This window comes from Phlebotomus papatasi, chromosome 1 (assembly GCF_024763615.1).
Source record: "Phlebotomus papatasi isolate M1 chromosome 1, Ppap_2.1, whole genome shotgun sequence".
Taxonomy (NCBI): domain Eukaryota; kingdom Metazoa; phylum Arthropoda; class Insecta; order Diptera; family Psychodidae; genus Phlebotomus; species Phlebotomus papatasi.
In genome coordinates this window covers 8,215,913-8,769,302 of record NC_077222.1, presented here as the reverse complement: position 1 = coordinate 8,769,302, position 553,390 = coordinate 8,215,913, and the positions used below count along the sequence as shown (strand labels likewise).

At 32.5% G+C, this 553,390-nt stretch overlaps 22 protein-coding genes across 53 annotated transcripts; 12 read left to right on the top strand and 10 right to left on the bottom strand.

Annotated features, from left to right (window-relative positions):
- Positions 1-4,199: 4,199 nt before the first annotated feature.
- Positions 4,200-22,211, top strand: LOC129798701 (uncharacterized). The gene is made up of 8 exons (XM_055841980.1): positions 4,200-4,412; positions 4,572-4,665; positions 9,249-10,479; positions 11,077-11,211; positions 15,451-16,177; positions 16,235-16,731; positions 16,793-17,074; positions 21,758-22,211. The coding sequence occupies exons 1-8, from the start codon at positions 4,370-4,372 to the stop codon at positions 21,809-21,811; spliced, it is 3,063 nt and encodes a 1,020-aa protein (XP_055697955.1). The 5' UTR covers positions 4,200-4,369; the 3' UTR covers positions 21,812-22,211.
- An 807-nt stretch (positions 22,212-23,018) lies between these two features.
- On the top strand, positions 23,019-50,433 carry LOC129798702 (zinc finger protein 12). Of its 20 annotated transcripts, none has more exons than XR_008751446.1 (8): positions 23,019-23,330; positions 23,414-23,572; positions 34,478-34,839; positions 38,674-38,834; positions 38,944-39,050; positions 42,452-42,817; positions 49,280-49,343; positions 49,392-50,433. XR_008751446.1 is itself a non-coding variant. In XM_055841982.1 (7 exons), the coding sequence occupies exons 1-7, from the start codon at positions 23,151-23,153 to the stop codon at positions 49,283-49,285; spliced, it is 1,362 nt and encodes a 453-aa protein (XP_055697957.1). In that variant the 5' UTR covers positions 23,019-23,150; the 3' UTR covers positions 49,286-50,433. The 20 variants fall into 20 exon arrangements, 7 of the variants coding, with proteins under 7 accessions (XP_055697957.1, XP_055697959.1, XP_055697958.1 ...); XR_008751443.1 differs by having other exon boundaries at positions 38,674-38,855; XR_008751445.1 differs by having other exon boundaries at positions 42,452-42,826; positions 49,406-49,848.
- Positions 50,434-55,354: 4,921 nt separating this feature from the next.
- LOC129798700 (uncharacterized) lies at positions 55,355-66,249 on the top strand. Its single transcript, XM_055841978.1, has 3 exons — positions 55,355-55,429; positions 60,414-60,581; positions 64,997-66,249. Exons 1-3 carry the CDS (start codon positions 55,415-55,417, stop codon positions 66,110-66,112), a joined length of 1,299 nt encoding a protein of 432 aa, XP_055697953.1. The 5' UTR covers positions 55,355-55,414; the 3' UTR covers positions 66,113-66,249.
- A 6,005-nt stretch (positions 66,250-72,254) lies between these two features.
- On the bottom strand, positions 72,255-76,000 carry LOC129798699 (uncharacterized). Of its 2 annotated transcripts, XM_055841976.1 has the most exons (6): positions 75,692-75,807; positions 75,468-75,606; positions 75,293-75,404; positions 74,402-74,807; positions 72,798-72,845; positions 72,255-72,422 (listed from the first exon to the last, which is right to left on the bottom strand). In XM_055841976.1, the coding sequence occupies exons 1-6, from the start codon at positions 75,701-75,703 to the stop codon at positions 72,405-72,407; spliced, it is 735 nt and encodes a 244-aa protein (XP_055697951.1). In that variant the 5' UTR covers positions 75,704-75,807; the 3' UTR covers positions 72,255-72,404. The 2 variants fall into 2 exon arrangements, with proteins under 2 accessions (XP_055697951.1, XP_055697952.1); XM_055841977.1 differs by having other exon boundaries at positions 72,255-72,845; positions 75,692-76,000.
- A 32,318-nt stretch (positions 76,001-108,318) lies between these two features.
- On the bottom strand, positions 108,319-111,995 carry LOC129799048 (protein tailless). The gene is made up of 2 exons (XM_055842644.1): positions 111,923-111,995; positions 108,319-109,505 (listed from the first exon to the last, which is right to left on the bottom strand). The coding sequence occupies exons 1-2, from the start codon at positions 111,993-111,995 to the stop codon at positions 108,319-108,321; spliced, it is 1,260 nt and encodes a 419-aa protein (XP_055698619.1).
- A 13,873-nt stretch (positions 111,996-125,868) lies between these two features.
- On the bottom strand, positions 125,869-132,875 carry LOC129798697 (focadhesin). Its single transcript, XM_055841975.1, has 3 exons — positions 129,948-132,875; positions 126,165-126,659; positions 125,869-126,096 (listed from the first exon to the last, which is right to left on the bottom strand). The coding sequence occupies exons 1-3, from the start codon at positions 132,837-132,839 to the stop codon at positions 125,950-125,952; spliced, it is 3,534 nt and encodes a 1,177-aa protein (XP_055697950.1). The 5' UTR covers positions 132,840-132,875; the 3' UTR covers positions 125,869-125,949.
- An 11,206-nt stretch (positions 132,876-144,081) lies between these two features.
- Positions 144,082-159,173, bottom strand: LOC129798696 (uncharacterized). Its single transcript, XM_055841974.1, has 2 exons — positions 158,417-159,173; positions 144,082-146,054 (listed from the first exon to the last, which is right to left on the bottom strand). The coding sequence occupies exons 1-2, from the start codon at positions 158,456-158,458 to the stop codon at positions 144,495-144,497; spliced, it is 1,602 nt and encodes a 533-aa protein (XP_055697949.1). The 5' UTR covers positions 158,459-159,173; the 3' UTR covers positions 144,082-144,494.
- Positions 159,174-179,519: 20,346 nt separating this feature from the next.
- LOC129798695 (cuticle protein 3) lies at positions 179,520-181,228 on the top strand. Its single transcript, XM_055841973.1, has 4 exons — positions 179,520-179,816; positions 180,245-180,354; positions 180,429-180,577; positions 180,661-181,228. The coding sequence occupies exons 1-4, from the start codon at positions 179,805-179,807 to the stop codon at positions 181,035-181,037; spliced, it is 648 nt and encodes a 215-aa protein (XP_055697948.1). The 5' UTR covers positions 179,520-179,804; the 3' UTR covers positions 181,038-181,228.
- Positions 181,229-188,030: 6,802 nt separating this feature from the next.
- On the top strand, positions 188,031-195,162 carry LOC129798694 (uncharacterized). Its single transcript, XM_055841972.1, has 4 exons — positions 188,031-188,128; positions 193,323-193,477; positions 194,088-194,364; positions 194,427-195,162. The coding sequence occupies exons 1-4, from the start codon at positions 188,108-188,110 to the stop codon at positions 194,949-194,951; spliced, it is 978 nt and encodes a 325-aa protein (XP_055697947.1). The 5' UTR covers positions 188,031-188,107; the 3' UTR covers positions 194,952-195,162.
- Positions 195,163-198,322: 3,160 nt separating this feature from the next.
- LOC129798693 (uncharacterized) lies at positions 198,323-220,553 on the bottom strand. Of its 2 annotated transcripts, none has more exons than XM_055841971.1 (7): positions 220,039-220,553; positions 210,546-210,698; positions 210,394-210,483; positions 210,061-210,210; positions 209,576-209,726; positions 204,185-204,334; positions 198,323-198,657 (listed from the first exon to the last, which is right to left on the bottom strand). In XM_055841971.1, the coding sequence occupies exons 1-7, from the start codon at positions 220,042-220,044 to the stop codon at positions 198,626-198,628; spliced, it is 732 nt and encodes a 243-aa protein (XP_055697946.1). In that variant the 5' UTR covers positions 220,045-220,553; the 3' UTR covers positions 198,323-198,625. The 2 variants fall into 2 exon arrangements, with proteins under 2 accessions (XP_055697946.1, XP_055697945.1); XM_055841970.1 differs by lacking the exon at positions 198,323-198,657 and adding an exon at positions 198,764-199,435.
- A 14,644-nt stretch (positions 220,554-235,197) lies between these two features.
- Positions 235,198-245,922, top strand: LOC129798692 (protein spaetzle). Of its 6 annotated transcripts, none has more exons than XM_055841966.1 (4): positions 235,198-235,499; positions 241,327-241,663; positions 244,980-245,307; positions 245,393-245,922. In XM_055841966.1, the coding sequence occupies exons 1-4, from the start codon at positions 235,452-235,454 to the stop codon at positions 245,562-245,564; spliced, it is 885 nt and encodes a 294-aa protein (XP_055697941.1). In that variant the 5' UTR covers positions 235,198-235,451; the 3' UTR covers positions 245,565-245,922. The 6 variants fall into 6 exon arrangements, with proteins under 6 accessions (XP_055697941.1, XP_055697939.1, XP_055697940.1 ...); XM_055841964.1 differs by having other exon boundaries at positions 244,959-245,307; XM_055841965.1 differs by having other exon boundaries at positions 241,327-241,672.
- Positions 245,923-251,355: 5,433 nt separating this feature from the next.
- On the bottom strand, positions 251,356-408,337 carry LOC129798689 (RYamide receptor). 5 transcript variants are annotated; one of them, XM_055841960.1, is made up of 9 exons: positions 408,080-408,337; positions 372,059-372,914; positions 366,965-367,078; positions 361,036-361,154; positions 360,885-360,964; positions 273,387-273,455; positions 267,517-267,763; positions 251,855-251,949; positions 251,356-251,771 (listed from the first exon to the last, which is right to left on the bottom strand). In XM_055841960.1, the coding sequence occupies exons 2-9, from the start codon at positions 372,658-372,660 to the stop codon at positions 251,733-251,735; spliced, it is 1,365 nt and encodes a 454-aa protein (XP_055697935.1). In that variant the 5' UTR covers positions 372,661-372,914; positions 408,080-408,337; the 3' UTR covers positions 251,356-251,732. The 5 variants fall into 5 exon arrangements, with proteins under 5 accessions (XP_055697935.1, XP_055697933.1, XP_055697932.1 ...); XM_055841958.1 differs by having other exon boundaries at positions 366,965-367,108; positions 408,080-408,290; XM_055841957.1 differs by having other exon boundaries at positions 267,450-267,763; positions 408,080-408,290.
- Positions 295,848-297,458, bottom strand: LOC129798690 (uncharacterized). Its single transcript, XM_055841962.1, has 2 exons — positions 296,841-297,458; positions 295,848-296,643 (listed from the first exon to the last, which is right to left on the bottom strand). Exons 1-2 carry the CDS (start codon positions 297,055-297,057, stop codon positions 296,006-296,008), a joined length of 855 nt encoding a protein of 284 aa, XP_055697937.1. The 5' UTR covers positions 297,058-297,458; the 3' UTR covers positions 295,848-296,005.
- A 19,302-nt stretch (positions 408,338-427,639) lies between the features above and the next one.
- Positions 427,640-432,955, top strand: LOC129798688 (uncharacterized). Its single transcript, XM_055841956.1, has 2 exons — positions 427,640-427,843; positions 432,125-432,955. The coding sequence occupies exons 1-2, from the start codon at positions 427,666-427,668 to the stop codon at positions 432,736-432,738; spliced, it is 792 nt and encodes a 263-aa protein (XP_055697931.1). The 5' UTR covers positions 427,640-427,665; the 3' UTR covers positions 432,739-432,955.
- A 4,580-nt stretch (positions 432,956-437,535) lies between these two features.
- On the top strand, positions 437,536-446,063 carry LOC129798687 (leucine-rich melanocyte differentiation-associated protein). Its single transcript, XM_055841955.1, has 3 exons — positions 437,536-437,606; positions 442,406-442,630; positions 445,582-446,063. The coding sequence occupies exons 1-3, from the start codon at positions 437,559-437,561 to the stop codon at positions 446,056-446,058; spliced, it is 750 nt and encodes a 249-aa protein (XP_055697930.1). The 5' UTR covers positions 437,536-437,558; the 3' UTR covers positions 446,059-446,063.
- A 4,981-nt stretch (positions 446,064-451,044) lies between these two features.
- On the top strand, positions 451,045-460,484 carry LOC129798684 (aldehyde dehydrogenase 1A1). Its single transcript, XM_055841953.1, has 6 exons — positions 451,045-451,252; positions 451,456-451,560; positions 451,634-452,309; positions 456,198-456,705; positions 460,176-460,250; positions 460,311-460,484. Exons 1-6 carry the CDS (start codon positions 451,217-451,219, stop codon positions 460,378-460,380), a joined length of 1,470 nt encoding a protein of 489 aa, XP_055697928.1. The 5' UTR covers positions 451,045-451,216; the 3' UTR covers positions 460,381-460,484.
- Positions 460,455-461,122, bottom strand: LOC129798685 (NADH dehydrogenase [ubiquinone] 1 beta subcomplex subunit 2, mitochondrial-like). The gene is made up of 3 exons (XM_055841954.1): positions 460,935-461,122; positions 460,722-460,845; positions 460,455-460,658 (listed from the first exon to the last, which is right to left on the bottom strand). The coding sequence occupies exons 1-3, from the start codon at positions 461,036-461,038 to the stop codon at positions 460,581-460,583; spliced, it is 306 nt and encodes a 101-aa protein (XP_055697929.1). The 5' UTR covers positions 461,039-461,122; the 3' UTR covers positions 460,455-460,580.
- A 3,569-nt stretch (positions 461,123-464,691) lies between these two features.
- Positions 464,692-484,892, top strand: LOC129798683 (protein real-time). The gene is made up of 6 exons (XM_055841952.1): positions 464,692-464,915; positions 465,353-465,627; positions 470,442-471,382; positions 475,925-476,046; positions 480,730-480,988; positions 483,907-484,892. Exons 1-6 carry the CDS (start codon positions 464,853-464,855, stop codon positions 484,194-484,196), a joined length of 1,950 nt encoding a protein of 649 aa, XP_055697927.1. The 5' UTR covers positions 464,692-464,852; the 3' UTR covers positions 484,197-484,892.
- A 4,678-nt stretch (positions 484,893-489,570) lies between these two features.
- On the top strand, positions 489,571-508,912 carry LOC129798682 (CCR4-NOT transcription complex subunit 3). The gene is made up of 9 exons (XM_055841951.1): positions 489,571-489,757; positions 490,138-490,235; positions 496,541-497,660; positions 501,052-501,180; positions 501,245-501,422; positions 504,144-504,669; positions 508,040-508,150; positions 508,265-508,474; positions 508,569-508,912. The coding sequence occupies exons 1-9, from the start codon at positions 489,733-489,735 to the stop codon at positions 508,665-508,667; spliced, it is 2,496 nt and encodes an 831-aa protein (XP_055697926.1). The 5' UTR covers positions 489,571-489,732; the 3' UTR covers positions 508,668-508,912.
- An 11,503-nt stretch (positions 508,913-520,415) lies between these two features.
- Positions 520,416-527,141, bottom strand: LOC129798681 (60S ribosomal protein L5). The gene is made up of 4 exons (XM_055841950.1): positions 527,028-527,141; positions 526,549-526,812; positions 520,940-521,377; positions 520,416-520,699 (listed from the first exon to the last, which is right to left on the bottom strand). The coding sequence occupies exons 1-4, from the start codon at positions 527,028-527,030 to the stop codon at positions 520,511-520,513; spliced, it is 894 nt and encodes a 297-aa protein (XP_055697925.1). The 5' UTR covers positions 527,031-527,141; the 3' UTR covers positions 520,416-520,510.
- LOC129798680 (E3 ubiquitin-protein ligase Godzilla) lies at positions 527,108-541,533 on the top strand. Of its 2 annotated transcripts, none has more exons than XM_055841949.1 (4): positions 527,108-527,360; positions 531,211-531,868; positions 533,781-534,424; positions 540,603-541,533. In XM_055841949.1, exons 2-4 carry the CDS (start codon positions 531,410-531,412, stop codon positions 540,985-540,987), a joined length of 1,488 nt encoding a protein of 495 aa, XP_055697924.1. In that variant the 5' UTR covers positions 527,108-527,360; positions 531,211-531,409; the 3' UTR covers positions 540,988-541,533. The 2 variants fall into 2 exon arrangements, with proteins under 2 accessions (XP_055697924.1, XP_055697923.1); XM_055841948.1 differs by lacking the exon at positions 527,108-527,360 and adding an exon at positions 527,406-527,834.
- A 1,566-nt stretch (positions 541,534-543,099) lies between these two features.
- On the bottom strand, positions 543,100-549,570 carry LOC129799047 (outer dynein arm-docking complex subunit 4). Its single transcript, XM_055842643.1, has 3 exons — positions 549,398-549,570; positions 549,048-549,333; positions 543,100-545,079 (listed from the first exon to the last, which is right to left on the bottom strand). The coding sequence occupies exons 1-3, from the start codon at positions 549,568-549,570 to the stop codon at positions 544,423-544,425; spliced, it is 1,116 nt and encodes a 371-aa protein (XP_055698618.1). The 3' UTR covers positions 543,100-544,422.
- Positions 549,571-553,390: the final 3,820 nt, after the last annotated feature.

Below are 553,390 nucleotides of genomic sequence, written 5' to 3'. Positions count from 1 at the left end.
AAAAAAATTAAAAGTAGAGAAAAATTTCAAAAGTACCTTGTGCAAATATTCAGTTAAATTGAATTGGTAACATTTCCCAAAAAAAAACATTTGATTATGAAAATTTCACATTTGTAACTAAAGAAGAAAAATAATTTAAAAAAACATAGTAAAAAAAACAATGCCCCGTTTTGTTAGTCTTACATCGTTGGCCTTTTAATAAATAAAAACTGGCAACAGTTGTCTCTTAACTTTTCAATTTCAATTGTAGGCATTTATTCTTTGGGCAAATTTCATATCAGTTGAGCATTTGACATGCACACTTTCACTTTTTAAAACATTTGAATGGTTTCCTTCTCAGAAAAGGCGGAATAGCCCCTGCGCCATATTGATGGACAGTTTGCTCTCAAAGAAGTCACAGCTATTGTAACTCAGACAGAAAAGTATTTTCATTAATGAATTTAATATTTCTAAGTAACGATTTGTGTTAGTGTTTGACGATAAATAATGACGAGATATTCAGGTAATTACAAACTTTTCTAAAGAAAAATCCTTAAAGGAAAAGGTTTCTCTCAGAGATAAAAAAATTTTGCTAGTTAGCTGAAATTCGTTACATCTTTGTAATAAAGTCATTAATTTTTCCGCATTTTTTTCTTTATTTCACTATTGAATTCATATTTCCTTTTTATTAAATTTTAAATTAAATTGTTTTTGCACTTTTAATTTGAAAAGAAAGAAATGTAACAGTTAAAATTAACTCTTCGTAAATAAACACACTTTAAATGCAATTTTTTGAAAAAAATCGCCCTTAAAAACAAATTGAAAAATTCGAGGAAATTTCTTTATTTATTTTTTTCAAAGAAATTTGTGCCACAAAAAATGTGTGCTATAATTTCAGTAAAAAAAACCGAGTTATGTGCCGAAAGGCTAGAGATTTCTGTTTTGGCAAAATTGTGCTTCAGTTTATAAAAAAAATGGATTTTCAGATTAAAAAGTTAAAAACCAGTAACCAGGCAATCTTAGAGGTGGTCCCGGGATTATGCAATCGGGATAACACAGAAATGGGATTATGTGAACATATCTATGCATTTTTTCTACCACTACACTGAGAAAAAATGGGGGTGCAATTAACTTTTTTTCCTCATAACTTTGACAATTTTTAGGTGTAAAAATATATCAACATTTTCTATGTTAATTTTACACCTTTTTAATGGTAAAAATAACATGAAAAAGGGTAACTTTAACCCCTAATACACCTAAAAAGCATTATATTCACACCGATTTCGGATCACTACTGCAGGGTAAAATTAACAGATGTGTTTTCGGAGAGGGAAACTCCGTCCGGATGCGGCAACACTGTTTGTGGAGTTTTCAACCCAAGATCAAATACTACCTCTTCTTCATCTTCATTACTTCTTCATTCTTCTTCTGAAGAAGAGGTAGTTTTTGATCTTGGGTTGAAAACTCCACAAACAGTGTTGCCGCATCCGGACGGAGTTTCCCTCTCCGAAAACACATCTATTATCTACACGGCAATTTTTCTATGGTAAAATTAACATTTTCGGAATGTTATTTTAACTTTTTCGGATTTCTCGCACTCAGTGTAGGAACTAATTTGTGAAGTCATTTTTAAAATACCCCTAAATGTATGCAATTTTCTGAGACGGTAAATTATAAATCAACTCTTATGAACCATTGGCGCTGAAAATAGCCCGAGAAATTAGCAAATGTGTTTTTTTTCTGGAAAGGTGTGTTATCATTCTTCATATTTTGTTTGATAACTTATAAAAAATTGAAAGTATTCTTGGGCTTGTTGGTTGCTCCGATGTAAATTAAAAAAAAAAAAGAATACCGGTCTTTTCACTTTATTCTTCTTCTTCCTTCTGTATCTTAGTCAAATGATTAATTGCTGAACTTCTTGGATTTCGTTTTATTATGGAAAGGAACCGACTTTAGTTGTGATGGTGAGATCCGTAATCAGACTTTAAATGTCCAAGATCATGAGATAAAGCCAGAGGACAAACAATGTATTTCATACTACCTTCAAGATATACAAACAAATGACATTTTCATAGCTGATCTGTGAATTATTAAAATCAGTGCAATTGACACAACTTCAGTTTTGTCAACGCTTAATAATTTCAAAAAAAAACGCAAAACGTTTTTTTCCAAAAATATATCGTAATCTTAAAATGGCCAACCATAAAAAAAACATTGAGAAATTGTTATTTTACACTATTTTGTAAGACGAATCGGTTCCGCGGATAAAGTGTCTGCTGTTATTATGAATTCCCAGAGACTGATTGGGTACACAATGTGCCTTGTCCCTTGGGTTAGCCCTCTGAGTGGGAGGTGAATGGTGTGCATCTTTAAGTAAAAAGAGATCATGCCTTCCGATGGTATAATGCTCTGAACCGAGATTCAGTTGATCCTGAGCTACGAGTACATCAACACACCCTTAACTAGTACATATGCCCGATTTCCAAGTCCTCGGTTATTTTGTTCTCACAATTTGTTCAATATTTCTGAATGAAAATCTTTCAGTTATTTGATACGAAAACGCCTGTCACACCCCTAAGGGCCTCTTCATTTTTTTTTCATCTGGTGTCTAAAACGAAAAAAAGATAAAGAAAAACAGACGGTATTTTTGAATTTACTGGACCATAATTAGGTTGGAAAAAAATATCTTACTACTCTTCTTGGATATGTAAAAGTTAGACTTTAGAGGATTAAAGAAAATCTTCATTTTCAACCGCTTATCCCTATTGGGGTCGTGGGTCTATGACATCGTCGTACACAGCCTGAGAAAAAGCATTTCCGCCGTTTGGCTTTGGAGGCTGGTCGTCAACGCTAAGACGGCGGCGGACGCTTGGTATGGGGGGCTAATGTAAAGGCACATGTTGGTAATAAAAATACATACATACATACATACATACATACTTTTCTGGGAAATTTATTGATTATTCTACAAATATTTAATTCATTCAAGCTGATAATTTTTCTATGACAAAAAATGACAAGTGTTTCAAATTCTAAATTTATTTTCTTTAATACATCCTGTAGGACTTGTTTATTATCTTGTCTAGCTCTGTATTGTAAAATCCTCAAAAGTTCCAGATAAAAGATAAATTTATCCTGTCTTTCATATCTTAACCTTCTATAAAGGCCCGTCAAATAATATCTGCAGATATCTTTAAGATTTCTGTAGAGAAAATCTACACCTCTACAGAATATCTGCAGATAATTCTGTAGATATTCTTACGAATTTTATTTGGGCTTGGGACAAAATTCGTCAGAATATTTCGGCAGATTTTCTGACGAATCTCTGACGAATTTCTGTAGATATTCTGCCGATTTTCTGTAGATTTTTTCTACATTCCAGACTTTCCAGACAAGATGTGTCAGAAGAGATGGAAAAATTTTTCACTGAAGTTTGCAAAATTCAATAGAGTTATTTTTTGAGATATCACGGTGTTTATATAAAATAAAGAATTCTGCGACGCCGTGTTACAAGTAGAGAAAAGTGAAGTGAAAACTTTAAGCAGAGTATCGACCTAAATTTCGTGTTTTTGTATCATTCCATGGGCAATTTTTAAAAAATTAGTATTTTTGCTCGCATCTTTTTACTTATTTAAAATGTTTAATCGGTAATGCTTGTTAAGCAGAGCATACCATTTTCTTTATAACTCCTACAGTTTCTACATAAATCAACAATATTTTTGTGAAGTAATGCACACTATACCGATTTTCTCGGCAGAAATTCTACCGAAAATCTGTAGATTTTCTGCAGAAATTCTGCCGAAAATCTACAGATTTTCTAGCAGAAATTCAGCAGAAAATCTACAGATTTTCTCTGAATACACTGGAATATAGCGTTAAAATTCAAAAAAACCTCAGAGTAAAATCGGCAGGTAGAATAATTATTTGACGGGGGTCGTGGTTTAATTTTTAATGAGATACTTCTTTCTTTTTTTTATTAAAAACTATCATTAATGATGTGAAAATTTTAACTCTAGTTCATGTATGTCTAGATCTAGAATGGGCGTGGTTACTAATAAAGTCTGGGCGGAGCTTACTTATAAGAACGGAATTCACTTATTTCTTTCATCTAAACTACTTTTTATTCAAAAAACACTTTGTTTATTTTGTACAACAATTGTGTATCTCTGTGATGTCTACTGCAGCAAATCCCAAGCAACGTATCTTGGTTCAGACTACCCAGAGACTTTCTTGAAATAATGTATGTGTCATATTTCATGATGACTGTCAGTCAGTGATCAGGAACTAAAGCTGTTGGATATTTTAACTATTGTTCTTCGTGTTTCTTACTTTATTTCAAGAGAAGAAAGTAGTGAAAATACTTGTGTAGGATTGCAGATTGCACACCACAATGCAATTGCTAAGTGCAGCCCTCTGTGGCTTCCTAATTATTGGTAAAAATAATTTCATTGCCATTTTGCGTCTTATGTTTTTTTTTTCTTCTATCCACCATTCAATGGAAACTCCTTTCTCTTTGTGTTTTGACATATCTATATTTTCTCAGCAGTTTTTCCCATTATCTGATTTATGACGTTTTTGTGCGTTTTTTTCAGGTGCTGCCCTGGCCTCACCCATAATTGATGCGAAGGATAAAGGTATCGATAGAAATTGCTCCAAAGGACCCAAGCTCTGGTGTGAAAATCTCATGTAAGGCATTTTTCACTGTTTTTCATTTGTGATCAAAAATTTGACCATAGGCCCGCGATAAGAGCGATCATTACTGCGAGACATGAATCACTTTAACAGTCGCTATCTCGGGTCAGGAATTTGCTTATTTTTCCCCAACGTCTTCAAGAACGAGTCTCCCTTTGTTCCCATTTCGACACAAAATTTGCGTCCGAGATAACTCATTTTGCTCATTTCTCCATTGAGCATTTTCATTAAAAAAAAAGTCATATAAGGTTTCCTTGAGTGAAATTTCCTCTTTGGAATTCTCCTCTGTTGACTTTCAAAGTGCAAGACTGATTGTTCAGATGACTCATACCTCAGCCCCCCAAGCACAATTTATGCTTCTTTTTTAGCCAATTAATCGAATTGCTGGCTGATTTGTCCGGGAAGAGACAAAGTGCATTGGGATGAAAGTTAAGATCATGGTAATGATTATTTAATTGTCTTCTGCATTGACAATATTCATCAATGCCACGATGTTCTTCCTTTCTCTTCAATTGACGATCATTAAGGAATTTCCCTTTTATACATTATTGAGAGAAAAACCCTCATGATAGAGGACTCTAAAAGAATTGATATTTGTATTTTTTTCTTTTAATTATGTACAGTCGTTTCCTCTAACAATTCCAAAATTATTTCTCATTGTGTGGCTGAAGGAAAAGAAATCAATAAAGTGTTTGGCTGTTATGCAATGGATATTTTACAATATTTCTTCCAATACAGGGTCATTCGTTTGCCGGAGACTTTTTTCCTCTCCTTCGGTAATTCGCTCCAAGACCTTTTTCTCAATTCAACTTAACGTTGTTTTTTTCTGTTTTGATAAATTTCATTGCGAATGACGATCAAAATATTCTCTCACCCCGATATTCCAACTGATAACCCTTGATCGAAGCATTTCAAGACAGCGTACGTAAATAAATCTGAAAATTCGCACAGTGATTTTCACAGAAATGCAGTCAATCTTAGGTTTATTCGGTTTATTAAACTGTGATTCTTAGGGTAATCATTTGGAATTGTCATTGTTTAACTCAAATGTTATACATTGCCTAAGCACAATTTTGCTTGGAATTATCGAAACAGTGTGTGTGTTGAAGAAAAATAAACATTTCATTGTTATTTGTACAAATTGGCATATTTGGTGATATGAAAAATCTCGGAAATGATTATTTAACAAATTTCAATGAAATTTCATGCATAAAGTCTTAGGTTTCTGATTTGAAAATGTTTAAATATTTTTCAATATAAATATTTATATTATAATTTTTTTTGAATGTTAATAACATATTTTGAAGTCAGATTTAAAGCTTCTCAACGACTATTTACAAGATAACCATTAAAAAATAATCTTTAAAGGAAACAGACGTTATTTCAGGAAAAAAGATAAATAATAGAAAAGGAGAGTAAATTAATTCATTCTTTTTTATTTATACTTTTTTTTTATTTTAATTATTTTCATTTGTTTTTTTTTAAATTTGTTTAATTTCCTAAATAAAAGAGAACTACAGTATGACTGCAATAGCGTCAACGTGCATTTGAATTCTTATATTCCATAAATTTTCTAAGTTATTAGTTGTAAGGGAGGCTGGGGATGTATATTAACTTATTTATTCAACTTTACAAATTATTCCACACTTACCGTGCGTCTGCCGCCGTCTCAGCGTTGGTGACCAGCCTCCGAAATTTAAAAATGATTTATAAACAATAGTTGTTTAGTCCATTTATCATACCTACTGAAACAAAAGATAAAATGATGCTTGTTTACCCATTTTCTAAAATTTAATATTTCAAAAAATGTTGAAATCTGCAGGAAAATATTTGAAAATTTAATTCGCTTTATTACGAACTCTAATAAACAAAAAAAAACTAAAATGTACTTTTCATGATCTTCCAAGTTATTTTAGAAAAACATATTTTAGCAAGAAAAATGTCTTTTGGATGGTCTGATGATTTCTCCTGTAAGGAAAGTATTTAAAAAGAGGACTAAAAATTTCATATTTATATTATTCATATTCTTTGTTTAAACTTCTTGAAACTTTAAACGTCTATCAATCACATATAAATATTAATCTATTTTGTTTCAGGATTCCCTGTTAAATTTCAACATTAAGCGGAATAATTAAAGGTTTAGATTTAGATAAAGCGATCACTTAAAAATTATCCAGTGTCTAAAAAATACGTAAACGGTACTAACGGCCAGTTTTAAAATGAAACTTCTTAATTAAAATGAAAAAGAGTTGTACCATTAAAAACTTAAGAAAAATTAAACTGTTTAAGAGCCCTTTATTGGAGAATACGAATTAATATTTGAAGACTGATCTAAGAATTTATATCATGAACATTGATGAGACCTAAAAAATTATAACTTGAATCTAAAATCTTCTTAGGGGAGACCGGGGTACTTATAGCCAGGGGTACAATTAGTCAGTGTATTTTTCTCGTTTTTCTTAAAATGTACATCGAGCAAAGTATTTTTTACTGAAAGTAGGAACACATCCCCATATTGCCAGAAATATTTATAACTCTGAACCTGTTATCCTACAATTTAGAAGCATTTTTATATAATGGGTATAAAATTGTAATTATGATGTTATAGTTTTTGGACCAGCATTTGGTTTTCTGAGTTTCTAGTCAAGATTTCATAGTTTTACCTCGTTTCTGGTTTAATAAACCTAATTAAAAAATATTTTTCACTTGGATAATAATTATCCACTTTTTTATATAAGATGATAAACACTGAAACAGCCCTCGGGGCAGTTGTAGCCACTCTTCCGTGGCGGGCTAAAACTATCAATGATTTTTTACTAATACATGGATATGGATAATTGTTAGACGAAAAAGTACTATTGATATTCCAAGCAATATTGCCATTTGGATGAGCAACATGAGAAATAGATTTTTTCAGGATAATTTCATCAATTTTGCCGAGATTACAAAAATTTCATAAAAAAGTCTGCTAAAGCCTTTTTCTTTAAGTTTAAATGACATATTTAGCATCAGTGGGCTCCAGTGTATCAAGTAAAACAATATTTGGTATCTCCAATTTGAAATTTCGTCTGGAAAACTGGTGGCAATTACTACCCTTAAAGTGGCTATATCTACTCAGACCGGGGCACGTGTAGCCAATGTGTCATACTTTTTTCATTATCCTATCTAGAAAAAGTCAAGGATTTTAGAGCTTTGAACTACACTGTTTCATACAGCCAATATCCTAATGCTACTTATGAAATATAAAAACATTAGACAAACCTTATCATTTTTTCACAAATCATGCACGAAAAAAAGCTTCATTTGCTGGCTAATTCTACCTCTGTCTCCCCTTCCCACTTTTTTTGATTTACTATCTTCTTAAGGGTCTATTTGGGTTTAAAAATGTACAGATAGGAAATTATATGAATTTTCAAAAAAAAACAAAAATAGTATAAGAACAGATTTTCAATTCAAGATTAATTTTAATCAGACATTTTTTTAAGGTTTATCCTTATACCTGAAAGTAATAGTTCTGATTTATTAATTTGAGAGTTTTTTTTAATGATTAAAAGAAATAGCGGTAGTACGTATACCTATTTTGTAAATTAAGTTAACTCTAGAATTAATTTAAAAAAAAAGTGAATAAATCACTCAATTTGTGGTGCACAGGTTCTGGGTTCGATTCTCATATCGATCGCTCAGAATAAGAAACGAATAACTCGCAGAAGGCAAATTTTACGGTAGAGCGATTTGAATTGAAGTTGAGATTTTACATGCGGTGTATAGGATTTTTGAGATTTAAAATCTCTATAACTTTGAAAATAATTATCTATCAAGTATGATATTCAGAGGGAAGGTAGAAGTATAAAGAAGTATCCAAAAAGCGAATAAAACGACTTTTGAAAAAAAAAAATGTAGTTGTTCGATTTATATTCTGAATCGTCTATATGGAATCAAAGTACCGTAGATGCACGTGACTTTAAATTCAGGGATTTGCATCCCTACTTTTCATAAGTTTTTCTTTAATTCTAGTACTTAAGGATGATCTTTAAACCATCCCTAAGTACCTTATACTCTCTGGATCATCTTTAAGTGCTAGAATTAAAGAAAAGCTTACGAAAGGAAATGGTTCAAGTCACCCGCATCTACGATATGTATCCGCATCTATGTACTTTCTATTTAGATTTCGCAATATTTTTTTTAATATAATTTTTGAATATCTGATAAAATCCTAATAAAAGAGAAATGTAGTGCTAATGAGCTCTTCTACTTGTTTAAGTCCCTAACTAAACTTTTATCTCTCATTAAAAATATTTAACTCGAATGCATTGTTTTAAACAAGTTATTTCACTGTACCAAATGACATTAATCCTAAACTTTATTACTTGTGTGAATCGCTGGAATTAATTAACAAAGAGCTTATGCAAAAACTGAGGTTAACTGTGCAAAATGTTGTTTGTTCCACATTAAATGCATTACTCTCTGAATTCTTGATCAAGAACTCCAACTTGACTTGTTTCTATCTCTCTAAATGCAAATTCCCGCCTCGAAAGCATAAATTTCCCTTGAATTTATTTGAATTATGATGCTTGCAGAACGGCCAAAGCCTGCAATGCCGTGACTCACTGCATTCAGACGGTCTGGGAGAAGCAAAATGCCCCCGTGGACAATGATTCAATCTGCAAGATTTGCTTGGATATGGTGGAACAGGCCCGTGATCAATTGGAGAGCAATGAGACGCAGTCGGATCTCAAGGCTGTTTTTGAGGGATCATGCAATTTGATTCCCATCAAGTTGGTGCGCAAGGAATGCGTGAAGATGGCTGATGATTTTGTGCCTGAATTGGTGGAGGCTCTGGCATCTCAGATGAATCCACAGATGGTATGCTCAGTGGCGGGATTATGCAACAATGCCAACATTGACAAATTGCTGGAGATGGAGCAATCATCTTCGGAGGTTGATGAACTCGTGCCTCGTGTGGAGTCTGAAGATGCGGATGACTTCACCTGTGATCGTTGCAACAAGATTGCTGGGGAGATTGCTAAGAAATTCACAGATGCTGATCGTGACACGGTTCTGGAGAATATGCTGCTCTATTGTGGGAAGATGTCATCCTTCTCGGATGCCTGCTCTAGCATAGTTTTGAGCTACTTCAATGAAATCTACGATCACATGGTGAAGAACTTCAATAAGGACAGTATCTGCCATATCAGTGGAGTCTGCTCCAATAAATTCCACTCCCATCCGGACATCGTTGAGATCCGTCCAATGGCCAATGTTGGCGTCGTTCCAGTCAAGGATGACATTCCCTGTGAACTCTGTGAGCAACTCGTTCGTCATCTACGGGATGTCCTAATTGCCAATACCACCGAGGATGAGTTCAAGATGGTCCTGGAAGGACTCTGCAAGCAAACTGGAGCCTTCAGCGGAGAGTGTTTGAGCATTGTCGACCAGTACTATGATAATATCTACAATACTCTGGTCAATGAGCTGGATGAGAAGGGAGCTTGCTTCCTCATTGGCATCTGCCCGAAGGGAGTCGCAGGTTTCAATGAACACGCACCCATCATGCCACTCCTTCCGACCCTTCAGGCCCAGGAAATCCATGCAACTCTCAAAAAGATTGGACCAGCTCCCCCGAAGAAGCTCCTCGGAGACGGAGAACCTCAGCTGACCAATCAGGAAATCAACAACATGCAATTGCCTATTGATCGTCTGATGGGTCCACAGAATTCCTTCTATCTCGTCAACAACGGGCAATGGTGCATGCTCTGCGAATATGTCATGCACTTCCTCCAGGACGCGCTCTCATCCCCTGACAATGAGGTACAAAAACCATTTTTTTTTTCTTTTAACCCATTCCTTACCATTGTATTATACATCATACGCAAATTGAGTGATCTTTTAGATGATTTATTCCTGGGCAACTGATACTCAAATTGCTATCGGGAATGAATATTTAGTAACTTTAGTTCTTCAATTACTTGGAAAAATAGCACGACAGAGATGAAAATACATTTTGTTATTGTTTTCTTGCTTCATCCTAATGCAAAATTTTTGCTCAAAATGGCGGACGGAAAATTCCACATCCCTTCGAATTTGTTAAAATTGGGCTCTTTCCTCTTTCTTGATTTGAATTCTAGTTGCCAATTTGTTGTCTTGGATAGTTACTCTATCTAAATCAATAGAGTTTGTAATGAATCAATGTATAGAATTTAAATTCAGTGACCGTTAAGATATGTGTTTGACAGGGGCTCCCCGCGCCCCCATAATAGATAAAAAAAATTTCTTTTCAAAAAATCATCTATTAATCTGTAGGAAACTATTCCCAAAATATGAACATTATATCTCAAGTATTTCTGGTACATTGACTAAATGGGTTAATCGGCTGAAAAATAATATACACCTTGAATTTCTCTTCAGGAAAAGATCAAAGATGAAGTGAACAAAGTTTGCGACAAGATTCCCCGAACCTTTTCGCCTGAATGTCACAATTTCATCGAAGTCTACGGAGATGCCGTCGTTGCTCTTCTGGTCCAAGACATTGATCCGAACGTTGTAAGTACATTAATTGATTTCAGGGTAAAAATTAAATATCTTTTGCCATTTCTAAAATGATTCATCTAGAAAACCGAGATATTTAACATTTTCTGTTAAAAAAGAGTTTTTGCTACTAGTCTGCCCCTAGCGGAAGCTTGATGAACTTTAAATGTTCTAGAAAGTTGTAGTGTATTCCAAGACCTTTCATTTTTGCTTTAAATGACCACAATTGGTTAATTCAAATTGAAGATATTATCGATCCAAGACGAAAAATTGAATACGATGAGTGCTTTCAGATGATCTCAAAAATTGATTTTTTTGATCAACATAAACAGAAATCTGTTTCTCCAAACAGCTAAGGTCTTTCTTAATAAAAAAAAAACAATTTTTGATTACATCATCCGTTGCTGTATCTGCATTTCGAAAACTTACCAAAGTATCCACTCCAAATTATTAAATGTTTGTGATTTTCCTAAGTGATGTACCATATACACTAATGCAGATACAGCAGTGTGAGAGAGGAAAACAACATTTATAGGCAGTTGCTTTTATCAACCAGTGTCGTAAAAACAATTTTGTCATTTTATTATTCTTATCTAAATATTTATTTTATTCATTTGGGATATTCTCTATCAAAAAGAAACTTTATTTGAACAATAAATATTTGAATTACATGTTCAAACTTCCTTTATCTCATTATTGAGGAAATCTTTTCTAAAAAAAAATATTTTAAATTCTAAAGAAAAACACAAAACCATAATTTTGGAACAAAAGATATGTTAAAAGGGAAGAGCACCAACGATCGGCAGTGTTCCTCGGATCGTCAGGTTAATATTGTAATGTAACTTAAAATAAAATTAATATTTAAATATTTAAAAATTATTAGCTACTTTTTACCATTTAACTATCACAAGAATGCAGTGCATTAGCTCAGATTTAATTTATAAAACCAGTTTTTCGTGATACACCTGATTAAATTCATGACGGTCCGAGGTACAGAGTACATATTTGCAATTAGACCTATTTTTTTATTAATTTATTGTAAAAATTTAAAATCCAAATGCACAGATATAGTTAAATGGATCACTACTAAACCGATTAGCATCCACAAAAATACCAAATAGTGTTTTGAAGCTTATATTTTCAACTAAATATCGAGCATGTCTCTTAACATTCCGATCGTTCCGATCCGTGGTACTCTTCCCTTACTTTGCATTAATTCTGTGCTCTCCTGAATTCTTGCAGTGTTCGTTAGAAAATTTTCCTCTTTCAAATCAAAAGAATCAGATTTTTCTCCAAAGCTTTTGACCCTTAGTGTGGGTCTTCTTCAGTGGGCTGAGAAAATATATATTTGTTTGAGAATTATTTTTAACAATTTTTCATCCTCTTACTCAAAACTTACTCAATTTAGAAACTTTTAAAAATATGAAAAATGTCTAACGTCTGATTAACAATTACGCATTGCCACATTCTCTCAAAATTTCCCGGGTATATTCATTATTTTCTTAATTTTTAACTACTTTTTTGATATTTCTTGTTGCTCTACCAGTTGGATCTCTCACTATCGCTTTGTCTACTGAATTCTCTAGCTTTTCTTTCCTCTCTCTCAACGGCATCCAACTTTGCATTAACCCTTCACATTATGCTATCTTTCACCTTTGAAATATTTTATTTTATTTTATTTATTTATTGGGGTACCTTTTTGTTTATTGTAATATCATATAAAATGAAATTTAAATTATCAAAGAATAAAAAAAAAAACGGACCTACTACAGAAGATCCTTGTATCCAGAAAACGGTCTGACTTGAATCATCTTGCCCTTAACAGGAGTTAATTAATTGGGGATGCATAATAATGGACCCAAGTGGAAGCCTGGGTTTAGCGGTCTTGTAAGCTACGTCCCCACTGTAATCTAATCCAAACAGGTAATCCCTTCAATTTCTTACTTACTTACTTACTTATCCGGCGCTACAAACAATTACTGGTCTTGGCCTGACTCAGGACCCGCCGCCACTCGAGCCTGTTACGCGCCACTGTTCTCCAATTCCGCACCCCTAATGACCTGGCGTCCTGCTCCACGCCGTCGGTGGACTAAATGAACACGCCGCTAAATGTTGTAGGCGACGTCAAGTAATAGTTTTATTCTAAAACCCTCTTTAGACCGATGGTATCGACCAAAATCCCAAAAGCCAAAATCCCGACGAGACAAAATCCTGAGTGGGTCGAAATTCCCAATGGGTCTAAATCCCGAAAAGCGAAAGTGCCTAAAGGGCCAAAATCCCGAATAGTCAAAATCTTGAAAGGGACGATACGGAGGATAATGTGTGGAATAATTTTTCAAAACACAGCAAATTTCTCTTGGGATTTTGATTTATTCGGGATTTCACCTCATTTGAGATTTTGGTCATTTCGAGTTTTTGAATTTTGAGAATTTTAACTCTTGAGGATTTTGGTTTTTGGAATTTTGGGTTCTCAGGATTTTGGTTTTTCAGGATTTCGGGTTTTCAAGATTTTGATCCATTCGGGGCTTTAGTTTTCGGGATTTTTCCTTTTTTTGGGTTTTTGATCCATTCAGGATTTGAGTTTTTTTTCAGGATTTGGGCTTTCGGTTTTCGATTGGAACCTCTTTGAACTAGATACATTGTCTAGTTCCCGAGGGAGTTAAGTTCAAAAAAAAAACATCTTAAGTGACCATCAGATGGTGTTAGACTTAAAGTTTACCTATATAGTTTAACTGTTATATTTTCTTAAAATACGAAATCTTTGAAAAAAATGTTCAATCGGAATACATTCTGTATCAGATTCTGAAAAATGTCTGCAATTGCTTTTTGTTTAGAAAGGACAATGGGCAAAATGGTCCAACCTTTCACCACGAATTAGACCTATACCATCGAATAGGTATTGGCAAAGGTAATAACTTTTGTTCCAGGACCAACCTCAAAAGTATGTAGAAAAAGCACTAGAGCATAAAACATATTTGACGTATTTTCTAACAAAACTCCTTTTATACAGTAACGGTTTATGTTTATATTATATTGGTTGTTTCAAAGAACAATTTGTAAAGGCAGGCTCAAGGAAGATTTTTCTAGAACAAACCATAGCTTTATCGGTGGAAATTTTCGGAGGGAAGCTCCGTCCGAACACGGCAACACAAGCTGGGGAGTCTTTAACCCAAAAGATAAAAAAAAACTCACTCTTCTCCAGAGCTTTCGACACGCTCCGTGCCTTTATCAGTGATCGAGTGATGTCAAAGATCACTGGGTTTCGTTATTTGGGGGATCCTACAAACTTGGCGGGAGGGTTCCAGGGTGCTCATGCAAATATTTCGGAGACACAGCACCAAACACTCTTCAATCATCAGAAGACAACTGATATAGCTTTATGATTTCATTTTCTCTGCAATTTTCCATATCTTCCTCATAAATCTTCAAAAAAAAATTGAATATCCCTCAAATTCATAAAAAGGATTGTCCTGTAAAGAAAAGTTTTTAATGCAGAAATATTTTCTTTGAAAAAATAGTTAAAACCTCTTAAGGTCGAAGGGCCCTAAAAGATATCGTTATTCAGAAACTTTGAATAACAAATTCAGAGTAAAAATATGTTAACGGCCCCTTTTCAACCCTATGATCTTCAATAAGCCCTAGCACCTTTTCTAAGGAGAATATTTCTGTAAAGAAGACAAAAGTATGCAATACTTTTAATGCAATTAAAGGATATTCAAGGATATTTGAAGAAAATCTGAATGATTACAAGAAAAATGGAGAAATAGGGAAATGGTTTCTTCTGGGAAATGTTCCTTGAGTTCTCCATTCGAAATCGTTCTTTTACTCTATCAAATTGCGATACGCTGTTATTGAGAAACAAAGAAAGTTTCATAAAATAGGCATACCCATTTCTTAAGAACACTTACTTTAAGATATTGCAGAAAATTGACGTGATGCACGATAAGTTTCTTTGGGAGATATTTTGAAGACACACCAAGAACTCCGAAAATAACGGTGGTTTCCCAAGACACGAAAGTCAAAGTTGAGAATTCTCATAAGTATATCGTTAATTTCCCAAGGACTGAAAGACCTTTTTGACTTGGGTCTCGGTAACTTACTAATACCTACAAAATGAGCCTAGTCCAGTCTCTGGGGAAGGGTTGGATCAGCTTCCATACATTTCTGCTCATTGTCCTTTAAGTCCCTTGGGATCTGGGCAAAGCTTCTAGTCTGAAGATCATATAGGTTGACTTTAATACGTCCATTCATTAGGTTTGCCCACAACTTCACATGTGCCCAAGTCGCAGGCAGGAAGACGTTGAAATCTTCGCTCCGGACAATCTCGAAATTACAGTTGACATCTCAAACACCGGTGCCGACAAGCCGATGTGCCCCCTCTGTCTTTTGGCTGTGAAGGATCTCAAGGAAGCAATTGAGAGTGATAAGTCCAAAGCAAACATTATGCGTAATCTCGAAACCCTCTGCAACCATCTGCCTCAGAAATTGACTCCAGAATGCAAAGACTTTGTCGATACTTATTCTTCCGAGCTTATTGATATGCTCTTCAATGACTTCAGCGAGCAGGAAATCTGCGTGAACTTGCGTCTGTGCAAGGATAACAAACCAAAGGTCCACAAGGAGCACAACGACATCATCACTAATGAGATTCCCGATGACACGGTCAACGGGCAATTTATCACGGACAATTATTTCCCGCCAAAGCGCTACGAGACTACTCCTGAATGCCTCTTGTGCGAACGTGTGATCACTGAGGTGGAGAAGAAGGTGGTCAACAAGAAGTCCAAGGAACAAATCAAACATGCTCTGGAACATGCTTGCGACAAAGTTAAGAAATTGAGAGAGAAATGCTTAGATTACGTTGAGAAGCATGGAGATCAAATTGCTGAATTGATTATGAAGGATTTGGCGCCAAAGGAGATCTGTCACATCCTCGGCTACTGCTTCTTCCATCCTGAAGAATACAACAATGAACCTGATTGTAGGTAGTCTATTCCTGGGTTAGTATCTTTTTACTGAGGTTTTTCTTAAATTTCAGTGGAAATTGACGAAGCAATCTCCATCACGGTTATTGCTAAACCTGCTGCACCTGCGAAGCTTGAATCCTCTCCCCTCCGAGACTCCAATCAGTGTACACTGTGTCAGTTCATCATAACGCAACTGGAGAAGGATCTGATCAACAAGAAAACAGAGGATGAGGTAAAGAAAGCCGTAATGACCGTCTGCGAGAGATTACCGAAGAAATTTGCTCAGCAATGCGATGAATTCGTCAATCGATATGCCGAAATTATCCTCTCAATCCTGGCCACAGCTCCTCCAAGTGAGGTCTGCAAGAAGCTTGGATTGTGTTCTCAGACCAAAGTTGAACTGCCTCCGCAGTATGTCGAAAGCAAGAAGGAAGTAACCGAATGTGCCATTTGCCAGTTTGTAATCATCGAACTGGACAAACTGCTGAGTGATCCGCAAATCGAAAAGGACGTTGAGAAGCTTGGATATAAAATCTGCTCCAAGATTCCATCCAAATTCTACGGACAGGTACGTTAATATTTCTTCCAAGCCCCTTGCAATCGTTCTGAAGATCTTTTCTTTTTCATAGTGCAAAGAAATGATGGATATCTACGGACACAGCTTGATTAACTTGATCCTGGCCAAGAGCGACCCGGAGAAGATGTGCGAAAAAATCGGAATGTGTTTCGCAGGTGAAAATCCGGGATTCGTTCAATTGTTCGATGGCGGCATCACTCCAAGGGAGAGTGATGTGGAGCCCATTGAGCCCCAGAAGGAAATCAAAGTCCAGCCTTATCTCGTGGGAGACAATGAATGTACTTGGGGACCATCCCATTGGTGTGCAAATGAAGAGAATGCTAGAAAATGCAACGTAAGTAAATTGTGCCTTTTGATGCCCGGTCCGTAGATAAATTCAGATAAAAAGACACGGATTCAGACTTAGATTCTTCTATTCCTTTATTAATCGATGTATTAGTAATAAAGGAGGAGAAGAATCTAGATCTAAATCCTCGTTTTTTTTTAAACTAAATTCTGCATTATACTTTACCGAACTGGAATCCGATTTTTTCTCTTTTTTCTTTTCCGTATTGAGCTATGGAAATCTTTAAAAAAAAGTATAATTGAAACACTTAAGATCTGAAACTAAAGTTATTTTTATTTTGAATACCAATGGTTTCGTAAATACCAATATCACTTCGCTTGAACTGATCAATCGTTTTCCGATTTAATATCAGTTTATGTACCGAATTTTCAAAACATATTTTTTTCTTTTAAGTTTCTTATCACTCTTTAATTTTGATTAATGTCCTAGACACATTTACGACTTAAGCCGAGAGACGACTTTGTGGAAAATGATGGAAATGTAGTTTGACTATTATTTCTAATATAATTACGCTAAGCCGTCTCTCGGCTAATCCTCAGGTCTGTCAAAGCCCTAAGGCAGCGTTTTTTTCAAGGCTAATCGATTTTATTTTTATGAGAAAATTTCAATATTTGAGACTTTTTTATTGTTGTAGGTCTACTTAATCCTTTCCAAATAACTAAACCCGATCCATCAAACTGTTTATTAAATATAACGCTTTAATTTTTTTAATTGTTTTTTTTTTATAAAAATTCACCGGTTTGACATAGTGCAGTATATTATCGATTATGGATAAATAAATTCGTTAATTTCTTCCAAAATGATATACGATGATTTGTGGCGACCGTGTGGATGTAGATGATGTCAGAAAATGGAATCTCAGTCTTTTTTAACTCGTTCTTCTCTTTATTTTTTTATGATGCCTTTATGATGCCCTGAAAAAGGTCCCAACCAAAGGACCGAAACGTTGGTAAATAAAAAATAAAGAGAAGAACGAGTTAAAGAAGACTGAGATTCCATTTTCTGACATCATCTAAATTCGTTAATCTTCTAATTATTATAGCCAATTGATACCTTTCGAACAAGGAAAACTTATGGTGAAATAACCCAAACTTTTAGCTAAACTTTTATATTTTTATGCTGTTTGGGATTAAAGACTTATACATCGTCTTAAAATAGTACAAAAAATCTATGAAAATTAAATTCGATTTTTGACTTTGTTTAAACGATTTAGTAAAGGTGAAAATCTTAGACAGAACCAAATTTAAACTAGGTTTAATTTTTATCAACTAATCGAAACATTTCCAAAAATATCCGTAATTTAATATTTTTCTCGAATTATTATTCTACTCATTTTGAGTTAGTTAATGAATTGAATTTCCATCAGCTAAGACAAGCTAATTAATAAGTTTCATTGCTTTACATTGAAATTTTTCATTCATCTGTCGTAAATCGGTGCATTTTGTGTTTTTTCTCAATTATTTAATTACTCTAAAATTTAATTATAAATGTTTAGTCTAATTTGAAGCTTAGTAGGGTCACTGAAAATTAGTAGTATTTGATGCTCGTTCAGTAATTTATTTCAGATAAAGGACGCACGGATCTAGGTTTAAGATCTAGGTCAAAATACATGTTCTTTTTCATCTGAATTGACTGAAAATTTTTCGATCAAAACTTTTTTACGGAGTATACAATACAAGGAGATCTAGGTAGACTTAGCGCCTAAGTCGTAAATATAAAAAGATCGAATTGTGGCAAGAATTTAAAAATTGAAGATTTATAAAGGTCTTAAATATCAAAAGTTTATCCGAATGAATTAACTTTGATTCCCTAATAGAAGATTTTCGATAAATCTGGAAGAAATCTGCAGATATACTAAACAATATTTCGGAATATTAAAAGATCTAAACCAATAGGTTTTTAAGAATACAAAAAAAGCATAAAATTCTTATTTTCTTATTTTAAATTAATTGAGAATAGAATTTTAGATTTTTTATAAAATATTAATTGTTCTTAGCTGAGAGTCTTTACAATCTTTTTTAGAATCTAGTAAAATTATTGTACTATTATTGCTAACTTTTTTATTTAATTTTCTTTAGCATTATTCATTTTATTTATTTTTAAAACATGCGCTGCGAAACTAAAGTCTTAATTTTAGTTAATAAAATTAGAACATTACGATCACCTTCAGAATAGCTTAATATTAAGAAATTTCCAAAAAAGATCTTTAGAATATATATTTTTTTAATTATTTTATTTTTATTGTTTTATATCAGTTTATAAAACGTTTTCGGTATTTATTAGAATTGTTCTAATTTTGGATTTCAAATTCATTTTCTTCAATTTCAATTCTGAGCTGGTACTCTTGAAAACATATTTCAGATATACATAGTTTAAACAATTTCACATTTGATTAATAGCGGCCACCGACGCGTCGTCTTAGAAAAAAAAATCAGCAAAGAATACACAAAAACTCGTTTAGGAAATTTTTATATTGAATAAGTTCAAGTTTAATTTTTGAATGAATTATTTTAATTGTTTTTTTTTCTAAAAAGGAGTGAATAAATTTTACATAATAAAACACAAATATAGCTTTTATTAGTTAGTGAATGAAAAGAACTAAAAATGATGCGATTATTTTGTCAATAAAAAATTGAATTAGTCCAGAGTCTCAATTCAGAAAATTAAACATAGGAAAGTAATTAAATGAATTTTGGTAAAAATTATACGTAAAGAAAATTTCATTTTTCGTACAACATCATTTTAAATGTTAATTTTTTTCTTGTTTGACAAATACAACCTGAGAATGAGTTTTTATGGTATTTCGCTCTGAAATTATTTGGAATTTAAATTGAATTTTTGAATGGTACGACATTTTTTAAAACACTAATTGCAATAAGTCCAATTATATAAAAGAATAATCAAATTTCTAAAAACATTTAAATTTTAAATGACAATTTATAATCTTTTACCGATTAAGGGCAGAATCACATTGACAAAATGCTCGCCGTAGCTTCACCGTATTTCGTCAATTTACGCATTTTCATTGCACTTCTTACGCAATTTTTCCATTACCGTATTACCTTATTTCATACTCGGTGGCGCTACGTGAAAATAATATAAGAAAATTGAAGAAATAAATCGAAAATACGATAAACGGTGAGCAAAAACAGTGTAAGAGAAATTAATCGTACAGTTATCGCATTTTCGTTTTATTTCTTCAATTTACTTATTTTATTTTCACTTAGTGCCAACGAGTATGAGATAAGGTAATACGATAATCGAGAATTTGCGTAAGAACAGCAATGAAAATGCGTAAATTAACGAAATACGGTGAGCATTTTACTGTCAATGTGATTCTACCCTAAAGAGAGTTTGCGTATCTAATATTCAAAAGTCTTGTATTGGAAGTTTTTTGCTTCTCAGTAGATAATTGTATAAGTTAGCATTATCTTTTAAATCTTTTAAGCTGTGTTTTGTCAGTAGGATCACCAACTGAGATATTTGCATTTCTATTTGCATTTGATCTATTGCTTGTAGATATAAAGCAGATGCAAATATATCAATTGTTGATACAACCGGCGATTTCCATTTTATTTAATAATCTCTTTATCAACCAAAAATATTCTTTAAGACTCTCGTTGTCCCCAAAGCCATATTTTTGATAGAAAATTAGGATCGTAGGGTAAAATGAGGTAATTTGGAACCATTTACAATTTGGGACACTTGATATTCTTTCACTGTTTCAGATAAGCAAAGAGAAAATAAAGACCGTAAAAAAGAAGGAAAAGACGTTTGAGAAGAAGAAAAGGAGCAGGTTTCCTTCTTTTAAATCTCTAAAACAGTGAGAAAATCTCAAATGTCCCAAATTGTAAATGGTTCCAAATTACTCAATTTTACCCTAATTAACTTTTGGTAGGGGAAAGAGACCTGGCTGGGAATGATAACTTTTCGATCCTATCGAATCGTTAATATCGATACCGATAAATTGATATAGTCGATTAAGCGAATATCTACTTTTTACGCATTGTTGAGCCATTTCTTGCGATACTCTTAAAAGAATGTGACTTTTGAAAAATATCTAAAATTAGTTACAGAAAGTTTTATTTTAAATATCATCCCTGCTTTTAAATTTTTCAATTTTTTCTTATTTCCCTAAGCAAAAATTCTATTTTATTAATCTCTTTTATGTTTTGACTTTAAAATATTCTTTCCAAAACTCAGAAAATTATCCTAATTTTTTATACAACGCTTAGTATACTCACTAGTATAGATTTTATTGAAACAACTCGATGAGTATTGTTGTCACATTTATTTATTAAATAATTAAAGAATAATCCACCGAGGCTCAAATATGCAAGCTCTCCGCTATTCAAAAGCTGGCCACTTTCCCTACATATTTTCCTAACATTTTCACATTAAATACAAATTTGGCAAGAACTTTACCAACCTGTTGTAGGTCTATCTTTAAAGATTATTTGCCAATTTGAATATTTACAGCGTTTAGCAACAACTTTATCAAGTATATTCTTCTGTATTGCCTAGGTCAGCAAGTCTTTTTATAAGCAATGCTCTAAAACTCTTATACAAAACCGATGAATAATCAATTTAATTAGAAATTTATAATTATTATTTCATTATTAAGCAGATGAATAAAAAGTAATTTTCTTTTATTTCAAAACATTTCACTAGATGATGGATCACTGTGCTGAGAAGTACTGGAAAGATGGCAAAGCAGGAGCGTAGAGGCAGAAGAGAAGGTGATGGACTTTCAACATAATAAATCTGTTGTTTACCCCTTTCTTACAATAATCTTCATAGTGTTATGAGAATGAGGAAACTTAATAATTTTTACCAAAAAAAAAAATGAAAATCAAGATAAATAAAATATTTTAACTATTAATTTTAGCACAGTCCTTATACGGTTATAAGAGGTTTTTATGATTTCTAAACAAGAAATAGTTCTGTACAGTGTAATTGAGAAGATGTATAGAGGAGGAAAATGTTTATATTTTGCAAGATGAGGAAAAAAAATGAGAGATTCAGCTGTATTTTTATCGCTCTAAATATCGATGACTGTGACGATGTAGATTCATGAATGTAAAGGAATAAGTCGAGAGATTGAAATAAAACTATTTGGATTTTTCGTTTTGAGTGTTCTTTTGAAACCACTTGAGGCCAAAAATGTGGCTGGGTCCGGGTATACTTCCTCAAATCACAAAGAATGACGGTGGCAAAAAAAAGAGAATTTTCCAAGTGAGAAAAACCGCAAAAGAGTTTGTGTTTGTGATGTTTGGGTGAAATGTATGTGAAAATTTTTTGGGCAGACATGCGCATCCGATGGGACTGGCAATCTGTCATTTGTGCAGGAGAGTGAAAACTGTGGGAAAATCCTGAGTATATGTGTAATAGTGAAGAAATTACATTGAATTACATTATGAGGTAGACGCAATAAAAGGGACGTGATTTGATTAAGTGATTAGCATTGAATTCAAACATCAAACAAAAGTTGTTGTGGAACGAGAAAACATTGTGTCTTTTTCGCAATTTTCCCAATTTAACACTGTAGATAGCTTGTTGGTTTTTTTTCCTTTATGAAATTTTTCACTGGAATTTCCATCTATTTTACCTTTTAGCTGTTTTGTGTCAGTTAAAAAAATTTATTCAACTGTTGCAAATGCCAAAAATAGGGTCACATTGTAGATGGTTGTCATGATAGAACACAAGACAATTTAGCATTGGAAAATTGTGTCGTTTTTCTCTTATTTGTTTGTTAGATGCAATATCGATTTACCCGGCTACCTGCCCTCCGACAGCAACAATACACAAAGTGCACAATTTTGTCAGTGTGTCTGTGTGTGACTTATTGATGAATTGAAATACTGTTGCATTCGCCAAAAAGAAAAACTAAAGAAAAATAGACGATTTTTCTTCTTCTGCCCCAAACATGAAGCTAAAATCAACCCCTCCCTAACACCGAAAAAAAAACAATCAAGACCGAAAAATGTGATAACTCAAAAAATCTAGAAATAATGTAACCCCATAGAGACTATCTAGAAAAAAACCTTTGGCTAAATGAAGGAAAATGTCTGAGGCAATGTTGACGAATCAGTCGGAGCATCAATCAGAAGAATTAAATTTTACCGCTTTCACTGATTTATGTCGTTTTTGTTCACTAAAAAATGGTCCTAAGCTGCATCTGTTTGACAAAGAGGCCGAACAGAGGCAGATCATCTTCAAAATACGCTCCCTACTGCCAGTGGTGGTGAGGTTTTTTGTCGTCTCAGTTGAGCCTTGGCACTGGCCGAGCTATCACTATTAATTTGCACTTGATGCACATTTTTGTAGATAACCAAGGAGGATTTTTTGCCAAAGAAAATTTGCGAGCTTTGTGTTAATCGACTGGAATTGCTATTTGAGTGGAGGGCCAATTGTGTTCAGACCGATGTTGTGCTGCGGACCTATGCAGAATCCATGAGAGCTGTTACTGCCACAATAAACTTTCAGGTGAGTCGTACACCTTTCCCGGACCTCTTTCTGTAGGGGAATTCTGTAACAGTATGACAATGTTATATGACAAATTTTCGTGGTAAATCCAGGAGCAAGACAACATTAAAGCCCAGTCAGCGTCGAATGACCATTCCAGGAAGCTCCAGGAAAAATATTTGAATTTGTCATATGACATTGTCATGCAGTTACAGAATTCCCCTACTCGATAGCTGCTTCAGTACGGTTGTTCCGTTCCGTATGACAAAATTGTATACCCCTCAATCTACAAAGAACGACACGGAATCTCGCCAACCTATTACTGAAAAATAGTTTTCTGCAATAAAATTCTTTCTCTAAAAATCAATGAACCATATTTACCACGAAAAAATGTGATTCTATTAAAGTTCTAAATCATAAATTAGGATGTGAAAATTAAGAGATAGAAACTGAGATAGGGTCTAAGGAACACTTATTGGCAGTTTAAAAACTGACTGAACTATTGGCACCCTACCCATTCTGTTCCATTTGGCATACGAAATTTGAATACATATCCTTAGAGGAACAGGCAAATTAACGGAAAAGCGTTATATTACATGAAATTATTAATTTATTATTATTTATGTATTTATAATTTATATAACTGCTTTTGAGCTAGTGCTCTTGAAAGAATTCTTCAGAAGTACAGAGTTTATAGAATTTCGTATTTGAGTAATAGCGGCCACCGCCGTCTTAGCGTTGGTGAGCAACCTCCAGAGAGTGAAAACGGTGGAAAACTCTTTCTCAGGTTGTATGAGCCATCTGCATCACCCAGAAGGAGTCACTTCTCTTTTTTTTGTTCCCCCCCTTACCCCTTTGTAGGTCTAAAACCCTTGGGCTTATTATGACCAAGAACCATTTCTAAAATGCTAAAATGCTAAATAAATAAATAACAAATAACAAACAACACAAATGAATTACAATTTGTCTCCTTATAAAATTAACTCACACACATTTAAGACTGTCTCTCCATTTCTCTTTTATTATATTAAATAAATTTCAATATTTTGACGAAATTTCCAACACGTGTTCCCTGCCGAACAGATGTTCTTTCGACCCTAATAAATAAATCTAAAAAACAAATTAAATCATTTGTAGTATTTTTTTTAGTATTCATTTAAAGCATTTAGTGTCCTTCGGTAATCATTTTTCGCCTAAAATATTCAGAAGTTCCCTCTTTTAACATGTTATAAAGGAACTGTACCAAATTTCGGTCAGCTTGCAATTTCGGCCATACCTTTCTTCTTCAAATTTCTTTGAATTTTTAGTTTTTGCACACTCTAAAAATTTTACAATGCAAAAAAAAGAAAAATTACTTTGTTAAAATTCCGGAAAAGCAAGGAGAATCAAGGTGGTCGAAATATTATTCATAGCTATGTCCGCTAGGTCTATGCTTTTATTCATTTTAAAAAATATCAAGAATGATTTTAGAGAAAACAAAGATGATAAACTATCTGTGAGCTTCCAAGCAACATTTCGGCAACTATGCCGAAATTTGATACAATTACCCTAGTAATATCTAAAAAATTAGGATAAATAATTTTTCATAATAAAATAACAGATTGATCAGTAAAAAAAACAAGCTTAATATTTCAAAAAATTATCATTAAAAACTTCAATTGTGGTCCATGAAATATTTAATTTATTTTGTGAAACACTGAAAGGCTTTGGATTATTTTAAAATAATCCAAATAATGCTAACATAGTTTAAACCGTTAGGTAAGACTGTTTGAAGATTAAAAATAGTATACTTTTATATGGAACATTAATATGGATCCCGGTCAAAATGTCGAAAGCCAAAACCTCGGACATTAAAATCCCGAATTAGCCGAAATGGCAAAAGCCAAGTCCTGAATAGTCAAAATCCCGTATGGGTCAAGATCCGGAAATACCAAAATCCCAAATGGGTCAGAATCCTGAATAACCAAAGTTCCAAAGAGTTAAATTTCACACAAGCCTATCACCCAATACTTAGAATACTAAGCCCTGCTTGTAGTTTCGGTTATACGGGCTTCATACCTAAGGCTTGGCCATATGGCTTAAATTCCCTAATTCGTTCTTAATCAGGATTTTTTGGGAAATTATCACTTAAGATTGGACAACACGGGCAAGTGATCCATTAAATTTTGAAAAATCAATAAAATTGGTTGCTATTTTGAATTTCGAGACTATCGGGAAGTGGGCTAAACTTTAGGTCTGAAGCCAGCCTTAGACCGTCTTCAGACTGGAGGTTTAGCAGTTCCCGAGGGTCTCAAAACCTTAAACAGTAACCGATTTTATTGATTTTTTAAAATGTAATAGGTCATTTGCCCTTAATAATCCAATATTAAGTCAAAATTTTCTAAAATATCTTAACTGATAAGATATTAGAGAAGTTAAGCCAAATGGCTAAGTCTTAGGTCTGAATCCCGCATTTGGGTTTGGCTATAAGAGAAAACTATTTTTTCAATGTATTTCTTTAAAAAAAATCCCTGTGAAATGTTAACATTAAATTGTGAATTATTCTTATGGTTCAAATGTGTTTCGAAGACATGTTTCAAGAATTTAGCAATATTAAAAAAAAAAACCAGACCATTTGGAAATGAAGATTGGAGCTGTTCAATCCATTCGAGATATTGGATTTTCGGGTTTTTAGTCTATTTGGGATTTTGACTTTTCGGAATTTTTCCTATTCGAGATTTCGACCATTTTCCGACTTGTTCGGGAGTTCGACCTATTTGTGATTTTGGCTATTCCGGATTGCGACCTATTCAGGATTTACACCTATTCGGGAGTTCGAACATATCGGGATTTTGGCTTTCGGAATTTCGGCCAATGGTGTCTACACATTAGAAGCAAGTTTCGTCAAAAATTGCATTTAAAAAAAAAAACTGACATTTCTGCTTAGAAGGATAGGGGAAATTTTCTCAAAAAAGGAATTTTTTAAAGAAATTTCTCCTAGTGTGTAGAGGCCTTAACAGCATGTAACATAATATGAAGTTATTGGGCTTGATTAAAAAAATTATATATGAGATTTTAGTTATATATTTACGTTAAACGTATTTTAGCGTTTTATAGAAATGTTTCAGATGATCTCACAATAAGAAGTTTTCACTTGTGACCATACTTAGGCATATATAATTCTTATTTAAAACGCAAGAAAACAACAAAATATTAAATTTATAATATAAATAAGTAAATTCGAAAAAGAATTACGTTGAATAAACGTGAAATCTTTAATATTGCTCAAACGGATTTACAAGGGTGTAACTCGATTTTTTTTACGATTTTGTGTTTCAACTCTACTTTAAAAAGGAATTTAATAAATTTACAGATAACCAAATCAATTAATGCAATATTAAAAATATTTTACAAATTTTTATTCTTCTTTTCGTATTTTCCCGATTAATTTGAGGGTTAAAAATTTCTTATGTTTGTTATATTTATGAAACAGTGTTTGTCATCTTGTCACTCTCATTCGAAAGAGGTTTGCTTATTATTTGAAATTATAAAATCAAAACTATATGAAAAAACTTGAAAAATTATTTAGAAAAAATGTATTTTTGATATTGACTCCTGCAAAAGCGTTGGACTCTTGAAAATTCTAGTGAACGATATAGTTGAATGAATTAATGAATTTCTGTTTTGTATACGAAGATACACAGTATTGACAGAACATAATTTTGACTTTATGACAAATTTTGGTTTTCAAAAATTATAAGTCAAGATCTGTGTAATATTTGCAGTTAAGGAAAATAGCTCTTACATTGGGTAACCGCTCGAATACTTCAAAAAAATATAACAGATAGACTATTAAGGATCTTCCATAATATTAAAAAAAAATGCTCTGGTTTTGGAAAAATATTCTAAAGAACTTTATGAATTTTCTCGTGATATATCGTAATCTTTTATAAAATTAAGTATTATTATTAGGGAAATGCTACCCCATGGCAAGTGGCCTTCAATGTTGAAGCGACTTTCTCACATTCACATACAGATTCGTATGGAAATTGTCCTGCATTCGTGACCGTTACACGATATATGTCATAATCGAGGTGTGACTTGTACATAGGACACTGTGCCTTGTAAAGAGGGATAAATATTCTACATTTCCGTCTAAAAAGTTTTTCGTAACTCGAAGTGTAAGCTGAGTTTGGAAGCAATTTATGTGTTGGCTTCAAACAGCTCCATATAAAAAAAAATCTTTAGCCAGGGGTTAGGGGAAATGTTTGCATGGTTCGCACAGAGTGAACCTTCAAGCAACGCAAATTTTCTCTTTGTTTACAAAGAGCCAGTTCGTCATTTCTTAGCCATAAGATAGATAATTATTAAGCTCATGAAACGAGATGAGAAATGGTAGGGGAGCTCTTTGCAAACAAAGAGAAAATTCGCATCGTTTGAAGGTTCACTCTGTGCGAACCATGCCTACATTCCCCTATATAGAATTTATCTAATAAAACCGGCTTTCTCCGGTTAAAAATAAAAAAATAGCTCTATTCTCAAATTCAAAAATTAACAACAAAAAAATATATTAAAATAAGTTTCAGAATCTTTAAGAAGATTGGATCGTTTTAAATAGTAATGACGTGTAAATATAATTGATATTGATCGATTTTTTAAGTATAAATATTTTATTATTTTAATTGTAAAATATTTTTTTATAATAAGGTATTCATCATAATAAGCCGATAACCTTCAGATCTATATGAAAGGATAAGGTACGGATTAAAAAGATCAAAGAGAAGTGAATTAATTTGATTTTGAATATAAAATTAATCAAAATTATCCTCTCTGTGAGTATTTATTTTGTTCTATTTTTTATTTCTACCTACCTATCTATACTCTCTACTTGGAATATTGCAAGGAAGACATATGTAGTTACCACAGATAGCATTATTCTAGTGTGTAGCAGTTAGGTTTAAATATTTCGAAAACACCAATAGATTGACTAAAAAACCTTACGTTTTTGAAAAAAACCAAAAATCCTAATATGAATATTCCTGTTCTTCTGACTTTACGCTTTCCACCAAATTTTTAAAAAAAATTCCTCTAGCCGGTTAATTTCTGCGATTGAATCAAATCAATAATTTCTAATTCGTTTTGCAATGTATTCACCCACAGAGCCCAAAGACATACATAGACTATAAAGTTTTCCCTCGGAGTTACCACCCTTGTGGGTGAAAATTTTTCTCTTCATTTCCACTAACTGCCAATGTCGCTGTTGTATGTTGTACACTTTAAATCAATAAAAACACTCTAGAATGCCTTTTTTCTCTCTTCCCCGATTTTCTTTTTTCAATTTTATTTTATTTTATGTAATAAGCTACTACATACCTTTCGCTGTAAGTACATTGTACACAATTTTTGTAATCTATATCAGATAGTCTATTTATTTGGCTCGTTGTCACAAACACCAAAATCCCAGAAGAGAGAGAGGAGAATTTTCCTGACTTGGGACTTTCTGAGATGTGTATGTATGCCTTTCCATGTAAAATGCCGAATGGGGGGATCGAGAACGCGGCTCTCGAAATTCGACGGAGGGACGTTGTATTGATCCTTCACCCCAGACTCATGCTCAGTATGAGGAGGGGACATGAGGGTGGTATGAGGAATAACTATACATATTTGCTTGCGACTGTAAATACTGTACCACTCCCTCCCCCTAACACCCTACATCCTGCCTCTAGTGAGTGCACCTAAAGGGACACACACACCAGGGTGGCCCTTGCCTTGCGGCGACGTCGATTCTCTCTTCCTGGCTACCCTCGTGCAACCCCCAGTCACGGAAGTGTCCGCTGTCGGTCAATGCAGACAATGTGAACTACCACCCATCCACCACCACATACACAATGTACCATCTTCTAAGTCAATTGCATACCCCATGTAGTCCTGCATCTGGAAAATTTTGAATCACATCCCTACCTCATCCCTCACAGCCCCTAATACCATTTCGGAGAATTCCGCAGGAGGGTGGGAAAATAATAATCACTTTCGCTGCCAATCTGCGGCCCTACATAGTCACTGTATGCACGAAAATGCTCATCAAACGTGTTAGTGTTCAGTGACGGATCTACCAAAATTGCACAAGTACTTTGTTGTATCAATAAAATCGAAAACAGAAAGCAATGCAGAAGATGAATCCATCACTGTTTCATATGAAGCTCCCCATTGGCTCGTGCCTCCCTTACAATGAAGAGGAACACGTGTCAGGATCGAATCAAGGGGGGCCCTAGAAGCAATTTGTATTAAACTCTTAAAGGAGAGAGGAATTTGAAAGGAATTTTAATGATCTAGATTCCTGATCTAGGTTTGTGAACCGGTCCATTATGAGTCTTAAGGACGGGGTACCATGTCATCGTATATTCCTATCTTCGCATATTTCTGGTTACGTCATACAAACCACGCTGTTTCATATGATTGTGGTTAGGAAAACACTATACTCTTACTTACTCTTTAAGTAGTTGTCAACTCGGCCGGTGAGATTATTTATTCAATTTACTTAGATTTGCTATAGTATGGTCTAATCCTGAGGTGTGCAAGAACCGTTTGAAAACGAAGAAACGTCAAAATAAGTTTGTTCTGGTAGCGTTTTGAGCTTTGGCGTACATGTTTCATTTGACGTCTATTCGGTTTCAACGGTTCTTGCACGCCTCTGGTCTAATCTGTCTAACATTATAAGGTCCATTACATTATAAATAATGCAAATCTATTAAAATTTCATAGAAATTCACCAAAATTAAAACGTTAAAAAATGCTTAAATAAATAATTCCACTGGTCGAGTTGAGGAACCGTCCCACTACAGGGCCTTTACCTTATTTAGAAAATCTACGCAAGTGAGAGAAACCTAGTAATACCTTACCATTCGTGTTTTTCTTTTCATTACTCGTATTTGGATTGGCCCGGTCAAAATCTTGAAAGCCGAAATCCGGAATTGATAAAAGCGTCATATGTACTGCCATGATTGCATTCGCGTTTCAGGCAAAGGGAAACTTTTTTTTATGATTTGGAAAATAATTCCACATATTATCCTCCGTGTGAATTGGATTGAAATTCCAAGTTGTAGGCCTATATCAGGAGTTTTGATCCCTTATGGACAAGTACCGTACATGCGGGTGACTTTGTCTCCTACGGGTGACTTTGACCCCTTTCTGTTCGAAAGCTTTTCATTAATTATAGCACTTGAGGAGGGTCTTTACCGATACAATATACCATGTCTGATCGGTGAGGCCCATTCTTAAGCATTAGAATTTTAAAAAAAGTTTACGAACAGAAGGGGGTCAAAGGTCAAAGTCAACCACGGAGGACAAAGTTACTCGCATCTACGGACCCTCAAACACCTTATTCGGCTTGGCTTGGCGATAGATTCCAATTCTTTATATTTATCTGCAACGGTCTGAAGCTAAATCTTCAGACTATGCTACCTTTAAGATCCGTAACTGATTTATAGCGTAACGTGATTTATAGCGCATTTACCGTTTTATGATTGAGCTGTGCGTGATTTTAAGCGCATTTACCGTTTTATGATTGAGCTTTTCGTAATATTAAGCGTATTTACCGTTTTATAATTGAGCTGTGTGTAATTTTAAGCACAATTACCGTTTTATGATTGAGAATCTTAATCGTTTTATAATTCAGCTGTGCGAGGTTTTGAGCGCATTTACCGATGATTGTGCTGTGCGTGATTTTGAGCGCATTTACAGTTTTATGATTGAACTGTGAATGATTTTAATCGCATTTACCGTTTTATAATTGAGCTGTGCGTGATTTAAAGTGCATTTGTCGTTTCACGATCACGCTGTGCGTGATTTTAAGCGCATTTACCAATGACTGAGCTGTGTGTAATTTTAAGCGCATTTACCGTTTTATGATTGAGTTGTGCGTAATTTTAAGCACATTTTCCGTTTTATGATTGAGCTGTGCGTAATTTTAAGCGCCTTTACCGTTTTATGATCGAGCTGTGTGTGATTTTAAGCGCATTTACCGTTTTATAATCCAGCTGTGCGTAATTTTTAGCGCAATCCTGAGAATTTTATGATTTAGTTGTTCGTATTTTTAAGCACAATCTTAACCGTTCTATGTTTCAAGCTGTACTAGTTTTATGATAAAGATGTGCGTGTTTTAAACGCAAAGTGAATCGTTTTATGATTGAGCTGTGCGTATTTGTAGCGTTTTCTTTAACCATTTTATACTTGAGCTATTTGCAGGACAGGGTTAGTCGTTTTATACTTGAACTACACTTGTTTTAAATATACTTTTTACCATTTTGTGATGGATCTGCGTAGCTTTTAAAAATATTTAGTATGACTTTAAAATATTTAGTTTTGAAAATTATGCCTTCCAGAAAGTAGCATTTTTTGTTCATGATTACATATAGATCTTTTTCTATACTTGAAATACAATATATTATTGTCGTAATAGATGTTGGTTTTCTCCTAATATAGCTCATTTCATTTCATTTACGAATAATAATCCATGTTATAAATTTAAAATTATTAATCAGCAGTCGTTAAAACATTATCCACTAAATTTCCATAAGTTTCATAAAATTTCATAAATTTCACAAATTTCATGAAAATTTCATTACCATGATGTCTTACTTAAGGAAATCAGTCAAAATCAAATATTAGATGTCAAATCAAATATAAATATTTTTAAAAATGACATTTGGATTTGAAATATATATAAATGTCAAAAGCGTGTCAATGGTATTAAAGTGGCTTAAATTGGCTTATATTGATTAAGCAATCGATTAGGGTTCTTAAAAAATTATACTTTAATAAAATTGTCTGAAAAAAGTGATTTTTTTGAGCGTAGTACATTTGACCTTGAAAAACACCATGAAGGAATTTTTCAAGGTCATTGGCATGTATGGACGAAATATCCGTCTGGACAAGGTCTAAAATATATCAGCTAGTGAAAATTATCTGAAGAGTAGTTTTCGAGATATTACAAAAAACGTGTTTTTTAGGGAAAGGGGAGGGGTGGAGGAAAAACAAAGGTCATATTTAGATTCCCCAGGTCAACTTACGGCGGGGTCACCCGAAGACCCCAAGTCGCTATCTTCAACCCTCTGGCTCCTACAGCCAAAAATGTGAATTTTGTCCCCCAAACACCCCCCCTGTAACGGGTGACACAACAAATTGCAAGGTTTCTTGCTATCACCATCGTATTTGTCGTGCCCAAATTAGGTAATATGCAAAGTTTCATAAAGAAATTCGTCCGAAGGTCCGAATACTTCCCTTGTCAGTGTAGAGACCTTCGGGAACTAGGCTAATACGGGTTTCAGACCTAAGGCTTAGCCATATCGCTTAACTTCTCTAATTTCTTCTTAATGAAATTGGTTGTTATTTTGAATTTCGAGACTATCGGGAACTGGGCTAAACCTTAGGTCTGAAGCCGGCCTAAGCCTTTAGTCTGAAGACCGCTTTAGTGTCGAAAAACGACGTATCTTTAAACTGACCTATTAAAATACCTTTTTCTCCCAAACTCACAATCCCGGAAAACTTACAAGTCCTACGTACGACCCTGGGCGCCGCATTGAGCTCATATCAGAAAGGGAGGGAAATTGCCGAGGGGGAGTAGAATGGTGGTGAGGCCGTTTATAAATTACATCGGTTTATGAACACACCATCCACATGACGTATGTGTATGTGTGTTATGTGTAATGTGTATGTCGGCAATTGGGAGGGAAAGGGACTGCTTGGAGAGGGCTGGGGATGGGAAAATGCCTGCCGCCGCTTCGGTGGTGAGCCAGGAAATTTTCTTCGACTCGGGCTTGACGGACGGCGGCACGACACTCAAACGGAGAAAGGCGCTTGTACGTCGCGCGCGCGGAAATTTCTTCCTCCCTTACGATATATCCCTAAATGTTGAACACTGTGCAGCTCCCTTTGGGGTGAAGGACACCACTTTTGCCGTCGAATTGTACACACAATTTAATATTGACGCTTGTAAGTGCTGCAGGAGAGGCAAGTTGGGTGGAAAGCACCACGGTACATTTGTATCTTAGTTAAGGACTAGGTCTCTGTGGGATTGTGCAAAAGTGGAGCTAGGGTGTGTTGTGAATTAATGTGATGCAGTGAAGAAGTGCAGAGTGATATATATTGTTACTAGGAAAAGGCCATTTTACATCAATATCTCCCTTTTGTGAGCACTGTCTGGAATAAATTGGTTATGCAATATGTTTTTTGTGAGTACCTTAGAACACTTGTGCTAATATTGCATGGGACGGAATCGCGAAAATCTATTGCTTATTCCGGTGGGTAGGGGTAGGGTAGGGACGTAGAGACCCGGTGGGGGGTTGGGGACGGTTGGGTGGACCATCGTCCCAGAAGAGAGACTTTCCTGATGAGGTGGAAGTGCTTCGGTCCGGATTGGTGGTTTGGGGGTAGGGTATACCACCAACGACGTCGTACATTTGTGATTCGGCGTTAAATTTCTGCCAGCAGTGGGATATGTACAAGGGCGCCCATATATGTTTAACTCTCCTTATGTGTAGATTGTGAAGGGGAATTGTGCGAGGGAAATCTATATTACAGGGAAATTCGGTCCGCACCGCAATTGTTCGTCTCCTCCTCTTTCTCTCGGTTTTGTCGCTATGTTGGGAAAATCCACCATCTCCCATCACCACTACCAACCCAAGCTCGGGGTTGTGCCGTTCGAACATTTTCCTGCCGCTATGTGTGTATGACTGTTTCAATTAGTTTTATTGATTTTAACATAAATTCGAATTGAAATTGAGCTCTGCGCGACTCCCTATGCCCCCCCCCCCCCCAATCTTTACCAACTACCCCCTCTTCCTTGTAGACAATTTCGGCACACAATGTCTCATTGCGATACACAAAATCGGTTTTGTGGTCGAAATAGCCTGTACCCCCCATTGTAAGGACACCCTTTGATGCTTGCAGGATGGTCAGGTGAACATTGACAAAATGTCCTCAGCGCAGAAGAATGCCTATCTGGAGGCTCATATGGCTGTGCAGCAGCACATGGCCCAAGCTGCGGCTATGCAGCTCAAACAGCAGGTTCTGTCGCGACCCGGCGGTCATACCAATGACACCTCAGGCAATCAGCAACCACCCCAACAACCCGGCCAGACGCAACATTCTCCCTCAAATGTGACCTCATCGCAACACTACGGCAGTACAATAAAGGTTCCACAAATTAGCTCATCGAGTTCAGGTGGTGCCGACAGCACGTTCACTGTTCCCGATGATGTCGGAATGGGATACGAAGGAGGAGTACGCGTTCTGCAGAGTTTGGGGAACTGGTACGTCATTTTCCGTATTTTCACAGCTGCATCCGAAATGTGCTTTAAACATTAATTTAATAATTTATTGGAAAACTATTACTTGACGCTCTATTGTTTTTATTTATTTTATTCCTGTTTAATTCAAATGAATACTTACATAATATTTATTTTTGTAATATTATTGTATTTAGCAATGCTTTGTAGTAAATCCATTAATATATTTTGTATTAAACTCTTTTTATTTTTGCTTAGGGTAGAATAACCTAATTCGGGACTTGATCTAAATGAAAAGATTTTCAACTAAAACGTTTCTATATGAATGGAGTTTCGACGTATCTGTAATGCCAGGATTCAGATAATAAGACTGTGTAGAAATTTAATATTGTGATCATTGAAAAAAATCTGTACGCCAAATTTGGATTTCTAAAGAATTTCCATTTAGATCTTGTTCCGAATTAGATTATTCTGTTTTATACCAACTTGATACTTTTCTCTAAATAATTCTGTCGAAATTTGCTAAATAAAAAATAAGAGCTAGACGGTTGAACAATAATTTATCTAATATTATTTTAATTTATTTATTATGTCTCGCACCTTTTAGTTCAGTAAAATTTCATGAAATCAAAATTACTATCCCTTTCTTTTTCAAAATATTTGATTAAGTCTATCCCATTCTCTTGGACTCAAAATTGGACTGAACTAAATTTAATTTGGTGTGATTTTCAAAAAAAAGGAGAAGAGTGCAAAAGAGTAGGATAGACACATGTAAAGCTTTTACGAAAGAAAGGGATGTGAATTTTGATTGTAAGGTAAAGTGCCCTCAAGTCGACCGGTTCCTGAATTCGACCGGTAGAGTTATTTTTTCAATTTAATTATATTTGCACTAATATTTGGCGTATGATCTAACAATAATAGGTCAATTATTCCATAAATAAATACGAATTAGTGACAATTTTATGGAAATTCACCATTAACACATTCAAATATTGACCACCGGTTGAGTCGAGAAACCGGTCGACTCGAGGGCACTTTACCTTACACTGGCAAAAATAAAAGAATCAAATTGATCCAAATTTGATCCTTTTGCAAAAGATGAATCAGATTTCAAACGTTGAATGCACATTTATTCTAATAGAACATGTTAATTTGATCCATCCTTTGCAAAAGGATCAAATTTGGATCAATGTGATCCCTTTATTTTTACCAGTAGTGTAAAAAGTTTTCCCAATCAAAAAGGTGTGCCGTAGCCATAACAATGTATGGCAAATTTTGTAATTCTGGACAGTACGAAATGCAGAATAAACTTGATGGGAAATTCGACTCCTTTGGCAATTTAGTAATAATTTCATATTTATGAAATTGTTGTTTTTGTTGTTATTTCAATTTTTTACCTAAATTTAATTCTGTTAACTGAAACTTTTATTTCTTATATCATAAATTACGTTAATTCCAGTAGACTATCGCTAATTCTGTTCTTTTAAGATCAAATTAGTTTTTAATTCGTGCAGCAGTTAAATTTGAAAAAAAGTTTATCGATATTTTTCAAGTTTTCTAATGAAGCAAATATGCTGAAATATGCCATGATTTCCTTAGTTCTGATGGAATTTTGCATTATTATGAAATTTTCCGTAAATATGAGTAAGTAGGGTAAGTGTGCCAAATTTCGGCCAGCTTGCAATTCCGGCCACATTTTTTATTCTTCGAATTTCCATGAATTTTTAGTTTTTGCATACTCTAGAGATTATACAATGCAATAAAATAACAAAAAATGTTGCTTCGATAAACGAGAAGATGTGAAAAGACATTGGAAAAATTTCCGAAGGGCAAGGAACTATGAGAATGAAGGTGGCCGAAATAGGCCATCAAAGCTATGTTTACATTTTTATTTATTTTAAAATATATTAAGAATGATTTTAGAGTAAATAAAGACCATAAACTGCCTACAAGGTTCCAAGAAACACTCCTTAAAAATAACGAATAAAAATTCAATTTATATTAAAAATATTACATTATCAAACTTGAGACTGGCGCTTGCATGCGACTATGCCGAAATTTGGAACACTTACCCTAAACTTAATATTATATTATATTATTATTATATTACTTAATTTTATCCGTCCTAAATGGCCGATTGTTTACTGTACATATTATTCTAAAATTATTAATATTCAAAATATTAAAAAAATGATATTTAGAATTTACAATTTATTAAAGAGCTTTCCAACTGTAAAATTGGAAATTAGTTAAAAAGACGCTAAAACGGCGATGGACATTAAAATCTAAATCGCTTAAAGTGGAATATATACATAATTCTGTGACGTCTTATTAGAATTGTTGTTTATTCTAAAATCGATCAAATTTAATAAAATATAGGAGGAATTTTCACAACTTCATCAAGTTTAATATAAATTTTAATTTTTCAATTTAATTCCATTTTTTGCTTTCCTTAGGAATTAACTATCTGAAAACAATTACTTGATATGTTGTCTACCTTTAAAAAACTATCTTTTTAACTATAGTATATTCGTGAACTACCTCACTCTATCCTATTTTATAGAACTTTTCACTTTTTATTTAAATTTTCATCCTAAAAATAAAAAAAAACTAAGACTTACTATGTACTAATTTATGAAAAATCTAATTTTTGAATCTTGAAATTTTATTTACGATGCTTTTTTAGTATGAAACCGAGGAAAACAAAAATTAAAAGAATAATAAAATAAATTACTCAATAAATTAAATTATGTTTATTAAAAAAAAATAGAGCTAGCTCTATAAAAACTGTTTTATAATCGTTTTTCAAACAAATAAACGATATGGGGTTATGTTCTAGACACACTTACAACTTAGGGCAGAATTACATTGACAGTAAAATGCTCACTGTATTTCGTTGACTTACGCATTTTCTTTGCAATTCTTACGCAAATTTTCCATTACCGTATTACCTTATCTCATACTCGGTGGCCAGAAGTGAAAATAATTAAAGAAAATTGAATAAATAAAACGAAAATTCGATAAACGGTGAGCAAAAGGATTTTTTTACTACAGTTTTTCGTACAGTTTTTCGCTCACCGTTCATTGCATTTTCGTTTTATTTCTTCAGTTTTCTTGTATTATTTTCACCTAGTGCTACCGAGTATGAGATAAGGTAATACGGTACTTGAGAATTTGCATAAGAATTGCAATGAAGATGCGTAAATTAACGAAATACGGTGAGACTTTCACGGTGATGTGAGCATTTGACTGTCAATGTGATTCTGCCCTTAAGCCGAAAGACAACTTAGTGAAAAACGTTGGAAATGATGTCTAACCATTATTTCGAATATAATTACGCTAAGCCGTCTCTCGGCTAATCCTCAGGTCTGTCAAGGCCCAAAGGCAGATTGAAAATGTAAATTAAGTTTTTGTATACTTTTTTTTAATACAAAAATTCCTTGTTACTATAATTCAGTTTTCCCAGTGGAAACGCAAGGTGAAGAAACTGATCTATTACCAAAAATCAGTCATATACACAAAGTTTGCTTCTGATTGAATTTTGAAATTGAGGGTCAATTGAAAATATTGGAAAAAATTGAGTTATATTTGGTTGTTAAAAACTGATATTAATATAGCTCTTACAGCCAATTATCACAAATCTAATTATACATTATTATATTGATTTTTGAATGTTATTAATCTACTAACTCTTTATTTAATAATTTTTTTTAATAATATTTGTGTTTGAGGCTAATCACGTAATATCCCTTATGTTAATATGTGAATTATGCATATTATGTACGATATAATACATATCTTTCATTTTAAATTGCATTTAAAATATTTAACATTTTCCGTTTTTGTTTTCCTTTGCAGGACCCCAGATATTCCTCCAAATGTGCCACGTCCAAACTTGATACCCTTCACGGAGCCTTACGTTGAAGGTGGCTCAATGCACCCTGCAAGTCGCCTAAAGGCACTGCAGCAAGTGCAACAAGCCTCAAGTGGTATTAGAAAAGCGAACACATCATCCAAAAGTACTAGCACAGGCGACACGAGTATAAATCAATACATTACTTTTCTCATATCCTGACATTGACGAATAGCACTAATTGTTACCATAATCTCTCCCTCTGCCATGGATAGGTCACAAGGCGTTCGAGTGTTCAGTGTGCGGAAAGGGATTGGCCCGAAAAGATAAATTAACGATTCACATGCGTATCCACACGGGAGAAAAACCTTACATTTGTGAAGTATATTCTTTGAAAAAAAAATAGGGGAGAGCGGGGAGATTTGAGGCATGTTTCCGTAATTTGGTATTAAGACACAATTACAAAAAACAATCGTAGGAAGTAAAATTGAAATTTAATTTGTTCTTTAGACTTTTGCTATGAACCGGAATATTACATTCATTCCTTCTGTTTATTTTAAAACCTTCCGAAGAATTCTCCTATTCGGAAAAATTTTAAACTGATTTTCTAGTAATAATTTAGTAATTACGCAACATAAAAAAAAACTTTGAAACTATGTGACGGATTTTTTAAAAGAAGTTTTAAGATAGTAATCCGAGTTTTAAATTGGTTTGTCCGAAATTCCGCGTTATCCGGAATTTCAAATTTTACCCCAGGTCACTAGGGATCTGATATTAAATGAATCTGACATAAGTAGAAGACTGACATTATTGGTTTTAAAAGAGTTTTCTATAAGGAAATTAACATTAGTAGAAGATATACTTGAATAAGTCGTATAGCCAAGCCTTAAAAAAAATTTACATATCGGAATTAGAGAAATTTGGAGGAATTCACATTGGAATTTTCAAAAATCTTTTATGTTTTGGATCCTTGTAGAGCAAATAAAATTCTTTTTTTCTCGATAAAGTAATTTACAATTTTTGTTTTTCAAGTTTAATTTTTTACTGAATTTAAAATCGTATTAAAACTTTATAACGGCTTTCAGATCTAAAGTTTTTTTTTATTTCTTGAAGTTTTTGTAACATTTTTCTTTAAATGTTGTAAATCAATTATTATTTATCTTATAAAATCTTGTGTAAAAACTTTATTAAAAAATCTCGCTAATTAAGAAATTAAAGCCATTAGGCCGTATGTAAAAAAACCTATGATCTCTAGATCTTTTATTGAATTTTGCACTAACCAGACACAAATTCAGAAGCATTTTTTATCCAATTTTTCACTTTTTGAAACACTTTCTCTATTTAAAAAAAAACAATTTGTATTTGTAAATTGATTGCAATTGTGTGTAAATTTATGCTAATATTGTTCCATCGAAAATATGAAAATGTTCGATAAATTATTTAAAGTAGGAAAATTTTTAACAAAAACCGTTAAAATCTTTTTTAAGAGTTACGTATGTCAAAGAGACTGGAAAACTGCATATTTTCTCTATTTTACTCTTGATTTTACTGCTTGAATTCAAAGAGCATTTTTATAATCGACTTTTTTTTAGTTTATTTTGAAAACGGCTCCTATAACTTTTTTTTCATTTTCGAACATATTTTGGAGGCAGTTAAGGCGAATATTTCGTCCTTGGACACCTATGTTCGAAAACCATTTCTATACAGTCATTTCGAAGATGAAGGTTTAATCACTTTGGAGTGCCTATTATTCAACCGATATGCCTAAATTTGGATTTTTATTGAAAGATCTTGAAATTTCCAACGCGCCTGCATCGGACTTAATCGGTAGTGAATCAGTAATATAACCGTAAATGATTTACCATTTCGGATTTACTTTTTATTTGTTCGCATGCTTGCTACTCATGCTAAAATATTCTAAAAGATACTTTTCTTAAGCAATTTCGTATTTGCGAAAGTTTTGTTTTTTTAGTTTATCAAACAATTTAATCGGTAGTAAAACGATTCTTACCCAAAATGCATGCGAAAAGATAATACACGGATAGCTCTTTCTCATGAATTCGAGCACTCCGCAAAGCTGGGACTCTTTTCCATCTCTTATTCTTAACATAATACATCTTAATTTTCATTTAAGTTCTTAAGCATATAAAAGACAAGATTTAAGCAATATTTTCTCAAATTTTCATTTAAAATTTGAAGTAAGGTTTTTTCACAAACCGTTTACAAATATCAGGTACGAACGGTAAAATTTTTGAAATTCTGAAATGCAAATTTCTGAAAATATAGTTGAAATTTTGTACATTTACATGCTTAAGCAGGGGCATTACATTTCCTATGTTTCCCATATGTTTCTAGTGAACCGAAAAAACTTTTGAGTTTATTAGCTGTTTTCTGTCATTGTAGAATGAATTAGCAAAAAATACAAATACAAGATAAAAGCCAATTTAATAATGAAGAGGCAACCGAAAACCCTAAATTGGCAACCTGCGTAGTTTTGGAGATATCTTGTGAAATGTGTACGAAAACAGGGAAAAAATTACACTAATACCGGTTGCATTCTTCAGAGGTAATGTCACCCCCTGTGCTTAAGAGTTCGAATTAAATTGCTTTTTCTTAGTCGGTGTGACCCACGTAACCCCTTGAGTGCAGTTTCGAACTCGTAATTATGAGGTTTAGTTCTGTTTTAATAAATTGATGAATATAATTTTTGGTCATTATGAAAATTAGGGTGGTTGATTAAATTTCGAAATGAATAGTAGGTAAAATATTTAATTTAAAATTAATAATTTTTAACTTGTCCTTCGTTAAGAAAGATTAAAAATTTACGATTAGTTCTATAACAATCTAAGGTTAGTGAATTATGTATCGGCCATAAAGGTTGAACCGTTGCCCCAAAATAAAATGATTTTTTGATTTTTTTCGCTTTGAATGACAACAAATGGTCATTTGGCAAGAAATGGTCCATTAATTACTAATTCAAGATATTTTGAAAAAAAAAAAATAGTAAAAAGCTAGGAATCATTTTCAAAAATCATTTTATTTTGAGGCAACTATTCAAAATTTATGATTGATACACGTTTCACTTTCCTTACCTCCTGTAATTAACTTTTACTAATCATTTTTATCAAAATAGGGGACAGCTTTCTGATTTCGCATAAACCTACCAATCTGACCAATCTATGGCAATTTTAATTAAATTAAAATTAAAAATTTACTTTTTCAAAAATTACTGGAAAATAGCAAAATATGAACGAGCAGTAGAAAATTCAAAATGGACGGTAAAAAATTTAAAATGGGCAGTAAAAATCTTTACAAAAATGGGTCTAATTTATAGATAACATTTAAAATTGTTACAGATAGAATGAAAAGCCCTTTATTATCCCTTTGCCAAAATTTTGACGATAATATCACTGTTTTAATTTTTTTTGTTACTGCTCAATTTTAACTTTTTACTGATAATTTTTAATGATAATTTATACAATGCCTTCATTTATACAAAATTAGGTTAGATTCAATAAAAGAATACGGAAAAAATATGAAGTGTTCTAAGTCAGAATGTGTGCGAAGCCTGAAGGCTTTCCCCTATTGATCATTTTACTCTATCAGTAAATTAATATCTTTACTAGTTCTTAATAAGAATCAACGTGAATTCATATGGTCTCAAACTACCGCTGTCTCAAATGCACCTGCCTCTCCTCTATGCAGATAGCGTGTGCAATGAAATTTAATTAATTGCGTCTTTTTCTCTTCCAATCCACACCCCTAAAAAAAATCATCGTATAGGTGTGCAATAAAGCATTTGCCAGACGAGATAAGCTTGTGATCCATATGAATAAATTTAAGCATGTTACCCCAACCAACATTGCACCACTCGGGAAGCGCCACAATAATTTGACGGTGAAGAAGAAGGAGGAGAACAACGAGAACAACAAACAGTCAACAATTGATCATCAGAGTCTGTCACAGACTCCGACCGTGGCCCACAGTATGGTACCTCCGCAGCAACCACATCCGCAGACCAGCGCCCCAATTCCGGGGGTACCGTTGCCCCATCATCATCAGCAACAGCTGTCGTGGACATGTGAACTCTGCGGAAGAATGTTCTCCACCAGAGATGAGTGGTCTTTGCACGCCAAGAGTCACTTGGAGGTACGATTTGTGAGTGAATATAATTTTCTAAAAGAGTGCTTATAAATGAAAAAAAAACATAGAAAAACATGCAACGGACTTCTATTGGGAATTTATACGGTAGCATCAAGCCGGCAAAAATTCATTTATTGCTCTTCTTGTGCCAGTGACTCGCTTTAATAATACGGATTTATTTGTACATTTTTCATTACATAGAGAAAGTTTACTTTTGTGTGATATTTCTCGTACAGATAAAATTCAATACGACAAGGCAATTTTCTTGACAAAAAGACTTCTTAGTCACGTGTTAATTTATCAGATTGGACGAAATTATTCTAAAATGGGAAATCTAAATAGAAATAGCCCAAGTAGCAAAATTTGGCTAAGGTCATAATAACGTTATTCTCCCATTATACACGCTTTTCAAACGACTTGTGGTAATCCTGATTTCTAGCCACTTTATTAGGGTAAATGTCCTAATTCAGAACCATTTCCAGACGCTTTAACTTTTACAGAAGATTCAACACATTAAGTTCATTTTTTTTTCTAAAGAAAAATACATAAATTTGCTCAATGACTCTTCTAGAATGTTACTGTTTAGTGAAAATTCTTTAGATATAATTTGAAAACTTCTTAAATACAAGAAAAATATGCGAGTGTAAAATGCTTCAATTGGAAACAAATTAATCCAAATGGAGACAAGGGAAAGTTTCTAATTGGAGACAAACAGCTTAAGTGAGACCGCGACGAAAGGCTTTTAAAACCTTGTTGACTTGCTCCCGAGTGTAGGATTTCTTCTTATTCCTGGTCTTTTCTCCTTTCCCATCTGAAACAATAAGAAAATCTCTAAAAAATCATATTTCCGGGGTTTCCTATTAAAGTATTTGCAGACACTTCAGAAAAAAACCTTTTTGTTCACGAAAAAGGTAATTATTTCATTTAAAAACTTCACGTACCGTTAACAATAAAGATTAACAATTAATTTCACATAATTTTGCCAGAAATATTACATAATTGTTAAAAAAAAACGAATAAAGAACAATCACCCTATTTTGTTTTCACTAGAAAACATGATTGATCGATGAAAAATCCGATAGTGAAAAGGTACATTTTTAATTTTTCTGAGAAATTTATAAATTAAAATTTGCGAATATGAATGGATTTTCGCTTTATTTGCAGCAAAATTAACTAAATAATGAAACTGAGGAGTAGAAAATATATAAATAAAAATTTAATACTGTACTTATCACATAAAAAATTATGTTTCCATATAGAGTAGCTAAAAGCTTCCATTTGGAATAGGTTTTGAATTAGCTTAATTTACCCTACTTCAATGTGACGTTATTTAACATGAATTAATTACTTAAGAACTGACCAAATGAAAGTTTCGCTTCTCGTGGTAAGATTTCCGTAAATGCAACGTAAGTTTCTCTAATTGCGATTATCAGTTAATTTTTCTCTCAATGTTACAACTGGGACTGAATTTTCTCGTATGCGAATTCTATGCTGCATTACAATGAATATACTTCGAGAGACAGACTTTGAGTTATAATATGTATTATACCGATTACAGGGAGTTCCGGTTTAAGTGAAAACAGATTGAATTTAATATGAATTGCCTAATTGGAAGCTCATTTAATAAAATCATTTTTGAAATGCTCCTAAATGTATGCAAATATTCTTCACGCGGTAAATATGAATTAAATTTCTTATGAATCGTTGGTACCAGAAATAAACAGAAAAACTGGCCCTAAAAATGTTTTGCATACATCACAGCGTTCCGTAACTTATTCCAAAGATTTCTCCTATGCGTATGTAATTTTTCTGTGTCACTGGAATGAATTCACGGATGTTTTTTCGGTCCTGTGAATTTCTTTGAAAGCGGAACTCTCTGTAATACACAACATAGTGTTAAAATTGTATTACTTACAATGCAATCAGTTAATGAAGTGTAAAAAAGAAAAATTAATTAACTTACTGTATGGTAATTTTTACTGTAATAATTACCACAATATTACGTTGACATTATTTCCTTTTCTAAAGTATGAAGTGAGGGTATCTAAATAATTACTAGGGGAAAGTACTCTCCCTGCGAACGTTCATGCCTTCGAATAATGTGAATTTTCTTTTGCTTTTCCTAGCAGACTTACACAAATTATAACATAATTATCAATAATTGATAATAAGCTAACCGATATTTGAAAGAAACGTGTAAGTCTCTTAGGAAAAATTAAGGAAAATTCACATTATTCGAAGAAATGAACGTTCGAAGCGAGAGTTCTTTCCCCTATGACTACAAGATAAACATAAGTTTATTCTGATTTCATTGTGCTACTTGGGATGTAGTTAATATTCGTGAGGAAAATTGATGTGCTGTTGATGATGGCAAGAGGGATCACCAAAAGCTAACGTTTGGAAAAAGTAAACCCAGCTCTACTCTACGTATCGCAATATCGATTAATAATGTCTTTGCCTTTAGAGTTCAAGAAAGAAGAACTTCGGCAAGTTTTATGACAAAGTACAGAACATCCGGAAAAAATTATCATTTCACACATTGTTAGATACTTTCTCTTAAGATAAAAAACTTGATGACCTTTCCGTACGGAAATATTATTGGCAATATTAATTTTTTATACGGCTGGGTGATTTTTTTGATCCTATCTTCCAACAATTATATTTCTCTCGTAACTTGCATTTCGTTGAACTTGAAAAAAGCACAAAATTTGCATCAGAACTCAAAGAAATTAATTATTTATTCATCTCATGATTAAAAATACGCGAAAGAGTCGATCTTGTGAGCAGAGGGACCTAATTAGTCCACTCATAATGTTTAATCTTATCAATCTTAGAAATCTCATCTTCTTAAGAATATTTCAATGAGAGCATTTAAATCATATAGTGTTATGGATATACTTCAAACAGTAATATCTTCAAAGTATCGCTAAAAATTGCATGCGAGAGATGTAAGATATAGTATCATATTGTAAAAAAGTGATCTAGTTATAAAAAAAGCAATAAACCATATTTATTGATACTAAACGTTCCAAATGCATCACATTTTATCGTACATACGCTTAATTTCAGAAATTTAATTTTATGGCAAGAAATAGACTTTTTTTAATTTGCCAAGATATATTGATTGTTTGAATGATTAGATTAAGTATTTCTTTTAAAATGAGAAAGACTAATAAAATAAGGAAGAGTAACGAAATAGAACTCTATTTATTATATTTTTTGCACATTTTTATATCAATAGTGGTTTACTAATGTTTTAAGAGGTTATCTAGGTCCCAAAACTAAAAAAAAAATATATTTTCTCTTTTTTAGATATCTCCATAAATTTAGATTTTGAAATTACAATGTAAAGCAATAAGGCTAAAAAAAACATTGATAAAATTTAGAACTTTAAAATCAGTGAAATTTTCATGAAATATTTGGCAAAGAATAAATGAAAACCTTGTCATTTTTCTCGCAAATATCTCAGATTTTAATTTACAAATTAGATTGAACGTTACATATATTTAGGTTTTTTTATTAAACGATTTTCATTATTTTATTGATAGGGTACAGTAGGATAATTTTGAACAGAATATAAATTTGTATTCAAGAACTCTAGCACATCTTTCAGATCAAGAAAAATTCATTAAGTCAAAATTTACGATTCTTTACGACTCTTCTTCATGAGTAAACTGTGTTCTTCGTGAGTTCCCTGAAGAATATAGTGGTTCTTCAGGTTCCTTGACAAAATGTATGGGTTCCCCGAGATTTCCTGAAAAATGTAAATATATGTATAGGTTCCCGAAAGTTTCATAAAAAAATGTATGAGTTGCTCGGGTTCCCCTAGAGTTACCTAAAAAATGCATAGGTTTCCCGGGTCCCCCGACAGTTCCCTGAATACCTTATGGGCTCTCCAGGTTACTAGGTTCCTCTCAAGGTTCCTAGATAAAATATATGGATTCTCCGAGAGTTCCATAAAAAATGTATGAGTTTTCCGGCTTTCCCGAAAGTTCCCTATAAAATGTATAGGTTCACCGGGTTCGGGTTCCCCGACAGTTCCCTAAAAAATGTATGGGTTCTCCAGGTTCCTTGACAAAATGTATGGCTTCATCGAGAGTTTTCTGAAAAATGTATGGAATCCCCAAGAGTTCCTTAAAAATGTATAAGTTCCCCGGGTTCAAAAAATTTTGATACGGGAACGGTCCATGCAACCGACTATGTCTTTCGGAGTCGTATAAGTCTTGTGCAGATTAAGTAAGACATTATAGAACCAATATTCTTATAATCTGCTTATAAGTTCCCCGGGTTCAAAAAATGCAGATACGACAACGAAAAATGTCTTTCGGAGTCATAAAATTCTTGTGCAAACTAAGTAAGACATTATAGAACCAATATTCTCATAATCTGCTTATAAGTTCCCAGGGTTGAAAAACTGCAGATACGACAACGGTCCATGCAACCGACTATGTCTTTCGGAGTCGTAAAATTCTTGTGCAGACTAAGTTAGATATTATAGAACCAATGACTCGATCTTGGTGTCCACTAAAAATAAATTGGCGTACTCTTAAGCGGCTTAAGAGTTTCTACAGGAATTGAAACGCAGAATTCTTACTATAGGGGAGACTGGGGCAAAAAGTAACAAAACGGATATTTTATTTTTTTACAAGCTACCCTAGCGCCCAAAAAATTTCTAATTAGTGCAGTTTTATAGGAAATTTATTGCTCTACAACTTTGTAAAAGTCATTTTCCTCTATTTTGTAAGGAAATTCATTTATCGAGCTGTTTTCTAAAAGGTAATTTTGTGACCATTCTCAAAAATGCTGGGGCAAATAGTACCATACCAGACATGGGATATTATCACATTTTGATTTGCTTTATTACGAGCTTTCGTAAATTTAAAAAAAATAGCTAGGTGACATATTTTCATAGGAAATTTCTATACACCTTTTTAAAACACAGTTTTCTCTATCTGAGCGAGAAAAGCGTTTTTCAAGCTATTTTAGAAAAAAAAAACACAAGAGACTGCTAATAATTTGACCAATGCAAACAAAAAGCGGCGAGACGCGGAAATGACGTTTCTTCTCGCCGTGAGACATAAAAAATTGCTTTGATCTTCACTACTTTTTGCTCCATAACTCTTGTTACTTTTTACCCCAAGTGGTCATTTTTCATAAAAGGATTTCTGGAGAAAAGAATCTTTGTAAAATTTTAAAATAGATAGTGGATTCGTATTCAAAGAATTCAAATCATTTAGGAAATACTTACCAGTGCATCATTTTTGGAAAATAAGTAGGTCAAAATTGATATCTGCTGTTAGGAAAACATTTCAAAAATAGGGCTAAAAATTTCAATATTTTTTATTTTCTGAATTCCTTGTTCGAATTCTAAGAAACTTACGACTTTGAAGAAGGTCTATGGTGGCCAACTATGGAAAAAAATTTAAGCCGCTATATCTTTTATCTTGGAAGATATTGAATTTTGAATTTTCAATTTGTGACTTTTTGCCCCAGTCTCCCCTAAGCTTTTTATTAAAGGTTCATTGAAAGATCTGTTAAGTATTAGTTCTATAAGGCAATTATTTTGCTACTTGGACCAGGCCTAAGAATTAATTTTTTGATAAGGAAAAGGCGTTTTCTCAAGGTTTTTCTTTCTCTCTCAAAGTTCCGCACATGTTCTGCGTTCAAAATTATCTCATTGTACCCTAATTTCAATTTTAAAGTCTAAAAATTAAGCCTGTAATTTAGCAATAGAACAATAAATCACCAGGTAAAAGTTATTTGAACAGGATTGATGTAAAAAGAAAAGTATCATCAGGTGATCCAAATTTAAGTTGTCCTACCAGTTTTGCTGCGAATGTCAGTCAAAAGCAGAGCCATTAAACATTATTGCAAATCACTGCTTGAAGTAATTCGCATTGTTTGTGCTTTCGTCGTTAGAGAAATGCATCGTCTAATTCACCAACTGATATATGCAATTTTCTCTTCCTATGGTTTGTGACAAAGGTTATTTTCAAATCACTCTCTCAAAAGTCAAATCGTCATGGTTAGAAAATAGAGCACAAATTCTCAATGAATTTTTCATTATGAAAAGAGGAAGTATGAAAGTTTTTGATGCTCGTTTTTTTCTTTACACATCTGACGTCACTCTGGCATATGACTTAATTATTCTGGTAAATTTGAAACGGTCTACAAAATTGCAAACAAGATGTATGGAGAGTTTGAATTTTTATTTCTATTCCACACGTTCCATCTCAATGCAGATCAACATGGTATCAAGAAGTCGTCTCTGAAAGTTACACAGAAAGTTACAGAGATATTGCGTGGGTGGGTGGGGGGATAATTGAAGGAAAAGAAGAAATGTTTTTACATGGGAAATTTCCTGCAACTCATTGACACAATCCATCGTTATTAATATTAGTTGAAAGTTTTTATGTTGTTTAAATAATGCTAATGGGAATTAATTTTCTTGATTTTCCTGGGGTGCAGTATTGACATCAGGAAAAGGCAAATGGAGAGATATCACATCATGGGAATGGCTCAGGTGGAACAGGTAGGAATCCAGTGAAGGACAAAATGTTGTTACCTCATCAAAACCAAGCTATTCTGTCGCAGCAGCTGCGGCCTCAAGGGGCTCATCATCCAACATCAAGCGGCGCCATAAACGGCTACCCAGCAAGTAGTAAATCACCGGCTGTTCAGCAATTTCTCCACTCACCGTCAACCTCCAGTACGGATCTAGATGAGCGTCAATGGCATCTCGGTCAGTGCGCTATCTTAGCCAATTCCTCCACGCTCCAGCATCATCAATATCCCGTCAACAGTGGCCTCTCAACGCCACAAATCTCAGCCTTCAGCACTCAATAAGAAAATCCAGAGAAAAACCTCCTTATCTCTGGACAATCAAAACTCTCCTCCCTATTCCTCCTCCTTCAAAAATTTCAATTCCGGTGTACATATACCATCCCTCTCCTAAACACCAAAAAAAAACAACCATAAACAATTCTAAAGCAGCAAAAAATCAACCAATGAATAAAATTCAAAAAAAAAGAAAATAATCTTGTCAAAACCAATTTTACACATTCAAGTAATAACTTTATAAAATAGAACATTTTTATGATAAAGAGAAATCTGTAAACGCGCTTTTGATCCATTAACAACATGAGTAGAAAATGGACTTATTTTGTATGAAAAAAGAAGATAGTGCAGAAACTTTTGCAACTTCGATGTAGATATTTGTTAATTTTCAAATGAACATTGAGAGTATGATCCAAACAATAATATTAAAAAAAAATCAAGAAAAAAAGTAATGGACTTGTAAAAAAAATAGACGAAAATAATCAAACTAATACCTTAAATTTGAGGAATCATTTAATATTTGAGGGGACTTATAACTCATTATATAATAAAGAAAAATAGAAAAAAAATATATTAACTGAATATATATCACATATCTGAATTAGAAAATTTACGTTTATTATTACTTATGACGAGATAATTGAAACATGAGTCTAATGGATATGGGATAATAAATTGAAGGGAATCTCTCTGGGATTAGCGCAGAGAAGTGAGCAAGTGAATAAAGATATGTAAAACACCTAGATTGTAATACAATAAAAATCAACTTATTCATGAAATTTCAATTTTGAGTCTTTTGATTTGTCAACAGTTCTTTGAATCAGCAAAAGAATATCAAGGAGAGGTACTCTGTAACACTTTTACAATCTCATATGACAAATTGCGTTTACGTCACAGGAGAGCTCTTTCGAAAATGTGATTCTGTAGCAGTGACATTATCATTTAACCCATTCAGTCATTGTACCAGAAATATTTGAGATAGAATGTTCATACTTTGGGATTAGTTTCCTACAGGTTAATAGATGATTTTTTCAAAAGAAAAAAAATTATTCATTATGTTGGCGCAGGGAGCCGCCCTCAAACACGCGTCTTAGCGGTCACTGAATTTAAATTCTGTTCATTAATTCATTACAAACTCTATTGATTTAAATAGAGTAACTATCCAAGAAAACACATTGACAACCAGAATTCAAATCAGGAAAGAGGATAAAAGCCAATTTTTAACAAATTCGACGGGATGTCGAATTTACCGTCCGTCATTTTGAGCAAAATTTTTACATGACTTTCTGCGAAGCGAGAAAAGAACAACAAATGTATTCCCATCTCTGTCGGGCTATTTTTTCCAAGTAATTGAAAGACTAAAGTAACTAAAAATCCATTCTCGACAGAAATTTGAATTTAAATAGCTCTGGAATAAATAATCTAAAATCACTCAATTTGCGTATGATGTATAATACCATGGTAAGGAATGGTTTAAACTCACGTGGTATTACCAAGAGTCAGATACAGTAGAATTCCTCAAATTTGAACATTTTGGGCCTGTAGATGACATTTCTCACTCCTTAAATTTGAACGATATTTTAAAACACGTAACGGAATTCATGTAAAATGCACTTACCCTAAATTAAGATAAACAGCTTTAGTGAATATATCAATGCAATTCGTTATGAAATATATAGAATTTGTTGCGGAAGTTAATATAATACGATAATAATAAGGAAACAAAAGAGAAAAATAGTTGTAATTCAGACTCCAAGCAAAACTTTTTCACATAACCTCAAATTTTGCATTTTGAACTCAACCGTCCGTCGTTTAAATTTGACGAGTTCAAATTTGAGGAACTCGACTGTATTTGAGATTTCTGACAATTGAAATGACAATGAATTTTATTAAACAAATCAACCAAGACGGTATTTGCATAATATCATTAAGTAAAGAGATTTCATATTAGATGCTCGGTCAGTAGATTAATTTTTGAATGACAAAAAAACACGGATTTGACCTAGATCCTTCTCCTCCTTTATTACTCTAACTTTTTTTTTTTTTTGACCTAGATCCTTCTCCTCCTTTATTACTCTAACAACGTTTCGGAGCTTGTTGGCCCCTTCATCAGGTCTACAATATAGAGTAATAAAGGAGGAGAAGGATCTAGGTCAAATCCGTGTTTTTTTGTCATTCAAAAAATAAAGAGATTTCATTAAAAAATCAAACCATCGTATTTTCGAATTCATGTTATATGAGCAAAAAACTCGATTGGCATTGTCAAAAGTCGAACTGATATATGTGACAATGCCACAAAAATTACAGAATTTCCCTACAGGAATATCAAGATAAGTCATTATTGAGTTAAGCTTGTTAGGTGCATCAGTTATTGTCGTATCTGCATATTTTCTATTTATTTCGAATGATATTTTTCAATTAATTTATGCCCAACGCACAATAACCTTTGTTTTTTAAACATGTTCTTTAACATTTTAATTAGGGTGAATGAGACAGAGATCTAGTTATCTCGCGCTTTCTCACAGATCATTTTGAAAACGTGTACGAATAAAAATTATTGTACGCAGGGCATTATGCCTGACGCACAATAACTTTTGTTTTGTAAAAATATTTTCGGAACTGCCTATAAGAGTGAGCGAGATGGCTAGATCTATGTCTCATTCACTCTAACGGAAATGTCAAAAATATGTTTACAAAACAAAAGTTATTGTGCGTTGAGTATTATGGAGCACAATAACTTTTGTTTATAAACATGTTTTCAAAATTTCACATGAGAATGAGCAAGATGACTAGACCTAGATCTCACTCACTCTCATTGAAATGTCTAAAAAATGTATACAAAACAAAATTAATTGTGCGTTGGGCATTACAGTTTAAAATTACTATTTATTTACATAATTCCAGGCAAATAATACCAGAAAATTAAAAAACATGCAAAATATTTAGTATTTGTACATAATCTTAAAATTCCAAATTACAAAAATTTTCTATTTTTTAAATTTAGGCATTTGAAATTTAATTTTTTCATTTTGGATTTTGAATACTGGGAAGTTCTTTATTTCAGAAAATTTTGAGTTCATAATTTATTTGAACCTCGTTGAACCATATTTGAACCATATCCTTATTTGAACCATAACCTCGTAAAAAAGAGAGCATCGAATAAGCGAACAGTAAAATGGGAAATTTGGTCAGTATGAAATTAAAAATGAACAGATAGAAATGAAGAAAACAGTAAAAAAATAGCAGTATTTTATTAAAAACGGTCAGTAAACAAAATTAAAAGTGAGCAGAGAAAATTAAAAAGTGAGTTTAAAATAAAACTTTGCCAGCGTAGACTTAAAAATGAGCATTAAAAATATTCAAATTGGTAAGTAAAAAATTAAAAAGTGGTCAATAAAAGTAAAGATCGTTCAGGAAATATCACTTCAAATGGAAAGTTCTTAAATCGCGCGCAATTCAACTGTGAGAGAGAGATAGAGACACAAATAACTCACTTGACAAACGTCTGGCGGCGCTGCGGTTGCAAAAAATCTCTAAAATGCCACAAAATATTTTCTTCTCTATTTTATGCTTATTAGCAGGTCGTGTCCCTTCTTGTAATATGTACTTTTGCATTCTTTATTAACCAAAATAGTGTTGTACAAAAGGGTTTTTCTCAAATCTATCCCGAATTTTGGGACAGCTCAAAAGAATATGAGTTTTCTAGCTTAAAATTTCATCCCAGTGTTTTTGTTGTAATATCGACAATTATTCACACTTAACCCAAATAACTGTATTCAACTAAATTTTAAAAAGGGTTTTCTTGTGAAAATTACTTAATTTTAAGGAATTAAACAATTTTCACATTAAAAAACCTCTTATTTTCTCTACGTGAATTTTCGCGGCATTTCGACGAATGCCAACAAGCACCACCAAATTCACTTCGGCTTTTCTTTTAGCTCAGGTCTCCAAAGCATCCCTCCACTGCTCGAGTCTTTGCTCCAAACTGATTCTATCCACTCTGACCAATACCATATCATCATTATACAAGACGCACCACGGTTCAAGTTCTTTTAGAGACGTTAAATAGTCCATCACATTGTTGAAAAGTATTAGACTCAGAGCTGAATCCTGATGAACTCCCACAACAATTGGAATGGACCCAGTGTCGGAACAGGGTAATCGAACACGAGTTATTACTTCCTCGTACATTTCCCTAATAATGCAAGTGTATTGCTCAGGAATACTCTTGTTTCTTAATGCTATAAAGATGAGATTTCTAGGTGCAAAATCAAGAGCTTTCTGTAGGTCTCTAAACAGATCATGTAAAGGCCACATTTGTTGGGCCTGTATAGATAGGGGACACTCCGGTCACCGGTGATGGCCAGTGAATTTAAAGTCACCTCACAAAAAAAACACATCAATCTTGCCCAGAGCTTTCGGTCCTCGATATGGACCTTCTTCAGTGCCTACAAGGATTCATAAATTTATTTTAGAAATTTGTTGTGCCTTTTTTCTCTCGCAGTGAATTCTGACGACTTGAATAGCATCCGACGTAGATCTACCTTTAACAAAGTCACATTGTTTTTTCGATACAGCTAGGAAATGTTGAAGTCTATCCACCAAGACGCGCTCCAGGATCTTAAACGTGTGAGAGGTAACCTCTGTAATTATCACATTTTCGTACATACCCCTTATTCTTGTAGAATGGTATGATGTACAGTGCTATCTCGCTATATGCACAGTTTGGGTACTTTTTTTGACAGTTCTCTCTCTGAATATGCACAACTTTTTTTTTGAAATTCCCAACGGTTTTTTTCTTTCTTTCAATAAATTATCATTTTTTTTGTTCTAGAATTTCCCGTGTTATTTTAAATATAATATGAAACAGAAAGAAATAAAATTAAGAAAATTAAAAACAAGAAAAATTAGTTACCAAGAAAATAATTTTCTTTATTACTTTGTGAAAATGTAAACAAATTGATTTTGAATGCAACCGACACAAAAGCTGTGCATATAGAGAGTGTGCATATAGAGAGACAGTACTGTAACTATATGTCCAGGAGTATGATACTGTTGCCATGTTGAGTATGGAATTGAAAAGTTCTGTTAACCAAACAGAGCATGATTTGCCAAATTTTTTCCATACCTCTGTGGGAATCTCCGTAGATCTCCCGTAGATTTCCCAATCTTCATTGCAGTCTTAAATATTTTGATAGGTCTGGCGAGTTCAGGCTCAGAAGAAACGGAAGGAACGCTTCTCTTCGGAAACTCATAATTCATCACTGAATTATAATAGTACATCCAGTTTATTCTGGATAACCTGGCTACAACCTTGATAACCTGGCTGCTTTATGTATTGAAAAATTACCGCCAATAAATTTAATCTTGGTTATAATAACCATGATTTTCCAACATCATCTTAGCTATTAGACATCTCTTTAGACGTAGGATGTGTTGAAATAGTTGAAATATCTAATTAAATCTGTCTGGACATATCGAAAGTTAAGATGCTCTTAATACCTCTAACAAAAAGGTAAAAATATGAAATGTAAATTCAAGATTAACCATCACAAATTGCGCTCAAAGAGAATTTAATCAAAATCAACATCGCATATTCACTGGCTTTTGCACTAAAAAAAGATTTCCTTCTCTCTCTCGCGCATCTTCACAAAGCCATCGAGACCATTTGGTATAAAAGCAGTTGGAGGAATTGCAACAAGTTTAGTTTCATCCGTGGCGCTCATCAAGAGATACCATTCACTAAAGATAACACAAAGTCCCAAGATGATGGAACGTTTGGTAAGTTTAAAAACGATGGAAAAATCTTTGTGCGCGAATATAGAAAGTTTTTTAATATCACAAGTAACGAGTGCAAACCACAAAAATTCCAATAGCCATGTCAACAAGTGAAATTAACATAATTCCAAGAAATCTCAACATATCGACACATTCTGCACACTTTTCCCGCCGAAACAGTGTATTGAAATACATATTGAAGTTTTCATTGTGCCAAAAAAAAACAACAACATTAACAGTTTTGTGCTTGATTGTGGAAAAACATCTTATGTTCAATGAGAGAGAAATAAATCAAGTTCAGGGGCATATCTATATGCATATAGTATATCGAAGAAGAAAAGTGAAAAGATAAGAAGTGAAGAAATAATTAATTATATATCTATAATCACATTGGACGATGACGATGGCCGGATAAGAGAGCTTGGGATAATCTTGCTCGCACTTTTCTTTCCAATGTTTGCAACATTGTGATTGATACCATTTGGATTTCTAATTGATTACCCAGCAATTAAGTTTACTTTTGTGTCTACTTGTGCTGTCAATGGACTTCATTTCCTCCAAGACTTTTTAATTATGTGCTTCTTTTGCCAAGTATTTTATGCTTTGGGCCAAGCTTTGTTGATTTTTAGTGCTAAACTCAATTGAGCGGCAAAGAAATGCATTGGCGAAAAGCTTTTTCTTACTAAATTGTCAATTAACCCTTTAACGCCCATTCGGTCATATACGACCTATTCAATTTTTCATACTTCTGTTCATTTAACTTTCATTTCTGAAATATTTTATGAAAAAAAATAGGTAAAATTATTGCTCTGGAAACTTCGGTAAAATGACCTTAAGTCCTAAAGTTTATCTATTTGGATTAACCTGCGATTCTACAGTAATTCATCTTATTTAAAAAAAAAATAATTGCTTCTTGTTTTAAAAAATAAAACTTTCAAAAACTGGTTTAAATCTTTTTATAAAACCACTTTTGAATGATATTTGAACCAATGAAAGTTTGAAAATCTTAATTTTTTTAGTGGAAATATAATTAACTCTTAACAAAAAAATTAGGCTTTTCCGCTCAACACGAATTAAAAAAAATTAAAATAACCGATTTTTAAAAACTAAAAGTCTTTTTTTTTCGGAGCAAAACAATACGAAGTGTACATATAGTGGAAATTTTTCAAGTTTAACAAATTTCCAAATAATTTATAACTTTTCTCATTACAAAATTCAGAAATTTTCTTTTGAACTTTCATGAAAATTTAAAAATATTTGAAACACTATGAAAATATTCGAATATAGAAACTGTGACAGCTCGTTGTTGCTCACATTTAGAAAATTAAAATCCCCAGAGAATCATGCAAAATCTAAATTAAACCAAAATTTGGAATTCAAATCAATGCGGAATTCCAATGCGCTGGCACATCTTTTAGATCATGAAAATTTCATGAAATCCAAATTCACATCCTTTCCTTTTCAAATTATTTGCATAACTCTATCGTACTCTTTAGTCCTCAACTTCTTCTTTTGTATATCAAGCCAAATTCAATGTAGATTAAACCAATTTTCAATGGGAAAAAGTGAGACATGGATGTGCAAAACGTTTAAGAGAGTAAAGGATGTAAATTTTAATTTCACGAAATTCTCCTGATTTAAAAGGTGTGCCAGAGCCAATTACAAACCGATTTAGAGTACGGATAACTCTCTTTAGATTTCATAGAAAATCAATTTAGGTTGCGGAATTACCTATGGCTTGTCCATGTCCATACTTATGGCCTTCTCGCACAAATCTTCATTTTTCCTTGGAAAACGACTTCGAAAAACCACAAAATTAAAAAAATATTCCATATATTTATGATAGTCCATAACGATTTTGTGGGTCTTCGAAGTCATTTTCTGACAAGAATTTCGGCGAGGTCTTAAGTATAGCCGGGGATCTCACTGGGGCAATAGTCAAGACCGTTGGCTCTTGGGTGGATACGTTCCCGGCTTAACTCACTTGACTCAGTGCAAAAATCTGAATGTCTAGAATAAAGATCTTTTTATTGTGATATAACGTAATAAAAATGCACTGCCTCTGCCTAAAAAAACTCCGAGAGCATGGAAGAAGAATCTACATTCCGAGAGGCGCTCCTGGGCGATCTACGACCAGTAGATTCTACCAACACGGAATATATGACAACATAATTTAATTTTAACAAAAATATAACCCGATACTATTAATAAATAATAATTAGGGGAAACTTGGGCTCCACCAAACACGGGGTAGAACCAAACACTATTTTTTTATTTCTTGGACTATCTCAACTATTTTTCAGTAAACAAGCATCCCTATAGTGCTTATAAATTCCTATAGGTCTTGTCCTTAGAAGTTGAATATCTGATTAAAAAATCGCAGTGTTTGGTGCTGCCCCAGTTTCCCCTAGGTATAGACAGGCCATAATAAGTAATGTTGTAATCCTATATAATCTTTAAAGTTCTTTAGAATCGCTTAATCATCAAATGGTTCGTAAATAATAAAAATCCGAACCTCGATCCGAACTTACACTCAGTCCTGGCATTATGCACTTCGGGATTATGCACCTGACGGAATTATGCACATACAATTATGCAAGTTTGCTTACCATTGGAGTCAATTTATGAAATCGTTTTTGAAATACGCCTGAATGTATACTATTTTGCGACACGGGAAATTTAAAAAAACATTCTGCTTCTTTTTCAGAATAAAATTTTAATTCCTTTTATTAAAGTAACATTTTAAAATATTTGAATCATTTATTGAAGAACTCTAGCGAAAAAGTACTCTTTGTTAAGGCAATTCTATTAAACCGGTTGAATCTTTTTTGTTTTGTCTACTTTTACTCCGCGTGAAATTGGTTCTACGGCCGAATTACAGTAGACTCTCTCAAATTCAGACATTAGGGACTAAAATGTCACCCGAATTAGAGAGAAATTCGGGCATCAAATTGTTTGAAATGCAACGATTATTATTTGTTTTTCCGCATGCTCATACTAAGTTTACATACTCGTATTTATGGTAAATTTCATGAAACTCCCTTTATAATGCAAAATCTCATGATGCATAAATCTAATGAGACTGGGTGTACAAATTATATCTACCCGAAACTCCGAGTTGTCCGAAAACTTAAATTCTACCCTGATGAAATTTGTTGCAAAAAGATTTTCTAAGGATATTAGAAATGCGTTATTGTTTAAATATTTTAAAAACCAAATACTGAATTTGGCTTTCGAAATTAATGAAAAATTGTGAAAATCATAAAAGAAATCATTTATTTGATGTACAGATCTTAGAAACCGAATTTAATAGTTTACAATTTAGAATACAATCTGCAGGTCAGTTCTTGTGGAAAGATATGTATTTTGATAGTTTTCTCATGGATAAATTAGTCAAAATCTTTAAAAGAATATGTCAGAAATTTCTGAAAAATTCAACCTAAGTTTGATGATTTCGAAAAATAGCTTTCGATCGTACAACATTTTAATTTTCTTGCTACTCTTTATTTTTTCATTTCATAATAGTTTTTAAGGAAGTTTCGAGCTGAATTTTTACTAAACTTCAAGTAAGTTAGTTTGTTAGTCTTGTCAGGGGCCTTCTCAAATCGAGATATCAGTAATTCATATTTTAACTTCCTCTGCTTTTTTTTTTTTCTGAAAGGCTCAACATTGTAAAGTATACTCTTTTTGAATTTTATATTCCTAAAGATTGAATAAATGAATTATGGTTAATTATGGTTATGATAGATGGCGTGTCATTACTTTTCAAAGTTTAAAATTCGAATTAGGTTGTTTCGAATTTTCAAATTGCGCAGTAAACCAATATTTTAAGCCCGTGAGTTATTTTTACTTTTCACGTCATATTTGATATTTGCTTCAGTTTTTTGAATCTGTGGTAATTTTTATTACTTAATTTATTATTGAACTTTGCCAATTTGCGTTAAGTAATCACAGTTTGATCTTTTGGCACTCTTACACGTTTAATAAATTAGGAACTAATTACAACATCAAATATCTTCGAATAATTCTCTTTATGATTTTTATTTAGAATTGTATACTTAGGGTACTCATTGTATTAGATAGATAAATATGTTTATTTCACGTCAAAAGAATTTACATTACTTACTTACATTACTTATTGATTTCTAGGCTAAATCTGAAGGCCGTCTTAGGATCAGCCTTAGTTTATTTAGGCCGTAACACTTATCGTTTAATAATTCCAAACAGAATAAATATTCCGCAATGACGGTTTTTTGGAATAATTGCCTCAAGACATTCTTTGGCAGCGCTAAAGGGTTAAAAACGGTTAAAGCACATATCTTTAATATAGCAATAAAAATCTCCTTTCGAACATATCGAACCAGTTCTTGACTGCAGTTCAGGTTCAATATCAATATCCGGAACTTGAAAACATGCATCGGGGCATATTTAGTATGAAATCGCCAATCGACTATTCCCAATGTTGGAGGATCAATTCTGCGCCATCAATTAAGAAAAATTGTGGTGGATATTTAGCTACATATAAAGTGAAAGTGGTGCTGAGATGACCTTCCAACGATGGTTATTCTTTTGCATTTGCCTATCTGGTGCAGGTTTATTGCACCTCCTGCTCCATCGAACTTCCTCAGAGCGATATCAATCGCACCATTTACGATTCTTTTTTCGCATAATTTTCAATTGGCAAAAGAATGATGCACGAGGAAGTGTTAAATTATCCATCTCATGATGTTTTTCATTCGTGCTTTAATTGCGGGCATATAACGGGCAATAGATATAGAAATGAGAAAATTCCCATTGGGTGATAATTGATGTCTTGGCTGAAAGTGTGCATAACATACCAGAATAAAATGGAAAAGTAAATCATTTGCACCAAGATCTTTTTTGTGCAACTTGCGTCGCCTTGGTGCTTTTTAGAAAATGCATTCACTCTACATTATGTATAATTGTTGGAAGATGAAAAAGAGAAAATTCAATTTATTTTCCATAGATTGTGGTTTTTATCACTGCAGCCGCAATGTGTGGAGTTTCCAAGGCAGCACAGCAGCATTACCACAATTTTGCAGAACCTCGTGCAGATCCCAATGTCAAGGGGCACTACAGCTATTCAGATCCATATGGTGCAATCTTTCACGTCACTTATGAAACAGACAAGAAGGTCTCACCAACAGTTAATAATTATTACCTACATGCTTAACAATAAGATGAACAGCACTGGATTTACGGATACTCTTTGAACGCTAAGCCTCAATTTTGTGGCCTACATTCAAAGAAATTTTCCTCAAAAGATGATTTAGCATAAATATTTTAATTACTCTGCAATTTAATCAACTTTTTTGCAATATATCTTTCTGAAAATAGAAATTAAATTTTATTGAAATCCAACGATAAATTATAAACAATGTTCTAGATTTTGCTTAACTGTTAAAGGTTGGGAAGCTTCAGACAGTTGAAGCCTCTTTTAAGTCCAGGGATAACATGATAACATCTTCTCGATACTATAGACTGTGGATTCTGAAAAATTCAAATGATAGCTTTACTTCTTTGAGTTAACACGGTTAATACAAATATTTATTATATTCAGAATGTCACAATAAATGGACTAACATTGCGTAAAAAGTCATCATTCACTTAATCTACCTAATCTACCATGGTACAGATTTATCGATACTATCGATTCGATAGTAGGGGAAAGTGACCATGCTTGATACTGTAAAATGATGTCCAAGGTTTGTGATTATTTTTTGATTAACACACAAACCGAAGCGATTCTTTCACTATGACAAAAAAATGTCTCACTTATTAGGTTCATAATCCAACCTCAAATAGTTCTTGGAAATCCTTAGATTTTCCTCAAGAAGAAAATGGAAATTCAGTAGCGATTTTTATACAACTTGGGTCCGGGGCCTTCCTGTATAATAATTGATTCGACTATTCGGAGGCCCATTTTCACTGCAAAAAATACACCGAATACAAAAAATTGCACATCAATAATTAGACGGAACTCTAATCTATCTGCTTAAGTCGTTTGTAAGACTGGTTATTAGTTTTAAAATCACTTTTATGTAATTTTTCTAAGCCATGTTTTTATGGCATTAGGGCGCTAGCGAAAACCATTTCTTCACTTTGAGTCCATGAAAATGTAATTCTGCAACCCTAAAATTCAGGCAACAGGGTTGAAGATTATGTCAATTGTCGATAAAATTGGCGGATTGCAATATGTGTAATTATGAAATAATCACATCTAATGATATAGTTGCCACATTAAAATTATCATTCATGGACCCTTCTTAAAATATAGGATGGACACAAGTAGAATTTATGAATTTATTACCACCCACAAAAACAGTGTCCCCAAGTAAAAATATTTTTACATAAATATTAGTACTGATGACCCCTCTATGTGCCTATGATAGTAGTTTTCGTGAACAGCGACATTAATTAAGAAATACTTATGAAATATCATGTATCGAAATTACAGTTTTGGACCCATTTTTGATTTTTGCCTCCTGAAACTAGAAAAAATGAGCTAGGATCCTAATTTTTTTAGGAAATGTGAGGCTTAGCACCAGCTATTGAAATATATTGCGATGAGTCATAACTATTGATTAACATAGGAAAAAAATAGTTATTATCAAGCTTGGATCGTATCAAGCATGGTCACTTTCCCCTATCGAAAAGTTATCATTCCACCCCAGGTGTTTTGCCCTAATTACCCTAATTACTATTGCTTTTTTTTAATATACCGCACATTTCTAAAAATTTTATTTAATAATCTTAATTTTTTTTTATTATTTTTAAAAGTCGTGCATTTCTGGGACTGTTCCAGTCTACCAAATACGGTAAAAACGTGTCAAAATTTGCCAAGTTGAATTCGAAAAATTAAAAGGATACCCTGTAGTTGATGGACCCGGATCAAAGTGGTTCATTTGCCACTACGTTTCAGGAATAAGGGAAAGTGCCCAGGCTTTACACGGTCCCAAGGTTCATAATGACTAAATTTTTTCTATGTTTTTCAATAAATGTGACTCATCGTTTCTATATTTTAATAACTACAGGACAATGTCCTATTTTTAAAATATATTGCGGAGTCATATTTATTCAGAATCATAGGAAAACTTTAGCCAATATGAAGCTTGGGACCGTGTAAAGCATGGACACTTTCCCCTACAATGTCTTCTAAATCAGGTCCTCAAAACATTTTGGGCAATTTTGATTACAATTTTCAAAAAGAGATTTTGAGTTTTTAAAGGAAACTTACATACAACAATTGAAGGAAGAAACACGTAAGGTATATATCGTTACATTTGACTTACCCTCGGATTAGTGAAGAAAAATGGATTGTAGAACTCATCACCATGAAGATAGAAACAGAATGAGTTGGCAACTAATTACATTACGTTTTTTCCTTAATTATTCTATAAAAGCTTCCCTTTGAAAATATCAAAATCATTTTTTTTTAGTGTAACTAAAATTGTTCAAAACGATTTAAAGATCTGATTAAGGGGACATTGTATTCCCAAAAAGTTGTGGCGAATAAAAATAGAAAGAAGCGAAAAAAGGTCTTGATCCGTTCTCACCATCTACTGAACTCCACCAGAATACATAGGGCGAGTCTATGTTAAGATTTTTCCAGGGAAAACGTCTCAAAATCGAAAACTACATAATGTTTAAGGGGTTACGTTAATCAGGCCCCAATGACTGAATTTTAAATATTTTTAAATGAAAAATTCAGAAAATATATATTTTAAATGTTGTGCTTTTATATGCTTGAGAACTGTAATTAAAATAAATTATTTTTATGTCCAAAAAAATAAGTGAAAATATCGTGTTTTCAGTCCTTTTGACCTACTTAACCCCTTAATGTCTTTTATCGAAGATCATTATCGCCGTCTTTGATCATTTTGTTCCACTTTTTCATGAAGTCCTCTTGTGAAGACCTTTTGAGAGGAGTCAAGAAGAAGCTGTGAAATTTTGATAATTAAAAACTTGTTTATAAATTTTGCTAATTAAAGAAAAACAGTGTATCTAAATTATCTACAAAGGAGTAAAGTTTCAAAAAAAATTCTTCAATTTTTTTGAAATATTTTGTCGTTTTTGAATCTTGAAATATTTTTCATAGGAACAATCCTATCGTCGACACGATTTAGTCTAAAACGATTATTCTTGAGATTTTACACTGTACAAAGTACTACGATTATATCACAATAGGTGTAACAGGCTTATTGTAGTAAGAAGATAATTTCTCAATTGAAAATTGGTTTTTATAACGCTTATCATTCGAAATTTCAATTTTTTCCTTTTTTGTATATTACAACTATTATGGTTTTTTTAATCATTTTGTAAAATTTAATTTTCGATGGAAAAACTGGACTTTTTGCTACAAAAATCTCTCGAAATATTATGGTGATAATAATTCGTCTCTCTTTACTTACGATAATCGTAGTACTTTTTACAATTTACGTTCAAAATTGTAATAAAAACTTCTTAACTTATTCAAAAGACATTAAAAAAAAAACATTTTTTTTTCTTTTCGTCCGTAGCCATCCTCTAAATTATTGAAAACGATATTTTAAAATTTTAAATTTTTAGAAATTTATTTAAAATTAAGATTTGTGTTTATAATTTTATCGTCTAATAATATGCATAAATTTTTATTTGATATTCATTTTAGAATCGATTTGACGGCTTTATTTAAAATTATTTTTATTTTTTGCCATAAGATCTTTTTTAATATCAAAAACTTCCGAAAAGAAATCTTGGATAAATTTATAAAAAAAATATTTTTGTATGGATTCTGTGAATTGTAATTAAATTCTTAAATGGACTGACTTAATTGATGTCTAATTTAATTCAATATGGCTTGATTTTATTTTTAATTAACTGAATTAAATTAAATACAAAGTTAAAAAAATAAATAATAATATTACAAGGGCAAAATTTCAATTTATTTGTTATTTTCTTCACAAATCCTTTAAATTTACTATTTTTTCAATTTTTCTGGACTAAGCAAACTATTTCAAATATTGTTATATTTGTAAAATAGAAAAGAAACTCTCACTTTCACACTAAAATTACTAAATTTAAGTACTTTAAGATCGATATATATTCCTAAAGTAGTAAAGAAATTTATTTTCGCTTTTGATAAATTGTTTTTATTGAAAATTATACTAACAAAATTATTGAATATTTTGAAGCAAGATTTTAAAACAAATTTTACCAGAAAATGCAATAGTTCAAAATAAATCTAACAGACGAACGCCATTGATTTAAATATCAAAAATCCGATATTATTACTAAATTTTCCCACATTTAACCTTATTCAAGAATTATAATACATTTAATTAATTACATGTTTTTGATTAAACTATTCTTCTTAGTAACGTTATAATAATAACCCTAATGAAAAATTAAACCAAACAATATCATTGTGCTTTTTATTGTGTATTATTCCAATGGACAAAGTATCTTATGTACATTTAACTTTTCCGTGTATCTAGTGCTGTTCATCTTTCCGTGATTATTTCTGTATATAACATTCGTAAACTAAATATTTTAAAATGCTTTCTTCAGACTTCAACAAAAACTTCTCCAGATCGGGATTTAAGTGAACTTGGAACTTTTAGTGGCAAACGGAATACCCAAATTTCGAATTTTAACCGTCCAATTTACATCGTAAACACCAACAATGAGGATGATAAATTTGAGGACAAGGTCAGCTACCAGATTGCCTCTAGTACAACCAAATCACCCTTCAAATACGGAGGATTCCAGTATTCCTCAACAACGCCCAGTCCAGTTTTTAATAGTCTCCCCAATTCGCACATCAATAAGCCTTCATTGGCAAACAGCGAAAGGAGTAGTGCGAACCAGGGGGGCAGTTTTCGTCCGGTTACAACGAAATTCACAGTCAACCATCCCCATCCACCGAAGAATCAGGGCAATTTGATCAGCAGCAGGTATCAACAATCCTCCTATGATGATGAGGAGGAGTACATTGAGACCAAACGGGAGCCTACGAATGCAGGGCAGGTGTCTGACAAATACCTCAATGACTACCAACAAGCCCTGTCTAAGCTTCAAGCAGCAGGTTCCAATGTTGCTCGAAGGCCAAACCCACCAAAGAGTCAGATCAAATATATTGGAGTCCCACCCAATTCGCCAAACAGCTATCTCCCGAAAAATAAGCAACAGCAATTCCCAGCCTTAGAACCCGAAGCCAAGCCCTTCAAGCCCAAGTTCAAGCTACAAAATGTGCCCAATTTGTACCCAAGGGATGATGCACCCTTCAAGCCCTCCGTGGGATTCCCCGGAGGCAAAGGCGCCCCAACGAAGCAGAAAGAGTACTTCGAACCACCCCCAGAGTATATCTACACCAATGATGATGTGCAATACTACAATGTGGACGGTGGAGCTAGTCCACCATCCAAAAGTCAGAGCCCTCAGTACCTGAAGCGACAGAACCAAATGAAGTTCCAGCAATTGGCCATTGAGAAAATGAAGAAGGCACGCAATCCCTACTTCGGCCAGCCCAGTCAAACCAACTTCCGGCCAATTGTACCCCAACAACCTCCACACAGATTCAGCATGCCCAGGAGGAAACCATCCAGAGCCTTCACACCTGCAAGAAATTCCTATAAATCCAGGCCCATCATAGATGGACCCTATTCCATTCGCATCTCCATGTAATTTCTCTTTACACTGTTAATCGTGTTTTCATAGCGTACATCAGTGATGCTCATACAATGCTAATTTTGTACCAATTTTCGATGTAACGGTTTGTTGATATTAATTTATTAGATAAATAAAAAAAATCCAAATTTAAATTGCTTTTCACTATTACCGCCGAAATGTATGCAGAAGTGAAAGGGCGAAAGCGGTGAAAGTTAACTCATCGATTCATGACTCATATCATTTGGCATTTGGGACAATGATGGAATATTTTCAGTGTGTCTCGACTAATCGTAATTTTAAAATGGGAAAAGCGGTTGGTTTATGCTTTCTTCTTGAACAATGAATACAGAATGTGGGTATAAAACTTCTTGTGAACTTTACAAGGAGAACAAGTTCAACATTTACTTCTAAGAACAATAATACTTTTTATTATCTGCTGGCCTATTGCAAACTTGTGTCTATCAAAATTAGTTTAAAAGCCGGTAAATAAATTACTCCAGTTCCCACTCAATTAATCTTGAGATATTAACCCTTACGGTCTTAAAAATCTTTTCATAAGCAGAAGGAATCTGACAATTTAATAACTTTTTTCTTTAATTTTATAAATATTTAAAAATTTTACAAAACATTTCTCATTTTTTTTTAAATAAAATTATAGCCAAAATCTACTTAATTAATTAATCGATTTAAAATTGCTTTTGAAATATTGCTCTTGAACGCATATTTCAGAGATGCAGAATTAATGAATTTCGTATTTCAGTATTAGCAGCCCTATCGTTAAATAGTAATACAGTACAGTTCGTTCAAGAATTTAACCTGTTATGAAATAATTGAAGTTAAACCGTGTCACTAAACTCCAAGTCTGAAGAAGTATTTATAAATTGAAGGTAGAACTTTTCACCTTTGTATGAAAATTTTCTCATGAAACCCCGTACTTAGGCACATCCTTTTTTAATTTATAATATGTATTATAAATTTTTAAGTATTTCCTATAATCTATTCTAAGGTAAAATGACCACAAATTGACCGTTTCTCATGTTGATTGATGAAGATATTTATTTCATTTTCTTTTAAGATTTTATGGTTAAATAAATCCACACTTGTTTTATTATGAAGTAATTATATGTACCTTATTATCATAAACCAGTCATTGATAGACTTGAATAATTTATGGTGTACTCATAAAAGGTTCGATTAGATTATAGATTAGAACTACTTCAAAAAAAATGTTTTGTTAAACGAACAAATGGATTTTGTTGAAATTTTGTCAAAAGTATGTTATTTACGTTATTTACGAATTTGACAAAACTTTTTCTTGCATTTTATATGGAAAAACACCCTTGTGACAAATTTTTAACAAGATTTAGTTGGCCAGCGATTTGACAAAACTGTTCTATATTCTGTATGGAAGAACATCCTTTTTACAAACTTGTCTTGTTAATTTGACAAAACAGTTTTTTCAGAGTAGGTAAACAGTATCTTTTTCAGCTCCATTATCATCTTTTTCATTTTCACGTAATCTTTTTGGACTTAGATTTCCTTGTCTCTATCCAGTCCTATATTAGGGCTCATTATGTATCCTATTGGATCCCTTGTTCTTAGTTCAAGGGTTATGCTTAAGCACTCATCCCATAAACTCGAATATAAATTGATTTCCAAATTTAAAAATATCCGCTTGATTGTTTTTTTATTGAATTGTAGGTCTTTTTGGGCCTAAGCAGGACATTTTAAATATATTCTCCTACTTTAAAATCTACAGAATCGTTTTCCAATTAAATCAAGAAAAACCGTTTTAATTTTTTCTGGTGTAATAATGGCCATAGACTCTTCAAAAATTTGGGCATAATATTCTAAAGCTCGATAGAGAAAACAAATTAAATAATTCAATTTTTAGTCCCCTGTTTTGTGAGATTTTTTTCTAATTTTCAATGATCAATTTTATTTATTGAAGATAATCTAACAAATAAAAAGGAATTAGAGTTAAACTCTTAACATAACTTATCGAATAATGCAAAAGGAAATTCATAACCCATTCCAAAAATCTGAGAACATAGGTAGGGGGAAGTGGGGCACCTTTGAAATTGGGATTTTTCACCTGTGTTCAAATAGAACTGAGCCATATCAAAATGTGATTTAGCTTCTCAATCTGTTTGTGCAGTTTAATTATCTCACGATAAGGCTCAATTTTATTTAAAAATAGGTGAAAAATACCAATTTCAAAGGTGCCCCACATTCAAAAATGCCTTACTTCCCCCTACTAAATTTAACCCATTCAGTCAATGTACCAGAAATACTTGAGATAGAATGTTCATATTTTGGGATTAGTTTTCTGCAGATTAATAGATGATTCTTTTGAAAAGAAATTTTTTTATCTATTATGGGGGCGCAGGGGGCCCCTGTCAAAGACACGTCCTAACGGTCGCTGAATTTAAATTCTGTGCCTTAATTGATTACAAACGCTATTGATTTAGATAGAGTAACTATCCAATAAAACAAATTGGCAACTAGAATTCAAATCAGGAAAGAGGAAAGAGGCCAATGTAGGACCATTTTTCCCAAGTAATTGAAGAACTAAAGTTACTAAAACTCCGTTCCCGATTCGCAATTCGGATAAAATTTGCCCAGGAATAAATTATCTAAAATCAATCAATTTGCGTATGATGTATTATACCATGGTAAGGAATGGGTTTTAAATAGATATTTTTTTAGAGTGCGAAAGCTTCTCCTATATCGTGGGAATAAAACTGAAATTTCTTGAAGTAATTCTTAAAGAAAAACCCTATTTTTTATGACTTTTATAAATTAAAAACATTTCTAAATTAATGTCTGAATTTAATATTCAAAATTTCATTTCAATCTAAACATCAAGAATTGATAAGACTTTCAGATCTTTCAGATATTTCTTATCCAGATTCCTTTGTCATACTGGAAGGGTAAACCAGAGCTTTTAAATAAAATTATCTGAAATCTATCTCGAAAATTAGCCATTTAAATTCTAAAGGTAATTAGAAATTCAGATTGTTATTAAAGAAAATCTTTATTGATATACCCACCTTTTTAGCTTTGGATTTTTTTTACAAAAGAAATCTTTAATTACAGTTTAGTAAAGAAAATTCTGTTGTATAATTACAAGGAAGACCCAAGAAGCAAAATAGTTGCCTTATAGAACCAAGTATTAAACAAGTCTTTTAGTGCACTTTTAAAAGACTTAAAGAGAGAATTTTCTGTTGAAATTCCTATAGCAGCCCTTAAGATACTTAAGAGTGCGCCACTTTACTTATAGTAATCTCAGTGATGGAAGCAAGAGCGTTATAAGTAAATAAATAGATTTTTGGTTCTGTAGTGCCTTACTTAGGGAATTCTACAAGACTATTTTAAGAAAAAATTGCTGCTTGGGGAGGGTTGTTCTTTTCTTGTCGTTCTTGTCCTAAGTAACACAGTTATAATGGCCGGTAGAGGAGACTATTTTGAACTCTGAGGCTGCATTGATTGGCATTGATAGATGACCTTTTTCCATAATTCTAAAAGAAGCTGGACCCTACCATATTTTTAATCTGGTTTTATAATTGTTTTGTAGAGCTTAATTAAATTATGCTAAGGCCTAGTTTCCACGGGCACTCAATGGGTCAATTGGTAGAGCACTCGCTCTATGATGCAAGTGTCCCGGGTTCGAATCCCTTTAGGTCACCAGGAACATTTCTGGCGTTAAAGGTGTTGGAATTGCATCCAGTGAGCTTCACTGTACTTGATTCCAGGACTGATAACCCCATCCCTGTATATGAAAAAAATAATAATGGATGTTCCGAACTCCCCTTGCGGGAAGGCCTAGTTCCTCTAATGGAACGTTGTGCCACCATTATTATTATGATTATTATTTCGCATTGTTACCCAGTGTAAGAGCTATTATTTTTAACTCTTAAGAAGCTACAAACAATTCCCCTTATATTTTTTTAAATCTAAATTTATCATAAAGTTGAAAAGATGTTTTTTTTCATAACTTTCTTTTTGTATAATTCTGCTAAAAGCAAAATTTAATTAGATGGACAATAATTTAATAGTTTATTCATAAGCCTAATATCGTTCATTCGATTTTTCAAAAGAACAACGTCTTCAGAACATATTCGAATAAACTGAATTAAATACATCTTATACGGGATTTTTTTGACTGAAAATGTTTACTTTTTTTATTTGTTTAAGCTCTGTTTTAAATTCCGATACTCTCAGGTTTTTAACTTTATAGAAATATGCTTAAGCAATTTCAAACTTGTATAAGTTGGTTCACTGTTTCTAGAAATAACAAATGTAAATAAATTTTAGCCCTTCAAATTAATCGGGCAAATACGAAAAGAATAATAAATAATTGTAAAATATTTCTAACAATATAATTGATTGACTTTTGAAAATTTATAATTTTTTTAAGTAGATTTGAATTTTAAAGTCGTATAAAATGAGTTACATCCCTGATACGAATAAGCGATATTAAAGATTTCACGTGCAGTAAGTGTATTATATTTACTTAAGGCCAAGTTTCCTTTAGAAATATACGAAAAAATCGTATATCAATGTAACCTCACGAGCCTAACAGACCAAAAATAGCCCCATCTCCCCGTATAAGTACCGTGAGTGCAGGTGACTGTGACCCCCCTATTCGTAAGGTTTTCTTTACTTCTAGAACTTAAGGACTGTCTTTACCGATCCGATCTACCATACCTGATCGGTGAGAACCGTTCTTAAATATTAGAATTAAAGAAAAGCTTATGAACAGGACAGGGTTAAAGTCACCGGCATCGGTATTCATTTTTACATTCGTTACATTCTTATGTTATCTTATGTTTTTTGCCCCAATACTTTTTTATTTATTTTTTATTTTTCGTATTTCCTAAACCTGTAAAAGGAGTGAATTCTTGTTCAAGCATAACACGTTAAAAAGAAATATTTTTTCGAACTTATTTCATATTTTAATTACGAATGAAAGGAGTTTGTCATCGTATTCAAGTTAACATTGACTTTGATCGAAGGTATCGATTTTGGCTATAAGTGAAAGTTTATTTTTTACTTATTCCTCCTTATATCTTAATTTATGAATTGTTTTAAGATGAGATTTTTGCAAAAAATTAACCCTGATGCAAAAGCAAGGACGGAAATTCGGTTTCCTAAAATAAGATTTAAACAAAAAGCAAGAAGTAATTGAGTAATTTTCCTGCAATAACCAAGGTAAAAACTTTCTTAAATCATATCGGAAAAATGACGTCACTTAATCTTATTCTTATGCACTATCGATAGAATAAATTGTCGCAATTCTCTGAAGGTCAAACTAATGGGTTGATACACTTGGGGAATGGAGAATGTTGCTCTGTAGAGGTGGAATTTCTCCATAATAATTTCTATATGGCTCACGTACCACAATTGCAGATTAATTGGTATGTCCAATGATCAAAATTACAACTAATTCGTGCTAAATGGGCATATTAGTTTGTTCTTTTTTTGCGAATGTGAATTGAGACATTTTCCGAATGACCAAAACATGTTCTCAAATTGGGCAAATGAAGCAAGATGTTGAAATCAATTAGCACACCAACATTACAATCCATTACAATCTCTGTTGCGAGTGCAATAATCTTTCATGTTATGAGGAAATAATGTGGCACTCGACGTTTCTTTACCACCCACGCCCAAGATATGCTTCATGGTGTAATTTGAATTGAATACCGTGTGAGTTCAGGTCATGAAGTCCAGTATTAAAATGTTGGGAGTGAGAAGAAGTTCACCTTCCTCCAATTACATCGGCAAAATCGTCACTTGGCGGATATTGAAAACACCCATTTTTCTCGATTTTGGAGGAGAGGGAGTCCCACTCCTTAGTTCTTTTGGGTGCGAAAACTACCAAAGAGACAACATTAGATGTATTTTGGATGGAGATGGCTGTGGCGTGAGGAGAAAAACCTTGGGGTGACGCTCACCTTGACTTTACCTATTTTTCTTTCCACCTGGTTACAGTTTTACGAATGTGGTTATGAGCTGTTTGCACCTCCAGGCACTAAATTATTACCAATCCGAATAACTTCCCGCTTCTGGCGATAAACAACGAACAAGAACAGGGTGTGATTCCAAACCCGGAGAAGGAAGTCACATGAAGTTTTTGAGAAAGTCAAAGACATTTTCTTTTTTTTCACATGTTTTTTATTGTCTCTACACGTTCTTAAATGTTTTCTTTTTCCTCATACACACAGTCCTTATCATACAAAGGTTATCAATAATTAATACATTATTGGTCCATTGAACTGCACGATCTCTTATCACAAAAAAATTATGTTGCTTGATTCGGCTGCTTTTTGGGTAAAGGTGATTTGGGAAAGGTAGAAGAGGAGAGTTGATAGAGGGGTAGTGTATAGATGAAGATCGGTAGGAGAAAATAGAGCGTGTTAGTGAGAAGATTCATAGAGTATACATATCAGGTTCATAAATTAAATGAGGCACTGAGGACAAGAACAGCTGAATCCAATCTTGGAATCCTCCATAGTCAACTGGTGAGACTCTGGTTTAGCGCTAAACAGACCTAGCTAACTAGGTAAGGGTAAATTCTAAGCTCATCCACTCGATATGGGGTTGTTCTAAGCCCTGGATTTAAGCTGTTCTTATCCTTCGGTGGAGAAAGGATAGATAAAATTTAGAGTAATAGTGTTTTTGTGATATTCTAGACCTTGTTAAAAGAGTAGCTGTATCCATCAGGAGTACGGTTCAGGGAGAGCTGAAATAAAAGAGAAAAGGGGTTAGATTTACCATTTTTTTTGCATTCATCTGGGGTTAGTTTAAGCATGACTTTTATTGTAATTTCACTCAAAAGAACCTGATAAGAAAGAGTCAAAGAAAAATTCCAGGTAAAATAAACTGTAATAGGGTAGAGTCAGCCCTTTTGGCCATGTAAGCACTTTTTGGCCACCTAAAGGTGTCTACATATTGAGCACAATTTTCGTCAAAAATTTCTTTTTTGAAGGAAATTGACTGCAGTGCTGTAGGTAGAAACTTCAAAATTCTGTCAAAAATGCAATTTTTGACAAAAATTGCTCCCAATGTGTAGAGGCCTTAAGATAAAACAACTAATTTAAGGAATTTAATAATAAATGGTACTTCTACACACGTAATATGCTCTATTCTACTATTTTAATGGGTTATCATGTCTCTTAATTATTTAAAATTCATTTTGAAATAAGTGGCGAAAAGTACTGAAACAAGAACAATTGGTGAAAATGCAAATTTTTTCAAAGAGATTCACTAAAATTCTCGAAAAGTATCCTAGGTATTTAGATAGATGTTGATTCGAAGCAGGTGCCCATCAAGCCAAATAAAAAGTGAAGATATTTTTCACTTTTCCTTGTAAAAGTTTTGCAGATATTGCACCGAGTCTTAAAGAAATTTCCTCGAAGTTCTTGTATTATTTCGGCGAGCATTATGAAATATGTATTTTTAGATAGATTTTAATGCAGAATTTCGAAATATATCAGACTGACAAGTCAATTCTCTTTAGGAAAAAACTTGCCAATGCTCTTCAGTGCCTCTATGCAAACACGGAAAATGAATTTTACACATAAGGAGGCCATAAAAGCTTAAGGGTGGCGAAAAGTACTGAATCTACCCTATTAGCTTCAGATCTAGGCTTAGCCATATGGCTTAACTTCTCTAATTTTTTATCGGGCAAGACGTTTTAGAAAATTTTGATTTATAATTGGACTATTAATGGTAAATAAACTATTAGATTGTAAAAAATCAATAAAATCGGTTTTTGTCTAAGGTTTTGAGACCCTCGAAAACTAGGCTAAACCTCTGGTCTGAAGACGGTCTAAGAAGTTACAAGCTTTGGGATTTTTACACATTGTTCATTAGCAGTTGCAGGGGGACTACGCTTCCTGTAGCCCTTTGCCAAAGCAACTTGTAATAGTAAAAAAGGGTCTCTTGACTCTTCTTGCAGTGATATTTTAAAGGTTTTCTTAAATTTTTTTTTCTTATTTCCAAAATCTTGATTCAAATATGTGCTTTTCTCACAAAAATCTTTTCAGTGTTAAAAATTACACCTGTGTAAAATCTATATATATTTTTTGTAAAATAATAATTGTAGAAAATTGCTTTTAAAGAAAGAAATGGTAACACTTTTCGCTTTTCAGATTTGAATTAAAAAATTGGGTTAGATTTTACACATTCAGTGGTAAATTTTACACCTTCGAGTGTAAATTTTACACCTGTTTTTTAAAATGTCTTCTGAGTGAAATTTGAATGATAAGATCATGGGAGAAAGAGGTGCTGTCCTACCTTTCCTGGTGGCTGGAATCGGTGTGGGGGAGGGGTGGTGTGGTATTCTGGCTGGTGGTGGTGGTGGTGTGGGGGATTGCTCTGGTGGAACTGGTGGGCTTGTTGGATCTGCTGCTGGACACTTGGTGGGTGGGTGGGGAGTGGTGGGTGGGTAGGCAGGGCAGCAGCTCCATGGTGGTAGGCTGGGGCAGGAGCAGGGGCCTGGTAGTAGTCAGGAGTCTGCTCATAGCGACGAGGATCGTAGGATCCATCATCGTAGTCATCGCTGCGGGCAGAGTGATATTGGGGCTGGGGTTGATGATAAGGCTGGGGCTGGTACTCTGGCTGTGGCTGGTACTGAGGCTGGGGAGCATGCTGTGGCGGGGCAGCTGGGGCTACAGGCAAGTGATCACCACTGGCACGGAACCTATTCGTGGGAAATTAGAGAACGGGTGCATTTAGCGCAATGGAGAAAAAAAACAACATTGATTTCATATTATTCCTACAGCGATATACAATAAGATCAAAAGTGAAGCAAACAATTCATTTTCCTATCTGATCTCTCCTACTCTCAATTATGCACAATGCTCCATGGGATTGGGTGTTACATAAATTGTAATATGCATGTGTTATAAACTTTGGGTCTGTAGTGGACCTCCTCTCTAAGTTAATCCCAAACAAAGAATTTTATATTAATGACTTCACACATGAATGCGCTTTTTCTTGTACTCTATATTTTCTTATGAGCTTAGTATGCAATTCCCAAAGAGAGGTGTAAGTACTTTTGTCTGGCCATTTCGCAATTCCATCACTTCTTACATCAATGATCGTGCAATGGGTTAAAATCGAAGTGAAAGAATGTGGGAGAAAAACCCATGGCATGGGGAAATGCTCCAAATAATTGGTACTCACCCATCTTTTCCCGCTGTATAGGAAATTGTTCTCTTCTGGCCAGTTGGATCTACATAGCTGTAGCTTCCGACTCTGTTGCCAGCAGCATCAGTCTCCTCTTTGAAGTTGATACCTGCAATTGTCCATAAGCATCAATGCAATTCTATTATATTCCATGAAGAAATTTTCCATTTACCATCCTCTTGTGTGTAGGCAGCTCCGAATTTTCCATCACCAGACAAATATCTCTGTTCACTGATGATGGCAGCGGTCTGTGGACTGTTGTGGTATCCATGCTGGGCAGCAGCAAGGGCCAGAAGGGCAAAGAAAATCGCCTGAAGGATGAGGTGAGAGGTTAATTTTTTTTAGTATATCCAGATTAGGAAAAAGCCCATATTTGAAACTTGCTTTAACACTCACAAACTTAAACATGGTAAGAAACTGCTTTTCAGCCTTTTTTTCCACTACTTTTTACAATTTCCGCGTATTCCAACAGCCACTGTTCAATCACTAGCCGATGGCAAAAGAGAACTGATACATTGGAGCCTCCCGCTTCACTTTTATATGAGTGAAGGAAACCTTGATGGTCCCCCATTCAATTCCAATTCCACCAAGAAATTGGTCTGGAGCATACGTCACTTGCAGTCACTTCGGTCGGTGTTACAATAAATTGTACCATTCCTCCTCGAGATCGTTCTGCAAGAGTCAATGAAGAAAAAAAAACGCGGGGGAGGATGATGATTTGATTAAGACATTAACAGGTCATTAGAGATTAATAAACTGCACTGACTGCACTCGTAATTATAGAGTTCTCAAATTCGAAAATAAAAGTAAAAAAAGACGAAAAAAATTCGTTGAGTGCTCGTCATTATTCCAGAAAATTAACAAAACTTTTAATTAAAATTTATTTATCTATTTTGTAATGATTTGTATAACCGGTTAAGACTTAAAGAGCATTTCAAGATCTTTTATCAAGATGTGTTATCATACTTGCATATTAAAATTTTAATATGATTCTCATTAATTGCCGCTGGTGAGAGTCCAAATGTGTAATTTGTGTGTTTGAATCATTTTATATTCAAAATTTGATCTATTTGTTGATAAAAAGGTAGTCTTGGCCCGCAAAATTTGATATAAATTGATTTATAGCATTAATGCGAAAAATTAATGCGATTTTCTCTTTAATTTTTTAATGTGAAAAATATTAATGCTTTAGGTAAATTTAAACTTATTTTTGCAGGCCAAGTCCACTTCTTTATCAATAAATAGAAAAACTCCAAATATTAGGTGACTCAAAGGCACAAATAACATATTTGGACGCTCACAAACGACAATTAATGTGGATCACATTAAAATTTTAATGTACAAGTGGTGATAACGCCGTAAACTGATAATTTTGAAAAATATTATTTAAAAAAATAAGTTTTTAGATTCAAGAACCAAACGTTTTGAAAATTTATCAAAAACATTATTTTGAAAAAAAAAAAGAGTTTTGTTTGAGCTTAAATAATATTAATATTGTTTCAACATTATTTATTTATTTATTTTAATGTAATTATTCTAATATTCAAGATTAAAACAATTGAATGGCGAACTTCTAATTTTTCAAATTTCAAATAAAAGTAATGATATCGCAGAAAATAAATAAAAATCTGGGTAAAAGTGGATTAAAAATGAGTTATCTTCATTTGCCAAGGAAAATATTGAAAAGATTTTTAAAGTGATATTATATGGAATGACATGCAACAAAGGATTAGAATCCGAATTCGTATTCCTAATCTATTATTACTTCTCTAAAATCTTCTTTGTGAGAAATTCTCGCGAAAGTTGACCAAATTGAAGTAAATCGCTTTCAATATGTGTACGTCGATGCCGTCCAAAATCCCGAAAGCCAAAATCCAGAAAAGCCAAAATCCTAAAGCTAAGATCCTGAAAGTCAAAATCCTGAAGAGCTAAAATCCTGAAAGCCAAAGTCTCGAAAAGTTACAATCCCAAAAAGTCAAAAAAATCCGAAAATCCAAGATTCTAAAGTAAAATCCCGAAAGTCAAAATCCTGTAATCCAAAATCCCGTACTCCAAAATTCCAAAAGCCAAAATCCTGAAAAGCTAAAATCCGAAAATCAAAATCTTAGATAGTTACAATGCCGAAAAGCAAAAAACCTGACCATCCAAAATCCTAAGCCAAAATACCGAAAACCAGAATCCTGGAAGACAAAATCCTGAAAGCCACAATCCCAGACTCCAAAATTCCGAAAGCCAAAATCCTGAAACGCTAAAATCCGAAAGTCAAAATCTCAAAAAATCACAATCCCGAAAAGCAAAAGACCTGACAATCCAAAATCTTAAGTCAAGATACATAAAACCAGAATCCTGGAAGGCAAAATCCTGTAATCCAAAATCTCGAACTCCAAAATTCCGAAAGCCAAAATCCTGAAAAGCTAAAATCCGAAAGTCAAGATCTCAAAAAGTTACAATCCCGAAAAGCAAAAAACCTGACAATCCAAAATCCTAAGCCAAAATACTGGAAATCAGAATTCTGAAAGGCAAAATCCTGTAATCCAAAATCCCAAACTCCAAAATGTCGAAAGCCAAAATCCTGATGAACCAAAATCTTGAAAGGAACTATCGCAAAAGTGACAATCTTGAGAGCTAAAATCGAAATTTGTCAAAATCCTGAAAGGGGCAAAATAAATCGGAGAATAATGTGTGGAATATTTTCCCAACACACAGAAAATTTCCAAGATTTTGACCAGGACCCGTACACGTAAACTTAAATTAGAAATCTTATTGAAAAAAAAATTGGTTTAATTTCTTGTATAGAAGTACGAGAAGCTCTTCTAAGTGTACCCCTTGACTTATAAACACGGTAACAATTGAATAAGAAGCAATATGAAGAGTGTTTTGAAATACACTGTTCTATAATATCTTACATATAGAAATATATTTACAAAATAATAATAAAAATATATTTATTTCCAGAATCGTGAATCAATCACAGCTAAATAGAAAAGAGTAATTTCTATTTTTATTTTTTTTATTTAATTTCTTTTTAATCATATTCCTTAAATTTTTAGTTTAGGTTTTACGAACAAGGTTAGTTCGAACCACATATGCAACCTGCGAAGAAGCGTTTCTACGGTTTTTCTCTGAAGCTGTGTCACCTAAGACGACAGAGGACGTTGAATCAATTTTGAATCATGAAACATCTTTTCTGTACTTTTACGATATTCATATCTCAAAAAATTTCTGTTATCATTAAAAAAATAAATAAAAAATTAAACAGATGGGCAAAAACATATTTTCTAGATTATACGAAATAAAAGGACTAGGGTAAATTATGAAACAGTTAAAATATAGCAAACGTTTTCATATTTTAATATTAAGTCTTGTGGCTCCGGCACACCTTTTAGATCAGGGAAATTTCATGAAGTCGAAATTCAAATCCCTTTCTTTCTCACGCGCTTTGCATATGTCTATTTCATTCTCTCGCACTCTTCTTCTTCTTTTAAACATCACACCAAATTTAATTTACCTCAATCGAATTTGGTATGCGAAAGAATGCGATAGTCATATGCAAAACACGTGCGAAAGAAAGGGATGCGAATTTCGACTTCATGAAATTCTCCTGATCTAAAAGGTATGCTGGAGCCATTGAGTTCGACAAGTCCTGAAAAAATCAGGTCAGGTAAATTAAACAAATGTGGGAAAAATATAAAGTGTGCGAAGCCAGAGTGTGTGCGATACCAAAAAGCCTTCCCTTACTAATCTAAATTAAAGCAAAGTGAAGAGCGTCAATAGGCATCACTAACTGTTTACTCTCTCCAAAAATTATTGCATATATACATTGTTTTCTCATTGAAAACAAGAAATAAAAAAAAGCATGGAATGTTAAATATTCGAAAATTTAATTAAAAAACTGATTTAAATTGCATGCAAAACAATTGCAATAAAATTAAAATTACTCCGCTACTTAAACCTCAATATTTACGATGTCATCTACATTAGCCAATATATACATAATGTCTGAAAGTCATTTCTCTAAAAACGCGCGAAATGGAAAAGACAAGAAGGTGGGTAAAAAGTAAGTCTGAGAAAACTTATTCAACAATTTCATTTTTGGAGCATGTCCAATTTAATAACGGCGCGAGTTCTTGCATTTTTTAAAGCAGCACAAATAATTTCTTATGCATTCCCTGCAACATACACTCTATTTGTCTATTTGGCAAAAAAGGGATTATCTAACAAAATTTTTATTGGTAATTTCTCTTTCAAATTTGTTAAAAATGCCTCCAATTGAAAAACGGAATACCGAATTATACTGAATTTCCACAAATACCAAATACGAATGTGCGTATTTTTATTAAAAAAAAAAAGAAGAAAAAAATAGAGAGCCACAATAAACTTTACTTCCGATTTGAATAAATAACACCGCCGCTTTTTTCTCTCTCTCTGTTCGTATTTTCGCATTGTAATTAAAGTTACTTTTCATGGTGTACCAGTTACAAGAAATGAACTTCTTGCGTATATGTCTCTTTGGTTCCGATTTTACATTTAAAGACTTCCTGATACACGAATTACTTCTGCGTTTATTTCTTTTATCCATCTCAAGGTGGTCGAGTTGTTGAATTTGTCTCACAATATTTTTAGTTCAGTGAATAATGCAAATTTTTACTACAAATGCTGATGACAAATTTTTTAGACACTCATTGTAGTACGCATTCAATTAATCATCGGGATTGTCATCATACTCTTGGAGGGATTTGCCATTAGAAGGCCATCGGGGTTTTCTTTGAAGTTAAAAATGTTACAATTACAATAGTCAAGTACTCTTACTTAAGGGATTATTTGCACAATAAAATTCCCACAGCGGCACTTAAAATTATGTATCTTTGTTTGAAATCAAGATTGTTAAGAAAATGTAAAAATTAACAGCACTAAAACAATTAATAGCCTAATAAAATAAAACGATTTTTAAAATCTATTAATTTATATATTTATAAATAAAAAAAGCTATTAAAGGTTGAAAAAAAATGGTGTAAAGTCCAACCAAATAGCTAATGATAGCTGAGATTTTTTCAATCCGCCTGAGAAATTTTATCTATTTCCTTTAATTTGTGTTATTAAATTTGTTTATAACACATTTAAAAAAATTACAAAGATATTATTATATTTAGATTTTTAAAATTAAGTATTTATTTATTTATCAATAAATTGAATATTTAGAATTTTTAAGCTAATAATTAACATTCGCACATTGGCGATTTCAGAGGCGTTTGAGGCTTTTTCGATAGCCCGAAGTTGTCAAAAATTTAAATATCAAAGAATTTTGTTGATTTCTCAAAATCTAATGGATAAAAGTGTTCTCAATATCCAATCCTAAGCAACAATTTCCTCAAAAAACTCATCTGATAAGGAATTAAAGGAATTAAGTCATATCTCTAGGCTTTATGTCTGAAGCCCGTATAAGTGGATAGAGAATTCAAATCAGGGTTTACCAGTAAAGGTTTATTCTGAAGATTTTCTACAATACCTAATTTTGAAAACTTCCAATAACCTAAAAATTGATATATAAAACATGGTTAAAAATTTTTATTTAAATAATTGCTCGCATTGTGAAGGGTCTGAATCAAATCCTGTGATATTTTAAGGATTTTAATAACTTTTCAGAGACTATAGTGGCCCATTGTGCTAAGAGAACATTTATTTATTACAATTTTCAATTTTGCTCCCAATTCAATTTTGTGACAAGTTGTAGCAAGTCAGAAAACGTATTCATTAAATAACCTTATGTATGAATATTTGGCCTGAAATAAGTAGTAAGTCGGGCCTGGGACAGCCCTATGCCGGGGTCGCGGACCTAGGATGTCCAAGTTAGCAGTCCATTCCAATCTATTCTCCGCCACTTCAGGAAGATGTTCATGTTCATGGTCAATCCCAAGGTGCTCCCATGCTAGATCCTGAACTTGATTCAGACATACTGTCCTTGGTCTGCCCTAAGGTCAACGCCTCCTCACAATGGTTTAGCTTTGCTGTGGAATATTTTACTACTCAAGGGCTGAACATGCCCATACCATCGAAGTTGTGATATCTCAACCCAAAGAAGCAACTCCTCGACTCTTGGCTTTTCACGAATGGCTACGTTCTTTACTCTATCTTGACGAGTGATTTCCTTAATCACCCAAAAGGTACCTCATCGCTGCATATTGTACTCGCGATCTTATACTTTCGGTCATTACCCAAATCTCATGACCATAGGGGAGAATAAGAATGGACATAGTTTTGAAAACCGATAATTTAGCCAAATGATTAAGCTTGATCTTCTTCGCCACACTTCTGCCAAGCTAACTGCAGAAGCCTGACCGATTACTTTCACCACTATCTGCTATCACTCATAGATAACACCCCGAAATCCTGAAAAGCTACCACCTGTTTCAATGAGACGCCACTAATATGTAGAGTGCATTGTACTGGCTGTTTCTGTCGGGAGATTACCATTACCTTTGACTTAACCACGTTCACTTTCATACCTGTTTAAACTTTTCTTTGGAAGATCCAAAAAGAACTAAATCATCTGCAAAGAGGAGATGGTTCACCCTCATTCTGCCCTCGACTGCGCTCCATCATCTTGTCCATATAAACAGATAAAAATAAAAGGATCACACTGATCCCAATTTGATCCTTTTCCAAAGAATGGATAATATAATATTTCAAACTTTGAATGCACATTTATTAAAATAGAATATGTTGTATCATAAACTTATTACTCACAACATATTTTTCTCATCAGTGAGAACACCAAAGATGACTTTTCATTGTTTTTATTCATTTATTATTTAATAAAAAAATGAAACTTTTCAAATGATCCTTGATGATCCATTTATTTTTACCAGTGTAATATGAACAACAATGATGATAGAACACACCCCTGGAGCAGTCCAACACCCATCTGAAAACCTTCCGTTCCGACTTACATATATCCATTAGGACGAACACAGCTACTACAGTCTCTGTACAATTACTGAATGACTCCTACCAACTCCTCATCGAGTCACTGATAAAAATAAAAGGATCAAATTGAGTCATATTTGGTCCTTTGAATGCATCACTATAGTGTCTCCTGAAATTTTGTATGCACATTTATCACGTTTGATTATGTTTAATCTAAACTATTTACTCATATCACTTCTCTCTATCTGAGCGAACACCAAAGATGACTTTTTCATTATTTTTATTCGTTTATTCCGGAGTTAAATAAGTGTCAAAACAGTGATAATTTTAAAAGATCCCCGATGATCCTTTTATTTTCACCAGTGCGTCCGTACTCGTGCAGTACATCCCAAAGTTGTCCTCTTGGCACTCGATCATGTCGCTCCTTGGAAATTATTTACAAGGGTCAACTCACTTTTTCGCGATTTTGAGATTCTAATGCACTTAGAAAGACAATTTAATAAATTTTCAGATGATATAAGTCATTAAATTTCGTTATTAGAAAAGTTTTTCAAAATTTTAATCTTTTTGATTTCTTGTTTGATTTTGTTTGAAGTACGGGGCACAAAATATATTCATCGTTCAAATTTTTGTGAAACAAGGGACTAACTCAAGCAAGTTGATCCCTTGTCATTCTAATTTCTGCAAAATATGCACATCATTTATAACGACAAGGAGCTAACTCATTAAAAAACATATTTTGAAAGGAAAAAATATAAAAGTTTCGATGTTTATATTAGTGCTCATACAAACAGAAAAGAAATAAATTGTTTTTGTTCAGTCATTAAATTGAGATACTTATTTACACAAAGTTGAATTTTTCATGCTATCTCCTGAAAAATGGCCTAAAATTAGTTGGCCCCTTGTAATTTCCAAGGAGTGATGTGCTTTTTCCAAATCTATGAAATTAGCATAAAGTGGAATTGCATACTTCCAAGCCTTTTCTACAATCATCCTATGGGTAAAAAGCTGATCCGTGGTGCTTCAAAGGTATGAAACCGCATTGTTCCTCGCCCAATCTGGGCTCAACTATGTCTCGGCACCTCCTTTAAAGGACCTTGGCATACACTTTGCCGGGCAAATTCAGAAGGGAAATTCCCCTATAATTGGAATAATCTTGAAAAATACAAATAATTTAAAAAAAAATATAAATAAAAAATTCCTGTGTCACACCGGAGTGAATTCGCTATTTCTTGTATATGTGAAACGTTATAGCAATTAAGTGTTTGAGGGTTTCTAGCTCAAAACCCCAAATCCAGAAAACGTCACTAAAATCGTTGCTGTGCGATATGATTTATTTTCGTAAATTTACTGTGATAATCAATTCCTAATTCTTTTTCAATAATTGAATATCAGTTTTATTTTTTCTAAAGGTTTATAAAATATTAAAATAAAAACTTATTTTTTAATTTATTTTATGTAAATATCCTTTCCAATATTTAGACACTGGTCTCTATTAATCTCTCCTTTGCTTTTTTAATAATTCTCTCATTAATTTTAAAGCTTTTTTCGATACATTTAATATGGTACACTGGTATATTTTTGTTTCAAAATATTTAGCACGTGCATGTGTCAAATATTCGCATAACATGATTTAACACCTGTACTAAATTTCAAATATTATGTAGGGCAAGTTTAATTTTTATTTTTATTTTTATGAAAGACATCTCCGTTTTCCCTCTGACATACAAGGAAATGATAGTGAAAGAGAAGAAGTGAAATGTTTGATGGTTGTTTATTTAAAATATTTTTAATTGTAATAGCTCTACATTTCACTGAACTTAACGATGCAGAAATTCAATTCCAAGAATCTATACTTGCACTAACGATTTCAAATGATATATTTCCCAAGTCACAATTATTTTTTTACTCTGACTGTGTATATAAATATATAAATATAAATATATCTCAGTCTAGCTTCTATATATGTTTTTTTCTATCCAAAAATCGTATAATAAAAGTAATTGTGTTTAATATGAGGAAATAAATCATAGTTGTAAAAATCTTATTAATTTGCATAAAAGAATGTTACTCACATCTTTTCTTTATTGTATATGCAATTTTTTATACGCCAATTACCAAATTAACTATGTAGTTAACAAGTTACACCTCTTTGTGTTTTTCATTAAACCAAGAGTGAAAGAAAATATTTCCTGACTAATAAAAATATTTAGGCTAAAGCACTGCATGCCAGAGTTACGTCAAAACATCTATATCAGTGAGTAATGAATACATGAGGTGAAGTATATATATATTTAAATACCCACTTACCAATATAAATGCCTCACTTGTCTCTACTCCCTCTTGTTATATAGATCAATTATTGTGGTATAGTGAAATAATTTTGAGAAAACTTCCATCAGTCGGATTAATGCTCAATTAACGAAATAACGTCTGGTATGCGTAACATTTCACGGTTCAAGATCGTAAAATTAGCATTTTGAGCAAATTGTCGTCAGGTATGGGGTCATTTTTCACCTCAATCATACAAGTTTAATTCACTTTCATAAGACTGACTGAGTATAGTCATAAATTTCTTCGTCAATCCGTCAACTACTCTTCATGTTTCTACTTGTATGTATAATTCCGAATGCCGGCAGGTCAATATCAAGGTTTGCACTTTCAAAACTACATTCCCATTTTGGTATTGCAAGTTTGGTGTTCTATCTGTTTTTTTTTCTTCCAATTCATTCACATTTCAAATAAACTATTGGAATATTTTTAAATGGAAAGAGATCCCCAGCGTGACCAATTCAGGATATTTGCGCTAAATTGGGAAGATAATGTTGCAAATTGCACTCAAATACTTAAAGTATATAGGGGATAGTGAGGCAGTTAACATGCAGAAATTCATTATTCATCTTTTCGCCTAATTTACGATAAGATAATAAAGCTTTTCAATTTTTAGTATATCCTATGAGATTTAGTAAAGTATAATAACTACAATTCTTAAATATAGGGGAAAGCGTGCTACCTTCGGACGACTCAAGCTTCGGTCAACTAATTTTTCCAATGCTTTTTAATAAATTTGAATCATAGTTCTTTTCAGAAAATTTGAGGCATTGGACTGGGTATTACAGTCTTAATAGGGATCACAAGATTTCTTATACTCTCGGGATCGAAAAACATCGCACGAAATGGCTTTATGTATACAGAAAATTTGCATAGATTTTTTACAAATAAGTTACACAAACGCCATATAAAATATGCAAAATATAGGTATTCGGCGACAATTTCTTGGAATATTTTCAGCACCAACGGTTCATAAGAAGTTGACTTCAAATCTATCGTTTCAAAAAATTGCAAACATTTAGGGTTATTTCAAAAATGATTTCACAAGTTAGCTCCTAGTTGTAAGCAAAGATTATTGCATAACCCCATTCATGCATAATCTAGATTTATATAATCTCGGGACCCCCTGTATTTTATAATTGGTCAAATCCATTAAAAAAAATATTGAAAAAATATAAGTTGTCCAAAGGTAGTACGCTTTCCCCTACTTGGTTTCATATTTTATTTCATTTATATACACTAAAAGAAAAGATACAAAATACCGGGATTATTTTAGCAACAAATTTGAAATTCGAAACAGTCAAGCCCTGGATTTTAAAGGATCCATGTTAATATATTTTTTTAATTCAATAAAAATATATTTATTTTGAGCTCCTAAACATATAAAAGTATAACAGTTAATTTATATTTTCTGAAGGTCTCATTTAAAAAAAAAAATCAGGCGTTGGGGCCTGATTTTGGAATCTGATTTTGAGTAAACCTACCTTGCGGTAAATACGATTACCCAGAATAGACGAATTAGAAACTAAAAAACAAAATATTTTGTATTACCAGATGAGTTAAACTAGACTTTGAATTGAGGATTTTATGTTTTCTTGACCATGAAATGGTGAAAAAAATGACGAAATTGGTCAACATTCTCACAAAAATACTAATTTTGTTTTATTTTTTTGATTTTCAAAAATCCTTCGTCCAAATACGAGTTCTAATCATTTGCTATCACGAAACAATTTTATTTTTTAAATTTCTGATTTTCCTACTTTGAGTAATTGTAAGTAAAGTTTTTTTTTAAATCGTTCTCAAAAGTCACTTCTCAACGGCTGGTTTATGATAATTTAAAAACGAAAATTTCCGAAGATGTAGTTTAAATGTTTTACTTTTACAAGCCTAATAATTTAAATTAAATATTTTTTATTATATTGAAAAAATATGCTGTTTATTGGCCATTTTGACCCATATGACTCTTAATTAAATTGTTTTGAATACACTAAAATTTAATTATTAAAAAAAATGAATTTATGATATAATGTAAATTCAATTGAATATTTGTCACGAAATGATCTTGTACTTTTTCTCATTTATTTTCATTAACCGGTCTCTTGAATTTGTAAAATCCTTTAAATACAAAAAAAAATCTTTTTGTAGGGGAAGTGGCCTGCCTTTGAATGCGGCAGCCTTTGAATGTTTAATTTTTCTCCTATTTCCCAAACTAAAATTCCATTTTGTTAATCGAATTTAATAGAAAGTAGTTAATAGTATTAACAATAGTTCACAAAATAGAAATTTCACTTTGGGAAATAAGAAAAAAATTGAAATATTCAAAGGCTACCGCGTTCAAAGGCAGACCACTTTCCCCTATATCGCGTATACCTTGATTTTTTTAATATTATTTAAAAAAAAAATCATTTAATATTAATATATTCATTTAATATTATTTTTAAAAAATTCTAGGGAAGTTTTTATTTTCTGAGTTGGAAAAAATTGAAAAGTTACATTTAAATTAATAGCTTTAAAACACTAATAAACTATTTTTATTAAGTATCAAATTTAATAGAATTTAATTATATTTTTATATAAATATGTTTAGGTAGAAACTTTCGACAACCGATAAAATCTCATTTGATCAAAAAAGAGGAAGTATTGGTTTGGTCTAATTTCTTAAAGTAATTCATTTTTTCGACCGGTATTCTAATTTCGAAAAATGTCGCAGTCTTTATTTTCAAAATTGCAATTTTTTTAATAGGAATAGTTCATAATTGGACTCTGTAATTTACCGCGTGAGCCTGTATGAAATTCTCCCTCAAGCAGAACTGTCTAAACACTATTTTTTATAGATTTAAAATTCAGAATAACGCGGAACTCCTGAAAACCAATTTACATTTCGATCAATTCCCTTAAAACTTGATAAAAGAATTAATAAAATAATCTCCAAAATCTTAAAAGTACTCTAGTAATAGATAGATTCCTACTAGATTATTAAAGTCCGAAATTCAAAATCGCTTTGTCCGGAATTTCGCATTGTCCGGAATTCCGGATTTTGTCTTACGTTATATAGTTGAATATTTAAGTAGACATAGTCCTTATTAATCCTTAAGTTGCATTACAATTCTTGTCCATCCTTCTAAAAGATATAAAAAAAAAGATATAAAAGTCGAAAATGCCCCAGACTCCCCTACATAGTTTTAGTGAGGATCAATTGAAGGGATATTGCTGTATATAGTAAATAATTTGTAAGGATCAGAAATGTAATTTATTTATTCAGGTGCTACAAAAGTCTATTCGTCACATCAGTCAACGCACACAGTTGGATGGCTATTATTGTATCTCGGTTGAAGAGGGAAAAAAAGCCAAAGGAAAATAGCCTGTAATAGTTTTTCTCAATGCCCTGTCCTCAATTCAGGAGAGCCTAAAGCCCACTGAAGCATATTGTCTTTTCTATCTGATAATAGTCTCCGGGGATATTCCCCTTATTTTGATTGTGGATAATGCTTGATTTTTTTTCGGTCTCATCTCTCACTCTATCCACAAGTTCTCTCTCCCTCGTATTTGCTGCAAATTGTACGCTAAAATCTTCTATATTGATTGTATTATATACAGAATATTGCGCATACGGCTCTTAGAGGGGGATATAATGCCATGAGATAAGTGTTAGACTTCAGGTAACTTTTTGCCCATTAGTTCATTATGCAAGACTTACCCCTCCCCTAAACATCAATGTCTGCCTTTTGTGATCTTCCATTAATATGAATCTCTATTTTGTGATTCAATCCCCGGAGAAGATGGAAAATTCGAAGGTCTCCGATATATAGGGCGTATCTGGTATTTTCCAGCTGTACCCATGAGACTGATCTCAAATGATTCCTCACTATGTACATCTCGATCCCAGGCACTTTCACACACTCTTGCACAGGAGATTATCTCTTCAAAGTGCACATGAGGGAATTATGGCAAAAATGATTTACCTCTGAAAAAAAAAACTTCCTTCACGCCACGTTTGGTAACCTCACCTCAGGAGTCGGACCCGAACCCAGCATATCCTCTATTAAAGTTAAACACAATGAGCAACGATGGACTAAAAGGGGCCTTAGATGGATGTATGAGTGTTCTATGTTAGGAGAAAATAAGCCAGAGGTATGACTCTAAAATTCACTACTCGATTATTTCATTATTATCTTCACTTTTCATTTATACATTCACATTCACACTCCTCAAAGAGAGTAGTTGAAAAGGCAGAAAATCAGTTCGGAATCTATAACAATGCTATGCACATGGCTTTCAATCTCGCGGCTTAGTCAAGGTAGGGCATGATAAAGTGCATTTCATTGTTGGACCTTTTAATTTGTTTACACTTTGTAATAAGTTTATATCTTTAGCCAGAGTTTAAGAATATATTATTTTATTATATTTATTTTCTATTTTTTAATATTCTCTAAAAATCAAATTGTAATTTTTGATTCCACTTTGAATATTTAATTTAATCGAGGCAGACCTAGGACAAGGTGGCTGAATCAAATTAAGAATTTTGCCTTAGAGCCCTTAGAGCACTTCGAGATTGATCGTGAACACCTTCCTATTTATTTATTTATTATTTATTTATTTATTTCCTATCTATTTATTTATTTTTAACTTATTTATTTATTCATTATTCTAATCTTACTCAAAGACAGCCAGTGGCATACAAGGACACACTGGAAATCAGCTGACCGCTCCAACCCCCGGGAGGACAAAGATAAGGGGGATACTTAGCATGTCTGGGTTTTTAATTTCGGCGAAGAGGGATTGGCAAATAGTCCATGTGTCTCACTGAAGGCACTAAATAAAGGCCACAGTCGTCCTCCCTTAGCCTTTAGTACCACTTAGGGGAAGTTAGGGATGCTTCGCACGCGCGAACATTCAAACAATGCGGATTTTTTCTTTGTTTAAAAAGAGATGAATTTTCATTTCTTGAGAATAAGATAGATAATCATAAACCTTATCTTCACTGCAAAATTAGGCAGCCTAGCCCTTCTCTCCTAGGTTCTACGATCACAAATGCAAAATTGGCCCAAAATTGGTAATTTTGATGATGCACATTTCATGTGATTTTTCATTAATAAATTCATTTTCAGAAGAAATCACTTACACCAATAGATGAAGGGTTAATCTGGGTTGATATTTACGTAATATTTTTTGCATCTGAGGGAAATTATTTTGAGAATACTGTATAATTCACAAATGCTACATATCGGTTAGGTTCAATCGCTTAAAATGTTATGGTTCGCACGCCCATCAGGCAACTCTAACTGGAAAATCATAACCTCACTAATAACCCATTTCTTATGTGAGTATATATTGTGATTTGGTCAAGAGTGCAAAAGATTCAAAGGATAATGGAACAAGAAAAAAGAAAGAGGAGAGTGATTGATGAGAACCGTATGGTAGCTGCTCTCACAGATGTCAAGAACAAAAGGATGACTCTACACAAAGCTGGCATTATATATGGAATACCGAAGTCTACCTTGTACTCTCGTTTTAAGAAAGTGGAACTTCTTGGAGAGGGAGGGGAAAACGGCCTGAAGATCACTGATCGATACAACAAATATGCAGCGAGACAGGTACTCACTGATGCTGATGAGGGACTCCTCAGCGCTTATCTTCGAGCCTCCTCACAACTGAACTATGGTCTCACTATGACACATACGAGAGAACTGGCCTACAGGTTCGCCATATATCTGCAACGACTTCTGCCTTCGAGCTGGGAGCGAGAGGCCAAAGCTGGCAAAGATTGGGCGCGGGGATTTTTAAAGAGACACAGGTATATTTCTTAAAATCACAAGGTCTGGAAATCTTTAACATCTCGAGTGAAACTGAAATTATTGACTGTGTAAATGGGCTGGTTTGATCGGGGATGATCTACGAGTGTAGTATCCGGAAGATAATTGATTATGTGGATGAGGAACTTAAATGTCATCTCTTCTCATTTTCTGATGGGATGTTAAATTAGCCTGTTTCTATTTCGAAATATTCATTTTCAGAGAGCTGTCCTGCCGTAAGCCGGAGAACACATCTATTGCAAGACACACAAGTTTTAATCCGGAAAATGTATCTATTTATTTTCAAAACTTGGAAGAATTGATGGACACCTATCATTTTGAGCCAGACAGGATTTACAATTTAGATGAGACTGGCCTCTCATGCGTTCTTGCAGCAAAGGAAAAGGTGTTGGGTTCAAAGAATGCTAAACAAGTTGGAAAAATTGTTTCCGCTGATCGAGGAGAAAGCGTTACCATCGTTGGAATCGTTAATGCTTCCGGAGGTTTTATTCCACCTATATATATATTCCCTCGCAAGCGATTCCATGTAGACTATATGGATGGTTCCGTGGAAGGATCTTTTCCTCTCTTTAATCCAAAAGGATACATGGACACCGCTGCATTCCTGAAGACCTTGGAGCACCTCGCGGTTCATGCAGTACCCTCAAAAGAGAGTCCTATTCTCTTAGTTCTCGACAGCCACTCATCTCACTTATCTTTGGAAGCGATTCTCTTTTGTAGAGAACGCAGTATACATATGGTTACATTGCCGCCTCACACATCTCATAAAACCCAGCCATTAGACTTGACGGTTTTTCAACCTTTTAAACAATACTGTGCAGCATCGTTTGATGAGTGGGTTAGAGCTGGTAACACAATCACTATCCAAAATATTGCTAAACATTCAGCAATTCCCTTTATGAAGGGATTCAGTTCTTCAAATATTAAATCTGGATTCCGGACTGCAGGCATTTATCCATTGAACAGAGATAAGGTATTTAGACTCTTTCGATGCACTGAATCTGCTGGCTCACAGCAGTTACCGAGAGCTGTATCAGTGGACAATGATGTTGCTACTGAGACACACGTGGACTCAAGAACCAGATCTCAAATACCAATTGATAAGTATGAGCCATTGCACCAGCCATCACTGGATTTGGTAGAGAGTTCTGAAAATTCAATAGATGTCGTGAGACATTCTGAAGTGAAGTTGCAGACCGCATCCGATGATACCATTGTGATTCCAATGAAGGTGCAGAGTGAATCCGAGGAAGTGGCAAATGTGTCAGATTTTTCTAATTTACTGGAAGACACATATTTGCATACCTCAGTAGCATCTTATATTTCTAATTTACATGCTTCAGCAGAGTTTCCCAAGAATGTGAATGATGATGAGGAATATTGCATGTTGGCAAATGATCCCAATTCTACAGAGTCACTGGAAAATCTGGAAGATATTAGACATCCTATGACTTTTGAGTTGCCATCTCACTCACCATTTGCCACTCAAAAAGACTGTGAAACTGGGCATTCGTTAAATGAGGCGCTCGATCTCACTTCCAAGACACGACCTCAAATTGGCCAACTTCTACTTCGCAAGAGGATTTATCCGAATAGCGTCTATCCTCTTGATCTCTCCACGCAATCGAACTGCACACCTGCCTCTACTCTCCGTTTTGGTGGTTTAGAGTTAATTAGGCCACTACAAACACCCATCAATAATGCTAAAAGGACGACAAAAACTCGAAAGATGGTGTCGACAATCGTCACTGGTTCTCCAGAAATGAGACGGAAGCAAGAGCTGGAGAAGGCAAAGCACCTCAAAGAGGAAAAAAAGAGGGAAAGGGAGATCAAGAAAAGGCTCAGGGAAGCCAAGAAAATCGACACGCAGATCAAAAGACGACTCAAAGAAGAGATGCAGGTTGAGGAAAAAATACCGCCCAAGAAACGGGGGCGCCCAAAAAAAATAACCACTAAATAAAATAATCCTTACTTTAATTTGTGTATCGTTCTCTTTATATTGTCTCGACATCTTTATCTTATTGATTCATATTTTAAAAAGCTTCCCTAATTTCTGCTTAACTTCTTCAACTTGACAAAAAAAGTTCCTGCCTGGCTTCAGAAGGTAACTACACCAAATTCCTTTGCCTATTACAAGATCTTTAGCCATTCATCTCATGTGGATAGCATACATGGACGATGCAAACAGCAGAAATGCAACTCTCTTCAATAATATCCCAGCTCTTTCTTCCTTCCTTCCCTGGACCTTCCGACGAGGGCAGGGACTATGTCCCACACTCCCCTGTGCCCTCCGTTGAGGGCACTCCATCTGTGGTTGAGTGAGTGGGATTTGAGGGTGGCTGAAGAAGCCTGGAGAATGTCCAAGGTTCTCTGTTAGTGATGGCTGGCTCAAAGGAAATATTTCCAGGGAATGTCTGTTCGCTTTTCAGATATTGTTGTATGCGATTCCAGCAGTTCCGTGTGGAAGACTTTTCACCCTTTTGAAAGAATCCACACACCGGCAAAATCCTTCCGGAAGCCCTTAAAGTCATGCGTCAGATTTTACTGCCAGTACACTAAAAGATACCAAAAACAAGAGTTGAAAGCATTTGCAATTACAATTAGTAAGACCCAATACTATACTCACCAAGCGTTTTTTTCCAGGAATACCCTGAAGAGTAACTCACTAATTTATCAATTCAATTTTAAATGTAGAGACTGCTACTTTCACGAAAACAAAACAAAATTCGCTGTTTTGTGAAAAATAAACATAACCTCGTAATGCTTTTAGCGATTCAAGCAAAATCAGCTGACTTATTGTTAGGGTTGCCGTATTTGAATTTTTCACATTTCAGTCGTTTTTTGACATTTCACTTGCAAGTTTTTCAAGAGAAAAGGGTACTTTAGATAAATAAGAAAAAAAGTGTTTTATAGAACTTTTTTTAGTGCAGTGATAACTTGAGGTGGTTCACAGGGCTTCAATCTAACGAGTAGTAAATAAATTTTGATTTGGCATAAGATATATTCCGAGGAAAAATGCGATGACGAACCTATACCACCCATCGTGCGAATCTTGCCTGCGGAGGCATGGTTAGAACAAATTGTCATACTTTTTTCTTTTCCCTGTCCAGGGAAAATCAAGGATTCTGTGGCCGTGAGTAAGATATGCGTAGAAACCTGAAAGATCATAGATTGTTTTGGTGTAGCGCAATGCACAGTCGCTTTTAACGTTAAGTCAAAAAAAAATCTTGAAAATAGAGTTTGAGAAAGCGTGCGAACCATCCCTAACTTCCCCTAAAGGTCACCGGGCCACAAGTAACCGGAGAGTCCGGCCATCATTTTAGTGGCCGCAACATTAAATAGAAATCTTTACGTGATGACTTACACACTGTTACGAATATGAGTAGCAGAGCCCCTGCCTTAATAACAAATGCACCCTGGCGGACCGACTATAACCCCCAAGGGGGCAAAAATTCATTGAGTAAAAACATCTTGGTTTGCCTTACCGATATTTTATTGCCTAGATATGCTGTAATTTGCGTAGAATACTCTAGAATCCATATCTTAACATCTCTTGGCGTAGTTAGGGGATGATGTAGGTTAAAGATTTTTGATGGAAAGTCCTAAAGATGACTTAAAAAATAGATCTTCTTAATTCCGATGATTCCATTGCCATGTAGAGCAATCTCTCCCGCTAGGAACAGGCATTGGGGTATCTAGTCCTCAGGGTCCATAAGGAGTGATCCTCAGGTTCCATCCTCTTATAGGAGAGGTTTTGCTTAGCGACTTCCAATTAGCGCCAAGGGGACTCGTCAGTCCAAATTCTCTTATGGCAGGTGGATTCAACCTGAACCGTGGAATCTTACAGATTCCATCTACAGGAACAAGAAGAATGCGCGTATTTGGTAAGGATTGGCATGGCTATTGTAGCCCCAGGAGCTTCCCCATTCACACAGCAGGCGACTCATCATGAATTGTGATAGGTACTACAGGCAAGGTTATCTTATAATAAAGGGGCAAAAATCTCTTCTCTTTCTGTGAACGGTTTAAAAGTATTGACTTCCATATGCTAAAGCGTATGCGTATCCCTACCGAAGTATAGGTCTTAAGTGTAAAAATGGTTAAGCTACCTCATTTGACCATAGTCGTGCGACTTCGTGAGCATCGCGAATTTCTTTCGTGTTTTCAAACCATTTCCTTCCCCTTCGTATTTTCTATTATGGCTGAATAATATTGTATTATAACATTATAATAATATTGTAAAAAAGAGAGTATTCATGTAAAATTGTTGAATAAAAATTAAATTTTAAATAAATTGAAATACATATTTTTATGTAGTTAAAATAATGTTTAGAAACATTAGAAAGGGTAGAAGAAATGTAGAAATCATCTAAATACTCTAAAGAAATTCTGCCGATAATTTTAAAATTTTCTATATAAATTCTGCAGAAAATTCTGCAGAATTTTCATACATCAATCGGATCCACCTTAGAACAAAATTCTGCAAAAATTCTGCTGATTTTTCGGCAGTTAGTAATTCAAATCTGACGAATTTCTGCAGAATTCTGCAAAATTTGCCGGGTGGGATGTTGCTCATCTGTCATTGACAAATTGAAATATTTTCCATACAATATTTTTATTTACAATTTTTTTGCAGTTTCAGTGAAATTCGCGTATTTTTTTTAATAACATAAATAATGCGAGGATAGGTAATGTATAGACCGGATGGCAATAAACAAATTGTAAATTGTAATTGTTGTCTCTAATTCCTAAATAGCGAGCAATTTTATAGCTTTTTGAGAGTCTAATAGGTTAATCATATTTAATAATCAAATCCTAAGTTAAATTTTTCCAAAAAATTGTGATTGATAGGAATTAGAGCAATTAAGCCATATGGCTAAGCCTTAGGTCTGAAACCCGTATTAGGGACCTGAATAATATCTAATACTGGGTCCTATTTGTCTTTCGTGACACACAAGACTATTCCGCAATTATCGCTCCAAAACCGATAGCTAGGTATATAAACGGCCTAGGAGCGCATTGTGGAGGTCAATAGCCGTAGACAAAATCAAAAATCAGATCCAATGACACTTTAAAAATGAAACTACACTAAGCTCTCTAATGATATATTTTCAATTTTAAGGATTTTTCTCATAATTGCGAAAATAGTTTATAAAATTTTGAAAAACAAGCAATTAAGATATAGCTCAACTTTTAAAACCAACTTTTAATGTACCCGACTTTTAACACCATATCCGACATTTTGCAAATTACCCTAATACGATTTCGGGACTGGGGGTTCAACCTAGTTTCCGAATATCTCAAATCCTAAATAATAACAAGCAATTTTATTGTTTTCCTTTTAAATCTAATTGACCTTTGACATTTAATCTTATGTCAAAATATTTCCAAAAATGTTGCATGATATTTTAGAAATTAGAGAAGTTAAATCTGGCTAAACCTGTTTAAAGTCTATATAATGAAAAACAGTATCAAATTTGGAATTATACATACAGACAAATTTATACCTCGAATAATCTCCTTAAAACTTGATAACTTTTAAAGAATAATTTAAAATAAATTAAAGATTCTTCAAAATACTCTAGAACTGGATATTTATTATATTATTAACACAATAATAAGGTTCGAACTTTTAAATTTGTTTTATCTGAAATTGAATATAAGTCAAAGTATTCTTAATTATATTGTAATTATTTTTATTTAATTTAATTCTTTCCTTCAGCTTGGTCTTCTTAGTATGTTCCGTTAACAAACCTTTTAATTAAGTGCTTCCTTTAGAATCTACGAGTAAATCAAATTGAAAATCTCAAATGTAAAAAAAAAATATTAGTAGCACAAAAGCTCTGAATAAATTGTGAATACTTTATGTTTATACACTGCACGCACAATTTACTTCATGTTAATTGAAAATGGATAAAGGTGTTGCATATTTATTTTCAAACCCAATCCTACTATCCTAATTCAAAAATTTAAATATCAGGTATTATTTTAAAATGATTTATTTTGAAATGATTGAATTTGAAATCGAATAAAATAAAAATATTTTAGTTAGAGTTCACCGTGAAGGAGAGAGAGTGGTCTTAATCTTATTTATGAATCAATCGGTAGCCTTTAATTTTTCTTATTCCAAATTCCGTGTAATTTACCACAAAATAAGAAAATTTTAAACATTTTTTATAAGCACGAAACGAGTTTATTGCCTAAAGGAGCCTCGCTTTCTTTTAAGGAATATAATAATATATCAGGATTTTCAAATGAAATATAAAAAAAATATAATAATAAAATCAAATATCCGGATATAGGGGAAAGTGGAGCAGCTCTGAAATTGGGCTTCACCACCTATTTTTAAAAAGAATTGAGCCTTATCACCATTTATTTTAGCATCACAATTGGTTAGCAGAGTTAAATTATAGCATGATAAGGTCCAGTTTCATTTAAAAATAGGAGGAAAAAGTCCAATTGCAAACGTGCCCCAATTCATAAGTGCACCACTTCCTCCTAAGAAGTATTGTGATGCATTTAATAACATTTTTATCTCAAATATAGTAAATGTTAGTTTATAATTTGAATAAACAAAAATAAAATATTTTCTTCTGGATTTTGTGATCTACTCTAAATATTGTCTTATTAAACATCAAAGCGTCTTGCAAAGTACATCGGCATTGGATATGCTTTACAACTTTATTTGTGGTAATTTTTTATATAAATGAAATCCCACCATTGGCATACATTCACGAGGCAATTTTTAATTCGAAAAAAGGATGAGTTAAGCTTTGATTTTAAACACCCCAATTTTTGATGCACATTGAAAGCCATCGTGCATGAAGTAAAATGTCGAGGCTTTTGTATGCCATGATTTTTAAACCAAATGCTCTTCCATTTTCATTAAACATAATTGGAATAACTTATCAATAGGACAGATTTTCTCTGAATTTTTTGGCGGCATATTTATGAGAGGATTTTCGATAATTATCAAGGAGTTATTGCTTTTATCTTTTTCTGCCACTTTCTATTGTTCAAACGAAAAGAATACTTTTTTTGGTGAAGGAACAGAAAAGTTAGACAAAAAGCAATACTTTTTGTGCTGTAAGCCGAGTTAAAGAAGTAAGAAATGTTTGAAGATAAAAAAAATAGAGACTTTTTCTCTTTTCGGCACTTTCGGCAGCTCGGATTAGATTTGACGGTGTTTTACCTACAGAAAACAGCTACTTAGAAAAGTTATTAGGACAGACACACAAAACTTGTGCGAGGATTAAGGAAGTTTCAAATGTAAAAGAGGTATTTCGGTTACATTTCTTATTCTTTCTCTCTATGAACTTAATTAACAGAGAGTCTTGCCTTAGTTTAATTTACTTTTGTTGAAGTTCTCCAAGTTCAAGAGGAAATACATTTATGTATCACTTTCTTCTGTTCACATGACTGTTAACACAAAGTTATGAAATTAATTGCTAGAATTATTCAACTCCACTGACAAAAGCAATTAATGTGCTTATGTTTCTGATGAAATATTACTTGTTTACATTTCAAGTTCAATAAAATAATTGTGCGTAAAGTCAAAGAATATCGTGCAGGTAATGATTCCAACAATGCTGAAGTTGTCTTCAAAGAACATTGCGATCTTCATCTCAGAAATATCAAATGGCTCATCCCTATTTCTTAATTCATCTCTACAAGTAAATTCAGGCTGAAGGCAAAAAAAACAAGGTCGGAAGTCATAAGGACCTGAGGTAATGTTTGTGCATAAAAAAATCCTGCTGAAACATTGTTTTGGATTATAATTGCTTCAATGAACTTGTGGGAAAATGGTGAATTGAGAAAAAATATCTTTTATGGAGTTATTGAATGGAGAAATATTTCTAGGATCAGTCAGTTTATATGTCATGCATCTTTCACTTTTAGTACTAAATGAACAGTATCGATATTTTTCTGAAAACAGCCAATAAGTAACCCATGTGGCTACAAATATTGCTAATGTAATTTAATAAAGTAGTTTTAAATAAAAAAAAAATACTTAAAACTATTTAGCACATGCATGTACTAAATATTTCAATAATAAATTTTTTATATTATTCAAAAAATAAACAAGAAGCTTTTACAGAAATATGTACCATGCTTATATAATTACTAAAAACATTTTAAAGTTAATAAAAGCTATAATTGTTTGTACGATATCTGTACTAAAATTTAGAACTGTTCAGGAAAGGTGGATTTAGAGTTTCTTCTATGTTTCTATGTAATTGAAAATATCGAGAAATATAACATAAATAAATATTTTTTAATGAAAATGTTTAGTACATGTCTGTGCTAAATAATCACCACATTTCATATTTCTTTTAAAATTTACTAACAAAAAATTAGCTACATTAATACATATTTTTCATGCTATTGGAAATTGAATTGAGATTATTAAAAATCTTGCCTTATAATCTTTGTGAGCATTTTTTTTCTTTCAAGCTAACAATTTAGTACAAGAAAGTGATCAAAATAATTTACGGTAATGGTATTTTTGCTATCTATTTATATAGACATTATGTTATGCATGGGTTTCTACTAATTTAAAATTTATTTGAAAATTTCACAATATTATAAAATAGTTTAATTTACTTTAATAACTATGAATGAAACTGATCAGACTATAGTTTTAGTACATTAAACGATTTTCAGACTAGAGATTTAGCCCAATTCAGATCAAATTCAGCCCAAGGTCTCAAAATAATAAATAGCAATCAATTTTTTTCTCTTTTACAGAATCTTATATGTCATTTGTCCTTAATAATCTAATGATTGATAATAAATTATAGCAGTTAAGCCATATGGCTAAGTCTTCGGTCTAAAGCCCGTATTACTTACTTACTTACTTAAGTGGCCACTGACATCCCTTTAAGAGACAAGCTCTTGCACAATACCTCGCCATTCCACATGATCCAAAAACAGTGTCCGCCAGCGTCGCAGCACCCTCAGGGTTACTTTTAGTACATGCCTGTGCTAAATATTTAATTTCAAGCCCATTTTCTTTTTCTCTAAATAAACAAACCTTAAAAATATCAAAACATACAGTGAGTGTCAATAGTTTGTTGCCTAATGGATGTTTGAGAAATCAAGTGAAAAAAATGATAGAAAAAAATACTTTTCCAAATTTTTCTTTTTGTAGATGAGTTCCTTGTAATCCGTAGATATTGTTTATAGTTTTCAAAAAAAATAATTAATTTTATTTCATATCAAAAATAATTGTTTTCCAAAAGTTGGTCATTTTTGAAAAATCAAAAGTTTGTTGCCTCATTAAAAAAACTAATTCAAAATGGTGAAAACGTGCAACCAACTTTATGTAAACCGGTTACATTTTGAGTTTATGTCATTTGATAGGCAAATGGTGGATTTGTACATTTTTAAGGCTGTCAATGTTAAATATATATGTGTAAGAGTGATGATAAATAACAAGAAATAATCATTTTTTTGATAATTCATAATTTAGGTTATAATGGCAAATTACAAAAAGTTGAAAGGTGGGATATTGTCCAGAGATACTGCTGGAAGTAATCGGCGTCGCTTAATTGCCAAATTTTATGGAAATTCATGAAAAGTTATACATAAAATGGACAAATATTATAGTTATGAAGCACGAGTACATCTGAAAAACGCTACTGGTAGACCCAGGGTTTCGACTCAGAAAGCCGATAACCGCATTCTAGGTATCTCTGATAGTAACCCCATGATGTTTGCTTCAAAAATTCAAAGTCGACTGGTTACAGAAGGCATACAGGCTTCAAATGCTTCGAAAATCAAACTCAAAATGAAAGAAAATATAAGAATAGGTACTTGGCTCGCAAGATTTCATTGGTAAGCAAAACCAAACTGCGTAAGAGGTTGTATTTTTACGTTTTTAGCATGCTCCAAGTGAATTTACAAACTTTTCAACCAAATTGGTTTTGTTTACCAATGGAAACCTGCAAACCAAGTAATTATTCTTACCACTTTCATTAAATTGCGGTTGGTTTTGAAGCCTGTATGCCTTCTGTAACCAGCCGACTCTGAATTTTTGAAGCAAACATCATGGGGTTACTATCAGAGATACCTAGAATGCGGTTATCGACTTTCTGAGTCGAAACCCTGGGTCTACCAGTAGCGTTTTTCAGATGTACTCGTGCTTCATAACTATAATATTTGACCATTTTATGTATAACTTTTCATGAATTTCCATAAAATTTGGCAATTAAGCGACGCCGATTCCTTCCAGCAGTATCTCTGGACAATATCCCACCTTTCAACTTTTTGTAATTTGCCATTATAACCTAAATTATGAATTATCAAAAAACTGATTATTTCTTGTTATTTATCATCACTCTTACACATATATATTTAACATTGACAGCCTTAAAAATGTACAAATCCACCATTTGCCTATCAAATGACATAAGCTCAAAATGTAACCGGTTTACATAAAGTTGGTTGCACGTTTTCACCATTTTGAATTAGTTTTTTTAATGAGGCAACAAACTTTTGATTTTTCAAAAATGACCAACTTTTGGAAAACAATTATTTTTGATATGAAATAAAATTAATTATTTTTTTTGAAAACTATAAATAATATCTACGGATTACAAGGAACTCATCTGCAAAAAGAAAAATTTGGAAAAGTATTTTTTTCTATCATTTTTTTCACTTGATTTCTCAAACATCCATTAGGCAACAAACTATTGACACTCACTGTATATAGCAAATATTTATTTTTTTAATGAAAATATTTAGTACATGTCTGTGCTAAATAATTACCACGCTTGATATTTCTTTTAAAATTTATTAACAACAAATTAGTTGCATATTTTTTATGCTATTGGAAAACGCAATGTGGCTTTAGAGCATGGCAACATAGTTTCTTTTTTACATTGAACAGCATTTTCTGCTAAAACCACCAACCACCCCTCAAACACCGTTCCATTTAGATTGAAATCGTTTGCGCCTTCCGACCGACCATATGCAAGTGTGGTCCTAATCCACTAAATATGCGAGTATAACCAGGAAAATCTCATGCTTTGTGACGCAATAAAATCTGAAGTGCCCACTTCTCAGTACATTTGAGAGTGTTGCGACCCAATTGTCCTTATTTGTGGGGTGAGGTATTGGGATTGAACGATCCTGTGATATTTCCAAGAGAAATGTTTGCCCGACAGATTAATTTGAGGATGTTGAAGAGTAATTTATGTCATTTCACATCGGAAATGTTTAACGCCTCGAGGTTCTTGTCAATTGAAGTGTATTTAGTACTCGAACTAAATCAAACTTATATCTCTCTATCTCTCTGCATTTCCTGATTTTTTTCTAATTTGTTACACAAGCTTTAATCCTTAGCTTTAAGATGTAATGCAAATAGCAACTTATGTATAATGTTGGAGTTTTCGCCTTTAGTTTATTTTTCGCACAGATCTTTTTATGTTCCTGAGGGGTTGATTATACTGCTATTACAGCACAAACATGTGCTGTGCACAAAAACAATAAAAGTCCTCAGACACTTGAAAATGTTGCAAATTCAACTTAGAATACCCACTCAAATGTAGCTAAACCAAGAAGAGGTCTATCGAAATGTGAAACATTCTCAATTGATCCTTTTTATTGTATTTTTATTATTTTGTATTAATATGCGACGGCTGCAAAAATTGTTTAAGGAAGGGGTTGACAGCATTTTCTAGTGAAAAAATTTTATGTGAGAAAATTCTGATCAATTTTTCTACACTCATTACTTCATGGGGTATTAACCACTTTTCGCAACTTTAAGAAAAGTGAATGGTGAATTTTTAATGAATATTCAGAAACAGCGGAGGGAGCAAAAATTCCGAAATCCAAAATCCCGAAGGCTAAAATCCCGAAATGGCCAAAATCCTGAAACCCAGAATCCCAAATATTCCAAATCCCGAACGTCAAAATCCCAAAAGGGCCAAAATTCCGAAAGCCAAAATCACGAATGTTCCAAATCTCGAATGATAAAATCCCAAATATTCCAAATTCCGAACGCGAAAATCCCGAAAGTTCCAAATCGCGAATGCCAAAATCCAGAATATTACAAATTACGAACGCTAAAATCCTGAAAAGGCCAAAATCCCGAAACCCAAAATCCCGAAAAACAAAATCCCGAAACCCAAAATCCAAAGTGTTACAAATCCCGAATGCCAAAAACCCGAATATTCCAAATTCCGAACGCCAAAATCCCGAAAGGGCCAAAATCCCGAAAGCCAAAATCCCGAAAGCCAAAATTCCGAAAGCCAAAATCCCGAATATTCCAAATCCCGAACGTCAAAATCCCAAAAGGGTCAAAATTCCGAAAGCCAAAATCCTGAATGTTCGAAATCGCGAATGCCAAAATCCAGAATATTACAAATTACGAACGCCAAAATCCTGAAAAGGCCAAAATCCCAAAAGCAAAAATTTCGAAAGCCAAAATTCCGAAAGCCAAAATACCGAATGTTCCAAATTCCGAATGCCAAAATCCGGAATATTAGAAATTACGAACGCCAAAATCCTGAAAAGGCCAAAATCCCGAACGTCAAAATCCCGAAAGGGCCAAAATCCCAAAGCCAAAATTCCGAAACCCAAAATCCCGAATGTTCCAAATCGCGAATGCCAAAATCCCGAGTATTCCAAATTCCGAACGCCAAAATCCCGAAAGAGCCAAAATCCCAAAAGTCAAAATCCCGAAATTAAAAGTCCCGAAAACCAAAATTCCGAATGTTCAATATCGTGAAAGGGATGAAATTATATGGAGGATAATATGTAGAATAATTTCCCAAGATTCAAAAATTTCTCTTTGGCTCCAGCAATCGCGGCTGCAATCGTGGAAGTAGCTATAACACTTTTAAGAATTCGGGATTTTGATCGGAACCCCAGAAACAATACCTTTTGATATATTCAAATGGTTTTTTAATAACTTTTCCCTGGAAATGAAAACCAGACCAGAGGTTCAGCTCAGAGGTTAGTCCGGTTCAAGGTGCCAAAATTCTAAATAACAAACTATTTTATTGGATTTTCAGAATCTAATGGATCATTTGCCCATCCTGAATCAAAATTTTCCAAAAAATCTTGACTGTTAAGACATTAGAAGATTTGAGCGATATGGCTAAGCCTTAAGTCTTGAGCCCGTATGAGCGTATACCTTATTCGACACATGTCGTCAACCCAGTTGACGGCCTTATGAGACCAGTACCGCAAAACTCTTCTTATATAGTATGACTTTTACAATTTAAAAGAAAAAAATTAAAAATACACAAAATAGTGGAAAAGCGGTTACTGTACCCTATTGATCAGAAGAAATGATGAGAAATTTCTTCATTGGCTCTCAATGGCTCTTGTAGGTCATTCAATTTCTTGAACCACATCTGAATTGCACCAAAAACTTTTCAATTAACCGAACAGACGTCCTGCTGTCTAAAAGGTGAGAAAATGTGACACACTTGAGATCCAAGTTCATTCATATTGTCCCGCAGTAGTTTTATTGCAAGATACCAAACCATTGATGAGTTATTCCTGGAGTAGTTCATGAAGGATGATTGAGATGTGGTTTCAATATTTATCACAAACTTCTTAAGAAATACTTAAGACCCGCATGAGATTATTTCTTACTTCGACTCTGTAGAGATACTGTGAGAAATGGTGAGGAAGGATAGTGATTGAAATCAAGTTTCTATATCAATTTATTTTAAATCGTTTTAATAGAAAATCCTGAGACATTTCCAAAAAAAAAAACTTTCCTAGAGGTATTTCAATTCATTCACATTTTACAAATACATGGAATTTTGAGTGACAAATCCAAAATTAATAAAGTATTTCTGACTCAATAACTTTACCACCGAAATAAAGGAAAAGACTCTATTATTCTCCCATTTCCCCTATAGAGTTGTTGTCAACAGTTTCATATGTATTTGCGGTGATGATGAAAAATCCTTGTCGTGTATACTGCAATTTGTCAGTTGCCTATTGAACACAACAATGCTAAATAGCCGAAATGATGAGGATTATTTATACACAAAGACGAAAAAAAAACCTATTCGCAACTACAAAATGTACCGCACCTGGAATAAGACACCGTCATGCCAGAGACTTTTACCTGGTTCACTGAACACTTCTTCTTCCATGGGCTTTCAATGCAGGATGGCGAGGAGAGGATAGAGAAAAGGCAACTAAGAATCACATAGTCAATTCAGAGGCGAATTCAGGAATTTCAGGATCTTTCTTCCTGAGACTCCTTCTGCCTTCTCACTGTTGCTCTTTGTTTGAGGATTGAACTACCCAATGCGCTCCTTGAGACAAAGCAGCTACTAGGCTTGAATAGTCGGCAGCTTTATCTTCCATTTGCGGATTTATCAAAAACACTGGACTGAAGTTCAAGGAATGAAATCCAATACATAAACCAGTAGGTTTTAGACTAAGGGCAGAATCACATTAACCATCAATGCTCTTCACCGTTTTCCTCAAATTATTGCAAAAAGATTTAAAAAAATCGTATTCAAGATAATTAAAGCTTTATTATTAAGGAGATTAGATGTGATGTGAGGAAATAGAAGGATTAAGATGAAATTTATAGAACTAGGACGAATAAGGATAACCACTAATTTTTTCACAAACTCTTGCCATCATCGTAATAGGGAACAGCAGGGGAAAGCGCGCTACCTTTCAACGATTCAAGCTTCGAACAATTGATTTTTTTCAATATGCTTTAAATGAATTTGGACCATTATAATATTATATTTTAATAGCCAGTCCACAATGCCTCAAATTTCCAGAAAAGAGCTATTCTTTCCGTACAGAAGTAGATCTTGAAAAATTCGAAAATTTATTTTAAGATCCAAAAAAGAGACTTCCTTACTTCTTGATAATTCCGCAAGGTGGCTGAGGTACATCCTGTTCGAATTTCGAAGTGCTCAAGTATCAAAGTGTGACGGTCTTCGCATTGTTGTGAGGAAAAAAACAGAACAACGACATTTACTGTTCTTGCCCCAGTATTTAATCACACCATAATCACTGAGTAACTCTTGTGCCAGCTTTTTAGTGTGATATTTGATAAATTTTCCCGACTTTGTTCTAAAATTTAGTATGAAAATTCGAAATTGAATTTGAATTCTTCGAACATCAACAACTTTTTGTGCAAATAGAGTTCCATTTACCTTTTATCCAAGACACTATTGGAGAATCAAAATCTACTTCTATGTTTGGGCTCATTGGTGAAATCTATAGGGAACATAAAAAAATTGAATTGTTCGAAACTTGAATCGGCCGAAGGTAGGGCACTTTCCCCTATACTAAATTGTTCGCTCTTATTTCATACACATTCCATTTTTTCTGAATCAACTATACGGGTCTCGGCCAAAATGCCACGAAATTGAAAATACGAAAAACCAAAATCCCAAATTTTCCCAAAACCAAAATTCCGAAGGAAAATTCTCTGTATTTTTGATAATCCACACATTCCAATTGTTTAGTCCCTTTCAGGATTTTGACCATTTAGGATTTTAGCTTCCGGAATTTCGGGATTTTGGCTGCCAGCGAACTACACATTTCTCAATTTATGATAACAAATTGTAGAGAAAAAAATTACATAAGAAATTACTTGAATTCTGAATAAGAAAAGGCATCGACAACAATATTTTAAGACGGTTTATCACGGTTTTATGGGTTTTTAGGAAAATGTTATAGAAATTGGGTTATAGCAATTCATCATTATTTTCCTAAAGATATATGGCTGAAATACGTCGTATAAATAAACGTAAAAAAGTTAAAAATAAAAAAATAAAGAAAAACATATTCTAATCCAAGAAATTAATTCCGTGATTAGGCATGATCGATCCTTAATTTTTTACATTACCGATCAATTACAATCTGAAAATTTATTTATATTTAAATGCACCTTGAAGTAGTTTGGGGCTTGTAGTGGTCTAACCGGTCATTCAATGTACGTAGCATGACATAAACATGGTGCCACTATAAAAAATATTCAATGTCAAGATCACAAAGATGATATATGCCATTTTGTTAAACGTCCTATTTATACTTGGTATTTTAGATATGAAGAAGATCTTCGTGCGATGGCTGCCGTATTCGCCTTCTTTGGAGCAAAACCGAAACACCAAAAATGAAGCAAAATTGCACGATATTGAGTATGAATTGATCTTTTAGACGCCATATTCGCAAGATCAGGAATTCTCCAACCATTGTGAATGATTCAGCAAGAGAATTCTGTAAAAGTATGACAATGTCATATGACAAACTTAATTTTTTATGAAGTTGATTAAGGAAAACTACCCGTAAATGCGATTCCTATCAATTACTAAGAGCTTTTTGTAGTTCCCTGCAATGGCTGATCAACGACCTCTGGCCTTTAATGTTGTCCTGATGCTGAATTTCTCACAAAAATTTGTCTTATGACATTGTCATGTTGTTATAGAATCCCCCTACAGAAAAGTAACCGATTCCCTACGTTGACAAAAATAGAATGATGTATTATTTTATCCGAAAATAGTTTGAATAGCTTTGAAAATGCGTTAAAAAATGATATTTTTTTTATTTATTTTCTACAAAGCCTCACGATTGATCAATTCAAAATACAAGTGAACCTATCACTTGACTTACAGAACTCATGATTCCACGGAGTTTTACCCAAAAAATCACCTCACAGCTTAGCGATTTTACTCAAAAAACGAACTAATAATTATCTGAAATTATTATCTAATTTTGAAAAACTTTCTAAAAACTTCATTTTAGATGGACTAAAAAGTCAGATAATCGTTGAAAACGCTATATCGACTTTAATCGGCAGTCTCTTGATAAACAAAATCGAATTTAACTTAAACGAAAATATTTTCATTCTATCCCTACGGACTTATTATTCTTTATTATTCCTCATTTTTTCAAATCTACAATGGTGGCCAAAATAATAGGACCACTTTGTAAAGCTTATTTTTGTTTTAATTTTTGTATCTTTTCCCAATTTGTTGCCACAACTTTGATGTACAAATCTTCAAATTATTAACATCGTAAAATAAAAGTAGTTTTTTTCCGCTAGAGGTCACTATATTGCGTAGAATATATAAATACTGAAATTCAATTCGGACAATAAAATAGGAAAATTGTCATTTATAGTTTCTAAATATAGATTTTGTTCCGCTTAGGGTAAAGTGATACAAGTTGGACATAGTGTTACAAAATGGACAATTCGCCGGTACAAGTTGGACAGGGATTTTTTCTTGATAAATACAGTACTAATTTTTTTTAAGCACAAGGAACCAAATTATAAAACTAAAGCATTAAAATTATACAAATAAAAATGAAGTAACTAAATTTCAAGAAAAAAAGTAGTGTCCAACTTGTACCACTTTACCCTATTCGATTTATAGGTCATATTCATTTTTTTTTTTAATGAAAGTGGTCCTATTACGTTGTTAAAACAGAATTTCACTATTGACATTTTCTGTGAAAAATAGAGACCTCTTGCGGCCAAAACAATATGTATTCGACGTAAGGTAATTATTTGAACATTTCTACATCAAAATTGTTAGAAAAAATTGGAATTAAAAAAATATAAAAGAAGAAATAATGGTTTTTGCAGAGGTGTTATTATTATGTTGGCAACCACTGTGTATTTGCTCTAACATTTTCTAAATGGATTTTTTTAACATTGTAGTAGACTTTGAAATAGCCCCCCTCTCCCTTAAAAGAAACAAAATTTGCGATTTAAAATTTCAAAAGCAGAATTAAGAAGAAGAAAAAAATTCAACATTTACAACCAATGCATCATATTTTTCATTTTAAAAAATATTTTATTTACTATATCATAAAATATTCGTACATTTTCTAAATAATTTTAAAACTGTATTCAATTTCAATAACTAAATCCATATTTTTTGCAATAATTTTTAAAGTTATTTAAGGCAATTTGGGTTATACACTAAAACGGGGGGGCGTATCACAGGAAGGCTACTTGGAGAGTGGTGGAGGATACTCAAAATGATGAGCCTTTCGTTGACTGTACATATTTGCTGTGAGTTTGGCAATGGAAACATATCCAATATTTTGCCTGAAGAAAATCTCCTCTATTGTGTAATTTGACACTGATCCCAAATCCGGCAAAATCAGCAGCAATTCTTTGCATCTCTGCACTTGGATGGGATATACGGTGTTCACATAGGCACTTAGTTTAGCTTTGGAATCCTCATGGAGGCTTCTCACGCGTTCGGGCTCCTGTAGGGATCGGCAGGTATGGCCCCCATCATCCGTGGTGCTGGATGAGTCGGAATCCGCGTCGGAATTGGTTTTGAACAGGACAATTGCACGAAGGAAGTAGTATTCGTTCTCGTCGATGCGGAGTTGGGTGATTCTGTGGAGGATTTTCTGAAAATTGTCCACTTCTTGCATGAGAGTTGCCGTCGGCTCTCGATTTTCCCGATTGTTGTTCATGATCTCGTATGCATAGAGGAGTTGGGAGAAGTTTAGGGGCATGAGATATTGAGCTGTGGCTAGGATGAAGAATTCTCGCCAGGATTCTTCTAGGAGGAAGAGTTGATCGTTCAGAGGGAGATCTGTGAAGACACGGAGATTTTTGAGCCACTCGACATTGCGGAAGAGGAGCTGGGCTGCGGATTCCCGGATGGCTTCTGCGGCCATCAGGGGAGGTGTTGGTGGAAGGGGTCTTGGTGTAACCATTGGCATGAAGTTGACGGTGGAGGAGAGTAGGGAGGATCGAGGCACTGAGAGATCCAAGACAATTGGGGCTGGTGGAGGTGCCAGTGACATCGGCATAGCCTGGGACATGATCAATTCCCTCCTCATAGTTTGTAGATCCGTCATTATGGGATGGTCCCTATTGATCAAGAGGGACATTTGCTTCCTCAGGGTTGAATTCCGAGGACCTCGTTCGTGTTGGACAGCATCCCTGTTCATCCCGACCTCGAAACACTTCCTAAGACGACATGCCCGGCACTGATTCCGGTGAGTTTTGTCCACTACACATTGTCCTTCCGACCGTGACTTGCAGGAATACTGTCTGTTGCGTCGGATGGACCTCTTGAAGAAGCCAGCACAGCCGTCGCATGCATAAATCCCGTAGTGCTTACCAGAACTGTGATCTCTGCAGACTTTGCACGGAGTGTCATACAGAATTCGACCTGAAAGTCAATTAAGACGGGCTGTGAGGAGTGTATTATTCTCACAAAAGGATCTCTTATTACATCCACCATTATTCGTCCAAGGAGCTAAAAGAGCAGCTTTGGTTTCTTTCAGGGATTGAGGAGTGATTTCATCAACAATACACCGGAAATGTTTGCATTTCTTTTGCCTTTTCATTCAATTCTTTTTGCATTTATACTTTATTTATTATTTTTTCTTCTCAGCAAAATTGACATTTTAGTTATTTTTCCAAAATCATAAGTGATTTGGTTTTTATTTATCAACTTGCCAGAGGAAGTTTCTTTCACTATTTCAATAGTAGCAAAAAGGGAAAGATCAAATTCATTCAGTAAAAGTTTGAGGATTTTGGTGAAGAAATTGGCACTTGGAAGGAACTCATTTAATCCCCAGTAGCAATTTACATTTTAGGTAGAAAATTTAGTTATTATCGTTTCGACCTGACCTACATACCCTAATTTGTATTTGTAGTTTTATTACTTAATCCTGTGTTAAGATTATTTGGGAAGAAAGACCCCCCGACGGGTATGTTTGCCGAAACTATAATTTCTCATTTGCCTAAAATTATTGGACTACGAGAAATGTGTTAGTTTAGTTCATTCAAAAACTATTTGTTCCATTTCATTGAGAAACTATCAGCCCAGTAAGATAACCCTCAAAGGTTGTAGAGAAAAGGCTATTACGTTAGTTTTAATCCCTTGTTTAAGGATAAAGAAGCATAATAAATTTTTAAATAGTTTAATGACTTAGTAGTTTTGATAGTTTCTTTCAATGAATGGTTGACCTGTAGTATATCATAAACTATATAAACGATATAAACTATTACTGAAATTATCAATCAAGTGTAAAATGCCATTTTCGATTTTTATTTATTCGTTATAGCATGATTTTATTCGATTCCGAATGTTTTTCTTTTTTAAGGAATACTTCCAAGGAGTATTTCTTTAAGAAAATCAGAAATAAAACAAATGAAAAGTTGTAAAGACTATTATTGCAATATTTTTTCAATATTCTTTAACTAAAACATTATTTTTCATATTTTTCAATTTTTTTAATATTTAATTTTATTTTATTCTTACGAATATTCTATTTATTCTGATAATTCCCAATGGATATTTTTCACAATGGAGTTAAACATATTCCAAAACACCTTTTCATATTTTTGAATATTAAACTGAAATCCTTTTTGAACTTTTTTTGTTTAACTGCATTGTGAAAAATATCCATTGGGAATTATCAGAATAAAGAGAATATTCCTAAATATAAAATAAAATTTGATATTAAAAAGTTTCAAAAATATGAAAAATAATGTTTTAGTTAAAGAATATTGAAAAAATATTGGAATAATAGTCTTTACTTTTCATTTGTTTTATTTCTGATTTTCTTAAAGAAACATTCTTTGGAAGTATTCCTTCTATTCCTTAAAAAAAAAATAATATGCGGAATCGAATAAAACCTGAATATAACGAATAAATAAAGAGTTCAAAAAACAGTTCCATATTCAATTAAAATTTTGCTGGATTTAGTATGTTATTCCATTTTTACGAATAATTTTTTTTATTCTTTTCAAGAAAAGATCTACTTAACGAATATTTTGACGAGTTAATAATTTTTTAACCTTTTTTTGTGTCTGTAAAGTTAAATTGCTGATTTTTTTTTAGTTTACTGAAGCTTTTATTCAATGTCTAATTTTACCCCATTCGTGTGAATAATTTCTTTATCTTATTTATTTTTTAAAGAATATTTAAACTATGAATTTTAACAATATCAGCAAACATTTCTTAATAACTGATTGTGGAATATAAGATATTTTAAACTGAAGCACAACATTTGATCCCTCTTTCAGTTTTAGAAAATATAATAGAATGATTAAAATCATAAGTTATGGCTAATTCTGATTTATAAAATATCGAAAATCGAAAAAATATATAGGGGGAAGTGGGACACCTTTGAAAGTGGGATACCTTTGAAATTGGGATTTTTTACTTATTTTTAAATATAATTGTGCAATATCGCGATATAATTTGACTGCACAAAGAGATTGAGAAGCTAAATTATATCACGATAAGACTCAATTTTATTTAAAAATAGGTGAAAGATCACAATTTCAAAGGTGCCCCACTTCCCCCTAGGATGAAGTGGGCACCTTTTAAAGTGGAGTACCTTTGAAATTGGGATTTTTCTCCTATTTTAAAGTGGAATTAATCCATATCATAATGTAATTTAGCTTCTCAATCTGTTTGTACAGCTAAATTATATCACGAAAAGGCTCAATTTTATTTAAAAATAGGTGAAAGATCACAATTTCAAAGGTGCCCCATTTCCCCCTATTTAGGGTTTATTCCATTTACTTTTCAATTTTTTTAATAATTCCCAAAATTATAAATTCCCAACTTACTTGATGAGGCTTGAATCCTCAAATGGCTATAACGAGGATCCATCAAGTCCGGTGATGTATTTGGCGATTGCATTTTGCATTTAATTCCCACTAAAAATCCCAATTGTTGAGACACTTTGATTAACCTCCACAAATATTGTATTTAAAATACAAAAATAAAATCCCACTTTAAACTTTGCAAAACACTTTGTCCCGATGAATGGAAGACTAATTTGAGATAAGGTCAAAATGTTCCTTTCTTCAACATTTACTCTTTGACGTTTTGACTAAGCAACGTTTGATGTGTGAATGAAGAGTTGGAAGTTGAGTCGAAGGAGCATATAGCTAAAAAGCATCAAGGATCGGAAATGGCTTGGGCCATTTACTGCTTGATCCCTTCATCATACATACTTTGGTATTCTCGGGGCAAAAAGTGTTTTGTGTACCACTGTGTTTCCCTTCGGTGATTGGTTCTCGGCAGGAACCCTCTTTGAATTATGGCTAGGGAGGAGCTTAGTTCATTCACTGCTGGGCCCTCTCTATGTGATATCTTTTGGCTCAACAAGGCAGAAAGGCATGTGAATATTTTCCAAATGAAGACACCCCATCCCTATATATTAAGTGTTGTTGTGAAAGGCAATGTCTGATTCCCATTTCAAGCTGATAAGCCAAAAACCTTTAATTGTTGAGCAATATACAAATTTTCATATGCGCATTACATTATCTCTCGAATGCCTGAGCTCGTTTACGCATCATTCAAGAGGAAACAGACTGCAATTGATCTATTTATTGTATGAGTTCCTTTGAAATAGGTTTAAGGCCCTATTGACTAATTAGTGGTTCCTGACTAATTAGCTTGATCGGTAGTCTCAAATTAATTTTTTTAACGAAAAATAAGGTGACGTGATAACTCCTTTTCCATAATATCAACCGACGATTTTGAAAATTTATAATGATAACCACACTTTTTATAGCGAATATCAATATTTACCAAATGTCACATTCTTTCAAGAATTAAAAAATTAAATGGTTCCGTAATATTTAAAAATACAGGATTCACGGGACGCGCAGAAATCTAAGATGCAAAGATTTATCGATAATACCGATTCGATTATTTCGAAAAATTATCATTCCACTCCTAAAACTATAAACAAATTGTCCGAAAGTTTACGATTTTGCAGAATTTTTATCCTTATCAAAATTAAAAATGGCATAGCCTAAGAAGCATATTTATCTTATTGCAGTCTTCTAGAAATCTGTATAACGTTATAGAATAAAAATTCTTATAATGTGCTTATAGCGATCTTTTGTTTAATTATCTGTAACTACTAAAAATAAAGTAGACGAGAGCGCTACTTAAGAGCTTTTGTAAGAATTTTAACACAAAATTCTAGTTAGAAAACCTTTTTAATGGTACATTACGTGCATTAAGACACTTGTGCAAGTCTTAGTTCTATAAGGCAGCCATTTTTCTAGTTGGAAGCCTTAAAAAAATAAGTAAAAATAATTTAAAATTAGATTAAATAAAATAATATGTGTAATTTTTGTATCTCCATTGTATTATTGTATTTTTAAGCGAAATTATCATAAGAGCATTATCGTTAGCAATTGAAAGATGTTTTTTTCAGTTTTTAATATATTTTGATTTATTTTTGATAATTTTTTTTCATACCAGAAACAATATTCAAGCATTCTTAACATTGCAAAACCATTTTCAATTTTCAAAAAAAAAAATCCAAAAATAGGAAATCAAAACTTATTTTCAACTATCAGAAAAACAATTATACTGCAGCGCAGTAATTTAAACTTTTACAAGTCTTTGAATTAAAAAAAAATTAGAGTAATATATAAAAAAAGAAAGATTTTAGTATACACTAGCTGTCCTAAGTCATTTTAGAAATTTTCCTCTTTTCCGAAAAATTGCTCAACAGTATGTTTGAGTTGCGTCAAAACAGCGATATCACAGCATAAAATTATGAGAATATTTTTTTAGAACGAATATGTGCTAAATCAATTGCTAGCAGCCAAAATCCTAAACACCAAAAGTTTGAAAAACCAAAATCCAGTGCGCTGAAATCCTGGAAAAAGCCAAAAAATCCTGAAATATGCACAATCTCGAAAGCTCTCCGAACAGCTTATAGTTTGTATATCCCAAAAATAATAAATTTCCTCTGTACCAACAAGCGAAATTGATAATTTCCAAAATTTTGACTTTTTAGGATTTTGACCCATTTGAAACTACAGCTTTTCTGAATTTTAGACTTTTGGGATTTTTCTTTTCTGGATTTTGGTCTTTCGATATTTTGCCCTTTCGGGATTTTGGCTTTCGGGATTGTAGCTCATTCCGGATTTTGACATTCAAGATTTTGGCGTTTAGAATTTTGACTTTTGGGATTTTGGCTTTTGAGACTTATGCCCTGGACACAGTTACAGCTATAGTCCAGAGACGACTGAACACGTTCATAGCCAAGTCAGTTCCTAACACACTAAAAACGAGGCTTAGCATTTCCTGGCACTCATAAAACATAATTTTCATGGGTTTTTATGCAGATATTAGGTGAGATTCTTAACAATCTCACCTACTATAATCCTAACAAAATTTCATGTCGTCCGATCGAGCTCAAACTTGGCCAAAACGTGTTTCAGCACTTCCTGATCACGAATATATATGTGGCTAATTTACGTTCCCGGCCGGCCGGCCGGCCGCTCTTTGGAGCTTAATAGCTCCTAAACTAAAAAAGATATCGACTTGCGGTTTTCGGCAAAGGTTATATATCGGGTGAAAATTGCAACTTGGTGCATAGACCCCCCACCCCCCACCCCTCCTTCCGCCATTTTGAAGACCCCCCTTTTTTTGTTTTCTCAATAGCTCCGCCCCTATGGCATTCAGCGGACTCAAATTTTAGTATGTTATAGCTGGGCCTTAGAGCTTTCCATCAATACCAAACTTAAGGTCCCCCGACCCCCCTGACCCGAGCTATAAGGGTCCAAAAAAAATTTCTTAAAATGGCCATTACTCCGGTTCTAATTGTCAGAATTTAAAAAGTGAGGGCTTTTTGGAAAGCTCTCGTGAAATGCCACTTCCCCTTCTAACATCGCAAGTTCATAAAACCACCGCTAGGGGCGCTTTTTTAAAAAGAAAATTTTTAAATCTTAAAAGTTAAATAACTCAAAAATTCCATTGTGCATCGGGCTGAAAATTTAGTATGTTGTAGCCGTTGATTATACCTATCAAACAAAAAAAACCTTAAGTCGATCTAAAACCCCTGACCCGAGCTATAAGGGGTCAAAGTTCGAACATTGACCGGCCTCTATCTCCGGTTCTAATTAACATAGCGACCTAAATTTTACCTTTTTGGTTTCGTCTCGATGAGCACTTTCAGATGGAAGTTCAAAAAGTCACCATAGGTGGCGCTGTGATAGCGTCAAAATTCATCGAAATTCAAAGTCACTTTTCTCAAAAACGGCATTGTGCAAGTTAATGAAATTTTAGTATGTTGTAGTCCAGTCTAGGACGTTTCCAAAATGGTGCGTATGCGCGCTGTGGTTTCAATAGAACCGGAGATATGAGGGGTCAAAGTTCACGAAATTCAAAAAATAATATCTCCGGTTCTATGTGACCGATTTTGATGAATGAGGGCTTAAACGAAAGATCTCACCAAATGCTACAACTTTCTAGAATATTTGAACTTCGTGGGACCAACACCAGGGGCGCCACAGTCGAAAAACCATTTTCAATATCACATAACCTCAATTATCTCGACTATCGCTGAACCGATTTTGATGATTACTTCGACATAATTATAGAGGACATTTGTCTCTACATTTCGTCCATACATCATTTTCCGCTCAGACTACGCTATCACTCCGATTTTGCCGTTTAAGTGTGAAAAAATTGATTTTTCCCATAATAACGCTTTGAAATCACTCAGATGCCAATTTGACTGCCTCTACTCCACAAAGACACTTAAAATATGGTTTTAAATGGAAAGTCCCACAAAATACAACAATTCTTTGATATAGTTGAAGTTCATCAAATGAACACTTGGGGCGCTCTGGTCGAAAAAACGAGTTCAGAAACAAACAACCTCGATTATCTCGGCTTCTAATTAATCGATGAGATCAAGTTCTACGGCAAAATTATAGAGTACATTCTGGTCTACATTTCACCCATATATCACTTTTGTGCCAGTTCATCCCAATCCTTGATATTTTGGTTTAAATACAAAATCTGTATAATTTCACGAATTTGATTCAAGATATCTGAATGGCGACTCACAATTTCAGCTCTAAATCGAATTTGCATGCACTCCGAGTTAGCTCACGTTAAGAATCTCACCTACATAAGCCGGTTAGGATTATCTGTCCCTTTCTACTGAAATGAACTAATAATCCTTTGAAAATTATACTACTTGTAAATTTACTTCACAATTCACCTATAACAGATAGAATTATTCACTGGAATCGCCTAAATTGGCTTAAGTCGCGAGATAGCTTTCACTTGACAAATAATTGTAATTAACAATAATTATTGCATGTGAACTGCAATATAAATTTACAAATAGTTTCATTTTAAATAGAGCACATGTACATTGCAATAAAAATATCTGCACAAAACCCTACAAAAGCTATGTTTTGTGGATACTAATGAATACAAAGCCTCGTTTGTAATGTGCCAGGAATTGACTCGGCTATGAACGAGCTTAGTCGTCTCTGGACTTAAGTCGTAAGTGTGTCCAGGGTATTAGACTGGGACCCTTACATACGCGCGTAAATGTAAACACTCTGAATCATACATAAATTACAAGGAATTAAATTTAAGAATAAGGGCTTGTCTTCAATTTATGTTCTACACAAATATCGCTAATTAATTGCAACAATATAAAAAATAAACTTTTTAGTACATATCTGTACTATAAGTCAAGTCATGATGGAATCTTTCCATTCCTGCATGAAACTGTCAAACATTTATATAAGCAATTTGACACTTCATATAATATAATATTGCGGTATTGGGTTCATTAGTACAAACATGTACTAAATTTTTAGTTTTACTAAAAGCTGCTTTTTAATTAATATTTCAAACGATTTTCCATAAAATAACTTTTATAAGAAATGGATTTTAATGGGTGTACTAAATTGCATATAAGTATTCTACAGCAAGAAATTTTAGTACATACTTACAGAACATTTTCATATTACTATAAATCATCTTTAATCTTTATTTCGAGATATATGTTTCTTTTAAATAATGCGTTTTGATCAGGAAAACAAAACTAATCACAAATTGATAAGTATTCCTTAATTTTTGTTTAATTCTTGTACTATAAAAATTTTCGGAGCATAAATCACTTATTCAGCAAACTCTTATGCCTTTCGACTTCTTTTCAGTGTCAAAAGATTTATTTAAAAATTCTTCATATGAACTCTTTGAGGTATGTCGTGAAGTGCCTCTTGATGAATTAAATTAAATATTATGCACCCCTTCTGTACCGCTATATTAAAAAATTATGGAATTTGTGGGATTGAGATGAAATATTAACGATGTAATGTAGAAGACTTTTTCCAGGAAGGATTGTAATTGGTAGAAAATTTTCTACACAGAAAATCTGAAAGGATATAGAGTATTTTTGTAAAATAAAGTTGAACAAATAAAAAAGTCTGTTCATTGTTCGATTTCCCACGATATGGAAGGTAATAACATCTGCCGGTGATTCATTTACATTGGGAATCATCACACCTACTCTCCTGTTCTCTTCGTTTTTCATCCCAACCCTCTGGTGAAATAATTTTGCTGCAATGGTAAAATTGGGGTTATCAATGTGCTGCACTTGTTCCGGACTCTCATTCTCATCAGATGAAATTGAGATGATGATTAGACGCACGAACAGATGGTCTAATTTTTAGTTGGTCATTTTTGTGAGGGTGACAGATTCACACAGATACTCTTCCTGATAAATATATCGATTGCGTGTTTATGATCAATTGGACAGGGGATACATGGGAATGTCTGTCCCAGGATGAAACAAATAAATTCCATCTGAAATTTTCTCTTGCAGAACCGTTGGGAATGTTTTTATAACTCTTGGCGTCAAATGGGAAAATTTTGCAATTTGTTAAACTCATAAAAATTTACATGATTTTCTCTGTTGAGCTCTCTTTTTTTTGTAGGCCAATTTGTACCTCGAGTACTAAAGCTTATTTTCATGAACGAAATCCTAATTTTTGAAGACTTTACAACTCTCTGTCAGAGGCGAAAATAAGAATGAATTGTCCTAAATGGGTTTTTGGGCAGGAAACCTTTTAGATTGGTTTTTAAACAAATTTTATGACCTTACCAAAAAATCCAATGGCCAATGGAGAGGATTTTGGGAAAAACCCTCAATGAACTGAGGCATATGCAAAACCTTCTTAATGAAAATCAACCTATTCCCATGTGATAGTCTTTTTAGCAATCAATTTATTGAATTATAGCTACCTTTTTAGTGAACCTAACCCCTGGCTAAAAGAAAAACAACCCCCAACTGTGCATCCAAATGAAACACAAACAACTTGTTGAAGTACCCAGTTGAGCATTCCTTTTGAGATTATTTGTGTTAAGGTCACTTTAATACAGTTTAAGTACACAAAATTATTTACAAAAATAATCACGAAAATTTGGACTTACTGCTTTTTCCCCTTTTTATCTGTCTTTTCTTAAGTTATTTTTTTTTTCTTTGCAAACTTCTATCCTCTACCAAGAACATAACCATTCAAAACTCAATGGAGATTAGCACCCTATGTAAGAGATCTCTGTGACTTTTCGAGAACACATTATATATATCCCCATAGGTTTTGTGTTAATTTCTGCAATTTTATCCAACATCCTTCTTAATTTGACACGAAAAAAATAGACACTGAAAGTCTCTCTAAAAGTTCCGATACTTATCTCAATTTTCTCTCCAGTATCGTGTGAAATTTATTTTCAAAAAAAAAATAAGATGCTTCTGTAAGAGATTTCCAATGAGGACATCTTTTTTTGTAACAGGTTTTAAAAATCCATTTGTACGTCTCCCTTGAGATGAATATACCTCGATAACTTCTCAAATTTCGCGAGTTTCTGAGAGTGAAAGACTTTTGGAGGTGTGGTTGCTTTTCCAGCTACGAAATTATATGGTGAATGTTCTTTTACGGCTATCCTTCCCATCCCGTCAGTAGTTTTATATTACATCGTGTTTATTGTCCCTCGTCTAATGTATGTATACACCGTACGAGTCCTTCCTTTGCCTTTTCGTCAATTGCATAATGAAATACTTGGTGTGGTGTTGAGAAGGAACGTACGAGGGCAAAAAGAGCGTTTTTATGCGCAACTTGTAAAGGGTATCAAGGGGTGATTATCTAACCGAAATTCACAATACCAACCACAATGAATATAAAATTGTTTTGAAATATTATATAATAGTTAGCTAACAAAGCAAGGCTTTCGGCATTGCTGAATTCATCAGCAAAAATATGCTGACCGGTTAGCAGTTCCTGAACAAAAAGTGCTAACCAAATATATGAAAATGGCATTGCCTCGATAATGACATTATTTTAAGATTAGTAAAATTCAGCTGAAAATACATGTGTTTTCAGGTGAATTAGAATTAAAAAATGTCTGTTCAAGCACAGCGCCATCTGACGTGAAAATGTTCATGACGGTTCATGACTGATTGAGTCAGGACAAGATCAACAATTACTTGTAGCAGCGGCAAAGTAAGTAATTCATAAAATTTCTTTGAGTGGTCTTTGGTAGTTGATTTTTCAATAACAAGAGGTTATGTGACAGAAAGTGGTTATTTTTACCACTTTCTGCGAATATGCACTTGATTTTCATATCTCTATGGATCTGTGTCCCTTCAGTAACCAACTGGCTTTGAATTTTCAAGGCAGACATCATTAGGCCACTACCAGAGATATTTAATATGCTATTATCAATCCTCTGAGTCGAAAACCTTGTCTGCCAGTAGCGTTTTTCAGATGTACTCGTGCTTCATCACCATAACGTTGGAAGATTTTAGTATATATTGTCGTGATTTTACATAAAATGAAAAAAATGACAACGTAGATACATTTTCACAGTATCACTGAATGATTCTTCTTTTTTAACTTCTTCTAACTTGCCATTTTTAGACTATATGATAAATTAATAAAAAAACACAATTTTTATATTATTTGTCATCACTTTTATATGCAAATATTGACCACTGAAAGCTTTAAGAACGTGCAAACACATCATTTGCCTCTCAAATGACATAACTTCAAAATACATCTGGACGACACGATATTGATTGTACGTATTTCATAATTTTGAGTAACATTTTTAAATAAGGCAACAAACTTATGGCGCATCAGAATTGATTAATTTTTGGAAAACAATTACTTTTATATGATTTTTTTATTATTTTTTATCATTATTAATCGTATCGGGATATTTGTTACAATGTTATATTATTATGTTATATTGTCATATTCTCATATTATGTCTATTATGTTATATTGGTGTTCTATCTCGTGTTAGAAGAATCTGCTAGTCCGTTTGTAGAAAAATTTCTTTTTCTAGACATTCAGTTGCTTGCACCAGGCGGGACTCGTATGCACAACTGTGAGAATCGAGTCAGAGATCTCATCTGCCCAAGACCCAACGGTCTTGCCTATTGTGCCACTGAGATCCGTTTTAAAATAGATAAAAAAGATCTACAGATTACGTGGAACTTATTTGCAAAAAGAAAAAAAATAAAAAGTATTTTTTGTATCATTTTTTCCACTTGGTTACGTGAACATACATGAGGCAACAAACTTTTGACACCTACTGTTTTCTTTTGTATTTCTTTAATAAAAAAAATCCAAGAGATTGAGGTTATTTTGGAACGTGAAGTTGTGTTAACCTTCGTCTCAAGAAGAATTCAAAACAAAATTTAAAGTTTTATAGTTAATGCGCTGCTTAAATCCAAATTAATTTTCCTGAGTACATCTTTTTATACACTTTAGAAGATTGTTTTATAAAATCCTTAACACAATGCTATACGGATTTGTTTTTGGATACTTGTGCCATTTTTACCATTCCTTAGCTTCACTTTATTTAAGAAGTTTCTGATTGCAATTTTAATTTGCTTCAACGCCAATAATCTACAAGATGTTCCAAGTATAAGGTGACCCATTGCGAGTTAGAGATGACGTAGATACTTCTACCAGACTGGTACAGTGCTGACGATTCATATTTATCAGATATTTTGTAAGAGAAAAATAAAGATCGAATAATTTTGCAAAGATTAATTAACTTGATTAACTATGTTAGTCTTTAAAGTGGGGGAGAGAAATGAATGGCATTTTAATGGTCCCAGGGTTGACTTATGGGGGGGGGGGTTCCTTCAAAGATCCCATAAAGTCTCTATCTCCAACCGTTTGGCTTTTAGGCGTCGTAACGGTTTTACGGACACACGGACTGAAATAGTCAGTCATTTTTCTATAAAAAAAACTGATCATTATGAACTAGTATAAATATTACAAAATATAATTTACCTTATTTACTTATTGTTTAATTATTATTATTATTTTATTTTAATAACAAAAATTTGAAGTAAATTATATTACTTCTCTGATTTTGTTTATTTCTAAGTCGAACTATTTAAGTTTTTGGAAAATTGTATCAAAACTAATTTTTATTTTATATTATTACTACTAGAAAAAAATATATAATAAACATATTATAGTGATAAATTATTCCAAGATTAAACCACAAAAATCGCCGTATAAATCCCCCGTGAATTGAACCAGGCAAAGTGGGTTGTTCACTTCAGTACCAGAGACAAATAAAGCATTTCCTGAATGGGGTTTGATTTAATTCTAAGAATGTCAGAGACAGTCAGTAATGTATGTCCTCGAATCAATTTTATAAAAGGCCCAGAGATGAGAGACAAGATCCATGAAGAAGACATTGAAGATGGAGTGTCTGAAACTCAAACTTTACACAAAACTCTTCAGGGATGCTTTTGTTCGATCTCTTGGAGTGAAACTTCAAATCAAAAGTTTTTCTTTTGGGAAACCATCGCGATATGGGCAGAAGATGTGGAGAAGGATATAATCACTCATAATAGTGGTAAAAAAATCTAACTGCAAGAACAAAAGCGACAAATATAAGCCACCTGATGATTCCAATAGATTTTCTAGCGACAAGGGAATCCATTCATGCTGGGATGCAAGAAGGCGTGCTTAACAACAATAGGGTCCTTCTCTCTTCAATAAAGCCCAGCTTCCTTTCTTTTTGTGCCCGGGGATGAGGGACTTTTCAAGATCACAGCGACTCCTACATCAGTGTTATCTCCGGAATAAATGAATTCTCGATGGTATCGAATGACGCGACGTGGGAAGTTTTTCACCGAGGGAGAGTCTAATTTCAGAATTGAACAAAAACATTTTAACGTCTGCAGTCGCATCGTTTTGTCACAGTTTATGCACACAATTTATTTGCATCTTTCTCTCCCGGGAAGGGTTGGAAGTGGCCAGAAACAATTAATATGTCACCCCGTTGGCAATCAAATTGCCAAAATAGCAGTCACGCAGTCACTTTAACGAGAGGTATTCTCTGTAGAAGATAGAATTTCTAACAATAAATTGAGAATCAAATATCACAAGTGTTCTGTATCCTCTTTTGATGCAAATTCAATTCATTTCAATAATTCGATTCCATGTTTAATTTGACCTGCAATTTCAGTAGTATTTTAAAAAAATTCGTAATTGCACTCCATTATTGTTCAGAATAAGGTTAAAAAAGGAAAGAAAATTTGGATTTGCAGGAAAATTTAAATAAAAAAAAACCCTTTGATAATTTAATAAAATTAAAAAAAAAATAAATTTGTAATTTTAGGAAACCCGACTAAAAAGAATCTTTTTTTATATTCATGTTACAATGCTTGACTTGTATCAACAATTCAATTTTTTTCTGTTTTGAAATTAATAAATTTTGCAAAGGATTAAAGCCCTTCAAAAAAGAAAAAAAGAAACATTAATAAAAAAAGAGATTGTTGAACAATTTCAAATAATTTATTTTTTGAATTGAGTATTTTAAAATATATCGTGGAAATCCTATATATTATATATAATTACTACTTACTCTTTATTTAAAACAAAAACATATTTTCAAGGCCTCATATTCGTGAAACTTTCCAAAATTTTTCTTTTTAAAAAGAATTAATAAAAGAAATTAAAAATAAACGTTTTTGCAAGAATTTTAATTAACAGCAATTCTAATATGACAGATTTTTAAGCTTAAAATTTTTAGATTAAGTTTGAATGGTTTGAAGACATTCTCTTGTAACAAATAAAAACTGTACAAGAAATTTCTCGTACAGTTTTTTTGCTCACCGTTTATTGCATTTTTGAATTATTTTTTCAATTTTCTTATATTATTTTCACCTAGTGCTACCGAGTATGAGTTAAGGTAATACAGTGATTAAGAATTTGCGTAATAATTGCAATAAAAATGCGTAAATTAACAAAATGCGGTGAGCATTTTACTGTCAATGTGATTCTGCCCTTATTCATTAGTCGGCCTTTTTGTAATTTATTTTCCAAAAAAAATATAAATAAATAAATGTGTATAAACGGTAAAAACTATACCGAAAAAATCTCGAAAAACAGCTCGTTAGCTTCCGAATTAGGGGACCTCTTAACCTTTAACGACGAGACACTTTTTACGGACTGAAAATCAACAATAAAAATTAAACTGGTAGACCTTGGAAAGTCTAACAGAGTCTCATTCGATGTATTTTGTGCCTCTATGAACGATAGGGACAAAAATAGCCCAAACATTTACGTAATTTTTCTGACAATACCAATGAATAATAATTTTCGCTCTAATGAAAAATATTACGTATGAGCTTTGTGGATTTTATTACCAAAAGGATTGTGCTTAAGAAAATTGGAAGTATAATAAATAAATAAAATCAATTATAAATTTTAGAATTTAAAAATTCGGCATTTTTGAGCTTATAGAGTAAGTGTGCCAAATTCCGGCCAGCTTGCAATTTCGGCCACCTTTTTTCTTCCTCGAATTTCCATGAACTTTTAGATTTTACGTACTCTAGAGATTATACAATGCAAAAGAATAACAAAAAATGTAGCTTCGACAAACGAGATGACGTGAAAAAGATATTGGAAGAATTCCCGATGGGCAAGGAACTATGAGAATGAAGGTGGCCGAAATAGGGCACCAAAGCTATGTCTACATTTTTATTCATTTTAAAATGTATTAAGAATGATTTTAGAGTAAATAAAGACGGTAAACTCTTTACAAGGTTCCAAGCAATACTCTTTTAGAAGAAAGAATAAAAAAAATCAATTTGCATTTAAAATATAACATTTCAAACTTGAGACTATGACGCTTGCATGCAACTATGCCGAAATTTGGCACACTTACCCTATATTTAGTAACATAGCAATTAGCTGGAGACTTGCAAAAAATATCCTCGAATCCTTCAAACTTCTACTTTCCAATTACTTCAGCTAGTCAGGAAAAATTATTTTCTTTATGGTACACCAATGTTCCAATTGTCCTTAAAGGATTAAAAGCCATTTAAAAATAATGTTTAAGAAAAAATAATTAACAAAGTCGCCATTTCTTGCGAGTTTGGTGGAGCATTTAGGGTAAAGTGGTACAATTTGGACACTACTTTTTTTCTTGATAAATTTAGTTACTTCATTTTTATTTGTATATTTTTAATGCTTTAGTTTTATAATTTGGTTCCTTGTGCTTAAAAAAAAATTAGTACTGTATTTATCAAGAAAAAAGCCATGTCCAACTTGTACCGGCAAATTGTCCAACTTGTGTCACTTTACCCTACTAATATTTTGACTTACGTAATGAAATTATTTTGTGTTCTAGATTTTCAAGAGCTTTTTGTACCTAAAGAACTTTGCAGTGTTAGAAATTAGGGACAACAATGAGCATTTTGAACTAAATCTCTCGAAAATAACCTTAACACTGAAAACAATTTGTTTCAAAATACAAAATTTTGATATATTTTTTTCTCAGTATGATAAGACCTTTAGAAAATTGATGTATGCAAAGGAGTACAAATGTATGCAAATTACAAGAGATTTCAACTTATAGAATAGTTATTTGCTTGCCTAAATAGGCCCAGAAATAGACAAAGATTTTTAAATATTGTAAGATATTTTCCTCTAAATAGACTATTTTAAAGTAAATCATTTGTACTTGTTCAGAAAAAACGCGTCGAAACTCTTCAAAATGCTTCATGCTTCCCGGTATTGAGAAAATTATTTTTAATTGACTTTTTTTTTTAAATTTGATTTACACCATGCATTTTGATGAAATTACATTTGGTTTTGGAGAATTTTAACACCTTTGCTATGGTTCAAGATCAAGATATAATTTGTAAAAATTGGTTTGGTCATGTAACTAAAAATTCGAAAATCAATCTGAAAAATTAATGATCAACAAAATTGTAGTAATATTGTTGTGGCCGATAGGTAAAGCATAAATTCTTAACATTTTAAGGTAAAAAATAAATCAAAACCTACATTTTCTTTAAACTATTATGAAAATAAATAAATAGAAAAAATCCAAAAAATAAAACAGTTGATAGCAGATTTGTATAATGCCCAACGTACAGTTACTTTTGTTTTGTAAACATGTTTTTGACATTTCAATGAGAGTGAATGAAACTGAGATCTAGTCATCTCGCTCTCTCTCATAGGAAATTTTGAAAATATGTTTACAAACAAATTTTATTGTACGTTGGACGTTAAGCACTTGCATGAAAAATTTTCTACATGTTTTTTTTTGTTTAATTAGTTGAATTTTGATTGTTCAGAGTAGCTATAGGGTAGAATAACATAACTATATCAAATACTTACCGTTCAGATGATCAAAATCATTTGGTACATTTGGTAAGCATTCAAGATAAATATCAAGTAAAAAATGAAAATGCTGTAGAATTAATCAAGTTTATTTCAAAGTTCATACAAAATTCTTGAGACTAAAAAAACAAAAACAAAAGTGACAACCTTCAACTCTTAATCATCATCATTATCTTTGCCCACACGGGTTTATTGCAGAAGTACGGTAGATCCTTCGAAAATATAATGGCATTCTTAACTCTGTCGTCGTTATTCATTTCCAAAGTTTGATTGAACTCAATGAGAAATTCGTAAATCTAGAAAAATACAAAGCACAAATAAAATTAATTTAATAAATAAAATGAATTTAGAAATGAAGAATCACCTGTCCACAGTGATCCTTCCAATGCTTCTGCATCAGTAATGAGCTCAAGGCATGAGCAAATGCATTCCCATCAGGATCATCGCTGTTAATTTTATTGAAGCCGGAAATATTTTCAATAGCGTCGTAGAAAATTTCGCTGTAGTTCCTAAAGTCTTTTGGATGACCATTGACCATAGAAAATTGAATGTCTGCCAGGATTTGGAGGCAGAAATTGATGAAAACTTCATTTTCTTCGCTATGCGAAGCATAAATCTCTTTTAATTCATTTAAAAGCTCTTCGAAATCTTCCCATTGAACGGAACTGTCGAATTTGGTTGATGGATCGGAGATGTGACTAACTATTTGATCCAGAAGTCTGATGTTCCCGGGCTTTTTAGCTAATCTGGAGCAAATGTATCTTTTGAGCCCAAAATCAAGCTGAGATGCAAGGCGTAGCACGAAGTCCACGTGATTCGCATCGACATTTCCGTAAATTGCGTCAAAAGCTTCGAACATCTAATGAAAAAAAAATTGATATGTGATATGGAGCTTTTAAAAGTCTACGGTGAGACAAGTAGCGTCAAAATTTACTCCTTTTCAATTTATTTTAATTGCTTTATAATTTAAGTTAAAATGGATTTTATTTTCATTTACACAATCCTTCGAAAGATAATAGAAAGTCTGCTCGACTTTCAATTTTAGCCAAGACACACAGGGAAGATTATAACAAAAGGACATACAAATTTTATCTCCGGAACGAACCACAAGAGGATATATTTTGAAACAAAGAACCCAAATAACAAGTGCAATATTTTTATAATAGTTAACTTCGATATCGATCGTAGGTTACATTCTATTTTTATTTTTAAATTTTCTAAAAAAGCTGAATCATCTCGAACTTTTTGATTCGTAATCTAACCTAAGAGTGGTTTTTGTTTGTCAGATTCAGAACATCTTTTGAAGGTCTCGTCGATTTTTCAGTAAATTTCTTTGGTTTTCTGAGATAAATTGGTTAATATTTTAAAGATTGTTCGGGTTCTTATTCTTATTTTTCCCGATATCTCCAGTTTCTTAAGTTTCGCGATTTTTTAATAGTTACTCGAGTTTTGAAAAACAACTCGGGAAATTTCTACGAATATTTCGTGTAAGTACCGCCTGATTTTTTTTTATTCAGTTAGAGGTTATCCTTGAATATTAGGTCATGTATGACCTGCACAGTAAAAAAAATTAACACTATTATAGTGTGTAATCTTTCACACCACTATTATAGTGTTAAATTTGGAAAAAATGTTTAATTTAAAATTGTTTAATTTAAAGTTGTTGAATTTGAAGTTGTTGAATTTGGAGTTGTTGAATTTAAAAATTGTTGAATTTTTGTGTGTAAACTCAAAAATTGTTAAATTTTCATTTCATTTCATTTATTTTAGTTTTTTTTGCCTTTTTAGACATTTGTAATGTTTTTTCCTGTACTCAGGATCCTCCCTAATGCGAGATAATTACATCTGATGCTCGGATCTTCACGATATACTTATTATGCATATAAATATTTGATGTTCTATATGACTTTTGCCCAATGAAAAGTATCTCGACTGAAGTATATGTCTTAAATGGAAATTCAACAATTTTTACACAACTTTTGTTTAAAAATTCAACAACTTTGGTTGAAATACACAAGGCTTCGGACTATAATAGTGTGAAAAATTATGATCAAACTATAATAGTGTTAATTTTTGATCATGTGACAAAAAATACTATAAAGTTGTGTATTTTTTCACACTATAATAATGTGAAAAACTATAATCATACTATAATAGTGGTAATTTTTAGAATTTTTCAAGAGTTTTAAATTACAAAACATTGTTGAAAATTTTTTATGACTATAATAGTGAGAAATTTTTCACAGATCGCAATTAAATAATTTATCCAATTTTACACTATTATAGTGTTAAAATTTTACACATTTTCAAATTAAACAACGTTGTTGAAAATTTTTCAACTATAATAGTAGTAATTTTCAATCACGTGACAATAAATTACCAAATTATTGTGCATTTTTTAAACATTTTTAAATTAAACAACTAAAATGGTCGATTTTGCACTATTATAGTCATTATAGTAGTAAAATTTTACACATTTTTTTTACTGTGTAACCTCAAATAGAAAGTCATAAATACCAGGAAAGTTTCAAGTTCAATGAAAAATGTTATATTCTGCTGCAATTAGAAATCTACCAATGTCTTTTTTTTTTAAGAATTTAACAAACATCCAAGAAATATATGCTATTTTAAATGGTTAGAATTTGTCATGTTATTGAGGTTAAAATTCGATACATTATATTCAAAAAACTTTTTAAATGTTTTTAAACACCTACTTAGTTTTAATTTGATTTTTTTACATAGATTAGAAGATTCTGTCCATTCTGTCACAAAAAATACATCTTGATTTTTTAGATTAGGCATAGCATAACCTAAACTTTTTAAAAAAATATTTAGGAAACAGCAGAGAAATATGATTTTTGGGGGAAACAATCCTGGCAACGTTATTTAGCACCAAAGGCAGAAGGTAATTCAGTGATCGTTTGAATAGCTGAGATCTTGGCAGCGGAACAGAAAACCTATCCCTGCTTCCGACCCCGTTCTCTTGGATGATTTTCAATGACTGAAATACGGCAGTCAGAGAATCCTTACGTCTTAGAAACTTCATAGTCCTAATGACTCTTCTCTGACCCGAAATCACTGGCCTCAGATGCTGTGGACACGCCCCACCCCAGCATAGTAAGGCATATCGCAACCTAGATTCGCCCAACGCAAAATAAAAAGCCCTAAGAAGTCTTAAAGAGCATGAACCCCTTAATTTATAAATTTGATGAGCCAACAACTGTAAAGAAGACGCCACCATATCGGTATGATCCCTCCATGATAAACCCTCATCCAGCATGGCCCCTAGGTACCTAAAACGGGCGACCGGAGAGATACTGAAAATTCGGGATATACACATAGCAGTTAGAGGCGCATCACACGTTTACATTGGTCATCGAAAACAAGGCAACTCACAAACATAAACATCTCACTATCATGCATCGACATTGGAGGTGACCTCGTGATTAACTTTCCCGGAACCATGATCGGCCATTGTAGTTCATGAATTGGTGATAGATTTCTATGTATCTACGAAGGGGGATCATTGCGACAGTGGTTTCGAGCATTTTAGTGTATATTTTTAGGCGCTTGAGGCTCTCCACTGTCTCTTTGGGGATCGCTCCAAGAGTGTCAACTATAATTGACATTACTGCATTCGAGGTAGCTGTGCTGTACAGCTCCCGCACAGTGTCTAGGAGGGGCGTATATTTGGAGACTTTGTGCCTGATCCCGGTGGTTAGGCCCTCTCTTCCTGGTTCTTCACTACCAAGTCAGGTTTGAGAGTTCCGCCACCTGGAGCGGACATTTTCTGCTTGTTTAGGTATTCCGTCCCAGGATCGCGACGAGCGATTATATATTCACAAGGTCACGGATTTCATCATGTCGTCGCATCCTTCTGCCTTTGATATGTATGAAGATGCCCACAATTAATGTCATTATGATGGATCAACTGATTAGTCTAAAGTTAGTACTTAATTAAGTACTTAGTCTTAGACACAAAGCGCTATGTCTCATTTTCATATTTTCAAGTAGTTGGATGTTCAGCAACTCCTTAAAGTTGTCATTTCCTAATAACTTATTAAGTCCTTAATATGTCCTTAATGTATTGTTATGTTGACCCAATCTTTTTTGTTCTGCTTGACGATAGATTAGAAAGTCTGCTTACCTTCTTTCGATCGTGGCTTGCGTAGAAAACTTCTAGGAAGGCTTCTCCGACAACGGTAAGATGGCCCTCCTTTAGATGCTGCGTATTCTTAGTGAAGCAGCTTCGGAGGATCTTCCTGCGTTCCTCCTCTTGGAAAGTAAAGCCTAAGCATCTTTCCAAGTATTTCTTCGCAAAAGAAGTATCAACTGTGTCGAGGAGAGTTGGAATTTTCAAAAAGACCGTAGAGATCTCGTCCTGGTAAGATACGCTGGGTTCAAATCCTTCGAGGTAGTTGCAGAGGAATCTCTTGGCGCTGCCTGAGATGGCGTTCTGGTTAATGGCCAGAGAGATGCAGAATTGCCGAATCTCGAGGCTTCGGTGGAAGATTTCGTGCAGGCAGGACCAGTTGACGGGCGGAATGGGTTTAGGGAAGTCCTGGGACAGGATTCTAAGGCACTGGATGAGGAGGTAGTGATTGCTGTCATCATGGGGAGGCTTTTGGGCTTCCTGGTGGATGAAGTGGACGATCGGACGGAGGATGCTTTTAGGCGGAAGATATGAGAGATTTTCAGGTTCTCCTTTCCCGGCTGGAACATTGTAGACTCCTCCACGGTACTCCCGGACTTCTGAACGAATTAATTTCGCCGTGAGATCTCCAGCGAAGGAGCAGGCTTCCTTGTCGATTTTCTGCAGCATCTGCATCCAGCATTCTCCGGGGATGTAGGTCAGGGCGTCCAGGGGATCGGTGTCGGGTCCTAATTTGGACTTTGGGAGTTTGAGGTTTTGCCGGAACTGCTCCGGAAGCTGCTTCAGATCGATTTTGTCCAGAGGGAATTTAGCCAGGGCGTCAAATGCTGCCTTCCGGACTTCCTTTTGTAGAGTTTTGTTGAGACCGATGGTCCAAAGTCTGCCGTAGACTTCCCTGACCATGGCGTCGTATTCCGGGGAATTGCTGGGGTAGTCGGGGAGATTCCCAAAGAACTGGCAGAGACTTTTTGTGACATTTGGGCGTTTCTCGTAGCGAAAGATGAATCCGAGCGCCTTCCAAATGGCCACAATGCTGACAGTTCGGCTCTGGCAGAGCAGAAGAATCGTTTCTAGGACAATACAGATCACGGATCCATCGTCTGAAGGGCTGGAACATTGATTGAGGACGTCTGACAGATGGGATACCAAATCTGCTCCATGTTGTCCGGGATTCTTCTCACAGATCTCCTTGATGGCTTCTGCTCTGGCCAGATTGAGTTCCTGATCGGGATTCCCACGAGCCCGGGCCAATTGATCAAAGAGATACTGATAGGTCCTTGAATCTATCTTCCAGAGTCTCAAATACAGCTTCAAGACGTCTCCGTTGAATTTTCCGCCGTTTTCCTCGGAGAAACTGCGGATTGTTCCGAGAATTGTCTGAATATTGGTCCTATGGTGCCCACATTCCACAATTCCCCGGACTATTTCCAGCTTCTTGGGTCTGTCTTTGATATTTTTGACTTCCTGCTGGAAAACGGCGAGGAACTTGACGGAAATCTCTTCATTTTCCTTCAGGAGGATTTTTAGAGCGTTTACGGTTTCTTTGCAGTTTTCTAAGGAGATTTCCTTGTGACAGAGAAGGATTCCCCGGAGAATCTTACTGTAGAGAGCCATTGCTAAGGGTATCTTGACGATGTCTCTGGAAATTGACACTTGGAAGCCTTCCGGGAAGCTCGATTCAATTTTGCTGCAAATGCCGTCGAACTTATGATGCAGAGAAACAGTTCTGTCCAGAAATCTTGATTTAGCAGTCGAAAAGTCTTCAGGTATTGGGTCAACAGTCTCCTCGATGAGCTCCTTTAGCAGTCCCATTTCCTTTCTAGCAGCTCCGGAAAGCAGGTTTTCCTCCTCTGACCACAAGAGCAGGGAATCAAGAAGCATATGCTGCATCATCATACGCTTTCCCTTGACCATTAAATGTTTTATCAATTTTAGGAGGTCCTCCAGGTACTTGGGCGGGATTTCTTCAAGGAGTTGAATACACATCAGTAGCAGGACTCCCTGAGGCACAATTCCCGAGCATTGTTCATTCTGCAGCATCCGCAGAATCAAGCTGAAGCTGCTTTTCGGATCCAGGCCCAGCTTCAGTTGATTGGACAAACTTCCTGCCAGAATCAGGGCAATATTCACAGTGATCCAGTGTTTTTTCTTCGGAATCATCGCCTCGAGGGCATCATTGAGGAGGACATTGCTCAGCAGAGTCGATTTCTCGCAGCTGAGCCACAATAAACAGTCCAGGAAAAGCTGCTCGCCCTGATCGGATTTAATCGCTTGACCGATCAAAAGACCCCACAGGGTTCTCACACTCGGAATCTTCTCCATATTCTTCACCACGTACAGGAACACTGGCCTCAGGAACTCCACACTTGCCTGGGAAATATCCCTGTCCTGATGACTGAAGAGTTCCTTGACTTTGATGGCAATTTCCTGCCCGTGTCCTTGCTTAGCATTGAGAATGGCTATGTAGGGGTGTTCCGGATGCTGTAGCCCATAAGGACAAGTGTATTTCTCCTTGGAATCCTTCTTCCCGGAAGCCTGGGAGTGCTTCTTGAGCTCCAGGAAAAGCAGATCAAAGATTCCTTCAGAGACAGCAGCAAAACGGGGCCCTTCTGCATTGGGCAGCATGGACAGCAGGATTGTACGGACTTGGGAGAATGGCAGGAGGTCATCTTCAACTGTCTTGACCAGAATCTGGCACGCCAGGAGGCTCACTTGGGCATTTTCCGAAAGGCAAAGTTTCATCAATGTTTCAACTTCTTGATCTGCATTTTGCTTTCCGGATGTCTTAATTTTAATCCCACTGTACACCTTGGAAAGCCACGAGATAATTTTCACACTAGTTCCGCAGGAATTAACCTGGGAAATATCTATTTTTCCTGAGGACATTGCTTGTTTACTATATAAAAAACACTAAAAACTGCCAACAAAAACAGCTGTTCCAGGGCTTGCCCACCTTAATTTGAATTTCTAATTTTCCACTCAGCACATAGATGACGCAGACATCATCGATTAAACAAAATTGAAAACCAAATTTGCATACATCCAGGCGATTCTCTTCAATTCAAAATTTCTTCGGGACTGCCGATCAATATAAATGCATTGATCGAAGAATACGATGTTGATCGTTCTTTATTCCTCCAAAGAGTTTGTTGATAATTTATTGATATTGTGCGATCGCAAAAGTGTAAAACACCCAGAGTTTGACCACTTCCTGGAGCTGCCTACGCTATATTCTATATTTACGCAATTCACCAATATTCTTGCTTCATTTCATTTCAATTTCATTTCGTATTGCATCTATCTCTTTTTTATTCAACTTTTAAATTGCATGTTTAACATTTATTTGTGTTAACAACATGAACTTCGATGTGAATACCTTTTCCGGAGGCTAAATGGATGAATATCAAATTAATTTCTTGATTTTTTCTCAGACGAATTAGTTGGTATAATAAATTCGATGAGACAACCTGATTTTGAAAAAAAAAGTTGAATGGCATCAAATTTGTTTTCTGTCATGAATAAAATTTATATTTGCTTTTTTTCGAATTTCACTATTTCAAACATTTCAAATATTTCAAACAATCGAAGAGATGGGAAGGAAGGATGTTGTTGGCTATTTCCTTTATAGATTTTTATTGCTCGCTCTCTCAAGGGACAGCTATACAATTCTTCTTCCTTTATGAGATTTAATTTAAAGGATGAATCCTTTTTATAATGACAATCCTAGTCAAATAAATTTTTAATAAATAAAATTTAGTAGATTAAAATAAGGATACGCTTTTAAGTCAAAAATGTTTACGTAAGGAATGTGTATTTCACCCTGATTTTCATTTTCAAATAAAAATTATCACCTTTGGTCTTTAAGAACTGATTTTAACTCCATTTTTAGGTTCCCACACAATTTAAAATAATCAGAAAGAAAGTAGAATATAATTATTAGGAAAAATCAACACAGTAAAAGAATTAACACTATTATGGTGTGTAATCTTTCACACCACTATTATAGTGTTAAATTTGGAAAAAGTGTTTAATTTAAAATGGTTTAATTTAAAGTTGTTGAATTTCAAGATGTTGAATTTGGAATTCTTAAATTTAAAAATTGTTGAATTTTTATGTGTAAACTCAAAAATTGTTGAATTCTATTGATTGTTGAATTTTCTTTTCATTTCGTAGATTTTAATTTTTTTGCCTTTTTAGACATTTTTATTGGTTTTTCCTGTACTCGGGATCCCCCCTAATGCGAAATGATTACATCTGATGCTCGGATCTTCACGATATACTCATTATGCATATAAATATTTGATGTTCTATATGACTTTTGCCCAATGAAAAGCATCTCGACTGAAGTATAAGTTTTAATTGGAAATTCAACGATTTTTACACAACTTTTGTTTAAAAATTCAACAACTTTTGTTGAAATACAAAAGGCTTCACACTATAATAGTGTTAAAAATTATGATCAAACTATAATAGTGTTAATTTTTGATCATGTGACAAAAAATACCATAAAGTTGTGTATTTTTTCACACTATAATAATGTGAAAAACTGTAATCATACTATAATAGTGGTAATTTTTAGAATTTGTCAAACAGTTTTAATTCACGAAACATTGTTGAAAAAATTTTATGATTATAACAGTGAGAAATTTTACACAAATCGCAATTAAATAATTTATCCGATTTCACACTATTATAGTGTTAAAATATTACACATTTTCAAATTAAACAACATTGTTGAAATCACGTGACTATAAATTACCAAAATGTTGTGTATTTTTTAAACATTTTTAAATTAAGCAACTAAAATAGTCGATTTTGCACTATTATAGAAGTAAAATTTTACATATTTTTTTACTGTGAAATTTAAAAATATAAGTAATAAATAAAAAATAGTAATACTATAAATAAATAAAAGAAAAAAATCTAGAATGAGAAACAATCAATTAAGTAATTTGTCCTTTGATAACAAAAGGAAGAGAGTAAACTGAAATACTAGTGGTTAGGATCGTTGGCAGCCAAAATCCCGAAAGCCAAAATCCCGAACGCCAAAATCCCGAAAGCCAAAATCCAGAAAGCCAAAATCCCGAATGTTCAAAATCCTGATAGGAATGAAATTATATGGAGGAAAATGTTTAGAATAATTTCCCAAGACACAGAAGATTTCCCTTTGCCTCCAGCAAGCGCGGGTACAATCGTGGGAGTAGCTATAACTATAACACTTTTAAGAATTCGGGATTTTGACGTTCGGGATTTTGGCGTTCGGGATTTTGGCTTTCGGGATTTTGACCGGGACCCGTTAGGATTAGTACTCAAAGTTTTTAAACAATTTAACGAATGAGAAAAAAAAACATATGCTCACAAGCTGGAAAAATTTCGTATCAATTCCTTATTCATTTTAACCGATTCATTAAAAAATGTTCCAAAATCTCCAAAATAGATTACGGGAAACTGGGGCACCACCAAACAAGGGGTACCACCAAACACTGGAATTTTTTAATCGTCTATTCGATTTCACAGGATAAGACTTGTAGGAATTTATAGGTACTATAGGGATGCTTGTCCTCTGAAAAAATGATCGAGATAGTCCAAGTCAGAGATGTACAAGAACCGTGTTTGAAACCGAACAAACGTAAAATGAAACTTGTACGTTAATGGTCAAAACGTTGCCTGAACAAATTTATTTTGACGTTTATTCGGTTTCAACTGTTCTTGCATACCCCTGGTCCAAGTAGTTTGAAATAAAAATTAGTCTTTGGTGCTACCCCGTAAGGTGCCCCAGTTTCTCCTATAAAGAAAAATACATTTAAATTTCAAAATAGAATTAAATTATCGACACAGAACTAGTTCTTAATCGCTTCGACTGAGCTTATAGTCACCCAAAACGTTTCAAATTAATCCAGAATTATCCAAATCTGTCGACAATTAAGTTCACCAGTGCTATTCAACTTTTTACCTTGGAAACCTATTATTAGGAATACTTTAAAGTTATTTACGTAAATAGAATGAACTGTGCAAAAAACAGAATAAAAAATGTACAGAGACAAAATTTTTACATTTTAAAAATTATATTGATTCAGTTTATTAAAATAATACAGTAGACTCCATCAAATTCATGCGTTTGCGACCGAAATATCACTCAACTTATAGAGAAATTTTGGCGTGGAACTGTTTGAAAAGCACCGAGTTTTTGGTAAATTTGAAACATTTTACTTCATTACCCTTTTTAGGTGTATTAGGGGTTAAATTAACTCTTTTTCATGTTAATTTTACCCTTAAAAAGGTGTATAATTAACATTAAAAAATGTTGATATATTTTTACACCAAAAAAGTGTTAAAGTTATAAGGAAAAAAAGTTAATCGCACCCTCTTTTTTTCTCAGTGTTAAAGCGGCGAGATGTGTCTTAATCTAAATTTTAGCAAAAATAAGAAGATATTGAGTCAACTTAACAAAAAATACAATCATAAGAATTTTGACACGAGCAAGCGTCATGTTGTTCTTCAGGTTTTTATTGACAACAAATATTCGTTCATTGGCCATTTCGTATTATTTATAATATTATTATTAATTTTATTTAGGTATCAATTTTGTTTAAACTGCAGTAGTTTGATTAGTACTTTAGTAGAAATGGTTAAAGGGTTCCCCTAATTAGGAACCCAAAAATTAGCTGGTTATCTACATTTTTTTAGGAGAGAGATAACCAAGTTTTATGAAATTTTTTGTATATTTTTATATTTAAAGAGGCTTAAGTTTTTTTTTTAGAGATGCTATATTAGAACAAAATTTCACCCTAAACATGATGTGAATAATAGATAAATAAGTTTACAACAATTCTTTTAATTCAAATAGAAGAAAATTTAATTCTGAAAGGGATAGGCCTTAATTCGTTCACTTGGATGACCCGATTGTTCTTGAACCTGCTCTGAGCTTATTTGCTTGCGTCAATGTACCTTCAAAAATCAGGATGTGAATAAGTATAGCCAATGACTGAACCGTGAGTGTCAGATCGGTAGGTCGCGCCAATCGGTCTCCAAGATCGCACTGATTGCGCGATCAGTCTCCAGAATCACGCCGATCGGCACCCAAAGTGAACCGTAAGTGGCAGACTTATTTACCCTGTCAAAAATAATTTCGAAATGGTTTTTGAAAATTTTATGGAATATTTTTAGACTATTAGAGATAGACTATTTATTGATATAAACTTTAAACAATAAAAAATTATATTTCTTTTAACCTTGTGATTAGAGGATTCCCCTTAAGTGAAAAAAAACAAATTAAATATATTTCGAAGGAAAATTATATTTTTTGTTTAAAAATAAAGAAAAAATCTTGACAAAAGGAATGTTGAGAGTCTACAATCGTATTGCTAACTCAAATATAAATTAAAATGTTCTCTAATCAATTTGCGTAAATTAATGTACAAAATTTAATATTATCTTGGTCAAAATATTTTTTTTTAATTTCGTTATTTCTATTAAACATTATTATTCTCATTCCAACCTTACTGCTAATTTACTACTCATTTATTTTATCTTTAGTAAATGTTATTTAAATGATTTACGAAAACAAATCTAAAGAAAATTTTTAAATGAAAGTCCTATGAGGTTCGAGCACTCTGCGAATTTCCTTCGCCGTTATTTCACCAGTTTGGGCTCACGTGGATTTCACTTTAAAATTTCCGGTTTTTCCTCTGAAGAGAGTGTTTTGAATGATTGAATCACTTCAGGAGAAATAAAACCATTGACCATCAGACGTTATTTAAGATTTGCATAATGAATTTAAAATGTTAGTGTTGCCAATAAATGTGTCTACATCCAGCCGACTTACCTGCAAATTAAGATTGTCCGTTGTGCCGCCGTCTTGAAGGTGTTTGAAAAGAGTTCTTTTTTAATGAAATTGAATTAAATGTCATTATTGTGGATTTTAGCAATTATCAGGACGTCGAGGATGTGGGGAAAAATGTCACCTGAAACCCTCATTTTCTCAACATTAATGCACTTGGAACAATCACTGCAATTTAATAACACTTAATTTGATAATGTCGCCGACACTCTGCTTAATTGCCCTTATTGACAATTATCTTAACGCCTCTAATGAAATCATTTAGTGATTCTAAAGAGGTGCTTTTCTGCAGAAACGGCAGAAACTATGCTGGAGAGTCGCGTTGGTGGAATGGGAGAAATATTGTGACAATGATTGGATTAATGTTTTATTATTAATTTGCAGAATTGCAGTGAACACGATAAATTAGGGATTCCTATGTGTTTATGCATCACGCAGATTTATTGCAAATTCTTAAGATCTTACACTTCTCTAAGTCGATGGACACTGACAGATGAAAAAGATTTCCCACTAATATATTAATTGGATGTCAATTACGCTGTTACCGGAGGATTAACTGTCCTAGCCAAGAGACGTGAACATTGTGCATTGAAGTGTAATTTTATTCGACACGCAATAATGCCAGATAAAATATGTATAGTAAGAAATAAATTGGCAATAAAGTAGGATTGAAAATTGTTTTCTTAATACGTACATTTTACAAGAATTCTTAATATTTTATTTACATAAACACAGATTTATCGTTTTAATACATTGGATGTTGCTGGTGGAATATTGAGTTCTCAACCAGGGTGGAGTTAATATCTTTGAGATAGTAGGAAGGCACAAAACAGATTCTTCTGTTGCCGGCAAAACATTTCACATTTCACAAAGGTTATGCCACAAAGACAGTCTTTTACTGCTTATGATTCGATACACAATGTCCACTTAACGATTCTTCTGCAAATTAATGACATCTTCACCAATTTACCTTTTGATGGGCGGCACGGTTTGCAATAAAAATGCCTCTGATGGCGGTATTGTCACCGATGCTCAAGATTAAATGCTTCAAAATAATTACATTATCGTTCCCATGCAAGTTCATCATGGGGAATTTACAACTGGCGCCGTCCAGCTTAATACCAAGCAGGTTGATTGTTAAAAAAAAAGTCACTTAAGGAAAGTATTTTTTTATTAATAGAGAAATAACTTGATTGCTGAATAAAGAACTTCAATTTGCACAATTGCAATATATTGCTTAATATAAGAATAAAAATGCATTAACTTAATTACTTGTTCAATATTCAAGTGCAAACTTTAATTATTAACTTTATCTTAGCACTAGATTGCTAAAATAATAAATAAAAGTGCGAGAAACATATATCATTTTTATTTTAAGCATGCTAAATAGCTTTTGAGATGAAATTTAAACGCAGAATATGGTAGCATACAAAAGAAAATTGAACTTATTTCAGTGGCGTCCCCCGCCGTCTTAGCGTTGATGACCAACTTCCAGACCAAAGCAATGGAGACCACAGCAAAGAAAGAGCAGACTAAATATTAAAATTATTTTAAAATCAAAGGAAAAAGTCAATAAATATTCAGAATAATTAAAAAGTGAAAGGAAAGTCAAAAAATATAGGAAAGTTGCCAAAAAGACATAAATAGGTAACTGCTTCTACCGGATACCCATTTACCAATTTTATGCTAGAAATTACCCAAGTAGCAAAAAAAGTGAGCAACGAAAAGGAATTGTTGGCAACGAAAAGGAGTAAGATAACGGAGCAACACTGAAGTAACAGAATGGATGGAACTTTGAACTACCGCTAGTAATTTCAAAGTCATCTAAGTGACGTTTTCATGACTTAATTTGTACAATACTAAAATGTTGCTTGTATTATCACCATATCGAAATTTTTTTTTCAATTTCCCAAAGTTTTTCATGGTCGCGCAACAAGCTTTACTTATAGATATATCCCAGTTGTCATATTTAAATAAATAAGTAATCATCAATATGAGGTTATGATGAGCACGACAACATAACCTTACCGTGCTTTCACACTAGGATTTTTCCAATTTGTAAATTCAATTTAATTTTCAGATGAATTGCTCATCTGGAAATTTTGCATTAAAAATCATGTGAATTGATAGATTTTCGCTTATTTATTGATATAAACTAATACATGACCCACCAAAACATGTTTAAGCACGCTAAAATAGCATGATTGTGGTTTATCAATTAAATCTCGATTCAGCAAATTAATATGTTAAAATTTCTCAATCATTTCAATTTTATTGCAGTTAAATAAGTGGCCTTTTAAACCAAATTGTTCTTATTAAATTTATTTATTCGTTATTTGATTTTATTTGTGGCCAAAAAAATAAGATAAGTACTGTGATCAGTGTAAGAATCGGGAGTAATTTGCTAAGTTCCTGCAAAGCCATTTGAAGGAAATTGTTGTGTCAAGAAATCGCAGTTGGAATGACTTCATGCAGATTTTCACCAAGACTGTATGAGAGTCTCTTCATGAGCCCTCTTGCCTACAACCCTTTCTTCTGGCTTTGGGGATTCTTTTGCCTAACAGATAAGCGACTTATAAGACATTTTAAGTACCATCACACATTTTTCGGAGTCATTCACAATCAAAAATCTCGCGGCACTATTTAAAATTGAGCAAATTTCTTGCAAAATGTGTCTTGGCTGTGAGAATTTTCAAGTGAAATCTAGAAATCCTTTAATGCTCAATTGGCTCAATTAAATTTAAAATTAAAACGTGAAAATCCTAGTGTGATAGCACCGTTAAAACAACAATTCAAACTTCGAATATAGTAACAAAATTCAAAATTTTCGGATTACAGTAGAGTCTCGCTATAGTCCATATTTGGTTCCAGATTTGACACTTGGGTCGCACTATAGTCCATGTAATTTTTCAAAATTATCAACGACTTTTAGTATTGAAATTGCTCGACGGCTTCCACTTTCTTTGCAATTGTGGTACTTGTCCTTGCTCTCTTAATTCTGGATCACAATTATCACAACTACTCAATAAAGTTTGCCAAAAATATTAAAATAATTATGCATGTCGCGTACTAAAAAACATAACCTAACTTAAAATCAGTGTTTTAAAATCAACGGTCGATAAATTGTGGACTATAGAGCGATGGCCTATAGCGAGACTCTACTGTACTAGCAATTAAAGTGTGTCAAATTTCGGCATAGTTGAATGCAAGTGCTACAGTCTAAAGTTTAAAATGTAATATTTTAAATAAAAATTGATTTTTTTAATTCCTTCTTCTTAAGGAGTGTTGCTTGGAACCTTGTAAACAGTTTATCGTCTTTATTTACTTTAGAATCATTCTTAATAAATTTTAAAATGAATTAAAATGTAGACATAGCTTTGGTGCCCTATTTCGGCCACCTTCATTCTTATAGTTCCTTGCCCTTCGGGAATTCTTTCAAATCTTACGTCATCTCATTTGTCGAAGCTACATTTTTTGTTATTCTTTTGCATTGCATAATCTCTAGAAGAGTATGTAAAATCTAAAAATTCATGGAAATTCGAGGAATAAAAAAGGCGTCCGGGATTTGAAACACTCCCTATTTTTGACATTTTATCGGTGTTTTGTTTTTTTTTTGAAAAGTCTCATATTAACAAAATTTTCAAATTTATTAGTAAAAATAGAGATTTAGATTTATGAATCATAAAAAAAATATTAAAAAGACTGAAAATGCTATAAAAAGATTTGTTTCAGACTAACAGATTGAACTTTTTCAAGACTTAAAATTTTTTTAAGCTATACAATAAATTTATACAAGCAAATTTTTAGGCTGCGGTTGATTAGGCAGTATTTTGGTAAAAACGGTTAGTAAAAATACAAATTTGTATAATATTTGGAAAGGGAAAATTAAGAAGTTATGAATCATTTTAATCTTTTTATTACCGAAATGCCAAATTTACTTACCAAAATTGATCTTTTTCATTGCTCACTTTGCATTCTTACTTTACCAATTTTCGTACCAAAAACGTTTACTCTTTTTTTATAAGTAATGGTAATACAACATATGAAAAATTAGGGAAAAAAATGCTATAAGTAAAATAATAAATAAATAAATAAATAAAATAATAATTAATCTGTACATAAATACAATTAATATTTAACTAAAGTTCGTAAAAATTCTCACAATAATAAGTAATCCCTCGATTTTTTCACCCCTTCCCCAAAATTTGCACCTTTCACCAGTTGAAGACCAGTTTTGTCAACAGACAAAAGACGTTCAGGTAAATCTCCACGTTACAGACGATTTCTCAGATATGTTTGTCCGTCGGTCCGTCTATTCGTCCAGCTGTCTCCAGCTCTTGAGGCCAAACGGTTAGAGATAGCGACTTGGGACCTTCGGGGGCCACCCATAAGTGGACCCAAGGATCGTTAACATGCTCATCATTCCCCCCTCTCTTTCGCCTCCAAAAATATTGCTTTTTGGATTTCTCGAAAACGCGCATTACTCAGGCGGACATTTCGTCCTTAGACGAAAATACCGTTGAATCATTCCTAATAACGGTTTTTCAAGGTCAAAAGTTAAAAGGACACTAGAGAACGCATTTATCAAGCGAATGAGGTCATGTTTGGGCTCATTGGAAAGGTCTTGGAATTTCCTATAAAACTGGACCGGTTCCAATCGGTAATGAACCGGTTTATAACCGATAAATAATTTTTGTACGAAAAACCAATATAGTTGATTGATTGAATAAATTGATTGAATAATTTCTATTGCTTTTTAATCAATTTTAGAGAAGCTTTTGAATGATTTACGATTCGGTTCTAATCGTTTGAGTACCGGTAAACGGTAAATGATGCGAAAATACTTTTGAGGTATAGCATCTGAGTCATGAGTTCGAGCATTTCGCAAAGCCTGGGACGCTTTGCCACCCCTTTTTTATGAATAATTCGATATTTAAATATCCTTTTTTTGAAATTCTGAGATTCGATCCATATTATCGATGCCTCATGGCATACATTGGATATAAAAGAACTTTATGTCATTATGCTCTTGAGTCTGATATTGACGATATATTGACATTAAGACGACTAATAGTTTTTAAATATTTTGCAATAGAGTAAAGTATGCACTTTGCGTCAGTTTAAACCTGTACCATCTTACAAATTTTGAAATTTCTTTCAGATAATAATAATATTTATTTTTTTTAATAAAGAAGCTTTGAAGGAGTATTTGTCTTATCTGGAAAAAGTTTTTATGAAAATATGCATGCTCTAGCACTTACGACATTTATTTTCAAGTGAATTTGATTGAAATACAAGATTTAATAACTAATTAGAATACAGTAGGGGAAGTAGGTTGAATTGGGGCACCAATGGCATTGGATTTTATGGTGATATAATTAAGATCAGAAAATTAATTGTGAGGCTAAATTACAATAATGCTCAGTTCCACTTAAAAATAGTAGAAAAATGTCCAGATTTGAAGGTGCTCCAATTCAAACAGGCCCCAGTTCCCCCTATAATATTCATATATAGCATAATACTCATTTTATATCTGACTCGCAATTATCTTAAAAAAGACCTACTCTACCCTATATTGTGCCTATGAACTATTGACTATTTATTATCTATGTATCTATCAATCTATCTATTTTATTTATCTAAAGCGAGGAAGGGGTATCAGGCTAATGATAGAATTTTAAAATCAGTCGTCTGACTTCAAAGTCATTGCGGAAAGGCTAATTTCTTAAGCTCAAGGTTCCTTATTCCTGATCCTGAACACTTGATATGCCAAATAAATTCTGGTATTGCAATTTTGTCAAGAATATTTTTAAAGTATTTAGAGAAAGGTCTAAAAAATGTAATTTGTTATCTAATAATAATAAAAAAAAATGCAACTTCCTACCTTTGACGCAGAGATAGGTGGCCAAAACTAATTTGATCTTTGATTAATGTACAGTTAAATAAAAAACTGTTTCTTCTTGATTGCTATATGTGTACATAGTACGGTAGACATATGAACCGCGACCTAGAAAACGACCTTCCATTTACGTTAATAATTTCACAATTAAAAGTGTGGTATTTTTGTTGGGGTAATGGTGATTTCAATTGTCTTTGCATGAAAGATAAGGCGGATACGCGGCAATAAAAACTGTTCAAGCATATTGGTTCACAAGTGATTTAATCGAAGTGATAAATGAATTTTCTCGTGCACCAACTCACCTGACACCAAATGTGAATTACTGGCAAGATTGCTGGATTGAATGGAGATATTGTGGACAGATGGTGGAGGAAAAAACAATTGACTCAGGATTGTATAAATTTATTATCTGGAGTATCCTATTATCACACAGTATATCAATAACATAGTTTTCTAATTTTAAATTAGAGACAATTACAATATTCTATCTAATGCTCTTTTGTTATTCCTAGAGAATTGAGAATTTCTAAATAATTTTGTTTTTTTTTAAATTCTTTCTAGTAATTCATGCGTGTCTTCTGGAAATTATTAGCTCATTTTCATTGTTGTTGTTGTTTTTTTTTAATGGGAAAAAATAACAACTTTCTGAAAGTCACTAAACTATGGCATACATTCTTTTCTCATTTTGTTTCTTATTTATTTTTATTTATTACTCTTTTTTTTGTTTTGCCTAACTATTCGAATAAGAATGACCTTCCTTATTCTTTCCTAATACTTTTATGTATGTCTCTGGCCAATTGGCTCAGAGAGACAAGAACTTGAGGAGGGCATTGTAAATAAGACTTGGACTTATGTTGGAATCAGCCGTGTATCTAACACCACGGAGACTTCCATCATCATGACTAACAACCCCATATTCACCCACGATAAATCCATCGGCGGTCTTTTCCTCAACACGATACTTTCTAAAGTTTCGTCCTTCTACCACATAACCTACTTTCTTGGCGTCATCCGTTATGGGCGTAGCAGCACTTGGTGACTGAATTCCGTGGTGTCTCCCATTTGTCATAACACTAACTGCCTCATCGACCTCATAATTCTGTTCTGGAGTGGGCCCCTCGAAAGCACTCGGTGTGGAGGCTGCTTGAACATCTGAACTGGAACTGGGAGTGAGGTTCTGTCCCTTGAATCTGGGATGGGTAGGACGGGTGCTCTGTGGTCGATTGAGTAGGTCATAGGGGAGTTTATCTAGGTTGAAGACGATTTTTTTGGAGGGTGGGGCTGTGGTAGGGGCTTGGGTGGTAGTAGGTGGTTCGGCATAAACCTTAGCTGGTTTTCCATAAACCTTAGCTGGTTCTGAGTAGATTTTGGCGGGTTCGGAATAGATCTTTGCCGGTTCCGAATAGATTTTTGCCGGTTCAGAGTAAATCTTCGATGGTTGACCGTAGATTTTGGCGGGAACGGAATAAATTTTAGCAGGTTCACCGTAGATTTTCTCTGGTTGGGAATATGGGGTGTTGCTAACTGTGTTGTCTGTTTTATTGAGTCGTGCTTCAAATTGGCGCCACAATTTGGGCTCAGTGACTGTCTGACCCAGAGACGTGTATGAAATGGAGCGAGGCAATGGCGTGCGGTCTTTCTTTTCGTCATCGTGATAAATCACTTGGTAGGGGACAACGTCATCTTGCTTGCGCTGAGTTCTTGACCTCACCTGCTGCGATGCCGGCACGACACCTGAATCAGGTGGTGCAACGAAACTGTGAACGTTCATTGACTCTTCTTTGGCTGAATCGGCAATGTCTTTTGTGAGTGTCAGTGGTTCATCTTCCTCAATGGAAAAGTCACTGCCCGACCGACGAGATGGTGTCACATCCACGGGAAAATCTCTCTGTGGTGTAGATGATCTCTGGGCTACGGATGATGAAACACTCACGCCAATTACACGAACACCTTCCTCCTCATTCTTCTGCGTCAGCGCCACTTCAGCGTCCTTGACGCCCTCCGGTTCAATGAAGACAATCCTGCTTCCAGTCTTAACGAGCTGCAATTGCGATTTATTGGCATCTGCATCATCTGATTTCAATGTAGCCGTGGCTGTAAAGCTATCCAACTTGCGATTTGATCGCTTATCGAGAGAATAGTGATTGGTACTATCTGCCATCATCTCATCTGTGGAGAGGAATAATTTCTCAATTGGCAGAATCGTATCGTCTTCTTCCAGCTGCTTCAAATACTCCGATCTGGCCTGATTTTCCTCCAAATCTCCCTGAATTTTCCTATCACTGAACAACGATAGAAAGTCCTGACCAGATATGAGATCACTTTGACCTGTAGGATGACCAAATGCTTCGCTAATGGCAATCTGCAATAAACAAAACCCCAGAAAAAAAACATCAGTCAATTTCAACATTGTTGTGGGATTAAAATATTTCTATTAAAATAAATAATTAATTCCCTCTGTTCGATATAATAAATAATTAATGAGTTAATTACAGCCTGTACTATTATATTATTTAATTGCATTCCTGGTGTGAACGAGGATTGAAAGTGGCAGTGAGCAAGAATTGTTATTGAAATTCAAAAGAGAAATATTTGGAGCATTTTTTGTTTAAAAAAAAAACATTTACAATTCTGCAAAAACGCACCGTTTAAATGAGCTATAATTAGAAAGATCACTTCCAATATAAGAAACTTGTTCACCACATCTACATATACTATTTATTTTTTTTAACCATCGCTTGAGCTCCCAGCTTTCTTAAGATTTTACTTATATTGTAAATGGGCTTGAAGGCAATTTCAGTGAAAAGACCTAATTTATACATTGCCTGTTTTCTGACTATAAAAATATGTTTTTATGGTCAGAAAATACCAATTACATAAATTAGTTAAAATTGAAATCTACAGTTTTATTTTTATTTTACACAAATAGATACTTTTATTGTTCTCAATTTTTTCAGGGAAAATGAAACTTTTATTATGTTGTAAATATTTTGTTTATGTCCATCGCCATCTTAGCGTAGGTGTCTGCCCTCTGGAAAATTTATTATTGCTGTGTATTTGTATTTAAAAAAAATCGCTTTAATCCTGAGCTTACATAACTTCTGAACAACGAAACTTGATACATTTGATTATTTAAATCAATGGGCGTGGTCTCTTTTCCCATCTGGATTTTCAATCTCCCCTTAAATAGCCATTGACAGTGTTTTACTTCCAGAATGATACAAAATCTCCAGATCAAATATACCAAATACAATAAATTACTTTTAATTGTCAATAGCTCTTAAAGAAGACGTGAACCTAAGGTGTTTATGCGCGGACCATATTTGGAAAGGTAAATACATTAACTTTACTTTAAAGCCCATTTATTATTTTACAATAAAATTTAATTACAACATGTAAAGCATTTTCCGCTTTAAATAATTTTAAATGAAATGATTACTCTTCGTTCATTGGCTGATATGTAGGTCAAACGCCTATATATTCAATTTGCCAATTTAACTAGTTCTAAGAAGTCACGTGCCAAAAACGTGCCATGCTACCTTGCACCTTATAATTGTTTAAACACGATCACTTCATAAATATTTGGCTTAATAACAAGCATATTTATGTAAATAGAACTATAAAACAAGACATATCTCACCATTTGTACATACAAAATAATTGTTATTCTTCCTATATTCTAAGATTTATTTATTTGTTGTGGCCTGGTAGGTGTTAGACATTTGTTCGAAAACTTAGAAAAATTTGAGAACAGTTCCCAGCGCCACACGTGGCAGAAAACAACGCCCCCATACGGAGTAAAAGATTATAAATGATAGAAGGAATGATAAATAATTTAGAAAAAATACAGAATTTATCTTATTAATATCGTAGAAAAAAGTCAAGAAAAATAAGTATAAATTTTATTTCAAGCTGAGCTTTTTTTTGGAATTCCTAAAAATTGAAATAAATGCATTTATTTTAATTTTGTCTTCTCAGGTACTATACGTAAAAGCAGTAGAGCTTCGTTTTGCACAAAATCTCAAAAGGGAAAAAATCACGAAACCCAAACCCTTAAATGGTCAAAATCCCGAAAGGGACGAAATTATATCGATGATAATATGTGGAATAATTTTTCAAAAACACAAAGTTTTCCTTTGCCCCTGAAATCGTAGGAGTAACTATGACACTTTTAAGAATTTTGAAGTTTGGCTTTTGGGATTTTGGTTTTTGGGATTTTGATTTTCGGGATTTTGGTTTTCGGGATTTTGGTTTTTGGAATTTCGATTTTCGGGATTTTAACAAGGACCAATAAAAGATATTTTACATCTACACAGAAAAAAATATTTTGTAAAAATGTTCGTAAATGTTTGTGAATTCCTATTGGGGACTTAAGAAATGCTTGTAAATCTTATATCCTACAAAAAAGTTCGTAAAAGTTTGTACTTTTTCACAAACATTGTTCATAACATGATCATTTGACGAACATTTTTTGTACTTTTACAAACGTTTGTTCGTAAATGTTCGTAAACACACAAATTTCGTAAAATTTTATCATTTGTTCGTAAATATTCGTAAAATGTTCGACAGGAACACACACTGATCACACTTCTGATTCCTGGGATCTCCAAGAGGGTACATGGCTTCGTGATACAGAGAGTTTACTCTAGCTTTCGCGAACTAATTTTGCCGATGGGGTTGTCTTATACAACTCCTTTCACTTACATGCCAGATCAATACGGATCGGTATCACTATATTCTACTAGACTTTGTTAGATTTAGTTCACCGAGAAAACTAGGATGGTACAATTTAACGTCCTCAATACAAATTTTGATAGCCCAATAATAGAAAAGTTGTCCAGCAATTGTTGAAAATGCGTGTATGTCTTTAGAATTTGCAATACTATGGATCATATGGATAGCAAATTCTAATAATCGGATGGTAAATTCTACAATGCATCTTTTGATTTAACCTCAAGCCACTCCTAAATTATAATATTTGGATTATTTAAAATTTATTTCATATTGGAAATACATTTTTTCTAGAATTTTACATTATAATATCAGGCTAGTAAATAATACTCTCGGAATATTAAAATCTAGTAGAGGCTTGAGGTAAAATCTAAAAGAATATAGTTGAATTTACCATCCCGCTATTAGAATTTACTATCGATAGGATACAAATTCTAAAAATTCAATATTTTCTACTACCTTTTAGGGCAGTAGAATCGAAAGACACGATTTGTGGGAAATACCCGAAATACCAATCAATTTTTTTCGGTTTCCTTATTCATTTCTAATTTTCTGATTTTTATTTCCAGATTTTGTATTTCTTTTTTTTCTATTTTTTTTTTAACTTAATTAAATTAACTTTATAATGATGATTGGACAGGTATTGACTTATGTAAATAAATAATTAAAATAAATAAATTAATTAAAAGTTCAATCGTATGGCTTTACTTTACTAATTTCTTATTAAGTAATATTTTTGGGAAAAAAAATTACTTATGATTAGATATTAATGACTTTTATAAGATATTCATGAGACTTTTAAAGCTTACTAAAATTGCTTATTTTTCGCTTTTTGCTTATTCGAGAGATTCAACCTAAACTAAAAAGAGGCTAAACCTGTAGTTTGAAATCCTTTCAATTACTCTATCATGATAGAGTATAAATGTTTGAAACGGGGTGACCATGAGTGTAAAAATGCCTCAAGAAAGTGCACACTTATTGCCATAAGCAATCTCCTAAATATTTTTAAAAATAATGTGAAATTGATTATACATTTTTTTATTATTTATTAAGAAAAGATATTAAGAAAATAGAGTAAGATAGCGTAATTTGAAACCATGTCTTCTTTTGGAATTTTGAAATTTTCTCGCTTTTTCAGATAGTCAAAGAGAAAAAGATATCTACGAAGAAGTACAAGACTTTATATTCAAGAGCACTTCTTCGTTGTTTTTTTTCCTTTTGTCATCTAAAAGTCTTAGAAAATTTCAAAGTTCCCAATTAGATATAATTCCAAATTAACCTATTTTACCCTACCAAAAAATGAGTAAATTTCTTAAGGATATGATGCATCTTAAATTTTAGATTGTACAATTTTTGTATTCATATTCAATGTAGCTATAACCTATGCTATCAGTCTATACACCGACAAAAAAAGAGGCTGCGATTAACTTCTTTTCATCATAACTTTAGCACTTGTGGGTGTAAAAATATATCAACATTTTTTAATGTTAATTTTACACCTTTTAAGGGTAAAATCAACGTGCAAGAAGGGTAACTTTAACCCATAATACACAAAAAAAGGGTAATATTTACACCGTTTTCGGATCAATACTGCAGAGTAAAATCAAAAATTCTGGAAATTTATTTTAACTTTTATTAAAATAATAAAATTACCATTCTAGAAATGTTAATTTTACCCTGCAGTATTGATCCGAAAACGGTGCAAATATTACCCTTTTTAAGTGTATTATGGGCTAAAGTTACCCTCCTTTCTTGTTGATTTTACCCTTAAAAGGTGTAAAATTAATATTAAAAAATGTTGATATATTTTTATACGCAAAAAGTGTTAAAATTATGACGAAAACTCGGTGTAAATATTATGGTTTTTAGGTGTATTAGGGGTTAAAGTTGCCTTTCTCATGTTAATTTTACCCTCAAAAGGTTGTAAGATTAACAGTATAAAATATTGATATATTTTTACACCCAAAAAGTGTTAAGGTTATGAGGAAAAGAGTTAATCGTACCCCCGTTTTTTTCTCAGTGTAGATAAATCTGAATTTAGAATCACAAGTCACATGGCAACTGGAAGAATCACATCGACCACAGATCGAAGAAACGTAATCACGATTGCTTCCAATAATCTCAATTGGTGAACTTGTTTCTTATTATATTCCAGCATTTCCTGATTTATCACTTGAGCGTGATAGACGCTAAAGCAAGAAGAGACACCACAGTTGTAGGAATTATATCAAACAACTTAATCGAATTCTCATACTTTTTTTTATTCTGGCGTCGTTAAGAACCATGTCAAGAAGTAAAAAAAAGAGACTTTGCTATGCATGAATCTATATCAAAGATTGTCAATAAATATTTCATGAGCGAATATAATGTATTTAAAATACCAGAAATATAATAATTATATTGACTAATAAGGCATTAATTTCCTCATGTCACGACACAAAAAAATTTTGAAGGGGAATCTAGTTTAAATATAATGGAAGTATGTTTTTTTTTTCTTTGCTTTTGGGCTCTTTTGAAGAAAATTAATCATTTCACAAATTAATTCATTGGCCATCAATTATAATTAAAATTTGGAAATGATTAGGGTATTACATAATTTAGTTCTTATTCCCCAAAGTGTGACTATAGCAAACCGATTTAACACTGTCTGATTGGTAAGCTCAAAGTAAGGTACATAAAAGTTAAATTGTAGTGAATTTTATTGTGAGAGTTTCATGAAATAACCCTCAAGGCCGTTCAATGTCGTTTCTGGCTATGCCGTTGTTTCCAACATAAAAATCGTTGCAATTTCAAAAGACTGAGATGCCCAATACACGTAATGAGGCATCCATTAACTTTTTTTTAAAGGTATTTATTGTGTACTTATTTTGGCTGAACATTCAATGGACTTTGCAGAAATTGTTCGAAACCAATTTTTTTGCTGTTGGTGCTTCACCTTGCAAATAAATTCAAGAATATCGCGCAGGGGAAACTGGATATTTTGCGGTACTATTTAATTATATATAGCTGTTTTTTTTCTTATGGACTTTTGCGAGGAAGATTTATTCATCCTTTTTATTTATTTACCTATTTTTTTTTTGTTCCAATTTACTTTTTCATCGAGATTTCCTTTCGATCATGTAACTTATACGTGATTCAGAGCATAATATTTAAATACTGGTCTCTCGTGTGATCTTTACAAAAAATTCCTGTCTCGTAATTCGATAATGGATGAAGGGAATTTTTGAATTATTGACGTCTTAAAACTGGTATATTTTTACACCACCAGAGTCTCAAAGACATAGGGGAAACCGAGGCAGAATTAGTCACGTATATTATTAGATAGTGGTATCTTATAGTTTGTCTTCGAAGTAATATTGAGGAAACCACTCTCTATTCTAAATATATAGGGGAAGGCTTTGATGTTTCGCACACAAAAATGATCTTCAAGTTCAGTGATTTTTTCTGACTACCATGGAAACCGTAACGATTCTCAAAGTATGTCAAAAAAATTTCTTACTTACAAGGTTCATGATTTCACCTCACAAAACTCCAGGAAATCCGCAGATTTACCTCTAGAGGAAAATGAAAATTTAATGGCGATTTGTGCGATTGATCAATCAAGTTTGTATCTTCGCACACGATTCACATCATCCTTGAGCACCCCATTTTCACCGTAAATTTTGCACCGAGCACTAAAAATTGTACATCATTGTTTAAAGTTAACTATAATCTACGTGATTAAACCGTTTGTACAAGGAATCAAACGATTTAATGCCAATTTTTCTGAATTTTTCTAACACTAAAATCAACTTTTTTGTTCGATTTCCTGCACTGAGAAAAAAAGAGGGTGCGATTAACTTTTTTCCTCGTAACTTTAACACTTTTTAGGTGTAAAAATATATCAACATTTTTGAATGTTAATTTTACACCTTTTTAAGTGTAAAATTGACATGAAAAAGGGTAACTTTAACCCATAATACACCTAAAATGCATAATATTTGCACCGATTTTGGGATCAATATTGTAGGTTAAAATTAACATTTCCGGAATGTTATTTTAACTCTTTCGGATTTCTCTCAGTGTGGGAATTTCATTCTGGAAGCGGTAATCTGGTGAATTCTTCCTTGAAAAGTCTAAATATCATCAAATTTTAACTAATTAATAGGTTTTTTAAACTAAAAAGTGACTAAAACTCTGCAAGTGAGAAGAACACATAAGTTCCACAATTCCTCTACGGAGCCGGATATGCTCAAAACCGTCATTGTATGCGCATCAATGAAGCTTCTTCCATCCCCAAAGTTACAGGAATTGAGATTCAGGACAGAGATTGACACCAAACAGTCTCTTCCGGACAATATTTTTTTTCTTTGACGTGAAACAAACACAAAAGTGAGGTTATGTCAAAGATGCTCAAAAAACCAGTTGTAAGCTGTGAGTGTTTAATGTGGATGTGATTCTTTCATTGCACATTCAGTTTGGACAAGCTTGAAAAATATTTTTATATCAAAGATATGCAAAATTGCTTTCACAATTACCACTGCGACCTATTTGAGTCAAATTACTTCTGGCTTATCAACTTTAAGGTTTTTAAATTTTATATTTGAATAAAGGAGCAAATCAGAGAATTACAATAGATGTGAATATGAGAGAATCGCATCGAATACAAAGTTTCCTGGAAAAACGTGCGAAAGAACAATGTCTTCTATGTGCGACCGATCATTGTGAGTCAAGTTTTTGGATTTTCTTTCACCCACGAAAACAGTTTGCTCCAGCCCAAATCTTTTTTACATAAATATAAACCCTTATAACATCTCTACGCCCTGTGATAGTCGTTTCTCAGGAAAGTGATATGAATTGTGCAAAATTATGCGAAATATTACACATCAAAATTACAGTTTTAGACCCGTTTTTAATTTTTTCTTCCTGAAACTAGAGAAAAGGAACTAGACTCTCAATTTTTTTTCAGAAAAGGTGTGATTTAAGACTAGCAATTAAAATATATAGCCATAGTTGAGATTAATAAAGGAATATGGGAGAAATATGAAGTGTTTGATGGTAGCGTATGTGCGAACCATCAAAGCTTTCTTCTACTTCCCTTACTATTCATTGAAATATTTATCAGCCTCATACAAATATTTTTTGTACAAATTATACGCAATAAAAAATTTCATTTGGTAGCTAATTCTGCCCCGGTCTCCTCTACCAAGTAAAAGATCTAAAATTTATAGAACTCGGCATTTTTTTTCAAATCCAATTACCATCAAATGCAAAAATGCATAAAACATTAATTGATTATTTAATACAATATCTCTTCCAATACCTCTGTCAATTATTAAATGCAATTAATTACTATTATGGCATTTTTATGCGCTATTTGCATTAATGCTCACCAATTAGAATTGACTCCAACTTAAGTGGCAACTACCAGTTAAATTCCTTGTGGAAGTTTAAACATCTAAACCATATGTTTAAATGGTATGTTTATGGGTGACATCTTCATTAAATAATTTACACATTGAGGTATCATCATTGTCGGCTAAATACTCTGTTATTACATCGTAAAGATGCAATATAAATATCTCAATAAAGTTTTTCATTTTATGAGCTTTTACAATTTGTCAAGCTTCTTCATATTTAAACATGACCTTATAATGTCTCTCGATTATCATGAAACTCGCGTGTTTTGAAAACTTCTATATTATAAAAAATTTCCGTATATCATTATTATTGAGATTATAAAATATCGATTCTTATGATCTACACAATGGGTCTTTTTTTTTGCTGGCGGAGAAGAAGTAAATTATTTTAGCCATTCATCCGTCTTTGGAATTTCAATTCGCCTTGAGCAGCAGAAAAACCGTTAAAATAGGTAATTAAGCATGGATGAATTTTTTCTCAATTAAAACACATCAATGTGGAAAATTTAATATTGAAAATTTATTGAATAAAATCAACATATGACTGAATTCTCTTTATTTTGTGTAAATTACTATCATGCATCTATTTTTAGATTATTTAAGAAGTAAATATGTTTACGGATTCTGCTCGGAATTTACCGGATATCAGGAAGAATAAAAAAAGATAGGTTGGATTTTACCTTTGAGGTTATATTCAAAATTTTATTGTCATCACGGAGCTTCTGATTTCAAATCGTACACAAGGACCTCACAATCTCAGAAAGAATGCAAGACAATGCAAATTGGAGTATTTGATGTACTTCACCAAGAAATTGTTTCGAAATGTGAGGTTATGTTTCGTCTAACCTCAAACCTAAACTTGAAAAATTCGGTCAGTTCAGATTAAATAAGCAGTAAAGATGAATTTTCACCCAGATTTATTTGTTTTTACGTCAGAGACATTAAAAAACGCTTCTGGTTAGGGGGAAGTGGTGTAGCTTTAAAAGTGGGGCACCTTTGAAATTGGAATTTTTCACCTATTTTTAAATAAAATTGAACCTTATCGTGATGTAATATAATTTCTCAATCTCAATCAAACCAATCGATTTGCGTTTAATATAGTGTACGATAGTCGCTAATAGGTTCAAATAAAGTTCGTTATAAAATTACTAAAGAAGTGTCATATTTTTCTATTTGTACCATTTATACTCAATTTTTTCCGCATCTGCGCTTGCTTAACCCCAAAATAGACACAAGGAGCGGCTTAGCGATCAGCTCGAAAAATGAGGATTGATGTTAATACTCTGAGGAATTATCCCAAAATTAGGAGAATCATGCTGAGCTTCTAAATTAATGATCAAGGTCTAGTGAAATTTACGAAGATTAGCGACACCAGCGCTGTGGATTCTTGAGGATCATCCTGTGTCAATTTTCGGTATAACGGTAGACCAACGAAGCGTTTTAAAAAGTTTAAACTATAAAACCTATAAAAACCATAGAAAAGAAAACATATCTAAAAGTCCAATAAACTTCAAATTCATCAATTTCTAATCCAAAAAAAAAGAAAATTGATTTAAAAATGCTTTTGACGTTTATAGTAAATTCCTCAAGATTTATTATTTATAGGTAAAAGAAGTTGAAAAATTACATATTATATTAAAATTCTAAATTTTCTGCAACGAAATTATTTTTTGAGGTTAGATCAAACATAACCTCAAATTTTAGAAAATTTCTAATATTAATATTTAACAATAATATTTTTTATGTAGGGGAAAGTGTCCATGCCGAATACCATTGGAAGCTTTGTAAAGACTAAATTTTTCCTATATTCCTCATTAAACGTGACTTCGCAATATAAATATTTTAAAAACTGGCCTTTTTTCCATAGTTTTTAAAATATGGTTGCGATGAGTCACATATATAATGTGAAACATAGAAAATATAGTCATTACGAAGCTTCCAATGGTATCAAGCATAGGCACTTTCCCCTACTGAGCCACTATAGCTATTTTGCAGTTCTTTAAGTTTACATCAGAATAATTATCAATTTAAAACTAAACAAATTCTGATCACTTTATGTTCAGAAATATATTTAGTTTTCTTTTAAAATAATATCATATTTATTTATTTATTTATTTATTATTTGTTAAACAATGCATCAATAGTAAAATAATTATGATAATTTATATTCGCGAACTTTGGAAAATTTGGCGAGAAAACAAACCTTTTTGTAAATATTCTTGAACTAGAGTTTAAATAAATAAATAAATAATAAATCTTGAAAAAAATAAAGCCCATCAGATACAGTACAAGTAATCAATTAAAAGTATTTGATAGTTATTAAGTTTAAGAAATGATTTTTTTCTGATATTTAGAGTCGAAGGAACACCTATTAGTACAGTAAGAAATTGTATCATGACATGACCTATTGCCACCATATTATGAACTATTTGGGACATGAAATTTGAAGACATATATCTTTATGCCAAAAAAATAGTTATGTGAAAAATCGTAATACTATTTAAATTTTATGAGATACATAAAATAAATTTTAATATTTTTGATGAAATTACTAACAGGTGTTCCCGACTAAACAGGTGGTTCTTCGACCCTATTTGGGAAAAGTATTTTCAGTCAATATATTATATAAGCAAATTCTTTCGTATGTGCTTCCCTATTTTGGTCAGTACAATGTTAAAGAAAAAAACCATAAATCTCTTAAAGTCAAACCCAAAATGCCAGGATGGATGGTTCAAAGTTCTCCATTTTCACATTAACAAAGATATTTCACTATTTTTTGCAGATTTATAATTTAAGATTCTGTTTTACTTATCTAGGGGAAAGCACTCTCCCTTCGAACGTTCATGCCATCGAATGATATGAATTTACTTTTAGTTTTTCTAAGAGACTTACACATTTATATTAAATATTAGTTACTTTATCATCAATCATTGATTATTATGTGATAATCATGTGTAAATCTCTTTAGAAAAGTAGAAGAAATTCACATTATTCGAAGGCATGAACGTTCGAAGCGAGAGTATTTTCCCCTAGTAAACTAAGTGTAGTTTACTGTATCTTCCTGGAGATCTTATGTGATATATGTAAGTCCGACGGAAGGTATAATATTCTTTCGAGTGGTCGTAATTTTTATCAGAATGCTTTTTAACTTTCATGACCTTGAGATTATGCTTAAAAAGTTTAAAATATCTAACCTGAAGGTAGATACACTGAGAAAAAAGAGGGTGCGATTAACTTTCTTTCCTCATAATTTTAACACTTTTTAGGTGTAAAAATATATCAACATTTTTTAATGTTATTTTATACCTTTTTAAGGGTAAAATTAACATGAAGAAGGGTAACTTTAACCCATAATACACCTAAAAAGCATAATATTTACACCGATTTCGGAAAAATACTTCGGGGTAAAATAAACATTTCCGGAATGTTATTTTAACTTTTTCGGATTTTTCTCAGTGCAGCTTATGAAAATAAAAATACAGTGTCCGCTTTCTAATCCGGATCGCCGTAATCCGGACAAGTTCTCGACGGTTACATTTAAAATTCTTTTGAGGTTATGTATGCATGCGTGTTCAGCAATGAAAATGAACTATCCTGTGATGTTCTTGTTTAATAAATGAAGTATAATAGAATAGACTTCTCCAATTATGTCTTTTCAATCTTCTTTAAAAGTTTTATTCTAATTCTATGAAAAAATTTTGAATTATATTTTCAAGACGTTGAACAAATTTAAAAATCCATCCGGATTACGGAGCGGACATCTGTCATTTTGTCTCCCAATCATCCGGATTACAAAGCGGGCACTGTATAAGCTAAAATTCACTGCTTAGCGAGTATCAAATTCTAAATGATTTCAATTCAGTCAAAAACATTTTTAGATAAATTCTGCTAACCTTAGAACGCCACTCGCGAGAAAGTTCTATTTCCGTATATTACGTTGTCACTTTTTGTTCGAAAACTGCTGATCGGTCAGTATATTTTTACAGATCGAAATATGCAAAAAACGCACTCATTTTTAGATAAGTGTGTTTGCTGGATAGGGGAAAGTACTCTCCCTTAAAACGTTTTTGCCTTCGAATAATATGAATTTTCTTTTAGTTTTTTCCTTCCTAAGAGACCTACACATTTCTATTAAATATTAGTTGGCTTATCATCAATTGTTGATAATTCCGTGTAAATCTCTTACGAAAAACAAAAGAAATTCACGTTATTCGAAGGCATGAACGTGTGAAGGGACAGCACTTTCCCCTACTGTTTTTATTTAAAATTTCCGTTAACTTAAAATTCCTAACGGATAAATTCAAAAACTTGCACTTCCGCGCCAACTAGCGTTGTACATGGAATGCACGAATGTTCTGTGAACTTTCAGTGTTCAATTTGTTTAACATCTCTCATAATTTCGCTTGAGTGATTGCCATGGTCAAAAAACTGTAATTCAATTATGTAAAATCATAAGCATAATGAGAGTTCTAGCTCACTAAGCATTTAGATCAGCCAGGTGTCGATTTAATTAGAGTCAAAGCAATTGACGAATAATTCTATTGAGCGTAAAAACAATTTATAAAAGACGCCATAGAGTACCAATTAAACTTACCAAGAGAATAAATGAGAGACTACACACATTGACCATGGCCATCCTTAGTGGTTAATAGTTGGATCAAAAGTTGAAGAATTTTCCAGTATTTGGGTGGCTTATTCAACTCCCAAAGATTACTACAAGCGATGATTTATGACTTATTGTTGAGATGGAATGTCATACTCGTTGACATTTAGCCACCCCAAATTGATGAAGAACAACCTATTTTTTCTCTCCAGTGTTACATCCAAGAAAAAAACCATTGTTGCTGCAATATATTTTTTTTTCGTGTTTCACTGCACAATCACTTTCTTCTGGGTGTTTTGCAGAGATCAAAATATGTTAATATAGTATAGATTAACCGCCCACTTGTTCCTTTTTTTTTTCGACGAAATAATAGAGCACCATACACATTCGAAAAATCACCATTTACTGCACTGAGCGTTCATAATTCAATCTACTCAATCCCATTATTACGTGGAATTTCTTCAAATAACGTTCAATTTGAAACTGATTGAAATCATTGGCTGTGGCTCGAGGAATTACGAAAATATCTTTTATATGTCAGCCTTGAAATTCTCCATACGAAATTTGGTCTTGTAATTGTTTGTTAGATATGTTTTTTCGCCAAAAATAAAAACTTTTCTTTCACTTTGGCTGGCACAAACTTCAAAAAATAGATTTAAGTTTATATTATGTGAGAAAACCAGGCTTTTCGCGCACTCCACAATGCCAAAGAGGTGGTTGTTTCCCGCTCCGTGGTCTAAGGTGCACTGAAACTGAAACAGATATTAAATTGGCATAAGAAAGTCTCCCCGACATCAGCTTGGCTACACAGAAGTGCTTTGTAGGTGCCGTATAAATAAATTTTTTTTTAGTGTATTTGTGCTTTTATAAAATAGCGAAACTGTCGCTTGGGATTCCAGTTATTATGAGCTTTGGGTGGCTCGGACAAGTTCCACTGAAAGTCGCCTTTTTTTTCGTCACAAGAACAAACCCTCACTGGAAGTGAATGTGGAGACGCCAGGTGATTTGTGCTCATTGTCTCGTTTTTATTCCTGATACAAATTACAATATTTTATTCATTATTTAATTTTTGCTTTTTTATCGTTGAAATAGGACGAAGTGTTCATGAAAAATTACTTTTTTCAGTGTTTTTTTTAATTTTATTTTAAGATATGATAGGATTATGTATATCCAGATCTAGACATTATCTCTTAAAAAAAAATCTAAAGTCATGTGTGCATGCTGTCCCACCTTCTCCTACTTTTTTTATTAAACAAATTAGTCTAACTTGTCTTATATGAATTGTTATTCTTGTTACATTTTGGAAAAAAGGAGTTCACATTTCTAACTTCCTAGTTTCTTTAACAAAACAACGTCTTTATTTTACTATTTTAAATTTATCATCAGTTGATTTTATCGTTTTATAAGATCAATTTGGCGATAGACACAATTATCAAATATTCATCCCATTTTTGCTTAATATGAAAATTATAAAAAAGTTTAATTGAAATGATTCACTTCATAGTTATTGTAAAATCAAGATTTTAATTACATTGTGGACAATGTGACTTCCGATTGAAACAATATAGAGTAAGAATAAATCTCTTAAATAATAATATAATAATAATGCTGGCTCAACATTCCATGAAGGAACCAGGCCTTCCCACAAGAGGATTTCTAGACATGCATTATTATTTTTTCTTAAACAGGGATGAGGTTGTCAGTCCCATGCCCCGTTGAATCAAGTGCAGTGAAGCTCACTGAATGCAATCCGAACACCTTTAACGCCAGAAAAATTCCTGGTGACCTAAAGGGAATTCGAGCCCGGGACACTTGCATCATAGAGCGAGTGCTCTACCACTTGACTCATTGAGTGCCCTAATATCTTAAAACTTTATAAAAATACTTAAATAATCTTGAAAGTGATGTAGAATTGCATAATTATAAGAGAAGAGTACCCCGGATCGGAATGTTAAGAGACATGCTCCATATTTAGTTGAAAATATCAAAACACTATTTGGTAATTTTATGTAAGCTAATGGATACATTAGTGACCCCTTTTACTATATCTGTGCTTTTGAATTTTTAATTTTTACAATAAATTAATAAAAAAAATATGTGTAATTGCAAACTTGCACGCTGTACCTGGGATCGTCAGGAATTTAATCAGGTGTCTCAGGGAAAATTGGTTTTATAAATTAAATCTGATTTAATGCACTTCATTCTTGTGAGAGTTAAATGGTAAAAATTAACTAATAATTTTTTAAAATTCGTTTTATTTGGAGCGATGATAGAGTGTTAACCTGACGATCCGAGGAACACTGCCGATCGCTGGTGCTCTTCCCTTACTATTATTAATAAGAATATCAAAGTCAAGGGTCTGTCCGAAATTCTTCCTTGTTTGTAGTTCCAAATTTCACTCTAAACAGTTTTTGTTATCATCAGAAATATCAAAAATTAATTATCACGATTAAGTGATAATTTTTATTAAATATACATATTTTAGACAGATTAAATTAAGATGATAGTAATATGACTTATCACTCAGAAGGAAAGAACTCTATCTTAAAATCGAATTTGTTGACGAAACTAAGGGTTTCTTATGTTTTCCTCCCTATAACCCCCGTTAAGGTCTTAGTCCACAAACCTATTTTGACCGCCTATAAACTAAAAGTAATTAAATAAATAAATAAATAAATAAATAAATAAATAAATAAATAAATAACTACTCAACAATAATAAATAAATAAATAAATAACTATTCAACAATAAAAAAATAAATAAATAAATAAGATATACTTCATACACATAAAACACTTCTTTAAATGAATAATGCCACTTGCCTATGAATTTGAAATTCCGATTCTCTTTACGAATTTGGCGAAATTAAGGCTTAAAAATTTCTTTTTTTTTCTGTGTGTAAATGTTAAATAGCGAGTGATAGAGTTTTGAGATGCTTTCAGAAGCCCCTATAAATCGACCCAGGTAACTAAGACAAGACATTAATTTCCCTCTATTCATCTCCTTCAGCCCTAAAAACATGTTTTCAGAATATCTCAGATTATAATAATTTTTTTTTTGAAAAAGAGCACCTTGGAAGAGTGATGCCTTTAACCTTGAAAATAAATGAAGTAATATTTCAAGATTATTGGCATGTAAGGTAAAGTACCCTTTATCCGACCGGTTCCTCTATTCGACCGGTAGATTTATTTATTCAATTTATTTATATTTGCTATAATATTTTGTGTATGATCTAACATTAATAGGTCAATTATTCTTTAAATAATACGAATAAGTGACAAATTCATAGAAATTGATGAAATTCACCATCACATATTCAAAAATTAACCCACCGGTCGAATAGAGGAACCCGGTCGAGTAAGGGTACTTTACCTTATGAATGTAATGTTTACCTGGACAAGTTCCAAATCATATATAAAAGTGAACACATTCAACTCAATTTTGGGATAATAGTAATGATAATAATGGTAGCACAACATTCCATACAGGAACTAGGCTTTCCCGTAAGGGGATTTCTATACACGCCAATCAAATTTTATTTCAAATCAAAAATTCAAAATCAAAATTCAAAAATCGAAAATCATCATGCAAGTTTGACAAAAAGGAAAATAAAGTATAAACTTATAATCTACAACTACATTAAATAATACTTATCCTTGTAAAGATTTACGATTTGAATGATCAAAAAATAATATTCTACCGAAAATTTCTGTTTTTACAGCAAATTTGCTTTTTTGATTTTCAAAAAGAAACTAATTAGTATTTACAAAACAATAATTCTAATTTCTGTCATATTTCTAAAATATTCTACAAGAAATAATAATTCTTCAAATAGTTCTAATATAGGTAATATAATAGTTCTAACAAAAATTCTTCAAATTCGGATTTTCTGAAGTTTTCCTGAAAACCATTGTTTGGAAAATAATTTTTGAATTTTTGGTTTGATTGATAAATATCAGTTTGGAAGACCTAACATCGAAATTATAAGTTCTTTCAATATTATATTTCACATAAAATATCAATGGATATTTAAAATATCTCAAGTCAAAAAGAAAATTCGTAGTATAAAAATACCAGATTCTTAACCGGTGTAACCGGATTCTAGTTGTTCGAGCTTCAAACTTTTTTTTTAGAACAAATAGTAATTTGATTTTTCTGGCATAATTCTCGCTTTAGAGCTGCTTGTTGGCATTTGACCTTTAAAACTTAAAAAACAGGAAAGTTCAAGGTCATAGGCAGGTTTGGATGAATATCTATCTGGAAAAAATATCCGAAACTTAAAAAGGATCGTTAAAATTACTTACAGGTGATAGAACAAAGTGGTCATCTTCTGAATGCGCCAGCCTTCGAATACTGCAATTCATTTTCGCTTTTATCAAAACAAAAATGAAATTTTATCAATAACACTGAATAGAATAAATAATACAGTATAGCATTAATTGAATGGAATTAATTATTTGTGAATAGTAATGTTCAAAATCTGGTGTGTTCGAAACTGACCACACTCCTCTAAGACAAAAACATACAAATATTAAAAAGAAGAAAACCGAAAAATAATGGTCAGAATCGACTTCGGGTAATTTACTAAAAAATCGAACAGAACTGAAAGTCGGACTATAAAGAGCGGCTTCAGCATACAAATCACTTATTAAGTTGGGCAGTTTCTCAGATGTAGGCTTTGTCAAATCGTATCCTGTTATCAGATGCTCCAAACCCCTTATGTGCATGTATCGAAAAGTCAAAATTATATGTTTTATTTTTAATTTTTTTTATATATCTTCGTTTTACCTCATTCATTCACATTCAAATGAAGTAGGATGAAAATCAATGAACCAAAATAGATCAATCAAAATTTTAACTACCGCCCTACTTCGAATTACTGCTGCCTATGTTAAAATCAACTCTAGCTACGACTCTGTTCAAAAGCCTTAAGTATTTATCTCCTACTGTTTGTCTTATGAAATTATGGTGTATACACACTAGAAGCAATTTTTGTCAAAAATTGCCTTTTTAAAAAAAATTCTGAGATTTCTGCATACAAGGATAGGGGAAATTTTCTTTAAAAAGGTATTTTTTAAAGAAATTTTTCTTAAGGCCTCTACACATTAGGAGCAATTTTCGTCAAAAAATGCATTTTTGACAGAATTTTGACGTTTACGCCTACAGTACTACACGCAATATCCTTCAAAAAATGAATTTTTGACGAAAATTACTTCCAATGTGTAGAGGCCTTTAGTGTGTAAAGGCCATTAGACAAGATACTTAATTTTTTTAAAATTGTAGGTGCTTAAAATTATGATTAAACTTGAATAATTATTATATAAATTTTAGTATTATAGAATTTGACACTTATTAATTCTTTCAGTTTAAATAGAGTTATCTCTCATAAAATATTCTAAGATGTATTTTAAATATTTCATATGTTTCTACTATTATTGAATCTCTTTTTATCATACAATGTAAGAGAGATTGATTTAATTTAAACATAAATATCGAATCAATATATTGCTCTGGTGCTCGATCAATAAAACCAGTCTTAGTAAAATATTTGAGAGTATCAATAAAAAAAAATAATATTAAATTTAAACCAGTATCTCCCTCGTTAATTAGCAATTTGTAATTTTTCTGCTTCTTCCTTAAGACACTGAAGACAACAAAATGATCTCAATTTATTCATCAAATTACATTTCTATGAATGTAAACAGATTGAATTCCTCAGGTATTTCTCATACTTAGAATTTTCCTGAACTCTAATTAACTCTACTGTCTATAAAGTCACATAATTTATTCACGAAAACTGAACTAGGTAAAACACTTTTATTGCCTTAAGACATTAAACCACCTACATCAATTAATAACAAAATTGTCTGAAATGTCATGCATTTTACGATTCCGGCTGTACCTTATTCAGCCGATCTTGTAATTACTGGTGCGAGGGAATTCCACCAAATAGAGATTAGTTAATGGTAGATTTGAGCAATGGATTGAATTAGATGAAACAGTGGAAGTGGAAATCTTTTTTTTTTGTTGGCCAATTAAACTTTTCGAGTTCACGGTCATTCGGTCAAAGTTATGAAAATTGGCTCTACATCTTACATACCAAGGATTCATGCATGACTAGCGGTAAAACATACAAAATTCCATGAGGTGTGAAATAACAAATCAATAATTTTTATTATATTATCCAATTAACAATCGTTTGAATGAATTTGTTCATACTCTTGAGAGCTATTTCCTTTTCCTTGATTCAGCTTTCAAGAGTCCTCAAGTGCTTGTCTAGCCTATTCTTAGCTCATTTGTAGAACATGATCCTTAAGTTTGTATACACAAAAAAAATCCTCCACTCCTTAAGAAGTTCCCAAAAACTATGCACTATTTTTTGCAGCTCATCTCTGAACTTGACATTTATGAAAAAAAACTATTATTCAATATGCTGGTGATTCAACAAAAACTTTCAGTTACTAATATTCGGCATATTAAGCATACATATGCCAGTCATACACAATTTCAGGTTCTTTCTTTTTCACTCTCAAACACAATTTCATTCCAGGTGGTTCAAGTGTACTTATTAGGTGTATCCACAGCACAAAATATTGTGAATAGTATAAGAAAAACCAGAATATGATCTGTCCGACTTGTTCCTTTTACCAAGCCTAACGATTATTTTTATTCAAAATGAAGACTGATGCATTTTCAAGTTCAAATAGCCTATGACGTAAGTACAAGAAAACAGTCACCAATAGAGCTCAAAGGGGCAATTTTTTTCGAATTGTGGTTTAATTATTCATATCCGGTATTATTTACTACAAGAAATTTTTCCTAAAAGGAAAGATGTCTCATGTACTGCATGATTAATCGTTATCACAGGTCCCAAATTTATTTTTCAGTTATATTAATGACTCATGAGAAAATTTCAATACTTACGAATTGACTGAAGAATCATCGCAAGAATTTCTGAATGAAGAGTTGGTACTTCCCGCAATTTCAGAAGAATAGGGGAGTGTAAGGTGACTTTGTACTTTCAAGGATTAAAAAAAAATACTATACCAAGAGATTGTTTTTAAACTGAAATCCAAAAAACCTACAATTTGTGGTTATTCCAAGAAAAATTTCTTATTCTCTTGGAAAATGTTTCTCAATAAAAAGAAATAATATAAAAGTCCATAAGGTTTCCGAGTCAAGAAGATGTTTAGGATTTAGTTTTTTTTTACATTTTTAATTGAAGCCCTATGGCCATAGTAAGAAACGTGATTAACGTAAATTTATAACAATATATAAGAGGACTTAATCCGGAAGGATCGCATTGTGTTTAATTCTGATCATCAACGTCAAACCTCGATACAATTCTCAATTTTTTATTATTTGAATAGCGGTTCTTAAACAAATTCGGAAAACAAGCTTTATTAACACTTCATAAATCAGTTATAAATTAAAATAAAATTAAAATAATGAATTAAATATAAGTTAAAAAAATTAACTTAAAGAAGAAATATTAGATGCTCGGTCAGTAGATTAATTTGGATGAAAAGAAACACGGATTTTGACCTAGATCCTTCTCCTCCTTTATTACTTGGACAACATTTCAGAGCATGTTGCCCCCTTCCATTGTTATACATTGTAGACCTGAGGAAGGGGCCAACAAGCTCCGAAACGTTGTCCAAGTACTAAAGGAGGAGAAGGATCTAAGTCAAAATCCGTGTTTCTTTTTATCCAAATTAAAGAAGAAAATTTAAACATTAAGAAGACTTAAATTCAACTATTCTGAATATTACAGTTGAAAAAACAATTATATTTTTCTGAAAATTATGAATATTTGTGAATTTAAGGAAAATAAAGTATGTTTTGGTACAGTGCCGACTAAAATTCTAAAAAACCAAAATTTCTAAAATCCAAAATCCCGAATTCCAAAATCCTTAATATCTTGAAATTCCGAATGGGATAAAATCTCGAAAGTCAGAATCATAAATGTGCCAAAATCCTGGAAAGTCAAAATCTCGAACGTCAAAATTTCAAACACCAAATCTCGAAAAGCCAAAATCCTTAATAGTCAAAATTCTGAATGGTCTATAAACCCGAAAGCTAAGAGACTGACATTGACCTTACAAGAAACAGTGACACTTCCCTTACTTGATCATTTCTAACTTATTTACCTATTGAAAATTATCTTGAAGAAGTAAAAAAAATTACTTATTTTTACTAAATTTTGAATATTTTAATTATAATTATAAGTTTTTGGATTTTAGACTTAAAGGGTGAAGACGCTGTAAATTAATTAAAATCTTACCTGAAAATTTGCACTATTTAAAGGTTTGAAAGATCCTCTCAAATAGTGCCTAATACGGATTTCAGAGTGGAGGTTTCGCCTCATCCACGAATGCCTTGAAATCCTAAATAAAATTCAATTTTATTAGTTTTTCAAAATCGAATGGTTAATTTTCCTTCAGTACCAAAACTTAATTCAAAATTTTTCCAAAAACCTAATTAAAAAAAAATAAAGAAACTGCACCATATAACTGAATTAGAGGTCTGAAATCCTTATAAGTACACTGCTCATGGTTTTTTCGGGTCCCGGTCAAAATTCCGAAAGCCAAAATCCCGAAAGCCAAAATCTCGAATTGGCTAAAATCCCAAAAGCCATTAAAAGTGTCATAGCTACTCCCATGATTGCACGCGCGTGCTGCTGGAGGCAATGAAAAATCTTCGGTGTCTTGGGAAATTATTCTAAACATTTTCCTCCGTATAATTTCATCCCTTTCAGAATTTTGAAAATTCGGGATTTTGGCGTTCGTGATTTTGGCTTTCGGGATTTTGGCTTTCGGGATTTTGGCTGCCACCGGTTTTTTCAAATACCAATTTTGATTAGTCCTTGTACTCTTACATTCGGATTTAAAATAAAAAAAAACTCAAAGAATTTTGTGATTTATAATTTCAAGGTTGATTAAAGGTTAAAAAGTTTTAACAATTATCACAGAATTCAGGAGTATATTAAATTTTGCTATAAAAACAAGAATTTTTTTAATTAAATAAGCAAATGTTTTGTTTTCAAAATATAGGTAGGGTAAAGTGTATAATTTGGAATTAGTGTTATAAGTTGGACAATTCGCCGGTACAAGTTGGACATGGCTTTTTTCTTGATAAATACAGTACAAAGTTTGTTTTTAAGCACAAGGAACCAAATTATAAAACTAAAGCATTAAAGATATACAAATAAAAATGAAGTAATAAATTTATCAAGACAAAAAGCCCTGTCCAAATTGTACCATTGTCCAACTTATACCACTGTCCAACTTGTACCACTTTACCCTAAATACTCGGAAAACCGATTTAATGGTTCTTTTATAATTTGTTATTACAAAAAAGAGAATAAATATATTATATTTATTCTTATATATTATTTTTTGGTGTGATTTATATAAAATCAAACCTATTTTTCTTTCTCAAAATTTATAATCGTGGTTAATTGAAAGAGATAAGATTTTGTAGAATTAAATATAAGCGGTAGCACTTCAATATTCAAGAAATATCCAAAAAAATTCTTGAAATTAAAATTCATGTCCCATTTATTTCTCACGCGTTTTGCATATGTCTCTCTGATTCTTTTGCATCCTAAATTCGATTGGACTAAATAGAATTGATTGTGAAGTTGAAAAGTAGAAGAAGAGTGCAAAAGAATGCGATAGACATATCGGACATATCCAAAACATGTGAGAAAAAAAAGATATTTGAATTTCGATTCCATGAAATTTTCCTGATCTAAAAAGTGTACCGAAGCCATAAAATTTGATATTTAAAATATACAATAAAACTAATAAAAAAAGAATTTTAATAGAATGTTTGTGATATCGTAAATGGGAACCATATTTGAGTCATAATGATCGATTTATACAGAACATCATCATTATTTAAAGGTTATAAAAACGTATTGTTTTAGATTTTCGAGTTGACCGTACGAAGTTAGGTAGTTCAAGTTTACAGAAGAAGGCATTTATTAAATATATATTTATATTGCTTCTCTAGTTAATCGACTATAGTAATAATGTTGTCCTAGATCCTCACGGCCTAGAAGACGGACTCCATCCTCCCGTATCCTAGATTGAACCAACAAGACTGCTCCTTCTTGAAGATAACTTCTCTTCAATTACATGCAGAGTTTAAAAATAAAAATTAAAAAAATAAAATTTTTACACATATAAAATATTAGCAAAAAAATGTTTGAAGTTTAAGTCCTATTCCACTTTAAAAATTCTCTAATTTTATCTGATTTCTTTTTTTTTCATTACTATACAATAACTTACATTACTTTTGTATCAACCTATGGAAAATCGCCTACATACAGGCAAAACATTGAAAAAATAATTTATTACAATTGAATTTTCGAACGTGGGCTGATAACGGCACATTTGATCTTGTCTCTCACTCGATACATTTCTTTTACGTAGGAATGCCATATTTCTTTTATTTATACAAGGAAGTGAAATTAAAATCACTCAGCTTTTGCGTCACGTTGGATTTATGACGACATAAGAATGTCGCGAAAAGTGGTATTCAAGGGCATAAAATAAATCAACAACCATTCATTGCGAGAAGGATCTTTTCTTTTTGTCCACCTACATTTTTTTTTTACTGTCGGAGACGATTCTATTGCCATATTGAGGTTTTGGTTTAATTGTTTCTGTGCTCAGTGAAAATTTCCAGTCGATTAGATTGATTGAAATACTGTGCAATTAAAAAGTTTTAAGACAATGCTTAAACACCCGCGTATCAATGGTGCGGATCTGCAAGAAAAAGAATTCTGTAACTTGGCCGCAAATTGGTTCCACATTAGGAACGTGTGTTTCATTTGGGGATACCAATGATGGGGGGCTACTAGAAGTGGAGGTGGTAGAAATAATTATGTAACTATTAAACCATGAAATGCTTCAAATCACCGTTGCATTACTCAATGTTTATAATAATAATCAAGATATTATACATCGAGTATGTAAACATTATCCTAATTTGTTATCGTTGAATAATAGGATTAGCAAACAATTTAAAAATAGTGCATATTGCAAATTTTTTCATGCTTAAACTTTGCCAGAAGTATTTCGCTAATTTATAACAAATTTGCTGAAGGGTTTGTTTGTATTCTTCTGGTTAATAAAATGCTTTGAGAGCTCTTAAATTGTCTTCAACATTTTAAAAAATGTGTTTAAATATAATTTACATAGATCAAAGAAACGAAATTAAAAGTTTGCAACATAAGAATAGAATAAAATTATGAACAAATGGAATATTAAGAAGCAATGAATCACCTTGGTAACTTAAGAATTGCCTTAAACCATTTATGATCACTTTAACAATACTGAGCGATATAAAAAAATTATTGTCAATAAACATTTTTTCATTAATAAATAGCTAGATGCTGGATTGTAAAACAAATTAGATATTTGAATAAAAAATAAATTATGTAAACTCTTCAAAAGCTTTATGAGGCTTAAATTAATCTACATAGAGACTAATCTAGAGATGATCTTTCATGATAACGAAACTTTGCTAAGCTTTATTTTCTTGGAGTATTGTTCAAATGAGAAGTAAAAATTTAATTTTGTGGAGTTCTTTTGAATATAAAATCTCGGATGACTTCAAAAAGGTCAGAAACCATTGAAATTTTAATGTGAATTTTAACAAAGTGAAAATAGAGAGTTTTTGTTACTTCTGAAACCATATTAATTATAAATTAGACCAGTTTTTCTAAAGACTCTTAATTTTTCCGTATCAAGAAAACATTTTACTGGCCAATTTTTTTTGCTTTATCTTTGATATAAATATTATTATGTTGTTCTAAGAAATTTTTCGGTATATTTAAAGTTATAATTGATCAGTAAATCGTAACAAATCATTTTATTATTAAAATGTAATATACATCAACTATATTTTAAAACGCTTTTAAGCATTTGATTTGTTACTTTTGATACTTTGCATTTTTTGTTACTAATTTCGAAAAAATAATCGTATAGGGGAAACTGGGGCACCACCAAGCACGGAGTAGCACCAAACACTAATTTTTATTTCTAAACTACTTGGACTAAATCGACCATTTCGTCAGTGGACATCCCTATAATTAATGCCTATAAATTTCTGTAAGTCTTGTCCTCTGAACTCGAATATCTATACTTAAAAAATCGCAGTGTTTGGTGCTACCCCGTGTTTGGTGGTGCCACAGTTTCCCCTAGTGATAAAAAATTGGCTACAATTTTTACTCCTCGAACTCAAAGAGAGTGCTGTATATACAATCCGTTTTTTTTTCAATTTGTCATTGTACCGGAGCTGAGTTGGTAAGAGATATCGACTTTCGGTCTCCGATGACCCCCACATTATCTCTACAACTATTTTACCTTTTTCTAGTTTTTGGTTTTTCTCAAGATTGGCCCAAGTTTTTTTTTATTGATTTTACAGAAATGTTTTTGAGGTCCCCACAGGCAAACAATTTGTCCATGCGTACCTATCACATGAAATTTCGATGTTTGAATTTTTGAAGGTCAAAATTCAACCATTTTGGTGAGCTTATTTTACAAGCGACTTGTTCATATAGGCATTTTTTTTAAGAAAAGTAGTGAAATTTCCGACCCGGCTGCATCGGTTATTTTTTTCTCAAAAAATATTTTCTTACTTCTTCTTAATATTTGTTCCCAAACTACATGTCAAACGGTAAGAGATAACGAATTCCGATCTTCGGTGACCCCCACATAAGTGGACATTATCTCGGACGGTCTTTATTTCTTTTCCTCTCAACCCCAAATCCCTTTCGAAAGCATGTTTTTTGAGTTTTCACAAAATTGTCCCCAGTTTTTTTTCAATGATATTTGGATAGGTTTCAGAGGTAGCCTAGGCAAATATTTCGTCCAAACATACCCATGACCGGAAAATTATCCATTTTGAATTACTGAAAGTTAACCACTTTAGAGCGCCCACTTGCTGCTCGAACTCCACAGAGAGAACAGAATATAGAATCCCCCCCCCCCCCAAGAGACCGCCTTTCTTAACAAATCTTCGTTTTCGGACGATTTGTGAAAAATGACATCTAGCCATCTGTGCTTCCACCAGTCGCTAGTTCTAGAGGCCAAACGGTTAGAGATTGCGACTTGGAACCTTCAGTGGATCCGTCCATAAGTCAACCCTGGGACCCTTAACTTGGCCCTTATTTCACCCCACCCCTCTTCATGCCATCCAAAACTATATTATGTCTTTGTTTAGAGATTACCCAGGCGCGGACATTTCGTCCTTATACGAAAATTACGTTGAATTATTCCATATAACGGTTTTCTATGATCAAAAGCTAAAAAGGTAATAGAATAATATAATGTTTGGCCATGTTGGAAAGGTCTTGGAATTTCCGATGAAACTGAACTGGTTGCAAATGCTTCTGAACTGGTAATGAACCGGTTCACAACTGATTACTAATTTATATACGAAATTGAATTATATTACTCTTGAAATGTATTTTGCGCAGTGTTTTGAGTGATTTATAAATCTGTTCAAATCGGTTTTGAACCGGTAATGAACCGAATATAAACTGATAAGTAATTTTTGTCTGAAAATCAGTTCTCTTACTCTGAAAAATAGTTGGGGGAGGTCTTTTGAGTGACTTCCCAGCACGCACAGTTAGCTGAAAAACGCTGCGTTTTCAGCACATTTATAATGAAGCGATCAGCAAAAATATGCTGACCGGTCAGCAGTACTCGAACAAATATATTTATTTCGAAAATTGGATTTGCATTCATATCATACAGAAGGATTTAGAGATGGAATATAAAAATTCCTTACAGCTAATGAGACTTAAATTGACAGTATATCCTGGCGGATTAGGATTTAGGCACTAGATAAGGTTTTTTCAATTAAATACATATAGCATAGCCAAAAAATTTACAATAAGTAGTAGAAAAAGTTTGTTAAAAAACAAACTTCGAAAAAGTAGTTAAAAGTAGTAGTTAATAGCAAATATTTGAGTAAATTTAGCCTTGGTAAGGGAGAGGCCCCGAAAGCGGTTAATGCCCAATCGACCCGTCGGAACCTATCGTCTTCGAAGAAAAACTGATAACCAAATGTATCGAAATGGCACTGCTTCGCGAGTGTCGTTTTAAAGTTAGCAGTATTCAGTTGAAAATACATTATGTTTTCAGTTAAATTGAAATCGATTAGCATTTGGTGCTCTCTGGGTAGTGAATCGGTTAAAATCGGTTGAGAACCGGTAAACAATAAATTTTGTGAAATTACTTTTGAAGACAACATTTAAGTCACTGTTCGAGCACTTGGCTAAGCCTGGAATCATCTCTTTTATTATTATCTGTATTTTTAGATATTTTTAATAATCTAAAAAGGGAATAAAAACTTAGTTGTAATAAAACACTACGTAACAATGTTACTTAAAAGATTATCAGTAAAGTTGAGTAGCGTAGATCTGACCCACTCTCCCGTAAATGAAATTATAACATTTTAAATTGGAATGTATAATTTCACAAAATCTTTGTTATCTAATTGTAAAACATAGATTTACATAAAATATTTAAATTTCGTTTGTTGTATTTATGGCATAGAGATGGAGATTAGAATTTCTAATTATAGGGTAGAATATCCTTACTCAGAATCTTTCTTAAATGGGAATTTCTGACAAAATACGGAATTTATACTAGGTCAGATTCGTTAAAGAAATATGGGAAAAATATGAAGTGTTTGATGCCAGAATGTGTAGTAAATCTGGAATCCTTCCTCTTTACCAAATTGTTAATTATACTCTATTCTAAGCAGCTTTTATTGAAGTTTTATTTAATTATTAAAGATAACATCAATATCATTATTATAGAACTATCAAGATCCAAAGATATTATGTATTTATTTAAATTTTTGCATCAATAGCTGCATATTGTACGCACATATGTAATTAAATAATTACTTTCTGAATCTTATTACACTTATATCTAAACAGATATGACTGACTAAAGCTCAATAAAAGCATTGGAAAGCTCTTCTTGACTATATCACATAAATAGATTGATTAAACTAAAATATTTTATGGGAATAAATATTTTATTACAACTGATTAATGCTCAACAGTAGATTATTAAAAAAAATGAAACATATTTAATAAAATCGCAATATAATTTCTTTAATGCTAACTGAATTCTTTGTTGACAAGATTGTTAAATTTTATTGTTATTTTTTTTGTAATTTGATATTAAATAGATTGAGTTGTTTTATTGAGTAATGCCTCATTTGCCATCAAATTTATTATCTTTTTATGATTATTTGTAAATTAAAACACAAAAATTCTATATTAATGTGTATCCAGTGTTGGGAGAAAATTATATAAACTGGCATTATATTTTACAAACTAAATTAATTTCATTGATAATTTTACGATCGAGCATTATTGCAAATAGTTTCAATGGAATCTGGAAGCAGGATTCCATATTGCACTTAGCGTTACAAATTCCAGCACTTTACTTAGGACTTGTACTAATATGGCTCTATGTCTTATCGAGTGGTGTATGCGAATTTGCAAACATCTGAGGGCGATTATATATTAAATTCTTTGAATGTTTGCAGTCAATTAAGTTGGCAACCTCAAGATCTTTCAAGGTTGCAAATTGTGCAATACATTGAGATTAAACGCTAAAATTAATTCAACCTCTTTCCCACAGACTTTTCTCTCAGTCTTTTTTCTTTTATTTTGGATTAAGAAAAAGTCCACTAATCGATTTACCGAATTTCAAGTGAAATTGGCGTCGAAGAAGTGTATTCACCACTTTAGACTAATCCATTTTAAACATTTTTAATTAACTGCTGGAAAATGTTATAATTTCTTACATCATCCACAAATACCCATTCCACTGGAATTTATTTAAACTTGCATGTTGTAGTCAGAACTTCATTCACCATAACAATCATCATGCTCATAAAATGTATACACACAATTTCTTTTTGCTTTTGAAGAGAAAAAAAAGCTGAAAATACAAAAAACGAAAATCACTATCAGTGAAAATTATTCTATATATATTAAGAGTTCACTTAACAATTATTCAACTTCATTTACGTAATCAAAAAATAATGTTAATAACAAATAGGTACCTATAGGTACATGTTTTCTTGCATATGGACAAAAAATATCTCGGTAGTAGTTTAAAACATTGGAGATACTGTTTTATGGGAAACTTGTATCGCGATTAAACTAACCCTGCAATTTTCTAGCTATGTCATCTGAAGCATAAGAGACATCGTGAGGCAAATGTTACGGTTAAGTAGATTTCCCTGTTCTTCAGAGGCAACTCAGAGTAATAAAATTGATTTAATTTTATTGCTCGAACTTCAAGCGACAGCAATAATATATACATAATCCATCAATTTCTCCCAATATCATAAAATCTCAACAACTACACAATTACAATGGTTTTATCACATTTCAGTACAATTTTCTAAATCTTAAACTCTGAAAACAAAAACGTTCCGGTGAGTAGAAATTCATGCATTTTTCAGGCCAGGCGGGAAGGGATAACAGCTTCTGATTTACGTTGATAAGGCACCGTAGATACGAGTGACTTTGATCCCCTTCTGTTCGTAAGCTTTTCCAACAATAAGGAGAACCGACGTATAATCAATTTTTGAACGATAATCCGGTGTTCCGGTGTTCAGTGGGATGAACACCAGATTCACACTTCGAGGAAGGTGTTCCTGGACGATCTACGATCAGCATATTCTTCCGACACGAGCATGTTGCAAAGATTACATTGTAATAGAAATAAAGTATCTTGATACTATTAAGAATTAGGTGGGAGCGGACTACTGTATTGTGAGATTTTCGATCACTGAAAAAGGTGCATAGTGCACCGAAAGCTCTGGAAAGAAAAGACTTTTATTCTGGGCTAGTCCGCTCCCACCCGACGAACACCGGATTATCGTTCAAAAAGTAAGCTTTTACTTAATTCTAATGCTTAAAAACGGTTCTCACCGATCAGACATGGTAGATCGGATCGGTAAAGACCATATCCTTAAGTTCTAGAAGTAAAGAAAAGCTACGGTATCTTATCTGCCCCTACTATTTCTCTCATTAATAAAAAATTATTTTCAGTTTTTTTTTTCTTTTTTTGGATATTTTGTAAAATTATAGAGTTAATTATATTATATCAGTTTCACCTGGTATAAAATCAATAACTTTAGGACATGATGGGTCTTTTTGGAATATTCACAAAAATTATGCATATAGGGTAAGTGTACCAAATTCCGGCCAGCTTGCAATTTCTGCCACCTTTTTTGTTCCTCGAATTTCCATGAATTTTTAGTTTTTACATACTCTAGAGATTATACAATGCAAAAGAATAAAAAAATGTATCTTCGACAAACGAGATGACGTTAAAAAGGCATTGCAAGAATTCCCGAAGGTTCCTTGCCCTAAGAAATATAAGAGATCAAGTCCACAATATTAAAATAATTCTCATTGATCTGATTTGTTTCACTTTTATTTAAAAAATCGGGATCGTCCCGATTTGAATTTCGCTTAAAAATCACCTAAAAATTTGATATTTGGCTGGCGTTCACGCAAGAACGCAATTGCGCGTGGGTCACTACCATAAAAAGTCTTGTTGGATAGGCCTATATTATACAAAAAATATCAGGTCGATCCGACTTACAGACCACCCACACCACACACTTATAAGTCCGTCCCTATTTGAATTTCGCTCACTGTATTTATTTTATCTTTATTTAATAATTTTATTTTCTTATTGTTATTGAAATTGAAACAGCAATATGCCTTCTGAAGAGTTGATATACTGAAAAGAGATATAGTGCATTAGGGCATTACTTCTCGGGAACTTGTCCAAATCCATTTTTTTTTATAAATATAAGACTTATTCAATAATTCATATTCTTTTCGTAATTTGCGAATTAGTAATTTTCAATCGTTTATCTCTATTGTGGCCGTGGGCCTAGGACACCCAAATTAATATACCATTTCTGTAGATCTTCCGTTACTTCGGGAAGATGTTCACACTCGATTCCAAGGCACTCCAAGGCGCTCCAGGACAAGAGCCTGAAACCCCTTGTTTTGTAGCGTTTTTATTGCATTTCACTTCTACAAAATCTTGTAGTAATATCCAAATATGTGAATTAGTGAATATAATATACTCTTATATAGATAAACTTTATTTCTTTAAAATATCTAAGAATTTCGTGTAAGAAACTTTAATTTAAAGATTCGCTCAAGGCCTGTATAAATGTGCAGCACTCTCATTATTAGGGAAGTTTAAGGAAATGAAGGGAAAGAGTAAGAACGCTAAGAAAGATAAAGTTTTTCAGACTTAATTGAAAACTTTCCTCTAAGTTGAAATTATCCCACTTAGAAATGGATTCCGGATATTTCCCTCCCAATTTGATCTCCATCAAGAAAATTAGCTTTGGATGGTACCTACATCCCGAAGCCAAAATCCCGAAAGCCAATATCCCGAAAGTCAAAATCCCGAATGGGCCAAAATCCTGAAAGTTAAAATCCCGAATTCTTAAATCTATTATAGCTATTCTCACGATTGAACCCGAGCTTGCTGGAGGCAAAGGGAAATGTTCTGTGTCTTGGAAAATTATTCTACATGTTTTCCTCGATATAATTTCATCCCTTTCGGGATTTTGAATATTCGGGATTTTGGCTTTCGGGATTTTGACTGCCACTGTTTAAGAAATCATCTGATGTGGTTGAATCTCATAGCTCTTGAAGGTTTCATCTAATCTCTAGTTTAAGTAGATGGAATCCTCTTCATCTTCTTAAGATTAATTTTACCAGCCAAAAGTAAAAAAATAAGACTACATTTTTTTCATTATTCCGGCATATTCTTTGGAGTACAAAACGGTCTTCGGATCTAAGGTTTAGGCAAATGATTTAACTGTTGTAATTGCTCAACCTGGCGATATTTTTAGTGTTTGATATGTCACATTTTGCAAAACCACTGTGAATGCCTATTTATTAAATATATAATATTTGGAATTTCAAAACAAGATCTTCTAACTATTGTGAATAATCCACCACATTGGCAAAAATCGGTTGATGCATTATTAAACCGAAAAATATTTTAGAATAGCTTTTAGATAATGCATTATAAATTACTCCTAATGTCATTATAGTGCTCTTTGTAAAAGAAGTAATATATTGATAAAGTTGCATAGAAATCTTTGCAGATATTTAAATTTAGGGGAGTCAAGTGGTAGTGCAAGTAGTAGAGCACTCGCTCTATGATACGAGTGTCCCGGGTTCGAATCCCCTTTAGGTCACCAGGAATTTTTCTGGCGTTAAAGGTGTTTGAATTACATCCAGTGAGCTTCACTGTACTTAATACCATGGGACATGGGACTGACAACCCAATCCCTGTATAAGAATAAAATAAAAATGAATGTCCCGTACTCCCCTTTATTATTAACTTTTTAACTTCTAAATAAAAAACAGGAACATATTTTTAAAGATTCTAAAGATTATATTGTTCTTACACAAATACCACAAGTTTGAGTTACGCAAACCTTACATTTAATTTGAACTGTTTACCTAAACCTTAAGTCTAAAACCCGTATTGGAAGTTGATTATAATTCCTTAAGAAATTTTGTTTAAAAGACCACTATTCTTTCCGTACAGAAGTAGATCTTAAAAAATTCGAAAATCTATTTGAAGATCCAAAAAAGAGACTTTCTTACTTATTAATACTTTTGCAAGGTGGCGGAAGTTACATCCTGATCGAATTTCGAAGTGCTCAAGTGTCAAAATGGTCTTCACATTGTTGTGAGGAAAAAAAAACAGAACAACGACGCTTACTCTTCTTGTCCCAGTATTTAATCACTCCATAATCACTGAGAAACTCTTTTGCCAGCTTTTTAGTGTGATTTGATAAATTTTTCCCATCTTGTTCGAAAATTTAGTATGAAAATTCGAAATTGAATTTTAATTCTTCGAACTTCAACGACTTTTTGTGCAAATAGAGTTCCACTTACTTTTTACCCAAGACACTATTGGAGAATCAAAATCTACTTCTGTTTGGGCTCATTTGGTCTCTTGAACAATAATCTGAAGAACCTAAGTGGATGATATGAGCTATTTTTGCCATTGTGTACATTGTGCAGGTTATAAAAATTAATTCGATTTACAATGTATATGAGAAATATGTCCTTTTAGGGTCGAATGAACAGCTCCACGACAGGGAACCCCTATTGGTACTTTTGTCAAAATTTTGAAATTTATTTAATGTATCTAATAAAATGTAAGTAATATGGCGTCTTTTCATTAATCTACGTTTTTCGATAAGGATAAGGGTGCAATTTCATATTCCAAATGGTACAGAGTAGGGTCCCAAGCAGCAATTTTTTCTTAAAATAGTCTTGTAGAATTCCCTAAGTAAGGCACTATAGAACCAAAAACCTATTTATTTACTTATAACGCTCTTGCCTCTATCACTGAGATTACTATAAGTAAAGTGCCGTACTCATAAGGATTTTAAGAGCTGCTATAGGAATTTCCACAAAAAATTTTCACTTTAAGTCTTTTAAAAGTGCACTAAAAGACTTGTCTAATACTTGATTCTATAAGGCAGCAATTTTGTTTCTTGGGGTGTCAGTAAGTCCTGACACGAGTTCTTAAAGTGTCAATAGGTGTTCCTTTCATCCTAAACTCTTCACCGGACGCTACTAGAACTCACTTGATACAAAAAAGAAAATATCAGGATTTTTGGAGTTCACCATACACACGGGCTAGCAATTGTCGAATAGGTCGTCCTCTTTGCATTAAAAAATAATTTTTTGATCTTTTTAATCACAGTTTCTCTTGCATTAAAAGTGTGCTATTTTAAACTAAGTTTTAGCTCTTTTAGCTAATGAAGACTCTCAGGAGTACGAGCACTCTGCAAATTTCCCTTTGCCACTTTTTGTCGATCATCTCGAAAAATCAGTTCAAATGAGCATTTAGTGGTCTATAAAATTCAAGGAAGAGACTTAAGAGACATTTAACTGATGAACGCGCTGGCTACCAATACTTCCGACGAAAGTGACGAAAAACATCCCCCACACACATTCCTTAGATCAGCACGCGATTGGACTTATAATAGTACTTCAAAAGAAATGTGTTCCACCTGTTTGGTTCTTCAGTGTATTTGAAAATGTAGCAAGAAATGAAGTGACTCCCAATGCAATACTGGTGGCGGGATTTACAAAGTCCCAGCGTATATAAGTCGAGTAGTACGGCTTCGGAGGTGTTGTTGGTAAACAAACGTCGAAGAAACAACTGAAGCTCACAAAAAGTAGTTTTTTCTGTTAAAAAAAAAATCTTTTAGTGTAATAAGTTTGTTTTTTGCTCTAGTAAAAAAAAATTGTATCAAAATGAAAAATCTGGTGAGTTTTTCACGATTCTTTTGGGCTGATTGCAAAGTGCTTCTCAGTGTGCAATTGGTGAATAAATAGACAACAATGAAATTGGATTATATATTTTTTTTGAGTGGAATTTACATTGTGCAACTGAATTGTGAAGTTAGGCAATTGTATTAACAATTAATCTTCATTGCTGCAGCATTTGGGATAAAAAATGGTCGAAATGGCATTTGGATTAAAGTACAATTGAAATGCAAAACTGCACTGATAGTAAAATTTATTTTAAAGTGTGCGGAATGTGTAAATTGTTAATCTCAGTTTCATATCACTTTCATTTTCAACCCGATGTCTGGAGAAATTTTCATTTGCACAGTTTCTTGGCATAAAGAAATTGTGAAATAAAAAGAGATTGATCAGCAGAGAATGTATAATTAGCAAATGTCCAATTTCAGGTGATTTTTATTGCACTCACGACTATCGTTGTGGTTCAAAGTCAACAGTATACAACACCAGTACCAATTTTAAAACAGATCAACCGTCACAATGAGGATGGTTCTTACAGGTAATTTGGATTTTGGGATGACGATTAATGTGTTATTAGGGGAGATGATTGATATTGAATCTTATTATTGACAGCTTTGGCTATGAAGCGGCCGATGGTAGTTTCAAGATCGAGACTAAGCATCCAAATGGGGAGGTTTTCGGCAAATATGGATACGTTGATGCAGCAGGAAAGCTGAGAGAAATTTCTTATGGAGCTAGCAAGAGAGGTTTTGAGCCAGAAGGTAATTATAGACAACAACCGATCAACTTTCACTTTATAGAGACAAAATGATGATCAATTTGCGACCTTGTTTCGCAAAATCAGGTACTGACATTAATGTGCCACCACCGACTCTGGACAACAACCCCGAAGCCATCAGACCACTTGGGCCAAATGAAGAGGACGATGGACAGTACAGGGAAGACCCCAGTGTCTACTACAAGGATGAGAAGTACAATGCCCCAATCAGGCCTCAGGCTGTATCGAACCATGGCTTCAACTACAACCCCAGTCCCAATCAGTACTACAACCAGAATGCCGTTCAGGATCAAGCTCCGGTTTATCAACAACCACAGCACAGATTCAACTACCCGCAGCAGAGCTACTATCAACCACAGTCTCATGGAAGGTATCAGGCCCATCCAGCTGCCACCCACTTCGACATCAACACAGGATCTTACACACTCCAATACACAGGCTAGAACCTACCCCCTACCCCCTAGGCCCCCCCTATCCCAAATTCCCAAAAGAATACCAAAAGCCAATTGCACTCTGCACTTTGAACTGTCAATGCTCTCTTATCTTCCTACTCATCCATCAAATGCAAGTGCTCTCAAAATGCTCTTTAAGTCAAAGACGAAAAAAATAAAGTACTGTGTTAAGATTTTTACTATCAAATGTCTTTCACTTCACCAGGCGCCTCCACTTGCCATGATACTGCATTTTGCATCATTCTCAGCTATATCCTGGTTGCATAATTTAAAAAGGAATTTAATCGAAAAATCATTAATCAAGAGATTTCCTAATACACCTCCCACCTGTTCACCTCCAATTTGAGCTTGTAAATGCTCCATTCTTCAGCAGAAAACCGCCCAATGGGTCAGTGCCTATTGTTGCCGGGTACCAAGAGTGTTAATCTATACACTCTCTGGGGAGAATGTTAAAATGCATTTGCACTATGAATTGAGACTTCAATTACTCACAATGACACCACCAGAATCCCCTCGCGTGAATTTTGCACAAAATATAGTCCTCCATGCTAAAGAATTTCCTTTAATTGCCCTCAGCTTCAGCAGCAAAATAACCACTTTTAATATCTCTATTCATAAAAAAAGTCCACGACAATGCGGAACCTGCATGGGCTTGATATTGTCCACACCAAGAATATATTGTCTGTGTAATGATCAAAAAATGGGAGAGGCTGGGTAGCCTTGAAGGAACATTTTCTGAAATGTGGTTTTAATACCGTCCACTTGCTGAGATAATAAAAAAAAGAAGTTTAAGGAATACCACTTCGCCTCTTCGTTGATATTTGGCCAAAACCGGAGCAATAACTGAGCTAGTTCAGCATTTGAAGAATTTGCCCAAAAGCCCGGAAGTGACCTTGGGTGAAAACTGGTATCCTATCGATCACCTTTAGGGCCCTCTTACGCATAAGACTTCTTCTGAAAATGCCGAATATGCCAATGCCAACGTCCGAAAAACATTTTGGGCTTAATCATTAATTATCGCGTTGGATGCACTTGCTGAAATTCAACCAAGAGAGACTCGTATTGTGGACAACCTTCGATTGGGAACAAACTGGTTGATCTCTTGAGGCACTTTTACCACAATGTGAGATAAAGTGAAACAGCGGGCTGATCGACATGCCATATATATTAAATTGGAGGCAGAACAGACAAGGAACAACCTTGCAAGAAGCTCAATTAGAATTCCAGAGGTATTGCACTTCATGTCTGAAATCTCTATACTTTATTGTGCACACCGCTTATTCACACTCAATCTAATGCAGTTCACACACGAAAATTTTCCAATTTCTCACGAACTAATAAATATCTCCCTTAATCCAATAAATACTCTCACAGTTATTGCAATCTGAGGAAGATGCAAGAACTTTATTACAAAAACCCAACTTTAAAATATTTAATAAAAAAAAATTGTTTACTTCATGTAGGAGTTAAACTTGTGCCCAACTTGAGGTCCTTGACTTGAATTTGACTCAAATTTTGATATGAAACTGACCTGAATTACTTTTGAAAAAGCTGATGTAATTTGTTTATATAAGTTGACCGGTCATATTTACGAACTTTAATAAAAAACTTATTTTGTATTGCTGAAAAAAAAATGTTTTAAAAATATGCGAATAAATAATAGAGAGGAGGAGCTAAACTTTCAACACGTGAGAATGCTAACAATATTCAAATATTTAACAAATAAAAAAAACATTGAAATGCGGTCTGAAAATACAATTATGTTGACCTTTTGTAATAAAAAAATTACACATGAAATTTTAGATATCTCATAAATTTTATAAATAAAAAGATAAATAATTATAGGGGAATATAGGCATGGTTCGCACACTGTGAATCTTCAAACGATGCAAATTTTCTCTTTGTTTGCAAAGAGCTAGTTTGTCATTTCTTAGCCATAAGATAGGGGAATGTTGGCATGGTTCGCACAGAGTAAACTTTCAACCAACGCAAATTTTCTCTTTGCTTACGTAGAGCTAGTTCGTCATTTCTTAGCCATAATCATTAAGTTTATGAGACGAGATGAGAAATTATAAGTCAGCTCTTCGCAAACAAAGAGAAAATTCACATCATTTGAAGGTTCATTCTGTACGAGCCATGCCTACATTCCCCTAGATAAATTATCAACCTCACGAGACGAGATAAGAAATAGTAAAGTAGCTCTATGCATACACTGAGAAAATTCGCATGGTCTAAAGCAGTCTTCAAATTAGAGTTTTAGCCTAGTTTCCGAAGGTCCCAAAATCCTAAATATCGTGCAATTTTATTACTTTTTGAGAACCTGATAGGTTACTTATCTTTAATAATGCAAGCCTAAGTTAAATTTTTCGAAAAATCGTGATTGATAAAAAATTAGAACAGTTAAGCCATATGACTAAGCCTTAGGTCTGAAGCCTGTGTAAGGTTGACTGTGTGCAAATCATGCCTATATTCCCCTAACAATTTAAAAAAAAAATAATAATATCTTGTTTATAATAATCTCGTATCAGTATTAAAAGAAATACCTAAGTATACCAGCTTTTCGAAATGCTCGTACTTGTAATTTATATTTCCCATAAGAAGCTTTATATAATTTATCTGTATTAATAAAGTTCTTTGGTAGTCCAACTCTTGGGAACAAGTATCATGCTCACGAATTTAAACATTTCGCAAAGTTTTTTTTTAACCAAAAATTGTTTAGATGTGAAACAAAAAGCGTTTCATTACCGAATCAAACTCGATTGTAAATAGTTCGTATTTTTTGGAATTCAAAGACCTTTCCAATGAACCCAAACTTGCTCCAGTAGATTAAGAATTATGCTCTCTAGAGTCTACTAAGTATTGATATTAAAAACATAATTTTATTGAGAATAATTTGACAATATAAAAATGAAAAAAAAATTGTTTTGAGAATTTTAAGAGCTAATAGAAATATTGAAATATTCATTAATCAAATTTTAAATATTTCGAACCTTTACTTAAACGAATTAAAAAATAAAATAAATTTATATAAATAAGCCTATAGTTTAGTTATTTTGCAATCCAACATTTTTTTAAAAATATTTTCTTGGTAGACTTTTTGCAATATTATCTTTCCGAGTCTTTGAATAGTGGTATGGAAAATAAAAATATTTTTCGATAGGAAATTAATTAAAATTAAATTTATTAATATTATAAAACAATGAAAATGTATAAGGAAAGCGTTAATTTTAAACAAACTTAATTTAAAGCGTGTCCTTGTGAGAAAGGTGTAAACTGTTGATTCGCAACAAAAACTTTGTACTGCTAAAATAACACCAAATAATTGATAACTTATATAGGGAAAAGTGGAGCACTTTTAGTGGGGCACCTTTGAAATTGGGATTTTTCTCCAATGTTTAAGTGGTATTCAGCCATATCATAATGTAATTTAACTTCTCAATCTTTTTGTGCAGCTACATTATATCACGAAACGACTCTACATAATTTAAAAATAGGTAAAAAATCTCAATTTTAAAGGTACCCCACTTCGCCCTATAGATATTAGTTAGATTTCTTTTTTAGTTTTAATATTTTATTACCATATTTCTTTTTCATTTATTTTGAAGCTATTTCCCTTCTACTCTGAGATAAATTTTGAAATTTGAAAATCCAAAATTGTTTTTTTTTTTATTTATTGTTATTTTCTGATAAGGATGATTTGTTTAAAATTTCTGTAAATTATCTCAAAATTTTAAAGCTCGATTCGGGGTTTTAAATACCTTTAAATACGGATAATTTTCAAAGGATTTTGACTCTTTTAAATTACAACAAAAAACATTTACTTTAAAGACTATATCGAACTTTCGCGATTGGAATTGCACTTTTATCATTTAGAAGCCCTAAAACATTAAAAACAAAGTTTTTCATATAATAATTCAAATGGACCTTTTCACAAATGATGCTGAAGCACGCTTGAAATACTTATATTTAACTCTGGAGTTTGCTCACCAACGCTAAGACGGCGGTGGACGCTGAAAATTACACCGTTTCTTACCAAAGCGTAATTCTACTTGAAAAGCATTGTCACTGAATAAATTTATTTATCAAAAAGAAAGAAGTCAAAAAAGTAAATATTTCTTCTCAGCTGATAAACCAAATTCGTGCTTGGACGAAGGATTTTCTATTTCTTTGATTACCACTTATTTTATAAAATTGAATTTGGTATATAATATCCCGAAAATAGTAATTTTTTATGTAAAATTCACTCAAAAATCTAAATTTCATTTTTTTAAAGGTTTTTGTGTAAGTACGAATTTAATTCATTTGTTAACAGGAAATATTTTGTTTTTCTGACTTCTGATGAATCATCTCTAAGTAATCGTGACTGCCGTAGAGTATGCTTTTTCGAAAATAGTATCCGAAAATCAGATCCCAAAAGCTGAATTTTTGAAACCTTTTTAATGACTCTGGAAAAAAAATTTAGTTTGGCCAGAACTTTCACCATCCAACGATCACTGGATTATTGTTGTTGATAAATCGTCAGTTGGATCAGCAATTCTCGTAACTTACTCATCACCTCATCAGCATTTCTTCTAAAAATATGGAAATACACACAAGACACAAGAACTACTGATGAGGAAATGAGGAAGTTACGATAATTCCTGATCCAACTGACGATTTATCAACAACAATAATCCGGTGATCGTCGGATGGTGAAAGTTCAGGCCAGACTAAAAATTTTTTTCCAGAGCTTTCGGTACATTACGGACCCTAAAGTTCTGGAAAGAAATTTTTTTATTCTTGGCTCAACTTTCCCCTCTGAATCACTGTAATCCAGTGTTGTTGGAAAATTTTAGAAAATTGTTACGTCGCTCCCTTACCCTATAAGTGTTTTTTTTATCATCTTATAAACATTAGTTGAGTTATTTTCAGCATATATAGGGCTAAGCTCGCTATCTTCGGGCGACTCAAGCTTCGGACTACTCAACTTTTTTGTATTTTCTTTTTAGATTTCATCCATTAGTTCTTTTCTGAAAATTTGAGGCTGGGCCAAATTAATTTAAAACTCATTGAAAAAAAATCAATTGTTTGAAGCTTGAATCGTCCGAAGATACCAAGCTTTCCCCTACTATACTAGAATCTATTCTTTTATTAATCCTTTTTGGAAAATGTGAAATTCCGGAAAATCTGCAGTAGAAATTTTTTGAGATGAAACTGAATTATCAAGTGCACAAAATGCTTCATCCCACTCTGCGTAATAATCGAAAAAAGAAAAATCCTCATAGTGCTATCAAATCGCGGAAGTAAAGTGCGATATTAAAATTAAATTTTTAATTTCTGTCTATCTCAGAATAGACAGACTGACAATCCCATCCCCGTATAAGAAAAAATAATAATGTATGTCCCGAACTCCTCTTGCGGGAAGACCTAGTTCCTCTATGGAACGCTGTGTTACCATTATTATTATTATTATTATTATTATCTCAGAATACTTCTGAACTCCTTAATTTCTTTTCTAAAATATTTTGGATATTTAAAAAAAAAAATACAGCTTGAATATTTAATTCAAAATATTAGTCCCATTATTAAATATTTAGCATTATGTATTAAAGATTAATGACTCTTTATATTATTTCAAGCTTCCACTTTGTAATTTTCTGTAATCAAAGGTATTGAAGTTCCTATCTGTCAGCTTTAAAATTAAATCCAACCTTAAGAATATTGACATTTTCATTTCAAGTGACTTATTGTGAAATTTTATGTGTTTTATCTTGTAAACTTAAGTTAGAACAACTTTTTAAAATTACATTTCATAGAGTATTATTTCTATTGATAAATTTTCAATTGATCTTTAATACATTTTCATGATCAATTGCATTAATTATAGATAGAATTAAATTTAATTACAATGAGCATGAGCAGAGATACTTTTAGAATCACAACTCACATGGCCTAAACCAATATTTCTAGTTTTTATAATTTAATTTAGCAATCTTTACGAAGTTTAGAAAAATATAGTTATTTTTTTTCAACTTTTCATATTATTTGTAATTCAATATTAACTCCCTATAAGGAAAAGTCAATAATTAATACCACCATACAGAGAACTGGAGAGATATTACGGATTTAATCGTGCAATGATCTCCACGGCATATCAACAATCCATCTAAGTATCCGCATATGTACATTCATAAAATTGACACTCTCAATTTTCAGTTTGAGATGCAATTTAATATACCGAGAAGTAAAGTCGATCAGTTGATCAAATTCGTGATCGTCTACTGGTACTTTGATCATATAAGAAGCAACATACTTTTCGTGATGAAATTGAAAGTAATTACGTCACAAACTTGACTCAATGATACAGTTAAGGCCTGGGAGATGTGGTACATATAAATGTATGAAGTTACCAATGAGATTCAAAACGAATTAAAATAATATCATGCATTTTTTTTTCGGGGGGAGGTGAGTTGTGCCAAAGGGGGAGGATAATAAGCAGTGGGTGGACGAATTGCCGGGAATTTGATACTACGGAAAGACGAAACAGAAAGTAACATTTCCTGAAAGAAAATATATAGCTCTAAAATTATTGTTTCAAGTCATTTCGGTTGGATGTTTTTTAATGCTACACGCGTTTTGTCTTGTGCAGGGGGTTTAGTATCACATTGACTCTCATTTTCATACATTTGCAAGAAAATCCTCAAGAGTGAGAAAAGGTTTTTGTGTCGCATTACAATCATGCTCGTTGGACTTAATGGTGGTCTCTCTCCTGAGAATTTAGAAAACATTTCACCTAGAAATTCATGTCGCTTTTTTGCATCCAACTCAACTCTCCCGCCAATTCTTTTAAAATTCACATACTAACATTCATTGGGTGAATATGGCATATCTCTTTCTTACAGCATACCACTGGCATAGTACATAAGTAAGACAGCACTACACCTGCTCAGCAACAAATTCACTCAGTATAAAAGCCCCCAAAGTGACTCAAGACAGATCAGTATTGCTGCGAATTTAAACTGGTCACCGTTAGTTTAATTAATTTTTCACTTTTATACATAGCAAAAAGAAAACAATTTAAAATGTCTCGAATAATCAATGTGGTACGTGTGGAATTTTTTTCAATGGAAATTTTCTCTTATGCAGTGGTTTTTTAAAAGAAAAGATTTGCTTTTTTCTCTTGTTAATTTGTCAATAAGGAAACACAGATATGCAAATACTCCGTAACTTTCCATCAATTGGAACAGGACTTTTTTTTTCAAAACTATCTAGTGCTAAAAATGGTGTCAACTTCCTATTAGATAATACAGTGAAATATAGTTCAATTTATTCAATCTTAATTTAAAATACCTGAAAGCTCTAGCCAGATGGATTAATTAAATATAAAGTGCTCGACATTAAATTAATTTCGAAATGGTTATCAATTTTAATTTAAAAACTAATTGAAATATTTGAAAAAAAACCGACAGATACAGCGATGAAAGGCTAGAACAAGCCAAGGATAAGCTAAGAAATACTTGTGCAAAGTGAAAAAACGTATAACCAGGAAGTTTGAAGTAGAATTTTTTCGATGGTGGTTAAGACATTTATTAAAATGAGTTTCAAGCTTTAATTTTATTTATTGTTAAGCCTTATCTGGGTAGGGCAGAGCATGAGCAATAAATAGTAACTTGCAGTAAAATAGTAGATATTTACATATATTGACAATTAAAATTAGAAAAATGCTATTATTATTGTCTTTAAAAGGAGTAAGAAGTTTTTATTGCTTCCTATTTCCTTTATTATTTTAATTATAGTGGAAAAGGTTAAACCTACCACGTTCCTTATTCATTTATTACTTGACTTTATTGATTGTTTTTGTTCATTCATATTATTATATATTTTACTTTTCAAAAATTCTTTTGTTATTGATATACAATCCTAGAAATTTGATGATACATTTAGAAGACTTAATAGGAACCATAAAACCTTATTCCATTGTTTTTTAAAATCATGCCGGAAATACACTTTTTTTATCTAAAATTTGAATTTACAATACTTCTTGGATATTTTTTCTATCATTACAAATGTTCAAAACATAATCCTTTTTATTAAGAAGATCATCTATAAAACGATTTCGTTAGCAAATACTTTAAAATTGTAAAGAACTTCAAGACCTTTCCTATGATAATTTATTTCTCAAAATCGGTTAATAAATTTTATAGAAAATTTATAAAAGAACTTCAGAATAAAATAACATTGAATGTCAGTGCTGCCATCTAGAATTTTCCAAAAGAACATAGCATTTGTCAGTCTCAGCTTAGCCTAGATATTTTTTAATGGCTTGTAAGTGTCGCTTAAGTAGCTTACATCATCTGCCGATGTAAGTTAATTTTGTCAACTTGTCAGAAGACTATTTTCTCACATAAACCCTTGCATCTTCACATAAAAAGTCTAAAATAGGTTATGAATATTAATAAGAACGCTGATAATCTGACAAGTTACCACTCAATTACCACGAAATATCTTTTATAAATATTTTTGAACTATTCACAATTTTTATTAATGCAGATACGACGACAATGAGAGATCGAAACGACAATGTACACCGTACTGTGAGCTAATTATAAATAAGTATTTACTGTAAAAAAATTTTGTTAAATTAAGAAGAAAAGTTTGTCAAAAGGATGATCTTCCATACAAAAAAAGGAAAATAGCTTAAAAGTTTATCAGAAGGGTGTTCTTTTACATAAAATACGAGAAAAGGTTTTGTCAAATTGGTAAACAATATTCCTTTGAGAAAATTTTGACAATATCCTTTTGAACGTTTAAGAAACCTTTGTCAGTAATAATAAGAAGTTAAATATACGGAAATTATTCAGTAACAATCTTGTTAAAATAAAAGCTTAAACATGGTTGGTACGGTTGGTACCAAATATCACGTACAATATACTATTTTCCGTTTACCCTATTAGTGTCTATAGACACTAACCCCTCTTTTAAGCAGAGACACGAAATCATCTTCACAGAATCCCAACAATAAAGTGGTCTTCAGACCTGGCCGGTTTAGCCCTGTTTCCGAAGGTCTCAATATCCTAAATAACAAACCAATTTTACTAGTTTTTCAGAATCGAATAGTTCATTTCGGTGGCTCAAAACATAAAAAGAATATGTTACGAATGGTCAACTTTAGGGACTTGACAGACATGAGGATTAGTCGAGAGATGGCTTATCGTAATTATATTCGAAATAATGGTTATACTTCATTTCCATCATTTTCCACTAAGTCGTCTCTCAGCTAAAGTCGTAAGTGTGTCTAGGGCAAGAGCGATTTCAAGCTGAGATTTTACATGTGGAGTTTATGATTTTTAAGATTTAAAATCCCTACAACTTTGGGAATAATTAACCTTCTGGTATAATATACACAGCGAAGGTAGAGGTTATCAGGTCAAGAAGTACCCGAAAAGTGAAAAAAAAATAATTTTGCAAAAAATCGATTTATTCGACTTATATTCTAACAAGTCGATTTGCTCTTAATAATCGAATCTTAAGTTAAATTTTTCCAAAAAATAACGACTGAAAAGAACCTAGAGCTATTAAACCATATGGTTAAGCCTTAGGTCTGAAGCCCGTATAACGCATAATTTTTATCTGTTTTTTTAATTATTTAAAAAATAAACTAAAGACTGAGAATTGAATATTGAATTATTATAAAATTAAAATGCTTAAAAAAGATCTTATAAAATATACTAACTAGAAAACGTAAAGCAACTCCGTTTAATGTTAAGGTACGAGTTGTATCTCAATTTTATAAAAAAACTGAAAAATTATAAGAAAATATAAGCTTAGTGTAAGTAATTTAAATATCGACGTTATAACGGAACTAAACTAAAACCTATTTTACAAAACCAGTTACAAAAAGGTTTAAGCACGATTACTGATAACAATTTTATTGTGAATAAAATTTATTAAACTAAACGCACTAAACCTACCAAGACCCGGTCAAACTGACCGGTTTAAAAACTTTTCAAAATTAACATACAGTGCCCGCTTCGTTGTTCGGATGATTGGGAGACAATATGACAGACAATATGAATTAGAATAAGTTTAGAAGTTTTAAAGAAGATTAAAAAGACATAATTTGAGAATTCTATGCTATTATACTTCATTTATTAAACAAAAACATCACAGGATAATTCATTTTCATTGCTGAAACAACAAGTATACATGACCTCAAAATTATTTTAAATGTAACCCTCGATAACTCGTCCGGTTTACGCCGATCCGGATTAGAAAGCGGACACTGTATATTTAAACGGAACCGTCACTATCGAACTTTGTGAATTTCTTAAATTATTCATGTAATATATTTTTCAGTGTTTAAATTTTATTTTTTTCGCTTTTCCAAGAAAAAATTGTTGAGTATCCTACCCTACCGCGGTCTGTGATTTGATCAAGTGAACTAGGAAAAATGACCGAAAACGGTCGATAGGTTTGGTATTAAATTACCTACGCAGCTCTACAATATTTATATATAAAACGTATACTAATTTCGTCAATGGCTTACGCCTACCTCTTAACCGATTTATCGTTTTCGATTAAAGTTGTTGAGAACGTTTTATCCAAACGTAATCGCAGTCGCAGCTCTTTCGGTGTTCACCAGAGAATTAGATTTTTTTCGAATTAAAAGACTATAATTTTTTTTTTAATTTTTACGGATAAAGTATTTCCCAAATTGTTTGTAAATGTTTGTGAATTCCTAATGCAGGCTTGCAAAATTCTCATAAATCGTATAACCCACTGAAAAGTCTGTCAAAGTATATACTTTTTCACAAACATTTTTCGTAACACGATCACTTGACGAGCGCTTTTTGATTTTTTTTACAAATATTTGTTCGTAAATATTCGTAGAATTTTGTCATTTGTTCGTAAAGCTTAGCCAGATAAATGAAAATATACGAACAATGGTTTGTAAAAGAAGAAAAAATGCTCGTCAAGTGCTCATGTAACGAACAATGTTTGTGAAGAACTACAAATATTTATGAACTAGGGTAAATTAAGCTAATTCAAAACCTGTTCCAAATGGAAACTTTTCGCTACTCCAAATGGAAACGTCACTGTTTTCACGATCAATACAGTACTAAAATACTATATTTATATATTTTCTATACCTCAGTTTCATTATTTAGTTAATTTTGCTCCAAATAAAGCGAAAATCCTTTCATATTCACAAATTTTAATTTGTTAATTTCTCAGAAAAATTAAAAGTGTACCTTTTCACCATCGAATTTTTCATAGATCGACCATGTTTTGTAATGAAAAACACAATAAGGTGACTGTTGTTTATTCGTTTTGTTTAACATTTAATGCCACATTTCTGGCTAATTTTAGTTAAATTAAGTGCTAATCTTTATTGTTAACGTACGTGAACTTTTCAAATAAAATAATTACCTATTTCGTGAACAAAAAGAGTTTTTCTGAAGTGTCTGCAAATATTTCAATTGGAAACACCGGAAATATTATTTTTTGGAGAGATTTTCTTATTGTCTCAGATGGGAAAGGAGATAAGACCAGGATTAAGAACAAATCCTACACTCAAGAGCAACTCAACAAGCAACACTGTTTGTCTCCAATTAGATACTTTCCCTTGTCTCCATTTGGATTTATATATTTCCAATAGAAGTATTTTATGCTCGTATATTTTTCTGTATTTAAGAAGTTTTCAAATTATATCTAAAGAATTTTCACTAAACAGTAACATTCTAGAAAAGTCAAGAAGCAAATTTTTGTAATTCTCTTCAGAAAAAATATGAACTTAATGTGTTGAATCTTCTGTCAAAGTCAAAGCGTCTGAAAATGGTTTTGAATTAGGACATTTATCCTATTTAGTGGGTTATACGATTTACGATCATTTTGTAAGTTCCAATTAAGAACTCACAAACATTTACAAATAATTTTAAGAAATATTCTTTTCTGTGTACACAAAACAATAATTGCTAACTAAAGAAAATCGGTAATCAATATACCGGAATTTTAATTAACGAAACTGAGCATTAAATCCTCCATAGGTTGGGTAAAAGAACTTTGATTAAGAGGCATTAATTATAAGAACCTTTATTGGTTGTGAAATATTTTCGTCAACAACAAATAAACTTGGTATCGTGTTGCATACGGAGATTAAAACCCAATTAGCCCCTGAGGGATATTATAAGCGTTTTCTGTGTTTCCATCGATTTATATAATGACTATTAGTCCAGTTTTGAGGCTAATGTGGAAGTGTAGCTAAAATTTTTTTTAATTGCACAACAAATTTTTCAGGTGGCGATTTTGTGCTTAGCAATTGTGGTAACAGCTCAAGATTATGACGAGTATTATTCGGAAAATGCGGGAAAACCACGTCCAGCTCCAATTCGACTGAGACAGGGAAATGAACCAGCACCGACTCCAGTGCCAATTCTTAAACAGATAAACAGGTTACATAAGTTTCTTTTTTTTTATTATTATTATAATCTCACTGCATTCAATTGTATTTCTCACCATCGCCAAGATAGGTACAAACTCTTTTTTTTTTCTTCTTGTTGTTCTTTCAAGTCAAACAACCTCGCAAAGAGACCTTTCACGACTTTTCCGTTCAGCTCATTTTGTACAAAAGCTCACCATTTCAATATATTCAACTATTGTAAATATACAATAAGTACCATTTTATTTATTGGCCTTTATTTATCAGACACCAAACGGGTATATATGTGCAAGCATTACGAGTTTTGTCAATGAAATTCTCACTTAAAAAATTTTTCCAACTTTTTTTTTGCCAAATGCAAAACATCTTCGGGAAAATTACAATCCTGTGCTAAATGTTTCGAAATTTTGTGATTGTGCATGGTGTTATGCTCATGGTTGCATTGCAATCATAATTCAAGCTTGGGATTGAAATAACGCCGTGTGAAAGAAGATGTGTTCCCATCAGTCTTGAGCGATTAAGAAATCATTCACAACTATGCCCATTAGTTATATCATTTATAGACGAAACTAAGTCATTGTCAGAGCCATCATTGACTTATACCCTATTGTTCCACTTTGCAGGCACAATGAAGATGGTTCCTACACCTACGGCTACGAAGGAGCTGATGGTTCATTCAAAATCGAAACAAAGTCCCCAACAGGAGAAGTTAAAGGAAAGTACGGATATGTTGATGAAACAGGAAAGGTTCGTGTTGTCGAGTACGGTGCCAATAAGTTTGGTTTCCAGCCTTCTGGTGAAGGTATCACCGTAGCCCCACCCACTCTAGTCGACGAGACCACCAACAAGGATGGCCTGAATGTGGATTACGAAGATGAGCCCCAGCCCCAGAAGCCTTACGTAAGTGACACGCATTGATGCCAAAAACCGGCTTGGCTAATGTCATTCGCACAATTTCGCAGATTGCTAGAGTGGCACGACCTCAACAGGTGCACCGTCCAAGACCTCAGCCACAGCAGCAGCAGTATGCGGAATATGAGCATGTCCAGCCTCAAGCTAGGGCACCGGTACAACAAGCCAGACCAGTCCAATTAGCCAGGCAGCACTACTCTGACTCCCCTGTACCAGCCCGTGCTCAAGTTCCCGGTGCCGTACCCACCAATGACGTCGTCTACTCCCGGGAACAGCGACCAGCTCGTCCAGATCCCAGCTACAGTCAACGTCACACATTCACAGGCTTCGGTGCTGGAATCCCAGCCCAGCCAACAGCTCGTGTCTCATACCAAGAGCAACCCGCTTATCAGTCACATGCCCCCCAAGAGATTCAATACTCAGCCCCAAGGGCCGCTGCCCCAGCCCCAGCTCCCACGTACCATCGCCAGCAAGCTGGACGAAGTGCCAGTCTCCTGGATCAACTAGCTAAGGACTATGCCCTTCCTCAAGGTGGTGCAGCTCCCCTCCATGACATCACCTTTGGTTACTACTAAATGTGATTCTTCTGTTTTCGTATTTTTAAAACAAACACCATTTTGAAAAAAAAAGCAAAATTTGCAATTGAAAGTTTACTTCAAAATTTGCATGAAAATTGAGATTGGAACACAAAATTTATGATACTGATGTAAATTTTTAGACTCATATGATTTATGATATGTATTATTTAATGAGATATAGAAAAGAAAACGACATTTTTTATTATTACACAAATGTTTCATAACATGACACAGCGGAATTCTTTGGGTTTTTTTTTCGAAATTTGATTTTTGCAGCTGTAACTGAAATGGTTTTTGTTCAATTTGCCATTCAGGTTTAATGGTATCTTCAGAGAAAAAGGTATTGATCGGATGGATTAACATAATTCTTCAAGACGAAATATTCTGTCTGGAATGACTAAATATTCGAAAGTAATAAAATATATTACATCTCATATTTTATTTCAGTTTAGAACCTTCTAAACTCTATACGAGATTTTTTCCATTGAAACAAAAATTTAAAATTACCCTAACCTCAAGTAAGGAACCATGGGAAGGAAATTGTCGTATTAGACAATGAAGACACCTTAAAATTTTTAAAATGTTTAGCTGAAATATTAACCATATGACCTCAAAAATCGAGATAAGCCTTGTTAGTAGCCATATAGTAAGGTGGGGTAACTGGATCGTTTTCCGTAGAGTGCTACTTAAACGCTTGTTTTTGGACTGATGAAATTCTTTTTTATTTCTTCTAAATCCATAGAATTATTCACTATTTCATTCAGAAGCATAATATAAAAAAAATTATCAAAAATATTAAAGAAAATTTATAAAATAATGATAATACTGAAATAAGTCAGCATGCACTAACTAGGTCGTCTTTTCGCTAAGTCACTTTTAATTAAACCTTTGGATTTAAAATACTTTTTCCACAAGGAAAAAACAATAAATGTTTTAAATCAACCAGCTGTCATTAGCGAAAATATCACTGCTAGAAAATTTTTAGTGAAGAACTCAGCTGGCACAAGATTGAAATGAGTCGATCACATTCACTTATTTAATGGATAAAAATATTATTTTTGCTTTTTCTCAAACTTGAATTGTTATATTATGTTACTGTAGCGACTATATTACGGAAATAAAAATAAAAATATTATTTTTAAGTGGATTAGTCATAAACGATCCAGATGGCGAAGTGCCCGGATTAGCACACTTGACTATAGAGAAAATTTTTAAAAAGCAATTTGAAAATCAAATTAAAATTTATATCAGGAACTTTTCAGATCCCTGAAGAAAATGATCCTTAAAAACCTTAAAGAAAAATCTTTTTATAATTCAAATAAAAAAAATTAGTGGTGAGTATCTTGGCTAACTTGGAATTTATTTAATCTATAAATTATTGTTTTCTAAAATCGTATTTTTATTAGATTACGTTGAAAAATTGATAATTTTTCAATGAGGCAGCCAAAATCTGAAATCCAAAATCGAATGTTCAAAATCCTGACAGGGATGAAATTATATGGAGGATAATGTGTGGAATAATTTCCCAAGACACAGAAAATTTCCTTTCTCGGCGCGGGTGTATTCGTGGTATGACACTTTTAAGAATTCGGGATTTTGGCTTTCGGGATTATGGCCCATTCGGGATTTCGGCTTTCGAGATTTTGGCGTTCGGGATTTTGGCATTCGAGAAATTGGCGTTCGGGTTCGGGATTTTGTCTTTCAGGATTTTGACCGGTATCCGACTTTTGAAATCAATACACTTCACTAGACCTTCTCAAAATCGTTTGAAATTCAGCAATTTTTTGTTCAAAAAATCCTTGGATTTTTTACACAAATTACATTTTAATTTAACAATTTTTAAATTTACTTACACAAAATCAATTATTTTCAGTTGGTTGTTTGAATTTGAAGGTGCACTGATCCATTTAGTGGAAATCCAAAATGCGTATTAACCCTGAAATCGTGAAAATAATCTATGCTATGGTTTAGGCTGATCCGAATAAGGCCTAAAATATTTATGATAAAACTTGTTGAAAAAATCGTGACATGCACGTTAAAAATCCATGCAAAATCTTTTCCAGTGTAAATTGTTGAGACCTCTTTGAACCATTTTAATGCATTAAAACCGATTTTGTTTATCGTGATTTAGATAAATTTGGATCGCGATATAGATAAAACTTGGATCTATTACCACGATCCTAAATTGATACAATAACTTATTTCAGTATGAAACTGGATAGTCGGTTGGAAACCAAACAAAACTTTAAATTTTATCAGTTAAAAAAGGTTCAGTCGTAATTTCCAGGTTATTCTTTAATTTTTTTTTATCTTGAACTAGGTAAGACAATTAATTTTGAATATTATTGATTTTTTTGGATTAATTTAATCCAAAAATTCTTTTAAAAAATCAAATAGAAAATCAAAAGAACGACGAATAATATCTGGGAATGGTCTGAAAATAATGTTATAGGCTTGAATAAGTAGAAACAAGTAGGGGAAAGTGGTCTGCCTGAATATGGCAGCCTTTGAACATTTATTTTTTCTCTTATTTCCCAAACCAAAAATTCTATTTCGTTAATTGACGTTAATAGAAAATAGTTGTATTGATTATAATTTAGAGAATAGGGTTTTGATTTGGAAAATAAGAGAAAGATTGAAATATTCAAAGGCTGCCGTATTCAAAGGTAAGCCACTTTCCCCTATATCGAAGTTTTTAAATAATGGGAATTATAATATCAAAAGACAAGACTCTCTCCCTTATTGCTCCGGATACTGATTCAGGTTCGACGCCCATGCAACTTCAATCCTATGAAGAACATCGATTAACTTATCATCATGAATTTAAAAAAAATCTATAGCCCTCTTCCGTTGTATCTTTCCAAGAAAACCATATCACTTTAAGTCAAAATTCTTAATCTAAAAATCAGGGGTAACCAAGAGATGATCAGATGAAAATTTAAAAAGATCAACTGAAGAAATCTATTGGCAGTCTCTTAACGAATAATTTTTATGCAAAAATCAACATGAATTTTCCGGTTTTGCCCGTTTTGCCCTATTAGTCCACAAATTAATTTAAAATTAATTTAAAGATATATCAATATTTCATTGAAAATTATGAAATTAATCAGATTAATAAGATCAATAAGATAGTGATGAATAGTGCGTAATCGTAAATTTAATTTGCTACGATCATCCTAAAATTATTGGAACTAAACTTGAAAACCTCACAACGAATGAATTTATTGAACTTCTAAAATCGCCTAAAGGTATGCACTTTTCGAAAGAAACCAGAAAATAGGGGAATAGCAGGTGACTTTGAGTAAGTAGTTAAAATTTTCAATTTTATGTAAAAAAAAATTTAATTCTATTAAAAATGCTTTAATAAATTTTGACCAAAACACTAAATTGTTTTATTTCGTTATATATTTTTGTAAACTACATCATACATTCAAAAGATATTACTATAAAATAATAAATTATGTACATTGAGTATAAAAAACGTAAATTAATATTATTTACACAATACATTTTCACAAAATCACCATTGATTTTACTCTCTTATTAAATATAAAAATTCCTTTTTTTTTAAATTTACGACATTTCTATATCCGCGCTCCAAAGTATCTTAAGGAAGGATTTTCACCGGTACCAGATTCACTGACTGCAATAAGTCCTTATGACAGTAGGATCTACCACTTCTGTACATTTTCCACAAATGGCTCTGAAATAGGGGAAAATGAAAAACAATTAGATTGGTTTTAAAATTGATTAATTTTAAAATTAGTTTTAATTTATGTTATTACAAGGTAATTTCCACCTTTTTGTACCTCTTAGACCCCAATGGAAGTCTTTTAAACGGCAGAAAAATGTATCAGTCAATGTACTAGATTAACATTACGTCCTTTTCGTCAGTATTGTTCGTCTTTTTGGTCTAAGCTGTCCATCTGTTAGTTCGTAACTGACTGATCTCTGGATATCAAAGTCCCTAGCTCCTAGCATATGCTTTATGTGGTTCAGATGCTGCTCATGGATCCTATTGTCAGTTGCGTCAGTTTTTGAGCCTACCACTGTGACTGAACCCTTCTTGTGGGGTACAGATCGTCTGTGATGTTGTTGGTTCTTATTGACCATGGCTTCGTAAGTCGAATATGAGTCCTTGGAAGGTTTAGCCAGCCAATTGTGCTGGACACTCTGAAGTGCAGCTGGATTTCCGTATGCTGTAGTGATTGTGTGGGTCTGGATAACACCAACTGGTTTCCCATAGCCCTGACTTGGCCCTAAGGGTTTAAATTGTGGAACATAGGACTGAGGATCTGAGGGTATTGCGTGCTGTGTCAATTTGTAATTGTCTTGTACAGGATGGTCAGTACTTGATGGGACTTTCTCATTAAGTACTTTTCGCAATACCTCAGCTGCACTCTGAATTGATTTGGATTGTATATAATTCGCTGAATGTCCTGTCGTCAGCGGTGGATAGTAGTGCGAATGATAGTCATGGCCTTAACGTCGTCGAGAAAATAATTAAGATTAGTAATCTACTCCTACAGTGATAATCTAAGATGGGAGATGAGCAGTGCAAACGCAATTGTTATTGTTCCATGAAAAACTATTATATAAAAATAGTGTTCATTCATCTAATTCCAATGTAATTTACTATCTGAGAAATATGATCTCTACATTACACCCAATTTCTCAAACACTTTCCGCGAAATACTGCAAACAATGCACTTTGTCCAATTTACTGTGAATCTCTTGATCTCCTAATCTCTGTAATCTCATTTTTTAATGAATTTGTAATATCCTGCGTACGATCACCTTTCGAAATAGATGTAGATAAACTAGATAAACTAGATGACATGTGTGATAATCATGTTTTACAAATTATTTTTTAGAAATCTCGAAATTTTTTAAGGCTGTGAAATACCTATGCAATACGCAATGTTTTTGAATCTCATATTTATTTCCGGAATGAGGAGAGAAGGGGCAGTAGTAGGAAGTAGGGGACCACAAAATTGAAGCAATTTGAAATAGGGCTTCTTTTCCCTATTTTCAAATGGAAATAAGCCTTATCATAATGTATTTAAAGTTGATAATTGGTTTGTGAAGTTAAATTACACAAAAATGTTCAAATGTGCCAATTCAAATGTATCCCACCTCCCTCTATACAAGCCAAAGAAACAAAATGTTTGTTAACTTGAATAAATATCATATTCTCTTGAAAAATAAGTTCTGAAAAAATAATGAGCTGTGTAAAATTACCATTTATTCTTATATTTACTAAGAATAGGGGAGACTGGGGCAAAAAGTCACAAATTGGAAATTTGAAAATTCAATATCTTCCAAGATAAAAGAGATAGTGGTTTAAAATTTTTTCCATAGATGGCCTCCATAGACCTTCTCCAAAGTCGTAAGTTTCTTAGAATTAAAACAAGAAATTCAGAAAATAAAAAATATTGAAATTTTTAGCGCCATTTTTGAAATATTTTCCTTGCAGCAGATATCAATTTTTACCTATTAATTTTCCAAAATTGACGCACTGGTAAATATTTCCTAAACGATTTGGATTCTTTGATTACGAAACCACTATCTATTTTGAAATTTCACAAAGATTCTTTTCTCCAGAAATCCTTTTATTAAAAATGACCACTTGGGGCACGCCCCTGGCAAGTTGCCTGAAATTTCAAGCCACTTTCTTATGCTTCGATTTAAATTTATATGGGATTTTTTTTTGCATTCGCGACCGTTACACTAACTAACAAAAAAGTGAGAAGTTTTTCCGCATTATAAGATACCTTTCCGTATGGAGGGATAAATATACTAAATTTTTGTTTAAATAATTTTTTTCCTCGGAGCACTGTGAGCTGAGTCCGAGATCAATTTAAGAATTGGCTTCAAACAGCTCCATATAAAAAAATTAACTTGCCACATACTTGACTTGGGGTAAAAAGTAACAAAAGCTATGGAGCAAAAAATAACAAAGACCGAAACAATAAAAGCGTTTTTATCGTTTAGATAGACAAAACTGTGTTTTAAAAAGGTGTAGAGGAATAAATTTCCTATGAAAATATGTACACCTAACTATTTTTTTTAATTTACGAAATCCCATAATAAAGCAAATCAAAATTTGATAATATCCCATACTTGGCACTATTTGCCCCAGCATTTTTGAGAATGGTTACAAAATTATCTTTTAGGAAGCAGCTCAATAAATGTATTTCCTTATAAGGGTAGCTTGTAAAAAAAATACAATATCCGTTTTGTGGCTTTTTGCCCCAGTCTCCCCTAGTAAAAGAAGGGCTATAGTCACTCAGAGAGTATTTGTAAATTCAAGACCAATTTAGAGGTTACAATTCTTAATATAATAACTATGTTTAGTCGCTAAGATCAGAAATTGTCGTAACTTATTCGTCACCTAAAACAATTCTTATAAAGTCTGTGTGTCTTCATATAGCACTACAAATCTACACTATATCACTGAAGTTGCTTGAAGTCATAGGGGATCAGGGTAAATGTCCTAATTCAAAACCATTTCCAGACGCTTTAACTTTGACAGAAGATTCAACACATTAAGTTCATATTTTTTCTGAAGAGAATTACATTAGTTTGCTCCTTTTAACTCTTCTAGAATGTTACTGTTTAGTGAAATTTTTTTATATATAATTTGAAAACTTCTTAAATACAAGAAAAATACGCGAGTGTAAAATGCTTCTATTGGAAATATATTAATCTAAATGGAGACAAGGGAAAGTTTCTAATTGGAGACAAACAGTGTAAGTGAAACGAAGACGAAAGGCTTCCAAAATCTTGTTGAGTTGCTCTTGAGTGCAAGATCTGTTCTTATTGCTGGTCTTTTCTCATTTTCCATCTAAAATAGGAAAATCTCTCCAAAAAATCATATTTCTGGGGTTTCCAATTGAAGCATTTGCAGACACTTCAGAAAAACCCTTTTTGTTCACGAAATAGGTAATTAATTTCATTTGGAAACTTCACGTACCGTTAACAATAAGGATTAGCACATAATTTAACCAAAATTAGCCGGAAATGTGGCATAAAATGTTAAACAAACGAATAAACAACCGTCACCTCATTGTGTTTTTCATTGGAAATCATGGTCGATCGATGAACAATTCGATGGTGAAAAGGTACACTTTTAATTTTTCTGAGAAATTAACAAATTAAATTTGTGAATATGAATCGGTTTTCACTTTATTTGAAGCAAAATTAACTAAATAATGAAACTGTGGTATAGAAAATATATAAATATAATAATTTAGTACTCTATTTATCGTGAAAACAATGATGTTTCCATTTAGAGTAGCGAAAAATTTCCATTTGGAGCAGGTTTTGAATTATCTTAATTCACCCTACTTAGTAGAATAAAATTAGTTTTGTAATTATGTTTTGTTTTCTCATGTCCGTTCTCAGGACCATTCAGTCGATCTATTCATTAATTATTAATTTAAATCTTTTTAAAGTACCTGAGTGGAATAAAATAATAATAATAATTAAAATCTTAAAAGCTTTGTCGCACAATTATTGACTTTAAATCTTATTAAACTTTACTTTCCCTTGACAAAAAGTGTTTCTGCATGATATACATAATATAATTCATTATTGATTTACTTTATTTAGTTGTTGTTACATATAAATTTTAAGTTTGGGATAAATCCTCGTAAAATTTCATTCTACTTTTAACTTGAAATGTAACAACTAATAAAGACATAAATAATGGAGCTAAAACGGGACTAACAAACCATATCAAACGTATTGAAAGTTTCTTTAATTTTAAAGTTTATCGAAACAAACATTTAAACCTTAAAAATGCAGAATATTTTAACAAAAGATTGAAGCAGGTGATTCTTAATTATCCTTCAAGATAAAAAATATTTGATTTTTCAACTGTGATCTAAATTTTTAAACTTTCCTTACTTTTAGAATTAAGAAGGACATGTGAATAATTTTAAAGAATTTCGAGTAAAAATTTGATTTTGAATTTAAAAAAAAGTTAAACTAATATAGTTTTCATTTTGATATATTTAAGGCAGAAATAATTAATAAAATACTCATTGAATAATTAAAAATCTGATCATAGTGTTTTCAATATCTCGAAATTGACAAAAAGATTTTAAGTATTTTCTCTCAATGTGCGCAGTCTAAATTTCGTTTATGTATTGACTATTTATTTCTTATTAAAATTACTGAATATATTACTGATCAACTAAATTATTTTGTTTTGTTGTTTTTAACAAATAATGATTTTAATTAATTGTAGGCACTGTGATGAAACAATATATAAAAAAATAAATAAATAAACATGCAAATTGAATAGATACACTGAACTACACACGTCAGGTTAATTATATTATTCAATTAGTGGGTCTAGAGTCTAAGCTTTACCATTGACCGAAAACGACTAATATAATGTCCAAAAGCTTTCGTGACGAAACCTATTTTCGGAGGAAGAGAAATTTGTGTTTCTTAATTTCAATTTCTCGCTATAAATAAATTAATTTTATGTTTATAGAAATTATATTGGTCCTACTGACCAATTTGAAATTTGAATTTTATTAATTACTGCTTCCAATTTTATTTTCAATTAAGTGCTTCAATTGAACAAAATAAGAGATTTCTAATGGCTTTTTTATTCTTTTTTTAAGGAGAAGTAACTTTGGTAATTTAGGTATGTCATTAGCATAATATATGCATCTTTAATCACACGTAGTTTAATATTTAATGCCATTATTACTCCCATCACGTCCCCTAATTCTTCAGAGCTTTAAACTTTAAAGTTATTTAAAGCTTTAGTCCCTTTTAGTCAATCGCAGAGGGTGATTGTACTAAAATATTTAATAGCATTCAATTTAATTACATATAGATTAACCAAAAATTTCCCAAAATGAAGCAGAATTTATTTTTATCGTCTTCGACCATGCTCCCTTTAATTTTTAAAAACAAAAGTATACAAAAAATGCAGCCAAACAAACAACATTCGACCACCTCAACAAGTCTCAACTCTTGGAAACGAGTTCAAATCTTTTCGTTTTCTGTTTAAAGTCAGCAAAGTTGTCCGTTTCACTTTCCTTTTGACCACATTTAATGTTTAATTCACTTTTTATGCACCTCCAAACCATTACCACCTCAAACGCCAACACATAATTGTCCAGTCTCGTTTAAATATTTGGCAGTGGTACGAAAATGTGCATATAATTTCAGCAGGGGCAACATTAAATTCAAAGAGATCAACATACCGGCAGTCGGTGCTCCATATTTCGTGCTTACGTAACCCGGGGACAAAGATGGGGATGGGGGCAGGTAGGCATGTGAATCACCATGAGTGTCATAGCTGGTGTGTTCCACAGTGATTGGACCAGGGATTGGACTATCGTAGCTGGTGAAACCTGTCCAGAAAAAAAGAGAAAGGGATGATAAAAATTTTATTGATATTTTTCTGAAAAAACAGCCAGAAAAGGAACAGATGGAATAACTTTTCAATCTCAGTTCATGATCAACTGGTTAATTTGCACTTTTGAGTGGGAACAGCATTTGTAGCACTTTCAATTTGATCTGATATAATTTCATTCCCAGCTCGCACTTAAATTATTGCATTGATGAGCAACAATGCATATATTGTGTAAGATGTGAGTAAGAAATTAATGTATCATAAAATCTCCTGATTTCTTACACTGCTGAACATCAAATGAAGATGTGTTTTTTTCTTCTGCAATTTATAATAAAAACAAAGCGAAGCAACTAATTTCCTCAAAATCATTTGGAAATCATTTCCATCAACATCATTCCAAAATGGCATGAACTTTAGCCCACCTGCAGTGAATAAAATCCAAAATTTCGAAGTTGGTTTCATTTCGCGGTTTTTTTTTCTCGTGTCATAAGGTGATAGTAAAATTAATTTACCAACATTCTCCCCACATGGTAAATATTTTAATCCATTTGGGATTGTTTATGTAACATCAATGCATTCACTGTATCAGCAAAATAAGATAAAAGAGTTCGAAGAAAGATATTTTGAAAGCACTAACAGAAAAAAAACCGCAAGAAAATCCATTCAAAATCTTCAGATAATCGTCAAAAAACAATGATTCAGAAGAAAATAAATTAGTGTAATTACGCATTTGAGTGTATTTGTAGCATAAGCTATTCCAACCGGCAAAATGACTTTCAAATGAAAGTAAATTCAGGTCGTTGAGTTCACGTATATGAAATACTCGTAGCTAATCTGTGATATGTTGTACACACGAGTTCATTACACCTTTACACATCTCGCAGATTTATTCGAGGGGCTAATAGTTTTGCTCTAAACAAATATATCGCACGGTACTCTTTAATAAGACTATTCAAACACCTATATTGAACTCACACCGTTTGTTAATATTCGATTTAATTCAATTAATTCACCTCAAATATGTCAGAGATGTAGCTACCGCAGCTTAGGGTAAGTGTGGCAAATTCCGGCCAGCTTGCAATTTCGACCACCTTTTTTGTTCCTCGAATTTCCATGAACTTTTAGATTTTACGTACTCTAGAGATTATATAATGCAAAAGAATAAAAACAAAAAATGTAGCTTCGACAAACGAGATGACGTGAAAAAGATATTGGAAGAATTCCCGAAAGGCAAGGAACTATGAGAATGAAGGTGGCCGAAATAGGGCACCAAAACTATGTCTATATTTTTGTTCTTTTTAAAATGTTTTATGAATGATTTTAGAGTAAATAAAGACGGTAAACTCTTTACAAGGTTCCAAGAAACACTCTTTCAGAAGAAAGAATAAAAAAATCAATTTGTATTTAAAATATTACATTTCATACTTAAGACTTTGACGCTTGCATGCAACTATGCCGAAATTTGACACACTTACCCTATTTCATCGTCTCGGTCTACTTTTATCGTATTTGCATTTTGATAATTTGGCTGGAGATGATAGAGTTACGGCTTTTATTAACACGGTTGTAGAGGGAAATGACGGGGTAAGGCTAAATGACGACAGATTCCCATAGACCGATACAGACAAGTTGGAAATTTCAAGACCTTTCTAAATTATCCAAATTTAAGCAAATCGGTTGAAAAATAGGCCCTCCACAGAGTAGTTAAACTTTGACTTTAAAAAAATCAAAATGACGAATTTGCCGGTCATATGTACGTATCTCAAAAGCATATCGAACATATCCGTAAATGAAAGAAATCGTTGGAGCAGTTTTAGAGGAAACCCAAAGAAGCATGGTTTAGATGGCAAGAAAGGGTTGGGAAAAATGGGAAAAGCATCTCTAATGGGAAGTAGGGAGATGGGGTTTCTTTGAGTTATGGAGCTACACTGTTACGACTTTTTCGCCTATTTCTAAATGAAGCCGGTCCGTACGATTATTTTATTTAGAACCACAATTATTTTGTCTATCCAAATTACATCAAGTTAAAAGCCAGTTTCCATTAGAAATATACGAAAAAATCGTATAGCAATGTAGCCCCATAGCTAAAAGTAGCCCCACCTTCCCCTATGGCACTTTTGAATTGGGACATCTTTAAAATTTGGCTTTTTCTCTTATTTTTAAATGGAACTAGACCTTATTGTGATATTATTCAGCTCTACAAACCCATTGTGAAGCTACATTTCACTACGATATGCCTTCATTTCTTTTAAAATAGGAGAAAAAGTTCATTTTCAAAGGTAGTCCATTTTAAAAGTTCCCCACTTTGCATTAGGTATATTTTTTAGAGAGTGTTACCAAATATCGAAAATTGATATCTCTTGCGGATTGCTCATTAGCCCCGTAACAAGTTGAAAAAAGGTTAATCATACTTCTCTCTTCTTAAGTTCAAGCAATAAAATGAATCCGAATTACCCTAATTTACCCTAAATGTTACTTTAATTCTATTAGAACTTATTCAAAAATACTTGATTTTGATAAATAAAATAACAAACTCGAATATTAAAATACACAGATACGAAAAACGTAAAAGGAAATAACTTATATGTTTCCATTCTCTACTTCGATCACTCAGAATATAAGTCGAACAACTCGATTTTTTACAAAATTTGTTTTATTCGCTTTTTGGATACTTTTTTATACCCTCTACCTTCCCTGTGAATATTATACTTCAAAAATAATTATTTTCAAAGTTATAGAGATTTTAAGTCTCAAAAATCCTATACTCTGCATGTAAAATCTCAGCTTCAAATCGCTCTCCTGTAAAATTTATCTACTGCGAGTTATTCGTTTCTCATTCTGAGTGGTCGACTTTATCTTTCTCTTACTTCTTATTGACCGATTTTTCTACAATTAGGCACCTTAAGTGTATTTTGAAATTTTCAAAAATGGAAAATTTTACAAACTTTGAAAATACTTTTATTCGAAGTCAAGTAGGAATATTCGGTCTGATATCTTCTTATAAATTTTCGTTTATTCAATTCTATTTCGATCCAGAATGGAATTCTCTTCAAGACCTAGCAACAATTAAAAAAAATAACAATTTTTCATGTGTAATTTTTAACAATTTCGGCAATGAATCCTTGATAGCAGTTTTCTTTTTTTATAAATTAAGCCATAAATAATTCGATGAAAAAACAAAGAGGAAAGATTAAAATTTAAAAACGAAAGAAGGAAAGAAAACAATAAATTAAGATTTAAAAAAAATAAAGGAAACAAGCAATAAATGTTTTGAGAGAACTTTAAAATAAAGGAACTCTTATCTAAAATAAACAGATTAAAAAAACAATCCAAAATTATCTTTAATAATTTATTCTATAGCTAATGGAAGGGTCCCAGTAAAAATCCCTAAAGCCAAAATCCTAAAAGTCAAAATCTTCAAAGCCAAAATCTTGAAAGCCAAAATCCCAAAAATCCGTAATCCCGAGAGCCAAATTCCCGATTCCTTAAAAGTGTCATAGGTACTTTTATGAGAGAATCCGAACCTACTGGAACAAAAGAAAATTTTCTGTGTTTTCGAAAATTGTTGCACACATTATTCTCCGCATAATTCCGTATTTTTCTTGATTTTTACTATTCGAAATTTTGGATTTCGGGATTTTGGTTTTTAGAATTTTGGCTTTTCGAGGTGTTGACTTTTTTGGATTTTAAGAATTCGGCAAGGAATTCGGGATTTTAACTTTCGGGAATTTAACTTTCAGGATTTTGACTTTTCGGGAATTCGAATTTTAGGGATTTTGAGTCATTCAGGATTTCACCTGTTCGGAATTTTGATTTTTCTGAATTTGGGCTGGCGTCGAATTGAAGCGTACTAAGCCACAGGGCAAATTTTTTAATTTAAAATCACGAAATTTGTGTGTTTATTTTTCAATTTAAACAGTGTATTTATTTAAGCAATATAATACGGAATACGGAAATGAAAACAAGAACGGAACGGAATACTATTCAGAATTCAAAACTTTTAGTATCAATTACGTTTAGGAGGCAAAATCCTTCTACCTCATCAACAAAATTGAAATAATATAATCGAATATAGTAAATTAATAAAAGTAAAGAAAGGAAAAGAAGATTATCCTGAAATAAATTTGATCATATTTCAAATGATTAAGAAGCAGGGTAATGTATTTTTTTTAAACTAGTAAAGGAAAATCCCTTAAAGTAATTTTCTAAAAAGATAATCCTACAGATAATCCTGGATTATAGTCTTGTATTCTAGAATTCTAGTCTAGAATACATTCTAGTCTAGAATCTATTCTAATCTATTCTAGTCTAGAATTCTAGTATAGTAGTAGTATTCTATCTTGTATTCTAGTATTCTTGTATTCTTGTAGTCTTTAGTTCTTTACTTCAAAAATAGAGTTTCTGTTTCTATCATTTTTAATAATCAGTTACATGATAAACAGAAAGATAATTTCGATCAAAACCGCATTTCGATCTAATAAGCACCGAGTTCTCTATTTTTACAAACATGTTTTTAAGTTTGTTTAAGTTATAAAAGAAATTATTCAATAAAAAAATTAATTTCCGCAGTAGTAAAAAAATCAAAATAAATAATTTTTTATTTAAAAATGAAGCTTGTTCGCTTGTTGTTGTTCATGTATTCGTCTCACGAAGTAATTCAGTTTTCATTTCGACTTTGAGAACGTGCTTTTTGATATAAAGAATCTGTTTTGGTCAAGCTAGATGCATTTGTCTTAAGATAATATCACACGTAATTAAAATGTTTAAAAGATTTATGATTTCATTTATTGAACCAATTCCAAATTTTGGATCGCATCAATTACCTCATAATCAAAGCCAAAACCAAACCGAATGAATCTTTTATTAGCGGAATTGAATCATTGAATAATAAAATAATATTTTTGCATAAGTCGTAATAGTGAAATTCATGTGATTAACCCCTCGAATTTGCACAATAACATGATATGGAAGATTCAAAAATTCGAATGATCATTTTGAAATAGATGATCGTAAAAAAATCTTTAATGAAAGTTCCTCTACTTTGGTTTATTTTACCCATTACATAAATGCTTCCTCATTGTCAGCACAGCACGCTGATGTCTTCAAATCTTACACCGAAAAATATTTTTGTGTTAATACTCCAGTCAAAAAAAAAAGAACTCTTCGCTGGAGAGGTATTGTGTGTAGTAAAAATAATGCTGGAAAAAACCAATTTCTCTTGAGAAGAGTCACCACTTACTTTCACTATGGCCAGTTGGACTTGAGTGTTGCGAACTCGATGATCCGCCGCTCAATTTGGCAAAAGGATGAGGCTGAGGTGGTACAAGGACGGCCTTTGTGATGATGGTCTTTCCCACATTTGTAACTTTATCACCACTGGCGGCAATCAACTGGAATATGGTCAAATGTGTTACATTTGTCGCAATTGCACAAGGTATACTTTGAGTGACTTCTAGAGGTGCTAATTGACTCAAAATTTAAAAGCTCTTCCTAATAAATGGTTTAGCTTTTTATATTGAAATTACACTCTGTGGTTCAGTATATGGAACTGATGCAAAAATAACCACACTTCTTTTATATCGCTTACCGAAGCGTTAAATAGACTTTCTATGGGAATATTTCTAATCAACGTGTAATTTGGGTTTGGGGAGGCTCTATTAACACAAACAAAATTAATGCTTTTTTTTACTGTCAGCACATTTGTAGGAAGTGCAATGTTCATACCTTTCCTGAACCACTTATCAGATAGCCACTTCCTTTGATCAGTTGACCCTTAATTGCTGTAACACCTCCAGTGATAGCTTTAACAGCTTGGAATAGTGTATTAAGGATGGACTTCTTTAGATGCCAACCATCAATCTTAATCTCTTCATGCTGGAATTTAAAATGTAAATTTAATATAAAGTACATATTTGCACTTGATTTTTGGGAAATCCGTCAAGTTTTATTCTATGATGCGTGTGAAAAGCAAATAGTGGTCAAGTTTACGTATACTATTATAAATGCAAAAATTAATTATGATTTAGCTAGCTCGTGAATAGACATGAAAATGCTTACAGGTGCTGGATGATGACTCTTTGAGCTACTTCCTGAACTACTACTAGCAGCCAGGGATGCTGATGCTTGCCCAATCCCACTCAGGATACTCTGTTGAACAACCAAAACCACTATAGCTCATGCTGCAATCATAAAATTTGCACAATACTCACCTTTTTGATACCACCAAATAAGTCAAAACCTGACCTCTTGGCTCTCGTAACATCACCTAATTTGTCTGAAAGAACTACGGGATCCAGTGATGAGTCAACCACAGGACTAGCCAAGAGACCAGGTAACATCAATAAACCGCAGAAATAGAATAACTGCAAGACATATTAAATCAATATTAATTATGAAAACAATTTTTTACCACAATAATAAAGTAACAATTTATAGTGGGTAAATGGTATTGCAACTCTGATGAAATATTTGACTAAAAGGAGCCTCATTTTCGTGCTAATTACTTTAATAGCCATCACACTTTGAGCTCTGCGTTAAAATAAAATATAAGAGATCACCCGTTTTCGCAATAAGACATTCTCTCATTTTGAATGTGGTCACAAGACAGGTGGGGTCGTATTTTTAAAGTCGATGAACCTGCAACAACATTTCAATTTTGACCAATATATTTTGACTCAGACCAATGCTCTGTCGTTGCTCAACACTGCACTGATCAATTTTCATTTATGCACAAGACAAAACTAGCATTAATTATACTATCAAACACATCAAACATAATTCACTACAGGGCGTACCATTCTGAATGCAAATACAAGACTATGAGACAGTTTAGCGCATGCGAGACTCTAACAAAATTTATGAAAATAAATTAATATGTCGAACAATTAATCTGTCGGGCAATTTTGTAATTAATTCATCAAGAAGTGTTTAAGAAAAATGATTAAGACATAGCTATTTTATCATACGAATTTTAAATTAAGGGTTTAACCCTTTATAGACGATTGGGTCACCGGTGACCCAAAAATGAAATTTTTCCTACGGCCTTCTAAAAAGTTCCTTTGCTCTAGAAAGTCATAAAAAGTGATTTTTCATGACCCTCAATTTTTGACCTTCTCGTCCTTACAGGGTTAATCTCTCTAAAAGGTTTAAATCAGGAAGATACCGTGAAACCAAAATGCACATCCCTCTCTTTCTCAAACATTTCGAATGTCTATCTCACTCTTTGGCGTTCAAAATTGGACTGAACTAAATTGAATTTGTTATGACAATCAAAAGAAGAAGAAGAGTTGGTAAAAGTGGGAGAAACATGCAGTAGGTGTCAAAAGTTTGTTGCCTCATGTATGATCGGGGAACCAAGTACAAATTAGTTGCCTGTAATACGTAGATTTTATTTAATATATTTCGAAAAAAATAATTAATTTGTTTTCATGTAAAAAATTATTGTTTTCCAAAGGTTAATCATTTTTGATTCGTCAAAAGTTTGTTGCCTCGTTTGAAAAGTTACTCAAAATGGTCAAAAACATGTAACTAACTTAAAATAAACCGACTATATTTTGAGTTCATGCCATTTGAGAGACAAATGGTGGGTTTGTACGTTTATAAAGTTGTCAATGGAAAATATATGTATATAAAAGTAATGATAAATATCATGAAATAATCTGTTTTTTGATAATTTGTAATTTAGGTTAAAAATGGCAAATTACAAAATCTTAAAAGGAGGGAAATTGTCGATATATATACTGCTGGAATGAATCTTCGTCGTTAATTGCTTAATTGCTGAGTCTTAAAATACTCTGTTCCCAATAAACAACGTTGAAATTTTTCTAAGAATATCTAACTTATTACAGGAGTTACTCCTTGAAGCTATAAGCCTTAACCCTTTAAGGACGAGAAGCTTTTTTCTGATCGAAAATCAATAATAAAAAAGAAACTAATAAACAAAATTAATTAAATGTCTTACATCTAACCTTGGAAAGACCGACAGAGTCTGATTCGGTATATTTTTTTCTTCTATGAACGATAGAAACTAAAATAGCCTAAATATTTTAGTAATTTTTCTGACGATACCAATGAATGATAATATTTACTATAACGAAAAATATTATGTATAAGTAGTGTACTTTCTATTCCCAAAAGGGGTTTGCTTAAAAAAATTTGAAAATATAAAAAATATTAAAAATTATTTATCAGTGCGGTCATTTGAAAATTCGTCACTTTTGAGCTTAAATATTTGCTATATAGAAAATAGTTGGAGTTTTGCTAAAATATCCTAGATTCCTATAACCTTCAACTTTACGATTGCGTACAAACATTAGAAAGAAAGAACTTTGGATAGTCAGAAAAAAATGATTTTCTCTATGGGTCACGGGTGATCCAATCGTCCTTAAAGGATTAAGGCCTCTACACACTAGGAGCAATTTTTAAAAAACATGCATTTTTAAAGAAAATTTACCCTATCCTTGTGGGCAGAAACGTCAGAATTTTTTTAAAAAGGCAATTTTTACGAAAATTGTTTCTAGTGTTTAGACACGATCAGGGCTCAAATAGACTAAAGCTGTTTCTCGAAAATAGTTAGCCTATAAAATTTGGCGGAAAAGAATTATCCCTAATACGGGCTTCAAACCTGAGACTTAGCGGGTCCCGGCCAAAATCCTGAAAGCCAAAATCCCGGAAGCCGAAATCCCGAATGCTAAATATTCAACCATTAAGATTTTTTGGAAAAAATTACCTTAGGATTGGATTATTAAGGACAGATGACCTATTAAATTCAGAAAAAGCAATAAAATTGGTTGCTCTTTATGAATTTGATATCTTTGAGGACTAGGCTAAACATCTAGAATAAAGACCGGTTAAGTATAGTATCATATTTTATACCTAAATGTCACATATTGTGTAATCTATTAGGTTCTTATAAAACTTTAAAAATAATTTGAAAAAGTTGAGCAATAAGTAGTGTCCCACCGACCCCTATTAACAAAGTTTGAAGACCAAATTTTAAACAAAATAATAGAAAAAATAAATATAAACAGAAAAAAAATAATTCAAAAAAAAGAAAGAAAAAAAGACCCCAAGTAATGATGAAATTAGTTAAGTATAATTTCTATATTTTTGTCCAAATGAATGAAACACGATCTTAAAAAAAGTACATAATGGTGCTTCGAGCACCATTTATTTAAAAAAAAAGTCTGCATAATAACTCACGCACAATTACTTATATTTCATGAATATGTATTGAAAACTAAGTACATGAGTGAAAAGTCAAAGACATTTACGAAATAAAAGTGATTATGTGTAACTCATTAGTCAGAAAAATGCAATATCTTTATTCACACCATTTTCTCTGTAATTATTTTTAATTTGCGCAGGTGTTTTGGACTACTTCCGACTGTGATAATTAATATTTTGAAAGATTTACTGAAGCATTTCAAAAATTCTCTGATAAAAATTGTTCTATTATTTTTATTAAAAAGAACATTTTTAATTGGGAAGCTAGAAGATATATGAGAGGCCCCTTAAAATTCATTGTCTCTATCTCATGCCGTTTGACCTCTTAGTTTGATAATAGCCAGTAAATGCCGAGATGTATTGCTTTCTAAATCATATTTTCAATATTCTACCTAAAATGTGAAGTAATTATCTCAAAAAATTTACAAACAGCATAAAATTGATGGAAAATATATGCATTTTCTGTACCTTTCGGTACAGACAGTATTAAAATAATTTTTGCAGAATTTGCCTAATAAAAAAGTATCAGTTTCTCTTGATACGTTTCAATATTAATAATTATATTTCATAATAATCACCCCAAATAACTGCATCGCAAATAAAATTAATATCCGTTCAATTTTCATTCAAATAAAATTATTTTAACAACGCTTTAATATATATACCTTCATTTGCCATTGCTCAACTTGGTTAACAAAAATTTTTATGATCAAAATAGTGACAATATAACAAGTAACACAAGGAGAGTTCATTTCTTTATTTTACAATTTTAAAACTAAGGCATTGCATTAAATTAAGTACTTATTAAGTTCTTATTAAGCACTTAATGTGTTAAGTGGGTTCTTAGGTCATTAACAAAAAAACAACAGTAATTTATACTAAAATTCCAGTAAGGAGTACTAGCTGGTACCAGTACACTTTTGTGAATCCTCTTTTTGTTTAACATCCTAAATTGATTGCAGTTCTTTAAAAGCTTAAAAAGCTAAAAATCTATTAAATGTTTTTAATTGATAAATCAAGTACATAAAATATTCTTTTAATATTAATATTTAACTAAATATTTATGCAAAAGTCAACTTCAAATAAATAATGCAGTGTAAAGCCTTTCTCTTTAAATTAAGTACAGACCATTACGTTGTTTTAATTAACCGTAATACATTTTTTAACGACAACACATTAGGTTTTTAATAGATATGAATCGTATTTAGCGCATCATAAATTCTAATATTTTGGCATGATTCAATAAATTTAAAATTAAATAAAATTGAAGCGTGTGACAATTTCGAGAAATTCGTGTTTTATTGCGAGAATTTTGCTGGATATTGGTCAAATAATAAATGTAAATTTTGAAACATTAAAATCTCTATCAAGACAGATTATTTAATTTAGTTCTTTCTAATAGTATAACTTTTTTCTGTGACCATCGCTGTCTTAGCATTGATTACAATCCTGAAAACGAAATGAATAACAAATCGTTTCAACGGTTATATGTTCAAAATTCTAGTGAATATTACCGGACTATAGATTCAAAGAGATTATGCTTAAACCTTTAAGGGTGAGATGCTATTCACTGATCGAAAATCAACAATAAAAACAAAAAAAAATTGTAATATCTTACATCTCACCTTGTGAAACCCAACGGAGTTTGATTCAGTATATTTTTTTTCTAGAGACAAAAATAGCCCAAAAATTTAAATCACTTTTTTTTCTGACGATACTAAATTATGATATGTACTTTCTGTTAATAAAAACATTTTGCTTAATAAAAATTGGCAATATAAAAACTTAATAAAAATCATTCATCAATGTGATATTTTGAAAGTTCGCCACTTTTGTGCTCAAATGTTTACTTTATAGCAAATAGCTGGAAATTTGGATAAATTTTCTTGAATTCTACAACCTTCCACTTTACGATGGCGTACAAACATTACAACGAAATTTCAATTTCAATTTCAATTTATTTAGAATGAAAATAGGACAGTATGTCCTCTATACAAAAATTAGCCCTAAACATTATGATTGTGATGTTGATCTTGAAGAATAACTGGAACCCACACGATTCAAGATAAGCCCCCTTATAGAAATGACTTTAGATAGTCAGGAATGATTTTTTTCTCTATGGGTCACGAGTGACCTAATCGTCCTTAATGGGTTAAAAGCCAAAATACCGAATGGACAAAATCTTGAATGGATCGAAATCTGGTCGAAATCCCGAATAATAAAATTAAATAATTTTTGCAAATCTATTATTTTGAATTGTTTGGCTTGCTTGTGTGAAATGTGGCTCTTTGCAATTCTATTTATTCGGGATTTTGATCCATTCGAGATTTAGACCCATTCGGGATATCGACCCATTTGGGATTTTGACTTTTTAGAACTTTGGCTATTCAGAATTTTTACTTTTCGAAATTTTAGCTTTCGTGATTTGGACCGAGACCCACTTAGAGAGCTGCGAGTATCTCTAACTCAAAATACGATACTTTAGGATACCAAAGCAGAGTGTATCAAGCCTCAAAAATTTCACAGTTTACTTTATGAAAATTTTGGAAATATTCCACTGTAACTTAAAGAAATTCGATCGTTATTCTAGTATAATTATGACGTCAATTCTCTTTAGGAAAAAAAAAACTTGCGATTAGACCCCGGTGTTTAATGTCGTACTGAAGCTTTTCATGATTTTCCGGAACAATTTGCTCATGAAGAACCCCAATATCTCCGATTTATCTCCTATTCGCCTAAATTGATACATATCAAAATATTATTGGCTCTGACTCTGTATTGGTAGTTGAAAGATTACTATTAACCCTTTAAGGCCATGTATGACACCGGCGTCCCAAAAATAAAAACTATTATTTCGGACTATTTAAGGGACAAAATAACCTCAAATAGTCAAAAAAAATGATTTTGTTTTTGGGATACCGGTGTCCCACTCATCCTTAAAGGGTTAAGATACTTTTTGGGTTCAATAGCTAGGCTTCTAAACCTCTCTCTTTGGATATACTCATCTTCCCATGTAAGTGGCTTACGTGATCATAAACTATACAAGCTGCTAAAGAAATTTTCTACCGTTTTGGTTCTGAAAATAAGACGGCAATGGGCACATTAAAATTGAGATCAAAAACAGACGTGACAGTAATAGACAATACAACTCAATAAAGATCGATGGAATTTTTAAAACAAAAACTTAACATATTATGTCTGTATTTTAAGCTATAAAGATTATTTGGTATGAGATAATAATTATGGATTCTTTAAGAAACCCCTCTGTTAAACAGTCTTTATATTAAAGGTATAGCGCAGTTCCCAAAGGTTTCATAAGTCTTAACCAAATTTTATGAATTTCATAATCTAATAGAGCATTTCTTTTTAATAATACAATTCTAAATCAAAATTTTCCGTAAAGTGTTGACCGATAAGATAGAGAAGTTAACTCTCCAACGTCTGATTTTTAATATTCAAGAAAAAGTAGTGAGATACGTTTTTCTAGGCTAATAACGGTCCAACAAACTCAAAAATACCATCTGTTCGTCATTACCTTTTTTAGTTTGAGCGTCAAGTGAGAAAAGGTGAAGATACCTTCACCTTTTTTTATTTAAAAATAAGTTTTTTTTTATTTAAAAATATTGAACAGAGAATAAAATAAATTAATTCTGTGTTTTATGGATGGTTGTTCTATGATTACTATAAAAATATATATTTTTAGAAAAACAATTTTTTGCAAAACTGGAAAAACCTCATTTTTGACCAATTTTTGGGGGATGGGGAACGTATGAAAAGTAAAGAGGTTGGGTACGAGATAATGTCATTTTAGGAGGGGTCATCGAAAACCGGAAGTCGATATCTCTCATCGTTTAAGCTCCAGAACAGTGAGAATTTGGAAAAAAGTCGATTATATAACTACTCTCTCTTTGAGTTCGAGCAGTAAAATTAGAATTTTTATAATTTAGCATTGACAAATTTGAAGTTGTGTTGAGCGCTCTAATTTATAACAAATAATTCACAGGTCATGCTCTTGGATATTTAAAGTCGGATTAGTAATCTCATCATCACAGCCAAAATCTGCTTCTTCGTATTACGACCAAATCAATGAATTTCAGCCATTTATAATTGGTCAATTCCAAGAATTTGATCTGACTATTCGCTGTGGGCTGTATTTATACCATTTTATTTGTTTTTTGTGAGAGAAATTATGCAAAACAGTTATTTACTTGAACAGAACAATTAAATGAAAAGACCGGTTATTTTTGAAATTTTTACATCTAACTACCCAAGAGGCTCCAGAGAGTATCTTCATTTTTTGCTCCTAAGACAATTTCAATTTTTTATGGTTATGAAACTAAATATATGAAGTAGAATAACACATCTTTCAGGAAATATAATATTTGTTTCACTCAGAGTACCTTAGAGGGTTTTTTTGTACTTGAAACGAGAAATGTTGCACAAGGAATTTTGCTGTTTTTTTCTCTGACATGTCACACAAAACTGACAACAGCAAGCAAACGAAAGCTCAAAATGAATTCGAACCATCAAAAAAATGTTAGTAAGACTATGACTGAGGGTACTAAAAAAATTTTGAATAAATAAAATGAACTCAGTAAACGCGATTTTCGTAATGCTACTCTCGAGGGACTCAAAAGCGATAGAGGGTTAAGCCATATGACTTAATGGCCTTATGTGCTGAAAAGACTTACGGCTTAAGCCGTTAGATGGATTAACGTAATTATAATCAACATAATGATTAAAATGCATTTCCATCAGATTCCCATTAAGCTGTCTCTCGGCTGAAATCGTAAATCTGTCTAGGACATAAGGTCTAAGTCCTGTATTATGGTACTGATGGTACTATTCCAATGAAAATGTATTAGTTCTTTTCGTATTAGTTCTTTTCTCAACTATTTTTCCCAGTGCTCACCGTGTTCCTAAGCTACAAAACAGTCGTGAAAGGAACCAATAGAAAGAAAAATCAATTATGTAGAAGCACTTGAGAACAGAAAAGTGCTAAAAAAAACATGTTCATTTTGTATTGGAATAGCACGATTATTCAATTTCCAGTACTGAACATCTTAAATAGCCATATACTCCAAAGTCAATCTATCTGAAGAATTAATTGATTACATTGCAAAAAGCAAAAGCTTTCAAAGTAGTATTTGGTATAAAAACCATGGACCAGTTGAGTTCAAATTAAAACACTCTGTATACAGAGATTTTTCTGGGTGATATTTTGAGAGATATTGTGAAATCGGACACAACGAACTCCTAATGTTGGACACTTTATGCGATAGCTGCAGCTGGTAATGAAATAAATCTAAGAAATGAATGAGAATTTAGCTCCAAGAGTTTCACTTTCTGCAGCAGTCTCTTAAAATCCGTGAAAATTAATTTCCTCTTATTAGTGCTCTAAAAGTTTCTTAAGTACTTCTTAATTGTCACCATGCAATGACAAGCTTATTAAAAAATTCCATGGTGCAGCTAAACTTTTTGGACTGTTGCATAAGTGTCATACATTTTGTAGACGGTTTATTAAACCAATTTAATGCAATTTTTCTCTTATTCGCTACTTAATTTAACCGGAATTGAAGAGAAAGATGTTCACATTGAAAATAAAACTAATCTGAAAGCACCATTTCTTTCTTTTTCTGCATGAGAAAATAAACCACGCTCTAGAGACTGATGGTAAATTAATACACTATATAAATATACAATAATAAATGCATAAAATTATACAACAATAGAAATTATCCATTTCCTCTCACTTATACCACTGAATGTCACTTTCTTCTTGAAATTTTCGCCGTGAAATTCGCAATTCATTAGATGAAAATAAGCTCTAAGCAAGGTTTCAAGAAGATCACGTAGGATTTTTTGTGTATCATCGGGGAAAAAATTGAATTTTGTCTTTTGATACCGGTTTTTTTGCAGACGTCTTTTCTCCACGTATGCAGTATAATTTTTATTGTTTATTTATATCTACGCGAAGAAAGTTTCTTCAAGTTCATGGTATTTAGCATCATGTTTTCAATGGTATAGACATCAAAAGCTGATTTTACGGAAGACAATGACTCTTTCAATTTTCTTCTTTGTTCTTGCCAAATTATTCACTAAGTATTTTTTGTTTTGGTTTTTCGGTAAAAGTACCATGTACAATGCTCTTCTAAAATTAGATTTTAAATTTCTCAGTAGCACTTTTTGATGGATGTATCATATTTAAGTCATAGTTTCATTTATAAAAGAAATTTACACCAAAAAAAACCGGACTGAAGGTGTACCAATGCGGGGAGATGAGAAGAAGCAAAAGATGCCACAAGGTGTCCGTCAATGATTTCGAGAGGAGAAAGTGCAGAAAAAAGCAAATAAAAGTAACGTATAACCAGTAAGCGTCACTTCAATTAATAAATAGAAAAAATCATTTACTAATTAAGAGATAAACAACGGTTTGTCATTACACTGCAATTTCCTGAAGATGCTTACAACAATTACCTTCATGATTAATGAGCCGATGATCAAAAGAACAGGAAAATTAATTGATAGTCCTTTGGTGATGCTGAGGCAACGTTACAAATTCGATTTGCACTAGTTTATCCCTAATTTGAAACCCTTCTCAAACTTTCAAACTATGTACATTTAGTAATCACTTAGTCTTTCACTTAAAACGTAAACTGATTTTATGCGGTACGATTAACTCTTTCTGACTGCATTTACAACATTGAATCACTTTTACTCCAATAATGTGCCAAAAAATCTTTTGTGCAATTTCGTGTCTTTCTCCCAAAACTCTCTCCAAGTAACTAAAATCCAAGTTGATGGCCTGCAAACATCCAATATCACAATTTGCACCTTTTAACGTTCACTCTTCGTCTTCTCCGACGTTTTTAAATTTATTCCACTCGTGGTACTAAGAGAGAAATGAAGTGGTACACACTTTTATATAAAGACTGTAAAAAGATTCCCCTTTCGATTGCCCCACCTTATCAATTTTGCATCCCCACCATTTGTTTTTTTAAATAAAAAAAATAACAAAAATAAGATTTTTTCTTAATTCTTTTCTTTCGACTCGCACTAACTATCATTTACAAACCAAAGCTCCAAAAAGGATCCAAAAAAAATCCCTAACTACTCAGGATTTCCCAATGTTATGTGATCACTGAATATCATTTCTCTTTAGTTCATGGGACAAAAAGTGTGAGACATATATAGCGTTATAAAATTAGATGGATCAAATACAAGTAAAATAGAGTTTTGGTTCAGCGCTCAGCCAAATTGAAATATTAGCCATTCATTTCCATAAAATAAAAAGACAATCGCATAAATGATGGGGTTTCAATTAATAGACTAAATTATGTACTATTAAATTGGCATTATACTGGGGAAGAGAGAAGTACACAAATGCTTTTACTTTTCCCTCAAACCACATAATCACTCAAACCAAATATTTTCGGAAGTATATCAATCTTGTTTTTGATATTACTTCACTCTCAGATGAAATGCAGATGATTAGGATTTTTGGTATCTTTCGCCAAATCAAAAAATTACGTATTGCTTCCGTTTGCCAGATGGTTTGGAGTTATGTACATTTGTTTTTGCTATCCAGATAACTTTTATACATCGATTGAGTTTTGATAAATATTTTAACACTCAGTCGCTTCCATTAGCCAATGTGGTAAAAGCATTTTGACAACATTTCACGAGGAGTTTTATTTTTAAAGCTACTTACAGAATGTTTTCCTTTTTGAAAACTTGAGCACTTAATACCAATTGATAAATTTGGTCGTTAAAGAAAGTTTTTCGAATGCAAAGAATATTTTTGCTCGGTAAAGGAGAATGATCTCTTTTTAATTAGCAATAGAAATTGCGTTTGGTCGATAATCTCACTTCACTGCTTGAACTCAAAGAGAGTGTATTGTATTGATCTTCAGTTATGCAACATAATTAGACCTCTCATCCCCTGGAAAGTCACTAGAATTTTGAATACTTAAACTTTCAAAAAGAAATTGTAGTTTTAAGATAGGCATCTAAACATCTAACATGGCTTAAACTGATTTCAGTTCAATTTTTAATTGATTTATCTGCCAAATGCAATATAATGACTCAGCGTCTAAGTAATACTATTGTTTTCTGATGATCATTAATAAATTTTATAGTAGGGGAAACTGGGGTAGCACCGAACACTAATTTTTATTTAGAAACTAGGGTAGAGTCAGTACTTTTTCGCCAGTAAGCACTTTTTCGCCACCTACAAATAAAATCACTTTTTCAGGGAATTATGAGCTCATGGAACTACGAAATGACTATTACTTCGTAACCTCTAGTCCAACGGATCAGAAAACCATAACTGGTGCTCCACCGACTAGATTATTTGCAAGTTAATTGAAGAAATTGTCGACAAGGTGAACAGTCACCAAAAAAATATGGAGTTCTTAATAAACTTGTCAACACTCAGACAAATTGTCTTGCAATATTTTATGTTTTTGCAGTACAGTATTTGATATTTTTTCACTGAAAGTCACTTTGTTATTAACTAAGCTTCGCTCTAATATCATTATTTAATAATGTTTTCCAAAAAAATAAAGAAATACGGATGTGGTGAAATAGGGCTTACTTTTTTCGGTTGTGTAAGTACTTTTCGCCACTCATTTTTCCAAGCATTTTACAAGTGGCGCACCTCGCGGAATTTAGTTGAAACAGACGTAATTGTCAATTGATTTTTGTCGCAAACAAAAAATGTGCAAAAAATCATTCGAAATACTCTAATAATTGTGCAATATCGGTGTTAAATAAGAAAAGTACTGCGCAATGTACTTTTGCGGGTTTTCGAAAGCTGCTGTTTCTTAAAAATCAATTAAAAACAAGTGGCGAAAAAGTGCTTACACAGTGGCGAAAAAGTGTTTACAAAGTGGCGAAAAGTACTGAAACATGCATTGTTGCAGGAAATGTATTTTTTCAACTAGATGCCCAAAAATTCCCGGAAAGTCTCCTGGTTCATTAGAGAGACAATGCTTCAAAGCACTTGTACAGAAAATGTCTTTTTATTTCGACAAAAATTGTAAGAATTACAAGGGTACAAAACCTTAAGGTGGCGAAAAGGTCTTACTCTACCCTACTTGGACTATCTCGATCATTTCTTCAATGGACAAGCATTTCCATAGTTCCTATATAATTTCCTATAGATCTTATTAAAAAATCACAGTACTTGGTGCTACACCGTATTCGGTGGTGCCCCAGTTTCCCCTTTTACTTTTTACACGAAAATAAATACTTTTTACTGATTATTTGGAGTTTTTTATAAGAAATATTTATTAAATATTATTTATCAAAATATCTCCTGCTAAATTATTTAAATTTTTACTGACAATACATTTTTAAGTAGAGGAGGGTGGGGACTTATCTCATATATAATATTACCTTTGAAAATACAAAAATTTTGAATAATGAATTGATATATGGGAATTGTGCTACATGTTTTCAATTAGCTGGACTTAGGTTAAATATAGTATCAAAAATTTGGCAAATGCCTTTTGGTCCTCCTCTACACACTAGGAGAATTTTTTTTTTAAAAAGCCTTTTTAAAGAAAATTTCCAACATCCTTGTAGGCAGAAACGTTAGAATATATTTTAAAAAGGCAATTTTTGACGAAAATTGCTTCTAGTGTGTAGACATCATAAGTTTGAAGTGGAATATTTTCAATACAAATACAAGTTTTTTCTTACTTTCTTTTCAGAAGTGTTGTTTGGATCCTTGTCAAGCAGTTTATCATCTTTGCTTTTTTTCTAAAATTAGTCTTATTAATACTTTTATGAATGCATAAAAATATAAATATGATTTTGATTGTAATTCTGGACACCTTGCTTGCAATTTTGGACACTTTGCTTGTAATTTTGGACAGTTAATTCACCTCAATAGGATGTCTATTGCTCTCCATTTCAAGAACCTAACTTACCAAGTCCTCCTGTTTATGAGAAGGAACCGTAAGATGTTCCAAGAAGCTTGGAAACTTTCCATATAATTCATTAAAAAGAATTGTCTTCGGCAATCCTAGAACCCAATCTACCCAATTCCTTGCTTTTCCGGGACTCTTTTAAAACATTTTGCACGGAATCTCGTTCATAGAGATAATGATCCTTTGTTTCTTCAGGCATTTACACAATCTAGTCATCACAAAACCTAAAAATTTACAAAACTTGGAAAAAGATACCTGTCTAAAATATTAAGTATCACCTTACCAGTGAACCCCTGAGATAATTATTCATTTTACACACGAAAAACATAGCTCACAAGGCAAATCTCACTTTAAGTCAAATTAGCAAATCACTATTAACGTGAATATACACAATATTCAATTATAACACTTAAAAGTATTGAAGAAAAATATTTAGTACTTCACCGCAGCTAAATAAGACTAAAGAAAACACGTATTTCTGGCATTAGAAGGAACTTCTCGCATTAAAGTTTGAACAGAGGCATTTTAATTCAAATTTTATACAAAATTTATCACATTTAAATATTTAGATAGAATACACCGATTTAGGAGCACCGATTTAGTTCTGAAAAGCTCTAAATACGCGTGGAGGTTCCTTGCCATGCTCCCCATAAATTTTAATTAATTTAAAGTTCAATTTTACCCTAAGATTGTCCAAAATTACAAGCAGTTGCCCTAAATGCTTTTAACAAAATGTGTCTTATACGGTGACAAAGGAAATTAAAATATGTATGTTATACTCCTCTATCTTTCAGAATTTAGTTAAAGGGTGGTGATACTACAACTTTGACAAGCTCATCTTAAACTTTGTCAAAAAGTAGGACAACTTACGTTAAGTAACTCATAGGGATAGTCCGATAAAATCATCCTCTGGGAGAATCTTAAGCCTAAAATAAACATCCTGCCACTCTGAAGCCACTGAAGAAGGTGCATAGAACACGAAAGCTCTGGGAAGAAAATGATTTTTGTCATGGATCCTATACCAGCTAACCACTAGCATACCATCCCGGGGAGAATTGATTTTTTTATCCCTTAAAACTCATAACTGACCTTCAGATGAAAAAGAAATTAAAAACAATTCCATTTCAATTTTTCATTCCATTATTATGTTTATCTTAAAAAATAAAATATATATTTTTAATTTTAAATTTGAAAATGTTTATAGAAAGATGCGATTTGGCCTTTAAATGCTAATTTAAATGAATAAAGTTTAAAATTTTACTCTGTATATTATTCTTATCAAAAATGTAGATAATGCTATTACTTTAATTTACAGGAGGTTGTAACGTCTCTTTAAGGGACCGAGCCCCTCGCACTAACCTCCTCTAATCCTGCTGACTGTCCGTTAGTTTTCTGAATAGGTAATTGCCGCAAAATTCGTCCTGTCCATTGTTCGTTAGGTTCAGGTTAGTACCTCTCCCTTGAGATCGATTACCCAATTTTTTATCACTCATCTGCGTATACCGGGGTCTAGGCAATAAGCAGCTTGGAGTTGAACATAGGGATTAAGAGGATGATTCTATATACAGTAGAGTCCCGCTATAAGCCATTGCTCTATAGTCCACAATTTATCAACCGTTGATTTCAAATTACTGAGGTTATGTTTTTTAGTACGCGACATGCAATGTTGTCATAATTATTTTAATATTTTTGGCAAACTTTATTGAGTAGTTGTGATAATTGTGATCCATAAGTGAAGAGAGCGAGGACAAGTACCACAATCGCAAAGAAAGTGGAAGTCGTCGAGCAATTTCAATACTAAGAGTCGTTGATCATTTTGAAAAATGACATGGACTATAATGCGACCCAGGTGTCAAATCTGGAACCAAATATGGCCTATAGCGAGACTCTACTGTATTGCATAACCCCCTTCTCATTTAGACCTCATGGAATTTAACTTGGACTTCAAATATTCATAGAATTACACCAATAAATATTCTATTGTTAATGTAGAAAAATGCTTATAAAAAATGTAATTTTTATCAAACTTTAATCTTATCAATCGATATGTATATGCGATTATCGTATCTAATATCGTAAATATAACAAAACGTAATAAGACTTATATAAGTTATTTTAACAAATAATATTAAAATTCTTTTCATACTTTTTTAATAAGTATTTTTTTTAGTTGCTGAGTGCTCGCTTTTCGTTTGAACCTCAATATCGAGGTTAAAAAACAATCTGAGAGAAAAGTTGTACATAGACAAAAATGTAGCTGATTAAATTCTATATCAAATTCACAAAACAGATTGTTAGGGACAGTCCTAGTTTTCGAGATATTTTTGATCAAAGTTGCTAAAAAGTTCGATTTTCCCATGTTTTCTGACATTTATGAGACTACAGCGCCCCTGGTGTCAGTTGTACGAACTTCATTTGTTCAGAGGCTTTATCGGGCATGTAAAGGAGAACAAATTATTCCATAGTGAGAAATAAATCGGTTCAGCAGAATCAGAGATATAGGCACCCAAGTATCAAAAAACGGCAAAAACGGTTTTGCCTAGATTCCAGGCGCAAAATCCAAATGAAATCAAAATGATAAGTATTTTCGTAAATCATTTGACCCAAGCAATAGAAAAAATAGCATAAGAACCCAGGGACAAAAAAAAAAGTTCAAAATTGTTGCACAGTGTTATGAAACGTACAGCATTAATTCCATTAATTCACTAAATGCAAAATTAGTAAAATTATCAAAAAAAAGATTTTTCAATTCTAGAATTGAGAATTTTATAGAAATAAAAGTTTTTCTAAATGGCAAGTCATAAATTTAAAGAATTCCTTAAATAGCGAAACTTTAATTTAAAAAAAAAAAAGATTTTCTTTTTGTATTATATTATGAACAAATAAACCAAATTTTGCTTAATTAAATTATTATTTGGAGAGTAGTCTAAGACTTATTGACATTAGGAGCGATTTTTGTCAAATCTTTTAATTTGGCCAAATTTTATGCAGGCGAATTCTTTCAAAAAAGCATTTTTAATGGTTAGAGTCCTTAGGATCTGATTTTATCTGTTGCTTTAAGATTGCCTGCTTATCACTTCATCATTTGTCTATAGAAATATCTTTTTTCTTCAGTCGTCTACATTGTGTGGAAATTTTCGTCAAATTGAGTCATATTGATGTAAATCATTTGCAAATTCGCAAGTAAATTGCTTCAAAATTTATCAAAATAGTTCTTTTTGACAAAAGTTCCTTACAATATGTAGAGGCCATAGCAGACTATAACATTTAAAATTCGCCCGAATCTGTTAAATTACACTGTTTCTTTTTTTGTAAATATGGGCATATGAAAAAAATTATACAACACTTGCTGATGAAAGCGACGATTGGCAAACCATATACTTTCAGGCGTTTCATATTTTCAAATAATTCTTTGATTAACGTTCCCTGGATCAAACTTTTAAGATCTAAGAAACAACATGGGATTTCCTCTCATAATTGTTAATTATATTGCTACACAGAGGACTACGTCATGCCCTATTAGATTACATAGCGAAAGAATGGTACGATTCTTGCAGTTAACATTCTTTATTGATGAAAGCATTCTTTCTTCTCATATATATTTGATTGATGAATTGCAAACGAATTTAGTTGATTTCCGAATTTTGAATAGAGCAGTAGCACTACCGCCTTACTTTCTTTTCCAAAGTGATATATGGGCCAATTAAGGATCATGTTGATGGATCGTGTACAGTTCTACAAATTTGTACTAGTTCTTGTTGTGCTATGTGTAATGGTAATGTTTCTTCTTGAGAAAAGTGACTTCAAAATGTTCAATAAAAGTGTAATTAATGAGTGATATTTTAGTGATAACTTGAAAAATGAACAGTTTAAATAGGAAATTTTGAATAAAATCATTGAAATTGGTTTGAAATATTAAACTGTTATTTTTAAAAATATTTATTTACTAAAGTCGGAAAAATTGGATCTGTATCGTTATAACGGTTTTCATTTTAAACAAATTAATTTTATAAATTTAGAAACAAATAAGTTTATGCAGAATTTTGAATTCTAATATTTTTCAATCAATGAAAAGCAAGAAATTTAGAATTTTGCAATGTTGATTCAATTCAAAAAGAAATATTTTAATATTTTGACCGTTTAACAAAAAAATTTTAAACTTTTCGTGAATAAGTTCACAAAGGATTAGTAATTAATCATTAAATAAATAAAATATCGCCAAATAATTCTCAATGAATCTTAGATTTATGTGAAAATGAAAAATTTATCCCGACGGCATTTTAGAATTGGCAAAAATGCTTAACTTGCGTCTTGTAGGATAATCTCTTAAATTAAGAGGCAATCATATTTGAATGCAAATTCCTCTAATCTACCCAATTTAAATTCTCCAATGCAATATTTTCTTGTTAATTACACTTTAATTGTCATCAAGTGCAACTAAAGAACAAACCATAGATAACAACATTAATTTAATTCCCGTGTTTTGCAGTCAATGGGTACTGAAGTGGATGCTGGAAAATTTCGAATCACAGTATTGAAGGGTTTTACGGTAACAAAATGCTTTTCTAATGAGAAATTTTAGTTTAAATAATATATTTCTCACTGTAAAGCTTCGCGTGGACAATAAAGGATTAAACAACTCATCCTTGCACAATGGCTGGAGATACAGAGCAGATAATTTGCCAAATTCTGACTGCATGACAAATCAAACTGTTCCGAGAAATTCAAGATTAACATTTTGCATTGAAGATCACAATTATCCACAGCAATTGGTGGAGCGTTTACTTTCTGAGAATGTTCTGTTGTACCATGGACAACTGACTAATGATAGGGCTACCTCTCCTGACCTCCTGTCCCGAAGAGGCTACATCGATGAGGATACCTTCTGCAACTACCAAGAAACACGAATCTATCCACGGAGAGCTTTGAGCAGGCAGAACAAATGGTTAACCGTCGTTAACTACAAGGACTTTACTCAATCAATTCGTGTGGAATATTGTGTGTTAGTATCAAATTAGCTTTTGCCAAATTATAACATCATCTGCCTAAAAGTATATTAAGGTAAGATTATTTTCAATTTTTTTACAGAAACGAGGGAGAGCCTTGCAACTATCGCCATTTGATTCGCGACGGTGTAGAGACTTTCTGCAAAACTAAATATATCTATAGACAATTGTTATCAGTCAATGAAGATGAAAAACTAGAAATTAATTACTTTCTTTTGCCCTACTGCTGTAAATGTTACTACAAATTGCATAATTGATTGGGAGAATAATTCCTATTTATTTTTTAAATTTAAAATCACGAAAAAAATTAAAAATAGCTTAATTTTATACGAATTATTAGGCTTTTATAATCTTAAACTTCAAACTAATTTTTGCTCTGTGGCTCTGTGTATTAATAACATTTGCAATAAAAGTTATTTGACTTAAAAATATTGAGTAATACTCACGCATTTTAATATACTTCATAAATATACATCATATTCAACATTGACTTTGAAATTATTGAAAAAAAAAAATTTTTTTTATTTTCATTTTCCGCTTATTGTCAGTGAAAATGTGAATGCTTTAAAACATTTCTAAAAAGTAATTTTGCATCCAATGCATTGAGATTTTTTTTTAATTTTCAGTATTGCAATAATTTTATAACAATTTTCATAATCCAATAAAAGCTGCAAATAAGGGTAGAATGAACTTGTGATGTTCTGTAAATTCGTAAAGCATTATGTTTGTCTTAAGATATGCGAAGTGATATACAAAGTCGCCTTGCATTCTTTATGCAATTTTTTTGCAAAAAAATACCTTCCATAAGATATTTTAAATATTGGATAATAAAAACAACATTAACAATAGTCTATTTGCATGATAATAAAAAGCAAAAATTCTCTTATAAATTATTTTCAAATACCTATGGCAGAGGTATATCTCAGGCGCGATACACTAATAGAGTTATTTTAATAAAATCTATACTTAGTGAGTACTTTAGTTACTTTTAGCGTTATCCAAATTTCTGAGTTTGAAAATAATACTTTAAACTCGAAATATAAAAAAAATGTGTCATACATACCCGCTCTTCTCTATGTGCTTTAATTTCATCATATGATATTAATTGACGAAAGATAAATTGAATCTCTTAAATATGCTATCTTTTATATTTTCATTATTTTCCACTATTTTTTATTATTTTTTATTATGCCACTTATTTAAAAAAAATCTTGAGGGCTAACTAGTTGGGCTGAAAAAAGGCCAAACTAGTTGACAAGAATTTCCTGACAACGGTAAGTATTTTCTCCGTATGAGGACTCTGCTTTCTGCCGCGAGTGGCGCTGGCGACTTAATGTTGATTTCTCAAACCTTCAGAGGACCTTAGTTAAATAAACTCACGAAATTCTTTATAAGCTCTGGCTTCTTTCAAAATTATCCCAATCATCTTCATCATTCGAATAAAATATACATCCGAAGAAATGAGTAAGAATTTTATTAAACGACGAGTACAAAATTACACACAATTCCATGCATTTTCCCAAGACACAAAAAATCAAACAAAATGAACCAAGATGCAAAAAGAGATCGGAGTTCGTATACTTTTGCTTTCCAAAAAATACAATACTGAATCGTCGCAAACTACTTTGAAGGAATCAGTTAAGGACTAAATACCAAAAAATACCCGACTGAATAAAAATAAAAATGATAGATTAAGATTAAACTCTTACAGGGTGAAATGAACCGGTCCTGATTAAAATCATAGAAGCCAAAATCCCGAAAGACAAAATTCCGAATAGCCAAAATCCTAAATGCCAAAATCACGAAAATCCAAAATTTCGAAAAGCCAAAACCCCGAAAACTGAAATCCCAAAAGCCAAACAGCTATTTACACTTTAACAACTCATGTCAGGACATTTCTCTACTCTATTGACACTGTACTAAGTACTATTTGGGATATGAGATTTGAACATGTCTCTTTATAGAAAAATGTGCACTTATTACAAAAAAAAACATCATATTACTTACATTTTATTAGAAACATTGAATAAATTTCAATGTTTTGATAAAAGGGTAAATAGAGGCTCCCTGTAGAAGAGATGTACCTTCGACCCTTCGTCAGAGATGCAGCTGTCATTCGGATATTACTGAGGCGGAGGAGGCGGATATTGAAAAGCTGAGTGTACTAATTTAACATTTTTACTTCAAAATAATTCCATAAGGTGGCTCATGCGGTTTCGTGTTCGAATTTCAAAGTGCCTCAAGTGTCAACAATGTCAAAATTTTTTATTGTGAGTAAAATCAAAATAATGAAGTTAGAGGAAATCGCGCTTCCTCCGGACGACTCAAGCTTCGGGTAATTCAATTTTTTCATTTTTTTCTCTATGTTTCTTATGGATTTCACCCATAGCTCTATTCTGAAAATTTGAAACATTATTGGACTAGAAATTGAAATATAATAATAAATAATAAATACAATAGTACTAAATACAATAATAAATACAATACAATACAATACAAAACAATAATATTATAATGAGTCAAATTAATTTATAACACATTGAAAAAAAATGATTTGTGCGAGGCATAAATCGTCCGAAGGTACCGCACTTTCCCCTATAACAATTTTTCTGTCCCATTACAATTCTCATCTAAAACATTGAATAACTTTTAAATTCTATTACTGTGTTATTTTTTTTTCATTTTCACAATATGCAACGAAAATTTAGTGTGCAAATAAATTCAAATTTCTGTTTAAATTTTCGAATTTCAACAACATTTTGGGAAATAGAATGCTTTCACCGTCTGTGAAATGCACCTCCTGTGAATATTACACCGGCTAAGACATTCAGTATACTTATTAAGCACTTAATTAGCACTTAATTTAATGCTATTCCTGTAATTAGGGGTAATTTTAAGTACAGGGGATTCTGGAGATATACATACTTTCGAGACAGGAAAACACTCTTGAACTGCTTTTTTTATACATTTTGAAAATTTGTATACGCGAAATATACTCTAAAGAAATCTTTAGAGTAAGTTATGCCCAGTGTACAATAGTCTTTATTTTGTAATCATGTTTTTTTTGGCATTTCAGTAAAAGTGAATGAAACCTAAATCTAGTCATCTCGTTCACTCTCGTAGAAATTTTAAAAACATGTTTGCAAACAAAATTTATTGTACGTGGGCAATACGAAAACGCTGTAATATAATATGTAAAATATTTTCATTGACAATTTTTCGGTCAATTTTCCGTGCTGAATTTCAAATTTAATGGCTCCGGCACACCCTTTAGATCAGAAAAATTTTATGTAATCAAAATTCACACATCTTTCTTTCTCAAACGTTTTGTATATGTCTATTCCACTCTTTCGGACTCTTCTTCTACATTTAAACATCAGATCAATTTAAATTTAGTTCAACCTAATTTTGACCGCGAAAGAATGAGATAGACATATGCAAAACGTTTGAGAAAGAAAGTGATGCGAATTTTGATTTCATGAAATTTTCTTGGTCTAAAAGGTGTACTGGAGCTATAACACATCAAAAATAAATAATCTCCTTTATTATCTCCCAATGCAATGGTAAGAAAATATGCAAAGCGTGTGTTTTAAAAATTCTATTTGAAGCATAATGCTGAGACCGTCTGTAGTTGTGGAAGAACTATATTTACAAAATATGTGAAAATGAAACAATCTAGAGGGAGATGGGGATTTTTTGAGCTGTAGGGTCACATTTATATACATACGTTTTTACGTATATTTCTAAAGAAAACTGGGCTTTAATGTAATAGCTCTCCAAAATAATTGTGGAAGTAAATAAAATAATTGTAAGGCCTTCCTATCTTTAGAAATATGCAAAAACAATCCTATATCAATGTAGCCCCACAGCTCAAAATAACTCCATCTCCCTTAAAGTAACATCTTAACCTGGTGGTAGCCGAAACGTATATTTCTCATTTCAGAAAGGAAAAAATAGGAGAAAACCAACTCTAACAGCGTTATCACACTTGCACATTAAAATTTTAATGTGATTCACATTAATTGTCGCTTGTGAGCGTCCAAATATGTTATTTGTGTCTTTGAGTCACTTAATATTCGGGGCTTTTCTATTTAATGTTAAAGAAGTGAACTTGGCCTGCAAAAATAAGTTTAAATTTACCTAAAGCATAAATATTTTTCACATTAAAAAAATTAAAGAGAAAATCGCATTAATTTTTCGCATTAATGATATAAATCAATTTATATCAAATTTTGCGGGCCAAGTCTACCTTTTTATCAACAAATAGATCAAATTTTGAATATAGGGGAATGTAGGCAGCCTTCGCACGTTTTTTCGTGCTTCATATTCAGGATTTTTTTCTGACTAAACTGTAAAATGGGCAATAAATTGCACTACACCAAAAAAATCTGTGATACTTTAGGTTTCTATGGATGCCTAGTCCACTATCACAGAATTGTTGGTTTTTCCTGGACATGAAAATGAAAAAAATATGACGATTTGTGCGATTCTTGCCCCCGGGGCCAGCGTTCACACGATGGGGGGTTTGGGTTCGTCATTGCTTTTTTTCTCGAAATAAATTTTATCCACAATTAAGAATTATTTTCCTACGGTTATACTGTACCCCCGTGAACCCGCGGAAACTATCACTGCACTAAAAGAAGATCTTTAAAACACTTTTTTCCATATTTTCTGGAGCACTGTTTTTTCTTCCAAATAAATATCGAAAATCGACTAAACTGTCAAAATTAATCGTCTGGTCAGCTGGAATCGCCGGAACATTGTAGAGGTTATGTTAATATTGTTTTGTTTTCCTAAAGGTTGCATAAATTATATTAAGAAAGGTGATAAGCTTCTGTGTTTTTCAGAGTGTTCGAGTAACACTCGCTTTGTGAGTAAAATGTTTGGTTTTCCTAATTCTTATTGCAAATGTTTAAAGTGGCTCATAATTTTTTCGATATCCTTTAGCATGGTAGCAGTTTAGTTAGTGACATTGAGTCCCAGGCTAATGGTGAGCATGTTCACACGGTTCACACTGCGAATAAACGTCGTTTCATGGAGATGGGCAGGAAACTATACGCCTGTCGAAGAGGAAATGTCCAGGATTGTCTCCCTGTGGCTTATGAGGCTTTAGTGAAGTTATGGTTTTCAATCTGAATTTGCCGGATGCATATGCGAATGCTCACACATTCAGTGTTTGAAACCACACACAGTGTAGTACTTGCGAATTTTCCGGCACCGTGAAAACAATTTCCCTCCGATGCAAAAAGTTATTACGTAAATATCATCTCTAGTATACTCTTCATCCACTGCGTAAGTGATTTTTTTTAGAAATGAGTTTAAATATGAGAAATCAAATGAAATATGTGCCATTAAAATTACCCATTTTGGGCCAATTTTCTATTTGTGATCCTAGCACCTAGGAAAGAAGGGCTTGGCTGCCTATTTTTACAATGAAGATAAGGTTCATAATTACTTAACTTATGGCTAAGAAATTCTGAACCAACTCTTTGGAAATAAAGAGAAAATTCACATCGTTTGAAAGCACACACGTGCGAAGCCTGCCTACATTCCCCTAAAATGATTCAAACACACAAATTACACATTTGGATTCTCACCAGTGACAATTAATGTGAATCATATTAAAATTTCAATATGCAAGTGTGATAACACAGTAATAGTTACTCTAATATGTTACGTGTTGAATAAATAATGATGTTCCAATGAAAAATTAAAAGGGAAATCTTTCTCCTGAACATATCTTTAGTCATTTTTAGCACATGTATGTTCTCATGTGCTTCTACGTTATCGACATTTTTTCTTTTGGTTCTTGTCACGATTGTTTTCCCCAGTGCTCATTGTGGTTCAAAACCACCAAATAATCGTGACAGGGATCAAAAGAAAAAATAGCCTCCATGCAGAAGCGCATGAAAACCGTTATGTACTAAAAAAAACATTCAGCAGAAAGATTTTAATTTTTCATTTTCCTTTGGAATAGCACCATAAGTCAAGGCTAATTGTCCTAACCTAATAAAAAATGAAAGTATGAAATGTTTCTCTTGAACATTTGTTTTTAGTACATGACTGTTCTAATTATGCTTCTGTTCAATCGACTTTTTTTTTTGTATTGGACGATAGCAACCAACACAAAGGAAAGTCGATAATGCAGAAGCACATGAGAACAGTCATGTACTAAAAAAAATGTCCAGGAGAAAGATTTTCCTTCTCATTTTCCATTGGAAGAACACAAAAATCCTGCAGAGCTCTACTTAAAGATCAGTTTACAAAACTTGTAATGTCCTGTTTAAAGGAAAGGTGGCGTGATATGACGGTTAAAGGAATATCTTAGAAGAGATGAAAGAAAATAAAATGTTTCAAATAGGAATATGGCTTTGGCTTATTTCGTTTATCTTCAATTCAGCTCTAATTTTCATTCAATATTACTAAGTAGTTAGCCAAATGGTCTGAATCACAAGTTGAAATATTAAAAAAGAGTCAAAGCTATTTTTAGAGAAAAAAAAACTCAAACATTATGTTAATCATAATAATTCAGCTTTTGTTGACTATTTCCTGTGAATGTATGCGTAAGTGGACATTATCATGGTATGATCGTAAAACTTTTGTGGACTATTCCGAACAATTGGCACATGTCTGAGAAGTTTTTGAAGAGCCTCTAGTGTCATTCGATGTCAGCCCCTCCACTTTTACCTGTTGGCCGGGTTTTGAGCCAGTTACAACTTTTCCGTGTTTGCGACAAGTTCACTTCATCAGTTTGTGCACAAACAGTGAAACGTAGAGAGACTATGCGAAAACGATCTTCATTCAAGATCACGTTTGCAATAATTCTTATAATGTTACAGTGAATCAGTGGGAAATTTTCACGAAAAGTGTAATTGTGAAGATACTGAGAGGAAAACTTTTTTATTGTGTGTTTGAGGAAAATAAGTAGAAAAAAACTGGCAATCAAAATATGATTAACATGCAACCTCATCTAATTATTCTCTTTGGACTTTTTATGGTAATTAGCAATGAGTTTTCTAAATCAATTAAATCAATATTCCATATTCATTGGCAAGATAGACAAGTTGGAAAAGTCGATCAATGATATACAAACTTTCAGTCAATATCTCACTTATTTGCGTTTTTTTTTTAACTTTAAGTTTCTCCTCTTTTGAGACAATTTCGACAAGTTATATCTTCCAAAATGTGTTATATTTACCAATAGTCTACTCAAGGTTAAAACTATACAATTGCAAGTTTCAATTTATTTAAATCTTGTTATGCATATTGGTTTAGAAACCAGTTTAAGTGAGTTTTTAGGCAATAGGACAAAAAAATTTTGTTGACATTTTATATGATGGATGATGTCGTGTTTTTTTTTCTCCAAAAAGTATCTCAAGAGTTTCACCCACACGGCTATTTTCTCATTTGTAAAATTTATTTCAAATGCAAAAACTCGACAATTTGTTAACTGTAAATTAGTGTCTCGGGCTCAAGTACAGGTGAGGTGTCCACCAGGTAGAAAATAGTGTCCAAGACATTACACTTTTGACCCTAAAATCTAAAAGTCACATTACCTGCAGGATTACCTTTCTTTGTTCAAGATTTCGAGAGGTTGGTCTTTAGCCTTCCTGGCGGCATTGTGGCAATTTAAGCCAACGAAAGTGAATCTTAATTAATACTGCCTTATCATGTTTTCTCAGAACAAGAAGACTCAATTTTAACTGCGATTCGTAGGAAAGATCGCAGATGTGAGATATTTTAAGAATATAGCGTGCATTTTTTTGTTTCTCTCGATCGTCAACACTTTATAATTCAGCCTGTGTATGAATATAAAATTGTTTCAGAAGAATTGAGAGAAAACTTGTTTGAAATGAATATCTGCCGACTTTTTTTTCCTCCTTAAAACTGTCGTTATGTGACTCACGTTAAATAATAACTCTATCAGCCATTAAGCACAAGTGTAAAAAGTAAATTCGAAACTGTCATATACAATAGCTTGTGATAAATTCTTAACTTGTAAGATGACAAGTCATTGATAAAAATTCACAGATACTGTAAATGAGCTGGAAAATGCATTCGATGAATGAATTGATCTTGTTAGATAGGAAGTAGGGAGGGAGTTCGCTAATTTCGGACAAGTCAAACTTCAGACAACTCGACTGTCTTTCCTATGTTCCTAATAAATTTGACATAGAGTAATTCTGAACAGAGTCTAATTCTTCATTTTAACGATACTATCACACTAGAATTTTCACAATTTAATTTTAAATTCAATTGAGCCAATTCAGCATCATAAAATTTCGAGAAATTTACTAGAAAACTCTCACAGCTAGGACACATTTTGCAAGAAATTTGCTCAATTTTAAATAGTGCCGCGAAATTTTTGATTGTGAATGACTCCGGAAAATGTGTAATAGTAATTAAAATGTCTTATAAGTCACTTATCTGTTATTCAGAAGGATCCCGAAAGCCAGAAGAAAGGGTTGTAGGCAAGGGGCCTCATGAAGACACTCTCATAACCATGTCACATATAAGATTAATATTAAGATTAATACTTTCTGAACTGCGAGAATGCCAACAAAGGATATCAACTGTTTATCTCGCCTCTCTCTTGTGTTTCGCTCGAAAACTGACCGAATCACAGATGGCACACATGGAAAATCGCTCGAATTGCCTGTAATACGATTCAGAAAGCAATTAATACGAACAGTAATATCTTACTCATCGTATTACTCCACTAGAGTTTACTCTTTCTAACACACGTGATATTCCATTTGAAATTTTGCATACTATATACCTCTCTCTCCGGTTTTTCTTAATATTAATATTAATCTTATATGTGACACCATGGTCATACAATCTTGTTGAAAATCTGCATTAAGTCATCCCAACTGCGATTTCTTGACACAACAATTTCCTTCGAATTGCTTTGGAGGAACTCAGCAAATTACTCCCGATACTGAAGCTTAACTCGCGTACAAGTTTATCACTAGTCACTGTACTTATTTGATTATTTGCCACAAATATAAATTATTTACAAGGAAATAAATTTAATAAGAACAATTTGCTTCAAAAGGCAACTTGTTTAACTGCAATGAAATTGAAATTATTCAGCAATTTTAACATTTTAATTTGCTGAAGTCAAATTTAATTGAGCAACCACGTTTATGCTATTCTACCATGCTTAAACATGGTTTTCTGGGCGAAGTATTATTTTATATCAATAAATAAGCGAAAATTTATCTATTCAAATGATTTTTAATACAAAATAACGCATAGGAACCATTCATCTGAAGATTAATTTGAATTTACAAATTGAAAAAACTTAATGTAATAGCACGGTAAGATACCTCACTATTACAGGTGAACGATGCGAAATAGATCACTACGAATATTACACAAACGAATAAATAAATTATAGAACCAGAAGTACATGGCCTTTGTTCAAGAGTATTTTTCTTCATAGTTTTTTTTTTCTTTTTGTCCAATTGAAACAGTGAAAATATTTAAAATTTAGAATTACATCTTGTTCAGAATTATCCTATTGTACCCTATAACGGTCTTCAAACTACAGATTTAGCCCAGTTCACGAAAGTCTCAAAATTCTAAATAGCGAGCATTTTTATTACTTTTTGAGAACCTAATAAAGTAAAGTACCCTCACTCGACCGGGTTCCTCGATTCGACCGATGGGTCAATTTTTGAATGTTTGATGAATTTGTCACTGGTTCGTATTATTCGTGGAATAATTGACCTATTATTGTTAGATCCGTTAGATCATACGCAAAGGCAAAATATTATAGCAAATATAAATAAATTGAATAAATAAATCTACCGGTCGAGACGAGAAACCGGTCGAGCGGAGGTACTTTACCTTAAGTCCCTTATCTTTAATAATCCAATCCTAAGTTATTTTTTTCCAAAATATCGTGATTGTTAAGAAATTCGAGCAGTCAAACCATAATGCTAAGCTTTATGCCTTAGACACACATAGGACTTAAACCCGTAGAATGCTTAACGTAATTATAATCAAAATAATGCTTTGACTCAATTCTCATCAGTTTCACACTAACTTAGCTATTTCTTAACGTAAGCCGAAAGACGGATTAGTCAGAAACCAATCGAAATGTAATTCCATCATTATTTTAATTAAAAATACGTTAAGCCGTCTCTCGGCTTAAGTCGTAGTGTGTTTAGGGCATTAGGTCTGAAGCCCGTATATGGTTCTTTTCAGGAAATATGACGCATTAGGACTAACTAGTAGTTATAACATCGTAGGGTCGAAGGAACGTCTGTTCGACAGGGAACCCCTATCGACACTTTTGTCAGAATGTCGAAAATTATTGAATGTATTCAGTAAAATATAAGTAATATAACGTTTTTTCTGTTATATACCTTTTATTATAAACAGCAGGTTCAAATTTAATTTCCCAAACAGTACAGAGTAGGGTGTCAATAGGTGCTGACACGAGTTCTTAAAGTGTCAATAGACGTTCCTTTCACCCTATTGAGATATTTCGTCTCTTCAAAATGAAACTGCTCCAACTGCATTTTCTGTGTGCCCACCCACATTCGTGGGAAACGACGCATCATAATGTGTCCTTAGCAATAAATACTGATAAATAGCAAATGCACTTAGAACATTTCCATTTTGAGGTATTAGAAGTATTTATTAACAACTATGAATCAAGTCGGGGATCTATGCGCCCAAGAGTTCACGGTCTAGCCTATCTTACCTATTGCGCCACTAGGATCCTCAGGATTAGCTGTGAAAATGCAATTGAGATAGTTCATTATTCATTCAGGAACAGTGTGAAAAAATAAGTTTTCTCAAGACTGCATCATCTGAAGGTACCGCACTTTCCCATCTATGCGAAGATGGCCAATGACTCTTTTCTTAATTATTAATTCTATTCTATTTTATCCTATTAATAGAATGCAATTTTTACTTTGGAAAAAAGAGAAAATTACAATATTCAAAGACTGACGACATTCGAAGGCCGATCACCTTACTCTCCAGTTAATAATTTATTAAATTCCAGTTAATTTATTAAATCGTAATTTTCAAAATACTGCACATTTAAAAACCTTAAAGATCCAGTATTCTGCATTCTTGTATATTTCCTCCAAACTCATTTGAGATAATTTTTTTATAAACTAAATAAATAAAAGTTCAAGTTCAAACGTTAAGGGTTTTAATATACAAAACCGTATTTTATCTCGGTATCTACATTAATAATTGATAAATAGGTTGTCATTTTTTTATGATTTTCTGTCAATGTTCATCAATTCTGAACTAAATCGTTAAGGTTGCAACCTTAAAATAGTTTTGTAAAATCGACCCGTAATAATCGATAAAGATTTTTTAATTGCCTTTATTTTCTTTAATTTTTTAACTTAAATCGCTACAAATGTAACAGTGACTAAGCTTTATTGGGATTTTAAGCTAAAATGAATTAGGGATTTTGAATTGGGAAGCTGTAAGATTGGGCCTTTTTTTCCTATTTTTAAATAAAACTGGATATTATGATATAATTTTACTGCACAAAACAATTACGAAGCTAAATTTAATTTTGACAAGGCTCAATCCCATTTAAAAATAGGAGGAAAAATCCCAATTACCAAGCTGCCCTAATTCAAAGGTACCCAGTTCCCCTTAATCTATTTTCTTTGAACTCAATATAATTGTTTAATCAGTTTGGGAATTAATTAAAAAAAAAACAAATAAATAATGTAATTTTCATTTAGGCTCTAAAAATAGTTGATAAAATAGTTAATATAGGATGAAAACGTATTTTATCCGAAGTTAGTTTTGTGATAGCCATATCCTTAATGATTTTCGGTTTCTAAAATGATTTTGAATCCGGGAAATTTAAGAATTAAATTTATGTAAATTGCAATAATTAATCTCTATGAAAATTTGTCTTCAGATGGAATTTATCTTCGAAGGGAGAGTACTCTCCCCTAATCGATTATTCTAGTCTTGAGCAATACTTTAACAATTATACGGTTATACGGCTTATACATGTTTTCATTCTCCTTAAAATGCTATAGTTTAATTATATTACATTTTCTTATACTTTTTTTATGGCGAGGGTATGTCTCACAATTAAAAGAAATTTCGGTTTTGACGGGCAATATGTATAATTTCTTACCTTTATCAAGGAAAATATTATTGATTTATCTGAGCTCTGACAAGTTCAGTTTAGCTCTCAATTCTCAAGGCATTACTCCATCTGTCCCAAAAAATCATACGTCTGAGAAAAATTTTGGGATTAAAAGAACAGTTTCTATGATTTTTTTATTGGTAAGAATTTTAAATATGTTCATATATAAGAGATTTACTGAACATTGAACATTTTCCTTAAAAGATCCTTCAATATTAATGCTTTCACCCGAAAATAAGCTTTTCTGGGAATAAAATTTTGTCCCAAACGCACGACTTTTTTTTTGGACGGAGAAACGAATTTTCTTCCACTTAAGTGAGAATTCAAGAAACTCAAATTGGATTAAGTCGTTGACATGTTGCTCAAATTTGAAATTAGCATAAAATAGTAAATAAATTCTCTACTTTAATGTATTTTCCTCGTTTCAACATGAATTTGGAAGAGTTTAAAAAATGCCATTAAGTACGGCCATTAAGAGAATCACAGTTACTAAGTAATGAAATGGTTTATAACGCATTTTGTTGTATGTTATATTTGCTTTAACGTCTTTTAAGCATTCCTGTACACATTACTCTGAATACATAAAAATATATTTACAATGCAAATACAATTATTTAATGGTGTGAATTCTTAGTAAATGTGCATAAATAAATTTTTTTTAAAAAAAAAATTTCAGACTAATATATCGGGATCGCCTTGGCCAAGAAATCAATCGGTGTCTTTTGTGACCAGGAGGACTAGTATCGAAGATGTTGGTAGTGTTTCAAAGAGGAGTGTAACAGTTCGCGATGATAGGATGGTGTTTTTGGATAGTGCAGAAGGATTAGCAAATATCTCAGTGGATGATCGAATTTCAGTTCCCCGAAGGACACGTCCGAGAAGACCACCAAGCTCAAATTATACAGGATCACCAATGCAAATCTATAGGGATGATAATGGTGAGCTAAAGTACAAATATGGTACATCAAATGAAACGAACACCAAAAAACCAGACACCTCCACTGCAACGCGAGGTAAGCGAGGTAATTACCTGAAATTTGTATTTAGGCATGAAATCCATATTCACAAGAGGCCAAATTGTTGGATGGATCGGAAAACATGGTAATACGGCAGTCATCAGTTCATTCAACCAATTATCACATTGCTCTATGTACCAATCCTGCTAACTTTATTTGATACTTGTCCAATAATACCTTTTTTGGCTTTCTTCTCTATCCCATAAAAGTTTTGGGGCGGCAGAGCTTTGTAGTGCCTAGATATATAATTTGGGTCAATTGATCTGGCTTACTAGCTTAACCAATTTTCACTTTAAATCCCAATCCATCCTTACTGAAAATTTCCAATGTACAACTTCGGATGAGAATGACTTTTTCTTAATTCTATATTGGCAGGGAGGTAGTCTATTAACTCTCAGAGTAAGGTCCACTGTGAAATAATTTTAAGTCACGCCCCTTTTAAGAACTTTGGCCAACTACGGGTGTTTTTTTTATGCATTTTCAATGTTTTACATGATATTAATGATGTGTTTGCAGGGAAATCTATATTTTGAAATATTCTGCCCCAAAAAAATGAGTTTTGCCCCCTTTTAGAACTTAAATACGAAAGAGCAAACAAGTCCGAAAATGTGGTATTCTGTTATTCGATTGATTTCAATGTATTCCATTTCGGATTTTGGTTGTTTTTCTTTTCGAATTTAATGATTTATAAACCTTGTCGTAAACAGCCAAATAGGTACACTCGGCCGTCGATAACTTCTCGATCCGTATGATCTATCCGTAGGTAAGAACGTCTTGAGACTAGAGGTTTAGCCTAGTTTCTGAAGATATCAAAATCCTAAATAGCGGGCAATTTCGTTGCTTTTTAAGAGCCTAGTAGGTCATTCATCTTTAATAATCCAATTCTAAGTTAAATTTTTCTAAAAAATCGTGATTGATAAGAAATTACAGAAGTTAAGCCATTTGGCTAAGCCTAAAGTCTGAAGCCCGTATAACTCTAGCGCTACCTACGTCTGAATGACAGAAATAAGTAGTGATTCCAATAACGGTTAACCGGTTTCGAGAAACCGTTTAACCGCCCTATTTTGGAGACGATTTTAAAACCGGTTTTTAGAGATGAACCGGTTTAAAACCGTCTCTTTACAAAAATTTAAAATTTCTCGCTTAAGTTTATTTCTTGAAAATCAAGATACACTGCAATATATTTCCTTGACTTAAGAAGGGAAGCTAAAGTGCAAAAGTGTAATGGGATTTCTGTACGTTTCTTCCACTCTTGAAAAAAATTATTTACTTAAAGGTTATCGGAAATTATATCAGCACCTCTTCACTTGAAAATATTTTATCTTTTAAACCCTAATTAAATATTTAAAAGACTTCAATTGTACATTGAGAAAAAATTTGTAAACAATTTAGTACAATCTTGTAAAATATTGTTTTATGTAGAAAAGTAACAAGAACCCTAATTAAATATTTAAAAGACTAAAAAATCAATTGTACATTGAGAAAAAATTTGTAAACAATTTAGTACAATCTTGTAAAATATTGTTTTATGTAGAAAAGTAACAAGATGTTTACCTCTCTCTGTTTTTATAGAGATTTTTATTAAATCTTGCTAAATTTTAACTACATCATCTTATTAGACCCAAAATTCACTAAGATTGTTGCACAAGATTCTTGTACATTTTTGTCAAAATCCCGTATTTATTAGTTAATTAATAAATACCGTTTAGTTTAATTTTTTCCATGAAATTATTTGTAAATTTTGTATAAATTATAGTCATGATTTTAATTATATACAATATACTAAAAAACATGCATCGATATGTTTTCTGTAGAGAGTGATCTAAAAAATTGACTTTTGAAACCATTCCCAATCGAAAAACCTGGATTTTTGTTGAAAAAAAAAATTTGGCAATACTTTTACAAGATTTTCAAAAAAAATTATAACGAATATAGGTAAACAATCCTTCCAACATTCTGTTTTTTTTTTCGATTATTATTTGTCTTACACGATTCAAATTTTCTAAACTTAAGTTTAACAAGATTTAACTAGTCATAAGATTTTAAAAATAAATAGGAAAACTCTTTCGGTTTGTTCGTTAAAACATTCTCTATAAAATTCTTTTTGTTTGTTTTCAAAAATCTAGAATACGATTTTTAAGTATTTCCTCATTAAAGATTGTCAAAAATGACAACGTTTATAACCAATTTATTCTAAGGAAAATAAATTGTATGAAAAAATAGTTATTTTTACGGAAATCTACTTTGCATTACGGTACAATATTATTGGAAAAACTCCCATTAGTTTTCCTGCATTCTGAAATTTTCAGAACTATTTTAAATACAAAATAAAGCAATAAAATAAATACGTTCCAAACTAACTAAGTAGATGAATATACATATTTATTTGTTAAATATTACATAAAAGTTGAAGTTCTGAAAAATTTCTCAAAATTCCATAATCTAAACCTAAATTTGGAACCGATTTTAAACCGATTAACCGGTTTCGGAGCCATCCAAAACCCGTTAACCGTCTATACCAAAAACCCGGTTATTTGGAATCACTACACTGAGAGAAATCCGAAAAAGTTAAAATAACATTTCGAAAATGTTAATTTTACCCTGCAGGATTGATATGAAATTGGTGTAAATATTACCCTTTTTAGGTGTATTGAGGGTTAAAATTACCCTTTTTCATGTTAATTTTACCCTTAAAAAGGTGTAAAATTAACATTAAAAAATGTTGATATATTTTTACACCTAAAAATGTTAAAATTATGAGGAAGAAAAGTTAATCGCACCCTCTTTTTTTCTCAGTGATGGATACTGACAGTGGCAGACAAATGTGTCGATATTCCTAATTGCCTTTCAAGTGCGTTTTAATAAGAAAAATAAAATTTGTGGTAATAAAATAATAAGAATCATAAAAATTAGAATATTCCCAACTTGAATAACCCTTTATTAAAACGTTTAAAACTGTGCGTGATAGGATGTAATATATGTTGTGTACGTAACGTACGTAAGGCGTGGTCTAGTTTTTAGTGGGCGGGGCTTTTCGAACTTCGGACTGCAATGGATCGAATTGATGATGGTAGCTTTCTTGCACATTACCACACATTGAAAACGCAAAAGTATAAATTTAAATTGTATATAACTCTAATAAGGGCGTGGCCTAAAATTATTCTTCATCGAACATAAAAAAGAAGACTTTTACTACTCTCCTGCATAGTACGCGATATAGGAAAAATAAGCTATTCTCATTCGAAGTTGTACGTTGAAATTATATAATTGCTTAATTAATTCTGCATTGCAGATAAGATTTACTTTCCCGAAGAAAACAGATTCGATCATACCCCTGTGCCGGCTATAGAGAAACCAGATTGTGCTAAGGATTCGACATTTTGCCTAGAAGACCAAAATTATCCAGAATCGCATATTGAATCGCTGCTAGAGAAGAACTACAAGCAATACGTTGACTTTCTGACCGAGGACTACATCACTGCCGATCTCACCCAGAGAAATGATATTCCGGGCGAAGAAAGTCTGTGCGAAAGCTACGAAAATAAAGTGTATCCAAAATCAGCCGAAAACCGAGATCACAAATGGCTCTACATAATAAATCAAAGCAATTTCACGCAAGGTGTTAGGGTGGAGCAGTGCAGGTAAAATCATCATCTCCTAAAAAGACAAGCTTAATCTCATGCACTCTTTCACTTCTTCTTATCTTTTTTTGCTTGCCAATTGCAGAAGAGAGAGTCAACCTTGTTCCCTGGCCTCACTTTTTCCACCTACTTACATCTCCGAGTGCCGGCAGAAGTATCAGTACCGGCAATTGCTGGCACTCGATGAAAGGGGTGAGATAATAAAGGATTTCTTCAGGTTGCCCTCCTGCTGCAAATGCTACGTTCGGCAGGGTTAAGGAGATATTCTCCCCAGATTTGTGATATATTACCATAAATTTTTCTATCTAGTGATATTTAAGCACCAAGACGCACAATTTCAACAATAAACCTAAATGTAAAGTCTAAGCAAAAATGAAGAACAAAAAAATTGGTGTAAATTTTAACAAGCATTTTAAGTTAATAATTTATTTAAATTGTCAATTTGCTAAATGCATTTACAAATATGTTTTTCTTAGAGAGAAAATGTAGTTGAAGTCTTAGTAATGCCGGTGAAAATAATTCTGTTATTTTTAATTAGTGTATGGTTAATTCATAATGCGACTAATGTATGATACACTTTATTTTAAAAGGTTAATAAATATTATCCTTACCTTACGGTTATATCTTCTTCAGTGTTTTCTCAAAGTTTAAAGAGGGAAATATGATCTTTATTGAAGAGAAATAATTTAAAAACGAAATGATCAAGACGAAGTTTTTGAAGACGACATAGCATAGACGACATATTAAACATGAAATATTTAAAGACGTAGTGATCAAGATGAAATGATGAAGACGAAATAATCAGGAAAATATACTGAGGACGAAATATTAAAGACGGAATAATCAAGACGAAATAGTGAAGACGAAATACTAAAGACGAAATAATTAAAGACGAAATAATCAGGACAAAATACTAAAGACGAAATATTTAATACAAAATAATCAAGACGAAATAGTAAAAACGAAATGATCAAGATCAAATTATTAAAGACGAAAATGATCAAGACAAAATAGTAAAGACGATATCTTAAAGACGAAATATTAAAGACGAAATAGTAAAGACTAAATAGTAAAGTCGAAATAAGTAAATGCGAAATGGTCCAGACGAAATACTGAAGACGAAATAGTAAAAACGAAATAATCAAGATCAAATTATTAAAGACGAAAATGATCAAGACAAAATAGTATAGACAATATCTTAAAGACGAAATATTAAAGACGTAATAGTTAGACGAAATAGTAAAGTCGAAATAAGTAAATACGAAATGATCCAGACGAAATAGTAAAGACGAAATGATCAAGGTGAAATTATTTAAGACGAAAATGATCAAGACAAAACAGTAAAGACGAAATCTTAAAGACGAAATAGTTAAGACGAAATAGTAAAGTCGAAATAATTTAAAGACGAAATGCTGAAGACGAAATAGTAAAGACGAAATGATCAAGGTGCAATTATTAAAGACGAAAATGATCAAGACAAAACAGTAAAGACGAAATAATCCAGACGAAATAGTAAAGTCGAAATAAGTAAATGCGAAAGGATCCAGACGAAATACTGAAGACCAAATAGTAAAGACGAAAATGATGAAGACAAAATAGTAAAGACGAAATAGTTAAGACGAAATAATTAAAGGCGAAATAATCACGACGAATACTAGAGACGAAATATTAAATACGAAAGAACCAAGACGAAATGAAGCATAAAAAACGAAGTATTGAAGACAAAATATTGAATACGAAATTTTGGAAAATATTGCAAACGTAACGTACGTCAATGAAGTATTTTTATAGTTCACCAGGACTGGCAAAATAGGCCAATCTGGATTGATACTTACACAAAAAACTACGTTGTACCCGTTAGAGAAACATTAACCCATGTTATTAAAGTTAAAAATAATTTAAAAATTTTATTGTCTAAATTGAATAAAAAGAACGATTTGAGTTGGTTTCTAAACCCACTTCTTAGTATGCTGTGGTAATTTCAAATTTCAACTTCTTAAAGAAGGAATTATGACTTAGGATTATATGAAATTTTTGTTTCTCCCTATTTTTTTATCATTTTTTTATTAATAATTTTAATTAAATTTTTTTTAATTAATTAAATAAAATCAGTAATTAGAATTGCTTTCCAGACTATTTTTAAAGGCTTAATAAATTAAAGCAAAAATTAATGATTTCTTAAACTGAGTTGAAAGCTAATAACGCTTTATATTTTACAAGTAGACTTCAAAATTTTCAATTTTTAGAGGTTTAAGAGGTCCCTGCCACTAGCTTTATAAATAAAGGGAACCTTAAATACCTAAGAGGACTTCAAACGTGGAATATTCGCATCATCCAGCGGGTACAGTACTATTTGAAGCACTACGGACATTTATTATAAAAAAAAGCTTGGAATTACGGACAAATAAATTCAGAAATTCAGACAACTCCCTCAAAACACGATAAATATAATTAAATCTTTCTGTAACTTTCTATCGAAAAATTTGGGAATGATAATAAAGCAAAAACCGTTATTTTACGATCAAAAGGGATTATATCAAGAGATTTATCAACAAACAAAGACATTAGGTTTTTCCAAAAGCTTTTGCCCAGTTTTCCAAAAGCCTGTCAGCCTTTTGAATATGTTTAACTTTTTAGAATATCTGTCGATTTATCTATTATTTGTTTTAAGTATTCTTAAGATTTTGTTAAAGTATTTTTAAGGTACTCTGAAAAAAAAACTTAGTTAAATGGACAAATGGATCTCGTTAAAATTTTACCAAAAAGATCTTGTTTACCGATTTGAAAAACCTTTTCAACCACTTTGGAGGGCCTATTCTTCAACCGATTTGCTTAATCTGTCATGAGTCGGTATAGTACCCGAATTGATGTATCTTTCTGAAAAATTTTTCAAAAATAATTCTAATTTGTTCGAAAGTTTGTGACACGACTTGAGGTCAAACGGTAAGAGATATCGACTACCGGTTTTCGATGACCGCCCCTCCATAAGTTAACATTATCTAGGAGAGTTTTTTTCTTTTTTCCCTCACCCCTCTCCTTCCCATCCAAAACCAAGTTTTTGTTTATTTCAAAACGGCTCCTACGATTTCTTTCATGTCGAATATGTTTTAGAGATAGTCAAGACGCATATTTCGTCCTTGGACACTTTGTTCGAAAACCATTTCGATATCGGATTTTCGAAGATCAAAGTTTAACCACTTTTTTGGAGGGCCTATTTTTCAACCGATTTGCTTAAATTTGGATTGTTTGAGAGATGTAGAAATTTCTAACCCGCATCGGTCACAATCGGTCATAAGTGGATATACAGTAGACTCTCCAAAATCCGGGCATTTGGGACCGAAATGTCACATATTAAGTTTACATACTTATATTAATTGTAAATTTTATAAATGCTCCTTAATAATGCAAAATCCCATCACAACGGAAACAAAACATGTCAAATTTGAGCATATTTGCTTCATTCGATATTCATAATCGAACTTGAAATATGTCAACAAACTTTTTTTCAAATTCAACTGCTGCCCGAATTAAAAAGTAGCCCGAAGTTAAAGGAGCCGAATTAGCGAGAGTCTACTGTAGTACCCGTAAATGATTTACCTTTCTAGGATTTACTTTTTTATTTGTTCGAGAGCTCGTTACGCGTGCTAAAATATCTTAAAACCTACCTTTCTTAAGCAATTTATTATTTTGAAATGTTTTTTTTTTCTTAATTTACCAATCATTTTAATCGGTAGTGAAACGGTATGTTCTCACAAGTTTTCTCACAATATTAAATATACTTTCAATATACTCACAATATTTTCTATGAAATTTCGATTAAAACAAAATTAAAAATTAAGCCGTTGGGACTTGATTTTCGGAGACCCTTTTCGAAAAAACTTACTTTGCGGTAATCACGATTGCTCAGGGTTGATTCATTATTATATTAATCGTATCGAGATATTTATTACAAGGTAATCATTTTTACAATGTCATATCTCGTGTTGGAAGAATCTGCGAAGTCCATTGTAGACCGCCCAGGAGCACCTTCCCGTAGTAGTGTGGTGAATGCTTCTTCCATGCTCCCGGAGTTGTTGGGCGAGGCGGTGCATTTTTTATTACGTTATATCAAGTGAAAATGTCTTTTTCTAAACCTTCAGATCTTTGCACCGGGCGGGATTCGAACTCACAGAGCCGGGGAATCGATCCGCCCAAGAGCTAACGGTCTTGCCTATTGCGCCACTGATTCCCCAGGTTGATTCATTAAAAATCGAAAAACCAAATTTCCTATTAGTCCTATTAGTTAAACTCATGCTTGAACGAAGGGGTTTTGAAAAAAAAATTAATTTGCGTCTTTGAGAGAATTTTATACTTAAAATTAGCATTTTAATCATGCTTTACATCATGCTTAGTCCTGTAAAATAATTTGTGAAAAATAAAATAAAATTCATTCGTCCAAGTACGAGTTTAATTAATCTTCTAAGGCGAAAGTTTTTGAATTCTAAAGAATTTACACTGGGTAATCGCGAATACCGCAAAGTAAGGTTTTTCTTTTCAAAAACCGTCTCCGAAAATCAAGTTTCAACAGCTGAATTTTCAAAGTTTTTAAATGAAAATTTTATAAAATATAGTTCAAATATGCCTAAGACCTTAAACTGAATTTTTTTTTAGTAAGTTGAAAACTATTTTTAAAAAAAAACAAGCGCCTGGCAAGTTGGCCTTTTTATATGGAGCTATTTGAAGCCAATTCCTAAATTGATCTCGGACTCAGCTCACAGTGCTGGAGGAAAAAATTTATTTAAACAAAAATTTAGTATATTTATCCCTCCATTCGGAAAGGTATCTTATAATACGGGAAAACTTCTCACTTTTTAAATATTTAGCATAACGATCACGAGTGCAGAAAAATTCCCATACGCATTTGTATGTGAAAGTAAGAAATTGGCTTCAACTTTGAAGGCCTCTCGTCGGGGACTAGAAAAAAATGTATGCTGTATTCGTGACCCACGTAACCCCTTAACTCTGTCGTATCTTTTGGGACTCTGAGTTTGCAAAGGAAAATATGTATATTCTGGGATTTTTTTTGAACTATATGGAATCGATTGAAATCCGATACTTCTAGATGATTACAAACTATAAATATGTCAATATCTAGGATATTTTTTGCAGAAGCTCGATTGATTCCTGAGAAGAGATATTTTTGATTAAAAAAATGGTGAAATTACCTGCGGTTCCAAAAGAGTTAATTAACTTGACTCACGGTTCTTTTCACGAAATATAATTGCCATGAGTCAGATTCATTAAAAATCATGGAAAAAATCAAATGGCACAAAATTCCATCGTTGAAGTATTCAAAAACCTCTGAATACGAATATTTTTTAACTTTATGTGAAATTCCTCTGACGGTTTTTCTAAAATCAAATACTCTTGCAAAATTATTCTTCAACAGAATGTTACAGACGCAGAATCCTTTTTATTCAGCTTTTATTTACTCTTGCTAAAACACATGCATCCTCTCTTTGAGTTACAATGGAAAGGAAAATAATGCTTTCTAAATATAGAACATTGAATAAAGAAGAATAAAAATGCAACGCTCTTATGTACATTGTTAAAGGATTGCGTATTAGTCTGAGGAAAATCCCGAAATATGCATTGAAATTGTACCAAGTATGTTCATGCAAATATGGAAAATGAATAGAAAATGGAAATATGGGAAAATGCAAAGGAAAATCTTCAAAACACTCCAATCTCTGTACAAATCCAACAATAAGTTATTCAAATTTGGACATCGACTGATTAATTGAATAACCCAATATCACAGCTCCTGGAGTACAGCAATTTCACAATCTTACACCGTAATTATCTCAAAGTTCCTCCTTTTACCAATTTATTATTCACGAGAAGTGGTTCAAGAGGATTCTCAAGCGTTCAACTGAATCAATCCAATAAAGAATTAAGGATGATGCTTTTAAGTTTATAGTACTTGTGGATCCATCAAAAGCTTTTGCAGTAGGAGAAAGTGTCCTAGTCGACAAGGTACGTAAAGTAATTGGAAATAAGACCATAAACTTCTTAAATTGCTTTTTATTGGACATCTACAAATTATAAAAGCCCTACTATCAACGGTTTTACCTTTTGAGTTTTATATCCTTTTTCTATGTTCAAAGTATAAGCTAAGGGATTTTATTGGATCATCAAATGGTATGTAAAAAGTTCTAAGGGAAGTTTTGTCGGAATAATAACCACACAGCACAACGGTCATATCCAATTAACATTAAACATTTTTTTCTGTATAATATATATTAAACATGTCGATATGTCAGATTTCGAGCGGATTTTCTTTCACTTCTTTTTCTTTTCATAAAATTTTGTCTCGAAATTCTAAACTCTACAGCAGCTGAGACGCATCACGCTGTGTCTCGGCTATTATCAGGTTCTCTCTCGGATCACCGAAGAAGTGTTGTCTCCGCACATGAACAGGGTGTCTAGAAAGTGAATTTCAAAAAGCAATTCGTTAATCTCACTTTCATCTCAAATGCCATTCATCCTGCGGTTGTTTAATCTTTACCGGCAATATTGGAGTCTTGCCGACAGCCTTCCTCCGTGAACTGATGTATGTTGTGCATGTGTTGACACGATGTAGCTGAGACGTTTCGTCGATTCCTGGATCAGAATTCAAGAGAGATAAGAAACAATCATCGGTGAGAAATGAACTCTAATAAATCATCTCTTAATGATAGATCGTCGCTTGTATCAACGATTGTTCTACCCGCATTTTTTTTGTGGTTTCACTATTTCTATGTACCTTGATGTCTGTAATTGAATTGTTCGTTTGGTCAATTTTTCAATAAAGACGTATCGCTTATACGGATTTTTCTTTCTTTTAAAAATCGTATTTATCGAAGCTGCGAAAAACAATTCAGATTCTTTTTACGAGTTTATGTAACCATTCTTAACTCTTTTGGTACTATCATGAGACTAAGTTAAGAATAAATTCCTCATTAAATCAGAATCCTTGATAAAATCTTTTTGAATAATTTAATTCAATAGAGTAATTCACTAAAAGTCGGACAGTGCGGAAAATTGGACACAGTAAAAGTCGCTCTATGCAAGGCGGCTTGAGCACATAGGGGAAGTGACCCAAGAAGCAAAATAGCTGCCTTATAGAACCAAGTATTAAACAAGTCTTTTAGTACACTTTTAAAAGACTTAAAGTGAGAATTTTCTTTTGAAATTCCTATAGAAGCTCTTAAGATTCTTAAGAGTGCGCCACTGTACTTATAATAATCTCAGTGATGGAACCAAGAGCGTTATAGGCAAATAAAAAGATTTTTGGTTCTATAGTGTCTTACTTAAGGAATCCTACAAGACTATATTAAGAAAAAATTGCTTCTTGGGGAGGCACCTTTGAAAGTGGGTCATCTTTGCAATTAGGATTTTTCTCCTATGTTTAAGTGGAACTGAGCCATATCATAATGTAATTTAGCTTCTCAATCTGTTTTGCACATAAATTATATCACGATAAGGCTCAATTTTATTTAAAAACAGATGAAAAATACCAATTTCAAAGGTTCCCCACTTTTAAAGGTGCCCCACTGCCCCCTACAAAAGGTCATCCAATACGTCTGTAGAATATAATAATAATAATAATAATAATAATAATAATGCTGGCTCAACATTCCATGAAGGAACCAGGCCTTCCCACAAGAGGATTTCTAGCCATGCATTATTATTTTTTCTTAAACAGGGATGAGGTTGTTAGTCCTATGCCCCGTGGAATCAAGTGCAGTGAAGCTCACTGGATGCATTTCGAACACTTTTAACACCAAAAAAAATCCTGCTGACCTAAAGGGGATTCGAACCCAGGACACTTGCATCATAGAGCGAGTGCTATACCACTTGACCCATTGAGTGCCCTATGATAAATAGAAAAATATTTTTTTTTGATCAAATTCGATTTTATTTATTAACCCTTTAAGGACGATTGGAACACCGGTGTCACATAAAGAAAATAATATTTTCTGACTCCCTAAGGTTATTTTTTTCCTATGTCTGTATATAATTGTAAAGTAGAAGGTTGAAAGAATCTAGAATATTTTTTGCAAGTCTCTAGGCCTTTGCTATGTAGTAAATATTTAAGCTCAAAAATGACGAATTTTCAAATTCTCAAATTCATAATTGATTTTATTTATTTTTTATACTTCTAATATTGTTTAAACAAAACCCTTTTGACAATAAAAACTAATATTCATACGTAATATTTTTCATTAAAGCGAAAAATATTATTCATTGGTATTGTCAGAAAAATTACTTAAATTTTTGGGCTATTTATGTCCCTATCGTTCATAAAAGCACAAAATACACCGAATGAGACTCTGTTACGGCATTATCACACTTGCACATTAAAATTTTAATGTGATTCACATTAATTGTCGCTTGTGAGCGTCCAAATATGTTATTTGTGTTTTTGAGTCACATAATATTTGGGGTTTTTCTATTTATTGATAAAGAAGTGGACTTGGCCTGCAAAAATAACTTTAAATTTGCCTAAAGCATAAATATTTTTCACATTAAAAAATTAAAGAGAAAATCACATTAATTTTTCGCATTAATGCTATAAATCAATTTATATCAAATTTTGCGGGCCAAGTCTACCTTTTTATCAACAAATAGATCAAATTTTGAATATAAAATGATTCAAACACACAAATTACACATTTGGACTCTCACCAGTGGCAATTAATGTGAATCATATTAAAATTTTAATGTGCAAGTGTGATAACACAGTTAGACTTTTGAAAGTTCGATGTAAGACTTATCATTGATTATGTTTTTCAGTTTAATTTTCATTGTTGATTTTCAGTCCATAAAAAGTGTCTCGTCGTTAAAGTGTTAAGGCCTCTACACATTGGGGCAATTTTCGTCAAAAATTGCGTTTTTAGAGGAAATTGTCGACAATGCTGTAGGTGAAACTTCAAGATTCTGTCAAAAATGCATTTTTTGACGAAAATTCTTTCCAATGTGTAGAGGTCTTTAAGCACACGCCGATAAAAGTCGATAAGGTATCTGTACGAAATTTCGTCATAGGTGCATGCAAGCGCCAAATTTTTAAATATTAAATGTAGTAATATTTTTATTACAAATTTTGTTTGTGATGTTTTCCGGAGTGTTTTTTCGAACCTTGAAGATAGTTTATCGTCTTTGCTTTCTCTAAGATTATTGTTTATACATTTTAAAATGAATAAAAATATAGACATAGATCTTCATGGTTCTTTTTCCAGCCGGAATTCTTCGAAAGTCTTTTTATATTATTTCGTTTGTCGAAGCAATATTTTTTTTGTTTTTTTTACAGTGTATAATCTTCAGAGTATACAAAAACTAAATATTCGTAGGAATTTGAGAAACAAAAGAATTGGCCGAAATTGCAAGTTGGGCAAAATTTGGTACAGTTGCCCTGTAACGTTTTCAACAATTTTACAACATTTTTATCCCATCCAAAAAAGATTCTTTCGAAAATATACTATAATTTCGGATTTTAGTTCTTCATTTGAATAAAATCACTAGTTGGTCAACCATCTTTTATGAAATACTCCCCTGAGTCGTAACAAAGACAGCATTAAATGTCGAACGACGATAGCAAAGAGCTCTATGAAGCTCGGAGTCATTAATATGAATCGAAATCCCAAATTTCCTGCGATAACATTTATAAAATTGTCATATGACAATGTTATATTCTTACAGAATTTCCCTACTAGTGGAAGGATGAGATAAAATCCAATTTTACTGCACTTTTGGTTCTTCGATCATGGTCCAAAGTGGAAAAATGCGACAGTCATCGTGGGAAAAGCTACTTCATACATAAAATAAAATGTAGGATGTTGAACAAACGGTCATATGATATCTTTGTGATCTTAGCTAACATCCCCCAATTTCGCTTTGGGGTAGTTCAACACAATACCTTTTATTTTACGACGCTTTCTAAAATATTGCCATCTTTTTAATGTCTAGATTAGATCATTCCGAGCCATTTTTGCTTTAAGTGCTAGAACGCAGGTCCGAAAACCAATTCCTAATCAACTGTGAAGATTCCGGTTAATACTAATCTAGTTTGAATTTGGTTTGGATTATCGTTTCCTTTCGTAAATAATAAGTGTTTAATCAAAAAATGAAACTCAAAATTTATTATTTGGAAACGTTATGGTCTCTACACATTAGGAACAATTTTTTCTAATTCTATGACTTAAAGATGAATTCTAGCTATACGATTTATTATGTCCGATCAATAAGGACTATCCTTAAGTAAAAGAAAAGCTAAGAAGTAAAGTAAAGTAAAGAAAAGCTTAAAAAAATAAGTATTAGATTTAACCAAAGTTCGATCTCTCAAATTGTTTTTTCCGGAATTTCGAATTTTACCTTTTAATCTTATAAAATTCAGCGGCAATTTTTATCAGTTTAGAACATCCCTACCATCTGGTAAATAAATTGCAAAAGAGACACTCAGAAACCACTCTAATCTTCTTTGGTATATTAATAAGGCCAACAGAATCCTCAAAAGTATTTGAAAAAAATTATTGGTTGTTGGTTTAAGATTCTTTACAATTCTCCTCTGGAATTCCTTTCGCGAAGAGATTTATGTAAAATCTAAATCAACAATCTCTGGTTTTTCCAGCCACTTTTGCGTATTTGCTTTTAGGAATATACTCCCAAGGAACCAAAAATAATTCTTAAGTGTCTCTCTGACAATCCTGAGAGACTTTCACCTCAGACTGTTTTAATTTGTTTAAAATTTCCTGAGGAATCCTTATGAATATGTATATTAGATCTGTGTATAATTTCAGCTCTACCGTCAGTCCTCCTGAGATATCATAAAATGCATCTTGCTATAATTTGTACAGGACATGGTATAAAGGAGCCTGTTCTGGATTTTATGATGAGTATCTTAATCACTTCTGAGAGAAGATTCAGAAGATACTGATTACTCTTTACAAGTTCAACGCACCTGAAGGACAGTTTTAAAAGGATTCTAACGCCACAAATGAGGATTTTTGGTCTCATGAACGTATCAAAAAATTTGAAAGGTTCTTTAATATCTCTTGCTCTATCTAAAAAATCTCAAGAACTGTGCAGCTGATATTTTTATATAATAATTTACTAAATTCATCCGTTTATAATTTCACTGTAATCTTCTTGCTCTAAAAAGCGTACCGGAGGCATTACAGATATTCGAAATGCCATAACCATCATTTCAAATAAAATCTTTAAAACTCTAAATCATCTTTCTGGAACTTAAGCCATTATAGGTTAGCAAAATCTTTTTGGGCAGTAAAAAATTCAAATTGGTCAGTAAAAAATCAAATTTGGTCAGTAAAAAATTAAATATGATGAGTAAAAAACTTTAAAAAAAACTATAAAAAAATAAAATTTAGTCGGTTAAAAGTCAAATTTGGTCAGTAAAAAACAAAATTTGGTCGGTGAAAAGTCAAATTTGATCAGTAAAAAATCAAATTTAGTCAATAAAAAATAAAATGTGGTCAGTACAAAATTAAATTTGGCCAGTAAAAAAACCAAATTTGATCAGTGATTTAATAACATGAAATATAATTTGAAATGTGATTTAAAATTGTGATTTTTATTAATTTTATCCAATTCACAAAATTGAAATTCATTAGACAAAATTTAAAAATTCGTGGAAAATTTCAGCGACTATGAGCTGTCATTCTGAGCCGAAATTGGCAAATTAGCTCGACTCTACTGTATCTTAGGTAACATAGTTGCTTTTAGTAGGCGAATATTAGCAGATGTGGCATGCGCACCATCAAGCAAAGTCAGTGATAAGCCTAGATCAGCTTATAGAGGTGCGATTCCTTCACACAGAAAAAAAATATTTTGTAAAATTGTTTGTAAATGTTTGGGAAATCCTATGGAGGACTTACGAAAAGCTCGTGAATCATATAACCCACAAACAAGTTCGTAAAATTTTGTACTTTTTTCACAAACATTGTTCGTAAAATGATCTTTTGACGAACATTTTTTGTACTTTTATAAACATTTTATTTTAAAAACATTTTATTTTATTTAATTTGAATTTCAATTAATTAAGTTTCAATTTTAATCTTTCACAAGACCCAGACAAAACGTGTTCTTTTAGAACCTAGACTGGGTCTCTAAACTAACCTCCACTGTTCTCAATGTACAGTTTAAGATATTTAAAAATTAATAAAAGTGAAACCTTCAATCATTTGAAATGATGGGGTTTTATCATGAGATTTCCATAGATGTTCAGATAGCAGATTTTTCTGCAATGGCTTATACAACCTATGAAGAAGGATTTCCACCGTTTGGCTCTGGAGGTTGGTCACCAACGCTAAGACGGCGGTGGACGCAATGATAGGAAAAGACATAGAAATCACTATTTTTAAGCATTTGTATAGGAATGAACATCTTTTTAATTTATTTAAAACAAACAGCTTGTACATTGTAAATATTCTTTGGAGAGCGAATAAATAATAATAATAATAATTTGTTCGTAAATGTCCGTAAACACACAAAAAAATGTTCGTAAAATTTTGTTATTTGTTCGTATTTGTTCGTAAATTTTTGCCAGACAAACAAAAATTTACGAACAAATGACAAAATTTTACGAACATTTACGAACAAATGTTTGTAAAAGTACAAAAAATGTTCGTAAAATGATCATTTTACGAACAATGTTTGCGAAAAGAGTACAAAATTTTACGAACTTGTTTGTGGGTTCTACGATTCACGAGCATTTCGTAAGTCTGCCATAGGATTTCACAAAGATTTACAAACAATTTTATGAAATATTTTTTTCTGTGCATTGAAAATTTGGATTGTGGCAAACTCGAACGATATTTATACATGAATTATACGAATTTTGTTTAATAATTCTTAAACTGTATGTAACATTATCGTTTTTAATAAGGTAAATTTGATGAGAAATGCATAAAAGTGTCTAAAAATCTTTAAAGTCGATTATCTCGGAAACTATGAGAGATAGAGGCCTCAAACTGCTGTCCGGTTTTGAAATTTTAGGAGTAGTTTGTTTAAAATCTTTTCTAAGGAGACCTTATAACATCTCACTGCATAATTCTACCTTTGACTAATTCTGCCTCGGTCTCCCCTATAAATTTACGTTTGGCAAAGTCGCCATTTTATTTTTTAATCTTAATGTTAAACCATTCCACAGATCTTGCTACTTAACCGATTTAGTAAAGATTGGATTTTAATAAAAGGTCTTAAAATATCCTCCAAAGAACGTATCGATTTTCACCGGTAGATAAATTGATATAGATTTTTTAAAGTCTTGAGGTAGCATATTATTCCCATAATATATCTCCCTAAGCCTTTACTTTCTCCATATTCTTCAAAGAAGAAGTTTTTCAAAATCATTTATCCTTGCTAAACTTCTTAGATTCTATCATTTCTATTCTTGTCATATTTAATATTACAAACTTTTAATTTTTATTGATTATATTCATATATTTTTTATTAGCTTAAGTTTTATTTATTGAGTTAGAACAATTGTTGATACAATCCACGATGCTTTAATCAAATATAACGTGAATCAAACGACCTAGAAAAGCTAACATCATCAGAGACAGTAAATAAACTCTATTCCCTAAGAACAAAAGTTGCGCACTAAACTCGATAATAAACTATTAAAAAGCTCCATAACTCCCAAAAATACACTTCAATCTGTTAAAATGAATACTTTATAAGTACCAGAGCTTCTTAAAACTCTGTCGTCTGCATGAACAGAAAAAAATATGAATATTTTAAACTATGCGAATTGTTTTAAAAGTTTAATTGAAAGAAAATTGAGTGTGTGAAAAAAGTTTCAATTGGGTTATGTAGTGAAATTTGCACAAAGTTCACGAGACAACAGTCATCTTCTGGGAAACTACCTCTTCTTACCCAATTAATGTCTCGAATAAAATAAGATTGAAGTTGCACATCATGCAACCGTTCTTTGATGCTTACAGATTCAATATTTGCTTCCACATGAATAACTCTCCATTGTGACATATAATGTTGCTTATTACAGTAAAAGGAAATAAAGAAAACATAAAAAAGAAGACTATATCTTCGTGTACTATTGCATATTCTGCTTAAGTTCTTATACACGATGAAATATTAGAAAATATTTCTTTTGTCCTCCGACCCATACCAATTTTGCCTTCTCTGTCACTAACGTGCCTAGCAATTTTCATCTAGGAAATAGTATATCCTCATCCAAGTACAACTCCACAATGTGCATGGAATATATTGAACTTTTAACTAAGTTAGAGAGTCTCTCTTAATTCCCTTTTTTTTTTTTGCTTTGCTAAATGAAGCAAACATCACCAAGAAACGAAGAAATGTTACATAATTGGCTCTCACTGGTATCACAATAAATTAAATTTGAAATTCTTCAACTAAGAAAAATCATGCATAGTCGTCCAAAGGCAATTTGTATTCTGCGGCTAAATGTCCCAGTTTTGAATTTAACCCAAAATTCCTAACACCGCGAAATACCTTCAAATATTATTTAAGTTTGCGGTTATAGAACTCAATTTGTTTACTAATTGAACAAATACATTTTACTAATAGCGGGTAATCTTCATACGATATTAATTATTTGTCACTTTGGTGTTACAAACTAACTCCAAATATATTAGTGGGTAAATTAAATGGAATATTGAGGATCCTCTTCCTTTTCTCTGACAAGATTTACAATTAGAGCTGCAATAAACAACTCTTCAGATTGTGGTCACAATTGAATTTGCTAACATTTCCCAAGAGCTTTCAGCTTTACGAAACAAGACGGAAGCTTACGAGCTTTATCACACACTAAACATGGATTCAATGAAAATTTATAACGTTCCTCAATACACGTCGCACACAAAAGAATATTGCACAGGAACCACCAAAGCCACCCGGTAAGCTTGGACAGCTTATGGTATGCTGTGAATATGTTAAGGATATTTAAAAAAAAATCCCAGCTTAACTGATTTTGAAAGGGTTTTTTTGCATACACAACAGATAAATCAAAAACAATCTTCCTTTTGTATTCTGAAAATATTGAATAACTTACAAAACAAATACTCTAAAAAAATGTCTTGTTAAATGAACAAATGGATTTTGTTGAAATTTTATCAAAAGGATGTTATTTACCAATTTGACAAAACTTTTTCTTGCATTTTATATGAAAAACTACCCTTTTGACAAACTTTTAACAAGATCCAGTTGGCTGCCGGTTTGACAAAATTTTTCCATATTCTGTACGGAAGAACATCCCTTTTACAAACTTGTCTTGTTAATTTGACAAAACATTTTTTTTAGAGTAGCCATATTTCAAACAAAAATATTCGATTCATAGTGCCATAATTAAATTTAGTACAGATCTGTACTAAATTATCATGTGCTATAGATTCTTTTATTAGAAATAGTTGAAAGAAAAAAATAAAAGAAAGTAAAATTGAGAAATGAAATTGATGAAATGTTTTATAAACAAGGAAGCATTCCTTTTTTTATCTGCACCTGTACTAAACTTCAGGAAAATATATAGAGTTTGTTTAAGATCAAATCAATCAAAAATTGCAGCCATATTTAAAATGAAAAAAAAATCCATTCATAGTTAGAAAATTAAATTTAGCACAGAACTGTACTAAATTATTATATTCCCAAGTGTTTTTTAATTTGCAATAGTTGAAAGTAAAAATAAAGAAAATAAAATAAATCATAATGTTACATGTCACCATTACTTTTTTTTGTATCTGCATCTGTCTTGACATCTGTACTAAATTTTAAGAAAATATATTCTTATTTTTGGTATGCAAAACAGATAAATCAAAGGCATTCATACTTTAGTATTCTGAAAATATTGAATATCTTACACAAGTATATAGACATATTTAGAACGATAATATCCCACTCATGGTAGGAAAATTTAATTTAGCACAGGACTGCGATATGGTTTTTTTTATTTGAAATATTTCAAAGCAAAAAAATTAAAATAAAATTAACCATATTTGACAAGTAAACCTTCATTTTTTAGGTCTGCATTTGTACTAAAATTCAAGGAAATACTTAGTTTTAGAACACATCAATGTACTGCCAATCAATTTCAATGTAATGAAAAATTTAAAAAAAAGATAAAAATTTCCATTTGTCGTTTTTTAATTAATTTCTATGGGATTTTTTTATGTCGTACAATATTTTTAATTCTTGTGATAAGAAAATGCACCCTTGTACTAAATTTTAGTATTAAAATCTACTAATAAAAAGTACGAAAAACTAAAAAAAAATAAGTTTAATCAGTAATGAACTAAAATTGATCAGTGCTCAAATTCGAAATCTTTCAAACAAATGAAATTTTCATGCAAGTTTTAAAGTTTTAAAGTTCATTTTATATAAAAATTAGACTTATTTTGTATTCATTTAGATTTTTTTTCAATAACAACAATTTAACATTTTACTGACAAAAATTTAACTTTTGATTGATAATTTGCTTTTGTTTCGTTTTTCATTTTTTAAGTATCATCCTGTTTAAAGCTCTGTTATCATCTATCATTTAAGCAAAATGTTGTACGCAGCTCTTAATGACAATAGCATACTACTTCATGTCATCCTAAAAAAATATATGTTTTTACGAATTTAAAAAAAAAAATAAAAAATTGCAAAATTAATGTTTCTTTAATTTATAAAAGTATGAAAATTACATTTTTTAGTTAAGAAATGGTTTAGTACAGGTGTGTACTAAAATTAAAAATGACCTTACGGTAACAGTTAATTATAATACGGATGGTTCTTTTCATAAGTGTGCTATTATAGAACATTTAGAAAAAAGCTATTTTTACCGCAAATGTATGAAAGGAAATATTATATATTTTTAGTATTTATTTACTTTTTTTGGTTTTCAAGATTTGTGATTGAAATTACAGTACGACTCCAATAGAGTCAACAAATTTGATTCTTAAATTTCTGCAATATTTACGTTAATAGTTGTTCTATTTCCTAATTCACTCTCTAAAATGTGTATTAGATTTTTATTTACCAAAAGTAGTAGTTTAAAAGTTTGATATTAATCCGGGAATTTTAAATACTTTTTAATGGTCTTTAATTTTTTTTAGGTTGACTCCATCAGGGTCATACTGTATCTTACAACTTTGTGAAATTTTCATGTGTTCAAAACGATTTATACATTGTAAGTTGATTATTATACTAAATAATAAATGTTTTTTTAGTACACTCATGTACTAAATCCATTATCCTACCATCAATATTACAGGAAGTTTGCATGTGTCATCCAACTATTAGTTGACTAAGTTTTTACTGCTTTTTGTAATAAAATTAAAAGGAAACACCTGTTCTAATAGTTATGAATTTAAAAGTTATATAAGTGGTATGAGTGTAATAGTAGCATGTTTTACATTTAAATTTTTACGTTCTTGAGATAGAATCTTAAACAAATGGGATTATACTTTGAAATAATATTCCCTCTTTTCTCAATTTCCGATAATCATAGAAAAAATCTAAGATTTCTATTTTTAAATTTAGTACACACATGTACTAAATATCTTGAATTCCTTGCAATTTCAAAGAAAAACAATGCATGTAGAGTAGAGCCCCGCTATAGGCCATCGCTCTATAGTCCACAATTTATTGACTGTTGATTTCAAAACACTGATTTTAAGTTAGGTTATGTTTTTTAGTACGCGACATGCAATGTTGTCATAATTATTTTAATATTTTTGTCAAACTTTATGGGGTATAGTTGTGATAATTGTGGAAAAAAGTGGAAGTCGTCGAGCAATTTCAATACTAAAAGTCGTTGATAATTTTAAAAAATGACATGGACTATAGTGCGACCCAAGTGTCAAATCTGGAACCAAATATGGCCTATAGCGGGGCTCTACTGTAGTTCTAAAGGATGAGAAGCAATTTAAAAAATTTAAAAATCATCAACCAGGAATTTTATTAGGCACTTTATTAGGAATTTTATTTCAGTTAACAGGTTCTCATAAATCAATATTAATAAATTAAGGTTAGCCCATGCCCACAGGTATCTACTAAATCAGTTTCAATACTTGTGAATTCTTAATAAGGCCTGATGTCTGAAAGGTTTTTCCATCAGATGTGTACATGTGCACATATATGCACAATTTATGTATAAGGTAGATTGAAGGAAGTATTAATGGTAAACCTTTTTTTCATGAGAACATAAAGTATGAGGAGTATGAGCCTTGAAGAAATATCAACAACATGATGAATTGAGTTCAGTATCTTTCATCCTGTTGATAGTATATAAAGCCTATTTGGGTATAATAGATACATCACAATTCTATAAGAGAAAATTTAAACGATGTTGAAAGTGAACGTATTACAGGAAATCCCCCTTTTCCAACTGAGTTATTCGTCTAATGTAATTTTATTGGGACACTCATAAGACTATGAGAATTATTCTGCTTCACACTTCCTTTCTGCATGTGAAAATCCCGCAACATTTATGTTATATGGCAATTTCTCGCATGTGTAGAAATCTTCCTGAGTTATTCGTTAGGGGTTTTCCTTCCCATTTGACAGTGTCTTGTGGGGATTGGACGGAAATTCATTCAATTTAGTCCATTGCCACATATGTATATGAATTAGATATGACACCCCTGTTTATGAAATGTTGCCCCAAAAGCTCCATCCAAACTTTAAAGTCTCTCAAATGAATTGTTATTAAATCTTTTATAAATTTGGAGGCACCCAGTTTTCTGGTAAAAGTGGGAAACGTGACTAGAATGAAATTAAGCACAATGAAAGTGGAATGCTTTTTACTATCCGTCGAACCAACCCCCTCATTCTCAAAAAAAAGGAGAATAATAGACAATGAGGAACAAAAACCGAAGGTCTAACAGGCATCGACACTTTCCAAGATAGAGGAGAATGATTTAATATTTATTAAGGACTCACTTCCCAACCGGAAAAACCTTCTCTAACGAAGATTGTCTTGGAGAAATGAGAAAACCCAAGAGATTCATTAAACTTTCTTATGCCTTCTTGCTGTATAAGATCAAAATTATTCAACCCAACTTGCCCGGGTGATGTCAAAGAAGTTTTCAATTATTGCTCTATTGAATTTAAAATTACTCTTGTCTAAAATGCTTATCGGAGATTTTCATTGTGAATATTTGCCTTGTCTTTGGCTGTTACTCAAGATATTACATAGTAGAAAATTTCCCTATTCAACGTTATTATGTTTCACGGGAGGTGAAATGTAAAACTTTGTTTTTTTGCCAAAGATGATGCTAACATGCAGAAAATGTTGACCATTGTAACCTTAAGCACTTTCTTTCGATGTCATAATACAGATAGGTATCTATGGAATTTTTTAATTTAGTACAATTTCAATTGAAATGCATTTTGGGAGATTAAGAGAATCCTTTTGAATCAACCGTCTATAGAAGTTTTTGCTGCATTTTAAAAGTTTCTCAATTAGTTTAAAATCAGTTTTCGTCTTTTTGAAGAACGCGTACAATTGAAGCATATTACAATACTAAATAAAGTACTTTCTGAGAGGAATGTACCATGTTTATAGCCAGAAAAGAGAGAAACATAATCTCGTAATCCCTAAATTTTTAGCTACTTGTATACCTTTGAAGAACATCATGTGGTTAGTCTCTTCGTCGGTCTTTTACCAAACTTGAAGGATAACAAGGCTCTTACTAAACTTAAAGGTTTTTAATACGAGTTTTAAATCACAGGTTAAGCCCAGTTCCGAAATGTCTCGGTCTCGATATCATCTTACTCAAGAAGCAATTTTAGTCGTTTTTTAAACATAAATGGATTATCCTTGGGATCATATCAAAATTTAGAGAAGTTAAGCCATATGACGGAACTTTAGATATGAAGCCCTTACAATGGATATAACGGTGAAACAGAAACAAGCTTCGAATCTTTTATGATCTATTAACTACTTAACTATTGATCTATGATCTATTTAACCACTTCAGTTACTTAATCTGTATATTTTCTAAATGAGACTTATATTTGTATTTACCGGTATTGGCTAAAATCCCGAAAGCCAAAATTCCGAACACTAAAATCCTAAAAAGTCCAAATTCTGAAGAGTCGAAATACCAAAAACCGCCAAAATCTCGAATGGGCCAATATCCGGATTAATTCATAATCTCGAAAAGCCAAAATCCCAAAAGCGAAAGTATCAAAAACCAAATTCCGAAAAAGCAGAATCCCGTATGAGTAATAATCCCGGAAAGCCAAAATCCCGAAAGGGCCAAAATTCGGTATAGGTCAAAATCCCGAACGTGTCATAATCCAAAAAAACCAAAATCCGAAAAAGCTAAAATCTCAGAAGCGAAAATCTGGGAATCCAAAATCTCGAATGAGTAGAAATCTCGAATGGGTCGAAATCCCGAAAAGCCAAAATCCCGAATGAGTCAAAATTTCGAATTTGTCGAAATCCTGAAAAGCCATAATCCCGAAATCCAAAATTTTGAAAACCAAAATCTCGAATTGGTCGAAAACCAAAATATCGAATGGATCAAAATTCCAAATAGCCACAATCCTGAAAAGCCAAAATCACGCGAATTGTATTAATATAACAAATACGTACTTAATTCCTCGATTTTCTGTTATTCATAATCATGCATGATTTTTTAACCGTTGATGATAATTACTTTGTGCTTTAACTGACCTCAAAAAGGAACACTAAAGCCCATTATGGTTAATTTATGTTTATCACCTTTTCCTTTTGAAGAAATATGTTTGAAAAAGGCTACAGGAGAAAGTGCCTATGCTTTACACGGTCCCAAGCTTTACAATGACTAAATGTGGCTCATCGTATTCATACTTTAAAAACTAGGGAAAAGTGTCTTATTTTTAAAATATTTTGCACAGTTGCATAGGAAAAATTTAGTAATTATAAAGCTTGGGGTTGCTCAAAGCATGGGAATTCTCCCCTATTTTCGTATATTCTTTCAAAATGACCTTAAATGATTTTTCGGATTTTCAAGGTTAAATATCATTGTTATTAAAAACCTTTAAATAGTGTAGTTGTAAATTAATTTTAATAAAATCAGAATTCTTTGAAATGTCTTAGAAAACCAGATAAAACAAAGGAGTGCAAACTAGTTTGATCTTAAATTAAGTCTTAAATGGGTGTTTTTCAAGATTACGAATACGTTATAGGTTCATCTACTTAGAGAAGTCTTTTCTCATTAATCAAACTCATGAAAATATTATTTATTTTTAAAGTTTATGAATTTTGAAAATCAAAACCGGATCTTTTACGAATAAATAATTTTATTCATGCTTTCATTTTAAATGGCTTATCCGTATCGGAGTTGCGGATTTAGCTGACTCATTGTCAATTCAAGAAGATTTTCGGGGTCGATTCGAAGACTACCCTAAGTAAGATTCCGAATTTGATAAATTTTAAATAAAAAAGTTTTTTAACAAAAATTAATTGACTAAATTACTCGAACAGATAGTAATACATTAAACAAGGATAAGCTAAACGATTGAATCCGAAAGCTTACTCCTGTTTCGTGAAAATTTAATTCAAATCTTTTATTTCGGCGAGGAAAATTGCTTTAGAAAATCCCATCTGGAATATGAGCATTCCTCAAAGTCTTTCACACTCTATCATTCTATTTTTAGAGCAACTATTTATTAATAAGGGAATTTCATGAATTTCATACATCCGGACAGTATTGATTTTCTATCCCGGAAAATTGGTCTTGTAATACATGTAACCCCTAAAGTCTCCACTAAGTCTGGAAAAAGCCATTACAAAGTATAAAATGATATCCTTCGTCAAATCCGTCCACTATATCACAAAGTTACATCTTAATTACTTTATATCATATCTATATGCTACCATGCCTAATCAACGTTACATCTATAAATTGAGATACTGGAGCATTCAAAATAGAAGCTTTGCTACTTATGATAACGTTTGAGAAAAAAGTTACAAACCACTTCTGTGCATTTCGAAACGTCTATTATGTGTTTTAGCAATAGGTAAAAAAGAAGTAATAGAAAAAAATTAACAATACTTTAGTATACGTGAAGAAGAATAAAGCTAGAATGAAACACATGATAAAAATGCCAATAGAAAACATATCAACATTGACATCGGTTCTGTAAAGTGGCACCTAATGCGAATTCGGGTCTTCCTCGTGAGACCACCACCTGTTCCATTTAAATTGTCGATCATCTCACCAGTGAGGGCTAGGCCACCAGCTCCAATGCTTCCTCCTCGTCCTCTGGCGCATTGCCGGACACACCAGCAACGCCTCACGATGGGAATGTCATGGAGGACCTTCATGAAACCCAGTCGGAACCGTTCATTCATGTAGCAATAAATAATTGGGTTGCAGCAACTGTGGGCCATTGCTAGCCAGTGGCATCCAAACCAGAAGTAGGGGAGCAGTTTCCACGATTGAAGTTCGACATCGTACAGAAGCAGCTTAAAAAGAAAATGTGGGAGGTAAGAGTTCAGAAGTACTCTATATTTATCACATATGTCTGAGTCTGGAATCTGAAAAACAGTACCCATCAAAAGAAATGGTACATTTTGTACAAATAAATACAATCTAGAAGTATCTTAATAATTGCTTTAAGATTGCAATCTTAATTGCCTGAAATCTTTAAATGGATCTTTTGGAGTTGATTTGTATACACTTCCACAGAGATTTTTAATTTCAAAATGTCATAATTCTACAAGCATTCAAGCTAGATTTAGATTTCAAAGAGGGAACAGTACCTGGAATAAAGATAGGTATTACTATATCAAGTCCCACTAATTGCATATATTTTGCACACCATGTGATAGCCCTCAATAAAGGACAAAATGTGTCAAGCCAAAATTTTAGTTAAAATGCAACAAACTTCACAATCCCTAACCTGATATTAAAATTTTTTTTTAATTAGTTTTTATTAGTAAAACTTGTCGAAAGTACCTTTAAAAAACTAAGTATAAGATAAGGTTGTAACGTTGCTTGCGACCTGTCCCGCCTTTCCTTATTTATGAAAAAACCGAGATTTCTGCGAGGAGGCCATGTAGGGACAGGTCATAAGTAATTCCGCAACCCTACTAAAAATTTTGAATAGAACTTCTAATACACAAAAACTTTAAGAATGCTAGATAATTTCCGGTCAGTAAACTGAGTATATTCTCAAGGCTTGAGAAATTAAAAGGAGAAAGGAGCCAAAGGTCAATACCGTGTTTTACTGTCACTTATACTCAAAAACTTTAAGATATTATTTGGCAATAAATATGAATCTCTAAGCTTTTTTTATCTTAGAAATGAATGAATAATCAGAAGCTTAAAAAATACTGATAATGTTGATGATTACTTACACTGAGAAAAAAAGGAGGATGCGATTAACTTTTTTTCCTCGTAACTTTAACACTTTTTAAGTGTAAAAATATATCAACATTTTTTTAATGTTAATTTTACACCTTTTTAAGTGTAAAATTAACATGAAAAAGGATAACTTTAACCCCTAATACACCTAAAAAGCATAATATTTACACAGATTTCAGATAAATAATGCAGATAAATAATATTATTAACATTTCCGGAATGTTATTTTAACTTTTTCGGATTTCTCTCAGTGTATAAGCACAAAAGGCGCTAAAAATCACTTTTATTTAAAAAAGATTAAAAAATTAATTTACTAAAGTGAGGAGCCCAATTAAGAACGGATTAAAGAGTCCTATTAAGAACGGTAAAGCCCAGTCAGAAAATGTTTAAGGGAGGCCCTACCAAAAACAAAATTCTGTAGTCCTGGGCGTCCTAGGCCCTGGAATAATAAATTATTCTCTCTGAGGAGCCCAGAACGCGGACCTTCATGCTCCTCATCTCACGTTCAAGCCAAGACTGTCTCTATTTCCCTCCCGCGTTCCGTTTCTCTCGTGCTGTCATGAAGGGAAATGGCATATAACTTTCAAATAAATAACAGTTAGGACTCATTGTAGAAGAACGGAATCCTACAATTGTATATACACACATTGAGTTGCTCATCATTCAAGATTGATAAGAGGCTCTATTTAGTGTCAAGGGTTTAGCTAGAATTTTAGAAAGAGGAGTGGCCAAATTGTGGTCAAATTTTCAAAAATAAGTCCAATTTTCATTAATTTGAGCTTATTTAAAAATCAATAAAATCCTTAATAGCATCTTTAAGAAAAATGAAATTCACTTAGAAACTCTTTTTCGAAGAAACTCTGTTTCTTTTATTCCATTTCTGTGCCTATTTTGACGAATTTATACAAAGGAGTACATAAAGGGTACATTTCCCGCCCAGTCACTGAGGAAGGCTTGGAGTTTGAGCCGAAAGCTTTGGGAAAAATCGTTGTTTTTCTGAGCTGCCCCATATCCCCGATGCTCATCGGTTTCTTCACGGTACATAAACGTTCTCAAGTAGTTTTTTTTATAGAAGAAATTGCATTTGAAGCTTTTTAGAATAGTGTCCCAAAACGATATTCTCAATCCAAAAAAAACTTTCTGACTCTTTATCGGCATGGTATTATTTTAATCCGATTTTGATGATTTTAAGTGGTGCAAATAGCTCATAAACAAACTTCAAATAGTTTTTCAAAAGCAAATATTAGCTTTTCTTTTTGCATTAGGGAATTGTAACCTAAAGTAGCTTCAGTTTGAAACACCTTATGAAGATTTCAAAAAGCTTTTTATTTAAAATTCAAGATAAAACCATATATCGTTTTTTATGACTTCAAATTATTTGCAAAAATGAGAACACTTCTACAAAAAAAATCTAAAACGTATAAAACCAAGCCTAAAACATTTTTGAAATAGGCTTTTCTTGGGTGGAAATTCCGAAAAATGCGAGAAATGTTCTTTTTTGAGTGTTTTAAAATTAAAAATTTAATTTAAATTCAATTTAAAATGCTCTTTACGACCCTAAAACTTCTTGCAAGACAAGATTGTAGCTTCCTTTGAGAAAAATCTATCAAAAATGCTCCCAAAATGATATTAAAAGCACATTTTGGACATTTAATAACTTAGGTTTTTGCAGAAATCTTTTGATGTATTTGATCAATTTTTATCTTTTATCGATTTTAACACTAAACCTACTGACCGTTTTTGGTCGTTTCTTGGTCAAATTACAAACCGCGGTAGGGTAGGATACTCAACAAATTTGTCTTGGGAAAGAGCAAAAAATTAAAATATAAACACTGAAAAATATTTTACATACTTATTTTAAGAAATTCATAAATTTTGATAGTGACTTCGTATCGTTTAAATATGTGTTAATTTTAAACCTGTCAATATGACCGGGTCTTGGTACACAGTAAAAAATAATTACTACGATTATCGCGTGTAATGGGAGAGCATCGATGATTGTAGTAAATTTGCAACGATTATCGTAGTAAGCAAAGTTGAAAAGCAAACAAGTTGAATTTTCGAAGTTGAAAAGCAAAGTAAGTTGAATTTTCCTTCAACAATTGTACTGAAATTACACAAAATATAAAAAGAAGAAGAATGAGTTCAAACGAAATTAGTTGAAAGTTGAACTTTTTGCTGCGATAATCGATTGAAAAATTACTACGAAAATCGAATTGATTCTATTACACGCGATAATCGTGGCAATTTTCAATCAATCAGTTGAATGGAGTTTATGCCATTTTGTTGCTTCATTTTATTACTATTATAGTAATTATTACTACTATTTATTGTACGTAGGCCATTACCGAGAGTTTAATTTTACTAGTTTTGTAATCTAAATGATTCCTTTTCAATTGAAAGTTGATTTTTTCAATGGTTGTTATTCGAAATTTTAACCAGTTCAATTCAACTAATAGAATTCAACTAGCCAATTTCATCTCTTTTTTACTGTGTAGGTTTAGTGTTAATACAAATTAAATGATTTTGGCCTTTTTAGAAAGCTCAGAAGTTCTAACAAAATACATTTCACAACAGTAAAAGTGCCTTGGGTGAAATTATCTTAACGTTTGCCAAATGTTAATGTTCTTGAATTACTTTTGATTTTATATTTTTTTTTATTTTCTGAATATTGTGTAGGAAACGTAATGGCTCCTCCTCGACCCTTTCCCGCTAGGCCTTTCAAACTTTAAAACCTGCAATATTAAAAAGGCCGGATGGATAAAATTGAGTCTTTTAAGGTTTCTACACATTGAGAGCAATGTTCGCCAAAAATTGCTTTTTTGAAAGAAATCGTCTGCACTGCTGTAGGGAAAAGTGCGCTACCTTCGGGCGGCTCAAGCTTTGGACAATTCAATTTTTTTCTATGTTCTCTATGGATTTCACCCATGGCTCTTTTCTGAAAATTTAAGGCATTATACTAGCTATCAAAATATAATATTATAATGGGCCAAATTTATTTATAACACATTGAAAAAAATGTTTTGTGCGAAGCATAAATCGTCCGAAAGTAGCGCGCTTTCCCCTGGATGGAAACGTCAAAATTCTGTCAAAGTGCAATTTTTGAAGAAAATTTCTCCCAATGTATAGAGGTCTTTATGAGCTAAAAAAACGTATAAAATAGTTTTAAAAAAAATCTGTTCAGGGGGCTTCCACAGGGTAGGGGCTCCATCAGAATCGCTTCTTTGCTATCCCCTACAAAATGGCAAAAATTTGGCATTTTTCTCCAATTTTTAAATGGTACTGAAAATCTTTGTGATAAGGGAAGAGCACCACGGATCGGAATGTTTAGAGACATACTCCGTATTTAGTTGAAAATATAAGCCTCAAAATACTTTTTGGTATTTTTGTTGATACTAATTACTCTATTAATTATCCATTTAACTATGTCTGTGCATTTCATTTATAAATCATTACAATAAAGTAATAAAAATAGGTGTTATTGCAAACTAGCCTTCTGTACCTCGGATTGTCACGAATTAAATCAGGTGTTTCACAGAAAATTGGTGTTATCAATTAAATCTGGGTTATTGAAGTGCATTATTATGAGAGTTAAATGGTAAAAAGTAGCTAATAATTTTTAAAAATTCATTATTTGGAGCAACGATACGGTATTAACCTGACGATCCGAGGAACACTGCCGATCGGTGGTGCTCTTCCCTTATAATATAGCTCCACAAACCAATTGTGAAGCTAAATTGCATGGAAATAAGCCTGAAACCTCAAACCTAAAATTAAAATCATACTTCTCAATGATCAGAATAAGTGCTTTATTTGAATTTTAAAACACACTGAAGCATACGCAACTTCAGATTTTGCAAAATAATTTATTAAAGCGGATGAAAGTAAATAAATATTGAACTAGAAATTATTTGTTGAAATAAATAAATAAGCTTGTCAAATAAATCAATTTCAAAGCTTATGATTTAATTAATTTGTTATATAAATTCCAATTATCTCAAAAAATCACAACTAAAATATATGACGGGATTTTCATTCTATCTGACTAAGCTTTTGAGCTTTGGCTGATTCATTAGATTTCAAAACTTTTAGAACATTTTATATTGGCGTTTTGATACATTTGACAGGCACTGTGAATTCTGAACGTATGAGGGGGCGTACATTCTAAAAAGGATATTTTATTTCGATTCCCTTTGATATATCTGTGAAAATCGATTCGCCAATTGGGTAATTGTCAACTTTTCCTTTGCTCTCTTCCTCCATTCATTATACCACACATAGTTTGGTTTATGTATCGAACAAAGGGGCACAAAAGTGACATGGTAAATAGTATAAATCAAATGGTAATGTCTCACACAGCTTAATTGGTAACAATATTCGAAATTGCTAAAATTGAGAACGGTGAGAGATAAATTTTGCCCCAAAAACAAGTTAAATGCTTTAGTTATCAACTGGACGTCATTTGATGTGAAAATAACAAAGCATGAAAGAATCAATAATTCTTTATTCCAAAACAAATGAATCAATTTGTTTTTTTGGGCTTTACCCACAAAAACCATTTTCACCACACAAAAAGCACATAAAAAACAATTACCAATAATTACAGTAATATAGTAATTGCATATACAATTCGCCAAATTAAAGGATCTTGCTGTTTATTAATTAAAATTTAAATCGGTGTTGAAATTAAAATATTTTTTGGGAAAAACAGTAGATACTCACCCCTAAAATATTAAAGGGAAGCCAACAAACTGTGAACACAATAACGACGGTCACCATCATTTTTATCATCTGAAAACAAAGGAAAAAAATTATATTAGTTAAAAAAAAGGAAAATTGCACATGTGGGTGAAATTAGTGTCAGGCAGGAAAAAATATTTTCACCATACACCTCTGCAGTGAAAACCTTTTTTTGTCAGAACTTTTCAAAAACAATCATCCCCATCATGAATGCAGTTGAAAGAATATTGCGTCCGCAACATCTAATTTAATTATATTATCACGTGCATGGAAGATATTTAAGTTGGAATGAAGCTTAGAGCATAGATAAAATTTTATTATGAAAAATAGATTCTTTTTTTAATTATATACTCAGCTTTTTCTAAAATATTTTTCAAATCACGAGAATAAAAAATCTTTCATTATAACACTGTGCAACAATTTTGAACTTTTTTTTTGTCCCTGGGTTCTCATGCTATTAGGTGAGATTCTTAACAATCTCACCTACTATAATCCTAACAAAATTTCATGTCCTCCGATCGCGCTCAAACTTGGCCAAAATGTGTTTCGCCACTTCCTGATCACGAATATATGGGGGGCTAAGTTACGTTCCCGGCCGGCCGGCCGGCCGTCCGGCCGGCCGGCCGTCCGGCCGCTCTTTGGAGCTTAATAGCTCCTAAACTAAGAAAGATATCGACTTGCGGTTTTCGGCAAAGGTTAAATATCGTATGAAAATTGCAACATGGTGCATTGACCCCCCACCCCCCACCCCTCCTTCCGCCATTTTGAAGACCCCCCTTTTTTTGTTTTCTCAATAGCTCCGGCCCTATGGCATCGATCGGGCTCAAATTTTAGTATGTTATAGCTGGGCCTTAGAGCTTTCCATCAATACCAAACTTAAGGTCCTCCGACCATCCTGACCCGAGCTATAAGGGTCCAAAAAAATTTTCTTAAAATGGCCATAACTCCGGTTCTAATTGTCAGAATTTAAAAAGTGAGGGCTTTTTGGAAAGCTCTCGTGAAATGCCACTTCCTCTTCTAACATCGCAAGTTCATAAAACCACCGCTAGGGGCGCTATTATTAAAAAGAAATTTTTTAAATCTTATAAGTTAAATAACTCAAAAACTCCTTATGCAATCGGGCTGAAATTTTAGTATGTTGTAGCCGTTGATTATACCTATCAAACAAAAAAAACCTTAAGTCGATCCATAACCCCTGACCCGAGCTATAAGAGGTCAAAGTTCGAACATTGACCGGCCTCTATCTCCGGTTCTAATTAACATATCGACATAAATTTTACCTTTTTGGTTTCGTCTCGATGAGCACTTTTAGATGGAAGTTCAAAAAGTCACTACAGGTGGCGCTGTGATAGCGTCAAAATTCATCGAAATTCAAAGTCACTTTTCTCAAAAACGGCATTGTGCAAGTTAATGAAATTTTAGTATGTTGTAGTCCAGTCTAGGACGTTTCCAAAATGGTGCGTATATGCGCTGTGGTTTCAATAGAACCGGAGATATGAGGGGTCAAAGTTCACAAAATTTAAAAAATCATATCTCCGGTTCTATGTGACCGATTTTGATGAATGAGGGCTTAAACGAAAGATCTCACCAAATACTACAACTTTCTGGAACATTTGAACTTTGTGGGACCAACACCAGGGGCGCCACAGTCGAAAAACTAATTTCAATATCACATAACCTCAATTATCTCGACTGTCGCTAAACCGATTTTGATGATTACTTCAACATAATTGTAGAGCACATTTGTCTCTACATTTCGTCCATACATCATTTTCCACTCAGACTACGCTATCACTCCGATTTTGCCGTTTAAGTGTGAAAAAATTGATTTTTCCAATAATAACGCTTTGAAATCACTCAGATGCCAATTTGACTGCCTCTACTCCACCAAGACACTTAAAATAGGGTTTTAAATGGAAAGTCCCACAGAATACAACAATTCTTTGATATAGTTGAAGTTCAACAAATGACTACTTGGGGCACTCTGATGGATGAAAAAACGAGTTAAGAAACAAAAAACCTCGATTATCTTGGCTTCTGAGTAATCGATGAGATCATGTTCTATGGAAAAATTATAGAGAACATTCTGGTCTACATTTCACCCATATAACACTTTTCTGTCAGTTCATCCAAATCCTTGATATTTTGGTTTAAATACAAAATTTGTATAATTTCACGAATTTTATTCAAGATAACTGAATGGCGTCTCCCAACTTCAGCTCTAAATCGAATTTGCATGCACTCCGAGTTAGCTCACGTTAAGAATCTCACCTACATAAGCCGGTTAGGATTATCTGTCCCTTTTTTCTATTGCTAGGGTCAAATGATTTACGAAAATACTTATCATTTTGATTTCATTTGGATTTTGCGCCTGGAATCTAGGCAAAACCGTTTTTTCCGTTTTTTGATACTTGGGTGCCTATATCTCCGATTCTGCTGAACCGATTTATTTCTCACTATGGAATAATTTGTTCTCCTTTACATGCCCGATAAATCCTCTGAACAGATGAAGTTTGTACAACTGACACCAGGGGCGCTGTAGTCTCATAAATGTCAGAAAACATGGGAAAATCGAACTTTTTAGCAACTTTGATCAAAAATATCTCGAAAACTAGGACTGTCCCTAACAATCTGTTTTGTGGGTTTGATAGAGAATTTAATCAGCTACATTTTTGTCCATGTACAACTTTTCACTCAGATTGTATTTTAACCTCGATATTGAGGTTCAAACGAAAAACGAGCACTCAGCCAACTAAAGAAAAACTTAACTATTTCGCACATTTTAACTTTTTCTTTTCAAGTTTAGATAACCCAGAGTATTATTTTAACTTTTCTTACAATTGTAGGGCTTTATTAATGCTTATTGCATTATAAAATGTGTTTAGATATAATACAAACAAGGTAACTCAAACAATATCTTCAGTAAGATTTCACTGTTATTTCAATCTCAAAAGACTATTACACAAAAGGCATATTAACTGCATATTGCAAAATTTTAAATATTTCAAAGAATATTTGTTGTTAAATTTACGTTTTAGAATCAATAAGTATCTATTTTACCTTTTACATACCAGTTACATATGGAAAACTTTGCAAAAAATCCTTTTTCTAAATTCATTTCTTTTTATAATTCTTTAAAAAAAATTTCCAACATTTATCTACAATCCTACAATTTTAACCTCATAATTACGTGATTTTCGTCGAAATAAATCTAAACATAGTTTTTGAACTTATAATTGTTACTTTATGTATATCACATACGTTAAAGTTTTATACAAGTTTCCAAGTAATAAAATAATATGTAAAAATTTAAAATGTCATATAAAAATCACCATAATATCGATATTTAAGTAATAAATAATATAATAAAAGCTTGTACTGCCTAATTGCGAGGAAAAAAAAACAATAACACTCGAAATTGTGAAGGTTTTATTTAATTGGCTGAATGCTCATTTTTCGTTTGAACCTCAATATCGAGGTTATAAAATAATCTGAGAGAAAAGTTGTACATGGACGAAAATGTAGCTGATTAAATTCTCTATCAAACCCACATAACAGATTGTTAGGGACAGTCCTAGTTTTCGAGATATTTTTGATCAAAGTTGCTAAAAAGTTCGATTTTCCCATGTTTTCTGACATTTATGAGACTACAGCGCCCCTGGTGTCAGTTGTACAAACTTCATCTGTTCAGAAGATTTATCGGGCATGTAAAGGAGACCAAATTATTCCATAGTGAGAAATAAATCGGTTCAGCAGAATCGGAGATATAGGCACCCAAGTATCAAAAAACGGAAAAAACGGTTTTGCCTAAATACCGGGCGCAAAATCCAAATGAAATCAAAATGATAAGTATTTTCGTAAATCATTTGACCCTAGCAATAGAAAAAATAGCATGAGAACCCAGGGACAAAATCATCGTTGCACAGTGTAATAAACTTAAGCTTACTACCATGAGAAGACTAAGAACTTATCCTATCTAGTCTAGATAAAAATGAATCATAAATTTGTCAAAAGTCAATTTTAAAATTAATAAATAAAAGTTTTGTAAAATAATGGATCTCTACAGAACATCATAAATTTTTCAGACTAGGTGTCAATGGCAAATTTTCCAAAATTGAAAATAGTGATATGTTGTACTTTTGCTCTAGGTTTTCAATAAAAACTAATCCCTACTGGATTTATCTGTTATCTAAGCTGAAAGCTCAAAAGTTTAACAGATTCAGTTTTAAACACAGTGTTTAACCCCGAATAGGTTCAAGCTGATTTTCGATTATGTTTATCCAATAAAATTTGGCAGGGAAGAGTTATCCCAAACTGTTGTACACTGAGAGCTTAGGATCATCTATTGTCCTTTTCATGAATATCCTTTACCCAAAGGAGAGTCCTAGGAAAGGATTCAATTTTCTTGACTTCCAATTCTTCTGCACTGAAATCTTTCGAAATTTATCTGTAATTCAAATTCTACAGCATGAAAGTATAGGGCAATATCACATATTTTCCAAACTTTCACAACTTTTTTGGTACATGAATATGTACTGTACACAAATTAACTTCTATTACTTTTATGTGAGTTTTTATATTTCATTATTTTATGATAGTTTTTTTAGGGGGTCCTTAGTAGGGGTCCGGCTCAAACGCTAAAATCCCGAAAGTCAAAATCCTTAAAGCCAAAATCCCGAATGAGCCAAAATTCCGAAAGACAAAATCCCGAAAGACAAAATCCCGAAAGCCAAAATCCCTAAAGCCAAAATCCTGAATGGATCAAAATCCCAAAAGCCAAAATCCCGAACGCCAAAATTCCGAAAGCCAAAATCCCGAAAGCCAAAATCCCTAAAGCCAAAATCCTGAATGGATCAAAATCCCAAAAGCCAAAATCCCGAACGCCAAAATTCCGAAAGCCAAAATCCCGAAAGCCAAAATCCCGAATGAGCCAAGATCCTGAAAGTCAAAATCTTGAAAGCCAAAATCCCGAAAGCCAAAATCCCTAAAACCAAAATCCCGAAAGCCAAAATCCCGAACGCCAAAATCTCAAAAGTCAAAATCCCGAAAGCCAAGATCCTGAAAGTCAAAATCTTGAAAGCCAAAATCCCGAAAGCCAAAATCTCGAAAGCCAAAATCCCGAATGAGCCAAAATCCCGAAAGCCAAAATCCCGAAAGCCAAAATCCCGAAAGCCAAAATACCAAATGGGCCAAAATCTCAAAAGCAAAAATCCCGAATGAGACAAAATCCCGAAAAACAAAATCCCGAAAGCCAAAACCCCGAATGAGCCAAAATCTAGAAAGCCAACCAAAATCCCAAATGGGCCAAAATTCTGAAAGCCAAAATCCCAAATTCTTAAAAGGTCATAGCTACTCCCACGATTGCACCTGCGCTTGCTGGAGGGAAAGAGAATTTTTCTGTGTCTTGGGAAATTATTCTACTCATTATGCTCCATATAATTTCATCCCTTTCAGGATATTGAACATTCGGGATTTTGACTGCCTCCGCCTTAGTAGAATTGGTAAAAGTGTTCAACGAGTCCCCTCCTTTGGAAATGATTGAAGCGTCTGAAGAGACGTATTTCTCATACACATTGTAAACCTAATAAAAATTTTTAAACTGAATATAATGTAAATACAAAGTTCCAGAAACAGCCCGATCATCAAAACAAATAAATAAATAAATATTAAAATAGATTTTAATATTTCACTTTCAAGCATGAAAAATTAACTTTTGTAACAGTATCTTCCGCCAAATTCCAGTTGGAGACAATATCTTAAGAAAAAACACTGGAAAACCTCTGTCTCTTGTTGTATAATTCAGGTATTTAGAACTTAAAGGAAGAAAAACCTAAAACGGAAAGCGGTCTTCAGACCAGAGGCTTAGCTTAATACCCAAATGCCTCAAATTTCAAAAAAAAGCTCCTTCCAGGAAGATTGAGACAGTGAACTAGCTATTAAATTATAATATTATAATGGATCAAGTTCATTAACGTCCTTCATTTTCATCTTTTATGCTAATATGCAAGTGTTTGTAGTAGACTCATAGCAAGAATCATACCTGCCATAAACCGATCTAGACTTATCACTCACCTTCCAATTCTAACAAACAAGAATGATATAAGCAATATTGCCTGAAACTTTCAGGTAGAGAAAATACAACATTTCAAGAATTCAACAATGTTATTTAAGTATATAATAATGTACAAGAATTTACATTATAATTCTTTGTTTTTGAATGAATAGAGAGCAAGAATTTTCTAACAGTCTCCCTACTTATATCCATAAACATGTTCTCAAATCTCATCCGTATGGAAAACTCTGGGATTAAGTAAACATAGTTCTGGTCAACAATGGAATGTAGTTTGGAATTGATTGAAAATTGCGTCTATTCTTTGCATATTTGCTCTGTGATCAAAAGAATTTCTAAATCACTTATTTTTTAATGGGATTTAAATTAAAATTAATTGGTTGAATGAACTCAAGTGTGCGAAAAATACCTGAAGGTACAAGTAGATTATATTTATTCAACTGAAAAAAAGAAGTATGTCTTTCACTAATTTTGCGACTTTTTCTGGATATAAAGTATATTGCATAAAAATTTAATTAAAAATTTAATTTTCCTCCTGAATTATTTCAAGTTTTGGCAGCATCTCTTTCATCGCAAGAAGAATCAACAAAAGAAAAGTCAACAAACCCCGCTCAGAGTGTCTCAACAGAATCAACAATAATATAGTTATGCTTAAGAAAAAAAAAACTTGAGAGATTGATCAAAATTTTCCGACAACTTGTTATTTTTTTGTAGCAAATCCAACAAACTTTGTATAGCATACAACACTAAATTGGCTCCATTGAAGCATAAATTCAGGAATAAATATCAGAAGACATTGAATTAATAAATCACATTGGAAAAATATATATGTATATAAAAAAGCTTTGTAGGTGTCCTAAAATAGAGGAAAAATACAGAGACTTTTAACTTGTTTATATTATGTTTCTTATATTTGAATTAATTCTAAGAAATAGGGGAAGGGTATTAGGCTTCGTACACACTCTAGCTTCAAATACTTTACATTTTTTCTATATTTTTTTTAAAGAATCTGACTTATCAATGGCAATATATATTAATAGCTGGTCTTAAGTTACAAATATCCTACACAGAATATAAAATATTTTGTAAAATTGTTTGTAAATGTTTGTGAATTCCTGTAGGGTCTTACAAAATTCTATAGACATTCATAAAATTTCGTACTTTGTACACCAACATGGTTCGTAAAACGATCACTTGACGAACATTTTTTTGTTTTTCTTACAAACATTTTTTCGTAAATGTTTGTAATCACACAGAAAAATGTACAAAAAGTTCGTCATTTGTTCGTAAAGTTTTTCCAGACAAAGACAAATGTACGAATAAATGTTTGTAAAAGAACAAAAAAAGCTCAATAAGTAATTACGAAAACTGTTTGTGAAAAAACTACAAACATTTTCGAATTTTTTTATGGGTTAGGGTAAGAGCTCATAATTTTGGACAGTTTTTAAATTTGGACACTTTGAGGATAAAATTGGACACTAAAAATAAATTGATTAAAATTATGGATTTTTATTCCAATATTTGATGAATAATGTATTCTATCTAAATATTTGTTCTTTTTGGAAGACTTTAACACTAAATACGTTAAATTTTGAATATGATTTGAGTTAAAATCGCTTTGTTGAAAATTCAGTGTGAGTAATTGCTTACGAGAAATATGACAGAACTTCGTGTTTACTTCTATATTATGACCAGCGCACAATAACTTTTGTTTGTAAACATGTTTTCAAAATTTCCTATGAGAGTGAACAAAATAACTAGATCTAGCCCAAGTAGCAACTTGGAGTAAGATTACCGTTGGATGTATGTATTCTGGATTCCAAAAACGGGTCTTATGACGGTCGTCAGAGAGTCGAATGACGGAAAGTGGGGAATAATATGACGGTAATTACGGAAGTCATTTGGCGTTTTAATAACTCTGAGATTACCCGCCCATGACTAAAATATGACGCCGACTTCCAGTGTCCCTATAAAAAAATTTTCCCCTCACTGGATATATGTGAGGGGAAATTTCACTTATCAAATGGCAAATAGAATTGCTCAATGCTGTGAATCCGCAACGTAGGTGATATTTTCGCGTGTTTTCTCAATAATATTATATTGTGCATTGGGAGCAAGAGCTCCTCCGATGGAAAAGTGTATTGTGATTCATAAAAATACAGTGCCGACAAAAATTAAATGAAAAATAGACAGTGTTTTGCATTTATAAATACATGGACAATTATTTTGAAAAATGAAATTTTGTGATTCAGGAGTTTGCTTCAGTTTCTGGAGTGTTCTGTGATAAGAATTTTGTGTCGCAAAGACCTATTTAGTGAAAATTTAAAAAGATTTTTTTGTATTGTTGCCATCCAATGGGAAAATTTTCTAAATGTCGGATGGCTCATTCAGCAATAGTCGAACGGCAAGAATCTTCGTAAATGTAAGTAGTGAATTAGGGAAAAATTAGAGAAATTTACACAGAACGTAGTAGAAAACGATCGAAAATGTCAAGAATTGTTGAGAAAATAGTGTCTCCGATGGTAGTACACTACAAAGTTGTGAAGTGCACTGAATGTCTTCATTCAAAGTGCGTACGTCGAGTTCGTACCTATACGGTAGAGAAGGTTGTGTAAATGTCTGGATAAACAAAGGAGCATCATCTCTATGAAAGAGATGTAGTGAGAAAAGCGTTAAAAGGCTCCCGGAAAGGCCAGGGAATGCGCGAATCCGCGCGCACTTGGAGTACCGAAGTCAACTCACTTTAATGATTGATATGGAGAGTTTCCGGGCTTTTTGTGACATACTACGGTTCCCTTACATGAACAGGAAGAGGACTTGGTAAGATTGGTTCTTGAAATGGAGAACAATGGGCATCCTATTGAGGCGAATTAGCTGTACAAATTTACAACCAAGTTGTCCAAATTAATAACCAAGTTTTCCGAATTCGAGTCAAATTCACTTCTACATATCAATTCATTTTTAAACGTAGGGTAAGTGTGCCAAATTCCGGCCAACTCGCAATTTCGGCCACATTTTTTGTTCTTCGAATATCCATGATTTTTTAGTTTTTGCGTACTCTAGAGAATATACAATGTAAGAAATAGCAAAAAAAACTGTCGCTTCGACGAGCAAGATGATCTGCAAAAGACATTGAAAGAATTCCGGGAGGGCACGGAACTATGAGAATGAAGGTGGCCGAAATAGGACACCAATTTTATATTTACATTTTTATTTCCTTTAAAAATGATTAAGAATGAATTTAGAGAAAATAAAGACGATAAACAGTTTACAAGATTCCAAGAATCACTCTTTATTAAAAAGCAACAAAAAAATTCAATTTCTAATAAAAATATTACATTTCAAACTTGAGAATTTGGCGGTTGCGTGTAACTACTATGCCAAAATTTGGCACACTTACCCTATTAAGATTAATTTTAGTAAAAACAAAGACAATAAAACATTGCCAAGTTTCTAAACAACTCTTCAAAAAACAAAAAAGAGAGTAACAAAAAAAGTCAATTATTATTGAAAATATCGAACTTCAAACTTGGAACATCGATGCTTATAAGCAGACTGTCCAAAATTAGGAGCCTTTACCCTATGCGATTTACGAATATTTCGTAAGTCTTCAATAGGAATTCACAAACATTTACAGTTTTACGAAATATGTTTTTCTCTACGTAAAAAATAGGTCAGATTCATTGAAGGAATATGGGAAAAATATGAAGAGTTCGAAGCCAGAGTGTGTACGAAGCTTGAAAGTCTTCCCCTACCTATAATTTTCTTTTAATTTTTTTTTTCTTAAAAAGAATCCACCAGCATTGTAAAACGTACAAATTGAGATTATTTTATTTGGCTACTAAGGAAATCTTTCAGGAAATTCAAGCATATTTATTGATTTTTGCTGCAATTTACTCAACAATTGAAACGTTGCAGGTTGCAGGAAAGAATTTATGGAGTCATCTTCAAGAAGAAGAAAAAAAGATACAATTCACCATTGATTTAAAGACTGTAGTGTTTTTCACGTATCTGAAGTAGCACAACAAAAGACTTTTCTGATACTTGCTAGAAGGGTAAATTTTCTACTTCCTGATTCTTAGGGTTTGGAAGAGCAGAAAAATAAGGAAACCGATTGTTTATCGAAGTGGAAGTTAAGTTTTATTGAACGGGGTTCCACTTTAGTCATCAACGAGGAAAATGGTTTTCCGCCTAGGTTTCCGATGGGAAAAATATTAGTGTTAGACCCTTTTTCATTATATACATAATATCAATGATATGATATGACGCTTATGATAGGAAAGAAAGGGGCAAAAACTTCGCGAAGTACACCAATAAAGAAACATATTTGGGAAACTTTAAGTTTAAGTAGCTTTCTTTAATCTGGAAAAAAATCAATGGGCTATCTATCGATGAACTTTATTCTATATCCTTTTAAGGGGACTGCTGGACTGCTTCAATGGTCTTTAATTAACATATTTTATTTCCTGTTTGAGCTCCCTTCATGGAAGGGAACATAATCTTTTTTGAGGGCGTAAAATTTACCGTCAAAACGTCACGGTCAGGATTTCTTTCTTCATGAATTTTCAGTGTTTGCTCTCTTAAAGCCAGAAGCTTATGGGAAATTTGAGCTTACAATCAGTCACAGCACGACAACAATAAATTAACGTAATGTGCTACGCACAATTGATTTTCATGTAATGAATTTTTACGTAAAATGACGTCATTTTCACCGCCCAAATGGATTTTACATATAAGAATAGAATAAATATAGAGGAGCAACAATTAAGTCTCATTGACTTTTCACGCAGATTAATTTTTCACTTCCGAAATCCTCAGATAAGAATATAATAATCTTTTATTACTGGGATGATACTCTGAAAGACATTGTTTGTAATGATGTTTATTAAAAGTTGTGTCAATGAGCTCTCCTTTCATTTATCAAAAAATACCAAGAAATCTATTCAAGAAAATATCCTTTGACAATTTTTCTTTCACATTTATAATTATAGAATTTTTTTAAATCTCCTCCACGCGTCTGCTATCAGATTGCAGGCCACGAGGTTTTAGATATCAGCTATTTGTTTTCAGAGAACCCCTCCCCGACCCATTTATCATCTTAAGCCATGCCCTTGATTTACTTCCCAAAATGATTAATAACTATAATTGAAGACTTAAAATTTAACGAGAAATTGATCCAACAAGCTAAATCACAGAGATATTATATAAATGGAAATATGAAATTCATGGAAGTGGTATGGATTAAGAAGAAAATAATTATACAGAATGATATTTCACATACTATAAATGCGTCATGTTTAACCATTGTCATTAAAATAGGGAAGGAAGATCTATAGGCAATACTGAGATGATGGTAAAAATTCCGACTTGTGCTCCATAAAAATGATTTATTGGGCAAAACGGAAGAATAAATTTTCATTTCGTATCATCGAAAATATTTTAGCTGAAAACTGCATTACAAACCAGCCATTTCATTGCATTCTATCACGAAATTTATTATTTTCATGTATTTATTTTAATTAAATATATAATAAGAAAATAACTTGTATTTGTTTAATTCAAGCGAATTTTATGATTCCAAATGTTAACAAAACATGGTAATAATTCTCTGAACCTTTTCTTAAAAATTTCTTAAGGATGGTATCATTTTCGATCCTATTATTTTCAGGAGTCCTAGCTCTCCCTTAAGGAGAAAATTTCTGAAGGCCTTTTCTCGGAATTAAAAATTTATGAGAATAGTCTGGAAAATTATAAAGATAATTAAGAGATAAAGATATGATTTGTTCTAAGAAAATGTTTTTGAGTTCTTTTTAATAAAAGACAAATTGCATGAATTAATTCCAGTAATTTCTCAATATTCTTAATCTTAATTCAGAGTAATACAATAATAATAATAATTTTATTGTTCTTTTAACATCTACGGCTGCCGCCGACTTCACAAGCAACTTCACCGGACAAGTCGACAAAATCCAAAATAATTAGTCGTATGGGCTATTACATAATTAGTATTACAAAATTCTCTAGAGGTCCTATAAATATTTCTGTCGCTATTGATTTACATTCAATTCAAAGAAAATTAAGGAATTGTGTTAGATAAATGGGGAAAATGTCTAAATAATAAAAATAAATAATCTATTTAAGATTCCTAGGAAAGGAAAAATTACGATGGGTATGGCCTTATAAATAAAAAGTCTTTGATTAATAGTGGGTACAAATGATTGAGAAATAATTTTTATAATAATAAAGTTGGATACAATTTTATTAAAAAAAATTAAATTATTTACTCCCTATGTCCCAAAAAAAATTAAACGTTTGACAAAAAAATTATTCTAAGTTGTTTTTTTTTTCAGGAAAAATAATTGAGATATTTTTTTAGGTAAATGTTAAGTGTTGTGCAAATGCATGAACTGAACATATTTGAGATTTTTATCTATAACAAAACAATTCCAAGAAATAATTTCTTAATTCCAAAAATTTTCCCAAATAGGGGAAAGTTCGGCACCTTTGAAATTGGGTTTTTTTTATCTATTTTTAAATAAAATTGGGCCTTATCGTGATATAATTTAGCTGCACAAACAGATTGAGAAGGTAAATTACATTATGATATTACTCAGTTTCATTTAAACATAGGAAAGAAATTCCAATTTCAAAGATGCCACACTTCCCTTTAAGACGTTTTTTTACTATCATCAAGAGAGATGTAAAGTATAAATCCCTATTGATTGACTTGAATAAAATGTTTCTGATTAAACATTGATTTGTGAGCGTCTGTCCGGTGATGTAATGTTGCCTATTCCGGCAACATCCATTGCTTTCCTAAATTTCTTATTCATATTATTTAATTTTTTTCATTTTCTGAGTTCTACAATACCCATAAAAAAAAGGATCGCCTCTATGAAAAAAATGATGTGGAATAGACTTTGGAAGAGTTCAGAAAGGGCGAACTGCTATGGGAATCAGGGCGTAAATTTGGGATAACAAGGCAAACTCTTCAGGTCTTCAGGACAAATTACACTGAAGATTTCAGGACTTGTGGGTCATATATACGTATTAAAGTAAATATTTTGAAACTCGTTCTGGATAACGTTTTGAAATTTTCTATCCGTTGCGTCTCAAAAGGTGGTCACAAACAAGGTGGCCGATATTACACTCAAAGTGGCCGGAATACTACAAAAACCAATATCCATATTATTATTAATTTTTCAATATTTTTGAAAGTAATTTAAAGAAAACAAAGATGATAAACTAATTTTCAAGGTACCATACAACCCTCCCGAAAAGGGAGTATAACAAGAAAAATTTTACTATTTATTAAAAATATTGCATTTCAAACTTAGGACTTCGGTGCTTATTTGCAACTATGCCGAAATTTGGCACACTTACTCTACTTTAAACTAATTTTGCAAGATTTCCTTTAACTTGACGATCGCTACCTCAGTCACCTTACCATTAAAAAAAATATATAAAATTTTAAACGAAAGCAAATCTGTATTAGGGTGAGTGTGCCAAATTTCGGTATAGTTGCATGCAAGCGCCAAAGTTTCAAATTGGAAATGTAATATTAGGTGAGATTCTTAACAATCTCACCTACTATAATCCTAACAAAATTTCATGTCGTCCGATCGACCTCAAACTTGGCCAAAATGTGTTTCGCCACTTCCTGATCACGAATATATGGGGGGCTAAGTTAAGTTCCCGGCCGGCCGGCCGTCCGGCCGCTCTTTGGAGCTTAATAGCTCCTAAACTAAAAAAGATATCGACTTGCGGTTTTCGGCAAAGGTTATATATCGGGTGAAAATTGCAACTTGGTGCATTGACCCCCCACACCCCACCCCTCCTTCCGCCATTTTGAAGACCCCCCTTTTTTTGTTTTCTCAATAGCTCAGCCCCTATGGCATCGATCGGGCTCAAATTTTAGTATGTTATAGCTGGGCCTTAGAGCTTTCCATCAATACCAAACTTAAGGTCCCCCGACCCCCCTGACCTGAGCTATAAGGGTCCAAAAAAAATTCTTAAAATGGCCATAACTCCTGTTCTAATTGTCAGAATTTAAAAAATGAGGGCTTTTTGGAAAGCTCTCGTAAAATGCCACTTCCCCTTCTAACATCGCAAGTTCATAAAACCACCGCTAGGGGCGCTATTATTAAAAAGAAAATTTTTTAATCTTAAAAGTTAAATAACTCAAAAAGTCCTTATGCGATCGGGCTGAAATTTTAGTATGTTGTAGCCGTTGATTATACCTATCAAACAAAAAAAACCTTAAGTCGATCCATAACCCCTGACCCGAGCTATAAGGGGTCAAAGTTCGAACATTGACTGGCCTCTATCTCCGGTTCTAATTAACATAGCGGCCTAAATTTTACCTTTTTGGTTTCGCCTCGATGAGTACTTTCAGATGGAAGTTCAAAAAGTCACCACAGGTGGCGCTGTGATAGCGTCAAAATTCATCGAAATTCAAAGTCATTTTTCTCAAAAACGGCATTGTGCAAGTTAATGAAATTTTAGTATGTTATAGTCCAGTCTAGGACGTTTCCAAAATGGTGCAAATGTGTGCTGTGGTTAAAACAGAACCGGAGATATGAGGGGTCAAAGTTCACAAAATTCAAAAAATCATATCTCCGGTTCTATGTGACCGATTTTGATGAATGAGGGCTTAAACGAAAGATCTCACCAAATGCTACAACTTTCTAGAATATTTGAACTTCGTGGGACCAACACCAGGGGCGCCACAGTCGAAAAACCAATTTCAATATCACATAACCTCAATTATCTCGACTGTCGCTGAACCGATTTTGATGATTACTTCAACATAATTGTAGAGCACATTTGTCTCTACATTTCGTCCATACATCATTTTCCACTCAGACTACGCTATCACTCCGATTTTGCCGTTTAAGTGTGAAAAAATTGATTTTTCCCATAATAACGCTTTGAAATCACTCAGATGCCAATTTGACTGCCTCTACTCCACCAAGACACTTAAAATAGTGTTTTAAATGGAAAGTCCCACAAAATACAATAATTCTTTGATATAGTTGAAGTTCAACAAATGACTACTTGGGGAACTCTGGATGAAAAAACAAGTTAAGAAACAAAAAACCTCGCTTATCTTGGCTTCTGAGTAATCGATGAGATCATGTTCTATAGGAAAATTATAGAGAACATTCTGGTCTACATTTCACCCATATATCACTTTTGTGCCAGTTCATCCAAATCCTTGATATTTTGGTTTAAATACAAAATTTGTATAATTTCACGAATTTGATTCAAGATAACTGAATGGCGTCTCCCAACTTCAGCTCTAAATCGAATTTGCGCATGCACTCCGAGTTAGCTCACGTTAAGAATCTCACCTACATAAGCCGGTTAGGATTATCTGTCCCTTTTTAATACAAAATGATTTTTTTATTTTTTTTCTTAAGGAGTGTTGCTTGGAAACTAGTTGACAATTTATCGTCTTTATTTTATCTAAAATCACTTTTAGTACATTTTAAAATTAACAAAACTGTGAATATAGCTTTGGTCCCTTTTTCGGCCACTTTTATTCTCATACTTCCTTGCCTTTCGGAATTTGTTCCAATGTCTGTTGCACGTTATCTCGTTTGTCGAAATTACATTTTCTGTTTTTTCTTTTGCATTGTATAATCTCTAGAGTATATAAAAACTAAAAATTCATGGAAATTCGAGGAATAAAAAAAGTGGCCGGAATTGCAAGCTGGCCGGAATTTGGCACACTTACTCTAAATGATTTCTAATCTTTCCAAATAATTTGTTAAATTGATTGAAAATCAATCTATGCATTACCTAACTGATGCTTATAAATTCAGTAAACACTCTTCAGGGAAGGCTTTTGAATATCCGATTTAGAGTGAACTTGTATCTGTTACAAAGCTCAGTGACGTGAGTCACATACATATCTCAAAGAGCAATGTAATATTTCTTAAATCGGCTTAGAGTATCATGGATTGGGACGATCAATCTTGTCTCGTGAAAAATGCATAGCAATTACCAATTTAATGTATGGCAAAGCCGGAAATAGAACAGTCAATACAAGTTTGCGAGATCTACCACGCAAAATTCAATTATTTTGATGGTCCCGCGATTCGTGAAGCTCATGATGACAATGGTGTAAAGTGAAGAAAGTGGATTTTACCCAAAATGTTTCACATTCATTCACACCTTAAGAGAATTCTCAATTGGTATGAGGGGAGAGTTGCAAAATACTTCGATTGCCAATGGAGGAGAGAGGAAAATTTCGGGGGTTTTTCATTTTGGTACTGGGTATATTTTAAACCCATGTAAATAATTTGCTTTGAAAAAAAAAACAACTGGTAAAAGACCACAGAAAGTCGTGAGAGTTAATGACATAGAAAATGCTCCATTGAGAACTAGAATCTGACTTTAGAGAGATATTTTTACAGCCATCAGGTTTTGGTTTCTTTCAACAAAGACAAGTCACGCTTCTTTTTCCGTCTTGTTTTACATACCAACATTACATTATATACCCCGGCCTCTGTGGTGTAACATATTAAGATGAAAATTGTACTATACACTCGTAAGAAATGGGAAGCAAGAAATGCACTAGTCTCTAGAGAATTTTATGGGTTAATGACATTCCTGGGCGCTCTCTGTGAATGACTAAATTAGAGATTAGTAATATTCAGGGAATTCTCGTAACAACCAGAAGAGACTTTGTGTTGAAGTTTGGGAACAATACCAAGAGATACAATGTAAACCGCACATGGAAATGAAGGAGACTCCAACTGATAGTATACTATTATATATATATATATATATGGATATTTTGCGATTGTAGCTTGAGGGATGATGCCATCAAACGGAAAATACATTGATTGGATGATGTTTGGCTATTAATGGATGGAAATTGCTTATTATACTCCATGCTGTGTTACTTAAGATAGTCCTCTTCATTTCCTGGGCAAAGAACCAATATTCTTCAAGTATATCACCATACAGACATATTTTAATTGGAGTCTCTATGCTATCTACATGGGTTTTAGTACCGTCAGTAAGCGAAGGGAAATCAGGAAATCTTCTCCCCCTATCATCTAGTATTTCAGGAACAAAATATAAGCATAGCAACATACCAATAATGACGATAATAAAGCTCACGAACTGAACAAGTGAATATATTTTAAAACATATGGACACGTTGAAGTGGAAAAGCGCAAGCATCAACCACCATCATCATCAATTAGAGGCAATCAAATTAAATTGGTAATGGGAAGGCAAATTATTTTAGGGAATTTTCAATTAGAAATCAGCTTCGATCAGGAAATGTCATTTCTCTCACGCTGAAATTTCTTCGGCGCTTTCCCCTGTCTTTTGACTCACTTTCAGTGAGACAAGTGTTCAAAGGATAATTTAGTAAATCACTTATCTCTTTTTGCATAGCTCTTCTTCACTGTTTATTTTCATTGCACGAACTCGCGAATTTTACTTGAAAGACAACACCAAAAGGCGCTAAAAGCTTACTCGAATTCGTTATTGAGAAAAAGGTGTTCTTATTAGTTACATTTTGCAATGTGAAAGAAGTTTGGAACTATAACGCCATTATATTGCTTTATTATTAGTTGTACTAAAACTTTCGTTCACCTTTTGTGTTTATTTTAGAAAACTCACAATTAAAAGTAAGTTTATGAAACTTTCTTTAGAAAGTACTAAATAAATTTAGTACATGTGCTAAATTAAAACTTTCCAGAAATATTATTTTTCCAATGCCTAATATAGTCGAATTCATTTAGTATGCATTTAAAAAGAATTATCAATCCCGTTTAGAATTTTGTAAAACATCTGCAGAATTAGTACACATTTTTGCTAAATAAATATTTCCCTTAAGTTGCTATTCCAATGAAAAAAAAACGAAAGAAAACTTTACCCTCAACATTTTTTTTAGTACATGACGTTCTGAAAAGGAAATCTTACTCCTTATCATTTTTTAGTACATGACTGCTCCCATGTATTTCGGCGTTATCGACTTTTGTTTGTGTTGGTTCCTATCACGATTTTTTTAAGATTTTGAACACGATGAGAACCGGAGAAGACAGTCATCACAGGAACCAAAACAAAAAAATTGACAACGTAAAAACACTTGATAACAGTCATGTCAAAACTGTTCAAAAGAAAGATTTTCCTATATTTTTCCCTGCAATAGCACCATTACTCTCGAAAACACAAATTTTTGATACAAAAAATTATTATCCAGAAACTGTGCTGTATATCAGATAACGCAAAAGCACATGAGAACAATCATGTACTAAAAAAATGTTCAGGAGAAAGACCTTCTTTTATTGGAATATCGCTATTATTGGTATCGCTATTATATTAATTTCATCACATTTGCTTTCAATTTAAAACAGATTTCTTTAAAATAAAAACAATTTTAATGTCAGTTGATTTAGTACAATCCAGTATTAAATGAATATCTTCATCTTTGATTTTTCCTGTATTTGAAATAACTATTTTTATCAATGTATTTTTTTTAAGTTTCTTTGACAAGACACAAAATTTCAAACCTGGCTGGATTTAGTACAGCAATAGTACAATTATTGACATAGTTGAATACGCCACAACCATATTAGTGCTAAATATTAGTGTACTAACACAGCTTTGTTTTTTTTCTTTTTTTTTGTACTAAATGTGTAATTCACTAAAATTCCAGTCTATTTTAAATGGTATTGATTTAGTACTTGTACATGCTAAGTTTTTATCTACTTGTCATTAATATTTTGAGATTAGATCTGTGTTTCTTTATACTGACATTTTCACAAGGTGTAAAATATATTGTACTAAAATTTTATTCAATGTAACGGTTAATTTTCCGCAAAAATATTTTTAAAATTTCCATAATTTCCTTTCAAAAAATCATTTCAATTTAATTCAATTCATAGATTTCTCCTCAATTAATGCTTAGTTAGTCTGCCGCCGACTTACCACGACCGATCTCATTAGGTTACGGCAGAAACCCTGATTCACAGATCATATATGCCAAGATTTATATAGATTTACAATTTTATCAAGTACAATTTTTATCGTGAAAGTGATTGAACAGACTTCTGTTGGCTTGGTACGTAATTCTAATGTTTGTAAACAGAGAGAGACAATCAGGACAAGTAATTCCCAACCCACAAATTTAACCCAAATAGAGACAGGAAAAAATTCCTTACCCATTCTATTGGTTAAAAATTTAGTACAATATATTTAATTCTTGTCAAAGATAAGTAACTAAGATTTAAGGTTAAAATATTAATGTGAAATAGATTAGCACTTATTACAAGCAAGTACTAAATCAATACGATTATTATTTATTTGTTTGAGCAGAATAAATAATAATCGTATAGATTTAGTACTATTTAGTACATTTATTACAATTTAGTACTAGTATGTACTAAGTACTTGTCTACTTCTCAATAATATTTTGACCTTAAATCTCAGTTTTTTCACTTGCCTTTTACAAGATTTGAACTAAATTGTACTAAAAACACTAAAAATGTATTCAATATAATGGTCAATGTACTTCAGAAATATTATTAAAGTTCCCCTAATTTCACGGTTTTATTCCAATAAGCATATGAATTTAGAACAGTCTTGTGCTAAAATTTTATTTAAATTTCCTGATTATTCTTTTTTTTTGCAAATTCAATTATATTATTATTTATTATTATTATTTTTTCGCTCTCCAAAAAATTTACAATGTACAGAGGTTTTTTGACAGAAAAATAAGATGTCCATTCATCGACAAATGTTTAAAAATCGCAACAGTTTACAGAAACATTGATTTCTTTTCTCTCTATTGCGTCCGCTGCCGTCTTACTAACGTGGGACCAACCTCCAAAGGCAAGCGGTGGAAATCGTCTTTCATAAATACAGCACAAAATTTGTTTTTAAGCACAAGGAATCAAATTATAAAACTAAAACATTAAAAATATACAAATGAAAATCAAGTACTAAATTTATCAAGACAAAAAGCCCTGTCCAAATTGTACCATTGTCCAACTTGTACCACTGACTGTCCAACTTGTACCACTTTACCCTATAATATACATGAAACAATGTATTAATTTCTTGCTCTCACTGACTTATTGTACTAAGTACCTGCGACAGGTTTATGTACTTATAAGGTAAAGTACTTTCACTCGATCGGGTTCCTCCATTCGACCGGTGGGTCCATTTATGAATGTTTGATGGTTAATTTCGTCAATTTATATGAATTTGTCACTGGTTCGTATTATTCATGGAATAATTGACCTATTAATGTTAGATCATACGCTAAATATTATAGGAAATATAAATAAATTGAATAAATAAATCTACCGGTCGAGACGAGGAACCTGTCGAGCGAAGGCACTTTACCTTACATCTTCCTTGAAATAAATTTGCAAATTATGTAGAGTCGAAGAAACACCTCATCGTCAGGAGACCCCTATTGACACTTTCGTCAAAAATTTATTTTATGTATCTAATAAAATGTAAGTAATATGTCATTTTTCATTCATTTACGTCTTTACAAATAGTACAAATTAGGGTGTTAATAGGTCCTGACACGAGTTCTTAAAGTGTCAGTAGGTGTTCCCTTCACCCTATTCCTTTCTCAAGTAACTTTTTATTCACTTATTTAATAAATATTCCAAATTTTTATTCTCAGTTTTCCACGTTTTTCAGAAATAAATTCCATCCTGCATTTAATTTAGTACAGACATGTACTAAAGGACTATATACTTCTATAGCTTCTTCAATTAATATTTTGCATATAAATATTTCTTTGTAAATATTTCATAGCCTTGTAAAAACTTCAAAAGTTTATTGAATTGGTTTTAGCACATGCCTGTGCTAAATTTATATCACCAGCGTCAATGTTTTTCATCAAAGCGTAAATACATTCAGTGTAATAGCTCTATTGGCATATCGTGATCAGAGCTAAAAGTTAAAAGGACTGCCCCATAAATAATTACATCTTTGGGGTTTTTTCCATTTCGTGCAAAAGTCAGCAGTACTTTTACTTTCGTTCCACCTTCTTTTTTTATTTCTTATTGAAGAAGATCTTGATCGCAAAAGGTGATGTCGTCAATGAGATTTAACTGTAGTGAATCTTTTTATTGAAAAAAGAAGAAAAATTTCTCTTGGCATTATCTCTCTCCCACCTGCTATGTATTAAAATCACTTTTGAATTTAATATGAATAAGCTAGCAATTCTCACAATTTCATTTCATATTACCACTCTGGCTGTGGCAAAGATGTCAGGAGAGAGAAGACTCATTTACACACTCCCACGCTATCAATTTTTTTATTCACATCAATAATAGACTTTAAGTATAAGATCAATGCTATTGCTATTAGCGATATTTCGCTATCGATATCTCTCCGGCACAATATTAATATGTATGGTATGGTAATTTTGTAGTAAAATGTGTACAATATAGAGTTAAAGGAATCTATCATGACCTTGAAATGGAAAGTTATGATAATTGAATTGTTTGTTGAGTTTTTTGGTTATTAGTGATACTCTCTTCGAAAATTATGGATGAGCCACTTCTTGTAAATTTAAGAGAGATATTTCCATAAATTTTCCACGGATATTAGGAAAAAAAAATATTGCTATTGTATGGTTGTTTTTGTCACCAATTTTTTTCAACTAATGGAACTCTCGCCATCAGCTTCAAAGGAAAGGTCTTTTTTCCCTTGGACTAGTGAGGGGATCTCCTCCATCCCAGCAATTTCCTGATTTTTATCCAATTTCGCGCCTTTTTGTCCTTTTTTTTATTGAGTTATATATCTTTTTTTTATAATTTTGTGTTTTTTTGTTGGCACTTCAAAACAACTGATGGCGAAAATAATGCACACTCATATATATTTTGTGTTATATAGCACAATTTGCCATACTTTCACTTGGCTTCAACAATTCACAATATATATATATATGTAAAAAAAAACCCGTGGAGCATCATTATCAGCACCATCATCTTAACATCATCAGGCCCCCTCGATTTACACAAGGCAGGGAGAACGACTATTCAAAAACGAGCTTCATTAGTTTAGTTGCGCGAATATTAATTGCGAGATTTTTGTGTCGAAATGATGATGTTAATGAACTATAGACGGAAGATTCGTATACGGATGAAATTTTCGACTATGGGAAAAGCGGAAGAGAGTGTTATGTGGCCTGAGCACATATGCTTCTGGTACATAGCATGATGCATGTCATGTTTAAAAAAAAAGAATGGTCGAATTTCGGTCTCTTGCAAAAATTGGAATACAATACCCAACATCTTCTGGGACAAGTCGCTTTCCTTTTTACTTAAGGCAACAAAAAAATAATGCCCAGTGAGCCAAGCAGAGAGATTAAACTTGTAGTGTTTTTTTTTTTAATTTTGTCACCGTTTTATTGCAAAATTCGTAGGTACACAAATTCGTTATTAACTAAGAAGGGAAAAAATATTTACAACAGTTTTCTTTTCTCATTTCTTCATACTTAAAAGAGTTTTAGGACTAGCTAGAATTGTCGTAATCGTTTTTAATATGGCCCGCCAGATGATTTACCGGGTGGTCCATATGATGAAGATGGGCCCGAGCTACCATGTCCGGATGAGAGATCACCACCAGATCCTGAGGACAGATCACCATGTCCTCCACCAAGTCCACCATGTCCTCCACCGAGTCCTCCACCGAGTCCACCACCAAGTCCACCTCCGAGTCCACCACCGAGTCCACCGAGATCGAGACCACCTCCATGACCACCAGCTCCACCAGCTCCGAATCCACCACCAACGGATTCCTTCTGTGTCTTGTACTTGATGAAGTAGACCTCGGGTTTGCTGGGTTGCGTGGGAGCGGCAGTTGGAATAACAATATCGGGCTGTTCGTCGGGTTTCTTGACAAGAACGTAAACCAGGGTCTTTTCCTCGTTCTGTGGCTGAACGGGGATGACTGGTGCCTGGTATGAAGGAGGAGATGGTGCCTTAATGAAGATGATCTTGTAGTGCTTCTGGGCCTGTCCAACAGGAATGTGTTTCTGTGGGCGGAATTCTTCCTGTTCTGGTGGTGGGACATGCACATAGATGTGTTTCTGAACAACAGCTGAACCACCGCTGTATCCTCCGGATCCACCAAATCCACCACCGAATCCGGATCCACCACCAAATCCAGAGCCTCCTACAATAATACCAAACAAACAACATCTTTAGATACTTTTCTTCAAGGCTCAAGAACAAGAACACAAATTTCCCGGTTAAATCCACACGAGTTTCACTTTCAACCACCCCTTTTAAGGGTTTTGTAATCCAAATAGTGCACACTGTTTCATTTTCATTTTATCAAACTTTTCTCTTTCTTTTTTTTTTGTCACACACCTCCTAATCCATGAGACAATCCACCTCCGAAACTTCCGCCTAATCCTGATCCACCACCAAATCCACCACCACTGTGTCCGCCAGATCCGAAGCCTCCGCCACCGAGGAGTCCTCCGCCCCCATGTCCTCCAGATGGACGATTGTAGTTATATCCACTTGGGGGTTCGGGTCTGGCCGCGGCGAGTGCCAAACAAGATAGTAATACAAAAGCTCTCATATTCGGTATTATTTTTGAGCAATCCTAGCAGTTGACTGACGATCTCAAGACCCGCGATTCAATTTATATATCGCAACGAGAAAGCCCAATACCCTGATGGTTGTCTTACCTGGCCAAACATGAGACAGCATTCACCGCGAAGCGGGAATTTTTGGAGGGGACTTTCTTCTTTTCAGAGGTATCTCTCTTAGCTACATCTTCTTTTTTACCATCCGCACTGCATTTCGAAGCCACTCACACAGCCTTACATCATATTGGCTTGGTACCATCTCTCTGGGTAGAGGAGATAGGTATCTTCCTCTTTTCCTCGTTTTCGTCTACACTGAGAGAAAGGCCACGAGGAGTTGTGCTTTGAAATAAGTCTTATTGAAACACTTTACGCCCTCAATACTCACAGTAGATCACAATTGCACTCTTGATTTAGAACCATCTTAAAAATTTGATTTTTTAAAAAAATATTTTACACTGTTTTATTTAAAAAAAAAAAAAGTAATGATAGGCCTTCAGGCTTTGCTTACACTCTGGCTACGAACACTTTTTATTTTTCCTACTTTTTAAGGATTCTTTTATAAGAAAAAAAATTGAAAAAAAAATATTTATAGATAGGGGAAGGCTTTCGACCTTCGCACACACTCTGGCTTCGAACATTTAATTTTTCTCATATTCCTTTATTATATTTGACCTCTTTTTTCAGGAAATCTGTGCCATAAGGCTTGCTATTAAAATACAGTGGCGTCCAAAATAATAGAATCAGCTCCGCAAAGACCACTATTTTACCTTTAGCATTTTTGTTTATTCCAATTTGTTGAAATAATTTTGATATAGAAATGTTCAAATAATTACCTTACGTCAAATAAGTATTGTTTTGGCTGCTAAAGATCTCTCTTTTTCACAGAATAGATCAACACAGTAGACTCTCTCTCAATCGGGCATACGGGGCAAAATGTCATCCTAATTATTGAGAGATTTGAGCATCAAAATCATAATAAATTCCACAAAAAGCGCTCAAATTTTAAGAATCACGATGAAACAAGGGGAAATAAAGCTAATTTGAACAAATTTGCTTTGAAATCAAACGTGAAAATCGTCAACAAAATTTTACGCCCGATTGAAAAAAAGCCGATTGAGCGAGAGTCTACTGTAGTGAAATTTTATTTGAACAACACGATAGGACCACTTTCATTAAAATTAAAGAATGTGGTCTATACATTGAATAAGTTTAAATAAAGCCATATTTACAAACCATAAATGACAGTTTTCCAATTTTTTGGCCGAATTGAATTTCAGCCAAAAACGATTCTAATAATTTGAAGATTCCTACTTCAGAATTATATCATCAAATAAGGATAAAAAGTACAAAAGATAAAAAATATAAGCTTTGCAAAGTGATTCTATTATTTTGGCCGCCACTGTATATTACCATTAGCTGATATTTTTTAATACAGGAATAGGGGAAGTGGGGCACATTTAAAAGTGAGGCTCCTTTGAAATTGGAATTTTTCACCTATGTTTAAGTGGAACTGAGCCATATCATAATGTAATTTAACTTCTCAATCTGTTTGTGCAGCTAAATTGTATCATGATAAGGCTTAATTTTATTTAAAAATAGGTGAAAAATCCAAATTTCAAAGGTCCTCCGCTTTCAAAGATGTCCCACTTCCAGCAAAGCCTAAAAGCCTAAAAGCAGTTTTTAAACTTTATGTATTGCTTCAAAAATAAACCCTCGCTAATTCGGTTCTTTTAAGATCGGGCAGCAGATACTAAAAAAAAATTATTGACAGTTTTCACATTTGATTGTGATTATGAAAGGAAGTAATTCTCAAAGCTATGATTTTCTTAGTTGCGTTGTGCTGTGAATTTTAAGCTTAGCAAATGCCCGGTGTATGCTAAAATAAAACACACAAGTAATTTTTTTTATTTAAAAGTATGTTTTGTGAGGAAATACACAAAATAAACGTTTTACTAAAAAAAAGACACTTTTTCTGAGTGTAGCCATAGCAATCTTGATCATATAAGAACTAAGGAAAACCCCAGCGAACACCAAGTGCCATAATAACTCAGCAAAATTAAGGTATGATTTTTTAGCTCCTGGTATTCACTGTGATAAACAAAATGTCTTAATTCAAAAGTAATAAACAAATTAACAAGCTTCTAAATTCCTCACTGAGAAAATCTGAAAAAGTTAAAATAACATTCCGGAAATGTTAATTTTACCCTGCATTATTGATCCGATATCGGTGTAAATAGTACCCTTTTTAGGTGTATTAGGGGTTAAATTCATCCTTTTTCATGTTAATTTTACACTTAAAAAGGTGTAAAATTAACATTAAAAAATGTTAATATATATCACCTAAAAAGTGTTAAAGTTACGAGGAAAAAAAGTTAATCGCACCCCCTTTTTCTCAGTGCTCTTTTCAATGTGCGTTAGATTAAATTATTACTGAAATATTATTTAAAATTAAAACGAAATGAACGCAATTTTTATAAAATGTGATTTCTCATATTTTTTATTAACTTACGTACTTAGAAAATGGTTAAAAAGTAATGTTAGTGGATAAAAGCGGCATGAAATTAATATATCATCAATAAAAATTTAAATTTTCAATTTTTTAATATTTTTTTTTAAACATTTTACTAACTATTACTTTCAATAAAATTCAGTAGTCTCAAATGAAATGAAAGTATTAAAGGTGTGAACAGAACACCTGTTTCAAAACTCAATACTGTTTACTTTAATACACGACTATATCTTCAACACTTATCGAGCTTAAAGTTCAAATTTATCTGACTAAATGCTGCACCACTACTTTTTTTCTAATGTAAAATGGTTAAAATATGAAATTGTCAGTAAATTTTCAATTTTTAGTATCAGTAGAAAATATTTTTATTTATAAAATTGATATCTTATATCGTTAAAAATACTCTGATAATTGCATTTTTTAAAAAAAAAATTAACTGCTCGAACTCCACGAGAGAACAGTTTCTACAATCCATTTTTTTCAAATTCTTACGATTCTGTCTGCTAAATGGCACAAGATATTGACTTCCGGTCTTCAGTGACCCCCCTACACAAGTCAACATTCTCTGGCATACTAACTTGCCCAAATAATTTATTGAAGTCATTATTCTTTATTTGGAAGTTAATTCAGCAAAGATAGTGCCTTTTCTTTGAAAATTCTTGACAAATACAATACAAAGATGAGTTTTTCAAGAAAATTTGTCTAGTTTGTAGCCAATTTTTTTCAAAAATCATATCCAATTGAAGGTATTTTGTATCAAAAATCTTATGTCAATTTTTGACAGAATTTTTGAGAGAAAGTAAGATGATTCGAGAACGTTTTTCATAAAATTTTCTTGTTTCCAAATAAATATACAATCAATTGTTGTGACCAAGTGAGAACACCTCAAGAACACACAGATGATGTATCTTTCGGCAATTTCCAGGGAAAAATAGAGGAAATATTCCTTTAAAGCTGGGTTTAATTGAACTTAAATAAATTTATGGGGATTTATAATTTCAGCAAACCAATTTTTTTATTATTGTGTACCTGTACTGCATTTTGTCCATAATTCAAATTTTGAAAATATTTAATTTTATGAGACAATAAGGCACTACACATTGAAAGCAATCTCCGTCAAAAATGTAATTTCCGCCAAAAAAGTAATTTATGATTTAAAAAAATTGCTCCCAATCTGTAGAGGCCTTAACACAACAATTGCATTATCAAAATTTTTAATAAAAAAAATCGAAAATGATCAAATTTTATACTTTTTACATATCTACTTTTAAAATCGTGAGCGAATTTTTATCATGTTTGATAAATTAGACAAAATATGCCTTAAAACATGCTTGACAATCCCAAAAAATGGAATTAACGCAATGATGGCGATGACCCCTTTGACAATAAATTCCAATAGAAGGAAAAAGGGACAGATAATCCTAACTGGCTTATGTAGGTGAGATTCTTAAAGTGAGGTCGGAATGCATGCAAATTCGATTTAGAGCTGAAGTTGGGGGACGCCATTTAGTTATCTTGAATCAAATTCGTGAAATTATACAAATTTTGTATTAAAACCAAAATATCAAGGAATTGGATGGACTGACAGAAAAGTGATATATGGGTGAATCGTAGACCAGAATGTTCTTTATAATTTTCCCATAGAACATGATCTCATCGATTACTCAGAAGCCGAGACAAGCGCGGTTTTTTGTTTCTCAAATCGTTTTTTCACCCAGAGCGCCCCAAGTGTTCATTTTTTGAACTTCAACTATATCCAAAGAATTGCTGTATTTTGTGAGACTTTCCATTTAAAACCTTTTTTAACCTTTAAACTGTTTGTTCAGGGAACAAGGATCCTTACACTGAGAAAAAAAGGGTTGCGATTAACTTTTTCCTCATAATTTTAACACTTTATAGGTGTAAAAATATATCAAAATTTTTTAATGTTAATTTTACACCCTTTTAAGGGCAACTTTAACCCCTAATACACCTAAAAAGCATAATATTTACACCGATTTCGGATCAATACTTCATGGTAAAATAAATATTTCCGGAATGTTATTTTAACTTTTTCGGATTTCTCTCACTCAGTGTATACTATCTATAAATTCGTATAGATCTTGTCCCTCTTGTCTTCTGAAGTCTAATATCTTATTAAAAACATCGCAGTGTTTACAACTGCTCCGTGCTTACTACTGCACTAGTTTATATGTTTATAATAAAAATATAATAATGCTGGCACAACATTCCATGAAGGAACAATGCCTTCCGCAATGGGATTTCTAGACATGCATTATTATTTTTTCTTGTACGGGATGAGGTTGTCAGTCCTATGCCCGTGGAATCAAGTGCAGTGAAGCTCACAATCCGAACACCTTTAACGCCAGAAAAAATCCTGGTGACCTAGAGGGGATTCGAACCCGGGACACTTGCATCATAGAGCGAGTGCTCTACCACTTGACCCATTGAAGCCCATTGAACTAGTTTCCCTTGCTAAAATTTTTATTATTCGTATTTTTGTATTGTGTTTTTAAATAAATAATTCAATATTAAGTGAATCGGAACGAGGATGGAGATAGCTAGCATTTAATGGGCAATATCTTTCGGGGATCTCAGTGGCGCAATAGGCAAGATCTTGAGCGGATGAGATCTCTGACTTGACTCTCAAAGTTGAGAGTTCGAGTCCCGCCCTCGTATAATGCAACTCTGGGAACATGGAAGAAGTAGGGGAAAGTTCCCGTGCTTGATACCATTGGAAGTTTCGTAATGACTAAATTTTCTATGTTTTACAATATATATGTGACTCATCGCAACCCTATATTAAAAACTATGGAAAAGTGGCCAGTTTTTAAAATATATTGCGGAGTCACGTTTATTGAGAAACATAGGAAAAATTTAGTCATTACGAAGCTTCCAATGGTATCAAGCATGGGCACTTTCCCCTATCTACACTGCGAGTAAGGCGCTCCTGGGCGGTCTACAAAGTGGACTTAGCGGATTCTTCCACCACGGAATACAACAGCAAACATGATTACATTGTAACAAAGTATTCCGATACAATTAATAATAATGTTTTTGGTTCTTGGAAAGAAATAACTGCAGGGCTTCGTGTTATGACGACACACATTTTGGTGTTGTCAGTAACACTCACCTTTCTCTCAGTGTACTTGGTGTCTCCCCCAACCCAGGAGACCCCCCATCTCACCTGGGTATAGAGATGGCTGGGCCAGTTGTAGACAAAGACGCGAAATTCTCACAGATTCAGTGTTAAAGAATACATATCATCTTGCGCTGCCTCCGAGCATTTCTCCATCCCATGTGCATGTGGATGAACAATTCAACTGTCCATTTACACATAGATGAGAGAAAGAGGCAGAGAAATTAAGTAAATAATAAATGTGACTTGGAGCCAAAAAAAAGCATATTCAGACAGCATGAATTAATTTATTTGCGCCTTTTCCTCGCGATATGTGCAAAAATTTTCTCATCTCCTCAAGAGCCGACAATTCGGTACATTTACCTCAATTTTAATGGACTCTAGGCCACCAAAAACCTATTTCTAGTACTAATGGCTTAACTTTGTGGCCAGTTCCATTGTATAGGCCAATTGTTACATGAGGTATTCTCCCTCGCGCCATTTATTCTAAACACTTTCTCTTTTGTTCCCAACAACAAACACAAATAATTCACCATTATAAATTTCGCATCATCACATCTGAATTTTTTGTTGACGATCGTTAGACTGGTCAAAAACACCGTATATATATATGTAACTATCAAAATCCAATCCTTTTCTTCCATCAAATTGAAAAATTGTAATCTTACTTCCAAGTGAAAGATCTTTTAATTAAATTTAAATATTCAACACTCAAATAAAACAGTGAATAAATGGATTTTTGGAGTCATGATGAAAAATTAATTGGTGTATTTCGGTATATTTGCAAATTACATAAACTATTAGTTCCTCATCATATCAAAATTTATACAAATTAACTTGGTCAGAAAAAAAAATCTTGAACATCCCATCTGTATTTCGTAACATTGTGTTTTTTTGATTGATGCCTATTTCTCTTACTCATCTCATATATGTATAAAACATGTATTAAATAAGTGTTGGACACTGATCATTATAGTCACACAAATTTAAGACTTTTTTTTCCATCCACCCAAAATTTTCACACAGTCTGTTATTATGTTTCGGGTATTTTGCAATATGTGGAAGAAAACCCCAGAGGTTTATCCATAAGATACCTTACAACTGAGCCGAAAAAAAATCCCATCAAATCGATATTTTTTTACTGTGCACAAATTGATTGGAGTTCAGGAAAAATTGAGTGGGCAAAATTCAATTACACAAGGCATTGATTGAGGGAGCCAAAAATTGTACATATGACCGATGAAATGGATGTATTCTTGGATGAATCTTGACCAACAATCCTCAAGTTTCACTCAAACGAACAAAAGGAGGGACTACAAAAAGTCTCAACTTCTTTTTTTTTCTCTTAAGTCGTCCCCCCTATCTATTATTGCATACTTGGCAAAAATTTTTCGAGGATTATTGTGCAAATGCGAAACAAATTGCCAAGATACTGGATATTTCATTTCACACAAAGTCTGAGTGTTTTTCATGCAGCAAAATATAACTCGTTTATTGAATTTGTGTCAATGTCGCATAAGAAGATTGCCATCATCCATATCTCTAACGGAAATAATTAGAGAAGCATAATCCAGAGGTATTTTCTCCTTAAGGAGGATAGATATTGAATTAACTCTTTCTTAACTCCCGGGAGATATGGAGTCCAAGGTCTCATCCTTGGAGCATCCTTTAGTCACATTTATCCCTTCGATAATGTGGAAGAAGGTTTGGCATAATCAAAATACTTATGGAAAATGAGATCCTATTGTTAATCAACAATACATCCTGCTTACATCAAGGGGAAGGATTTAATATATTTACATCAAGTCGATACTAATTCAATTAAGCGTAACCTAGGAGTTCTTCTTTCTTCTTCCCTGTGCAAGGGTCACATGGGCCTGTTTAGTCAAAGAACAGGAAGATATCACAGAACCCGGCCATCAGACCTCAGACCTTTGACTTTTAACTAAGGGAAGGCTTTCAGGCTTTGCACATACAGTATCGGCCAAAAGAGATTATAATTTTAAGAAAAAGAAAATAATGCCCTAGACACACTTACAACTTAAGCCGAGAGACGACTTAGCGGAAAATAATGGAAATGTAATTTCAGCATTATTTCTAATATAATTACCGGGGGGTGACATTATCTCTGAAAAATGCAACCGATTTTAGTGTAAATTTTTCTATGTTTTCGTACACATTTCACAAGATATCTCCACAATTACGTAGGTTGCCAATTTGGGGTTTTCGGTTGCCTTTTCGTTACTAAATTGGCTTTTATTTTGCATTTATATTTTTTTCTAATTCATTCTACAGTGGCAGAGAACAGATAATAAATCCAAAAGTTTTTTCAGCGCGCTGAAACATATGGGAAACATAGGAAATGTCATGCCCCTGATAATTACGCTAAGCCGTCTCTCGGCTAATCCTCAGGTCTGTCAAGGCCCTAATATACAAAAATCTCAAGAAGATTAAAAAAAATCTAGTGGTGATGTATGATAAGCAGATGTTAGACGTTTCCCAATTATTTAAAAATTCTAAATTGAGTGAGTAGAGATAGATAAAAATTGTTAAAAATTATTCTGAAAACACAATAAAACATTTCCCAGCCCACTGAGGAAGACCCATACCAAGGGTTGAAAGCTTTGGAGCAAGATTTTGAGTTTTGGTTGAGGAAAAAGCTGCCCCTGACGAACACCGCCAAAAGTTTCTTGACAATTACTTTTTTCAATTTTTTCTTTTCGCAAATCAATTGCCTGTATTCCATAGGGTAAGTGTACCAAATTTCGGCCAGCTTGCAATTCCGGCCACATATTGTTTTACTCAAATTTCCATAAATTTTTAATTTTTGCGTACTCTAGATATTATACAATGTAAAATAAAAATAAGAAAAAATATACATTCGACGAGCAAGATAATCTGATAAAGGCATAGGAAGAACCCCGGAAGGAGAAATATAAAAATGAAGGTGGCCGGAATAGGCCACCAATGCTATGTCTACATTTTTATTCATTTTAAAATGTATTAAGAATGATTTTATAGAAAATAAAGATGAAAAGCTGTCTTTAAGGTTCCAGGCAACACTCCTTATAAAAAAAAGTAACAAAAAATTCAATTTGTATTAAAAATATTACATTCCAAACTTGAGACTTTGACGCTTGCAAGCAACTATACCGAAATTTGGTACACTTACCATATATGTTATTCATGTGTTTCAAAGAAATTAGTTAATTTTATTTCATATCAACAATAATTCTTTTACAAAAAGAAAAGGAAAAGATAAAGGGTTAAAATGAGTTATTTCCACCATTTTGAATACGTTTTTCAAAGTTGTCAAGAAACTTTTGGCCGATGAAAAATAATCAACTTTTAAAAAAGAATTATTTTTGGCATGAAATAAGATAAGATTTTGCCAGGGGTCAGTTCTCCATTTCTGATTACCGATGCATTCAGGTCACAATTGGGTCCCTTATTACTCCCCATATCTATTCTATCTTATCCCCCGATACGGGTAGCCGCCTTATATCACAGCTCTGTATGCTTACCAGTGCCGCTGCTATATCACAGCAGCCTATTTCGGTGTGTGTTTGGATCAGTGACAGTGAATATTTATATCGACTGAAGTAGGGGAGACTGGGGCAAATCTTGTCAAAACGCATATTTAATTCTTTCACGAGCTCTGAGAAAACTTAAAGGTTTTATAATAAGCATATTCTTATAGGAAATTTACTACTCTGCAAGATAAGATTTTGCGCCAAGGGTCAGTTCTCCATTTCTGCTTACCGATGCATCCAGGTCACAATTGGGTCCCTTATTACTCCCCAGTCCTATTCTATCTTATCCCCCGATACGGGTAGCCGCTCAACATCACAGCTCTGTGGGCAATCAGTGCCGCTGCTATATCACAGCAGTCTATCTCGGTGTGTCTTTGGATAAGTGACAGTGAATATTTATATCGACTGAAGTACCACTTTCATATCGAAACTCGTTTTTCTACCAGCCTCTATTGTTTTTAAGCGGTTCACTTTTTTTTCCTAATGTGCACCATTGGCATTACTATTCATTCATTCACTGGACGAATTCAAAGCCGATATGGTATGAGAAATCTTTTTCTGCTGGTGCTCAGCTTTGAACCCGAGACCTCACGGTCATAGAGACACTACTCCATCCACTGATCTACTTGAGGCTTAGGCATGAAATAAAATGTTTCTTTTTTTTTGAAACACATAAATAACATCTACGGATTATGCCCAACGCACAATAACTTTTGTTTGTTAACATGTTTTCAAAATTCCCTATGAGCGAGAGCGAGATAACTTGATCTCGGTATTCATTCGCTCTTATTGAAATATCAAAAACATGTTTACAAAACAAAAGTTATTGTGCACTGGGCATTACAGGCAACTCATTTCCAAAAAGAAAAAGTTGAAAGAGTAGTATTTTCTATCATTTTTTCCAAAACATCTGAATAGGATGGGTATAGTCCAATGTAACATAATGTGCAGAGGATGAAATCAAACTGAGGAGACCGTCACTCACTATGTGTGTGTGACTGCCCCAACTTATACAACATAAGACGAGTGCTGCTAGGTAAAGCGGTGCTGTCTGATGAAGACCTATCAAGATTGAAGCCGCCCTGTTTAATGGAATTTATCCGAAAAACGGGCAGGCTTGAATCATTTTGCCCTTAGCCGGGATTAATTTAATCGGGGATGTATAATGGACCCAAAAGGAGACCTGGGTGCAGCGGTTCCGCGAGGAACCGCCCCCACTGTAATATAAAAAAAAACAGTTTTTCCATGTGATTTCTCGAATATTGCCTTGTCAAGAAACTTTTGGCCGGTACTGTAGGTACTGTGGCTTCGAACACTGCATTTCCCCCCATTCCTTTAATGAATTCGACCTATATAGCTATAATATCTAATTCGGAAAACATAATTCCACCCTAGTTGCAACTACGTATTTGGTGCTCTCATGAATTATAGCCCTATTGTGAAAAATCACTTTATTATCAACAAAAGAATTGTGAAATCGCAATAAAATGTCCACAATTTCATTGGATAATGTGAGTCATAATTCAAGTCACTTAATCTCAGCTTTCTTTCAAAAAGCTCACTGTTTTGATCCAAAACATGATCAATTTGATGACACATTTTAAAAAAACCCCGATGAGTCAACTTTTTCTCCAGTGATTATATTATATAATTTTTACAAGTGAAATTTTTGAGAAATTATGCCTTAAGATGGCATAATAAGTTCAAGTGCTCTTTCGAACACTTAAATCACTTCACTTGCTTGTTGTTTGGATATTTGAGAAACATGCGAATGGGGTTAAATCTCTAGTCTGAAGAGGTCACAAGCTAATTAGGCCTTAACACTTTTGGCTTCTATATTCCTCGTCAGAAATATTTATAATGAACTTAACTATTTAAATACTTCCTGTATAAAAGGTCTAGTAGTATAATAAATAAGCTGAATATTCAATTGAAGTCCGGGGTACTTTTAAATATCATCCTGATTTCTTAAGATATCTGAAGACTTTTTTTAAAATTGTTTTTAGCAGTTTTTTACTTTCAAAAACACTATTTTTGATCAAATCATTCAAAATAAGATAGTATAATTGCTATCAATTTCCTGAAAGCCCTATTTGCAATAAAGCCTTATTTGTAGCCTTATTACTTGACCTATTTTTTCATGAAATGTGTCACTTATGACTAGCTTATTAATGTATTGCCACTAGATTAGATTCATTAAAGGAATATGGAATAAATATAAAGTGTTCGAAACCAGAATGTTTGCTAAGCCTGAAAGCTTTTCCCTAAATAGCAAGCTAGAGAACGTAATATTTTTTTTTATTAAACTTTAATTTTCAATTAATCTGTAATAAATTAATCGTAAAAATTTCTAAGACCTTTCCAACTATACCCACATTTTTGCAAACGGCAGGTTCATTAGCTCACAATTAACGTAAAATATCCCCTTTAAGAAAAAAAGTACCCAAATTTTCAACATTTTTATTTTTAAGATGTAGCCTATATTACCTGTGATATATACATATTTAAGTATCTTAGAAATTGAAGGTTTTTATGCGCTAAACCGACAAATTTCCTCACTAGGAAATACATAATACTCAATGTTGATTTAGAAATATAATTACTCTTGTGGTGCACTCGGGCGGAAATGACAATATCTGAATTTAGGAATCCCGCTTACGATAGACCGCATCGTTCTTAGAATGCTTTCACTGTTATTATAAATTTTGTCGAGGAATAGAAGTTTATTTAACAAAATCTCGTGCGAAAGCTTTTGAGAACTGCTTCGAGATATAAATGACAGTAATTGAAGGTTTAAGGGAAAGTAGTGCAGTTTAAACTCGATGAAAAAATATGCAATATTTCATTTGAATAATGAAATTTAAAAATTAATTTTTTTGCCCTTTACCACAATTGTAAGAGGGGTGAACCCTATTTTGTGATTAAATAAATATTCTATTCTATTCTATTCTAAAAATTAAATCAAAGAAATAGGTCATTTTGGAGTCAGAATTTTTTTTAGTAGGGTAAAGTGGTACAAGTTGGACAGGGCTTTTTTTCTTGATAAATTTAGTACTTCATTTTTATTTGTATATTTTTAATGCTTTAGTGTTATAATTTGATTCCTTGTGCTTAAAAACAAATTTTGTACTGTATTTATCAAGAAAAAAGCCATGTCCAACTTGTACCGGCGAATTGTCCAACTTGTAACACTGTCCAACTTATATCACTTTACCCTGCTCTATGAAAAATCTTGAAAAGTCTGAAATCTATTAGTCTAACTAAAGTCTAAAATCTATCTAACTTTAAGTTTTAATTTAAAAAATACTAAAAATACAGGAAAGTGCCCTTGTTTTGTACGGTCCCAAACTTCATAATGACTAAATTTTTCCTATGTTCCTGAATAAATGTGACTCCGCAATATATTTTAAAAACAGGACACTTTGCCCTAGTATGACTATCATGATTATATTGTAACAATATACCCCGATACAATTAATAATAATAATGTAAACCAGAGTGTGCAAGAGCCGTTGAAACCGAATAAATGTCAAAATAAGTTTGTTCTTGTAGCATTTTGGCCATTGACCTACATGTTTCATTTGACGTTTATTCGGTTTCAACGGTCCTTGCGCGCCTTTGATGTAAAGACACATGTTAGTAATGAAATACAAATACAAAAAAATAAAATTACCACAAATTAAATGTCACAAAATTTCTAGTGACTGAAAAAGTCACCCAGCAAACGCGATAGTAAATCGGACTGTCAAAAATTGTAGAATATAGGGTGAAATGAACACATATTGACACTTTAAGAACTCATGTCGGGGCCTATTGGCACCCTACTCTGTACCAATTGAAATGCGAAATTTGAACACTTATCCTCATCGAAAAACGTATATTATTGAAAAAATGCCATATAATACTTACATTTTATTAAATACATTAAATAAATATCAACATTTGGACGAAAGTGTCAATAGGGGTTCCCTGTCGAAGAAGTGTTCATTCGACCTTTACGTGCTCGCCTTTAGAATTTACTATCCTATGGATAGTGAATTCTCATAACCGGATGGTAAATTCTAATATCCGGATAATAGATTTTACTAGCCGGATGGTAGATTTTGCAAGCCAGATATTAGAATGAAAAATCTTGGAAAATTTTATTTTTTCCATTTGAATTAATTTTTGTCTTTGTTTTAGGGATTGGGGCCTTTTCCTGATTAATCTTTTCCGTATTTAAAGTCATTTTGGTGCATGAAAATCTTTTTCCAATATCAGCGACCACGCCGAGATTTGAACACCGAACCTTTGTGATGACGGTCGTGCATCTTCTAATTTGTAATCCTCCGTTAAATTTTACTGTTTTCCAGTTAAATTCTAACATCTAATATCAGGCCAGTAAAATTAACTGTCCGGCTAGAACAATCTATTATCCGAAAAATTGGAAAAAGAAACTTATTTGCATTTTTCTGACGTGGCTTTCTGGCTTCAAGAAAGCATGCTCTCTAGGCAAAATTTTTGAAAGTCTAACTTAATCTTTTTGATTAGCTCGGACGTCATTATTTTATGTAAATTTAAAATCGAAATGAGTGGCTAAATCTAAAGGATAACTCAAGTCATTTCAATGACGTATGAATACCGTTTTCATGACCTAATTTATACATAAATGAAAAATTTTAATTATATAAAGTTCAACTATAGCAAAGAGCTTGAAGATCCTAATCTCGGTCTGTAATACAGGCTTCAGACTTAAGGCTTAGCCATATGGCTTCACTTATCTAATTTTTTATCAAACATCTTTTTTGGACAAATTTGACTTAGGAATAGATTATTTAGGGCAAATGATATATTAGATTCTAGAAAACCAATAAAATCGGTTTTTTTGGAATTGTGAGACCTTCGGGAACAGGGCTATACCTCTACCCTGAAGACCGCCTAGCCGCTTGACCTCCGGTTCTCATTCCAAAACACCATAAGTACAGAGCAAAAAAAAACATTACGTTACGTCTGATATAAAAGATTTATATCAGACTACTCACAGATTGGGAAAAATTGACGATTCTTTGAAAATTTCATGGAAATTCCTCTACCTCCGAAACATTGTATTTATTTTCGTTGTCAAGTTAATCCTACCCTGATCTCCTCTATCCTTTGAAATTCTACAATTCATCCCTTGCAGCATCTCTCAAAAGCATTCACGAGAGATTTCATCAGAAAATACCTTTCTTGTAAATGTCTCGTCAAAATTTACACTCGCTTTAATCCTCAGGTGGTTTTTCTATACACTCCACAGCCGAATTTTCGTTTTTCCTTCAAACAGAATTAATTTAACGTAAGATGTGTCTATTTACACGAGTCTTCATGTTAATAGACTAAGGGAAAAATATAATCCTGCAGTAAATCATGGTTTTTTTTGCCCACAAACGATTTTAATACCATTCATATTTTATGCATTTTACTAAATCAACAGTTTTCAATTATTTTGAACATATGTAAATAATTTCTCAAGCGTGGGATTTGATTTAATGCCTGTGTGGAATTATTTAAACAGATTTTCGCGTAATTCTCATTTCCCGGATACATTGCAATAGCCGTGAAAAGCTGATACAGAAAGGATCATGGTTTACAATAATCTTCATTTTCAGCAACTTCCGTCCCAATTCCTATTGGACTTTGTGTATTTATTTAATATAGTGGTACAATAATAAGTGGTCGAGCTTGAGTTTCACCGTAAAAACAACCTAATGAGTCACAATAGTGAGATACAATTTTTAGTGTGAATTTAAGTTTTCACCGCAACATTCACCCACCCTCCACAATTTTATTGGACTGTCAAATAATTTGCTGTCTGTTATGTATTTTCTCATTAAATTTTAAATATAATTGTATATATGTCGTTCTGGTCGCTCTCATCTTTCATGCGCACCCAGCAAGGAAAAAAAAGAAATTTCAGTCACTGCAAAAATTGTTAATTACCCTTAACTTATACACTTAATTGTGAGTTCTTTGCGCAATTGCATAACACGTAGACCACAAAATATACTCAGATTGATGATCCACTCTACCCATTGTAAGTAACAATACGTCACCGAGAGGAGAAACATCTGAGGGAGATAGTTGGTGAGACACAAAAAAAAATAGTCGTAAGTATGAAAAAGTGAAGATGATAGAATTGTGAATTGCATGTTAACAAAGTGTTCACGAGCTCTGTGTTTTGAGACGCACACTCTTAACAATAAACCGCCAGATCTCAAATGCAAATGTTAAAATTACATACAATGTATGAGAGAAAAAGAAAAGACACAAGATTTTTACACTTTTGATCCCAAAGTTTCGTTGCTGGGCATATTTAATGGATTTTTCACAAAAAAAAAAAACAAAAACAAAACAAAAAAACAGAAATAGAGAACAGCGGGGGAGTTTAGGGCGCTGAATGTTTGATACAGTGAATTTTGGTGCTAGGGCAAAATGAGGTAATTTGGAACCATATTTACAATTTGGTACATTTGAGATTTTCTCATTGTTTCAGATGAGCAAAGGGAAAACAAAGACCGCGAAATAGAAGAAAAAGACGATTAAGAAGAAAAGGAACAGCTTATCTTCCTTTTGAATCTCTAAAACAGTGAGAAAATCAAATATCCCAAATTGCAAATGGTTTCAAATTAAGGTAAAGTTCCCTCGAGTCGACCAGTTCCTCGACTCGACCAGTGGTCAATATTTGAATGTTTAATGGTGAATTTCTATAAAATTGTCACTGATTCGCATTTATTAATGGAATAATTGACCTATTAATGTTAAATTATATGCGAAATATTAGTGCATAAATAAATAAATTGAATAAATAACTCTACCGGTCGAATTGAGGAACCGTTCGACTTGAGGGCACTTTACCTTACCTCATTTTACCCTATTCCAATGAAAAATGAACATGTTTTTTCTAGCACTTTACTCTTCTCAAGTGCTTCTGCATTATCGACTCTTCTTTGTATTGGTTCCTGTGTCGACTGTTTTACCCAGACCTCACCATGTTCCAAAACCACCAAATAGTCATGACAGGAACCACCACAAAGAAAAATCGATAATGCAGACGCACTTGAGAACAGTAAAGTGCTGAGAAAACACGTTCATTTTTCATTGGAATCCAATTATTAAGCGGTCTGTCTTTAGGGTCTTTAGGCTAGCAGTTTAGACCTATTCCCGAAGGTGTCAAAATCCTAAATGGCAAGTAATGATTTTTCAGAAGTCATGGAGAGTTCAGAAGCACCCTACGTGTTAATGGAAAATCATTACCAAAGCTGGAGAAGCTTAAGCATCTCGGAGTGCTATTCACGAGTGATGGTAGGATAGACACCGAACTATCGTCGCGAATCAGTAAAGCTGCTACCGTAATGAGGGAGCTTGACAGAAGCGTGATGAGGAAGGCTGAGTTTATGCCCTAAACACACTTACGACTTAAGCCGAGAGACGCCTTAGTGGAACGAAAATGATGGAAATGTAATTTAACCATTATTTCTAACATATTTACGCTAAGCCGTCTCTTGGCTAATACTCAGATATGTCAAAACCCTTAGTCGTTCGGCTAAATTATCGGTTTTTAAAGCTGTGTTTATTTCACTTATGGTCGTAGGATTTGGGTAATGACCGAAAGTATAAGATCGCGAGTACAAGCTGCTGAGATGAGATATCTCCGGGCGGTTAAAAGCATCATTCGTCAAGATCAAGTGAGAAACGTGGCCGTTCGTACACACAGAAAAATGGAAAATTCTTAAACAGAAACACCCAGGAATTTAATTTCAAATCCCATCCAATGAATCCCAATACTCTAATTCTAAATCCTTGATCATTTAGTTTTAGTTGCAATTTGCAAATCTGTGGACATTTTTCATTTTCCAACTAATGCTGAACTTAAGTTCCCGATCTCTTAACTTGAAAGAGCTAGGGATTCTAGCCCGTTTGTTTCGCTCAGAGCTTCTAAACTTAAACGCCTCGGGGATTCACGTCCAATTTAAGTTCCCAGGATCTTATATATTCTTAAATTTAGAGACAAAATTTTTCTGTGTGAAGGAACTAAGAGTCGAGGAGTTGCTTCTTCGAGTTGAGAGATCACAACTTCGATGGTATGGACATGTTCAGAGGCGTCGACCTCGAGGCCAACCTAGGACAAGGTGGCTATATCAAATTGAGAATCTTGCCTTGGAACGCCTTGGGATCGAATCCGAACATCTTCTTGAAGTGGCGGGGGATCGACAAGAGTGGGGTACTAAACTGGATATCATGGTCCCGCGACCCCAATACGGATAAGCGATTGAAAATGATGATGATGGTGATTTTAGAAGTCTGATATATTATTTGCATTTAGTAATTCAATCCTCAGTTAAATTGTCCTAAAAAAAAAACCTTAACTTATAAGAAATTGCAGCTGTTAAGTTATATAGCTAAGCCTTAAGAAGAAAGAAGTAACTTTTCGGTTTAAACGTTCAAACTTCCAACGGGATTTTCGGTGAGTTCTCTCTGATATGCCTTCGAATCCGTACAGGAAAAACCTCAACAGAAGAGAGCTCTCAAATCGGGAAAATTATTGCTGAACGAAAGGATTGAAACCGATAAAATCGGATTGGAGACTTCGAGATCTTTTCAAAAATCTATATTTGCCCAAATCGGTTGAAAAATAAACCTTCCAGGAATGGTTGTACATTGTCTTTCAAAAATACAAAATGGCGATTATCATAGACGTTTATAAACGGTATCTTCAAGTGAAATATTCCCAAAAATAAAATCCAAAAGATAAAGAAATCGTAGGATCCGTTTTCGATTTTAACCAAACTTCGTGACTTTCTTTTAAAGTACACTAAAAGTATTTTCGTATCATCTACCGTTTGCCTGTGCAAAAACGATTTAAACCGATTTATGAATCACTAAAAAGGTCGCCCAAAATGACTTAGGATCAGGAATATTGAAAATGGTTCCTTCCCTATTCAGAACTTATTGAAAATAGTTTCAGTCGTATCAGATATTTCAAGACCTTGCCAACGAGCCCTAATATGATACCATTATAACCTAGTCCCCGGCGAGTGGCCTTCAAAGTTCAAGCCAATTTCTTACTTTCACATACAAATGAGTATGGGAATTTTTCTGCACTCGTGATCGTTATGCTAAATATTTAAAAAGTGAGAAGTTTTTCCTTATTATAAGATACCTTTCCGTATGGAGAGATAAATATACTAAATTTTTGTTTAAATAAATTTTTTCCTTGGAGCACTGTGAGCTGAGTCCGAGATCAATTTAGGAATTGGCTTCAAATAGCTCCATATAAAAAGGCCAACTTTCCGGGCGCTTGATTATAACACCCTGTTTAGAGCCTTTTAACCCTTTAAGGAAGAGGGTCAAAAATCGGTTGTCCGAAAAAAAAAAACTTTTTAGAGCAAAGCCCGTTGGGAAAATTTCATTTTTGGGTCACGGTGACACAATCGTCCTTAAAAGGTTAAACCTTTAACCTTGAAAATGGTTATTAGGAATGATTTAAAGGTATTTTCGTACATCAATGAAATGTCCGTCTAGACAACCTCTAAAACATATGTAGAGACCGAGCAGTAAAACATGGTTTTGTTAAGGAAGGAGGAAGGCGAGATGAAAAAATACGTCTGAAGAATATCGATCCGATGATGTAGCAGAAAATCAAAACAGAATTCTGTATCGATCAGGCAGAGTACGAGATATGATCCAAGTCCAAGTACAGTGTAAACATTTGCCGCCTGTACGTGATTTTTCCACAACAATATACGATAACCTGATGAAAAGGACATTTTATTCCTCGAAAGGTCGTAAAGACAAAAATTGCAAGATTACAATTTACGCAAAAGAACAACATAAGCCCCGTTGATACCTCAATGCAAAGTACCACCGTCCAAAATCATTCCAAAATACCCTGCCCTTCCTCATTAAATACAAAATTACCAGAAATATAACTTAAATTTCCCAACACGCTTCGCTGAGCATGAAAAAAGTCTATGAAAGACGAATATCTAAGTTCGGAGTCACAATATAACTTGTAATGGTAATATAATGTCAGAAAAGTAAGATCAATTCATAGAGAGGGGTATTTACTGAAGAAGAAAAAAAAGAATTTTTCGGACTTTTTTTTTATTCCCTCATAACTTGGTAAATGTTTAACCCATTGTATGTGTATTCCAACTCTGTTTATTAACTTTCATTGTATACGAATGGTAAGTAAAGGGGAAAAACTTGGATGAAGATCTCATCATTTCACGGCCCTGAACTAAATATACGCGATTCTCATTAGAGAGTACAAGAGTGTTTGCAGAGAAAAGTTTTAGCAGTTTGGATGAGCTCAATATTAATAATTTTTCTTATGCAATGACAGCAGGTAAAGTGTTATTATATACAGCAATTTTAATTGAAAATCACCACGAGCTTTCAAAATGGCAAAATGAAAAACATCCAATGTTTATTGGTCCAGAAGAGGGGGAGTTGGATCACAGTCCAAAAAAAAAGGTAAGGAGCGCGTGTTAAAAAAGAGAATCTTCTTTTGGGCATGTTTCCAGTCAATGTTTTTTTTTCTCCTTTCTTTTTTTTCCATTTCATACATTCACTAAACCACTTTTACTGAAGATGCCTCCGTCATTCGCAGTTGGGAAGCTCCAAACTGGACCCACTCACAACTTTCTGGTTCAGTGACTGAGGAGACGACACTACTTCATATTAGCTTATGCATCATATATATGTATATAGCAAGATAAAACTTCTTCACCGCAATCATTGTGGCGTCATCTCATCAACGGACCAGCAAAAGCGCATGAAAAACGTAAAGGCATCGTCCTCCTTCGAAAGGTTTATACATAACATCTCTCCACAACTTAAGATTTGTTGCATTCTTATCTTATACACAAACAGTTTTTTTTCACTCAACTCTCGCTTAAGACTTTCCAATTATTTGTTGTCTTTTTCTGTTACCATCAGATATTTTGATCACTCGCATTTGTCTACATGGGTCGAGATTCTCGGCTTTGGAAAAATGCATATTTTTGCTCGATTTCAGAGAAAGAGGAACATAGAATCAATTAACTTTGCAACAACTTCGTGTCTGCGATGTCTGCACACTTTTGACCTCAACCACCTCCTCACCTGGTGGGATATTATCTTCAGTCATAATATTTTGAATATGACAATTTCCAAGAACGACTTCAGGAAGTAGCTTATGGTAACCGATTTGAGATATCGATTTAGGGCTTTCTGCGACCCCAACCTCATAGTTTTAATTTATCTCGTTTACAATGTCAAACCTATACTATAGGAAACCTTGAAGAAAATTGTAATGTTTATAAATAATAATGGTATTAGAATCTAATTTAATAGAGAGACAGCCTTAAACGTGTGTGAGTCAATTTTATAAGGAGGCAAATTGTAATTTATTTGTGTTGTTTGTTATTTGTTAATTATTTATTTAGTATTTTAGCTTTTTTAGAAATTGTTCTTGGTCACAATAAGCAGAGGGGCCTTAGACCTACAAAGGGTTACCCCTTTGTAACAAAAAAATGTCAAAATAACTAAAAGCGGTCTGACTAAAGGCCGTTATTTCTTTTTAAACTAGTAATATTTCTTTTGAAATTCTACGACATCTCTTCTTATTCAATCATTCTATTTTTGTGATGTTTGCGTAGGATATTTTTCTACGTTTTGTTCTGGAGGTTTTTTAGCAACCATAAGGCGGCGGCGAACGAATAGTCTAAGACATCAACTAGTTCTCGTACATAAACTAGAACGTATTGCACTGTTCAGTCATTGTTTTGTATTTATATTTGTTTGAGTGCTTGATTTTAGTTTAAACCTCAATATCTGGGTTAAAAAATCTGACTGTATAGCGTACAGCTTATTCGACAAATGTCAACCCAGTCGACGACCGAACCCTTCCAACCTAAAACCTTTATTCGATCTTCAGTGAGTGAGAAGTGAGCATTATTCGTCGAGAACGGTTCATTCCCATGAAGTGCATAATAGGTGGCACCTTAAGTTCTCCAGCTTCCATCTATTAGTTTATAATATTATCAGGGTTATATGACAAAAAAAGTTGAATACAAACGAAATGTACTTTATAGAGCACTCTATAAAACCCACAAAATCGATTTTAAGAATAGGTCTGGTTTACGCAGAGGCCTCTCGACATTTCATTTTTCCATACGTTTTTGCATAGAGGCACTGAAGACTATTGGCAAGTTTTTTCCTTAAGAGAATTGACTTATCAGTTTAATATATTTCGAAATCGTGCATTAAAAGCTATATAAAAATACATATTTCATAATGCTCGCCGATACAGTATAGGAACTACTAGGAAATTTGTTTAAGTTGCAGTGCAATATCTGCAAAATTTTTACAACGAAAACTGAAAAATATCTTCACTTTTTATTAGGGTTGATGGGCCTCTGGGTTTACGAGTTATCTTTGAATAAAATTCTTTGAAAAATCATCGAATTTGCCATGTTTTCTGGCGTATATGGAACTTCAGCTCCTCTGGTGTCAATTGTACGAACTTCATCTGTTCTAAAGAATTGTCGGGCATCTAAAGGACAACAACCAATAACTTTTCCCTTAAGAAGAGTCTCAGTGGATTAGTTGGTAGAGTAGTGTCTCTATGACTGTGAGGTCTCGGGTTAAAAACTCGGCAGCTGCAGATTTTTCAGTAGTCGTATCGAATTAGTCCAGTGAATAGATAAAAAAATAATGTCTAATGCATGGATAATGATCCACCTAAACAAAAGAAGCTGGCACAGAAACGAGTTCGGCATAACGAGATCTGTCGATTAAAATACACATTCACTGCAACTGATCCAACCAAGGCTGGTCTGCCTCAATATAGATACAGCACTATGTGTATACCTTCAGGCGTACAGAAGCTGAGATATAGAGCTGGAGCACTGCCTTGGGAGTTAAGATAGAATGGAGTAATGGGGAATGCATAATGGGCCAAAATAAGTGGCCTAGATGCAGCGGATCCAATAAAGGTTTAAGCCGACCCACAGACAAATCTTAATCTTAATATTTCCCTTATGAAGAAATAAATCGGTTCAGCGGAATCGGAGATATAGGCTCTTAAGTTCCAAAAAACGGTAAAAATGATTCTGCCTACATTCCAGACAGAAAAACAAAATGATAAGTATTTTCATAAATCATTTGACTCAAGCAATTGAAAAAATGGCATGAGAACTCAATCAAAGACCCCCCAAAACCGCATATTTTCGAAATTAGCGGATTTACTTATCATCGATTACTTTGGAAAACGAACTGGTGACAGTTTCTTTATAAAATATACTAACGACCTTCCATTATTCCTATTTTGGTTTTCAAGGTCAAAAGGTAACTTTTGAAAATCCGGGAGAAATCTGCGAGCAAAAAAAAACATAATCGATTCATAATTCGAGGAACCAGTATTAATTCTCAAAATCGGAAAGAGATTGCATTCTCGGTCTATCATGGTTCTCCCATCTTGAAGTTCATGTAGTGGACTTTATTTCCCGATTTCTTTGCACTGATAGGCTCCGGTACCTTGTCGAGCCCGTAGATCCTGGATCTTCAACCAGGGCTTTATGTTTTCGTTTGCCGGGTTTACAGTGTTGCAGTTTCTCAATTCTCTTTTACTTTTAATGCAATGTATCATTCTTTGGAATCCCCTTCCCAGGGAGCTCGAGAAGGAGCCTTTCTTGAGCCATATGGCTTCTACTTATTCCTCAAGCCTTATACTTCACAAAAATAAAAGTTTAGAACAAACTTTTGTGCAGAGGATATGTTATCCTATTTTATTTTGCAATAAAATAGATTGAAAGTGAGTTGAAATAAAATTTTCAGTTATAAAATAATTTTAATCATAAATAGGATTTTCAAATATTTTTCGCTAGTAGGGGAGACTGGGGTAAAATTTGTCAAAACGGATATTTTATTTTTTTCACAAGCTATCAGAGAATGATTTCTATTGAGCATATTTTTATAGGAAATTTACCGCCCTACAACTTTATCGATATTATTTTTCTCTAACATAAAAGTAAATACACTTTCAGAGTCATTTTCCAAAAACAAGATTTTGTAGAAATTTTCAAAACTGCTGGGGGAAATTTTATCAATCATGGGATATTTTTTGTAATTTTCTTTCGCTTTGTTATTAGTTGTCGTGAATGACAGAAATATCCAATTGAGATATTTTGATAGCAAATTTATTATTTTACACCTTTATACTGACCATTTTTTATTATCTAAACGAGAAATGTGCTTTACTAGTTATTTTTCAAATGCTGTTTTTGGCAAGAAAATTGGCGAATTGAGCGAACGAAGTTTGTGTCACATAGCAAAACAGAAGAAAAAAGGTGGCGAAGAGTGTCTTGTATTTATGGAACACCAGAGAAATTTAAGCATTAGAAACCCATTTGTGATATGGGAAATTCCTCCAAAAATTCTTTACTCTATTCCTGTTAGAATTGTATTGACTCAGAAATCATCTGCAGTCTTATCGCCTTATCAGAACCGGTGACTATGTTTCTTTTCGCCGTGTGGAACAGTGGCATTCTTCATTCTTGCACAATATTTGCCCCTCTGACACATTTTACCCCGAGTGTTCATTTTTAATTTTAAAAAAAAACTGCTTCTGGGGAAAAATCAGTTTAGAAAATTCACAAACGAAAAACATATTCGTGTTCTGCAGATCTAAATTATTCAGCAAACACACACTCTAATGCAAAAATTTTGGAAAGTAAGTGGATGAAAATTGATATCTCTTGAAGGTCAAATATTTTAAAAAAGGGCTCAAAATTTCAATTTTTTCTATATTCCTTGCTCAAATTCCTTAAAACCTCTGACGTTTATTGAGATTCACGATGGCAATCTATAATAAAAATTTAAAATCTCGGTCTCTTTTCTTTTAGAAGATATTGAATTTTAATTTGACAAAAATTTGCCACAATCTCCCCTATTCTTTTTTTATTTTTCCAAGATTTTGCACAAATTTTTAAATAAGGTATCGCAGAAAGAGTGGACAAAATAGTTTTTGGTCTCAAATCTTAAAAAAAAAGTTTTTTATTTTTAAAAGATTTAAAGCGATAATGTAGACTTATGGGGAGGTCATCGAAAACCAAATGTCGATATCTCTTTTCATTTGACTCCTAGACCGGTAATGTAGATAGAGAAAGCGAAGAGATATTCAGAATTTTTCTCTATGAATTTTGTAGGGAAAATCTTTCATGCTTTGCACACCCTCCGCCTTCAAACACTTCATATCGACGGCTCCATTCCATACTATGCTAAGTCGACTTAGCTTTATATTACTCCGACAGATATGTTGTTCCTGAGACCAAGATCTACAACTGGTGAAAATTTGGTGGTCATTCGATGTTCGGGTAACGAGATATTCAACTTTTTCGAAAAAAAATTACACGGGAAACATAGGAAATCGCCAACTTCAAATGGCTCTCCTGAAAAGTTGTCATTCTGAGATAGCATAGTATGGAAAGGAACCGTCGATATATTTCTCATATGACTTAAGATTCTCATTTCCTGAAAAAAAAATTGCTCAAATTTACTAAAGTATATGGGAATTGGCTTGCCAGAATATAAGTCGAATAAGTCGATTTTTTGCAAAATCCATTTTTCGCTTTTTGGGTATTCCTTGATACCCTTATCTTCCCTGTGAATATTATACCGAAAAGTTAATTTATTCTCAAAGATATAGGGTTTCAAATCTTTAAAATCTTGTACTCAGATGTAAAATTTCAGCTTGAAATCGCTCTCCTATAAAGTTGGCCATTCGTGGCTTATTCGTTTTATATTCTGAGCCGTCGAAATATCGACTTGTCAGAATATAAGTCGAACAACTCGATTTTTTACAAAATCGTTTTATTCGCTTTTTGGATACTTTTTTATACCCTCTGCCCTCTATCTTCCCTGTGAATATTATACCTAAAAAATAATTATATTCAAAGTTATAGAGATTTTAAATCTCAAAATTTCTATATTCTGTATGTAAAATCTCAGCTTCAAATCGCTCTCCGTAATAACTACGAGTTATTCGTTTCTTATTCTGAGTGGTCGATATGAAGTGTGCGAAGTCAGAGTGTGTGCAAAACCCGAAAGCTTTCCTCTAAGTTCGAGCACTCTGCGAATTTCTCTTGCCCTTTTGTTGTATTAAAACTCAAAGACTGTCTACATCATTGGTTCTATTTGTACATGAAAGAGCATAATCAGATTTAGAATGGTTATAGATAAAAGATTACGAGAGCTTAACCAAAAGAATTCTCATAAGTCCTGGTAACTGCTTTCTGTTCTCAGAGATATTAAGCTACTTATTCTTCAGCACAAAGGGATGGCATTAAAAACACATCAACCGTTTTGATATGTTTGCCCAAAAAGGATATAAATATCACATAATTGCAATTCACAACGCTCTATCAACTGGAAGCATGTCTGGCTATGAACAAAACAATATACAGCAATATTAAATCATATTTCCAGTTCATTTCCATTGAATTTAATACGATTAAACAATCACATTACTCTCATTTTGCAGGTGTAGCCAATTTTATGCTGCTATTAAATTACCTACAAAGAGCTCAAACGCCTGGACAATTAAAATAATTTCGATTTATTTATTAATAAAACTATTAAAATACAATTTTTAAGCAATGCAATATTTATGTGACTTCCTCATTGCATCAAATAGTTAAGTGAACTAAATGAAGTAAATGTATGGATTCGGAGCATTTAAAGGCCAACCCATCTACAGAATTCATGTCTCAAGTCTCTAAGAGACGTCCCAGAAAGATAAATTTGTCATAAATCTTCCTCCCTCTGGCATAGTGTTATATATGAACTATAAGAATTTTTTTTTTGCTCTTATTCAGAGGCAGAAAATGTAAATGGGCATTCAGAACAAATACAAACTCTCCACAATCCTATTCAAAAGTTCTTCTTGGTGTATTTACCAGGGACATAATGTGCAAAAATGTGTACTATAGAGGGTAAGAGTAGAGTCATAGGAATTCTGGTATGAATAAAATAAAACCTTTCTTCTGTCCTTATGTCGTACATGATCCATTACTATTCAAGTAGACAGTGTGATGTAGCAAGAAATATAATAAAATTTATAGTACTATTATTATGTATGTACATGTTCTACTTATTACTTACTCTAGTGGCAATTTTAAAGCATTGTTATAGTGGGAAAATTGTCATGGTGCATTATCACAACAAGTCATAGTACCATCCAACTACGAAACACTAAATGAATTCTTTTCTCTCTCCATCTAATATAGTTAGTATTCCTCAAGCAGACAAACAAGAGTGGTAATACATTATGAATTTTTCCATTTTATTTCATTATACCAACATTTGGATTTATATTACCTTTGGCGTTTGCGAAAATGCCCAATCTTGTTGTACAGGTGATTTAATCACATCTGACTTTCTGAGAACACAATTAATTGCCCAAGTCAAAATAGCAACAATTGCATTATCAACAACATTCCTCAATATTATCCAACTCCTTTTGTCAAATTCCTCTTTGCCATCAAATACTTTAAATCAAATTTTCACAGAAATACAACATTTCCCAACGTGAAGATAAGCAGACAGAATATTTCTATTGCAAAATGCAATAAATTGTGAAATTCTTTTAGCTTCCTTCAGTCCTCTAACACTTCTGAAAGTTTCTTTTCTGTATTGAGATGAAAAATATTTCCACGTACAAACCAAGGGATTTCCGAACGGAAGCAATGACAGTCCCAGTCACGTTCCATTGCATATTATCGATGGTCAAACATGTGATAAAACTGGGAAAAATTCCGATAATCTAATTTTTCCAGTACACTTACTGTAAGCAACTTGCTAATAATATCTTTTAGAATCTCTCGAAGTACAGCATATTGCCTCAAAGAGATTGTACAGAATCTCAGATAAGAACATTTCCATTTCTAAAGGTAGTAAGAAAGTTAATTTAAATTGCAAAAATTAAATTTCCAAGATACTATAGAAGTAGGGGAAGGCTTTTAAGCTTCGCACAGACCTGACCTGAATCTGACCTTTTTTTCGTAAAACCTTTTATTTTGGAAGTCTTATCTTATTTCAACAACCCAAATAGCAACCCAAATGCTGAATTCGAATTTGACTGAATGCGTGAAACAATCATCAGTAGAGCGAATATTTGGACAAATTATAGAAGAGAAAAATTAAATTAATTAATAAGAAATAAATTAATAATATGAAAATGGTCTTTTGGTCTTGTCCAGATCTTTCGGATCCGATATGGACCTTCTGCTGTGTTTTTATTCCCCACCTTACCATGGATCTTATTGACTTATAGCTCCATTAATGACCGCAGACTTATCTTTAAAATAGACATAACTTTAAGTCTCACGCAAGGCCTGGAAGGAGTACTGGCAAAGCGACACCACCGGACCATCTCTGATGGCCTGTAAACGCTCCTAGGCCCCTGTTTTGCAAGGTGCCAGGACACGGGAACTCATAGAAAGCCCATTCCTCGCTATACCGATGGAGGTATACTCTCCAGACGTAGAGATTGCCCTATACCACAGAAAACATTAAAGTCCTATCTATTTCTTAGGAATCTACAACCATTCTTTCAGTAGTTGGAGGACATTAAAATTTATTTATTTATTAAAAAACTAAATGTTGTAAAAAAGAAAGCATGGTCGGCAATATTTTGGGATTGGGCTAGAACCGAGTGCATAGGCCTATGTCTCCTTCTTAAGTTCCTAACTCGCCTCCTCAAGCTATATGGGTGGACACAACTATTACCTTCAGCAATTCCTCTGGAAGGCACTAAGACAGAGGATGCTGCGCTGCTTCGAAGAAGCATCAAGCCTGTTATGCCCTTCCTTAGGGCTTAAATAGACTCAGACTGACCTCGAGAATATTTAGCCTTTATAATTTGACAGTAGTACAGGCTTCAGTCCTGAGGCTTAACCATATGGCTTAAATCCTCTAATTCCTTATCGGCAGGATTTTTGAGGAAATTTCTGCTTTGGATTGAATAATAAGGGCAAATTAACCATTAGATTTGAAAAAAAAACAACAAAATTCTTTATTATTAAGATTTTTTAAGCTTTTGGGAGCTGAGCTAAACCTCCAGTCTGAAGCCGGTATAAGGATATACCTCAAACTAAGGGCTTAGGATAGTCGTTTCGTAATCTTTTGCATAAATTTCCTTCATTTAATCTTTTACTGCTAAATTTTACAGGCTAAATATTCTCGAGGATCAGCCGGAGTCTATTCGGGCCCTTAGTGACAGTAGGTGCACAAGCTCGCTTCCTTGGGCATTGTGAACGCAACTGTAGTCATCAACAACTCTTGAATGGGTCTAGAACCGAGAATGCGATGCAATCGCCTGGGAAGTGTTAAAGTTTTTGTTCCTTTCCTTGATTGATGGACTCAGTTGTTTCTTCCCATATAGAGTGACGAGCCTTGCCCCTCTACCTGGTTGAGAACCTAGCATCTTTCTGCCCCGGGAAATGTGGCACATTCAATTTGGGAATTGTACGAAGCTATTCCCCCTTTTTCCTACAATTCAGAAAGAGAACCGTAGCTGTTTTCCCAACGACCTGCTTGAGGGTAGTATCGCTTTTACTTCATGGACTTCTTCAACCGATTCGCTTAATGAAGACCGAAATATTAATTCCGGAGCTAAACTTCGTTGCGTCTGTACCTTAAGTTAACACTCTCCTATTACATCTGACATCACCTCATCGTCAGCGATGTTGTGGAGCTGTATCAACAGATGGAGAACCCATCCACTGGCCTACAATCAAGAACCCTACGCGAGATAATGCTACTCATGCTATTAGACGTGCCGTCTAGGCCTTAAGTAAGTCCTACCTGGATCCATCTCCACTGATTGAGAACCCCACCGTTCATGAATTAAGAGACCCGATACCGTAAAAGGTATCTCAAGAGAAACATTTTAAAGATTTTAGGAGTTCCAAGAGAAGGCTAAGCCTTATAATTGTCGTTGGCCCAAGATCTGAAAGCCTCGCCCTTAGCTCTTTAACCCTTTAAAAGGACGATTGGAACACCGTTGTCCCATAAAGAAAATAATTTTTCCTGACTACCTAAAGTTATTTCTCTCTTATGTCTGTACATAATTGTAAAATAGAAGGTTAAAGGAATCTAAAATATGTTTTGCAAGTCTTTAGCTATTTGTATTAAATTTTTAAGCTAAAAAAATCCGAATTTTTAAATTCTCAAATGCATAATTGATTTTATTTATTTTTTATACTTCCAATTTTTTAAGCAAAACCCTTTTGCCAATAAAAACTACAATACTCATATATAATATTTTTCATATTCATTCGTATTGTTTTAAAAATTGCTTAAATTTTTGGGCTATTTTTGTCCCTATCGTTCATAGAAGTACAAAATACACCGAATCAGATTCGGTTGGGCTTTCCAAGGTTAGATGCAAGACTTTATCATGTTTCCCAGTTTAATTTTTATTGTTGATTTTCAGTCCGTAAAAAGTGTCTCGTCGTTAAGGGGTTAATGGTAACAAAAATATCATTCACAACGATATATTTCAACATAACATAAATGACAGTTATCCGATCATCATCAGAAAATTAGTTAATTCATTTATGGCAAATAAAAATCCAACAAAGTCTGTAAATTCTGCTGTCAAAGCTAATAAGTTTATAATGGTTCCGGCACACCTTTTAGATCAGGAAAATTTCATGAAGCCAAAATTCGCACCCTTATCTTTCTCAAACGTAATGCATATATGTTTATCTCACTCTTTCGCACTCCTCTTCTTCTTCTTTTGAACGTCACACCGTATTAAATTTAGTTCAGTCCAATTTTAAGTCCCAACGAGTGGGATAGGCTTAGGCAAATCTTTTGAGAATGAAAAGGACGCAAATTTTGATTTCATGAAATTTTACCGATCTAAAAAGTCGAAGGCATAAAAATCAATTTTGTCAGTAGATAAACTTAAAATCTGATAAGTGACAAATTTAAGTGTTCTCGGAAATGTTTCTTAACTTTATCAACTTGCAACTAAGATGGTTGTAGAGCACGTATAATTTTCTCCATATTCCCTTTGACAGATTATAATAACTTCATTGCTTTCAACAAAGTTTTAAATTAAGTATACTGATCAAATTTAATTTATCTTGCCAAAAATGTACACTTCATGCAGATTTCAAACATCTGCGAGATGGTGAATAATTGATTGAAAAGCTAAATTTAATTTCGCAATCTTGAGGGAGTTACTCTGTAATTTAGACAAAAATCTGAATATTGATGTGTAAATTGGTATTAATTAAATTTTGATATACATTGTGCATAACTCAGCTTTCAAGATGCAATTACAATATAATGAGGTGTATTGAAAAACTGGATTTTGCGATTATTTTGCAGATAAGACAGGGGAATTGATCTTGGTGATTTTCCACAGAATATGAGTGAAATTTTGCGTTAAAATAAAATTATTATTCTTTTTCCTATATATAGGAAATCCTTTTATAAATAAACTCGTGTGGAAACGGCACATTGTATTCCAATTGGCAGAAGATGTTTAAAAAGATGAAATTTTAATGAAATAAAAAGTTATCCAATGCAATGAAGAGGAAAACGCCATATACATAAATATGACGTGAAAAGTATTATTAATCAAGCTGGAATCTTTATACACCAATATTAAGATGATAGCACATACAAGGAACTGAAAGATCGAAAATGAAATCCACTCTCTACGTTCGTAACAGTACTTAAAATTGATGATTGGTAAAAGTGATATGTGCAATTTTTTTCCCATCTGAGACGTTATATGAGTCGTTTGGCGGTGGTAACTGTAAAACAATTAAATACTACATTTAATTGACACAGGGGGAGAGTATATGGCTGAATGGAATGGACAAAAGCATAAGACATACTTTCAGTGAGTGTTAAAATCATGTAACAGGTGGTGGTGACGAGATATCATCCCAACATCTTCCAAAGAATTGCTTGGTGGCACCAATGAAGATGCTAAGACGCTCTACTCCAGCCAATTGTTTAGTGTGAACTGTGAGACCACGAACATTCACCTCGAAATTTATAATTGAACCTGTGTACATTTTATTTTTATAAACTCCCCTATTCAATAAAAATTTCGTATCTTTAGCACTTGTGGCGTGTATTTCAAAGTGAGTGGCGTGTGATTCCCTTTTTTCTGGGCACTTGGCATTTGATTGGATTCATTTTAGCCCAATCTTTTGAATAAATTGTTTTCATGCCTATACCCACATCATTCTGTTCTGCACACCGTCTTTTTTTCCCATCCAAGAAAATAAAGCGCATTTGTGTTGATCCCAATCAGCTGCTAGTAACAGTGATTCTTTGGTGATGTAATCTTACATGGTGTCAACTGCAGGCCACATCAAAAGGAATTATTCAACGTAGCACAGTTTATTACCACTCTAATTTAATGACACCGTACAAATGAGCAGTAAAAATTTAATTTAGACAGTAATGCCTCCGACATACCTTTTAGATCAGGAAAATTTCATGAAGTCGAAATTCGCATCCCTTTCTTTCTCACACTTTTGCATATATGTATGTCTCATTCTTTCGCACACCAAATTCGATTGGGCTAAACTGAATTTGGTGTGATGTTTAAAAGAAGAAGAAGAGTGTGAGAGAATGAGATAGACATATCGTCGGTTGCAGCTTCCTCTGTCGTATCTGCATTTGTTTTGTATCTGCATTTGGTGTAAGCTATAATACAGACGTCCCCTCTTGCGTGAAATGCTGACACAAAAGAAATGCAGATACGACAGAGGTAGACGCAACCGACGATATGCAAAGCACGTGAGAAAGAAAGGGAGTCGAATTTCGACTTCATGAAATTCGCGTCCATTTCATTCTCAAAATATTTGCATAAGTCTGTCCTATTCTTTCGACTCCAAATTGGACTGAACTAAATTTAATTTGGTGTGATGTTTTCAAAGAAGAAGAAAGGTGCAGAAGAATAGGATAGATATATGCTAAACTTTTAAGAAAAAAAAATGTGAATTTCGATTTTATGAAATTTTCCTGATCTGAAAGGTGTACCAGAGCCATAAAAAACCCTAACTTGCGTTGTGCTCAATATAGAACTTTATGACTCTAACGCATCTTTATGCATTGACATCCTAATCTTTCTTAAAAGCTCTGCATGTGTTTATCCTTTTCTTTTTACTCTTTCGCACTTTTCTTCTTCTTATGGCTCCGGCACACCTTTTTTCTATCAGGAAAATTTCATGAAATCAAAATTCACATCCCTTCCCTTCTCACACGCTTTGTATATGCCCATCTCATTCTTTCGCACTCTAAATTCGATTGAGCTAAATTGAATTTGGAGTGATTATTAGCAGAAGAAGAAGAATGCGCAAGAACGAGATAAACATATGCAAAGAATGTGAGAAAGAAAAAGATTCGAATTTGGGCTTCATGAATTTTTCCTGATCTAAAAGGTGTACCGGAGCCATTATGAACATCACACCAAATAAAATTTAGTACAATCTAATTTTGAACGCGAAATTAATTTTTACTTTATGGAATTTTCAGTTTGGATCAGCAAAATTTCATAAAATCAAAATTCACATCCATTCCTTTGACGCCATTTAACATTCCAAAATGGATTGTGCTAAATTGAATTTGTTGTGATCTTCAAAAAAAGAAGAAGAAAGCAACAAAGAGGGATAGACTATTCAAACCGTTCGAGAATGACAAGGATATGAATTTCGACTTTATAAAATTCTCCTGATCAAAAAGTAATCCCGGAGATGCCGGAGCCATTAAGATCAAGAAAATTACAAAAAATAAAAATTTTCATCCCTTATTTTCCTACATTTCTTGGAAATAGATTCTAGGAAATCTTTAAATTCAGACTCAAACAAAATTTGAATTTGGCTTTCACATGATCATCAAAACAAATTTAAATTGTACTCTCGGTCTGTTTGGATAATTTAGAGTCAAAAACCACGATATAGACCGATTTTAAAGTTCTTAATTTCCTCCTCTTACTACGTTTCGGCGTTTCCGAGATTATGGTTGTTTCCGAAATAGAGAAGTTTAAAATAAGTGTTCAAAAAACACGATATTGTTTTACCCTAAATTAAATTTAGATTTCAATGCGAAAGTGTAAGAAAGACATGCAATACATTTAAAAAATAAAGGAACAGAAATTTTGATTTCATTAAATATTCCTTAAGAATGGTAAAATATTAAATTTGGTCAATAAAAAACCTAAATTATTGTAAAAATTGGTCTAACGTATACAATTAACATCTAAAATGGTAATGTAAATTCTTTATTTGCATTTTGATAGAATTTACATGAAAATTTTACTGCTTCTGAAAATCGAAATTGTGTGCTAATTAAATTTGATTTCATGAAGACAAAATTTAGGTTTTTATGGCTCTAGCACACCTTTTAGGTTAAGAAAATTTCATAAAGTCAAAATTCACGTCCCTTTCTTTCGTAAAACCTTTGCATATGCCTATCTTATTCTTTCGGACTCTTCTTCTTCTTCCAAACGTCACAACAAATAAAATTTCGTTCAGTCTAATTTTGAGACCGTAAGAGTGGGATAGACATAAGCAAACCTTTTGAGAAAGAAAGGAACGCAAATTTTGTTTTCATGAAATTATACTGAGTTGAAAGGTGTACCAGAGGCTTTACTTGGCTTTACTACTCATTTGCAGATGGATTAATGATTACCAAATTTAATCAATCGGTCTTACTTTGAATTATCCAAGCATATTGATCTATCCCTGAAACAACCACAGCACCAATTCCATGAATTAATAATCAAGTTTTAATGACCTAAATATTTAATTGATTATAAAATGACTTTAAAATTTCTAAACTATCTGTTAAAGACGTTAATCTTTTAAGCTGTACTGTCTGGGTCGATATGATTGCCTATTGCTAAATTTTATGGAGCAGAATAAAATTGTATTTTGATGTTCAATATTAAAGTGAAATGTTGATAGTTGAAGATAAATGTTAATAGCGGTCAAGAGAAGTAAATTGCCTCCTCAAATTCGTAGAATTGATTAAAACTTTGTAGCTAGAATTATTCCCAGTATGATAATATTTGTCGTACAATTTGCACAAATTCCACAATTGATTCAATTCATTTTGACAATCAGAGAAATTAATTCGATACATTCAAACTATCGATCGAATAGTGAAATAAATTCAATTAAATTGAATATTCCTTCAAGCTGACATATAAATCGAATTCAAAATGGTCAAAGGGTTTTAATTAAAGGATTTCAAGAAATTAATTTATATCAGCTTAAGAATTATACTATTTTGCAAACTCAACAAAAACTTTCAAAAGGATTTAAAAGATACTTATGTTACATATCTCATTCCTTCTACAGATCGAAGAGCAGATTATGAGTAAGCTACCTTCCGGGTTATAAGGAAAGCCTACGGATCTGCGCCTGTTTCTGTTTAACTCAATTTAACATTATTTTATCTTAAGCTTCTTGGACTTGGCATAGTTCACAATTACTGTACCTTTAATCTTAAATGGTTCAATCAGGAATGGACCATATATATACCCTGAGTGAACCAGAAGTATTTCGGGCCTTCTGAAACCCGTTTCAACGCTGAAGTATCAGACCATCCAATCTGACCTATCCCTCGAAATTGTTATGGGAGAGTTGAGTCAGTCTTTTGCGAAGCCCTGTCAAAAGTCGAAAGTGTTCGGACATGGCCGATAGTCGCGCTATACAGCGCGGTTCCGAAGATTTTCGCGGATACAAAACGGATTGCATCACTTAAAGTAAATATGAAGCCTGATTCTGATTAGGTTTTCAGGTAAAAGGTTTAGCCGTTATAATGTTACTTTCCCTAATTCCTTAGGAAAGGTTTTTTGAAAAAAAATCTACTGATGACTGAGTATAAACCTTAGTATGAACCTTATTTTGAAATCCGTGTAAGTCTGAAATAAAAGTAAGACGGCGGTGGACGCTGAAAACTACACAGTCTCTTATCAAAACGAAATTGTACTTCGAAGCCATTGTTGATGAATAAATATAGGGGAGGGTTTTGAAGGTTCGTATTAAAAAAGGAGTCCAAGATTTAAGATTTTTTATTAAATACCACACACACCGAATCAATTATATCACTATATCAAAAAAATCTCTTACTTATTGAAAATGAAAATGTAGCGGCATTTTTTACGAAGGTGTCCTGGTTAACTCAGCTTCGTACCACTTTTTCCCACTTCTGTAGGCTTCATTTCCCCGAAAACATTACACCGGACACAAAAATCTAGGCATCACTACTTAGATGGAACTAAGACTAGCTTTTAGATTATATGTCCATGGACGAAATTCAGTTAGTAACTTGGAAAAAAATCAAATTTTACGAAGCTGCAACATTACGAAGGTGCAAAATCTTCCCCTATTAAATAAAAAATAAACAAATAAGGGAAAAGCACCACGGATCGGGATGTTAAGGGGCATACTCCATATTTAGTTGAAAATAGAAGCCCCAAAACACTTTTTGGTATTTTTGTTTTTGCTAATTAGTCTATTAATTAAGCATTTAACTATATCTGTGCATTTTATTTTTAAATACTTACAATAAAGTAATATTAAAAAATAGGGGTAATTGGAAACTTGCTCTCTATACCTCGGAGCGTCAGGAATTTTATCAGGTGTCTCACAGAAAATTAGTTTTATGAATTAAATCTGAGTTAATTCAGTGCATTCTTGTAAGAATTAAATGGTAAAAATAACTAATAATTTTTAAAAATTCAGTTTATTTGGAGCAACGATACAGTATTAACCTGACGATCCGAGGAACACTGCCAATCTCTGATGCTCTTTCCTTACAAATAAGTACTTATACATCTTTAAAAAATATATGGATTACTAAAATTTTACCAATTTGACAGTAATCAAAAAAGGTGTAAGAAAGCCTGGACACTGTATTTCTTCTAGAGAGATTTCCATTTTTAGTCATTATCTTCGTTATCTTCCAAGGAATTCAAGTTTGACACTAATTCGTCAGACTTACCAAAATTTTACATCTCGAGAAGTAGTTTTTGCTACTTGGGTAATTCATTAAAAAATAAATAGTTAATTTTCGAACAAAAATCGTGTAATGCAAGGATTTTTTGACTAATATTTCTGCTAAACATCTTTTGCTTTCATAAACAATTGTTATTTCTCTTCAAGGCGGAGCATTTTCATACATTTTCCCTAGAAAAATGTGGTATATTTTATCTTAAGTGGTTTTTTAGTTTTGGTATAAAACCAAATGCAACTATTTTGAAACTTTTACCAAATGAAAGAGTATCTAATGTCATGTTATTGACTCAAAATTTATAATGATTGCACGAGGATAACAGTTCCTAAAACCTATATGAAAAAGACGTAAAATTCGTAACTTTTGAATTTTTCTGACAAATTTTTTATTTGTAACACCAGTAACATTTTAAATTCAATAAAAATATATTCTCTGTACATGTGCCTACCATTTCGTATTATAATTATTTTTGTGGGATCTAAGACTTAAAAATTATAAAAAATTTAAGAAACATATACCATTTCTGAATTAAAATACTCCATCCCTTAGTTAATCATCCTAGTATCTCCTGTACTTGTTAAAAAGCTATCAAGAAATTTCTTGACAAATCTTTCTGATATCAATCTGTAATAGAGAAGATCGCAAAGAAGATCGCCAAGTTAAACAACTTTTTAAAATTCCTATGCGATTAATAAATGTTTGTTAAACAAATTGAGAGATTTAATCCTAAATTATCCGGCTGTTGAAAAATTTAGAAAATAGTGAATTATTGCCTGTCCAAGATAGATAGACCGGTGGGAAATTTTAAATTGTCAGCATGTCAGCATCCATTGCATGCAATAATCCTTAATACCGTGGAATTTATGTTAATGCATTTCATATGATTCCATCGTTAAAGTATGATACCGCCCAATAAAACAGAAAGAGCTTCTCGTATGAAGAGCTATTAAAATTTTCAGCTCAATTACAAAATATCTTTTTTTCAACCAATCACAATATCAAGTTCTTGAAAGGAGAGGCATGAGTTAAAAAGTATTTTTGGCAAGTGAAGTATTTTTTTCTGTTTGTTGATTTTCCTTCTTCTTCTTCCCTTTGATTGGCTTAAAAACAAGATTCTTCATCAATCTGGCGACCGACTTCTTCTTGGTCTTCATCGAAAAAGAAAGTAATGTCCAGCATGTGAATAAATTCCGTATGATAATCTTAATATGGGCTCATCGTGGCCTCACCTTTAGCCATGTCAGCGAAATTTGGAAAATTGCTTATTATTCATCTTTACCCATATATGCATCAGATACGTACATAATGTAAAGTTTTCATTTTCAATTTCATAAAGGCACAGTCCTCCACATTAATATATATTTTAGCATATCATATGGCTGAATTTAGGTCAATTTTTTTTTTTAGATAATGGGAAAACTTATAGTTTAATGGCCTGCAATACGTCCTATAACACTTCGAAAAAATGAACAATTCAGAGGATCTTTGATGTATGATAAATCTATTGGCAATGCGATTAGCAGCATGAAAGTGCATGAGCTTATGCTGGTTTGACTTCCTGCACATGAAGGCATTGACTGTATGGCTTAGGAGAGGCTGCTGGAAATGTGACCGCTTCAAATGGTGTATCGAAATATCTTTTGTGAAATAAAACGAAGAAGAGTTACCATAATGCATTGACTATATGTACATAGAACACAAATAGTTGGTTAGAAAGTAAAGATTTGTAGTGTATACTGGATTGGAAAGACATTTCTGGAAATCATCGCGCTTCTCTTTCGTTATGTAAAACTTTACTGACTTCTGTACAGCCAAAACATCATTGAACACCGTTGAATATAGGGGAAAATGGGGTTGTTTCACGAAGGATCAGTTTTAATTTTCGAAATAGAACAATTTGTATTTGGATAGGTTTCCCATATAAATATAAATAATCCCATATAAATCAAAAACAATAAAAATAAACAATTTTTGAAAATTTCGATTTAAAGACTTCTTGACTTGACTCTAATATAAGCTTTAATATAGGGATTAATCATATGGCTTAATTTTTTAATTTTCTTATCAACCATGAGTTTTGGACAAATTTTGTCTTAAGATTACATATTACAGGCAAATGAATATTAAATTAAAATTTGAAAAATCAATAAAATTTCTTGTTATTTAGGATTTTGAGGCTTTCGGGAACTGAGCTAAACCTCTACTTAAAAAACCGTATAATAGAGGTTTTAGACTAGAACTAAAGGCTAAGTCCGGTTCTCGGAAATTTCGTTTTTCTTAAAAACCTACAATGACTTTTCAAAATTTGAGAACATAAGCGATATGGCTAAACAAATCTTAAGTCTGAAGTCTCTATAAAGGTCTCTACTATGTTGATTTTTTTCGGACAAAAATATAAAGTATTACCAATTTCGATCATTTGTTTCATAAAAGAATATTTTAACCACTTAAATGACACAGAACATGACTGCAAATGTCTTACTCTGAAATGGTTTTTAGTTTACAATCTACGACGATCCTTACGGCCCCTAAATACTGAAGAAATTTATGTTCATATTGAAGCAAACCATACGCTTTCATACGAAAAACTGTCAAATATGGACATAAATTTCTCTAGTGTGTAGTGGCCATTAGTTACTTATAGAATTATGTACTAATTAGTATAATATTTTTATTCAGTTCAAACTCCTAAGCAGACTAAAGTATATCATTCAATTTTCTAAAATTTATAAAAGTTTTTCAACTCTTTTTCGTAAAATTTTCTTTTACAAATTTTGAAAATTCAGCCGTTGGGGCTCGATTTGTCAAGACCTTTACATTATTTTACAACATACAAAATCCCTAAGCGTAAAATCATGTCTAAACTTATTTAAATGGTGGGCTTTTATAAAAAAAATAAAATTTTGATTTTTAGGAAGTTTTTATACAAAAATTACCATTTTCGCCATATTTTACTCAACGTTTTGTCTAGTATGTTAAAGTAACTTGTGATCAAGGAAACATAAAATCCTTCGTTCAAGGACTTTTTAACTTATTTGCTAACAAAAAATATTTAGTTTTTAAATTTCAGATGAATCTATTCTGAGTAATCTTATCCATCAAAACAATAGGCTTTTTCCAAAGAGTTCTTTGAAAATCCGGCCCAAAAGGCTGAATATTTTAAGTTTTTAAATTAAAATTTCAGGAAATAGAACTAAAAATAACTATAAATTGTGTTTTCGCGTATGTGTGACCAAAAAAAATCAACGTAACCCTGAGAAAAGCCGCGAAAACACAATTTAGTCGAGTGAGTGTTGAGATTATCCAAAATTGATCTTTGTAAAAACGAAAAAATGAAAGAAAATGTTGCAAAATAAATTTAAATATCCTTCCAGCCACTGAAAAAGGTCCATATTGGGACCGAAAGCTCTGGACAAAACCAGAAAAGTCTTTTCCTCTTAAGGTGAACTGGCGAACACCGAATACACTCTCTAATCCAGAAAATCGCTGCAGTTTCCATTACTAAATTATAATTTAAATGTTGTACTTTTATATGCTTGAATTAAACAATTTCTTTATTATAATATTGAAAACGCCTGAAGATATTGCTTTTTTTTATTGGGGGTCTTTGAAGACTGGAGGTTAATATCTTTTACCGTTTAAGCTCCAGGACGATGACAAGTTGAAAAAATATATAACTACTCTGTCATTGAGTTTGAGCAGTAAAATGTAAAAAAAAATATGCTGTTTTTTAATCTGCGTGACCCACGTAACCCCTTACAGACGCCCATATTCACCATCTTGATAAACTTTAAATGCATTATGGCCCTGGTCGCCCGCGAAGCCCATATTGGATTGAATAAATCTTAAAATCAGTTCATAGGATCTTGAAATTTTTCAGTTCAACTCTCAATTAAATAATTTCCTTGTTTTTTCCGTAATATTTTTGCAAATTACTGTAAAACTGTATTTTAAAAAATCCAATTTAAGTAATATACCCCTCGATTTTGACATAAATTTTAAAGTATGTAAAATTCTTTTAAATTATTAACTTTGGAAAGTATCATTAGTTTATTATACATATTCTACATTATAAGACATTTAGTTTAAAAGATAGGGTAACGTGTGGTAATTCGGGACAGTTTTTAGCACTTTCAAGTTTCAAACAGCTTAACGACTTTTCATATTATTTTTTTCTTTATTGTTACAAATATTTATGTTCCTTGCACTATACAGAATAAGATTCTTATCGAAAAATGTTCATCATTTTTTTTGCATCATTTTTTATACAAAATAGCAAAAAAAAATTAAAAAAAAAAGTAATAAAGGTATATTTTGGCACAGTTAGGTTATTCGGTACAGGCAAAAGTGGCTATTATGCAAATAAATTTCACTGAACCTGATTTTACCATTAAGTAGAAGGTCTAAACTTAATTCTTTCATAAACAAATTGTTTAAATTTCACTTGTAAAATGGCTTAAATCGAAAAAAAACTAAGAAAACCCAAAGCTAATCGTGAAATCGAAACTTTTTTTTCAAGATTTTTGAAAAATATACATTTTGAAACAAAGTTTGGATTTTAAAAAATAGAAAAATAGGCTTAAAATTATTCTTTTAGTTCAACTAGAAGAGAATTTAATGCTGCAGAGAATAAGCCTTTATTCATTGCGATCGGGCTACAATTTTTTTAATCTTTCCCGCAAATTCGAAGAAGAAATTGTAAATATTAGAAGAAAAGAAAACGCACTTTAAAGTTCTAGATGTGCGCCCGAACGCTTGCAAATATTCTCGGCGCTTTATTTTCGGAAATACTTCGAATTGGCTTCTGATATACTCTTAAATAGGTTATCTATCGATTTAAAAACAGTAAAAAAAATATATAGACCACTTTGACCTCATAATTACACTCACCCTTACTGTAATATTGACCAATCAAATATAAGAAATATAAGTCAGATTTTGGAATTTCGGTCTAAAAACTTTCTTGCTCTTCTTTATGTTTTTATTGGCCAGAACAAGAAAGTTTTTAGACCGAAATTCCAATATCTGACTTATATCATCCTAATACGGGCTTCAGACCTAAGGCTTAGCCAAATGGCTTAACTGATCTAATTTCTTATCAGTTACGATTTTATGAAAAAATTTCACTTAGGATTGGATTATTAAGGACACATGATCAATTAGGCTCTCAAAAAGCAATAAAATTGTCCGCAATTTAAGATTTTGAGACATTCGGGAACTGGACTAAACCTCTAGTCTGAAGCCGGCCTAACGGTCGACTCTCAACTTACAAGAAATATTAATTATTATTTCTTTTAAGCCTATACCCAAGTTTTGGTTCAGTTTCTTATCTTCCTCTGGAAGTTTTAATTCAGACCTCATGCGTGAAACTACCCTGTGCTCCCCTACTATAGTTTAGTATTTTACAAAGCCTTATAAATTATATGCGTTCTGTGAACATTCAAATAATTTTGTTGGTTTATTCAAATAAATTTTAATAATGCTGGCTGCTCTCCAGAGACCTGAACGGTTGCCGAAATTTATCTTTTGGAAAGTTCGCTAATTACTCATAGTGGTTATAATTAATATTGAAAATTTCGATGTCTCTCCCCAGCAATATGTCGCAGTCACATATGCTAGACAATGATGGATTTATAGTTGTGAACAAAAAGTGATTATTCGTGTGATTTAAGTCAAATGATGAATATATCATTAGACATATTCCTTTGGAGTGTTTCAATTCAATCATGTGCGTTCATTACCTGATGGAAAATTGTGTAATAAATAATCATGTAGTGAATATCGATGTGGTACCACATAGTGCTATATATCATCAATTTTGAGACTCACAATCTTAATTTTTCAGCTCATCACATATTGTCGTGCGTTCGGGTGAAATTTTCAGCAATAAATCTTCAATTTATTTCTACCCAGAGTGAGAGAGATAAGTACAATGAGAGAGATGCTTTTATACAATAGAAAGCGCGTCTCCTCACTGTTCCATATATGTGCATAGTTGTAAACAACTTGATAAACAACAGAGTTGATCATCTATATGAAATTGAGCGACTTCTTCTCTATACTTTTTTTTCGTAATTAATACGAAGAATTTCACTTATAAGCTTTCAGACATTAAAAGAGCGGTTCTTATGTTGCATTCAGAGTTATTGATGCAACTACACCTTAATTGTTCACAAGCGGCTAGACTGTCACTTTCCGTCTTAAGGGCCTGTCAAACACTTTGCAATATGTCACATGTGTCAATCACGTATGAGCTTATTGATGAAAATGCATTTTATGTAATAAGTGAAGATTCAAGTATTCCTATTACTCACTCCAGAGAGAATAACTCCCCCATCATCATTACCTAAACTCAGCCATAAATTAAGACATGCACTTCAGTTCTGAGAAGTTAATGTTTGTTATGGCAACCGCAAAATTCTCCAAAATCATCAACACTGAATACCTCTTGTTTTGCAAACACGTTTTTAATATTTCATGGAGATTATAATAGAATTTAGTAAAAGTACGTAATTCTTGGAAGTTAATGCTTCAAAGGATTTTTATGTGACAATATTGTGCGTGAAGAGTGGAAAGTTTTAACGATGAAATTGTAATTTCACAAGGCCCGATATGACAGCGCATCTTGTGGTAAAATTAGGAATTTTCAACATTTCAAAGAGTTGCACACTATTCTTGAACCTTAAAAAGGCTAAAAAATTGTGCACACCTTTTAAGAATCCAAGCTTAATCAAGATTTTTTGATGAAATTCTTAAAACAGTATTCAAAGGCGCTTATAAAAATAGAAAAAAATGGAGAGCTCAAAAAGCTTCCACCGTTTTACTCTGAAGATTGGTTACCAACGCTAAGACGGCGATGGCCGCTATCACACAAACATTGAATTCTTTGTACACCTACATATATCTGTCAAAATTTTGCTTTTAAGAGCTCTAGCTCAAAAGCAGTATTTGAAATAAATAAATTAAAAAAATAAAAATGAATTTTGAAAAGCAAATAAATGCTTTGCTTTGAGCTCAGAAAAGAATAATCAAAAGTAAACAGACTTTGTTTCTAGACAGCAAAGGATAAAACCAGCCTTTAAAAGACTTAAAATAAATTTTAATTGTTTCTTTTAAAAAAGATTTTGTAAAATAAAACCTGTTAGGGGAATGTAGGCATGGTTCGCACAGAGTGTACCTTCAAACGATGTGAATTTTCTCTTTGTTTGCAAAGAGCTGACTTACGATTTCTCATCTCGTCTCATGAACTTAATAATTATCTATCTTATGGCTAAGAAATAACGAACTAGCTCCTTGTCAATAAAGAGAAATTTGCGTTGTTTGAAGGTTCACTCTGTGCGAACCATACCAATATTCCCCTATGGGATATCAAATTATTCCTCTCCAAAATCAATCTTACAAATTTAATTTAAAAGAAAATAATTTTTGTTTTTTTGTTTTATTATTATTTTTATTAAATTTTGAAAATTTCAGAAATTTTAGGATAGTTTTAGAAAAGCTACTACCACTGGGTTGAATACCACTAGTCAAGGGGTTAGTGGCGATCTTTTGTAAAAATTGTGCCGAGTAAGTCTAGAAGATTAGTATTTCCAGTACAGTACGTTAAAATTTACCACTGGAATTGTCTGTAGGAAATTTATGATGTTATACAAGTTAAAACGAATTCTATACTGAATTTAAATCTACCGATATTTCAGTAAAATCGTGCCGATCTGCCGATTTTTGCAAATGAACACGCCAATCGGTCGCTCTTTGGCCAAATTGAGACGATCTGTTGATTTCATCGTAAAATAATATCAATCTGTCTATTTTTAGCTCCAAATCGGCACAATTTAGCCGATTGCCGCTCACAGTGCATTGTGAGTGCCACTTATTCACCCCTTGCCACTAGTAAAAGATGAGAATTATTTATTGTCTTTAAACTTATTTAGAAAACTCATAATAACATGCAAAAATTTACGTTACAATTTATCTAAATGTAAAGAATTTAAGGTGGAATAAGGAAGTAGGTTCTTTTGAACACAAAAAGTGTTCAAATATGGATAATTCCGAAAAATTTATTTTTTTATTTATTTATTTATCTATTTATTTATTTATTTATTTATTTATTTATTTATTTATTTATTTATTTATTTATTTATTATTTATTTATTTATTTTTACCAGATAATGGACAAGGTAATTTTATCGATTTGATTATTTGATTTTTTTAAACATAAACAGTGGCGGCCAAAATAATAGAATCACTTTGCAAAGCTTATATTTTTTTAACTTTTGTATTTTTTCCAATTTTTTCTCAATTTGTTGATATAATTCTGAAGTTGTAGCCTTCAAATTATTAGAAGCATAGAATAAGGATTGTTTTGGCAGCTAGAGGTCTCTATTTTACACAGAATACGTCAATAGTGAAATTCAATTCGGCCAAAAAAATTGGAAAACTGTCATTTATGGTTTCTAAATATGGCTTTATTTAAACTTATTCGATTAATAGACTACATTCTTTAATTTAAATGAAAGTGGTCCTATCGTGTTGTTCAAACAAAATTTCATTATTGATCTATTCTGTGAAAAAGAGAAACCTCTAGCAGCCAAAACAATACTTATTTGACGCAAGGTAATTATTTGAACATTTCTATATCAAAATTATTTCAACGAATTGGAATAAACAAAAAGCCTAAAGGTAAAATAGTGGTCTTTGCGGAGCTGATTCTATTATTTTGACCGCCACTGTATGTAATTTTATAAAGAATCTCATACATTAGATTTTGGTCAAAATAGGCTCCAAAGCCTAAGATCTTTGGCAAAGGTATTTGGTAGAGGGGGTAACAATAAAATAATAATATTACCAAATAACTCAAAAGTGTTTCTGTTATAGCAAACTAATTGCACAGTTCGTTTTAAATAAATTGCATATTAAATTGTTATATCCCAATTCATTCAACCACAATGTTTCATATGAATAAGATCATAAAAGAATTTGAAAAAATACGTTAGATTATAACGTCCATTGCCGTCTTATAAGCATCACTCAAATAAAAATTTAAAAAAAAAATAATTAAAATGAGCAGTAAATTCTCAAATTTTGATCAGTCAAAATCTAGAATAATTGCAAAACTTGTGCCATTTTATATATCTAATTTATCACATAAAATAATTCCAAATGAACTAAAAAAAGAGATGGCAAAGTTTTGCAGAATGCTCTAACTTACAAAATAAAGCTCTCGGTAAATTATCTTTTAGCACTGTTCTTCGGTTCATACCGATTTCTTAAAATTTAAATTAGTTTACGAATATTTATAGAAAACCATTCTAAAACTGAAAATTGAAACAAATTAAGGGAAATTAAAGAAAAGTAAATATTTTGGAAATGGACAGGACAGACTGGAGGAAAAGGTTAAAAAAAAACAGGAAATAATATTGTAGAGCGTACGACCTATTCGACACTTGTCAACCCTGTCGTCGGTTGTATCCCACCAATACAAATTTTTCATTCCTTTGACACGCCCAAACCCTACCATCTCAAGGCGGGTACTGAAGGTTGTTATGTGGTGCTTTTGTTGCTCTTGGCAATTAACAGCAGTACTTGAGTGAGTGAGGATCAGTCGCCGTGGACAGTTCACAGGAAGTTGAAATGAGGGTGACAGCCTCAGTTCCCCATTTTCCATCTAAAAGTTATTAATTCTATTTAGGTAAGCCCCATCTGGGCTTGCAATGTTCGCTTATGAGAGGGTTACCTTAAACGGGAAGTCGATATCTCTTACCGTTTGCGCTACAAGTTGCAAAAGTGGATTATAGAATATATTGCTCTCTCTTTGAGTTCTGGCAGTAAAAATTCTTAATTTCCCTTTTACAGAGCTTTCATGATTGACTGCTTTTAATTTTTTATTACCGAGTGAAAGGAACACATATTAGAACTCTAAAAACTTGTCTCGTGACTCACTGGTATACTTTGCTATATGAAATTTGAAGACCTTTCTTTCAAGGAAACAGGTAGCTTAAGTATAAACGCCGAGGAAAGTAGGGCACCTTTGAATTTTTGAAATTTAGCTTTTTTCTTCAATTTTTAAATGGAACTGATCCTTACTATTTAGCTCCATAAACCAAGTGTCACACTAAATTACATTAAGATAAAGCTCAGTCTTATTTAAAAATAGGAGAAAAAGCCTATTTTAAAAGTGCCCCAGTTGAAAGATACCCCACTTCCCTCTATATTAAATAAATATCATTATTTCGACAAAACTGCCAAAATCAATTCTGCGGGAAAGTTGTTCTTTCAATCCTAGGGTAAAATGGGGTAATTTGGAATCATGTCTAATTTGGAACTTTGCGATTTCCTAAAAGTATTAGATGGCAAAAGTAAAAAACAACGGAGAAGTACTCTCGACCATAAAGTCTTGTACCTCTTTGTGGTTTTCTTTTTCTCTTTGACCAATTGAAATAGTGAGATAATTTCAAAATTCCAAAATAGATATCATTCCGAATTACCCTATCTTAGGGCCTAAATAGACTCAAGCTGATCCTCGAAAATATTTAGCCTGTAAAATTTGACAGTAAAGGAAATTTATGCAAAGGACTTCTAATCGATGATCCAAAGCCCCCAGTGTATGACAGTTTGGGATAAATCTTTACTGTCAAATTTTACAAGCTAAATATTTTCGAGGATCAGCCTGAGTCTATTTGGCCCCTTACCCTACTCTAGTTTAACCTTTTACTGCTTCATTGTACACTGCCTCATCTTATTAGTGCTGCTATTTGACCTTAAAAATCAACACAATACAGCCTCCCTGAATAGTTGAAGATACTTATAGACAGCGAAATCAAAAACTTACGACAGTAAAATGTCCGTTAATCCGTTAATGTGTCTCTACGATAGTTCAAGTAATAATATCACGATATTTTGCATTAAATAGAGTATATCGAATATATCCATGTGGCTAGAAAGCTCATTTAGGACAACATACTCAACTACTAGACATTCATTGCTTAAATCTGTGTCAGACTTAATAAACATATTAAAAGCCGTGACATGTGGTCCATGAGCTTAAATTGAATAGGACATGGGTTATTTTGTAACTCTCAAACTGTCTCGTTGTCAACCACTCAAGGCTCTATTAAATGGAATTAAAATGAGCCCAAATGGTGATGATAAATTAATTTTTGCCAATCATCATCGCACTTCAGAAAGCATTTTGCTTTTGCTGATCTTTCAATTCTGCAGTCCGAAAGTGCGAAAAATTTCTGGCCTGACGCATCATGTGCCATCCTTTCACTCTACTGACTTGTTCACTGACTTGGTAAATACTGCAATGTATCATTTACATATATATTTTCGTTTGTATGTAAATTTCTTGGACATCTTCACAGCACTATTCTCACCATGGTCCCACATGGGATTTCATGGTATGTTGGAGCACAAGTGATGTTGTGAAGAAATTGGTTGCCGCAGCAAGTAAATGTGTTCAATTAAATAATCAAAATTGGCGTTTCACACGACCACAAGAAGAAAAAAAATTGTGTTTGCGGTAGATTCAAGAAAAGTTGAGTGAAACCGAAATCGTGTCATAAATTTATTGAGAAGAAGAGAAAAGATACAAGCAGATGACCCTCAATCAGAAAAGAAAGTGATAGTTTTCTTCAGGTATTCCGTTGTACACTTGGGGAAGTATTTAATTCAAGTTTTGTGAACATTGAGAAAAAAAACCTTCACAGAATGTTGTTTAAAATCAATTTCCTGATAATGTTTTATATGCACATAATGTGGCTTCATCTTCTCAATATATCACAGAGGATTATGAGCGCAGTATCTCTTACTAAAACGAGTGTTTCAAATGTCTCAAAGATGCAAATGGAATTCACGCATAGCTATACCCTTATTGCATTAAAATTCTTTCTAACTCCCACCTTAGAAAAGATCTTAGAGCGAATATTAATAAAAATCTTACAAAATTCCTGTAATCTGTCAAAAATCTTATGAACTCTTCAAAAAAATGTATGAGAATTCTAATAACAGAAAAAATGCACTTTATTACTTTCTTTCACAAACATCATTTGAATATCATTTTAAAAACTACAATCTCGTACATTAAAAAACTACATTTTTCCAAATGATTGTACAATTTTGCATCTCATCAAAAATATGACAACAAAACTTCCATAAAAGATGCATTTTCTTGCTCGAACTCTTGAGACAGTGGAACATATTGTACTATAATCAACTTTTCAAGTGAACTAATTTTAGGGAGGTTCTCAGATCATCAAATTATGCTTTAATCATCGACCGGGATAATATTTGCCGAAATGTAGGATTTATGGTGGAATAACCACTTATCGCCACTTTCAGGAAAAACTGAAATTAATTTAATTATAATTTTTAAACCCTTATTATAAAGTAACTTAAATTTGACACAAAGTTTCTTAGATATGTTGTCTATAATATATCAGACTAATAGTCCCTCAATTTAACGGTGGATTACTTAAAAAAAACATTTTTGTTAAAAACTCAAAAATAATCACTTCTCGTCACCTACTTGAAAAGTCCCAAACTCAATTATTTTGGACAATATTATTAAAAAATATATTCAGCGTTGCTTTTTCTTCCTGGTATCCTTCTTATTACTCGTATTATATGATTTTTCTTCGATTTAACTATAGGTGGCGAGAAGTGGGTCACTGGCGAGAAGTGATGACACCACCCTATAAGGGTACCGGTAAAGGCTCAAATAGACTCAGACTGATCCTCGAGAGTATTTAGCATGTAAAATTTGACAGTAATGCATTAAGTAAAGCAAATCCATTCCAAGGACTTCTAATCGATGATCCAAAGCTCTTACAGAGTGTATAACCGTTTGGGATAAATCTTAATTGCCAAATGCTACAAAACAAGTATTCCCGAGGACCAATCTGAATCTATTTGGGCCTGAAATGCAGGTAACTTTGCCCTCCGGAGCGACTTTTCCACCCCACTATTTGTAAGCTTTTCTTTAATTTTAACACTTAAATACGGTTTAACACTTAAATATTTAAGTACTAGAATTCAAGAAAAGCCTACGAACAGCAGAGCTTAAAAATCAACTCCGTACAGCAATGTGATCATAAGCTACGGTATACATGACCACTAACTTTCTCTATCAAATGCAAAGAAGAAAATCTGAAACAATACACACAGTCCCGGGATTATGCACATTTTCGGGATCGATAAAAACGTGCGAAATAGCATTACGATCGAGAAAATTTGCATATACGCAGGGGCTTTCTTTTGAATAAATCGGCCGTAGAACGAATTTCGCGCGGAGTAAAAGTAGTCAAAACAAAAAGATTCAACTGTTATTAACAAACAGTACTTTTTGGCCAGAGTTCTTCAATAAATGGTTAGAATACTTAAAAATTTTACTTTATAAAAGAAACTAAAGTATTATTCTAGAAAAGAAGCAGTGTTTCCAAATTTCCCGCGTCCGCAAAGTAGTATAGATTCAGGCGTATTTCAAGAATAATTTCATAAATTGATTCCCAATGGTAGGCAAACTCGCATATGTGCATAATTCCGTCAGGTGCTTAATCCTGAAGTGTTTAATTCCGGGACATAATATAATTTAGTTCTTAAGATATCTTCGTTCTAAGTTGCTGACAAACAAACCAATATTTCTATGTTTTCTAAAATATTCTAAACTATAGCGCCTCTGGTATTGATTCCGCAAACTTTACTTGTTCTAGAGAACTGCCGGCCATTTAAAGACCTTCAGGCTTTTGTTTATAAAGCATTAAATTTGTTCAGTAAAATTGAGGGTGCAGCTGCGTAAGCACGAAAAACTTGTGAAAACGGTTTTACTATATTACTGGTGCAATAGGGATCTCAATCGCACAATAGGCATGACCGTTGGTTTTGGGCCCGGTACAAAGAACTAAATATTTAGAAAAAAACAACATTTTCACTTAAATGCACCGTTTCTGCCCCAAGGAAATAGCTAATGTTAGGACTATTCAAAACTTATAAGTAACTAAACTTTTCATTTTGCGATATATATCTTGGTACAAGGATACTTGTAGCATTGTAAAATGCTTTAATGGAGCTCTAAAAAGATTTGCTTCATCGTTAACATTATCCTTAAGATAGAGGAACAAATTGAACAAAATTTACATCATATCTGCAAACAAATGGTCCGTGAGATGCCTATATCGCAAACAATTATTAAACAAAAATTTTAAAAGGACCTCCATGTGAAGCTTTAAAAAATCCTAAAACGAAAAGACTTTATCGATCCTCAAAAAAATTACACTTGATAGAGCGATGAAGTACGTACGGTAACTTGCACGTTTAAGACCAGTTGCAGAATATGGTTCTTTTTAATGAGAAAAATTTTCCTATATAATTGTTTCTACCTGAAGGGAAAATCTTACGATAATTTGGACATTGGAATGGTCACCAGAAGTCAAAGACCGTCATGATGGCAAATTATCGATTTTTACTGGGTTTTTTTGGGCTGCAGCGTCAATACGAATGCCAATGTGTATCTGGAAATTGTCGAGGAAGGCCCCTGAAGCCGTAGGCATACAAAAATTTCAGTAAACGATTCTGAAAGTTCGAACAAGACTCGGGACCGTCGCAGAAATCACGCGCCAAACTAGATTGTATAAAAAACAATGTTTCGTTTTTCAATTTTAGAGCACAATGACCTGAAATGATCCCGGAGGCTAAACCGCTTGACTTCTCCAAAAGAGACATTTTTTTGATCAAGGATAGGACTAAAAAGTAACGAAGTGTCGATGTGCTGAAGATGGTCTTTGTTCTTGGTCATAAATGGAAGGGCATTCCGAAGGTTGGCATTCTCACAAACTGCGATGTATTTTCCGACAGACTTAAGACTATAGTTAAGTCAAAGTAAGACCGTCTTCAAACTAGAGATTTGCCCAGTTCTCGAGGATCTCAAAGCCTTAAACAGCAACCGATTTTATTGATTTTTCAAAATCTAATTGGTACTTAGACTTTAACAATCCAATTCTAAGTCAAATTTTTCCCAAAAAATATTGACTGATAAGATATTAGAGAAGTTAAGCCATATGACTAAGCCTTAGGTTTGAAGCCCGTATAAGATCGTATTGAACCAAACTGATAACATTCTAAAATTTTGATATATTTACTACCATTTTGTCTTTATTTCAAAAAAGTATAAACAAAAAATGAGGATAATTCAGCGCCTTAATTTTTTACATGTTTTTCAGCCACCCTGTACTATCTTAAAAGCACATTTGCATAATTTACCACATACCGATTCACAACCGATTTATAAACCACCCTGAAGATTGCCCAAATACAATTGATTTTCAAACATAAGTTGCTTATTGGTTTATAATAAATTATTTACCGATATAAAACCAATTGGAACGGGTTTATAAGTGCCAGAAATTTTAAAATCTTTTCTTACCTAAAGTGGTCTTCCATTATTTTCGAAATAATTTTTAAATGTTTAATTTCTTTATCAATTTAGATTTAAAATTGAACTTATTTAAAAGACCATTAAATATCTAGCATGTCTTAGATATTAGTTAGATGAATCTCTAAAACGGTTAAAACCGTATATGATAGTTAATTAGTCGAAACCTAGATGTGTCATTCCTGGTAGTGTCAAAAGTGCTTAGATCAAATATCTGTTATTTATATATTTATTTATTTTTATTTAAGCTGTTGTAGATTTTTAAAAATTATTTTATCATGTTAAACGTAGAGCTCCCGTTCTACGATTTAGGTTTTCAAGGTTTGAATGTCCTTTAGCTTATTAAAAGAGTGTTTGCTTCTGATCCTAAGTAACGGTAGATAGGTAACAGCGGTAGGAGACAAGTAAGTCACAACATTTTCTCCTGTTTTCCTAATAAAGTAATAGGTTAATATAAGACAGCGGTAGCCGCATTCCAACCACATAGTATCTTCATTTATTAGAAACACGCAAAAAAACGCAAAGCATTCGACATTCGAGCACTCCGCGAATTTCCCTCAACCACTGTCCATATGATCTGTTGCCACATTTGTCTAGAAACAAAATGCAATATTAATTCCCTTTCATAAATGCACCAACATGAGAAAGAAGAAGTAATAAAAAAATGCATTACATCTTGCCATGAAATCCAAATTTTAATATTGTAATTTTTTCAACAGAAAAAATGTCACATATGAATTATTATCAAGTGGACTCTATTTCAATGTACGCAAAAGATTAAATTCATTAAACATATTAAAATTTGAAAACCAAACAGAGGCCACTTCAAATATGTTTAAGAGCGGCAACGGTAAATCATAATTTGCTCACTTCAGTGAACCTCGATATGTACATAACGCATATTAACTGCTACATGTTAATCACAAACGGAACACTTTTATTGAGTTTTTAGCTTCTGCTATATGAACACATAGCATATCCATCATTAATTACCATTGCACAAATATGTACACAAATCAAAATTTTTTTTTCCGATGGTCTTCATCGACGATAAAAAATATTGTTTAATTACTAAAACAAACATAGCGCATGATATAGCATTTCATAAATTCATGTGTTTAATCATTGTGGAATAATTTCACCGCATGATTTCCAGTCACCAGATTAATCTTCAATTCCACTACTTGTAAAACGAATTCCGCCCACATTTTCCCACATATGTGGAATTTTCAGGTAAAAAAAGCAATAAATAAGTGTGCAAACAATTTGCAAATATAATATATGCCTTTTACAAAAACAAACAACTTACTTATTTGTCTATTATTGCATATTTCAACGTACATTCATAGTGTAGTAACTTATTTGTTAATAACTGTTGAAATTTCCATATCCTCGTCGTTGATGATCTTCATAAAAGAAGGAGGAGGAAGAGTTTTCCTTTCTCTTGAGAGTAAAAACCCATAAATTGACTTGAATAACTCAAAGAAACTTATTTATTTTATTTAAAAAAAAAGATTGAGCTTTCAACTTTTTAAATTAATCCTCCTTAATCAAGTACAATCACGTATGTAATTTTCTTAACATTATTAGATTTAAAGTTTCCCTTGAGGTGTTCTAGAAATGTAATTTTGTGTATTCAAGGAGGTAGATAACTTTTGAAAACGCGTTGAGAATGCTTACACAAATAGTTCCATCCTCCTAATCCACCGCTATTATTACTCATATGTATTAACATATTAGCATTTCAAAGCCTAAAACCACTTTGATGAAAATACGAAATACACTGACTAATTACTATTTAATTCAGAATACAATACAAGTACTACTTCCATTTCGGCTTCTAATTTACGTCCCCTCGATTTTAAAATAAATGAAAATTAAACTTCCATAACTATTCGATATTTGAAATGGGATTATTGGCGGAAATCGATTGCATATGATATGTATTTTATAACTTGGACTTCATATGCATTGGATAGTATAATACCCAAGTAGCGTTTTAGGAGAAAATTACTACCAGATACTTATTTCTGGGTCCGTATTGATCCAAAAATGAATATTTGACAGTCGTTATAACAGTGGATTACGGAAACTGAGAAATAATAAATGGGTTATCAAACAGAATATTTGAAGTCATATTGACTCTGAAATTCCCACTCGATGACCCAAAGCTGACTTATCAAAAGACAGACGCATCCAGTGTTGCTCAAAATTATTAAACGGCAGAAAAAATAACTCACAACGAAAGTCCTCCAAATCAAAATCGAATTTTTTAATGAAACTTCGTGGACCTCCTATTTCGGACACAAGGATTCATTGCTGATAGTCCCAGATTTCTGAGAGATTGAAATTTGATTAAATAAGGACTGTCGTAATACGCAAAAATAGAGAGCTCTCCGATGATAGTCAGTGGATTCAAAATCACCTCAAAAAGAAAAACACCTTTTTAATCTTTTAAATCTTTCCCAAAGCTTTCGGTACCGGATGTGGACCTTCTTCAGTTACTACAATAGTTCATTAATTTATTCTGTAATTTTAATGCAAATGCAAGGTCGTTTTTTCTTTGCACAAGGAAAACTTGTACTTACTCGACTGAACTTGGGTAAGTGTACCAAATTCCGGCCAGCTTGCAATTTCGGCCACTACCTTTCTTCCTGAAATTTCCATGAATTTTTGGTTTTTGCATACTCTAGAGATTTTACACAATGTAAAAAAAACTAAAACATGTCGCTGCGATGAACGAGATGATGTGAAAAAGACTTTGGAAGAATTCCTGAAGGGCAAGGAACTATGAGAGTCAAGGTGGCCGAAATATTACTCAAAGCTATGTCTACATTTTTTTATTCATTTCAAAATGTTATCCTTTGCTCTTACGTGAACCCCAATACTGCCTCTCGTGAACTGCAGAATCATATCCTGGAAATACAAGCATGGCTCCAACGCTGCCGAATATGGGTAAATGAGTCAAAGTCCACTCACGTCACATTCACCCCAAAACAAGTGAACTTGTCCCGCAATTACCCTTAATGGGAACAAAATTTCTCAAGATCATGTCAAATACCTTGGCATCCATTTGGATAGGCGACTAACTTGGAAGAACCACATTGTGTCTAATTTGCCCCAGCTCAAAATCCGTACATCTAAAATGCATTGGCTTCTTGACCGACATTCAAAGCTATAGCTTATCTCCAAAGTCTTGGTCTACAAGGCAATAATTAAGCCAATCTGGACGTATGGTGTTCAGATATGGAATTCTGCTAGCAAGTCAAATTTAAGTATTCTACAAAGGTTTCAATGCAAACTGTTACGAAAAATTTCAAATGCCCCTTAGTACGTTCGAAACGAAATTATTGAGAGAGAGTTGAAAGTTCCCTCATATGATGAAACCTCGTCTCTAAGCACCAGATATCAGTCAAGGATCACCATACATCCTAACCCGTTAGCCAGGCGGTTGTCCGATGCTCCAAGATATAGAAGACTCAAAAGAGTTGACCCTATCAATCTCCCTCATCGCTAGGAGACAGTTTCCCCTGCCATGTAAAGGCGGATCGTTTGGCTTGCAAGAATGAGGCACTGGCCGAGTTCTTCATCTTACTAGTCATGAAAATGGAAAATTTTGTTGAATTTACTAATTGTCATACATTGTATTTAGAAAGAGAGTAAATAATTGCATTTGCAGTTAAAAAAAATCAAAATGTTTTAAGAATGGTTTTAAAAATAACAAAGATGATCATTTATTTGCAAGTTGCCAAGCAACACTCCTTAAAAAGAACTAACAAAAAATATCAATTTGTTTTGAAAATATTACATTTGAAACTTAAGATTTTTGCACTTGCATGCAACTATGCCGAAATTTGGCACACTTACGGCGTCTACACACAAGAGAAGTTTATGTCCATATTGAAGATTTTTTCCTACAAAAGCGTAAGGAATTTGCTTCAATATGGACATAAGGTCCTCTAGTGTGTAGAGTCCTCTAGAAAGGAATTATAAGATAAAATGCGGAGTTGGAGAGTATCATCACTTTCAAGTTATCAATTAAGAAGGTTTTTTAGTAAATTGTTTTCACTGATTTTTAATTTAATTTTAGTAACTAAAAGCTTTTGGGGTATATTTGTACCCTATAAGTTGACACAGGCAACTAGTATGATATTACTTTCACTCCATATCTGATCTTCTCCTCCTCTAAAAACGCCTTTTTTTAGGATCATATTTTAGATTTATTTTCAAAGAAACATTTTTAAACGCTAATACTGTTGACCTCAAAATTGACATTGAAAAGAAACTATGTATTTTTTAAGGTTACTAGTATGTGTGAACAAAATGTCCACTTTGACACTCTTTGGAGGGCTAACCTCAAACGCATTTTTTGTCGACCAACGGGAAACTGATTGACTAGAATAAACATGCCCATAGCCCTCTTCAAGACGGTAAACCTAAAGTAAAAAGACTTCCATTCCAGCGAGCATAGGTGCAAGGATGTCTGTAACACTACTCTATAATTGACTACTCAAATTTAAATAGAGCCCTTGAACGCGGTTTGAAAAACAAGGAGATTGGTTTGAAGAAAAACTAAGACCATATTTTAGTTACCTGGGTCGACTTATGGGAAAGACGAAGAGCAATCTAAAGCCCAAAAAAGACACCGGTATCGGCTTAGGGATCAGCCCGAAAAATGAGGATTGGTGTCGTACACTCACGGATCAGCCCATAATTTGGAGGATCAGGCTGATCTTCTAAATTCATGAGGTCTAGTGAAATTACGGGGATTAGGCGACATCAGCGCCAATGCTGAAAATAAAAAGCTTCACTTTGGGGGTTTTTGGGTGCTTTTCGAAATGTCAATTTGTCTCAAAATCTTAAAATGCATTAAGATTGGAGTAATGGGAAGGTCAGAATGAACCTTTCTGTACGAAAAATCCATTGATTTTGCAAGAAATCTATCAGCAATTAAAGTGTGGAGATTTAATAGAAATTTACGGTGTAAGTAAACGCTAATCCTTGATCCAAAAACCTCAATGTAAGATAGTTTAGGCTGATCCCTTACCGCCAAATTTTTCGAGCTGAGCATTCTCTAGGATCAGCCTGTGTCTATTTTCGGCATAAGGCCCGCTTCAGATCTAAGGTTTAGCCCAGTTCCCGATTGTCAAAATACCAACCAATTATATTGGTTTTTTTTTAATTTAAAGGATCACTCGTCCATGTTGTCCAATCTTAAGTGATAATTTTCCAAAAAATCTTGATATAAAAAATGAGAGAAGCCACATGGCTAAGCCTTAGGTCTGAAGCCCGTATAATCTATGTTCCCTTATAGTACGCATTTTTCTTATGTAAAAAAGAGTGGCAAAGCGTCACAGGCTTTGCGAAGTGCTCGAACTCGTGACTTAGATGCTATTCCTCAAAAGTACTTTCGCATCATTTACCGTTTACCGGTTCTCAACCGATTTAACCCGATTTATAAATCACTCAAGATATTAGAGCCTCTGCACAGTAGATAAAATTATGTCCATATTGAAGCAAACTACCTACTCTTGTGTAGGAGAAACTGTCAAATATGGACATATATTTCTCTAGTGTCCAGATGCCATTAGAATTTTTTATCATTCTTTGAATCCAGAAACAAGTTATTATTAATTAGAATAAAAATTTGCTCCTTGGGTACTGCAGATACGGTTGATTTTATCTTTCAGGGACGACTCTGTCCCTTGCTGTTAGTTACCTTATCTTTAATTCTAGCACTTAAGTATGCGGCCTTCACCGTTACAAACTACCATATCCGATCGGAGAAGTCTATCCCTCAGTGCTAGAATTAAAGAAAATCTTACTAAGAGTAGGGGGCAAAGTTACCCTCATCTACGGCATATAAATTATCATTACTACTTCTTCACGCTTGCTGAGCAAAAAAGACGATAAAAATCTATCAACATTTTTCTTTTATGTGTAATTTTTTTATTAGGCTTTCTTTAACTTATAATACACCGGATTATTAGCGTAAGGGTCAAATTATGAGTACCGGGATGTTATTTTATTACATTCGAATTTTTTTCAGTGTATTTGAATAAAAAACCTCAGTTAAAAATACAAAAGCTGAATCAACTAAACTGAATTATTCCCAAATCCCGGGTTCGATTGTCACAACAAAACTGGGTCCAATGAAAATAATATTATCATTCGAAGGTAATTGAAATTGCGTCAAATCAAAAGAAAATTTGGTATATATCCACATTTCATTGTGAATGCATTACAATATCCGTTACACGTTACACCTACAACGAATATTTAGAGAAGGAAGTGCAAAAGAGGAATCCCTATTAAAAAGGAACCACTCCTGTGCAATCGTACATACGATAGACTAGATAATTCACCCAATACGAGGATAATTCGAAACGAGTGAATAAACGAATCTCTTGATGCGATTAATAACAATATTATTCTTTTGCTAGGAATGAAATTGCTAGTCCTCTGCTTTGTAAGTATTCTTCAAAGGAAACACACTCAAAATGTTGTTCACCATCCAGGAAATAGTGTGTCACTCAACATATTTCTATTTAAGATATCAACTTTATTGATCGTATATCAAATAACAAGGATGTAGGATTTCCATCATTTCAATTGTTTTTGGATATGTAATCCAATCAAAATCGTTATTGTCGATTTATGGTATTTAGATAAATTTCAATTTATTTAGCTTGAAAATCAAATAACTGCAAAATCACAGATACTTTTTATACCTATTCCAAAGTTGATTTTATATTCCACATCCTTTGGCTTATATTAATCTCCGAATTTTTCAAAACATTTGATAAAAAAGTATATGGACGAATATTCACAAAAAATACGGCACATTTCAAATATGTTTGTAGAGTGTCAATGAGTTTTTTGTAACACACAAAGAGTATGTAGGTTATTTTTTTATTCCCGAATCATTAGCTCTTCTCTCTCTAAAAAAGAATAAATAAAAATTCCGCGTATTTGCTATTCAGATGGAATAGAAATAATAAAGTAAAAATAAAAGAGAAAAATAAGCACAAAGTATGACTAATTTGCAAAACTTCAAAGAAAATAGGTATACGGTATACCAGTACATAGTGGAAAAATATCTTTCATACAATATTAAATAAGGAAGGGAACGAAGGGAGTTAATTTATACTTCGTCAACAACTCCAAGGCCACAGGACAAACCTATTTATTGGCTAATTAAAAATGGGTAATTGTTAATTCCATCAATCAGTGACGTATAAGCTTTTGACGTATTCAGCTTTTGGTTGGCAAAAAAACAAAAGTTAATGAATTGTAGGTCTTATAATGTTTTCTGTGGAAGGAAAATATCTTTATTGATAAAAAGTCTCGATAAATCGTTAAATAATTAGTTTGATAGATTTTATTCATTGTAAATGCTTACACAAAAGTTGTAGTTTTTAGCGACCTCCGCCGTCTTAGCTTTGATTACCAAATTCTTTTAAAGTAAAAACGGAGTTAAACTCCTTAGAAGTTATTATAATGCTAAAGATCCCAAGGATAAATAATTTACCTGTCATTCAAATCAGAACTAAAATAATAATGTCCTAATGTGGGAAAAAAATTTAATTTAATAATTTTTTTTAAGATTATTAAGAATATGACTCTAAAATCACTTTATTTTAGTAATTGATAAATAATGAACTAGGGTAAAGTGGTACAAGTTGGACAATGGTACAATTTGGACAGCGCTTTTTGTCTTGATAAATTTAGTACTTCATTTTTATTTGTATATTTTTAATGCTTTAGTTTTATAATTTGGTTCCTTGTCCTTCAAAACAAATTTTGTACTATATTTATCAAGAAAAAAGCCATGTCCAACTTGTACCGGCGAATTGTCCAACTTATAACACTAATTCCAAATTATACACTTTACCCTACGTATTTTTAAAAAGACTTAGAAAAAACGACATTTTAGGTTTTTTTTTTTAATAAGTAAATTATAAATCAAATATCGGCCTGAATTCAGATAATATCATTAAGTAACTTACAAATCTACGACATTATATTCATGAAAAGCAGGACAATTTATTTGGAATAAATTTTCAAATACCTGTGAAAGATTCTTAAAATATTTGCCAAAATATTTATTTAGATTTTTGACATGGTTTAGTAATATTTTAAGAATGAAATTTTTTTTTATTATCTTACGTAGACAAAAAAAACATAAAATTGTCCGTAAGTAGATGTTTCTTACTTCCGACTGGGAACTTACGAAATGTTTTTGTAAATAGTATAACAAACTAAAAAGTTCGTAAAAGTTTGTGATTTTTCACAAACATTTATTCGTACATTTTTCTCTATTTTGCAAAACTTTTAGAAACAGTTCTTAAAAAATAGATGACAAAATCTTACGAACACTTTGGTGTTAATTACGAACATTTACGAAGAAATGTTTGTAAAAGAACGAAAAATGCTCAAGTTTCTAGCAATGTTTGTGAAAAACTACAAAATTTCATTACCTATTTAATGGGACATACGATTTACAAATATTTTGCACATCTTCAGTAAGAATTCACAAACATTTACAAAAAAAAAAATTTACGAAATGTTTTAAGTTATTTTGAAAAATATTACCAAGATCGAAAAAATTGCATCGGTATTCCACTATTCAGTATTCCAAAGGTGTGATTCTCTTTATGATTCAACACTTCAAAACCGTAGAGGAAAGCGTGATACATTCGGGCGATTCAAGCTTCGGACAACACATTTTTTTCTATATTCCTAATAGATTTAATCCATAGCGTCCATAGCCCTTTTCAGGAAATTTGAGGCGTTGGACTAGCTATTAAAATAAAATATTATAATGGCTCAAATTCATTAAAAACATATTGTTTAAAGCTTAAGTCGCCTGAAGGTAGCGCGCTTTTCTCTACACACAGAGAAGTGATTTTGAGAAAGCGGTGTTGAATTTGGGGTTGAATTTGGTGTTGGTGTTGCTTGAACACCAAACGTAGTAGCATTCACACCAAATTAACACCTAGTTTTGAATCAATGGTGTTCTATGAAATGCTTTGGCGGTGTTGTATTAACTCCGCCACAGAAATCACTGAAATGGTGCTAAAGTAACACCATCAATTTTCTAAACAGTGCTGTTGCAACGCCAAACGGTGTTCGTCGCTCACCATCGACCACACACACAGAAAAATGAAAAATTCTTAAGCAGAAACACCCAGGAATTTAATTTCAAATCCCATCCAATGAATGCCAATGCCCTAATTCTAAATCCTTGATCATTTAGTTTTAGTTGCAAATCTGTAATTCTAATTGTAATCTCTAATTTTGGAATATCGTGTGTGCCGATGCAACGGTTCCCGATATGCTTTGAATACATTATAGGAGTTCGTGGCGCAGCTGGAAGATGCTCGACTGTCATCACAAAGGTCGCGTGTTCAAATCTCGGCGCAGGCTTAAATGTTGGAAAAAGATTTTCACGCACCAAATGGCTTTGAAATACAGAGAATATCATCCAGGGAGGGCCCCAAGCCCTCAAACAATGGTCAAAAATTAATAAAAATCACGCAGAAAAATGGAAAATTCTTAAATAGAAACACCCAGAAATTTAATTTCAAATCCCATCCAATGAATGGCAATGCCCTAATTCTAAATCCTTTGATCATTTAGTTTTAGTTGCAAATCTGTAGACATTTTTCATTTATTGGTGTAAAAGGAACACCTATATTTTCTTGAGATGGTGTGATACAAAATCCACAATGGTGTTCCAACAACGCTAAATTTGGTGTTAATAATTGGTGTAAAATTGGTGTAATCAGAAACCCAAAGCCGGTGTTAGTTACTTTGTGACACCACTTGGTGTATTCTGAACACCGAATTGGGGTTAGTTGATTTTGGGGTTGAGGTTGGTGTGTCCGACAACACCATTTGGAGTTGTTATGCCACTAAAATTTCTCTGTGTGTACTCCGAGATTCCCATTTACAGTCAAGTTTCTCGGATGTGAATCATATTTAAAAAAAAACATAAGAGTGCTCATATGAAATGACCTTATCCTAAATCAAGAAAAATAAGCTTAGGAATTATATCATAATAATTTATTGTTAAGTAAATAGAATTCGTCCAAGAAGATAATATTGAGGAAGCCCCAGAGAAAAATCGTTCTAATTCAGACTCTAGGCAAGGCTCTTTTTACTAACTCTCAAATTTTACATTTTGAATTCAAGAGTCGCGTCGGTCAATCGTTCATATTTTAAAAATATGTAGAGGAATACTGTAGGGGAAAGCACGCTGCCTTCGTACGACTCAAGCTTCAGACAACTCACTTTCTTTCCCATGTTCTTAATGGATTTTACCAGTAGCTCTTTTCTGGAAATTTGAGGGATTTGACCAGCTATTGAAATACAATATTATAATGGGCCAGATTAATTTAAAATACATTGAAGAAAAAATTAATTGTTCGAAGCTTGAGTGGTCCGAAGGTAGCGCACTTTCCCTATTTCATTTATGATTCTGATTTTTCATGTTTCCGAATCTTAGGAACTCTAAACGTTATCGTAGGCAACTGAATAAGAACAGCACTACCATCGATGGCTAATCGGTCATAGGCGACTCTAGCGCTATCTGAGTCTATTTACACCGCAACATTGAAATGGAATTGTCCCAAAATCGGTTTTTGGGACAATTTTGTCTCAATCTGGGGCGATAATCTAAACGGTTTCATTGAGGCCATTTACACCGCCGCATTAAATTGAGACTAAACTGTTCCGAAATCCGATTTTGGGACTATTCAATATCAGTCTAAGCGGTGGTGTAAATAATCTCTATGACTGCGCGATTCTATTTAAATTTGCCTAGATTCTGTGATTCTACTTGATTCTATGGATTTTGCAATTTATGTCATTTCACATTCTCTCCAGAAGTATCGTTATCCCCATGTTGGTTAGTCCTTGAGTTGTTCACGAACTATACTCGATCAGTTTAAACTTTTTTAATTTTGCAGTAATTGATATATTTTTAAAGGACATTTGAATAGAATAACAAAATGTATAGAATCTAGAATCTTCTTGAAGAAACCGGAGGAAAGCGCGCTACCTTCGAACGATTGATTAAACCTTTGGACAAGTCTTGTTTTTAGGTTATTAATGGTTGGACCAAATTCATTAAAAACATTTTCTAACAAGATAAGTTGTTCGAAACTTGAATCGTCCAAAGGTAGCGTGCTTTCCTCTAGTTGGTTTTTAAGAATATTTAAAACTGAAGTAAATCTTAAACAAGAATGTGCAATAAAAAATTGGAAACCTTGGAAATCGAGTTTACTCGATCGAAATAGTACTCATAGAATGAGTACTTATTATATGCAATAGTTATTCTTAATTAAATTGCTCATAATTTATATTAATTACTTTAAAATTAATTTAGGGGAAGGCATAGCTTTCAAGCTTCGCACATACAGTGCCCGCTCTCTAATGCATGTCATGTATGCATGTGTGTTCAGCAATGAAAATGATTTATCCTGTGATGTTTTTGTCTAATAAATGAAGTATAATAGCATAGAATTCTCTAATTATGTCTTTTTTAGCTTCCTTAAAACTTTTATTCTAATTCTACAAAAAAATCTTGTATTATATTTTCGAGACGTTGAACAAATTCAAAAATCCATCTGGATTACGAAGCGGACATCTGTCATATTGTCTCAAAATCATCCGGATTACAAAGCTGGCACTGTACTCTGGTTTGGAACACTTCATATTTTCCGAATGAATTATTTATTAATTTTTTCAGGATACTAGCTAATAAAATGTATTGCCATAGGTAAGTTTCATTAAAGGAATATGGAAAAAAAATATGAAGTGTTCGAAGCTAGAGTATGTGCGAAGCTTGGAAGCCTTCCCCTAGTTTTTTATGTCTCTTATACTCCAAGTACAAATAGCACAAGTTCAAAATTAAATCTTATTAGCGATATCCTTAATGCCAGTTAGAACTTTCGTTTCAAGTTCTGTAAATTAAACCCTGAATTATTTTTTGAGTTTTTTGTAAAGTCAAAAAAGAGGTACCACGCCCCTATTCCTACTCTCACTCAGCAATTTTTAATTCTCAAAAAAATTCACCAATAATGAAGTGTCGGTGCAGAAAATACAGAAAGGAGAATTCACAATAAAGAATTAATTGTTTACAGTACCTTTCGTTTAGATCGTGCCATTTTTTGATCCCTGGAATTCTCAGCTTCCCCAGGTGGTCTCTTACCCCAGACAGCGATTGCTGAAAATAGCACAAACGATAAATACTTAAGTGCTAGAGCAAAACTTTAGATAGGAATTTGCAAAACTTACCGATACGAATGTATGTGAAGCAAAGTACTACAATTGGAATTACAAATTGCAATGTCATTAGTGCTAGGGTGTAGTAGAAGTATTGACTGTCCTCACTCCAGTCTTCATGACAAATGTATCTAAGGGAAATGAGAGGAAGAAAATAGAAGAAGAGGAAAACTAGAGCAATAAAAAAAATTTTCAAGAGACATTTTACATAAATAAATTTCCTTAAGTACTAACTATACTTGTGGCATGGCATTATGTTTAAATGTATAAAGTTTTTCCTTTTTTGTAATTCAGTGCGACTGCAAAAATGAGTTACGTTAATCATAATAAAAGCCCAATTCAGACATTATGTGTCTTACTCTTCTTATTCTTTTTTTTTCCTTTTTATATGAACTATAAAAATTCACACCAGCTCAGCCCTTATCCTAGGATTAACTTTATTGCAACAGCTATGGACAAGAAGAGAGTATATGCTTATTTCCCAGTTACTGTGAAATCTTAAAGAAAATATATTTTATGCTTAGAAGCTTAAATATCTTCATCATGTTTTTCATAAGAAAATATTACGCCAAGTTCAAATTCCCCGTTTATCTCTTAACAAAATAGGGAAATAAAAAAAAAGAATACTAAATCCACCTCAACCTAATTATGGTCCTAAGTTATTTGCATATTGAGTATGTCTGGCAAATGATACTAAAAAGGAATCAATTACCGCAAATTTTCACAAAGAATTCATTCAAGGGAAAAATTCGGCAAAATGTAGAGAAATATTTTTAGGAATACAACATTTTTTGATCCACATAAAATAAAGTGAAACATCTTCAATCACCGACTTATTCAGCCCCGTCACATTTGACAAGACGAAGTTCTGTGATTATTTATTTTCTCTATGTACACAGGACATTTTAATTCAAAGAAAATGTGAAATGTCTTTGCAACGAGACGTGATGATGATAAAAAATGGCAAAGGGAAATTCGAAGAGTGCTCGAAATCACAAAAGTTCGATGCAAATTGTTACAAAAGCAAATAGAAAAATCGAGACGAATAGAAAATTTTCACTTTTCTCAATGAAAAATTCATAGAAAATCACTGGGCAAACCTTAGGATTAGATATTTCAATCCAATCCCCTAAGGGATTTCTCTGGAGCTTTTTAAGTTGCTTTTGCACATTCTCAAGAAGGATGCTATATATCAGTTTTTTTTGTGAATTCCCATAGCGATTCCCACCTCACGATATAATTCTTTTTGAAACAGTAAATTTTGACATTGAAAATATTATATCTAGTAGAATACCAATGTTAGTGGTAGTACAAATAAATTTAGAAGGTGAACTCCCTATGGATACGTCAAGGTGTTTAATCCTTTCAGGACAGGGAAACACAGAAAATCTGGAAAATAATTCTAGAGGGATTTTATCTCCATAACATATTATTGCTCGAACTCAAAAACAATGCAGAAGGGGAAAGAGTGCTACTTTCGGACGACTGAAGCTTCGAACAACTAGGGGAAAGTGCTCTCCCTTCGAACGTTCATGCCTTCGAGAATTTCTTTTGTTTTTTCGAGATTTACACTAAATTATCACGGAATTATCAACAATTGATGATAAGCCAACTAATATTTAATAGAAATGTGTAAAGGTGTCTACATATTGGGAGCAATTTTCGTCAAAAATTGCGTTTTTGACAGAAAATTGACGTTTCCCCCTACAACGCTGCAGGGAATTTCATTCAAAAAGTAATTTTTGACAAAAATTTCTCCCAATGTGTAGAGGCCATAAGTCTCTTGGGAAAACTAAAAGAAAATTCACATTATTCGAAGACATGAACGTTCGAAGGGAGAGCACTTTCCCCTACTATTTTTCAATATGTCAATATGGAAAATAGCCATGGGTCAAATTCATTAAGAACCTAGAAAAAAAGGTAACGCACTTCCCTCTAAATAAATCTATTTTTCAACGCATCAGCGGAAGATACGAAAACTTCACTTTGACATTTCAATAGATTTTCGGAAAAGCATTAAATGGGTGTAAACACAAGTAGATTTTAATTCTCCAATAGTGTCTTGGATAAAAGGTAATGGAACTCTATTTGCACAAAAAGTCGTTGACGTTCGAAGAATTCAAATTCAATTTCGAATTATCATACTAAATTTTCGAACAAGGTGGGAAATATTTATCAAATATCACACTAGAAAGCTGGGAAAAGAGTTACTCAGTGATTATGGAGTGATTAAATAATGGGACAGGAACAGTAAGAATCGCTGTTCTGTTTTTTTTTCCCCGCAACTGCGAAGACTGACACATTTTGACACTTAAGCACTTCGAAATTCGAACAGGATGTACCTCAACCACCTTGTGGAACTATCAAGAAGTAGGGAAGTCTCTTTTTTGTGATTAGGTGATGGTAGGAATCCTTATATTCAGTAGTACCCTTCCCGATTTAAGAGCCCTCTTCGGTTGATACTGTACCGAGGCGAAGGTATATCAGAGATAATTCATCCAAAAATAATCAAAAGTTAACGTTGTTGAATATTTAAGTGTCAAGAATACCGAAAATTTGAAATAAAAGAACAACCAACGCTAAAGCGGAGAATACGTGAACTTGTGCTTAAAACTTTCCGTCGATTTTCAAAAAGGTTTGATTTGGCTTTGGAATGACTGTTGTCATTATAAAAGGTTATTATCTAACTGTGCTAAAATATGGCTTTATGAATTTAAACGGTTTCATGAAAGGGTTGATGTGCTGACACAAATTTCTCTTTAAACTTTCGAAAGATTTTCGGAAAAGCTTCAAATATAGCTTTGTGAATTTTAATGGTTGCTTCTCAGTAATCCATGTTCTGAATATCAAAGTTTGATTCCTATAGCGAAAGATACGTAAATCTTGCTTTGAACTTTTGATAGACTTTGGAAAAAAGCTTCAAATTCTTAAAAAAAAGCACATTTTATTTTAAGAAATTTGAATTTGAAATTCAAATGTTTTGAATTATTGACGTTGTTGATGATTGATGTGTCAAGATTACTGAAAATTCGAAATAAAAGAACAATCAACGCTAAAACGACAAATTTGAGAATTAACACTTTAGATACCCGGTCGAATTTCGAAAGGTCTAGCTAGGCTTTGAAGTGGCTTATCTCTTTGAAAGGCTAATACTGAACTGAGCTAATATGGCTTTATGAATTCAAATGGTTACATATAAGGAATCGATGTGCTGACAAAAATTTCTCTTTGAACTTTCGAAAGATTTTCGGAAAAGCTAATATAGCTTTGTGAATTTTAATGATTGCTTCTCAGTAATCCATGTTCTGAATATCAAAGTTTGATTCCTATAGCGAAAGATACGTAAATCTTGCTTTGAACTTTTGATAGACTTTGGAAAAAAGCTTCAAATTCTTAAAAAAAAAGCACATTTTATTTTAAGAAATTTGAATTTGAAATTGAAATGTTCTGAATTATTGACGTTGTTGATGATTGATGTGTCAAGAATACCGAAAATTCGAAATGACAGAACTACCAACTCTAAAGCGGCAAATTTTCGATTTAACACTTTAGATATGCGGTCGAATTTCGAAATGGTCTAGGCTTTGAAGTGGCTTATCTCTTCGAAAGATGAATACTGAACTGAACTAATGTGCCTTTTTAAATTCGAAGGATTACTTGTAAGGAATGAATGTGCTGACGATCGAAGTTTGACTCTACAATAGCTATGGCTTCCTATAGCGGAACATACACAAATTTCCCTTTGAGCTTTTTATAGATTTTCGAAAAAGCTTCGAATATGACTTTGTGATTTCGAACCATTTCTTGTATGGAGTAGGTATGCTCTAAGCCGTAGTTTGTTTCTGCAAGTGCTATAGCTTTCTATAGCGGACAATAAGAAAACTTCACTTTGAACTTTCAAGACTGAGAGTTCGAAGTTCGAAGATCGAATATTTGTGAAATCGAACAGAGTTAGATATACCTTTCTAATGCGCAAAATGAGTAAACTTCACTTTGAACTTTCGATAGACTTTCGAAAAAGCTTGGAATATCATTTTGTGAATTCATTTTGTTGTTATTTGTAAGGAATTGTTGTGCTTGCTATCAGAGTTGTCTAGCATTGATACGCATGATACGCAAATTTCACTTTCGATAGATTTTCGAAAAAGCTTCGAATATGGCTTTGTGAATTCGAATGTTTACTTGTAAGGAATAAGTATACTCAAAGCGGGCGTTTTATTCTGGAAATATGTCTTGTCTAGCTTTCTATTCGCATACAATGACATTCGTGTTCGAAAAATTGTAACAAAATTTCGATTTTTATAATAAAATTTTATGACATGTCATAGTCAAAAGCTGTCGAAGAAGATACTCACCGTGGTGTCACATATAAGATTAATATTAATATTTAGAAAAGTCGGAAAGAGAGGTACATAGTATGAAAAATTTCAAATGGAAAATCACGTGTGTTAGAAAGAGTACACTCCAGTAGAGTAGTACGATGAATAAGATATTACTATTCGTATTAATTGCTTTCTGAATCGTATTACAGGCAACTCGAGCAATTTTCCATGCGTGCCAACTCTGATTCGGTCAGTTTTTGACCGAAACGCGAGAGACAGTCATCAGAAGAGTGATATTAATTGGCGAGGAATAACTCTATTGATTTGTTATTTTCTATAATAAAAACAAGACTGATACATGTCCGTTTACGCCGTTTACATTAAAGATATTTCGAAATTCGAACAAAAATACTTCAGAAACCACGCGGACAAAACGAGAAGTACATACGCCTTTTCTTTGACTTTCGAAATTGATCTTCGAATCCTTGGTATCCATCATTTTTTCAAAATTTCTAAATTAGCAAACTTTTATTTAAAAAATATTATTCAGATCATTTCTATCATAGAGTTCGAGCAATAATGTAGTGTTGAAGATTGTGGAAAATTCTTACCAAAAGTACATACAGAAGTTATGTACAGAAAAATGTGAATATATATTAAAAAATTTTAGCATGAAATATGAGTAACAAAATAAGTAACAGAGAAATTTTCACCTTGAAGCAAACGACATTCTTAGACATCAAAACAAATTGAATGTGCGTTACAAAGCAACGTAACTTCTTAAAATAGTATTGTCACATATTGAGAGAAGTATGCTAACAATCTGGAATTTTATTACAGGGTTCTACAGCCCATATAAATACATTTATTCTAACTAAAGGGTATACCTCACTCCCATGGAAAATTTCAACAAAGTTTAATTCGCCGAATTTAATATTGATTGATCTTTATTGCCTGAGGAATAATAAAGAACCATTTGGAGGATGTTTCTGAGAAGTCCTAAATTAAGTGGTACCTTCAGGACAAATATTGTCGTCATTAAAGTATGACAATGCCTAAAATATTGCGTCTGGCAACTTTTACGATTATACCAGATAAGTTAAACACATGTACCTCCCTTAAATTTCCACTCCTAATGAAGATTTTATGCTATTTCATTTCTCTCAAGTAGAAATAAGGATTATAAGGATTTCTTATGGTACAATTAAAAGAGGTTAACCAAATTGGTAGGAAACCTTATGGCTTTTCCGACAACAAACTCCGCGTTATCATTGACACTTCTTTTTCTTTGATAAACTTTCTTTTAAAGACTTTTCAGTATAATTTGTGATTTTCATTTAAGTTCTCAAAGTTTCAAACTTGACAGATTTTAAATCGTTCATGCTGAAAATTAAAGAAAAATCATTGAACATTACTGAGGGGGGGGGGGTGAACTTATAAGAAATGATTTATGATAAAGAATGTCATTTTGCTTTTTTGCCAGCAACAACAGCGCAATACTTATATGTTGCTTCCGGGTATGACAGACTTCTTATAGCCATATATTGTACATATGACGACCTTTCTTTTCACTTCAGCACGACATAGAACACAATAATATTCATGTGCGGAAAACTTACTTGTCACACTTTTGATGCCATCCTTCCGGTTGATACAACTTGGAGACGATGATAATTGGGAAGGCGGTAACGAGGGCTATTACCCATACCACAGCTATTATGCATTTTGCATATCTGCAAAGGATTCCAAACATACATATAGAACTTGAGTGTACATCAGCAACAAAAAGGGGTAATGTGAAATCCAAACCCAAGTAGCATTAAAGACTTCAAAAGACCATAATAGACATTATGAGAACAAAGAAAAACACATTCAATTCTAAATGAATTCTTAATAGCAAAGCTTTTGTGTTATTATACCTCGGACATAGTTGTAAATGCATAAAGAAACTTATGTTCATATTAAATATTTAGTAGATTTTCTCTAAAGTGGATTTGAAAACCAATTTCATTTATAAGAAAGAGATTTTTTAAAAAATACATAATTAATAAAGAAAATAAAAACAATAATTTTTCTTATTATTATTCGTTCAACAAGAAAAGCTTTACAGTATCAGAAATGGTTATATTCGTTTTTAGTAAACCTTTTAATTGGTACCAAAAATGAAAATAACATTAACAAAGGTTGGTCTGAGGAATGATTAACTTGACAACTTATCTTGACTGTGTTTCGAGCTAATTATGATACCTAAAGTAGCCTCAATGCTATCGAACTTATGTCCTTCTTGAAAAAGCCACAATTTTAACATGAAATCCGAACTCAGACCAAATATTTAATATATTTAAATCTAGTCTTGACTAATTCAAAACCGATAATTTTAAAGGCTTTTGCTTTGGCATATATGAAGTCGATCCAGAAGGTTCCTATCTAATAAACACAGTTCAAAATTACGACCTTAAACTGCAATCTTGTATTTTAAATAGAATTTAAAATTTTTAATTTATGTAGAATATCATAGTCGTGCTGTACATTATTACAATACATGTAGGACAAAAAAGTTGTGTTCTGTTTTTAAAGAGAATTAAGCATTTTCGGTCCAGGAATTATTAGAAGAAATCAGGAAGTAAAATCAGGAAAATATCAGGTTTCATCTTACACTTTATTAATATGGATCATATACTTGACATACTGAAAAATGATCTTTTTAACTTAAATTTGAAAAAAATACCCTCCTGGTCCTAGATTTTTAATCCATTAAAAGTCAAACTTAGGTGATCAGGTAAAAGTCATGTATTCTCCCTTAATTTGTGATATTTACTGACATACAAAAATCTATTTATAATTTTTCTATAGAATTTAAAAGGTCTTCGAGATAAACTTCGAAATTAAAAAGTACTTAAAAGTATCTCGGTATGTTACATCATATACACAACATATTGGATATCTTGTATCAGAGTTTATACTACACAGTACATTTAATCAAAAACTTGGATATTTTTACTTGAGAAAGACCATATTTGCTTAAGGGGTTACGTGGGTCCAAAGACTGAAAAACACCACATTTTCACTAATTTTTTTCAACATAAAAAAAATATTTTAATTTAAGTTGTTAATCATATAACAGTACAACATTTAAAAAATATTTTCTGAAATTTCCATTAAAAAAAACTTTAAAATTCAGCCATTGAGACCTGATTTTCGGAGACTTATTTTGAAAAAAAACATGCTTTCCGTGGACAAGATTTCTCAGAGTGTATTCATCAGAAATCAAAAAACTAAATATTTCCTGTTAGCTGATGAATTAAACTTGTTCTTGAACCGCGGATTTTTTTTTTAATGAAATTTGGATTTTTGGCAGAATTTTTTTACAAAAAAAACTACAATTTTCGGCGTATTTTACACCACTTTTTATGTTGTAAACTAATTTGTGATCAAGATAATAAAAATTCTACTACTCAAGTACGAGTTAAACTCATCAATTAACAGGAAATATTTAGTTTTTTGCAGAGAAAGCTATGTAATTTTTCAAAAACTGTCTCTAAAAATCAAGGGTGACATGATAACTTCTTTTCGATAGTATCGACTGTCGATTCTGAAAAATTCACCCGATAGCTGCACTTTTTGCAACTAACGCGAATATTTATAAACAGTTACGTTCTTTTAAGAATGGTACAATAAGTGGTTGAATCTATCAGATGTAGATTTATCGATACTACCGATTCGAATGTATCAAAAAGTTATCATTCCACCCCGGATCTCAACGGCTGAATTTTTAAAATTTTGAAATGAAAATTTTTATATGCTTAAGAACTTCAATAAATTTTTTGTTTATTATGTTTTAAAAAGATGTCAAGGAAATATGCTGTTTTTTTTTCTTAGAATGCGCAACCCACGTAACCCCTTAACTTCTGGAAACTTTACTTTTTCTGTATTAAATCCCAATATTTTTCAGTTTTAATGTGTAATTCTCAGATATTCACACCTAAGTAATTGTAATACTACGTGTTACGGGTGTGATATTTTTGAACCATCTCTGATGTCGAAAAAGATCAGCCGTATTTTCGGAAATTTTCGGATTTTGAGATATTTTTAAAAATCTATAAAAATACGATTTTTTAAATTATTTCTAAATTTGAAGCATCAATCACGTTATGTTCATCTAATAGCACAGTTTAAGTAAATCAATTAAAAAATGAAGATCGAAAAACATGTTTTCGAGATATTTCAATTTAAAAAAAAAATCAAATACGGTGCAATAATCCTCGAGATGTTAAATTTATTGCTAAATTGATTTACGAAAAAAATATCCATTGTAATAGGGGAAAATGACCTGCCTGTGAATGTTCCACCTTTAAATAATTTTTTTTCTTATTTCTCAAAGCAGAAATTCTAATTTATCGAAATTAATAGAAAGTAGTTAATAGTCTAAACAAAATTTATAGAGTTGAATTTTTGCTTCGGAAAAAAGATAAAAATTAAAATATCCAAAAGCTGGCTCTTTCAAAGGTAGGTCACCTTTCCCTACTGGGTTTTCTAAATTATCTAGAATTCTGATTTTTCAGTTTCGATTACTTTAAGTTCATGTTGTAGAACTGTTTCAGAAGACTCATTTAAAAAAATTTATAACAATGGCCTCAATTCTGAGACCAAGATCAAGATCAAAATTTCAAGCTGTCAAATTTTTCCAAGATCAAGATTTCATATTCTGACGCGAAGTATTTATGGAACCTAAAATATCTTAGCTAAGAACCAAGATTTCAAGATTTTCCACACTTAACGAAACGTCACTTCTAACAAATATCTTCATTTCTCCGCAGAATTTGTTGAAATTTCATCAAATTATATAAATTAGGAAAATTAATTATAGGTTGTATCAAGTAATGAGAGGCCATAATCGGGATTAAAGGAAGTGCAAACAAAACTTGTGACGTCTTAAAATAAGTCTTGAAATGTTTATGAAAGATGTGATTCTTTTTCAGGTATTCTTAGGGTGTTATACTTCGAAACGTACATCTAGAAATGTGTACCAGTTCGATTAAATTACAATATCAAACACAGTATTTTGCACAGCAATTCTCTTTTTGTATCATGTTTTATAGAAATATTCCTTATGGAGAACGGTTTTCGGATGAAACTTTTCAAATTGTTACTATCATGAAAATTCCAAGAGCCTCCGAGAGGTTCTTGAAATTATTTCAAGAAAACAAGAAATTTGACGTTTTGAAATATTGAAATATTGGTTCCAGAAATGCAAATCTTTATTTCCACATGGTTTGTGTCTTGGATTTCAAGATTACAAGACATTTCACAGATTTGACATCTTGATCTTGATTTCCCGATTTTTTGATTTTAAAATACTAAAATCTTTAATTTTTTATTATCTTGATCTTGATCTTGATCTTGGTCTCAGAATTGAGGCCAATATCTTAGTTTCTTATATGTTGCATTTTTAAATTCAAAAAATATTTTTAAAAAAAAGTAGTACGCTTTTAGAACGTTTTAGCTTGATATTTCAGAGCTAATTGAGTAGACTAGTTAAAAAAAAATCATTACGGTCCACAATTTCTCGAGATATTGTTTTTAATAAAAATAGTCCTAGTAAGAAAAATGTTTAAAGAATACAGACTTATAACACAATTTATTGTTATTTTTAAGGAACAAAACATAATGTGCCTGCATAATAAAATCACAGTTTAGTTAAGTATAAAACCAAAACCTAATTCGGATTATTTTAATTTCGAATTATTTACCCTTCAAGTTTGCCTACAAATCGAATTTGCAATAAAATATCACATCTTTATAAGCTGATCTAAGCTAAACTAGGCTTATCACTGACTTCTTTTTTGCTTCATATAGAATTTTCTAACCTAATAAAAATAAAAGATTCATTGTGAACTTATTTTTAAAATAAGGATGACATTTGATATCTTGAAAGGTTTATAATTACCCTTATTAAATGCTAATTTTGAACCCTGGAAATCTTTTTTATTAACCCTTCGGAAGTTCAAAGATGATTAACCTCTTTAAAAAGTACACGATAATCTTTTATATTTAATAATATACACAAATTTGGAATAGTTTTTACCTAAAGTGTGCATAAAATGTCTGTTGTTGCATAAAGTTGCTTTTGCATAAAAAAAAGCCTGTGTTTATGCTATAAATCATAAATACTTTGAATTTTAAATTTGTTTTGCAGGAGAACAATTTTAACAAATCTTTTAAAAATAAACATTAATAAATCTATGGCTTAAAATTATTGAGTTAGCTTAAGCTACAAAATTCTCAAATCAGGGCTTGATTCTATCCATGATCAACTTAAACCCAATCTTAATCTTCCGGAGGAGTTACATGAGTTATTCATATTTTGTTAAAAAATTAAATAAAGTTTTAAACTAACCGCTATTAATTTTTCTAATTTTACTAAATTTTGGGTAGTTATGATGCAGCAACTTATAGTTAAAGGCGTTAAAGGTCTGATTCGGGAAAATCAGAAAGTTCAGTGTAACCTTACCGACCTAGCTCAACATTCGTAATTAATCAACATTCCATCAAAAACATTGAAATCAAACGTGAAAAGGCACATTAAACCAGGTAAAGAGCTGTAGTGGCACCATTAATTGTGGCTTAAGGTATTTTATGGTTAGTGAATCGATAGGTTGGGGCACAGAGGAGTCAGAGAAATGCTACTCGGGCTGGATGATAAAATATCTCACCTCTTCGTGATTCTTGGTCTCAGTGGCCACATAATGACAATATATCGATCCACACTGATCGCAACGAGTGTGTATGCGCTGACTAAAACGGAAATGGCTTGTGAGTAATTAACTAAATGACAGAGCACAGTGCCGAATGGCCAAAATTGCAGGAGAATTGTTGGTACGAAGGAGAATGGCACACAAAATACCGACATCAGGATATCACCTAATGCCAAATTGAATAAAAAGTAATTTGTTACAGTTTTCATTCTTGGCGATGACTGAACAATGAAGCACACAATGCCATTCCCTATAAGGGCCGTTAAGAGGATGCTGATATATAGAAAGTACACCATAGTTTGGAAATAAGAACTAGATAGAATTGTGTCGTGTGAATTGTAGCCACTGGAACAATCCTCAGTCTCATTGTAGGAGTTTTGATGGTCATCCACCACAAAAAATGTCCTATTGACGCTGTATTGGCCAATGAAATCCTCATTTGCTGGAATTAGATATGGATAGCTCGTGGCATAGATATCACCAATTTTCTTGTCTGAAACATAATTTGGCACGGACTTATTAATGCCAAATAACTCGTGTAATAGTCCCACTGATCCCATATTTCACGGCTCCTCGTTTTTCTTTTTTTTTTTTTAGAAATTCAACCAGAAGTATGGACAAAATGGATTATCTGATGCTCCTTCTATTCATTAGGACCCCTTCTAGTATCCTCCTCTTCATCTTATTTCATATTCATTGTCATCATTCAAATATCCTGCTGCATAAATTTCCTTCATTATCTCTAATGGATACTTTCATTAGTGCTCCATTTATGTAATTTGCCTCAATCCACCCAGCACAGACGATTTGTAATCTGAAATTAAACCAAATTCAGCATAATTAAGTGTTTTCTTTTATCTCTTAATCAGTTGCTGTGCTTGCGCTACAATAACACATCGACAATGCTATTTTAACTTTTGCAGATACTTTATGTATAGTCCATTATGAATATAATTCTCTGGGGAAATGAATATTTTTGCGATGGCAAAGCTCAAGAGGAAATAAATTAGTCTCTATATAGATCAAATAGATTCATTTACAATTGATTATTGCGTGAAAAGGAACATTGAAAAACCACTTCAGAATATCCATTGCCATAGGGTAAATGTGCCCTTTTTGGCTATACTGATATGACGATATTTTACTACAAGTTATGACTACGGCTGCCGGCGACTTACTTCTATGGATTTCATAGAAAAGTCAGTAGACCCCTTCATAAGAAATAAAATCAAACAATATATTTCTAATTAATAAATATTGAAATAATTTTAGTATAATTTGAAAAATTATTTTCTACTAATAATAATAATCAAGGATTTTAATAATCGTAAATCCTGTATGTTATAGATTATTGAAAAAGTAAATAAAAATATGCAAAAGATTTCCACCCTCGAGATATTTTATTACTTATTTTTTAAATATTAAAGTTTTCAATACCTTGAAATGTTATACGGGCTTCAGACCTAAGGCTTAGCTATCTGGCTTAACTCCTCTAATTCCTCATAAAGCATTATTTTTTAGGAAATTGTTGTTTAGGATTGAATATTAAGGGCAAATGATTCATTAAATTTTGAAAAATCAATAAAATTGCTTGTTATTAAGATTTGTGAGACCTTCGGGATCTGGGCTAAACCTCCAGTCTGAAGCTGGCATTACAATGGCAATAAATGAGGATTTTCTCAAATATTTCATCTTTTAACGTTTACATTGTGATCAAATTAAAATAATAAATTTTGTATAAATATATCAAATATTAGTTTCAAATTTCATAAGGAAAGATCCTTGAATCTCAGCCAAAATCCTGAAGAAGCCAAATACCGAACGCCAAAATCCCGAAAAAAAAGACAATATCTTGAACGCTAAAATATCAAAAATCCCGAAAGCCAAAATCCAGAATAAGCCAAAATTCTGGAAGATCTCCGAACGGCAAAATCTTGAAAAAATCAAAATCCCGAAAAGACCAAAATGCCGAAAAGGCTATGATCCTGAAAATGTCACAATCACGAAAGATCCAAAATCCCGAACGCCAAAGTCCCGAAAACGCCAATTTCCTGAAAGCTGAAAAAGGTCAAACCACAAAAAAAGCCAAGATCCCGAAAGCCAAAACCCCGAAAAGGGCAAAAATCTAAAAATCCAAAATCCCTGAAAGACCGAAATTCTGAAAAGGTCAAAATCCCGAATGCCACAATCCCAAAAGGTCAATATCTCTAACGCTAAAATCGAAAAAATTGAAAATTTCGAAAAATCCAAAATTCCGAAAATGCTAAATCCCAAAAAGGCCAAGATCCTGAATAGGCCAAGATCCTGAATAGGCCAAAATTCTGGAATTTTCCCACCAACTTTCATACCTGAGGAAGGAGCCGTCCAGCTCCGAAACGTTGGCTAGAGAATAAAGGAGGAGGAGAACCAGGTCGAAATTTTCTGTTTTCTTTATTTGCATCGAGTTATCGGCCGGATTCCATATAGATTTTGGAGTTTTCGAGATTTTGCTGTTCGGAATTTTGGCTTTTCCAAGATTTTGGCCTATTCGGGATCTTGGCCTTTTTGGGATTCAAAATCCCGAATAGGCCAAAATCTCGGAGGGCCAATATTCTAAATGGGAAAACCTAGAAAAATCCTAAAATTCCAAAAAGATCAAAATCCCGAAAAGGCCAAGATCTCGAGAGCCAAAATCCCAAAAATATCAAAATCCCAGAAATCCAAAATTTCGAAAAATCTAAAATTATGAAAAGATTATTATCCTGAATGCCAAAATCCTGAAAAGGCCACTATCCTGAACACAAAAGTCCCAAAAATTGAAAATATCGAAAAACTCAAAATCACGAAAGGCCAAAATATCGAAAAAACTAAAATCCCGAAAGCTAAACTCCCGTAAGACCAAAATCCAGAAGAGCCAAAATTCCAAATGACAAAATCCTGAAATCCTAAATCCCGAAAGCCAAAATACCGAAAATTAAAACCCAAAATTCTTAAAAGTGGTATAGCTACTCCATACATTGCACCGTGCACCCGCGTTTGTTGGAGGCAAATGGAAAGTTTCTGTTTTTTTTTTTGTTTTGGGAAATCATTCCACGCATTATCCTTCCTATAATTTCGTCCCTTTCATGACTTTGACCATTTGGTATTTTGACTTTTGGAATTTCTGCTCTATCGAGATTTTAGCTTTTAAGATTTTATTTAACCCATTCGGATTTTGGTTAATCGGAATTTATCAGTCATCTCCTTCAAATATTTTTTTATGATGTGATAAGTTTAAAACATTTTTATGAACCCATTTCATTAAACAACTGAAACCGTAATGAATAAAGAAAAAAAATTTAAAAAAATTATAGAACTTTGGAAGATTTAAACAATAATCTAGAAATTCTTACACAAACACTGGTTAGAGATATTAAGGCCATTTACACCGCCGGATTGGATTGAGATTAAATTGTTCCAAAATCCGTTTTTGGGACAACTCAGTAAGAATCTAATACGACAGTCTAAATTACCTCAATGAAATAGTTTAGATTACTGCCTTAGATTAAGACTTAATTATCCGAAATCCGATTTTGGAACAGTTCAATACCAATCTACTGCGGCGGTGTAAATAGCCTCGTTGAATTTAAGATTGAAGATTTAGCTGAGCTCTTTAAGGTATAGTAATCCTAAATAACAAACAATTTTTGGGATTTTTCTAAATGAAATAGCATTTACCCGGAATATCCTTTAGACAAAATTTTCCAAAAGAATTAGCCTGGACAAAAATTTATTGAAGTTAAGTCACAGAACTGAACGTTATGCAGGGTCCAAACCTAAGCCATATGGTCTAACCTTTTAAGAACGAATGGGACACCAGTGTTCCAAATATACAAAAAAAACTTTTTCTAACTTAGTTGTCAAAATAATTTTCTATGGTCAAATTTTTTGTTTGTTTTTGGAACGCCTGTGTTCCACTCGTTCTTAAAGAGTTAACTGCTGTAACTTGTTATCAATCAAAATTAAAAAAAAAAATAATTTGGGATTGGATTATTGAGGATAAATGACCTATTAGACTTTGAAAAAGCAAAGAAAATGTTTGCTATTTGGGATTTTGAGATCTTTAAACTGGGATAAACCTCTAGTTCGAAGACGGCCTTAGGATTGGATTACTAAAGATAAATGACTCATTAGGCTCACAAAAAACAAAAAAATGCTCGCTATTTAAGGTTTCAAGACCTTCGGGAACTGGCTAAACCTCTAGTCTGAAGATAATTTAACGTTCCTTGGAAATTACAAGGAATCAATTTACTTTTTTTACATTTAAGATTTTTGTAGATTTATCTTTCAAATTTTTGTGAAACAAAGGAAGTAACTCAGGAAAATTTGTGCATCATTTAGAATAACAGGGAGTAAATTTCGATGTTTATATCAATGCTCACACGAATAAAAAGGAAGACAGCATAATGTAGTTCGAGTCTTATTCTAATCAGTCGATATTTCCTCAAATTGACCGTAAAGGGGTGCCTTAACTCTACTCATCGTCCAAAAAACGAACGAAATGTGTTTAATAATTGAAGTGGGATGTGTATGCGATTTTCCTTTCATACGCTTCACTTAAAAATTTTACACACTCTTACCCCTAATCAGATTATTGATTTTCAAAATAGCTCCGAAGGAAGTGATGATGAATTTGATGGAAATGATCGTTTTTTCCTTCTCTGTCTTACCGAAAAAAAAATTTCTATATAGAATGTTTATGCAAAGTAAAGTCTATAAAATGAAACCACAAACATTCATTTCCTTCGCAAGTTCAACTATAAATTTTTTATTTATTTAACTTTCCGCGCCAGCATTCTCCAGGACCACTCTCCAAACGATATTTTTGTAATCTCTCATAGATTATTGTTAATATGATGTTTTGGCTGTAGGCATAGCTGCAAAATGTGTGCTTCGCCACATTTAAAACAAGCTAAACAGAAAATGGAAAATTCGGCTTAGGAAAAATCAACTACATCAGATGACCCTCTAATTCGCTTGTGATTTGAGTTTTATGCTCTGAGATTAAGCTTCCTTCCTATGGTATCATTAAACATTGGGCTGAAATGATGCAGAATGACTAACGTAACATAAGCTTTATGTTATTTTATAATGTTGCGATGAAATGACGAGAAAGGAACGTTGGTCAGTCCCGTCAGTCCTTAGTAAATGACTTCTCTCTATAAAGTTATTCACTGCTTTGTTTATTAGGGTTCTCCTTTTGCATTTAATTAAAGGTAGATATACATTTTTTATGTCTAAATGTATTCCAAAAAGCGCTAATTTCACTTGAAATTTCGTGAAATTTTTGCAAATCCATTGGGTGTGACCAATGCGTAGGCACTTCCTACAATAGAATTTGCTTTGTCAGTACACTTACCCAAAATATCTCGAATGTTTTCTTTGTGATGATTTTCCCCACGCTATTTTCACCTCAAAAACAATTAATCAGCTTGATTATCTTCTCATTCTTTTGCCTATAAATCTAGTTGAATATGAAGCTACCAGCAAAAACATATTTATCATTGCTCGTGGTTGAACTAAAATTGTGGTTTGTGGTTTTTTCAAACCTCATAGGATAGCATACTTTGAAGACATCAAGGATGCTTTCAGAAATGTACATAAATATTGATATGATGGAAAGAGTTAATTATATTCAATTTCTGTTTATATGTAATTGAGGTATACACTGCTGGCAATAATCATAGCTCCACTTTTTCATACTGGAAAAACTTTGAAAAAAAATTTTTTTGGAAAAAAAATAAAAATATCATTTGAAGGTATTTTCAAACCAATATAAAAAATTGCCATTTGAATTTCATATCGTTAGAACTGTGAGTACTGTGATAGAATCTTTATCAAAATGGCGATTTTCGGGTGGCAATAATTATAGCTCCACTCAATAAATTTGGCTTCAGGGTATTTATTTTCAAACAGTGAAGGTAAATATCTTTTAGTAATTCAATTAATAACTTTATTAATCTAATTAGAATCATTTTTATAAAGTTTTTCATGAATTTTGCTGAAATTTTGTAAGAAAAATGTTTAATGAACAAAAATAAGGGATTAATTAAGGTCTTGAAAGGGATGAAAATTGACAACCAAAAAATTTCCATAAAAATGACAAGATCCTATCACCTTTCATCCTAATTTGTCCATATAGCCGACATATATGCATTTTAAACCACTCCCAGGGCTAAAAATCTCCTTTTGTTAGAGGCAAAAGTGTTCAATTTTCCGTGTTACAGTCGAAAAAAACAAGTTTTCTACCGAAATTTGATGTAAAACAATGCTGACTGCTTAGTCTCATCATGTTCTGTTGATCCTGCCCCAAAACAGAATTCCAAGTGACTAAGGTGGTCTTCAGAATAATGAGATAAAAAAATATCAAAAAGAAGCTTATTGCAGTTTGATGAATAGAAAGTATTTTACGGCATTTAAGTGGTTTAAAATTATTTTTTCAGACAGAAAACAAGTTAAGACAAGACCTATCAATTTTTTTAGTCGAAAAAAATAATTTTGTACCACTTAAATTAGGTAAAACACCTTTTGTTCATCAAACTGCAATAAGCTTCTTTTTGATATTTTTTTATTTCATTATTCTAAAGACCACCTTAGTCACTTGGAATTCTGTTTTGAGGCAGGATCAACAGAACATGATGAGACTAAGCAGTCAGCATTGTTTTACATCAAATTTCGGTAGAAAACTTGTTTTTTTCGACTGTAACACGGAAAATTGAACACTTTTGCCTCTAACAAAAGGAGATTTTTAGCCCTGGGAGTGGTTTAAAATGCATATATGTCGACAATATGGACAAATTCGGATGAAAGGTGATAGGATCTTGTCATTTTTATGGAAATTTTTTGGTTGTCAATTTTCATCCCTTTGAAGACCTTAATTAATCCCTTATTTTTGTTCATTAAACATTTTTCTTACAAAATTTCAGCAAAATTCATGAAAAACTTTATAAAAATGATTCTAATTAGATTAATAAAGTTATTAATTGAATTACTAAAAGATATTTACCTTCACTGATTGAAAATAAATACCCTGAAGCCAAATTTATTGAGTGGAGCTATAATTATTGCTACCCGAAAATCGCCATTTTGATAAAGATTCTATTACAGTACTCACAGTTCTAACGATATGAAATTCAAATGGCAATTTTTCATATCGGTTTGAAAATACCTTCAAATGATTTTTTTATTTTTTTCCAAAAAAATTTTTTTTCAAAGTTTTTCCAGTATGAAAAAGTGGAGCTATGATTATTGCCAGCAGTGTACGTAATCATATCGTAGTAATTTTTTTTTGAATATAAAGACAAACATAATTTACATGAAACACTTTAGCTCGTATTTCACGAATAACAAATATTATTACAATTCCCGGAAACTTTTAATGGAGCTAGAAAATATTTGCTCTTAATATTGTATTTGAATTTCCTTACAAGGTCAGTAGGGAATACACAGTGAAATAGTAAAAGAGAAAGAAGCAGTATCAGACAAAAAAATGAAAGTAAATTTATTTAATTTAAATTAAAACTAAACTCAAATACCTTGGATAAATCCCTTGGTAATTGTAAATCGATTGCAAGAACTCATTTCTGTAAACTCAATATATTTTTTTAAAAATTATAAATATGTAATAGTTTGATGTTTTAAAACATCAATCTATAATACTATTACTATGAATATGATAATTTAATAGTATATATCTAAAGAACACATATTAAAAAGTTTAGTGTATGCGAATTGAAAAAGTACGTAAAATATTTAAATGCTCTTTCTTACAGAATGACTTAACAAAATAGGGAAAACTGGGGCACCACCGAACACGGGGTAGCATCGAATACTGCGATTTTTTAATCAAATAGTACACTTCAGAGGGCAAGACCTACAGGAATTTACAGAAACTTATAGGGATGCTTGTCCACTGAAGAAATGGTCAAGATAGTCCAAGTAGTTTAGAAATAAAAATCAATGTTTGGTGCTGCCCCGTATTCATTGGTGCTCCAGTTTCCCATATTCCTCTGTGTTTTTTTTTAAATATATTTTGAGTATCTTTATCTCCCAAGACCAAGATAAAAGAGATCAAAAGAAGGCTTCTAAAATCAATTTTTGATCCCACTTTCTAAAATATTTTTCTATGCAACAAATTCAAATACGTAGGGTCAAAGGAACATCTCTTCGACAGGGAACCCATATTGACACTTTTGTCAAAATGCTGGAATTTATTTAATGTAACTAATAAAAAATAATTAGTAGTAACATTTTTTTCTGTAATCTACCTCTTATTATAAAGAGAGATGTTCAAATTTCATTATCCAAAACGGTATACTGAAAGTGTCAATAGGTATTCCTTTCACCCTTATTTCAATTAAACTATTTTTCTCAAATTTATACATCGGCTAAATTAACACGACAAGTTCAGGTATTACTCTGATCGTCTTTCTTTCATACAATTGGTAAGCAGTTAGTTTTCTTACCCATAATTCAAATAAAGTACTCAATGTATCAGCCAGGTTACTAAATGTTTGTAGAATAGGGGTTGTTCTTCAATTTCTTGTAAGTTTGGGAATTTTCCAAAGAACTTTGGTCCTACATTGAGAAAAAAGGGGTGCGACTAACTTTTTTTCCTCGTAACTTTAACACTTTTTAGGTGTAAAAATATATCAACATTTTTTAATGTTAATTTTAGATTTTTTTTAAGTGTAAAATTAACATGAAAAGGGTAACTTTAACCCGTAATACACCTAAAAAGCATAATATTTACACAGATTTCGGATTAATAATGCAGGGAAAAATTAACATTTCCGGAATATTATTTTAACTTTTTCGGATTTCTCTCAGTGTATAAACCTTTAATAAAATCTTTTATTAAAATTACCACTCGGGGTTAAATGTTTCAATAACGGCATTGGATACACTTGTCTACAATTTGCCTTTACTGGTTTTTCTAAACCAGCATTTGAACATTTTCTCATTTCATTTGAAAAATTACTTTGAAATGTATTTTCAAATATGTCACCTGTAGGGAAGTTCTGTAATTCTTGTGATATTGTCCGTGAGTTTGAAACCTGACAATGTCAATTGAACTTTTTTCTCATATCACACACGCTCGAAAATGCAGATTATTAGTTTTTAATAAAATCTCTTTCCTTAATGATATTTTGCAAATACAATCCGTCTTAGTTGATTTATTTGCTAGAAATGTCAAATATTTGACTTCTAACAATGCCATATGGCAATGTCATGGTTGTAAAATCACTTTTTCGAAAAGCTCTCCTAAAATTCGAACTCGATTTGTCATATGGCATTGCCAGAGTGTTACAGAATACCCTCATACTTGTTATTTCTTTTACTTAAAAAAAATCATAAATACTTTATCAAAATGTCACAAATTACCCCATGTACGGTTAATAATTACCCCAGAATTTTTGAGATTTTTGTCGGGATAACAAGCCCACGCCACCCAGGTGAGCAGCCTACGCCCCCGCCACTTCAGAAGGATGTTCGCACTCGATACCAAGTTACTCCAAGGCAAGATCCTGAATTTGATTTAGCCTCATTGTCCTAGATCTGCCCCTAGGTCCAGGTTCTTTCACAATGGCTTGCATAGTTTTTCTGAGTAATCTTTCTGATTGTCGCTCTCTGTGCACAAACACAGAATTTTTTGGGATTGCGTACCAAGCGAACAGAAGTCTGTTGAATCATTTTCACAATAAATTAATTCTCCATGGCAAACATGGGCTGCTGGTTAAAATGTACACATACACATGATACCATTTCTCAAGGTTCTTACTGAGTCGAAAACAAGTTGAAGTACACACGGCAATTGGTTGAGATTAGCGGCAAAGACAATCAGAGCCAGTGCCCCCATAGCTCAGTTGGTAGAACATTCGCCTAGACAGCGAAAGGCCCCTAGTTCAAGCCTGGGTAGAGGCTGGAATTTTTTCCTGTCTCTATTTGGGTTAAATTTGTGGGTTAGGAATCACTGGTTCTGATTGTCGCCTCTCTGTGCACAAACACTAAAATTTCTTGGGATTACGTACAAAGCGAACAGAAGTATCTTCAATCACTTTCACAATCTTTCTTCATTCATTTTATAGACTAAATATTCTCAAAGATCAGTTTAAGTCTATTTAGACCTTAAAATTGGAAAGCAGTGAATTTTCTCTATGAATGGCCTCATTCAAAATTTCCCAGGTCATCTAGAAACTTGTCAAAATTAAATAGGAAAAACCGGAGCAGAATTAGGTAACAAATGAAATTTTTCGTCATGTTTAATTTATGAAAAAATCTTTGAATCAGATTGGGAGAGGGGGAGGTGTTTACTCCTAGTCCCCGGCGAGTGGCCTTCAAAGTTGAAGCCAATTTCTCACTTTCACATAGAAATACGTATGGAAATTTTTCTGCACTCGTGATCGTTATGCTAAATATTTAAAAAGTGAGAAGTATTTCCGTATTATAAGATACCTTTCCGTATGGAGGGATAAATATACTAAATTTTTGTTTAAATAATTTTATTTCTTGGAGCACTGTGAGCTGAGTCCGAGATCAATTTAGGAATTGGCATCAAATAGCTCCAAATAAAGAGGCAAACTTGCCAGGCGCTTGGTTTACTCTGAATAAATAGTGCTTTGCACAATATTTTTTCTAAGGCAAATAATAAAAGTCCGCTGTCTAATTCTACCCCCGACTGATTCTTCCCCATTTTCCCCTACTTTCATTTTAAGGAAAGATGATTAGCAAGCTGAAGTTCCCTTCATCCTGTTCTAACAGCTTTAAAATGTAAACGCAAATTGCTGTATGAAAGTACCCCTCCCTCCCCTATAGGGGGTAAGTGGGGCGCCTTTGAATTGGGGCAGCTTTGCAATTGGACTCTTTCCCCCTATTTTTAAATCAAATTGAACCTTATCATGATGTAACAAAGCTTCACAATTGGTTTGTGGAGCTAAATTATATCATGAAAAGGTTGAGTTTAATTTTAAAATAAAAATAAAAAAATATCGAAATTTCAAAGCTGCTTTAATTCAAAGGTGCCCCACTTTCCCCTACTTATCTATTCAATTAGAAAATAAGCTGCAACGTGGAAGAAAAATTCTAATTTTTCTCCACTAGACCAACTTCCTATACTTCTGTAAGACGGTCCAAATGGAATTTTTGGCAAAGTAATAGCATAAATATTTAACGGAACATAAAAAGTCTAAGAGGCTTGAAATAAAATTACACAGAAATGTAAGACAGATTTTATTTTCTTGGCGAACTTGTACTTGAAAATTTTTGCTGAGTCTTTTATGCAATTACCTAAATGAAGGTGGTTTTCTGGGTGGTGTAATGCGTGATAAAATTCTCGCGTGTAAATTGAATTTATCACATAATTTTCTCACTGTTATGTAGTCATGATAGTATGGATTCTTTTTTTACCAACCCCTATATTTTTGTATGTTTGTTGGGATTTTTTTTCTGTAGCTTTCACATTTTTTCGCTGACTTACAATGAAACTTTTAAAGGATTCTTCTTCAAGTTTATAGATGATACATGATATACCTTAATTCATCCCCTGTGGCGTATCAATAATCTAAATGTTGAGTGATAAAATAGCTATAAACTGCACGGAACGTTGCGTGACAACATTGTGACATTCTGTGTGAGTGCGGAAAATAAAAGGACTAAATATTTAAAATTGTATTTACATACTCTATATTTACATACCAGGATGCATATTTCAGTACCTAAGTTCAATACAATAGTTTTGAACAGTGTTTAAATATTAACCAAAACAAATGCTAACGAAAATTCCCTTATTTAATGAAAAACAAACCACATCAAAAAGGTAATATGATAAAAAACTTATTTTATTTGCAATTTTAAATTAAATATCGTGTCAATCATGAAAAGGAGTGCACAGGAAAAGGGGCGCGATAATAATATTTGGGCAAAGGGTGGGAAAGTAAGTGATTGATTGACAGTCTATTGAAGTCTTTGGTGCTGTCTCAAATGGCAAATATAAAACGCCCCTTCGCTGATCAATTAGTTGTTTAAAACATTTGTGGCTTATTCAATTTACCTCAGTGTAATCCAATTCATCTATCTCAAGTTGTAATTCCTTTTGAGCATAAATTAGATTAACGCAGAGGAGACTACTTCAAATCAAATAAATACCCACTCAAGTTACCATACCTAAGATTTTCAACAATAAAATCTTTGTTTCTTATAATTGCTTTCTTCTTCTATTTACGCTGGCGAAACTGAGTGAGAGATCTCTTCAGGAACTGTGTCACTCCTGTCTTTGTACCTATTCCAGCAATAATCTTCCTTTTATCAACACACAAAAATTTAATTCAGTGCTATTCTCAGCGAATGAGAATATTCTACTGAATTCACAAAAGATTGTTATACAATGTGCCATAGTCTTATACCTTCGACCCAGAAACTAACTCAGAGAATTTTCCGCAGAATATTGAATTTAATTTTGAAATTAACACCAAACTTAAACTAATAATATTTCATCTCATGATTAGTTCTCGTGATGGTTTAATTAAATTATCAAGACACTGATTGAACACTTACGGTGTAATTAAATATGTTTACTAAATAAATCTCATATAGTTTCACCTCCTTCTTTTTCATGTTCATTGCTGCGTTTCTGCACATATACAAATACTGTACTAACTCTTTGCAAATCCTACACATCTGCTACGTGCTGTTCATTGTAAGACGTCTGCTCCTATCCAAATTTTGCGAGCTAGTCCTATTTTTTATACATGACATTAAGCAGGGAGATCATAGAGATTGATCGGTGCAATATGAACAAATCATAGAGACTGTTCGGTACTATCAGCCGATCTTACAGACTGATTAGACTGATTATTTAATCAGAGTGACTAACTGGACTTAATCAGTTGATGAACTGATCTGTCACTAACGTTTCACTCGCTAACCATACTTCTTCACCCATTGATGATAAACATGATAAGGGAACCTAATGCCCTAGACCAGGGGTAAAGAAGAACCGTTTGAAACCGAATAGGGCAAAGCACGCTACCTTCGGACGACTCAAGCTTCGGACAATTCAATTTTTTCTCTATGATCCTTATGGATTTCACCCATGGCTCTTTTCCGAATACTTGAGGCATTAGACTAGCTATTAAAATATAATATTACAATTGGCCAAATTCATTTATAACACATTGAAAAAAAAATGTTTTGTGCGAAGCATAAATCGTCCGAAGTTAGCGCGCTTTCCCCTAAACGTCAAAATAAATTTATCCAGGTAACATTTTGATCAGACACACTTTCGACTTAATTTGAGATACGGTTTAATGTAATTATAATCAAAATAATGATCACATTACATATATCCACCAGTTTTTGATTAATCCGTCTCTCGGATTAAGCCGAGAAATGGCTTAGTTAGTGGGAAACTGATGAGAATTTAGTCAAATTGTTATTTTGTTTAGTATTACGTAATCCGACTCTCTGCTTAAGTCGTAAGTATTCCCAGGACATTACTTGAGACATGAAATAATTTTCAAAAATTATAAGAAGAAAATTATAAAATGAAACTAAATTTTTTTTCGTTTTTCAGAATTTATGTATAATTCTAAATAATTTTCATCCGCAAAACATGAATCTTTTGCTGGATTTCCTGGTGGCTTTTTCCTCTAGAACCTATTTATTTGCAACGACCACTTGGGATAAAACGTATCAGATGCAGCATGCCCAAAGGGCAAATGATATCATCGTATCGGGAAAGTTCAACACAGTTTATCAACTGAGACAGCTTCAAAAACATATAAGAAAATGAAAAAAACTGCATTATCCTTTTTCTAAATATGGCCCAATATTTCGCGATTTACGAAATGTGGGGAGAGTTAGGATAAAATGAATGTCATATTCAGGGAGGATGGGTCAGTTTTACGCATGCATAACTTTCAGAAATAATACTTTTTGATAATTAATTAATACCCGAGAAATATTCCACATACTTTTAAAAAAAACCGATACCGAATACTAACTAAATTTAGTTATTTTGAACATTAGTTCATAAACGTTACAAGTTTTTTTTTGTAAAAAAAACTTCTCTATGTTCTCGCCTTACAACGCTTCGGAGATTGGTTGTCTCTTTCCTTAGATATAGGGAAGTTCTTGTCGAGTTTCTGGGAAACTACTTAGACAATTACATACACTTAATTTTCATACATCGCATTTTGAAACGATGTTACCATTTAGACGGTTGAGTATCGAACTGTTCAAACATTTACATCGTTCCAAAAAGTAACGTGTGAAGTCGGTCTATGACTGTGAGGTCTCGGGTTCAAGACGCGACAGCTGCAGATTTTTCAGCAGTAGTATCAAATTAGTCCAGTGAATGGATGAAAAAGTAATGCCTAATGCATTGACAATCAATCGACTAAACTCGAGAGGCTGGTACAGAAACGAGTTCGGCATAAAGAGATCTGTCGATACAAATACACATTCACTGCAACTGATCCAAACAAGGCTGGTCTGCCGCAATAAAGAAAACGGCACTGTTTGTCTACCTCTGGCATACAGAAGCCGAGATATGGAGCTGGAAGACCGCCTTGGAGGTTAAGATGGAATGGAATAATGGGGAGTGCATAATGGGCCCAAATGGCCTGGGTACAGCGGTTCCGAAAGGAATATAACCGACCCATAGACAAAACTGAAATCTTACTAGACATGATTCTTTAGAAAATTATAACATAGGATTGGACTATTAAAAGCAAATAAACTTAGATTAGATTCTGAAAAATCAATAAAATTGGTTGCTATGTATAATATTGAAACCTTCAATAACTGGGCTAAACCTCTAGTCTGAAGACCGTTTAAGTATTCATACCTGAGGTTTTGATAAATTTCTTAACTTAAAGGACTCTTAAAATTCAGTAATTCTGATTGGAAATAATAGAAACCCAAATTACAATCTTAGAAATACAGCCTGATAGGGGAACGTAGGTATGGTTCGCACAGAGTGAACCTTCAAACGATGCGAATTTTCTCTTTGTAAAGAGCTGACCTACCATTTCTCATCTCGTTTCACGAGCTTAATAAGATTTGTCTTATGGCTAAGAAATAACGGACTAGTTCTTTACAAACAAATAGAAAATTTGCGTTGTTTGAAGGTTCACTGTGTGCGAACCATGCCAACATTTCCCTAACCATTTATTAGAAGCCCCTATTTAAAAGTTCAATTTGCAGCCTCGGAAAATATATCAACGCACACCTCTATTTGTTGCAGTGCTTCGCTGTAGTTCTTGTGCATGTACCTACCATGAATGAGATAAGCTACTTTAATCTGTATCTGAAACCTTACTTTGAAGCAGGTGGATGTACAATAATTAGTAGCCCACTAAATACAGCCTAGATAAAGTAACACCCCATATGATGAAGCATTGTGAAGTTGGAACATTCTAATTTTCCTTCGAATAGTTAAGACTTAATGGTTGGAGTGATTGCTTCAAAAATATCTGCAAAGTTAAATGATAATTTAGCACCATTATTCTAAACACTAATCTCGAGGGCATTGCAAAGAGACAAAGGCTACATTTGCAATATATTTCATGGTTAAATAGAAATTGATGACTCTTTGCAGCGCTTGTAATAAATTCAACAAAATGGAAAAATATTGCTTGAGATAGAACAGTGTTTTGTAAAACAGCTGTTGATATCAAAAATCCCCCTGTATGTTTTTTTTATTAGATTATCATTCATTAATCTACAAACTTATTATCCCGAAATTTGTATTATTATTTGGGGCAATAAACAATTTCGTGCTAAATTCTGTCATAAACTTTCTGATGGGTACCATGATTATATTATTCTTTCTCAACAGGTTACGTAAAACTGCTCCAATATAACACTTGGCAGAAAATACAAAAAGACCTATTGAATTTCTGTTTCATATCAAGGGTTTTCATCAGAATTTTCCAAATAATAGGACACAATTTAAATTTGGGTGTTAATAAAGATAGGAGGAATCGTGTGGTGGAAATTAATACTTTGTGAGAAATTACAATTTATTAACACCAAAAGGTTCCCTAACAAATGTTTAATTTGCGTGTCCTTTGAAGTTTTCCCTGGCAATGACTTCTCGCTTTTCGCCTATTCGTGTCTCAGTAGGGAAACCTCTTGGATGGCTCAGTGTGTTTAACAATGTGCTATTGTTTCCTAGTAAACATATTAAAAAACTGGAACCAATTGCGTTTTATTGAATAACGAGAAATTGAGGGTTTTGTTGTTTTTTTTGTTCGGAGAAAAACCTTCTTTGATTAATGGCGTTTGCGGTGGGTAGCCTATATTTTCCCGCTCAATTCAATAAGCTTTAACTTTTGAGTACACAGTATCAGAAATGAGAACGTTTAAACAACATTTAAATTTAAAACCTAATTTTCTTTATTAAATTTTTTTTCTTCTTCTTATAATTGAATCTATCTCTGGCAAATATATTTCCTGTGTGAATTCCTGGCAAATTTTCTATGAAGTTTAAAGAAGAACTTTGTAGCGCAGAACACTCAAAGGAAGAGGCTCCGCAGTGCGTCTTTTTTGGGTAGATTAATGTGATTTTCCAAAGTATTCACCCCGTCAATATAAATAGCCGTGAGGTTGTAACTAAGAGTAATTCACATTCATCAATCCCATGTATTACATCAAAGAAGTATATAAACTAAGAAATATGCTTCGTTAGATAGCAACGATAAGTATCTCAATAATTTGCAATATTCTTCATCAAAATATTGGAATTCTCTAAAATTGTAGTGACGCCACGTAATAGAAATTTCCAAAGTGCAAGTGCAGGACTTTTATTATGTCAGAATAGTTATCTTCTGCATGATCGTTTCAAATAAATTTATAGCATGCATTACCTACATAATCTACTTTTCATACGTGCTAGACATATTATTTATCACCGTGTGATTATTCCATTTCAACCATCTGCAATATTTACAGATGATACGAAATGATATAAATACGTTATCTCTCAACAGAGGTTACTCAGGTGATGTAATATATGTATACCTTTTTTTATTTAATGTCAACGTATTTTATGTGATAAATTATATTCAAAATTTGATGAAAATGCTCTTTGAGTCATGTCAGAATCATATCAAATAATTAACTCACACAGCTTTTACATAATGCTACATTGAACATTAAAGTCAAAGAGTCAATGACAAATCTGCAAGTGGTTCATCTCTTTAAAATTCAAAAATCCTTTGAGTAGATTTAAAGTTCAGCAAATCCCGCGTAATATTTACAAAAATATGATTACTTTAAAAGTTGCATGCAATTTATCATTTTGAACTGAAAGGATGAAAAATGTCTCGAAATAGAAGAAATCTAAAATAGCGTATTCATGGTACGTATATGTACTTACGTATAAGCAAAATGAATAAGTAAAACGACATCTTCAAGATTATTTATAAAATATCATCTTATTTTTATAAAAAATGAATTTAAGATGCACCAAGTACCCTTTTTCCAAGTATGATTTTTTGAGAATATTCCTAAGAGTTAGTAATTTTATTATTACACTGAAAAAAATCCGAAAATGTTAAAATCACATTCCGAAAATGTTTATTTTACCCTGCAGTATTGATCCCAAATCGGTGTAAATATTATGCTTTGTAGGTGTATTATGGGTTAAAGTTACCCTTTTTCATGTTCATTTTACACTTAAAAAGGTGTAAAATTAACATTAAAAATGTTGATATATTTTTACACCTAAGAAGTGTTAAAGTTATGAGGAAAAAAGTTAATCGCATCTCCGTTTTTTCTCAGTGTAGGGGCAACCGCGGTACCATCGAACTAATATATTATAATAATATATTTATAATATTATATTTTAATATCTAGTCCAATGCAACAAATTTCCTGAAAAGAGCCATCACTGAGTGAGAGAAATCCGAAAAAGTTAAAATAACATTCCGGAAATGTTAATTTTACCCTGCAGTATTGATCCGAAATCGGTGTAAATAATACCCTTTTTAGGTGTATTAGGGGTTAAAGTTATCTTTTTTTCATGTTAATTTTACCCATTTTACCCTTAAAAAGGTGTAAAATTAACATTAAAAAATGTTGATATATTTTTACACCTAAAAAGTGTTAAAGTTATGAGGAAAAAATGTTAATCGCACCCTCTTTTTTTTCTCAGTGATGGGTCAAATCCATTAAGAACATAGAAAAGAATTGAGTTGTCCGAAACTTGAATCATTTGAAGGTAGCGCACATTCCTCTAAATCTGTTCCATAGAGAATTACTATGTGTAATTCTTGCCATTCTAAGAGCAGAATAGTACAGTTAAGGGGGAAGTCTAAATCCTTAATCGAAAAACCAAAAGAGTTGAACAAAAAATGGATAAAATTGTGAAATAGTATTTTTAATATTTTTTAAATAAATATTTCGGGACGAAATTTTCACTTTAACGTGCTGTAAAGATATTTAAAAAAAAAATTTAAAGACTGTGCTCCTTTATTTTTGTCTTAGAATTTTCAAAAATACTTTGAATTGGATTCTTCAAACTTTTTGACAAGTTCTTCGATAGTTTATAACATCGATTTAAACAATAATAAAAAATATTGATTTTTGAATCTTGCAACTCGGACTCGCCCCTTAAGTTCTTCTTCATTTCATTTCATTTTGACTTGATTAAATAGAATAACTGTCATTTTTTATAATTCTCTTTATAGGAATTTTCAAAAATATAGTTCACTTAAAATTTAAATCACTTCTCTTCAAGAGCTCTGTCTGATCAGTTAAAATTGAAATATTTGAAAATAAAATTTATATTATAAAAGACAGATATTAGAACTTGCTTGGAACAACCTACCTCTAATATTTTAGCCTAAGTAGATTCTTAAATATTACCACTTGTGAAAATAAGCCACGCCCCCGCAGCATATTTTCTTCTAATGTATTTTTTTGAAAATAAAAATATATAAAAGCTCTTGAGCCTACAAAAACAACATTTCAACTACATATTTTCTAAAATTTTCTCTTAAAACTTTTAAATTAAAATTTCAGAAAATGGGACTTGATTTTCGGACACATTAAAAAAAACTTACTTTACAGTAGTCAGGATTATTCAGAGTAGGTTGATCAGAAGTCAAAAAATAAAATATTTCTTGTCAGAATATGAGTTAAACTCGTACTTGGACGTAGGATGAAACAAATTTAATTAATTACAACTCATTTTACAAGACAAAGCGTATTATTAAATACGACAAAAATGGTAATCTAAACTTTTTATAAAATACTTCTTAATTCTTCACAAATATTGCTCTACATACTAAAATTCCCGTATTACTTTTTAATTAAATAAACAAATTATCATTAAATTCATTCATGCAAAATTTAATTTTTACTGAATCCTCTCACCACAAAGTAAGTTCTTTCAAAAAAGGTCTCCGAAAATTCAATCTCGACGGCTGATTTTTAAAAAATTTCAATTGACAACTATAAAAAATATATATAGTTGTACTTTCATATCCTTAAAAGTTTGAATTAAACTTTTTTTTTATTTTGGCAAAAAAAACTAGAGCAAATATGTTATTTTTTACTCTTCGAGGTTCACGTGATCCCCTTAATTGATATTCAAAAATTAATCTTTGAAAATCTGTTGTTAAAAATTCCCTGGAAAAGAGACAATTTATTGCTATTAAACTAGGCCCCAGAGAATACTTATAGTTTTTCATAAATTTTCGAAAATCTAATAATTAAATTTCAATTTAAAATTAAGAGCATTTAAAGGAGTGTGACCTAATTTTTAGAAATTGAATAAGTAGAAGTGATTTTATGCACGAATGTCACAGTAGGGGAGACTGGGGCAAAAAGTCACAAATCGAAAAATTCAAAATTCAATATCTTCCAAGGCAAGAAAGATAGCGGCTTCAATGTCGTAAGTTTCTTAGAATTCGAACAAGGAATTCAGAAAATAAAAAATATCTAAATTTTTAGCCCTATTTTTCAAATATTTTCCTTGCAGAAAATAACAATTTTTACCTACTTATTTTCAAAAATTGATACACTGGTGAATATTTTCTAAATAATTTGGATTCTTTGAATACGAATCCGCTATCTATTTTAGAATTTCACAAAAGTTCTTTTCTCCAGAAATCCTTTTATTAAAAATGGCCACTTGGGGTAAAAAGTAACAAAAGGTATTGAGGAAAAAGTAACAAAAAAGCGAAGCAATTTCTGATGTCTCACGGCGAAAAGAAACGTCATTACCATGTCTCGCCGCTTATTGTTTGCATTGGTCAAACGATTTGCAGTTTTTTGTGTGTGTTTTTTTTTCTAAAATAGCTTCAAAAGCGCTTTTCTCGTTTTTCACTTTTCTCGTAGAGAAAACGGTGTTTTACAAAGGTGTAGATGAATAAATTTTCTATGAAAATATGTCCTCTAGGTATTTTTTTGAATTTACAGTAGCCCGTAATGAAGCGAATCAAAATATGATAATACCCCATGTCTGGTACTATTTGCCCCAGCATTTTTGAGACTAGTCACAAAATTACCTTTTAGAAATTGGCTCGATAAACGTAATTCCTTACAAAATAGAGGAAAATTACTTTCACAAAGCGCTTTTTTTAAGCACTCGAGTAGCTTGTAAAAAAAAATAAAATATCCGTTTTGTGACTTTTTGCCCCAGTCTCCCCTACCGTAAAAAAATCTGTGCTAAAAACTCCTCTTGTGATCATAATATAAATGATTTAGTTTCTTGTAATTCCCCAAAAAATACAAAGTACCGCGCTACTCCCATGCCTATAATAAATTTCTATATATCCAACTTTGCATATTGTGCATAATTATTCAGCATTAAGCGCTACCTGTCCTCCAATTAAAAGTGAATTGTTTGAAAAATATTTTTGTTGTTCTCTCACTCATTATTGCAAAATGAAATGGTATCTAATGGACCGAGGTAAATCCATTTGGCGGCCAAAAAGCTTTTCAGCTCTTTTAATATGTACTTTCACTGCTCAATAAAAATAAAACAACCCGCAATATTCCACAAAGATTTTAGCTAATTTCCCGCACCATCCCTAAATGTTTCTTTTGGTGATATTTTGTGACTAATGGTAAGTAAAAAGTATTATTATTTACTTAGTTATGAAATGGTTAGGCTTATGTAAGGTATATACTAGGCTTGATACTATGTTTTTTATTTATGAAAAAAGTGTCCTAATGGTGCGTTTGTCCTAAAGCTATTTTATGTAATCCAAAAGCCATCAAATGCCTGTCAAAGACATTCCAAGCTACAAAAAGGTCACAAAAAAAATCTTTTTAGCTGGATTAATTTAGATGGGTTATGTATGTATTCATAGGATTCATGGGAAATATGTGTATTGTCCTAAAAATGCGAATATAGAGCGACTATTTAACCTGGAAGAGTATGTGTCCTAAAAAAAAAGAGCAGGTAAAAACGAAAAGGCTTCCGCATCATAAATTTCGGATTATGCTTAGATTCTTCACATTCTGATTTTTTTTTCTCACAGGATAAGGGTCCGTACATGTGCTCGGGATTTTCAAGAATTGCTGCAATAAGCATTTCATACCATATGATATCATGCACTTAATAAAAGAAATCATAATCAATTCGCCATAAAGTAAGTAGGCAAATAGAGGATATTTAGGTTGTAGTTTAGGAAATAGCATACATATGTTACTTCAACTGGCTAAGCATGGAACACAAAATGAAGACATCTATATTGTTCCATGGGGGTTGAAAGCCATGTGGCCAACATAAACATAATATATGAGTATTGATAGTGTGGTACATCTTCTTCTTCCAATAATGCCATGGATATGGTGTTGAAGCCTTTTCAATTTCGATTTCTTAGTGCGTACCATATAAACAAATCACCCAGTGTTTTCTTTTCACTCTTCCAATATTGAGAAATACTGTTTTCACCTTTTTCCTCTCTTTATTCCACTTTTAAAAATATTCAAGGAATTTCACGCCATTCCCATAATTTGTCTATACATAAAGTTATATTGCATTTTAGGTGGATACTATAAAAAATCTCTATCTTTCCATACATTTGCAGAAAATATTACATTCTTCTGCTAGCTAAGGCAAAATACCTCCTTAAAAAGTCATGAAGCCATATATAGCTATACAATATACATAATGCTAGAGGAAAAGTCTCCTTTTGATATTAATGTCATCACTTATATGGGAGATTTCACCATAAACTAGAGATATACTTAGTGCCTGACTATGCTTGTGACATAAAGTTTGCATACTACTTGACATTTATTTGTGAAAATCATATCAATATGTCTCACACAGTGCCACTGTATAAGGTGTTGATGTTTGCAATTCAAAATTAATTTATTAAATCTTAAAGTTTCATTTATGAGCATCTTTTATGCACACAAAATAGAATACAAAGTTAAACAATATGGCATATACTCCTCAGAAAGACAAATATGAGCACTCTTCATGATTTTAAAGATAAACTTTTCTTATTTCCTGATGAAACTCCTTCAAATATTCACTTCCTTTTTCCCTACATCATATCTTAAGTGACTTTACTTTATCTCTCTCTCGCACTGTACCAAAGAATTCCTTACCCAACTATCGTAAAATGTAACAAAAGCAAGGACGTTAAGTGTGTTTTTTGGCTTTTTGGTTTAGAGACAAAAAGGATCTTTTCGTCATCGTGAAAATGGGTATCCCGCACATATTACATATACAAACTATATATCGATGTACGAAGCATGTGTATGAGCGCACTCAGTTGGAAATAATTTATGTAGTCATGTACAAAGCGACGCATTAATAACAGGGGACGTGTACCATTTGTATGATGCGTCTGAGACTGATGAGGAGGTCCTGGCCGTGATTTAGATTGCACACTTTGGGTGAAAGTGTGTGAAGCATTCAAGATTTAAATTTCCCTCTCTTCAAGAATACTAAAAAAAAAGAAAACTACAAAATAACTGAAGCTGAATCGAGAGGAAATAGGGACAGTATCGTCAAGTATAAATACATGCTATGACACGTGTAGCACATTATATAACTATGCTACAGATGCCACATATTCGCTTTCTTCAGTCTCAAGTTCAAAAACTTTTCTTACCCGAAATTAAAGAAAAATAAACTTATTTCAGAACATGCAATAGTAGATTTTTCTATAAAACTAACTTTAGATAAAGTTTCGGAACAAACTATTTGTGAACTGCAAAAACCAACAATCATGAAAATATTCATCTTATCCATACTGATACTCTATTTTTAATACAAATTGCAAAGAATATCAGCCAAAGGATTTCTTTTGTGAATTTCTTGACCCAAATACAAACGCAGAGTTTGAAATTATTCTTATTCAAAAATATTTTCTTACACATTTTGAGAAAGGAATTTATTTTGCATAGAAAAAATATTTTTAAAATAAAATTCCAGACTTCAGGATAATTCTATTGACCGTTATAACATATAGACGGTAAGCCAAGACGCATACCGGTTTGCTATTAAAAAAAACGATACACTCCCCACAGCGCTTCTTAAACTCCTTTTCTGGACATTATTGACTTCCAAATCTTAGTCCTAGCTAAAAAAAAAACTGTGATTTTTCACAATTTTATTGAATTAGTGACAAATTTTCTAAAAAAGATTGCCATAAGCAGTAAGCCAAGACACATACCGGTTTACTATAAAAAAAAAACATATACTTTCCACAACGCTTTCTTAACTCTTTCCGAATGTTATTAACCTTCAAATATTATAATCCTCACCAAAACAAAACTTTATCATTTTTTACAATTTAATAAATTTATGGCAAATTTTTAAATTTATTAAACTTACTTTTTACATAAACAGAATAATCAGTTTATAAAATTAGTGTGGAAAATTAAAAGAAATAAAACGGAAATTGAATAATAAAACAAAAAAAAGCTAGACACTTGTAAAATTAAAGCAAATTTTGTGATTTGAAAGGTTCTACAATGTCACTTGAAATTTTGCCATAGATAGTAAGCCAAGACACATACAGGCTTGCTATAAAAAACCAGATTATTTTTCCACAACGCTTCACTGATTTTTCTATTTGAATATTATTAAACTCCAAACCTTTCCAAAACAAACTTTGTCATTTTTAACAATTTTAATAAATTTATGGTAAATTTTTAAATAAAGTATTAATATGGCTGACAGACTCCTTCTACTGAGTGAAATTCAGTCGATTGAAATTTTTATCTTTCAAAAATAAATCCAGGCATAATTCTCTATTTGAGAATAAATTGCACTCAATTGAGAAAGATATATCAGGAACATCGAATTATTTATGGCATAAACAAAAATATCAATTTGTAAGAAAAACATTGGGAAATAAAAGAAATTTAACGGCAATTTAACAGAAATACAAGATAAGCTACACTAGTAAGAGAAGGCTAATATGGATGTTTCGAGAAGTCCAACAGTGTCATTTCATATTATGCCATAAAGTAAGCCAGGCCACATACCAGCTTGCTATAAAAAAAGGATGAGGACTTTTTTTGTAGTGCTTTCCCAACTCATTTTTTGACTGATTTTTTTTTAATTTTTTATCTAAATACTAAAAAAAACCTTATCATTTTTCGAAAATGTTTAAACTTTTATAGCAAATTTTCAAATTGACTATTAAGCTTTACTTGCCCATACACAAAAATATTAGTTTAATATATTTTAAAAAACTAAAAGTATATTGTATTATACAACGGAAATTATATAAATAAAACATGAGCTATGCATTTATAATAAAAGGTTCATTTTGATACTTTTGTTTAGAAAGTTCAGCAGAGTGTCTCTTGAAATTTTATATACATTGCATATTTATCACAATAGAATATGTTTGAACATAAATCTATTATCCACTGAATCCTCCCATCTGGGCGAATACCCATATGATTTTTTCATTGCTGTTATTCGTTTATTTTAAAGCAAAATAGACGAAAAATTGCACCATCGATCGATCTAAACAATAGATGAATTTGACCTTTTTAGAATGTCAAAAACATGACTCTTTTGATAGGATCTCATCATAAAGTAGATGTACTAGGCCTGACTATGCCTGTGACATAAAATTTTCATACTACTTGATACTTATTTGTGAAAACCATATCAATAAAATTGATAAACCTTTTATTTTACTATGAGCGAAGAAACATAATTATGCTATAAAACTTAATGCAAATTAGTCAGTTGGCAAACTCTTGCATATAACGAAGTTTTTGGCATCTTTATTTTAAATAAATTATAATTACTTTCTTTTACGAAATTTCAAATGATTAAAGTGATTTATTGATTAAATTGATTGGTAGTAGCTCGAAAAAAACAGCAGACTATAGATTACCCTTGCTAACCCTCGACTTGTAATAGCAGATTTAAATGTTTGAAACTTTGATGAGGAGCCCAAAACATGCAGTGAAACAATTTTGGCCTTTAAAATTTAAAACTTAAAAATAAGATTTTAGACTAAAGACCCCTGTTCTTGAAAGGATAGGTAATTCTACGTAATAAAAAATAGTATTTTTTTAGAAATAATTATTTGAAAAATCCTGATTTATAAGAAAATAGAAAAATTAGGCTATATGGCTAAACCTATCGTCTGAAGACCGTATTAGTTTCAGCTAATATTCAGTTAAAATTTCTGTGTCAACCGGTATGAAAACTGAAATAAATTATTTCGAAATGTTTGCCGATTTCGTTCGAGAATTTTAAAAATATGAAATAGAGTTTAATCATTTTAATAATTTAAACAAAATCTATATAAGGTAAAGTGCCCTCAAGTCGACCGGTTCCTCAATTTGACCGGTAGATTTATTTATTTAATTTATTTATAGTTGCACTAATATTTGGCGTATAATCTAACATTAATAGGTCAATTATTCCATAAATAAATACGAATCAGTGACAATTTTATACAAATTAAGCATTAAACATTCAAATATTGACCACCGGTCGAGTCCAGGAACCGGTCGACTCGAGGGCACTTTACCTATTTTGCAAAAAATAAGACTATCGGCCTATTCGCAGCGTAATTTAATTCTTCAATAGTGTCTTGGCTAAAAGGTCAATGGAACTGTATTTGAAAAAAATGTCATAGATATGTTCGAAAAATTCAAACTCAATTTCAAATTTTTGAAAAACAACTTTCTAACAAAGTTGGGAAAATATTTGAAATACTCCGCTAAAAAGCTGATGAATAAGTTATTCTATTCTTATTCTGTTGAATAAATTACTCTTTAAGGACGATTGGAACACACCGATGTCCGAAAAAAATTCCTACAGCCTTCTAAAGTTATATTTTCCTCTAAAAAGTCAGAAAAAAATTTTCCGACCCTTAACTTTTACCCTTTCGTCCTTAAAGAGTTAACAAAATTACAATGAAACGAGAATATTTTACGAACACTTTTGTTTTGTTTTTCCTTCGTAATAAAATAAAGACAAACTGGTTGATACTGGAACGAGACACTTCGAAATTCGAATAGGAAGAGCCTAAGCCACCACGCGAACCATACGAAAAATACAAATGTCTTTTCTTTAGCTTTCAAAACCGATCCTCTACTGATTTTTCACTTGGGCGAACTCCATTTGTAAATAAGAGGCATGTGTTTTTTCATTGTCTTGTATATATTTTTCAAGACTTTTCTACACTCCATTTTTTCTCACATATTTGCAATTTTGGATGATTATACAAGAACCATCGAGCCTTTTGTGAGAATTCAAAGGAGCTTTGCGAATTATTTGAGGCTTTGGGAGCAATTTATCCACAAAAGGAAAATTTTATTAAATTTTACTCCTATTTATAATATTGGAAGAGAAGCATAAGATTAAAAAAGTTTCAGAAAACCCCTTGTATAGAATATTAGCTTAATTCTTTAAAAAAAAAAGATAAAATCCCAGCGCTCACAGATGAAGTTTCTAAAAGTGAAAAGACATTCGAAAATCGATTTCGAAAGCCAAGGAAAGGGTATTATTCTTCTCATAAAAGTACCTAGAACTGGCGCGATTTTCTTGACAGATATTTTCTTTCTTAAGTAGTTTTGTAACATTTTTCTTCACTTTTTTTACAAAGTTTTTTTTTGGATAATCACAACACTAATCGACTTAATTGTATTTTCGCGATTATTCACACAGAGATTGGTCAAATTTTGTCTATTTTTGTTTAAATTTCGAAGTGTCATTAATTAGTGTTAACATCCATGTTCATATTGTTCTTGTCCCAGTATCAAATCACTTCATAAACACTGAGTAACCCTTTTAATTACTTCTTTAGTGTAGTAATTTCATAAATTTTCAACCTTTTCCGAGAATTATTTTTGAAAATTCTAAATTTAATTTGAATTCTTCGAACATCAACGACTTTTTGTATCATTCACCTTTTAGTAGAGACAGTTCAGGAGAAGCAAACTCCGGGTATAATTATGCAATTGTCTCTTTTCCTTTTTAAAATCATTATAAATGATTAATTAGAATTGTTAACACATTTGGAAAATCCTTAACCTAGTGTTAAGCCATACCTAAACGGGGATCCAAATCCGTCCAACTCAGGCTGTTAAGTGGAGTGTCATTGCTCGTGAGGTGCGCCGTTATTTCATGCCAATTAAGCCCTGAGTCTTCAAGATACCTTCTGTAATACGAGTTTCAGACCTAAGGCTTAGTCATGTGGCTTAACTTCTTTAATTTCTTATCAATTTTTTTTTTTGGAAAATTATCACGTAAGATTGAACAACGAACAACATGGGCAAGTGATCCTTTAATTAAAAAAAAAAAAACAATAAAATTGGTTGCTGTTTTGAATTTCTAGACCATCGGGAACAGGGCTAAACCTTAGGTCTGAAGCTGGGCTTGAAACCTGAGACTTAGCCAATTGACTTAACTGCTCTAATTTTTCAATAATCAAGATTTTTTGGAAAAATTTACCTCAGGATTGGATTATTAAGGACGAATGATCTATTAAATTCTAAAAAAGCAATAAAATTGGTTGCTATTTAGGATTTTGAGATCTTCGGAAACTGGGCTAAACCTCTAGTCTGAAGACCGCTTAAAGCCTCTTGGCTTTACACTAAGAAGCTGTTAAAAGTATTACTCAATGATTATGAGGCAAAGTCCAATAAGCCTTGTTGCTTTGATTTTCCCCAAACAAAGATGCGCTTTGACACTCGAGGTATTTCGAAATTCGAACTGGATGTACTTCAGCCACTATGCGGTCGAAACGAGAAGTACAAATATCTTTTCTTTAACTTTTGAAACAGGTCTTCGAAATTTTTAAACTCCAACGTCTGAGTGGTACAAATGGATATACAGTGGGATCTCGATAGAGTCACCCCCCGATAGAATCATTCTCCAATAGAGTGAACAACTATTTTTTTATTTATACCAAAATTTCACATTTTAATTGATTTTTTCGGACTCCGATAGAGTCACCGAATCCAATGGAGTCAACAGGCCTGGAAGCAATTAGTTGACTCTATCGAGATCCCACTGTATTTTTTTTTAAATTTTTTTTAATGTGTTGCTTAATACTAGCTATTAAAATACGTTTCATTAAGTCAGATTCATTAAAAAGATACGGAAAAAATACAAAGTGTTCAAAACCAGAATGCGTGCAAAGTCTGAAAGCTGCCTATCCTGTATTCATATTCAGTGGTACAGTCCTTACAATGAAGCCCAATTTTATTTTAATTATTTTCTTCCTATAAAAAACTCTTCATTATGGTGTAAAAACAAAATCTAGCACAATTTTCCAACTAAATGGATTAAATGACAACAGAATGTTATCTGTGCCGGAAAGTCGAAAATATCTTCTGCAACAATATTGCATCCTTTTGTTTGTTTGCTATGCAATTAATTGCAATTTCCACGTTCGAATTCGTAGAAATTGAAATATACCATTTGGAGAAATTTTCATTTTTCCATTACTTCTTGCATATTATGAAAAAGAGCAAAATGAAATTTGTTATGTTTTTCAATTTGTTGTTTATTATAAAAAAAAAAAAGAACTGTAACATTGTTGTGATTATGACATTTATCTTAATTTAAAATATCCTGTGGCGAAAAAGCTCAAAAGACTACTTCTGATTATTTTGTGGTACATCATTTTAAGTAAGTTCTGCGGTTGTAATTAAACTCATTTCGAGATGGTTGAAAGATATATTTTTAAGTCGTTGAAAGTTGAAGTTTGTACAGAAATTTAAATGAGAAAACATCGAAATGGGATAATTTGGAGGAATCCTCAGAGCATGAGAATTTAGTTTCTTAATTCACTAAATGATGATCCTGAGTTTCAGCGAGGAAATTTTAAAATGAGAAGCTTCAACAGGAAAAGAAATAATGTGATTAGTCTCATCATCCCCTGCGAAAGCCTAGAATATTTGTCTCAGTCTCAGAACATAGGGGAGATTATCAGATTCAAAGTGGTGTATACATAGCCATTTGGTGAGGCGAAAAAAGACTAAAGTAAACAACAATAAAAGGTATTACCAAAAGTGACGCTTTTCTACTTCTCTAATGACTCTAATGATAATTTCCGCCAAAATCCCATGACAACCCTGACCCAATTATGATTTAAATGATGCAGAGACAGCCTTACATATTTATGCAAATTGCCTTGCGTTTGCTGAAAATGCCTTCCTTGCAAGATGGAAATGTTACCCGAAAGAAAAAATTTTCTACCCACAAATTTATTACAAAATAACACACCATTAACATGAATGAAATTGCAAGCAACATGAGATAGGATCAACATTAAAATGTAAGACACTGGCGAACATTTTATTTGGAAGAAGTATTTCTTGAAATGGATATTTTTGGGTTCTTCTTTCTTTCGCAAACATTCATCTTTAAACACCAAAAAAACACATTTCATGCCATTCATTTTCCTTTCATGTCATTAAGAAATGATGTTGACATTTCTAGATTACAATTCTTCATTGAATACCAAGTTTTCAGAATTTAGAAAAAATAATATTCTCATGAAATTTACGTGTAAAACCTGTCCCTACCACCCCCTACTGTTGTTATGCATAGAATTCGCGCGGTTTTTATTAAAACTTATGGCATGTATGAAAACTAAGAACATTCACTACACGGTAAAAAATATCGGCACATATTTGTTCCAAAAAGTAGCTCGTCCACGGACACCGAAATGTTTTGGAATAAATTTGTATCTTCTAGGAGAAATAGAAAGATACACTGAGAGAAATCCGAAAAAGTTAAAATAACATTCCGGAAATGTTAATTTTACTCTGCAGTATTGATCCGAAAACGGTGTAAATATTACCCTTTTTATGTGTATTATGGGTCAAAGTTACCCTTCTTTCATGTTGATTTTACTCCTGAAAGGTGTAAAATTAACATTAAAAAATGTTGATATATTTTGCACCCAAAAAGTGTTAAAGTTATGACGAAAAAAAGTTAATCGCACCCTCTTTTTTTTTCTCAGTGTACCCAATATTAGGGGGAGGCTTTGAACTTTCGCACACAAAAATGATGTTCAAGTTCAGTGATTTTTTCTGACTACCATGCAAACCGTATCGATACTCCAACTATGCCAGAAAAGTCTCTTACTGATAGGGTTCATAATTCCACCTCAGATAATCCCAGGAAATCCTCAGATTTTCCTCTAAAGGAAAATGAAAATTTTAATGGCGATTTGTGCGAAAGTACAATCAAGTTTCCATCTTCGCACACGATTCACGTCATCATTGAACACCCTATTTTTACCTTAAATTTTGCACCGGACACTAAAAGTTGCACATCATTGTTTGGCGGGAACTCTAATCTACTTGATTAAACCGTTTTTATAAGGAATGAAACGTTTTAACCCATTCAGTCAATGTACCAGAAATACTTGAGATAGAATGTTCATATTTTGGGATTAGTTCCCTACAGATTAATAGATGATTTTTTTTAACAGAAAAAAAATTATCTCTTATGGCGGCGCGGGGAGCCTCTGTCAAACACACGTCTTAACGGTCACTGAATTTAAATTCTGTGCATTAATTCATTACAAACTCTATTGATTTAAATAGAGCAACAATCCAACAACATAAATTGGCAACTAGAGTTCTATTCAGGAAAGAGGAAAGAGGCCAATTTTAACAAATTCGACGGGATATCGTATTTTCCGTTCGTCATTTTAAGCAAAAAATTTGCATGACCTTCCGCGAAGCAAGAAAACAATAACAAAATGTATTATCATCTCTGTCGGACTATTTTTCTCAAGTAATTGAATAACTAATGTTACTAAAAATCTATTCCCGACAGCAATTCGGATAAAAATTGCCCAGAAATAAATCATCAAAAATCACTCAATTTGCGTATGATGTATAATACTATGGTAAGGAATGGGTTAATAGCACTTTTTTGGAACTTTTCTAAGACATATTTTCATGACACTAAAAACCACTTTTTTGCTTGATTCCATGCGAATATCACTCTGGAAATGGTAAACTGGTGAATACTTTCTTGAAAAGTCCAAATATCACCAAATTTACACGAATCAATAAGTTTTTAAAGCTAAAAATTGACTAAAACTCTGCAAGCGAGAAGACCACACAAGATACCACCGTTCCTCCACGGAGCCGGATATGCACAAAAACATTTGAATGTGCATCATTGAAAATTTCTCTGTCCCTACAGCTACAGGAATCGAGATTTAGCACAGAGATTGAGCTTCAGAGTGTGAACAGGCCAAAATTTTCACAAAAAAGTCTCTCACGGACAATTTTTTTTCTTTGACGAGAAAAACAACACAAAAGTGAGGTTATGTCAAAGATTGTCAAAAACCAGTTGGAAACTGTGTGAGCTTATTGTAAATGTGATTCTTTCATTGTACATTCAGTTTGTGCAAGCTTGAAAAATATTTTTATATCAAAGAAATGCAAAATTGCTTAAAAATTACTCAACTGCGGCCTATTTGAGTCAAATTACTTCTTGTTTATCAACTTTAAGATTTTAAGGTTTTACTTTTTAGTGGTGATGTACATTTATTCACATTTATTGATGTGAATATGAGAGATCGCATCTAAAATGAAGTGTCCTGGAAAATGTGCGAAGAAGCAATGTCTTCTATGTGCGATCGATCAATGTGAATCAAGTTTGTGAAATTTCTTCCACCTACAAAAGTGGCCTTCTTCAGCCCAAAAGGTTTTTACATAAATACAAACCCAAATAATCCCTCTAGCTCCTATGATAGTCGTTTTTCAGAAAAGTGATATTAATTGTGCAAAATCGTATGATCAAAATTACAATTTTAGACCTGTTTTTAATTTTTGCTTCCTCAAACTAGGAAAAAAGGATTAGACTCCCAATTTTTTTAGGAAATGTGGGATTTAAGACTATCCCAAGAAGTAAAATAGCTGTCTTATAGAACCAAGTATTAGACAAGTCTTTTAGTGCACTTTTAAAAGACTTAAAGAGAAAATTTTCTGTGGAAATTCCTATAGCAGCTCTTAAGATCCTTAAGAGTGCGCCACTTTACTTATAGTAATCTCAGTGATGGAAGCAAGAGCGTTATAAGTAATTAAATAGATTTTTGGTTCTATAGTGCCTTACTTAGGGAATTCTACAAGACTATTTTAAGAAAAAATTGCTGCTTGGGTAGCTATTGAAATATACAGCCATAGGTAAGATTCATAAATAAATACTGACGAAATACGAAGTGTTTGAAGGTAGCGTATGTGCGAACGATCAAAGCTTTCCCCTAGTAACGAATTTGTTCCAAAAAATAGCTCGTTTAATATAAAATCGTATCCCTCCTCTCACACTTGCCACACTGTATAACTGTGTTATCACACTTGCACATTAAAATTTTAATATGATTAACATTAATTGTCGCTGATGAGAGTCCAAATGTATAATTTGTGTGTTTGAATCATTTTATATTCAAAATTTGATCTATTTGTTGATAAAAAGGTAGACTTGGCCCGCAAAATTTGATATAAATTGATTTATAGCATTAATGCGATTTTCTCTTTAATTTTTTAATGTGAAAAATATTTATGATTTAGATAAAGGAGAGTGGTCAAATGCGGTCCCGGAATCGCCACGAACGGGACCTATGTCATTGGATAGACATTAGTATAGGTAACAACTTTTGTTCTGGGATCAATGTTCTAAACCATGGAGGAACAGTTCTAGAGCATAAAAACTATTTTTTAGAATGATGAAGAATGATCAAAAGTATATGGGCGCTGGTTCATCTTCATACAAAGATTAGAGTAGACGCATTTTGAAGATATTGATATAAGGTTGAGAAAAATGCCGGGACCCAGGACCATAAACGCTGGGAGTCCTTGTAAAAAATACTTTTATCCTTCCGAAAAATTGTTGTTTTGACTACGAATTATACAAGAACCGCTAAAATGATCTTGATGAAATTCGGTATAGGGTCAGTGTATGTTTTAAACTTTTTATTTATGCATACCACCCCCTCCCTTCACCCTCCGTTCTGGTAGCCCTCATACAAAATGGGGGCACTTTACCTTATAACTCCTTTCTAAGAGGAGGTAGAAAGCTGATATTCAACAAGGGAACAAAGCTTATGGAAGACACTTCAACCATGCATGTTAATTCCCTCCTCCACCACCCCTTCTAGTAATCCTATACAAAATGAGAACATTTTGACCTCTTTTCTGAGAAGAAGTAGTTTGTTTGTAAAAGAATGAAAAAAATGAATAACTAATAACGTTAACAATAATTTTCTAGATTTTATATGCATTTATAGACATCTAATCGAATTACAGCTTTCTGCCTCCTCTTAGAAAGGAGTTATAAGGTAAAATAGTCTTATTTTGTATGGGGGCTACCAGAAGGGGTGATGGACGAAGAGTTTGGGCAGTATGGTTAAAAAGTCTTCTTTAAGCCTTGTTACCATGCTGTATTTCAACTTTCTATCTATTCTCAGAAAGGAGTTATAAGGTGAAATGCTCTCATTTTGTATGAGGGCTACCAGAAAGGGGGACAGAGGAGGGAGATATTATACATGGTTTAAAAGTCTTCCCTAAGCTTTGTTCCCTTGTCGAATTTCAGCTTTCTACCTCCTCTTAGGAAGGAGTTATAAGGTAAAGTGCCCCCATTTTGTATGGGGGCTATCAGAATGGAGGGTGGGGGGAGGGGGTGGTATGCATGGATAAAACATTAAGTCATACAGTGACCCTATACCGAATTTCATCAAGATCACTTTAGCCGTTCTTGCGTAATTCGTTGTCAAAACAGCGATTTATCGAAAGGATAAAGGCATTTTTACAAGGACTCCCAGCGTTTATGGTCCTGGGTCCCGGCAATTTTTCAATCTTATATCAGTACCTACAAAATGCGCCTACTCTCGTTTGTGGCGATTCCGGGACCAGCGCCCATATAGTTTTGACCATTCTCCTTTAAACTTATTTTTGCAGGCCAAGTCCACTTCTTTATCAAAAAATAGAAAAAACCCCAAAAATTAAGTGACTAAAACACATAAATAACATATTTGGACGCTCACAAGCGACAATTAATGTGAATCACATTAAAATTTTAATGTGCAAGTTTGATAACGCCGTGAAACACTCTTCAGTTGATTTTTATTTGATGTTCCTTATGAACTTTAGTCACCGAAATCCATCTCGACTGAAGTATAGGCCTTAACTGTAAGACGAAATCACTAACACGAATTTGTTCCCGACAATGGGAACAAAAAGATTCCCCATACGAGTAACAATTTCGTTCCAAAAATTACCTCGTCCACGGACACTAAAAAATTTTCGGAACAAATATGTTACAGATGTAGGAATAATATTGTTATAAGAAAATGCACCAATTTGTTCCTGACAGTAGGAACAAAACAGCCGAGTGCAACAAATTCTATTCCAACTTTCAGAACAAATTCGTATAAAACGAAATCATCTCAAATTTGTAGACATTCCACCGTATCAAAACGGTTCCAAAATAAAACTCTAACAAAATTGCAACTATATTTCGTAACAAAACCGTAAAGAAAACTTTTTGGAACAAACAAATATCTTCTCTAGGTACAAATTGATTCCAAAAAAAGATGTTCCAAGGAAAATTTGTTCCAATATTTTGGTCAGGGTACAAAAATTTTTACCGTGTAGGATGTACGCAGGATATACCCACATATATGTACATATTATATGATAATGAACGAGCTTCAACCCTAACAAAAAAATTACTCCCCAAGTCTTATACACCGCACAAGTCTCTCATTTGCAAGAAAAAAGGAAGGAAAAATCAACTTGTGGGTAAAACTATAATTACACAGAAATCCTCAAGAAAACTCTAATGAAAAATAATTCTCGGTTTATACATCTCAGTGTTACCACATCATTTTTAAACTTCAATCCATTAAATGGTAGCATTTTCCGTCGGAAAGGATCCCACTTGGTAGTTTGCTTAAAGACTTGGTTTTTTTGCTGCCATGACAAAAAAAAGGTTGCAAATTGTTTGCAAATCCAGTGATGAATATTTCGAATTTAAAATTGAGAACAATAAAAAAAAGTCTCTGGGGTTACCAAAACAATGATGAATACTTAAAAAAGTATCCCAAATATTTTTCTGTATAACCTAGAATGTGAAATATTGCTAACAATACCTATGGTTGTTACAAAATTTTTTGATGTTGCTATTCAAGCGAAAGTTTAGCACTCACTGTTTGCTATTTACGGGTTTTAATTGATGTTTTGAAATCCAGAGATTGCCAAATAAAAGCCAAAAGTTAAATATTCATTTCCTCATCAGAATGGAATTTATAACCGAAAAAAATTCCATTCAATTTTTTTTTGAAATTCTTGAATAATTTAACAAAAACAAAGAAACCAAAAAAATAAAAAAAATACATTGTTTTTTAAATGTAAATAAACAAATTTAAAAAAACAATTTTGAAATTGAAAAATTAAAAGTTATTTTTCAATTTTAAGCAACTATCCTCAACGGTCAAGCCTTCAATTTCAAAACGATCAAACACTGAAACATCTTACCGTTGAAAGAGTGAATTCTTGAATGTCTTTAACAATGTCACGGTCACAGTTAATCTCACAATTTTCCGCCACAGAGTCACCAAAACTGATTGGGCAAACGAAGGATTTTCGAAAAATGTCCGTTGGGGGGGAGGACGATAAGATATTGTTCACAGAAAACTTAGCACAGAGAACTTATCTTGAGAACGGCCGCGGAAAAACTGTTTGGACCAGAAGATTTCTCTTCTAAACGAACCACATTGCCCTTCAACTTACACTAACAGATGGTTAATTTGCGCAAGCGTGCAAAATATGCGATAGAAAAAGCCGTGTTAACTTTATGAATGAAAATCGTGAAACAGAAAACCCTCTCAAGCAGGGTGACTATTTTTCCGGATAATCTAAATTGCAAATTTATTTGATTTTCTTTTTTTTTTTCTTCAAGATTCTGTCCTTCGGCACTAAAACACTAAATAGCTTTTTATTTAGATCCTGATGGGGTGAGAGGTGATGTCTGAAGGATTTAAGTACAGTCTGTTTCCTGCTTAATGCAACCGCATAAAGTTATTTTTATGTGCTCCACTTCTCGAGTTTTTATTCCAATAAGCTGTTGTGATTCATTTCCTAATTGATTTATAAATTGATTAATAGGAAATCTAAATTCTAAAAGGTTTTAAGATCCACAAAGTAGAACATTCACTATACTGTCCAATTTATAAATTTAAAATTAGAAAAAAATATGTTGTAACGTTCACAAGATTTTTCTTAAAAATATTTTTTTAATTATAAATACAATCCTCATCCAGTTTTATCCTAATATTACTTTAAAGTTAAATCTTGTTCGAAATAACTTTTCAGTTCTAGCGACAAATACTGCAAACTAGGGGAAAGTACTTTCCCTTCGAACGTTCATGCTTTCGAATAATGTGGATTTCTTTTATCTTCCCTAAGACATTTATACATAATTATCACGTAATTATCAATAATTAACGACAAGCTAACTAATAAATTAATAGAAATGTGTAAGTCTTTTAGGAAAAATAAAAGAAAATTCACATTATTCAAAGGCATGAACGTTCGAAGGGAGAGTACTTTCCCCTAGCCATTTCGTTACGCTGAAATTAAATTTGCTGCTAAATCAGTTTGACGAGTCCTAGTCAAAATTCCGAGAATCACAATCCCGAAAGGCGAAATCCCGAAAAGTCAGAATTCCAAAAAACCAAAATCTTGAAAACCAAAATCCCGAAAAGCCAATATCCCGAAAATCAAAATTCAGAAAAATAAGAATCCCAAGAGCCAAAATCCCTAAAGCCAAAACCCTGAAAAGCCAACATTTTGAAAGCCAATATCCCGAAAGTCAAAGTCCTGAATAATATGACCATTCGGAATTTCGATCTAATCGGGATTTTGACGTTTAGGATTTTGTCTCTTCAGGATTTTGGCATTCGGTATTTTGGCTTTCGGGAATTTTTAGCTGGCACCGGTTTTTGTTGCTGACTATTCGATTTGGATCCCTGAATTTGTTTTTTTTTGTTTCCCCCCTTACCAAGGTCTTAGGCCTTTAGGCCTATTTTGATCAGTATCCTATGTTGAAAATCCTTTAAAAACTAAAAACATCCATTACAATAGATACTAAAATGATCAATCTATAAAATTACTATCTGACAAAATCTGAGGAAAAACAATAAATAATAAAGACGGAAACCTTACACATTAATAGCCGTACTTAAAACTTTTGTTCTTTGAAATTTTTCACCTCAACATTTCACCTCAAGTTCCCTATTTCTCACTGAAATTAATTTTTCGTATTTACGATTAAACTCGCTGCATTGTTATTTTTTGCATTCTGTCAAACTTAAATTCAGCGCCTGATTTGCAATATGATAACTTCTGGTTTTTAATGAATTTTCTTAAATCGAAATGGCTTTATACTGCAATTTCGATTTTGAATTTAACATTAAACCTACCGACCGTTTTTGGTCGATTTTCCTAGAACTCTCGGTCAAATGGTAGACCGCGGTACATAGGATACTCAACAAATATTCCTTGGAAATTACGAAAAAATTAAAATTTAAACACTTAAAAATATATTACATGCATATTTTAGGAAATCCATAGAGTTTGATAGCGACATTGTACGATTTTAATATTTCTCAATTTAAAAAAATTTATAAACTGGTCAATTTGACCGGTCTTGGTAAGTTTAGTGCTAAATGTATACTTTCGAGTGTAAGTAATAAACCATATTAGCTCTGATAAACTTTCGAAGTGACAAAGCCACTCTAAAACCCAGCCAAACCTATTCAAAAATCGGCAGGAAGCCTAAATTGGTAATTCGCAAACTTTCCGCTTTAGCGCTGGTTGTTCTTTCATTTCGAATTTTCGGTATTTTTGACATTTCAGCTGTCAACAACGTCAACAAAAGAAATTAAAAGCTTGCTGAAAAAGTAACTTTTGTACAATTTTATGGAGTTGCAGGATGCCAGAATGTTTGAATTTCAATGCTCTTAAAAGCTTAAAACAAAATGTCGTTTTCATGAACTTATTCATTTTTGTACAACTCGTCGATTTAAATTTTAAAACTTCAAACGAGTTTTTAGGTTAAAGCTTCTGTGGTCGATTAGAACAGTTCTTAAAGCTCTTGGGGAGTCCTTAAGCTTGCCACATTTTCAAAAATAATCAAAATCGGCGCGGTATTAATTTTTTTGGACGAATTTTTGTAAAAAACTTTACAGAAAAACGTTGAAGACTCTAAGAAAGCATTTTCCTTTGAATTTTTTGATCAATTTCCCAGCATTTCCTTAAGGCCTCTGCACATTAGGAGCAATTTTCGTCAAAAAATGCATTTTTGACAGAATTTTGACGTTTACGTCTACAACACTGCAGGCAATATCCTTCAAAAAAGAGATTTTTGACGAAAATTACTTCCAATGTGTAGAGGCCTTTAAACAAAAAGTCTTTTTGATCTCTGGGAAGCTTTCAGCTTACGAAAAAGCGCTTTATTCCACAAAATTAAATTTAAATCAGGTTCAAAAATACATAGAAGATCATTTTTCTTTATCGGAATTTTCATCAAGAAAAGTCCTATTTATGAAAATGTTTTAGAAAATTTTAAGTGGTAATGTTCTCGTCTATATTGGTAAATTTGGAATCAAAAACTTGCAACTATAACTCACGCTTTTGCATTTAGAAAAACGTTTCTTTGGGGGATAATCCTTCAAAAAAATTGTCTTAAAATATCTACTGATATGATTTAAAATTTGGTTACAAAGTTGTTCCAGATTCATTTCGAAGATCGACGGGAAGTTCAAATCGAAGTTCGCTTGTTTTTCGAATATTCGATTTTGTCAGGAATTAAAAAGACCTGCAGGCATAATTTTCTATCAAGTTGGAATTTAATTTCTCAGAATTCGCATTTTATTTGCGAGCCGATAACCTAAAGCCCTAATCAAAAAATCCCCTAAAAGCTCCTGTAGATTCGTATGTAATTAGTGTTTCGAAATTCGAATGCCTGATATTTTAAAGCTAAATTCTTCCTCTATTAAACCAAATAATATCTCTTAAATCTGAAAGATCAAATTAAGAAATCTGCACTAAATCTTAAATCTTGGAGATGTAAAAAAAATCTCCAAAACACAGAAAAGGAGGATAGTTTTCCTTAACTTCTTGATGGAAATAAATAGTGGGTATTTGTTTGGATTAGAGAATGGGACATGCTGCGATTGGAATATCTAAACAAATGAAGAAAGCACACGAGAAAAAAAGTTTTCCACCACTTTATTATTTATAGCCAGTGTAAACTTTGAGTGAAATCCTAAACTTGAATATAAATTGCATATAATAAACTTTGATATGAGCCTCTAAGGAAGTGGTTTTGAAAGTAAAGTGGTCTGCAAATAAATTTATGGAGTTCGGAACTGACTGGAACACCCTTAGTCCGTCATCATAGTTTGGAGAAGCATAAAATACGAATAGCTGCGATTGACCATAGTTTGAGAACTTGCAAATCCCGATGCTATACTAAACCCTAAAACTTTGATTGCTGTTGATGACTGGTTTTGCATTATGAGGATTTGAGCAAAAAAAACTTAATCCTCTTAGCTTTAGGCATCGAATACCATTGACAATCATGAAAAGTTGAGTATAGCTTTACATCCTGGCAAATCATTAATATCAGTCATTTTAGAGAGCTTTGGAAATGCAGGTAAATAAAATTTGCACCTCAGTGCTTAAAAGTTCTGCATGAAAATTCAACAAGAACTATGGCAACAAATTAATATTTAAGTATATTTATTTTATTAACACCCTCTGACAGTTAGTTAGTTGATGTTAAATACATTTAGGTATACATAACTGAAACGATAGAAAGACACATTCAATTAAAAATATCTTATTGCACAAAGATTCAAATTAACTATTATTACCGTTGAGCTTTGAAATGTTAGATAACTATTTTCGTATTCCGTTGATTCTGTTAGTATTATGTTTCTGGTATCTCTATCAATAGTTTCCAGTTCTAATGATCAATAACAAATAAGGATTGTATTCGTGTTACTTATGGTACATTAACCACTATCCGCTTCTTTGGTTAAAATATTTTACTGCCAATAAAAAACCATATCGAATTTTAAGAGAAATTGTTCAATTCGCTTGCCATTTTGGTTTATCTTAGGTCTCGTATAGCATTAAAAAGAAATCGAAATAAGTTCGAAGAATTTATAAAATATCACACGAAAAAGTTAAATTTAAAAAGCCAAGTAATTCTTTCTTACTTCTTGATGGCTGAAGAACTTAATGTTCGAATTTCGAATTAGTCGGTGTCAAAATGTATCAGTCTTTGCTTTGTTTTAGTAAATAAAAAAAAACAATTCAACGATGTTTACTATTCCTGACCCATTTAAATCATATGATACGAACTTTTGCCAGCTTTTCAGTGTGACCAGTATGATAGTTCATTAACTTTCCCCACCTTGTGCGAAAAATTTGCTATGGGAGACCGGGGAGGTTTGGGACACTTTTTCATGTTTTTACTTTGAGACAGTATTCCAAAAAATCACGATGATGTATCACAATTTCATGCAGTCTATACGATACTTATGGGTATTGAATTTATAAAAAGTACTCGATAGAACTTGGATAACAACTGAATTTTCTTGGAGAAGATAAAACATTTAACTCGACGCTTTGTCCTAAACCTCCCCGATGTTGGGCAGTATGAAACGCAAAAGGGAATGTTTGGGACGCATTTTTTCTTGTATAATTTACATTATTGGAGCATATTAATTCATTTTAAATACTAGATTAAAAATATTTCTAACAGAAATAAAAATGTTTAATCTTTTATTTCATACTTAGAAATTAATATCAATCTTATTTGTACAATAGAGCCATTTTTTGTCAATCACTTATTTAATGTATTTTCTTCTTATTTACTATCCTAGATTTCTTTGCTTTTTATTCTAAATATTGGAATCAACATCATAAAATTCCTAATAAACAAAATATTTTAACTGCAAAAATACTTTCATACATTTTTCTACACGGAATCATTAAAAAAAATATTTTTTTTTGGCTAGCCAAATCACAAACCATTTTTCGGGTGATAGCCTTTCCAGAGGCAGCCAAAATCCCGAATGGGCCAAAATCCCGAAAACCAAAATCCCAAATGTTCAAAATCCTGAAAGGGATAAAATTATGTGGAGAGTAATGTTTAGATTTAGAATAATTTCCCAAGACACAGAAAATTTCCCTTTGCCTCCAGGAAGCGCGAGTGCAATCGTGGGAGTAGCTATGACACATTTAAGAATTCGGAATTTTGGCCCATTCGGGATTTTGGCTTTCGGGATTTTGGCTTTCGGGATTTTCGAGTTCGGGATTTTGGCTTTCGAGGTTTTGACCGGGACCCCTTCTCACAATGGCTTGCATAGCTTTTCTGGGGAGCTGTCAATGCTGTCAATTTATTGCACAGTATTATCAAAAACATTTATAAGAGAAAGAAATATATTTTGAAAACAAAAATAAAGTTGATATATAATCGCTAGAATTTAAAAAAAAAACATTCGAAGAAGGCTTTCGAACTTCGAACAAAGCTTTTTTATTCGTCAAAGTAGAGGCAGAAAACCACTGGGCTGAAAATCAATGGGAAACTTTTATGAGAAAAGGATGTTTCAGATCAAAATCTAAAAAAATCTCTAAAATAAATTTGGAGCACCGTAGATGCGGGTGACTTTGACCCCTACTGTTCGTAAGCTTTTCTTTAATTCTAATGTTTAAGAATGATCCTCACCGATTAGACATGGTAGATCGGATTGGTAAAGACTGTTTTTAAGTTACAGAATTAATGAGAAGCTTATGACCAGGAGGGGATCTAAGTCACCTGCGCTGCATCTACGGTACTTAAACATTTAATCATCGAAAATTCGATATCTAAATTATTCGGTTAAAAGTGTCTATGGATATGGACGAATAAATGTTCACTTGAATTACCTACCTAAACGTAATCGAAAATTTAAAAAAAAATCGTATCAGCCGTTTTCTAAATAACAAAAAAAACTTGGGACGAAAAATGTAGAAATAACAACACAGAGAGAAATCCGAAAAAGTTAAAATAACATTCTGGAAATGTTTATTTTATCCTACAGTATTGATCCGAAAACGGTGTAAATATTACCCTTTTTAGGTGTATTATGGGTTAAAGTTACCCTTCTTTCATGTTGATTTTACCCTTAAAAGGTGTAAAATTAACATTAAAGAATGTTGATATATTTTTACACCTAAAAAGTGTTAAAGTTACGAGGAAAAAAAGTTAATCGCATCCCCGTTTTTTTTCTCAGTGAACTTATGGAGGTATGGAAAAGTGCCCATGCTTCGTACGATCCCAAGCTTCATAATGAATCCCTAGTTTTTAAAATATGGATGCGATGAGTCACATTGATTGAGAAACATTAGAAAAAATTAATCATTACGAAGCTTGGGATCGTGCGAAGCATGAGCACTTTCCCCTTTCCCGCAAATGTTTTTTATTAGGGGTCATTGAAGACCAAAAGTCGATATTTCTTACCGTTTAAGCTCCAAATAGATGAAAATTTTTGATAACAACGGACTATTTGCTGCTTTCTCTTTTAGTTCGAGCACTAAAATAATTATCAAACACATTTCCTGAAAATTACGAAGAGTGGTTAATTTATCCTAATTGCAATAGTTGCTTCTAACAACCCATCCAAATGTTTATCGTACGTCCTCACACGATTTAACAATAGCAACTTGGATGAATTTATAGACAATTGCTCCAAAGGATGTGAAACAAATCATATCAGAGATATAATTGACAACAAATAGCTGAAAGGACACATCCAAACCGTAATTTAGGTTGCTGACCTGATCAAAATTTACCCACGCATTGTATATATTGACACCCGGGAATCTTTAGTTCCAAATGGAATGAGATACGGAAGAGACACGCACCAATAATACATAACACATAATTAATTTTGTTGAACAATCTTCCGTACTTCTTCTACAATACACCAAAACATAAATCATTATTTTCCACGAATTAATTATACAGGTCACATTCATTTACATCGTTTTCGAACATTCTTTGAATATTTGGTTCTGAGGGTTCTGATGAATTTTCTATTTCGACAACTCATTGATGCACACCAAAAAATTCTTCTATCACCAAAAATTATCACGCACTTTAATATAACATCAGTTCAACGTCCTATGTAGGAAGCATCTACCATAATATCCTGAGAGTAAAGACAAAGAAATTTTTGAATTTATAATTTGGACTATCACAGGAGGAGAAAACCTCAATTTATCTTGTTTGTGGTAGGCATAAATTTGAAGATGTTGCAGAATATTGAGAATTGCAAATGCACAATATGAATATTTAACATCTCAGTTTCGGCCACAAAATAATTCCCCATTTCACTAGAATATGCACAAATTCAACGTTATTCAATCATGATGCTTTCTGAAAATTTATTTATTTTTTTTTCATCAAACTTAAACATCACGAAAATTACAGAGTAAAAGGATAAGATAACACAGCAAAATTACCAATGATACTCATTCATATTTCACCCAGGAAGTAGTTTTTCTTATATCTATTGTAGTATCATATTTTCATGTGGATTGTTATATGATAAATTATTCGTAAAAATCCATTAATAATCTCTTTCAGTTTTTTCGATATTATTCGCCTCTGACAGAAGCATGCAATTTGTGTGAATGTCATGCAAATTGTTTTCTCACTCATCATATGTCACACAGAAGTGCTAATTACATAAACTTCAGTTTATACATCATTTTTAGCGCTATTGATGAATAAATGAACGTTTTAATTGCAATTCTGTTGCGATAATTCACTGAAGCTGGGATATCAGAGAGAATGTCCTCCCTCTTTAAAATAGAATACAATGTAATCATTTCTTTCGGAACAGCCCTTTCGCGAATACATAGACGTTTTTTTTTAAATATCGACATTGAAATTATTCAAAGTTCTAAATTTTGATACAGAAGAAATCCATAGGAATATCATGTTCTACTGTTCCTGCAAAGAGATTTTTTTTGCGTTGGGAACAGTAAAATTTCCTGGAAACACTAATATTTTATGCATATAGAAAATTTTCTTTGGACAGTAATATTTCCTAGGAACAGTAAAATAAAATGAAAACAACAAAACTTTCTGCAAACAAATTTTCTGGGAACAGTGACATTTCCTCGGAACAGTTGAATTTTCTACGTGGAGTAAAATTTTTGTAGGAACACAAAATTTTTGTAGGAACAAAAAAATTCCTGTAAACAAAAAAATTCCAGCGAAGAAGTAAAATTTCCCGCAAATAATAAAATTTCCATCGAACAGAAACATTTCCTAGGAACACTAAATTTTTTTTGGGAATAGAAAAATTTCTTGCTAACTGTGAAATTTCCTGCAAACAATTAAATTTTCTGGGAACAGTCAATTTTTTTGGGAAGAGAAATTTCCCTGAGAACAGAAATATTTCCTGCAAATAAAAAAAAATCCAACGAAAAAGTAAAATTTACCGCAAAGAGTAAAATTTACATCAAACAGAAAAATTTCCTAAGAACACTAAAATTTTTTGGGAACAGAAAATTCACTGTGAACAGAAAAATTTCTTGCTAACAGTAAAGTTTCTTGAGAACAATTAAATTTTCTGAGAATAGTAAAAATTTTTGGGAACACAAAAATTTCCTGCAAACAGAAAATTTTCCAGCGAACAGCAAAATTTTCCATAAAAATAAAGTTTACGAGGAATAGTAAATTTTAAGGGGGACAATAAAATTTCCTGCGAGCAGTAAAATTTTCTGTACACTGTAAAACTTTCTGCAGACAAATTTGATGGGAACAGAAAATTTCTTGTCCACAGAAAACTTTTCTGTAAGCAGTAAAATTTCCTAGGAACAGTAAAATTTAATGGGGACAGTAAAATTTCCTGTGACCAGAGACATTTTTTGGGAACAGATTATTTCCTGTGAACAATAAAACTTTCCGCAAACAGACAAATTTCCTGTGAACAGAAAAACTTTCCTGCAAACAGTAAAATTTCCTATAAACAGTAAAATTTGTTGTACACAATAAAATTTTTTGTACACAGTAACCTTTTCTTCGAATAGAATATTTTACTCGAACAGTAACATTTTCCACGTACAGTAAAATTGTAGGGGGGCATCAAAATTTTCTAAGAACAGTAAAACTTTCGGCAAGTATTATAATTTTATAGGAACAGTAAAATTTTCTAAGCACAGTAAAATTTCCAGCAAACTGTAAAATTTTCTGGGAGCAATGAAATTTTTTGGAAACAGTTAAATATCCTGCGAAGAGTCAAATTTTAAATAACAGTAAAATTTCCTTGGACCAGATCAGTAAAGTGTCCAAAAAGTAGCAAAATTCGCTGCAAATAGTTAAATTTTTCCACGAACAGTAAAACTTCCAGCTAACAGTAAAATTTTATAGGAACAGTAAAATCTACTAGGAACAGTATAATTTCTACGTTCAATAAAATTTCCAGTAAAGAGTAATATTTCCTGCGAACTGTAAAATATTCTGGGAACTGTGAAATTTTCCGCGAAAAGTGAAATTTTGTGCAAACAGCAATATTTTCTAGAAACAGTAAAATTTCTCTGGAACAGTAAAATGTCCTTCGAATAAGTACAATTTATTGGAAACAGTAAAATTTCTTACAAACAGTAAACTTCTTTGAGAACAGTTAATTTTTGAGAACAGTATAATGTCCTGCGAATAAGTACAATTTATAGAAAACAGTAAAATTTCTTACAAACAGTAAACTTCTTTGAGAACAGTTAATTTTTGAGAACAGTAAAATTTCCTACGAACAGCAAAATATCCTCCGCACAGTACAATTTATTGAAAACAAGGAAATTTCTTACGTACAGTAAACGTCTTTAAGAACACTTAAATTTATTGAGAACAGTAAAATTTCTTGTGATTAATAGAATTTCCAGGGAACTTCAAAATTAAATATTAGTAAAATGATTAAAATTTTACTATACTCTATGAGTACGCTTTTCTATGAACATTTATTATTTAAAAAAAATAATTTTTAATTAAATTGATTAAGTATTTTTGCATTGCAACTATTATCACTTGAAAATTCCAAAGGAACAATTTTCTGGGTCATTTTCTTATCCTTTTGCGTAAATGGAATGTCTCTATCAATTATATCAGTGTGATTTCTCTATCAATTGTAATGAATTTACAATATTCGGAAGCACTGATGTGTAATTAGGGGAAAGTACCTATGCTTCATACGATCCCAATCTTCGTATTAAGTGAATTTTCCTATATTTCTGATTAAATGCGAATTCTTGTGTGTAAACTTGTGTAAATTCTTTGTGTAAACTTTGTGTAAATTCTTTCCGTATTTCAGATGTGATAGAAGAGCAATTTTTCTCTAAGAACTGTACGATATCAACCCTTGAAAGTCGTAATGCCAAAGGTAACTTATTCTTGGCTTTTCCATTGATCCTTGGAATAAAATTTTGAATAGCTCTGTACGTTTGAAAATCTACTTCGAATTGTCAATGGGCTTTGCCCGATATGCCCCTTCGTCACGCAATGACAGCCATTCATCAACAATTTAAATTGTAATTGTAAACATAAATTGTAAAACTTTTATAAATTTTTGGCTTAAACGATCTGTGATTCAGGGTTTCTGCCGTTTACCTGATGAGATCGGTCGTGGTAAGTCGGCGGCAGCCGCAACCAAGCATTATTTGAGGAGAAATATATTGAATAAAAAAATATTTATAATTGAGTAAATTGACTACCGATTCTCATCACTTCAGGAATTTCTCTGTACCAAATGATTTATGCTATGTATCTTATATTACATTTTATGATGCACTTAAGTGAATGATCTCAAAACACAAAAACCTGTCTAAATTTTAAATATTTATTGCATTTTGCCACAAGCATGCAAATTCTATGAATGTTATGCAAATTGTTTTCTCACTTCACAAACTAATTAAACGCCAATGTTTACAAAGAGCAATTATTTTGCAAATAACTAATTTATAAATAAACAAACAATTTGTTTACAATTTGTAACACTTTTCATATAACTTTTTGTCTTTTAGCCTCATTTAAATTTATTGATAGATGGTTAATCAATTATTTTATTATTTGTAAACAACTTTTTAGATTGAAATATTTGATGCATTTAAAAAGTTACTGGGGTTTGTGTGTTTGGAATTGAGCTGCATAAAACCGAACCATTAAATTGTTATAAACAATACAAGTGACTTTCAGTAATTACATTTTCAAATTAATTGTGAAATGCGAGTGAAAATCTCTAACAAGCATTCTACTGATAAATTAATTAATAGTTCAGCATGTGAAGGTGAAGTCTTTTAGCCATGGTAACGACTTAACTATATAAATAAATTCTCAGAAGATTTAATTATATTGGCCGTTACTGTGAGAGGATTCATGCAATCATGAACAGATATCGAAAGGTGATAAATATATCTTGTCGTAGGTATCGTCTGTCTTTGGTGCATTTGCCTCTGAAAATTGCTTAATCGAATAAATTCATATTGACTGTATGATTTTCGATAAGGAACTTATAGTCAAAAGCACTAATGGATAGATGACCCCTTGATGGTAAAGCTTCTCAAATCACTTCCAAGCATTCCATGAAATTGGTCTTGGTGAACTATACTGCTATGCTAAAAATCAATTTCACTTCTTGTCCATCGTCCAACATCATAAAAGCACCCAAGAGACATCAACACCATACCAGGATATAGAAGCCTTTAGTAGTACATTTTGAGGATATGGAAACTAGGAGGAAGGTGAACTGAGAAAATTGAGGAGCATGTCACGTCAATCTAACAAGGGCCCAATTAAGCATTATGTGACTTTGAGGTGTTGGGATGGACTTTTTGACCTTCAGCCTAATAAACAAATCCCGCAGTTACTGGTAGAGGTAATTATGTGAGATGATTTGGGATCTTCTATGCAAATTCATCAAAACTTAGTCCTATTGACCCTCCCCTATCGCAGTAGAATGGGAAAATCAGACCCTAAATCGCCTATCATCACCTATAACAGTGCTTCTCATATTCTCTTTCCAAGTCAATCAATATGAGATTGGATTACTTCACTGAACTGATGTGGTCAGAACATAAAAACAAGTGTGAATGTAATGTGTGAGGATAATACAGAAGATTTATATGAAGCAATATCGTTTTATTCGTCTTTTGGCATCATCTCTCTTTCTTTTTTCTCGATAATAAATATTCAGCTTGTTATGAAATCTAATGCCCAAATGATTTATCTCAGTTGGAGACGTGATAGTGATGGTCTCTGAAATGTATAGTGGCATTCGCTATTACATAAAAGTCTTAATTGAGAGATGGTAAATTTAGTTTATTGTTCAAAATTTCTGCACAATTTACACATGACAAGCCAAATTAATTTTAACCATTGTAACATCCCGAACTAATCACTACATTTTTGGCACTTCTCTGACCAATCCACTCAAAAAACAGAAAGAAAATGTAAAACAAATGCAATGGTCAAAGAGAAAGTCTTGGTCAACTGCTCGAATTGGTCATGCCAAAAAATTAATTGAAAATTGCTGAAATTTCATTTCAATCAAAAACATAATTTTGAATAGAGTTTTGCCATTAGAGGTATCATAGAGATTTTAGATTAAACTTCCTGTTTATAAGGTGTATCCCAGATGAATATTACACCATTCTAAATCGCTTTCAAATATGTGCAAAACCCTACCAATCTGATAAATCTCTCTAAACATTCATAAATTGGCTCCATAATTTGGCGTAATTAAATTTCTCTCTACTCTAATAAACACATAGTTTTGATAATGCGGGCAAAGTTGGTACATAATTTTCTACATAGTAGGGTGGTTGCTGACTACCCTACTTATGGTCACTAGCCTCAACACTTTAAAACTCCCACTGAAAATTCACACCAATTCAAATGTTTAAACAAAATAGGGGAAAGTACTCTCCCTTCGAACGCACATGCCTTCACTGAGAAAAAAAAGAGGGTGCGATTAACATTTTTTCCTCAGAACTTAACACTTTTTAAATGTAAAAATATATCAACATTTTTTAATGTTAATTTTACACCTTTTTAAGGGTAAAATGAACATGAAAAAGGGTAACTTTAACACATAATACACCTACACTGAGAAAAAAAGGGGTGCAATTAACTTTTTTTCTTCGTAACTTTAACACTTTTTAGGTTTAAAAATATTTCAACATTTTTTAATGTTAATTTTACATATTTTTAAGTGTTAAATTTAAATGAAAAGGGGTAACTTTAACCGATAATACACCTATAAACAGGGGGGTGACATTAGCTCGGAAAAATACGACAGATTGTAGTGTAAATCTTTCCCTGTTTTCGTATAGGGTGAAAGGAACGTCTATTGACACTTTATGAACTCGTGTCAGCACCTATTGACACCCTACTCTGTACCATTTGGGATATGAAATTTGAACATCTCTGTTTATAGTAAAAACAGAAAAAACGTTATATTACTTATATTTTACTAGATACATTAAATAATTTTCATCATTTTGACAAAAGTGTCAATAGGGGTTCCCTGTCGAGCAGACGTTCCTCCGACCCTACGCCTACATTTCACGAGATATCTCCAAAACTACGTAGGTTGCCAATTTGGGGTTTTCGGTTGCCTATTCAATATTAAATTGGCTTTTATTCTGCATTTATATTTTTTTTCTAATTCATTCTACACTGACAAAAAACAGCTAATAAACCCAAAAGTTTTTTCGGCGCGCTAGAAATACATGGGAAACATAGGAAATGTCATGCCCCTGTCTAAAAAGCATAATATTTACACCGATTTCGGATCAATAATGCAGGGTAAAATTAACATTTCCGGAATGTTATTTTAACTTTTTCGGATTTCTCTCAGTGTTCGAACATTGTGAATTTATTTTATTTTTCCTAAAGATGTCTAGGGTAACGTGTGGTATTTCTGGACAAGGTGATTTTCGGGACATAATATGGGTATTTTGGGACGCATCAAAAAACCTATAAATATTTGTTTTCTTATTATTTTTAAGTTCTGTATAAAATATTAAGCTCTTTACGTATCAGATAAATATAAAATTTCTAAAATTTTATTTAATTTAATGTGTGATATATGCATGAATTACAAGTGTTAAATTCCACTTTTACAAAATCTTCAGTGTGGTCAATTTTGCAGATGTCAACACAAACAGTGCTTAGTTCTTTTCGATTTAAGCCACTTTAAAAGTGAAATTTAAACAAATTTTTTTTATGAAAGAATGAAGTTTACACCTTCTACTTAATGGTAAATAATCAGGCTCAGTGAAATTTATTTGCATAATATCCACTTTTGCCTGTCCCGAAATACCCAATTGTTCCGAAATATACCTTTATTACTTCTTTACAATTTTTTCTATTTTGTATAAAAAAAATTATGCAATATTGAACATTTTTTGGTAAAAATCCTATTCTGTTTAGAATAGGCAACATAAATATTTGTACCAATAAAGAAAAACACAATTTGAGAAGTCATTAAGCTGCTTGAAACTTGAAAATGCTAAAAAGTGTCCCAATTACCGCACGTTACCCTACACATTGGAGCTGATTCCACCAGGAACGACATCTCCAAAAAAAAAACACTCTTCTTTTGCATTTTTGCTTTAACCACAAAAATTCACTAAATAATACTCTAAGGAACTTCACCAAACGCTGTTCACATTTTTTCCACCAGAAAACAACAAATTTTCATGAAAAACAATCTTGAATTGTGATGGTTTCCTTCAAGAACTTTGTCAAAAATGACTGATGAATTTTGTTCCAGTATAGCGGGCAATTTCTTTCAAAAATTGTTGATAGAAATTATCTTGAATTCGATACAATTTTTGAAAGAAATTGCCTACATTAGACAATTTTCTTCAAAAACCCATCTTTTTGTCACAAATTCATACCAATGCGTAGACAATTTTTTTGATGCAGACTTCTTGAAGTTCATTTTTGACAGAAATTTGTCATAATTATGTAGACACCTTAAGAGATTTATAGCATCTACACACTAGAGAAATTTATGTCCATATTTCGATGGCTCAGAATATAAAACGAATAAGTCGCGAATGGCCTACTTTACACGAGAGCGATTTCACGCTAAAATTTTACATTCTGAGTATAGGATTTTTAACATTTGAAACCAATATAACTGTGCGAATAACTAACTTTCGGGTATAATAATTTCATTAAATCACTATAAAAAAAAATTTGAAGTGTTCACAGCCAGAGTATGTCCGAAGCCTGAAAGCCTTCCCGTGCTCAATTCAACATTTTAAGAACAATAAAATCATCTTCTATGTTTTGACAAAGAATAGAAAATGTAAAAAAGCAAATGAGCTGTAAAAAGCTCAATATTAAATGTTAGTACAATATGAATTACAATTGATTGATTGATTGATTGAAGCACAATTATCATGCAGGTACAATGAAAACCTTTGCTATTTTACCTTTTCCAAAATTTGCATTACAATTTCTGTTTTTTTTTTAATTGAAGTTAAGTAGAGGAAGGCTTTCAAGCTTCGAACACTTCATATTTTTCCTATATTCCTTTAATGAATCTGACCTATTTTTTTCAGGAAATGTGTGACTAAATACTAGCTATTAAAATATTGTGCCATGTGCCATGTGAGATTCATTAAAAGAATCTGGGAAAAATATGAGGTGTTCGAAGTCAGAGTACTTGCGAAGTCTTAAAGCCATATCCTACTGTTCAAATTTCATTTTTCTGACAATTTTTTACTGCTTATGTGTAGGGTAAAATGAGGTAATTTGGAACCATTTACAATCTGGGACATTTGAGATTTTCTCACAGTTTTAGAGATTCAAAAGGAAGATATTTGTTCCTTCTCTTCTTAAATGTCTTTTTCTTTTATTTTGCGGTCTTTGTTTTCTCTTTGCTCATTTGAAACAATGAGAAAATCTCAAGTGTCCCAAATTGTAAATGGTACCAAATTACCTCATTTTACCCTATAGCGCATAATAAAAAGACTTTATCATTTTTCATGCAACTGACTTAGATGGATAAAATTTTTAAAATATAATATTTATTTTTTTAAAGATTTTAACATTTTTAATGACTTTAAACTCGTTATATTACATACTGAAACTTGATTTTTACTCCCAAAATTTATTTATTTTTTCTAACCACATATTCATTTGCTAAAAAACAAGGGAAAATTTATTTTTTACTTACCGTTTTCACCAAAATACTTGTCAATCTGCTACTATCTAATTAAAACACCAAATACAAACATAATTTCCAATAAAGTCTTTATTATTCCCTAAACTTTATACCAATCTCACTAGCTAAAATAGCAACATCTGTGTTCTTATTTTAAACGAAAAATACAGAAAATTAACAAAAGAGGTTCAGTAGATGAATAGAAATGGCCAATAGAGAAGAGTAGGGCAGTTACAGGGCATGCTTAACATTTTTTCAGGACTCATTTGCTAAACGAATATGAACCATTTTCGTCTTAAAAATCTTTATTTTCCATAGAATTTCATGCGTGAAACTAGCCCACCGTTTCCTACAAAAATCTCGTTAAGACATTGAAAAAAAGTTAGGTGTAATCGATATAATCATTTCAGAACTTCAAGAAGTCAAGAAGAGTTCGAATTAATATTTATTAAATATTACGTAATTTACAGGATAAATAATAACCATTTAGTGGACTAAATGCTTTTTTTTCCTTTTTTTAATATATTTTTTTTACTATATACAATCAAATTAAAAATATTTGGTACCATTTAACACCATTTGGTACCATTTCGGACACATTTAACAACAATTTTTCTGTTTCTTTTACAATATCTATATTAAGCAAAATCTCTAGTAGGTCACAATCTCGAACGCCAAAATCCCTAATGCCAAAATTCCAAAAGCCAAAATCCCGAAAGCCAAAATCCCGAAGGTCACTTCGTTTAATTTCGTCCCTTTCAGAATTCCGGATTATGTCTATCAGTGTTTTGGCGTGCGGGATTTTAACATTCCGGATTTTGACTATCGGGATTTTAGTTTTTTGGGTTTTTGGCTTTTTGGAATTTTGGCTTTAGAACTTTGGATACTGTGTAGAATCATTTCCCAAAAACACAAAAAATTTCCCTTTGAATCCAACAAGTGCGTGTGCTATCATGGGGGTAGCTATGACACTTTCATGAACTACGGGATTTTGGCTTCCGAGATTTTGGCCTTTTAGGTTTTTGGCTATATGGAATTTCGAACCTTTCGAAATTTTGGTCTATTCGAAATTTCGTCTTTTCGGGATTTTGACTTTTAAGATTTTGGCGTTAGGGATTTTGACTTTTCGGAATTTCGGCTTTCGGAATTTTGACCGGTACCCAATTATACCTATAAGTGTAGACAACTATTATCAATTGGCAATCCTCCTAAGAACTATTTTCATTGCCAATTTATTATTTGAAAAATAAATTGAAAAAATAATAGAATCAATGAGAAAAAACAACTTAGAAACATGCAAAAAAAAATTAAGAAGATTACTTGAATATTACAGTTAAAGAAAACTGTTTTTATTTAATTTTTCTTTTGTAAAGTAGTACAATTCATCAGTAATATTTTTTTTACAAAATTTTAGGTCATCCTCAATATAACTTTCGAAATTTTTATCTCTAGGCTTGAGGGAAGCGTCAAACTTAATCGCTTATTCCTGAAAATTCATTTTTTCTATGGACAGGATTCCCAAACAAATAATGCAACGATTTCATTGAAATTTGGAAACTTCTTTTGGAAAAGATTATTTACTACTTGAGAATGATTTCATTTTTCCTTGTAAAAATGCACCTTTTAGTGTAAAATTGTCTAAAAAGAGAAACAAATTTTATTTTTTCAAAATCTTTCGGTTTTGTACAAGTTTTACTCACCTGCTAACAGAAAATATTTGGGTGTGTTTGTCTTAAGATTAGTCTAATGAGTAGATGCAGGTGACTTTTCGTAGGCTTTTCTTTCATCTTAGTACTTAAGGATGGTCTTCATCGATCCGACCTATTAAGCGCAATCAATAAAGACCATTGTTAAGAGATAGAATTAAAAAATAGCTTACAAACCAGGTCCCAAGGGTTGAAGTTTCAAATTTTTAAATATAAATTTTACAAAACATTGTTCAAATGTTATATTTTTGTTGGATTCACAGCCTACATAAAAGAATAAAAAGATGTCTTAAAATTAAAATATTATTCATTATTTTTTTTTTAATTATTTAAACATTTTGTTTATGCTTTTCGTTTTGGTCTTACAGTTTGAAAGACAGCTCAAAGATTAAGCAATTATGATTAATGGGAACATAAATTATGACCTAAAATTCATACTATAAAATCTAAAAAATTATTTCATTATCTTTTAATTTTGTATTAATTTGGAAATTATTGTTATTTATTTCTAAATATAACGTCCAAGTCTAAACGATTCCTTGAAATTTCTCTAAAAGTCAACAAAATATAGTTCCAACAGTATCAGTCACACAGAACTTAAAATTACAAAACAGAATTTATTGTTGTGGGTGCACTATAATTTGATAAATTAATTTCCAAAAAGCTCTTTTGTTTTTAAATAGTTACATCTGAATGAGGACTGATGCAGGCAACTGCACTAACTATTAATACTAAATCCCATGAGTGATAGGAGTGTTGCTATCGCATATTGAAATGCCAATGCGAGTTCAATCAATAAAATATTCTTGCTTCATATAGTCGGTATGGATTTGTGTCTTAAAAGTCGGCATTTTTATTGTAAATCAGAGGCAGATGTCATAACCTGCGTGAGGAAATAAACATAATAGTTTGCTAAACTTCTTTTGATGGAAAAATGTGTTGAGGCCTCAGCCCCCTCTTATGAATATTGCCATCTTTTTTCCAAAAAAAAAAACTCACGATCGCGTTATTATATTGTCACCAATGTTCCAAAAAATATTCGTCAACTCTCGATGCCTATATAAATTGATTAGCTCTGAATCAAAAAAGACAGTGCTGTTTAAAATTTCATCGCGTGAAAATGAAGTTTTTAGTAGTTCTACAGTGCATTGTGGCTGTAGCAGTGGCTGTGCCAAGACCACAAGGATACTCCTATGGATTACCAAGATTTTCTGGGGATGCTAATTTAATTGGTGCAGGATCTTCATCACCATTTGCCTCGCTCAGTAGTGTTTCTGGATCGGGAAGTTCTCAGTCATGTGCGTATCAATGCTTAGTGTTTTTTTTTGTGCATTATACGGGAGTACGATAATGAACATCTTAAGTTCCTCATGTCCAAGAAATAAATCTTGGTACTTTTGGCGTTTAAGTGGAAAAGTTACTGAAACTTTACCTTTAATTCATTCTGCAAAAATTACAGTGAAAGGATTTTACGCTTGAGCTCAAATAGTGCCAAAGTTTTAGTCTTTAAGATTGACTTAGATTGGCCTTAGTCTTTGAAGTACAGTATCGGCCAAAAGTTTCTTGACAAAGAAATTTCGAGAAATCATGTGGAAAAAATCATAGAAAAAATTACTTTTTATTAATTTTTAATTTGGAAATGAGTTGCTTGTAATCCATAGATGTTATTTATGTATTTCAAAAAAATTAATTAATTGCATTGCACATAAAAAAAATATTTTCCAAAAGTTAATCATTTTTCATCGGCCAAAAGTTTCTTGACAAATATGAGAAAGTGGCTCAAAATAGTCAAATACGTGCAATTAACATCCTGTTACCAGTTATATTATGAAATTGTGTTATTTGAGTCAATATATTTGTTAGTTTGGTCAATACATGCATATTACTCATTGCCTCATAGAGTTCGTTAACAACCTAAACAAACGTAATACAAAAAAGCTCTTGATTAATCTATGTACCGATCTATCTTTCAAAATCTTGTCTAGTGGCTTGTTTCTGAGATAAAATGTGTCATACATCTGTTATAATCCTTCCAAGTGTGTCTCGGCTAAAATAAAAAATCTGCCAGACTTTCAATTTGATTTAAAAACGACATAGAGTGAAGCGAACACCTATTGACTCCTTTCCAGTATCAATCAGGATATTAAATTTGAAAACTTCTCTTAATAGAAAACAGCTAAAATAGAGAAAAACGCTTTGCATTTGCATTTTATTAGTTATGTTAGATAAATTTCAATATTTTGACGAAAGTGTCAATAGGAATTCCCTATCAAAGAGGTGTTCCTTTTACCCTACAGATGTGAGGAACGTTTAATTTAAATAAATGGTAACATAAGAAAACCACAGAGAATCACTGTGAGCCTAGAAATTTTCCAATTGTTCTGTTGATTTCAAGGTTGATCAACTTTCCCATTCCCATAGCACTCACGTTACAGCACAAAACAACTGCAATGGCAAGTAGGGGGAGGTTGGGCTACTTTGAGCTAGGGCTACATTAAAAACGTAATTTTTTCGCATATTTCTTAAGGAAGTTGGACCTAATCATAACTTAATCTAGATCCTTAATTGTTTTGGCTATCTAAACTTACGTTAAAGCCCACCTTTCTTTAGAAATACGAGAAAAAGTAGCTTTTCAATATAACCCCAGGTTCACTTTCCGCTTAGATTGTCTAAATATAATTCGCTGAAGGTAGAGATACAGTAGAGTCTTCTAAATTCGAACGCTCGGGGAGTATTTTTGACATTTCTCACCTCCCAAATTCGAACGAAATTTATGTGAGATTAAATTGTACTCTGAATCAATTTTCCGTACTTTCTCGCAAGTCTTAGTGGTAACATAATTCCTCTTCACTTTATACGATCATAATGTATGTAAACATTCAGAAAGAAGCTCATAAATATGATTTTCATTCATCCAAACGTCATTCGAATTTGAGAGATTCAGATTTGAGAGACTCTACTGTAAATTATTCATAATTATTTATTAATTATAGATCACTGGGTTATTATTTATTTCAAAAAGAAAATTTCTTATCGAAATAACCTCAATTGAATAGACCTTTAAGTGTCTCTTACATGGGGGAATTTTTAAGTACACCCCACTGTGCTATGCACCAAAGAGTCTTAGGAAATCTCCCCTGGTGGTTCGTATCTGAGATAAATTTTCTCCACCCTCTGTAATAAACTTTCCCAAGTGTGTCCTGACTAAAATAAAAATCTTGATGGATTTTCTATTTTATTTCGAAACGTTTCGAACTTCAGTCACAGCGCATCCGAAAAATCTTGTTCATCACGCAGGTTTCTCCTCTGTTCTGTAGATATTAAAAAAAAAACAATTATTGTCTGGGACTCCACAACTCCCGAACCATAAATAACTTTTACCAAAAATCAAAATTAAATCGTGTAACTAAATAATTTCATTATTCACTTAATGGCAATTTACCGTGACAACAAGCATTTTCCGAGCAATCAAGAACGATTTAAAAGAGATATCTCTTCAGTAACAAAAAAACAACTGATTTTAAATTGACTTAATGTTAAAAATTGCTCCTTGGAAATTACAAGGAGTCAACTCAATCTGAGCCATTTTTCAGGAAACAGCATGAAAGATTCAACTTTTATAAATAATTATCTCAATTAAGTATGTTAATAAAAACAATTTAATTCTTTTCTATTTGTATAAGCATTATTATAAACATCGAAACATACATATTTTTACCTTTTAAAATAAGTTTTTTTATGAGTTAGCTCTTTGTCATTCTAAACTTGCTTAAGTTAGTCCCTTGTTTCACAAAAAATTTGAACGATAAATCTATTTTGTGTCCCTTGACTTCAAACAAAACCGCGCAAGCAATCATAAAGAGTAAAATTTTGAAAAACTTATCTATTAACGAAATTTATTGACTCATATCATCTGAAATTTTATTAAATTTTCTGTCTGAGTGCATTAAAACCTCAAAATCGCCTAAAAGTGGGTTGGCCCCTTGTAATTTCCAAGGAGCGAAATATTCGATAATAACCAAACGGAGCTTTTGATGATGGAGATTTTATGCGCCGAAAGATAGGCAAAGTTCGCAGGGCTAACGCTCAGAAGGGAACTTTTATTTAGAAATGGAGGTTCTCGATCAAAATCATCCCATTTGAATGCCCCCTTAAAGGCCTCTGCACATTAGGAATAATTTTCGTCAAAGAAAATTCGTCTGCACTACTGTTGAAACATCAAAATTCTGTCAATAATGCAATTTTTGACGAAAATTGCTCCCAATGAGTAGAGGCCTTTATTAGTAAAAAATGGAAACTGCTCTCTCTTGTAGTATGAACAGTTATAAAAGAAATTCAACAATTTCTTTTACTAATGGAACTTACTTGGTATTTTTAACGAAATTTCTTACTGAATTACTTTCTGGTCTTTTATATAAAAAGCGTCGATTAGGGAAAAATTCATACCGAAAATTATTTTTAAGCTCATGTAACTAAGCTCTTGACTTTAACAGAGATTACAAATTTTAAAAATTTAAATCCCGAAAAATATTAGCTTAATATTAGCACGATTCGTTGATTAATGTTTTCAATTTTTGTTTTTTATATATATTTTTATTTATCGTATTATAATTTAAGGTTTATATATGTAATAGATCTAGGAGAAAGTGCCCATGCTTGATACCATGGGAAGCTACGTAATGATTAAATTGTCTATTTTAAAAACTATGGGAAAGTGGCCAGTTTTTAAAATATATTGCGGAGTCACGTTTATTGAGAAACATAGGAAAAATTTAGTCATTACGAAGCTTCCAATGGTATCAAGCATGGGCACTTTCCCTTACGTTCTTAAATGGGTTTTTCCTTAATACTCTATAAAAAACGTTTTGTTTTGAAACAAATGGATCTTGTTAAAATGTGAAGAAATTTTCCTTCGTTTTGGTCTGGAGGTTGCTAAATAGCGTTAAGACGGCGATGGCCAAGGGGGGGGGGGGAATTATTTAAATCAAAATGAATAATAAATTTCATACAGTATAATAAATAAAATAATAATTAATAATAATAATGATAATAATAATATTGATAAAATTAATTGTAACATCCTCAGTTATTCTAGTTTATTTAAAAATAATTAAAATACTAATTATTAACAATAAGAATAAGAATAATTATATTATTCCCTTTCTCATAGAGGGTAAAGTGGTACAAGTTGGACAGTGGTACAAGTTGGACAATGGTACAATTTCGACAGGGCTTTTTGTCTTGATAAATTTAGTACTTAATTTTTATTTGTATATTTTTAATGCTTTAGTTTTATAATTTGGTTCCTTGTGCTTAAAAACAAATTTTGTACTGTATTTATCAAGAAGAAAGCCATGTCCAACTTGTACCGGCGAATTGTCCAACTTGTAACACTAATTCCAAATTATATCACTTTACCCTATATCAGAAAAAAAAATTGAGCAAAAGTATATTTTTGCCACCCTATTTTTACTAAATTTATTGTAAAGTAAGTAAACGTAAACTTTAAAATTGTCGCCAATAAAAGTATAATCAATAGCTTTCAATTGAATCAACTAACTTTATTTTTCTCTCAATAGTTTCAGCTGCTACAACCTTTGGACAGCAGGCTTCTCGTCAATACACTCCTGAAGTCCAGAAGCACATTTACGTGCACGTCCCACCACCAGATCACGAAGTCCTCCCAGCACCCCGAGTTGTTACCTACGACCGACCCGTTAAGCACTACAAGATAATATTTATCAAAGCCCCATCTCCAACTCCTCAGCAGCAACCCCTCCTTCCTGCACCCGTTCAAAATGAGGAGAAAACTCTGGTGTACGTGCTGGTGAAGAGACCCGACAGACAGCCAGACCTTCATCTTCCAACACCAGCACCAACAGTTCCAGCCAAGCCCGAGGTGTACTTCATCAAGTACAACTCGAAGAAGGAGGGAGGAGCTGGGGCATTGCCGGTGCCATCACTGCCATCAGTGCCATCGGTGGTGGATGCTCGTGTACCAAGCCTCCCACAAACCGTGCCACAGAGTGGTTCAGCCAGCTCTTTGAATCATTTAACCGCAAACGCCGGCAATGCTGGAACTGGCTTCGCACAACAATCTGGTGGATTCAGTCAAGGAAATGTAGCCACTGGACTGGCATCCACAGCATCTCGTGTTTCTCTACCACACACACAATACGGAGTACCCCTATAATTCATTGATTTTTATTTTGATTTTTATTTTAATTAGATGCAAAAATTAAAATTATTTCGAAACATTTAGGAACTAGTCAAAATTGCTATTTTGATCTATTTTTTCCTTTCTTCTTTGCGAAAAACTTTCTATTTTTATAAAGAAAATATTGTTCTGCTTCACGCAGAATTAGTGGTTCAGTGTAAATAATGCAATTGAATAAAATAATTTTTACAAACATTCTATGAGACAATTTTTCTCAATTCTGAAAAGTAATGCAATAATTATTTTTCAAAAATTTTCTTTATTGAATTTTTGGTTTTGTAAGAACTTTTTTCTCATCATCATATCAAATATTTTTTCAAGCCCGGCTAATATATTATTATTTACTTGTTAAGAACTTAATAGGTTTCTAACTCAATGGCTTAATTTTAAGGAGTTGCAGGACGTCCAACTATTAAAAAAAATGATACAAACGTCAAAGCTTTGTGACAAAAGGCGTATGAAGTCCTGTGTAACAGTCCTTAATTAAGTAGTTTGTATTAAAGACATGACAAGTATTTTTGCTAAGTACTTAATTAAGGACTTTCAATTAAGCTTTTTTAAGTAATTCCGATAAATCCTATAAAATATGTTTTTAACTCCTCATATTTTTGTATTTACCCCATAGTAAAAGAAAGTAGAATAGGAATAGCAAGCGAAAAAATCCTCAGAATTTTCCAGTATTTTTCCTTGAAAAATTCCATAGGAATTTTCCATAATAGATTCCACGGAAAATCCCACGGATTTATACAGAATTTTTCATGTGGAAAACATCCATGAAAATGTTTGTGAAAATTATGTGGATTTTTCTACTTAAATAAAATGGAGAAAAAATAAAGTTATCAATGCATTTCATGCTTTTATTTCCGAATATTAAAGAAATAAAATGCGTATGCGTACCATTACCATAAGGTCACTTTGCAGAATTCAACATTTTTTTCTGTATTCGTTTTATTTAATTTTTTTCTGCAAAATACTTTGAATTGAATTATTTTACAATAGATTATTGTATTTTTTGACATTGCAAAGGTTTTCCCATATTTCCAATGAAGAAATGCTTATTATTATGGTTTTCCAGTGTATCATTACCATAAGGTCACTTCTCAATAGTCACATTTTCTTCTATATACATATTTTTTTTATTTAATTTCTTTCCACAAAATACTTTGATTTGAACCTATTTATTTAATTTTTTATTTTTTTATTTTTTTATTTATTTATTTATTTATTTAATTCATGTCCCTGTATACTAATAATACATTATGGGGCTGTACATAATATAAGTTATTTGTTTTTGTATATAATTTTTTGACAGTCCAACTTATATATTTAAATTGAGAGAACATCAATTTTACTCAAGGGGTAGATATTAGGGTGAAAATGTGTACACCACATCCAGACACTTCCACAATTTATATAGAAGAGCTCTTCACACTTCCAGCATTTCGGAAAACCCCCGAAAAAGCTGCAATACTTCCGGCATTTCTCACACTTTATGCAATTCTCATACTTAAGAATCAATAATTTATTTAATATTATGAAAAATCTATTTAAAAAATTCTCAAGAAATTTTTTTTTACTTATGTATTTTTTTAATATTTTGCTTATATTTTGAATATCTTGCAGATATTCTTCAAATTAAAAATCAAATAGAAAATCATCCTTCAAATTTTTATTTTTTCATGCCTGTAATCCATAAATATTATTTGTGCATTTCAAAAACAAATTTATTTAATATTGTATCAAAAATTATTGTTTTCCAAAAGTTGACCATTTTTTATCGGCTAAAAGTTTCTTGTTACGTTTAAAAAAATTACTTAAGTTACTCTGAAAAATAGATCATCTGACAGGATAGCGGTCAGATCAGTGAGATGTCTCTAAGGTTACTCTTAAAACCCCATGCATCACCACACTCTTACTTTATTGCCGTTATCCCCAAACACTTTATACCCGTTTAAACACAGCACGGAATCCGGCAAATCGTGTATTCCGGAATTGGAAAGAGAGGTCTTTGCTTAAAAGGTTACGAGCAAAAAGTACCATAATAACCCGTAATACAGTTCATAGTTCCGACAGTTCTCCTTATTCCTTTAAGTGAAAAAATGTGGCACCCATGTATCGAGCTTTTAAATACATACAAGCTTTTCTAAATAACGAAATACTATCGAATTATTGTTTTCCAAAATCTTGATAATCTCTTCAATTCGATAATTATTAAGTTGTAAAGTTGTAAAGTTGATCTTTTCAATAATTATATCCTTATATCGAAATTTTATAAGCCATTCTTCAATCATTTAAAAACGATCTAAATAAACCTCCAAAATGCTTTTTTTGTGGAAATCCATCACTTAGGCCTTTCCAAAATTCGATTAACATTAAGGGCAGAATCACATTGACAATAAAATGCTCGCTGTTGCCTCACCGTATTTCGTTAATTTACGCATTTTCATTGCAATTCTTACGAAAATTTTCCATTACCGTATTACCTTATCTCATACTCAGTGGCACTATGTGAAAATAATATAAGAAAATTAAATAAATAAAATGAAAATTCGATAAACGGTGAGCAAAAAAAACTGTAAGAGAAATTAATCGTACAGTTTTTTTTTTGTTCACCGTTTATCGAATTTTCGTTTTATTTCTTCAATTTTCTTATATTATTTTCACCTAGTGCCACCGAGTATGATTTGAGGTAATACGGTAATCGAGAATTTGCGTAAGAATTGCAATGTAAATGCGTAAATTAACGAAATACGGTGAGCATTTTACTGTCAATGTGATTCTGCTCTAAATACTACAAAGGTACCTTTTCGTTCCTTACGTATTTTATAAAAGTCCTTCAAAGGGCTTATCGACTTATTAGAAGGATACTCAGCATTAGGGGGATGTAAGACAATATAATCTTACCAGTAAAAGCAAAAAAGTAAACATAAATGCTGCAGGAAATTTACGGGATACTCCTTAAGTATAAGTTATAATAGCTACAACTTACCTTAAGCTATAATAAATTTCAGCGTTATTTACTCCGAATTATTATCATAACCGAACTTGTAAAATGTTAAAAAAAAAGTTTTTCGGCCACTCGTATTTAAAATCTGAACTAAAAGTAAAGTACAATCTGCAAAATTCGGAATTAGACAGAAATGACTTTATTTTCGGACACTCCCACTTCCAAAGACTTCCAAGCACTTCATTTTCAGTTGTACACCACTTCTGACCCTAATATCTCCCCCTTGATTTTACACGTTTTTGATCGTATAACTACGATAATGTCAATAAATTCTTTTGTAATATTATCAGACGAGAAAATTTTTATGCAAATCTTTAAAATTAGTGATTCCAGCGTTTTTCTGAAGTACTTCAAGAATGCGATGTGGCATACTATCGATTAAAATTTTGATGAACTTATCTTCAGGTTTGTTCCAGGCATCCAAAATTGCAGATTTTAACTCTAAAACGTAAGTCTATTGGCAAATATCGGCGTAAATATGGCAAACAAGAATCCCCCAAATATTTTCAATTTTATTGAAGTCAGGAGTTCAAGAGGTCAGGTGGCCAAGCCAAGATTTTGATATTCAGAGCTCGAACACAATCTAAAGCTTCTGCGCTCACATGGATCCGAGCATTATCCTACTGGAATATGAAGTCTTGGCGCTAATTTACTGGGATAAAAGGTAGCAGACCACGTCTGACTCCACCTTTTCCATAGTGAATGCTTCTTCCGTGCTTCTGAAGGTTTTTGGGCGGAGGCGGTGCATTGTATTACGTTTTATCACAGTAAAAAATGTCTTTTCCTCAATATTTAGTTGCTGCACCGGGCGGGACTCGAACTCACAGCTTTGAGCGTCGAGTCAGAGATCTCACCGCCCAAAGTCGCCGGTCTTGCCTATTGCGCCACTGAGATCACCAATGCAATGTGTAATTCAAAGGTTTTAAAAAATACTATAGCTTTTTAGTCGTTCAAATAGATATCCATTTGTAATCTTGCTTAAATATTAGAGAAAGATATCGTATGGAAAAAATTAAAAAAAATCCATTTTGTAGTTAATAGTAAATACTTTAATAGGTCTTGCGACACCTGATACAACCCATCTTCTGCTCTCTGCCGTCTGATACTCAAATGTCTGGTAATAAAGGCATGGGAATCAATATAACAATCTCGAAGAGAAGATATACATCATATAAGATGACGAGATTGCTATTAAGTTTCTTTAGGTCAATGCCTTGCATTTAAGTTGAACTGCGGCACGTGATCGCCCAATTTCACTGCAATATCATCTAAAATTGTTCATATAATATAAATTATAGATATGCCTGATACTTTCTCTCTCGGCGCCACTTGGCATTTGGCCATGTTCAAAATTACCATAAAAGAAAAATTGCAATTTTCCGTGGAAAAGATGTATACCTCAAAAATGGCTAAGAATTGCAAAAGTATGAAAAATTAGAAAAGTTTCGTAAATATTTTTTGTATTATTTTGGAAAAGGAAATTGTTCTTACAAATCCCTCAAATGAAATATGGAATTCCTTAAATTTTTCCGGTGTTACTTTTTGCAAAAATCTTCAACACGCTGCATCCCGCAGAAGTGAGATTTGAGAGAAGTAAATGTTATTACACATATTATCTCTTGAGAGATGAGATTCTCGCAATGTTTACATACAACTACGTACATTTATCTCATCTTACATTTCGTATATATATAACTAAACATTGGGGCTTTATATTTGTATACAGACAACATTCAGCGCCTTCCAGTTCAAATGCTTTCAGTTGTGTTGTGGTGCTTCAGCTGAAAATATGGAAATAAATTGGAGTAATGTTGTCTTCATAGAATCTGAGAGACGTGTAAGTTTAAGAATATTGCAAAAATCCTCATGAATCCTCCAGGCTTTGCCATTATAACTCAGCCTTTTATCTATAAGAAGTTTTAACCCTTTAGAATAATTCCTTTTTGCCTGATTTATACAGTTGGGAAAATATTTTAAGTTTCACAGTTGGTGGTTTACTTTGTACACAACAAAATGCTTACCATTTGATCTGTTTAGGCTATTTGTACACTGAAATGTTTCTCACCTTTCTTCACCGCTTTCCATGAAAATAATATTGATTAATGGACTTTAAATTTCAATGGCTTCAATGGCTTCATTGGCGAATCTCCAAGTTTTTTTTCCTCCTTACCCAAGCTTCGTAGCAGAAAAATATTTCTATTCTCAGTATCAGTATGCACAGGGTTAGATTTAACACTTGCAAACATCAGCATAACCCTTTCCACTTTCTTGTCAATTAGCATTGCGGAATTTTTAATGTGGACCCTCCCATAAACACTCCTATTAGTTTGTTTTAAGTCCTAAATTAATAAATATTCATCCATTTGCGAAATTTATTGATGCGGTAAAAATGTTTGCAAATTTGTTTGAGTTTATATAAGAGGAATATTTTATTAATTCAGATGAAAATTGCTTTACTGTTTGTTTTGTATGTTTTTTTCTTCATAATGAAAAAAATTGTTCATCATCAAAACAAGGCCTGAAAAACTTGTTGATGTTTTATGAACCAACTGTTAAGAAAGTTTGAATTATAAGTATTCGATTTTACTCACCTTTGTCCTTATAACCGTTTGAGGTCAACCGTAGATACCGGAGTAGGTATTTTTTAAGAAACTCTACTCTCTATAAGTCGATTTACCTCAGAAGCAAAATAACTTCCTTATAGAACCAAGGCTTTAACAAGTCTTAACCTTTAAAGGGCTTAAAACCACAATTTTGTGTTTAAATTACTATTTAAATTTTTAAGCCTCTTTAGAATGAGCCACTTTACTTTTAGTAGTCACAGAGATGGTATCAAACAAGGACTTTTGTTCTATAACGCCTTATTTCGAGAATTCTTCAAAACTCGGAAAAATTCAGTTTCAAAGACTGGTTAACCGCCCTATTTTGGAGACGGTTTTAAAATCGGTTTTTAAAGATGAAACCGGTTTAAAACTGTCTTTTTACAGAACTTTCTCTAAACTCTAAAGGTTAAGTTTATTTCTTGAAATTCAAGATACATTGCAAAATATTTTCTTGACCTTAGATGAGAGCTTGGAGTGCAATATAATTCTAAGTGCAATATGTAGTATGGTAATAATGTTAATAATTATGAAGGATAGTTGTAATGGGTTTCCTATACGTTTCTTCCACTCTAGGTCTTGAAAATAATTATTTGCTTAAAGGTTACCGAAAATTATTTCAGGACTTTTTCACTTGATAATATTTTAGCTTTCAAACCTCAGTTAAATATTTACAAGATAAAAAATCAATTGTATACTGAGAAAAAATATAAACAGCTTAGTACAATCTTGTAAAATATTGTTTTATGTGTAAAACTAACATGATGCTTACCTCTCCCTGTATTCATAGAGATTTTTATTAAATCTTGCCATATTTTAACTATACATATCCTATTAGACCCAAATTCACCAAAATTGTTACACAAGATTCTTGTAATTTTTTCTCAAAAACTGGTAATTATTAATTTCTCAACCGGTGCAGTAGAAATCCCCAGAGGCTTCCTTTCATTTTATTTTTTATTTATTTATTTATTTATTTTTTTTTTTTGAAATGCCTATGGAATATTTTTTGTGAAATTATTCGTGAATTTGGTACAAATTATAACCGTGATTTTCATGATATATAATACCAAAAATTATGCATTGGCATGTTTTCTACAGAGAATGATCGAAAAAATTGACTTTAGAAACCATTCCCGACCGAAAAATCTGCATTTTTTGTTGAAAAAAGACTAATTTCGACAATATTTTTACAAGATCATACAAAAAAACTCTACAGCAGAATATAGATAGCGATTCAAGTTTTCGAAACTTAAGTTTAAGAAGATTTAACTTGTCATAAGATTTTGAAAATAAAGAGGAAAACTCTTTCGGTTTGTTTGTCAAAATCTTCTCTATATTTTTTTCCAAAATCTAGAATAAAATTTTTAAGTAGTTCCTCATTAAAGGTTGTCAAAAATGACAACTATAAACAAAAAATAGTTATTTTTACGGAAATCTACATAGCATTAGCTTTTCCACGGTATTTTAAAATATTATTTTAAAAAGAAAATAAAGCAATAAATAAGTTCTAATTTAACTGAGAAAAAGAATATATTTGTGTGTTAAATATTACATCAAAAATTAAGTTTTGAAAAAATGTTCAAAATTCCATAACCTAATCCTAAATTTGAAACTGGTTAACCGGTTTCAGAGCCATCCAAAACCGGTTTACCGTCTATCCTAAAAACTCGGTCATTTGGAATCACTAATCTTAATACCGGTTATTCAAGGTCAAAAGTTAAAAATGCTCTTCAGAACACACTCCTCAACAGAATGGTATCATATTTTAACTCGTTGGACAGGTCTTGGAATTCTTGACAAGCCTGAACCAATTCCATCCGGTTATGAGCCGGTAATAAGGGATCATTTTCATTTTTTCTGACAAGGGTCTCTGGTTTCTCGAGTTCTGCGAAGCAAAAAGTGGGTTTCGTGATGCAAAGATTGGGCTTCTCGGTTTTCACGAAGTGTTTCTCGAACAATTTACAAGCGTTTCTCAATTTCAGTTACCCCTTCACCGGTAATGAACCGGCTATGAACCAAGACAAATTTGTCCTAAAAGTAAATCTATAACTCTTAATACAATTTTGGAAGATCTTTTGAGTGATTTATGAATCGGTTTAAAAATCGGTTATAAAACTGATAAACAGTAAACGATGCGGAAGTACTTTTGATGTATAGCATCTAAATCATGTGTTCGAGCATTTTGCAAAGCCAAAACCTGGGACGCTTTCCCACCCTCTTTTTTATATTAAAATTGAATCGCCATACGTTCGTTACCAATTTTAACAGATTTAATTTTATTAAACTCTAAAGTATTAGATTTTATTCTAATTAGGTCAGGAATATAAATTTTACATGAGTTTAAAATTTGACCTCCAGAAAAATTATGAAGGACTCACTGTGACTATCCTTGAAGTATATTTTAAAATTAAATAATAAAAAAAAAATAAAAGAATATTCTCCGATCAATGTCTTACGGTATTCTAGCCGTATCGATCCGGGTTTAATACCGCTAAACTTCTGGATCATTTTTTTGCTTTTTGTCGGTTCAAAATTCGTCAAATTAATTAATTAATTAATTCGTCAAATAATGCAAACATAGGGGAAAGTACTCTCCCTTTGAACGTTCATGCCTTCGAATAATGTGAATTTCTTTTACTTTTTCTGAGAAACTTATACATAATTGTCACATAATTATCAATAAATTGATAATAAGCTAATTAATATTTATTATAAATGTGTAAGTCTCTTAGGAAAAATAAAAAAAAATCACCTTATTCGAAGGCATAAACTTTCGAAGGGAGAATACTTTCCCCTAATGGCACAACAGACTCCCCAAACAAATCGTGCTAATAGAAAAAGGCATTGAATAAACGAGCAGTAAAAAGTCAAATTTGATCAACAAAAAATTCGAAAAGATCAGTAAAAAATAAAAAAATGGTCAGTAAAAATTAAAAAAGGGCAGTAAAAAGTTAAAAAAGGGCAGTAAAAAATTAAAAAGGAGCAGTACTTTATTAAAAGCGGTCAGTTAAAAACGAAAAGTGGTCAGCAAAAAATGAAACACGATCAGTAAAAAATAAAAAGTGGTCAGTAAAAAATAAAACATGATCAGTAAAAAGTAAAAGATGATCAGTATAAAATAAAAGTGATCAGTAAAAAATAGAAAGTGGTCAGCAAAAAAAATAAAAATGAGCAGTAAAAATATTCAATTTTAATTTTTTGCTGATCACTTTTGACTTTTTACTGACCATTTATTTTTTTCCCATAGAAAAATAATTTTCAACAGGAAGAGATATACTTCGGCTGAGATAAAATTCACTGTTTATTGAACCTAATCTAGGCAAAGATAACTAACGCGGTGCCGTCTCAGGCTATTTAGAGATTACAGTTTAGGAGCAAAAGTACAAGGGGCTATCATATTATAAAATTCAGTACTTTATAGCAGATTAAAACATAATGGGCGCAAATTAGATAGCCTAGGTCACTTAAAATAGATTTGTTCAACAAAAGCAGTCTCTGATTAAAATCTTAATCGTTTTATAAATATTTGATGAAAAGATTCATAAGAGGTAGGGTCAGGGGACCGACATTGCCAAGAAATTATCTTAAAAATTAAAAAAATGGTATAGCTTTCTTTTCAATAGATACCCTACAAATCGATCAATTTTTTTGAATACCCTTGTGAAGATGCTCATTTGAATATTCCTAAATTCCTTCACTTTCATGAAAAACAAAGTTTCCATACATATCAAATAAGTCAACTTCTTATCAATGTAAACACAACTGGAGTTTAATGATTTAACGACGTTATTCACCCAGAATATACAGAAAGGCACTTATCTGTATTTTTCACAATTGCTCGAAAATACCTCGAAATTGTAGCCATTTATTCCCATTTTCTCTGTATAGGAAGAAATTCAAGTACATTTCCTATTTATCAGTCTAGAAAATTGAGGAATGCATGAGATAAAAATTAATCAGTAGGGTTCAAAGAGGCTGGGGCATGCAGAATATTGATTTTGACTATCTTCTTTTTTTAAATTTTGCATTAAAGCTCATTCTGTCTGAACTGGAACTATATGAAATACCGGATCCCATTATAAATTTATACCACAATCGAGCAAATCAATTGGATATTAGTTTCAACAAGTTAACATCCATCGCTGGAATATCTCTCTTTACTTCACTGGAGGAACTGATCTTAGACAACAATCAACTTGGAGATATTACCTTTCCTGCAAACAACAATCTCAAACTTTTATCACTTAACAACAATATGGTAAGACGTAGTAGGAAAATAGGAAATATAAACATTAGAGATATGATACACCTCATTTCGCACAGTTGCAATGGAAGTGGCTTAAAGTGGTTTTAGCTAGTTTTTGATTATTATGTAAATTCAAATAAATTTTGTCGATTTTAAATATATATTGAGTTAATAAATCTGGCACTTCTGTGATCGAAAAGGCAAATTTATTATTTATGAATGTAGAAATATAATAGATTTTGAAGATCATAGAAAAACGTTTTCTATTTATTTTAAAAAAAAACAAGGCCAATTCTCCTAGCTAGGATATTGTTAATCTATTAAATTTAAGAGATGTCTCACTGTGATACCAAAAAATTAATAGAAAACTACTTAAACAAAAAAACACAAAGAGTGTAAAGGATATTACTTAAAGATAAGGGACCAAAAAATCCCAAAAATAAAGTCCAATAAACAAAAAAAATGTAAATAAATGACTGTACAATATTTTCGTCTCGAAGAGAGCATATTAAAAAATCATTTCGTTATTCCCAAATATTCAGTATTATCACTTCAATTTATGCTACTGAAAAATAATTAAAGAAATTGAGTATGGTCATATGGCCATAAGTGAAAACATTTTTGAGACATTTCCAGACTAATGGCCACTTATTTTTATGACATTTACGTGACATAACCTTTGCATTATTATACGAATTTTGCTTAAAGCATTTTTTGTAAATAAAATTTCTTTTAAACTTTACACAAGAAAATTAGAGGTGAATGAGTAAATTTTATTAAAAAAAAACATTTGATTAGAATGTTAAACGTATAATTTCCCGTGAGATTATTCGACTATGTACGGCCTGGTGCAGTGCAATATCTGGTGAAAACGGAGTAAGACCTTTTTTTCGCTTCTTTCAATTTTTATTCGCTACCGTTTCGAGAATACGATGTCCTCTTCATTAGATCTACAAAGCGTTTTGAACAATTTGTTTACAATTTGGCTTTGAAAATGTTAAAAATTCTTTTAAAAATGTAACCAAATTGTTAAAAACGCTTTGTAGACCTGATGAAGGGGACATCGTATTCCCGAAACGTTGTAGTGAATAAAAATTGAAAGAAACGAAAAAAGGTCTTACTCCGTTTTCACCAGATATTGTATAATTTCCCTTTTTACAAAAAACTTTGTTTAAGGACAATGCTATGGTACCCAAGAGAATGTAAAAATCCGCTCAATTTTTAAGTTTAAGTACTCATTGAGCATTAAATAAGTAATTAATTTAAAGCAAGTTTTAGAATATTTAACTACTTATCTAATGCATGAAAATGAAACACTTCGAGTAACACCCTATCTTATGTTGCTCAAGTGAGCCTTAAGGGGTAATGTGGGTAAAAAAGACTGAAAAAACTGCAGTTTTTTATTTTTTATTTTTTTTTTCAATATAATAATAAAATTATTTTATTCCAGCTCTTAAGCATATTATAAAAGTACAATATTTGAGAACTACATACTGAAATTTTCATTTAGAAATCTTAATAATTCGACCGCTGTGACAAGATTTTCAAAGACGTTCTTAAAAAAAAACTTATTTGTGGACAAGATTATTCAGAGTAAATTCATCTTACGTTAAAATAACACTTATTTTCTATCAGAAGATTTGATTTAATTTGATTTATTTTCATCTCTATTTTTTCACCACTCCCGTGCGGCCATCGCCGTCTTAGTGTCGATTCGAACCTCCGGGATGAAAACGATGGAAAATCCCTTCATTGATTGTAGGTTTAGTGACCGTGCATATGCAAGTAGGCCACTCATATGGCCATACAATAAACTAATCCCTAAACGAACGATTTTTTAAAGAAATTTTGAATTTGAAAAAGAATCATTTCCGAACTTTTTTACTCCATGTGTCGCCTGGTAGAAGAACTTATAATCAAGGAAGCATAAAATCTTTCATTCAAAGACCAAATTATCTTATCGAGAGTAAAGCCGTCTGCAGACTAGAGGTTTAGCCCAGTTCCCGAAGATCTCAAAATCCTAAAGAAGCAAAAAATTAAATTGGTTTCTCAGAATCTGATACATCACCTGACCTTAATAATTATATCATAAATCATGATTTTCCAAAAATCCTGACTTAAAAGAAATTCGAGAAATTAAGCCATATGAGTAAGCCTTAGATCGAAGCCCGTATAAGTGTGCTAAACTTCAATGAAATCGATTCATAAGTTTTCGAGAAATCTTATTCAAAGAAACGTAAATTTTCCCCAAAAAGTTTTCCGAAAATAAGGTCCCAACAGATTAGATTTTAAAAATTTTTAAATGAAAATTTCAAAAAAAAAATATAGTTTAAATATTATACTCTTACATGCCTAACCGTGCTATCACACTAGGATTTTTTCAATTTGTAAATTCTATACGGAATGAGATTTTCAGTCCCATGCCACGTGAAACCAAGTGCAATGAAGCTCACTGGATGCAATTCGAACACCTTTAACGCCAGAAAAAATCCTGGTGTCCTAAAGAGGATTCGAACCCGGGACACTTGCATTATAGAGCGAGTGCTATACCACTTGACCCATTGAGTGCCCTTTCCACGATAGATAATTGTACCAACAAATCTCACTTACTATGAAAACCTTCCTATGAAAAGCTTTGTCAAATCGCCTTGATCTTGTTAAAAGTTTGTCAAAAGGATGTTTTTCCATATAAAATGTGAAGAATAGTCTTGTCAAATTAGTAAACAACATCCTTTTGACAAAATTTTAACAAGATCTATTTGTTTTTCAGATTAAAGGAAATTCGGATTCGGAACCTTGTATCATAGAACAAGCGCTCCATCAGTCAACTTACTACGTACTCAATGATTAAATAAATCATTAATCATCATAGAAAATTCATCAACGTTCTAAATCATATTGTGCCTCTTTGATCGCAAGGGTTCTCTATATATTTACGTCTATTATTTCTGATACCTTTGCAGATTAAGAATCTGGATTACCTGTTAGACAATATTAAAGAGAGCTTTCCACATTTGGACTACTTAAGTCTACTGGGAAATCCATGCTGCCCATTTCCCATCTACAGTGGATCAATTGATGAGAAGAAGTATCAGAAGTACAGAGAAAAAGTCCTTAATCATTTGCCTACACTCCAATTTCTGGACTCAACACCAGTAAGTCTTGCTGAGAGGATGAAACTCTTGGAGAAATTACCACCAATCTATCCTGCTGAATCTGACAGAAGTGTCGAGAAATTCACACAAATATCTGGTTTGATGAGAAAGACTTTCTCGAGTATTCACCAAGGTCGCTTTGGAAAAAATAGGCCAACGACTTACAATCCCTTGCCACCAACAGTTCGTATAGGCCAACACCGGGGGGCCTATGTTAAATGTAAATTCAAATATGTAGGGGCTCACTCTGAGGGAAATCGATTTATTTTGAATAAAGATCTTTAAACTGACACTTTTATGATTGCAACCAATCCTATGCTCTTAAAACATTTTATGTGTGTGAACTTTTCCACACCATTTTCCCCGTATGTGTCTATTCACATATTGAATTCTCCTACAAACGGCAAACCTTATAAAGAATGATGGATGGCAAGGATAAGATAAACACCAAGATGATTTGGGAAGATTGGGAAGTATTTGCAGAACGAGAAAGAAATTTCAAACACCATCAATTTGGATTATCATCGAAAGCCAAGATGAGGTTCTTAACCTAACTTACTTTTGAAAAACGATTTTAGAAAAATATGCATCAGTATATTTATGATTTTATACTAAACACAATATTTCTATATATTTTTCACATGCTTAAATTCTGAATAAAGCTTAAAAGAACTTTGATAAATTGTAGCAAAGATTTCTTTTGCGTGAGTTGAAATTATGCTGAGAAACTTTATTGAAATGTTTATGGTTTTTCAACAAAAAAATATACATTAACTTTGAATTAAAATCTGGCACTGATTCCACAAGTATCATAAAATTAGCAATAAAACTAAAATTGTGGAAAACTCTAAATAAACTCGATAGTCAGCGGTGTATTTCGGGGATTTTTTTAGGGTAGCAATTTTATATACTATCTAATAATAGTCTAATAATTATTGTAATAAAGTTTTTTTTAGTTATTTTTACTTTGTTATTAAACCGTTTAAAATATTTATGTTTTTCAGAAAAAAAATACGTCAAGTGTGCCAAATTCCGGCCAGCTTGCAATTTCGGCCACCTTTTTTGTTTCTCAAATTTCCATGAATTTTTAGTTTTTACATACTCTAGAGATTATACAATGCAAAAGAATAACAAAAAAATGTAGCTTCGACAAACGAGATGACGTGAGAAAGACATTGGAAAAATTCCCGAAGGGCAAGGAACTATGAGAATGAAGGTGACCGAAATAGGACACCAAAGCTATGTCTACATTTTTATTTATTTTAAAATGTAACTTTACACAAGGTTCTAAGCAACATTCCTTAAGTAGAAGAAATGAAAAAAATAAATTTCTATTAAAGATATTACATTTCAAACTTGAGACTATGGCGCTTGCATGCAACTATACCGAAATTTGGCACACTTACCCTAAACACTGTAACTCACGGAAAATTGTTGATTTTTATCGATATTTTTAATTTTTCACTGATTTTAAACTCTTTTAAAATAGAGTATTGATCTTGTTCACTTGAAATTAAGGATAAGTAATTTAAAATTAATTTTCAAAAACTTATATTTTTAAATTAATTATCTAAGATGTAAGCATTAAATATTGACGACATGAAATTAAATACTTAATCTGATAGAATAATTTAGTCACATTCGTATTCTCTGATCGATTGAAGCTGTGAATGCTTTCAAGCTACAGCCAATGATAGAAAGCGATAGAACTAAAATATCTTATGGGATTAAATATTTAATTAGCTTTACAAAAATTAATTGAATTTTTAAGTTTTAAAACAATTTATTTTCATCCTGTTCTGTAGGCCAGGGTTTAAGGGTATTTAAAAGCTTTAAAAGCGACGAGAGGACGCGATGAGAATATATTTTATTGATAAAATATTAATTATAGTGGATAAAGCTTAATTTTAAAAGCAACAAAAATTATTGTGACAGGGGGTAACCTTTGAGTTAGAGCACATTTAAAATAGATCGTTTTCTTCTATTTTTAAATGAAACTGTACCTCACCACGATAAGGCTCATTTCCATTAAAAAAAAATAGGAGAAAAGGCTCTATTTTAACCATTTAAGGACGATTGGAACACCGGTGTCCCATAAAGAAAATAATATTTCCTGACTACCTAAAGTCAAGTATTTCTTTCTCATGTTTGTACGTAATTACAAAGTACAAGGATGATCTGAAAAAGACATTGGAAGAATTCCGGAAGAACAAGGAACTATAAGAATTAAGGTGGCCGGAATAGGCCATCAATTCTATGTCCACATTTTCATTCGTTTTAAAATGTCTTAAGAATGATTTTAGAGAAAATAAAGACGATAAACTGTCTACAACTAGTCCCCGGCGAGTCTATACAAGATTCCAAGCAGCACTCCTTAAGAATTAATTTAAAAAAAATCAACTTGTATTAAAAATAATACATTACAAACTTGATACTTTGGCGCTTGCATGCAACTATGCCGAAATTTGGCACACTTATCCTAAGACGTTTCATTGATTTAGTTTATCGGCTAAATTTTTATTGTTGATTTTCGGTCAGTAAAAAGTGACTCGCCGTTAAAGGGTTAAAGCTGTCCCACTTAATTCGATAATATTGAAGAAGCTCGAAAGAAAAATGGTGTTAATTCAAATTCCACCACTACACGCAAAACTTTCATTACTTAACCTCAAATCTTGCATTTTGAATGCATCCGTCGACGTCGTTCATATTTGAGGATAAGGAGCTCATAATTTGAAGAACTTGAATGTATAATTTTGTTTACCGGTTCTCAACCGATTTAAACCGATTTGTAAATCACTCAAAAGATCCCACAAAATAATTTTGAGAGTAATAAAATTGATTTTCGGACAAAAATTACTTATCGGATCATAAGCGGTTCATTACCGGTTCACAACCGATTTGAACGGATTTATAATTCACTCAAAATATTTCCCAAAATAACCTAGGACTAGTATAATTGAATTTCGAATAAAAATTAGTTATCGGTTATAAACCGATTCATTACCGGTTCAAAACCGATTGCCTCGACATGTTCCTCAAAACTAGTTCTTGAATGTAGGCAGTAAATAAACCAACTGGCTGATCGACACCCCGTAATTCTCACCTAGGTCCCTGGTCATGGTCATTCTAATGTGGAGAGCAACAACACTGTGGATACTTTGGCTAAATCTAGTGCCATAACACACTTAATTTATTCAATTCCCATTTGCAGTTGTTCTAGGAGTTGCGTCAAGGACCTTTTCAACTAAATGGCAGCCAATGAGCACAAAATACACTGAGCTAAACGATCTGGTTTTCGGTGTGCTAAGCTAATCCTGGATCCAGGCAGCAAATAGAGAAAAGAAATTCAAAACCTAAACAAGACACTGCTAAGAATACTAAGCATTAGCACGGATGCGATTTACTAATATTGTCTGGAAGACGAAGAGGGCAATATTCATATCATGAGCTACTGCCCGGAAATTGGGATACAGCGCAGGATACTACTACTCTAGGCGACTCTGTTTTGCAGTACCTCTGTTATTAAATCGTCTTAACCTTAAAATTTATTATCTTTCACCAAGGACGCCAAAATAGAGCGCTAAAAAACAAAGGACTTGGGTACAATAGACTAACGTGTAGTAATAATAATACTGAGTCCATTGCTTTTAATCTATTTTTAAATATTTCAGCGGAAGTTTGTTTTTAAATATGAGGTTATATTCAACTTAACCTAAAATCCAAGGGCACATTTCAATTGGTAATTTGTCAGCTTCATTGTATAGGAGAAAGCGCGCTACCTTCGGACGACTCAAGCTTTGGACAACACAATTTTTTCTCTATAGTTCCTTATGGATTTCATCCAGAGCTCTTTTCTGAAAATTTGAGGCATTGGACTTTAAAAAATGACATTGAAAAAAATTCAAAAAATTAAATTGAAAAAAATTATTCGTGCGAAGCATAAATCGTCCGAAGGTAGCGCGCTTTTCCCTGCTATGATTAATCAAGTTAGAACAGTTTATTTCAAGTAACAAAACATTATTAAATATTTTCAAGAGAAAAAATTGGCAAGATACGAATTTTCTAACCTCAAACAATTCTCGTGTAAATAATTTTGAGATATTCTTAATATGGAATGGAACTATCGAAATTAATCGTACTTGTAACTCTTTTAGTGAATCAAAGGAAAATATGTAAAAAGATAAACCTAAAAGTAAGACAAATGAATTTAAATAAAAGTTCTAAATTGTTTGGTTAGCTTTTTAAGATTAGATTCGAATTAGGTGTGATTCCTTCTAATCACACCTATTTTTATTTATCTGATGCTGAAGTAATGGGATAAATTCCTATATGTTCTGCGAAAAGGGTAAGTCTTTCAGGCTTCGCATATACTATGGCTTCGCACACTTCATACAGGAGTCCATCAAGCCTAATAAAAGTGAAGCTATTTTACACTTTTCCTTGTAAAAATTTTGCAGATATTGCACTGCTACTTAAACAAATTTGCTCGTAGTTCTTGTATAATTTTGGCAAACATTATGAAATATGTATTTTTAGATAGCTTTTAATGCACGATTTCGAAATATATCAGACTGATAAGTCAATTCTCTTTAGGAAAAAACTTGCCAACCGTCTCCAGTGCATCTATGAAAAAACTTATGGAAAAATGAAATGTGGAGAGGCCCCTGACTTCATACATATTTTTCCCATACAGTAGTATCTCTCAAATTCGGGCATTTGGGACCGAAATGTCACCCGAAGTAGAGAGAAATTCGGACGACAAACTTTTTGAAATGCAACGATTTTTTATTCATCTGCATACACATATTGAGTTTACACACTCATTATCGTAAATTTCATGAAAATCCTTTAATAATGCAAAATTACATCAAAACTATGACAAACCATGCCAAATTTGAGCATATTTGATTCAATCGGTAATTATAATCAAACTTGAAAAATGACAACAAACTTTTTTCAAATGTAACTGCTGCCCGAATTAAAAAGTAGCCCAATCTTAAAAGAGCCGAATTAGCGAGAGTCTACTGTATTTCTTTAATGAATTTGACCTAAGTTTTTTTTAAGAAATGTGTGACTTAAGACTGGTAATTAATACCCCTTTTAACTTAATTATATACTTCACTGGAGAAATATTTTGATTTTCACTCTCCATAGAATTACGAGAAAATTAATAAATAACAAATTGAAAATTAATCTCATTTGGAATGTGTAATAAGATATTGAAGCACAACAATTCTGTTTTCCTCTGAGTGCATAAATTTAATTTATTCCAACTAAATGCGACCCTGACAGTATAACAGAGATTGCGCCTTGGTTCTATTGCCGTCTGTTTGGCCACTTTCAATTTCAGTCTTTGCTGACAAGTTCCCAGTGCTTGAAGTGTTTTCATTCAGTTTCAAAAATAAAATTTCCGTGTGATTTAAAAGGAGAAATTCTAGAGAAGATGGCTAATCCAAATCAGCAAGTCGTGTACACAAAGGTAAAATATTTAATTACATTATTAAAATACCCCCGAGTCTTTGCTAATAAGATGCGCCTCCCCTGAGAACCTCCTCCAGCATTACCGGTAGTGAACATAAATTCCATTTTCTCATAATAGCAACATCAAATTCCAAAAGCGTGCCTCTAATGTCGCGAAATTATGTCTTGAGAAAAGTTATGCAATGCGTATAATATTTTCAGCTCTTCATCAACAACGAATTTGTCGATTCAAAGAGCGGGAAGACATTCCCAACTGTTAATCCGGCAAACTGTAAAAAGATAGCCGAAATTTCTGAAGCTGATAAGGTATATATTTAACTTTATTTTTCAATACATTATATATAGAAAAACGAAGATAAACCCGAATGTTTAAATTTAGGAAGATGTTGATGTTGCCGTTGCGGCTGCTAAGAAAGCATTTGCGCGGGGATCTGAATGGCGCAATTTGGATGCTTCGGCCAGAGGACGTCTGCTGAACAAACTAGCAGATCTTGTGGCCAGAGACATCGACACACTGGCCAATCTTGAGTCCCTGGACAATGGCAAACCCTTTGGGGATTCAGTTTTCGACATTAATTGCGCCATTGATACCTTCCGCTACTATGCGGGATGGGCAGATAAAATCCATGGAAATACAATCCCAGCCGATGGGACATCCCTTACCCTCACCCGAAAGGAACCCGTGGGAGTTGTTGGTCAGATTATTCCCTGGAACTACCCAATTCTCATGCTCGCATGGAAATGGGGACCAGCAATTGCTGCCGGATGTACCATTGTCCTAAAGCCAGCTGAGGCAACTCCTCTAACTGCTCTCTACTGTGCTGCTCTGACCAAAGAAGCTGGTTTCCCAGCAGGAGTTATCAATGTTCTCCCAGGATATGGCCCTACCGCAGGATATGCCATTGCCACCCATCCTGACATTCATAAAGTAGCTTTTACGGGATCCGTAGATGTTGGAAAAATCATCATGGAAGCCGCAGCAAAATCCAATCTCAAGAAAGTCTCCCTGGAGCTTGGAGGAAAGAGCCCCCTGGTTATATTCGATGATGCCAATTGTAAGACATGTTTTATTTTTACTATCGCGCAAATGCTAACAAATCTCTTAAACCGCTCTCGTCCAATTAACTTTTATTTCACATGAATTAAAATTTTTACGATGATAACCTTTTGAAGGTGATAGGAGCTTAAGAACAGTGATTTTTTTTTGTGTACTGGACATAAAGTGATATAAAATGTAATACAAAGACCAAGAAAATTTCTGACTAACGGCGTCACTACACTTGCACATTAAAATTTTAATGTGATTCACATTAATTGTCGCTTATGAGCGTCCAAATATGTTATTTGTGTCTTTGAGTCACTTAATATTTGGGGTTTTTCTATTTATTGATAAAGAAGTGGACTTGGCCTGTAAAAATAAGTTTAAATTTATCTAAAGGATAAATATTTTTCACATTAAAAAATTAAAGAGAAAATCGCATTAATTTTTCGCATTAATACTATAAATCAATTTATATCAAATTTTGCGGGCCAAATCTACTTTTTTATCAACAAATAGATCAAATTTTGAATATAGAATGATTCAAACACAGAAATTACACATTTGGACTCTCACCAGCGACAATTAATGTGCTGTATGGAGTAAATCATACATTTAATATTCACAGTGTAGCGATTGATTGAAATGCTGAATAGCAAATACTGTATTATATTTTGCACTGATTTTGGAAAAATAGAGTAGTTATGTTAGAGAAGTCAAACAATGCGTTTCACTGAAAGCGATGGATACGATATAGTGCATCATATTAAAATCTTACTGTGCAAGTGTGATAACACAGTAAGAATTTATCTAGCATCAACTCTCTAATTAGTTTGAAGGACGAAAAAGAAATAATTCTGATTTTGTAGATTGAAAACGAGTTTTAAAATTATTATTTACTAGAAGGCGAAAGATTATTCAATGACTTCCTAAAACATCCAAGGTTTGACTATTGTCCACTAGTGGCGCTTAAAGTTAATTTGACGAAGTATTTAGAAAGAACTCCTGAAAATCGAGTACTCTGTTATTTTTCTAATTCTTTGTCTTTGAAGCTTAATACTAAACCTACGAAGACCGGTTTAAAAACTTTTTTAAGCCGTTTTTTTATTTTTTTTAAATATTTCTAAGAAAAAAATGTTGAATATTCTACTTATCGCGATCTGTCATTAGATCGAGCATGCTAGACAAAACGACCCAAAACGGTCGGTAGCTTTAGTGTTAAATAGTTTTAAAAATGTCAGTAAATACCAAAATTCAAAAAGACAATTTTTAATTCCGTTTTGATAAAAAATAACACAAATAAAATTAGGAATTTAGATAAAATACAATAATCGGTGTCGGTTCCTTATCAATTTAAACTCTAAACCATTAGAGATTTACTAACAATTTCAAAGCCCTGCCAAAAAACCAATCTTACTTAAATCAGTAGAGAAATATACCGTCTAACAGAATGAGACTATATTGCCCTAAAGAAACCGTAGAAGGAATTTTTAAAGGTCATTGATAAGTAGAGAAAAAATACCGCCCATGCTACATCTAAAACCGGTGCAGTGCATAATCCCGAAAGCCAAAATCTCGAATGGTCAAATTCCTGAAAGGGATGACACTTTTAAGAATTTGGCTTTCGGGATTTTGGCCCTTACGAGATTTTGACTTTTCTAAATTTTGGTTTTCAGGATCTTGACAGATTCAGAAATGTAGCTATTCGGGATTTCGACTCACTTAGGATTTTTACTCGTTCTAGATTTTGATCCTTTGCGAGATTTTTTATTTTGGTTTTTCGGAATTCTTACTCATTCAGGATTTTGACCTATTTAGGATTTTGGCCCATTCGAGATTTTGGCAGATTCGGGATTTTGACAGATTCAGAAATGTAGCTCTTCAGGGTTTCGACTCACTCAGGATTTTGACCCTTTCTGGGTTTTGACTTTTGACCCTTTCCGAGATTTTTAATTTTGGTTTTTCCGGATTTTGACTCATTTGGGATTTTGGCCCACTCGGGATTATGGCCCATTCGAGATAATGGCTTTTCGAGATTTTGGTCCATTCGGGATTTTGACAGATTCAGGAATGTAGCTATTCGGGGGTTCAACACACTCACGATTTTGACCCGTTATAGATTACCCTTTCCGAGCATTTTGGATTTTGGTTTTTCGAGATTTTGACCCGTTTAGGATTTTGACCCATTTTGGATTTTGGCCCATTCGAGATTATGGCTTTTCGAGATTTCGGTCCATTCGGGATTTTGGCTTTTCTCCATTTTGGCTATTCAGGATTTGACTATACGGGATTTTACCTACTCTGGACTTCAACTCATTCGGGATTTTGGCTCTAAGGATTTTGACCCATTCAGGATTATTCGGGGTTTCGACTCATTAAGGATTTTGGCTTATTCGGGACTATGGCTTTTCGAGACTTTGGCTTTTCGGACTTTTGGTTTTTCAGGATTTTGACCCACTTGGGATTTTGGTCCATTTAGGATTATGGCATTACTCTTTCCGAGATTTTGGATTTTCGTTTTTCAGGATTTTGACCGTTCAGGATTTTGACCCAATTGGGATTTTGGCACATTCGGGATTTTGGTTTTTCAGGATTTTGGCTTTCAGGATTTTGACCCATTCAGGATTATAGCTATTCGGGGTTTCGGCTCATTCAGGATTTTGGCACATTTGGGATTTTGTCTTTTCTTCATTTTTACCCATTTAAGCTTTTGACCCATTCGAGATTTGACTGTACAGGATTTTAGGTATTCGGGACTTCATTCAGGATATTGGCTTTCGAGATTTTGGTTCATTCCAGATTTTGGCCTTTTCGGAATTTTGGCCCTTTCGAGGCTTTGGCTTTTCTGAATTTTGGTTTTTCAGGATTTTAACCCATTTGGGATTCTGGCTTTATGGATTTTGACCAGAATCCGCTTAAATCCTATTCGAAAATTCAAAAATCGTATGAGTAATTTTTGAAAACATCTACGAGGCATGGTTTCGAGAAGAACTAGGAAGAAAGGATGCTAGAAAAATAAATTCGATATCTGTAATACGGAAGACACCTTCTCTAAGTTCTTATCAATCAAGATTCCTTGGAAAATTTAGTTTAGGATTGAACATTAAGGAAAAATTGTCCATTACAATTTGGAAAACCGATAAAAATGCTTGTTACTTTGGATTTTCAGAAGTTTGGAAAGTACGCTAAATGTTAATCTCTAGTTTAAAGACCGCTTAACCGTTTAATCACAGGGTCTTAAACATATTTAACAGACAGACAAAAACCGGTAAAATTGACCAAATCCGTAACTTCATTGTTGTCTTGCAATTTCGGATTTGGAAAAATCAACTAAAATATCGTTTACTCGATATTACAAAGCTAAACTTTAAAATTTCTTAGTAACTTTGCTGGACAGAAAATAAAAAAGAAAATTAAAAAATAGAAAAATACTAAATTCAATAGCTCCAAATTATCTAAAATTAGCATTTCGAACAACGCGGAATTTCGAACAAAAAACAATTTGTAAATTCAGACTTAGGTAATCCATTAATAATTCAGTAATTATGCAATTTTAAAGCACTTTAAAATTGTAAATTAAAGTTTTAAAATAATTGTCCGATTTCTAAATTGGTTTATCTGAGATTTCAAATTTTACCCTACCTACGTCTTTATTACTCGAATTCAAGTATAAGTCAAGAAGTTATCTCACTTTTTCGAAGTCCTTATGCTTATTTACTGAAAATGTTAATTTGGACGACTATCCAAATTAATTTCCAACAACATCCAAAGTACGTCTAATAACCGCTAGAGAGGTTAAATCTCACTTTTAAAGAGAATTTAAAAGCCCCATGAATAACTTAATAAAGGCATCAGAGATTAATAATATTAGACATTATTATATTCTCTTTTTTGATCATTTTAGTGGATGAAGCAGTTGAAATTGCTCACAATGCAATTTTCGCCAATCATGGCCAAAATTGCTGTGCAGGAAGTCGCACATTTGTCCAAGAGGGAATATACGATGAGTTTATCAAGAGATCAATTGAATTGGTAAAGAAGCGCAAACTGGGTGATGCCTTTGAGAAAGATGTAGTTCAGGGGCCCCAAGTCGATGAGAAAATCTTCAATAGAATCCTAAAATACGTGGAGGCGGGCAAGAAGGAAGGGGCCAAGTTGGAATTTGGCGGAAAACGTTGGGGAAATGAAGGTTATTTCATTGAGCCGACAATCTTTTCCGGCGTCACTGATGGCATGATTATTGCTCGGGAGGAGATATTTGGCCCTGTTATGAGTGTCTTCAAGTTCAAGACCTTGGATGAGGTGATAGAGAGGTCCAATAACACAAACTACGGCTTAGCCTCTGGTGTTATCACCAGTAACATCAACAATGCTCTGGTGTTCGCCCAAGCCGTTCAAGCTGGATCAGTTTGGTAAGTGATTTATGAGCTCAATTTGAAGCAGACACATTGGCCCAAATGGGCACAGCCATTGCCTGGTGTTAATACCTTCTCGAATGCAATAGCCTGATTGCTCTGTATATAAAATCATTTTCCGACCAATTACCGAATCATATCACATTGAAAATCGTTGGCTCTTTTGCTTTAAGAAATGTTTACGATTTATACAACGGCAAAAATCTAGCCACATGTTTACTTTGTATAGGAGCATTATTAATTATTTAATAATAATTTTTCATCTATTCTTTTCTTGCTTATTTTTTGTCTTTTTCTTTCTGAACACTGAGAAAAAAAGAAGGTGCAATTAACTTTTTTTCCTCATAACTTTAACACTTTTTAGGTGTAAAAATATATCAACATTTTTTAATGTTAATTTTACACCTTTTTTAAGGGTAAAATTAACATTTCCGAAATGTTATTTTAACTTTTTCGGATTTCTCTCACTCAGTGAAGGAAATAAGGGAAAATTTAAAAACCGATTCAGAGTTGAACACGGCAATAAGTAAAGTGCCCCTTTATTTCGATTGGGCGATAAAAAGAGCAGCGCGGGACATTTTCATACAAGTATGATATCAAGAGAATAAAAAAATTCTTTAATTTTTCAAATATTTTTTTAGATATTTTTTATTGATATGTCTTTTTATAAACCATATTTATAAACGATCCATTTAGAGGTCAATTTTCAAATTAATTTCTTTTCTATTTTACGAAAAAACCGCAGCAGCAGTAAAAAAAATACTTCGGGTAGTAAAAATGTTAGAAAGGTCATTACAATAATAATTTTCGAATTTTTTATCAATAAAAAACTTACTTTTGACGGTAAAAATCTAATTTAGCAATTAGTAAAACAATTTTTATCACTAAAACAGCTAATATGGTGAATTAAAAAAAAATCAATTTTGGTCAATAAAAATTCCAATTTGGAAGGTGAAAAAATTACTTTGATCAGTTAAAGAACATAATAACAAAATTGACCAGTAAAACTTCAATTTTGATCAGCAAAAAAAAATTTTAGTCAGTAAGAAATTTTGGTCAATAAGAAATCGAATTTGATCAGTAAAAAATATTTTGGTCATTTAAAAAAAATATATTTTAGTAAGCAAAAAACAGATCGGTAAAAATATCAACTTCGACATTAATAACTTTGCCACACCTTTTACCTCGGTATAATTTCATGACGTCAAAATTTACGGTTCCTTTCTCAAAATTGCACTGAATTAAATTTAATTTGATCTGACGTTCAAAAGAAGAAGAAGAGTGCGAATGAATGGGATAGACATACACAAAGCTTTTAGGAAAGAAAAGGACGTGAATTTTGACGTCAAATAAGCAATTTTGGGTCAGTAAAAAATTAAAAAAAAAACATAATTTAATTAAATAAAAAATCGAATTTGTTCAGTAAAACTTAAATTTTTAACACTAAACAATGCAATTTTGGTCAGTAAACATTTTGGTCCAACATAAACCAAAATTAGGACAGTAAAAAAATATTTTGTCCAGTAAAATATAAATTTAATATGTAATGACTCGGGCACACCTTTTTGATTAGAAAAATTTCATGAAATCAAAATTTACATCCCTTTCTTTCTCGCACTGTTTGAATATGTCTATCTCATTTTTTGCACTCCAAATTAAGTTAAACTAAATTGTTGTGATATTTAAAATAAAAAGAAGAGGACCATAGAATGAGACAGACATATGCAATGGATTTGAGATAGAAAGGGAAGCGAATTTCGCCTTCATGAAATTTTCCTGATCTAAAATGTGTACGGGAGCCATCAAAATCAAATTTGGTCAGTTTAATCAACTTAGATCAGAAAATAAAAGAATACAATTTCCGTCAGCAAAAATATAAATTTTGAAAAAAAAAACATTGTAGTTAGATCAGTAAAAGAAAAGAAATTATTAAAAAAATCAATTTGATTAGTCAAAAAATCGCTTTGAATCAGTAAAAAAAAACAATTTTTTGGTCAGTAAAAAATCAATTTTGATCAGTAAAAAATCAAATATAATTTACTAACGGCTCTAGCATACCTTTTACATCAGGAAAATTTCATGAAATCAAAATTCACATCTCTTTCCTTCTTAAAAGCTTTTCATATGTCTATTCTACTCTTCTTCTTCTTTTGAACATCACATCAAATGGAATTTAGTTCAGTCTAATTTTGAGTCTGAAAAAGAGTGGGACAGACTTATGGAATTCTTTTGAGAAAGAAATGAACGCGAATTTTGATTTCATGAAATTATACCTAACTAAAAGGTGTGCCAAAGGCTTAAATATATCAATTTTAATCAGTAGACAAATCAACCTACAAAAATATGAATATAATTCAATAAATTATATTATGCCTCGGACGCGCATCTTAGACCAGGAAAATTTCATGAAATCAAAATTCACATCACTTTCTTTCTTAAACGTTTTGGATATGCCTATTACATATCCCATTCAGTCACACCGCAAAATTTGAATGATATTTAAATTAAATTTAAAAGAAGAAGAAGAATGAAAGAGTGAGATATATATATCCTAAAGCATTGAGAAAGAAAAAGACAGGCCGTCAATTTTGATTTCTTAGTTTTCCTGGTCTAAAAAAGGGTTTATTGCAGCTTTTATGAGGCTAGTACACCTTTTAGATCAGGAAAATATCATAAAGCAAAAATTCGCTTGTCTTTCTTTCTTAAAAGATTTGCATAAGTCTATCCTACTCTTTCGGTCTCAAAATTGGACTGAACTAATTTTAATTTGGTGTGATGTTCAAAAGAAGAAGAGAAGTACGATAGATATGTGTAGAACTCTTGAGAAAAAAAGATAATGTGAATTTCGATCGCATGAAATTTTACAGAACTAAAAGGTGTGCCGGAGCCATTACTGACCAAATTGAATTTCAACTGCTTACTTTGAATTATTAAATGATCAGTTTAAATTTACCGAGTAAATTTACTAAGTTTACTAACTGCACTGAAACTGACTAAAATGCTTTGCAAACCGTGGTCAAATTTATATTTTTTACTGACCTCCTTTACCAAAATATTGCTTATTCTTATGCAGCAAAAATAAATTAATCAGTATTTCAAGTAAAGAATTATCATTTTTAAACTGTATTTAAGAAAAAATGGAATTTATTTCTTTATTGTTTTTTTTTTTCAATTTTTATTTGAAAAGGGACTCTGGAACATATATTTATTAATTAATTGGAATAGATATTAGGTTCATTCGAAAGGCCTTTGAATCCCGAACAAATCTGAACCGGTTATGAATCGGTTGGGAATCGGAAAATTGATTTTATAGACCAAAAATTCAATTTTTTTTATTTTACAAAAATTTTAAGACGTTTTAGAGCAATTTAGAATTAAAAAGACGAGTTCGAGTATTTCTTGAAGCTTTGACTCTTTTCCTTTTTAATAAAAAAATATTTAAAACGATTTTTTTTCAATTTTTTTAGGGTAAATTGCTATGATGCCGTGGTACCTCAGGCACCATTCGGAGGATTCAAGCAATCTGGCGCAGCAAGGGAACTGTAAGAATCATCTCTCATAACTTTATCAGATCCTTCTAAAAATATTTAATTTTTTCACAGGGGAGAGGATGGCCTGGGACCGTACTTGGAGACCAAGACAATCAGCATCAAATTGCCCACAAACAACTAAAAGATTTCGCAAGGACCTACCAGGAGTCTCGAAACATACCTTCAATACCTCCAAAAATTTTTGTAAAAGCAAGCTTTTAAATAATAAAGAATATATTTTGCAGAGCCGATTCTTACAAATGTTTGGAGGATGGTCAATCGACAAATCTAACGATTCTCTGAAATTCACTAATTTCGCGATAAACGAAAACTGGGGATTTTTTACTCATCTGCGTCGTCTGGGGGTATTCCTAGTTCAGCATTAGTCCACTTTGAGGGATCCGGATACGGGAATTCTCCCTGAACAGAAAACAAAAACAACTCTCAATCCGGGAAGGAGGATTTGGTTCGAAAAGAACTCACGGTTAAGTGCTCAGGTTCGTGCCAGAGGTGCCACAGGATCCACCACCACATGAAGCCACCCACCATGTACGATCCAATGATGACTCCTTTAGAATGGGGTGGAGCCGCAGTGCGATAGGACCAGCTGAAAGGGATTCACGGAGATATTTGTCTTACATAACATAACCTATAAAATGCTCAATTGCTCGATAATCGCAATAATAGCAGACTTACGCATGTCCCCGGCGAACTGCCTGCTTCTGTACAGCCCCACTGGGGCTCCTCAGAAGGGCATTTACTACTGATCTTCCTAATAACGCACTACGTGAAGAAATCATCACAATTTGCACTTCCTAACACGGAGGATAATTTCTTTGGATAATAATTTCTGTTTGGATAAACTTCGCGACAGCTGATTTTGCGCAGGCAATGTCATAAATTTTCCCGAGTATAATACACTGGGTATTATACTCCATCTTATACACATGTAAATTGCTGGCGTAGAAAATTGTTCTGTAGAAAAAAGAAAAAAACAATCATATTCTTGCGTTGTGTACTGAATTTAAGCCTACTAAATCTAAACATAATTTTAGTAAAATATTAAATAATTAATTACAAAGCTCAAGTAAATTGACATGATATAAGACTTATAAGACAGTCATTTTTCACTAAGGGAAGAGCACCAGCGATCGGCAGTGTTCCTCGGATCGTTAGGTCAATACCACATTGTTTCTCTAAATTAAATGATTTTTTAAAAATTATTAGACACCTTTTACCATTTAATTTTCACAAGAATACAGTGCATTAACTCAGATTTAATTTTGTAAAACCAATTTTCCCTGAGACATCTGATTAAATTCCTGGCGATCCGAGGTACAGATTGCAAGTTTGCAATTACACGTATTTTTTATTAATTTATTGTAAAAATTAAAAATTCAAAAGCATAAATATTGTTAAAGGGATCACTAATGTATCAATTAGCATACAAAAAAATACCAAATAATGTTTTGAGGATTATATTTTCAACTAAATATGAAGCATGTCTCTTAACATTCCGATCCGGGGTTCTCTTCCCTTATCTTTTTTTGAACCGATATTTCCATTAAACTCTTACGAATACCTCAATTAATAAATAATCTTTTATTAATTCAAGTACACTTAAAATGTGTCGTTTAAATGCAAAAATTTTCAAATAGGAATGTTCACAAAAAGTCCTAATATTTAGAATCAAAAATTACTCCTTTAGTACTAGATTGCATGGAGACACACTTACTTTAAAAATCCCAAGCTTTCGTTCTTGATTTTTAATAATTTAAGTACAAAAAAAAAACATTAAGGGGAGTGGGGTATCTTTGAATTAGGGCAGCTTCGAAATTGTTTTTTTTTTCTTTTTCTTCTAAATGAAACTAGACGTAATCGTGATATAATTAAGCTCCACAGAGTGAAGCTAAATTACATTATGATAAGGCTCACTTCCATTTAAAAATTGAAGAAAAAGGCCCAACTTCAAGTTTTTTAAGTCTTGAGAAAATACGAATATTGTTGTTTTGGGTTGAAAAGATTTCTGATCAATTTTAACTATCAGGTAAGACCGTCTCAAGAAATTTTCACAAAAATTACATTCGTTAAGTTGTTATCACCAGTTTTGTGTGACAGGTCAGAGGAAAAGCAACAAAAAATATTTGTGCAAAAAACCTCGATTCCTATCTCAAGAAAAATACAGATTTTAAGTTATCTGACTAAAATAATTCTTTTTCCGAAAGATATGTCGTTCTACTTTGTATATTTTATTTCAAAAAAAAATTGAAAAAAGTAAAAATGTTTTGAAAGCAAAACGACTTGAAAAAAATATATATATTTTCTCACCTAGCACCTAAACTAAAAGAGATAATGAAGAGTGGATGGTTTTTCGACTTTATTGGATCATATTTATCCTAAAAACACATTTTCTTACAACTTTTTTCGCATATTACCCATTCGTACCCATCGATTAATGTATTAATCAAAAACTAGTCGATTTTTGATAATCTATTTCTGCGCAATTGATGTCCAAATTTCTGTCGAGAATGGATTTTTCGTTACCTTGGTCTTTCAATTACTTCGAAAAAATAGTCCGACAGCGATGGAAATACATTTTGCTGTTCTTTTCTAGCTTCGCGGAAAGTCATGCAAAATTTTTGCTCAAAATGGCGAAAGGAAAATACGACATCCTATCAAATTTCTTAAAATTGACCTCCTCTTTCCTGATTTGAATTCTGATTGCTAATTCGTGTTCTTAGATAGTTACTCTAACTAAATCAAAACAGCTTGTAATTAATTAATGCACAGAATTTAAATTCAGTGATAGTTAAGACGCGAGTTTGAGAAGGATTCTCCGCGCCCCCATGCTATATATATTTTTTTTTTCTTTTCAAAAAAATCATCTATTAATCTGTATGAAACTAATTCCAAAATATGCACAATCTATTTCAAGTATTTCTGGTACATTGGCTGAATGGGTTAAAGAAAATACTGTTAGGGTAAATTAATCTAATTCAAAACCTGCTCCAAATGGAAATTTTTCGCTACTCCAAATGGAAACGTCATTGTTTTCATGATAAATACAGTACTAAATTGCTATATTTATATATTTTCTATGCCACAGTTTCATTATTTAGTTAATTTTGCTCCAAATAAAACGAAAATCCATTCATATTAACAAATTTTATTTTGTTAGTTTCTCAGAAAAATTAAAAGTGTACCGTTTCATCATTAAATTTTTCATCGATCGACCATGTTTTCCAATGAAAAACACAATGAGGTAATTGCTGTTTATTCGTTTTAGTTTAACATTTACAGTCGAGTTCCTCAAATTTGAACGACGGTTGGGTTCAAAACGTAAAATTTGAGGTTATGTCAAGAAACTTTTGCGTAGAGTCTGAATTAAAACTATTTTTCTCTGGTGTTTCCTCATTATTATCGTATTATATTAACTTCCGTAAAAAATTCCATTTATTTCACAATAAATTACATTGATATATTCTCTAAAGTTATTTATCTTAATTTCGGGAAAGTGCATTTCACATGAATTCTGTTACGTTTTTAAAAATATCGTTCAAATTTGAGGAGAGAGAAATGTCATCTATACCCCCCCCCCCCCAAATGTTCAAATTTGAGGAACTCTACTGTATGTCATATTTCTGGCTAATTTTAGTTAAATTAAGTGCTAATCTTTATTGTTAACGGTACGTAAAATTTTCAAATGAAATAATTACCTATTTCGTGAACAAAAAGGGTTTTCCTGAAGTGTCTGCAAATGCTTCAATAGAAAACCCCGGAAATATGATTTTTTTTGGAGAGATTTTCTTATTGTTTTAGATGGGAAAGGAGAAAAGACCAGGAATAAGAACAAATCGTGCACTCAGGAGCAACTCAATAAGGTTTTGGAAGCCTTTCGTCGCGGTTTCATTTACACTGTTTGTCTCCAATTAGAAACTTTCCCTTGTCTCCATTTGGATTAATTTTATTTCCAATAGAAGCATTTTACGCTCGCGTAATTTTCTTGTATTTATGAAGTTTTCAAATTATATCTATAGAATTTTCACTAAACCCTAACATTCTAAAGGAGTAAAGGAGAAAATTTATGTAATTTTCTTCAGAAAAAATATGAACTTAATGTTTTGAATCTTCTGCCAACGTTTAAGCGTCTGGAAATGGTTTTGAATTAGGACATTTACACTAGAGGGACAAAATAAAGATTCCTTTCGATTTTATATTTCCTAACGAATTAATTTTTATTGGCCATTTTTAAATATTCACTGTAAAAGTTTGAATAATTTTCTGACAAAAGCTGCTTCTTTACTTATCAAATCTTGTACTCACGGATTTTAGTTTTTTCTTTTTATTTAATAATTTTTGTTTTATTTTTCACTGGTGTAATAAAATACACATCCATTTTATGACTGTCATTTTACGACGCTTATTTTTCTACACTTGCGTTTCGTAACATTGATGGCAATGCCCTCTGTCAGCAGTCTGCATGAAGCTCTTGGCTTGCGAGCCAGCAGCTCGGTCGTGAGAATAATTTTCACCAATTTACCCTTTTATTTAGTTTAAAAAAATCAATTGTACAATAATTGAAGTGTTAAGTGAGAAGTGCCCTAGCCGTGGAACATGGTGCAAAAGTATCAATCGCCCGTCCGGGTCTACAAATATCCCTTTGAGCTGGTGATGGCTGTGAGTTTGACTATAATTAGACATTTTCTTTGGGTGAAATTAGCTTGTTTTTTTTTTTTCTCTCTTGTGGCTTTTCCCCTTATTATCATAATCTGGTGGATGGCCTTTTAACCTTTCCCGAGGCAAAATATTGGCATTTAAGTTTTGCCATGAAAATAGCGCATCTGTTTGGGGCAAACTCCACACATTTGTGCAGAGATTACAAAGAAACGCGGAAATGTTTGGTTTTGGTGCCCCCATGTCACCAAGGCCAAGATATTTTTCCCTATGCGCAACTTTATGCCCCGAAGGCACAATGATTAATTGAATAGAATCTTGGTGTCGCTTTCCCTGTCGCTTTCCAAATCAATCCATTCGGCAATGAATAAATCATTTTCTCTTTTTTTTCCATTCTTCATTCCTCACGCGCCCACAAAAAAAAACATTTTGTTCTTAAGGCCTACGAGAGGCGCTTTCCAAAATGTCCCCAAATGCCCATCGTCCTCGACTGCGAAGTCATTGAGGATGAAGTTCTGGAGGGTGGATGTCGCAGGGAAACCAAGAGACGCTGTAAATTGGCCGTCGATGCTCCTTACTTATTCAAGAAGCTAATCGGTCTGGATTTTGTTTTCTTCATCCAACACAATTCCCTGGACATGAGAGCCAGAACACTCAACATTGAAGCCACCAACGAGACCTTTGCATCCAGAATTGAGATCTTTGAGCGATGCAGGTACACAATAATCCTAAAAATCTAATGCTACAATGAGGTCTAGATAAGAAAACATTTGGCCCCCGGAAAATGTTCTAATTACCTCGCTAACAAATCTTTCCTACGCATTCACATTTTATTTAATTATGACTCTCTTGGAATCGTTAGAATAAACAAAACACTAAATCGAGAAAAAAAATGGGGCGTAATAGAGATTATTCGTCAAAACAATTTTGCAATTCTCTGTTAATCCGACGATAAAAAAGAAAATTGCAGAGCTATAAGAAAATTTCGCAGATTGCTCGAACTTTGTCAGCAAATCCCCTTTTCCTTTCAGCTTTATTTTTGTATATTTAACCAATTTTAATCGGATAGATCAACTATCAATAATTTAACCTTTGACCATGAAAAATTTCATGAATGATTGAGAGAGGGTCATTGTCACGTGGAACTTAATGTCTGCGTTGTCTGCCTTGAAAACATCCAAACAAAACTGAAAATGGAAAGGAGAAAAGTGGAGAAAAATTTTCAAGAGACTTAAAAAATCAATGATCAAATTCGGAAAGTTTTAGTTTAAGGCTGAGGAGGAGTGGAGGAAAAGTAATGCCCTCTGACGAAGGTGAACTTGCCAGGGGTCAATGGTAAGGTAACTCTAATCGTTCTAATGCGGTATCTCATACCGTTTGGCCTTGCGGAACAGACAATGCAGCAAATGACCGATTTACAAAATTTAGACAAAAAAGAATCACTGAAAGAAAAAGGCTTGAACTAGATCTGTATAGCGAATTAAATAAGATTTACTCTTAACCTTGTTTTAATGAAAAAAATAATCAGGGCAAGAAGGAAAAGTTATCATTATTCGAAAAAAGAATATGTTAGATTGTTTTAAACCTTAAAGGTTTTCAGACTTAAAGGTTTAGCCCAGTTCCTCAAAATCCTAAATAACAACCAATTTTATTGGTTTTCCAGAATCTATTGGATCATATTTCGAGTGTTCAGAGTAAAATCGAACAACTCGATTTTTTACAACATTCATTTTTTCGCTTATTGGGTATTCTTTGATACCCTCTACCTTCCCTGTGAATATTATACCTAAGCAACTTAGGCCTTTTGTACACTTCACGGATAACACTTAAAATTAAAAATTCATTAAAATAATTAAAAAAATAAAATTTCTAAACACACTTTTAGAAATTGTTGCAAAATTGAACAATATTTCAGCGAAAAAGTTTAAATACACCTTCAATTTTTTCAATCAAAATTAATATTTAACTTAAATCATAGAACTAAAATTGATGCACACACCGAGAGAAATCCGAAAAAGTTAAAATAACATTACGGAAATGTTAATTTTACCCTAAAGTATTGATCCAAAATCGGTGTAAATATTAATATACTACTTTTTACTAATATTAATATTACCCTGTTGGCAATTTTCACGTTTAATATAAAGCAACTTTGCTCAAATTTGCTGTAGTTTCTCTTAGTTTGTTATATTTCTTTATAATTGATCGCTTTTTGTGGAATTTGCAATGACTTTGTCGCCCAAATCTATCGATAAACCGGATGACATTTCGCACCAAATGCCCGATTGAGAGAGAGTCTACTGTATTAAAAAATCAGGTTTGCTACGGATCCAGTTGCAAAATACTTTGCAAAGATGCGCACTTGTAAAAATAAAAATTAATAAAGAAATACTGCTAATCTATGAGGGTAATCGAAGATTCTAAGTCGATATCACTTACCGTTTAGCCTTTAGATCGATAAGAGCTTGAACATTTATAAAAATTATATTTCCAAAAAAAGCAAAAACAAATTAATCACCGGGAATTTACCGTTTAGTACCGGTGCAGTTGGATTGGAAATTATTTTAAGACTTTTCACTTAAATTCAAACTTGATTAAATCGGTTAAGAAACAAGCACTCCAAAGTAGTATAACTTTCTCCTTAGGGAAAATTTTCCGATCAGAGGTATCTATAGGTAAAATATTCCAATGGTTTACTGATTCCAACTACAGTAGACTCTCTCAAATTCGGGCATTTGGGGCCGAAATGTCACCCGAATTTGAGAGAAATGCGGGCGATAAACTTTTTGAAATATATCGATTTTTATTGATCTGCATACACACATATTGAATTAACTCGTATTGTAAATTTCCTGATAATCCCTTAATAACGCAAAATTACATCTAAACTCAGATAAACCATAGCAAATTTGAGCATATTGGGTTCATTTGATAATCATAATCAAACTTAAAAAATATCAACAAACTTTTTTCGAATTTAACTGCCGCCCGAATTAAAAAGTAGCCCGATCTTAAAAGAGCCGAATTAGCGAGAGTCTAATGTACAATTAAATCTGTTACAGAAACCCCAGTTATGAGCGATGAAATTGATTTTAAACCCTATCTTTAAATGATTTAAAAACAAAAAAACGGTTTCTACTTAAAACGGCCCGAGAAATAGGTTAAAATTCACCAATCTAATATATTCTAATCGGTTCACTCGCAAACTGGTTACAGATAAAAGTTCCTGAGAATTTTCCGAAAATTTCCCAGACTCCAAAGAGTTTAAAGAACGGATTCACGGGGTGACGCGATTAATGTAGTATGGGAAAGCGCGCTACCTTCGGACGACTCAAGCTTCGGAGAATTCGTTGTTCGAAGCTTGAGTCGTCCGAAGGTAGTGCACTTTCTCCTATGGCATTTTATTGTTTGGGCCTGCTCATTGAGATCTACAATGCATTAAGAATTGCCCTACTTATCATTAGATATTTTTAAGAAATATATTAAAAACACTGGATTTAAATCACTGTACAACTGGTTTATTCATAAAAATGTTTTTTTAACGAAATGCTTTTTCTTAAAAGCTATTCTGTTTTAAAAAATCATGAAGATATCTCTTTTTAAACTAGACAGATATGGTTTACTAAAACCAATCGGTCAGGGTCGATCGGACCTTAAAATTAACAGAAAATAAGGAAGGAGTCTTTTTCGAACTCAGGAAAGTTCAAAACCGGTGCTGGCTAAAATTACGAAAACCAAAATCACGTAAGGGCCAAAATCCCGGAAGGGTCAAAATCGTGGAAAGGGACGAAGTTATCCGGAGGATAATTAGAGAAATTATTTCCCAAAACACAGGAAATTCGGTATTTTACCTTTCGGGATTTTGGTCCTTCCGGAATTTTGACTTTCGAGATTTAGGCCTTTTCGAAATTTTGACTTTCGAAATTTTGGTTTTCGGGATTTCGACTAGGATCCATTCAAAACATATTCCTAATGGATGTTCGACGGATTGTAAGTGATTAATCAAATAGAAACATAATTTTAATATGATGGTTATAGAGGGGTTCAAGTGATTTAATTCCCTTGCTTTTTTTGAAATTCTTAGTATGCCTAAAGAAAAAAACATGGACATTCTGGGAAAAACAATTGTTTCAGACTCCTTAGACTCGATTAAAATACCATTCTTATAGATGGTTACAAACCAAAAGGATGTCCAAGTCAGAGAATGTTTTTGCAGGAACCCAAATCATTCCTGAGCTAAGATATTTTTGATCAAAAAATTGTGAAATTAACACGTTGGATATATCTAGAAAGAGTTAAGGAGTCGCTAGGATATATTGGCTTTCGGGAGGGAGGGGGGTCACTGTAATACTAAAATAGATATCTCAACGTTTGAATTCAAGTATTGTTCTCTCTAAGTCAAAGCATTAAAAACAAATAATAAAAAATGTTTTTTGTTAATTCCAAAACCCATATAGGGGACAGTACTCTCCCTGCAAACGTTCATGTCTTCGAATAATGTGAATTTTCTTTTATTTTTCCTAAGACACTTACACATTTCTATTAAATATTAGTTAGTTTGTCATCAATTATTGATAATTATGTGGCAATCATGTGGAAATCTCTTCGGAAATGTAACAGAAATTCACATTACTTCTCGTGCAGGATAATTTAATTTGCAATAGAGAAGAGAAAAAGAATATTGTCGTAGGAGAAGTGGAAACAACCACAAAAATAAAGCTAAAGAAAATGAAGAAAATTCAATTTATATTACTTTTATGCACTTTTAAGATAGTTTTCCGATGATTTATGAGCCAAATTAAATTGGTAACAAATCAACAAAAAGCAATAACAAGAAAAAATGACGAAAGAAAATTCGGAAAATTCGTATTTCCAGTCTTCAAGCTCAAATTTAATAAATTTTTTGATTCTGCATTAACCCTTTAACGACGAGACACTTTTTACGGACTGAAAATCAACAATAAAAATTAACCTGGGAAACATCATTAATGATAAGTCTTACATCTAACTTTGGAAAGTTCAACAGAGTCTGATTCGGTGTATTTTGTGCCTCTATGAACGATAGGGACAAAAATAGCCCAAAAATTTAAGTAATTTTTCTGACAATACCAATGAATAATATTTTTCGCTTTAATGAAAAATATTACGTATGAGCTTTGTGGATTTTATTACCAAAAGGGTTTTTCTTAAAAAAATTGGAAGTATAAAAAATAAATAAAATCAATTATGAATTTGAGAATTTAAAAATTCGCCATTTTTGAGCTTATCAAATAGCTAGAGACTTGCAAAAAATATTGTAGATTCCTTCAACCTTCTACTTTACAATTATGTACAAACATAAGAAAAAAATAACTTTGGGTAATCAGGAAAAATTATTTTCTCTATGGGACACCGGTGTCCCAATCGTCCTTAAAGGGTTAAATTTTCAAATGTTAAATCTTATCTAGACCTTATTCGTTTTATTGAAAGTATGTAAGCTTTACAATGCCGAAAGTAATTCGGTAATTGAGTAAGAAAAAAAACTCTCAGGTACTATGCTCATCCGGACAATCCCAGCTGGACATGCTTCGATCAGTCCGCCACGCTGGACATAAAAAATTTCTTTGGTTTTGAACATTCCATGGAGAAGATGGGCATGAAACAGTACACCCAGACCACGCTAAAGGGCAAGGAGATTATTGAATATTTCATAGGTCAATTGAAGCAAGAAGGCATAACACATGTGCCACGTTGGGCGAGTATCGATGCAAATGATGCCGAAGTGGCTGATGATGATATTAAATTGCAAACGGGCAGTTCGATGTTGAAAAAGGAAGATTCCGCTAGTTTAGATGATGAATACATTTCAAAGAATCTCGGCGAAATGACGCCACTGCAGGAATCAAAATTGGTGGAGCTGGAAGCTCTGCTAAAGGAGAAGAATGAATATCAGACGCCAGATCATCAAATGATTTGTCGTTTTTTGCGTGCAAGAGACTTCAATGTGGAAAAATCATATCAAATGCTTCAGGATTCGCTGAAGTGGCGCCAGGATAATGACATTGATCACATATTGCAGCTGTACAAGGCTCCTCCTGTGGTCACTAAGCATTTTCCTGGTGGCTGGCATCATCGGGATAAAGATGGAAGGCCGCTGTATGTCCTTCGTTTGGGGCATATGGATGTCAAGGGGCTGCTTAAGTCAATTGGCGAGGATGGTTTATTGAGGCTGACGCTGCACATTTGTGAAGAGGGATTGCAGCTAATGAGGGATAGCACGAAGGAACTGGAGAAGCCAGTGAGCAATTGGTGCTTACTGGTGGATCTTGAGGGGCTGTCTATGAGGCATCTTTGGAGACCTGGGGTCAAAGCTCTCTTGAATATCATTGAAACGGTAGAGAAGAATTACCCAGAGACAATGGGCAGGGTTTTAATAGTTCGAGCTCCGAGAGTTTTTCCCATTCTCTGGACCCTCATTTCCACCTTCATAGGTAAGTTAATTGCGACAGAAAGATTTTTAAATTTCATTTTTAGCAATAAAAAAGATCGTAAAATTACTAGAGACGTATTAGAAGTGGAGTAAAAATAGAGAGATTAACAAAATGAAGAAAAAGCGTTTTAGGACAAGCTTTTTCTGAACTTAATCCCAGAAAATCTTTCTTGGAACAAGAAATATTTATTCGCAAAATTTCCGAATATATTCCGGATATTGCGTATATACTTCGAATATCGCGAATCTTTTGTGAATATGGAAAATATTAAATATAAATTTAAAAATAAAATTATTTATATTTTTCACAAAAATAGAATTATCATTTTTACAATCTAAAACATTAAAGAAATAAATTATGTAAAAAAAATAAAACAAAATTGCAACTCCAAAGAAAAGCCCTATAAAAAAATCTGCGCCATTTCATAGGAAATCCCCAGGAAATATCATCACTTCCTCACTGAAAATTCTCCAACGGGTCCCGTCAATCATTGCTCTACCTGCCGATTTTACTCGGAGGTTTTTTAAATTGTAACAGTATATTCTAGTACATTTAGATAAATTTTGTAGATTTTCGGCAGAATTTCTGCCTAGAAAATCTGTAAATTTCGGCAGAAATTCTGCCGAAAATCTGCAGATTCTCGGCAGAAATTCTGCCGAAAATCTGCAGATTCTCGGCAGAATTTCTGCATTGGAAATCTGCATAGTCTCTATTGTCTCAACAAAAATATTGTTGATTTATCAAGACACTGTAGAAGTTACAAAGAAAATGGTATGCTCTGCTTAACAAGTATTACCGATTAAACGTTTTAGATAACTAAAAAGATGCGAGCAAAAATACTAATTTCTTAAAAATCGCCAATCGAATGATGCAAAAAACACGAAATTTAGGTCGACACTGTGTTTAAAGATATCACTTCACTATTCTCTAGTTATAACACGGCGTTGCAGAATTCTTTATTTTATATATATTTTTTTTTTTCGTCTTCTTAAGCATCTGATTGTATACTTTTTGTTCTAAACATATCTGTCTTTTATATTAAAATGTATAATATTGTATAGTCCCAACTTGTTGCATTCAACCGGGGCATTAACCAAATAAATATTCTATTCTATTCTATTCATATAAACACTGTGATATCACCAAGAATAACTCTATTGAATTTTCCAAACTTCAGTGAAAAATATTCCATCTTTTCAGACACAGCTGTTTGGAAAGTCTGGAATGTAGAAAAATCTACAGAAAATCGGCAAAATATCTACAGAAATTCGTCAGAATATGCAACAGCATTCATCAGAAAATCTGCAAAAATTTCTGACGAATTTTGTCCCAAGCTCAAATAAAATTCGTAGGAATATCTACAGATTTCTCGACAGATTTTCGGCAGAGGTGTAGATATTTTCTGCAGAAATCTTAAAGATATCTTACGAAATTATTTGACGGGGTACTTAGGGAAAAGTAGGGGCAGACCAAATAACATAGCTGAATTGGCATGTAACGCAACTTCCTAGGGAAACTTCCTCATCTCAGGGGAGAATATCCCTCCGGCTCCCTTTGAGAAATCCCCGGTAACATGGCACAGGAAAACGGGAATTTTTCTTAAGGAAATCTCAGGGAACTTCCCAAGAATGGTGAGGAAAACTAAGAGAATTTACCTAGGGATGTACCCGTAAACTTACCTGAAAAAGTCAGGAGTTGGAAAAACTAGGGGAATTTCTCAAAGAAATCCCTGGAAACTCTTGGGGAAAGATCGAAAAAACTTGAGGATAATTCTTAGGAAAATCATAGGGAAAAATTATTAAAAAAATCCCAATATTTTTTTTCTTTCCTTTTTGATTTTTTTTCTCTTCTTGTATTTCTTTTTCTTTTAGGTCCCTTCAATTTTTTCCTTTTTACTTTTTCCTTTTTGTTACTCAGTTGATGAATCATATGTACTCTGAAAAAAATATCTCGTAAACAATCTCGTAAAAAAATCTAGAATAAGTCGATTTATATCTGAAATATTTTCTGTCAAATTGTTCATCAATTTGATGGAGATAATATTCATACTTTTCATGCTTTATGTTATATATAGAAATTATACGCAGGTATGCTGTCTGCAGAAAATTGTTAAATAAGACTTTAGAAACAATTTCCGACCACAAAATCGTCATTTTTTGGTGAATAAAAAAAAAGAATACTGACAAAACTTTTACAAGATTTTGTATATTATTAGTAAAAAATGTGGAGTATCCGGTATCAACAAGATATCTTGTTTCATTTATTTCAAATACTGCTTTTGAGCTAGAGCTCTTGAAAGCAAAAATTTAGACAGAGATATAGGTGTACAAAGACTTCAATGTTTGTGTGGTTGCGGCCACCGCCGTCTTAGTGTTGGTAACCAACCTCCAAAGTAAAACGGTGGAAAATTCTTTCTCAGGTTGTTGAAAATGAAAAGATTTTACAAAAAATCCCTATGTCGACAGGGGTAGCCAAACATCTCGTTACTTTTCTATATAAGGCAACGAGATTTTACAAATCTTACGAGCGATATTTGTCAGAGTATGGTGCTCCCTTACACAGCTTTTTGAATTCCCCTATTAATTTATAAAATATTCGATGTTCTATATGAACTTTGCAATCAGAAAACCATCTCGCCCGAAGCATATACTTAACTTTTACAAAATTTCTCCCAGGATTTTCCCTGAACTCGGCACGGAATTTCCATGTATCTCCGGGGAGAATTTTCCCCTCGATTTCCCTGGGAAATCTTCGAGAATGGTTTGGAAATTTCAGAGACTTTTCCTCGGAAAATTTGGAGGAATCCTCTAGGATTGGTCAGGAAATTTTCCCAATCACTTGGAGGAAATGTCCCCTTTAAATCTCCAAGAATTCCGGGAGAAACTTCACTATAGAATTTCCCCTTGAATTCAAGAGGATTCACTGGGAACCAACCGAATTTTCTGAGGGAATTTTTAAGGAAACTTTCCAAGGGAATTTAATGGGATCTCTTTGGAGAATGTCGACACCTGAGCGGGGTAATTCCACCCTAATTCTCCTTGTTGAAATCGCCGGAGATTTTAGGGATAAAAACCAGGACGTAAATATCGAAATTTCAGTAGGAAATCCTACAAAACGACAATGGAAACTACACATAGAAATTTCCCTAGTAATTCCATCGAAATTCCCTAGGAAGTTACCACGTTTTCCGAAGGAAGAAAGTTCCAATGGAAAGCCTTATGATCTACTTGAGAAATTTCCACTCTTTAGTGTGTAATTTCTCGAGCAATTCTACTCGAATTCCTATGATAGGTAATCTTGGAGACTTGTGGAGGAAAATTCCTTTGCCACCTGATGAAATTTCCTTCGAGAGGATTTTTTTACGGGGCGCTTTTTATTCGTAATATTAGATTAGGTGGATGAAATTATTAAGAACCTCACCTGGAAAGTATTTACGAATATTTTACGGATATTACAAATATTTTGCGAATATTAAAAATCTTTTTAAAAATTCCAGAAATTCGAATTATCCGAATTGGAATTCCCCACAAAGCAATTTAGAGGTCGGATAATTCTTTAAGACTTGACAAAAATCAATTAAGTAATCTTTAATTCTTTTTGAAAAGAATCAAAGAGAATTTGTAAAAAAAAATAACGGTATAAATAATTCAGGAGTATTAAGATTTTGCTCACCTTTAAAGACATTCAGGACATTCTGGATAGATTCTTATGAGCTTTTTAAAAAATCTGAAATCATTGAATTTGTATTAAAAATGGATTAATCATGAATTTTCTAAAGAAACATTAACCAAAATCTAATATTAAAAATTTCAAAATGAAATTTTGGGAAGACTTTGGAGAAGCTTTTGATCATTTCTCAAAGAAAATTGCAATATCGTCTTGGAAAATCTATTGGGGAATCACTAAAGCTTTCCACGTCTGTCCCAAATAATCAAAATCGGGGCAGCAATTTTTTGATAATTTTTTAAAGAAACTGTAGAGACACTTTTGAGATCCTAAAGATATTTTCCATACAATTTTTGATACATTTTCTGGTATTTTCTTCAAGAAAAAGTCTTCTTGATGCCTTTAGAGGGCTTACAATTTACGAGTCCGCAAAATTAATCAAAGATTAGGTTTTAAAACACATAAAAAAACACAATTTTCTTTATCGGAATTTCCAACAAAAAGAAAAGCTCATCATTCTATTGAATTTATAAGATAAAGTAAATTTTAGGGTAATTTTTTAAGGGTGGTTGGAAAAGAAAATTCTATCTACTCTAATATCCGTTTTCTTTAATTTAAAAATAAGCTAATCAACATTTTATTAAAAAAAACTAATTAAATTTTGATTATTCTCTACTTCAAAATTTTATTAAAATCATTGTTTTTTTTATTTTCAAATATTCAAAAAACCAACTTTAACTTCAGTTTATAAAAACTTATCTTTATTTTGAAAAGTTTTATTGATTTATAAAAAAGATGTTATATAAAATATTTAATTTTTTAACACATTTTTTAAATCAATCTACTGATGATTGTTTTCAAAATCGATTCTTTTAGATGAAAACACCCGTTCCAAATTCCTCTTTTACGGAGGACAGAACTGCCTCCATCCAGACGATGGCCTGGAACGCTACTTACCATCAGAAATCATTCCAGATTTCCTAGGAGGCCCCTCCACGGTAAGTCCCCCAAAACAATTTTTGTTTTTTACTAAATTTAATTACTCAAAATATTTAATTTTTCTGTTTACTAATTGAGCTTTCCTTAGATGTTTTTTTCTTATAACTTTAAATATATCTTTATAATTCTAGTATTGAACACGCAAATGGAGTATATATTATGATTGGGGGATTTTAATTTGGTTTATTATACTTTCTATATTAGACTGGATTTCCAACTAATGGTTTCGGGATGATTTCAACGAATTTCTTCACGCGTTGTTACACTCTATCTTGTAACTGTGTAAGAGTGAAACTATCGTAATTTGCAATTTATTCTCAATTTTTTATATATTCAAATATTTATTATTACACTAAAAATTTGAAACTCATCAATTTGACGTTCTGCTCACAGAGAATAGTGCAAAAAAAAGAAAATTTTTACTTTCTGTTAGAAAAAAAAGTAAATACAAAGATAAATCTCTGTGTTAAAATTTATCAAGTCACTTCACTAAAAATTCAATACATTGCAGTTTATATACAATTTTATTATATACATAGTTTTGTAGCTTTTCTACTTTTCTATTGAATCAAAATTAAGGATGATCAAACTTGAAAATCAAACGCAATTTTATTGGAATTTTTAAAAAAAAAATGAATTATTTAGTTTAAACTTTGCATTTGCAAAAATTAAATATTTGCAAAGTGTAATTAATGTCTCAATCGTGTCAATCACTGAGAGAAATCCGAAAAAGTTAAAATAACATTCCGGAAATGTTAATTTTACCCTGCAGTATTGATCCAAAATCGGTGTTAATATTACCCTTTTTAGGTGTATTGGGGGTTAAAGTTACCCTTTTTCATGTTATTTTTAGCCTTCAAAAGGTGTAAATTTAACATTAAAAAATGTTGGTATATTTTTACACCTAAAAGGTGTTAAAATTATGAGGAAAAAAAGTTAATCGCACCTCCGTTTTTTTCTCAGTGTAGTTTTATTTAAGAGAAAGTTAATTTGCAACTTTTCATTTTTATAGATTTTGTTTTGCACTTTTCAATTTGAAAAAAACAAATTTCTGTATTCTCAGGTTAAGTCAATCGAATTTAAAAGATTTTTAAATCTAAATTGAAACTTTGCAATAATTTGCAAAGGGTAATTAAGCTCTTACACTGAGAGAAATCTGAAAAAATTAAAATAACATTCCGGAAATGTTTATTTTACCCTGCAATATTGATCCGAAATCGGTGTAAATATTATGCTTTTTAGGTGTATTAGGGTTTTAAGATACACTCTTTCATGTTAATTTTATCCTTAAAAAGGTGTAAAATTAAGATTAAAAAATGTTGATGTATTTTTACACCTAAAAAGGTTAAAGTTATAAGGAAAAAAAAGTTAATCGCACACCCGTTTTTTCTCAGTGTAATAGTTTATTTTTTGAAGAAAAAAGGGATTCTCTAATTTACAATTTTTCATTTTAAAAGGTTTTTGCTCTTTCTTAAGGGATTTTTTTTGTACTTTGCAAATTGGTAAAATCAATTATCCTCAATTATGACCAAAAAAGAGATAGGAAAAATTCTTACCTTTATTCAGGATTAAACTAAAGACCTTTCGATTACTATTTATTTTGCCAAGTAATTTTACTTAGTGCTTTACACTTTACAATTTTAAAAGTTAACATTCTAATAAAAAATAGCCCAAAGGCAATATCAGTGTTCGATAATTTGCAAAATTTAGTTTGTAAAAGCATTTGAAAGTTCTCAAAATGTTTTTAAAATGATGGTTTTTGACTTATACCTTTCATTTTGAAAAAAAAAAACGATAATTTCAAAAATTGTTTTCGTTTTATTAGCACTTAAGAAAGTCAAAAAATCTGCAAAGTTAACACATGATGAAGCAAGAATTATAATTCTTAATTGCTAAATGATTCCTTTCAGTATACTTTGCAATTAATAAATCACTTTCACATAGTTTAAAACAAAAATTAAAAATACTTAATGAAAAAAAATATAATATTTTTTACTATTTGGCGCTTTGCAAAAATTTTAAAATTAAGTTAAAAAGTCTGAGGAAAATATTTTGCAATTTCAAAAACTGCAATAGAAAAAAAATTTGGAAATAATTAAACAAAAAAATCAAAATGAATATAATATTTCTTTCACCATTTTGCACTTTGCAAATCATAGTTTGCAAAAGTTTAACAATTTAGATAGTTTTTGATAAAGCTATTTTCCAAATACAATATTATTTAGTTTAGTTTAGTTTAGTTGTAAAAAAAAATAAATGATAGCATTTGAAAAGCTGTTTTATGTCCTTTGCTATCAAAAAATTTTTTTAAAAAAATCAGTTTTCAATGTTGAGAGTCGACCGTTAGGATGATATGAGTCAGATTTTGGAATTTCGGTCTAAAAACTTTCTTGTTCTTCTTTATGTTTTTATTGGCAGACGTTTCGATTCCTAAAGAAGGTCCCAACCAAGGATCGAAACGTCGGCCAATAAAAACATGAAGAAGAACAAGAAAGTTTTTAGACCGAAATTCCAAAATCTGACTCAAATCAGTTTTCAAACCATAAATATTAAAAAAAAAACGTAATGAAAACTAAAAGTACTTAATCAAAAGTAATTTTTATCAATTTGTTAATTGTAAATTTAAATTTTCAAAAATTTCAAAGATTAGTAAAAGTCTTAATAGAAATATTTTTAAATTAAAGATTAAAAAGTTGATTTCAAAAGCAATTTTATATACTTTGCAATTAAAAAATCACTTCTTCAGAACCTTTTTAAAAAAGCTGAAAGACCTAATAAAAATATATTAAATATTTTTATTATTCTACTCGTTTTGTAAATTTAATTTTTCAAAAAAAATTTAAAATTTGGAAAGAGATTAAAAAAGAATTGCAAATTTTTTTTTTGATATTTCATTTCAAAAGAAAAAATTTTAATTGAGAAATCAATTTTTTAAAACAACAAAAAAACATTTTGCACTTTGAAAATCAAAGTTTACAAGTTTCGATAGTTAAAAAAAAAATTTACAATTTAAGAAATTTATTTTGTAAACTAATAAGCAATAAAATTAAAATAAATATTTTGGTGCTTTCCAAATTTAAATTTCCAAAAATTTAAAAATTTTGAAAATAACACTGACTGAGAGAAATCCGAAAAAGTTAAAATAACATTCCGGAAATGTTAATTTTACACTGCAGTATTGATCCAAAATCGGTGTAAATATTACCTTTTTTAGGTGTATTGGGGGTTAAAGTTACCCTTTTTCATGTTAATTTTACCCTTAAAAATGTGTAAAATTAACATTAAAATATGTTGATATATTTTTACACCTAAAAAGTGTTAAAGTTATGAGGAAAAAGGTTAATCGCATCCTCTTTTTTCTCAGTGAACACGAAGTAATTTTGAAAATAAGTTGAAAGTAGCAATTTTGAAAAATGTATTTTGCAAAGTAATAAATAAAAATTTAAAGTAATTATTTTTGCCAGTTTGCAAATTTGAATTTCCAAAAATTTATATATTAGAAAAGATTGTCACAAAATATTTTGCAAATCAAGAAATCTATTTTGCCACCTAAATAAATAAAAAAATTAAGTAAATATTTCTTCTTTTATCATTTTGCACTTTGCAAATTTAAGTTTACAAAAATTTTAAAATAAAAAAAAAAGTATTATTAAAAATATTTTGCATATTAAAAAAATTATTTTGCAAATTTAATTAAAAAAATTAAGAAAATATTTAATCTTTTTAGCATTTTGCACTTTGCAAATTTTAATTTGCATTTTTTTAAATGCAAAGTTAGCTAAAAATATTTTTTTTATTCTGCAATTTTCTTTGGATCAGTAATTTCCTCGTAAAAAAAAACGATTTTTATTCGGATGAAATTTTATTTCAAAAACATTTTCCTGAATAAAGGCATCTACACATTGGAAGCAATTTTCGTCAAAAATGGCTTTCTTGAAGAAAATTGTCTGCAGCGTTGTAGGTGGAAACGTCAAAATTCTGTCAAAAATGCAATTTTTGACGAAAATTGCTGACAATGTGTAGAGGCCTTAAGCAATTAGTATTAAGGTAAATGAGATATGTGCAATTATTTTAATTTCCAATACAATTGCGTGAGACTTTTCCGACCTGATCACCTTTTTTTACAAAAGATTTTGTTTACAACTTGTGCAAATTACGTAAGTGCTAATAGAATACCAAGAAGTAGAGCTCTGTGAATATGTCGCAGTCGCTGTAATTAACAAAGAATAACAAGTTGTAAATAAAACATCAGAAACATTTTTTGTCGTAACCTTCTGAATCAACCTGTGGTCACTTTCATCCCATCACCACAAATTGGAGCCTCTCCACATTTTTAGTATAGTGAATAAAAGAGATCATTTTGTAGTGTTGCAACTTTTCACGAAATGTAAAAAAAATATGATTGAAATATTTCATGAAGGATTTTTTAAAAATAATTTTTCTTTGAAAAAAAATAGCATTAACTTTGTGAAATATTTCTAGCAAAATCCATTCAATTGCCAACATTGTTCAAGTAGAATTGGTTTTTCATTTTTTTTCTTTCTTTTTTATTATTTAATTTTAGTTTTTTTTTCTTAATTCTGTGTTTAAGACATTACACAAAAAAATCATTCTATTCTGTAGAGAAAAAAAGGGATTCAGGATAACGAATCCTAATCTCGGTTAAATAAATCATTTTCCAGACACTGATCCATGAAGGCGGCCTGGTGCCTAAGAGTCTGTACAGATCAGCAATGGAGAGTGGAGGAAGTGGTGAAGAAACAGCACCACATCCCCATCAGGATATGTATAAATCAGTGGACTTGAGAGCTAATCAATTTTTTGAGCTTGTGATAAAGAATGACGATCCCAAAAGTGTTTTGACTTGGGACTTTGATGTCCTCAATGTGGATGTTTATTTCACAGTATTTCGGACAATAGAAACCATCTGCCAAACTGGAGGTTAGTACACTTATATATTTTTTTAACAAGACTTTTAAGGTACTTTAAAGCTGCTGAATTAGCCCCAAAAGCGCTGAATAACTTAAAACTCAATCATAGAAGTTATTTAAATGAAGTTCAAAGCGCTGAATACGCTAATAAATCTTTCAGCAAAAAAATTAAAGCGCTGAATTTAAAAAAAAAAATAGAAATTTTAGCGCTGAATTGCACTACCAACTTAAAAAGTTCACCAAAAAAATAGTTCATAAAACCTCAATCAACTAAAACAATTTAAAAGTAAAAATAAGAATTTTTAAATTGCTGAATTTGAAAATTTATGCTGTTTTAAAATAAATGTGATACCGCTGAATTGCCTTACTTAAGAGTATTTCGCGCAATTAGAATTCAGTTATAATAAATTGGTGGAATAAAACGATGCAAAAGTGAATTAAAAAATAGGAAAGTGCTGAATTTGAAAAAGTAAGCCTTGAAAATTATTGCAATGGCGCTGAATTTCTAAGGAAGGGCCTTAAAAAACCTTTACTTGAAAATATTTCGTTCAATTAGAAACCAATTCTTATGATACGGTAAAGTAAAGCGATGTAAAGGTGGATGAAAGAGTGAAAAAGTGCTGAATTTAAAAAAGTAAGCATTGGAAATTATTGTAACGGCGCTGAATTCTAAGGAAAGGCCTCAAAAAGCCTTTACTTTAAAATATCTTATTCAATTAGGAACAAATTCTAATGACACGTAAAATAAAGCGATGTAAAGGTGGATGAAAGAGTGAAAAAGTGCTGAATTTAAAAAAGTAAGCCTTGAAAATGATTGCAATGGCGCTGAATTTCTAAGGAAAGGTCTCAAAAAGCCTTTACTTGAAAATATCTTATTCAATTAGGAACAAATTCTAATGTCACGGTAAAATAAAGCGATGTAAAGGTGGATTTAGGAGTGAAAAAGTGCTGAATTTAAAGAAGTGAGCCTTGGAAATTATTGCAATGGCGCTGAATTTCTAAGAAAAGGCCTCAAAAAGCCTTTACTTGAAAATATCTTATTCAATTAGGAACAAATTCTAATGACATGATAAAGTAAAGCGATGTAAAGGTGGATGAAAGATTGAAAAAGTGCTGAATTAAAAAAAGTAAGCCTTGGAAATTATTGCAATGGCGCTGAATTCTAAGAAAGGACCTCAAAAAGCCTTTACTTGAAAATATTTGGTTCAATTAGGTATTAGTTCTTATGACAGGGTAAAATAATGCGATGTAAAAGTGAATTAAAAAGTGAAAAAGTGCTGAATTTAAAAAAGTAACCCTTTAAAATTATTGCAGCGGCGCTGAATTGCTGGTCAAAGCACTGAGAAATTTTCCGTAGAAGCATTTTAGTTCTGTAAAATCTTGTACAGAATTAAATGTCAGTGGCTTGATAAAACAAAACAATATAAAGATGAATTAAAAAGTGGAAAACTGCTGAATTTGAAAATGCTAGCCTTGGAAGTTTTTCCAATGGAGCTGAACTACTGATCAAAGAAGTATATTGCTTCTACGGAATTCAGTTTCAATGGCTCGGTAAAATAAATCAGTTTTGAGGTGTATTAAAAATTATAATAAAAAAACGCTGAATAGGGAAAGTTATAAGTTATAAGTTTCCTGAATTGATTTTAAATGTGCTGAATATGACAACAACCTTCCTAAAGATATTTGAAAAGAAATTAAATCTCATTGATAATAGAAAAATTGATCGAGTGAAAACGTAAAGTTGTTGAATTAGAATTAAGAACTCTGAATTCGTAATTTTTCTTTTAAATTATTTGAAAACTAAAATCAAAACGCCTATTTAACAAAAAGTATTTTTAATCTTCATTGTGATTTTGAAGAAAAAAAATTTGAATTGATTTTAAATTCACTGAACTTGAAAAACAATTTTCTTAAAGCTGTTAAAAAAGAAATAAAATTTCATAAATCAAAAGAAAATGCAGCTTATAACAAGAGCTGCTGAATTGAATTTTAGAGCGCTGAATATCTCAATTCTCTTCAAATTTATTTAATTCAAAGATAAAAGCGTCTTATTATTAAAATATATTCTAATGAGAATGAAAATAAAGTCGCTGAATTTGATAACCAACTTCCAAAAAACCTAATATAGTTAGTTTTTACATTCCATTGAAAGATAAAACTTCCGAAATATATTTTAGGGCGTTGAACATCTCAATTCTTTTCTGATTAATTCTACACAAACTATAAAATTATCTTATTAGTAAAATATATTCCATTTAAAAATGAAAAAAGTCGCTGAATTTGGTGAAGAAATTCTAAAAGATCTAATACATTCCATTCAAAGGGACGATAGTGTTGCTGAATTGACTTTTAGAGCACTGCGGTTATCAATTCTTATCTGATTCATTGAAAGCAATGATGAAAACACCTAGTAAGTTAAATATATTGTAATGATGACGGTGATAGAGTTGCTGAATTGATTTTTAATGCGCTGAATTTGGTGATAAACTTCAAAAAGATCTAAAAGAACCCATTTGATAGAAATATTGAGTTGCTGAATTGTGATTTAGAGCGCTGAATTTCTCATTTATTTTTAGATTCATTTTATAGGAAGATAAAATCTTATTAGTATAATATATTCTAATGAAAATGGCCAAAATGGCAATAAAGTCGCTGAATTTGGGGACAATGTTTTAAAAGTCGTAATATAGTCCATTCAGTGAGAAAATAGAGTTGCTGAATTGAGGTTTAGAGCGCTGAATTTCTCAATTCTTTTCAGATTCATTTTATAAGACGATGAAAAACAAAATGAAAATGATAATAAAGGCGCTGAATTGGATTTTAGAGCGCTGAATTGAGCTAAAATACCTTATTTCGCTTTTTTTAAGTTAATTTCTTTATTGAAATATCTCCCTCCTCTTGAAATTGTTTTGATAATTTTTCCTGCAGATCTTTACACTTCCGTGTTTGATGGATCAAACTTGGAAGAGGGTAAAACCTATTTCAAGGAGGAGCCAACACTTCTCTGTCGCCACAGAGAGAGTGTCCAGGGTTCCCATGTTATGACAACTGTTGGCACGTACATTTTACAGTGGACTTGCTCACCGTCCACGGACAAAGTGGCCCATCTGATGTACCACTATGAAATTCTGAGCTCAGCAAATTACAAAGGATCCATGACGAGCCTCCAGTCGGGATTCTCAGCGCTCAGTGTAGCAAGTTCGTGCCAATCCCGATGATCTGCTTCATCAGCATCACCGTAGTTTAAAATAATGTGATTTTGTGGCGATGAAAATTATAAAATAATAACTTAAAAGTATTACGAAGAAAAAGGTACCTATACAATCTTTAGAATTCTCTCTCTTCAAGTTGGGAGAAGAAGAAAGGTGTGAAGGGGAGAGAGAGAGAGGAGAATACGATACAGAAGATTATCAATTAGATCAATTTTAAATTATTAAAAAACAAAAATAAATAATTGCAAAATGTAGATAAAAAATATTCTCAAGGATAAATCTCTCTACATTAATTGGGATGAATGGAGATTTGATACAGGCGGAGGTTGTGAACCGTCTTTCAAGACTACTTATAAAGATGTTTTCTTAACTCTGTTGTGCAATTTGGCAATTTTTTCTCTGTATATTTAGTTAAAAAAAACTACAAATCTCTTTCAGTCTGTACGTCTTTTTGGCGAGAAAATTAGTCAATTTGAAGACCGCCTAGCAATTGCGTACTTTACAATGAATCTCTCTTTAAGGACAATTCAAAAAAAAAGTGATGAGATGCAATGACGGGGTACTTTTTTTTTGTGAAAAGTGATTTGTTCAATCTAGGAAGAATTTAGGACATTAGACAATGATTCCTTGTATTCTAATTAGCGGTCCTATATGTTGATCATATACTATCAGTTTAAATAAAGGCAACTTTCTCTGACAAAATATTACTGGTTTTTCTTTGTGATTGTTGGGTTACAAGCGGAATTTTAGCCAAGGACAACACCAATTATCTCGGACAACGTACCATTTCCCCTTAAGCCGAGACACTTTCCCCTCTTTTGAGCAAAAACAAAATTATTTTCATAAAAAATGAGCCAGGTAAATCGTCGGTTGCCTCAGCAACTGTGCTAACTGCATTTGCTTTGTGTCAGCATTCGTCGTAAGCAACGCATCGCTGCGCGGCGTTTGCAATGAATGCAGACACAAAACAGATGCAGTTAGCACAGTTGCTGAGGCAACCGACGAAATATTATCAGCGGACATTTACAAGGATTCCACTGAATCTTTTTCAGGTATGTAAAAATTCCATTTCCTAAAATCCGTTAAAATTGTGCTGAAAATCCATTCAAAAACATCACAAAATTTTTATACCAAAAACAAGAAGAAATCAAGGGGGAAATATATGGCCAAGGTGGAAAATCTGTACTTCAATTCCCGGACTTCGAGACTTCCACGATTTTTATGGGGTACCTCTTATGGTGTTTACACTAGAAGCAATTTTCGTCAAAAATTGACTTTAAAAAAAAAAATTCTGACGTTTATGTCTACAAGGATAGGGGAAATTTTCTTTAACGAAATGTCACTTCTGGCAAATATCTTCATTTCTCTGTTGAATTTATTGAAATTTCAGAAAAAAAATAAATGAGAGGCCATAAATGGGAGTACAGGAAGTGCAATAGTGCAAACCAAACTTGTGACCTGTCATAAATCAAGAAATACTTATGCAAGATGTGATTTTTATTGAGAGAATTATCCACCAAAGAAACGTTTTTTCGAACGAAAAGAACAAAAAATTTGTTGGAAAAAGCAAAAACAAAAATCCAATTTGAATACGATTTTAATGAACTTGAGCTTAAACCTCAGTTCATGAGCTAAGACACGCTAAGGTGTTACTGAATAGTGAATTGTCTTACTTACATACATTTGGCAGGCAGTTGATTAACTACTCTGAAAAAAAATGTCTTGTTAAACGAACAAACGGATTTTGCTGAAATTTTGCCAAAAGGATGTTATTTACCAATTTGACAAAAATTTCCCTTGCATTTTATACGGAAAAACACCCTTTTGACAAAATTTTAACAAGATCCAGTTGGCCACCGATTTGACAAAACTTTTCCATATTCTGTACGGAAGAACATCCTTTTTACAAACTTGTCTCTTTAATTTGACAAAACATTTTTTTCAGAGTACTTAAAATTAAGGCATTGCATTGAGTTAATTACTTATTAAGTGCTTTCTGAATACTTACTTATTGAATTAGCCGGGTTATTGAAAAATTAATAAAACCTTTTACTATAAGATTTTTGGAACTTTTAGGACAAACTAAGCTTAGTAACTGCTTTTCGACGAAATTCTATTCTTTAATATATTTCTGCATCGACTTAGCGATATTGACGGATTTAAAGAAAGACACAAAACGTCCAAAACGTTATCATGAATATGAGTAGGTTTTCATTGGACAAATTTGCTTTTTAAGCTTGAGAATAATGTACCAAGAAAGGCTTAGACTTCTTGAAAAATTAACTTAAATATTATTTTAATCCGATTTTAAGTGTTTTACATAGCTAATAAACTTATTCATTGGTTTTTTAAATGAGTTAGAAATTTTTTAAAAGGTTTCTATTTAAAGTTTTTCTCATAAATCCATTTCCATGTCGATTTTTGTATTCTGAAATTGCTTGCAAAAGCACAAACATTTTTATAAAAATTGTCCAATGCGCTTTTCTTTGATAGAAATTCCTAGAAATAATATTCTTTTATATTTATAAATTAAATTTGAACTCAATCTTAATGAACTTGGCGGGATCAGAGACTTATTCCTATTTAAAATGCCGAGAAATTGATCTAATATCAATTCAAAAAATTTCTTTAGGAATAACAAAAACCTCTGTGCTGTTTCTTTTAAAAGATCGCCAAGAAATCAATGTTATTCCAATTTTGTTTATGATGGGCAGATGTGGAAAGCTTCAGTCTCCCTAAAACCTCTTCTTGTGCCTTAGATCCTAGATACAAGCCGAGAGACGGCTTAACGTAGGGGAGACTGCGGCAAAATTTGTCAAATCGAAATTTTTAAAATTCAATATCTTCCAAAAGAAAAGAGACTGAGACTTCAAGTTTTTATCATAGATTGCCTACGTGAACATCAATAAACATAAAAGGTTTTAAGCAAGAAATATAGAAAATTAAAAAAAAAAAATATTGAAATATTTGCCCTTTAAGAGACACCCAAGAAACATTTTTTTCTTGTTATAGTCTTAAGTAAGGCACTATAGAACCAAAAATATTTTATTTGCTTATAACTCTCTTGGTTCCAGCACTGAAATTACTATAAGTAAAATGATGCACTCTTAAGAATCTTAAGGATCTTTTAAACGTTTTGACAAATTTTGCCCCAGTTTCCCCTAATTATAAGAAAAATAGCCATCAAATTATGCCCTAGACACACTTACGACTTAAGCCGAGAGACGACTTAGTGAAAAATTATGGAAATGTAGTTGAATCATTATTTCGAATATAATTACGCTAAGCCGTCTCTCGGCTAATCCTCAGGTCTGTCGAGGCCCTTACAGTTCCATCAGTTTTTGATTAGTCCGTCTCTCGGCTTAAGCCGAGAAGCGGCTTAGTGGAAAACTAATGGGAATTTAGTCAAGTCAATATTTTGATCATAATCACGTTGAGGTGTCACTTGGTTTAAGTCGTAAGTGTGTATAGGACATTAGACGATATTGCAGCTTTCTTTTGGGTAAAGTTGATCAAAAACTTACCCAAATTTCCTGCAAAAACCCATTTTTAGATTTTTAGATTTTATTTTATTTTTTTTCTGCACTGAATAAAAATATTCAAAGTGAAAGAAGTTCCAAAAACATTGTGTTGGCTAATACTTTTAAAAACTTCCAAAGCGTAGTAAAGTGTAATGGCCTCTACACACTAGGAGAAATTTCTTTAAAAAATGCCTATTTAAGTGTAGAAAATCTTGAAATCTTGGTTCTTGGCTAAGACATTTTAAGTTTCATAAATACTTCGCGTCAGAATACGAAATTTTGATTTTAGAAATAAGATTTGACAGCTTGAATGATCTTGATTTTAGTCTCAGAACTGAAGCAAGTCTGCTGCTGTATTACCACCTCACTTTGTAATATATCTCCCCCTTGGAATGTCGATATCTATTACCGTTTAGTCTCCGTAGGGGAATTCTGTATTATTTGTGGCATTGTCGCGTGTGAGTTCGAAATTTGGCAATCGAGCTTCAATCTCTTATTGATATTTTGTAAATACAATCCGTCTTGGTCTTTTTTTTTATAATTTGTTTAATAAAGTTCATTGTCAATTTCTAGATCTCTAATTCTGACAATGTCAAGGTTACAGAATCACATTTTCGAATAAGTTCTTTCGAAATTCGAACGAAATTTGTCATATATATTGGTCATGCCATTGCATTTTGCATTGCCAAACGGTAAAGCTAAGCTAAGAATGTTCGAAAATAATTAGAGGATTGCAGGCATGGATTGTACACAGTGAACCTTCAAACGATGTGAATTTTCTCTTTGGTTACAAAGAGCTAGTTCGTTATTTCTTAGTCAGATAATTATTAACCACATGAGACGAGCTGGGAAATGGTTCTTCGGAAACAAAGAGAAAATTCGTATCGTTTGTAGGTTCACTGTGTGCGAACCATGCCTACATTCCCCTACTTGTTCTCTAAGTTCGAGAATTCAATATAATACTTTTTATTCTTGTTATTAAAATATTTATTGCTACCTACTTATAGTTTCTTTAAATGGAAATTACTTTTCCTAGGCTACTTTAACTTCTTAGAACTCTTCAAGCTCAGTTTTCATTGGATTTGCAACATTTTTAGAGCTTTATTATCAATCTTTGAAGTTATTGTCTTTGTTAAAAGATGTTTAAATTGACTTTTTTGTACGTAGGGGAAAGTACTCTCTCTTCGAACGCTCATACCTTCGAATAATGTAAATTTTCTTTAAGTTTTCCTAAGAGACTTAAACATTTCTATTAAATATTAGCTAGCTTATTATCAATTGTTGATAATTATGTGACAATCACGTGGAAATCTCTTAGGAAAAATAAAAGAAATTCACATTATTCAAAATCATGAACGTTCGAAGGAAGAGTACTTTCCCCTATATATTAATTTTATACTTCAGCACTGCGTATTAATTAACAAATCCTCTGTACCTGTTTAATTTTTCACAAAGAAAAATTCTTTTGCAGCATTAAATAATTCTCAGTGTGTGATCACAACCGTTTTCATTTCCCAAATTCAAATTTAAATAAGCAGAAGTACTCTAGCGGCAATATTTGTAAACATCTTTTGGCGCAAAATCTCTTGCGCACATGCGTAGAATTTATTTTAGACGAATAAATTTTAAAATGAGGAAAACGAGGAAAAGTATTAGTATAATTTCTGCAATGTAATATAAATTTACCATAAATGGAAAAAGGAAATGGAAACCCCGTATTGAAAAATATTAGCGGCATAACTTTTTTGCTCAAATTTACATAGATGGCGGTGAAAATTTGCAAATGTGATTCAAGTGAATTTTTTACAAAACAATTCTGACACTTCACCCAAAAATTGATTTTTCGGGTTGCCAGAGTGCACTCTTCAGCAAACTTCACTCAGCGGCCATCTTGCACCCAGGACAAAAGCAGAGCAGAAAAGTTAAAGAATTCATTGAAAATAGTGTGTTAAATTGCAATTTTCACCAGAATTGTATGAGTAGAATATGTCTAAATACCTGATCTTCATGTGTACATAGCTATGGCTGCGACGAGAAAGTTGCAAGGTGAGAAAATTGACAGTGAATGCTGAGACGACATCGCGAAGTGGGGTTGCAAAATCGTCTTTTTTGTGCTCGCGACTGCAGGAAGACTTTGCCTATCGCTCAATTTTCCACTGTCTGTGTTTACAATTTTGCATTTTTGGTGGAAGTGACCTCGAGACAGAGAATTTCCGAGGGCCACGCGGTGAGAATTGGGCATTTTGGGGGGCTCCAAGGGTGCCTGGGCAAGGGATTGAAAAGGTGTTCCGGAGACGTTTTTTTTTTGTTCTTGTGTCAGACGATTTTTTGACAAACCGGACCAAGCGAAGCGTTTCTTATCTGCATAAAAGCCCAATTAAATTGCTAATTGATGCCTTTTTCTCTTTTACGGCTTTGGCCTGCAGGAGAAATAGACAGATGCTTGAAAAAAGTGACTGAAGGAGTGGAAACATTTGAGGATATTTGGCAGAAGGTTCACAATGCCACGAACAGTAATCAAAAGGTAAGAAATCTTGCAAAATATCAATATTGATTGGGTTTAATTGGGGGCTAACTTTGGGGTTTATTCCTTGGGAGTAACTTGGTTTTGTGGAGAATTCACCTGAGGCATTAGATTCCTATTGGGGTGTTCTTAGGAACACAGAAAAGGGTTTCTGGAACATTCTTCTTCATTTCATTCCATTCCATCAAACTCTGTTCCGGAAAAGGAATAGAAGCCCTTCAAAATAAGGGTTTTTTCGGGTTTTCTTCTTAGAATTAAATTAATTTGTAATAATTCGGAGAATAACAGTGCATTTACCAATTGCCCTCCTTGTTTTGATTGAAGTTTTAGAGCCAGAAAGGGCAGAAAACTATTAAGAAATGCAGTGTCTAATAATCACAATAATGCCGCTTACAGATTTAAGGATAAGCCGAGAAACGGTTAAGTAAGGAAAATGTTACAGAACAGGTCATTCTAAGGGTGATTTTAAGCAATTATTCAAAGAATTGCTGCAGAATTTGGTTATTGTGGCAATTAGGGGAGAGCGGGGAAATTTGAGACATTATTATATAACATTTTTTAAACTCATATTTTTAAAAATATTAATAATTGAATCTGTTTTTTCTTATTTTCCCGTCTGTTTTTTTTTACTTTTTAAAAAGACTAACTCAAAAATAATTAGAAGAACAATGTGGTCGATGTTTTTCGTGAGTCTGTCACTGCACTGACTGGTGACCAACTCACGAAAATTAGAGAATTTACCCTCGAGTCTCCTCTTTACGAAAATTCTAAAACTGACTGAAACTAGGGTAAATTTCCTAATTCAAAACCATTCCCAGACACTAACTTTGACAGAAGATTCAACACATTAAATTCATATTTTTTTTCTGAAGAGAATTACATAAATTTGCTCCTTGACTCTTCTAGAATGTTACTGTTTAGTGAAAATTCTTTAAATATAATTTGAAAACTTCTTAAATACAAGAAAAATACGCGAGTGTAAAATGCTTCTATTGGAAACAAATTAATCCAAATGGAGACAAGGGAAAGTTGCTAATTGGAGATAAACACTGTGAACGAAAGTGAAACCGCGACGAAAGGCTTCCAAAATCTTGTGGAGTTGCTCTTGAGTGAAGGATTTGTTCTTATTCCTGGTCTTTTCTCCTTTACCATCTAAAACTATAAGAAAATCTCTCCAAAAAAATCATATTTCCGGGGTTTCCTATATTGAAACATTTGCAGATACTTCAGAAAAACCATTTTTGTTCACGAAATAGGTAATTAGGGGGAACTGGGGCAGTAGTAAACAGGGGCAGTTGTAAACACTGTGATTTTTTTCCATTAATTTTAAGACTCCAGAGGATAAAACCCATAAGTATTCATAGATACCATGGGAATGTATGTCCACAGATGAATTTGTCAATAAAATCGTAATTACTTTAAAAATAAAAATCATTTCTCTCGAAAATGTTGAGATTTCGATTATTTTGGTCATTTGGATCTCCACCTGGAAATTAAAAACTGTGTAAAATAATCGAAATGTAGCAATACCAGTTCTTTCCTACATCTTTTAGAAATATATTAATTCATTTACTAGATAAATTGAGATTCTCATTATTTTAAAAGAATTAATAATTGGTCAGAAAAAAGCATTTGGGGTAGATGTAAACAGGCAATTTCCCCGTTATTGTAGATGTCTCGAGTGTAGAATGAATGGCAAAATATTTTTTCTTCTTCTTCATTTCATTCTTTTGACAGCTCCATCTCATGGTGGGAAGTTTTTCGTTGTCCTGCGCAAAAATTTTTAGGAAGAAAACGCAGAAAATACTCTTAATTTCTTTCCTATTTCCAGATAAAATGAGAAACTATAAGAAGTAGAATATTTACATTAGTAGAAAAAATACGCTAACATTTTCTTTCCAATTTTACAAAATGAGTAGGTAAAAGAGCGGGAAATCGACCTTCATGCGAAATATCTAATTCATTGACTACGAAAAAAATTGGTGGCGCTGTTTTCAATAAGAAGTCACATGATGTCAAAATATGACGAAAATCCATTGAGAAATGTTTTTGATTTGCATGCTTTTAGTTTTCTTGCTATTTTAATTATTCTTTGTAAAAAGTTTAGTGATTTTTTGAAAAATATACAGTCTTTATATATCTCTTAAGTAATTAAAATAATTAAAAGTGGTACAAAATTAATTTCAAGGGTGGAAAAAAGGGTGTTTACATCCTCCCCAGAAAGTGTTTACTTCTATCCCAGGTATTTTATGAAAAGAGCAAAATGCACAGTGACACAAATTTTATTTTTATGGAAAATTCAATTGTTTTCCAGCATCCGCATTACCCTCGATGTATTGCCTATACCAAAGGGTAAAACATTAGCTAAGAAATATTTTCCAAAAAATCACTATGTACTTGGAAAATCATCTCAAATTTGCATCTATCGAAAATGTTTACATCTGCCCCAGTCTCCCCTATTTCACTTGAAAAGTTCACGTACTGTTAACAATAAAGATTAGCATTTAATTTAAAAAAAAATAGCCAGAAATGTGACATAAATGTTAAACAAAACGAATAAACAACTGTCACCTTATTGTGTTATTCATTGAAAAACATGGTAGATCGATGAAAAATTCAATGGTGAAAAAGTACACTTTTAATTTTTCTGAGAAATTAACAAATAAAACTTCGTGAATATGAATAGATTTTCGCTTTATTTGGAGCAAAATTAACTAAATAACGAAACAGTGGTATAGAACATTTATTAATATAATAATTTAGTACTGTATTTATCATGGAAAAAATGACGTTTCCATTTGGAGTAGCGAAAAATTTCCATTTGGAGCAGGCTTTGAATTAGCTTAATTTACCCTATACTGAAGTTACTGCACCATTTGTCGTATTGTCCTCTGCTATTCAACTCACGCGTTATTTTCTTTTCATAGAACAAAAAAGAAAACATTAAAAATGTTTTTGATATCGTGTTAAGTTTTGTGCGTTTTAAAAATAAACTTCAGCATTTTTAAATCATAGAAGTAGTATAAAAACGATAAAAACTATCTCGTTTGTTCTCCATAAATTTGTATTGCTCGAAATTGAGAGGCAATAAACTTTATATCGTAAACTTCTTCCTGCTGAACTATTTTACTCGCAGCTTTTGAGATGCCATAGACAAAATGTGCTTAATTTAAAACTTAGTAGTACAATAAATTGCGGCGGATTAATTTCATACAACTTTGAGTTTAAATTGAATAGGTTTCCTCGAATTTAGAATAAAAATTGCAAATTGAAATTTGTACAGTGTTCATAATACTGTTTTGGAAATTCTTCAGGTTGAAAAATTATTTATTTCAACTAGTTCAATATAAACCTGTTTCATTACATGGAGAGGTATGCTTTTCCTCATCAAAAGAAGGGAAAGAATCCGATATCGGTATTTTCTAACCCTCCTTGTTCAAGTCCTAAATCATTTTTTTTTATTTCTTGACTGAGCACTTTTTTTAAACGTAGAGTTCGAGGCAGAGGGTTAACTTTTCTTATACTCACAGCTTGCTGTGGGTGCCGATCAGTCGATTATGGAGACTGATTGGCAACGATGAACAGTTCAGAGCGATTGATCAGCGCCGATCAGTTGATCTGCCACTCACAATTCATATTTTCTGACTACACTTCATCAGTTTCTCTGGAAGGACTGTCGCGGTTCTTCTGACATACCTAACCCGGATAACACATTCAGTACTTATTAAGTAGGGGAGACTGGGGCAAAAAGTCACAAAACGAATATTTAATTTTTTTTTACAAGCTACCCGAGCGCCCCGGAAATTTCTAATTAGCGCAGTTTCATTCTAATTTATTGTAGAATGTAAAATACTTTGTATAGACATTCTATTTTCAACAAATCTAAATAAATTTAAATCTAAAAAAAATTAAGAAGTTATCTTTTTTTTTTATCTTGAAAGATATTGAATTTTGAAATTTTCAATTTGTGACATTTTGCCCCAGTCTTCCCTACCTAATAAGTTCTTACTTAATGACTTAATTTAAAGGAGTTGTAAAAGGAAATTTCAGGAGGCCAACTCATTTTGAGCAATTCTTCATGAGAGTAAAAACAATTTATTTCCTTATTATTCGTGTGAGCATTAATATAAACATCGAAATTTACATATTTTTAATTTTCAAAACGTGTTTTTCTGAGTTAGCCCCCTGTTATTCTAAATGATGCACAAATTTTTCTGAATTACTTTCTTTGTTGCACAAAAATTTGAACGATAAATCACAAAAATCCTAAATGCAAAAAAGTGAATTGGTCCCTTGTAATTTCCAAGGAACGGTAAACTATCTTCAGATTAGAGGTTTAGTCCGGTTTCCGTAGGTCTTAAAATTTTAAATAGCGAGCATTTTTATTGTTTTTTGGCGAGTCTAATATGGGTCATTTATCTAATAGTAATACAATCCTAAGTTAAATTTTTCCAAAAAATTGTGATAAAAAATTAGAAGAGTTAAGCCATTTGGCGAAATCACAGGTCTGAAGCCTGTATTACATTCTTGATTAAGGCTTAGCGTTTAATAAATGAAAATACCTTTGACTAAGTACTTAATAAAAAGCATTCAACTAAGCATTTTCTAAGTAGTTAGCCTAACGGATCTTAAACTTTTTTTTATTTGATACGTTGATAACAATTTTGTATCTTCATAAATTTCATTAATCTTCACAGATTTAGCACTAAAGGATTGAAAAATTTTGCAATTGCAAAAATACATATGATAACATTTTAAGGTTAGGTTTTTTCTGACATGACATATAGATGCATCTCTTTCTATTCAATGGTTAACATGTGTCCTTCGTATTCTCTATTTCAATGTCTTCTCTTTTGCCGTCAGATGTCCCTCATTTTGCCCAAAAATGTCTTAATTAAGGACTTAATTAAGTACTTATTAAGGATTTATTTTAGCACTTGGATTAAGCTCTTATTTAAGAGCATGAATGGACTATGACTTTGAGGCCTTTGCACTTTGGAAGCAATTACCGTCAAAAATTGCGTTTTTGACAGAATTTTGACGCTTCCATTTACAGCAGTGCAGACGATTTCTTTCTAAAAATCAATTTTTGACGAACACTGCGCCCAAACGTCTTTAATTAAAGCATTTCGCTAGTAACACTTTGCCTTGTGTTATGTCCAAAATAGACACAGGCATCGGCTTAGGGATCAGCCTAAAATATCGATATCGTGTATCGATATCGATGCACTCAGGCAGAGGCGTGCAAGAACCGTTGAAACCGAATAAACGTCAAATGAATCATGTACGTGTATGGTCAAAACTCTACCAGAACAAACTTATTTTGACGTTAATTTGGTTTCAACGGTTCTTGCACACCTCTGCACTCAGGGATCAACACAAAATTTGGAGGATCAGACTGTTCTTCTAAATTCGTGAGGTCTAGTGAAATTACGGGGATTAGGCGACATCAGTGCCATTGCTAAAAATAAAAAGCTTTACTTTGGGTGTTTTTGGGTGCTTTTCGAAATGTCAATTGGAAGAAAAAACATGGAGAGTAATGGTACGCAATGTTGCAAAATCTTAACACATTTTTGTTTAGTTTTTTTCTTATTTATCCTCTTCACCGATCTTTTTCAATGTCTTTTGTCATTTCTCCATCTCGTGCGCGATAAATAGTAGGTATTAGCACTACTTTTTATCACAATTTAATCACGAATAAATTGGTGAGAAAATTGTGGCGCAGAAACTACCTGAATGACTGCAATAAAGTAGTACCTGATGAAAATTTAATGAGCAAATTTTGCTCATAAATTTGCTCAGTTCTCATTAATTTGCTCATTAATTATCAATCGTATTTATGCTATTTTAATCTATTTAAACCAATTTTTGTGACTCTAGTCCACTTTTTTATCCAAAAATGAATCGATTTCTAAAAGCTCTTGACGAAAATTGCACATTAGGACACATAGCAGTAACAATTAATGTGAATCACATTAAAATTTTAATGTGAAATTCTCTAGTGTGATACCACGGTATAAGATGGGGGATTGTTAAATCTCTCTAATGGTTAAACCTTCATAGGAATCGGCTTATCCTCAGGTCTGTAGAGGGTTTCAAACTTTCCTATTTATGTTATTGCTCCTAAATGGAGGTTAAGTTTTGCAGTTTATTGCTCCCGTGAGATTAATCCCCCAAATATGAATGAGGCATTAGATAAAAATCATCTGCAGAGCAATACTCGGCAATTTCTCTATTTTCTTATCTAATCTCGCGATACTCTCCGCGGCGTCCGATGATAAAAACAAAAAAAATTGCGTTTGCAGGAGAAGTACGAAGCTGATCTCAAGAAGGAAATCAAGAAGCTGCAGCGATTGCGTGATCAGATTAAATCATGGATTGCGTCGGCCGAGATCAAGGACAAGAATGCGCTGCTGGAGAATCGGCGGCTCATAGAGACCCAAATGGAGCGCTTCAAAGTGGTGGAGCGTGAGACTAAGACAAAGGCATACTCGAAGGAGGGCCTTGGGGCCGCTCAGAAGCTAGATCCCATTCAAAGGGTGAAAGAGGAAACGAGCACGTGGCTGACAGCGTCAATTTCCAATCTGCAAATCCAAATAGATCAGTACGAGAGTGAGATTGAGAGTTTGCTGGCGGGCAAGAAGAAGCGCCTGGATAAGGATAAGCAGGATAGAATGGATGAGTTGAGAGCTAAATTGGATCGCCATAAGTTCCATATAACAAAATTGGAGACGATTCTGCGGCTGTTGGACAATGATGGAGTTGAAGTGGAACAAATCCGGAAGATTAAGGATGATGTGGAGTACTACATTGAATCATCGCAGGATCCGGACTTTGAGGAGAATGAATATATTTATGATGATATAACGGGATTGGATGAGGTTGAGTTGTCGGGGACGGGAATAGCATCGTCAGCGACAACAGACAGCAACAATAGCAATGATACTGGTGGATCTCCGAGTAGTATGACATCGGGTACGAGTCCGACGCAATCTCCAGCACTCAATTGCAGCACAGCTACAACTCACAATCACAGCACAGATTCCGCCAGTGCTGATTTTGTCAGCGAAAAGAGGCCCAAGGAGCAGCAACAGATGAAGGTGACTCCGGTGAAGCCGACGGCGGTGAGAATGAGCAAAATTGACCTGAATGCTTCGGGAGCTGCCACGAGTTTGCCGATGGCTGGCAGTGGTGCCAATTCCACGGTCAGCAGCAATGCTGTACTCAATAGTAGTAGTGCAGCTGGTGCGGCTGGAGCTGCTGGCCAGAAGGATGCTGCACAGCCGAAAATTGTGTGTTCAACGCCCAGCAAAAATCATCAAATGCCTCAGGCGCTGGTCTCGCAGGCGGCAGCTTCGCAGCCACCAGCAGCAGTTCCATCCACAGCTACAATGGCTTTCGCTGTCGTTGCCAAACACAATACATGTAAGTATTCTACCCGATCTACCCTCTTTATGCAGATTCCCGGATTTCTTGAGCCCTTTAGTTTTTTTCCTAGGAATTTCAGTAAATGATTAAATTTGAACAGCAAATAATTAGAAATGATCAGTAAAAGTATTCAATTTTGTCAGTTAAAAGTAAAATTTGGTCAGTAAAAACCTCGAATCGCTCAGTAGAAATATTCGAGTTGATCAGTGAAAAATAATAAAGTTATCAGCAAAAAATGAAAAAAAGGTCAGTAAAAAGAAAATATGGACAGTAAAAAATTCAAAATGAGCAGTAGAAATATTTGAGTTGCTCAGCAAAAATTTAAAAATGAGCAGTAAAAAATTAAAAATTAGCAGCAGAAATATTAGAATTGATCAGTGAAAAATTAAAAAGTGATCAGCAAAACATTAAAAATGAGCAGTAAAAAATAATATTTTGTCAGTAAAAAAAAATAAAAAAAATCAGTAAAAAATAAGAAAAGTGGTCAGTAAAAAATAAAAATTGGTCCTTGAAAAATAAAAAGTGATCATTAAACAATAAAGTGGTCAGCAAAAAATTAAAATGTTGTCAGTAAAAAATAAAAATCACTAAAAATTATAAAAATGAGCAGTAAAAAATAAAAATTGGTCAGTAAAAATTTAAAAATGAGCAATAAAAAAATTGATCAACAAAAAAGTTAAAAATGAGCAGTAAAACATAAAAAATGGTTCGCAAAAAATATAATGTGGTCAGTAAAAAAATAAAAATTGGTCAGTAAAAATTTATAAACGCACAGTAAAAAAATTGATCAGCAAAAAAGTTAAAAATGAGCAGTAAAACATAAAAAGTGGTCAGTGAAAAATCAAAAATTCGTCAGTAAAGAACAAAGTGATCAACAAAAAAGTAAAATGTGGTCAGTAAAAAATAAAAATTGTCAGTAAAAAATTATGAACGCGCAGTAAAAAAATTGATCAGCAAAAAAGTTAAAAATGAGCAGTAAAACATAAAAAGTGGTCAGTGAAAAATCAAAAATTCGTCAGTAAAGAATAAAGTGGTCAGCAAAAAAGTAAAATGTGGTCAGTAAAAAATAAAAATTGGTAACTAAAAATTAAAAAATGAGCAGTAAAAAAATGAAAATTGGTCAGTAAAAATTTTAAATGAGCAGTAAAAAAATTGGTCAACAAAAAAGTTAAAAATGAGCAGTAAAACATAAAAAGTGGTCCGCAAAAGATAAAAATTGGTCAATAAAAAATGAAATGTGGTCAGTAAAAAATTAAAATTAGTCAGTAAAAGTTTAAAAATGAACAGTAAAAAATAAAAATTGGTCAGCAAAAAATTTAAAAATGGGCAGTAAAACATAAAAAGTGGTCAGTGAAAAATCAAAAATTGGTCAGTAAAAAATAAAGTGATCAGTAAAAATTAAAAATTGGTCAGTAAAAAATTAAAAATCAGCAGTAAAAAAATCGGTCAGCAAGAAATTAAAAGTGGTCAGTAAAAAACAAAAATTGGTCAGTAAAAAATTAAAAACGAGCAGTAAAAAATAAAAAGTGATCAGCAAAAAATATTAAAAATGTGCAATATAGAATAAAAATTGGTCGATTATCTCGGAAACTATGATAGATAGAGGCCTTAAACTTTACATTTGTTTAGAGTCTCCTTCAGGCTTAAAATGTGCAAAATTTCACTTGAAAATGAGGAAAATTGGATGAGAAATGCTTGAAAATGTATGAAAATCTTTAAAGTCGATTTTCTCGGAAACTATGGGAGATAGAGGCCTCAAACTTTACATCACATTAGAGTCTGTTTTAGGCTCAAGATGTGCGAAATTTCACTTGAAAATTAAGATAATTAGGTGAAAATGCAAGAAAAGAAATATTTCATAACACGAAATATTTCGAGGTTTGCGAGAATCCGCGAAAAATTCTGTGGCCCGCGAAAATCGACGAAAAATTCCACGATCCGCGGCCAATTTTTATTTGACCAATTTTTATTTTTTCTGTTCTTTTTTTAATTTTTTACAGACCAATTTTATTCTTTAATGACCGCACTTTATTTTAGTGCTCATTTTTAATTTTTTGCTGACCAATTTTTACTTTTTTATTGACTGCTTTTTAATTTTTATTGCTCATTTGTATTTTTATAACTGTCCACTTGTATTTTTTACTGACCAATTTTGATTTTTTACTGCCCAATTTTAATTTTTTACTAACCAATTTTTTTATTGATCATTTTTTTATTTTTTGCTGATCACATTTTGTTTTTTACTGATAACTTTTTATTTTTTACGGACCGCTTTTTATGTTTTACTGCTTATTTTTAATTTTTTGCTGACCAATATTTTTTTTTGCTCATTTTTTTATTTTTTACTGACCACTCTTAATTTCTTATGTCTTCGGCACACCTTTTAGATCAGAAAAATTTCACGAAGCTGAAATTTGAATCCCTTCATGACTTCGACTTCATGAAATTTTCCTGACCAAAAAGGTGTGCTAGAGCCATTACTGACCACATTTTATTTGTTGCTGACCGCTTTTTATTTTTTACTGCTCATTTTTAATTCTTTGCCGATCACTTTTTAATTTTTTACTGATCATCTCGAATATTTCTACTGCTCGTTTTTAATTTTTTTACTGACCGCTTTTTTTTATTGACCGATTTTAATTTTTTACTGCTGATTTTTAATTTTTTACTGATCAATTCGAATATTTCTACTGCTCATTTTTAATTTTTTGCCGACTTTATTTTTTACTGCTCTTTTTTTTAATTTTTTACTGTTAATTTTTAATTTTTCACTGACCAAATTGAATATTTTAACGGCTTATTTTTATTTTTTTGCTGACCATTTTTTGATTTTTTACTGACCATTTTTTATGATTATTTTTTACTTTGTACTGTTCATGTTTTATTTTTAGCTGATCACTTTTTATTTTTTGCTGACCATGTTTCACTTTTCACTGATCGCTTTTCATTTTTTACTACCCTTTTTTTATTTTTTTACTGATCATTTCGAATTTTTTGCTGACCAAATTTGACTTTACTGCTCGTTTATTCTATGCCGGATATAATCTTTTCTAGCAAGAAATTTTATTCCAAAATAATTTTTTGTGTCCATTAAAGTCGTTTAATTATTTTTAATCCTTTGCTTCTGGTTTTTCGTTCATATGACCTTGAATTATTCCTCAGAAGTGTTTTTCAAGGTCAAAAGTTAATCAACTCTGGAATGCGTACTACTGATCCGATTGAAAATGTGGATTCATTTGAAAGGCCTTGGAATTCACGGAATCCTAAATAGGTCATAGCCGAGTCCAACCGGTTATGAACCGATAAATAATTCGTATAGGAAATAGTAGTACTTCCTAGTTCAATTTGAGACTTTACTCAGAAGTTTCTTCGTGGTTAATTTTTGCAGCACTCGTTGAGAATGGTCCTGTCCATCAGCTGCCATCATATTCCACGGCAACGTCGTCAACGGGACTGTTATCGGGTCTTAACAGCAGCCAGCAGCAGTCGCTAGTGACTAATATTCCACAAAATCAAAGTAATTGCTTCTTCGGAGTTTCGTCCATCTGGGATTTTTGCTGAAATTGTTTTCTGTGTTTCAGGCATCTCATCGACAGGTAGTGTCGTACCTCCTCAGATCCCGAATAGTAATTTGATACACGCCAATTCGACTGCCGCGGCAGCGTCGGAAGGCGTCTTTACAAGCAGTACTGTGAGTAGCAACAGTAACAGCACCTTGACAAATTGTGTTTCGCCCAGCCATTCTGTGGTCAGTAGCAGGTGAGTTATTCCTTTTTTCAAATTAACTTTCAATTTCATTTAAAAACTTTTTTATGGATATCTTGTTGGGAGAACAATTTACCACAATTTACGTTTTTGGGGAAAAGTTGCATCTTCTTTAAATAAAATAAAAAAATAAATAATAATAATAATTTAAAAAATAAAAATTACTCGAAGAGTATTTTAAAATGCAGCAGTAGCCTTTGGAAAATTTTTAGTAGTGGTTCGTTTCCGCGATAAAATTACTGACAGATCTGTTATAATATTCCAAGTGTGTCTCGGGTAATTTTGTGTTATTGTGTTGGAACATTTTGAACTAATTACAGTTGTGAAATTTCCTTTAAAAATTATATTCTGAAAGAAAAACTCCAAAAAATGTCTTGTAACACAGTAAATTATTCATTTCCACGATTTTATGTCAATTTAATGATTTATAATGCTATTTGCACTGTACTGAACTGTAAAATGATTCGAAATAAAATTAAAAGTCTGGTAGACTTTCTATTTTAGCCGAGACACACTTGTGACGTCAAATTCCCGAAAGGGTCAAAATCCGGAAAAACGAAAATCTCCAAAAGCCAAAATTCCAAATAGCCACAATTTTTAATAGTCCAAAACCTGAATTGCATTTTAACCCCGAAAGCCAAAATCTCGAAAATGCCAAAATCACAAATAGCTCAAAATTCGGAATACCTAAAATCCCGAATGGGCCAAAATCCCAAAATGGTAAGAATCCGAAAGGACCAAAATCCAAAATGGGTCCAATATCTCGAAAAGGCCAAAATCCCGAAAATCCAAATTCCGAATTGACCGAAATCCTGAAAGCCAAAATACTGAATGGTCCAAAATCTCAAAAGGACTAAAATTCGGAATGGGTCGAAAACCCGAATAGGTCAAAATCCCGAATAAGTCAAATTTCCAAAGAGCCACATTTGACACAAGAAGATCAACCAATAAAATAATTGAATTGCAAACTTATAAGGCTAAGGTCGTTATGCGCCTCGGGTCTGAGTTCAGAGTCAAACATCAATCTCTTCAATTATTAATTTCGGTTAAGGAGGCAAAGGGACATTTTCCTTGTTTTGGGAAATTATTACTTTCGCCTTTTGGGGCAAAGGGAAATTTTAAGGATTTTAAGAGTTCTGAGAAATTGTTAGTTTTGCGTTTTTTGGACAAAGGGAAATTTTTCATTGTGTTTTGGAAATTGTTAGTTTCGCCTTTTGGAGTAAAAGGGATTTTTTCACTGTTTTGGAAAATTATAAGTTTCGCATTTTAGAGCAAAGGGAAATTTTCCCCTGGGATATTACTAGTTTGACCTTTTGGATCAAAGTATTCAGTGTTCTAGGAAATTATTAGTTTCGTATTCTGGGACAAAAGGGAATTTTTTTTTCATAGTTTTGGGAAATTATAAATTTCGTTTGGTAGGGCAAAGAGAAATTTTTAGTGGTATTGGAAATTAAAAGTTTCGCATTTTGGGAAAAAGAGAAATTTTCAGTGATCTGGGAAATTATTAGATTCTCCTTTTGGGGCAAATGGAAATTTTCTTTTCTTTGGGAAGTTATTATTTTCACATTTTGGGGCAAAGGAAAATTTTCAGTGATTTAGGAAATTATTAGTTTCGCCTTTTGGGGAAAAGGGAAATTTTCTTTGTTTTCGGAAGTTATTAGTTTCGTATTTTGGGGCAAGGGAAATTTTCAGTGACCTGGGAAATTATTAGTTTCGCATTTTGGGGTAAAGGGAAATTTTCTCTGTTTTGGGAAGTTATTAGTTTCGCATTTTGGGGCAAAGCAAAATTTTCTTTGTTTTCGGAAGTTATTAGTTTCACAATTTGAACCAAAGGGAAATTTTAAGTGTTCTGGGAAATAATTAGTTTCGCCTTTTGGAACAAAGAGAATATTTTACAATTTTTGGAAATTGTTTCGCCTTTTGATTGTTTCGGGAAATTATTATTTTCGCATTTTGGGACAAAGGAAATTTTTGTGCTTTCGGAAATTATCAGTTTTGCCTTTTGGGCCGAGGGAAATTTTCTGTCTAAACAAAACTAATCGATTTAGAGCTGAAGTTGAGAGATATTTGACCCTTTGACCCATTTGGGATTTTGTCTTTCGTAATTTCGGCTTTCGGAATTTCGGTTTTCAGATTTTGTTTTTTTGGTATCTTAGATTTCCGAAATTTTGGCTTTCCGGAATTGTAGTTTTTCGGTATTTCGGCCTATTTGGCTTGAAATATATTTCTATTTAAAAAAAGGTTTCTGAAAACATTTTAATAGTCAAAAAATTAACCGAAGTAAGAAAAATCCATTGGATGATTTCCGGAAGGGAGATTTCAAATCAAAATGCCCTGGAATAAATGGACCTTAATTTCTGAAAATTAGCAAATATTTGCTCCCAATGCAAAATTTCAGTAGTTTTCTGAAAAACTTAGACTGTCTTTAGTCTTTCTTGATTAAATGTAATAGAAGATCTTCAGAAAGAGATAGTATTCAAAGTTATAATGCAACTGCAAATTTTTTACAACTCAAAATTCAATTTTCTTGGCTGTCTTATCTCAATTGTTGTTGGATTGATAGATTCCTGGCAATAATCCAATAATCGAATTGATAAGCCAAAGACGATAATTATCAGTAGAAAATGTAATTGGAAGTGTCCGAATGAGATTACTGCTGATGATCATTATCAGATTAGGGGGGTTCTATTGGTCTGTGTAAATCCTCTTCCTCAGAGCATCTCCGGGATTGCTCTCGCCGCAGCAGCAAATGGTGAATGGCCCAAGCATGAATCTGAAGAATATAGCTGTATCGTCAAACTCTCTGGCAGCTTCGGTGGCTGCTGTTGCGGCCGCGGCTGATTCAATGTCAACACTGAAGACAATGGCCCAGGAAGCCATTTCGCGTGCTGGATTGTCCACAGTATCGCAGTCTTCGGTGTCTGTGACGGGGAATCTGTCCTCGGGTGGCAGTTCCATAGCACCAACTGTGACAACATCAGCTGTTGCCCAATCGGCCGTTACGTCGGCCATTCTGCCGCAGCAGCAACAGCAACAGCAACAACAGCAGCAGCAACAACAACAGCAGCTGTACGTGGACTCGATGACGGCTGCAGCAGCAACAAATGGACCCAACACGAATGCCACAAATGCCGTGGCAAGTAGTATTAAAAATTCGGGGACAAATGAGGCGCACATCCCGCCACTGCTCGGCGTTGCACCGCTCGGACCGTCACCTCTGCAGAAAGAGCATCAATTGCAGGTGAGTCTCTTGAATTATCCCATAAAGAACAATAAAGCTCAATGCTCTACGCGTGTATGAGCACATCATCGGCGAGAAAAAGAGAGGGAAAAATGGTTGTTGAATAATTTTGCATGATCATATTATATTTGTCTGTGGAAGAAAAAGGGTGGGAAAAAGGCGTGAAATTCAATTAAAATCGTGTTTACAAGTACACTCTTCATGTACATTTATTTTATTCTATTCGTTTCTTCTGTTGAAAATTTTATAGCACATTGAAATATCGAGATTTATCGATTTTAGGGATAATTAATCGGTAATGAATAATTTACAATAAATAAGTAAATTCCGAAAGATTGCGTATAATTTAAATCTTAATGTGAATCTTCATAAAAAAGGAGGAATTAAAAAGTTTTGAACAATTTTAGTTACTCAACGAACAAATTAAATTTTTGAACCGGTTCCAATCGGTTATGAACCGGTAATGAGCCGATAAATAATTTTTGTCCGAAAATCAACTTAATCACTATTAAAACTTTTTTTGGGGATCTTTTGAATGATACATAAACCAGTTCAAATCGGTTATGAATCGGTAAACCGTAAATTATGGGAAAGTACTCTTGAGGTATAGCACGAGTTCGAGCAAATTGAAAGTATGGGACGCGTTGCACCCTCTATTTTTACCAATCTCCATTTACTGACTAAGAATTTTTTTTAATCAGATTTGGTGTGGGTAAAAATTAAGTTTGATCAATAAAGTTTGAAATTTGGTCAGTGAAAAATTCAAACAGGTTAATAATAAATTCGAAAAGAGGATTAGAAATTAAATTTGGCCAGTAATTTGATCGAATTTGGCCAGTTAAAAAAATCATCTTTTAACAATAAAAAATCCAAATTTTGGTTAGAAAAAAGATGATTTTTGTCAGATAAAAATTAAATTTAATTAAGAAAAAATTCAAATTGATCAGTAATGGCTCCGGTACACCTTTTAGATCAGGAAAATTTCATGAAGTCGAAATTCGAATCACTTTCTTTCTTACACGTTTTGCATATGACTATCTCATTCTTTCGCACTCTTCTTCTTCTTTTGAACATCACACCAAATCCAATTTAGCTCAATCGAATTTAGAGAGCGAGAGAATGAGACAGATATACGCAAATTGTAAGAAAGAAAGGGATTCAAATTTCGGCTTCGTGAAATTTTCCTGATCCAAAATGTGTGCCGGAGGCATTAGAAAAGAAATTTGGCCAATAGAAAAAATAACTTTGGTCAGATAAAATTGAGTTTGATCTGGGAAATTCCAAATCTGGTCAGTAAAAAATGCAGACTGGCGAATAACTGATTCAAAGAGAGTAGTAAAAAATCAATTTTACTGGTAAATAATATCGAATTTGCTAAAAAAAAAAACGAAATTTGGTCAGTAAAATATTCTTGTCAATAAAAAAGTAACATTGATCAGATAAAAATTGAGCTTGATCAGGGAAAAACCAAATTTTCTCAGTGAAAAATTCAATCTGGGCAATTTAAATCAAATTTAAGAAGTACAAATTCTATTTGGTCAGTAATTTATTCGATTTGGTCTGTAAAAGAAAAACTCGAGTTTATTCAGTAAAAATTAGTTTTGTTCAGTGAAAAATTTAATCTTTTAGCTAAATAACACAAAACTAGCAATAAAAAGACAAAATAAAAAGTTGATTTAGTTAATACAGAAATCATTGGGGCTTAGTGAAAAGTCAATTTTGGTCCGATTTTGTTTTGAAAAAAAAAATCGATTTTGTTTTGAAAAAAACATGAGAATTTTGTTCAGTAAGAGTAATGTTGGTTAAAAGAAAAAAAAAAGATTTTGGATAGTGATTTTTTTTCTATAATGGCTCCGGCGCATCTTTTTGACCAAGAAAATTGAATGAAATCAAAATTCACTATTCCTTTTATTCTCAAACGTTTTGCATATGTCCATCTCACTCTTTCGCACCTAAAATTAGATTAGACTAAATTTAATTTGGTCTGATGGTCAAAAGAAGAAGAAAAGTGCAAAAGAGTTCGATAAACTTATTCAAAAAGATGGAGGAAGAAAGAAATGTGAATTTCGATTTCATCAAATCTTCCTGATCTAAAAAGGTGTGCCGGAAGCTTAAAAAATCGAATTTGGTTAGTAAAAAATATCAATTTTATTCAATTAAAAAAAGAAACATTTTTAGGTAGTAAAAAAAGTGTGGTCAGGAAAAGGACAAAATTTTAGTCATTTGAAAAAATGATTTTGATCGGTGAAAATCTAGTTTTATTAACAAAAAATCTAGATTTATAAAAAAATTTAACGAAACATTATTCAGTTAAAAAAAAATTTAATAGTTTTGGAAAGATTTAGATTTTTAACTGGCCAAGCTTATTTTTAACCTAGTGAATTTAATTTTTGACTGACCAAACGGATATTCTTGAAGACTAAAATTGATTTTTATGGCTCCAAAAGATTTCCGTGAATGCAATTTAATTAAATTGAATTTGGTTGTGACGTTTAAGAAAAGAAGAATACTGTAAGAAAATGGGATTGACATATCCAATACTTTTGAAAATGAATGGGATATGAATTTAGATTTGATGACATTTTCCTGAATTAAAAGGTGTGCCAGTGGCAAAAATATTCGATTTTGGTCTTCAAGAAAATCATTTTGATCAGTCAAAAATTAAATTAATTTAGTTAAAAAATATAAAGCTTAGTCAGTCAAAAATCTTAATGTTTAGAGCTCTAGAGAGCGCATTTATCAGGCGAATGGGGCACTTTTGCGCTCGTTGGAAAGGTATTGGGATTTGCTATAAAACTGAACCGATTCCAATCAGTTTTGAATCGGTTTATAACCGATATCTAATTTTTATTCAAAATTCAATTATATTAGTCCCAGGCTATTTTGGGCAATGTTTTGAGTGATTCATAAACCAGTTCAAATCGGTTATGAACCGATAAGTAATTTTTGCCCGAGAAAATCAATTTTATTACTCTTTAAACTATTTTAGGGGATCTTTTGAGTGATTTTTGAATCGGTTTAAATCGGTTTTGGAAACCGGTAATGAACCGATAACAAATTTTTATTCTAAATTCAATTATATTAGTTCTAAGTTACTTTGAGCAATGTTTTGAGTGATTTATAAATCTGTTTAAATCGGTTTTGAACCGGTAATGTACCGGTTATGAACCGATAGGTAATTTTTGGTCGAGAAAATCAATTTTATTACTCTTATGAATCGGTTTAAATCGGTTGAGAACCGGTAAATGGTACATGATGCGAAAGTACTTTTGAGGGATAGCATCTAAAACTAAAACTATCTAATTCAATTAATTTGATGAGAAAATTGGAATTGAAGGGAAAAATCTTTTTTTTTATTGTTTGGTAACAGTTCCAAATGATGGAGGCTGCTTTCTTTCATTTGCCAACACCGAGTGATTCTGAAAAGCTGAGAACTTACCAGCAGAGGCAACCAGTTCAGACACCTCTCCACTACCCTCAGGTTTGTCCTTTTCCTTCTTGCATGTTTTTTTTCATGATTTAGGGATGCAGTTTTGGAAGGATTTGAGAGAATTAAATTGTCATTTGGGTTTCTTTTTTTTTGGGGGGGCTGCAGAATCAACTCCCTCATTCAGACTCTGTTGAATTTTTTCAACGATTGTCACCTGAGACACTATTTTTTGTCTTCTACTACATGGAAGGGACAAAAGCTCAATATTTGGCAGCCAAGGCTCTCAAGAAGCAGAGCTGGCGCTTCCACACAAAGTACATGATGTGGTTTCAGCGTCACGAAGAGCCCAAAATTATCAATGAGGAATACGAGCAGGTGAGTTTTGTTTTTTTTTCCTTGTTCTTTTTTGACTTTTCAGCGGAATCTTTGGGCAGAAGTGCTTAAAGAAGGGATTTGTTTGTCATTGAAGGGGACGTACATATATTTCGACTATGAGAAATGGGGGCAACGAAAGAAGGAAGGATTCACATTTGAATACCGGTACTTAGAAGACAGGGACCTGAATTGATCTATAGTGAACATTTATGATTTCAAAACAACGGCTCATATTAATGGAGATGTCTCCAAGTGATGCATCTCTCTACTCAAAAACAAAAAAAAAAAAAAACAGTTTGCAAAAAGAGGAAAAAAAATTCAGGATACCGGAACGGAAGAGAAACAAAGTAGAAACTGATAAAAGTCGAAGAAAAGTACGATGGACGTTTGAGCAAAAAAAAACACAGAAAAAAGTGAAATTCCGACATGAATGGGACATTAGAGGTAAATAAAAGGAGAGAGAGAAATATTATTGAGAGAAAAAAATAATAATAAAAAAAGGGAAATAGTAATTGTGAAAATTGCTATCAAATTAAAAGAGAAACACAAAATCTTGTTGAGAAAAAAAACAAACAATTTTTGTTTAGTGGAAAAAACAATCATAGATGGAAGAAAGTTTGCTGAAAACTTAAATGCGACAATTCAACTCTTGATCAGTGATAAAAAAAAACAGATAAACATTTTTATACCAATTATAAAATTATTAAAGAATAATGCAAAAAAAGAAAAACAAAGTGAATACATCCCAATTATTGTGACACAAAAATGGACGAATAGAAAATTGAGAGGAGAAAAACGGTGAAAAGCGTGAAAATTGTGTGTTGAATTTTCACACAAAAAGGGTTATGGGCAACGCACAAATTGTTTCTTCTTGTTTTGTAAACATTTATTTGACATTTCAGGTGGAGCGAGCGAGATAGATCTCTATTTGTTTTAGCTGTCTCGCTCACACGAACGCCGTTTTGAAATTTATCAAAAAAAATTATCTTGTTTACCTTCCCTGAGATTTTACTTCAAAGGACCTCATTCTCTATTTTATCTAATAAATTGTAGGTTAGAATCTTATTTCTTTTGCTACAAAAAAATTTACTTGGAAAAAACGCCTCAAATATATTTTAAAGTTGTTTTATTTGTGGTTATAATTGCTTTTAATCAGAAAATTCTTGAATTTGAAGACGTTTTTGAGGTTATATTCGACATAACCTCACATTGCCATTTAACTTTTTTTATAAGAATATAATTTCTTTTGAGATAAAAAAAATACTTGAAAAAACACCTCAAATATTTTTTAGATCATTTTATTTGTCGTATAAATTCTTTTTATTCAGAAAATTAGTGAATTTGAAGAGATTTTTGAAGGTTATATTAGACATAACCTCACCTTTCTAATTTATTTAAAACATTAGACATTTCAGGTGGAGCGAGCGAGGTAGATCTCTTTTTGTTCTAGCTGTCTTGCTCAAACGAACGCAATTTTGAAGTTTATCAAAAAAAAAAATATCTTGGTTATCTTCCCTCAGATTTTATTTGAAAGGACCTCATTCTCTATTTTGTCTAATAAATTGCAGATATTGTAGGTTAGAATCTTATTTCTTTTGCTATTAAAAAAATTACTTGAAAAAAAAACACCTGAAATATGATTAAAATTATTCTATTTGTGGTTATAGTTGCTTTTATTCAAAAAATTCTTAAATTTGAAAAGGTTTTTGAGGTTATATTTGACATAACCTCACATTGTCAATTACTTTTTTTATAAAAGAATCTAATTTCTTTTGAGATAAAGAAAAAAATACTTGAAAACACACGTTAAATATATTTTTAATTATTTTATTTGTGGTTATAATTGCTTTTAATCAGAAAATTCTTAAAATTGAAGAGGTTTTTGAGGTTATATTCGACATAACCTCACATTTCCAATTAGCTTTTTTTTATAAGAATCTGATTTCTTCAGAGATAAAAACTATACTTGAAAAAACACCTTAAATGTTTTTTAGATCATTTTATTTGTCGCATAATTGCTTTTACTCAGAAAATTATTAAATTTGAAAAGATTTTTGGAGGTTACATTCTACATAACCTCACATTGTTGGTTAGCTTTCTACATAAATATGAGAAATCGGTCAATTGAAACCTTCTTTTCTTTATTTCTCGTTAAAAGAAAGCAACTGCCGAATCGGATACCTTGTTCACTTAGTAAGTTTATTCAAAAAGTTTTAGGTTATGTAAATCATAACCTCAGAAATTCAGGACACATTTTATGAAGCAGTATTTCTTGATCTGCCAAGTGGAGACATAGATAAATTTGACTTATTTTCATTATTTTATTTCAAATGTGTAAAAAATTCTAACCTCAAAAGCAACACAAATCTTTCTTTGAAAAAAAAAGAAAGTTTTTTAAGCGGACAAATGTATCTTGTTAAAATTTTGTCAAGATGTTGTTTACCAATGTGACAAAAGTTTTTCTTACAATTTATGTGGAAAAACATCCTTTTGACAAACTTGTTTTGTTAATTTGACAAAACTTTTCTTTCAATTGAAACTTTCCCATATTGTGTGTGAAAAAACATTCTTTTGACAAACTTATCTTTTTCCTTGACAAAGTATTTTTGAGCTGAAAAAAATGTTGTAAAATTATTAAGAAAAGTTTGCCTAGAGAATTTTTTTCTTTCATACAAAATATGGAAATGTCTTTGACTTTTTATTTTGAAAAAGTTTGTTCAAAAGAAAGTTTGTCAAAAGTATGTTCTTACATACTGAATATGGAAAGCTTTCATTAAATCGGCGACTAAGTGGATCTTGTTAAAAGTCATTGAAAAGGATATTTTTCCTTGTAAATTGTGAGGAAACATTTTGTCAAATTGGTAAACAACATCCTTTTGACAAATTTTTAATAACATCCATTTTGTCCGTTTTTACAAAATTTTTAATCTTAAGGCCTCAACACACTGAATATTTTTTGTAAATGCTTTTTTAAGCAGAAGCGTCATTTTTTTTAAACAATTTTTGACAAAAAATTGCTTCTAGTTTGTAGACGCCATTAGAGTGTATGTCGCAGAATTTTTTAATCTGCCAACATTTTTATTTAAATTTTAACCAGAAAAATTGAATAATTGTATATTTCGAATTTTTTTAAGAGTATATGAAATTCTAATCTCAGAAACAGAACAAATTTTAGCCATGTGAAAAGTTTATGCAGTGATTACACACATTATTTTTAAAAATGAAATTGTACATTTTTGCTTCATAGCAGTAAATTATTGGTTGCTATAAATTTAGTTAACTTGAAATTTTTAAGGTTATGTTAAGCATAACCTTAAGAAAACGACATACTTTCATGAATAATCTTTTAATTTTCACATTGAGGGGGTTTTTGGTCAAGAATCATAACAAAAAACGATACAGTAGAGTCTCGCTATAGGCCATCGCTCTATAGTCCACAATTTATCGACCGTTGATTTCAAAACACTGATTTTAAGTTAGGTTATGCTTTTTAGTATGCGACATGCATAATTATTTTAATATTTCTGGCAAACTTTATTGAGTAGTTGTGATAATTGTGATCCATAATGAAGAGAGCAAGAACAAGTACCACAATCGCAAAGAAAGTGGAAGCCGTCGAGCAATTTCAATACTAAAAATCGTTGATAATTTTAAAAAATTACATGGACTATAGTGCGACCCAAGTGTCAAATTTGAAACCAAATATGGACTATAGCGAGACTCTACTGTATATCTTTTTCATATTTTAAAGTTTTGGAACCTAACGTCATTATTTAAGAAACCTTCCCTATAAACTTAACACATCTTGTCCATTTTATTGGTTTTGAATTGTTTATTGAATTATGAAAAATAAATTTGCAGATTCTTGAAGAGAAAATTTCTGGCTGTATTTTTTCCAGTTGTGACATAACCTCAATTTTCAAGGTTATGTCGTACATAACCTCAAATTATCATCTTTTCATTCAGATAAGCGTGATAATTTCTTGGATAAATTTCATTCACTAAAATAATTTCTAAAAAAAGTAATTCTTGGTAATTTTGTTCAAAGAATCCAAGAATACAGAACTTCCGAATAGTATCAGGGACAGAAAAAAAACCACAAAAGCAATATTTCAGCATTTGTGGCAATTTTTGCTACAACTTTTTGGTAAATTTTATTCAAAGTGCTTGATAAATAATGTGCCTCATATTCAATGGAACAAAAGATTGCAAATTATACAAATATTGCTGTTTTTCAATTCATTTCATTAGCATTATGCCCAGCGCACAATAACCTTTGTTTGTAAACATGTTTTCAAAATTTTCTACGAGAGTGAGCGAGATGACTAGATTTCGATCTGTTTCACTCTGACTGAAATGTTAAAAACATATTTACAAAACAAGAGTTATTATGCGTTGGTCATTATTCTCATGTGATTAAATATTTAATTTCATGGAATATTTTGGTTCCATCGCATTCTCTGACTGGCTAAAGCTTTGAATGTTTTTGCTGTTTTGGCTAAAATTACGGGAGACCAGGGTAAAATTATCCAGGAAATTCAATATTTCAGGGAATTAAATATTTAATTACATGTGGTTAATGCTTAAAAAATGCTTTTATATTTCTTGTAAGATTTTATTTTAATTGGACTGATACAAAAGTGCTAAAAAAAACCAACTGTCAAAGTCGAAAAATCTTTTCTGAAATGTATAATTTATAGCGGTGTTTGTTCAAATTTTGTCAAAATAATGTTCTTTTACAATTTTTCATACTATCATTCTTTTGGCAATATTTTAATTAATAGCGTTACTATTATTTTTTTATAGAATAATTCCTTATGCCCAGCGCACAATAACTTTTGTTTAAACATACTTTTGACATTTCAGTGAGAGTGAATGAAACGTAGATCTCGTCATCTCGCTCACTCTCATAGGAAATTAGAAAAACATGTTTACAAACAAAAGTTATTGTGCGCTGGGCATAATGCACAATACCTTTTGTTTGTAAATATGTTTTCAAAATTTCCTATGAGAGTGAACGAGATGCGTTCACGATCTACGTGATCTACGTTTCATTCGCTCTCATTAAAATGCCAAAAATATGTTTACAAAACAAAAGTTATTGTGCGTTGGGCATTATGCTCAGCGCACAAAAACTTCTGTTTCCAAATATGTTTTCAGAATTTCCTATGAAAGTGAGCGAGATGACTAGATCTAGATCTCATTTACTCTGATTGAAATGTTAAAAACATGTTTACAAAACAAAAATTATTGTGCTTTGGGCGTAAAAGAAAAATTTAAAGAACAAAATAGTACTTTGTTTTCAGGTTTTACAATTTTAGATGTGAGTGAGATGGCTATAGCTCTATTTCGCTCACTCTTATTTAAATGTCAAAATAGTGTTTACAAAACAAAAACACTGTGTAGCACATCATGCCCAACGCACAATAAATTTTGTTTGTAAACATGTTTTCAAAATTTCGTATGAGAGTGAGCGAGATGACTAGATCTAGATCTTACTCATTCTCACTGAAATGTCAAAAATATGTTAAGAAAACAGAAGTTAAAGTTGTGCATTGGGCAAAATGACTAGCGCACAATGATTTTTGTTTATAAACATGTTTTCAAAATTGTCTATAAGAGTGAAAGGGACGACTAGATCTAGATCTCACTCGCTCTTATTGAAATGTCGAAAGCCCGTTTACAAAATAAAAGTTATTGTGCATTGGGCATAATGCTTTTGACATGTAAATATGTGTTCTAAATTTTTTGTTTATAGAAGAAAAAGATCTCACTCTCCTTTATGCCAGGCGCACAAAAATATTTGTTTTGTAAACATGTTTTGAAAATTGACAATGGGAGTGAGCGAGATGACTATATCTTGATTTCTTTTATTATCATTGAAATGTCAAAAAACATGGTTACAAAAGTTACTGTACACTGGGCATTATTTACGATAAAGCATCTGTTCAGATGTTTACAGAACCAAATCTTATGTGCATTGTCCATAATGGACAACAAACAATTTATTTTTGTCGTGTAAATTCATTTTCGAAACTGCATACGGGAGTGAGCGAGATAACTAGAGTCGCGTGACATTTTTTCCGTGAAATGTCAAAGAAATGTTTGCAAAACAAAGCAACTGTGCTTTCCCTATAAGTCATGAAGATCGCAAATAAAAGCAAAAACACACTACTGAACACTGTCAACAAACTGCGTTTACAATTTTTTCAGGTATAACACATCAAAAAAAATTGTGTGCAAATAAAAGATTTTGAGAAAAAAAAATAAAAATGGAATAATAAAATTTTTAAATAAAATGTCTAAATAAATATGATATTCAATTTTAAATAAAAGAAAACATCATTGAAAGAATGAGCAAATAGGTTGAATAAAAATCAGTGCTATTAGTAAAAAAAAAGATACAAATGTATTTATTAAAGATTTTAAAAGAAAAAAAAATTAAAGAAGTGTTTTGCAGGAGACGAAAAAAAACACACAAAAAAGAGAGATAATGAAAAAAACACTAAAAAGTAATAATATTGTAATAAAAGTGCATTTAAATGAAAAAACAGTTGATAAGGAGTTAATTTGTAAAATGATAAAAAAAAAATCTGATAAAGAAAAATTTTTAGAATTTGATTCCGTCTCTTGTTAAATAAAACTCCATTTATTGCATGCAAATAATTAGAATTATCACACAATCGCGCTTTTTCAAATTTTTAAACACACAAAAATCCCTTCCTAAATTCGTCTTCAATAGAAAAAACAAAACAGAAAAATCATCCTTAAATTTCAATAATTACAAAAAAGAAGAAATAGAAAAAAATTAGGACTTTTCTCATTCAATAAGTTTGAACAATTTCTCTTGTAAGTCCCTCAGCCCCTTTTTCCCCTATTTGTCATCGAAGTAGTGTAAAGAATTTTCAAGAATACAATTTTTTCATTAAAGATGAAGATGTGAATTAGAGTGGCGAACAATTTCATGTTTGCAAAGGAGAAAAAAAAACAAGCATGGGAAATGCATTCGATGATAACTTTTCCAGCATGAATTGACACACACACATGATGAGGAGAAAATGTAATTTGATGAAATTACCTAATGTTAAACTGATCTAATTGATAAGATGATAGCGAACAGCAAAACGAGCGCATTTTTATAATGCAAAGAAAAAAAAGAAAAAATAAAATACAACACTAATGTAAAGAAATTTGGTTTTAATTTCTTTGATTTCTTCAATTTTTTTGGATTCTGCAGGGACTGCTCAAGATGTTACTCTCGTCAAAATCTTTCGAGCATTTAAGAGATCAAATTCACGATCGTAATTAGAGAAAATTTGTTGTCTGATTCTTTCCAAAAAAAATAGCCAGTAATTATCTCGTACAACAAACCATTTCCCCTTAAGCCGAGACACTTTCCCCTCTTTTAAACAGACAAGAAAAATCTTTGTAAAATAACAAAAAAAAAAACATTATTGGTCAGTAAATAAAGTAAATAAGCAAATTGATCAGTAAAAACTCATACTGGTAAGTACATCAAAATAATCAATTAAAAATGATAAGTAAAAGAGATGGCAAAGCGTCCCAGCTTTGCGGAATGCTCGAACTCACGAGACAGAACTCACGGTGAATTAGTTTTTGCATAATCGTTTGGAATCACTGATCTACTAGAAATAAAATTGATACATAAATCACAAAAGCATTTGAAAATCAAAAAATCGGTTCTTAACCGATTCATTACCGATGCAGCCGGGTTCAGAATTTCAATACCTTTCCAAAAAATCCAAATTTAACCAAATCGGTTGTAAAATGGACCCTCCAAAGTGGTTGACATTTGACCTTCAATAATTCAAAATGGCGAATTTTCCGGTCATAGGTATGTTTGGGCGAAATGTTCGCCAGGACTAGCTCTAAAACATATCCAAAAATCATTGAAAAAGCTTGGGCCAATTTTTTGCAAAATTGTAAAAACCTCATTTTTGACCTATTTTTGAGGGATAGGGAACGTATGAAAGGGGAGAGGGGAAAAGTAAAGAGGTCGGGTACGAGATAATGTTATTTGAGGAGGGATCATCGAAGACCGGAAGTCGATATCTCTTACCGTTTAAGCTCCAGAACAGTGAGAACAGAACAGTGAGGTATCGACAAATGTAACAAATTTTGTTCCGGGACCAACCCCAAAAGTATGTAGATAAAGCACTAGAGCATAAAACATATATTTAAGAATTGTAACGATTATTTTTGCCATTTTTGCAAAACTCATTTTATACAATAACGGTTTATCTTATACTGGTCGTTTCTAAGAACAATTTCTAAAGAAGGGCTTAAAGAAGACTTTTCTAGAACAAACTGTATCTTTATCTCTTCATTTTCTCTGCAATTATCCAGATTTACCTAATAAATCCTTGAATATTCTTCATATTCATAAAAAGGATTGTATGTAGGGAAATGTCTCCTTCATTAAATATTCTCCTTGAAAGAAAGAGTTAAGGCGTCTAGACATTTGGGAGCAATTTTCGTCAAAAATTGCGTTTTTGACAAAAATTTGACGTTTCCCCCTACAACGCTGCAGGGAATTTCCTTCAAAAAAGCCATTTTTGACAAAAATTGCTCCCAATGTGTAGAGGCCATTAGCCTCTGAAGATCAGATGGTCCTAAAAGTTACCATTATTCAAAAACTTTGAATAATAATAAGTTTAGAGTAAAAATATTTTAATTTAGCCACTATACTCTGAGTTAAAATTCCTTTGGTAACCGATACCTTTTCAAGCCTATGGTCACTCAGCAATCTTAGCATCTTTTTTTAAGGAGAATATTTCTTTTAATGAGAAAAGGACTCAATATTTTTAATGGAATTAAAGGACATTCGAGAATATTTAAGGGAAAATCTGGATAACTACAAGGAAAATGGAGAGATAGGCGTATGGTGTTTTCTACGAAAATATTCCTTGAGTTTTCCTTTAGAAATCGTTCTTTCGCACTGACAACTTACGATATACCCCATTATCAAGAAAGAAAGCAAGTTATCATAAAAATAATTCTACCTATTTTTTAAGAACTTTTATTTTAAGATATCACAGAAATCTGACGCGACGGACTATAAGTTTCTTCGGGAGATATGTTAAAGACACATCAAGGACTCCCAAAATACCAATTGTTTCCCGTCATACGTTTTTTTCTTCATTTTATTATCCTGTAATATTCGAAGGCTTTAAAATGCGATTTGTTTGTATGGGACCCACTTAGCCTCTGTCGCTCGCGAAAAAATCGCTGAATCGCTCGCGACATTTTTCGTTTTCAAGTGCAAAAAAGATTGTTTTAAAGTAATCTAACTGTAGAAAGAATCTTATTTCCTGAAAGATATGTTATTCTAGTTTGTATATTTCGATTGATAAATGTGAAAAAACTAAGAATTAGAAGAAAATAAGAAAGACCGCCTGTAGGCGGTCTTATCCGTTCAAGGGTAAAATTTTCAAAAATTATCGATTTTTTTATTTATTTGTTTTGGTTGTTCTGGTAAAATATATTATTATTTTGCAACATATTAATCATGGAAACAATTGAGATTACACGAATACTGTCCAGAATGAGTAAAATGGTCGATTTCTTCGAATTAAGCGAAATTGATAAAGAAGCAGACTTCAACAGTGATGATGAGTTCCCTAATTCGTCCTTTAATGCCCCAGATCGTGAAATAAAACCAGAAGATGAGCAATGTATTTCAAAGGACCTTCAAATTGTACAAGAAGATGACGTTTTCATAGCTGATCTGTGACCTATTCGGTAAAAATCAGTCTCATTGAAACACATTGAGCTTCATTAACGTCTAATTATAAAAATTATAAACGTTTTTTTCCTAAAAATTATCATTTCTTAGATAATCATACAACATTCATCCATAAAAAACGTTTAAAATTCATATATTTTACTATTTGTTCACTATTTTTCAATTAAAATATTTCAGTCTTTTTATGCCTTAAACGGATATGACCGCCTGGAGGCGGTCTTTACCTTTTTTCACCTGGCGCCCAAACGGAAAGAGATAATGAAGAATGGATGGTATTTTTGAGTTCAGTGGACCATTAATTACCCTAGACAAAATTATTTAACTACTTTTTTTGGATATTAAAGAAAACATCGTTAGAGGGTTAACCAGAAAATTGTTAATTAATTTCTGATTGAATTTTATTAAAAGAATCTCCATGATATAAGGTGGCTTTCTGTGCTAATTTTGCAGTTTTTTTTTTAAGTTTTGTTTTAATTCTTTTGCATCTTTTGGGATAAAAACCAATTTATGTTTTTAATTAAATAATGAATAATTTATTCTTTTAACTCTTTCGTCTCTTTTGGGACTCTGAGTACCCAAAAGCAGCGAATGTTCTCTGAAAAACAATGTTTTTTTTTAATTATTCACAACTGATAAAAATCCGATTCTTGTGGATGATTACAAACTAAAGGGCCCATTTATAGCTATGTATTACGCCGACGTAATACAACGTTGTATTACGCCGATGTAATACACCGATGTATTACGCTGATGTATTACAACCAGGGGGGGGTGACATTAGCTCTAAAACATGCAACCAGTTTTAGTGTAAATTTTTCCCTGTTTTCGTACACATTTCACGAGATATCTCCAAAACTACGTAGGTTGCCAATTTGGGGTTTTCGGTTGCACATTCCATATTAAATTGGCTTTTAGATTGTATTTGTATTTTTTGCTAATTCATTCCACTATGACAGAAAACACCATATAAACTCCAAAGTTTTTTCGGCTCGTTAGAAACATTTGGCAAACATAGGAAACGTCATGCCCCTGATTACAACCATCCTGGTGAAAAATTCTCTTCCTTCCCAACATCACAAAACTGCTCCAATTCGCATGAATATCATAAGAGACACATGCCAGAACTCCATCCAGGTCAGGAGATAATTCCTAATCCTCCAGGAATTCGCAGATCTTCTGGAATTTTCTTGTATATTATGTCTAAAACACCTCAGATACAATGGTACTAAGGATGTCCAAATGTAAGATATTTTTTGTAGGACCTCAATTAATTCCTGAGCTTAGATATTTTTGATTAAAAATTGTGAAATTGGCTTGCAGCATTATGCTGCGGTCCGGAAAGAGTTAACAATAAAGATTAGCACTTAATTTAACTCTTTCCGGACCGCAGCATATGCTGCAAGTCAATTTCACAATTTTTAATCAAAAATATCTAAGCTCAGGAATTAATTGAGGTCCTACAAAAAATATCTTACATTTGGACATCCTTATAGATTGTAATCATCCACAAGAATAGGATTTTTATCAGTTCTAAATAATTAAAAAACATTGTTTTTCATAGTATATGCATATGCTTCTTTGGGTACTACAGTCCCAAAAGAGACGAAAGAGTTAACTAAAATTAGCCAGAAATATGACATAAACAATACGAATAAACAACAGTCACCTCATTGTGTTTTTCGCCTTGCACTAACTGTATTGCAGTAGAAATCTCACCAATTATTTTGGATTTCACATTTTCTTCTCAATTTTGTATTTTACGTCACTAAATATAAGTGAAGCGTATTAAGCATATGCTTCATGTGAAATTACGTTAGCCTTAGATCAAGTTTACAACCCTTTCGATTTTCAAGATTAATTAATTTATTTAATAATTCAGCAATTAATTGAACTTGTGGTTTTAATAAATGCAAATGGGAAGGAAGTATCCTTTTATGAAATGTAATTAATTTCACGTTTCCTCTAAAAAGTGAATCATATTTCATTTTTTCGTATTTAAATTATATACGCAAAAATTTGTATGAAAAAGATTATTAATGAAAAGCATCAATAGTGATTTTTTTATTATTGATTTGAAACGAGAAAAACGATTAGAAATATTATTCACTTACCTTCATGTACTCAAATCTAAATAAAATCTTGAAGAAAAGCAAAAAGAAAGAAAAACTCAAGAAATATTTTGCAGATTGTTTTATTGAGAGTAAACCCAAAGCATACAATCAGATGTCTTCTGAGGAACATCCTTTCCGTCCTCCCTGAAGTAATCCGATTTACGCTTCGGTCTCGGCTTGGAGTTTGGCCAGGAAGGCAGCCTTCTTGTCTGAGACATTCTTCTTGCGCTGCTCCAACGTCAACTTGGCCTTGTTCCATCGTTTCTTCGTCGGTTGCTTCTTGTCTGCCTTCTTGTGCGAAGGATCAGAACGAATCGCAGCGTGGGCTTTCTTGTACGTCTCTTCCAGCTGCAAAAAAAAAAATCAAACAAAAGGGGTTAATCCTTGATCTATTGCCCGAAGGAAGGAATGTCTGGACTCTTTACAGGAAGTTAAAGCCAGTGAAAACAGATGCATTAACTCCGAACAAAAGACCAATGACAATTTCGTCCTTTTTGCGGCACAGCGCGATCCTGGATTTTGTCAATCTCGCTGTAATTTTAAAGGACTTCCTGGGCTGAAAAAAATCGTTTTCACTTTGATACTTACATCATCCGCCCGGATGCCGAGGCTGATGTACTTGCTGAATTGACGCTTGAAGGCTTCGTTGTCTTCCTCCTCCAGCATCTTCATGTAGTTGGCCACGTGCTGCCCAAAGATGTGAGCACGGTGGACATCAGCATTGAGAGTCTTGCTCTCGGCACTGTAGCCCGGGAATCGCTTGACATTGTGCGGGATGTTGAGTCCACCGTCCACGGCTCCCTTCATGGCCCCAAAGACACGAGCCCCGGTTGTGGTGCGACTCAGACCGACGTCCAGGAAGCACCGGAATGCTCCTGGACCATCGTCCAGCGACTCCACATCGTAGGCATCACCCGTGACTTCGGTGCAGCCACTGTAGAGGCTGTCCAGGCCTAACTTCTGCAGGATACGCCTAGCCACTAGCAGACCAGTGCAGTAGGCAGCAGCGTAATTGGTAAGTCCAACCTGGTCACCAAAGAGGACTCATGCAATCATTCCGCTTATTCACAACCCCATACTTTCTCTTTTGACTATTTTTTTTGCAATATTTCGCCTCTATTTTGCAAAATTTATAATGTGGAACTTTTTAGTCAATCGATGGTAATTTTGAGTTACTTAACGCAATAACGCATGGTGGGACAAATGAAAGATATTGAACTGATGATAAGACCAGAAGAAATGATAAGAAAAAATAGATATAAACACCGTTACGAAGCACAGGATTTGAGATGATGACGTGTTCAGTGTAAATATTTAAACCTTTCGAAAGGAACTCATTAAATTGTTCCCAATCAGATAAAAGATTAGGGGAAAGTGACCATGCTTGATACGATCCAAGCTTGATAAACTATTTTTTTCCTACGTTAATCAATAAATATGACTGATAGCAATATATTTTAATAGCTGGTCCCAAGTCTCACATTTCCTAAAAAAAATTAGGATCCCAGCTCTTTTTCCCTAGTTTCAGGAAACAAAAATTAAAAATAGGTTCAAAATTGTAATTTTGATACATGATATTTTATAAGTATTTCTTAATTAATGTCGCTGTTCAGGAAAACTACTATCATAGGCACATAGAGGGTTCATCAGTATTAATATTTATGTAAAAATATTTTTACTTGGTGGACACTGTTTTTGTGGGTGGTGACAAATTCATAAATTCTACCTGTGTCCATCCTATATTTTAAGAAGGGTCCATGAATGATAATTTTAATGTGGCAACTCTATCTTTAGATGTAATTCTTTCATAATTACACCTATTGTAATCCTCTAATTTTACCGACAATTGACATAATCTTCAACCCTGTTGCCTGAATTTCAAGGTGGCAGAGTGACATTTTCATGGACTCAAAGTGAAAAAAATGGTTTTCGCTAGCGCCCTAATGTCATAAAAACATGGCTTAGAAAAATTACATAAAAGTGATTTCAAAACTAAAAACCAGTCTTATAAAACATTTAAGCAGATAGATTAGAGTTCCGTCTAAATATTGATGTGCAATTTTTTTGTATCCGGTGAATTTTTTGCAGTGAAAATGGGCCTACGAATTGTTGAATCAATTATTATATAGGAAGGCCCCGAACCCAACTTGTATAAAAATCGCCACTGAATTTCCATTTTCTTCTTGAGAAAAATCTAAGGATTTCCAGGAACTATTTGAGGTGGGATTATGAACCTAATAAGTGAGACATTTTTTTAACATAGTGGAAGAATCGCTTCGGTTTGTGTGATACTCAGAAAATAATCACAAACCTTGGAAATCATTTTACAGTATCAAGCATGGGAACTTTCCCCTACTAAAAAATCTTAGCAGATAATGTAAAAGTATTTATACGAAATCGAATATTTTGGGAACCGAGGATCTTACAAGAAAAATCAAGAATAGGCAAGAAATATAAACTTGGTCAGATTACTGAAAATTTCATATAATAGTGGATTCATGGACCCAGTCTTGATGAATATTTAACATTGATTTTTCTGTTTTTGATTCTACTTGCGACCATCGCCGACTTAGCGTTGATAAGATAAAAAAACTGTAAGATTTAATATCAATTTCTTCAATAGGAAACTGCACAATAAAACGTTTTCAAATCACAGGTTTAGCCATTTTTTTTTCAAAAGAGATTTTCGGAAAAACGTCTTAGAATTGGGGGTCAATTCCCAATAAAATGTGTTATCTTAACATGTGTTATTATAACACTTAACTCTTTCGTCTCCTTTGGGACTCTGGGTACCCATGGAAAAAATAATTTTTTTATACTATTTAGAATCGATAAAATTCCGATTCTTGTGGATGATTACAAACTATAAGGATGTCCAAATCTAGGATTTTTTTGCGGGATCCCAATTAACTCCTGAGCTGAGATATTTTTGGTCAAAAATCGTGAATTTTCGATTTTCTGCTTCCTTGCAGAAATTGTGACTTTTTTGATATTTCTAGACCCGAATAAGGAAAAACCTCTCGGGGCCAATAAGTATGATAACTAACAATTACAGATTAGGGAAAGTGTGCCAAATTTCGGCTAGCTTTTAATTTCGGCCACTTTGAGTGTAATTTCGGCCATGCAAATAGATCAATTAAAATTATGTATGTTATCTTCGAATAGTCAATGAATTCATTTTGCTTTCAAATATTTATTCATTTTAGGATGTATTAACACAAAGACAGTTAAATTTTAGGTATAATTTGAATTTAAATTGCGTTGTAAAAACTCAGTGTGGAAAGAGTCTTATAAAAAATGTGACAGATCGATTGTGTTTCTAGCAGTCTTACGATTTGTGGTGAAGGGCAAAAGTTTTTCCTTCGATGTTTTCCATGAAAATTTATTAGTTTTCATTAAAGATTCTTTCTGTTTAAGTTAATAGCAAATCATTCTTTAAATTTCGGGTAAAATTTCCCAGATGGATCCTGTATTTCGCGTAAAAAAGTATATACTTTGTGTGTGTCTCTTCGATGAGGTAGTGTTGCCTATTCCGGCAACATCGTTTGCTTTCCCTAATTTATTATTCATTTTATGTTTTCTTTTTCAATTTCTGAATTCTACAATGTCCAGAGAAAAAAACCATCGCTTCTATGAAAAAGATGATGAGAAAAAGTCCTTGGAAGAGTTCAGGAAGTGCAAATTGCTACGGGAATCTGCGCGTAAATTTGAGATGCTACTCTACAGGTCTTCAGGACAAATTACACAGAAGATCTCAGGGCTTATGGGTCATATAAACGTATTAAACTCGTTCCGTTTGACGTTTTCAAAATTTTCTATCCGTTGCGTCACAAAAGGTGGCCGGAATTTCACTCAAAGTGGCCGGAATACTACCCAAAGCAATGTCCATATTTTTATTAATTTTTCAATATTTTAGGAAGTGATTTAAAGAAAACAAAGATGATAAACTAGTTTTTAAGGTTCCACACAACCTTCCCGAAAAGGTAGTAACAAAAAATATCAATATGAATTAAAAATATTGCATCTCAAACTTAGGACTCCGATGCTTATATGCAACTATGCCGAAATTTGGCACACTTACCCTACTAATTTCTCAGGCTTTTAGAAAAAAAAATGAATATTTAATAAAAAATTAGTATTTTTGTCACTAACATTTAAATCTTTCTAAAAATAAAATCTCTTCAAAGCCCTCTTTAAAAAAAATCATCTCAAACTCCTTCAAAACTGTTTTTGATTTTATTTCAAAATTTCAGCTAGCTTTTTTAAAAAGCGTTCTGTATTTTTTTCTGTTTAAAATTGTTTATTTTATAAGAAAAATCCTTCGAAATTTATGTTTTCTAATTTTTAGCTTATTCTCTAGACACACTTACGACTTAAGTCGAGAGACGAATTAACCTAAATTTTATTCAAAATAATGATTTGACTAAATTCCCCTGAGAGTCCCAGTAAGTCATATTTCGACTTAATCCGAGACGTATTAGTCAGAAACTTTTGTAAATGTAATCGTTAAACTGACTCTCGGCTTAAGTCGTAAGTCTCTCGAGCACATTTCCTAATGTTCGATTTTTGGTAAGATTGTCCTGATCATTAACAATAAAGTTTACTTCTAAAGTCGCTTGGAAACCCCGTCTTTTCTAATAAGAAACCTAAGAAAAGAGATATTTCTTTATAGGGTTGAGTAACCACTTATCGCCACTTTTAGGAAAAAGTGAAATTAACCATATTTTTAAGCTTTTGACCCCTTAAATCAGATAACTCAAATTGGACACAAAGTTACTTAGGTATATTGGATCTAGATTAGTCAAAACAAAAGTCCAACAATTTAACGCGGGAGTACCTAAAAAAACTTATTTTTATTAACAAAATGTAAAAATAACCACTTCTCGCCACCCACTTGCAAACGTTCAAACTCGATTATTTTGGGCAATATTATGCAAAGAATACATTCAGCATTTCTTTTTCCTCATGATCACCTTTTTAAACGATTTTTCTTCACTTTTATTTGAGAAATCAAATTATTAGATTATTATTATTATTACCGACGATATATTGGATTCGATGCACTTGCTTAAAATATTCCTCTAAAAAATGCTCAAATATTTAAATTCAAAACAAAAAAATAGTGTGTTTCGACTCTATAAGTAACAGTAGTAGAGACGCAAAGAATTTTACGGCTAATTTATTTAACAAATAATAAAAAATTGCGATTTCAATATAAGTGGCGAAAAGTGGTGATTCCACCCTATCCAGTAGTAATCAGAAAAGAATCCTTTGATGCCCTATCAAAGTTTAATCACTTGATCTTATTTTATTTTCGTATTCCAGTTGAAGCTGCTCCCAATCTCTATTGCCGGGCTTCAGACTGGAGGTTTAGCCCAGTTCCCGAAGCTCCCAAAAATCTAAACAAGGAATTTTATTGATTTTTCAAAATCTAATGAATCATTTGTCCTTATAATCTAATCCTAAACATTTTTTTTTTAATTCGTGCCTAATTAGGAATTAGAAGAGTTAAGCCAAATACAGTAGACTCTCGCAAATTCGGCTCTTTTAAGATCGGGCTACTTTTTAATTCGGGCAGCGGTTGCATTTGAAAAAAGTTTGTTGTTATTTTTCAAGGTGGATTATAATTATCAAATGAATCAAATATGCTCAAATTTGGCATGGTTTGTCTTAGTTTTGATGTGATTTTGCATTATTGAGGGATTTTCATGCAATTTACGATATATATCAGTGTGTAAACTCAATATCTATATGCACATGTCGCCCGAATTTCTGTCTAATTCGGCTGACATTTCGGTCCTATATGCCCGAATTTGAGAGAGTCTACTGTAGTCTTATACGGGCTTCAGACCTAAGGCTTAACTTCTTTAATACCTTATCAGTCAAGATTTTTTTTGGAAAATTTTGACTTAGGACTGCATTATTAAGGGCAAATGACCTATTACATTTTGAAAAATCAATAAAATCTGTTGCTGTTTAAGGTTTTGAGACCCTCGGGAACTGGACTAAACCTCTAGTCTGAAGACCGCATTAGGTCTGAAGCCCGTATATCCCTTAAGTTTATGAGAATCTAAATTGAACATTAAAACAGCAGCAAAGCCCCAAATTCTTTTCAATCACTAAATTTTCAGCAGTCCCAGCTGATCCGGGAGTCCGGGAATGTAACGTGACGTGGAGCCCTAACCTCAATCACTTACCTTCACTCCGTACTTGGGCAATTCATGTGAGTATGCAGCACACACAATCTTGTCCCCTTCGATGCGCGAGTAGGCGATCTGGCAGGTGATATCCTTGTTGCTCAGACGCACAATCAGGCGATACTTTGGGGTATTGTATCTATTTTTAGTCTGGAACGTCAAGCGTTTCCGGGCATAGTAATCGGTGCGTCCCTCGCGACGCCTCTTGAATTTCACTTGGTACCTCTTGAAGTACTGCTTATTCTTCACCACTTTCACGAAACCCTGCAATGGAAAATTCAGAGGAAATGATTGAAAAACCGCTGGAAAAATTCACTGAAAACTGGGAACAAAATGGCGCAAGATCCACGTGCAATGCTGGCAGGAAGTTTTTCTGCAAATTCCACTGTAAACACGTTTGAATTTCACAATCCTGCAATTGCACGGGGATTTTGGGCACTTGGGGTACACTTTGGGGGCAAAAGGATAAAAATAATCACCATTGTTCCCCTAAAAAGACGGCTCTAAAACTCTTCGCGAGCAGCAAACTCTTCGAGGGACACCGAAAAAGAAAGTTCGCGGGTTGTCCGATGGAAAACAGCAAGCCCCGGAAGGGGAAAGTTGGTAGCCCTGTGGAGCTGTCATTGTCAGAGGGCGCTGGCATAAAGGCCTATTGGCTTTGTGTGTAGTGTTTTTTTTGGGTGAAAATAAAAATAACTGCGTGAAGGAGATCTGTGCGAAAAAGTATCACAAATAATTACATTTATTATCTTAATCTAGTGTAGAAGGATCAAGGCTTGCCGTAGTAAACATACCATGAACTGTTAAACGAAGTAAGTTTGCGATTTTCCAATTGAAAAAAAAAATTTCATCGATGTTTTTGCTGTCAAAACACATTTTCCATTTTGCCTTGAAAATGGAATTATTGCGATTTTGCCCAATGAAAAGTGAAAAACTCCCTCTCAAGTTGCTATCACTTCGGTCAGGGCAGGTAGAGCTTTGCACTGGAATGACTCACATGGGATACAATTGTGGAATTTGTGCAGAAATGCTGCATTTGTGATTTTTCTGTCCACCTCCTTTGCCCCTCCAAAACAGAAAAATAAATTGAAGTGCGAACAAAGTACCCAGGAAGTTTGTGTGAATCGGTCTGGATTTTCGTGCCTTGAGTTTCTGGGTTTGAAAGAGGGAAAACATTGGGCCGAAAGTGTACTTGGGGAGTGATAAAAATGCTGCCAATGCAGTCAAATAGAGTTTTGGGTGATTTTGTGTGATAAGTGTTGCAGAGGGAGGGAGATTTGAACAGGGTGAGTCGGTTCCGGTGGCAAAAACAAAACAATTTTGCAGAGATGACTCAAAACTTTATTATTCTTCCTGAATCTCGTCTTGATTGGCTTTTCCTGGTCGATAGCAAGAGCCTGAAATCATTTTTGGTATCTTCAGAATTGTATAATTTTATGATCTTCTTTATTGAAGTTCTTAATGAGCAAAGACAAGTAAATAAATGAAGCATATTCAATGAATTAAAAGGCCATTGAACTGAAATGCATAATAATTTCTTTAAAAATTCCCATATCTTGCAGCTTTTGCAGGAAGTTTATACTTAACTTCCTGAGTCAGGACAGAATGAAGTACAGAACAGAATTACTTTTCACGGGAAAGTGCTATCAGACTTCCCAATAAAGTGTATGGAAAATTAATTTTAGGCCACGCCTCCTTGAAAAGTTTACCAAACTCCGCCCAGCCTTCCTCGCAATGTGATTTTTCCGTACTCGCGGAGTTTTTGAATACAGTCCTTGAACTTTATTACGTTTTTTCACACGTGGAAATGTCTCTTTCCGGACATTCAGTTGTTTGGACCAGATAAGACTCTAACTCACAATTTGCGAGAGTTGAGTCAGATCTCACCGCCTAAGAGCCGACATTATTGTCGATTGACGAAGTCCCAGAGATTATTAAAAATTTGCTGCGATAGCGCTCAAGAAAAACCCTCTCTAGTTATTTAATATCTTAGGCGTCCTAGGTATATTCTTGAACAGTATCGTTATCAAAAAATAGGCCACGCCCCTATCTAACTTTTTTTTTTAAATATCGTTAATGTATAAAATTGTCGAGTGAGAACAATAAACACAAGTGGGCGTGGTTTAATACAGGTCGTGAAAACATTAACTTTCCGTTTTGTCTTTCATTTATAAGAAACTTCCCGTGAACAATAAGTTATTACTGTATAACAGTATGCTTAAACCCATTTGGTCTTACGGTGTAGAACTGTGGGGTTGTGCCTCCAAATCCAACATCAACATCATTCAACGATTTTAAAACAAAGTATTAAGACAAATTGTTGATGCACCTTGGTTTGTACTAAACGAAATCATTAGAAATGACTTGGGGGCACCTGAAGTGAGCGACTTTATTTGGGAACGAAGACGGAACTATACGATCAGGCTGCAGCAGCACCCTAATACACTAGCAAAGGACTTTTTGGTTACCTACGGGTCTTCTAGACTGAAGAGAACGCGTCTACCAAATCTGTGAATCACTCGTGTTTTTTACTTCTTCGAATATTAGTTTTTTTTACCAATTAATGTTTTCCTTTCAATCTTCGTTGTTCTTTTGTTAAAAATGTGATAATAATTTGAATATATAGATAGAGGTCGCGCCAGAGGGCATGCACACTCTCCAAGACTCTTCTCTCGTGAAAATATTTGCTGATGTATGTAACTCAATACATATTGCTATACATTTTTTGGTAGAAACGAAAAAAATATAAGAAACTTTTTCTGGAATAGCAGATGAAAATCAAGAACTTTAGGTGGTCACCGAGACAATTAAATCAAAAAGGTAACTCATAAGCAGTTATTGTGGCACGTTTTCACGGATCCCGGGAGTAATATATGGGTTCCTGGATCCTTCGAAAAATGTATAGGATCACCGAATTCCCCGGGTAACGTGTAAAATATTATGTAGGTGTGTTTTGAACAGTAGTTCACTTGATTTGTAATCCTAAGAGTTCGATAGTGATACCTAATTAAGAGTAAAAAAAAACCTGAATTCACCCAGGCTCGAACTGGGACCCTTCGCTGTCTAGGTATAATGCACTAGCCACTGAGCTATAAGGGTAACGGTTCTGACTCTCTTTGCCACTGGTTTTAACCAATTGGCATGTGCACTTCAACTCACTTTGTAAAATATATAGGTTCTCCGGGTGCCGTGCGAGTTCCTCGTGAGATCCCTGAAAAATGTATGGGTTCCTCGTAGATTTGCTGGGCTCCTCATAGATTCTCTGGCCACATTATTGGGTTGAATTCTCTGAAATGAATTTCTCTTGTGGGCAATCCTTAAAAAACTGGGATTTTCGAGAAAGAGGAGCACTTCAATTCCGGGCGGTAGTCGTTTTTTGTCAGGTTGAAGTCTCCTGCAGTTCATTGTTTGGGAGTTTATCTGATATAGCTAAGTTAATTTTCTAGATATACTTCGTCATCCTAATCAATCCTAATAATTTAAGTGGGCGTGGCCTAATTTTGTTTTCATTCATGCTTACCATTAATAGGAGTTTATTATATTTCACTGCAGAATCTGACATTTAGAGAAGTTATTTTACCTGTTTGACAGTGCAAAACAAAATGACAGTGCAGAGTAAGACTTCAAGAGACATTAAAAATATTTTAAAGTGAAGTAAATTGTGGTATGGTTTTATTCTTAGGACACGTTTAACAACCGTTAACATATAATTTTATAGGAGAGCCTTGTCATGATATACCTTATTATCCTCTTATTAGGCAAAAGGAATTAAAGAAAATTGCTTCTATTTAAGAACAACTCTTGGAGTGGGCGTGGCTTAAATTTATTTTTATTTAGAATTTACCTCAGATACTGTTTATCCCCCCGTAAAATCTGAGATTGAAAGGAAATTATTTTACCTATAGGGGTTGCAAGTTTCAACTGATTTTGTTTTTAACTTAAGCTACTCTAACTTTGGTTTCCTAATTTATTTAGACATTTTACAAAACTTCTTTATTGATGAAAAGATTATTCTAATTAGTTACGTTTTAGTCGCTAAATTAGTGGAAATGGGATACAATGTTATATAAATTACAGTGTCAGGTGTCTTACTCTTCCGAAAATTAGACCACGCCCTCTATAAACAATTGAAAGCAAAATTAAAATTTATTTGAAATTTGAAGTTTAAATCAATATTCAATTAAAATTCTTATATTTTCGGCATATTCAGAAATACTTGAATAAATTTTTAAAGAAATAAGGACTTCTGAAAATCTATTTTTTCTTCATTTTTAACTTGTTCTTGGTCTTTGATGAATTCAGTGGCCTTTTTAATCTGTCTAAAGTTTCATGTTATTTTTTTATACAAAAATTTATTGATTCGTTCAGGATTCAGTTTTTAAGTACATAATTAAAAAAAAACAAGTAACTTTATTTTGAGGTTATCTCTAAACATAACCTAACTTTTCAACATAACCTCTCGTAAGTTCAAATAACATGCTTATCGTGAAAATATCTTTATCTTTGAATTAACTTGATTTTAATTTGTTTTGACAAAATCCTTGGAACGATCCACCCTGTGTATAGTTTATTTTCTTTGAGATATGCTGCAGTTCTTGGGAGCGATAAAGTTTCCCAACGATTATCTTTTGTTTACCCGAAAAATCTCATGAATTTCTGTAGGAGCCCCCGAGAGACTTCTCCCCTGAATCTTCACACCCAGTTTGAGTGTGGAAAAAGTCACAGGCTGCTATGACTGAATCAGCGAATTTGCTGGAGCTGTGCTATAATTAAGGGGAGAGAGTGAGCGAGACATTCACCTCGGAATCCTTGAGGTTAATATCGCCAGAGATTAAAGAGACAAAAGCTTTTGTGGGGGACAATGCTGAAGATGGAGATTGTCTACCTCATGTCACTGACAGTGCTGGTGCACGAGATTGCGGGGGATATTCTCGTGTATCCGCAGTATGCCAATCAGATTGTGGCTCAATTTCACGATATGCCTGCGCATTTTGGGCCCTCCTTCTCATCGCCGGGACTTAAGGCAGTGGCCATCAATGCCACTCCGGCTAATGCCTGCACGGCACTCGATCCGCCACCGGCGGTGCTCAATGACTCCCATCCAACCAAGTACGTGGTTCTGGTGGCCAGGTACAACTGCAGCTTCGAGGATAAGATCAAGAATGCTCAGAAGGCCAACTTTGATGCTGTGATTGTCTACAATGTTGGCAGTGATGAGCTGGAGCAGATGTCAGTTAAGGATCCGGATGAAATATTCATTCCGGCAATGTTTGTGGGCGAAAATACGGGAAAGATCATCCTGTACAACTATCTCTATCAGGTAAGCAAAAAAAACTATTTTTTTCAGTGTTTTTGGAACAAGAAAGTGTTTTTTGTAAAATTTGAGGTTAGATTTCGGATTTTTTTGGTTAGAAAATATTCATAAGGCTTCATTCTGCGAATTTCTTAGTAAGACATAATGATTGCAAGATTAGAATTTGTTGTTTTTAAATTTAAAAAAAAAACAACTTAAAAAAGTAATGTTAACCTCAATTAAAGTTAAAAAATTTTCTATTTTGTTGTAAAAATGAACAAAATTTTACCATTTTCGAATATTTCGGATAATTTTAAAGTTTGGTCCATTCGTAGTTCGATTTTTAAGGTTATGTTCAACATAACCTTACCTTAAAAAAATACGCTGATCCTCTAACCCTAAAAACTTAAAAACTGGAATCGATTGTTTTTATATTAAAAAAAAACTTGAAAATGTAATGTTAACCTCAATTAAAGTTGAAAATTTTCTATTTTGTTGTAAAAATGAACAAAATTTTTCCATTTTCGGATATTTCGGATAATTTTAAAGTTTGGTCCATTCGTAGTTCGATTTTTAAGGTTATGTTCAACATAACCTTACATACTGCAATCTTATAAAAAATGTGCTAATCCTAACCCTAAAAACTTTTACTTGATGGAAAATTGAATAATTATTACACAAAGATTTCCATCTGAAAAAAATAAATCAATTTAAAATGGAATTAAGATTATTTTCATTTGTTTTGAGAGCCCTATTTTAAAAAATATCAAATTCTAACCTAACAAAATTTTAACCTTTTATTGAAATCAAACAATGGAGTTTCACTTTTTAAAAGAGAAGATTTCTGATATTTCGTACGGATTAAATAATAAAAGGAAACAATTTTTCCTCACATAACCTCAATTTTGAGGTTATGTAAGGAATGGGCATGGGACTGACAATCTTATCCCGTATAAGAAAAAATAACAATATGTGTCTAGATCTAGAAATCCCCTTGCGGGAAGGCCTTGTTCCTTCATGGAATGTCGTGCCAGCATTATTATTATTATTATTATAAATATTATTATTATTATATTATAAATATTTTGTACTGAAGAATTTTATTAATTTTTAATTTTAAAAATGTTGTATTTTTTTATGTGAAACTTAATAATTTTTTGGACTTCAAGCGAGATAAAGCATTTAAAAGGCAAAAGTGTAATCTTATTTGGAAATTAGGTTATATGGAAATTTGAGGTTATGGTAAGAAAACCTTTGAGGTTATCCAATAATTGTTTGCAAAACTCATGAAACCTTTGTGAAATGCGCGTTGAAGGTATTTTACGAGGGTAAATGACTCAATTTGACATATTTTTATGCTTTTTTAGTGCACATTTGTCAATCCTAACCTTAAAACAGAAACATAGCAAGGTCTGAAGACTAATGCTTCATGCTCCTTGCAGACTTCAGGATTAATTTCTGTGATGGATTACCCTGAATTTACTCACAATAATACACAAAATACAACATTTTTGCGTAGTTTTTTTTAAGTTAGAGCAAATTTTTTTAGGTTAGAATTACAATTTTTTGTGAAGCAAAAAAAATTACAACGAGGCTTAAGATTTATTCTAGAAGAAGCCAATGGAAACTTTTTTATCAAAACTTCTATTTAGGAAAATTTAGCAAAATGATTTGAAAAATTTTTAGGTTAGATTTTAAATATTTTAAATATTTTTGATAAAAGTTCAATTTTTGCAAAGGTAAAAAACTCTATCAAAAGAATGCGATATTGAAGATTGTTTCCCATCAAAATATGCTCCGCTTTTTGAGGTTATGACCAACGTAACCTCACTTTCGAAAACAAGTTATTTAAAATTGAGGTTAGGTTATCTAGAAGTAGGGTTAGGTAACCTTAGAAATTCGGAATTATTTTTTAAAAGCGTAAAAAAATTCCATTCAGGATGGCTATGTGCTGGTGCTCAATGATGATCTGCCCTTCAATATCAACACCCACCTCATCCTTCCATTTTCCATTGTGGTGGGTTTGTGCTTTGTCATCATGATTGGATTCATGGTGGTGAAGTGCATCCGCGAGCAGCGCCGCCTGCGACGCCGTCGATTGCCTAGCAGTGTCCTCCGCAAAATTCCCACAATTAAATTCACCAAGCACGACAACTACGAAACCTGTGCCATCTGCCTCGATGACTACGTCGAGGGAGAACGGCTACGGGTACTGCCATGTAGTCATGCCTATCACACCAAGTGCATTGATCCGTGGCTGACGAAGAATCGTCGCGTGTGTCCCATCTGCAAGCGGAAGGTTTTCGGGAGGGGTGAGCGGAGGCGCCCCAGGAGACAACGATCGTCGTCGGACAGCATGTCCTCGTCGGATGTAGATGACACTACGCCACTACTCAATCCCGTGGGAAATGCATCACACGGGACTTTTGGCTCTGCTGGTAGCCGGGGAAGAGGTCCAGCAGAGCCACGCGCCAACGAGGGAGTTCCACCGAGGGTGAATCCCTTCGATCGTGTCCCGAATCTCCCTCCGCAGGTGGCCTTCAATGAAACAGCTGGACCACCTTACCTGGGTTTTCTACTCAGGTTAGTGAAAGTACCTCAAAAATATCTCATTTTTTTCAGTTTTGACATTGATCCTTTAGTTAGCCGAGACACATTCCAAATAGTTGCACAAAAGTCACAAGAAGCACTGCTGCATTTTTATGTTTTTACGGATTTTAACAGTAAAAAAAAACTCTTGGTTTCAGATGCAAAACAATATTAGTCATGGAGAAAAATATTCAGTCTTTATGGTTTGTGTCTCGGCTTACTATGAAAATTTTACAGGGTATTTGTCATGTTCTTTTTTATACATAAGAATTGTATTAGTAGAGCGTAGTTCCTAACATATTTGGATAAGTTTAGCTTCATTTGAATGACATAGTCCCTGATAAGTTGGAATCGGTTCAAATCGGTAGTGAACCGATAACAAATTATCCAAAATTCAATTGTGTTACTTCTAAACTATTTTGCCGAATTTTGAGGTGACTAGAAAGGATATTTTTTAATCGGTTTGGACAAATTTTGCGTAGTTGGAATGGCATTGAAATCCCTGACAAGTTTGAACCGATTCGAATCGGTAAAGAATGTTTAATTTACTTTTATCTGAAATTTAATTGAATTACTTCTAAACCATTTGTGACAAATTCAGTGGGGGCTATAGAGAGCACTTCTTAATCGTTTTTGATACATTTTACGTCGTTAGAATGACCCTGACAAGATTGAATCGGTTATAAACCGATAACATTTTTTTTTTATCCAAAATTCAATTGTGTTACTTCTAAAGAAAAGAAAGGATATTTCTTAATCGGTTTGGATAAATTTTGCGTAGTTGGAATGGCATAAAAATCCCTGATAAGTTTGAACCGGTTCGAATCGGTAAAGAATGCTTAATTTACTTTTATCTGAAATTTAATTGAATTGCGTCTAAACCATTTGTAACAAATTCAGCGGGGGCTAGTGAACGTACTTCTTAATAGATTTGGGTACATTTGACGTCGTTAGAATGACCCTGACAAGTTTGAATCGGTTATAAACCGATAACAAATTTTTATTTAAAAGTCAATTGTGCTACTTCTAAACTATTTTGCCGAATTTTCTGGTGACCAGAAAGGATATTTCTTAATCGATTTGGATGAATTTTGCGTAGTTGGAATGGTATTGAAATCCCTGACAAATTTGAACCGGTTCGAATCGGTAAAGAATTCTTAATTTACTTTTATCTGAAATTTAATTTCATTACTTCTAAAACATTTGTGACAAATTCAGCGGGGACTAGAGAACGTACTTCTTAATCGATTTAGGTACATTTGACGTCGTTCAAGTGTCCCTGACAAGTTTGAATCGGATATAAACCGATAACAAATTTTTATTCAAAATTCAATTGTGTTACTTCTAAACTATTTTGCCGAATTTTGAGATGACCAGAAAGGATATTTCTTAATCGGTTTGGATGAAATTTGCTTAGTTGGAATGGCATTGAAATCCTTGATAGGTTTGAACCGGTAATAATCTTAAATTTAATTGAATTACATCTAAAACCATTTCTGACAAATTCAGAGGGGACTAGAGAACATACTTCTTAATTGATTTGGATACATGTGACGTCGTTAGAATGACCTTGACAAGTTTGAATCGGTTATAAACCGATAACAAATTATTATCCGGAATTTAAATTACTTCTAAATTAACTTTGACGAATTTTGACGTGACTCGAAAGCATAATTTCTCAAAAGATTTGGTTCGTTGGAAACCATTGGCATTCCCTGGAAAGTTTAAACCGGTTCAAATCGGTTATGAATCGGTTATGAACCGATAACATTTTTTTCCAAAATTCTATTGCATTGCTTCTAAACCATTTTTGGCTTATTTTTGAGATGATCTATGAATCGGTTCAAATCGGCTGTGAACCGGTAAATATGAAAAAGTTCACTTATGGGTCACTTAGGGCATTTTGCCAAGCTGGGACACTTTGCCACTTCTTTTTGGTCTCTGAAAATTTGTTTTTCACCAGAATTCCCTCATAAGAACGGAAAATGAACTCAATGTTAAATTCGCTTATTGTCCGTATTTGTGTTTGTTTATAATGCGCGAACATGACACATTTATTGAATAGTAATTCACATTTTTCTTTAACCATCCTCCTCTCAATAAGCTTCCATGATTTGACCTTTGACTGATGATCCATGCGTTTTATTATTTGTATTACTTTCTTTCGAGAATATGCGCGTGATTGTATGTGGAATTGTTTTTGATTAGATTGTGGAATGCTTATTTTATTCATGCGAGAGATAAGCCCCAATGTCACGAATTCAATTTTCACGATGCTTATCCCTAAGTTAGACCAAACATTAGGACATGTTGAGGTGGTGCGTGTTATAAAAATAAAAGAAAAAAGATGTCTGGGGAGGAAAAAAGGGAAAAATGTGTTTATTTGGAATTATATGAAGAGAGAGAGCAAAAGAGAGAAATGTTTGCTATTAATCTCAATGACCCCAATAATTTTCACTAAACTCTGAAATATAGTTTACTTCCAAATGGTTTTAATATCTCAATACACATTCATTCACATTAATCAGTCGCTTAATCTAGTTTAAAATTCAATTTGAATGAACTAATATGAACTTTGCATAGGTCAACTGCAATCAACAAAGTTTTTGGAATAAATTTACTCTCATTACTACCAACATGAAATTCATGAAAATTAATTTTATCGATATAATACGTCACAAGAAGTTGAAAATTTACATTATTTTCCTCTCAATTCAATTATTTTTTATATGGAAATATTTTACATTTTTTTTGAAATATGCAACAGTTTGTGAAAAAGCGAGGAAATTGATGTTTTTTTTATAGAAAAATCATAAAATTAGGAATACAACTTTAAATAGGTCCATAAAGGTGTTCCTGAATATTTTCGCTTCCAGTCCGAATATACAATAACCGTAAACTATTTTTCAAGGATTAAAAGTTTAAGAAAAAATGTGGAGCATATTTTTTAGCCTATTAGGGTAACTGGATTTACTTGCTTGAATTTACATTCAGGACAATTTGAACCCGTACTATTTATTAATAGGACCTTAGCCTTAATCGGTGACGAATCTGCAAAATTAATTTAGTATTTTCTGTCATTTAACTTTTCATTGTGAACAAACAAATTGCTCCAAACAAAATCCCGAAAGTCAAAATTCCGAACGACAAAATGCTGAATGTTTTTTTTTGGCTTTCGGGATTTTGGCTTTAGGGATCTTGGCTTTCGGGATTTTGGCTTTAGGGATTTTGGCGTTCGGGATCTTGGTTTTCGGGATTTTGGCGTTCGGGATCTTGGCTTTCGGAATTTTGGCGCTCGAGATTTTGGCGTTCGGGATTTTGGCGTTCGGAATCTTGGCTTTCGGGATTTTGGCGTTCGGGATCTTGGCTTTCGGGATTTTGGCCCATTTGGGATTTTGGCTTTCGGAAGTTTGGCTTTCGGGATTTTAGCCCATTCGAGATTTTGGCTTTCTGTATTTTGGCGTTCGGGATCTTGGCTTTCGGAATTTTGGCCTTTGGGATTATGGTTTGCGAGATTTTGATCGAAACCCATTGCTCGCTATCGAGGAATTATAAAAAAAAACTTTTATAAGACTAAAAGTTAATTATCGGTTAATAACCGATCTGAACCAGTTTAGATTTGTTAATCGGTTGAAACGTTGGAAATTTCAAACGATTCAAATTGATCTAAAATTTTAGAACGTTTCAACCGATCAAGCAATCTAAACTGGTTCGGACCGGTTATTAACCAATAATTAACTTAGTCTTATCGTCTTATAAAGTTTTTTTTGATAATTTTTGAGATGAGCTATAAATGTCTTTAAATCCTTTGAGACCAATATCCATTAAAAAATGTTCAGTGAAAAAAAACTTAGCAATATGCATGAACTTATCAATTTTATGCTTTTCCCCTTGAATTGGACTTCAAAAGAACTTTGTTAGTCTAAAGCAGATGCTCGTAAACTGATAGAGACGCTTTTGTCCTGTTTTTTATGCGAAACTCGTCAATGCACAAATGAGGGAATTTTCCATAAAAGGCAAAATTCCATTGAGGGTTAGGTACTTAAGAGATCTCATTGAAGAACTTTTGGCCAACATTTGCATTTAATCTTATTTAAGGCCATACCTAAAATGCATTTAGGGTTTTCTTGGAAAAAAGACCAAAACGATTCTGACAAACTTTCCATTTATTATTTGTTCTGGAGAACTCAAATATTACTTTGAAGTTCGGTTCCATTTCAGAGGCACTTCACTGAAGCAGAAAATTGAATGTTGAAGTTTTTTCCCAGACACTCAACAATTTATAAAATACCATATCTTTAAGATCTTCAAAATTTTTGAAATATTCCCAAAATATTTAAAATATTCATAAAATATTCGAACTATATCAACAATGATTGCAAAGTATATGAAACGTGGTCAGTAAAACAAATTTTGGGTATTAAAAAAGTTTTAATGTAAAAAATAGCTTTGGCGGTCAGGAAAATAGCCAAATTGGTTAGTAACAAAATTATTTTTATTTAATAAAAAAGTAAAATAGTTTTATTAAGTAAAAAAAAAACAATTTTTTGGTCTGTAAAAAAATAAGTTTGGTCAATAAAAAAACGATTTTGGTTAGAACAGGACAGAAAAGCAAATTTGAGCAATAAATGGTAAAAAACAGTGACTTGATTCCGGATTTGATGATCTTACCACTGGATCACGTCTAGACACGTAGTCTGATCTCTGTGATATGGCCTACGTCATGTTTTGCAGCCATTTTGTTGGACAAAAATCCTTTATTGATACACTTTTTCATTAAGAGCGTATTTTAATCAAATATACCATTACTTAGGTTGTTAGTAAAAAAATTCCGGAAGTGTTCATGCAAAATGCATTAAAAACATCCGGAAGTCATTGTATTAAATTACTTTTTACGTAAATAGTTCATAAAATAAAAGTTTAGAACAAAAAGTAGCGTTTAGGTACAAGTGACAAAATTGTACCAATGCTTGCTTTTTTTAAAAGGCTCTACAAAAATATTAGTCCTTCTCCTAAAAAATTCTAATAAGGCACAATTCGTAGCTTTATAATAAAACTATCTAAGAAAAAAAGTTTCAGTCAAAATATAAATTAGATCTTGAGATATTAAATCCTTTATAGAGAATTTTGAAACATTGGTACAATTTTGTCCGGCACTGTATGTTTTAGAAGTAGCAGGCAAACTTTTCATTCAAATATGCCTATGATCGGAAAATTCGCCATTTTGAATTACTGAACCATTTGGAGGGTTAATTTTTCAACCGATTTTGGTTAAATTTGTTTTTTTTTTCTTACAATATTTTGTAATTTAACTGGCCAAGATTTTTACAGACAATTTTTGCCAAAATACTGATCAACTGTACATCTTGCTGTTGTTTTAAGTATTGAACGGTTATTCGCGTTGCCTTTATTTAGAGATATTATCTAGTCTAGCTATTATCGTTTATATCTCTGGTTAGAGTACACCAAATGAGGACAGTGACCCATCTTTGGAAAGGTCTTGGCCTCGACTACAAAATACTGAAATTTCAATGAAAACCGTCGTCAAGTTTTCGATATATTTAGCATTGATGTTTTCGATTGTTGCGCCCCTAGCGCTGGTTTTCGAAGTTCTGAAGTTGTAAAGAATCTTATGGCCTCTACACATTGGGAGCAATTTTTGTCAAAAATTACTTTTTTGAAGGAAATTCCCTGCAGCGTTGTAGGCGGAAACGTCAAATTTCTGTCAAAAACGCAATTTTTGACGAAAATTGCTCCCAATATGTAGACACCTTTAGCTAAAAAATATTGGGAGACGTTTATTTTTGAATTTGTTTTTGTTAGCTATTATATTTACCGTAGACTCTCGCTCAATCGGCTCTTTTTCAATCGGGCGAAAAATTTTGTTGACAATTTTCACGTTTAATTTGCTCAAATTCGCTGTAGTTCTTCCTATTTTATCGTGATTCTTTATAATTAAGCGTTTTTTTGTGGAATTTACAAAGGCTTTGACGCTCAATTCTATCACTAAACCGGATGACATTTTGCCCCATATTCCCGATTGAGAGAGAGTCTACTGTAATAAATTTTCAGTCTTTTTTTTTCAATTTTTAGTTTCCTAATCTTTTGGTATTTTTGAAGAATTTTCCTAAGGTTTGGGGGGTAAATTGTTATTGTTGTTTGCGCGTTGCAGATTCTTCCGGAGAGGCCAGTTACCGCCAGATGCACCAGCTGCCGGTCCCAATGCTGTGGCTAGTGAGAGTCAGATGGAGAGGGGTGAACGGAGGATTGGGATTCCAGTTCGATCAGCTTCCAGCAATAACATTTTGAATGCCAATTTGAGTGGATCGCTGAGGAGTGAAGATGATGACAGTGACGGACCAATTTTTGCTTCGGCAGCGCTGAGGAGGCCACAGCTGGAGCCAGTAGCTGCTCCGGCGGGCGGCAGGATTGGCGTGGCTGCTCTGCCAAATGCAAATTTCTCGGTGCAGCAGCAGCAGCCGCAGAGGACAAGGAGATCCAGGAGGAATCGACCATCATCCCTCAATACCAACCACAGCGATGACTATGTCGTGTGATCAGATGCGAATCGCCCTCGCTCCCTCGCAGTTCACCTGCAATCCCTGACGCCGGATAAGATGGTGATGAGATATGAGATAATTGCTAATATTGTGGAAATAAAGAGAACGTGCAGAAAGTGTGTGTACATTGCGGGGAAGGAGGACTTTTTGATAACGGAAAAAATGGAAAATATTTTATGATTATTGTGATTTTAAATTGCGATTTTAAAAACTAGTTGTCCGCAGAGGAGGAAAAAAAAGGCAAAAGAGATAGAGATAGAAATTCTCCCCTATCGTATATGAACATATATGTAAACTACATTAAAAGTGAAATGAACTTTTTTCTTTTCTTTTTTTTTTGAATGAAAACTGAATTGAATGAGAAAAGAAATCCAAAAAAAAATAATTATGAAATAATGCTTAATAAGAGAGTTGGGAGCTAGAGGATTATTTTATGAAATTTTCCGTTGTTACTAATCATAGTGTAAAATTCTGTGTAATTGTTACATCTAGAAGTCGAAATTTAATATTAAAAATGCAACATAATAAACCTTTTCCATTCAATTTTACGACGTTTTTCTCTGATTTTTCGTCGTTTTTCTGAAGAATTCAATGAATTCTTCACTGAAAATTATTTTTGAAGGGGATAATGAAGAGCTTTCCTGAAATTTCTTTTTAAAGAAGTTTTTAGAAAGCTTAGAAAATTACAGAAAATTGTAAAAATACGTTACATTTTTCAAACCTAAAAGGCCTTTTTGCATCTGGCAATACTGGAAAAATTCAAGACAAAACTGCCACATTGTACTAAATGTGCTAAAATTCAAAATTTAGATGTGCAACGAATTTCTCTCAAGTCTCTCAATATTAGCGATTAGATAAGAAAAGTGTAATAAATTATAAACATTTAGTGGGGAATGTGGTTCATAAGAGATTGATATAAATCTTGTACAATTTATATAAACTGTCTATATATTTATAAATTTAGTAAATAGTGCCTCAAAATAATGTTAAAAAAAATCTTTAAAACTTTAACTGAAATAAAGACAATTAAAACTTAATTATTGCTTTTTTTTATAATGGATTTTTTGAGTCTTAAACGAATCTTTGTGATATCACCTTTTAACCCTTTAACTCTTTCGTCTCTTTTGGGACTCTGAGTACCCAAAGCAGCATATATGAATGTTTGTGAAAAACAATCTTTTTAATTATTCAGAACTGATAAAAATCCGATTCTTGTGGATGATTACAAACTATAAGGATGTCCAAATGTAAGATATTTTTTGTAGGACCTCAATTAATTCCTGAGCTTAGATATTTTTGATTAAAAAATGATGAAATTGACTTTGAAGCATATGCTTCGGTCCGGAAAGAGTTAAGGACGATAGGAACACCGGTGTACCATAAAGAAAATAATTTTTCCTGACTACCTAAAGTTATTTTTTTCTTATGTCTGTACATAATTGTAAAGTAGAAGGTTGAAGGAATCCAAAATATTTTTTGCAAGTCTTTATCTATTTGCTATGTAGTAACTATTTAAGCTCAAAAATGGCAAAGTTTTAAACTCTCAAATTCATAATTGATTTTATTTATTTTTTATACTTCCAATTTTTTTTAAGCAAAACCCTTTTGGCAATAAAAACTACAATACTCATACGTAATATTTTTCATTAAAGCGATAAATATTATTCATTGATATTGTCAGAAAAAATACTTCTATTTTTGGGCTATTTTTGTCCCTATTGTTCATAGAAATACAAAATACACAGAATTAGACTCTATTGGACTTTCCAAAGATTTTCGGATAAAAATTAGTTATCGGCTACGAACCGGTTCATTACCGGTTCAGGACCGATTGGAACGATTGGAACCGGTTCAGTTTTATAGGAAATTCGAAGACCTTTCCAACGAGCCCAAACATGACCCCATTCGCTTGATAAATTTCCTCTCTAGTGTCTTTTTAATCTTTGACCTTGAAAAACCGTTATTAGGAATGATACAACGGTATTTTCATATAAATGTCCGTCTGGGTAATCACTAAAACATATCCAAAACTGACACAAATCGCGTAAAGACAGTCACTACCCACTTTAAGTTATTAAAGGGGGAAAAAGAATAAGAAAAATGCAGAAATTTTTTGGACAATGTTTTATTTAATTTGATTACTGCCAAGTAAAAGTGAATTGGTGGAAATCTTTATACGAAAATTGTGATAATATTGAGTTTAAAGTGTGAGATTTAAAAAAGAGTTAATAAGAAAGTGACAATTCCGCAATAGTCGCAATATTCTATTTTTTAATTTTTACGTTTATACTAATCTGTTATTTTTAACGTTTCTTTTTTTTTAATTTTTATAAAAACCAAAAACTAAACGAGTTTTACTAACCAATTTAAAACGCATAAATAATAAACAATATAGAGGAAGATGAAGCAGTTGTAAGCTTGACTTTAAGTAACTTTTACTTTAAGTACTTTACTTTAACTTTACTTTAACTTTTAAGTTTACTTTAACTTTAAGTAAAGTTTTTAAAATTACTAATAACTAAAATAATTGTTCTAAAACAATAATTACTAATTATATTGATGATTACTAAAATATTAACACAGTTTTTCTTATAGTATGAGAATTGTAAGAAACTGTTTAACTGCCTCAAACTGTCTCACCTTCCCCTACCTATGTTTAAGATTTTATGAAATTTTTAAGACACAGTTTAAAACGATTTAAGGTTATCTTTTGAGGTATTTACTAAAATGAAAGAACTATTTAATGGAATAATTATTTCAAATTTTCTAGTGACCGAAATTTAATTATTTTTTTGTCCAAAATGCTAATTATTATCCTCTAAGTCAGATGTGAGCAAGAACCGTTTGAAACCGAATAAACGTCAAATGAAAATTATGCGTCAAAGGTCAAAACGCTACCTGGACAAACTTATTTTGACGTTTATTTGGTTTCAAACGGTTTTTGCTCCTGCCCTGAAGTTCAGCTCTCTCTTTCTGTTATTGTTCTAAAATTAAATTCTTATTGAAATATTTAGTTTTTAAATTAATAAGTTGGTTTTTTATTCTTTAAAATAGTTTATGTGTTTGAGATGATTTTGGACACTATCTTGGCTGAACTCTATTTCCTTTCTTAAATCCTTCAAAGTTTAAAGAGTAAAATAAATATCTAAACATATATTATTTAAAGTTTCAGAAGTAGTAAACCATTTTTTGCTTGGTTTTTAGAATTATTTTCCTGACCAGTTTTAGTGTATTCTTAAAGTTGTTGCATGAAAGTGTTGCATTCGCAGTTTAATTTTTAAATCTCAGTAAAGCCATATAAAGTTGAAACTACTTCTTGTACCACCATGATTATACAAATTATTTATGAAATGCTTTTTCTTACATAAAATTGCTTTGATTTATTATTATAATGATATTGTGCAGTTTATTATAAATTAGAGCTTAGGAACCTTAAAACCATTTAGGCATTGATGTTGTAGCTTCCATGATCTTCTTATTCGATAGCGCCGTGCATGGTCTCTGTTGGCGCCAAAATTCCTGACGCGTATTGAGAAAGGTAACAGCATCCTTAGCCAATCCAGAAATTGGTTCGGTATCGGATTCTGAGCTTAGCAATTTGAGATTTGGATGTTTCAGCAAGTTCTCAAGATACTCCTTGTCCACACACAACTCTCCCAGAAGCCTCCTGGCAGCCCTTCGCTCCAGATCCGCTTTGGTAGCTTTGGATTTGCGTGACTTCTTAGTCGAGGTGCTTCGGTTGGTTGAAGATGCTGTGTCCTTCCCATTGGACTTCTCTAGCTTCGGATCGAGCTTCTGGGCTGCTCCAATGGTGTTCTCAATGGCTTCCTGGGTCTTTTGGACACCCAGGCGAAAGGTGTTGAGCTCTGGACGAAGTCTCAGTCCACGGTGGAAGAACATGAGGCTGTGCTCGAATTGTCCCAAGTAGTACAGAGACTCTGCCTTCTGGTAAATTGCACGAATGTTGTTTTTGTCAGCAATAAGGGCTGTTTCAGCATCCTGGAGTGCCTTGTCTGGTTCTCCGAGTAGAAGATAGCATTTGCTTCTGGCCACCAATGCATTCTGATCTTGGGAATTGAGCTCTAGAGCCTGAAAAGACACGAAAGTTTGTAAGTTGTGCTTTAGGTAGGTGCTTTTTCATAGTTTTAAGGGGTTAGTATTATGGTAAAAGTGGTCAGTAAAAACGAAATTTGGTCAGTAATAGGGTAAAGTGGTACAAGTTGGACAATGGTACAAGTTGTACAGGGCTTTTTGTCTTGATACATTTAGTACTTCAGTTTTATTTGTATATTTTTAATGCTTTAGTTTTATAATTTGCTGGTTAAAAAACAAATTTTGTACTGTATTTATCAAGAAAAAAGCCATGTCCAAATTGTACTGGCGAATTGTCCAACTTTTGTAACCCAATGTCCAACTTATATCACTTTACCCTACATATAAAAATCAGAAATCCCAAATTTAAATTAAATTGTAAAAACTATTGATATTTTTGATAAAAGAAAAATTATGATATATCCGATTGGTTTAAAAATTAATTCTGATCAATCTCTGGTTTTACTGGATTCTTTTACTGATCAATTTTATTTATTTACTGACTGAAAATATTTCTATCTTTCATCATTAGTTAAAAACGGTTAATTTATAGTAGAGTTAATTTGTAGAATAGTGATTATTTTTTCAAATTTAATTAAATAATGTAACTTTAATAACATTTTATAATCATAATAAATAATAAGTATCATAATAAATGCAGTATCAGCTACACTGAGAAAAAAACGGGGGTGCGATTAACTTTTTTTCCTTATAACTTTAACACTTTTTAGATGTAAAAATATATTAACATTTTTTAATGTTAAATTTACACCTTTCTAAGGGTAAAATTAACATGGGAAAAGGGTAATTTTAACCCCTAATACACATAAAAAGCGTAATATTTACATCAATTTAAGATCAATACTTCAGGGCAAAATAAACATTTCTGGAATGTTTATTTTAACTTTTTTCGATTTCTCTCAGTGTAGTAGGGATGCAGCATAGATCAACAATCTATCGAAAAATCGTCCAGTTTATTGCATGTTGCTAAGTAAAAAAATGTAAATATTTTCTTATATGTCGATTTGATGTAAAGAGTTTTACTTATTTCATAAACTAATTTGAATAAATTAAAAATCAAAAAATGATACAGATTTAAATTTAATAAACAAAAAATTAAATTATAATAAATTACTCTCAACTTTTTGAAAAGTATAATTATTTTTGTTTTTAATTTCAATTTATTTTATTTCATTTTTTCTTTATTTTTTATTAATATTTTAATAATTTATTGTACCATTAATGTTTGACAGGAAAAACTCATATTTTCACTAAAAAATAAGTAAAAATGTTCAGTAGAAAATTGAGAACAGAATAATAATAATTTACTAAGTTGATTAAAGTACTGTTCAAATTGGTTCAAATAAAAGTAAAAATTGAATTAGTTCAGAAAAAAGTCAAATTTGATCAGTACAATTCAATTTAAAAGAAGTCAAATTTTCATACAAATTTCGTTAAAAGGAAAATAAAGCGTTATTTATTTTATTTGGAAAAATCGGAGATATTCCATACCTCAAGCCACCTCTTAGATTAGGAAAATTTCATAAAATCAAAATCGACATCTCTGTCTTTCACAAACGGTTTCGATATGCCTCTCCCATTTTTTGAAACTCAAATTGAATTGAACTAAATTTAATTTGTTTTGATGTTCAGAAAAAGAAGAAGAGTACGAAAGAGTGCAACAGATATACGCAAAACATTTGAGAAGGAGAGGTGAATTTTGATTTCATCTAATTCTCCTGATCCGAAAGGTATTTCGGTGTAACGCTGATTATATCCATTTTTGTAAATATTTACGATCTCTAATGACCAAAATTTAACATTTTACTGAGCAAATTTATTTTTTTGTTGCTCTAAAACAATGTGTAGATAAGAAAAATTTCAAGAAATCAAAATTCATATTACTTCTTTCTCTCACTCTTTTCTCTTTATTTATTTATTTCTTTCGGTATGTCAGTCCCATTTTCTCGCACTTGCAATTGCATTGATCTAAATTGAATTTGTTTGTGATGTCCAAAAGAAGAAGAAGAAGACTACGAAAGAATGAGAAAGATAAAAGAGTGCACAAAACTTTGAGAAAAGAAGAGATATGAATTTTGATTTTATGAAATTCTCCTGATCTGAAAGGTCTGCCGTGTGACGCTAACATTAGATACATTTCTGTGAATATTTACGTTCTATACCGATCAAAATCTAATATTTTACTGACTAATTTTGTTTTAACTGACAAAATTTGATTTTTACTGCTATTTTTCTTAAAATTGAACCATCTAAATTGAACCACTAGAAAAATGTATTAAGTTACAATTTTTATGGCTCCGGCACACATTTTACATCAGGAAAATTTCATAAAGTCAAATTTCACACACCTTTCTTTCTTAAAAGCTTTGCATACGTCTATTTTACTCTTTCGTACTTTTCTTCTTCTTTTAAACATAGCACCAAATTAAATTTGGTTCAGTCCAATTTTGAGACCAAAAGAGTGGGATAGACTAATGCAAATTTTTCGAGAAAGAAAGGGACGTGAATTTTGATTTTATGAAATTATACCGAGCTAAAAGGTGTGCCAAAGGCATAAGGAATAATTTAAATTTTAGAATTAGAATAATTTAAGCAACTATTGCACCTTTTTTGCATGAGATAAATTTTAAATCGAACAAAATTGAATTGATCGACATTAAATCGATACATAAAGAATATTGTTAAGTGATATTTGCGACAGGTTCCAGTCAAAATCCTGCCAGCCAAAATCCCGAAAGCCAGAATTCCGAATTCTTAAAATTTTCTGCGTCTTGGGAAATTATTCTACAGATTATCCTCCATATAATTTCATCCCTTTCAGGATTCTGAACATTCGGGATTTCTTCTTTCGGGATTTTTTTCCCTTTCGGGATTTTGGCTGCCTCCGATTTGCGACAATTGATCGATATTTTGTCAAACAAAGCCCTCTATGAAAACTACAAGTAATATCGATAAGTAAAGCATATACAACACGTTTTAATGTTGCAATTTAACAAAATATTTCACATCTAAAGTTCAGACATTTGATTTACAAATAGTTGTTCAATTGTTTGTTGATTTGTCATGGGATCATACCGCTTCTTTTGTTTATCGACCAATAAAGTTCATGAAACTGGCGGCCATGTTGAAAATGAACGTTTTCTATTGGTTGAAACGTTTTTGAGATCCCTAAGGGGCCCAAATAGACTCAAGCTAATCATCGAGAATACTTAGTTTGTAAAATTTGACAGTAAAGACTTATCTCAAACTGTCTTACACAGAGGACTTAGGATCATCGATTAGAGATCCTTTAATAATAATAATATAATAATAATGGTTGCACAACGTTCCATAGAGGAACTGGGCACTAGGCCTTCCCACAAGGGAGTTCGGAACATCCATTATTATTTTTTGTAATACAGGGATGAGGTTGTCAGTCCCATGTCCCGTGGAATCAAGTGCAGTGAAGCTCATTGGATGCAATTCGAACACCTTTAACGCCAGAAAAGTTTCTGGTGACCTAAAGGCGATTCGAACCCGGGATACTTGCATCATAGAGCGAGTGCTCTACCACTTAACCCATTGGGATCCCATTAGAACCCATTAGAGATCCTTTGCCTAAATTTAATTTACATAGGGGAAAGTGCCCATGCTTTGCACGGTCCCATGCTTTATAATGACTAATTTTTTCTTATGTTTCTAATTAATATATTTTAAATAATAAATTTTAAAAACAAGACAATTTCCACTAGTTTTTAAAATATGGATGGGATGAGTCACATTTATTAAAAAACATACGAAAAATTTAATCATTGTAAAGCTTGGGACCGTGTAAAGCATGGGCACTTTCTCCTAATCCTTTACTCTCATCTATAGCTAAATATACTCGATGATCAGCCTTCCTGAATCTATTTGGGCTCTAAATGTAAAAGCTATGAGAGATAATTAGGATAATAAGGAAGTGCCTTCGATATAAATTGAACAGCATTATCAGTATTCCCATTCTTAGCCTCCCTCATGCCCAGCGCCAGCAGAGCTCCAGGTTCAGCCTCTTCCGGAAGCGATAGATTGAGATTCCTCTCCTGACGAGCCTTCTGATTGAGACTCTGCTTGATATCGAAGCTTCCGATGCTTACAGCAGCTGCCCTATCCTTGTCACAGTAAACTTCCTCATAGTACTCCCGTTGTTTGTTGCGCTTCTTTGACTTTGGTGGCTCCTTTGTAGCTCCAGCTCTGCTTGAGACATCAGTTCAATTGAATTAAATTCAATTTCATCCACAAATGTGTTTGTGGAAAGTTTTAGATTCAATTTTACTTGGCCTTTCTCGGGGACTTATCACTGGAATCTGAGAGTTGTTTGGGTAATTCGGCCTTATGGTGCGAAATGGGTTCCCTTTCATCATCTGAACCTCCACCACGGACGAAGCTCTGCATATACTCCGCTTCCTTGTCCGTCTCCAAGATATCCTTTGCTGCTTTATTGGGCATTTTTAACCACTCAGTATTAACACAGAGATTTTTTGTCAAAATGTTTACTCAAAAACTTATATTGAGAGGTATCCAATTAAACACTTTGAGTGCGAAAAAATCCATGACAACGCCACTTTGAGAATCAATGAATTGCTTTTCTTTATATGTAATCAAATATATGCTTTCCAATATCCCAGATAGATATAATAGGATTGAGAATCAATCAATTCCTAGTGTAAATGTTGTTGATATTCCCAATATTGTTTTTCTACCTCCAGCTTAAGGGGAAGTTTATCTTCTGTTTGTTTCTCATATTAAATTAATTAATTAACCCAATACAATTCTAATCCTAATTAAAAAAAAGAGATTACCTTTCTTTTGCAAAAAGATTGTATTACCTGTGTGTACGAATTCAAAGCTTTGCCGTAGTTGTTGGACTGAAATAAAAAGGAAATTGAATAATTCGTTTTTAAAAGGAAAATCTACAATATGTTATTATTAGTAGTATATTGATGTTTCTAACAATACCTTCAAGTGATTGCACGCTTCCGCCTGCAACAGTTTGTTCGTATTGTCCGTTTCATCACGAGGAGGCTTCTTTGACTTCTTTCGAGACATTTTCCTTCAAATGTTCAATTCTGTTTGAACAAAAGTATATTAAATTATTATGATAATAATTGTTATAAACTTGTTGGCAAAGTTTTAATATACATTTGCATTTATATATTTCAAATGCAAATAATTAATTTCAAAGTTGAACTTCATTAGTCAAAGCATTGTTGAATAATAATTCAATCAGTTCAATCCAAACAACTGTGAAAATTAAATAATTAGTTTTCTTTTGCAATTGAAATACATACAGAGATATTTTTGTTAGAAGAAAAGCATTAAATTAATTAGATTTTATATTTAAAAAAGTACATTTGAAAAATAAATCTTGAATAAAATACTAAATGATAAATCATTTTGCTCAAAAAAGATAAAGAAACACTAAAAATTTTACACAAATCAATTTTAGGAGAAGAGTTTTAGGCTTCACACATACTCTGGATTCGAACACTTTATATTTTTTCCATATTTTTTTAATGAGTCTAACCTACATATGGCAATATATTTTAATAGCTATATTCATTAAAGGAATATGATAAAAATATGAAGTGTTCGAAACCAGATTATGTGCTAAGCATGAAAACCTTCCCCTACCCATGCCGAATACGTTTGTATAACTAATTTATTTAGGAAATAGTTTTTCAAATTAATCACAAACCAATTCCTCAATTTTAAATTCTCAATATGTTTTTTTCTAATTTTAATAGTTTAAATATAGTTTTCAGTCACCAGGGTAGTTTGAACATTCTCCTCAATTCAGAGATAAATCTTTAAGCAATAAATATTTAGGGAAGGGTGGGGCAGTTTAAAGACGGAGCAGTTTCAATTTTTGCATATTCTTCTTATCCCTTTGAAAGGAATGGGATAAAACCTTTATGTTATTGAAGAGATAACTGAGACCCATGTTCATAAAAATAATTAATTTCGTGACACTTCTCGTTTGAATTCTATAATTGATTTTATAAAACTGCATCAAAATGAAACTTTTTGTAATGTTTCATTTTCAACAATTTCTGAACTATTGCACTTATCTAATTGTATTAAATTAACAGTGGTTTTATGATTATTATAAGGCATTTAGCGTTGAATGAAATCTAAGACGGTTCTGACAATTTTAATTTTAGCTCCGAAAGTGCGTGCGGGGCAGTTTCATGCAAGCACACGGAGAAGTTTCCAGTGTCTAACAATTTTTTTTTTTTAATCAAAATTAACTTAAAATGATCATTGAAAACGTTTTGTAGCTGTTTTTGTCAATAAAGTTCGAAATTATGGAAAATAGTATTTCCTAAAAGTTCATAAAAAAATTAAAAAAAAAATAATATTTCAGTGTTTGTTAAGTGATTAAAAATGATGAACTTAGTTGTTATAATATATTTTAAGAATGTTTTCAGCAAGAAATTGTAAATTTTTTTTTAGTAATTTAAAAATTCAAGACTTTAAAATACTATAATAAAACTGTTATACTAAAAAGGACATGTTCCAAGGCGATATAATGAACCAAAAATGTACAGAATTAGCTTAGCACTACAAAAGACATTTCTTTCGTATAAACATTCAAAGAAAATTACTCAATTAATGAGAAATAGGCTTGGAAATCGTTGGCGATATTTTATTTTCTCTGTATGATCAATTAGTGTTCAAATTCTGTTATAAAGTTCTTGTTCGATTATATTTTTAGGTTTAAGAGTCGTAGAAGAGTTCAAAATAGTAATTTTAATCAATTCTGGTATCAAAAGTTTCCTATAAACACGTTTTACCTTTCTCAAAAATTGGCTAATATTTATCTTGAAATTGCCCCGCAATGGGGGACTTTTACACAATCTGCCTTTCAATTGAAATGAATTTCTCCACAATAGACTAATGAAATTAAAGAATTATTGTTATTATTTTTATTAACCCTAAACCCAACTGTAATTCACAGAATATACAAAGTTTTACTTTTGTTTATCATCTTTTAGCAAAATGGTCTCAAAATCCATTTTGCAATTTAGGGCTGAAACTGCCCCACCCTCCCCTAGATCGATTCTTAAAAGCTGATTTGCATTCTTTGGCAAAGTTCTTAGTTTTAAAGCTGGTCGGAAGCACACAAAATTAGAGATGATATAAAAAAAAAACGTTTAGGTATAATAATAAGGGGGGACCAGGGAAGAATTAGCCACGCGTGGTATTAGACAGTGGGATGTTATAGCCTGCCTTAGAAGGACTATTGAAGAAACTACTACTTATTCGAAGTAAATACATCCCTTCCTATTCATTGAAATATTTATCAGCCTTGTACAATTTTTTTTTTTACAAGTTATACGCAATAAAAATTTCATTTGTTGGCTAATTCTGCCCCGGTCTCCTCTAATAGATCTAACCGCAGGGGTCTTTAAGCTTTAATATACTAAAAATCATTATGTTATATTTAGAGTAATATTGACTTTGAACATAAAAAATAATTTTGACAATAAATATTTAAAATAAAACTATAAGCTTTCTTCATCTCAAAATTAAGGGGTGTTTATCTCTCAATTACAAAATAAAATAAGCAATGATTTAAATTAAATATTTATTGTCAACATTAAAAAAAATTTCTATTGGTATCTTAAATAATTTCTACAGAAAGAACTTAAAGACTTTTTAATTTAAAGCTCTACTTTGGAATCACTAATTTCAAATTTGCTATTATTATTATTAAAGTTTAGAGAAAGTTGATATTTTAAAATTAAAGATTTTGCAATACCTATTTAAAAAAATTACTGTGATAATATTTGTTTTAGAATAGAGAATAAAGTTGTGAAAGTTTTGAAATCTCCGGAATTTTATGCAATACACTTATTAAAATGATAATGATGTTAAATTAATTCTCCATGGAAAATATGGGCTGCTGGTTCAATTGTACGCATGATAGCGTTCTCAACACTGAGAAAAAAAGCTGCGATTAACTTTTTTTCGTCATAACTTTAACACTTTTTGGGTGTAAAAATATATCAACATTTTTTAAAGTTAATTTTACACCTTTTAAGGGTAAAATCAACATGAAAGAAGGGTAACTTTAACCCGTAATACACAAAATTTCTTGGGATTACGCTACCAAAGAAATCTGTTCAATCACTTTCACGATGATGATAATGTTTTTTAGTAAATTGCTGTTCTTATGTTCATCTGCATAATCAATATTTCTTACATTGGTTCCTGTCAAGACTTGTCGTGTTTTAAAACCACCAAAGAGTCGTGACAGGAGCCA

Excerpts from the sequence above, each read along its gene's own strand:
- LOC129798681 (XM_055841950.1), bottom strand. Across the intron at positions 521,378-526,548 it reads TGCCCAAGTACGGAGTGAAG|GTTGGACTTACCAATTACGC; the intron begins GTAAGTGATTGA and ends TTTGGTGACCAG. Across the intron at positions 520,700-520,939 it reads TCGGCATCCGGGCGGATGAT|CTGGAAGAGACGTACAAGAA; the intron begins GTAAGTATCAAA and ends TTTTTTTTGCAG.
- LOC129798688 (XM_055841956.1), top strand. The coding sequence starts at position 427,666 with ATGAAGTTTTTAGTAGTTCTACAGTGCATTGTGGCTGTAGCAGTGGCT. Across the intron at positions 427,844-432,124 it reads ATCGGGAAGTTCTCAGTCAT|TTTCAGCTGCTACAACCTTT; the intron begins GTGCGTATCAAT and ends TTCTCTCAATAG.
- LOC129798687 (XM_055841955.1), top strand. The coding sequence starts at position 437,559 with ATGGAAATAAATTGGAGTAATGTTGTCTTCATAGAATCTGAGAGACGT. Across the intron at positions 437,607-442,405 it reads TCATAGAATCTGAGAGACGT|CTCATTCTGTCTGAACTGGA; the intron begins GTAAGTTTAAGA and ends TTTGCATTAAAG. Across the intron at positions 442,631-445,581 it reads TATCACTTAACAACAATATG|ATTAAGAATCTGGATTACCT; the intron begins GTAAGACGTAGT and ends ATACCTTTGCAG.
- LOC129798699 (XM_055841976.1), bottom strand. Across the intron at positions 74,808-75,292 it reads TATACAGCGGGAAAAGATGG|GTTCCGTGCCAGTGGTGATC; the intron begins GTGAGTACCAAT and ends TCCCACGAATAG. Across the intron at positions 72,846-74,401 it reads GATTCCAGCCACCAGGAAAG|CTCTCCCTGAACCGTACTCC; the intron begins GTAGGACAGCAC and ends CTTTTATTTCAG.
- LOC129798683 (XM_055841952.1), top strand. The coding sequence starts at position 464,853 with ATGGTGCAAAAGTATCAATCGCCCGTCCGGGTCTACAAATATCCCTTT. Across the intron at positions 465,628-470,441 it reads GAGATCTTTGAGCGATGCAG|GTACTATGCTCATCCGGACA; the intron begins GTACACAATAAT and ends AAAAACTCTCAG. Across the intron at positions 476,047-480,729 it reads TCCTAGGAGGCCCCTCCACG|ACACTGATCCATGAAGGCGG; the intron begins GTAAGTCCCCCA and ends ATCATTTTCCAG.
- LOC129798693 (XM_055841970.1), bottom strand. Across the intron at positions 209,727-210,060 it reads TGATAAGTGGTTCAGGAAAG|TTGATTGCCGCCAGTGGTGA; the intron begins GTATGAACATTG and ends ACCATATTCCAG. Across the intron at positions 199,436-204,184 it reads ATATGGAGCACCGACTGCCG|GCCATGACTATCATTCGCAC; the intron begins GTATGTTGATCT and ends GACGACGTTAAG.
- LOC129799047 (XM_055842643.1), bottom strand. The coding sequence starts at position 549,570 with ATGCCCAATAAAGCAGCAAAGGATATCTTGGAGACGGACAAGGAAGCG. Across the intron at positions 549,334-549,397 it reads AAGTCCCCGAGAAAGGCCAA|AACTGATGTCTCAAGCAGAG; the intron begins GTAAAATTGAAT and ends TTAATTCAATTG. Across the intron at positions 545,080-549,047 it reads CTGTTCAATTTATATCGAAG|GCTCTAGAGCTCAATTCCCA; the intron begins GCACTTCCTTAT and ends GTGTCTTTTCAG.
- LOC129798685 (XM_055841954.1), bottom strand. The coding sequence starts at position 461,038 with ATGATTTCTTCACGTAGTGCGTTATTAGGAAGATCAGTAGTAAATGCC. Across the intron at positions 460,846-460,934 it reads GCAGTTCGCCGGGGACATGC|CTGGTCCTATCGCACTGCGG; the intron begins GTAAGTCTGCTA and ends AATCCCTTTCAG. Across the intron at positions 460,659-460,721 it reads ACGAACCTGAGCACTTAACC|GGAGAATTCCCGTATCCGGA; the intron begins GTGAGTTCTTTT and ends TTTTCTGTTCAG.
- LOC129799048 (XM_055842644.1), bottom strand. The coding sequence starts at position 111,995 with ATGCAATCGCCAAATACATCACCGGACTTGATGGATCCTCGTTATAGC. Across the intron at positions 109,506-111,922 it reads GAGGATTCAAGCCTCATCAA|GTCGAATTCTGTATGACACT; the intron begins GTAAGTTGGGAA and ends ATTGACTTTCAG.
- LOC129798696 (XM_055841974.1), bottom strand. The coding sequence starts at position 158,458 with ATGGCCATGGTCAATGTGTGTAGTCTCTCATTTATTCTCTTG. Across the intron at positions 146,055-158,416 it reads GTCTCTCATTTATTCTCTTG|ATTGCCATTAGCGAAGCATT; the intron begins GTAAGTTTAATT and ends TGTTTATTGCAG.
- LOC129798697 (XM_055841975.1), bottom strand. The coding sequence starts at position 132,839 with ATGTCCTCAGGAAAAATAGATATTTCCCAGGTTAATTCCTGCGGAACT. Across the intron at positions 126,660-129,947 it reads CAAGCCACGATCGAAAGAAG|ATGTTCGAAGCTTTTGACGC; the intron begins GTAAGCAGACTT and ends TTTTTTCATTAG. Across the intron at positions 126,097-126,164 it reads GGAAGGATCACTGTGGACAG|ATTTACGAATTTCTCATTGA; the intron begins GTGATTCTTCAT and ends GTATTTTTCTAG.
- LOC129798702 (XM_055841981.1), top strand. The coding sequence starts at position 23,151 with ATGTCTGAGGCAATGTTGACGAATCAGTCGGAGCATCAATCAGAAGAA. Across the intron at positions 34,840-38,673 it reads CTGCAGAGTTTGGGGAACTG|GACCCCAGATATTCCTCCAA; the intron begins GTACGTCATTTT and ends TTTCCTTTGCAG. Across the intron at positions 38,856-38,943 it reads TACTAGCACAGGCGACACGA|GTCACAAGGCGTTCGAGTGT; the intron begins GTATAAATCAAT and ends TGCCATGGATAG.
- LOC129798700 (XM_055841978.1), top strand. Across the intron at positions 60,582-64,996 it reads CTTATGAAACAGACAAGAAG|ACTTCAACAAAAACTTCTCC; the intron begins GTCTCACCAACA and ends TGCTTTCTTCAG.
- LOC129798701 (XM_055841980.1), top strand. The coding sequence starts at position 4,370 with ATGCAATTGCTAAGTGCAGCCCTCTGTGGCTTCCTAATTATTG. Across the intron at positions 4,413-4,571 it reads CTGTGGCTTCCTAATTATTG|GTGCTGCCCTGGCCTCACCC; the intron begins GTAAAAATAATT and ends CGTTTTTTTCAG. Across the intron at positions 11,212-15,450 it reads AAGACATTGATCCGAACGTT|GTTTGCCCACAACTTCACAT; the intron begins GTAAGTACATTA and ends TCCATTCATTAG.
- LOC129798694 (XM_055841972.1), top strand. The coding sequence starts at position 188,108 with ATGTCTCGAATAATCAATGTG. Across the intron at positions 193,478-194,087 it reads ATTCTTAAACAGATAAACAG|GCACAATGAAGATGGTTCCT; the intron begins GTTACATAAGTT and ends TCCACTTTGCAG. Across the intron at positions 194,365-194,426 it reads CCCAGCCCCAGAAGCCTTAC|ATTGCTAGAGTGGCACGACC; the intron begins GTAAGTGACACG and ends ACAATTTCGCAG.
- LOC129798684 (XM_055841953.1), top strand. The coding sequence starts at position 451,217 with ATGGCTAATCCAAATCAGCAAGTCGTGTACACAAAG. Across the intron at positions 452,310-456,197 it reads TATATTCGATGATGCCAATT|TGGATGAAGCAGTTGAAATT; the intron begins GTAAGACATGTT and ends TGATCATTTTAG. Across the intron at positions 460,251-460,310 it reads TCTGGCGCAGCAAGGGAACT|GGGAGAGGATGGCCTGGGAC; the intron begins GTAAGAATCATC and ends ATTTTTTCACAG.
- LOC129798692 (XM_055841963.1), top strand. The coding sequence starts at position 235,452 with ATGATTAACATGCAACCTCATCTAATTATTCTCTTTGGACTTTTTATG. Across the intron at positions 235,500-241,326 it reads TTCTCTTTGGACTTTTTATG|ACTAATATATCGGGATCGCC; the intron begins GTAATTAGCAAT and ends AAAAAATTTCAG. Across the intron at positions 245,308-245,392 it reads GTTAGGGTGGAGCAGTGCAG|AAGAGAGAGTCAACCTTGTT; the intron begins GTAAAATCATCA and ends TGCCAATTGCAG.
- LOC129798680 (XM_055841949.1), top strand. The coding sequence starts at position 531,410 with ATGCTGAAGATGGAGATTGTCTACCTCATGTCACTGACAGTGCTGGTG. Across the intron at positions 531,869-533,780 it reads TGTACAACTATCTCTATCAG|GATGGCTATGTGCTGGTGCT; the intron begins GTAAGCAAAAAA and ends AATTCCATTCAG. Across the intron at positions 534,425-540,602 it reads TACCTGGGTTTTCTACTCAG|ATTCTTCCGGAGAGGCCAGT; the intron begins GTTAGTGAAAGT and ends TGCGCGTTGCAG.
- LOC129798695 (XM_055841973.1), top strand. Across the intron at positions 180,355-180,428 it reads AATGAGGATGGTTCTTACAG|CTTTGGCTATGAAGCGGCCG; the intron begins GTAATTTGGATT and ends TATTATTGACAG. Across the intron at positions 180,578-180,660 it reads GAGAGGTTTTGAGCCAGAAG|GTACTGACATTAATGTGCCA; the intron begins GTAATTATAGAC and ends TCGCAAAATCAG.
- LOC129798689 (XM_055841957.1), bottom strand. The coding sequence starts at position 372,660 with ATGGGATCAGTGGGACTATTACACGAGTTATTTGGCATTAATAAGTCC. Across the intron at positions 360,965-361,035 it reads CTTCACATACATTCGTATCG|CAATCGCTGTCTGGGGTAAG; the intron begins GTAAGTTTTGCA and ends TGCTATTTTCAG. Across the intron at positions 251,772-251,854 it reads GCAAGACTCCAATATTGCCG|ACACCCTGTTCATGTGCGGA; the intron begins GTAAAGATTAAA and ends TTCACTTTCTAG.
- LOC129798682 (XM_055841951.1), top strand. The coding sequence starts at position 489,733 with ATGGCTGCGACGAGAAAGTTGCAAG. Across the intron at positions 501,423-504,143 it reads CATTCTGTGGTCAGTAGCAG|AGCATCTCCGGGATTGCTCT; the intron begins GTGAGTTATTCC and ends CCTCTTCCTCAG. Across the intron at positions 504,670-508,039 it reads AGAAAGAGCATCAATTGCAG|TTCCAAATGATGGAGGCTGC; the intron begins GTGAGTCTCTTG and ends GTTTGGTAACAG.
- LOC129798690 (XM_055841962.1), bottom strand. The coding sequence starts at position 297,057 with ATGAGAGCTTTTGTATTACTATCTTGTTTGGCACTCGCCGCGGCCAGA. Across the intron at positions 296,644-296,840 it reads ATTGTCTCATGGATTAGGAG|GAGGCTCTGGATTTGGTGGT; the intron begins GTGTGTGACAAA and ends GTATTATTGTAG.